Source organism: Ursus arctos, unplaced genomic scaffold, assembly GCF_023065955.2.
Source record: "Ursus arctos isolate Adak ecotype North America unplaced genomic scaffold, UrsArc2.0 scaffold_12, whole genome shotgun sequence".
NCBI lineage: Eukaryota > Metazoa > Chordata > Mammalia > Carnivora > Ursidae > Ursus > Ursus arctos.
Genome location: NW_026622786.1, coordinates 6,218,969 through 6,752,567, shown reverse-complemented (window position 1 = coordinate 6,752,567; position 533,599 = coordinate 6,218,969). Strand labels below are relative to the sequence as shown.

The window sequence follows — 533,599 nt, the reverse complement described above, 5'->3', positions numbered from 1 at the left end:
AGCTAAGAGATAGCAGAGGCAGAGTTCAAACCCACATATGACTCCAAAGCCCATGTACCCCAAACACTGGGCCATCCTGCCTCCTCCTACGAGATGATTCTAGTTCATCAAACACCTCTTTAAAACATAGGTCCCCAGGGGCACTGGGTGGCTCAGTCCGTTAAGCATCTGCCTTCGGCTCAGGTCATGATCTCAGGGTTCCCTGTTCAGCAAGAAGACTGCTTCTCCCTCTCCCTCTGCTCTCCCCCCAACCCCGGCTCATGTTCCCCCCCCCTCTCTCTCATAAATAAATAAAATCTTAAAAAACAAAACAACAAACAAAGGGCCACAAATGAGGGGGAAAAAAACACACATGATCTTACCAGCACAGCACAGAGCTTGGACTATCTGGACAATGTATTTTTACTATTGCAGCATAAAGCTGTGTTCACTTTTTTAGAAGCCACAAAATACTATTATGAGCTACTGAACATACAGTTAAAATGCCAGATCTTTTTTTTTCACACGAACTACTCATGCTATATTTCTTGCATCCTATACTTTACACTTTTTTTTTAAATTTATTTATTTGACAGAGAGAGAGACAGCCATCCAGAGAGGGAACACAAGCAGGGGTAGTGGGAGAGGAAGAAGCAGGCTCCCAGCAGAGGAGCCTGATGCGGGGCTCGATCCCAGAAAGCCAGGATCATGCCCTGAGCTGAAGGCAGACGCTTAACGGCTGAGCCACCCAGGCACCCCTACAACACGTTTTTAAACGCAATAATTGGAAGTGTCACCATGCTGAATCTTTACCCCAAGTTTCTTTGACTGAGATAACTTTTACACTTTATTTCTATAATCACAGAATTTCAGCACTGCACCATATCTCAGAAATCAACTAGTCTGAACCGCTAGTTTACTGATAAGAACACCAAAGCTAACTGACCTGCCCCAAATTTGCCGTCTGTGAATCTAGCAATTTCCCCCAGTTTTGCACCATCTACAACTATATCTCTATCTTTACCTAGATCTTTTATCAAAACATAAAACAGTACTTAACTGAACATATTCTACTAGGTCTTGCCCCAACACTGCCATCTATTCAGTCAGCTCTACCATCTTGGCTGCACCAGCATCCTAATTTACATCTCTCCATAAGGATAGCCAGGAAATCCATTGCTAAAACTAAGCATACTACTTACAGAAAATCCTTTTCAAGCATAATTTTGATCGTGTCACTTCTCTGCTCAGAAACCAGCATTAGCATCCAGCCCTTCATATCCAAGTTTCTTAGAATCTATGGCCTACTTGTCTGCCCCACTTCTATCATCAACTCCCTTACTCCTTAGTAAAACACTCCAGATTACTTTCGTACTCTTGTCTACTGTTCCCTATATAAAAATCTTCTAAAACTTTTCCATCTGATATGTCTCTAATTTATGCTCCTTTCTTCCATCCTTGCTTCAAAGAACTGCTCAAAATCTATGTCTTCCATTAAGCCCTCTCCAAACCATCTCACCCATCTCTCTACCGGTATGGCACTACTTTAAGCCACTGTTACGTTATGTCTTTCCTGAGTTTCTCTCAGACTCCCATTTCATATCTTGTACAGAAGGGCATGTCTTTAGATACTTGGTACAGGTACCTTGAATACCATGAGCTCCTAGGCAACTGGTTCCAAAAAAGGTTAAATTTCATGTGATAGATAAAGTCGGTCTCTCGATCCAAATACGTTTCCAAATCCCCTACCAAACCCACACTGTGCTCTGCCTGGTAGAACATGGGCCAAATCAACCCGAAGAATCATTCTGAGGTATAAGATTATCCTCATGCCCCAGGAGGCTAAGGAGAATTAGGGACATGGGAAGAAAGGGGATAAATGGGTAAATGAGACAGAAATAAAGGACCCCTATTTCCTAAGGCAGGAGACCTTTCAAATTTGCAAATCCCTGTTCAAATGTAATACAACTATACCATATACCATGTTAGTCTGAGTGGAAATTAAGACTCTCTGCCTGAAAAGAAGAACTTCCATAGCTCCCCTCTTGAGATGGCTCAAGTTGAGTTTGGTCAGAGGCTGGAAATAGGGGCTAATCATCCAAATTCTCTCAGAAATCTGTAGTTCTAGTAAGTTATTACCTCAAGTATAATTTTTGGAAAATAGCCTGTATCTTGAACTAGAGGTATGTGTTAAAAAATTTCTTAAAAAAAAAAAATAAACAAATAAATCTAACAGCTGCCTTTTGTTCCCCAAACTGTCTGAATGCCTCCCTTTCACTTATTTTAGTAGTTCTCTCAGTGACTTCCTTCTGTTCTGTCCCCCTTCTCTAGTTTTGGAAATCTGAAAGACTACAGTTAACAGAGGAGGCTGTGAATACAGGAAAAGTTTTGGGGGGCTTTTCCCCGTAAAATAATTCCATGAACTAATCTGAATATTTAGCAGGCCCATACACAGATACATACATGCCTTTCTTCTGAAAAAGTCTGCCATTTCTGACATGAAGAAGTCCACTCTTTCATTGTTACTGTTCAAACACACATGGGGGATGGGGCAGGGGGGAGAGAAGGAAGGAAGAGAAAAACAAGGGATTCCTCCTCCTGGAACTAGAAAGCATTCGAACTGGAAGGACGCCCATACTGCCCCCCCCCCCCCAGTAAAACAGATGAGAAACAGACCCCAACTCTCACATGTCACCAGCAGCCTGGATACATTTACATGTAGCCACTTTACAGATTTCAAGGAAGCTGGGATTTGAATAGCAATTCCAACCTATCTGACACTGGCTGCAGCTCAGTCTCCCCAGTAATACAGGACAGAAAATGTTCTGGGGCCCCTGGGTGGCACAGTGGTTAAGCGTCTGCCTTCGGCTCAGGGCGTGATCCCGGCGTTATGGGATCAAGCCCCACATCAGGCTCCTCTGCTATGAGCCTGCTTCTTCCTCTCCCACTCCCCCTGCTTGTGTTCCCTCTCTTGCTGGCTGTCTCTATCTCTGTCAAATAAATAAATAAAATCTTAAAAAAAAAAAAAAAGAAAATGTTATTCTTTCAAGTTTCCTAAGTGAATAGCCACTCGTCTAGAGAAAAGCTTAAAACACTGTAGCAGCTTGTGTCAGCTCCAAGATGACTGAAGCCTGAGCAGGAAATAAGCACCCTTTTCCAAATAAAAGCCAGTGTTCTCTCTCCTTGTTTTCTCCACCGAATGTTCTGTATCAGCAGGGTGAGCCCAAATTGCATCCAGGGCTTTGCTGCAGCTCTGCCTTTAGCTTTTTTAGTGAGGATTTGGTCATTAAGAAAATAAAACAACAAAGCAAAACCCCACCGCACATAAGAAGAAGAAAAAGAGATGCGTGCTTCACAAAACAGCTATTTCAAAATCATGATTTTTTTAAAAACTATACAGAATGTGGAACGGAGGGGGAAAAAAATGTCTCATGTGGGTTGCGTCGGCCCCACAATTAAAGCGCCTCTTTACTCCCTCTGGGCTAGTTTCCAGCAGAAAATTCTTTAAACAGAACTCTGCTTTCAACCCACTTTCTTCTTGCTCTGGACCTCTCAGCCCCCCAATCCACAGTGGCAGCCTGCCCTAGCTGAGCTCTAGAGGGGGGAAGCTGTCCTTAAGGTAAATGAGGTAAAGGCAGGAGGAAAAAAATAACAAAACCCAGAAACCAAATAAAGCATTGGTCAGTAACAAAGGTCTGCAGTTTGAAAAGTCCCCAAATCAGTCTGTTCTTTCCTGTGACCATAATGCCAGTTCAGTTTCCTGCCCCCTCCCCTGCTCCCCATGTTAAGTAGATAAAAATAATTGCTAACAGCCAAGGCTAACTGTAACCAGTGAAAGTTCCTCTATAGCATTTAATTGCCAAGGCTCCAGCTACATACTTCTAGATGCCCCAGAGCCTACGGAATCAAGCCTACATACACCGAGGGTGGCATTCAAGAGGACCATCCCACTAGTCTAACCTCATTGTCCCCCTACTCCATGCCTCCAGTTTGATATCTCATCAGACTGTCAACTTTTTCATTCTATAACTCTGTGTAAAGATAACTAACTGGGTTATGCTAATTACTGACTTGGTATTAAAAAACAACACAGGAAGACTCCTAGTTAACTTCCTGGTAAAGTGGGGAAGAAAAGGGAAGAAGCTCCGTCATGTTGACTTCTTGCCATTCCTACTCCCACAAACACTCCCTTCCCCCAAAAAGAAAGAAAGAAAGAAAAGGAAATACTACAGCTTACTCAGCAAGAAGAGAAAACAAAAAGAGCTAAAAAAAAAAAAAGTATCTGTGTATGCTTAGGGCCCAGTACTGGGCTGGTTTGTGGTAAAACACACTTTCTAGGGCTTTGCTGGTTTGATGTAAAGGAAATAAAGACAAATATACAATCAATACTCTCTCTCTCTCTCTCACACACACACACACACACACACACACAAACACACACACACACACACACACACACACAAACTCATGCACACGCACACACAAGTTTTTACCACAACTAATAAACAAAGACTACCAAATACTGCAGGACAGCCCATTTTTCTACTATGTAAATTCAGCTTCCTGAACAGTACATTTCTGCTTTTCTTGTAGAAGTATTTCAGAAAATGTTAATCTTGGTTCCCACATTAGGCTGAAAGCTTCCAAATTAAAAGTTTCCCACGGGAAAAGAATTTTACGGGGAACTGTGTGGCTGGGAATTATCTTCTGAAACTCCACCTCACTTGGTTTCTATGTGTGCAGGTTTTTCACCCCCTTCTCCATTCAAATAAAGCAATAAACAGACATGTATTTTAATGAATCCAAACCAAAAAAAAAAAGAAGCTGCAGTGGTACTAGTTTTAAAGCTGTTAATTCAGAGCATCATTCATCTTCATCAGAGACTATGAAATCAGTAACCACTGCAATGGGAAACCATGCTTTATTTACACAAGAATTTGCAAACACCCTTATCTTCCAGTTTACAGTCCGGGCTCATTTATCAGAACTCAAAAGCTGAACCAAGCACCCAGGCTCTTCAATCATCACTTGAAAGACTGGGCAAGGGCACACAAACAGTGCTGAAAGACTTGCGTTGCTGCTATAATAGAAGGTGGTCTTCCCTCTGTCTTCCAGCACTTATTCAGTGCCTTGCCATATTCTACTGCACTAGACCCTGAGAAAATGTCTACTTCTGATTACAGCATGGCACACATACTCTAAACATCTGAGTTTACAAAAAGCACCCTCCACAATAATAGGCAAAAATGAAAGACTGAAGCCAGTTTTTCCCAAGCTTTTCACTGTACTAGCACTGCAAGGAGTCTGCAAACACTTACAGAGCATTCTCTAGACTACTAAAGAATGTCCTGTGTCCTTATTTAAATGGACTGCAGATATTATTAGGATTATGAACATATAAAGGTATTATATAGTGGCTATTTTTTTAGTGGAGTTTGGCACTCATTATCCTTTATTTTGATTATTTGTCTTCCCAACAGACTAAGAACTGTTCATCACCACACTAACACAGTAATTAGTACGTAGATATAACACAACTAATGAATCATCGAGCCTTACATCGAAAACCGGGGATGTACTGTATGGTGACTAACATAATATAATAAAAAATCATTATAAAAAAAATAAGTAATTAGTACGTAGAAAGCTTTCAATTATGCAGTGCTCACATTCTTAATGGAAGTACAAAGGAAAATGCAAGGGTCCATGGAATCCTAAAAAGGCTCAAAGTTTGGGAACCATCAGGTTGAACTATTTATCCAAAGAATTATCAAACCTAATTAAGATTCCTAATACAGAGAGGATTTCTTAACCCTCACTCACCCCTAAATCATTCAAAATGGACTAGTCAACCCCACATGGAGATTTTTTAAATCACATTTTCCCCCCAAATATGAAGTTACCTAAAACATGCATGTGTGTGTACACGCATGAGCGTGCAAGCACATACACACACACAAGCACCTTTTTTTCTCTTGTACTTCTATTAATCTTTTATTAATCTTTGATAAAACATTGGTTATACGAACCACCAGAAGCCTGGAATCCTGAGGAATAGAACATCCTACGAAGTAGCCTCAGTAGCATGAACTGCTAAATTCTTAAGAGATTGAACAGTAAAAATTAAACAAGATTTCAGAGAAGAAAAATGAGTATGGGTGCCTGCTTTCTGTTCCCCAGCACGAGTGGATGACTGCCTTCAAAGTTCTAAAGTCCAAAAAAATGTCTGAAAGTGAAACAGCTCCAAAAGCTTATGGTTTGGTCTGAAAAGATTCCTAGTTCAAAAATAATTGTACCCAGGGGCACCAGGGTGGCTCAGTTGGGTGAGCATCCAACTCTTGATTTCATCTCAGGTCATGATCTCAGGGTTGTCGGTTTGGGCCCCGCACTGGGCTCCACGTTGGGCGTGAAGTCTGCTTGAGATTCTCTCTCTCTCTCCTTTCCCCTTCCCCCCAAAAAATAAATGATGATAATTGCACCCAAATCCTATCAAACCAAACCTGAATGTAAGAGAAGGCTGGAGAAAAATCTGCATTTCTTTAAACTTGAAGAGGATAAAAAATACTCCTTTATAGGTTCTAAATAAATCATTCTCCCCAAAAAAGGGGGGAGGGGGAGACTCACACATGCACGTATGCAAAAATTCTCCCATGGATAATTGGAAATTAAATATAATTTCAGAATGCCCTGAAACACTACAAAACCCAACTTAAATTTCCTTAATTAGAACCACAGATAATAAAAAATAGTGGACATCACGGGGAAAGAAATTAACAGTGACTAACCCTACTTCAAGAAAAAAACTTCCCTTAAGATAAGATCATGGCCCAAGGGGTAAAAAAATGGTTCTTAGGGGTCATTCTTAGATATTACCATGGTTTATGGCCTTCCAAAGAGCCAGAGTAGATTTTAAAAAAGTGCGGTATATCTGTGATATTAAAACTGCTTTGGGAGCATGGGGGAATTAGGGAAAGACGTCTAAAAGACTTCTTTGGGGCAAGAGTGATAATGATAAAAAGACTGAAAAACACTGAGAAAGCATATACAAATAAAGTAATTCTTAGCCTATGATCTGGCACTTCACAATGCTCATAAATCTTGAACAGAATAGAAAAGTTTCCCACAAATGATGCCTGTATTACTACACAGTTGATCCTTGAACAACAGGAGTTTGAACTTGGCAGGTCCATTTACATACAAGCAGATTTCTTTCGATACAGTACAGTACCATAAATGTATTTTCTCTTATGATTTTCTTAATAACATAATCTCTTCTCCAACTTACTTTAAGAATACAGCATATAATACATATACAAAATATGTGTTAATTGACTGTTTACGTTATCACTAAGGCTTCTGGTTAATAGTAGGCAATCATAGTTTGTTGGGGAGTCAAAAGTTATGGGGATTTTCAACTGTGCAGGCATCACTGCCCCAAAGCCCTGTGTTGTTCAAGGGTCAACTACATATTCAAATTCAAGTGTCTTGAAAATAAAGTGTTCCTCAGCTTTGGAAATTCCTTCCTCTGTATCTGATCTGCTGTATAAAATCCAAGTCTATGCCTCCACAGGAACAAAGTGAAAATCCTGCAAAACTAAATAGTGGTCTAACGAGAAAGTTTACTTGACACACATCTAGATACCATACAGATTATTTCTTGTAAAGATACAACACTATCATTATTTTACATATTCTTGCAGTCTTGTAACAACAAAAACAACAGCAAAGCCCAAAAACCCTCCTCATATGGAAGATACTAGCAGCGCATGTGCGTCTTAGCCTACTGGTGCCTATCCTTGGAAGCATACTCTACACTAACTATACTGCTGGGATTAGATTTGCTTTATTTATGCTTTCTTCTAGATTATAAGCTTTGGAGAACATTTATTAAAACCATCACCATCACAATAATCACCCAAAATCTTTCCACACAAAGGATAACTTTCACAAAGTTAATGACATCAGCATTTATTACTTTTATGGCAGTAACAGAAAAGTTATTGTCAAAAAAATGTAATGTTTTCATTTATTTTACTAATACCACTCATTAATTTAACAGAATCTTACTTTTGTGTAGACCTCCAGTATAGATCATCTCAACTAGAAAAGCAGCATCAACCAAAAACTAACACAGGAGGACTCAGACATAATTCTTTGTTCTAACTTCAGCAACATCTGCTTTAAGAACTTCTTTTGTATGCTAAAAACAAAACAAACAAACAAACAAAAAAAAAAACCTACCACAAAGAATGGTTCTTCCAGTTTATACCATACGCACTTGAAAGATGTTTCCAGTGGCTATTAGGCTCTAAGGCAAAGGTCCGCAAATATTGCCCTGGGTGAAGACCAGCTGTTTTTGGATCTCCACCCCAGGAGCTGGCTTTGACATTTTTGTAATGGTTACATTTTAAAGGGGTATACTAGTACCTGTCTAATATCCTCAATGTGCCTCTTGGCCAGCAAAGCCTAAAACATTTACTAGTTTACTGATCCCTGCTCTAAGCCCATGGCAGCATTAAAGTATACGCAGGCGAAAACACTTTCAAAACATATGCTTGAAATTTAGGTAACTTTTTGTTTACTAGAAGTCAGGCAACTTTAGTAGCACTTGTAATGAAGTATGTTTAATTTCAGAGAGGCAATCGAATGGTCAAAAAATCATCACTGTCAACGGCCGCATCTCTGCATAATTAGAACCAAAGATAATAAAAATAATGGACATCATGGGAAAAAATTATGGTGTATAACCCTCATATGGTGACTTATGACAAAAACCACTACTTACCTTAAGAGGACCATGGCCCAAGGGATCAAAAAAAAAAAAAAAAACTTAGATATTACAGTGAGTATAGCCCTCCAAACCAGAGAAACTGAGTCTCAAACAAGCATCCTGAAAGTGTACACTCAAGTTTACTCAAAGTGAAGACAAATGCATTACCCCAAAAAGATGGAGCAGTAAGTAAAACAGACACTATGAACCCTGAAATGGCCCAGGCTGGACCTGTACTTAGCAACCAAGTTGAAGTTCTAAATAAAATCTCCCAAATCTAAATAAAAAACAGCACTATGGTAGATACCATAATATAAATCACGGCCCAACCCATGTTTTCACACTGACTCTGAGGAGGCACTTTACCTACTAAACTGAGTCAAAGTAAAGCCATACCTGACGTGGCTACATTCTCCTGTATCATTCTGCTTAAAAAACCCTTGCCTAGTGGCAGGTGAGATGTATTTAGAGCATACTTGAACAAATATATTTTCTAAAATATAGGTATTACATATATACATATAAAGTCATGAGTTTATTTTTTATCTGAATAAGAATAAAAATGTAACTAGTATATTGTTTTACAAATCTCTTACCGAAGACTTGAGCATGTCCCCAGATCTTTTTGATAGCCACTAGAAATTAACCTTGTACCAGCCCACTTTAATTCTCTGAGCTTCAGCCTCCTCATGCATTAAAACATCCTAGGCCAAAAAACTCTAATATTCCCTTTAGCGCTAAAATTGTATGATTCCATTTTGTATGTTCCATGGCCCCTGGGATACTAATATAGGATAGACCTCCCTTATGAGGCACTGAAAAGAATTTGCACACTGTATCATTTCATGGAATGTTAAAAAATAAAATGTATAGCTAGAGTTCAAATTCTTGGACTTTAAATTGCCTCACAAAGCACTAAGGTTTTTTTTATTCCATTTTTGTCTCTTTATATATCGTTAGATAGATACATACATAGCTCTATTTAGAGATACGGATGCATCTATACACACATACACATATACGTGTTCACCCACATTAGTTCCTTGAGGGTTGGTACCAAGAATGAGAGGAAATAGTGCTGAATCTTTAGATTGCCTAGAGGGGTCTCAGGAACAATTTTTAGTCCCAGTCTACATTCTAATCAGTTATGTAATCCAGGGGAGGTCACTTGGCCAGAGTAGGCCCTGGGCTCCTCACATATAAACCAAGTGAGTAGGCAAAGTGCTTGTCGAAGTCCTTTTAACCTCCTAAGTATGATAACTCTACAATTTTGGCTTTGAACTCCCTCAGCAATACTGCCCAAGGATAACTATACTTGCTAATGTTAACGCTTGGAGTCAGCGCTTGTGTGTGTGTCTTGACCATTGACCCACTCCGAGACAGGCTCCTGGCACAAAATTTGTGCCTTGTGTCTCTTATGTCCTCCACACTGCCTACCAATCACTGTTCTAAATGCACAGACAGTTCGGTGCTCACTGGTGTAAATGAACTGCTGCACAACTCACACTTCAGCTAACCCCTCACAGGAAGTACAGAGAGGCAAAGAACAATACATTTAAACAAGATATGGAGAATAAATAAGAATCCTGAACCTAAAAGGGAAAGAAAGGTCTTACCATCTTCTCCAAAACAAACTGGCCAAACCATGACAGCCTGTTTTCTTCAGACCAGAACGGTGGTAGACACCGCGAATCTCTTTATGGAATCTGACCTGCTGATAAATTTCACAAGGCTAAAAATGATGCGCGTATAAAACAATGGTCTGGGAAGATCTGCTCCAAATTTAAACTTGCAGGGAATAAACCACTGAAATTCATGTGGGACCTTTTTCCAGATACCATTTTTATATATCCCCTCAACACAGCATAAATGCCTATCTTAATCATTTTTTCCACTCTTGATGCTCTCATTAATTCTTATAAAATTTAAGAGAGAATAAGTGATGCCCTACAATTAAAGAGATCGCTTCTGAGGAGACTAATTATGAACTCTTGATACTCAGTGTCAGCCTTTGCCTGGAAGGAAATGAGTCAACTTTTCATTAGTAATCAAGTTGCCTCCATTTTTTTAAGAGTGACCCAGAAATGCAAGGCCATGAGTTTTAGCAATATGAGGCAGAGAATCAGATACCACAAATATTATATACAAATAGGACTAAGACAGAGAATTAAAGTCAAAGAGGTTCCTGAGGTATTTTTCAGGATGACTGAAGTTTCAGAAGGGGCCCAGTAAAATAATTCATCAAGGAGATGTGCCTGGCTTACACAAGAACAGGCATTTCAAAATCTTAAAGGGACAGGCAGTTAAATGGCTAAGGCCCTACCACGGTCTAGCCAAGAGAATCATAACCATTGCCAAACGTTTTCCACACAGAATAGGCAGCCCTGCTTTATTCTGGATAAGTGAGGGTTTGGATATGTACTATATAATCAAAGGAAACAAGCAGTAAAGGACATGAGGTAATCTGGGCTAACCAAAGATTTGGCTAACAGATACTTGCTTACTCTGGATCCCTGCAACGAACTAGATCAGGCCAATGATATGCTGGACAGAAGAGGTCAGAGGACGGGATACCTAAATTCTCAGCAAGGAAAATGAACTATGCCATAGATGACAACTGATCCTATTCTCAGTGTCTGTTTTTCAATCATTCTGCTATCTTTTTTTTTAAGATTTTATTTATTTATTTATTCGACAGAGATACAGACAGCCAGAGAGAGAGGGAACACAAGCAGGGGGAGTGGGAGAGAAAAAAGCAAGCTCATAGCGGAAGAGCCGGATGTGGGGCTCGATCCCATAATGCCGGGATCACGCCCTGAGCCAAAGGCAGACACTTAACCAGGGTGCCACCCAGGCGCCCCCAATCATTCTGCTATCTTAACCCATTCTTTTCCTTGCCTCAGACACTCTTGGATTCTGAATTCCCTTGCAAAAGGTGTTGACGAGCTTACCTGGCTACTTCTGAAAGCAGCATAAAAATCAAGTCAAAACCAAAAAGTTCTAGGAGTAGGAGAGGTGATTGCTCCCAGCTGCCCTCCTTTCCTGTCCCCTAGTCTTCCCCTCTACTCCTCATTCTAGACATTCTATCTTCAAGCATTCAAGCCAACATGTGTTAAAGGAATGATATTTTTAAAATCAGTTATCTATCACCATGAAACCAGATGAATCCACATACTAGTTTAGTAAAACCTCACACATATTAAACTATAGACAGACGAGAGCAACCAAGATGTAGAAAAGTTTTAAAACTATGTCATTAAAAACAAAGTGATGAAGATACTGGTAATGATTATTCCAGGAAACAACAGCCCTTCTGGTCCCCTCAGTCTCTCTACTTCCATCCTTCTACTACCCATCTCCGTCAATATTCTCAGATTTATAATCTAAGTGAGCCACTAAAAATCCTGATTTTAGTCTTCTGTCCTGCAGTAGTTGTTCCCTTGTCTGAATCGCCATAGTTCTTATCATCTGTGCTGACACATCGGGTAGTTACAGACTACTATATTTTATACATATATGTATGCTTCATCTCCCTAACAAGATGGCAAGATGTCAGAGGACTGCCACCGTGTTTTATGTGAGAGAAACATGACATTCATTAGCAGACACTCCCAAGGTATTTTATACTCATAAATAAGTAAGTCAGAGAGCACAGGCCTCTTGGTCCTTTATGTCTATTCACAATACCTAGCACAGTGCTCAGTCAGTGTAGCCAGCTCAATAAATACTAGTTTGATGCAAATTAAACTTTTGTTTGAAGAGTGCTATGGACTGAAGGTATGCATCCCCCCCCCCCAAATTCATACAGTGAAATTCTAATCCCCAATATGATGATATCTGGAGGTGGGGCCTTTGGGAAGTAATTAGGTAGATAAAATCATGAGGGTAGGGTCCTTGTGATCGGATTAGAGCTTTCTCTCCCTACCATGTGAAAATATATACAGTGAGAAGGTGGCCATCTCACAGGGAACTGAATCTGCCAGGACCTTGATCTTAGACTTCTCAGCCTCCAGAACTATGAGAAATAAATGTCTCCCGTTTAAGCCACCCAGTCTGTGGTAGTTTGTTATAGCAGCCTGAGCTGACTGAGACCAAGAGGAAGAATCACTCAGTGCTTCAGTCCACCTGACGTTCAGTGTTCAGGATACAGGATTACAGACAGAGCAAGTATAGGAAAGTGGCCTGAATCTGTAGAGCTTCAGTACCCTAAATGCCACTATCCTACACAAGTCCTAATCAGGTTATTTTCTCATTACCACCTACCTTCTCCTCATACTTACGCAAAGAAAAAAAACTGGATATGATGTTCCAGTTGGATGGGTTCACTGAGTAATAGCACCCGTCACTGAAATAATGCCTTTATTAGTCTTTGCTTTCACTTTTCTTTCGTAAAAGCCTTTTGATAAAGATTGAAGTAATAGTTTGCTTAGGAGAGGACCATTTTAAACAGAAGGTAATTGCATTAATAAGGGAAGCCTGAAAGCATCAGTATAAAAGTCAGTAAGACATTTTTGGACATACAGTATGAAGTGCTAGCAAAAATTACTGATAATAGGTAAATAGAATATAAAAAACTTTGGGGAACCCCAGAGAAATTGTAATTTACCTTACATCGAAATGTAAAGTAAAACACAACTAAGACAAACACAAAAACAAAAAAACTCACATCTCACACACACACACACACACACACACACACACACATATATATATACCCGAGACTGTAGGGATGGAGGAGACACCAAACTTTATTCCTAGCTACAAAATTCCTAGTTATGGGACATTTAGAAGAGCACTTAAAGAAAACTTCCTTCATGCCCACATATTTATGGTAGCTTAACGAAAAAAAAGTATTCAGAAATTTTTAGATAATTACATTTTTATCACATTCTGATATCCCCACCCCTCTGTATTCAATCTTGCTGGCATTGATGAAAGATAGACAGCCAAAATTTAAAGTGAAGTACTTAATTAAGCTACTCCAGATCCTGGAAGAAAAATATTTCTCATCCTGCTTAGTCACAAGAAAAAAGGGGAGAAAAGAATTCCTACGTGAAATTGATGGTGCTGACATGCCACAATGGAACAATAAGAAAGAAACTTTACAGAGGATTACGGTTAACTTGGGGACTGTGTTGAAAGAAGCCTAGCTAAACCCACATCTATTCATGCCAGGTTTGCAGGACAAAATTAGTTGATTTAACTTATTGGCAATGACCCAAGACAGGCAAAAAGGATACAGGCAGAGTTTAAGAATCACCTTCTCCTACTTCTTTACCGAACACTGAAGTTTATAAAGGTTCCAACCTGAAGAATAAAGATTAGTTGAAAAGAGTATGGGAATCCCATTGTTGTATAAGAAGCTGATAATTAAGACTTACTTTATAAAAAATTCCTCAGAGAGACCTAATATATTTGTTAAAGTATTTTTCAAACACATAGTGTTAATAAGAAGAATTACTTAGGAATGGTACTGTTGAAGTGTCCAGATCTCATGTCCTAAATAAGGAAAGCCTCACGGGACATACATCTGTACATCTGTAACTCACTATGCAAATGTAAGGCACTATGTTTAACAACGTGTGACTTTTGGGCTGGCAGCAAAATTTATCAGAAGTTGTTGAATTTGACCTGTCTCAATTTCACAGCTGCATAAAACCTGTCTGGACTTGTTCATTTTCCATTAGGAAAAAGAAGAGAGAAGTTTCAAGTTTTTCAATTTAGTTTTCTCTACCAAAGAGCATTTTAATAGATAGCAGTGTCCATCCCCACCTTCACTGCCTTCTTATATTTCATCTGCAGTAACTGCACTGAGCTTTCAAGTCAAAGGCCACTTCTCAGAAATGCAGCATTAGCCAAGCATGGCCCATGTCCACTCACAGAGCTACAAGCAGGTTCAATACTCAGATATGTCAGCTGCCCAGGTCTACTTAACAATACTGTCTCTGTTTAAAATCAGAAACTATGTAGAGTTATAATCACATTCCTAATCTAAAGAGTCACTTTCAGTCTTTCAATGTCCTATATTTCCTTTTCAGAAAGTCCTGTTTGAACTACCCACTTTAAAATAGGTAATTTTGGGGATGCCCGGGTGGCTCAGTCAGTTAAGCATCTGTCTTCAGCTCAAGTCATGATCCCAGGATCCTGGGATCAAGTCCCACATTGGGCTCCTTGCATGATGAGGAGCCTGCTTCTCCCTCGCCTCCACTCCCCCTCCTTGCATTCGCTCTCTCACTCTCTCTGACAAATAAACAAATAAATTTTTTTAAAAATTAAAATAAAATAAGTAATTTTGTCCCATTTTACTGATAGGCAAACTGAGACTTAGAGTGACAGCACATTTTCCAAGAGCATGTATCAGTTCAGCTACTTAAAAGGTATGTGATCATATGGGCCAATATCCCTGATGAACACAGATGCAAAAATTCTCAACAAAATACTAGTAAGCAGAATCCAACAATACATTAATAAAACCATTCACCAAAATCAATTGGGATTTATTCCTGGTTTGCAAGGGTGGTTCGATATCTGCGAATCAACCAACGTGATGCATCATATCAATAAGAGAAAGGATAAGAACCATATGATCACTTCAAAGATGCAGGAAAAGTGTTTGACAAAATACAACATCCATTCATGATAAAAAACCCTCAACAGTGTAGGATTAGAGGGAACATACCTCAATATAATAAAGGCCATTTATGAAAAACCCACAGCTGACATCATCCTTAAAGGGGAAAAACTAAGAAACTTTCTTTCCTTAAGGTTGGGAACAAGACAAGGGTGTCCACTCTCACCATTTTTATTCAACATAGTACTGGAAGTCCTAGCCACAGCAATCAGAAAACAAAAGGAAAGAAAAGGCATCCAAATCAGTAAGGAAGAAGTACAACTTTCACTATTTGCAGATGACATGATACTAGTTTTCGGGTATATATAGAAAACCCGAAAGACTCCACCAAAAAACTCCCAGAACTGATAAATTCAGTAAAGTCACAGGATATTAAATCAATGTATAGACATCTGTTGCATTTCAAACACCAATAATGAGCAGAAAGAGAAATTAAGAAAACAATCCCATTTACAGTTGCACCAAAAATAATAAAATACTTATGAATAAATCTTACCAAAGAGTTAAAAGATCTATACTCTAAAAACTATAAAACACTGATGAAAGAAATTGAAGACCGACACAAAGAAATGGAAAGCCATTCCATGCTCATGGATTGGAAAAACAAATATTGTTAAAATGTCTATACTACCCAAAGCAAGCTATACATTTAATGTGATCCCTATCAAAATACCAACAGCATTTTTTACAGAACTAGAACAAACAATTCTAAAATTTTTATAAAATGACAGAAGACCCTGTATAGCCAAAGCAATCTTGAAAAAGAAAAGCAAAGGAGTGCCTGGGTGGCTCAGTGGGTTAAGCATCTGTGTTTGGCTCAGGTCATGATCTCGGGGTCCTGGGATCCAGCTCACATTGGGTTCCCTGCTCAGCAGGGAGTCGGCTTCTCCCTCTCCCTTTGCCCCTCCCCCTGCTCTTGCTATCTCTCAAATAAAATAAAATAAAATAAAATAAAATAAAATAAGAAAAGCAAAACTGGAGGCATCACAATTTCTGACTTCAAGTTATATTACAAAGCTGTAGTAATCAAAACAGTATGGTACTGGCACAAAAATAGACACATAGATCAATGGAACAGAACAGAAAGACCAGAAATGAACCCATAATTATATGGTCATTTAATCTTTGACAAAGCAGGAAAGAATACCCAATGGGATAAAGACAGTCTCTTCAACAAATGGTGATGGGAAAACTGGACAGCAACATGCAAAAGAAAGAAACTGGACCACTTTCTTATGCCATACAGAAAAGTAAATTTAAAATGGACTAAAAACTTAAATGTGAGACCTGAAACCATAAAAATCCTAGAAGAGAATACAGGTAGTAAACTCTTTGACATTGGACATCACACAAATGCAACTTTTTTCTAGATAGTCTCCCGGGACAAGGCAAACAAAAGCAAAAATAAACTACTGGGACTATATCAAAATAAAATCTTCTGCACAGGTAAGGAAAAAATCAACAAAGCTAAAGGCGACCTACCAAATGGGAGATGTCTGCAAATGACATATTCAAAAAGGCTTAATATCCAAAATACATAAAGAACTTACAAAACTCAACACCCAAAAAACAAATAATCCATTAAAAAATGGGAAGACATGAACAGACATTTCTCCAAAGAAGACATACAGATGGCCAAAAGACACATGAAAAGATGCTCATCAACACTCACCATCAGGAAAATACAAATCAAAACTACAAGGAAATATCACCTTACACCTGTCAGAATGGCTAAAAAAAAAAAAACCAAAACCAAAAACACGAGAAACAACAAGTGTTGGCAAGAATGTGGAGAAAAGGGAATCCTCCTGCACTACTGGTGGGAATGCAAACTGGTGCAGCCACTATGGAAAACAATATGAAGATTTCTCAAAAGGTTAAAAATAGAACTACTTTATGATCCAGCAATCGCACTCCTGGGTATTTACCCAACGAATACAAAACACCAATTCAAAGGGATACATGCACCTCTATGTTTAAAACAGCATTAATTACAGTAGCCAAGAAATGGAAGCAGCCCAAGTGTCCCATCAACTGATAAATGCATAAAGTAGATGGGGTATTACATACAACGGAATATTATTCAGTCATCAGAAAGAAGGAAATTTTACCACTTGCAATGACTTGGATGAAGCTAGAGAGGACAATGCTAAGTGAAATAAGTCAGTCAGAGAAAGACAAATACCATATGATTTCACCCATATGTGGAATTTAAGGAACAACAAATGAGCATAGGAAAAGAGAGAGAGAGAGAAATCAAGAAATAAACTTTTTTTTTAAAGAAACAGACTCTTTTTTTTTTTTAAAGATTTTATTTATTTATTTGACAGAGACAGCCAGCGAGAGAGGGAACACAGGCAGGGGGAGTGGGAGAGGAAGAAGCAGGCTCCTAGGGGAGGAGCCTGATGTGGGGCTCCATCCCAGAACACTGGGATCACACCCTGAGCCAAAGGCAGATGCTTAAGGACTGCGCCACCCAGGCGCCCCCTAAAGAAACAGACTCTTAATTATAGAGAACAAATTGATGGTTACCAGAGGGGAGGAGGAGATTGGTTCAATAGATGATGGGGATTAAGACGTGTACTTGTCATGATGAGTACAGGGTAACATATGGAAGTGTTGAATCGCTATATTGTACACCCGAAGCTAATATAACATTATTTGTTAACTTTTAAAAAAAACTTTTAAAAATTAAAAAAATAAAAGTTATGTGATCTTCAGAAAATTTTTTAACTTCCTTGAGTTTCCACATATACTCATCAGTAAAACAGGGATATTAAGACATGTAACTTACATGAGGACTACAATGACACATATAAAAAGATTAATTAAGCACAGAGCCTGGCATATAATAAGTGCTCAGTAAACACTGGCTAGCATAATATTCTTTAACTTGCCAAAGGTCTGATTGCTAACAAGAATTAGGATTCAAACTGCAGTCTATCTGGCATAAAAACCTATGCCCTCTCCATGTCACCAGACAGGGCTCTTTCAGATACCTTAATCCACACACCAGTACCACAATGAACCATACCCAAGCCTGAGGCAAAAGGAAAAGTCAGTAATACTGATCTCTTTATTTAAAATTTGGGTATTTTTATCACAGTTTTTTTGCATTAATTCTGACATTCTGAACTACTGCATTAAAGTATAACTGCCTGGCTAGCTCAGGCAGCAGAGCATGAGACTCTTAAAATATTATTTATCTTGCTAACTGGGTTTTCTGACACCCTCTAAAATTTTACACCTGAGCTGAAAGCTTCACTCACCTCACCCTGGTCCCAGCCCTACCAGTCACTAACAGTTTCTGCACTGACATTACAGTCATTTCACAATTCACTTTGCATTAGTCTAGTAAGACTTACTGTGAACCTCTTTAAAAAGCCCAGGTTAATGAATTGATAATTATTTTATGACTTCCCAAAGAGTGTGAAATAATGTGGTAACACTATCAATTACTTGCAACTCCTACCACAGACTTCGCAACTCCTACCACAGACTTCAGTTGTCTGTTATATGTGGTATACATAAAGAGCATACAATAAGTTAATTCCTGAATTAACAGCTTCTTAAGTACCACATTATTTAAAAAAAAAAAAGAAACATTACTCTGTGAAAGGTATTTAGTGAGCAAAAGACAATATTCTTCATTTTACGGTAAAGATAAAAGAACTACGGAAAAGTGGCCAGGCTTCTGCTAGCATCTGCCAGAAGAACTGTATATATGATGCTTTCTGCGAAATAGGACACTCTACTTGAAGGAATCTTCTTGGCACAGCCAGTTTCAGCAAAGAAAGAGAAAGTGATTTAACAGCTGACATTTTTCCCAGTGGATCTCTTTGATCTGATATTGCCCTGAACAGCACTGAACACACTAACAAGGTAGGTGAAAGGGGAAAACACTGAGTCAGCCTTAACTTTTAAAAATGCCTTTCTAAGGGGGGGTAATCAGAAGGGGGAATGAAACATGAGAGACTATGGACTATGAGAAACAAACTGAGGGCTACAGAGGGGAGGGAGGTGGGGGAATGGGATAGACCGGTGATGGGTAGTAAGGAGGGCACATATTGCATGGTGCACTGGGTGTTATACACAACTAATGAATCATCGAGCCTTGCATCGAAAACCGGGGATGTACTGTATGGTGACTAACATAATATAATAAAAAATCATTATTAAAAAAAAAAAATGCCTTTCTAGGAGAGCACCACTACAACACAAATATTGATAGTGCATCCTCTACTCTAAGCCAGGCTCTGGAAGATTCCAGGTGTCTCTGTTCTCTTCTGATTATATAGAAACATATCAAGAGGACAAAGAAGGCAATGGCTACAGTTTTCTTGAACGGCTTTAGGAGGCCTGGACCACCAACATTACTCCTAATCCTGGCCAGGAAAGTTGTTGGTTGTTAATGTTTAATGTTTCTTACAGTTAGTAGACCAATTTTTGGTAAATTGTGAAACAAAGTTATACTTTATAACATTTTATATTTATAATGGTTTACTTTGTTTACTTTGATAATATAAAGTAAAAATAATTTACTTTGATAATGATTACTTCAAAATGTAGTTCCTACTTAGGTACTTTGGCAAAAAGCAGAGACTCTCAAATGCAATCCCCCATTCACAGGTACCTAAGTAACTCCTGGTGACTTTCCAGTGTTTAATAAACACTGTGCTATAGTTACCTCCTAAGTGGCATGTAGAATTTTTTGGAAGAGTCCTTTATAATGATAATTTTTATCATTAAAAATAATGGCAGAGTAATTATATCAGATCAACTCTCTTGCTTACAATAATTAGACACTGTAGACAATATATTAAAGGTACCAAAGAGTAACCAAAGCAGGCAGAAACTGGGATATGAGCCTCAAAAACAGAAAACCAAACTATATGAAACCTACATTTCTATAGCTCTTTCCCTGAAGGTATTCCTCAGTCCATACAGCACATGAGGAACAGAATGCAAGCAGAAAATGGAAGTCTTACTGGGCTGAAGAGTCAAAGGTATCTGGAACTGTCAAAGCAGCTAGAATCTGGAGGAGGAGAAATCCTGGAAAAGACAGAACCACAGAGCAGGTAGCCCTAAAATACGTATATGACTCCACACAAATCCTTAAATGATTCCTGGCTGTGCATGAACAAAGTATTTAGGAACCCAAAGGAAAGCAAGAGCTGGAAGGCTGGCTGAAAGGCTGAGCATGGTTCTAGGAAGTCAGAAGCTTGAATTCGGGTCCTACTAAATTAGAGGGGTTTGGGAAACACCAGGCTTGACAAGCACCTCACACTTCCCATTGATCCCCTTGAGGGGTCATACTTGGGAGTAAGGACCACATCCCAGGACTAAGACACAATACTGTCAGACTCAAGGCAAAACAGACCCGCCAGAGCAAAGCGTAAAACCAAGCCTTCATAGGATCAAGGTGATCTTCCAGTGATGTAACTGCCTGTAAGAACAAAACTCACCATTCTTGAGTGGAAGGTAAACACTAAAATGCATCACTCACAATGTCCAGCAAATAACAAAACTACCATAAATGAGAAGTAAAGGGAAATTGTACCCAGAGTCAACAGAAAGAGCTGTTGATACCGACATACCCAAAGACAACCCAGAAGTTAAGAACTGACAGATAAGAACTTTAAATAACTACGATAAATATATCCTTAAAAATGCACACTTTGGGGCGCCTGGGTGGCTCAGTCGTTAAGCGTCTGCCCTCGGCTCAGGTCATGATCCTGGGATCGAGCCCCACATCAGGCTCCCTACTCAGCGGGAAGCCTTCTTCTCCCTCTCCCACTGTCCCTGCTTGTGTTCCCTCTCTTGCTCTCTAGCTCTCTCTCTCTCTCTCTGTCAAATAAATAAATAAATATCTTTTTCTTAAAAAACGCACATCTTGTGAATTTTACAAATCAAAACCTTACCCTCCCCCAACATTCTACTGAACTTGAGTTACCCATGATTTTCAATCACATTGGGATTTGGAATGTTTTATTTTTGAAAGCCTGAGACAAACAACTTGAAAGTGATTAATGACAGCCAAACTTAATTATATATTTACACCACCCTCTCTCCCAAGGGAGAGAATAAAATGTCTTATCTCTCTGTAGCGAGAGGGCTTTATTAAGATCTGACAACAACTATTTAGGAACAATAATTGAGTTTTATGCAAGATTACACAGGTTTTCCTTGTCTGGCATCCCAGTCTAATCATAGACTGATAGAATATTTAGGCTCCTAACAGTGAGAAAAAACAGTTGAGCTGGGTACAAAACTAATCTTTAAAAGTACTTATCCTCATCTGTCAATGTGATCTTATCAAGGATTTCTATAATTTCTATAAACAACCATTATATTTTAGCTGAATCAGTAGCATTATGCTCCTTAAGCAGATAGTCAGATACCTTCTACTTTAAAACATTTTCCACTAATACCCACCCCCAACCCCCTGTAAAAAGAATTTGGCTTCAACTTTCTTTTCTTAATCTACTAAGCAATCTCATGAACAAAAAGATAATCATATGCCCTGCATGTCTGATGTAATTTTTATAGACCTTCTAAGTGTTCTAATATCCATTTACCATTTTGGGAAAATAATATTTACTGAACAAGCTGAATTACCTTTTTTCTCCAAGGAAAAAAGCAAAGTTCGTGAAGATATACTTAAAGATCTGCTAAGCAGGTGTTATTTTTGCTTAAAATTTTGCTTTACATCCTGTGGCATTGTAGGGATGACTGAGTTGGCCTCCCTGATATTTTTCTTGCTTTTCCTGTGTCCACTTATGTTGACACTGCCACTCCTAAAGATGCTAATATTGCTTTTACCGACACAGAGAAATACTCTCTTTTTACAAGTTTTGTTGTTCATATGGGTCTCCCAAAAGGACAGTCTTGCCCATTTTTTTCCTTACTTTCCTTTCTCAGAGGGCTTGTTTCCCTCACAAAGGGTTGGAAGACATCTGAGGGGCTTGCCCAGAACTATATCCATAAGCAACCTATCCCATCAACAATTAATAAGCATCCATGGAGAGATTTGGGGCAGCTCCGTTTTTGTTAACCACAAAGTGAATTCCCTCTTCCCTAGCAGTGCTTCTTCTAGAAATCAGGAGCAACTTTGTCTCTCTCACCTTGGTTGGAGAGTTTGAGACTAACGGCCCACAAATCCCTTTTCTCCCAAAAGTGACCCTTGGTGTCCTCTCCTGGTGAGTGCTCAGAGACTAGTCTCTCTTCCCACAGCAGACCACAAATATGTAGGCCAACAATTAGAACCTACTTGAAATTCCCCCTACGTAAGTCACCACGTTGAATTATGTCCAAATAGAACTAAAGTGCTTCTCGGTATAGTACTACCATCCTAGATGCTGTGTGAAGCAAATAAAATTCTCAGAGGAGAGGACAGTACCTTCTTATTTAAGACATAGATTAAAAAACATGTGAATGAGGAAATCTGTCAAGCACCTTTTGGTTCAAGAAACGCATTGTTAAGCTCTAGCTACATACCAGGCACTATATTAAGCACTAACTATACAAAAACACATAAGACAAGGACCTCAAAATCCAGTAGGAGAAACAAACACATCCACAAATGATCATAATTTAATGGGTTAACTACCACAGAGAGCTGAATGATAGAATAAAGCAAGGATCTATGACAGCAGGTGCCAAAAAGGGACTGAAGATTTTGGTAGCCAGTTCTAACTCAATAGTTCCTCCCCTTTATTATCTTCAGCTGTGTTACCATTCGGAGAGAAGACTACATCACATGTTTTTGTTTTTTATTTTCCAGTTAGAAAAACTACATGAGCGGCTCATTATCAGTCACAAAAAACATTTCATTTCCAGTATTATCTTTATTCCAATCCAAACAACCTACGGTGAAACTTTACTGTCATCTGGGGTGCCGGGGTGGCTCAGTTGGTTAAGCGGCTGTTTCAGCTCAGGTCATGAGCCCAGGGTCCTGGAATCGAGCCCCAGGTTGTGTCCCCCGGGTCCACTGCATCCCCTGAGTCCCCAAGACCCCACCTCGGGCTCCCTGCTGAGCCTGCCTCTCCCTTTCCCTCTGCCCCTCTTCCCCTGTTTGTGCTTTCTCTCTCATTCTCTCTCTCAGATAAATAAAAATCTTTAACTAAAAAACAACTCTACTGTCATCATAGCCTAAAATATTGTCACTTTGCTCAAGAGCATCTTCCCTGACTTGCAAGAATCCTCACTTATGACATTAAAGAACTTAGATCCTGGGACGCCAGGGTGGCTCAGTAGGTTAAGTGTCTGCCTTCAGCTCAGGTCATGATCTCAGGGTCCTGCTCAGCGGGGAGCCTGCTTCTTCCTCTGCCTGCTGCTCTCCCTCCTTGTGCACGCAGGCTTGCACGCTCTCTCTCTCTCTCTGATAAATAAATAAATAAATCTTTAAAAAAAAAAAAAAAAGGCCCTTAATCCTGGTGTCAGAATGGACTTGACTGGAACCAATATCATTATTATATTTACGTTATTCAATTAAATATCCAGAAAAGAAAGAAAAGCATGTTGCATAAACTCATTTAAAATGCTTATTAAGCAAGTACTGCTACCAAAGCAGAGAACAAGTATACCCTATGCAAGTGTTAAAGAAAAGTTATATGATCAATCTTATTTTCCATGATATAAGTACAAAGGATACATATTTCTGTCAAAAATTTTCAATTGAGGGACACCTGGGTGGCTCAGTTAAGTGTCTGCCTTTGGCTCAGGTCATGCTCCTAGCGTCCTTGGGACAGAGTACCACTTGGGACTCCCTTCTGAGCTTCTCCCTCTGCCTGCCTCTCCCTCTGCTTGTGCACGTGTGCTCTGACAAATAAATAAATAAAATCTTAAAAATTTTTTTTTCCATTGAGCTAGAGCCAGAAGGAAAAAAATGTGGTCCACAGGACACAAAGAGGAGCTATTTATGAGATAATCTCACAGGCCTCCTCAAAGAAACAAAAAGTATAGCTAAACTAGGTGTTGGAGAAAAAGAAAAAAATGCTCTTAAGAACCAGCCTATACTCCCTAATCCTGTCCATACCCTTTGTCTTGTAAACCCATCTAATGATATTTTCCACAGTGCCTGCTCCCCATCCCATCCCTACAGGTGCATATGCATCTTTCTCACAGTCTCTTTTAGGAACTAGACTGTTTTAAACTAGAAACATAGTTTCATGTTGTAATATTCACTTATGCTAGGCAGAACTAAAGTTAGTATCTATTGTGGTTTGACTTAAAAACAAGATCGTAACTAACATGTTGAGGAGTGATTCTAAGAATGTACTCAACATACATTAACTAGCCACTCACTGAAAAGTCTTTTTCATAATGAAAAAGATAGTGATAAGATAATAAGAAGTTCTTGTTAACCATTTATCTGACATCTACATCCTTCCATCCTTATCCCCCACAAAGACTACAGCAGAAAAGTTAAAGATCCAGTAACATTTCACAGAAGTACTGAAAATAGAATTAGTAGAACCAAATCTTGTCCAGGGTTCCACTGAGGAAAAATAAAATGTATAAAAAGGAAAAAAACAAACAGAGAAAAGCTTACTTGCAGTATCCTGTGCCATTGTGGTAGGTAACACACACTCCTTCATTTACACAGGGCTCATAGCCATCCCGACACTGCAATGCTAAAAATAAAAACAAATGCACATTAGAAATAAGTCACTAATCAGACAGCAAAGAAATGTTACCCAATTCAGGTCAACATCCGTTCTCATATCCAACCTGATCTGGGTTTCCCTTTAGAGCTTTCATCAGGTTTTTTGGTTTGTTTGTTTTGTTTTGTATTTGTCCTTTGGCTTCTGGGGTCATAGAAGCATGGAAGCTCATCCTAGGAGTCTCTTCCTTCAATAACTACTTTACAATCTTGAATGATGCTCTTAATTCTCTGTGCCTCTAGCTTCCCAGCAATTGCATCCCTATCTTCTAACGATACTCAAGAAAACTAAAGCTCTTTTTTTAAAAATAATATTTTGTTATTATGTTAGTCACCATACAGTACATCCATAGTTTTTGGTGTAAAGTTCCATGATTCATTACTTGCGTGTAACACCCAGTGCACCATGCAATACGTGCCCTCCTTACTACCCATCACCAGCCTATCCCATTCCCCCACCACCCTGAAGCCCTCAGTTTGTTTCCCAGAGTCCATAGTCTCTCATGGTTCATTCCCCCTTCTGCCTACCCCCCCTTTCTTCTTCCCTTTCTTCTCCTACCGATCTTCCTACTTCTTATATTCCATAGATGAGTGAAACCATATGATAATTTTCTTTCTCCGCTTTACTTATTTCACTTAGCATTATCTTCTCCAGTCCTGTCCATGTTGCATATTACTCAGCCATCAAAAAGAACGATTTCTCAACATTTGCTGCAACAAGAAAACTAAAGCTCTTAACAAACATGACATGCCATAAGCATCTTGAAATTTGAATACTTCAGATAAATAATATAAGGATTCATCAGTGAATATTTAGGAAGGCCTGGGTAAATACGAGGTCACCATGATACAAATGAATTACTTAAGCCTTCAAGTGAGGTTTCAGAACAGGCCACTTTAATAACTAATCAGAAACATCAACGATATTCATTGAACAAACTGTAATTGAGAGCCTAGTATATGCCTGGCACAATATTAGGATCCAGAGGAAAAGGAGAAATGGAATACATAAGAAATCAATACAGCATAACCTCTAGCCTTAAGGGATTCACACAAAGATGGGGGAGTAGACCATGAATACAGATTGTAGGGGGGGGAGGGTGAAAGTAAAGAAAATAAAAAGCTAATTTTATATATGCAGATAGAACAACAATTCTCAAATTCTGAAACTCCAGTCCTTTTACAAGGCAGTGAAAAGGCACCTCATACCATAATCCCTTCCAAAAACAGACTACTCAGAGATAAACAGCAATAGTAGAAATTTTCATGGATTTCAGCCACAAGAGGAGAAAGACTCCTAAAGTCTACCACTCACTTGCTGGATAACTTGATTATTTAGCTTTTAGAATTAGAATTTTCATTACCAAAATCCTTACCAAGAATCCTTACAACAACTGGAAAGGCAAGCCAGAAAGAAACCTAGTCAAACAACAAAAGCTAAAAATGAAGTTAATGAACTTTTTCTATAAGATTATTAAGATGTCCATCTGCTAGGACGGTTTATATACAAATACCTGAAAGCAAAATTGAGAAGTCTCCACCTGTGACTTTTCTCTAGCCATACCATTCTATGAATAAACTGCTCAATATCACAGGCTCTAGGCCTGACATTCTAGGGCATGAAAATCAGCTGCTTCACAGGGGAGCCCAGGCACAAGCTGGACGCTAGAACAATTCCTCCATTAACAATTACTGCATAAGATGGGCACCTGGGTGGCTCAGTTGGTTAAGCATCTGTCTTCGGCTCAGGTCATGATCCCAGAGTCCTGGGATCGAGTCCCGCATCGGACTCCCTGCTCAGTGGAAAGCCTGCTTCTCCCTCTCCTACTGCTTGTGTCTCTCTTGTGTGTGTTTGTGTGTGTGTGTGTGTGTGTGTGTGTGTGTGCGTGCGCATGCTCTCTCTCTCAAATAAAAATCTTAAAAAAAAAAATGAAGTGCTTTCCTTAAAAAAAAAAAAGTACTGCATAAGAACCCGCTATTTGCCCAGTACCCATTACCAAGCAATGGAATCATTTGAGAACATGTTTAAAGAAATCTCATCTCTTAAAATAGTATTTTTAAAATAGTAATAACCACTGCAGCTAACACATTGCGCTTACTAAATCCCAGATACTATTTTATGCATTTTACACAGACTAACTAATACAATGTTCCCTACAATGCTATGAAGCAGTTAATTTCATTATCTGTGTTCCACAAAAAAGGCTAAGTGACCTGCTACTACCACACCAGTGGGTTAAAGAGCCAGAATTTGAACCTTAGGGAGTCTGGAACCTGCAAGAGAGTCTGTGCTCCTAACTACAGTGATACACTGTTTCCCACTATCTGACATTTTTCTTCTCAGATGGGCAGGATAGGCATTGTTATACCCATTTACTAGAAAGTGCAGGCCAAGGAGGTTAGGTGACCTCCTCATGGAACATCACACCACTAGCTGTGGCAGTGTTAGGCCTGAGACCCAGGTCTCTTGCTGAGTCCAGCCCCATCTCTGACAGCTGCTGGGATCACACAGTCACTAAGTTGCAGCCCGAACAGGCAGATTCAGGAAGAGGGTCATCTTGTTGTCCATATCCCACTTCCCTGTAGGGCTCAAATGCTCCCTCTTCCCACACCTTATGATAAGGCCAATGCAACAACTATAATTAAAACAGTTAATGTCAGGTTATTTCCTCCATACCAAAGTTCTCAAACTGCTTTTTTCATTCTCTTTAGATACTTTTATTAGTTTCAATGAGAACTTCCTGACTTTTTTCTATTTGCTTTCTTTTCCTTTAAATAAAAAAGAAAACCTGTCAGTAGGAAAGGAATGTCCTGCAAGCACAGAGCAAGTTAAGCTGCAGCTCTGTCCTCCCCCTGCAGGAATCCTGGCTCAGTGGAGTCCAGAAACCTGAAATCTTACCTCTACCACTAACTAGCTGTACTACTGTAAGTAAAGCACAACCTCATGGGGGCTCAATTTCCCTACCAGTAAACTAAACTGGGGAGAACTAAATGTTCTTGAAGGTCTCCTATGATCCAACAGTGACACCTCCCTCATTAAAAGCATGTGAAAGGCATGCCTGGTACCTGGAGAAATCTACGCAGAAAGACATGAAGAGCCTAGCTACCCATGACTCAGAAAGCCATGGGTGCAAAAAAATTACAGTCTGTTCCTATTAAGTGTCCTGGCAAATCATTACAGTGACAGGTTCAGAGAAATACAAACAACCCAAAGTCAATTATGTGGCAACCCATCAAGCAAATAACTTTACAGCCTAGCCTCAGTGAACCAATCAAATTCAGTGACCAAAAAGGAGGTGGGCTTACAGAGCTAATAATTAATGCCATTTGGCTAATCTGTAGGATCATGCTACCTTGACCCTTTAACATTTACTAAGCCATGGTGCTCAAAGTGTGCATCAGAATCAACTGGAGGGCTTCCCAGACACCACCGCCAGAGTTTCTGATTGAGGAGGTCTAGAGGGGGCCTGGGCACTTGCATTCCTAACATGTTCCCAGGTGATGCTGATGCTACAAGTCTGAGGAACCATACTTTGAGAACAACTAAAGCATGAGTGCGCATGTTAAGGAATCCCCTAGGACTACAGAATCCACTAGAGGTCTTGTGTAATCTAGACAGCAATATACTGCCTGAATAGACAAAAGAAAAATAAAGTAAAATTTGAGACTTGTGACTTTGCTCAGGGGTATTTCTAAAGGAATACTGTAATTCTTTGCCATTCAAAGAGAAATTAAAACTTTGATAACTCAAAAAATTACAGTGAAACCAGAAAAGATCTCATTTTAAAATTCAATGTGCTCTTTTTCCAATGTAAAACATTTAAATTTAACAGTGAAATTGAAAGCACCTTTCTATTTGTAGAGTAAAAAACGAAATGCTCAATCATATCCCATTTAGAGGACAGAAGCTTAACTGATGTTTTAGTAGACTCAGAGAAATGAGTCACTCACAAAAGGAGTTTTCATCTTAAGCCACAGTGATCACTCAATAAACACTGTTGACTGGAATCAATCTCATATACTGTGTGTGTGTGTGTGTGTGTGTGTGTGTCTCCGTGTGCATGCCTCCCTCCCCCCAAAAAAGGGCAAAAGTCAAGAGAAGCAGGAGATTCCAGTTTCATCACTCCATCAACTTGGCAATGTGACACAAAATTTAGAGACCAATTTTAATTTTCACACATTTTCTGTGCAACATTTTAGGGAATGGGCTTCTAATATTCAGAACATACAGAAGGGGGAATGAAGCATGAGAGACTATGGACTCTGAGAAACAAACTGAGGGCTTCAGAGGGGAGGGGGGTGGGGGAATGGGATAGGCTGGTGATGGGTAGTAAGGAGGGCACGTATTGCATGGTGCACTGGGTGTTATATGCAACTAATGAATCATCGAACCTTACATCAAAAACCAGGGATGTACTGTATGGTGACTAACATATAATTAAAAAAAAAATGAACATATTTACAAAGCATCTACTCCATGAGGTGCAGACCCTAATGTCAGGGATTCCATACTTAACAGAATAAAGTTCCTGTCCCCATGAACCTTTTATTAGGGAAAGATAGATAATACATGAATAAATAAATAATGTCATTTTAGACAGTGCTAAGTGATAGATTCTGTTGGAAACAGAACCCAGATATGGGAGACAGAGTAATCACAACGGCTGGACATATAGAGACCTCCTTTAGATAGGATGAGTAGGAAAGGCCTCTCTCAGAAGGTACCTTTGAGCTAAGATTTAAATGAAGAAGAATCATGAAGATGCGGGAAAGACCAATCCCAAACTGAAGAAAGAGCAAGTGCAGAGGCCTTAAGATGGGAATGAGACTGGTATTCCAAGTTCACGTGCTTGGAGACTATTAAGCAAGGAGGGAAAGTAATAGGAGGAAGGCAGGGGTTGGACCCCGGCTTCTGGTCTAAGTGCAAGGGTAAGTACTGCTCAGCTTTAAGCAAGGAAAATGACACAATCAGATTTGTGTTTGAAAACAGTCACAATTGTAGGGGCGCCTGGGTGGTGCAGTCAGTTCAGCGTCTGACTCTTGGTTTCAGCTCAGGTCTGATCTCAGGGTCTTGGGATCAAGCCCCACATCAGCCTCCAAACTCAGCATGCAGTCAGCTTGAGATTCTCTCTCCCTCTACTATTGCTCCTCCCCACTGCGATCGCTCGCTGTCTCACTGAAATAAATGAATCTTTGGGAAAGAAAGAAAGAAAGAAGAAAAGAAAAGAAAACGAAAAGAAAGAAGAAGGAAGGAAGGAAAGAAGGAAGGAAGGAAGGAAAATGGTCACATTTGTAAAATGTTTCAGTGAGTAAAGGGGCTTTTTTTCTTTTTTATATAAGCTTATTCAAGTCAGCCCTTTTTAAACTAAGTTGAAGACATCTATTTTCTCAGGTCCCCCAAAGTGGTAAGGATTTTATTCTAATCTCATCCAACCTCCCAGAAGCCCCACTTGCAAAGTGTTGGTACAGCACTCTCTAATCTGCATTGGCTTTCAGTTCTTAATTCTCAGAACTTACTCTCAGTTCGGCTTCAGAAGAACCAGCTGAGAGGTCTATACAGTACCTTCACATAATGGCACAGACGGCACTTTTTCCAGGGACAAGCCATTTCTTTTTCCAGTCTAAACCCTCAGGCTCACCTTCAAGATTACAGCCCACCTTACACTCCCGGGATCCTCCCACCATAATAAAATGCAGTCTCTTGCTGGCATGGATCACCACTACACTTAGCTCCATGTCTACCCACATCTCAGCTTCCTTGGCTGCCACTTTCCCTCCACTATGGACACTCTATTCATTCGACTGAGGCCCAGCCCACCTCCCTCCTCACCCTCAGAGCCCCTGACTCTTAAGACATTCATAACTCACTCACAGTTTAGCACTTAATTCTATGCTGTCTTCTCTATTTTTCCATGTTTAAGTTCCTAGAGGATAGAAAACATTTCTTCTTTTCTGTATATTTGAGGCAATATAATTTCATGCACAGATGCTAAAATCAGGATCTGAGTTTGGATTCTAGCTCCTCCATTTACTATCTATATCTGTATCTCTTTCTCTTTTAGTTTCTTCACCTGTAAAATCATCTCTCAGAGCCCTGTAAGAACTAACTGAATTAATACACTTAAACAACCTCGAATGCCTGATACACAGTAAGAGCTCAAAAAAGCCTAGCTCACATAGTAGGTACTTAAATTCTTGGTAAGTTGAATGAATGCATGATAAATGCTATCATGATAAACTTGTTAAATGAATGCATGATAAACTTGTTAAATCAATCACACCCCAGTTTAAACAAACTGAGAAATCTGGAAAAATAGAAGAGCCCTGGGGATTTAAGATGTAATATCAATAAGTGGAATAAATTCTTCCCAGCTGCCATCACTAACAGTCTAATGAAAGAAATACTGAACTACTACTACAACTACAAAAAAAAAAAAAAAAAAATCAGAGGTCACCGCTTTTTAAAAAAAAGGTGTAGCACTGTAGGAATAAGAAGTGACACAGTAAAGGTAAAATAAACACTATATATGAGCAAAAATGCCTTTCAATTTTAATACAGTTCTATATTTGTTGAAGAAGTTATTGTGAGCATGGCCCTCTACTAGGCATAGAATGGAAATCAAACAGAAGTAAAACAATTCCTATCCTTACAGTCCATACAGCATAATGGAGGGAAGTTAGGGACAGGGGCAAAGAGAATATGATTTACCCAAATGACTCTAAGATAAATATAAACAAAATAAAAATTGCTTTTATTAAATAACTTTAGCAGACCCTCTAAATGTCAATTTCAGGACCACCCCAGAAAGAACCTCTAAGAAAGACAACCCAGGGGCGCCTGGGTGACTCAATCCTTAAGCGTCTGACTTCGGTTCAGGGCGTGATCCCAAGGTCCTGGGATCGAGCCCCGCATCGGGCTCCTCTGCTGGGAGCCTGCTTTTTCCTCTCCCACGCCCCCTGCTTGTGTTCCCTCTCGCGCTGTCTCTCTGTCAAATAAATAAATAAAATCTGTAAAAAAAAAAAAAAAAAAAGAAAAAGGAAAAAAGAAATACAACCCAAACCCTTGTGCTTAGCACTGTGTAACTCAGTACAGACAAGGTCCTAGTATTTACTCAAGTTTATTGGCCTCATTTGTCTATAAATACTGCAAACAACAGAATAAGCTGTCATTGATTTTAACCAGGTCTAGCACCTCAGGAATAAGCCCATTTAGGGACTGGCCCAAAGTATCCTGATAGATTGGAATCATCCTTAAAATTTCATCCAGGCATTTGCCTAGGTTTTCTAGGGCTTTTCAGTATCATGACAGTTATATATCACTGGTTTAAAAGCCTGCCTTTGTTTTAGGAATCTCTAACACGAGTAATTAAGTCTGCACCCCAGCTGGCTGTAATCTGAGCAGCCTTCAATGTGTTTCACTTGTTACATTAACATGTAATCGGTGTAAATTGGCATTACTTGTTGCTTTGCAGCCTCTTCAAATAAGCCTCTGTCTGTTGTCTATCTCACATGATTTTTTTTTCCATATCCTGCTCTGTCAGTCTGCAGTGTGATATCTGTGTTCATATCCACCGCTCACTCAAAAGACGTTTTAATATCTTAAATGGGTGGGGTTCCTAAAATATGTGAAGAGACAGCATACAGGGCCCTTTTAATTTTCTCTTCAACGTTTATGCAAATCTCAAGTAGCAGCATTTGAGAGAGAAGAAGTCTGAGTTTATGCCCTAGGAACTTGGCTACAGCTGGCTGCTGTTGCTTCAGGCACATGGTGTTTGGAAGGGGCTCAGTAAAAACAACAAAGCAAGGTTTTCTAAAATGACTGCTTGCATTATTACCAAAAGTAAGAGAGTTGAGGGCAGGCAGAGAGACATCAGGGATTTGCAATAATTCTCATAGCACCCTGTGATTTCAAACAACAAACTTCCACTAATTTTTTTACTCCATTTTTGGGGATCAAGCCATGAAAACAAACAAACAGAAGTGCAGAAGCTTCAAATCCCAAGTGGTATATTTAAATAAAAACAAAGTAGAGAAACATCTGTCTTCCTCCTTGAAATTCCTCTTGATTAAAAGGCAAATGAATGCAACAAGGGAGATACCAATTTTATTTTCCTGACAGTGTTACAAGGATTTCTCTGTCCTTTACAGATATCATCTAATAGAAAATGTGTTTCCCACTTAGGAGATGCTGATATCAGACCCATAGAGATTAAGGCATAGGCTACAGAGTTCATAGCAAAATATTACTACTTTTCAACAACAGGTATATCTTGACTAAAGAAAATATAACCAACAAAAACTGAAGTTATAAATAACATAAGGGTGTTTTCGACATTATTAGAATTTTTGTTTTATAAAGATATTTGTCCTACTGAGTTGATGAGTCTAGAATAATCTTTGATTTAAAAAGTTACGATTTTGTCCTGTTTTATACTACTGAATTTATTTATTGCAAAGAGCAAAATTCATCAATATTTGCTGTGCTCTACTGACATATACTATACACTGTGCTATTTCCTTCATTTTTCTGTCTTCTTAAAGACTGCAGAAAATTTTTAATTTGAGTTAAATAAAATGGAAAAATATAAAAACATATTTATAAATCAGATGTGGTAAATTTGTTAATAATCACCTCTACACATACATACATTCTTTCATTTGGAAAATACTTCCCCTCCCTTTCTTATCCATCTCGCTTACTCCCACCTACATTGCAAATCATAGAAAAAAACATTACCTTCCTTAAGAAGCCCTCAGACACCCTCCAGTCTGATTTAGATGTTCCTCCTCTGTACTCCCATTACTTCCTAGGCAGATTTAATAAAGTGCTGGCTCACCTGTCTCTCTCCCCTACCTCTGTGTAAATTCTCTAAAGACCGTGATCATAATTGGCTCATCTTTGTATACCCAGGACCTAGCACAGAGCCTGGACCATAGCAGGTATAGTCAATACTCATAAGATATTCACTGAACTATCTTTAACACAAAACCTTTTGACAAAGTCAACAACCACTTTATGTGTTCAGAATTTTCTAAGGCTTCAATTTTAATAAGCATAGTGATACCCAAATGTGACTGTGTCTAATAATTCTGATTTCATTTTGTATAAGCAGGAGAAAAGTAAAATAAGAAGGAAAAAATGGTGCAAATTTCCTGGCCTTTAACAAGGATGAGAAGTTGAGAAAGTGGAACTATACTTTTCTAATCTTCATAAAACTGAAACATATTTGGAAATTCCTGCCTTAAAATTTGCATAAAGATAATACATACTCCCCTACTCTTCCCCATGAATCTTAAGCCATGTCTATTGTGGTTAAGAATTGATTTAAATGGGATGAACAGAAACCAAAATAATTTACATCTAAACGGCAAATGCAGAAAACACAGTAAGAAAAATTTCAAGTGAATGGTAAGCTAAAATCATGTTTTCATTATATAGTACCATTTTCCCCATGAGTAGATGCACTGATACACATCCATAGAAAGCTAAGTGCCGATCTGATCCAAAGTAGCCCCGATGTATTTCTTTTCTATTAAGTATCTAACACTTTGTAAGATGACACTGGCCAAAACAATTACAGGATTTTTATATCCAAAAGGTTCAAGATCTCGGTGTAATAAAACCCAAGACGGAAGAAGCTATATTGGATTTAGAAGTTAAATTATCCTCTATGAAAAGGGAAGAAGCTATACCGAATCTAGAAGTTAAATTATTCTCTATGAAGAAGTTCATTTCTCTCTATATAGTGGTCAAAAAAGGCCAATCTGAGGTGATATCCTATTGTCCTCTACCTTCTATCATCTCCTCTATGATCTATCTGTTCTGTTATCAGAAACAAATTCAGCCTGTCCCCAATTTCCTGTGCTTTTAGTAAACGCTCCCTTTTTAAAGCTTTTTAAAGACAATTTTGTTAAGTACAGCTTCATTTTTTTTAAAAGCTCTTAATTTTAAATACATGCTTTTAAGTACCCTTGCTGGAAAAGAATTTTATAAATATATATAATCTTCTTGCTACCCACCCAAAATAAACAAAGTGTTCTTTTAGCTTAAATTGTTCAGGAAACTTTTAAAATGGAGTAGACAATTTCTATTATTTATCTAGAGGTAGACTCCAAAAAGAAAGAATAAGGGACAAAATTATGTTAAAAATAAAAATGGAAAAACCTAAGATTGTTACATTATATAAAATCAAGGAATTAAGGAGGGCACATAATGTAATGAGCCCTGGGTGTTATGCGCAACTGATGAATCACTGAACTCCACCTCTGAAATTAACAATACACTCTATGTTAATTACTTGAATTTAAATAAAATCAAATTTTAAAAAAATCATAAATAAAAAAATAAAATCAAGGAGACTTCCCAAAACCAAATGGGGAAAAATCCAGAGAACAGCCCCAGATTTCCTCATGAGTATCCTTCCCCACGGCCTTTTTTAAAAACTTTCATTGTAGCAATTAAGGCTAATCCCAAGAATGAGGTCACCAGAAAACCATAAAGTGTCATTGTATGACAAAAAATCTGAGTCCAGCATAAAGCACCATTCCATTCTAGCTAACTGTTCTGAAGCCAGGGCTTGCAAAAACTAAGGTCCTAACACTTGGGTTATTTCTGTATTATGTGGGTGACAGAGGTTCTACACCTTCAGCCAAAACCAAACCCTATTCACCTGTGGGCAATATTCAATACAAAACTCACATCACTGAGAACTGTTTGGCTTTTTTTAATTAATTTATTTAGTTTTTATTGTGTTCCACTGACAATTGTTTCAACTCAAGCGCTCAAAAGGCCCTAAACCCTGGGCTCGTACCCAGAATATTCCAGATAAGCACAGAAACCAGCATTGTGAGTAAAATGTCTCAATCTGGAGATGGTAAATGCATATTGTTTCCATTTCCAGAGAACATGTCTGGGACAACAACCCTGGAATAGAAGAAGGTAAACACTAGGAAAATATCAAATTTTTATTAACTACTGAGGGAAGAAAACACGTACTATAGCTCCAAACTTTAATTTTTATTTAGTTTTGTTTTCAATTGCTCCCTTCTTCTCAATTATCTCTTCAAACACACATCAATGCCAATTCACACCAACAGAACTTGGGTCCCAGGGTCAACAGAAAAAGGTAGTAATAACATACACTTAAAGATATTTGATGAAGAGCTGATAATTTCAATGTTTAATCAAGCCTCTTTAAAATTCCTCTCCTGACTCACAAACCTTTCGACTACTCATATTCTTTCTTTACTGTGAATGTAGGTAAGAATTTATCTCTAAGCCTACCTAGATTTCTATGGAATTGTAACAGTCATTTTAACAAAAACAGCCCCACACACTGACAGCCACAACCTGATTTGCAAATGGGCACAGCCTTTCTTGCTCATCCAGTTCTTGCTGGATGAGCAAAGAAAGGCAGCAAAGACAGAAAATTTTGCTTCCTTTAATACAGGACCATATCAGAACTTGAGCATTCCATGTTTGTGTTTTTTAAAACGGGAAGGAAATCTACGTTTCTCCATTTGCAGCAGCACCTGATTTGGCAAACCCAAGATTTATGTTGCCTTCAACGAAAGTTTTCTTCATTCTAGAGAGGCCAAGAGACTTCTCTTGTTTCAGCTTCAGTCCAGAGTTCTCAGAAAGAGCTACAAAAATAATCTAAACCTCAATATATTAAATTAAAATGGGGGGGGGTAAATCCTATAAGGGGTATTGGCTTTCTGGAGCCTGGTCTTCCCCAACTACCATAAATGAGTCATAAATTCCTAGAGGAATTAAAAAAAAAAGAAAGAAAAAAAGCAGATGCCCTAACCTACCACCCCTTTCATCTCCCTTGCTGCCACTCCTCCTGCCTGGCAGCCCAAGGGGGTCCAGCAAAAGACAGATTTGGGACTCAGCAATACCTATAACCACGTCTGTCCTACCTAAGTTCAACCCAGCTATGTAATGCTAGGCATATGGTAAATGTTTGGAAAATGTTTTTAAAGCCAAACTGTTGAAAGATCTGGCCAGTTTTCTATCTCCCTAAACAAGTCCCTAATTTCCCACAAAAGAAGACAAAAATAAAATCTGCAAAATGATAGTTTACTCTAGCTTTCTAAGGTCACAAAGACCTGGCAGAGGAGATATTTTCATCTCTTTTGTTTATCACTCTTAAAATACTCTCCTCAGTAAAAATTCATTCCACTTTAGGGACATGGGAGTGATATTCATATAGAACAAGAGGGATTTAGAAAGGGAGTTTTACCAGTTACACCACTCCAGGCCCAGTGCGAATGTCCTTCCCACCATCACCTCTTCACATTAACAGGATTAAGTCCTTTGGAAAACCAGTATTAAAGCAAGTAACCCTGAGTTCAAGCAAAGGGACAAAGGATTTAGCTAATGCGGTTATTAGCGTAGTGCTGGTGATTAAATAACATTTCTCCTCTTCCCCACCAAAGCACACATTACCTCATCGAAAATACGAAAACCAAGGCATTGTAATCACTTTGGCTATAAGCCTAAATAGAAGTTACCATGGAAAGTCTCAAATACTTTAAGTTTTATATTAAAAATGTCAAGTGAATCAAGTATCCTCCTCCTCATGTGATCTGGATTTTTGAGTTAAATAGAACAAGTTTATAAATTTGCACACAGTGGGCTTCTGTATGTGCTCTTCCAACTCCACTGAAAATACCCCCAAATCAGCAACCTTCCTACAATACAATACCTTAACCTTAAGGAGTAATTCTAATGATGTGGATTCAGAAAGTAGCCGGTCACATCCGAGGTTAGTTGGCTGGTCGGTGTCCTTCCAGTAAAATGAGAGTAACAAACACCTGCTGTACCTAAAGATGGAGTTGGTATTGACTTGGCAACACATGCTTAGGATTAACATCTCAGCATCTAGTGGGCAGGGATTTCTAGCTGATTTCCAGCTATGTTCCCCCACCCAAACCTACAAGTATTCTAAGACCAATGTGAACACTGGCCAAACAAATCAGAACCTTAGCTCCCAAAACTCTTGCTTTCTCACCCCTGAGAAGTCTGACCAAAGGCAATGCTACAATAAAAATACCCTCATAGTTTACAAAACATTTTCATACAAATGATTTCATTTGATCCCCACAACAACCCTTTAAGGCATGCAAATTGCTATTAGCACCATTTACAGAAGAGGAAACTGCAACTCAAAGAAATAAGGAACTTGCCCAAAGTCATTCAAGATGGCCAAACCTGTACCAGAACACAAGCTTTTATCTACCAGTCCAGCATCCTTCCACTCACTACATCTGTTGAAATGCAGTCAAAAAACCTGATGTCCACCCAAACCTGCGAACCTCATTAACAGAATATTCTCATGCAGATAAGCACCCACATACCAGCTATGTACATAAAACACATTTATGCCAAAGACCAGCTAATGGCCACATGCTTGTCAAAAACCAAAACAAGACAGAGTTCCTAGGATAAGAGGGGCCACCAACGCTGTATTTCAGAACCACTCTTCATGCACATGCCCTAACAAGGACATTCATTAGTATCACTCCTACCTCCACAACAAAAGAACCCCACTTTTGAAAACTTGCCAACTCTAGGATTCAATATACTGCTATGTATTATTTCTCAGGAAAAACACAAAAACAAACTACCCTATGAGGTAAAAGAATGGGTGGAATTGTACAGAGTTCTTCCTTTGCAAAATTATAATTAGATACCATTTCTTCTCAATTCAGTGTAGCATCAAGAAGCAAAAGGAAATTCCGAATCAGATCATAAGAATGATCACATCTTATGTTGACAAGATTTTACTCTTAAGAAAGTGACCCTATTAAAAGTAGGCAACCCATCATAATTTGATCAAGCTACCCATCATTCAACTGATCGGAAATAAATTCCTCCAAAGAACACATCTGCAGTTAACTTAGTGAAAACTGAACCTCTAAACAGAAAAAGTGCGGCCTGCTAGTCAGAGAAGGCATGTAATAACTAATGTGGTAAACCAAGAATGCCATAAGACACAGAATATTGTCTTCATCTGGTCTGCTTCTCTCCTAATTAAAGGAAATCAACTGAGACGGAAAAAAAGACAAAAACTCACCTTCCCAAACCAAGGAATACAGTATCCAGACACATACCCTTAATCATTTTGGATCCCGTTTCAGGAAACCTCAAACATCTCACAGCACTATTTTTCGACAAGTCTCAGAACACCACACTCTTGTCTTCCAAAGTCAAAAGGATAAATTTCATCATTACAGTTTGGTATAATGTTCCAGAAAATACCACCCTATTTTATGTCCATACCACTAAAAAACTTAGAAAAATAATGACATGTTAAAATAGATTACTTTTCTGTATCTCTCACAACATTTTTTTAAAGGACATCTGACACCATATACGAACCCTGGTCTATGAATTGGTAGATTAATTTGAAATAAAACTTTAAAATACAATTGGTCTATAATAAATAATATACTTTCCACAAATAAATATTCCATCAAAATTCAGAAAATCAAATGATATAAATCTAAGGAGAAAATGGAGTTTTGAAAAGTGTCGGGCAAAAAGAAAACCAGCTATAATTGAGAAAGAAAGGAAATGGGCGACTTCTTTTTTTGCACATAAGCCCCATTTATGAAACAAGAGCTGTCTTTGCTCAGCTGGAGGAAAACCACAGGACTTGGAATAACTCACTTAATGTACTGTCCCTCCTTATGTGAAAATGACACTGTTGACTCACCCTCAGTAGGACATGTGCTTGGTTTAACTCGTTTTTCCAGTAACAGTAACTAAGCAAGCTGCTCTAATATTCTAATGATTTGCATCCTCACAACTGAAAAAATATTTGGAAATATCTATATATATAGAATACATGTCCCTGAGTTTGTCTGGCTCTGCTGTGTAGCCAAAATGAGTTTTATTCCTCTCTAATTTGCTCTGCACTCTCTCCACAAATGATGACCAGTGTTATTCCTTTTTACTTCATTACGAAAATGAAATTTCTTCTAATTACCAAAATAATCTTTCAGTGCATTTACTCAGTATATCTTTGTCTTAACTAATCCCCACAGTCCTGGGCTTCCAAAGTCTGAAATGAAATGAACGAATTTATTTTCTTTACTTCTGATTACAAGTCCTGCTCAACTTTGGGTGATACTGTAGAAGGCCTACAACAATTCAACAACCATTGCGTGTTACCAATACATTTACCAGCAGCTCCACAGCAAAGTGTGGTATACTGTCCATTGTACCGCTGTCATTTCTAGTTTGCTCTCCAGTTAAGACTGAAGGAATTTTTTTAAAAATCAGCAAACATTTGCCAAGCCCTAATACGGAGTATGAGGTTAATCAGTATAATGGTGGGAGGGAAGTCTTCATGACATCAAACAAGGGTTTTGTACCAACACAGACCAAGAAAGGGAAAGTTGTAGGGTACCTAGCTGGCTCCATCCATGGAATATGAGATTCTTCATCTCCAAGTCGTGAGTTCAAGGCCCACGCTGGGAATAAGAGTTTACTTTAAAAAACAAAAACAAAAAAATTTTAACTGGAAGAAAAGGGGGGTTGTTCATTTTCCTTAGATCAAAACCAGCATTCTTTCTCAAGGATTCAACTTAATTCATGTACATCCTCCATTCTCACATAATCCACCCTGGAAAGAAAGCCTTTTTTTTTTTTTTAATTCAATTAGCCAACTTATAATACATCATTAGTTTCAGATGCAGTGTTCAATAATTTATCAGTTGCATAGGACACCCAGTGCTCATCACGTTACATGCCCTCCTTAATGTCCATCACCCAAAGATAGCATTTTAATTCAAAACTTACATTCAAAAACTATTTTGTAGAGGGACATTAGAAATATTGAGAGTAAAAAATCTATTTAATGAAAGTACCAACAGCTTTGACATTAAACTCTTCAATTTTCATTCTGGACCAGTGGTCTGCAAAATGAGATGTGTATATCCCAGAAGTAGAGGGGTGCACGACGATCCCATGGGGCACAAGAAGCACTTTAAGACTGTCTAAATATTTACAGTCTAAAAAACACATAACTAAGCTTTACTAAGAGTTAACATACGCATGTATGGTTTAATAGTTGTACATGTATATAATTCGAAAATATTTATTTACCTAGTTGGAGGAGGGGGTCCATGCTCAAAAAAACTCTTTCTCTTGGGGCATACATTTTATTAAAAGTTTGGAGGTTCTTACTTTACCCCTACATTTCATGAAATAGGACACACATAGCCCTGCGGGTACACAGCATTTGAGGGAAAAAGCAAACTAACTGGAGAAAATGCAAAGATAAACCTGGTACATGTTCCTGGTGCCTCTATTTCATTCCCTGTAGGGTAAGTGACAGTCACTCCTTCCTGTGACCAGGTGCTTTGGAAGACAACACTGGTGAACATGTCTTAGAATGAAAGGGGCCACAGAATGATAACCTAGGAACCCTGCCCGCTCCCTATCATCTAGCCATCTGACTGAAGGCCAAGCACCTCACTCCTCCAGGCCTTTTAGGCTCCTTCTCTCTTGAATTTTATGATACACAGTTAAGATTTTCATCTCATCCCTACCTACTTCTACCTGTCATTTTTTTTAAGAAGAATGTATTAGCCTCTCCTCCCCACCAATCTCCATCCCTGCCGCCCTCCTGATGAGGCCTTGACTTTGCACATCCTCAGCTTCCATGGACCATTGCTATGATACACAAAGGGCACTTGCTGGAAGGGTCTGTAAGCATTCTCAAGTTATTTCCAAGTGTCTCCCATTACTCTTGGACAGACCGTTAAGCCCCTTGATATAAAGTGTTGGGGCAGCATTCTCTAGAACGACCGACATATATCACCACCTGATCATGCTGACAATCCACAGCCCTGCCCCTGATACAAACCAGCAATGCACTGATTAAAGGGTTAAAGTATTAGGTACCTAAATTGCCACATAATGAAGGTATATATTCTAGAAAAAAAAGAAAGAAAAGAAAAGAAAAGAAAAGAAAAAAGAAAAGAAAAGAAAAGAAAGAGAAGAGAGAAAAGAAAAGAAAAGAAAAGAAAAGAAAAGAAAAGAGAAAAGAAAAGAAACAAAGCGAAGCTGAAACCATGCCTAGGTAAGCCAGGCTATGAGAAAAATAGGCCTGAATTCGACAAGAACAAAATGAAGAACTGGGGACAGCATAGAGAAGTGTTAACTCATGCTGGTAGGACGCCCCCTCTCACTCCAAACCGCCGAATTCATGTCCCAGCCACGGCCATGCCAAAATTATTAGTAATTACATGAGTTAACATATGAAACACGCTTAGAGCCTGGTACTGTTAGTTAATATCATCATCCTCATTCTACCAAGTATACAACTAACAGGAGAAATGTTACATCTTCATCTGCACGCTTTGGGGGTTTCATGGCAGAATTTTCACCTATTCAGAACAGATGGACATTCAACTTCCCTTTTCAAGTTTTGTCAGCATCTCTAAAGGTTCCGTGGCATATTTCCATCACGTGAAAAGATAAGACTCAATTCCCAGGCAATATAGTGCCCTTTTAAGGAAGCGGCATCATGTGAGAAAGGAAGCAGTGAATCAGGGGCTAAAACTCAAATACCTTGTCTTGGTACTGCCACTGACTACTCTGTGCCCTTGAAAAATTACTTATTTTTCTAAGGCTTAAATTTTCTAATCTTTTTTTTTAAATGATGACCTATGGTCCCACAGCAGTAGTTTGCAAACATTTTTTACTGTGATCTACAGTAAGAAATGTATTTTAAGTCAGAACTCAATATTCACACATATACATACTCAGAAAAAATTTCAAAAAGCAATGCTTAACCTATGTGGTATTTTCTATTCAGTTCCAACCCCCACCCCCGCCCCGGTGCTGCCTGAGACCTACACCAAATCGGTTTCATGACCCACTAGCGGTCACAATCTGCAGTTTAAAAACCCTGGACTACAGCATGGTAGTAAAGAGTATGGCCTTGCAATTAGACAGACCTAGCTCCACCTATAACTACAATGTTTCTAACACAGAACAAGCACTCAATAAAAAGTGGTGGTGATGATTAGTAATATCAATGTCATTATTACTAAATTCAAAGATTCCAAAAGAAAGTAAAATAAGTAGAAGGGAGCTAAGAAAAGGAACAGGCTCACCTGCAAGCATCAATGAGCAGCAGGACTGATATCAAGTTAATTCCAACCTATGCTCATGGAAGTTCCACAAACAAAGGGATTTTTGTGTGCTTTCTTCACAGTATCCCCCAACAACTATAACAGTGGCTGACACATGGCGGACACTCACGTACTTGTTGGATGAATTAATTAATACATCTGGAAGCTCACCTCTGTGCACTGGAAGAGCTGTGAAAAGATCCCAGCCAAGCTTGCATAGCTCTCTTTGCCCCAAAACGCAAACACCTGATGTTGCTCTAAGCCAATGGTTCTCAAAGTATAATTTCCAAAACAGCAGCAGCAGCATCTGGGAACTTGTCAGAAATGCAAATTATCAGGTCCCACTGAAGGCCTACAGAATCAGAAACTCGAGGGGTGGGCCCTGGGCCCAGGAATCTGTGTTCTAATAAACCTTCCAAATGCCCACTCAAGTTTGAAAACCATTACTCCAAACTGTGATGACTTGGAACCTTATAGCAATCCCAGAGAGCTACATGTGCAACCAAAAGGACTCCTGCAAAGTTCATTAGTCATAGGAACTAGTTACTCATCTAGTTCAACCAGGACTCTTTAGAGCCAGCTACAATCTCCAAGGAAATCCCCTAGAATGGCTTCTTCTCTTTTGCTTCTCCTCAGCTCACCACTAGGAGCCTAAACTAGACAACCAAAACAAAACAAAACGAAAACCTCTGAAACGATTACTTTAACATTCAGCACAAGGCCTAACTCTTAGAAGGAATACAAAACCTACTCCCTAAATGTTCTCTTACCTAAGTACATTCCCTGGGCTTACTGTGCCCCATTCCGAGACTTCTGGACCACAGGCTTGGGGTGATTTCTGAAAAATCTACATTCGTTCTCAAAAGGTAAAAGTAGGTCTCACAGCCAGTCTGCACACAGCAACTCTGGCACTGAAGTTGTACGATACTGTTGTACCAATACTCATCTTGCATTTGGCCAATTGCCGAAATCAATGAGCACTAGTTAAGCATCCATTTTGTGTACAAACACATGCTTCAGAAAGAAGTTAATCAAATACTAGAACCCCAAAATTAAAGTTTATAATGTGTTAAGAAATCAAAGAACACATTTGTATCACTAGATTGAGTCTGTTCCTTCAGAAAGTCATGGAAAAGCACATTAATTTCTATAAAACCTTAATTTTCCAAAAGGTAACTTAGTCAGAAGCCATGCAGTGCCATCAGACTCTAGTTAGAAATAATAAGATCTGGAGATAACACAATGATATTTTATCAAAAGGCTGGAAAATATAACTATCTTCTCTCCACTCTGGAAAGGGCTGCTAACATACCTTCCAAAAGGCAAGCAAATACCTTTTAAAAACTGAAAGATTCCATATTTCTGCCAATAAAATAATGATCCAGTTATACGCCAAGGAAGAGAATAAAGACCTGGCTTTGATTCTCCAGCCAGTCCTGGGACTTGACAGCGTGACTTTTGAATAGGTCTCAGAGGGTCTCTCTTGCAGTCTCCAGAAATGAACACATAGTCTTATAAAAGATACAGTGCACTTGAAAGTGCTTTGAAAACTATTACATATTATCTTCTCAACATGCAAATTTATTCCTGTGATCCGATTCCTCCCCTCCCACTCACAGTGACCAAAATGACTTATATTAGAAAGAGCTCAGAAGTGGTTTGACAGCAGTTCTAACAAAAATGTAAACTAGAAAAGATACTGAATACCTTTGGACACATAAAGCAGCATGAAACCAGAGACATGAAGGCTTTCAAATGACAAAGAAATGGATTAGAAAAATAACCCAGACACATTGGCCCTTCATGGTTTTGGCAAAAATTTGAGCTAGAAAGACATGATATTTAAGTAGGAAAATGAATGGCAAGCAAGAAATAACGTGAGATATTTCAAAACCAAACAAAACGAAACGTATAAAGAGAAGTTTGGGAACAAAGGCTTAGGGAGAGCTATGTTTTTGTCAGGTCTGACTTACCCTTTACTATGGGTACACTGTCTTTTCATGTGGCCCCAAAGAAATAGTCGAGCCATTATTATTGTTGATAATAATGAGCAGATGCTGATGGGACGATTGCACATCAACAGTTCTCAGACTCAGGTCTTGTGTAATTGGGTGTGTCGATCTATGTCACTCCACAATGGTTATTAAACTCATTACAACTTCCCTAAATCTTTTTGCTAGACCTGAGCAACATTTGGATAGCTATTCTCCGCCAACTGAGAATGGGCACTATTATAAAAAAATTCTTTTTTTTTTTTTTTAGATAGAGACAGCCAGCGAGAGAGGGAACACAAGCAAGGGGAGTGGAAGAGGAAGAAGCAGGCTCATAGCTGAGGAGCCTGATGTGGAGCTTGATCCCATAACGTCGGGATCACGCCCTGAGCCAAAGGCAGACGCTTAACGACTGCGCCACCCAGGCGCCCCTAAAAAACATTCTTTTAACAGTTCCAAGGTCTATTCCTCCTCCCGAAAGACACACACACACACACACACACACACACACACACACAAATTAGGGACGTTTGTTTAATTCAAATTCCAAGTTATCAAATTCGAAATTTAACACTTTACCAAAACCATGAATATTCTTTTACTTGAGTGAATGTTATAAGTCTGTTCATTTCAACCCGTCATGAAGAAAAACTGTAATCAATTCCCAACTTTCTAAGAACAAATTATATTCATTTTGAATAAGCTATGTACCTCAGGAGCAACACTGCTATCCCTGTGCTAGTAAAGCTCTCCTCAGGGTGATAGAGACTGGGGAATCCCAGGTCTCAAAGACTTCCTAGTGAGGAAGGGTGCATGGCCCTGGTGTGGCTGGATGACAGTTGCCTTCAGCAAGGAAGCTATCAGCTGACCACAGGGCACAGCCAAATGTCCAGCTGGATTGCTGGAGGGGTCACAATGGTCCACTTGACATTTTGCTGATATTGAGGTATCAAACCTTCAACCAGTTGGCCACTGGGTGGAAAGCTTTCCTACGCTGTTCCCCTTGAAAGAACACTTGTTGAGATAGCTCCCTCGAATGAAAAGCACAACTTGTGAAATGGATTCTGTGGAAAGACAAGCATACTTTCATATACTGACAGGTGTAAACAAGGCAGAGACGCCTATAAATCATTAACCTTGGAATTAATAAGCTAAACTGAAGTACAATATGAGAGCTTGATCATTTTTCTTTCCTTCCCTATGAACATTTGGCAGACTTAAAATTTTAGCCACCATGCACTTTGTTCCCTGAAATGTATCAGTTACATTTCCCACAGAAGCTAACTCCGCATTTCCTCGCGGGTGTGTGTGTAAAACTACCATAACAAAACATTCTCTATTTCCTCATTTTGGTTAAAAGGAAAGAAGAAAAGCTAAAGTGCACTTACATAAGTGACAGTGCAATACTGACATGCCTATCTGCATTCACAATTTATATTCTGCTTAAGTTAAGCAGAGAACTGCCAGGGGCTATGAAATAAAATTACATCGAGGAGAAGCCCATGCTGCACGCTCTTGAGAGATTTTAGAGAAACTGTAAGGAACAGGAAAGTCACTTCAGGCCACTCAGGAAGAACTAAGGCTTGAGACATTAAAAACAGCTGAGAAAAATACTAAGAAATAGACCCCAGAGCACATAAAATGCGTGTAAACGAACATGACATTACAGACCCACTGGCAGAACACATGGAAAGCTGTGATGGACTAAGCTGAGTCAGCCACACTCTCCTGCCTATTTCACTTTGGATCAACATCCTGTCCAGGTAACAGTGGTAAGAGTAACAACTGGGGACACAGAATAGCTTTAGGAAAAGCTAACCGATCATCTGGGGAAAGAATCCTCAACTTCTGCTTCACTGCAGCCATGCTCTGCCACGGCTAATCAAACAGAAAGGAAGAGAATCCTTTCCTATCTTGGGGCACAGAATTCAGATTTAGGTACATTATGCAGGAAGCAGTGTGGTATAATGAAGCAAGAACTGCCCTAGAAATCAGGACCTGAGTTCGAACCCCAGCTTTGCTCTATACTCACCATGTGATCTAGAGGAATTCCTTTGAGCTATTTGCGACTTAACTATTCTCACGTGTAAAACTAAAGTAATGTCACCAGCCCTCCCTCCTTAGAAGACTTTATTTGTGGCTCAAATGGGATCATGTTTACAAAAGTGACTATACACCAGAAAGCACTATTTAATGTAAAACTTCCAATCCGAAATTCTGTGAAACAGGAAATCCTCACCATCAAGCCCAGAAATGACAAACTTTTACATGATTCAAATTTGCTCACCTACACCTGTGTTATGAGACCAGCACAAATGGGAGTGGGATGTGTGTTGGACTGGTCTAAGTTCAACATTTTTTTTTAAATATCCCTACTGCTCACCCAGTGTCTCGACAATGCTCAGGAATTATAAGCAAGAGTGATAATCTCCTCAACCTCCCCTAGCCTTCTCTGGCACAGAAATCCAACACAGGCCACTTCACATGCCTGATTAGATAAGCTTTCCCAATGCTGAAAACCAACTGCTTCTAACATTTCAAACCTGATTTCCATTAAGACTCAGAGTAGAAAGATGGAAACAAAAAAGCCAACCAACTAGATCTTCCTTATTAAAAAAGTTATCTGGCTTTAACTTGAAATACTAAATAATTTTTTCTATGAATCAACTGTTTCTGAAGGGACAGGTGCAAGATGCTGCAAACTTGAGTTGACAAAATGTTAGAAACAGAAAGGCTTTTAATTCACATGAAGTTAATTTACAAATTTGAAATTACTAGACAATAGAGCTTTAGTCTGCTCTTCAGGTGATCCATAATTTTGTCTTGGCAATGAAGCAGAGTCTAAAGGGAATCCTTGGAAGAAACTGAAACAAGAAGGGTCAGAGACAAGTACTTCCAGACCATATCTTCCAAAGAGGGGAATTACCACGAGGCTAATGAAGTTTTAAACTTGAGTGTCTGTTTTGTGCCTAGAACCATGCAATTAAACATGTTGTTTCTAATATCTCTGCAAATAATCCTGCAAATTAGGTATTACTATTATCCCTGCTACATAAATAAGGGAACCGAGACTTAGAGAAGTTAAGTGGCTTGCACAATATTCTTAACTAAGAATCAGAGCCACGTCTAGGTGGTTCCCAAACTCACCAGCCATGCTAAAGCAAAAATCAAAAAGTAGTAGGAAAGGGTACCTAAAATCAATCCAAGAGAGAATTAAAAACAAACAATCAACCTACACTGTCATTTATCTCTTTCATTTCCGTAATATCTCTGAGCATTCTCCCCTTCACCATTCAAAGGGCAGCTAACACAACTAAACCTTGAGCAGAGTCCAGTATGTTTGAAAGGACCCACATGTGTGAGGATGCATGTGTAGGGCTCTATTTTAAAACAGACAGGATTATCTGGAATTACCTGTTGGTGTCCGACACATTCTCTCATCTATTAGTACAGACGACTATTGACTATGAGTAACAAAGGAGATAATAATATGGAAAAAGATCGCAGAAAAGAGTGTGCTTTTTCTATAATGATATATGTAGAAATGCTGCACTTCCCAGGTCAAAATAAGTTAGTACTGGGTAGTTTCAGTAATTGGCTACGTCCATTGTTCATATGCTGAGGAATTCCAATTGTTTTATGTGGTTTCTTACATCCCTTTCAAAATTAAATAAGAATACACGTGCATGTGCACAGTCAAGAAAGAGCTATCTGAAGAAAAAAAAAAAAAAGCTATCCGTAACTAAAAAGGCTGGCACAAATATGACTCTGGATGGCCATTTTCAATCTTTCAAAATGTTTTTTATTAAGGAAAAAAAAGAAGCTACCCATTCATTCCTGATCTTAATCTACTAAAGAATTTCTTTTAGGATCAAGAAATCAAAGGGAAAGAAATGCTAAACAACTTTCCTTGGATTATGACAAACATAAAGCCATTCTTCCCACTTTCAAAAAGATGTAGAAAGGACTGCAAATCCTCAAAATGGAATTTTGAAGTTTAAATAATTCCTATATAATACAAATGTTCATTCAGCGGTAACATGTTAAGAAGGGTACAACTTAAGGCAGTTTGGTACACAAAATATTATTACATCCAAAGTTACATTATCTGTGACTACAGGATTCCACCAAATCCAACGATGGCATTATTTATAGTGGTTAAGTGTGTGAACTCTGGAGTTGTACAAGAGGGGTTCCAATTGCTGGCCTATACCAATGATCAGCTGAGTGGCCTAGATGACCATCCCTTAACCTCTCAGTAAATAGGAATCAAATACCTACTATAAGGACCAAAGGAAACAGCTGAAGTACTTTGACCAAGTACTGTCATGCATCTGTCACACAATAAATCCTCAGTATAGGAAAGCTATTGTTACTGCATATAAGCTCCATAAGGACAGAGATTTTTGTCTGTTTTGTTCACTTTATTAAGAAGGAGGCACGCCTCGGTCCACTTTCAGGCATATACTCCCCGTTCCTCCAAAGTGACATTCACTTTTATCTACATTAATTACGTTCAAATGCTGCTATCCTTAGTGTACACCTCCTCTCTTCTACCATAAGTGCTTTCAGCTGTTTCTTTGGAAAGATTTAAATTATTGGAAAATATTTTAAGTGTTTTAAGAGTATTTGAGTTACCATATGCACCACTTACATTTTCTGTAAACAGTGTGCTTACACATCATTATAAATATCTCAGACTATAAAAGAAAACCTTTCATAGTATTCCCACAACTGAAAAACAAAGTCTTAGAAATAATTATAGAGGGAGCAGAAGGGAGTGGTACGTAGAAGACAGTTTACTAAATCAGCAATATAAAATGTGGAGTTTTGTCTTAAAACAAAACAAAACAAAAACCTGACAACCATTTGGTCAAGGCTGCCAAAACTTGAGAATAAGCAAACTGTCATGGGAAACAAATGTAAAAAAAAAAAGATGGTCGCTATACTGACAGACCATTTGAATAATGAATGCAGAGGAAAGATCACTAGAAAATAAGAGCTTGGATTCAGGCCCCAACCTTGACCTAGCTCTGGGTCCTTTGGCCAATCACTTCTTTGGGCTTTGGTTTCCACATCTATAAAACAAGGATGGACTAGATGGGTAATCCCCTGAGATTCCCCAAATTTCCAGGAGCCCCCAAAGGTGTAATAACAGACTATAGGATATTTTCATTATTTCAAAATAGCTAACAGAGATAGCCCATTAAGGGCTATAAGGCTAATCAAAACATTAAATATTTGGGGTTTAGACTAGTATTGCACATGGGGAAACAGAATGGCATGTGATGATGTTTGCCACATCATATGAAACTGGGGAACAACTGATATTATCCTGAAAGATACACCTCAGAAAAATCGCCATTTCTGTAGTAAGCATAACATCCAACCACAAATGTCTGATTAGTAAATAATGGGGAAATGAATTAACACCTATCAGTGAAATTTGTGTAACAGACAAAATTTCTCCAAGTTGCAAGTACACACCATTAAGGGAACAGACTCAAATACGATACCCCTAAATATTTATAGGGTCACTGAAAACCAGTGAACAATCTACATGCTGCAAAGGTGAGGCTCCTATTTCTCACCAAGGGTCCAAATCACCCAAACACTTTTGAATAAAGTGAAAGCAACAAAAAGTCCATATTGCAACATAAAATAATACCACCAACAACAACTACTATTTACTGCACTCTTACTATGTGCCAGGCATTGTAATATGAATTATTATTACATTATACACTTTTATTAATTTATTTAACCCTCATAACAACCCTAATAATTACATGCTCCTACAATCTTCATTTTATTAATAATGAATTTGAGGCACAGAGTGCTTAAGAAACTTGCCCAAGGACATGGGGCCAGTATGTTCAGAGCCAGACTTAAATATATCCCCACCTTCTCTCCCCATAGTGACAATTCCCTCTTAAGGAAGTCTCCAGAAACACAGCCAGGAATGTCCCCAGGCAGCACCCTCAGGAGTCAGACCATGGCTCCTGAGAACAGTCCTCTGAAGATCTCATAGCTCTGGCCCATTTTGGCTTAAAGACTCATCCTTAATGAGAACTCCCCTCCTCTCAACCCAAATTCAATTTGCTTGTCCTAGTGATAGAAATCAACTGAAGGAAGTCAAGGGCCATCAGTCAACCAACCTGCATCCATTTCTTTTTTATTCAGAAGATACAAAGGAGTACTAATAGCTGACCTCTACATTCAAAGAACTGCCAGTCTAATGAACTAATTCATATCACAAAAACATGCATCTTTAGTATACTGGAATGAGTAAGGACTGCTGAGCCAGACAGACATAGCTTTAAATCCCAACTCTGCCACTTAACTGCATTATCCTGGGCATTTTATAAGCCTCAGTTTCCCCACTTAATCTACTCCCCATCTCGTAGAGGTGTTGTGCGGTAGAACTAATGAATGCACGTAAAGCGCCAAGGTTGACTGTAGAGGCCCTGGAGCCAGAGGTCTGAATCCTGGCTCCATTCTTCATTAAGAACATTATTCACCTCCACACCCAAAGCTATGAATCCAAGTTCCAAATTCCTTATCTGTAAAACAGTTATATACTGTCTACCCCAAAGGACAGCCATGTGAATTAAATGAGGAAATACATGTAAAGCCCCAGCAAAATGACAGACACATAGTAAGAATTCAATAAAATGTTTAAAAGAAAAAAAGCTGAGGTTTAAAAAGTCAAACCACAAGTTTTAGTCCCAGCTCTGTCACTTATTATCTAGAGCTAAACAATGGTACACAAGCCAGTAACTCCTCTGAGGCTCAGTTTCCACCAAGGTTTTGTGAAGAATAAAGGAGGTAATTATGTAAGAGGGTTCTGTAAACTCTACATTGCTATGTAAATGCTGGGGTTGTTTTACTTTATGAAAATAAGTTGTATGTTAGTTATATTGACTGATGCCCTTCCAAATACTATCTTCATCTTTAAAATGGAAAAACAGGCAGAGAACTTTTAAGCCATAGAGGGAAGGCTGATCATTCCAAAAGAAGGATGGAGAAAACGACTGGGCCAAAATAAATTCAGACCGGGACAGAGCAGAAAACGAATAAGCCTTCAAGAAGAAAGATGAGAATAAGCACCCATCAACCTGTTTTTAATCAACAGCTTCACCTGCTGATTAAGCCTCTCAATGCACAGTCTAGGCGTAAGAATTCTCTAATTACCTCCCAGAAATAATATTAGACTTCAGGGTAAGAAAGAGCTTCACTATCAAATCTCTCTTCCCACACATAAGTTAATTTTGTGGATGGGGCACAGAAACAAAGACCAGTGGACACAAACCAAATCTCTTAACTGGCATTCTCTAAACCACACCTAAGAAACAAAACAAAACAAAACAAAACAAAAAGAGTCACAATCCTCTTCAGAAAGGTTTCCTTCTTTGGTTGGTCAGAAGTGTCCTTGTTCCCCAGGTCTCTTCATGCTAAATATGGCAAAAGCTGGCAAACAACCAACCTAGTAAATTCCAATGATACTTAAGAAAGCATTCATATTGCCTGAAATTACTCTGAATCTAACACTTAAGACGGGCAGGACTTCCACATACAACAGTTCAGCTGGAGCTCTTAATGTCAAAAGCAGCAGGATACCTTAAGAACATACAAGCTTGAAAAACAAGCAGTCTACTCTTCTTTATTGCAACATTCTTCAGCAACAACATGGATCTCCTACCCACTGCACACACAGCACTGCACTAAGGCAGTGGGAAGCTGGAGGGAGAAATGGAAGAAACCGGTGGTGTCCATGGGGTGCCAAAACAACAGGTTGATTCAGTCAGTTCTGTCCCACAACTAATCCATTTGGTGAGGAGAGAGGGGAGGGAATCTTAGTCATCCTGTTGTCTGACCAAACTGACTGGCTAGACCACGGTACAATTATCAATTAGGTCAAAATGTCAGATTTAGCAGTGCACAAGCCCTGCCTTTTACGGATGTTACATACTTGAAAAATCTTGGCTATCGAGGAAGACAGGACATAAGCAGATTACCCTCAACCCACAAAAACCCACATATTTAGCTCCAGAATATACTGTTTTCCTCCAGGATCTTTTTATAAAATGTTAAATGTGCAATTCCTGAGCACATACAACTGACAGCTTGTTGTTTGATGATACATATTAGAATTTTAAGTTGGCTAAAGAAAATACCAGTTACCAAATACAAGGAAAACTGAACAAGCTCATTTCAAGTAAAGGATTAAAAAATTAACCTATGAATAAACCGTTTTTGATATCAATATTGGTAGCAATGGGTATTAAGGAGGGCACTTGTTAAGATGAGCACTGGGTGTTATATGTAAGCGATGAATCACTAAATTCTACTCCTGAAACCAATATTACACTCTATGCTAACTAGAATTTAAATAAATATTTGGAAGAAAAAAATACATATACTGGTAGCAATTTGAAATGTTGCAACACATTCAAGACAAAGGACTAATATCCTTAATGTATAGAAATAGCTTTTTCAAATCAGTAACCAAAAAATGAATACATGAGGGGTAAAAGACACAGTTTACCAAAATAAGTAAATCAGAAGTGGCCACTGACCATATGCGAAACCATTCAATATCACTGTGTAATCAGGGAGGCAAATTAAGGTGAGGTAGCGTTTACCACCTACCGAATTGGTTAAGTTTTAAAAACAAAAACCAGTGTTGAACACAGTTGGCAACACTGACAGTTTCATATTCTGCTGATGGAACTATAGCTTGGTCAAACTATATGGAAGGGAATTTGGCAGTGTGTATCAAAGTCACAAAAAGATCCATACTCTTTGATGCAATAACTTGACTTCTGAGAGCTTAGTGTTAACAAAATAAATATCCCTACCAAGATTTATATATAAGAATTTCATTATAGCATTATTTATAATTATGAAAAATTACAAACTAAGAACTGATTTCAGTTTAAATTATATATATAACTGATCCTTAAGACAGAACAGTATGCAGCCTTTAATATTGTTAAAGAACACTTATATATATAGGAAAACATTCACAGTATTTAAGTAGTGCAGAAGCAGATGATAAAACTATACATATGCTAAAATCCCAACTGCAATAATAGACACAGAAAAAAAACTGTCTACAATGTATCAAAATATTAGTGGGTTTTGGTTGGAGGTGATGGAATTATTGGAGATTTTAATTTTATTTTCCTGTTTTTAAATTCTGTTTCCCAATTTTTTAAAATCACTCTGACATAGCAATTTTTCTTCTGCAAATCTAGCTTAATGAGGAAAAATCCTAATGAGGAATTTTTTTTCTCTATGAAGATGAGTATCATTTATATAGGGAAAAAATGGAACCAACTAAATACGCAATCAAACCAAAGAATGGTCAAAACATAGTAACCCTACTAATAAGAATATTATTGGGCACCTGGGTGGCACAGTCGGTTAATAACCCAACTCTTGGTTTCAGCTCAGGGTCATGTGATCAAGCTCTGCATCAGGCTCCACACTCAGCACAAAGTCTGCTTAAGACTCTCTCATCACCGGCCCTCAGTTTGTTTCCCAGGGTCCACAGTCTCTCATGGTTCATTCCCCCTTCTGTTTACCCCCCCTTCATTCTTCCCTTCCTTCTCCTACCAGATCTTCCTATTTCTTATATTCCATAAATGAGTGAAACCATATGATAATTGTCTTTTTTAGTGCACTGGGTGTTACACGCAAATAATGAAACATGGAACATTGCATCAAAAACTGGGGATGTACTGTATGGTGACTAATATAACAAAAGAAAAATTATAAAAAAAAAAGACTCTCTCTCTCCCTCTCCCTCTGCCCCTCCATGCCTCTCTAAAATAAATCTTAACAAAAGTCTTTTAGAAAATAAGAATATTAAAAAAAGAATATTATTTAAACAATAAAATTCAATTTATGAAAAATGTTTAAAAATATAAGAAATATTTATAACCATCAAAGAAAGGCAGTACAGAAAATTTTGTATATATTATGAATCAACAACACTTTAAAACTAAAGGTAGAAAAAAAAAGACCAAAAGATGTACACGAAAATATTAAGAGTGGTATGATTGTGACTATTTTTCTCACACTTTCTTAGATTTTTCAATGTCCTTAACTACTTTTAAATGTAATTACTTTTTAAGTAAACTCCCTCTCCAAAATAATCTTGTAAAGGTGCCAGAGAAAATCAACAAAGTATAAGTTAATTATGTATAAGCACGAGGAATAATTATTACTACTTAAACCTACCTTAAAATATTACAATGTTTGTTTTTAGTTACAACCATTTTCCTTAAATCTCTTAGGAAGCATATGTCACAGGAGTCATGAAATATTCTCACTTACTTTAAATAGTAACACAGGACCAAGGACTTGAATGATTCACATGATATGGCTTTTCTCTAATAATCCTCATAAAGCTTAGAAAGTGCTTTAAATGTTGTAATAAAGTAAATGTCCTCAACATTTCCAATTAAAGAAGATCTAGCAAATAAATAAAGGCATGTTCACAGCAAAGAAAAACATAATAAACATCATAATCAAAATATACACATCCTCAAACTTCAACGAGTCTCAACACTTTCTGGACAGACAAAAGCATGTGAAAGCAGAGAATTAAACAACAGTTTCTTTGCAGCTTACTACAATTACCATTTAGAGAAGTTAACACATTAGCACTGTCTAGTTTTCTGACAATTCATATTCAGAAACTCAACAGAAGATATTAGTGAGTAAACACTATCCAATTATTCTTACTTGAATGTTGGATAATTACGCCAGCATAGCAACCTGCCCCTCTTAGGGTCTAGGGAAAATACACTCTTTAACCCTCAAGGCTTAAAAACTTTCCAGAATCTCCTCACAAGACAGATGAGAGTAAACTTATGGGACTTCATCAAGATAAAAAGCTTCTGCACAGCCAAGGAAACAGTCAAAAAAACTAAGAGGCAGCCCACGGAATGGGAGAATATATTTGCAAATGACACTACAGATAAAAGACTGGTATCCAAGATCTATAAAGAACTTCTCAAACTCAATACACGAGAAACAAATAAACAAATCATAAAATGGGCAAAAGATATAAACAGACACTTTTCCAATGAAGACATATAAATGGCTAACAGACACATGAAAAAATGTTCAAAATCATTAGCCATCAGGGAAATTCAAATCAAAACCACACTAAGATACCACCTTACGCCAGTTAGAATGGCAAAAATAGACAAGGCAAGAAACAACAATTGTTGGAGAGGATGGGGAGAAAGGGGATCCCTCCTACATTGTTGGTGGGAATGCAAGTTGGTACTGCCACTCTGGAAAACAGTGTGGAGGTCCCTTAAAAAGTTAAAAATTGAGCTACCCTATGACCCAGCCATTGCACTACTGGGTGTTTACCCCAAAGATACAGACAGTAGTGAAGAGAAGGGCCATATGCACCCCAATGTTCATAGCGGCATTGTCCACAATAGCTACATCGTGGAAGGAGCCAAGATGCCCTTCAACAGATGACTGGATTAAGAAGTTGTGGTCCATATATACAAGGGAATATTACTCAGCTATCAGAATGAACGAATTCTCAACATTTGCTGTAACATGGACGGCACTGGAGGAGATAATGCTAAGTGAAATAAGTCAAGCAGAGAAAGACAAATATCATATGATTTCTCTCATCTATGGAACATATGAACTAGGATGATCAGTAGGGGAAGAAAGGGATAAAGAAAGGGGGGGTAATCAGAAGGGGGAATCAAACATGAGAGACTACGGACTATGAGAAACAAACTGAGGGCCTCAGAGGGGAGGGGGGTGGGGGAATGGGATAGACTGGTGATGGGTAGTAAGGAGGGCACGTATTGCATGGTGCACTGGGTGTTATATGCAACTAATGAATCATCGAACTTTATATCGGAAACCAGGGATGTACTGTATGGTGACTAACATAAGATAATAAAAATCATTTAAAAAAAGACAGATGAGAGTAAAATGAGACGAAAAAGAAGCAAACAGCAACAATTGTAAAATGCACCTGCCTCTGAACAAGGTGGTATACTTTAGAACGTAACCACAGCGTCTTGTACAACACTTTATTCAGCAAGCAAAATTGTATTTTAAAGTGATGCTATTTGTTAAAAGACAATATATTATTAAGGAGACGATATCTGACTCCAATCAAAATATTATCGTCATGTTTTCCTTACTTCATAAAATATACACATGCTTTCTTCATATGATTAAATACATACAAGGGAGGGAGAGCTACTCTTAACCCAGAAACAGGTTCTGCAACACCCATAGATCCAACCTGTCTTTGTGAAGCGATGAGTCCATCTTGGCATGATGTTTGACTGATGTATTCAAAGACCCAGAGTCACTGCCCAGGTGCCAACATTCTGAAAGCAACTGACTTGAAGACTAGAAACTGCCTCAGGCAGGCCTCTGGGGAAGGTGCTTCAGTCCAATGAGAAGAAAGTCCAAGGCCACTCACTGAATGGCCAAAGTCCAAGGGCACCAGAGCTGGACCAAAGTAACTGGCCCACAGCTCAAGAGTGGCAAAGGACAGTAAAATGACCCCCAAGACTTGCTCAATCATATCTAGTAAAACACAAACTTTGAGGAGCTGGTGGAACAGGGTTTTGCCAAGACAAGCACAGTGGGTGAGGGAGATGTTAGTATGATTAATCAATGCCACCTGAGGCAGCAGCTCTGGGGGTGTCCATACTGTACCTCAGTCATTGCCTGGCCATGACAAGAAGTTCCTTCAGCTACTGCCACTGAGAACTAGATCTTCCAAAGAAGATATCTCCACCTTAACTTGTCCTACATCAGGCCTGGCATCCAGGACTAAGAACACAGCCCTCTCTCTTGCCACAAACCCACTGATAGATAGAATAGATACCACAACATATGCCAAATTTACCTTTAGACCCCCACCAGACAAAGGGGTCTTTATCTTTTCCCCAAGTTAAGTTTTGATACTTCCAAATTACAAAAGAGAAAGGGGAGAATAGCAGACAAGCCTAGCTGGAATGCAATGGGAGTCACTATTCCTTAGTAGACCTGCAGCTTACTCCCCTAGACCCTACAGCTCTTAGTCACCCTGACTGCAGGAAACTGCTTTCTGAGACTGTAGATAAGTGACTTAAATGACTTGTATTTCATATTCCTAATTGTGTGCTCATCTGCCTTATCTCCCCGATGATGTCAGCTCCCTGGGGGCAGAGCCCTATCTTCGGCTTGGTCAATGATTCCCACACATCTACAAAAGCAGAATACCCTGTACTCCCTACCACATGATGAAACACACAAATTAAGGATAACAACACACCACAATCCTCCCTAACACACCACTGGGACAGCAGAGCTACGAAGATAATAAATCTCTGAGCGAACAGCTAGGGCTCCTACCAGAGTTTTATATAGAAGCTTACATATTTACACATACAAATAAATTAATACAATAATCACCTCACTTTTCTCACTCCAAGCTCTGGCTTTTATCATGCCCCCCCCCCTTCTTGGCTTTACTCTTCTTTTTAAGGTCACAATGTATTTTCTGCCACACAACTGGTATTTGCCTCAAAAAGGAGAAGACAGGAAGCACGGATCTGCAGCAAACCTACCACTACAAATGAACACTGCAGTTTGTCCCATCCAGAGGCCATGAGCCTAACCTTTCATATCTGAAGCCACTCTCTACTTCCTGTAAAGGACAGCAACATTAAGTGTCTTTGTCAGAGGAGCACTCCCGGGCCCCTTCTTGATGAATGCTCCGTTCTACTCAAGAGACCCTTGATTCCTTCTTTATTCTCCCTTCCTTATTCCATTTGCTGCAACAGCCCAGACAGCCCAAAGGCAAGACTGCAGGAAATGAGTGATCTTTATATCTTTTTGCACTAACACATCTGAGGGAAATTCCTGACACCAGATACGTGTTCACGGGTGAACACAGCAGACATCCTCAAAGGCAGTGTCGGCACAAGGACTAGGACAGAATTTCTTAGTGGACACCAAAAAATCATGGAACACCTATGTATTCTGGCATCTCTGCTAACATTCTGATGAAGTGGATAAGGAAGCTTCCACCAAAGTCATATACAACACATCCACAGCAGCCCTAAGATTCTGAATAGTTTGTAGATTACTTTTTTAAGACAAAACGAACAACTTTACTAGCCTTATAGGGATACCAGAGCAACCTCACCAGCAAGCTAGGCATGTAGCAAGAAGCAAGCACTTTCAAGGATAAAAAAATGACCACAACACCCAAACAGAGCAACCTATCGCTAGTACTATCAAAGAACAAACAAACAAACAAACAAACAAAAACTAAACCAAAAAATCCTTGGTTTCCCCAGATTCATTCTGCAGTGATTCCAAATTTCCCTAATATATAAATTAACTGGCTATTTCTTAAATCTACAAATTCCCAGATACTATTTCAGACCCACTGAATCAGAATCTCCAGGAAAACAACCCAGATGGAATCATCTTCACGCCCCTCACTAGGTCTAACTCCTTTTATGGAGGGAGAGGTATCACTTCAGTAAAGAGTACCCCTTTGGATCCTTGTTACTCATGCACGGCTCAGGACTCTATAAGGCAAATTCTTGAGAAGATGCCAAGGGCCACAAGCCATATGGAGACAGGTTACAACTGAATATAAGAAAATCTTTCTAAAAATCAGAGTTGTCCAGAGATGAACTAAGCTGCTTCCAAAAGCAGGAAGCTACCACAAGAGTTGTTCAAGCACAAACGCAGACTACCTCTTGACCAGGATGTTGTAAGAGGAGCAGATACAGCATGGAAAGGATAGAAGGACTAGATGAAGTTTAAAGTTTCTGCCAACACATAAGTCAACAAAGAGGAAAATTTCAGCTACCCATTAACTTATAAAAAGAGATAGTATAAAGTCTGTAGGTGGGGTCAGCTTTCAACTGATCTTCTCTCTTCAAAGAAGAAAGGAGCATAAAGACACACCCCTGATTCACCATCAGCCTGTCCTCCAGAATGTCCCAAAGGTGGGGAGGGCAGAGCAGGAGTCCCAGGTGCTGTGACAAAGCCGACCTGCTGCTTGGATGACTCTACATGTTGGGCATATGCCAAACAAGTTTTATGGACCAGAGAAGGGACGTGTGACACAGTGCCTACCCTCAAGGAGCAAATCTTGTTGCAGAGATAGCTCAGGCACTATATGGTTCTGCCAGAGTTTTATTTATCACCTCTCATCTTTAGAGTTTTGTTTGTGGTAGTGGTTTTTAGGGACCTCTCTTGGTAGGAAAAAGCCTTTACTAAATGTATATATCTTTTTAGTCTAATACTAGTTAGCGATATCCAGCTCATAATGAAAAAAAAAATCTCAAAAAAAACCATCAAAACAAACACAAACTTAGTTAACTCTAATTTTAAAAATACCATCCTGATAATTCCCCAGATGACCAAATTACAATAAAGTGTGGCAACTCTGAACAAAATAACAGAAATTGCTGGTCTAGGTAATAAAGGAAACAGTAGAAACAGCTCAAGTGAGAGGCAGGGGGTGGATGCCAGCACTTTGGGATTAAATTCCAAAGTCACAGTGATCTTTATGATTTGCAGAAGTGATCAGAAAAAAAAGAAAGAGAGAAGAAACCACACACACACACTGAAATTCAAAATGGCAAGTTTAAATAAAACATCTGGGGAAGGGAAACATTTGGTTTTTCCCCAAATGTAAGGTAAGCAATGACTCTTGCAGATACTACCAAAAAAATAATAATAATGGTCTTGGATTACCATAGTAGTCTAGAATAAGAAAATGACTAAAAGTAATTGTTCAATGGAACAAATATTTATTGAGTGTCTATTAGATGCTAAGGCACTGTGCCAGCTACAGGGTAAAGGTATTAGAAAAAAACACATAAATGAAAAAACACAATTCTCTTCCTCAAGAAGTACACATTAACAATAAGCTCTTGAGAATGTTCTAAGTGTTTTCATGTACATGAGCTCATTTGTACAAAAGACAGAAGTGGTGTAGAGAATGGAGGAGGCACTGGACTGAGGACCAAACGAGAGAAATTCTAGTCTCGACTCTAATTGGCTCAGTGACTATGGACAACATACCTGAGCAAATGGAGGACCAAAATCCCTCCCACAAGATTACAACACTAATTAAATACAGGCCTGGAAGAGAATGCTGGTCTTCTGGCTCCCAGTCCAGTGATCTTTCCAAAATATTATACATATGGTAGACCAATAAAAAGAGCAGAGTAGAAGAAAATAAAACCTTCAAGTTTCAAGTCACTTGCAAAGAAGGGGAAGAAGACAGGAGAAGGAGAATCAGGAAAAAGTAGGAGGAAAATGAAAGGTTCAAGTTGTGAAATCCAGATAAAGATGTCAAGAAAGAAAGCACTTAAATAACGAGTGGAAACACAATATAAGGATAATGTAAAATCTCTTATTATATTTTCATTCAAATAATGGCTTAGGATTTTTTACTCTAAAACCACTAAGGACAAATAAAGAGAGCCAAAAACTATATATATGAATGAAGCTTGAGGGAAAAAAGACAACAGAGAAGAAAAGGATCAGGGAGAGGATTTATATTGTATCATTCAAATATATGAAGCCCTATAAAGAGACAATGGGGACCCATTGTGTCCAGGGAACAAGAAGAAATGGCATTATACTCAACAGCTTTTATGTTAGCAATTTTAAAAATCTTTGATAGTCAGAGGGTTAAACACTGGAATAGCTGACTAAGGTTAGATTAATTCTTGAAATTATTAAAATTAAGAAGGAAAGACCCCCATACACTATATACACTTCAAGGCAGAATAATGAACTATCAGTGGGTTCCAACAAGTTACTGTAAACCTTGAAAAATACAGATTCTCGGACCTACTGTATCAGAATCCCTGGGTGTTGAGTCCAAGTCACCTCAGCTGTTTTTGATGCAGCGAGGACATGGAGATTTGTTCTACCACAGCAGACAGGGTAAGGAGAAGAACCACTAGGAATGGCATCAGAGTGGGAACTAGATCAATGCAAATTTTGTGGGCAAAATAGAATTTCTGCGGGTGTGATATTTTTAAAATGTATTGTAAGGCTGCTCTGAAGCATCCAAGCATATCCCACTCAATTTAAACATTTTCTAAAGGTCCTGAAGTCAGCAAATACAAATTCAGCACATACAATTCAGGTAAACCAAAAGTTATTCCTCTATACCACAGGAAGCCTATGGAAATAGACAGTGGGGTGGGAATAGCGCAGAGGAATGCCAAGGAGATGTGGGTAAATATTTTCAAAAATCAAAACATCAGGAAAAAGAAAAGAGAGACAAGAGATAATCACTCTCCTTCCTCCGCCCTCCACCCCTGCAAAAGAATAATAATATAGAAAGAACAAGAAGAAAGAAAAAGGAAAATAGTTTTAGGATAAACTTCATTGTCGTCCAAAAGAAAAAAAAAAAATGCTCTTTGTGATTTTTTTTTTTTTTTTTAAGCAACAGAAGAATTCAGCTGAGAAATTATCTAGCAGGCTTCAAAACCAGGGAATCACTTCCCATTACAAAGCAAAAGAAAACAAGGAGCAAGAGGTGGTCTTGGATAGCTGTTTAGACAATTAGACAGATGGGTTGACTGCTTGACTTAGGAACTCAGTGACACTTAAATTAACAACTGGCCCCAATCCCAAATACAGGAACACTCAAAAATTTGGAAGAGTGTGTTATAATTGGTACCTTGACAAAAACACAGTAACAGATTAAGAAGATTCAAGAAGACTTCTCTGCTAGGCTCTGAAAAGATTTAAGATTTATACCAAAAAACATGTTCTTTAATCTCTTTTATTGCAGTAGTTTAGCCTCTGAAGAACACCAGTCTAAAAATCAAAAATATCCATATCTAGTCCTTTGAAGTAATGGACTAACACTCAACTTGCCCACCTAACAGCTAGCTGGTAATAGCAATACCTCATCAGTACAGAAGTATGAAAGAGGCTATCATTCTATGTACTGAGGTCCTAGAATGAGAGAAGCCCTGTGTGTCAAAGTAATCCAATTTCTGACATTGATCTTACCATTTAACACTTAATTTTGCAAATCACTTTGCAATCCTATTTATTATTCCCTCCAACTCTCTAAAGGAGATTATTTCTTTAGTTCTTTTCATAGGTGGGGAGAGTACCTATCATGAAGATTAAGTTATTTACTAAAGCAAGTTAATGGTAGAAACCGAGGACTGTAATTGTCAGACTAGCCCACTGTTTATAGTCCTTTTTATCATAAATCTACACTTACAGTCAAGCTTTCACTCAAAAGAAAAAGAAAAGGCAAAAAATGCCATCCTGTTTCATTAAATGCTTCTGAAACAATATTTTTGGTTCATCATCACACACCCTCCTGGTCCACTTCTGAAATTCGTAGGGACATAGAGGTGCATGGAATTTGAGCTGTCCAAGAAGGATCTGGTTGGTGCTGAACAACTCTGTACTGTGATAAAAAGATTTAAAAAAACAAAACAACAGCAACAAAAAACCTTGTTCTCTTTTAAACATCTGTGATTGGCATGCCAACTCTCTGTTAACAATGAACAAAGAGCAAATTTTTCTGAAGCTCATCATCTTCTTAACCTTTTCTTTGCAAAAAGACATAGTTCATGTACTAGTTTTTTGGTAAAGGTAAAATCTTCCCTTGGATTAGACCAGGAAAAGAAGTCCCAATCAGTTTAACAAACATGCAAAAGCTACCAACCCTCTGGAAGCAGAGTTCATAAAAAACAAAACACAGCCCTGCCCTGAAAGGACTTTCTGAATACCTTTTGACTGCCATGGGTTTAATATACATCCTCTTAATTAATCCTATTAGCTGGGTAATTTCATTGCCATTTGATTGGTGAGTTCACACAGCAGAGCTGGATTTGAACCCAGGATTACAGAGGGCTCCAAAACCCAAGCTCTTTCTACTAAACAGTCTGAAGAAATTCGGAATCTAAGGCTGTGGGGGGGGATGGATAAGACGTGATTCGATTTCCCCTTCCTTGGTCCAACCGTGTTCAGAAAGACTGTTGCTAATATCCAACCATAAAGAGGCTTTCCAAGGAAGCACTTTGAATTGACGTATCCACTTTTCCTCACCCGCCCCTGCCCCACCCCCAACCATGCCAAAAGCACAGCAAATGCTGCTGCCAGGTTGGAGCAGTTGGTGATCCTCACACCACATTCCTGGGGCTGGACACAGACTCTGAAACAGCGCCCGAGCTCAGCGCCTCGGAAAAAATAACAGCAGTTGAGATTTTTAAATCATGTAGCTCAGCATTGCAGCCACACCAGCTTCCCTACTGCTCCTGCCTCCACCTTTCAAAGACTCGAGCAAAACACACTGGATTCATGGGGATCAGGGATTCGGAGTGTCAGGACTCAGGCGCACCACGAAACCCTGTCCCCATCCAAACCAAACCCACCCAACCCGGACTGTGTGCCTCCCTTTGGTAAAGCTAAGTCTGGTAGTGGAGGTATAAGCCGTTGAGCTGCTCGGAGGCCCTGCCCCCGCTCCCTCCACGCCAGAATCTGGCATTCCTTTGCTCAGCCCATCTGCGGTCCCCGGCCAGCGAGGGTTCGTCCCGGACAGCCGGCACTCGGCTCTCCCTCGACCCCAGGAAACGCAGAACGAAAGGGCAAAACACCCCAACTCCCCGAACTTAAGTGCCTGGGAAAGCGAGTTTCTGAGGCTCGCGGCCCGGCCCCCCCTTCTGCGGAGGAGGCCTGTGTGGGGCCACCCGCCGAGGGGCGTAGGAGGCGGCGGGGAGTGCGGGGGAGGAGGCCCTGACGGTGTCCAAACTTTGGGGAACCGAGTGGCCTCGCTCGGAGCCCGGCCTTCTCGCAGAGAGGAGGACGGAAGGGGGGGTGGGCACTGATCGCCCCAGGTGGCCGGTCGGGCCAGGGAGGCGGTGCGCGGGCCCCGGCGCAGGGGACAGCACCCCTCGGCCCGATACTCACCACGCGCGGGGGCCGCGGCACAGCCAGAGCGCCAGAAGCGCCCACAGCGCAGCGGGGCGCAGGGCGGGCATCTTCTCGGTCGCCGCCTCCGCCGCCGCCTGCGCAGATCCACATGAGGGGGGGTCCCCACAGAGGGTCCCCCACTCGCTCCTCTCCTCCTTCTGCTTCTGCAGCTCACGGCCTCGCGCGGTGCCCCGAAGCTCAGGAGTAAATGCCCCCACTCCCCGCACCCCAAGCCTGCCGCTTCTCGGCGGCCGCTTCAGCCGCAGCCCGAAGTTTGGCTGAAACTTTCTCGACTGTGCAGCCAAGCAGTCTCGTGTTCCTCCCGCCTCGGCCGCCTCCTCCCACCTCAAACCCCGCGCCCCTGTCGCCGCGGCCGGGCCTCGCTGCCTTCAGCACCCAGGGGTTCCCCGCAGGAAGAAGCGCCGGCCGGGGCTGCGCGGAGGGATCTACTACGAGTCCTCGACTGCCCCCAGCTTTTTCCAACCGTCGTCGGTACTTGTCGCGCCTTAACTCCGTCAAGGCTGGACTGCCCCTCTGGGCCGGGCCTCTGCTGAAGCAGGTGGGTGATAGGACCCTGAACTTCAGACGCTAGGGTTGCCAAGATCCTGAACTTGCCGGAAAGACAGACCTCTTCCAGTGAGATAGGTATCGCCCCCACACACCCACACTTACACTCAGTCTGGGGCCAGCTGGAGGAATGCGGTGGGGAAGGTCCAGCGCTGTCAAAGAAGGAAATGGGGGCTCAGGCGCCAAAGCCCATTGAAAAGGAACATGGCTGTCAACTAGGTTGTGCTACACCATTCATTCATTCATTCATTCATTCATTCATTCAGCAAATATTTCTTTAACTCCCTTACTTTGTGTATCAGTGTGCTCAGCACAATGGAATGATACTAAAGACTCAGGATGCCCTTTTGAGGAGAATCCTGCAGGATTCAAGGAAGGTTTTGCTAAAGATATTCATTGTAACATTGTTTGTAAAACCCAACAATGGACATATATGACACCCCGAATCCCTGTAAAAGCCAACAATTGGAAACAGCCTTAATCCCACCTATGAATAATGTATGGTATATTTATAAAATGAAATGAAATACAGCAATTGAAGAGACTACATGCATATATTCAATAGGGATAACTCAAGAATAAAATGACACTGAAAAGCTCAGTGCAAAAGGAGATATAAAGTGTATCATCCATGTATGTTTAAATTTTTTCAAAACAATACTATATATTATTTATGGATGCATACCATACAATATATAGTAATAGAATATAACCAGAATAGTGGTTACTTCCAGGCAAGAGAATGGGACATATAATCAAGCATGGGTACACGTGGGCTTACTATCTGTAAAAGAAAACAGCTGAAAACAGAACAAGCAAAAAGTTTTGTGTGGTTGTAACATTCCAGGGCCCAGCCACCATAAAAGCAAAGGTACAGATAAGGGAATAAGTAGATGAGTTCTGGCACTATTTGCAGTGACAGGAGTCAAGGAGGGAAGGGGGCTTGGCACCAGATTGGTGAGATCTTGAAGGCCAAGCCGAGAAGGGGGAGGAGTAGTTATCTCTCAGATCATAGAAAACCACTGAAGGCTTTTGAACAGGAGTGAGACTTGATGGAAACAAAAATTGCTCTGATAATCATGTGTAAAATTGATTGTCAGGAGCAAAAGGTGAACTGGAGCCCAAGGACCAGTCAGGAGTTTGTGAAACACTCCAGGCATGGGGAGATGAAGGCCTGAACTAATGACGTAAATGTCAGAATGGAAAGGAAGAGAGGGATCTGAGACAATCTTGGGGGGGTGTGCAAACCTATGTGACTAATTGGATGTGAGAGTTTACAATCCTACTGGAAAGGAAAATTCTACCCACAGAACATCTCCCTGCCTTTTACAGGATAAAGTCCAAACTTTTAAAAGCGGTAGATACAAGGTCTTTACTTCATTGGGCCCCATCTCATCCTCTCTGCCCCCATTGTGAACTTTACACAATAACAGTATTGAACAACTTGAGATTCCCCCAAATACATCTTCTTGTTTCAGTCTCTGTACCTTCTGTTCCCTCGGTTTGGAAGGACTCTTGTCCTTCCTTCCTTTCCCTCCTTCTCTTAGTGAATTTCTAATCATCATTAATCCTTCAGTCCTGAGAAGGTTTTGCTGACACTGTAACAAATTCCTCCCTCTCACAAATAGTCTCTCCATTGGACTGCTTCCTTATCTTATTAAAATATCTCTTTTTTACACAGGACTGTTGGTATTTCTGTCTTCTCAACTAATTAGGAGGTCCTTATGGGCAAAAATCGTGGCCTTCTTGATTCCCAGTGTCTATCACATAATAGATGTTGAACTAGAATGTAAAACAACACTACACAAGTACAAGTCGGTATGAGTATAGGCTTATAAAGTTCCAAACTGGGGGTGCCTGGGTGGCACAGCGGTTAAGCGTCTGCCTTCGGCTCAGGGCGTGATCCCAGCGTTGTGGGATCGAGCCCCACATCGGGCTCCTCTGCTAGGAGCCTGCTTCTTCCTCTCCCACTCCCCCTGCTTGTGTTCCCTCTCTCGCTGGCTGTCTCTGTCCTGTCGAATAAATAAATAAAATTAAAAAAAAAAGTTCCAAACTGGATTTGAATAAGCACTTTACAATAAATAAGCAAGTACTATTATTGAAAGTAGTCACCTTGGGATGCTAGAAACTCTTCAAAAATAACATAATTAGTCAAAATAGCTTTGGAATTTCCCTTGCGCAATTATGTTCAGAGAAAGATAATAACATTAGTTTTTAGTTGTGACCCATAGAGTTACCAGTTAGAGCATTCTCTTTACTCACTAAATATAGTTCATGGTGACTTGGCTCTATACAAATTTTAAACATCACCTGCAAAGACTAGATTTGTCACTATTAAAATATATTCAGAAAAATGTGAAGGTACTCATCCCCAAAGAGTGTCTCCAGAAATGACTGTGGCTATGACTAATTAAAATAGGTGTGCAGTTTCCCAAGGTGACTGTTTTAAGAAAAACAATTATTATGTTCGCATATAACTTTTGTTGGATTTGTTATCATTTTAAACTTAGCGCATACATTCCCACAACAACAAGAGGAATAAAGATTAGATGTTATGAATGAAAGTAGGAGAAGTTTATGACCAAAGAGGTGTTTTAAAACACATGTCTTGAAGGAAGCTATGGATATAAAGTAGTCAAAACAAAACAAAATGGGAGCTGAAAATCAAGGGAAAAACTGGAGTTGGCAAACACTGAGAGTGGAGAACAAGTCAGTCTGACCCATCCTATAGCATTTTGGTGAATATTACCATGGGCCAAATCCTGTGTGAGTAGCTGAGGAATAAAGACAGACCGGTCGCCAGCAATGAAAACCCGGTATGACAAGTAGAATGTTGTGGGTTCACAGTTGATGGACTATGAGTCCTGTCCCAGCCTAGGAATGGGCAGGGAAGGCTTCTGAGAAGACCTCGACACCTGGACTAAGAATTGAAGAACCAAAAGATTAATCAGGTAAAGAAGAGCTTTCTCATGTTTAGAGGTCTAAGGCTTTTTCAGACGTAGGGAACAAGTAGAGACACAGGCAAACAATAAAGACTTGAGCCTACCCCCTAATGTGGCAAGATAGGAACAGCAGGAGCTGTGGGGATGCAGAAAAGATGGGCATTGGCTCCTAAGCCTTGTAATTGCTTAGATGAGAGAGGAAATATGGGTCAAAGAATCAGCAATGACCTCAGTATCTTGGAGCATCATGGGCTATTCTCAGATACAGAAAATATAAGAGAAGGAAAAGGAGGTTTGGTAGAGTAGATAAAACTGGCAAGAGATCAATGTAGCTGAAAGGGGGAGAGTTATGTTTGCATAGAGCAGCCCCACAGCTGTTCATTACTTTACGACCCTGACTGATTAGCAGGATGGAATTGCACTGAAATATATTTTCTCCTGTTCAGCTCTCCCCAAAGCTAAGCCGAAATTCTACTGTGTGCAGTTAGGTGACTAGTTCCCTAATCCCTGTCAGGAGCCAGGGGGTCATGTGGTAGTGTCTCAAAACTTGAGTAGCAGCCAAAGACTTGAAATGCCAGAATCTGCCTGGAGATGTCAGCCCCAAATGTACTCTGCAGTTTAATTACTCAACTGGACTTGGGAGTGGTCTTCCCCAGGACAGTACCTCTAATCAAATCAAATCCTACTTTATAGGAAAAATTGGCAGGAAAATATCCAGGTGATCCCATAACTATTTAGCTATTGCTATTTCTTGAAGTTTCATAATTTCACCAAACCAAAGAAAAATGGGATCCCGCAAACTTTCATCTGAATAAATAAACAAAAGAACCTCAGTCTCTGTGGCCCCATTAAAATCAACAGACCGTTAGCAGTAGAAAAACATGAATAAGGGGCACCACTAGCTTTCATTTTAGTCAAAACTAAAAATATACATAGATGTCTTTACTAATTAAAACTCAGGTAAAATTCCCTCCCAAAACAAATGTAGAATTAGGCACTTATTTGTTCTCAAGTCTATTCTCTCAGATCCTGTAGGCTACCAAACCCCTCAAAGACAGAGAGCCTATGTTGTCCATTTTGCCCCAGTTCCTCACACAATAACACATGTAAGTGCTCATGGTATATGTTTTGAATAAATGCTGAATGAGGGGCATATATATCTATATGAATTGGAGAGATGTGCATAATTGTCTAGGTCTTTTGGAGAATCCTAGGCTGAATCAGTTCAATGCTATAGATGTTGAAGAAGAGATTCTGGTGTACATATCAAGCTTAGGTTGAGCTACTCCACACATCTCACCACATAAGCCAGGAACCTGGAGGTGTGTGATAAGTGTTTGTGGAAGCAAGAATTAAAAGGAAGATTTCTTCGCAAAATAATACCTTGCACTTGTGCAGTGCTTTAGGCTTTTCAGAACACTTTGAAGTATATTATCTCATTTGATTCACAAAGCAGTCATGGGAAACAGCCAAGCCAGTCATTATTAACCCCCATTTCACAGATGAAGAAACTGAGATAGAGTTTAAGTGCCTTGCCCAAGGTCAAGTAAGTAATTAATGACAGCTGAGACAAAACTCTTGCTGTTTCTGACTTCTTATTTAGTCTCATTCTACTTTCTCTTCCAGCAACAGTAATGAAGAACATCCAAGACAATCTTAAGTGTGGACACCTCTGGGCAAAGGTCCACCAGCTTCACCATATTGGTGAAGTCCACCATATTGGTACAACACAAGCTGACTCACTGTAATCAGGAAGGCCAAGCAAGCAAATACATTTTTTGATTTAAACACATTTTTTTGAGAGCCTACCCTCTGCAAAGCACATCCTTGACTCTGTGGCCCTACAGACATGTATCAGACCCAGCCCTTGTTCTCTGGAGATCACAGTGCATTCAGGAAAGCCAACATACGAATAACATAGCTATGACAGAGATAAAGCATGGGGCTGTAGGAAAGTAGAGAGCATTGTGATTGATTCTAAGGCTACTTCATTTCGTCCTGTCCCCAGCCTACAAGATAGGAATGAACTGAGGTGGCCTATACAAACTGGACTGTAAACAGTATGAACACAGGAACCATCTCTCACTCATGTTTGTAAACCCCACAGTAGCTGGTTGTTTATCTTGCATAGCATGGAGTAAGTGCACAATGAAGACCCACATTCTGAGAGGTCCACCAGGTTCAGTCAAACAGAGGACAAGTTCCAGAAGGCAGGAGCTAATCTTAAGATTCAAACTAGTTCTGAGAATTAGGAGCCAGACTCTTCAACTAATTGTCTCTGCTCTGATTAAGGGTATAAATAATATAAGAAATTATAATTTGGGCTTCTTGACATATTGTTGCCCTTGTAGGAATGTGACTATTTCAATTTAATTGATGTCAAGAAGAGGAAAATTTGAGATTGTCCTTGTATAATGAGCTGTTCCTCATGTGCATGTACTACATGATGAATGGTATCTTAACTAGGAATCCAAAATTCTCTGCCATCCATGAGATAAGCAGGAAACCTAGTACAGGAACACTCACTTTAGCACTAGCTAACTTAAAATTTTCTAAGTATTTTATGCTGGGAGGTATTACAGTTCAATTGCTAAGTGGATGTATACATTTATATATAATGACACAAAAAAGGATTGGCCTGTATGAACCAGGACATCTCCCCAATTCAAACGCAGCATAAATCCACAACTGTGTAATTACTAAACCACAATATTATTGGATGACTCGCAGCACTTCAGTCACTAAAATGGTTATGCAACTGTAGATATTTATGCAATGTTAAGGTGTTTTGTTCTCAGAGACTATTCAGGTGTTTCTACCCAACATTCTTATATTCTTCCCTCACAATTAGCCAAGAAATTCTTGAACAGTGAGGTCCAGGCATACAGAAAGTTTCCACCTTAAAGTATGAGAAAAATCTTCGTACTAAATGAGGACAGATCACATCTAAGTCCCCTGAAGCAGAAGAAAAGGGAACATTTTCTTATGTGGAATTCGAAGTGGGCTAAGTAAGTGTGAAGATGGGGGCATCACAAGTAAGGAAAAGAAATCCCGCTTCTAAAAGTAAGCATTAAAAAATCTTCTAAAGTAATTCATCAGGAGATAATTAATGGCTGGCAACAGGTATTTATAATAGAAGCGTACATGGCCTTAACAATAGGGTTTGCTTCTGAAAACATTCTAATTAAAAAGGGAAAGAGTAATTTTATAGGAAAGTACAAATCAGTGGTGTGTATGTGTGTTAATGTGTGCAGAGACAGAGGTGGTAATTGCTGGGCTCAGAGCAGGTATCTGTTACTGAAGGTAATGACCTTGTAAAATATACAAATAGGGTTTCCAACAAAGCTGAAGGTACATCATTATTACTCATGAATGTGGGAAGGAATGTAAAATTGGAATTCAGAAGGTGAGTGGTGGTTGTACCTGATCTGGATACTAACTTGTTTTTGTTTTTAATCATTCTGATTTTTGTTAAGAAGAATGTAGTATGACTACTCTGCTCTCTTGCCTAGACAACTGGTCTAAGCATTTTTCTTTCAAAACTTTGACTTTTTCCCTTTTATCCACTTATTAAATGTCTAAGCAAGAAAAGAAGAACAGATGCTAGCAAGACAGAGAATGGTTCCCACATTAAGATCTACATCTGAGTCCAGGAAAATACACCTCATTGCCTAAAAGGGCCCTGTGGACAGTTCACACCTCTGTTGGTTTCTTTTGCAAGAGATAGTTACCTCAAAAGAGCCTTCCTTAACTGAACTTTTATGGTCTGGAATACTTGCCTGTCTACAGATGACTATCATTTTAAAAGTATTTACTAAAGACTGCAGTTGGGGGCATAGATCCTTTCTAAGGAGAGGAACGAATAGCGGGAACACAGACTGACTTATGTAAACTCCAAGTGCTGCAACTAGGAGACAGCCTTCAAGTTTCAAAAAGCAAACTATGAACATGCAAAAGGTAGTGTAGTTCCTTACTCATCCACTACTTGGGGTTTTGAGGGGAAAAGGGAAGTAAGAAGAGTTGAAAAGAAGAAAAACAGAACAGAAGAGTGGGAGAGGAAGGTGAAAAGCATGCTCTGGAGTAATACGCACCTGTTTAGAAGGGGGGAAGTAGCACAAATACTAGCAAAAGAAGAACCAACATGGAGTTCCTCCTTGCATATTTCCCTCTTCTCCTGAAGGCCTGGAGTGAACCCATAGCATTGCTCTAGAGGTGAGAGAGAAGCACACTGAGGACACCTCCCTGAATTCCCTCCAAAGAATTAAAAGTGCCCCAGTGCAAATCAGTTCCCTCTATCATAAATATTTATGGATAATAATAACATTTATCACATTAATAATGATAATGGCAGGAAACATTAATGGAACGCTGTCTGTTGGGCACTGTATTAAGCACTTCACCTGCTTTATTGTTTGTAATGCTTCAACCAGCTTATCAGTAGGTATGATGATTCCCACGTCACAGGCAGAAAGTGAAGCCTGAGAAGTTGCGCAAGAGCACACAGCTGCTAAACAGAGGCACAGCCCAGGTCCATCTGGCCACCTCCAGTGGCACACAAGTGACTTCTGCAAAGTGTGTATGCCTGCCCACAGGTCTCTGCCTCAGAGATTCAGTCCCATCCATCATTTGGACTACTCGCCTGAGCACGGAATAAGTTGTCCACTAATCATTTATTGTAAGCCTGGTTTCCCAAGTTTATTGAAACAAGGGCTTCATCTCATACCTCCTTTGTGCTCCCCTACAGCGTGATGCCCAATCTCTTGCTTGCCAGCCTCCGGCCCTGGAACAACTCAAGGATTTCAGGTCTTTGCCTCTACCACTCGGATGAGAGAAGCTCAAACAATTCTATATGTTGGTTCCACACTACAACTTTTTATTTTGAAATACTGTCTTCTAAACATACCTAATAAAAGACAAAGGCAGTAGGGAAAGAACCAATTCCATTTATTTCCATATTTTTAAAATACATATATATTTATATTTATATTTTTATATAAATATAAATATAATATATATTATATATTATATGTAATATATATAATATATAAATATAAATATATATTATTAATATATATGTTTTTTAAATTAAAGGAAAATCCCCTATAATACCATTGCTAATAACATCTTGATATATTTTATTCAGGTGTTCCTTCATAGGCATCTTTTAGAGTCGTAATCATGATATACATACAGTTTGTATCCTGCTCTCTCAGCTAATTCATATATCATAAATCTTTTCCTGTGTTGCTACATGGTTGTCCTATGTAATATTGTTATTGTCTGCATTATATTCCAGCATTGATGATAGGTAGAACTAGAATGCTTTCTGTGTTGGTATTGGGATCTGTATCCAGTCTTCCATTGTATTGCAGAGGCAGTGCCCGAAGACAGTCCATTCATACTGCTTCCCTTGCCAAAGACAGTGGAGTGAATGGGTGGGCCCTGCAGCACCTATAATGGATCAGCACCAAAGAATACCCCCCACCCACACTGCTGCTCTCTAACCTCACTACCCCACCTCCTACCTCTAAGGCATGTGCAGGCCTTTACCACTCTCCTTGGGCCTCTTTCCCTCTATCTGTTCCCTGTTTCCTCCCCAGCAAAAGGCCTCACTTCCCACTTCAATAAATACACCTCCTAGCTCAAATATCCCCTCCCCTGTAAAACTGTCCCTAGCCCTCCCTGTTTCTATACTGGCAGACCAACAAAGAGCTCCCCAACCTCTCTCCTTTAACCTCACAACTTAGCTCTATGCTCCCACCTTTCCTTCCTGCCCTTATTATATCTCAGAGAAAAGTCTTTCCTTTATTCCAATGCTAATCCTTCTGCATTGGCCATTGATTTCATCCCCTTCTGACTTTCCAAGGCCATCTTGCCATTCATTATCCATCTGCCCCCACTCTCACTGTCATTTATTTCTTCCCCTCTATAGGCTTAATCCTCTCAGCCAGCAATTTTCATCCAGCCTTAATGCACACATGTGTGCACACACACAATTACTTTCTATTGTAGGCTCAAACAAATTTCTCTTTCTTTCACTCATAAACCTCTTAAAAGAGTAGTTTCTCCCTTGCTGCTCTTACTTCCTCAACCCATTACAGCTTTCTTTTTCTACATTTATTGAGCATCTACTATGTGAAAACAATGGGGAAATAGATGAACAAGGCAGTCCCTGCTCCTGAGGAGCTTCTAGCTAGTGAGGAAGACAGTAAATCAAAGAACACAATAAAATAAATGCCATAATAGGGATATGTGCAAAAGGAGCCATAGAAGACCTGCCTGGAGGAAATTAGAAAGACTTCCTAGGGAGGTGGCATTTGAGTTAGGCCTTGAACAATGAGTTCAGATTTTCCAGGTAGAGACTATACATGTATCTATACAGAGATAAAGATGTAAGAGCATACAATTGACAGAGAGAATAACTTACTCAGAATGCTGAGAAACCATGATATTGATGAGTATTTAGGGCATCAGCTCAATTTTGGAAGAGCTGGTTCCTGATAAGACTGCTTAGAGAAGAGATGGAGAAAGACTTCTTCAGGCCAGTAGTTCTCAAACTTTGGCATGCATCAGAATCACCCAGGGGGTACTCCTCTCCCAGAGTTTTGTGGTGAGGTATAGGATGAGACTGGGTAGTTTGCATTCCTAGCGAGTTCCCAAGTGATGTGGTTGCCTTTGGTCTGAAGACAACAATTTGAGAACCACTGGCTTAGCAACTTGGCTTCTGCTTAAATTATTCTAGTGAAATTACTTTTAGGTGTCACCAAAGACCTTCAACTGTCAAATGCAATGAACTCCTTCTCAGTCCTCATCCTCCTTGACCATTTTCAGCATTTGACGCAATTGATAATTTTCTCAACTGGTCTTCCAGCTGTCAGTCTCACCTTCCTTTGTACATTCACTATACTGCAGCCCACAGGACGATCCAAAATATAAGTATAATCCTATAACTCTGTACTTAAAACCCACCAGTGGCTCCCATTCCCTGTAATTGGCACCCAGTCTCCATAGGCTGACACAGAAAACTGGCATTCTGGCCACATTTACCTCTTCTCCCTGCCCCAGTGTTGCACAGCCTATGTTCCAAGAACGTCAGACTATAGGCCAATCCCCGGACACACTGTGGGCTCATGTGCTCTTCAGCACTATATACGCACTTTCCTTTGCAGGGCATGCCCTTACTCCCTTCTTTCCTCCACCCCACTCTCCCCTTGATCTGTGAAATCCTAGCTCTAGGCCTAGCTCAAATGTCATCTCCTCTGTGAAGCCTTTTTCAGATTTGTTGTGCCTTTCCCTGAGTCCCTCTACCATTGGTTTCTGTGTATTATACACACCATTTAACAATTAGTTGAACATATGACTGTGATATTGGGACTTTATTGAGTGCATAGTCTATTTATTATTTTTGTTATTTTCATACAAGACATTCAATATAGATGTGTTGAATGAATGTTGGGTACGTAGGACACACTCAATAAATAAGTAGTGATTTAGGTAGGCACCCACTGCCTACCCAGTGGAACCTAGCAGTGGGTAGGCAGGCAAAGAGGAAGAGGACATAAAGACACACTTTGTTAATGAGCAAGAGTCAAATGTGCTACCTCACAACCACCTGACTCTCTGACTGAGAGGTTGAACCACAGGCTTTTACTTCGCATGACTCTCTCTTTCTTTGATGACACGCCAGTTTGTCAGCTCCATGGACTGGGCAGTTATGCAGCTGCCTTTCTTGCTTTTGGCAAAATACTCTCCAAGGGACTTATCCAGAGCTAAGGATCAACATCTGTGGAGACTGAGCAGGAAGCACTTTGGTTACTTGGCTTGGTGAGCATACCACCAGCAGGCAACTATTTACCTTTTATTCCTGTCCTACTGCTAAAGGAATGCTGGAGATTCTCTGCCTTTAGGAAGAAGAGATCCTTTCCATGCTTCTCTCGCTCTTGCTCTCTCTCTCCCTCCCTCCCTTCCTCTCTCTTTCTCTTTCTCCCTGTCTTTCTGCTTTGCCCCTGTACATTCTGATTGCTGTGGTGACCAGAAATAAAACAGGCCTGGATTTCTATGTGACCAGCTTGCATTCTCCTCGTTCCCTCATACCATCATGTTAAGGAAGCATCTAGCAGCTAATGAGCTCAGAACCTCCAGGCCTTTTGTCACCTAGCCTTTTCCCATCTCTGGATGCAGATACCCCTATGAGAGTAGCCATTTTTCCGTGATTTGTATGTGCTAGGTGTTTTGCCCACATGATCCCATTAGATCCTCACAACATTCCTGCAAGGTAGATGTCTTTATCTCCATTTAACAAATAAAGATGTAACATCAAGTATCCAACTACACTCAAAAAATTTTTCTTTTAAGCCACGCAAATAAGTTAAGCCACCCAAAGAAGTTAAACAAATTATCTAAGGTCAACAAGCTAATAAGCGGTAAGGGTAGGATGAATAAGTGGTAGGAGTAGATGAATCCATATTGTAATAATTCCAAAGTCTCTATGTTTTCCATTATTTATGTCATCTTGGAGAAATGAAAAGGCTATAAGTTATAGAGTCAGCCAATGTCACAGCAGGAATTAAGTTCAGGGTGTCCTGATTTCCAAGACAGCCTACAAATATCTACTATATTGAAGGAATTGTTCAAATGGGTATGTTTGATGTTCCAAGAATTTACAAAACTTGAAAAATACATTGAGGCTATAATGTGAAAATGACCCAGATCTGGAAAAGCTGTCTAATTAGCCACCAGTGTCCCTGGTCTCAATTCTCCTTGTAGTCAATCGTCCCTTTCAGTTGCAAGCACCTAAGGAGACCTGCTTCCCTATCCCCTAAAGTAACATTTACCTGTGGTTCAGACTCCCACTCAGAGCAGTGTTTTAAAAATCTTCCCTTCTTCTTTTCCTTCTGGAGCACAAAGTATGACCAAAAAGGAGGGATAAGACCATGACTACAGGCACAACTAGTTTGACAACATATAAATGATTGTTTATTTATAAAACAATGCCAAATTCAATAAAACAACGATGTTTCTTTTTTCTGGTCAACTTGACACTTAAAGAGTAGGTTTTCCTGAATATTTTCCTATTCAACTGGTGCTCTTGGCATTGTGAATAAACAGAGCTGATGATAACATCCATCAGAGAGCTAAGCACACAAAGTGGGTGATAAAGTCAAGAAGAAGCCGAAAACACTATTTACCACGGATAAGCTGCCAAGAGTTGGCGCTAGATTCTAAGTGGACACTGGCTCATCCATCTTCCCCCGTCAGCTTTCCACCCCAACAGTGTCATCTCTGCTTCAGCACTCATGACAAGAGAAGGAAAGCAGGAGAGGAGAGCTTAGGGAGTCAAGCACAGGGGATGCATACATAGCATAGACAATCTGACTAAGATAAAATGCAAAGACTTGGTGATAAATTCTTAATGAATGCTATAAGAGAACAAAGAAGAGTATTTTAAAACTCAAAACAATCAACCAAATAAAGGTCATGCTCTAGGAGAGCAAGTAGACACAAATGATTGCTGGGCTTCCTTTGAGCAACATTTTGTTTCGTGTCCTAGCCTACCTCAAGCCCAGCTAAGGAGGTTTTAGAGTCTATTGTTCAAAGACTTGGAGTTGTTTTCCTCGGATTCTTCCCAATCCTGTATTTTCCTTGCCTCTCTTTTCAAAAGTAGGTTAAGGATGTTCAGATTTCCCTCAAGCATCTGAATGAGTTAGTCACGATTACAGTTACATCTTTTAAATTGCCCAACCCATTGAAAGGCTGCCATGAAAGGAGCTTCTACAAACACAAGTGGACTGTGTTTTTCATTTTCTTATGCTGCAAAATGTGAATGAGGAGTTACCTCCAAGTGTGTGATTAGCATAAAAGGTGCTGAAGGAAAGAGGAGGTAGGTGGGCTACTGTCTCAATGGAAAATATTGCTATTGTTCCTGCAGGAAACAGGTACGTTGAGACTCAAATAAGGAGAAGCTTTCTTTTTTTTTATTTTTTTTATTATATTATGTTAGTCACCATACAGTACATCCCTGGTTTCCGATATAAAGTTCGATGATTCATTAGTTGCGTATAACACCCAGTGCACCATGCAATACGTGCCCTCCTTACTACCCATCATCAGTCTTTCTGCTAACGAATGTGAAAGGGTTTCACATAGCTCAGGGCACATACTAAATGCTCAAAATTTGTTTGCTAGGTTGGAATCTTCTCCATGATCTACTCAGTCAAGTAACCAACGTTGACTGTCTCTGTTTCCTCACTATCCACACTTCTTATGTTCCTCTTGTAGCTTGAATTTCAGCTTCATTACCTAACATGGTGTTTCTGAACCTTTTTTCCCATTATTGCCCTCCTAAAGAGTCTTTTCAGACATTTTTAAATCGCTCTCCCACATGACATTTTAATACCACAGACAAATTGTTTTATCAGTTGATGTTCTGTGTTCATATCTGTACTTTACACATTAAAAAATTAAGTTGCTTTTCATCCCCTAAGAACCATTCTTACTCCTGTTGAGAATGCATGACCTGTCAGACCAGAGTAGTTTGATTTGGGACACAACAGAAGCAGATCACAGAACTAAATGCTAGATGAAATCAATTTGGGAAGAAAATCCAGGAAGATGGCAGACATAAGAGTATGTCTAGATTAAGCTTAGCATGGGTCAGGACAGACAGCAGGCCATAAAGTTTAGCCAAATAGGACATAGGTTGGAAAAGGCAGTTTTGGTGGAAAACAGGAGAACATGGTTCAAGGCAGGCAGAGGCAGGAGAATATTGGTCCACTGGGTCAGAGAATGCCTCATACAGAGAAATCCCAATATCCAGAAAAGCTCCATGGAAGGGAAGTTCCTCTCAGGTCTGTAGCCAGACTAGACATTTGCCTTTAATTCTAAAATGCCCTTAGACTGCCAAGTTGAATGTGTCCCATTGATGAAAATCTCTGATTATCATAGGGGAACATGTCAAGTTGGTCCCTGCCTTCCTTGAGAACCACCCACTTCTCCCAGTACTTTGATCCCTCTGTATCAGATGAAAGAGCCAAGCCTTTCAACCTGACCTGGAACTGTGCTAAGGGGTTTATGTCCTCAGGCATTCATCAGGGTGATCGGATAAGTCTGATTTTCCTTTTCCTCAAGTCATTTATCTTCTGGAGATCCTTCCCCTCCTGACCTAAAATCAGGAGCAGATCCAGGGCCCTGACTAAGCACTCTCGAAGCTGTGCTTCCTAAAGCACTTAGGATCTCTTAAAGGTCAAGTCCAATAACCTTTCTCATTGATTTCCCAGGTCAGCATCTCAGTGGCATTTGGTACTGTTGCTCACACTCTCTTCTTTAATTAGAGGTCAGTCATTCTGACTCTGGTCTTCATCACACTCTGCTTCCTTGAGTCTTCTGAACATGCTTTACCAGTGTCTTCTCAGTCTTCTCCTCCCTCCTTCCCTCTACTCAAGAGCATCCATTATCTTTGGTTCCTTTCTATTGCCTTCTATGCCCATCCCCTCCATGCTTCAATTTAAGTTAATAAACATTTGAGCCCTTGTTATGTGTCTAATACTGGTATAAACAGGATATGGTCCTTGCATACTCTTGTGGAGGAACAGACATGTATATAACCAAGTGAAACACAATTTGAGATATGAAATAGAGATATTTACAAAATATTTAAGCAACCCAATTGAGGAGGTCATTAATTCTGTCTTGAAGAGATCGCAAAAGACATCACAGAGGATTTTTTTTTTACTTTGTGCCTTGAAGAATGAATAAGGATTCATAAAACAGAATAGTTGAAAGAAGAGCATTACAGATGGTTGAGGATGGGAAAGGAATGGCATGATCAAGAGGGGTTAGGAAGTCCATGTGACTTGAAGGGAAGTAGGAGCACGTCATCACAATGCCTAGCACATTCACTTTTTAAAAATAAACATAGCTCGTATTTACTTTATGTCATGCACTGTGCTAGGAGCTAACGATACAAAGATAAATAAGCTTCTCCTTCAAGAGCTCAAAGTATAGTAGGGAGACAGACGTGTTCAAAAAATTAATATATGCAATACAAGCTAATCCATGCAGTGATGGTAACATGTATAGGACACAAAATAAACAGTGACTGGCTCTGAGTGGAAGGATTAACAGAGGATGCTTCAGAAAAAAAAGTGTTATCTGAGCTGAGTCTTAAGAGATGAACTAAAGCTTTGTGGTTTGGGAGGCAGAATAAGGGCCCCCCAAAGATGCCCACATCCTAAACCTATTAATATGTTACCTTACTTAGTGATAAGGACTTTGCAGATGTGATTAAATTCAGGGAAGATGAGGGGCACCTGGGTGGCTCAGTCAGTCAAGCATCTGCCTTTGGCTCAGCACATGATCCTGGGGTCCCTGGATCCAGCCCTGTGTTGGGCTCCCTGCTCAGTGGGGAGTTTGCTTCTCCCTCACCCTCTGCCCCTTCCCCGCTCGTACTCTCTCTTTCATGCTCTCTCTCAAATAAATACAATCTTAAAAAAATTTCAAGGAAGATGGAAAGATTACAGATTATCCAGGTGAACTCGAAGTAATTATAAGCATCTTTATATAAAAGGGAAACAACAGTGTCTGAGGCAGAGAAGATGTGACAACAGGAGCAGGGGTTGGAGTGACATGGCCATCAGCTAAAAATAAGAGAAACCTCAAGAAGCTAGAGAAAGCAAAGAACAGATTCTTTCCTAGAACCTCCAGAAGGTGTACTGCTCTGCCAACACCTTGGTTTTAGCCTCATAAGACTCATTTCAGACTTCTGATTTCCGAAAGAGTAAGATAATAGAATTGTGTCATTTTTAAGCCACTAAGTTTGTGATAATTTGTTACAACAGTAAAAGGAAACTGCCACAGATGGAGCAGCAGGCAGGGTGCAGGGGTGGAGAGCATTTCAGGCAAAAGGAATGGCATCAATGAATCATGGAACACATCAAAAACTAAGGATGTACTGTATGGTGACTAACATAAAATAATAATAATAATAATAATAATAATAATAATAATAATAATAATAATACATACATACCAAAAAAAAGGAATGGCATAAGCAAAGGCACAGAGGCACAAACTATCATGGCACACCCTTGGGGCAGGAGTTGCAAGTAGTTTAGTGTTGCTTAGGTTCAAGGAGCAGAAGAAAAGACTGGAATGTGACGCAAGTACTGGATGATATAGGGCCTTGTAAGGTGCTACCTTACCGTGGAGCTGAAGTACTGCTTATGCTTAGAAGATAACTCAGGAGGCATTCCAGTGTATTAAACAAAAACATAAAAACATCAGATTTTCAATTTTGGAAGAAAGGGTGAATGGGGAAGAGCCTGGGACAGGGTGACTATTTAGGAAGCTGTTGCAAACATCTTGGGGAAAGTGCCCCAACTTGGACTAAAGCAGTGTGAATAGGAGAAGTCAGAATAAAGAGATATTTAAGACTCAGAGAGTGACAGAATACTGGTGACAAAGACAAAGGGAAGAGTCAAGGATAAACCTAGATTTTTGAGTTGCATCTTAGTGGATAGCTGGGCTGCCTACTGAGATGGGAAAAACTGGAGGATCCTCTCAATATTTCTTAGATTCATGTTTTCTTTATTCCTGTGTCCAGTAAGCTGATTAGCCCCATCAACCTATATTTAGACTGTCTTTAAGTTCTCCTAGCCACATTTTCTAATGCTAACCTTTCTCTTCCTTAATCCATTCTGTACGTTATAGTTAGAACAACTATTCGATATTCAACAGACATTTATTTAATGCCAGGGCCTATTACAGACCTTGAGGATATTATAATGAACAAAGCAATTTAAAAAATAAACTAGCCTACATTCAATCTAGGAGGTCTTTAGAAGGTAACTTCAGAGTTTTCTAGCACTAATTCACATCTTCTACAATGACTGCTAATTTCCCAACTTTATATCTAGATTTTTTGGCGTGTGCTCAGGCTGTCAATTAGCTTGTCCCAAGCTAAGTATAAGAAGTCTTACAAGCAGGTTGTGATCTAAAGCAGTGCTTCTCATACTATGTGTGGGTTGTTTCTTAAACATTTCCCAACTATTGTGGTCTGATACCTGGTCTTCCTGCACATGACTAGTGCACAGGTCATGCACACCCCATATGACTCCCTGTGTGAATTTCACAGCACCCAAACTCTTCTATACCCACTTGGTGACATGAGTCCACTGATGATGTGCTTATATGTCACAGCATTCTTTATTTCTTCTGAAAACATCTAAGCACTTTTTCGATTTCTGTACTCTCAATTTCAACACTACCCACAGACCACCCTTCAAGTCCCCACATATACTAAATCCCTTAGTAAAACAGTTTTGAGGAATTTGGAACAAATTACATGGTGATTGCATTACTTACTAGCCCACTGAAACCTATATTGGCCTTGCTAGCTTACAGTTTTCCTAGAAATAGACCCTAGAGTATGTGGAGGTAGGTGAATGAAGAGCTCTTCCACTGCTGTTTAGCACATACTTATTTCCTCTTCTTTTTCATGTTTTCCTTTTACTTCTTTCATCAGCTACCTCCTTAATCTACCCCCAACTCATACATATGAAGAAGAAAATGTGAAAGCTCTTCAATTCTTTATCAAGTTCTTGGTGGAGATGGCTCAACCACTTCAATTTCATTAGCCCTAAGTAGGTGGAGCTATTTAGCATAAATCCTGTGTTAAGTCAACTTCAGGCTTATGAACTAGATGAGACAAGGAAATAGAAGGACACTTTTGTCTCTGATTCACTGGCCCAATGCTGATGCGGCTTATGCTAGACTTCCTCCAACCACCACCAACTACATTTAACAGCCTTATATTACAGCTCTTCCAGGATTCTTTTTCAATCCTCATTCTCCTCATCCTTTCTGTGGTTGACACCATTAATTCTTTCTTCCCTGTGAATAATGTCTCTTTGCCTATGGCTTCCATGACTCCACATTGGATTTGTTCCTACTTCTTGGTCTATTCCAGTTTAGTCCTTAAAATCTCCTTCTCCCTCTCCTCCTTTCCCAAGGGCCTCATCCTAGACCTCTTTTACTGACTCTCATGATCTCCAGATGATCTCATCCTCTCCTGTGGACTCAGTTATCAACTAGATATACTCATGACTTCCTGAGTATAAGACTCATAATTCCAACTGCTTTCTCAACATCTTCATATAAGTATCTCACAAATGTCATGAACTCAACTTAATGTTATTTTCCAAAAACCTCTTCTTCCTGCATTCCATATCAGGACACTGCCATCCATTTAAACATTCAAGATAAGTGCTTGAAAGCATCCCTGACTCTCCCCTTTCCCTCATTCCTCATCTTCAACAAGTCACCACTCACTGTTTCAACACTGTTTGTTCGCCCAATCATTCTCTTTGTCTCCACCTTCACTGCCTTGTTTCAGGCTCTCTCACTTCTCACCAGGACCATTCTCAGTTCTCCAAACCCCCATATCAACAATGTCATACCTGGACTCAGAGATGTCAGGCCCACCCTTTCTAGAGCAACCTCTACTCAGTTGCTGCATTGCCCTTTCTCTTGACAGGCAAATCCAGTCATTCATACTCTGGAATATTGACTTTCATGTCTCTTCCTTCTCTAGCTCCTTATAATCCAATAAAAATTTCTTTCTGTAATGGATTACCAGGACTTTCACACAGGGGCCCTGACTGACTTTTGTAGACTCTTCTAGTTTAACAATGAACAAATCACCACATATCAAATGTGCCACCTTTTCCACCATTTCTCAGGCCTCTGTGCCTTTGTGCATTCTATTCTTGCCAGCAGGTATGAACCAACCCCTGCCCTCTGCCTTGATGGGGTACTGCTCATCTATGACTTGGCACCTATGCTTTCTCTCCTCCAAGCATGGGCTGCTGCACCTTCCATCACATAGCCATAGTACTTTGCAAGGCCCTCTATAGGCAGTTCCCTCAAAGGAGTTTTTATAGCCAGATGCTGGACTATGTTCTAAAGGTACAAAGAAGATGGTCCTACTATCAAAGAGAGTCAATTAGTAGAGAAAGACATAAGTGTAAATAGCAAATACATTATTGATTTTTAAGAAGTCAATGTTACAAATAGTACAGGTGCTGTAGAAGTATAGACAGCACACAGTGGACAATAAACAAAGGCAGAAATAGCCGATTCTAATTGTGAGATTGGAGATTGGAGGAGAGTTATGTAAGGAAATACGTCATAAAAGAGACAACCCTCCTGGAAGATGATGAGAGGAGGGCTTTGCAGGCAGAGGACAGCATGAGCAAAGACCTGGCAGGACAAAACAGCATGTGCTGTTTAGGGAAAAGCAATTGGTCCTCTATGGGTGATCTTGGGCATCAGCATAGATGCAGTTAGACAGGAGGTTGGAGAACAAGTAGGAGGATTTTCCATATAGGCAAAGAGGAGCTACTGCAGGCACAGACAAAATGTTTCAATTCATATTTTTAGAAAGATCATTCTACCAACAATTTAAAGAGTGCAATATAATGTTTTTTTCTATTGGATTTGAGCTCCTTGATGTCAAGTATTATGTCTCTTTCATTTTTATCTTCCCAGTGCCAAACGCACACAAACAATGGGAGAGAGGCTACATGGTGTTGGTGCTGCAGTGTGGGTCTGAGAGTCAAGGGAACTGAGCTCTGGGTCAGGCTCAATGAGATATCAGCAACCGGAATCATTGCCCACTGTTCAGAGAGTGGTTTATATAACCTTTGGTTCAACTTGTGCTTCATGGTGCACTAAGCTCTTGACACTCACCTCTATAAACTGGAGACAGATTTGTTATTTGTATTGCCAAATATTGACTGCAAACTTTAAAAAAAGGAACCCCCCTTATAGCATTACAGAATATTAGAGCAAAAGAGAACTGAAAGATGATCTTGAGTAAGCCACCATTTTATAGATGAGGAAATTGAAGCACAGAGTGACTTGCTGATGTCTCAAGACATGGTTGTTTGGATAGTAACTTTTTGAGAAATGAAATAAGTGTAGAGTTACTTCTGTGAAGACAAATGGTGGAGGACCATTCTCACATAAGCCGGGCCAGCATTGCCCTACCTTGTTCTTAACAGGTATCAGTTGCCAGTAATGAGAAGGCAACCTATACACCAATGAAGAAAAGATAAAATTTATTTGTGTGCACTAAAATCTTCTTCTATGACAAAAGGTATCTTTCCTTTTTCTTCCTTTTTTCAAAAGATTTTTTAAAAAGGTTTTATGTATTTATCTGGGAGACAGAGAGAGAAAGAGGAAGAGAGCACAAGCAGAGGCAGCAGCAGAGGGAGCGGTGGAGGGAGAGGGAGAAGCAGGCTCTCCACTGAGCAGGGAGCCCAATGCGGGGCTTGATCCCAGGATCCCACAATTATGACCTGAGCCACAGGCAGATGCTTAACCGACTGAGCCACGCAGGCGCCCCTCTTTCATTTTTCTCATCTGCCATTTTTCTCATCAGTACATAATTCCCTCTCATTTCTTCCAAGTTTAATGTAACACTAGCTTTTACACACTTGATACCCTTAGGAAAAACTGGGAAAAAGAAGTGGATGGGAAAGCATTCAGATTATTTAATAATATATGATATCTTAACATTGCAGTAACGCTTATCATGCTCTTTTTCTTCAGCTTCTGGGTCTGTGATTGGGAGGAGAAACTCATCTCCAGTGACAACACTTCTTCTTCCCATTATTATTTCTTGTGCAAGGTACCAAAATTTTTTCTTGTAATCATCTCACTTTGGAGATAAGGAAAGGGACAGCAAGTTCAGCCTGTATATTGGGAATTTTCCTAAAGAATGTTATTTCGACTTTCTTCATGACATAAATTATACTCTGTTTAAATTTTAGATAGTGTATTTTGGTTCGAAATGTGCTATGAATTTGAGAACTTTCTGTTGTGTCATGGTGACCCAGCCAGAAGACTTTTTGATTCCTAAAGACTATTAATCTTATGTCCCCAAATATATTTTATATGCAGTTCAACAAATGAAAATTAGATGCTCTTAATGGGTTTGGGGGTAAATGAGCCAATGAGAACAAGCCCTGTTTTAAATAACAGCTTCAGAGAGATGGACCAGTCAGGGATGGGCACCCTGAGGGGTGGAGAAAGGAGCATTTCAGGAGGCTGAGCCTAGAGGTGGAATTGCTACACTACACATCTTGTTTGTTTAGAGGAGATCCTGAGACCGCAATCCACGCTGTTAGCTTCTTCTCTTAAGAACAAACCAAGGAACTAAACACAGAGTCCACGCTTAGCTAAGTCAAAGCCCACGGGGTTACTGGCATCACAGGCTTTTAAAATTCTTTGTAGCAATGAATGGCCTAAATTTTGAAGGGGGTATAGGATTGAGACTGAAATAATACAGACCACAGATCTAGAAACTTTTAAAAGCGACTCCTAAAATCTTCTGTCTCCTGGAATTCTTATTGTTGACATCAAAGCAGAGACTGAAATCTTTTCAGCTAGAACCCGTACCTATAATCATATAGCCAAAATTAAAGCCAGTTAAATAGTGAACTTTCATTTGGGCCCCTCCTCTTGTTTAGTCTTCTACTCTTGTCCCCTTTTTCTATGGTGTAACATTTTCTTCGATTAATATAATTTGAGTTCCAGTTATAGTAAAGATGCTGGGTGAGGTGCTATATAGAAATCAACTATACACATATACAGTATTCAGAGTTAGAGAGACTATTAACAGAAATCTTCTAATTGTGCCCAACAGTGTTGCTAGGGAAAACACATTCCACTAAAGGCAAAAAATTGAGTATTGAGCTCCATTCTATTAAATAAGTAAAGGGCCTAGGATTGTTGATGACACCAGTTCTGTTTCATCAGTTTCCTTCCAGTAACTGAAAGGAATACTCTTACCTGGGAAAACAGGGCTGATCTGGTGAGCCTACTTGCAGGCTGAGTGAAATGGGGTACGCACCCCAACTTGGGAAGTTTATCGCCAGCTTGCCCTTATGAGTTAAGGGCAAGTGTTGTGTCTTAAAGGGTTATGGGTGGGATCATCTCTCCAGACAGCTGCACACTGACCTCTACTCTTGTAGTGATTCAAAATCCTTACATTCTACTGTGGTTTCCCCACTATGATTCATAGTTTGGCCTTATAGGAGAGATGGATCATTCCCTCTCCCCTCTTTGCTGCTTCTACTGATGATTTGAAATGCCCTTGTTTTAGGTGATTGTCAAAGGCAGCAATTTAGGCACACTGTTGCTTTTAGGACTGGAAATCAAAAGCCCTCTCCCCCAACCAATGCCATAACTGTGTATCTAGAAATTATTTATAAGAAAACATAAAGTAGTTAATTTGCTTATCAAATATAAGTAAATAGTGCCAAGGCAAGCATAGAAAATAAACACAAATAAAAGTATTGTATCAGCCAGGTCATGCTGTCCCCAACCTGACCCCTCTGCCCAAGCTGATGTTTGCCTCCTGCAGATGCAGCCCTGCCCAATCCTTGTGCCAATGAGAGCCAGATGTTATTCCAGTTCTTGCTCCAAAAGAGAGGGGAGAAATCAGGAAATAGTTTATTCATACCTCAATTCCCAGCACCTAGTCCAATGCCTGGCACAGTGCCCAGGACATAAAAAACACTCAGTAAATACTGCTTGAATGAATAAATAGGCTGCCACTCCCATAAACAGTATCCAGTGAGTTGGGATGGACCTATCCTCCTGAGGCTTCTTGGATTCATTAATCTTCAGTTTCCTTACCTGTCTCTCACCATGTATGGCTGACCGTCTTGGCTGGCCCTTCTGATCCAGTCCTCTGACCCTGATTCCCCTTCCAAAATCCCTGGGTGGATCACAGCATAGCCTGCAACACCAGCTGATGGGCCAGGGGTAGGGGGGTGGTGGAGGTGGCCAGACCTTCTTTACCCCTGTCCTACAGCTTCCTCTCCCTAAGCCAAGGTCTGTTTCAAGGGTCTCCTATATTGCCCAGGAACCTCCTGATTAACAACCCTGAGTCGTAACACTGAGTATCCCCTCTCCCCAAGGCTTTGCACTGCTTCCTGACTCATTCCTTGGACACAATTGCCACAGTCTTCTCCATGTCATGACTCAACTTTGACTCTTTTTGCCATAAGTCATCTTACTCTCATCTGTTTTGCCGTTAAAATCCAAATATGAAATCCACATTAAGATAATTTTGCCATGGATTTGCTCAAAGTTGCAAGGACTTGACTTAACCTGGTCTGTTTCTTTCTTGTTTTTCAACTAGCCAATCTTGTCTTTCTGGAAATTGAAGTTAATTCCCTCTTAGAAGAACTTTCCTGTCCTCATCTGATTTTTATGGGCTCCTTCCAGTATTAAACACTCTCTCCCATGCTTCTTATCAATCTGTACAGTTTCTTTCCTTTCCAACCTTTTGTTTTACGATCCCTTTTCACCATATTGATTAAGGCTTTCGTTAACTCTTGACTAAGGTATAGGAGAACCTCCTATATGGTCTTCTTACTTATTATCCCAGTTTATAATAAGGCCCTTGACCTTGCTATCTATGGGGTCTGAGCAAGTTCCTTTTGCTCTAATTTGTTCTTCATCTGTAAAATAGGCTTATTATAGTATATGCATTACAAGGTTATTATAAATATAAGCAAATATCCCAAGTTCTCTCAGGGTGTAAATCCAGATGTTAATTAAAAATCATGGGGCGCCTGGGTGGCGCAGTCGTTAAGCATCTGCCTTCAGCTCAGGGCGTGATCCTGGCATTATGGGATCTATGGGATCGAGCCCCACATCAGGCTTCTCCGCTTTGAGCCTGCTTCTTCCTCTCCCACTCCCCCTGCTTGTGTACCCTCTCTCGCTGGCTCTCTCTATCTCTGTCAAATAAATAAATAAAATCTTTAAAAAAAAATCTTAAAATGGTTCTCATCCTTCCCCAAATATTTTCAGGAAACCCACATAATGGACCAACTTAATGGATATTAAATGTTCAGTGCCAATCACTGATCTAGGCTCTGGGGGACACAGCAATGAACACATGGATACTACTTTCATGGAGTTTATATCCTAGATAAGAAAGGTGACAATTTGTTTTAAAAGAAGAAAAGGGAAGGGCACCTGGGTGGCTCAGATGGTTAAGCACCGATTCTTGATTTCAGCTCAGATCATGATTTCAGGGTCCTGAGATTGAAGCTGTTGTAGGGTTCTGTGCTTAGTGCAGAGTCTGCTTGAGATTCTTTCTCTCCCTCTGCCCCTCCCCCCTGCTCACTCTCTCTCTTTAAAAAAAAAAAAAGAAGTAGGAGAAATAAGAAAAATTATCGTATGTGAAATGGTGATGAGTGCTGTGCAGAGAAGCTTGGGGTGGGACAGCGGGAGTAGGGGGTGTTCAGTTTTATACAGAGTGGTCTCATTGAGAAGGTGTTGTTTGTACAAAGACATCGAGTGAGTCATTAATGCACAGATGTTACCTGTGTTCTTGAATCATTTATTGTCACAGTTAGCCGGACGCCATGATGCTGGCTCTGGCAGCACCACTGTGAGCTAGAAGCCCACAGCAGTGCCTCATTCGAGCCTGCATTGTTCCTCTAGTCAATGATGCTTTGAAAAACAGGAAGTAAGAGAGTCCATTTTTGTCAGACTAATTAACGTTCAAGGTAAAGTGTTACTGAGCTAACGGAGGTCACGTACTGTTACCTTACTAACAAAGACTTTTTCTGCCACCATGGTTGGCCCTGTGATGCTAGTTTTGTGGGAAATTTAGAGCTGGATAAGCCCTGTGATGCCTGTCAACATCTTCTTTCCAAGTGAAAAAGGAAAATCTCTCTTCCTGGAGATGCTACACTCAGTTACCCACCGGGTAATAGGCCCTAGGGCATTACGGAGCTTCACTAAATGACTCTTTCTATTACACAGAGGCCCTTCTTTGTTTTCTTCTGGGAAGACACATACAGGGAAGCTGAATTAGGCCCTACCCCATGACAGCCGGACTGGCCATGACCTTCCAGGACTAAGCCCAGACTTACCATTGCAGACTCCTGACTCAACAGGCTGTGCTCTCCCTGGGGGGCCCACTATACCTGCCAGTAATCTGCTTACCTCTGGAACTCCCCCTGGACATGTCCATGCATGACTAAAACCCTACCAAGGCTTTGAGTTTTCCCCTCAGCAAACTTCTCAACCCTCTTGTAAATCAACGGATGCCAGTCATTGCTTGAGGGGAAAGGATATTGTCTTACTCTGTATCACAGACATATTTGTCTTAATTCTGGCCCAGCTGGGACTTTGTATTACATAGTAAATAGAAACACTATTCATAAAGTGACTAGCAGAATTCCTCTATGTAGTAGGTGCTCAAAAATTAATAACTATCATAATTATGTAGGTAAATTATGGGGGATTATAAATTAAGTCTTTATGATTTTAATTTTTCAAAATGTTTTACAAAATTATGTATTATATAATCAGAAGCAAATTCTTAAAATAATAATAAAAAATCCCTCTTGACACCTATCTGTTTTCTTCCCCTCCTTTTCATCTAAACTTCTCAGAAAAATAGTCGTATACTCACTATTTCCACTTCCTCAAATTGCTTCTGTCTGGTTTCTGCCCCAACCATTCCTCTAAAATTGCTCTCACTGAAGCCACCAACTATTCCTTAATGTCATTCCCTCAGGAATGTGTGGGTGGGCTGGGAAGGGAAGGCACCCTCAGGTAAATGACAACTTTGAGCACAGTGGATTTGGGTAGAAGAGGGGAGTGGCAAGGGAGCAAGAAGTGAGGCAATTTACATCCAAGCTAAAAGCATGATCCAGAACCAAAGTTGAATCCAAACACTCACCATATCCAAGAGTCAAGCAGTCTAGTTGGAAGCCAACTCACCTAAGTAGAAGAAAGAGTCCAGAAACAAGCCAACTCCAAACAGGTAATAAGCTGACAAACCAAGGTAGTTCCAGAAGGAAGAGTGCAAGGAGATGGCAGGCCCAGAACTCCAAACTCAGCAAGTCACCAGCTGCATTTAGCTGGCTTTCCTGGGAGTGCCTGATGAAAAGTCCTAACTTACCAAGTCACTTTTCAAAAATGAGAGATGGGCTCCCAGGAGTACTCCTATACTGGATATGTCAACAAAGTGCCTGCCACACCCAACTTCCTCTTCAAATGAAACTGCCCCACCCACAGCCCCCTGCTCTGAGAAGCAGAGCTAGGTTGTTCTTTACCAAGGGATGGCTCCTGAGTGGACCAGGGATTGGCCCCTGACATTAGGGCTGCCCTCCAAAAATCAGAGCTCAAATGGAAAAGATGAATTGGGTGTATCAGATTCTCTTCTTCTAGGATTTGAATTGGGAAACATGGAAATAATAAGGTCAGTTAGCATGGACTCTGAAGTTGAAAGAATGTCATACAATGGAGTAAGGGCAATGGAGGGTCATACAAACCAAATCTATGAGGAGGCAGAACAGTCTGATAAGAAAGCAGAATTTATGAATAAGCAGCAATCATGCAGTAGAAAAAATACATGAATAGTAAACAGAATTTGTTAATTGGAATAGGATAGAAGGAAGCAAACCTGCAAAGAGTAGCTCAGAAATGGTGCACCAGTGTTACAAAGATCCTGTCATCTGGCTCAACTAAAAGCCACTTTTCTGCCACCTAGATTTACTAATGCTCCTGCGTTCTTCATCAGGCAACCCCAACTTCCCGGATTCCCTTGCTAAAGCTTGTTGGGCACCTACTATTAGCTAGGCATGTTTCGAGGTATTTGGGATCCAACAGTGAACAAAACAGGAAAGTAGTTACAACAAACACCTTATTACTTCAGGTAGGGTCTCTGTTTCAAAGGACCACATCAAAACAATTTCTCATGCCCTCACTTCTTCCCATGGTCAGTTGGTGACCTCAGTCATGGTGTCATAATGAGTCTACCCCCACTTGGGAATTCAATTCATGTTTATCCTCCCTTGTCATTGGGGTAGTGGCTAGAGAATTAGGAGAAGAGAAAAGAATTGAAGAAGCTGGGAGACTAGGCATGGGGGAAGTCAGCTGATGCTGGCATATGACAATGACAGCAGAGTGGCTGAATGCCCAGGCTTTCAGTTAACTGAGATTGGAAATTTGGCTCTACCACTTACTCATTTGGTAAGGCCAATTTTCTCAGCTGTAGATTGGAGGTAGAACATTATCCTCCTTATTGCGTTATTGTGAGGATTAAGTCAGAAAATATATGCAAAGCATTTAGCACGGTGCATGGCCCAGAGTAAGTGCTCAGTAAGTGACAGCTGTTGTTGCTGGCATTCTTATTATTAGCAGTCCTCCAGGTTTCACATTCAGTAGATAGGATGAATATGCTAGGGGAAAGCTGGATGGCATCCTACAGGCAAACCTTCTCTTGAAGTCCTCTGTCAGCCAGAACTTCGTATGCTCATTGAGGTTCCTTCGAGTTGGTTCACCCCTTCCCGGGTTCTCTCTAGTGTGAGGGAAAAGGGCACAAGAAGATGATAAGGATGAAAACTATTGTTGCACAGCAACGCAGTCCTGGAAGGAGGGAAACAATAAATTCTGGAAGCAAAGTCTGCAGCAATGACAATAACAGCTTTCTTTGGGAAGCGCAGCTTCTCTTCACTTGAGGTCCAGGTGTCATCATGGTAGCGTACCAAAACACACACCGGACAGGGCCACAGGTTGTGTTTTAGTAGCATAACAGGTAGGTGGCAAAGCTAATGCTGCATCAGGCTTTCCTGTGGGATGTGCACCACCCTACTCTTATAGAGGCCTTACTAGTATCTTACACCTCTATAAGTTGCTTCCAAGAGGCCCTAGATGTGGATTAGGACCATATGTAGATGTCTGAAAGACAGTTTGGACTGAATGACTGAAATACTCAAGCTAGAATCTTCCAAGGTTGAGTCTCTCTGCTACTCCCTTATACCCAGGCTTACAACATAGACCATCTGCTCTGTGGTTCTGTTGCTGTATGTGTTGCTTGATGGAGCACCCAAGGCTCATAAGATAAGGCAGACCACCCTGCATAGCATGAGCTAAGCTTCTAGGTTTCTACTAGCTGTTCCAGGATACTGTGGACTGAGTTCTATGCAGACTATCATGCCTTAGGCCCTCTAGGCCTTGGAGACGTTGTAACAGCAAGCCATTCTCCTTCCCAAATGAGGATAACAGAGGACAGGCTAGGGCTCCTCCTCAGCAGGATGGCCCCCTCCATCATGTTGGCAGCATTGGTCCCAACAGGGTAAGGTTGAACTGGAGTTAGCTGGCTAGAGTTGCCACACGGGTTAGGAGGACAGACTCTGGATCTGGATTGCCCACATTCAAATCTCGGCTTCTACTTCTGAGCCACTTTTTTACCTGTGTGACCTTAGAGGAATTACTCTATCCCTCTGTCTCAGTTTCCTCATCTCTAAAACAGCAAAAACAACAGCACATGCCTCGTAGGGTTATTATAAGCATTAAATTTGTTAATATAATTAAAGTACTTAGACAAATATCTGGCACATAGTAAGTGCCTGCTGGTGCTATAATGGAGCAGAGGTGAAGGGAGTCTTGGGATGTCCAAAAAATAGTGCCAAGCTCAGCACATCAGGCCAACTTCCTTCTCTTTCTTTAGGAGGTCGTTGCTGGGGGGGCGGGTTGTGATGGATATGCACAAACTCCAACTGACCACAAAGAGCAAGATGCTAGCTGGTGCCCTCACCTCAGAGCAGTTCATTCAGTTCAAGTGTCTGGATACTTAACCACTGAAATGTTGTAGTTGGCTTACTCCATGGACATCAAGGGCAAGAGCCACTCTATGGACACCACTGGGACTTTCTCACAGCCACAGTTGGACAGTTGTCCAGCATCCTGCTTTCCAAGCAGAAAGGAGAAATCTCATGTCATAAGTGTCCTCTTGTGACCACAAATAAATCTTATATCTTCATAAACAGCTGGGGCTGGATTAAAAAGTGTGACAACTTGGAGGCTCACCTGAAGACAGAAAGTCTCTTCTAGGAGGCAACCCTGTCAGGTCCCCTCCCTCTTCAGGAGCTTTGAACTTATTACTCAATAAACTTTGCTTTGCTGCCTACCAGAAAAAAATAAGAATAATAAGTCTGCTCTGACAATAGGTTTGCAAGGTTTGGCAAGGTCTGACCAGCAACCTTTGATCTCAAAACCAGCAGCCCCATTGTCAGTAATTTGCCACATCTGCAGAGCAGATACAGTGGCCACCGTCTGAGACCACAAATCCTCATTTCCTCTCTGGAAGCCGAATTACAGAAAATTAGCAGGAGACACAGCCTTATGAATTGAGGGACAGTGTTCAACCCCACTTCATCAAGATGGGAGTAGATAGTAACCAAGAGTAGGGATGTGTTGTAAGGTTGGGTTTTCTAAGCTGAGAGAATAGTCCAGAACCTCAGACAAGTACACACAGGTACGGAGTGTAAAATTCAGGACACTGAGACCCAGAAACAAAGAACTACCCAAACAGGTCAAAAAGTCAAGGCAGTCTCTGGCAGCAGAGTTCAAAAAGAGTGAGCCAGCAACAGGTTGGTGTTTCCAAAGTCAGCTTGTGACTAGCCAACAGTGGTTCATTTTTCATTCCTGGCATTCCAAGTGGGGAATACAGCTGGTAATAGACACTTCCATGAGGTTAGATGTACTGTCAGGGACTAGGCCTAACTGTCAACATCAGTGGACCTTTCTCAGTCCAGCTCTTCAAGTATTCAGCTGTCCCTGACTGTTAGAAACTCTGTTTGGTGTCACTCTACACATTTGGCTTCTGAGGCTTTGTAATCTTCTGATCTCCTACCTGCTCCTTCTCTGCCTTCTTCAAGGGCTCTTCTTCTTTCTGATCCTTAAATATTCATATTTCTCATGCCCTTGACCCCCTGCCCTTCTCTTCCCTTTCTTTCCATAGTGCCTGGATGCTCTCATTTGCCATCATTATTCCAGCTAAGTATAACTGGTTGAAACGTTGGTTGTGAAGACAAAGCACCTGGGTGCTTTTTTCCTAGCTGTGAGACTTGAGTGAAGTTTTGTGGGGTTTTTTTTTAAGCTTCTTTAGGTTTAATATCCTTACCTACATAAAGAGGATAAAAAACACCAAGTAGCTCGTAGGAGTGTAGAATTAAATAAGAAAATTTATGTAAATTGCTTTCTACAGTGCCTGACATAGTAAGTGCTCAATAAACATAATCATAATAGCTATTATTTAGTAATACTTATATACTGCTCAATCTTTGATCTTTGTAGCTCAGTACTCTCTCAGGAGCCATTTCCATATATTCATTTGTCTGCTATAGATTTCTACATGGTTGTTCCAACGACACCTCATGTCCATTGGGTCAAAACAAAAACTGGGCTTTTCTCCTAAACCTTCTCTCCAGGGTGCCTGGGTGGCTCAGTCAGCTAAGCATCTGCCTTCAGCTCAGGTCACGATCCCAGGATACTGCGGTCGAGCCCCGCTTCAGGCTCCCTGATCAGCAAGGAGCCTGCTTCTCCCTCTAACTCTGCTGCTCCCCTTACTTGTGCTCTCTTGCTCTCTCTCTGTCAAATAAATAAAATCTTTAAAAAAAAATAAACTGGGTGATTGGTATTAAGGAGGGCACGTGTTGTGATGAGCACTGGGTGTTGTACGCAACTAATGAATCATTGAACACTACACAAAAAGTAATGACGTACCATACATTGGTTAACGGAACATAATAATAAAATTGTTGAGAATATTTGCTGCCCCTGCCTATGGAGCCTATGGGAGGGAAATACATTTCTGCCTCTTTGATAATCTGGCTTGGCAGTTGACTTGTGCTGGCCAATAGAATGGACGCATGAGCATTGTTCAGGTGAAGGGTCGAGAAGAGGGGAAAGACAGCGGAAAGGAGAACGGCATATGTGAGGGCTCTGAGAGAACACAGCATCTGGGGAAGCAAAAATGAATCGTACAGCCGCTTGTGGTCTGTGACTTGGGCCTCCCCCTCCCCCTTACGCAGTGTTTTGTCCCTAAACACTTCTGCCTACTCACCAACCATAAAACCTGTCATGTAAGCTCTTTGAGGCTCTGCTTGCTTCCTTCCATGATCGCAATCTCAACTGATAATTTCCTAAAATGGTCTTAGAGTGTGGAGATTTCGATTTTTAACTGAATTTGACCACTTGACTCTACCTACTTATCCTGAGCAAGTGACTTAGCTTCCCTGAGCTGTGGTTCCTCATTGGTAATATGGGCCAGTGATACTTAATCATGTCTGTAGTGATGCTAATCGTAACATTTAATAATGTTTTCTCTGTGCCAGCCCCCAGTACTAAGTGCTTTTTGCAGTCGGTTGCATTTAATCCTCACAAACACCATGAAGTAGGTAATATTTTTATTGCAAAGGATTCTTGGGAAGTCTGAGTGCGATTCCCATCATGAATGTGCTCTGTAACCATTAAGGGTTAATGTAAAAACGAAATAGTATCACCACGGTGTTCGATAAGTGCACATGTAATAAATAAATAAATACATTCATTTGTATCTGTCTCCTGAGCAAACCAAACAAATGCAGTGGCCAGAATGCAGTGGTGTCATCGCGAAACTGCTAAGTGCATGTAATGACAAACCGCTGAAGGGAGACTTCCATAGAAGTGACCCTGACTCTCCCAAGTTTACAGTCTGATGACCACCACTGCCTGGCACGCATACACAGACCCCTGAGTGAAAGCTCAGGATCAGTTCATGAAGAGGCACTGACATTGTGTCAGACTTACCGCCCACCAAGAGTGAGGGTCTTTCAGGAGCCTGAATGCGCTGGGAGAAATTCATAAGCTTATTGCAAAATTCAGGGTTGGAGCTGAAGCCAATGAGTCTGAGTCTTGGTATTCTCCTTAGTACATGTGTCTCCACTTTCTATCACTTTATCACAGCATTTTCTCTACTCCAAACCTCAACTCTGGGAAATTATTTATTCCCGCTGTATGCACTGGCTTCAGAATGACGGATTCTTAAACTGTCAGTGTCCAAAACCGTGGATGTGTCTAACAAACGCACATGAATAGGTACTTGTGCGCGCCTGTGTGTGTGTTTATGTGTGTGGGTGTTTGTGTACATGCTTATGAGTGTGTGACAGTGGCTTCCTACACTTACACTCCCCCACTTGGCAAGAAGCGGCTCTGGCTCCCCTCAGTGCAGCCAGTGTGGGAGGGGACCTGACACCAAAACAAATGAGGTGAAAGAGGATAACTGTGGTTTGATGCTCTCAGATCAGATGAGAAGCAATGAATAAGAAAGTCAATGAGCTGAAAATGACTTGAATAGAGGCACCGCCTAGGGATTATGTCCCCTGTAAATGATTGTAATAAACAGTTGGTTAAACTTCATGAAAGTGCTTTGAGCTTTACTATCCACTTTCCCATTCCCAATAGAGGCAGCCTGTCTTGGAGGTTAAGAGCACAGTCTGGGTTCAATATCCAACTCTATCAGATTCTGCCACTCACTAGCTGAATGTCCCTGGGCAAATCGCAATACCTCTATGCCTCTCTTTGTTCACCTCTGATACGGAGAGAGTACTAACTAGTTACCTCGTGGCGTTATTACAAGGATAAAGGAAAATGAAATGTGGTCATTGATTTGCAACCAATACTTGATGGTATTTTACAGGTGACAACACACATGCCTAGAGAAGTTAGCTTCCTCTTCTGGGTCCCCCCAGCTAGTGAGTGGTAGTGCCAGAGGAGCCGGGCATCCTATCCCTGTCCCAGGTCCTTTCCATTCCGGCGCGTGGATCGCCTGTCCCACACTGACATAATTGGCAAGTTACAAATGATTTTTCATGCATAACTACTTTGATTTGCACTTGTTTGCCAAATCCACACATTAGCAAGCTCAGAACCCTAGGGAAAAGGTCTACATAGGACCTTCTGAAAACTAGTCTAGATCTAGGATGGCCTGAAGGAGACCCAAAGGGTTATGTGGGTGAAGGAAAAAAATGACACCCTGTCACTCCCCCCTCCCTTGAGGACATGTGGATTACTTACTTTGTGGATTAATGTGACACAGTCTTTAATCCCACGCTGGCTATGGCCTGCCGCTCCCTCCACCATGTGGGGCGTGCGTTCAAGCAATGCAAACTCAGCAGTCAGTCTGCTTTTTACACCTGCCACTCCACCTACTTTTTAAAAATTTTATCCCCCTTGAGCTTTAGAAAAGCAGAGATAAATGTGTTTTCAATGATCTTTGCTCAACTCCCACTATGAAAACAATCGAAAGCCAGCTAGATGAGAAGTCAGGAAGCCAGGGGCTTTCGTCCAGGTAGGACACTGGTCAGTCTTGGGCCCTCAGGCACCTTGGGTCAGTGTTTCAGCCTTTGGTTTTTAATCTGTAATACAAAAAGAAGAAAGGAGCATTTACAGAGTGCCTACTCTGTGCCAAGGGCCTTCAATTATGTCACTTTATTTAGTCCTTTAAAAAAAAAACTCTACTTGATAGGAATTTTTATCTGTGTTATGCAAATGAGAAAATAAAGGGACAGGAAAGCTAAAAGCTAAATGAATTGCCCTAGGCTCAGGTGGCAAAGAGGAATCTGAGCTGAAATTTGCACCTAGGACCATCTGACTCCGAACTTTATTTACGCTTGGACTAGTAATCCAATGCAGTCTGTAATGCTCCTTTTTATTCTAATATTATGCTCTTCTGTAAGCACAGTTAATCAATAGTTGCCTGAGTTTGTTACAGTGAGTCATTCCACGGGGTCTTATTCTGAGGAGTCAGAGGCCCTGAGGAGATCCAGTACATCCCTTATTTGGTCACCGTGACATTAGCTAGCCCTCCTGACATTCTAAGAAGTAGTTTTATTGCCATCAGGAGAAATCTGATACTTGCCTTCATCTTACATGCCTCTTCCAATAAGAAAAACATTTCCTTGGAGGCCCTTCACTTATCCTTCCTTAGAAACTTAATGTTTGCATAACTGACTTTACCTTCAGTTACTGAAGACTGTTCATCAACAGAGCAAAGATATTTCACTTTATATATTTGAAAGATTCTAACCCACCTAGACTCAGGAAGTAGTATGAGAGGTACTTGCTTGATGAGAAGAGAGGCGATGAGAATATTGGTGAGGAAGGAGCCCAGGGCACGGAATAACCAGCTACTCATTATTGTAGTGGAGATTGGTCCTTCCACCTCCTGTTCCACTGAGGTGCCCCTGAAGTCCAACTCAAATGAGAACCTAACAGGCTTCAACTGCAAGCTCACTGTATAACAGCTGGGAGAGGGGGGTACGGTGGTGTGCACCCCACTCTGTGGGAGGAGAGACAGGAACACGATGTCTTACCTTTTCTTTTTGTAGTGAGACACGTATATCATCAAGCCTGGTCCTTTTACATTGTACTTATGCTCTTTAAAGATAAGGATGATGTTTATTTTATTTGTTGTTGCATCCTAAGTCTAGCCCAGTGCCTAGTGCATTGTTGGTGCTCGATAAGTATGTGTTAAATAAATGAATGGGACAAGGCGGGCCAATAGGGAAGATAATTAAGGGAATCCAGGCCATCACTGGATTAAATGTTAGTTAGCGAAGCCACCTAAATCATATGATATCAGCTCCTTGAGACCAGTAACCGTGTTATACTCATCTTTGTGTTCCCTAGGATTTAGGCTTGTGGAGTAGGGGCTCAAACATTTCTCTGGAATCGAATCAGCTTTAGGGACCCCTATGATCATGTAGTAAAAACACCCTAGAGAATGATATGGTGGAAGGATGAAAAAAAGGCTAAGTGATCTGAAGTTGAGAGTGATAAGAACAATAACAGCGACCACATAATCAAACTTGGTAGTGACCAGAGGCAAGGACACTCGCGGGAAGGAATGACGCTAGAGCTGGTGATAGAGTTGTCCAGGGAGGGGCTATGGTGGCTGGGTCCTGCATGCCAAAGTAGAGTCCATTCGCATTTGCACTTTAGCAAAGGTGACTCCCCCACACAACACTCTGCTCAGCAGTTGCCCCATCATCTTCCAATGGCCCAAAATAGCATAACCCTCACTAGTCAGGTGATTTTTTCTTTTTCCCTGTTCTCATATGCAGCCACTTCCCGAGTATATGAGCACTAAGATGAATTCCAGCTTCTGCCTTCCTGGACCCAGTACCGCACTCCTCTTCCTCTCCAGGGACAACTCACCAAAGGGTCGAGGGGTTCACTATACCCATGACTCCTGAAGATGGCCATGCTCAGTGATTCCAAGGGGATTCCCTGTTCTACACTGTGACTGCCATGGCTGACAACTATGTCTGTTAAAGAGGAGTGAAACATGCTTTTTAATCTTTAGTGGGGCCCCTCCCCTGTTTAAGAGAGCATCTGGTTATATAAAGCCCAAGAGGGGGAGAACAGAGGACTTAGTGATGCTTCATAGGTTTCTGGCAGGGGGGTCAACTTAGAGATCGACTCAAAGCTGGCAGGAATAGGAATGAATTAATGGCTTTTGTGGGGGGTGAGTAAGGCTGCTTTAAAGCCCAGTGGGAGCAGTGAACTACGTAGATGAACAGGACAGACAGGAAATATTCTTGAATGGAACAACAATGCGGGAAACATTTGGATGAGAAAACTGAGACAAAATGAAGAAATGCAGAGAGCTTTTATGTCCATTCTGAAGGTTTGGAGACATAATAAGAGCAAACATGACCCACTCAGCACTCTTCTAAGCTCTTTAGATATTTTACTTTATTTAGTCTTAACAACAAGTCTTTGAGGTAGATATTAGTATTATATCCACTTTACATGTAAGGAAACCAAGATAAAAACTATGGAGTAACTTACCCAAGGCTACACACAACTAAGTGGTAAAGAAATCTGGAATGTGGGCGCCTGTGTGGCTCAGTCAGTTAAGCAGCTGCCTTCAGCTCAGGTCATGATCCCAGAGTGAAGTCCCAGGATCGAGTCTGCATCAGGCTCCCCACTCAGCGGGGAGTCTGCTTCTCCCTCCGACCCTGCCCCATCTCATGCTCTCTCCCTCTCTCTCAAATAAATAAGTTAAATCCTAAAAAAGAAAAGCTGGCATTTGAAGCTTCAGCTCTATCCTATATTAACAGTTATTCAGCACTCTGTACTAGGTAGTATGCTTTAGTCTAGATCTGGGGTGACCCCAGGAGACCTAAAGAGCTATGGGTGAGGGAAAAATATATATCCTGTCACAACCCCTCCAATTATTTAGTCTGTGAATTGATGTGACACAATCTTTAATCCTATGTTTATTTGGGTTTTTTTTTACATGTATCCTTCCCACAAAATACTTGTATCTACACATCTAAGTGTGTATATGGTGTGGTATTTATGTACTCCTATGTAATTCACCGTCAGTCCTCAAGATCATGCCTCATTCTTACCTCTAGTTTTTAGCATGGTTTCCATTAGCAATTCCTGAGAGGAAATGAGCCACTCCTTCCAGTTAACAGACGGTGAAAGTGGTTTGGAGGAAGTCATTGGCTTGAGCAAGGTCACAGGTCAAGTTAGCGGCATTTGGCTTAAATCAGGATCAATAACCTCTGTCTCCCCAGCCTGATCCTTAGAGGGGCTGCCTGTCCCGGGACCTGGGCCACATTCCAAATTGGGTAATCCGGTGCATGCTGCCTGTCTGAAATTCCGCTTGTGGTTTTGCTCACATCTGGTGTTTTTCACTTCTCTTTCTAAACACGTGCTTTGATCCTACTGCTGCTACAGCAGAAAGATGTCCGTGGTTCCAAGGAGCACAGTTAATCTGCTGAGAGGTGAAAGATACTCCTCTCAACAGGACTTCTAAAAATAAACAATGTCAGAGCCTCACTATGTCATGCTTGAAGCCCTTCCCGGAAACCCCCACGTTTTGTAAAGTCTACAGTCTCCCTACAGCTTCCAAACCTCTAATGTGCCTGGAGTCTTAGCCTCCCCTCCCCAGGTCCCCTCGAATGCCCAAAAGGTTTGAAGTCTCATGCTGTTCTTCCTTTGGGTCATTCCCAGAGTAGACAAGGGTGACACGTGGTTAAATGTCTTCCATGAGCATTCTGTGGTCATATTTCTCCATCAGTTAACACACGTTGGGCTAAGAGCTATGTATATTTACTTCCAGAAAACCTTATCTACAACTAGATGACTTGTTTTACTTATTTTGTCCAACTTTGATACTCATTTGCCTCTTACCTTATTTTTGTAAGTCTGGTTCTTAATTATAAAAGTATTTTTCCATTTCATGAAAATGTTTAGGGAAATAGAGAATAAGAAAAAAAATCCAAAATCCTGGTACTCGTAACATAACCATTATTAATTTATTAATTATTCAGGGTTTTTTACTTCCATATGCTATTTTCTTTGTATGGGTGTATGTGTATTTTTTGTTTGTTTTTACATGGCCAGAATCATAATTTACATGCAATTCTTGCATTCTCTTCTTTTCACTATTTAATATTATATTAAATGTTGCTACATAACTAGCAGATATGAAATGAAAGAAACGTGTAGACTTTGGCAAGGGGAGAGCCAAAAGCCATCCGTGACCTCCCATAAACAAATGGATTAGGAATATCATTTGTGGGGACACAACTCTTCCCCAAGTTGCTGAGGTTTAAAATGGGGATAGAGAAGGCATAGCTGACCACAAAGAAGCAAAGCAGCCCAGAATTTTTGGAGACGAAGGATTAATTTGAAGTCACAAATGGCCGGATTCAAGATTCAAGACAACCCCCCTGTTAAGTCAGAGGCAAGGCTAAATGCTTTGGTAGCACCTGCCTAGACAGTCTCCAGAAAAGAGCACCTTATCACAGATATGGCCAGAAAGAGGGGTGTTTGGGGAGCACTGCTCCACGGGAAGGAACATTTTCCCATGTGCTGTGGAAAGTTATAATAAGTAAGTTACATTACCCATTCCATTCCCGGAGAGTTTTCAGAGAAGAAATGAGGAGGCAGGGCATTCTTTATTCCTGCTGGAGGGAATTGTTTGGCTTCCTAGCTGTGTTTCCTACTTTCTCATGCTTCTTCTTTCCTTTTCAATTGCCCCATCAGACCCCCCTACACTGAACTAAGAAATGTTACCCCAAACAGATTAAGCTGTCCTCATGTTACCAACCTTTCCCCAATCCACCTTCCAACCTCTCTTGCTTTCCTTCTCGGACCCTCCCAAACCCCAGGTGTCCAGCCAGCTCCTCTGCGCTGGCTCACTCTCCACATCCACCCCTGCCTCACACAGAGGCCAATGGCAAGTGGCGCCCACATGCCCTGCTTAGCAGCCAGGGTGAAGCCTTCTTGTGAGAACGGAGCTATCCCCTAATGAGAGGTAGGAGAACACAGCTATTATACCCTGCTTTACTTCTTTGGAGCTGCTCTCTATCCCCATTTTAAACCACACCAACTGACCAGCAGCCAGGCACATCGGGCACCTCATGCCTCACGACAACGCTGGACGATTGGTATGGCTATTCTCCAATTACAGATGAGGAAACTGAAGCCCAGAGATGTGTGCATGTACTCATATAGAACTCATATAGGACGTAAGGGAACTGACGAAAAACCCAAAGTTGCAGAGAAAGGTACAAAGAAAAATTACCCATCACCCACCCTTCCCTTGGAGCCACTGTTCACTTCTGTTTTTTTCTTTTTTAAGATTTATTTATCTGAGTGACAGAGAGAGCACAAGCAAGGGGAGAGGCAGAGGGAGAAGCAGGCTCCCCACTGAGCTGGGAGCCAGATGTGAGACTTGACCCCCAGACCTGGAGATTATGATTTGAGCCAAAGGCAGATGCCCAACCATCTGAGCCACCCAGGCGTCCCTGTTCACTTCTTTATATACTTCCTTTCACTGTGTGTGTGTGTGTGTGTGTGTGTGTGTGTGTGTGTGTGTGTGAAAGAGAGAGAGAATAATCCATGACATATATGGGGTTTGTTTTGTTTTACAAAATTGGGATGATACTACTTTTATTAGTTTGCTAGGGCGCCACAACACAATAATGTACCACAAACTGAGTGGCTTAAACAACAGAACTCAATTCTCTCTGGTTCCGGAGGCTAGAAGTCTGAGACCAAGGCGTCTGCTGGATTGGTTCTCCCCAGGGCTATGAGGGAGACTGTGTTCCAGGCTCCTCCCCTAGCATCGGGGGCGGGGGCTTTCTGGCCATCTTTCCTGTTCCTTGGCTTCTTCTCTGCCTTCACCTTCACCTGCTCTTCTGTCTGCCTGGCTCTCCACATGACAGTATTTTTATAAGGACAACAGTTGTATTGGGTTAGGGACCCACCCTACTCCACCATGACCACATCTTCACTTGAATAATTACAATTACAATGACGCAATTTCTAAATAAGTTGGCGTTCCAGGGAACTGGGGGTTAGGACTCCAACATATCAGTTGGGGTGGGGAGAACACAATTCAACCCATAACAACTATTTACACAATATTTCATCTCTATTTTTTTTCCACTCACCATTCTATTGTGATCATTTTCTGGGACAGGTGCATTTTTGTCACGGAAGGGGACTGGAAGTTGCCCAGGGCATATGTGGGCAGGGTAGAAGGCCTGGGTGGGGCATCACCTTGGGGAGCAACCCAAAGCCACGGGGGGAAGGCAGGAAATGGAAAGAACATATAGAAAGGGCAGGAGAGCTGTGAGAACATGGACCATCATCATGGTTTGCCTACCTCACAGGTTTTCTAAGTACTTCCCAGAAACAGGTGTTAGAAAAGGAAAGCTGCCAGGACCTCCCAAACCCTCCAGGCCCAGCTCCCCACCCATACCCTCATCCTGCCTGGGAGAGCTGCAGAGACGCAGACAAGAGGGAACGAGTGTGAGGGAAGTTCGGGAAGGTGAGTGTACAAGATCTGTCAGCTAGGAAGCACTGCGGTATGGTCATTAAGAAGTCCCACACAGACTCAGAGAAATGTGTTTTCAAATTCCAGCTCTGACTCTCGTGTTTCTGTACGATCTCGGGCATTATTACTCAGTCTCTCTAAGTTTCAGTTTCCTTGGCTGAAAATGCGCCTGATTATAGTACCTATTCACAGGGTCGCCGTGAGAATAAAAACGAGGTGATACGTGTAAAGGGCTTGCTGTGGTGCCTGGACTGAAGAAAACCCCTCATGCACGCAAGCCACAGATACTCCCCGTCTGTGGCTCCTGGGGGCTGCACTGATGCTAAGGATGCAGCAGGAAACAGAAGTGACACAGTTCCTGTCCTCACACAACTTACGTCCCGGTGAGAAAGGTAGATACTGAAGGAAAGAAATACACTCCTGAAGCCTGTCGTTAGAAACTAAGTAAATAATTTGAAGAAAAAATTGATTTCTGAGAGAGAAGAGTGGGGAAATGGATTTAGTTTTGTGGGGATGGGAAGGGAAATGCTGAGGCGGGGGCACTCTGAGGAAATGACAGTGGCCGAGACCTGAAAGTCAAGTTGGAAATGGCCAGAGGGAGGGTGGAGGTGGAGGGGCGGGGAAGAGGATCCCAGGTAGAGGGAATCAACCAAAGACAATGAGAGCTGGGTGTCCTAGAGCAACCCAATGGTACCTGAGTTCCTGCTGGAGAACCCGGCTGATACCAGATCTTGTAGGGGGTCAGGAGATCTCTGTGGCTGCCTGTACTGCCCAGGCAGTCACAGGGGAGAGGGCAGTCAGAGAGAGGGTAGGAGAGGTGGGAACACCAGGAAAGAAGAGGGACAGGGCCCAGGTGCAGAGGGGGGATTCAGAGAGAAGGATGAGGTCTAAACAGGACCAAAGGATTTGACAGCTGAACAGTCCTGTGAGGCCTCTGACTGAGGTCAGAGTGAAAGCTAGCTTGCACGGGGTCAAGAAGCAGCGTGTGGGGAGGAAGTAAAGGAAGAGGAGGAAGTTAGCATATATTCTTTTCAGAAGCACTATGATGAAGAAGAGAAAACGGGTGATAGCTAAAAGGAGAATGGCTTTGTTTATTTTTCTTTTAGATGGGGGCATTTTTGAGCATTTTTCTTAGCTGAGGAGAGGGATCCACTGGACAGACCTCCAAGACAGGAAGAGAAAGTAGGACTAAGTCAGCTTTCAGGAGACCTCATTCCTGCGGCTGTCTTGCCTGCGATCAGAAAGTGGTAGACTCTGGTGTCTTTATAGGGCCACAGACCTAAAACAGTGCAATTTCAGTCAGAGATATGATTAGTCAAAAACTCTGCACACAGCATTTCCGTGGTTTTTTAAAATTAAAACTATACATTAAAATAGTCATATTTTTAAATTCTGGATTTCAAGGCAATAGGCATTTAAAGTAAAATTTCAGGAAATTCATATCCAGACACAATTAAGAATTTATCCCAATAACACTTTAGTGCAATTCATGGTCCCCTTAATGTAATCCTGGTTTTGGTTTTTAATTTGATAGAATCCTTTCTTTGCATTTACCTTGGATTGCTTCCTTGGGTCAGAACCCTCCAGGGCAGCCCCAGATTTCAGGTCAGTTTGGCACCAACAGCTCTTTTCAATATTTTAAGTCTTAATTTCCCAGTTGCTCAGAATTCTTCTTCCTGCCTCAATGGGAGATGGAAAGACAATGGTCCTGCTGGACTGACGGACCCAAGGAACAAAAAAGTCTCACGTTACCTTCTCAGCTTCTCATCAGCTAGGAAGGATCCACATTCGCCATCTCACTTCCTCCCTTTCTCAGGCAGCAGAAGAAAAAAGACAAATTACTGATTTTAATTTATATCAAAACTAAACATGCACAAAGTCGACAGAATCGAGTAGTTCTATATTAATAACTAGTAGTTCCCCACTCCACCCTTTCACCACATCCTGGGGATTCCCTTCATCTCTTATGTTGAGTATTCTGGTTCTTGAATTCCACCTCTTCCTCTTTCTTGATTCACGCCATTGTTTTGGTGGAGCGCATCCTCCAGTAGCTTCCTAAGAAAGAAAGCAGGGAAGACGTAACACACCATGAGTGCCCTGCCCATATTCTCCTGGCACCTGCCACATCCGTGCAGTCTAAATTACCAATACAGGGGTGCCTGGGTGGCTCAGTCGGTTGAGCGTCTGCCTTCAGCTCAGGTCATGATCCCAGGGCCCTGGAATCAAGGCCCACATCAGGCTCTCTGCTCAGCAGGGAACCTGTTTCTCCCTCTTCCTCTGCCTGCTGTTCCCCCTGCCTGTAATCTCTCTGCCAAATAAATAAATAAATAAATAAATATCTTTTAAAAAAATTACCAGTACAAATGTCTCTTTGTCTGAGGGCTTCTTCTGGACAGCAAAGGTTTGCTCATGAAGACTTAGGGATAATCAACCCCCTTCTCCCAGGGAGTAGCTCTTAACCAATGAGCAATGAGGGTTAGTGGAATAAATCCCTCAGCTTACTCAGCCCTGAGTGGGGATAACTTTGAGCCATGATTTCCACACTGGTCTCCGAGAGTCTCTGCAAGGAATCAAGTTCCAGGTGTTCACAATAACTTACTAGATATAGTAGCTTCCTTGTTTCACTTCCCCACGGTCCTAGAGGTGTTTCCTGGATCATCTCCCAAATAAATTGCTTTTGCTCTTATATCTTCTATCCTATGTCTTATCTTTTTGCTGTACTTTCTACTTTTCACATCTTCTGGTGAGTTCTTTTTTTCTGGGATCGTATTTAAATTTCTAAGATTTTTTTTTTTTCTCTGACTGTTCCTTTTAAAAAATAGCACTTAATCCATTCAACTGTCAATGGACATCTGGGGTCTTTCCATATTTGGGCTATTGTGGACATTGCTGCTATAAACATTGGTGTGCAGGTTCCCTCCAAATCATTATTTTTGTATCCTACGGATAAAGAAGATGTGATACACACACACACACACACATACACACACACACACTGGAATATTACTCAGCCATCAAAAAGAAGGAAATCATGCCATTTCCAATGATGTGGATGGAACTAGACAGCATCATGCTAAGTGAAATAGGTCAGTCAGAGAAAGACAAATACCATACGTTCACTCCTATGTGGAATTTAAGAAACAAAACAGAGGAACATAGGGGAAGGGAAGGAAAAAGAAAATAAGATAAAAACAGAGAGGGAGACAAACCATAAGAGACTCAACTCTAGAACACAAACTGAGGGTTGCTGGAGGGGAAGTGGGTGGGGGGATGGGGTGACTGGGTGATGGGCATTAAGGAGGGCACTTGATGAAATGAGCCTTGGGTGTTGTATGCAACTGATGAATCACTAAGTTCTATCCCTGAAACTAATAATACACTACATGTTAACTAAATTGAATTCAAATAAAAAATTTTTTAAATAAAAAAATAAAATTTAAGCAAATAAAATTAAATTTAAAATGGCATATAGAAATACATATAAATATAAAAAACTATTTTTAAAAAATAGACTATCCTGTCTCATCTCTCTGAGGATACTGATAATTTTTTGCTTTCTTTTTCTCTCAGAGATGATGCCACTTCCAAATGATCTTTAGGGAATTTCTCTCCAGTGTGTCGGGTTCTCAGAAAATCTCCAGGCTGGGTGTCGGGGTTACAATCTATGTAAAGGAAGAAGGCAGGGGGTCTGTAAGTAATCTCCTTTTTTCTTCAGTATATTATCCTTCTCACAACTGTGCCTGGTCCTCCTTCTGTCTTACTGTCCCAAAGAATGAAAAAAGCTCCATTTTTTGGCCACTGTGGGGAAGGGTCAGTCCACTTGAGAGACACAAGGGGAAAGGGAGAGTTGGGGGGACCTCTTTGCTTCTTGAAATTTCAACTCATCTTACTCTTTTTAGCCACAGCTTTATTCACAAAATACCATAGTTCCTGGTGCCACAAATTGCTGAGCGTGTAGAGAATTCTGAAGTATAAAGCAAGTGACATTAGCTTTCTGTTCCACTGGCTTAGAATTCACCTTACTTGGGTCTCTTGGTTCAGTTACCACACATTCATCTACGTTCCAGGTTTTAAAATTATCCTGCGGTTACCCTTTTCATATTCTCTTTGTCCTTGTAGGTTTAGCCTTAAAAAAAAATCCATTTACTTAAATTCTTGTTTGCTTATGTATGCATGAAGTAATTCTGGAGACTGGGGCACCTGGGTGGCTCAGTCGGTTATGCATCTGCCTTCTGCTCAGGTCATGATCCCGGGGTCCTGGGGTCCTGGGATTGGGCCCACATGGGGCTCCCTGCTCAGTGAGAAGCCTGCTTCTCCCTCTCCCTCTGCTGCTCCCCCTACTTATGCTCTCTCTCTCTCTCTTGTTTTCTGTGAAAGAAAGAAGAAAGAAAGAAAGAAAGAAAGAAAGAAAGAAAGAAAGAAAGAAAAAGAAAGAAGAAAAAAAAAAAAGAAAAAAGAAGAAAAAAGAAAAGAAAAATCCCAGAGACACACGTAACAAACTAGTGAAAAGCTTACAATGGACAGGAAGACAGTGGGACCCAGGCCAATGGGAGATGTAGATGAGGGAAACTTTTTTCCTCTGAGCCTTTTTACATTTTTTTGGTTTTAGAACCATGTGAATATATTACTTAACTTTAGGTTACGTTCTAGGAGGGAGTGGAGCACAATGTGTGTGTCTAATCTGTTCTCTTTACCTGGAAGTCTCAAGTGTTATTCTTCTAAATCAGCATTCTCGGGGTTGAGACCATGCAAAGCTTCCCACCAAAAGCCATTCTAAGCACGTTCAGAAGCTACAAGCAAAAATATGGACAAATTTGACTCTGAAAATTAAAAATTTCTGCAAGGCCCAAAACAAAATCATGAAATAATGTCAGAAAACCAAAAACAAATTGGGAAAAAATCTTTTCAACAAATATGAAAAAGGTACAGTTTCTTAAAATCTGGAGTTCTTACAAAAGAATTAAGAACAGATTGAAATCCAATTGAGAACAATAGACAAAGGAAATCTATAGAATACACAGGTATTTACAAGTACCTTTTTTTTTAAGATTTTATTTATTTATTTGACAGAGGGACAGCCAGCAAGAGAGGGAACACAAGCAGGGGGAGTGGGAGAGGAAGAAGCAGGCTCCCAGCAGAGCAGGGAGCCTGATGCGGGGCTCAGTCCCAGGATGCTGGGATCATGACCTGAGCCAAAGGCAGACGCTTAACAACTGAGCCACCCAGGCGCCCCACAAGTACCTTTTAAGTATATGAAAATGCTCTACCCCACTCATGGTTTAATGAATCAACATTAAAATAAGAAACCAGGTGTGCCTGTGTGGCTCAGTCAGTTAAGCATCTGCCTTCAGCTCAGATCATGATCCCAGGGTGCTAGGATCAAGCCCCGCATCAGGCTCCCTTTTCAGGGGGAAAGTCTGCTTCTCCCTTTCTATCTACTTCTCCCCCTGCTTGTGTGTTCTCTCTCTCAAATAAATAAATACAATCTTAAAAAAAAATTAAATGAGAAACCAGGAGCGCCTGGGTGGCTCAGTCGGTTAAGCATCTGCCTTCAGCTCAGGTCACAATCCCAGGGTCCTGGGATGGAGCCCCGCATTGGGCTCCCTGCTCAGTGGGGATCCTGCTTCTCTCTCTCCCTCTGCTGCTCCCCCTGCCTGTGCTCTCTCACTCTCTCTCTGGCAAATAAATAATAAAATCTTAAAACGAGAACCATTTTCCACCTACCAGAATGACAACATTATAAAAATCTTGTAATACACACTGATGAAGTAAGGATATGGAAAACAGGGAGACTAGGACATTTTTAGTAGGATTAAAAGTTGGTGCAGCCTCTTTGTAGTACAGTTGGATACTATCTGTCCAAAGTTTCAAAGTTATACCCTCTGGCCCAGCAACTTCACTACCAGAAATTTGTCTTATGTGTATGCTTGCACTGGGCATTAAGACATATCAAAGGCATATTTACAATGATATTCATTACAGCCTTATTGGTAGTCATAAAAACCCTAAGCAATGCAAATGTTCACAGAAGACTGGCTACATAGATTATGGAATCTTCATTCAGTGAAATACTAAGCAGCCATTCAAAAGAACGAGACTCCTTTATATTTATGGAATAGTCTCCAACATAGATTAAGTTTAAAAGCAGAATAACGAACTGTGTGCATAGAATGACCCCACTGGTCTGCATGGTGGTTTTTAGAAAGTATTTTTTTTTAAGATTTTACTTCTTTATTTGAGAGAGAGAGAGAGATAGCCAGGGAGAGCATGAGAGGAAAAGAAAGGGAGAAGCAGGCTCCCTGGCAAGCAGGGAGCCCATTGCGGGGCTCGATCTCAGGACCCTGGGATAATGACCTGAGCCGAAGGCAGACACTTCACTGACTGAGCCACCCAGGCGCCCCATAAAGTATTTTTTCTTACAGACATTGATAGGTTTACATACACAGAGACTATCTCTGGAGGAATATATAAGAAACTAGCTACTTTGACTACCTCTCAAGAAGGAAAGTGGCACAGTAAGAGGCCAAGAAAGGGAAGGAGATGTTGTTTCTGTCTTAAATATTGTTTTTTACTTGCTCTTTTTCAATCAAGTGTATGTTTTAGAAAAACACTGGACGTACTGGTCAGGGGTTTGGGTTGCAAGCCACAAAAACAAACTCCAATTAATTTAAGCAGAAGATGAATTTATGAAGGGATATCGGGTGGTTCACAGGTGCTGCAGGAGGACTGGAGACCCCAGGTTTAGCAGCGAGCCAGAAACGCCTTCTCGAGTTATGCTGCAGAACAAGGGCGTGAAGGGTAACGCTGCTGGGATGGGACACCCCGAGTCCAGATGCCCATCCCTGCTGCTTGAACCTCCAGCACAGAAAACTACCAACGTCGTCTATATTTGGGGCTGCTTCAAAGCATGACGGGAACTCCAAAGTCATCCAGTCCAACCTCATTTGTGGATCAAGAACTGAAATAGTTCTGGGGTGGGGGGGAAAGCAGGTGGTTTGAGGCTTCACCCAAGATAGCCAAGCCAGGAGAGTAATAGAGCTGGTACTTCTCTAAGACCCGTGCCCATCGCATTGTGTTGCTTTCTGCAACTTTAAGAGGAAGAGGGAGGGCAGTGTTCTCTTTGTAAATACTCAGATGTTCAGATCACACTCGATTTCTCAGACAGCAGGGCTGGTGCTCCATGCCTGACTTGCTGCCTATGAGCTCTGCCGTGAGGTTTTACTCTTGCCTTCTGCACGCCTTTCTAACCTCCTTTAATTCTTCTTTAATTTTAATTCCGGTAGAGTTAACATACAGTGTTATTTTAGTTTTAGGGGCAATATAGTGATTCAACAGTTCACTGTATCAGTGCTCATTGTGATAAGTGTGCTCTTAATTCCCTTCACCTAGTTCACCCATCCCCCCACCTCCCTCTGCTAACCATCGATTGTTCTCTATAGTTAAGAGAGTCTGTTTTTCAGTTGGTCTCTTTTTTTCCCCCTTTGTTCATTCGTTTTGTTTCTTAAATTCCACATATGAATGAAATCATACGGTATTGGTCGTTCTCTGACTGACTTATTTCATTTAGCATTATCCTCTCTAGCTCCATCCATGCTGTTGCAAATGGCAAGATTGCATTCTTTTTTATGGCTGAGTAATATTCCATTAACTCTTTTCTGGGACTACCAGTTTTGCACTTTCCAATCATCTCATGGCAATTTGTATTACTTCTCAAACCTGGCTTTATTACTTGCTGATGTCTTGGGAAAATATTGAATAAGACATAGTATTAGATGGATGACAAAAGGAGAAGAAACAAAAAAAGACAAGTTCATGTAGGTGCCAATCATTTATTTGGGGAATGGTCATTTAATGCTAGATAATGAGGACAAGGGTGAGCTACAAATCAGAACTAGATATATTTCTTGCTCTGTAGAAGCTTACTTTCTAGAACAGTTGCTCCAAACTCTTTTCATCATGCCACTCAAGCCAAAAAAAAAAAAATCACATACCCAACAACTGCATATTTATTATAAATAATATAAGCTCTACTGTACTGGTTTTTGAATATTGGTAGTTTAATTTTCTTAGTATCTTAAAGAATAATAAAAACAAGTGTTCACATATTGTCTTCCCTCACCTCAGTATATCACCTTTGGCCCCCCTTGAGCATGGTTCCAATAGGGGAATCAGATGGATACCCCAAAATACTATACCACAAAAAAGTGTGAAGAGGCCTGTCACATCAGAGTGAGCAGAGTATTCTTAGAGGATTGTGGAAGCATTGCAAAAAGAAAGGAAAGCTGCGAATATTCAAGGGCTTCTGACCTAGATCCTGAGCCCAGCTTGGGCCACGCATCAATCTGGGCTTCAGTTCCTTGGCTGGTGTTTGTGCAAAGACTGCTTGATAAAAAGGCTGCAAATGGGGGCCTCTGTCCCCTCTGAAGCATCCATTTCCCAGCACCTCAGGCTGGGAAACATGCCATCCCATGATGTTAGGGACAGACACGTCTGACACATGGCCCAGAACTACCTTTGACTGTCCACACAATCAACAGCGGAGTGGCAAGTGCCATGGATGTGGAGGCAGGACACTGAATCCTGGCTCTCTTGCTAACCAAAGGTATGACTACAGTCCCTCAGCTTCTCTGAGCCTCAATTTTCTCATCTGTAAAGTGGACTAATAAATGCCTTCTAGGATAGGGGTGCCTTAGTGGCTCAGTCTGTTAAGCATCTGCCTTCAGCTCACGGGTCCTGGGATCAAGCCCTGCTTTGGGATCCCTGCTCAGTGGGGAGTCTGCTTCTCCCTCCCCCTCTCCCTCCCCCACCCCACCCATGCTCACTCTTGCTCTCAAATAAATAAACGAAATCTTTTTTTGAAAAATGCCCTCTAGGATATTAACAACTGCTAACATGTGTTGGGTTTTTCATTGTGCAGTACACGAATCATCTCATGAACTCCTCATGACAACGTGATGAAGTAGATGCTATGATCGTTCCCATTTTGCAGGTGTGGAAACTAAGCCCATACCCTACCCACTGCGCTCCCTGCTGACCGCCCAGTGCTGCCCGGGGGTGGGCAACTAGGTAACGTGAACCCTGAGGTACGCACAAGGTACCCTTACACATCGTGTAAGATGTAGTCATTGTCCTCAAGTCTAAATTCAAACTATGCTTCTCTACACAGCCTTGAAGGTCAACAAAGTAGGATCTGGTTGGAAAGAAAAGGTGGAGAAAGAGAACTTTAAAGTTACCCTCGCTATTTTGGGTGTATGAGTCTGGGAAGAGCGCCAGGTGAAGAATAAGGAGACCAGCTCTGCCCCCACTTACACGCTGCGAATCTGGACACATCATTTGAGCCGAGGTTCCTTGTCTCTTAGGGATCCTAATAAACGAGCTCTACGGGGTCTTCTTGTTGACTATTTGCTAAACGCGCCGCAGTCTGGACTCTCCCTGCTGTCAGGGCAAGTGGCTGAGCGCGGCAGGAGCACCGGAGGCGCTGCTTGGGTCGGCGGGGGCTTACTCGGAAAAGGCCTTGTAGGGGCCCCAGCGACAGTGGATGGTGACTCCAGCCAGAGCTCTGGTGGGCTGGGCTGGTAATTACAAGGAAACATTGCAGAGAAAGTTTCTGTTGTGGTTGTTCCCTCTGTTGACTTTGGGCAGTTCTGTCATTTTTGAAATGACCCTTCCCAGATGAGATTGTCCGTTTTCAGCTGGGTAAAGCCAGAGCCTTGCAGCTGATGGGGTATTTGAATCCCCTGTGGCTCGGTCGCTGGAGGGAGGCCAGGGCAGCTGACCCCCCCCCACCCCACCCTAGCTTCAGGGAAGTGAGGCCAGAGCTGCAAACTTGCTGACACTGGCCAGAGGCCTGCAAACCCAAATGTCCTCCTCTCCTCCGCCTCAGGGGGGCAACCCGAAGAAAACCAAACCACTAGCTTTCCAGAGCAGGGAGTCTCCAGCCGAGCCCCCTCCCTTGGCTCACAGCCTCTTGGGGACAAGGTTACAGTTACAAATTGAGAACTGCTGACGTCTCCTTTTTGGTTGTTGTTTTAAAAACAAAACAAAAACACAAAAAACAAAAAAACAAAAACCACACGTACGCTTTCCTTCATGACTTAAAGCTCACATAGCTGATTCAGACCCAAAGGTATATATTTACCTGCTTTGCTTTTCTTGTTTTCTCAAGTTTGAACAGTATGAACGCGGCCGTTTAGGAGTCGGAGAGAAGGAAATCTCATCTGCGTAGAACTTTTTCCTAAACTTTCCAGTTTCTTTTGGCCTCTGAAAGCCAAAGAATAGAGTCTTTTATGCCGAAGATTAGAAACATCTGGCCCTCACGTTTGAGCAAGGCTGGGCTGAAGTGCGCAGAGCCAGGTGGAATGGCCTGCCTATTTGAACTATGGAATTTAAAGCCTCGAGAGGACTAAAAGTTACTAAATTCAACCGCCTCGTCTTATAGATAAGGAAACAGGCCCAGAGAGGTTAGGACTTGCTTAATGTCACATATCTTGTGAGTGTCAGAGGTGAAGCCAGACCCGGAGATTAACTGGAGGAAACTTGCTCCCACCGACCGCTGCTTACATAGACCCAGGCACGGGGAGGAAACGAAAACAGAAAGAAAATGTTTATAAATATGCTTAAGCACTCTGTTTAACTATTTCCACTTGTGCTTGCTTCCGCTCAGTTCTCATCCACGGGCTAGCTGTGCTTCCTCAGGAGAAGAAAGGGATTCAGTGTTCCCAGAGCACCTACTATGTGGCAGGTGTTCGCGAGATTATTTCGTGGTGGAATTTTCACAACACCATGAGGGAGGCATTATTATACCTGTTTTGCAGAGGGTGAAACCTAGAGGTTAAGCGCACTTGACCAAGGTCACATGACTCAGAAGCGGTGGGGTCAGGATTCGAATCCAAATCTCTCCAATGCTGCAGCCTCCAGACGGCCTGACACCACATTGCCGTGGTCACTGCGCGTGTCACAGTTTATACCTTTATACTTTCCTGCTTTCAAAATCACAACCTCGTTTTCATAAGTATTACTTTGTGGACATAATCATTCATGCAACAAATATTTATTAAACAGCTTCTCCACGCCAGGCACGATCAAGACGCTGAGGCTATAGCCGGGAGCATTGTGCACGGATCCCCGCTCCCGGAGAGCACAGCTTCTATGGGCGGACGCAGCCGATAACCCAAATCCATAAGTCAGTCTAGGTGACAAGTGCGAGAGCGCGAGGCGGGGCAGCGGGGGTGGGGGGAGAAAAAAACAAGGCTGGGGAATAGGAAACGTTGTGAGCCGGGGGTGGGGAAGGATAGCAATTCTAAATGGGATGGTCAGAGAAGGAAAGTCTCCTCTGTGACATCTGAGCAGATCTGAAGGTGCTGAGGGAACAAGCCAAATGGGTATCTGGGAGAAGAGGGAAGGGCAAGTTCAAAGTCACTGAGGCAGGAGAAGGCCTGGTGTGTTCAAAAACAGTTAGGAACCCTTAGGGCCGGAGTGGAGTGCGCAAGAGGAAAGAGTATCAGATGGAGTCAGAGAGTAAGGGGGGCCAGATGAGCCAGGGCATGGGACCAAGAAAAACACCAGCTTTTCTGCTGAATGAGAAGGCGGCCGTGGAAGCTTTTGAGTGGAGGATCGACACATTTTCATTTTCAAAACGATCCCTGTGACTACGGTGTTGAGAGTAGACCAGGGGATGGGGAGCGGGGCGGAAGCAGAAAGACACGTTGAGAGGTCGTTGCAATATTTCGGATGACAGAAGGTGTGACCGGAACCTGGGGAAGTGAAGGGTGCAGTGAGGAGCGAGGCAACTCAGGGTGTATGTTGACAGTGGGACCAGGGTGATCACCTCCTGTCTCACGTGCCCGGGTGTCGCAGAGCATCTATTGTGGGATCTAGGTGTCCCAGCGGGCATTATCACAGATCATCTTTCTATTCACATTGCCACTCACACTCTTTGCATGTCTTCTTTCCTTAGGATGAACTCCTGGAGCTGGATCACTGAGTCAGAGAAGGGGACCATCGTTATGCCTCTTGTTCCATACTGTCTCCTCCTTAGTAGGCTCCGCCAGCAGGGCCTGAAAGATCCTTCATTTAAGATGCTCCGGAATTCCTCTCCTATCGCCAGCATCTCTCACCCTCTCTCCCACTAGGGTTTTCTTCTTTTTCGCCCTCTCCTCCTTCTCCTTTTGAGGAACTTATAAAAGGGAAGGGTAACAAAGATAGACAAAGTTTAGTGCTCGCTACGGACAGAGGTAAGCAAAGACATGGAGGGATTTCTTCATTTTTTTTCTTCATTTTTCCTCAGGGTCTTACAGCCCTGAGAAAGGGCCAGCTGCTTCCCTCAGTTAGATGGAATCTTCTGTAAGAATCAACAAACTAACAATACTGCTGACTTGGAGACCCCCCCTTTTTTTTCCTTCTGGGGAGATCAATGGACTTAACAATTTCAATTATCTTCCACAATGTCCCCTGGTGCTAGATCAAACTGCCTCCCTGAACAAACATTCCTCTCACCAGGGTGGGAAGTTCACAAGCTTTTTGACTTGGTTTATTCCCCTCCCCCATCCGTTTGGTTCCCCTGTCAAAGGATGCCCTTGCTTTCTAGCATTCCAGAGCGGACTTGCTCAGTCTTCCTTATCCAATTTCATTCTAAGTATGGAAGAAAATGTTTCATTATGTATTAGGGGCAGATGCATTCTTATGGATTGCAAGACCAGTTTGTCAATTTCTGCTGGTCCTAAATTTCATACAGAAATGCAAGAAACTCAGAATAGCCAGACGATCTTGGAAATGAACAAAGTTGGTAGACTCATGCTGAAAGACTACAGTAATCAAGACGGTGTGATACTGGCATAAGGATAAACATTTGGATCGATGGAATGATTTAAGAATCCACAAGTAAACCCTAACAATTATAGTCCGGTGATTTTTGACAATGAGGCCAAGAAAATTCAATAGGAAAAGAATAGCCTTTTCAACAAATGGTGCTGGAACAACTGAGTATCCACATGCAAACAAATTAAGCTGGACCTCTAGTAAATATCATACACAAAAATTAACTCAAAATGAATCACAGACCTAAATGTAGGGGCTAAAACTGTAAGACTTTTATTTTTTTATAGATTATTTATTTATTTATTTATTTATTTATTTATTTATTTATTTTGACAGAGAGCGCGAGCACATGAACAGGGGAGAGGCGTCAAGGGAGAGGGAGAAGCAGACTCCCCACTGACTCTGGGATCATGACCTGAGCCCAAGGCAGACGCTTAGCCGACTGAGCCACCCAGGTGCCCCAAAACTATAAGACTTTTAAAAGAAACCTTCAGAGTAAGTCTTTGTGGTCTTGGATTGGGCAATGATTTCTCAGAGAGAACACCAATACAAAAGATTGATGTGTTGAACTTCATCAAAATTAAAAGCTATTGTGTTCAGAGAATGCCTTGAGAAAAGCTGAAAGGACAGCCCAGAGAATGAGAGAAAATATTTGCAAATCATAAATCTGATAAGGGACTTGTATCTAGAATATTTAAAACTCTTACAATTCAATAATAAAAAGACAATTCAACTTAAAAACGGGCAGTTACAAGAGAGTCTTTTCCAAAGAAAACACAAATGACTAATAACACAGAAAGTCATTAGGGAAATGCAATTTCACCCACTAGAATGGCTAAATAAAAAAAGGCAGACAATAACAATTTTTGGTGAGGATGTGGAGAAATTGAAATCTCATACACTGGTGATGGGAAAGTAAAATAGTGTAGCCACTTTGGAAAATGGTTTGGCAGTCCCTCTCAATGCTAAAAATAGAGTTACCATATGACCTAGCAATTCCAATCCTGGCTATCTACCGAAGAGAATGAAAACATATGCCCACATGAAAACTTGTACGTGAATGTTCATAGCAGCTTTATTCGCATAATAAAAAAAAGGAAATTACCCAAATGTACCGCAGCCAACAAATGGATAAATGAAATGTGATACAGCCATACAGTGCAATACTCTTTGGTAATAAAAAGCCACGAAGTACAGAAACAGGCTACAATATGGTGGAGCTTCAGAAACATTTTGCTAGGTGAATGATGCCGGGCACAAAAGACCACCTATCGTGTGAGCTCATCTATATAAAATGTTTAGTGCAGGTAAATCCATAGAAACAGAAAGTAGATTAGTGGTTGCCTAGAATTAGGGAGAGCAAAAGGGGGGTGGGGGAGTGGAAACGGTGTGTGAGTGCTAACTGGTACAGGTTTCTTTTTGGGTTAATGCAAATGTTCTAACATTAAGGTGATGGGTGCAAAACACTATATACTAAAATCATTGAATGGTGTACTTTAAAGGGGTGAGCTTTAGAGAATATACATTTTATCTCAGTACAGCTATTTCTAAGAAGTGGCTGCTTGTTCTGGGAAAATGATACCACATTGTTCTGTTCAGTGCCCTCAAAAAATTAGTTCGTGTAATGCATGAAGGAACATGCAATGGGACTGGCCTACAGGGTCGCTAGTAATAAAAGCTGGAGACAGAGAGGGGCCAGGGGAAGAGGAGGACAGCATAAGGGACGGGGGAGGGATGATAAGGAATAGGCAAAGAGATGCACCCAGAAATGAAGACATAAATCGTCCTAAGGTTGGAAAGCCAGGCAGGAAAGGGAGAGGAAATGTGGGAATGGAATTTGCAGGGTATCTTTACGCTATAGGAATGGAGGTGGGATGGTTCAGAGCAAAACTGCAAAGCAAATAATTAAAAGAATAAAAACTTCACTGATTCGCTATGTGTATCATGCTGTGTAGAGCTGATGGGAATTACTCGGTGAAAGTATGCGAGCACTGTAGATAATTAGGAAAGGAATCATGCTGCTGTTGCCAAATTTGTATCAAAGCACAATTATAATGCGATTCTGCAAATAGCCAGAAAAGATAAAGTGTTGACCCTTCTTAACAAAGCTGTGAATTAACATGAGGTAACTTTTAGGAAACTGCTTCTTTGTCTAAGCAGAAATCCACGTTTATAATCCTATTTGTATATCTCTTGCCTCTCAAGAAGGGTATTTTTAATTTCTAAAAATGTCTTCCCTAAATTAAAGCTTTTTAGAGAGATGTTGGATCTGAAATGTGTCCATTTTTTTAAATGAGGATTTTAAAATAAGAAACTTGTTGTATCTAGTAAGACGCACACACTCATGGAGGCACACACTGTCTCCCCAAAGTTCAAAGCATGGTGAGATACAGGTCACACCACTATTAGCCTGTCCCTGGCAGATCATGGCCTTGCCGACTCAAGAGCCCACCTCCTCCTCACAGCGCGTCACATAGGGTAGAAAAGCCCGAGACAGATCAGCTGTGACCAGGGCTTACTCATCTGTACAGATGCTAGATGATGATAGTTATAATAATTAGCATGTGTAAAGGGCTTTGCGGTATAAATGCCACCACCGTGCATTTGATTTTCATTTAATTTTAATCTTCAGAGAAACCTCTTCTTTTTTCTCCCCAGGGGAGAGAATCAAAATTTAGGAATGAAGTGAGATCTCTCCTCAAGTATGTAAACATACTTAAACCTCTCTCGGTCTAAAAAAATGAAATCCATTCTTTACTTCACGTGCCCTCCAGCCAACTCATCTCTCTCCTCCTGAGGAAGCTTTTTCAAAAGCAGCTCACACTCATCATTTCCCCTTCTTTGCACTCATTTTGTTCATTTCCCTGTGTAAGTAATGTAGTGTGGCAGGGCAGGTCACAAGCTGATAGATAGCACCTGGGGAGCACGGTCAGCCCGCTCTGTACAGCTTGGATCATGCCTGGTTATTAAACACAACTTGTGGGTTTAACAGAATGAGTCCTTGACCACTCAAGTCAGCGGGCAACCTCTGGGCAGGCAGTCTGGCTTGGGAAGCTTGTAGCATTCCTCTGAGCTTCAAGGAGCTTCCGATTCTTGGCTACTTCCCCGTCCTTCCTCTCTGAAAGGGAGGAAGAAAGGAAAGAAGGAGGGAGGGAGGGAGGCAAGGATCGTTTCAAAGCAAAATCATCTGACTACAGACTCCATTCCCTTTTTCCTTTATTAGGATCCATTCCAACTCACTGCTGTTGGGGCTGCTAAAACAGAGACCACGTTTTTGCCACTTGTAGATCTGGCCTTGTAAGAGAAGAACTCTTTCCCTCACCTCACCTCCTATCAAAGTACCTACCATTCCTCCATTGAAATTTCATTAACGATCTAGATCTTGGAAGATTTTCTGGGATGAAGAGAACACAAAAGTGGAGCCTATCAGCAGAGGTGAGTCAGCAGAAGGGAAGGGGGTTTGCCCAAAGGCATGCTTCACCTGCTCCCCAGTGCTCCCAGGAGTCAGTCCTGGTCACTTACAGGAGAGGAAAATGGGGTGACAGAAGGCCATGAGTGAGTTCACAGCCTTGGTCCACAGTGAGTTCTCTCTCCCCTCCCAGCTGCACGAACCATATTTCCTGTTCTCTTATGTGAAGTGTGAGTCTGGCACTCTGTGAAGACGCAGTGCCCACTTTCAGCCAAGCAAAGCGGCCTTTCCTCCAGATTGAGATGGCTGTGCCTCTTCTCAGTGCTCTGCTTCTCCAGCTGCAGAAGCAGGGCCCGGCTCCCACCTCCCCAGATCCAGAGGGAATGAGCCACTACGAGGCTCTAGCAGTCCACGGAGTTCCCAAACTTACCAGCGTTTCAAATCTAAACATAGCTACTACCCACTTCCCTGCACTTTCCACATGCTTACCTATAATTCAGGCTGCTGAACAATCAGTACCTCCTTTGACAACAAAGGGGACAAGTGTGAAAAGCCAGGGTAGGCGATGGGCAAACTCAGAAAGTAGGTGGAACATTTCTCTGATGTGCCATCTCGTTCCTTTCTCCTGCTCCCTCTCCTGAAGTCAGCAAAGAGTCTGCAGATAGTCATGTGTACGTGAGTGTGAATTTCAAGTTCTCAAACGGTAGCTCATAGGGACTTGATCTTTCCTTATAAAATAAAACAGTTTCGGCCACCACGAGAAACAGCTTGTCAGGCAGGTAGCCAAAGGACTTTTAGGGACCACGGGGTCCTTCATCTGACCATCCCACACAGAGAGCTCCTTCAAAACATGCACAGAGCTGGACCAGGTGGAGCGTCTGAGACGGAAGGTCCACAGTCATTCATTTCAGGGACTTTCCCCCAGCCTCTGCCTCTCTGGTGGCTTTGCTGTCATCACCCACCTACTTAGGCCAGACCTGGGGACACTCATGGGTGACCCAGGAAGGCTGGCTCAGGGGAAGTGGAGGACAGGCTGTGCTGATGATTTATTAAACGCTGTGGCTTCTTCCTCCTCCACAAGGCTCCTCATCAGAGGGTGCGGCTTGGGTCATGCTGGGCACTCAGCAGCTTTGTGGTGGGTATCGGTTTGTGCTTCCTCCCCTTTGCTTTCGATTCAGTGCTTTCCTGTTGCAGTCTGAGCAGTTCTATTTAACCACAGCCCCACAGCAGCTACCGCTGCATGCAAACTGGGTCCATCGGGGGGCAAGTGTAGGGCAACCCGAGGGCAAGAAAGGGCTGAGAGGTGAGAAAGGAGAGTGGTGTAAGCCAGCTGGAAATGAAGAAAAAATTCCCAAGATAGAATGCCATGATGAATAACAATCCAGAAAACATTCCAGTAATTTAAAAAATATGTTCCAGCTCACATTCGGCTATGGTAAAAGTCAATCCTGATCTAAGTTAATCAGCTCAAATATATTTTCATTGGAACATACCTTTGGAGGTATTTTTCAAAGAAATAAGAAATCTATAGGTGAGATGAGGTGAACTGGGGTTTTAATTCAAGAAATAATTTAAAATTAAGTATCCAAATTCAGGTCTGATTCAGGAATAAGATAAATGACAATTTGGGGGTAGAATTTAGATTAGACAGGTTTGAGGCCCAGGCAAAGGAACAAGAGTTTGTGAAGGCCTAGAAGCAAGAGAAGGCAGCGTGTGTTTGCACCACGGGAGCCCAGCATGAGTGGAGTGCAGGCTGATGGCAGCTAGGCAGGTGACTGATCGTGGAGAGCTTACGAGCCATGCTAAGACGTTTGGACTCTAGCCTAAGGATAGTGGGAAGCAACTAAATGATTTTAAATGGAGGAGGTGAATTTACCAGAAGTGCATTTATAAAAAAAACCTTTCTCGTAGCTGGTGGAAAATGATCCAAGGGGAGAAAAACTAGAAGCAGGAAACCAGCAAAGACTTACAAAAGTCCAGAGGTGACTGCTTAGGCCAGGTGAGGATGAGAATAAGTGGGTAGATTCAAAGAAGTCGATTTTACTGGACTTGGTTATTGATTGAATGGAGAGAGTGAGCAAAAGAGAAATCAAAGATGAATCCCCGGTTTCTAGCTAGAGCAACTGGGTGGATGTTGTGGCATATATTAAGAAAAGGAACATCAGAAGAGGAATAGTCTGAGAAAGTGAGTTGATTAATATGACTTAGGAATATCCAATCAGACAGGTTCCAGAAGGTAGTTGTTATATTAGTGTGGAGTTCAGGGGAGATGAGATTTGGGAGTCACCGGCATATAACTCTCATAAAGCCATGGAAGAGAGGAGATTTCTCAGATGATGTGTAGAGGGAAGACAGGCTGACATAGGACAGGGTCCTGAGGAACACCAACACCTAAGGAGTTGGTAGAGAGCTTGCAAAGGTGCCTAGGATCCATGAGGAAGGTAGGGGGGAATAACAGTGTGTGGAAACCAAAGGAAGACAGGGAGTCTATCGAGGAGATTGATGGTGTCCGTTTCTGCTCAGTGTCAGGTAAGACAAAGATTGATATAGCCACCAGGTTTAGTAATGGGGGACATTACTGTCCTTCATGAAATCCCCGTTTGTACAGTGGGAGTCGGTGCCAGATTAGTCTGTGTGTGAGAGAGGGAGAAGTGAAGAATTAGAAATAGCAAGGCATGCCGACTCTTTCCTCTCCCTCAAATGCCCTTCCACGCTTTACCTACTTGGTAAAATCTTCCTCCTTCCAGGGTAGGGGTGAAGTGAAGGATATTTATAAGCAAGCAAACACAAATCCAAGGAATATTTTCTTTTCCAGATGCAAATTCAGCCAGGGCTGGAAGTCAGGAAGTGGGTGACTTACTCCATGCTCACCAGACAAGAACTTTCAACCAATAAAGGAGGTCTGTACACTCTCTGGTGCCAGTGTGGGGGTGTTGGTCTACATTAAGCCAAGAATGTGATGCAATTCTTAGGAACAGGAAGAGGTTTAGCTGGGATGGGACGAGGACTCTGACTTGAGGGAGGTGGTAGAGGGAGTGGAGTGGGAAACAGAGTAGTTTTTTTTTTTTTTTTTTCAAAGAGCAGAGCTAGCAATGAGCTGATAAAAGCAGAAGGGATTGAAAAACTATACCTGAAAGCCGTTCTACCCCATCTCTAATTACAGTAAAGCACACAGAAAAAGGATCAGATTCAGAATTGTACCACCTCTTGTACCACCTATTAGGGGAGAGAAAATACTCACCTCAGGACTCTCTTGCCACAAGGGACCCCCGCCTGCACTTTTCTCTTCAAGCAAAGAACAGCTATTCTAATCACAGATGAGAAAATTTATCGGTAAGATGGGGATAGTGGCTATCAACATACATGATAACATGTAGAAAAGCACCTTACATGCTATTTAAGAACAGTTCACGGTTGCCTGGGTGGCTCAGTCGGTTAAGCGTTCAACTCTTGATTTCAGCTCAGGTCATGATCTCAGGGTCCTGGGATCGAGCCCCACATTGGGCTCTGCACTGAGCATGGAGCCTGCTTGAGATTCTCTCTCTCCCTCCCCTGCATCCCTCCCCTCACTCACACTCTCTCTCTCTAAAAAAAAAAAAAAATGCAAACAATGAATCATGGAACACTACATCAAAAACTAATGATGTACTATATGGTGACTAACATAACATAATTTTAAAAATTAAAGTAAAAAAAATTGAAAAGAACAGTTCAAATGTTAGCTGCTGATGTTCTTACAAGGTATACAAGCACAAGCATATTTTTAAACAAATTTGAATAAGAAATATTAGATACAGATGACATTTGCTCTGAATGACACAGACGCATGTTATGGCAGACGTTTTTAGACACTGTTGGGAATCATTCTTTGGACTTAGCCAGTCATCTTAAATGGAAAGAATCAGCCCTGAACAACTTACTCTCTTCATGCTTAAAAAAAATTATTTAAGAATTGGTGCTCTGTGAGATCTAAAAATCTGGGGTTAAATGGAAAAACATGGCCAGAGGTTTTTGGTTGTACAGGTCAAATCATTAAACTGAGATTAAAGAAATAGCCCAAATTATTTTCCTCAGAGGACGAAGAAAAGGCAAACAATTATTTTAAATGAGTGTATTTTTGTTATGGTATTTATTTATAGCAATGAGATTTGCCTTGTCTGTCACATAAAGACCATAATTTTTTAAAAGCTCTTCTCTTTTCAGTATAGTTGTTTTCCAAACACTACATTAGACACTTTGAGGAAGTGGCAGTCTTCAGACTGGAGTTTTGCTGCCCTCTTCTGGGAACATGAAATCATAGCCCAAGAAATAGCCCGAGAAATGGATCTGAATACTGCCACACAACCAGACCAGGCAGAAAACGGCCCTATCAGTAATAAAGTGATCACAAAACAAGGTCGTTAGTTTCCAGAGGAACGAGCAGAATTGCACTGATCACCACTGCTTTCCTTGAACAGTTAGAATAGTCATGATAATAGTGATACACTGTGGTACTTAGAGATCCCTTCATGGCTCATAAAATCTTCGCGACCGTTATTGCATTTTTACCTGCTTTTATCCTCAAATAGTCCATGTGAAGTGGGTGAAGCCGGTCTCATTCCCACTTTCCAACCATAGGAAACTGAGGCACATGGTACCTAGGTAACCTTAAGCCTTATAGCTACAGAATGACAAGCTGGATTTAGAAACCAAGTCTCCTGGCTCTGGGTTCAGTATTTTCCAGCCTTCCCCACCACGTTCCCCACAGACCACTGCTGCATGTGACGGCGGTAGTTTGTCTCTGTTGAGGTTTCATATAAATCACTATCCTTTTCCAGTAATGTCCATTTTACACTACGCTGTTTAACTGATGAAAATAAATATACTGTTCTGTATAATTCTAGCAAGGCTACACTGTTATTGCAGCAAAAAGGACAAAAACAAACATATCTACATAAATCCCACAAGCAAGTGGATGGGCTGTAGCAGAACTTCTTAAACTTTTGCTCAAAAGTTCTTTAGTGTTTTGTTTTGTTTTGTTTTGCTTTTAAGAATCTTGAGCAAGCAGACTTCTGCAATAATAAGTCCCAACTCTGCTATGGGGAAAACTGAGTTTTGAGAAAGATGAAAGAAAAAATAATGATTGAAAAAAAAAGATGAAAACAATCAAGAAAAACCAGCTCGAGAGTCAACGTACTTTCATTCTAAAGTTCTAACTGTGCAAATAACACGCTTTCCGTATTAATGTAAATGGCCAAACAAAAGGCAAATAAATATGTTCTTCAGTCCTCACTTTTATAGGGCTTACTACCTGCCTCTGCATGCCCAGCCCAACAAACCTCACTGCCTATCCACACTACTTGCAAGGGCGTCACTGGGAGTTTGGCAGGTGCAAACTGCCATCGGTTGCTCACAACTAAGCCTTAAACCAGTTTTTTTTTAAGTTCTTTTTTAAGATTTTATTTATTTATTTATTTATTTATTTATTTATTTAGAGCACGCAAGCAGGAGAGGGGCAGAGGGGGAGAGAGAGAATCTCAAACTTTACACTGAGCCCCACACTGGGCTCAATCTCACGACTGAGATCATGACCCGAGCCGAAATCAAGAGTCGGGTGCTTAACTGACGAAGCCACCCAGGCCCCCAAACCAGTTTCTTAACTCTAGCATGGTAAAATATGTCTTACTTTATATGGCATGGTGGTCAAGGTATATATAATTGAACTGGAGTCACATTTTCAGATGGCAATTTGGCAAGGGGTTGAGTGACATGAAAAGCTCACTTAATATTATCCATACAATATACAAGCGTGATGCCTCTGTGGCCAACTGAAAACATCCCCAGACCGATATCTGCCAGTCTATTTGACTTTTGTACTTTCTCTTCAAGTCAAATTTGTCTCCACATCTTAATCTCTTCTCCCTCTTCACCTTCTTACTTCCAATTGTTTCTGCCCTAAAGAATCAATTTCATTTGCTGTATTATCGCTCTTCCTTTTCTCCGATGTGTTCACCATATATTGCTAGAATCTTCCTGTTTTTCCTTTATTTTGTTTTTCTGTTTCATTTGCCTTTTCCCCTTCCCATCCCTTATTTAAGGTGGGGGGGGGGAGGGGGGAGGCGGGAAGGGCCAGAGGGAGAGAGACAGAATCACAAGCAGGCTCCACACCCAGCACGGAGTCTCAGTAAAAACTCATTGTGCAAGTACTTTCTACTCAGCCACGATGTCCATGTGTGCAGGTAGTAGAAAAAGAGTATTCAATACACAACACTCAGGGAGTCCTGATTCCATCACTAGGAGTCTTTGAAGGTGAACTTCACCCAACGAGAGATGACTGGGAAATTTTGGCTTTCGAACAGCTGGTCACTGTTGAATAGACTCAATTGTAGATGTAAAACAAAAATCTGGGAGTGGAGCAGGTGGGAAAAATAGGAATAAGCAGCATCTGTTTCAGTGGGTGGAAACAATAGTATACGAAGAGTCAGGTTAAGACGGAGGTAAAGAGAAAATAGAATAATGTCAAACGTTTGAGGTTGAGGGGTCACTTACAACTTAGAAACTGAATGTGAAAAGTTTGACAAGCTAATACGGAACCAAAGATGTCCAAAAACTTTTGGTGCAATGTTCAGCCCTACCTCTACAACCTTCTTAAACACCACACTCACATATAGGCACACATAAGAAGAAAAGAAAGCAAATACCACAGAACGACAAACAGTCAAAATTTCTTCCCCATAAGTTAACTATAGGCTAAAAGAGATGGAGACTCAGTGTTAAATATGGCGAGGAGAACCAAGACGATTTACTTTACTGTATACCCTGATACATCAAATCAACCATGATAGTAGGGATTAGAGCACCAGATGCAAAAAATACACGAGTCGAATCGTTGAACGCTACATCAAAAACTAAAGATGTACTATATATTGGCTCTTTGAACATATTAATTAAATAAAATTCACAAGTGCACAATGATTGTCAAAACAAATACTTTAATGATATAGAATGGGGAGGAAATATTCTTTTCCACAGCACAATGCCAGCAAATACACATTGTATAGGAAGGATAAAGTTAGATAGAATTCTTCCAATGTACAAACACAGATGCGGTTATGATGCACCACAGGGATCATTAAAGATGGCAAAATTTTAGAAAAAGACTTTAGAGAAGAAGATCTTCATACATTCTCAGAGAACCCCTTGCCAAAAATGCTAATTTTAGAAGAAAATCATGTGTCCTGCTATGAACAGATCTGATAGGCCCTCCATAGCAAAGTAACCAATGAAGCTGTCACAAGAATGGTGATGGGCAAACTTGGACCCTCTTGGTCTCCGGGTGGGCTGAGCTGGGACACACACAGCGTTAACTATGGAGTGTCCTGGCCAGAGGGTTAGGCTGAATTTAGTCAGGAGGAAATGATCAGACAACTTCAGGATGTAGACCCTTAAGCCAAGACATCTGACTGTCCCCTACAAACAAGGAAATGTCAGCACCAGCAGACACAGCCACCTAACGGTGAGGAGATGTTTTGGGTTCAAAAGGACTAAAAAAAAAAAAAAAAGGAACACATTCTTTTTAGTCCTTTGGAACCCAAAATATCTCTTCTCGCTTGTGTTGTCTCTTCTATGTGGTGACACTGACTGTTTGAAGAAAGACAGTCCAGTCATCTTGTTCAATGGTCTACATTCTCAAGTTGTCTGGTAACTTCCTCATGCTCAAATTCAGGCTAAACCTTACCAGCAAGAACACCGCATAGTTAATGCTGTCTGCTCCTAGCGCAGCCCATCTGGTGGCCCAGAATGTCCAGTTTGACTTGTGGTCTTTTTCCATGGTGCTCCTGACTCAGGTTCTCTGCAGGGTGGAACTGAGAGCAGCAAGACTTAAGGTCTGTCAAAACTGTGTCATCTAGTCAGGCATTGGTCTCCTGAGGGATTTCTCACAACTGGAGCTGAAGGCTAGAATCTCTCTCATCAAAGCAGTCTTTTGCAGTCAAAATCACAGAGAATGGCTTGTGATTGTGATGTAGACTCTCAGCAAAGGATCCCACCTGTGCTGTGTTTGGGCTTTAAGTTGATTTGCTGTTCTAGATTTCTTTTCATCAAGTGGAAAATGATGGGGTTTTGTGATGGGGTTTATGATGGGGTTTTCTTCACATGAGGAATCTCTTAGCTTCTGAAGTACTTGGTATCTGAGAGAGAAAGAGAGAGAAATCAAATGTGAGTCTTGGTCAGATGGCTGAGCCTGGAGGGGTGGCTACCTGGTGACAGAGGCCAGGAGCAAGCTGAACCCCTGTCCAGAGAAGGAGCCTAAAGGGGGAGCCGCAGGCAGCCAGAGGGGGAGAGTGAGAGCCACAGGTCAGAAGTAATACCTCACTAAACTGAGCGTCACCTGTGTTGCAGGATCCAGGGACCCCTGTGCTCCCCCACCCCCCAGCGGGAGCCTGGTGATATCCCAGCTCAAGGCTGCTGTGAGCTTTGGCCAGATCCCAACTACCCCTTCCTCAGTAGCCACTTCACTCTTGAGCCCCCTTCATCAGAATCCCAAGTGATGGCTTTCTCATGCCTCCCAGAGAGGGATGCACCTAGCACCCAGCACACACGTTCAGAAACAGACTGCTGTAGGAAGGAGGGGACCCTTGGCAGACAAACACACCCCCTTCTCACCCTTGTCCCAGTCTTCTGAGGAGGAGGCCAGGCTATGGAATGAGTCCTAGAATGTCAGAGCCAACAGGGGCCTCAGCCTATCTCCAAGTTCCTTTCTGCCATGTGCAGATGAGGACCCCCTAAAGCCATGTGACCTGTGTCTGAAAACCCTGGCCTGAAACCCTGGCTCAGGCCCTGTGCAAACATGTGGGGGAAGGGAGAGGAAAACCTCTGATCTGGAGGTGTGGGCAAGCAGTAGACATTCTTGGTCACTTGGCTGGAGAGGAACAAGCCCAAAGGGGCAGAGGGAAGAACTCAAGGAGGAGAAACTCAAAGGGGAATTCACAAAAAGAGAGCAGGGGTGTTACCATGGCCCTAGTCATTTTCACTCAGGGACACCAACATTCTCTGAAGGTAATCTCACACAGGATAGCCCTTGGGGCATTTCTAGGACTATTCTCAATGCAGAGACTCACCAAACTCTGAAGTGAAAATGAAAAGGCATTCGTTTTAGCTCTCTAGATTCTCATCCCTTCTTTTCCAAAGTTTCCCTAAGGAAAGAGTCTCTCAGTGTTTACCCTGGTATAAAGAAGGACCTGCAAATGGGTTAACATAGGAGAAAGAGACCTAAGCTTCTTTACTGAGATGCTGTATAAGAACAAAATTTGATTAAAATATTTTTTTTCGATCTGCAGTGAACCTGCAGGGGGCTGTGAAATCCACTCAGTGACTAGTGAACTGTCGATTTCATTGTCATAGGAGGAAAGAAAGCACAAAATTCTTTGACCTTTGATCAGGGAAGAGATTCTGTTTTGGACTCTGGGTATCTATGTAATATTTATTTTTTTCTTGTCTTCTTTTTCTTTTTTTCTTTCATTTTCTTTTTTTACTTATTATTCTGTTTCTTTAGCCAGTGTATGGTACATCACTAGTTTTTGAGGTAGTGTCCAATGATTTATCAGTGACGTATAACACCCAGTGCACATCACAACACGTGCCTTCTACATTATAGGGGCTGAGGAGAAACCTAGCTCCAGGCAGTCCGGTGTGGCACTCCCAGCTGTGACAGGTTCTCATTTAGTTTTTCTCATGGGGGCTCTTTCTCCTCAGCTTTAGCACTTCTTATTCACATGGAGAAGGTGAGGGTTACGTGTCCTCGTAGGTCAGATTCCCTGAACGACCCAGGAGGTGAGTCCTTTTGCAAGTGACTCATTAAGACAGTGCTCCCGGGAGGACCAGGCCTCAGAGTTGGGCAAGAAGGAAAGGAAGGCAGAGAAGCCGAGAAAGTGTGTGATTTCTGGCAAAGTTCGTGTGTTTGGAGACATGTTTAACTGATGCTGCTTTGCCAAGGAGGGCCATGAGGCCTGCTTCCCCGTGGCCATGAGTGGAGGGGAGAGGGGATCTCAGGACGGCCCCAGCAGGAACACAGCAGAGTTCAGATGCAACCAGGTAATGGAGATGGCAGGGCCGGCAGGGTGGCAGTCCCTAGGGAAACAGACGGAAGCCCAGACAGAGGTAGCACCAGCTGTGGGAGTGACCAAACGAGGAAGACAAGGCAGTGTGAGTGTGTTGGGGGGGTGCAGCTATCATCTGAAGGACAGCAATAGGAATCCGTGCCCCAAGAGCCAAAGGGGGCGTGATTACCTCCATTCCCTAAGCCTGAGGGCCACGGAATCTGCATGCGAGTCTCCACTGGCCAAACTGCAGTTTTCTCTTGGGAATCTTCTCTTTCATGACACCGAGGGCTTTCCTGTGGCCAAAGGCTTGACACTCACACTGGCTGTCCCTCGAGGCCTCAGTGGCATCGCCCTCCAGCTTGGGAGGGTTCTTCACGCAGAGGGAAGCATCCAAACCCAGCTCTGGAAGGAAAAGCACATCAACAGGATCTGTTGTTATTCATGATCTTTCTGAGCCTCCACCCACACTGACCTCAAAGGACGACATCGGACAGAAGGACCAAGGCCATCCGAGTGTTCAGAGGGGAGGGGAAGCCAATGGACACGCTTTGATTATTTCCTGTTTTGTTCATCTCTCTCACACTACCTGTAGGGATAAGAATGCCAGAAGGCCAATGTGCTTGCAGTTGACAAAAGTGAAATCAGAGAAGCAGAACTGGTAAAAACAAAGAGTTCCGGAGAAGAGAAGACAAAGGCAGGGAAATCAGGCTGGAAAGAGGCTGTGCTATTGGTGGGAAGAGACTGTAGACATCAGCTAAAATCAAAGTTGAAGGGAAGCCTTTGGGGAGCAACTAGGGAAGAGAAAGCTGGGGAGTTGACACAACACGTGTCAACACGTGGTGCACTTCATACGTGTACACTCTGGATAATACACACACGGAATATACATCGTGTATGTGACCTGAGATACAAATGTGTGTGTCTGTATGTACGTATGTACCTAATTCAGTAAATGATTAAATAGGGATCTGGGGGACACGGAACCTAATATTCTAACCTCCCTTCTGGACAGTTGAAATTGGAAAAAATACACAAATCCAAGGATAATGAGAAAAGGGGTGGGTAGAAACAGGTGACCTGTTCAACACCATGGAGGGATTACAGGGGGGAGCAGATGGGAACAAAACAGAATAAAACCATCTGCCATGGCGTGACAGTTTGTATTCGCCCCCAGTTCATAGGGGTGTATCACAATCCCCAATGTGATGGTTTTGTGGGGTGAGCATCTGGTAGGCAGATGCCCCCTAGAAGGGATCCGTGCCCTATAAAGGAGACCCCACAAAGCTCCCTCGCTCCTGGGAGGACAAAGAAGAAGGCAGCCACCTCCGAACCAGGAAGGCAGCGTCACCAGGCCCCAAATGTGCACCTGTTTGATTGTGGTTCTACCGCACCTGCAGAACTGTGAGATCACAACTTCTGTTGTTGACAAGGCAGTCTGTCTGTGGCATTTTTTTCTCAGAGCCGGAATGCACAAAGAACCCGGCATGGAGCCTGGTTTCCTGCTCAGGCCTCTGTGGAAGGTGAGTCACAGAGAGAGGAACTGAGCCAGCGGGGTGAGTCAGGGCCACGACAGTGGGCGCCATGGGGAAGAGACAGAGAGGCTCGAGGGGGAAGACAGTAAGTACGTCAAGTTCTAAGGCCCTTGTCGGGGCTGTGCTTCCCCGAACACTCCCTGAGCTCTTTCTCTGGGGCCTCTCCCCAGTGCCACAGTCTGCTGCTTATGTCACCTCCACCTGAGAACTGCATCTCCTCATTTCTCAGGTAGTTCTGACAGAGGAGCCCCAGGCCACCCCAGGCTCCAGGAAGGGGCAGTGAATGCAGGAGGGTAAGGAACGCACGACCCAGGGGAAGGTCAGAAAGCTCAGTCTTCAGGAAATCTGAGAAGAGGTGGGTCCTGATGAAGAGGAAGCTGGGGACGAGGCCCCGGAGATGAGGGGAGATGATGAACTAGATGGAGGGTCAGAGGAGAGAGTGACGTGTGCACTTCATGTAAGAAAGGGGCCACTTATGTCCTTAGAAAAGGGAAAAAAGAAAAATAAGTGGGAGACAGTGTTGTGAGGCCAGTATTACCATTGTGACTGTGAGCACCGAACAGGGAAGATTGCCTTGAAGATGTCGTAGGAGAGAAAACTGGGCACAGGAGCCTTTCTGAGAAAGCCAGGGAAGATGGGGTCCGGTGAAAGTGGAGCCGCTGACAACTGCCCCGCCCCCCATGAAACAATGCCCCGAAACCATTTGCTGAGTGCTAAAGCCCCACAGCGACCCACAAATTATACGTGACAAATTCATAGATGTTGTCAAGCAATTTCTGTTGAATCAGGCCCCCCAAAATTTATGCCATTTCTTCTTCTCCGCATCGATGGAATGGAGATACTAGTTTTGCGCTTTCCGATGAAGGGACAGAGGGGAAACTAGGTAAGAGGATGAATAAGTTGGCCACTTAAAGAGCTAGGAAGTTGCAAACCCAGGACCTGGGGCAGAGCTGATACTAAACACCGGGCTCTTGCTGACCTCGCTGGATTGGAGCATCATGGGGTTCGACCTCACCCTGTTGCTGCCTCCAGCCACAAGCCTGTGACAACCAACACAGGGACTAGAACTTCCTACTCCCCGTCCCTCTCACCTTGGAAGAGCGGCCATTGGTTCCCAGAACCCATCTTGGCGTCCAGGCTCCCGATGGCAGAGGAGAGGCCGAGCCTGGCTCTGTTGTCACCACAATCCAACTGCTGTTTCAGCTGCTGTCGCAGAGAATTGGCCACCTGGGTGCTTGGCTGTGTCTGCGCTCCTGACATTTGCACCTCTGCCCTTTGGAAAGTCACGTTTCCACTCAATGGGCCCTGGTGACAGGGAGCCTGCATCGGGGCTGAAGCAAGAAGAGATTTCAATGGGATCCACCCCAGGGCTCCTTAGCTGAGCACTCCCAGAACACCCACGTCTGATGTCCCTTCCGGTCTGAGAGACCACCCTGCGAGCAGGTACAAAGGCAAACATCACGTGTATGAAGGAGATGTCAGTGTTGTGTCCGAGCCTAGGGATGCTGGGACGGCAGGTGCCCAGCCTGCAAAGTCCCTGAGGTGAAAATCACCCCCTTCAGTCCACCAGGCCTTGGCATGGGCACACAAGTTCATTCCTATCATTCCGTTAGTCGTAACCTTCTTCCTACAGCCTAGAGAGAGTAGGTCCTAGAGAGTTCTTAGGGCATGGGGAGAAGGAGTTGTCAGTGGGAGCTGGGCAGCATTACAGGGGTGCCAGGCAGCCAAGTGAAGAGCCTCCTGGGCACCCCTTGTGACAACAGAAAAGGCCCAGGACCTCTCAGCTCTCATTGCTTTTGGATGGAGCCTCATGGAGACATTGATCTCTCAGAGGGTCTGGAAGAGCCCCTGGCTCTGCTCACAGGACAGAGTGACTCACAGGGTAGGAGTTGGCAGATGTGTGGCAGGGTCACAGGGATCTCTGGGGGCAGTCTCGCAACTTTTTTGTTTACATTTACAACTGTTTCAAATAATTTGGTACAAAAGCAGAGAGGACAGGGCCAACCGCATCCCCACATAGGCCCTGACAGGACCGAGTGGAGAGTAGTGGGCAGTCTGAGCTGGTGCGGGTCTGAGATCCTACTAACCACTGGCCAGGGGTCCTGGGCAAGTGATATGACGTTGCTGAGTCTCAGCACTCTCGGCTCTCACAGGAGATGCCACACCGAATGGAGAGTGTCCTATGAGGATACGAGGGGCTCCAGCAGAACAGAGCTGCTGGTGAGCGGGCACGGAAAGGGACGTGGCGGACAAACGAAGCAAAGTAACTGTGTGTTTCATTTCTGCTTCCTGAATTGCTGCAATCCTGAGGAGGCCTTTGCTTCTTGGCCCCTCCGAGAGGAATGGGAAACAGGGGAGAAGGTGGTCCTAGGGTGGAGAGACTGTTAACTGACCAAAAAGATGAAGGAACAAAATGTTTCATGGCCAATTTCACTAGACAACATTGACACAGTGAGGAACATCATAGACTCCTTGCTGCTCCTACAAGGTGATTTGATGAGCAAGGAAAGTCGGCTAACAACGCGAATGCTTCTCCCAGAAGCAAAGTCCAAATTGTAGCCTGAGTGGGAAGAAATGAGAATTGGGTGTTAGCCTGCACTCCTGTGCGAGTGTGACCCAAGGGGGTCTTGCTGAGCAGGCAGCACTTTTCTGAAGATTCTGGAGAGGGGAACAACTCTGCTTTGCTTCAGAATGAGGCCAATACCCACGGCAGGTGCACGGACCATTGATCCTTTACATGACATTATGCTACTGAGAGCAACACTTGACAGGGAGAAAATCAATGAAGCTGCACACAGGGTGGAAAGGACACCATCCGTGGAGGATGGAAAACCAGAGCTAGAGCTTCGGCTTCACTGAAACCACGGGGTCCAGCTAGGACTGGGTGCTCAGGATCTTCTATCTAAATGCTGAGCATTCTGGGCTCCCCAGAAGCAAAAACTTTGAGCTCAGCAACAATATCACAGATGCTGCAAATATGGAGCACATGCAAATCTGTGTGGAGAGCCAGAGAGTTTGCAGGACACTACACCAGATATACAACTGGCAATAGAATCTCATGAGTAGCAGAAGTCGGTTCTTAAAAAAAGAAAGAAGAAAGAAAGAAAGAAAGAAAGAAAGAAAGAAAGAAAGAAAGAAAGAGAGGAAGGAAGGAAGGAAGGAAGGAAGGAAGGAAGGAAGGAAGGAAGGAAGAAAGAAGAAAGAAAGAAAGAAAGAAAGAAAGAAAGAAAGAAAGAAAGAAAGAAAGAAAAAGGAGAGAAAAGAAAGAGTCCTGTTACCCAGATATCTACACTTGACATAGTGGTGGCTGAAGGTTTGCTCTTTCCCTGCATTTCTCCTCTCTAAACTGACTTGGTACCAAGGGCCTGCACTTGGGAGGGGGCTTGGTGACAGACGGCAGTCTGGGACAGAAGGAAAGGAAAATTGTCTGACCCACATGATGCCTTTTCTTTTTTTTATACACTCCCCGCCCAGTGTGGAGCCCAGCGTGGGCCTTGAACTCACAACCCTATGATCAAGACCTGAATGGAGATCAAGAGCTGCATGCTTAACCAACTGAGCCACCCAGGTAACCCAGTGTTTTTGAAATGAAATCCAAGAGCAGAGTTCTAACCAGTTTGAGTCCCCAGGGTCTGTTGGCAGGGATGCACGTCTCAGCCGATTTAGGTTGTTGGATACAGAGAAGACAGGCTTCCTGACCTCCCCTCCACCCAGGAATGTTGTGCCCCTCACAATGGGAGTACTTACCATCCACATCCAGACCCAAGAAGGTTTCCTGCTTATCAAATGTGAATGAAGCACTTGTGTAAGGTCTGCAGGTGTCTGGCGGGTCATGGCCAAATGAAGAAGTCAAATAACAGTCATCCAGGGAGTCCTGCGGGTCTTCATTCTCTTCTGCCACTGGCAGCTCCCTGTGGAGCCTCGTGTGACAGGCAGGACTGGAGATGCAAGAAGAAAGTTGAGTCAACATGGAGTACCAGCTGCTTTGGGTGGCAGGGAGGAAGCACTGGGCACAGAAAAGAAATGCGAAGTCTTCTTCCTATGAACCTTTCTGCCTCCATCTGGGGCCTGAGTGTGGATATATCGGGGATAGATGAGGCAGGCAGGGAGGGAGCAAGAGCTAGAGGTGCTCAGAGCATGGCCAGAATGGGAGACTAAAGGGAAGGAGTCTGAACCACCCCAGCACACAGCAGTCACAACACACAGCACACTCAGAAAACAATAAAACCAGCATCAACACTTTGGTATACGTTTTGTTGACATTTACAGAAAGCACCAAGACAACCCCAGACTGGCAGCATTGTAGATTCCTAGAAAGCTCGTGTGTCCGAGGCCTACTTGTCTAAATACTGAGATATGAATTTTTTTACACACTTTTCTTGCCATGAATTCCTGCCAGCGTCATAATGCGAAACGAGCAGAGACAGATGTGCATCTTAGGCTGGACTCAATACAAAGAGAGACCGTGAGAATGCAAGAAATCCTGTGATTGGTTAGTATACCTGTGTCAATGGCCTGAACCTCCAAATTTGGGACGCAGAAAGAAAGGGGCCTATACGAGTACCACAGTGAAAAAGAGAACATTGCCAACGGACCATTTTATGGGTGTCTGAATGGGTGAAATAGGTACATTTAGCACTTTCTAGATTTGCCGAGAGCCAAGATCCCCAGACATCACCACTGCATTAAAGCCCATGATTCTTCAGAGTTACCTGGGGCATATCCGTCCTTGGTCTTCTTCCTCCACAAGATCATTATGACTGTCTACAAATAAATACAGACAGGGCCAGTCACATTCAACAACACCATGTGTACATTCCAATTAAGTATCCGATACAACTAGCACACGGACTGTGCGCCGCTTAGCGGGGCAGCAGGATATTGTGAGAATAACCATCCAGGAGGCCTCAGGTAGTATCTTGGGAATGTGCCTTGGTCTGCTTTCCTGAGCCATTGGGCATGAGCTCCCTGCTGTGGTAGAGCCACATCTCAAGAGTCTGTGTACAGAGTGAAACATGTGTTTTGCCACAGATTCTGGGGAACAGCTTACCTACATTCTAAAAACTTAGTGCAACCTTCTCTCATTACCTTATGCTATGAGATAAATGGTTTAAGGGAATTTAGACAGAGAGACCAGACTGATGGATGGAATCTGCAAACCCTCATGTCAAAAGAAACCTTTTGTGTACAATTCTTTGTGCTTACAGACATATGAGCCATGCATAGGAGGGGCAAAGGCCAGAATCAGCTGTGCTTCAAGGAAACCTACGAGCAAGCTGATGGTAGAGGTGTTGATGACCTGATACTCTGATGACAACTCAGTGTAGACAGCCAACATAGAGGACACAGACACTGGGAGTCAGAGCAGTCAGGCAGGGAAACAACAAATCGAAAGATGTAGGTAAGGCTGCCAACATCTTTGGACAGGCACAAAAATTCAAGAGACAATATTCAGCTATGAAAATGAGAGCATTGCAGATGAAGAGAGTATTTAATGGAAATAAGGAAATAAAGGAACAAAGACAGAGACCTCTGCATGTGGAGTACAAGTGAGTGTGAACTGTCACATCTGCCTTGAATCGAATGTCCTAAGTTCTGTCAGAATCTATTAGCATGGCCTGAGTGAGGTACAAAGGGTAGGTGCATGACTCACCTGAGGTTTGTGCTAAAAAGTGTATCCTAGAGCCTGACTCAGATCCTTATGTCTACTGGGCTTCTACAGAGCAATGACACATTTCTGCACAACCAGAGGTTGGGATCCCAAAAAGAGGGGGTCAACTTGGGAGTCCAGTTGGAGCTTTATCACCTTGACAATGGAGGACTCACTAGCTACTTCCAGAGCAGAACAGATGTCCAGATCTTCTAATGAGGTGATGTCAGCCTTCCCACAAGTCCCGAGGGAGTCAGACCGGTCAGGAAGGGCCGAATAAGTCAAATAGCATTCATCCAGGGAGTCACTAGGGGTATCCTCTTCCACCTCTGGCAGCTCTGTGGTGAGCCTGGGAGGGTCGGGAGATCTTGAAGATTAACACAAGAAAAGTAGACACCCCAGCATCCTACTGGTTTTGATGGGAGGCCGAGAAGTATACTCATAACGAAGGGGCACAGCCATGATTAACAGCAAAAACTATCCTCCTGTTACAGGGGCAGAGTGTGGCTGCTGTGGGGGCAGTAGGGACAGATAGAGAACAAAAGGTGCTCAGGATAGTGGCCGCAGAGCTAAGCTTCTGAGCAACAAACTGAACGACTGTGGAATGGAACACATAGCTGACAGCGCACATGGAGAATCCTCAAGGTGGCTTCAACACTTTTGCATAAATATTGTTGATACTACCTTGGGTGACCAAGTGAACACAGGCTTTAAAAGACAACATCAACATGGAGAGACCGTGTGTCGTCGGTGCCTCTTTCTCATCCTGTGACATGACGTGAATTTTTTTTTAGGTATTCTTTGGCTATAATATATCCTCGGTGTGGTAACACCAAACAGGGAGAGGCTGATAGGCCTCTCACTCTTTTTACAAAAGGAGTGAACAGGGGAATGCAGAGAATCCCAGTGACTGCTAATTCACGAAGTTCCACCCCCTGCAGGTTATTGAAGTGAAGGGGTCAGTAAATGGAACTTAACCATGTAACATGTGAAGCCACACTTCATGGTTAAACAAAGGTACTTTGTGATTGGAGAACGGATAAAACAGGCATGTCTGGCAGTTTCTGTTTCTGCCTTGAAATGCAGTCCTTCAGTTTAACCACTGAAATAACAACCCAGGATTCTTCAGAGTTACCTGGGGCCTAGGGGGTCTTGGTCTTCTTCCTCCTTATGAGAGATTTGATTTTCTGTAAATACATAAAGACAGGGCAGTCATTAAGCAGATCCTGCTCGGTACATTAATAATCTAGTGTCTAATGCTAGCCAGGCACTCAGATATGCTCAATGTGAGAACAGGTTTAGTCAGAAGAATATTTCAGGGTGCTTCTGATATTGTTGTATGATAAGTGGCTTGATTTCCTGGCCTGAGGCATTGGGAAAAATTTACTTTTTCTAGGAGATCATCATCACGGTTGCCCTTGGCTTAAGTCTGTGCAAACACTTTACTTACCTTTTTCATACAAATTCTGGGGAGCCAGCCTCCATGCATTCTAAAAGGATTACTGCAGAATTCAGCCTCTGCTCATCAGAGAGCCTGCTTGTTAAAGACTTAGTGGAATTTATACACTGAGAGTAAACAGATGGAATGCAAAGACAAACCCTCAATGAAAGTGAGTCTTTGGTGCTACAGAGAACGTTGGCTCAATTCGTGTAGTGGGGTAATGCAAAGCACAGCTCTGCTTTGGGAAATATAAAAACAAGCTATCAGTGGAGGCACTGAGGGTGGGTTTTCAGACAACTGTTTAGGAAGACAAGTCAACCAAAAGGAAAGACAGAGCGGGGTTGGGAAGAGGAAAAACCAGTTAACCCTGGACAAGAATGCCAACTGACAGTGGCAGGCATAGATTCGTAAAGGACCTGGCTCAGAGATGAAACGTAGAGCTTATTGAAGGTGAGAAGAGAGGTTTCATCCAAATTAGGTCTGACAGACAACTTCTGTGGTCATGTTGCTGAGGTGAGTTGAGTTTATCCTGCCTCCTTCGCCCAATGACCTTACAGAGAAGCCAACATGACATGGACATGCCCTGGGACTAGGAAGAGAGCAAAGCTCCTGAACACACCTGACATCTGTGCTTAAAACTCAATCCTAGAGCCTAGTTCAGATCAATATGTCTCTACAGGGCCTCCCCACAGGGATGACCTCTCTCGGCACAGCAGAGGTCTGGGGTACAAAGAACAGGAGATCTGTGTGGGTGTCCAGTTGGAACTTTATCACCTTGACAATGGAGTACTCACTGGCCACTTCTAGAGAGGAACAGACTTCCAGGTCCTCAGGTGAGAAGATGGCGGCGCTTCTGTAAGGCCAGTAGGAGTCAGACATCTCGGGAAGAACTGAATATGTCAAGTAGTGTTTATCCGGAGAGGCCCGTGAGATGACGACCTGCTCTACCACCTCTAGCAGCTGTCCGCTGAGCCTGCAGGGTGGGGACAACCGAAGATTAACCTGAGAGGGATCTGAAATCCTATGTCCTGTCTGGCTTTGATGGAAGGGACAAAGGAATGGTCAAGAAAGCAGAGAGGCTGACCCATTCAAGAGAGAAACAACTCTTCTTGTTTGAGTGCAACAAGCTCGTTTGTCACAGGAGCAGCAGATAGAAAGGACAGTAAGTGCTCAGCGCACAGGCCAAACAGCAAGCTTGTGAGGAAGGAGCCTCAATTATCTCTGTGCCATCCAGTCATGACTCTCTACATACAGAGTCTCAGAATGGTGGCTTTCCCCCTTCCTGTCAAATGGCATCCAGTTCTGCATGGAGTGGCCAAGCGACTGTCCCAGCTATCTCATCCAGAAAGGCCTCATTCTCTCAATATCTGGCACGATAGTATATGTTTGTCTTCTTGCTGTGATATGTTCTTGCTAGGAACACATGTCAACGTGATAAATCTAACAGGCAGAAAGAAGACATGCATCTCTCAATAAAGCACAGAGGACAGAATGAGCGAGCACAGCGATCCCTGGGACATATTAGTTTACCTGGGTCAGCTGACTGTGGGTTACTCAACTAGAGAAGTAATTAAGAAATGGCAAGCAATCCAAGTACCACAAAAAAACAGAAAACATGGTGAAAATGGATAAATGGTCCTCGACTGAATAGATAATATAGTTCTCTTCAGCACTTTCTGCTTTTCCCTGGGTGCCACTTTTGAATTCACAGCCCCCAAGTATTCAGAATTACCTGGGGGCAACTGACTCTTGTCCTTTCGGTCCCTCCTGATCAATTTCGTTTTCTGCAAATAAAGGAAGAGAAAGAGTTACATGACGCAGACTCCCCTTCACACATGCCCACTCTTAGGTCCCATGTAGCACAGGAGAGCAACAGAAGCAGAGTGAAAACGGGCAACCGTGAGAGAACTCATCCAGGAGGGCTTAGGAGGGCCCTGCAAGCAATCACTGGCATTGCTCTCTTAAGCCATTAAACAAGTGACCCTGGTATGACAGGCCATCATCAGAGCATCCTGTCTTGAGTGTATGCAAACAACACGTTGATTCTTTTCCCCCCGAGATCCTGGGGAAGAACCCGGTTGCTTCCTAGACGGTTGCTGCAATATTCAGGCTTTTGTCATCTGAAATGCTGTTGGTGAATGGTTGAGACGAAGAAGCCATTGAGATTAAACCCATGAATGGAATCTATACACCATCAAAGCAGAACAATCTTCAAGGCTGCATAGATACTGGGGCCTTTCATGGCGTACGTGTGTTTCAGGATCTTGCGTGGCTCAAGAGAAACATACACTGTCCGATAACATTGGTCCAGTTCTGCTTCTCAGCTAACTTGAGATGAGGGAAGAAAAACGAAGAGACAGACTAAAGGAAGGGAACGCACCAGGGGAGTGACACCTCCAAAGATATAGGAAAGCCTGCCAAGGCTGTCAGGCATCAAAGGAGAGAGACAAGTGGGGCTTAGAATAGCAAAACCAGTTAACCCTGGACAAGAATGCCAACTGACAGTGGCAGGCATAGATTCGTAAAGGACCTGGCTCAGAGATGAAACGTAGAGCTTATTGAAGGTGAGAAGAGAGGTTTCATCCAAATTAGGTCTGACAGACACCTTCTGCGCCCATCTTGCTCAGGTGAGTTGAGTGTGGCCCGATGACCTGACAGAGAAGCCAACATGACATGGGCATGCCCTGGGACTAGGAAGAGAGCAAAGCTCCCTGACACACCTGACATCTGTGCTTCAAACTCAATCCTAGAGCCCAGTTCACATCAATATGTCTCTACAAGGCCTCCCCACAGGGATGACCTCTCTCGGCACAGCAGAGGTCTGGGGTACAAAGAACAGGAGATCTATGTGGGTGTCCAGCTGGAGCTTTATCACCTTGACAATGGAGTACTCACTGGCCACTTCTAGAGAGGAACAGACTTCCAGGTCCTCAGGTGAGAAGATGGCGGCGCTTCTGTAAGGCTGGTAGGAGTCAGACAGCTCGGGAAGAACTGAATATGTCAAGCTGTTATTATCCGCAGAGTCCCATGAGCCGACCTGCTCTACCACCTCTAGCAGCTGTCCGCTGAGCCTGCAGGGTGGGGACAACCGAAGATTAACCTGAGAGGGATCTGAAATCCTATGTCCTGTCTGGCTTTGATGGAAGGGACAAAGGAATGGTCAAGAAAGCAGAGAGGCTGACCCATACAAGAGAGAAACAACTCTTCTTGTTTGAGTGCGACAAGCTCTGTTTGTCACAGGAGCAGCAGATAGAAAGGACAGTAAGTGCTCAGCGCACAGGCCAAACAGCAAGCTTGTGAGGAAGGAGCCTCAATTATCTCTGTGCCATCCAGTCATGACTCTCTACATACAGAGTCTCAGAATGGTGGCTTTCCCCCTTGCTGTCAAATGGCATCCAGTTCTGCATGGAGTGGCCAAGCGACTGTCCCAGCTATCTCATCCAGAAAGGCCTCTTTCTCTCAATATCTGGCACGATAGTATATGTTTGTCTTCTTGCTGTGATATGTTCTTGCTAGGAACACATGTCAACGTGATAAATCTAACAGGCAGAAAGAAGACATGCATCTCTCAATAAAGCACAGAGGACAGAATGAGCGAGCACAGCGATCCCTGGGACATATTAGTTTACCTGGGTCAGCTGACTGTGGGTTACTCAACTAGAGAAGTAATTAAGAAATGGCAAGCAATCCAAGTACCACAAAAAAACAGAAAACATGGTGAAAATGGATAAATGGTCCTCGACTGAATAGATAATATAGTTCTCTTCAGCACTTTCTGCTTTTCCCTGGGTGCCACTTTTGAATTCACAGCCCCCAAGTATTCAGAATTACCTGGGGGCAACTGACTCTTGTCCTTTCGGTCCCTCCTGATCAATTTCGTTTTCTGCAAATAAAGGAAGAGAAAGAGTTACATGACGCAGACTCCCCTTCACACATGCCCACTCTTAGGTCCCATGTAGCACAGGAGAGCAACAGAAGCAGAGTGAAAATGGGCAACCGTGAGAGAACTCATCCAGGAGGGCTTAGGAGGGCCCTGCAAGCAATCACTGGCATTGCTCTCTTAAGCCATTAAACAAGTGACCCTGGTATGACAGGCCATCATCAGAGCATCCTGTCTTGAGTGTATGCAAACAACACGTTGATTCTTTTCCCCCCGAGATCCTGGGGAAGAGTCCGGCTGCTTCCGAGAGGGTTGCTGCAACATCTACGACATCGGCCACAGCAACTTGTTTCATGACACATCTCCAAAGGCAAGAGATACAAAAGATAAAATGAACTTGTGGGACTTCATCAAGATAAAAAGCTTCTCCACAGCAAAGGAAACAGTCAAAAAAACTAAGAGGGAGCCCTGGAATTCGAGAATATATTTGCAAATGACACTACAAATAAAAGAGTGGTATCCAAGATCTACAAAGAACATCTCAAACTCAATATAAAAGAAACAAGTAAACAAATCATAAAATGGGCAGAAGACATGAATAGACACTTTTCCATTGAAGACATACAAATGGCTAACAGACACATGAAAAAATGTTGAAAATCATTAGCCATCAAGGAAATTGAAATCAAAAGCACACTGAGATACCACCTTACACCAGTTAGAATGGCAAAAATTGAGAAGGCAAGAAACAACAATTGTTGGAGATGATGTGGAGAAAGGGGATTCTTCCTACATTGTTGGTGGGAATGCAAGTTGGTACTGCCACTCTGGAAAACAGTGTGGAGTCCCTTAAAAAGTTAAAAATGGAGCTACCCTATGATCCAGCAATTGCACTACTGGGTATTTACCCCAAAGATACAGACGTAGTGAAGAGAAGGGCCATATGCACCCCAATGTTCATAGCAGCATTGTCCACAGTAGCTAAATCATGGAAGAAGCCAAGATGCCCTTCAACAGATGACTGGATTAAAAAGAAGTGGTCCATATATACAATGGAATATTACTCAGCTATCAAAAAGAACGATGTCTCAACATTTGCTGCAACGTGGACGGCACTGGAGGAGATAATGCTAAGTGAAATAAGTCAAGCAGAGAAAGACAATTATCATATGGTTTCTCTCATCTATGGAACATAAGATGTAGGAAGATCAGTAGGAGAAGAAAGGCATAAAGTAAGGGGGGGTAATCAGAAGGGGGAATGAAGCAAGAGACTATGGACTCTGAGAAACAAACTGAGGGCCTCAGAGGGGAGGGGAGTGGGGAATGGGATAGGCTGGGGATGGGTAGTAAGGAGGGCACTGGGTGTTATACGCAACTAATGAATCATCGAACTTTTCATCAAAAACCATAGATGTACTGTATGGTGGCTAACATAATATAATCAAAAATATTATTATATAAAAAAAAGAGAGAGATACAGTGAAAATTAGGAGGTCTGGAAGTGACCTCCTGTGCCTGGGCTGGAGAGGTATATGAGTCTGGCACGGCCACCTTGAGAGCAGTGATTGGCAGTGGCCCAGACATAAAAGTGCTGTGACTTAGACAGGAGTTGAGCAAAGCTCACTGACTCATGGAATGTCTTATATCAAACACAGTCCTACAGCCTGGATCACAACAGTTTGTAAGGATAGGATCTACTTATGGGGATTAAGACTCTGAGTTTACACAGGGTGTGAGGAACAAGGAATAGGGACACTACCTGGGGAACCACAGGGAGTTTCCTCCCCTTTGGTATGGGACCATTCTCTGGCTACATCCAGAGCAGAGCCAATTTCCTGTTCTTCAAATGGGAACTCACCATCACTGTAAGACTGGTCGCTGTCACACCCTTCTTCCAGAACCGAAGGGGTCAAATCACAATCATCCACTCTGTCCTGTAGGACTTCCTTCTTTTCGACTTCTTCCTGCTCCACGCTGTGCCGGGTGAGACAAGAATGACAACAGATCAAACCAGGGGGATCAGACATCATGGCTTCCTAGCTGGTTTTGATGGGAGTCATAGGGAATGGTCACTAGAAGCAAAGGGCCATCGCTTGGAGAGGGAAAAAGCTATCCATCCTCCAAGAGGCAAAGTGTGGCAGCCAAGATGGGGGATGAGGGGAGAGTAGCAGCAGCAGATACGCAGAGCACTGCCCACAGCAGGGCTGACGAGGAATGAGACTCTACCACCCCAGTATGGTACAGTCACGGCATGAAGCACAGATGGAGAGCAGGCCCGGGGCAGCCAGCACGTGCCTGAGTCGTGTTGACTTTAACATAGATTGACCAAGTGGTTACAGCTCTGGAGTCACTGCAGACTGCAGAAATGTGTGGCTGCTAGGCACCTTTGTATTAATAGTGTCACATGACACCCCACGTGTTTGGTTTTGGTAAGTTACTTCTCTTGCTGGTTAATTTTGCTAGTGTCTGTGTACCAATTCCTTTGCTGGTCACCTTCCTACCAAAACCCTTAGAGAACTGTGTAGGAAGTAGATACGCATCTTCTCCTGGTGTCCAGTCACAGGAAAGAATGGGTATTTTGTCCATATGGGGAGTCCTGAGGCTGGTGAATCCATCTTGGTTTACAGCACCACAGAGACAACAGGCAACAGGGCCATTCTTTACTGACCACCTACAGGTTTGCTAATCCTTGCATCTGACATCTGTGACTCTCTTGACCTCACTTCCTTTTCTTTCTGAGACCCTGTCCATTTTTACCTACACATTACCAGTTCCTGAACATTCATTGTCACCTGGGGGTCCGTGTTTCTTCTTCATGTTCATCCTCCTCCTCGTCATAATTTTCTGCAAATAAATTCAGAAATTCCCGTCAGCTATTCCCACATCACCACTATGAACACAGTGGCCTCTATGGCCCGAGAGACATAAGTGTCCTTGCATGACTAGGCATCCACTGCATTTAGGGCACTGTCTTTAAGAATTGCTGTGGCATGGCTTTCTGATGCATCAGGCAGTGTGTCTCTGATTCTGAGGATCAGCATCACTGACCCTGGGCAACAGCTTCTACTGTCTCTTGTTGTCCATATCAGGGGATGCTTGTCCAGTTTCAATCTTGACTTCTGCAAACCATGTCTAGCAGCGTGCCACGAGTCGCACCACAGGAACAGACTCTCTGTGCATTCACAGCTCTCACATAGAGCCTCCTCCTTGTCCTGAGGACAGGACAACCACCCTGTCCCACATCCAACCACTGGGGACTTCATGGGCCCCCGCGTGGGCTCCTGTGTTACCAAGGGGTCATCTATGAAACGTGTTCCTCTCTAAACAGCGTTCCCACCTCCAAGTCCTACTGCATCAAGTTCCTCATCCAATTCCACATGGTCAGGGGCTCTACTTTGTCTGAAGTGCATTCATGAATTTTCCGTATCTGCTCACTACAGTGACAACAGGTTATTTGATATACATTATAGATGAAGAGACAGAGATGGACGAAGTAAACCTCACTCTCTCACCCACAGTTAATACAGACGGGGCTGAGTCCGGGAACCTCCCACTTAGGCGGGGATCCTAGCACACTAACTAGCTGCCTCCTGTCACAGTCTCCTTTCCGGGATCTAACACTGGTGGATGCTGCCTCCTGCCCCAAGGGCTGCGTTCCCTCAGGGAGGAAGCAGACATGTGGAGCACTATGACCTCCAGCCTGTGCATTTCTCCTCTCTGTTACCACCTTCTAGTCCTGGTCCTCTCATGGCCTTGCGCACAATGGGGAACACAGGACAGCTGCTACAAACAGTGTGAGGGCAAGTGGGAAGTCTCTTGTGAGCCCAGGGCCTTGCAGCAGCTCAGTGCAATCAGGGCCTCTGGCTGCCTTACCTGAGCTGAGCTTTCGGGCTAGGCACTTGGCCAGCCTGCGTCCCTCAGCCAGTTGCTCTTGGAAGCCCTGTCCTTGGCAATGCTCAGGGTCATCATGGGAGAGGAGGTCCTCGAGGTGTTTATCAAGGAGTTGGCAAACATCTCTCCCTTTGAGTAACTTATCATATAAACGGGTCAGCTCTTCAGTCTGGTCTTTGATCAGCAGATGGCACTGTCTACGGTGGGACAGAGAGAAAACTTAACAATGCAGAGAGTGGATCAATAGATTATAAGAGCTTTTGGGGAGATTTATGGGAGAATTTCCCACAAGCAGCCGCCGAAACAAATTTGTGCACATGTGTGGTTACCTGCCTGTGGCAGAGAAAGAAGAAAGTAAAACAAGGCCTCCTCTGTATCAGAGAGTGCTCCTGTGAGCCCCCTTGACATCCCTTGCATCTTTTCCTTCTGGAAACAGACCCAGGGGTCCTCCTAAGCACACGTCACAGACATGTCCCTCAGCTGCTCACTCTGGGCACACCCATTTCCCTGGAAAACTCCATATAGTGCATCGTGCAGCGAATGGACACACTGGCAGACAGAGAAGTGTGGACCGTAGGGCTGGTGTTAAGTCCTGAGCTCAGGAGAATGGCAGGGTCAAGAGGACAGCATTTGCTGAAGGAACGGATGACAAGCTGTAGTCAGCCAGGTCGTGACTGTGTGAAAGGGAAATGAGGTAGTGATCTCACAACACTGTGAATGTGCTAAATGCCACGAACTGTTCCCTTGAATTTGGCGACTTTGATATTTTTTTACAAGAGAGAATGAGGCTCTGAGTCATTGGAGTCCATCATTTACCAATCACTGTTGTCTTAGTTGTTTTAGACATAGTTGTGGAACGTGCCTGCCGTGAGGGTTTCTGCCCTTCTGGCCCAGACTTGTTGCTGCCCCAGGTCAGAGATGCCCACAGCTTCCCTCCGGCCTCCCACACAGAGCCCTGCTTACCTGAGCTTCTCAGCCAATGTGTCTGCCCGCTCTCTCTTCTCCAGCTGCCCCTTCTCCCCCAGCACGGATTCGATGATGTCGCTGGACTCTTCGCACTCTGAGAAACAGAGATGCCTGTCTCAGTGGAAAGCTGGATATGCTGCGGTGCTCGCTGTCTTCAAGGGAGGAGATGGGGTCCATTCCAGCGCAAATGGAACCCTGGTAACCAGGCTCTGCACGGGAAGCTCCACTTCTCATTCCTCAGCCTCCTAACTACAGGGCATTCGATTCCTCCCTGTTTCAGAGCCCAGGAAAGAACAGCCCCAAAGCTCAGAGGGAAAGTAGACGCGGTGAGTAGCAGGTATTTGGCAGAGTCAGGATTCGTATCCCCTGACACCGACCCTGATCATGGCCACTCTAGCAAGTCTTGTGGGCTCTTAAGTAAAACACTAAGCAGGGACATGACGTAAGGCCCCCAGGACTCCAGGACCGATGGGTCCCCTGAACTAGGATTTCTATACTGAACAAGTATCTCAAAGGTAAAAATTCACCCGATACACTCATGTGAACTAGAATGCATAAAACCAGAAGGACCTGGAAGGAATATGGCCAAATCCTAATAAAGTGTGTGTTATTAGAAGCAGTAGAATTATGAACAGAGTTTACACGGTGCCAGGCTCTGTTGTTAGAGCTTTACAAGGAACTACTCAGTATTCATTTCGACTCAGAGAAGTAGCACCCACGATAGTAGTAGTTTAACAGAGGAGGAATCTGAGGCACAGGAAGATAGGCAGTTGGATTTGAGTCCAGGAAGCCTGGCCCAGAGCCCATGCTCTTCACCCCTGTGCTGTGTTACCTCCACCGCAAGCCCTAGGGTGATACCTGTTTTCATCATCTTCACAACTGTGTTCCCAGTTAATGGGATGATTATCGGGAAAGTTGTAAATAAAACTTTGTTTGTCCTTCCCTGAAAGCTCATCATCTCTTCACTTTCCTAAATAACAGGCTTCAATTTTTACTTTTGTCTGCATCAATCGTTTTTAATTATACCTCTCCTTGTTATATTGAAAGCAGATTGTGAGAAAATGAGAAAACTCCCGGTTCAGAGTTGTCAGGATTCCTTCCTATCACTCGGCTGTGCACATGCCCCATTCTCATGATTCCTCGGGCACCGCAGCCCCCTCTTAAAAATAAGGCCACCGAGCTCCTCATTTCAGGCTTACTGTGGGGGAGAGCCTACCCCACGCACTGGCTTGGGTGATTCCTGGGGCCATGGTCTCCCCCACTCACCCTCATTCTCTCTTGGCCACATGTCTCATGGCCCAGGCCTCGAACTGTTGGGCTCCCTACATCATTGAAGGTTCCCCAGCTCAGGGAGATACAGTGGAGGTAGCAGAAGTTATCTGATGTTCCCGGAAACACGCTCAGCCTTATCACAGGGTATCAAATGGCCTCTGTGGAGCCAGGAAGCAGAGCCTGCATGGGTTCCCTCTCACCAGGGGAGTCACTGTGTGGATGGCGTCACTCATGGATACCACAGTTTCAGAGAAAGCAGAAACCACCTCTATCTCCTTGAAAGCAGGTCATGTTACCTGCTACCCTCCCCCCATGTGTACCATCAGCATGTTTCCCCAGTGTCACTAGCTCGGTGCTTTGCCAGTGGGACATCAGAGGAACCTGACTGATGGAGTTCTGCAGTCACTGTGATGCAGGATCTGATACAGCACAGAGACAATCCTGAGAGGACCAGGCATTTCTGTGTCTGCACCAGGAATCAATAACTGGGATGTGAACTCTAACCCCACCCTACTTGTCACAGCTAGCCTGTGGAGGTTGCTAACCTATTTGTCTTCAGTTTTCCCATCCTCAGCAAACTGAGGGTAAAATACCCACCTCTACCATTCCTGGATTGTGTTCAGAATGAAATTTATCGTGACAGTGGAAATAGAAAGGACAACATCTGCAGAGGGTTTTAGTTTCTCAGAAGGAATACAGACAGCCATCGCTTTGGTGAGCATGACCTTGTAGGACTTACTGTATTTCTGCAGCTGGTTGGCCAGGGAGTAGGCAGTAGCTTCGGATATAAGGAATTTCTCCTTGAGGTCTCGGAAGTCCTGCTTGCTTTTCTCCAGCTGGGACTGAAGGTCCTGGTTGATTTTCAGGAGGCTCTTTTCTGCCCCAGGATCGGAAAGAGGGCCAAGAGGTGCTGCCATGGTGACGTGTGGCAGAAGAGGTAGAGCTGGGGAATGAGCAGAAGAACCCCAAACACAGGATGGGTTAAAACCCAGTGAAATCAAGTAGGTTTAAATCAGGACTGAGGGTTGAGGATACAGGAATTCTCTACTTACTGTTGGGAACAATTTGAACAACACCCCACAGCACTTGAGACTCAGTAACCACAAAAACAAGGTTCAAGATGCCAGAGCTGATAGCCAAAGGCCCTGCCCCAGCTCAGACTCCAACCGGAATGACAGAGGGAGCACCCAGAATGCCAGGTAACAGTCTGCACTTGCAATAACAGATTTGGAATGCTGGGGCTTTCAATGGAACCCGGGGAGCCACTGCCTTCCAGTTGCCGAGGCTGTGCTGACACACCAGGCTGCCTGGTCTCCCCTGAAGGTCATCACTGATGGAGACCTACCCTCAGTGGCCACTCTCAATAGTTGTCCACCCTTGTGCTGAGACCACAGTTCCCATCTCTTTCTAAAAAATGATGTCAGCATAGTTCTCATTCTTCATTCTTATGTGTGTATAAAATCATCAAGGCACACATAGCTTCCCAAGAAGTTTCCCTTTTTTTTCTTAAGGATTTATTTATTTGAGAGAGAGAATGGGGCATGGGTAAAGGGAGAGAGTAAGACAAGGGGCTCAGTCTCACAACCCATGAGATCATCACCCTAGCCTAAACCAAGAGTCAGATGCTCAACTAACTGCACCTCTCCCAACAGGTATTCTTAAGGGCTGTCATGAACTCATCCCACTTGTCTTTAAGGTAAAACAGATCTTAAGGGAAATATTCCAAAGTCGCTGACTGTCACAATGTTCTTCTCTGTGTCTTCTCTAGTTTTTTTTTTTTTTCCCTAGCCATTAAAAACACGAGAAACATGCTAGTGCTTTAGTTATCTTTAGTTGCTTTGTATTTGAAAAGCTTTTAAATTTATTTGGATCTTCCTCTATTTACATCACATTTTTAGGATGTATGTAGTAAATAAAGTTTTCTTTAAAGCAAAACAAACAAACAAATGACAAAAAACCAAGAACATAAGAGAAAAACCAGAGTTAATCTATGCAATGAAGTTTGGAAACTGTTTCCTGTCCCTGCTCTCTCAGTGTTCTTCTTCCTGCATCTCTGTGTTATGTAGGCTACTCTTCCCCTTCTGTGGACATGTATTTTCAATTTTCTTAGCTATATACCTAGGAGCGGAATTGCTATGTCATATGTAACCCTATGTTTAACTTTTTGAGAAACTGCCAAACTATTTTCCACAGCAAAGCGACGACACCATTTTACACTCCCCCTAAGAATGTGTAAGAATTCCATTTCTCTACAAGTCATACTAGTGGGGTGAAGTGATATCTCACTGTGCTTTAGATTTTTGTTTCCCTAATGACTGATGATACTGAGCACCATTTCATGTGTTCGTTGTTGCATGGGTATTATCCTTTAGAGAAAGTCTACTTAAACTCTCTTTCCTATTCTTAAGTTGGCTGTCTTTTTATGGCTTAGTTGGAAGAGGCTTTTTGGGTTTTGGGGTTTTTTGGGTTTTTTGTTTTTGTTTTTGTTTTTTGTATTCTAGATAGCAAACCTCCATCAGATATACAATTTGTAAATATTTCTCCCGTTGTGTGGATTGGCTTTTCACTTCCTTGATAGTGTCCTTTGAAACAAAAACCTTTTAATTTTGATGAAATCCGGGTTATCTATTTATTCTTGTTTTGCTTCTCCATTTAAGAAACTGGCTTCTAACCCCAAATCATGAAGATTTATAACTACATATTCCTCAAAACATTGCTTTTGAATGAGCACTTTCCTGGGTTTTAGGGGGTGGTGGACATTAGTTAATAATGTTTCTTGTCTCTTGATTAATTATCTGTTGATTGATATCTCAATTGTTATTCTTGTGCTTGTTTTCCCTCCTATGGTGCATGCCGTGGCCTATAACAGAGATTTTGGAAATGGTATCTAATGATATCCTGGCCTTGATTCAGGGGAGAGTCCTGGTTATATAGTTGAGTTGGTCTACACCTCATGCAGAGTTTCACAAATTGCCAGGGCCTATAGTGGTGAGTAGTTGATTATTTTTCTGAGGAACACTTGTCCGGTAGTCCAGATCATTCTAGGGCTAGGGTGGACTTTCTCAGTCCCCTCCAGACCGAGAAGGCTGCAGGGGTTGGACCTAGTCAAGAATTTCATCTCTGGTCTTCGTGGAAAGTAGACATGCCTCAGGGTTTGGGGAAAGTTGTTCAATACAAATTGGTTCCCCTCCAATCTTCATATTATATACATGATTTCTTTGTAGAAAAGGTAAAAGGTGAAAAAAACTAAGAGGCAGCCCACAGAATGGGAGAAGATATTTGCAAATGACACTACAGATAAAAGACTGGTATCCAAGATCTATAAAGAACTTCTTAAACTCAATACACGAGAAACAAATAATCAAATCAAAAAGTGGGCAGAAGTTAGGAACAGACACTTTTCCAATGAAGACATACAAATGGCTAACAGACACATGGAAAAATGTTCAAAATCATCAACCATCAGGGAAATTCAAATCAAAACCACATTGAGATACCACCTTATGCCAGTTAGAATGGCAAAAATGGACAAGGCAAGAAACAACAGATGTTGGAGAAGATGTGCAGAAAGGGGAACCCTCTTACACTGTTGGTGGGAATGGAAGTTGGTACAGCCACTTTGGAAAACAGTGTTGAGGTCCCTCAAAAAGTTAAAACTAGAGCTACCCTATGACCCAGCAATTGTACTCCTGTGTATTTACCCCAAAGATATGGACGTAGTGAAAGGAAGGGCCATATGCACCTCAAAGTTCATAGCAGCATTGTCCACAATAGCTAAATTGTGGAAGGAGCCAAGATGCCCTTCAACAGACAAATGGATAAAGAAGATGTGGCCCATATATACAATGGAATTTTACTCAGCCATCAGAAAGGAAGATTACCCAACCTTTGCAGTACCATGGGCTGGACTGGAGGAGATTATGCTAAGTGAAATAAGCCAAGCAGAGAAAGATAATTATCATATGGTTTCACTCATTTATGGAAGGTAAGAAATAGCAGGGAGATTGGTAGGAGAAGGAAGGGAAGAATGAAGGGGTGTAAACAGAAGGGGGAATGAACCACGAGAGACTATGGACTCTGGGAAACAAACTGAGGGCTTCAGAGGGGAGGGGGTGAGGGGATTGGGATAGGCCGGTGACGGGTATTAAGGAGGGCACATATTGCATGGGGCACGGGGTGTTATGCGCAAACAATGAATCATGGAATGGCGCCTGGGTGGCTCAGTCGTTAAGCATCTGGCTTTGGCTCAGGGCGTGATCCCAGAGTCCTGGGATTGAGCCCCACATCAGGCTCCTCCTCTGCTGGGAGCCTGCTTCTTCCTCTCCCACTTCCCCTGCCTGTGTTCCCTCTCTCGGTGCCTCTCTCTCTGTCAAATAAATAAATAAAATCTTTAAAAAAAAACAAAAAACAAAACAAAAACAAAACACACACACACAAAAACAATGAACCGTGGAACACTACATCAAAAACTAAGGATGTACTGTATGGTGGTTAACACAACATAATAAAAATTTTTTTTAAAAAAAGTAAAGGTGAAAGGATATTTATTTTAGAACAACTTGTCTGTTCTTCGCCAATTGTCTGTGCTTTTAAAAATGTGTAAAGGATAATTCAAGGTCAAATACATTCTTAGCAAAAGTACAGTTCTTGCACCCTACCAGGTGATTATACTGAATCCTATGAATTGTCTTATTACTCAGATGTTATCCTTTTCCTGATGAGAAAAAAAAAAAAACCTGAGAAATATTACAAAGCTTCCCAAGGCCAAATATCTAGTGAAGAGAGGAGGCAGCATTAGAAACCATTTCGGGGGGCACCATACAACTCGACCTCAGCCTAGGTCTTGATCTCAGGGTCGTGAATTGGAGCCCTGTGTTGGGGTCCACTTAAAAAAAAAAAGGCAACCAATCTAGCAGATATCCCATTGGGTTTTCATATGCTTATTATCATTTGGATGTCTTCTTTTGGGATGGGCTTTTTTAAATATTTCTGCCCATTAATATACTAGGTTTTTTCTCATTTTCTTTGTGATTTATAAGAGTTCTTGATATATTTTGGATGAGTGTTTTGTCAGATATATGTATTGAAAATAATCATTTCTGGTCTATAGATGGCCTTTTCATTTTTGTAGAATGTCTTATGGTATACAGTAGCCTTTATTTTTCATGAACAACAATTTAATTGAATTTTTTATGGTGAGTGCTATTGTCCTGTTTTAGAAATATTTGTCTATGCCAATATTGTGAAAATACTTCCTATTTTTCTTTTATAAGCTTTGTAATTCTTGCTTTCATATCTCCAATTAATTTCAATATGTAGTGGGAAGTGTTTGTTAATATTTACTTTTTAAAAAACAAATCATCTTTTGCTCTATTACCTTTAACAGAAAAGTCTTCCACTTCCCCAGTAAAGAATATTAACATATACACACACACGTATACAAAATCAAATAGCTGTGCATATGTGGGTATATTTTTGAATTGCTGTTCTTTCACTTTGATATATTTATGTCGGTTAAGTGTCTGACATTGATTCCGGCTCAGGTCATGATCTCATTGGTGGTGAGATCCAGCCCCAAGTAGGTCTCCATGCTCAGCAGGGAGTCTGCTTAATATTCTGTCCCTCTCCTTCTCCCTCTACTGCTCTCCCACTCACTTTCTCTCCCTCTCTCTCAAATCAATCAATCTTATAAACAAAACAGAATTTCCAAACTATTTTCTAGAGTAGTTGTAGAATTTAACATGCCCATCAGCAGTGTACGAGAATTCTAGCTCCTACACATCCTTGCCTATACTTGGAATGGAGATTCTTTTCATTTTTGCCATTTTAATTGGCAGATAGTGGTTTCAATTTGCATTTTCCTAAAGTAATGATGTAGATCTTGTCATGTCCTTATATGCCTTCCGTATATATGCTTTGCTGAGCTGTTCACAAATCTTTTACCCATGTTATCGTTTTATTTTATTTTTTTAAAGGTTTTATTTATTTATTTGAAATAGAGAGCAAGAGTGGGGGGGTGTGGAGGTGGGGTGGGGAGGGCAGAGGGGGAGGGAGAAGCACATTCCCTGCTCAGTAGGGAGACTGACAGAGGGGGTAGGGGCTAGATCCCAGGACCCTGAGATCATGACCTGAGCCAAAGGCAGCTGCTTCACCAACTGAGCCACCCAGGCACTTTTCTTTTACCCATTTTTCAATTGGATTGTTTGTCTTCTTCTTAACTTTTGAGAGTTCTTTCAATGGTTCTATTAGGAGATCTTCACCAGATATGTAATTTATAAATATATTCTCCTTCTATGTTTTCCCTTGATTTTGCATTCTCTCACCAATGTCTTGTGAAGAGCAGAAATTTTCAATCTTGATGAAGTCCAAATTTGTTCTTTCATTAATCACAATTTTGGTGTCATATCTAAGAAACCATTGTCCGGGGGTGCCTGGGTGGCATAGTCGGTTAAGTGTTGTGACGCCAGGGTCCTGGGATCTAGCCCCACATCGGGCTCTTTGCCCAGCGGAGCGCCTGCTTCTCTCTCTCCCTCTGCCTCTCCCCTGCTTGTGCTCTGTCACTCTGTCAAATAAATAAATAAAATCATTAAAAAAAAAAACAGAAAGAAATCATTGTCCAACTTTAGGTTCTAAACACTTTTTTAAAGATTTATTTATTGGGGTGCCTGGGTGGCTCGGTTGGTTACTCATCTGCCTTTAGCTGAGGTCATGATCCCAGGGTCCTGGGATTGAGCCCCCTGTCGGGCTTCCTGATCAGCAGAAAGTCTGCTTCTCCCTCTCCCTCTGCCTGCCCCTCTGCTTGTGTTCTGTCTCTCTCCAATAAACAAAATCTTTTTAAAATTATAGATTTATTTATTTAATTTGCGAGAAAGTGACAGAGAGAGAGCAAATAGGGGGAGGGAAAGAGGGAAAGAAATTGAAGCAGACTCCCCACTGAGTGCATAGCCAACTCTGGGCCTGATCCCACCACCCATGAGCTCAGGACCTAAGTCAAAATCATGAGTCAGATGAGCCACCAACTGTGTCACCCAGGTGCTCCTAAAGACTTTTCTACTACGTTTTCTTTGAAAAGTCTTAACATTTTAAGGTTTCTATTTAGGCCCATACTCTATTTTAGGCTAATTTCTGCATGGTGTGATTTATGATTCCAATTTTATGTATTTATTTTCACATGCATATACATAGGTCATATCCATATTCATGTGCTGAAAATATTACACTTGACCACTTAGTGAAAGATTATACATTTTTTTAAAGATTTTATTTATTTATTTGACAGAGAGAGAGGCAGCCAGCAGAGAGAGGGAACACAAGTGGGGGGAGTGGGAGAGGAAGAAGCAGCCTCCCAGCGGAGGAGCCTGATGTGGGACTCGATCCCAGGACTCTGGGATCACGCCCTGGGCCGAAGGCAGACACTTAACGACTGAGCCACCCAGGCGCCCCAAGATTATACATTTTTAAAAGATGTATTTATTTATTTTGGGGAGGGAGGGGCAGAGGGGGAGAGAGAGAGAATCCCAAGCTGACCCCCTGCTGAACATGGAGCCTGATGCAGGGCTAGATCACAGGACCCTGAGATCATGACCTGAGCCAAAATCAAGAGTTGGACACTTTACCAACTGAGCCACCAGGACCTCCAAAAGATTATACTTCTTCTTTTTTTTTTCTTTTCACAGTTTGTTACAATTTATTTTTAAGGCCAGTTATGTGTTTTTATTAAGATGATTTGCTTTTGATTAAAATGACTATGAAGTATATTAAACACTTTTCTGTTTTCATAGAAGGAAGGCACCCAGGTGCCCAGCTACCACTTCCATGTGCTAGTCTCTGTGAAGAAGGCAGAGGATATTACTTAAGCTACTGCTTTAAGTCAAAAGATTATACTTCTTACAATGCTTTGCTTCTCACGTTTATCAAAAACCTCTTCTCCGTATAGGTATTAGTTTCTTTTTGGAATCCGTAATCCATTTTATTGATCTGCTTACCTGTCATATGCCAATACCAATCTGTTTTGATTACTATAACTTCAGAATAGTTCTTCAAATTAGGTACAGCTAGCCCTCAAACTTGGTTCTTTGTTTCACACGTGTTTTGGCCACGCTAGGTCATTTACAGTTTTCTATGAATTTTAAAATCAACTCGTCACTTTCTACCAAGGATAAAGGCTGAGATTTTGAGAGTGATTCAATTGAGTGTATATATATCAGATGGGGGAAATTGATGTTTGAACAGTACTGAAGCTTGGGACCCATGAATAAGAATTTCTCTTCATTTTCTATGGCTTCATTCATTTCTCTGTGAAATATTTTGTGATTTTCACTCAGATCTATCCCTCAGTATTTCAGGCTTCATGCTATTATCAATGGTATCACTTTTCACATTTCAGTTAGGCATTGCGGTCACATAAAACACACCTGAGTTTTATATGTAGGTTTTTTTTAATGTTTTTTTATTATATTATGTAGTCACCATACAGTACATCCCCGATTTCCGATGTAAAGTTCGATGATTCATTAGTTGCGTATAACACCCAGTGCACCATGCAATACGTGCCCTCCTTACTACACATCACCAGTCTATATGTAGATGTTTTATCTTGATACAAACAAATGCTTTTCAGAGTCAAGCTAGATCTGCCAGTGACCATATCCTTGGAGATTTAGGTATTTGCCAGGTGACAAGAATCTTATTCCATTCACTTGGAGTTTTCTCAGCAGCCCAAAGAAAAGGTAAATAGCTCTACAAAGAGTCTTGTGGACCAATGCATGTGAAATGCTTTGTATGTTCATTAATAAACTTTCCTTAAGAGTAACCATTCAGTTGGTAAGGCTGCCAATTTATCTTGTGTTTAGATGCGATACCATAGTTGCAAAATTTAAGGGCCAATGTTTTCTCTTATTATTTTACTTAGTCTTGAATAATCTACTGCCAGCATTATGTACTACCAGAAGCCTTGGGACGGTATGCAATGATATATCCATCAAATACCATGAATGGTGCCCAAATCTGATTCGTCTTCTTTCTGATGTGATCTATTATAAAATGACACCAACAGCATTAAAACAATTAATAGTGGCAGACTGAGGGCTGTGTGTGACTCAGTTGTGTGACTGAGTTACCGTTGGAGACAATGGCTCCTACTTCAAATCTGAAGTAGGTGTCCACCCCCATGAGTCTGAAAGCGTCAGGTCCTGATTCTGCAACAGAAGCTGTAGTCCTTTGCGTCAGCTTCATTCCCCCAAGGAAGAGAGAAAGATCTTTGGTTTAAGTCGTGAGTGGGGTGTGTAGCATATTTAAGTTACCTCTTTAGGCTTTGAACTTAACATCCTATCAGGCAAAGCTTGCTCACCTCTGTGACTCACAAGTTCAAATTCCCAGTGGCTCAGGCGACATGTCTCAAAAAAACCAAAGCATCCATTCAGTATTAGGTGTCTCTCCTAAAGTTCACCCTTGATGGCCTAAAATGCGGCACACAAGCAGCTTTATATGTGTTTGATTCATGTTTGTCTAATGGTTTTCCAAAGTCTAAGTACGCAAATGACTTTCGGTCCAGTTTTTGTTTCCCAATGATCTGCCTATTTGACAGGGCTCAAGAGTCAATATAAACACAGATTTATTTCAATTTATTTATAACCAACCAATCATTGTGTACATCACATATAATTCTATACATTCCTTCTTTTACCTGTGTACTTTTGGATGTTGAGAGGATAGGACGTTACTCGCCTCTTCCACTGACATCCTGAATTACAGTTCTGCTCTCTGTTAAAACAAAACAAAACAAAAAGCTGCTTGACTTATTATTCATCAAAGTCATCGTAGGATGTGTTTAAATCTCATTATTTGTGAGCATCATTAATTTTTAAAAGATTCTATTTATTTTAGAAAGAGTAGTGCGAGCTGGGAGAACAGAGGGGCAGACTCGGAGAGGGAGCAAGAATCTGAGGCAGACCCTGGGCTGAGCGTGGAGCCCAACTCGGGTCTTGACCTCACTACCATGAGATCATGACCCGAGCTGAAACCAAGAGTCAGACGCTTAACTGAATGAGCCACCCAGGTGCCCTTTGGTTTTCTAAGAATGGAAAAGTCATTTTTGGCTCAAGCCATTAATGGATAATATGTGAAAGAACTATTGCATTGCTCAACTTCAACCTACTCACATATTATTTTAATCTGATTGTTTTAGGTGCCTTCCCCAGACATTCTCAATTGAGGCTCTCCTGAAATCAGTCTGTCCTTATGGAAAACATCAGAAATCTACGCCCAAATAACAGGCAGAATTAGAAATTTGTTTCACCATTCTATACCATCATCTAATATGACCAGAGGGAACTGTCAACAATTCTGGATACACCTAGAGGTAACTTGTACTTATCCTTACCTAGCTAATCCAGTCTCTATTCCTACCGTATTTTCTTTTTTTTTAATAATTTTTTTATTATATTATGTTAGTCACGATACAGTACATCCCTAGTTTTTGATGTAAAGTTCCATGATTCATTACTTGCGTATAACACCCAATGCACTATGCAATACGTGCCCTCCTTCATACCCATCACCAGCCTATCTCATTCCCCCACCCCCTCTCCTCTGAAGCCCTCAGTTTGTTTCCCAGAGGAGAAAATTAACTAGATACAAAGAAGTAGAGTGAATTGATGACCTTCTTCAGTACCAGTGAACAGCTTCCAACAGTAGGCCTTGACTCTTTGCATTTAAAGCATATTTGTATTTGGGAGTTTTTAATTTTGGGGGAACATTGTATGCATTTTCACTTTAGCATGTTTTTGTTCAACTTCCTTTATAGTATATGGTTAACAAGGCTTCTGGACTAGTCAATTGCCCATAATTTCATGTTGAAAACGAGTACAGTTTTATAAATCAATAACCAACAAATACACAAGGTTACTATGGTTTTCTCATTGCCCTAAGGAACCGAAGTATACTGTGTCAATTACATACTTCAAATCTTAGACAGACTGTCACATAAAAAGTATTTAAGATAATTAACTTAGAAAATATTCAACTTCGACAGTAATCAAATAACAAAGTACAAAAATTAAAATAATCATTGCATTAAAAAAAAGAATTATTGCAGATCGTGGACTAAATTTTTAGTGTCCATCGAATCCAAAATTTTGCTAGATATGTTTTCTCAAGATGGTGTAATGTTACTATGAGCCAGCTCACCTGTAACTTCAAAAGCCCCAACGCTTTTTCTCCACCACCTAGGGGATACTGTCACAAACTCAGCCCAGCCCTTTCTTCTGCCACCGGCCAGGTGATCTGTTTTATTGCATGACCCTCCTGGCAGAGCAACTTTCCAGCATGTTATGTGCATTAAGGGCTTCCTGTTTCTCTATGACCAATGCAAGAAAGTGGTTTGCTTTGTTATTTGGCATCTAGAGCCATGATTAGCGTCAGCTTTGCTTCCCCAGAAGTCATCAGGTGCTGTTAAATGCAATAACTTTTCTCCCACTACACTACACTCGACTCTACTCAAATATTATATTCCCTAAACCTTCACTTTCTGAGTAGATCCTTGACCCTTTCCATTCATGACCCCCAGGCAGCATTATTAAGAATATTATTAATATCATACGGCTTCAGATGCAATGGTCCCCTACGCTGGGCCTCCCTGACCTTAGGGCAGAACTATCTGCAGTGAGAATGGACATTTACAACCCTTATCCAAACATCATTGATCCCTCTAAGCCCACACTTACGTGGAGGACATCGACCGTGAGGGCAGCTCCAAGGTCGAGGCTAGGCGTCTGGGGCAGAGCCTCATGGTCACATCCTCCTCCTCCTGGAATTGGTGCTTCCCAGCAGTTCAAACCAAGCCCGCTCCATCCTGTGGGGCTCCTCAGCAGGTGCACAGGTTCACTGTGGCCTAAGTTACTCTCTTAGTCCTCGTTCCTCAGCTCAGGCACCTCCTTGCAGAGTCAGAAGCTGCTGTATGCATTCCGTGGTCTCCCCTGATTTCTCTGAACTCAACTTGTCCTTCTTCTTACCTCCTGCGCCAACCACCTGCTCCACCATTGCCTTGCCCATCTTTGGGTTATTCTCATCCTCCAAACATGCTGCTTTTCTGTCTTCCATCGGCTCCCTCCATTCTCTGTTTTCAGTGTGGCCTCAGCTCAGGCTCCTGCAGGAGACACGCAGAGAAGAGACCAAGTCAGGTCTCAGCTGCAGTCCCCAGGGCTGCTTAACAGGCATCTCAGTCCCTCATGCACTCACAGAATCTGAGCAGGAGGTGACTTTGGAGAATTTGAATAACAACCTTATCTTACAGATGAGGAAACTGAGGCCCGGAGAGATTAAGACATTGCCCCAAACTCCTTCATCACTTGATGGCAGCAGAACCCCCACACTGGCCTTGGCTGCAAGCTTCCCTGTCGAGGCACATAACGCACCCTCCAGAAACCCACAACAGAATTTCAGGGGACACTGAAATTAAAAGTTCCCCTTAAAAATGCATAAGTAATTTTCAGGAGACCTTGGATTAAATGTAAGCATTTCCAATGTTAAAAACAACAGAAGGCCTATTTGGGGACAAATCTTTTCTCACAGCGATATAGCTCTCTTCCTTTTATTCACTTTTAAATCACTGGCTAATAGACCAGGATCACAGAACACAAGTGTATTACGTAACACTCATCATGATCACAAATAAAATGCACTTACGTGATTATCGATCAGATATCAGACTCCTGTGCCAACATTCATTTTCCTGAGAGCTGGCATCAGTCTGCCTTGCTCAGCCATGTCCCCAGTGCCTCCATGACAGCCTGCCAGGTGAAACATTCAGTAAATACTTGTCAAGTGGATACATAACAGTTACCAGGAATGACGAACTTTTACTGATCTCCAGTCCCAACCATATTTCTGTTCCAACCCTATCCCGGGTCTGTGCTGACGCAATAAAAGCACAGCCTTCAGAGAAGCTGTCCAAGAGTCCGATACCAGCTTTACCACAGGTCACATACACTTTACTGGATCATTTAATTATCTCTTTGAGCATATGTATCTCCTGTATGATAGAAAATGTATACTATAAATTAGGAAAGCCAGCATGAGCCACTGGAAAGTTAGATGTGAACTGGGACATCATGTAGCAGACAGGGCTCCAGTCCCTGGGCACCTGCTGCAGAGCTAAAGGACACCTACATCAGAGTCACTGTGGTGCTTGTTATCATTCCCTGGGAATAAGGCAAAGAAGATGCATTTCAGACAAAAACTGCAAGGAGATTCTCATGTATGAAAAAAAGCCTATTTCAAACAAAGAGCCTAAGATGGAGATTCTGACACCCCAGTGCTCACAAGACTGACTCCGCTTTGAGCAGACCAAGTCCCTCATCCAAGGTGGCTTTCAACAGAGAAAGGGGACATTTCCAGGAAGGGTTCCTACCTGATGTGGGTCCTGCTTCTATGACTTGGGTTTTTAGGGCGTTTCCTCCTCGGCTCCAATTGCTGGGGGATGTCAGCCCTCATGGGAGTCATTTCTTTATGAAGACCTCTGTCATTTATTCTCCCCCTGGAGAAGAGACAGCAGAGATCAGTTCTGGGCTCCACAGTTCTAGCCTTCCTCCTAAGCCACCTTAGGGTAAACTGAAAAGGTAAACTGAAAGCACCATGACAGACACAAATCAGGGTCAGGGAAGAGGATCCCAGAGGAGTGAGATGGTGAGGGCAGCCCCTCCTGGGAGAGAGAACCACATCAAGGTCACTATCAGACCGTTTCGTGTGGGGATGACATACTGACCAATTCTGTGAGCAGAGAACCCAGCCTCATCATTCCAGACTCCTGAGCCATAGGACTGTGAGGTAACAAATGCTCTTCGTTGATTTAAACCACCGGTTTTCTAATTTGTTAATACTATCAGTAGAGAACTAGTTCAGATGCTTATCTCTACTCTCCTGGGTTTTTAATCTTTAGAAACATGTAGGCTGATCTCTATAAAGAAAAAAAATCGGTAACGCCTTGAGATCCTGGGAAGGCGGGTGAGGGCTGAGCCAGGGCCAGAAGCAGAATTGTGGGAGCAGTGGAAGCTCTGGCCTCTGCGGACTGAGTGTAAGGAAGACAATCTCCCTGATTTTTCAGAGGCTCTTCAGGTTCTCCTCTCTCATTCGGTCTGCAGGCTCAGTGCATTTGAGGAGCAACACTGGTGTTCCAGCGGTGGCATCTGATAAGGAGCTTGATCCTGTACAGAAATTCTTCGTGGACAGGGTTAGAGACTACAGAACGAAGCTTCTGGAGGACATGCTGATACTGGCCCAGAGCTCCAGCAAGACCTAGAGAGGAAGCTCTTCAAGCTTAAGCAAATGTATGCTGGAGCAGACATGAATACGTGCCCGGACTTCAAATCTGAAGATCCTAAATTTGAAGTCATCGAAAAGCCCCAGTCCTGAAGAAATAATGTAACATTTATTTGGTAATTTGACCTAGATTCGTTGTACAACTGGATCAGAATAAACATACATTTCTCAACTGTCACGTGTTCTTTGAATTCTGATTCCAAATGAATGATTTGGTGATGTTGGGTGTAAAAAAAAAAAGAAAATCAAAGAACCACAGTAAAAATCTGTTCGACACGTTCACATGATGTTCCCTAACCCTTGTAACATGAAGGACACTGTGAAGGGCATTTCCTATCTACAATAGGTTCTTTCTAACGCTCTCTTCCTGAGACCATGGGGGGTGTTCTTTCTGGCTGCAAGGAATAAAAGCCCCAACTTGTTTCATGGGAGGTGTGTTCCTGGCGATTTGAGTTAAGGGAATTGTCATTGGCTAAGGCCATGCCAAGGATCAATTTTGCACCCAGATGTGGTGTGACAAATTTCCCAAAAATGAACGGACCGTTTCAAGGTAAGATTGCTCCCTGTACTTCATCTTTTCTTATCCCTGCTGTATTTGTAACTATGGGAAATTGTATAAAACAAGATAGAGAGTTATGATAGATGGCATGTGGGATTTAATAAGAGCTGTTGGGGCGCCTGGGTGGCTCAGTCGGTTAAGAGTCTGCCCTCAGCTCAGGTCAGGATCCCAAGATCCTGGGATGGAGCCCCGCATTGGGCTCCCTGCTCAGCGGGGAGTATGCTTCTCCCTCTCCCTCTGCTGCTCCCCTGCTTGTTCTGTCTCTCTCTCTGTCTCAGTCAAATAAATAAATAAATAAAATCTTTTTTAAAAAAATAATGAGATCTGTTATAATCCTGAACTAACAGGGAATTGATGACAAGGACTACAAGGTAGCAGGGAAACATCCCTGTGGGCTTTTGGAGTTGCAAATGGGCACGTGCAAAAGAACGATACATGGTTTTGGAAGATAACCTTAGCAAAAAATTTGGCCATAATGGCCACGAAACATTTAATCCATGATCCAACAGTTACTCTGTACACAGATTATCCTGCCTTAACTTTGGCCAATGGCAACTATTTCAAGAAAGACCAGAGAATTGCGTAAGAGCACATCCAAGAAATATGGGGATGATAGAAAGGGTTGCTTTGCCAAATCAGTTGCCCCAAATCATAAATCTTAAGCACTATCAAGTTTTACTCACATTTTCAAGGGTAAAATTATGAGGTACCAGCAAAGCAACTGAGACCACCAACACTAACTGCAAGAACCTGCTTCCCACATGAGGACATGTTCTGGCACAGATGAAACATATATGGTCTCAAGTGATGTGTGAGCTCACCACACAAAGTGGAGCTGTTTGGGGTGATTTCCCATGGCTATGCTTACATAGTTCTTGGGACCAGTTCTATGGAATGAAGCCGTATTAATCCACAGATTCTAGGTTTGGTTCTCTAAATAGTTTTATACACTTCAGATACACCCTCCTGAAAGCATGTCATGGAGGGACCCTCCGAACAGTCACCACCATTTGGGTGTTTACCAACCGGTTCTTCACTAGATGTCTACTAGGAAAATTGACCAGGATACATTCCTTCTTTCCTTCCTTCTTTCCTTCCTCGCTCCCTCCCTTCCTCCCTCCCTCCCTTTCCTTCCTCTTTCCCTCTCTCTCTTTCCTTCTTTTCCTTCCTTCCTTCCTTCCTTCCATCCATGCATCCATTCATTCTTCCTTCCTTCTTCCTTCCTTCCTCCCTCCCCTCCTCTCTCTCCTGCTTGCTTGCTTAGTTTCTTTCTTTTTCTTTCTTTCTTTCTTTCTTTCTTTCTTTCTTTCTTTCTTTCTTTCTTTCTTTCTTTCTTTCTTTCTTCTTTCTTTCTTTCTTTCTTTCTTTCTTCCACTGAAGGGAAATGAGTAGCTGCAAGGAACGCTGTTTCCCTTCTTTTCCCCACATTGCGTAGGTGTAACTTCTAAATCAGCAAGAGTCCAATTTCATTTCCCTGGGCAAAGGTATGTAAGGAAGGAAAAGTTCCTCCTTTACCTCTCAAGGTCTTCCAGCTAAACTAAAAATTAAGTTTATCTGAGACATTGCATGCCTACGAAGAACTGATATTGAAATGGAGACCTTTAAAGAAATATAAAGTATTAAGGCAGTTTTTATGTATTTTAGACAAGGACACAGTACATTTCTGAGGGATGTTTGGGAGTTTTAATTTGAAGGGAATTCTAAGCAGTATTTAGAATCTCTGCTTTAAAGTCCCTGGTGAGAAGGAAGTTTTTTTACTTCTTAGTACATGAGGTGCCTTTTACATACGGGACATTGGTTTCCTGCGTTCAGGAAGACAGAAGAGGGTTCGAGTGTCCTTGCACCAGTTGCTCTTCAAGTAGCTTCAATTCAAAATAATCAATATGCCACTGTGTTATGTTTTGGCCCATCTGACCTTGGCGCCTATGGGTACCTTGGTTTCTCTCAGCATTGCTCAATACTCAGTGCCCATTTCAGAGAGAACACTAAACATATTATTCTTAGAAATTCCAAGGGGCAACTGGGTGGCTTAGTTGTTGAACCCTCTGACTCTTGATTTCAGCTCAGTTCGTGATCTCAGGGTCGTGGGAACAAGCCCCAGTTTCGGCTTCATGCTCATTGCAGTGTCTGCTTGGGATTTTTCTCCCTCTCCCTCTGCCCCCACCCTTCCTCTACTTAAATAAGGAAATAAAATCTTTAAAAAATGGAAGTTAAAAAATAAATACCATGATCTTACCTGAAACTAATGTAACACTATATGTTAAGTACACCGGAATTTTTTTAAAAATTATTTTAAGGGGTGCCTGGGTGGCTCAATTGGTTAAGAGTCAGTCTCTGTCTCAGGTCAGGATCCCAGGGTCCTGGGATAAGCCCCAAGTCCAGCTCCCTGCTCAGTGGGGAGTCTGCTTCTCTCTCTCCTTCTCCCCTCCCCCACACCACCACTGCTCTCTCTCATGTTCTCTCTCAAATAAGTAAATAAAATATTTTTTTTTAAAAGCAATGAAATGGCCCTCTCTGGAATCAACCCACTTATAGGCATACTTTCTTTCTGCGGACCCCAGTGCCCCCATTTCTCTTTGTTACCTGTCTGACCTATATCCTTCCCTCACTGATGGAGCCTGCTCAGATGTTCTGCTTAAGCTGTACGTGGGGCCAAGGAGAAGTACACAGGGGGCTAGAATGGGCTGCCTTCAGAATCAGTCAAGGTAAATACAGGCAGACAGAAAGGAGCCTAAACTACTGTTAGGAATGAGCACTGGCACATTTAGTGGTATGGATTTTAGGTGAGGTATTGATATCCACTTCCTTGTACAAATATGCTTAGATACAAGCATGAGACCCTCGGATCAGACAAAATACCGAAAACTGTGTCAAGTATGAAGATACTAAGTTACCAAAGTTATTCTGAGTTGTATAATTGCTTTGTCCCGTAGTCTCCCATTTCCACCTGCAGAACCTAGAAAATGTTCAACAGTCTGCAATTGCCATCAAATTCAGTCTGAGGGCACAATCATTTAAACTGTTAACCCAAACTTTCCAGTTTTATCACAGCTTGTGTTGCATACCAGGGATTTCGATTGCCCATTCCCGTTTTCAGTGAGGCTGCAGTGCGGGCAGAGAGTAATGGGGTGCATCCAGGTACTCTTGTGTTTCTTGGTCTACTTCTGTACTTAGGGTGTCAACTTTTGTCTCCCAGTGGACCTCAGGCCACACACAGGAAACCCAACAAATATTAAAAGTGCAGAGTCTCTGGGTTGATCTTGGGAAAAGTCAGGCAACATTGAGGATTCTCCAGGGCTCAGCATGGCTCTTGATCTGCAAGGACCTAGGTAGCTGTCCCATCCTTTCCTTAGAGGGAGTAACTCTGGATTCCTGATGCATGCACCTGCGTATTTTTTATTTTTTAGTATTATTATTTTAAATTTCAGCTAGGCTCCATCACCAACATGGGCTCCAACTCATGACCCTGAGATCAAGAGTTGCACATTTTCCCCACGGAGCCAGCCATGTGTCCCTCCAGGCACCTTTGATGGTCCGGCACACACCATGAATTTCAGGTTGGCAAAAATAGTTCAAACTCTGGGAAATGCCTCCTATCTGCTCCACTCCCTTTGGACCTATTTCCTGAGTTCCTGCTGTCTGCAAGTCCTCTTTCCCACCTACCCATAGAAGACCCTCTAGGAACCCAACCCAGATCCCCTGGGATCCCTTGTATCCTTTCTGTGTAATCTTCTCCTGCTCTCAGTGTGTTTGGGCTCCTAAAGACACCTCTGACTAGGACTGCCCTGGGGCTCCTGGAGCTCCTCTGTACCTAGTCTCAGAGAATGGGGAGTATACGTAGTATGGGACCACCAGCCCCATTTATCTCGCCTCCCCAAAGGTACTCAGCCCATCACTAACAGGTGCAGGAAGGTGAAATCCCCTTTCCTGGCCTGGGGGAGATTAACCTGTAGGTGGGGCCAAGGAGAGGAGTAGGACTGCCCTGTACACACAAGCTACCTCCAGGTTACCTCCAGGTTCTCCTGCACCTGGCAGGACAAAGCTCCCCCACGGCTGTTGCTGGAGATCACACCATACACAGCAATGAACTCAAACTGGCCACAGAGCTAAGTGTAAGAGCCAAAACAACCATTCAAGGGGCACACATAGGAGAAAATGGTCAGGAGTTTGCACTGGGCAAAGAGTTCTAAGTCACTACAGCAAGAGCACAGTATGGAAGAGAAAAGCTTGAGATGAACTTCTTTGCATCAGAAGATACCACTGAGAAAAGGAACAGAGAAGCCACTGATTAGGAGAAAATATTTGCAGATTAAATACCCAATGAGGACTCACATTCACAAGAGGCAAGAGTACTTTGAACTCACTCAATGGGCAGAAGCTACACACTTTTTAAAGCCAGTAGAACACTTGAATACACACATTACCAAAGAAGACCAATAAATGGCTCATAAGCACACAAAAAAGTAATCAACCTTATTAGTCCTCACAAAATGCCAGTAAAACCAGGTATCACTTTACACCAACTAGTGCGATTATATTCAAAAGACAATGGCAAGTGTTGCTGAGAATGTGGAGAAACTGGACCCTCCTATATTGCTGGTGGGAATGTAAAATAAAAGAACCGCTTTGGAAGCCACCTTGAGAGTTCTTAAGAGTGAAACACAAGCTTTCCATAGGTCCCAGCAATTCCACAACTAGAAATCTATCTGAGAGAAATAAAAACAGTTGTTCACGCAAGCCTCATTCAGAAAGATTCGGGGCAGCATTATTCACAATAGGAGAAAACCTGACAGCAACATGAAGCGCCATCGACTGGTGAATGGACAAACAAAATGTGGCCTATCTGTACCATGGAATCTATTCAGCAACAAAAGGCAGAGAAATCTGGTCCAAGCAACAGCATGGAAGAACCCTACAAACATGCTCAGAGAAAGAAGCCAGTCACCAAGAACTACGTGTTGTCTCCTTCTATTTCTGTAAACTGTCCAGAAAGGAGCACTGTATGGAGACAGAAAGCAGATCAAGGTTGCTTGGGGCTGGAGGACGGAGTGGAGATTGGCTGCAGAGGGGCTGGAGAGGGTGTGGGAAGGGGAAGGAGACTCTAAAACAAACTAGGGTACTAGCTGAACAACTGTGTTATCCTAGGGGACTTCCACAATGGGTGAACGTGATTGCATGTAAATTTCACCAAAAAGAAAAAGAAAAAGAAAAAAGGTAACAGTCCCACATCAATGGGTCCTGGTGTCCCCAGGCAAACGCTCCCTGGTGAGGTGCCACATCCTGGAGTCCCAGCAGGGGGTGACTTAGAGCCTGGTTTCTGACATTGGAGTCAGGGATTCAGGGCCTATGCCTTCAGCCTCTGGCCCTGGCAGTTCCCCTGGAATCCACAAGGGGGCAGGCGACCTAAGGGAGGAGACCTCCAGGTGGCACAAGGAGACCAGGGGGCAGAGGGCAAAAACAGGGGATACCCAGCTCGCTGGAGATTCGGGGAGAAAGTGAGAGCTGCAGGACACAGGAAAGCAGCTGGCAAGATCTGGATGATTTTTTTTTTAACATTTCTATCTTTATTTATTTGACAAACAAAGAGAGACAACAATCAGGGGGAGCAGCAGGCAGAGGAGAGAGAGAAGCAGGCTCCCTGTGGACCAGGAAACGCGATGGGGGGTTCCATTCCAGGACCTTAGGATCATGACCTGAGCTGAAGGCAGACGCTTAACCGACTGAGTCACCCAGGTCCCCTGGGTGGATCTTAAGTAGACTTGGTCCTCTGGGTGGGTTCTTCCCACCGACCTTTAGGTCAACAGCCAAAGGTTCCCTTTGATGCTCCCTCCTGCACTGGCACTGAGGCTCCCCTCCCCCCATCAGCGTAGGAAAAAGAGCTTGTGGCACCATTAACCTTCTCCTATGTCTAAGTGGGGGAGTTGGGACCAGGTTGGGGACCTGCCTTTTTCTGGACGTCTATATAGGGCCAGCTCCTAGGTGCTGAGCCATCCCTGCAGGGGTCTAGAAGGGTCACCCTGGTCTTTCAAATTGGTGCTGGGCTTGCAAAGAATGGTTCCTGCTCATCTGTATTTCCCTGGCCTAGGCTGAGCATCCTCGTCCAAGATCAGGGGCTGCCATGACCTAACATAAGGAACCTCCGGTCTGTCACTGCTTCTCTTTGGCAAAGTCCACAGGTGGCCCGCGGTAGTGGTGTGTTGGGGGGGAGGGCATAGAATTTTACACTCTGTCAAAACATTGTCCACGGTGAGGATTTTAAAAAATGTTAAGAGGACAGAGATCACATTATATACTCGGTGGTACAGGAACAGCTCTGCATGGTGACAGAGAGTAGCTACACATCTAATGAGCATAATATAATCTGTAGAGCTGTCCAATCACTGGGTTGTCATGTGAAACTGACGTCACATGGTGTATTAACTATAAATCAATTTTAAAAACCCTGCAGGTGAGGGGAAAACATTTGAAAAGGAACCAATAAAACTGTCATTGACTGGGGAATAACGTGGGTTTCAATTGAACAGAACAACGTGCATCCACTTGGAGGTGGAATATTTTTTTAGATAAATACAGTATAATAGTGTCGATGTATTTTCTCTTCCTCGTGATTTTCTCAATGACATTTTCTTTACTCTAACTCGCTGTGGTATAAGAATAAAGTATATGATACAAACAGCACACAAAATATGTGTGAATCAACTGTTTTGTGATCAGTAAGGCTTCAGTGGTAGTTATGTTTTGGGGGAGTCAAAAGTGACACACAGATTTTTCAAGTGTGGGAATCTGTACCCCTAACCCCCAGGTTGTTCAAGAGTCAAATTGTATCTGTATTGGCAGATACCATGCCCCTATTTAGAGAAAAATCCAACACACACACACACACACACACACACACACACACACACACACCAGCTACTAGAGTGCATAACTTAATTCCGCAGAGTTGCAGAGCACAAGACAGACAAAATCAGGTGCTTCTATACCCTAGCAATGAACAATCTGAAAAGGGAATTAAGAAAACAATTTCATTTCCAACAGCACCCACCAGAATAGCATCTAGGAATAGTCAAGGAGGCACAAAAGCTGTACACTGAAAACTACACAGCATTGCTGCAAGAGATTCCAGAAGACCTAAACAAGTGGAAAGACATCCTGTGCTCACCGATTGGAAGGGTTAAGGTGGTTAAGATGGCAACACCACCAACTGCAGACGCCGCAGGATTCCTATCCAACTTTTTTCTTCTGCCTTCTCTAGTCGCCGTCATCCCCTTGCAGTATGTTTCCTTCAGTCAGGGTGGTTTTCATCTCTTAACGTGAGATTAGATCTTTTTTTTTACATTTTCCATGAATCTGATGACTCTTTTGAACCGATGGGATGCGGTTAAAACAAACGCTTTCTGGTCCTTCTCTGGTGAGTCTCACCTTGGTGTTGGCTCTGGGTCATTTTCAGAGGAGTGATCTGTCTCCTCCAGGAGGCTCATTTCCCCTGCTTCTCTGCATAACTCAGACTGTCGGATGGAATGCCAGACACTGTGAATTTACCTTGTTGGTTGCTGGCTATTTTTGTGTTTTCTATAATATCGAGCTTTGTTCAGAGATGCATTTAAATTACTTGGGAACAGTGTGGTCATTTCTGGTGTTGCTTTAACGATTAGTTCAGTGGTCCAGAGCAGTGCTCCGTGGAGGGCTAACGATGAGCTCCCAGTACTGTGGCAAGTCCTCCCTGAGTCCTCCACCCTGTGCCTCGGGAATTAGGAGGGTTCGCCTTTTGCTCAGTCTGTCTGTGGGGCACAGGCTCTGCTCCCAGCACTGTGTGAGCACCAGGCCCTGTTCAAAGGATGGCCCCCTGACTTGCTGGCCTTGCCTCCATGGAGGCCCTGAGCAGGACCTCACTGCACACCACCCTAGGGCCCCAACACAGCTCTGGCTAGGTGACTTTCCACAGCCCTGTCCTCCCCGTCTCTCCTCTGTCCAGGGGTCTCTCAGACCAGTGTCCTCAACTCTACGAGGTCCGCAGGGCTCCTCTTCAGCAGCCCTTCCCTCCGGTGCCTTGCTTGGAAACTCTCTGGAGGCAGTACCTTGGAGCACTTGTAGGGCTCCGCTCCCCTGGGTGTTTCCACGTGTCTGGGATGGCTGTCCTCTTTACCTGATGCCCAAGATCTTGGAAATCTGCATTTCGGGCATCTTGTGTGGTGCTGTTGCAGTGTTGTTTTGTTGTTTCAGGTAGGAAAGTAACCCAGTTCCTGTGAGTCCCTATTGGTGTGGCTCTGCTAAGAGAAAAAGTTGGAACAGGTCAGTGTAGATTCTGAACAGAGGCTTTTACTGAGTAGAGAAAAAGCCCCAGCTCTGGCGAAAGCATGAAGCCAGAAACCTCTTCCAGCTCGGAATTGCACAACAATGCAGGTACAGCTCTAAGGACAGTCTTTGCTTGAGCCCGAGAGCATGCAGAAGCCCCATGGCCCCTTGCCCAAGAGCTAGCCTGCTGCTTGGGAAACGTCTCTGGTGCCACCCCAATGGGTCCTTTGCAAATGGACAGACTTGCCTCTTCCAAAGCCCCTCAAGGGGCGCCTAGCTGGCTCCATTGGCAGAGCACAGAACTCTGGAGCTGGTTTCGGGAGCCCAATCCCTACTTTGGGTGTAGAGATCACCTCCACAAGTAAACTTACAATAAATGAAGTAGGTCAAGCTGGACCATCTCTAGTCTCCGAAGGGTCCTCGGGAGGAAGGCTTATCTTGGTAGGCTACAACGTGGCCTCATTAAGGTCAGGGAGTCTGGGCATTGGATGAGGGTTTGTAGGGTGACTGACCAGGTATGTGGGAAGGGCAGAAAGGAGAAGGAACACTGACCAGTGTTCCATGGGAAGTGAAAGAAAGCACTTCTGCAGGATGACAGGACTGCAAGCCAGCTACTGTATAAGCAGAGATAGTAAAGAGCACTGGTGGGCACCTGGCACCTCGCTGCAGGAGGAACAACAGCATGAGAAACCCAACACCCAAAATATCAGGCAAGTGAGAGCTGTGGACACAGTCACTGACCACCATGCACTCTTGATGAGCAACAGCAAAAGAGAATATTACCCAACACTGAGGTCTGAAGTCTCCAGAATCCGCTGCTTGGTCTGACCAGAAGACCAAACAGAACAAGATAGCAAACAAACAAAAAACTTCTGTTACAGAGCTAGCACCAGGGGAGAGCGCCGATGCAGTTGCCCACTGTCACAAATTATGCACCCAAGCTTCTGCCATTTGGGAAAGTTATAGGAGTCAGCACACCTGCAGTACAATGGGTGAGCCTCAGCCTAGGAAAACTAAATGCTTGATCATGGTATTTCTTGGGCCAGGTAAGCATGACTCCCGCTGCCGCCAAACCACTTCAGCCACAACCACCTTTCACCTTACACACACGCTCACTCGCCTAGCCACAACCCAAAACCCTCGGCACCCACTCCTGTCCCAAGCATCCTCACCCTCCACCCAGTTCTTCCTAATACCTTGGAAACAACCGCGCTGCTACTTCTGCTACTACTGCAGCCCTGGCAATACAACCGCCCAGAACCGCACCTAAACGTTGCCTGATTTACATCGGACACGCCCCGTCCTGACGTCACGGCTCTCCTCTCAGTCGTCGCCTTCACAGTCTCCTCCGCCTCCTTCCCTCCACCCTGCTTTGGTTACCACTCCTCCACCCTCTCCCTGCAGCTCTGGCTCCCGACCCCTCCACACTCCCATTCAGACACACACACACACACACACACACACACACACACACACACACACACCTCCCCCCAGCGCCCAGCACAGGGAAGGCTGAGCCAGCCTGGGAGGAACAGAAGGCAGGACTTGCCACCAGCCCTCGAAGAGCAGATACGTCTCCCCCCGCCCTCTCTCCCTCTCCTCAGAACCTGGTTTGGAGGAGACCAAGAGCGATGGCTGCACCTCAGGAGCTCAGCCTCCAAGCCAGCCACCCCCCTCCAGGTCTGGACACCCCGGGGGGTGGGGGGCCGGGGAACAAAGGTCCGCCTCCTCTGGGCACTGGGGCTGACACCTGCCGGCAACATCCCACAGGCTGAAAACATCCCCGGGCCTGCTGCTTCACCTAGAGGGCTCCTAGGGCAGGATCTCGGCGCCGCCTCCTGGCCGCCCAGGGTAGGCGCCCAAGGATTCCGCAGTCCAGGGCAGGGCCAGAGGAAACCATTCCTTCTGCACACTTACTCAGGGCTGAGTTCACAGCAGGGGCTTGGTGGGGTCCCAGGCGCCCCACTCTGCCACTGCCTTCCGTCCCTCCACCGCTGGGCGCTTCCCCTTGGATGAGATTTCTGCAGTCAAAGTCGGCCTTTCGAGGGAAAAAAGCCAGGTCTGGAACACAAAGCAAAACAAGTACTCTCCAAACAGACTAGTATTGGGCAATTATAGGGTCATGGATGGAGTGCCCTAGGAATCTGATCTGCCTTTGCCTTGATTGCACCTTGAGGTAGTGGTTTACTTTGACCGGACTGTTGAAATTAGAAAAGATTGGGGGGCTGGGAGGGGGTGTCCAACTGTACTTGTCACCTGACTTCATGGTGTGGTGGTGGGCAGGATAATGCCCCCTCCCTAGGAGGTGCCCATGCTAATGCCAGGAACCTGGGCACCCTGGAATGACAAGGGGGCCTTAACACTGGAAGAGGCAGAGAAGGAGGTCAGAAGGATGCTGTGTGAGGAGGACCCTGCCTGCTGGGGCTGGGACTGGGGCTGAGGATGGAGGAGGGGCCTCTAACAGATGCAACAGGCAAAGAGACACACTGTCTTGTGAACCTAAAGAATGGACACCGCGTCGATTCGTGGGGAATAAAAGGGAAAGGCGATCTGGGACAAACCAGCTGTGGCAAAACCATATTTGAGTTCAGAGAACAAAGGGGAGGTAAGCTTTTCTTTTTGGAGCAAAGGGGTCAGTTGGGAAGGCTGTTCTAAAAGTCCATGGGGTAAACCGTGAGTTGCAAGTGTGCTGTGTGCTGGTGTCTCCCTGGGGGACGAGGCTAGCGTTTCTTCCTCTGGCGGGGTTAGTAGGGGCATATCCAAGTGCAATGTCAAGACCCTGTCAGGTCAGATCAGTCTCTTCCCCTTGGGGCTGCAATGCCCTAGGAGGTAAGGAGGGCAGAGGAGCTCCCTTGCTAAAACCTCCCGACTGCATGTTAGTGAGGCTTCCCCTGACCAATTTCCACCCTCTCCTAGAGCCTCCAGAAGGGAAGGTGGCCCTGTGGGCATCTGGATTTTAGTCCAGTGAGATCCTTGTTGGGACTTTGCACCCTCAGAACTGGAAGATAAAAAATGTGTTCTCTTTAGGGCGCTACGTTTCTGGTGACTTGGTATCACAGGAATAGAAAACCAATGTAAGGGTCTACCTCCTTCAGCTCAGCGGTAAATAGATCTGGGGGAGGCGATAAATTGTCTACAAATTCTGCAGGTTGTCTGTCTTAGGTCTACAGGTCAAAGGCTAGTTTAATTAGTGTTTACGTGTTACGTTTAGGTACCTGCTGATGCGATGTGGGCCAGGAGCGAACGGTCAGCAAAGAACTCTTGAGGCATCTCCGGGGCAAAAGGGTGTTTGTACTGAAGCTCCGGGATGGGACCCCTGGGCAAGAAGAGCTGCCCTGGAATTTTGAGGAGCGAATGATCATATCCTGTACATTGGGGGCAGAGGGTAGAGATAAGGAAGTTTCCAAAGGGATTTCTAGGTGTTCAAGGAGACTTCCAGGATCCTGGAGGTCTGGCCACTGTCCAGCGGAGGTTGCTTTTTACCTCCAGCAAAGCATTACCCGTAGCGCACTTGTGAGTTCCTGGAGGACTGTCCTGCTCTGTCTGTCTGGGCTTTGTACTCATGGGCTGCAGGTGCCAAGGACATTTACTTTTCTCTACATTTCATTGGCCTTTGTTCTCCCCGTCACCTGCCGTCTTTTTTCTTTCCATTCTTTTCTTTGGGGCTCACAGTCTGTTCCCTACGGGGGCTCAGCAAGCTTCTTACGTGAATGATGCAAAGTGGAAGCCATTGGTGGTCACCCAGAAAGATTTGTAAGAGTGGGCTTTGTTCACAGGGAGGGGTAGGATAGACCTTACAGAAAGGTGAATATTGGACGATTCTCCCCTCAAAGGTCCATTTTTGTTGCAACGAGGTCTCTTAAGGCACAGACCCACTGTTCCACCTTTCGCAAAGGGTGAAATGCAACAGTTTTAGGGCTGTGACTGGATCCTGAGCAGAGTGAGGTTTATATGATGTCATATGCTATTGCTTTCCTAAATGTTATGTACCTCAAATGAATTTTGTAGAAGCACTATCTGTGTTGTCCATTGATTGCTGACGATCCCATCAGGGCGCACCAGCCCTGGTGGCACAGGGATGGAGGAGGAATTGCTGGGGTGCTGGCATAAGCACAGGGCAACATGGTCTCCCACTTGGTTTCCTTGTCTTCCTTTTTCCTTTTTTTTTTTTTTTAAGATTTTATTTATTGGGGTGCCTGGGTGGTGCAGTCGTTAAGCATCTGCCTTTGGCTCAGGCCGTGATCCCAGCGTTCTGGGATCGAGCCCCGCTTCAGGCTCCTCCTCTGGGAGCCTGCTTCTTCTTCTCCCAGTCCCCCTGCCTGTGTTCCCTCTCTTGCTGGCTGTCTCTCTGTCAAATAAATAAATAAAATCTTTAAAAAAAGATTTTATTTATTTATTTGATAGACAGAGAGAGAGCACAAGGAGCCGGAGCAGGAGGTAGAGGGAGAAGGAGGCTCCCTGCTGAGAAAGGAGCCCAATGTGGGGCTGGATCCCAGGACTCTGGGATCGGGACCACGGGCTGAAGGCAGACACTTAACCCACTGAGCCATCCAGGTGCCTGCTTTCTTTGCCTTAATAGTTAACTGACTTTCATCCATTCTGCTGATCGGGCCAGCGAGTTCCTCTATATGGACAGCCAAAGGCCTTCGTGGAAACACTTGAACAACAGAGCATTAGGGCAGATGCGGGGTCACTCCATCCACTAGAAAAGTAGGAGGCATTGCTCCCTCAAATGGGTCTTTTCTTGGGTCTTCTTGTTACTGGTGGTCGTGGTGATGGTTTTGAGGAGAGTGTTTGAGGGTTTTGTTTGTTGTTATTGGCCGTGGTTTTAACACTTTCTAGGAAATAATTGATAGCTTAATAGTAATTCTTGGAAGGCAAAAGGACATAAGTAAGGCCACTTCCCGGGGAATATTTGCAGATCTCTATGCCAACATTTATGGAAGGACTTACACACTTTTCTTTTTCTTTCCTTTTCCTTTTCTTTCTTTTTCTTTTTCTTTCTTTCTTTCTTTCTTTCTTTCTTTCTTTCTTTCTTTCTTTTCTTTCTTTTTCTTTCTTCTTTCTTTCTTTCTTTCTTTCTTTCTTTCTTTCTTTCTTCCTTTCTTTCTTCTTTCTTTTTTTAAGATTTTATTTATTTATTCAATAGAGGGAGAGACAGGGAGAGAGGCAACACAAGCAGGGGGAGTGGGAGAGGGAGAAGCAGGCTTCCCACTGAGCAGGGAGCCTGATGCAGGCTTGATCCCAGGACCCCGGGATCATGACCTGAGCCAAAGGCATAGGCTTAATGACTGAGCCACCCAGGAGCCCCCTACACTTTCAATGAAAGGTTATCGATCAAAGTAATACAACTGGGGATGCCTGGGTGGCTCAGTTGGTTAACTGTCTGTCTTAGGCTCAGGTCATGGTCCCAGGGTCCTGGGATCAGGCTCCCCGCAGAGCTGGAGCCTGCTTCTCCTTCCCCCTCTGCCTGCCGCTCTCCTTCTTGTGTTCTCTCTCTGTGTCAGATAAATAAATAAAATCTTCAAAAAGAAACCTGTGTTTACACTTTTGGGTGACTGTTAGAGCACAACCGTTTTACAGCGTGGTCTGCAGCCCACCTGCATCAGAATCACCTGGGTATTTATGTAAGAAATGCAGATTCTGGACACCCACACCAAGGAAGTCTCTTGGGATTGGGACCCAGGAAGTGCCTTCTGTGATCTCCACTGCTGATTCTAAGGCTCTCCAAATCTAAGATCCAATCTCTTATATTTTGAGATTGGGGATTTTTACAAAATGATAGAGAAGGCAAAAGTTCTTCTTTTAAAGTTAGACTTCAAGTGTTAGACTATGACCTTCTGAAGGGGCGCCTGGGTGGCACAGCGGTTAAGACTATGACCTTCTGAGGGACAGGGTGTCTTTCCTACTCTTACACATTCAGCCTAGAGACTGGTGCCGAAATCAGAAACAGAGCAGGTGAGGAAGAACGTTTTATTTCTTTATACATATTTTACTTTCATAGCCACCAAAGAGACTGTGTTTCATTTTCTCTAACAGACCCTGTCCACCAGTTATGCTGCCCTCGACATATTGCCATAGCAACATAGATAAATATCTATCGTACATTTATACACACGTACACACCTTCTCAAAACACTGTCAGGACACAGACTAGGCTTTCCCATAACTGGGGGCCTCTCAGGTGCCACTTCAAAATGATCGCTGGCTTGTCTTACACAGGACTTTCACTGGCCTTGGCCTGGCCATGAGCCCCAGTTCCCCAGAGAGGAGTTAGGGTGATACGAGGGGACAGCATATTTAGACTGAGGTGGCCACACTTCAGAGAGCATAAAAGAATGGAAATAGGAGGTGTTGGCTAAGCAGGAGATGGCATGTGGGAAGCCACCACTTTCACCACGTGGATCCAAAGCACTCAGGAGCCCCAGTGTAGACTGACGCCCAGGCTGACGGTGGCCCGGCTGAGCTGGCCCCGGCGAAGCGTGGATCTGGGGGTGGTGCGGGCTGAGCCCCACTGGCCCTCAGGCCACTGCTGTCACTCGTGGGCTTCAGAGTGGGCCCAGGAGCTCCGTGTGGAGACCAGGTGTCCCATCTGTAGGAAGCAGGGTCCTGTGTCCCCCGAGCTGGCCATCTGAGGACAGGCGCTAGAGCGAGAAATGGCCATTTGCAGTTCCCAGCCCAGTGCGGTGCTTAGAAGCAGTGTCACGAGCTCCTCTACAAATCCTGCGTGTTTTGCTCAGGGCTGGGCTGAGCAGACCCTGGCGGATGCTTTTCCTCAGCCGCAGGAGAGGCTGTCTGCCCTTCACCCTCCTCCACCAGGCCGGCCTCTGACTCCTCCTGGACACTCCAGCAGGTGTGGAGAAGTGGGGTCCAGGTCTCCTCAACAGATTGGGGTCTGCACAAAAGGGGGGCAGGCCCAGACTTCCTGCTGTTTGAAGGACCTCTGGTGGCTCCTCTTCTTGCGTGGCTCGTGGAAGGCAAGGGTCACAAGACTGCGGTGCAGGGCAGGGCCCTTAAGGACTTCACCTGGAGACAAAAATGCAACAAGGTGAGAGGCTACTGTCAGGCCCTGCTGGTGGCTCCCAGAGCTGCAGTGAGCAGTGGGCAGTGGCAGAGCCAGGAGCTCAAGGAGAGCCTGTCAGGAGGATGCGCCCAGGGGAAGGGGTGCAGTCCTGAGGAGCCACTGGTGCCACCAGGTGAGAAGGAAAGTTCCCCACCACGTCGGGCGGGTGACGGCCCTGCTCAGAGCCACTGCACACGAGGTGCCCGCATCCCACACGCCCTCTTCAGGGGCCAGGTCACTCAGAGCAAAATGATGGCTTCTGTGACCTCCCAGGAACTGAAGCGCTTAGTATGAAACATGCCCCCGTAGAAGCAGCCTGTTGCAGGAAGGAGAGGACATTGTACAGGGAAGTCCCCTGTTAAGTTCATGTCCCCCTTACTTGATGTGGAGAGGGAGGGGCCCAGGCAGCAGGGAGCTCAGAGACTCCCTGCGTCTAGGGCCACCTCTTTCAGATGAGGGGTGGTGGCCTCATTGTCCCTGAGGGGTCAGCCACCGGGCCGGTTAGTCACAAGCCTGGGATTAGAACCCAGGCCTCAGGCCCTTTCCATTGGTCTCTGGGAAGTGCAGAGGAAACTTCCGAACACAGGGAAGCCAGTGGGTGTGTGGGGCTGTTGGGTTACCTTTGCTGGGACAGGAATAAGGCTTTACAGAGGCCATCTTGTAAGTGTTCTTCTAAAGAGGCTCAGGAAAGAAAGGAATCATCAGAGAAGAACAAAAGGGAATTAGCCCCCCCACAAAAAAAAAAAAAAAAGAAGAGGAGGGTGAAGCCATGGTCCGACCCGTTTCCACACTGTGGGATCAACACGCTCTCAGGTTACATGAGGAACATTCCCAGGAATAGGCCCAACTGCTTAGGGCAGAGCTTTAAAATCCAAGTGAAAGGCTTGGTTTCTTTCTTTATTCTTTTGAAAGAAATCTCCATGCCCAGCGTGAAGCCCAACACAGGGCTTGAACCCACAACCATGAGATCAAGACCTGAGCCAAGATCAAGTCAGATGCTCAACTGCCTGAGCCACCCAGGTGGCCCGAAAGGTTTAGTTTCTGATTTATAAGCTATTTGCTACACTTCAGCTTACTGCTAGGGAAAGTGTTAGTATTATACGTAAACGTACAGAACACCTGCCATACAGATAGAATGTTTCCCTTCAAGTTTCATTTTTATTTATTATCAAATTCTCCTTTAGGTCAAGAAGACCCAGTGGTTTTCTTTGGAGAAAGATGTGTGAAAATTGAATTGCTCTTCTCTGAGTGTGCAGTAGAATCAACCAATTAGATTGCATCTCGGGTTTATTTTTTCCTGAACTGAAAAGTGCTACAGGAGACACTAGAGCTGGCCAGAGAGACCCTTTCCTGGAAGGTAATTCAGAGGTGGACTCCCCATGTCTTCTGATCTTGGGAATCTACTCACTTGCTTTCCTCGGACTCCTGACTTGGCCTAAAGGAGGGAAGAAGTGGGGTGAGGAGAGAAGAGGGTGACGATGTGACAGGGAGATGAGATGGCAGGGGAGGGACTGGGATGGAGAGGGGATGGGGAGCGAAGCAGAAGGACACTTAATGAGGACCCGAGTCCTAGGAGTGGACCAGAAATCTTCTCCTGGAAGGTCAGAGTGGGTTGGCGATATTCGCAGACTCTGAAGACAGGTGGGGTTGGATTTGGGCTGGGGTCTCTGGTGGGTGCAGTGGTCTCCTTACCTCCAAATTAGTCCTTGCTTTCTTCAAAACATCATGTGTCCTGGTCACTGAAACAATAAAACAGCCCAACAGGCAGCAGTGACCAGCTGGGCCCATACTTGCCTGGTGTGTTCTAAAGTGTGTCTTATTGGCCGCTCAGCTCAGGGTCTCCTGCTGCCTCCATGCGCCCCTCCCTCTGCATCCACAATTACTCAGGGCACAGGAGGTTTGGGGACATGACATCAGTGTGCACCCCCCACCTCCGGTCTGTCGGGTCACCATCCATCTGTAGCACAAGTGGGCAGTCTGGAAGTCCCCCCACTTCCCCAATTTCCTCTCCCATCCCCTGGCTCGGGGGCACCCACACTGGCTGAAGATGAACTGCTCCATGCTCTCCTTCTGCTGGTTGGCAGTCTTCAGACGCTCTGCTGTGCTCTGAAGGAGACTCTCCTGTTTGGACAGTTTGGTTCTCAGTTCCAGAAGTTCCCTTCTCATGGACTGTCCCTGGGGAAGGGAAACAGGCTGTCAAAGGTCAGAAGGCCTAAAGCACCCCATGCTCTGTGGCTCTTGAAAGTCACAAGTGGTATTCTACAATGTTCTGCACTATTTCTGGACTGGAGTCCCTCCATGAAAGCCTCTAAAACCCTCCAGCTGAGGCCAGCTTAGAATGAGGCCATTCGGTCGGAACACGGAGAACCTGGGAGCCCCCATGCAGAGGGACACAGGCCTCCACGCCTGTTGCGGAAGAGAACCTGACTCCAGGGCAGCACCAGGACTCCCAGCGGTGGAACAAGAGCTCACATGTAGTGCCCCATCAGTTCTAGCACCCTGGCATCACAGATCAGACTTCTGGCTGGGAATGTTATGCCTGGGGAGACAGTCTGCCATGTTGTAAATCTTGGGACCAACTTCAAGATGGCAAAACAACCTCTCCCTTGGAACTGGCATAGTTTGGACCCATAAGGTGTCAGTGACTTTAATCTGGCCTAGAATTCTGGGGGTGGGGGTGTGGAGGGGGAGGAGGGCAGATTGAGAAAACTTCCTGTCCAGGCTCCCACCAACCAGAGTCCAGGCCTCATATCCGAGAGCACCTGATGGGTGGGGAGGCTGACTCTCCCAGGCCTGGCCCCAAGATGTGGAGGGAAGCTGTGTGTTGGGATGCAGTGGGTGGCTAAAGGAGGCTGGTCATCTCATGGTGACATTCTGTGGGGGTGACATAGGGGGAAAGGACATGTTAACACTTTCACAGGTCCCTAAATTTTTCAGCTCAGCTAAGTTCAGAAAGTGAAAGAACCTGAACATTCCTGGTGGCCAGGGTTCTCATGTGTCTTCCCTCTCCATATTCTGTCCTTCCCTCATTGCTGGGGGTGGGAGAAGGGATGTCATCAGAGCTGTACTGCCAGCCGCCAGCATGGATGACAGGTCTTCCTCTGGGAACAGTCCCCTGAGGCCCCTCTGTCCCAACTCAACTCTCTGGCTCCTGACCTTTAGGACTTGTGGGACGGAGGAGGCAGAATGGCATTTGGGGCAGAAGCGGTGAAGGAGGCTGCCACTCACCGTGTTGCCAGACAGGGCAGGGCTCGGGGAGCTTGGCAGGGCTGCTCGCCAGAACATGGTGAGGAGGGAGGCTGACTCCTCCAGCGTGTGCAGCAGGGCCTGGGCACTGCTCCCAAGTTCATGGATGCCTTCGCTGCCCGGCACCTGGGAGAAGGGGGAGATAGCCCTGGACACCACCGAGGCTGAGAGATCACTCTCTCCCACCCCCACCCCCCGCTCCCACAGCACAGGGCTCAGGTTTCCTTGGTGAGTGAGGCACAGGCATGGGCCTGCTTGACCCTGTGAAACCCTTTTTTAACCTGGAAGCCCAAGATCTCCACCTCAGCAGTGACCTCCAACTTGCAAGAATCACTAGATTCCGGCTTCTCTCATACTCTCTGTAAGCTTCTAGTCCTACTCCATGCTCTCAAGTCTAAGGTCCCTGATTTTTGCACTGGCACCCCCATGCAAATCTCTAAATCCTACTTTCTGCTTCAACTGGGCTGAACCATTTGTAGCTCCAAGGACTGAGAAGCCATTCCCTTTACCTGGAACGCTCTCCTCCATCACTCAGAGCCTGCATGTCCCCCTAGTGGTTCCTCTAAGGACCCTGGGACTTTCCTGGCCTGGCACAATGACCCCTTCTGTGTCTGTGCACTCACAACTCAGAGGATGGCTTCTGGTACTAAGCCCAGATCCCTGTTGCCCTTATTTCCTTGGATGTGTGGGCTTCTCTCTGGAGTGGGGGCTTTTGGGGACAGGGCTGTCCCTGCATGTCCATGCATCTCCAGTGGCTCAGCACAGCAGCTGGTAGCTGTTCTCTGAGTGGGGAAGTACTCTGAGAAGGCATGCTGCCCACTCGTCTTCCCTGCTCAGTCTGCACAGAGAAATCCCATGGCTGCCAGGCTTCTCAGCCCTTCCAAAACATGGGGTTCATCTGGATGCAAATCTTGAATTTCCAGCCACATGATTAAGTGACTTTACTCTGCCCATTGATGACCATGTGCCGGGGTGACGGGACCAGATAATAAGTGACCAAAGGGTGCTCAGAAGAGCACGACACATAAGCCAATACTCAGCAAATGCTCTACATATGAGGATGACAATGCTCCTCAGGCTTTTCTGTGTTTCTGAGAGCAAATAACAGTTAGAGCAGAGTGGACAGAGAAAACAGGAGATGGAGAAAAAGGGCCTGGCTGGGCATAAGCAGAAGATGTAGCCTCAGCTGTGGGAGATGGCCAGTGGGAGAAGAAGCTACAATCAGAAGGAGAAAGGGCACAAGGAAAAGGAGCCCCTAAGACCTACAGCGTGATTACCTCTGTGCCCTGAGTTTCCAGGCCAGGGAAGGTGCAGGCTGATCTCACAAGAGCTGCTATCTTTTTGATCAGCAGTTTGCCCTCCCGTATCTGCTGTCTTAGGGCACTATAGTCATCAATGTGGCCAATGACATGGCGGCCATGCTTATTGGCAAAGGAGCCATCAGTAGCTTCGCCCTCCAGCTTGGGAGGGTTCTTCATTACTGGAGAAGCCACCAAATCCAGCTCTGAAAAACAAAACCAGAACAACGTAGAATCCACAGTGATAAGCATACCCTCAGTCCACTTCATTCTAAAATAGACATCAAATAGTGAAAGAGGCCAGGAACAGGAAAGGCACTCTGGGAAAGTACAAGCAAGGTGTGAAGTCCATAGATTGCTGGGTTCTATGTTTTTATAATCTTTCTTACATCATCTCATAATGACAAAATTGCCAGGAGGAAATTTTATCCTTACTGACAAATGAAATATCCAGGACAAATATTATTTTAATAAAAAAATTTTAATTTCCGGTTAAGAAGACACAGAAAGAAATTAATTAAGCTGGACACAGAGAGCACTTCCAAGGAGGGAGAGATCACTGGGCAATGAAGCACAACAGAGCAATAGGAAAACCACAGGAGGAAGAATAATGGCAAGAAAGGTGGCCACAGAAGGTGCAATGAGTAGGGCTAAAGACCTTGGGACCCAGGGAGAAAAATGTCTACAATCAGATAATGTGTCCATTAGTAACCAAAGGTTACTTGCATTGGTAATTTTTCATCATCAGTCCCTGAATCGTTCAGTTGCCATATTTACCATTTGTCCTATTGAAAGTGGCGGTCTCTGAGCCAGGAGCAGCAGGAGAAAGGCTGGGGAACACGAGCGCTGGAGAATTCAGGCCAACATCTCGGACTGGAGGGGAAGCAATGGAGTCTAGGGCATAAAGACAAGAACAATTTTCAGCAACCCTGGAACACTGCTCACCAAGCCCATGCACAGCTTAGTCTTCACCAGCAGAGATCTAAGGCAGTGTGGTTTGTCTCTTACACAATCATCACTCCCAGACTGTGATTGTAAGCAACAGCAAACACATCCCTTAGCTTGGAACAAACACATGTTCCTTTAACGGAAGCGTGTTCCATGAGAAGCGACTTTTGGTTTGAAAAATTATTAGGTGCATTTTTCTAACCTGCATTTTGAATATAATTATGTGGGCAATTTCTAATACAATGCCTTGTAACTAAATATAAATATGCATACCATGAGGTGGAGAACAAAGGCAAAAGGAAATGTAGATAAAGTTAAATTTCCTTATAACCTACAACCCATTGACAAATACTTGAGGCAGGCAGAGTAAGACATTACTTCAGGAACTCCCAACTGTCTTAATGACCTACTAGAGGGAAAAACAGTCCTAGCTTGACAACAGCCAGGCTTCCAGTATCCCATGAGTCTTCTTTAGCATATTAAAGTCCTTTTGGAAACTTCCCTTTGCCTGTACCTCCCCCAACTCCAAAGCATGTAATCAATGGCTCCTCACCACCCCAGTGTAGTTCTTTCTGCCCATAGGTCCTGTCCCTGTGCTATAATAAAAACACCTTTTAATTTTCGCACCGAAAATGTCTCAAGACATTCTTTCTTGGCCGTCAGCTCTGAACCCCAATATTTCCACATCACATATGTGGGTATATGTGTCAAAAATACTGAATCAAAGGATGAATGGACTTGCGGACAATTAAACTAGCATTCCAATCACCATTCTGATGAGTTAGTGCTGGAAAAAATGTAGTAGGAGGAGAAGAGTAGAGACAGAGGGCGTGGAGGGTTAGAGACGTCCCCCTGCAGACCAGGTAGCAATACCAAGACCTGGTATTGGAAAATACCAGAGAAGACAGGAACAATCCCGCTCAGGCAAAGGTGGCTTAGAACCAGCTCTCCAGCTCAGGCCTCTCTGGTGGGCGAGGAACAGGAGCAGTGGCGGAGTCACCGGGGCTGAGTCCTGTCTGGGGTCGTGGGGACGCAGTGAAAAGGGAAAGCCGGGTAGGATGGCAGAGCAGGGAGTCCTAAGTGAACACTACAAGCATCACGGCAGCCCGGGTGGAGACTGGCATCCACCTATTGTGGTCAAGCAGTTTCTATGGGCCACAGTCCACGGGACACTTTCTTATCTAATGGCCACAACACTGGATCTTGGGAGCCTCACATCATTTGACAAGTGAGGTCACTGTCTAATCAATGACAATCTAGCAGGACCAGGGGGACAAACTAAGATTAACATGCCCAGGAAAAGCAGGCATGAACGCGTTTGAAACTCCGCTTTAGATAATCCTGAGCAGAAATGCCTCCTATTGAAACACAATTGAAAATAGGGCTCTGGAGGTGAGAGGAGATGGTGAATTAAAAAAAGAAAAGAAAGAAGAGGAAGTTGAAATGAGTGTGTCAAGATGGGGGGGCAGTATTAACATTCAGACTGAAGCTAGGCGAAGGGGGCTGGATGAAGGACTTTGAGAAGAGAGGGAGAGAGCAGGCAAGGCAGTATCTGGAAGGACTGACAAAGAGGGTAGGGAAGGGGATGACAGCCAAGGGGAATAAACGAGGCTGTCCTCCCTCCCCCCCTGCTTTCCACAGCCAGCACCGCCTCCAGGACAGGAACAGTTTCCACTCAGCTGAGTTCCCCTCAAATCAGGGAATGGGAATCTGGAAGGCCAGCGAGACCGAGACAGAGCAAGAGCATAGTGAGGAGGAGGGACAGGGGCTGGAAACCAAAACATCTGGTTTGAATCCTGGGTCGGTGTCTTAGCTGCTGCAAACTTTAGTGTCCTGGTTAATGTCTCAAGGCCGAAGTTTTCCCACATTGAAATACCGAGAATAAAACCTCCCTTACCTCGGATAAAACAGTTTGAAAAATTGTTTGAAAATTCATGGTAAATTGTAAAGCACTCCACAAATACAAGGAATAGATATTAACATACACAGCTATTAACTGTTGAGCCATCCTTATCGTGTCAGACACTTGTAAATTATTTCACTTAATGCTCCAAATGACCATACAACATCTATATGATTATTATCCTCACCCTGAAGATGAGGAAAGTAAGGCTTAAGTACCTGAGACTTCAAACACCTTGCCCAAGGCAAGCAACCTATATGCCCAGACTCCAAATCTGGAGCCCAAGCCAGCTGTGACCCAAAATTTGCCCTCTCACCCGAGGCTGTAGATTGAAAGGCCTCCGATTTCACCCTGACCCTAAGGAGCGTGGAAGAGGGAAGACAGTCCCTTCCACCACAGACATCCTGGCCACCACCCCACTGGCTACGGGCTTCCTGGTCCCGTTGTCCTTCCTACCTTGGAAGACCGGTTGCTTGTTTCCGGGGTCCTCCTGGTTGGCGGAAGAGGGGCTGAGGCTGGCTTTGCTCCCCCCGCCCTCCAACTGCTGCTCCAGCTGCAGTCGCAGACAGTTGTTCACCTGGATGCTTCGCTCCAGCTGCCCTCGCAAAGCTCGAATCTCTGCCACCAGGTGGCTCAAGTCACTGCTCAAAGGGACCTGGTGACAGGCATCCCAGGTGGAAGCTGAAAGAAGAGAGAGGTGGGGCCTGGTGGCTCGGATCCAAGCTTTTCCAAGCATTGGTCAGAACACTCCGCTGGGACATTCCACTGGCCTCTCAGGGTCCCAGGCAACACACCTGGGATAGAGCTGCCACTTTCCCTGTGTGGGGCCTGGCGCACACTGAGTGAGATACCACACACTGGAATTTCCCTGAAGCTCACCTGCATCTAGAGAGCCTTTGATGAGAAGATGGGGTCAAGGCCTATTAGTATTCTACTTCCACAGTAACCCTAGTCCTACAGGCCCGAGAGCAAGGTCTTCCGAGATAGGGGGTCATCACTGGACTAGAGAAGGGCAGGGGATGAGGGAGAAGGAGAGTTGATGCCCCCATGTTCAGGAGTCCCCACGGAGAGGAGACGAAGGCACCAGGCCTTTGGCAGCGTGTAGGAACGGGAGTCTCCACTAGAGGCCAGGGTCACAACTCACTGAATTGTTCCACTTCACCATGTTTTTTTACCTCCATTTGCCACACACAGTCCATTTCTTCATACTGGGAATGAAGAGAGCTAAGAAATACTCTACAAGACCATATATCTTTTCTGAAATCTTGAAGCCAAATGTATTTCAAAAAGTAGAATTTGTTCTGGCATTTAGGAAGGCAGCAGGATCCGTATACCATCTATCATGTAGCGCACGCACCGGGATGCACCTGGGCCACAGGCCTTTAGTCAAATACAGTCCTATTTCTGTGATGAGCTGGGTGAACGTTATCACTGAGCGGGGTAAGTGATGGCTGTGAATACCCTTCTGGTCAGTTCAGACAGCTTTAGTGACCAATTGAGTATATGAAAGAGATATCACAGAATTCATGGTTCTCATGCGATTATAGAATTAAGGATAAGACACCATGGGGCTTTAGTGGTAGTAGTTTTGAAATGACTCCTAAAACACCTATAAGAAAGGAGAAAGCATGAAAGAAGATGTAGTCAGGATAAAGTGGTTTCTAGACACTAACCCCAAAGCTCCATGAAGCTCCTTCCTGTTTCTTTCCCTATATCCAAATTCTCACAAAGTTTTGCTTATTTTTAAAAAATGTTGTCCATCTATCCATTCTTCTTTATCTTCCCAACAGCACCTTGGATCAGAGTCTCCTCACGTAAATGCCCTATAACTGCACCCATTCAGTGGTTTCCCTGATTCGAATGTCTCCTGACTCCAGCGTGTCCCAATAGTCCTACCATCTGACAGTTCTGCTCCCATCAAGTACCTATTTTGCTTGGAAAAACGTACTCATTTTCCATGGCTTGCAAACTTTCATCGTACTTCGTAGGTCCTCTGTATGCTGGCGGCTGTCTAGTCAACTGACCTGACTTCTCACACTCCCTGTTACAAAGCTCTCCCACAGGCAGGTTGAACCAGACGCTCCCAGGAGCCCAAGTAAGCTATTCTCTCAGTCTGCGGTAAGCCTAATACTTCTTCAAGTTCTAGTTCACCTTCTCATCAGCAAATGAGGAAACCCATATGGTACACCTGATACTTCTTCAAGTTCTGGTTCACCTTCTCATCAGCAAATTAGGAAATCCAATCAGGTTTTATGAAAATTCAAATTTGGCTGAATACTGAAAATTCCATATTGCTTAAGGAATTTTTAAACATATGATCAAAAAAAAATTACAATTGAAAGGCTTAGAGAGCTAACATCCCATCCAAAGCAAGAGCTGCTTCTATGGGATCCTTGACAAGTCATCCTTTTCTATTTAAAGGAGGCTTGGATGGGAAGCTTATTCCTTCACAAACTAGCAATCCATCACTCGAAGGCTCTAGTGGTAAGGAAGGCATAATTATTAAGTCCAAATTCCACTGCCCTTCATCCTCTGACCCTTGTTCAGCCTTCTAAAGGGACACCAAACACATCAGCTCTTTTTCACCTGATAATTGTTCAAATATTTAAAGCCAGTTCTCATTTCCTTGTGATCTTTTCCAGGCCTAAAATTGTTAGTTTCTTTGACAGTTGAAGATTTCTGGTCCCTTGGCGTGGAGGGACCTCCTTCACTATGGTCCCTGGTTTGCCAATGTCTCTTTTACAAGATGGTGCCCCACAATCTAACAATATTTCCAACATGGTCTCTCCATATGGACACCACTCTTACCCTACTGCGGTCTCAAGTTGAATTGCCTTTTGTAGCAACCTTTGCCTACAAGTTCTTTGTCCCAGCGGGTTTTTAACTAACTCCGCATCCTCAAGCCCACGAATGGCTCAGGCCTCCCCATCCCCTTACCTCTACCACTGATATTTTTAACCAAGCTCAGGGTTGTTTTTTTGTTTTATCTTTTCTAAATTTCATCATATTGACTTCAATCCTCAGTTCCAGCCTGGCTGGAGTTATTAACTTGATGTTTAGAATTCCCCCCCCCCCATTTGAACAACAAGGGGGAAATAGAAGCAGATTTTCCAACATTAGAGCAGTATTTTAGCAGGTGGCAAAAGTCCTCAATATAACAGTTTAAAATTTAAATCCAGTCTTGAAATTTAGATCCTATTAGAGGCATTTCTGTAAATTGTTTTGCATCTTTTAATTTTCTCCCTGGGGGAGAAAATGGGTCAGGGTGGGAGCTGGTTGCCTGCTGTACTGGCTGCATGGGTGGCCAATATGATTATTCACAATATTCCAGACCTTCTCACATGATGGTGCCGTCAGAACAGTTCTCTGAATTAAAAATAAAAATCACTGTATAATTTGGACTTCGATCAACTTTTCTCTGGCCATCTAGGTAGGTAGAGTTGGACTCTTGTGGCCTACTTTTAAGGATGTCTTGGCTGGATCTTGCTCATGTCACCAACCTTGGGCTTTGCACATGAGAGAACCCCTCTCTTCTTATTGGGAGCCCTAGACCTGGCTGGGAGTTTCTGAGGCAGAACTCTGTAGCTTTCCAGAGCTCTGCAACTCCCAGGGTAAAGACCTCACCAATATCCTAAGCAAGGGCAGGGAGCCCATGGGGGAGGGGAATAGGGAGAACACATACCTTTCAGCCCCTTTTTGGAATTGCCATAAAGCGCCTCGTAGATCTGTAGCTCTGACTGGAGAGACTGGAAGAGCTGCTGTTTCTCTTCACATTGTTGCTGCAGGAGGGCCAGCTTATGCTGCAGCCTGCAGGGGAGAGACAAGGGCCTGCTGAGAGGCCAGGGCCCCTGGGCCACTCCAGGACAATGTATTAGCCCTAGATGCCAACGCAGGGGTCATGAAGACCATTACTTTTACTTTACAGATATGGAAACAGAGGCTCTGAGAGGTGAAGTAACTTTGCTTGAAGTCATGCCATTAGCTACATTAGCTGAGAGCAGACCCACTAGCCCTGTATTCTTACTGCCCCTTGGTGCTGTTCTCACAGTGACAGACAGTTCTAGGGTTTATGCTGGGGATGCTCATGACAGAGGGTGTGGATGCTTCCTACACCATGGTGAGACTAATATCCTTAAACTAACTGGAAGGATTTTTTTCTCCAGGATCTGATATGCTGAAAACCTTTTTTTTTTAATCTTTGTTAAAATTTTTTATTTATTGTTATTTGTTATCATTAAATACAAAAGCCTATTAATAGCACAAGATAATACACAGTTTTTGGAAGCAAAAAGCTTCATTTTATTGTAATCATTGCTTAACCCCTTCTGATAATGTGATCTGATGGTCTGGTTTTTAAGCTCAATTTCCTTAGAATCTGGGTTTTATGGCTAATATAGCAGAAAGAGGTGTAATACAAAAATTCAAAGCTCTAAATAGTAGTTCATCACTGACTATTAACTGAATTATGATTCCAATTTTTTCTATCTTATCTACCAAATAGGCCAAAATTTTGTTGAAATTTGGCTAGCAAATTTTCTTCTAATGGGAATTCTTTATTCTTTTAACAAATGAATTCAAAAGCCCTGAAACTCTTTATTTGGAAATTTTTTTAACAGTTTAGATTTTTCTATTTCTAAGTATTTTAAGTGTTCACACATAAGAGATTTTGATATATGGGCATGTTGCCATTACTTTGGGCCACAAAAATCACAAAACAGTAGAAAAGTTTTCAAACCTCTATCTATATCTTTTATTTATTTTTAAGAGAGAAAGTGTGGGGGAGAGGGGCAGAGGGAGAAGGAGAGAGAATCTTTTTTTTTTCACATTACTAACATTTATTATGATTTAAAAGATTTATTTATTTATTCATTTATTTGAGAGAGACAGTACATGCATACACGCGGTGGGAGGGGCAGAGGAGGAAGGAGAGGAAGAGGGAAAGAATCCCAACCAGACTCCAAGCTGAGCACCAAGCTCGTTCTCAGGACCCTGAGATCATGACCTGAGCTAGACACAAAACTGACGGAGCCACCCAGGTGCCCCTGATATGCTGAAGCCTTCTAAAACAGGGTGTTACTCTCCCAACTCTGGCATGAAAAAGGCATTCCCAGAGAAGTCCTTCCCTCTGCTCAAAGTCATCCATAAATCAGGACTAGCAGAGGGGAAACTGAGAGTCCCCAAAGGCGCCAATACCTGTCTTGCCAATATCCCTTCTTCTAAATCTGCAAACAGGGCCACCTTCCTTCTTACTGGGCTCCCTCTTACCTGGAATCTTTCTCCTGGAGGGACAGGCGTTCCTCCTGGAAATGCAAGATCTCCTGCTGCTTCTCCTTCAAGTCTTCCAGAAGCTGTTGCCTTTCCCCCTTTTGGTGGTCCAGCTCCATCTCCAGCTCTTGAAGCCGTGATCGAGAGGACAGCAGAGCCTCCCTCAGGCATTCTGTCTCCTGGGAGCGCTCTGGTGAGCAGAACACAGAAGGATTTCTACCGTGGGGCCAACAGTCATCAGGAAGAGAAGCCCAGGCTCACCCATCCTGACACAGAGAATTAAAGCAACAGGAGGGCAGCTAATGCTGCAGCTGCTCAGGGAGGCAGAGGGTGTCAGGTCAATACATCCACACTCCCTGGGGAATGGGGAGCCTCCATCTGGGCAATGCTCTTGATCTTCTGATTTCATAAGGTCTACAAGGTCTACGCTGCTTTTGGAGAAAATGCTGCAGTTTCTTTCTTTCTTTCTTTCTTTCTTTCTTTCTTTCTTTCTTTCTTTCTTTCTTTCTTTCTTTCTTTCTAAAATTTTATTTATTTATTTGAGAGAGAGACAGACACAGAGTAGGAGCAAGAAGGAGGCAGAGGGACAGAGAGAAGCAGACTCCCCTCCCCACTGAGCAGGGAGCCTGACACGGGGCTCAATCCCAGGACCTCAGGATCATGACCTGAGCCAAAGGCAGATGCTTAACCAACTGAGCCACCCAAGCGCCAAAAACACTGTGGTTTCTAATGTTCACTGTTTTTAAGTTCACACACCCTCTGTGCGATAATCCGTTCTTGAATTTTGCCAAAGAGCAACATCAAGATTTCTTGTCTACGGTTTTTAGAATGTATAATATTCGTCAATTTGAAAATGGGGACATCTGTTCTTTTCTGGGCTTGTGGCATCTCAATGATCTACATGATTTCTCAGAGACTATGGACAGGCACGCTGAGAATCAGGCTGTAGGTGCTGTCAGTGGTCCGGCGGGAAGTCCCTGGGCCTGGTCGACTGTGCTTGCTCACATCTTAGTGTCTTCTCCCCTGTGAGGTCTGTGCTAGCCTGTCCCAGCATGCAATGGTGGTTTAGCAGTTGTGCCTTCTCTCTTATCTGGCTCTGGAGGACATTTGGCTGGTGCCTCCAGACACAAAGTCCTGAAGATTACTGAGCAGAGAGGAGCCCGAGTGGGTGAGTGAGGGGAGGTAGTGAGGAGATCGGGATGGCAGCTCAGTACCGGGAGAGACATATGAGGCTGCAGTGAAGTCTGGACAGGTAGAACAGACACCCAACTAGTATCCAGTTTCATAACTAATGACTGAATATCTGAGTATCTATGGGTTGCACAGAGGTTGTGGATTTCCCAGAGCTATTTCTGTCCCTAGAGACTCGGAGTGTGAGGGCCCATGGTTAGGACCTCTCAGGAAGCAGCCCCTTCTAGACTGAGGACAGCCATGGGACTTTGGGTTGGCGGATCTGGTTAGCTGTTGTCTCCACCTTCTTCTCTTGGCTTCAAGTCATGATTGGTGTGCCCAGGGGGAAAGGGACCGGGAATGAGCACAGTGTGTGGCTTTTACCACCCACCTCTAGAAACATGACTCAGCTGAGCCTGAAGGCTCCGGTTTTCTTCCTTAAGGACTCTGTTCTCGTTGTAGAGCTGGGATGTGGGTTCCAGGCCAGGACCGTAGAAAGTAGAGCTGGATCCTGTCCCAGAAAGTGCAAGCAGACAAGTTACACATTTGGGTAAGAGACACTTTCAAGAAGCTACCCATTCTGTGCCTCCAGAAATACTGTCCCAACCCAGCAGCAGTGCTTGGGTACTCGAGGCCTGGAACCCCAGGCCTGGTGGGCCAAATGCCTGGTTTCTGTGTGCCTCCTACCAGTGGGTTCTGTGCGGGCCCCACCACGTGCCCTAGCTTGCAGCTGTTCCAGAGGCTCTGGCCCCGCAATAGCAGCTTCTGTGCTGCGGGCAGGATGAGGGTGTGTGGAAGGAATGGCCTCCAAGGGACAGCAGCCTGAGAGGAGAGTAGCGGGAGAAAGGCCACCTCAGTGAGTGGCTGGGGGAGGGTGCCTGCTGACCTGGCTCTACCACCTGCCAATCACATGGCAAGGCACAGGGAGGTCAGTAGGCACTTATATGAGCAGATTAAGGATGGGATGAGAAGTCAGACACTATGGACACACCTTGTTAGTTCTGCCAAGAGGAAAGTTCTCTCTTAGCTCCATTCTATCTACAAAGTGAGGATAAGAGGACGTGCCCCACCTGCCTTGGCAGACTGTTTGGAGGGGGCGGGTAGAGAAAATCCTAGCACGGTGCTTTGAAAAGCGTGAAGCTTAGCCTAAGGGCCCTCCCTTTGGAAGTTCCCCAGTCGTGACAGAAGTGGGCAGCTCTGGCCTCTCCTACCATTCCCACGGGCCGTGCAGCTGAGCCGGTGTTCGAGCTGCTCCCGCAGGCGGTCATTAATGCAGATGGACTCCTCCAGCCGCTGACGCAGGTTCCGGATTTCACCAAGATGTTCTTCCAGCAGGTCAGCCCCTGCAACCATCCCGCCAGGACATGGAAGAGGTGGGAGGTGGGGAACCTGGTCACTAGTGGGGCCCAGGTGGGGGTGGGGCTCAGCCAGCAGCTCCTCAGCAGGATCCCTAAACATCCCCATCCTTCCACTAACTGCATTCTCTCACATGGGCACTCGGGAACATGGGGACTCTGCTCCAAGACTAAACTGGCTTTCTGCCCCAGGACAGCCTGGTGCAAAACCTCCTCCTACACACAGTAAGCATGAGGGAGTTTTAAAGATTACTTATTTATTTGAGAGAGAGAGAGAGAGCATGAGCAGAGCAGAGAGGCAGAGAGAGAGGGAGAAGCAGGCTCCCCGCTGAGCTGGGAGCCCAATGTGGGACTCGATCCCAGGACTCTGGGATCATGACCTGAGCCGAAGGCAGATGCTTAACCGACCGAGCCACCCAGGCACTCCAAAGTGTGAGGAGGTTTAAATATAAGTGTGCAGTGACCAGTGTAACTGGTGCGAGGGAGTTCCACATGGTTTAGAAAAATAACTGAAGTATCTGGAAAGGTGTGGTGACCTAAGTGTGACTTTCTCTCCTGAGTGCATTAGGGAAGACCTCACTCTGCCCTGATACCGTTCCTCTTACTGACTCTTGACTGAACATTCTTTAATGAGGCATCAAGCCCTTCCTCCAGCCTCAGAGAGGAGATAAAAGTCCATGGACATGAACTTCTCCCGTGTGGCTAATGACATGAGTGTGAGAGCACAAGATGTGTCCCAGACTTTCCCAGTCCCCTGAATAGCACTGAAGCCCTGCGCAGGGTGGCCAAAGGGGGCCACTTAGAAAGGTCCAGCACGGATAGGGCCCTTTCATTTTATCCCCACTCCGTGAGCTGGGGACTAGAGAGATGAAAAATGCCCCTGCCCAGGTAGGAGAGGGGTAGACTCTCAATGAGATTTCGTTTCATAGGCTGACCCGTTCGGCTTCATGTTTTACCTGTGGGTTTGGAGTTAAGCTGACACACAGAGGATCCTGAGGACAGGTCGCCTGATACACTCCCTTTCTGAGGCCTCATCACATCCCACTGGCTGCCGCTGCCCAGGTAGCCAGGGTCCAGGATTCTGCCCAGTTCTGTGCTGCCCCTCAGAGGAGAGTGGGGCTGGGCGGGGTTGAGATAGTGGGAAGAGGTGGCTTCTAAATGGTTGCTTGGCAATGCAGCTGGGGAAGGAGGATGGACGGTGCTGACACCTGGGCAGAAAGAAACCGGAGTGAGGAAGAGAGGATTGGAAGGGAAGGACCAGCAAGGAAGTGTGGGATTGTTAAGAATGGACACTAAAGGGGACATGTGCGAATTCGGAGATCCCGGTATGTTGCAGAATACCAGTTAGATGAAGACCATACCCTAGAGGCCGTAACTTTCACCCCATGTATTTGCTGGCATGAGACACCAAGAGGCAGAGGATGGATAAAGTATCTGAAAGTCACTAGGAAAAGGAAAAGTCCAGTGGCCCCACTCCTGGCTTCTATTATAATTCCTCCTGATAGAGTCCAGGAAACTTCCAGAAGGAGAACTCAGTCCCAAAGTCAGGGGACATAGCACATTCCTATTTACAGATGTGCTCAGTGCTAGCATCCATGGAGGGATATAGGACCTTTTATTTAACATAGGCTTATGCTTTCATAGATCTTGGGAAATCATGGGCCTTCCCCTAAGCCAAATCATCTCTGCTTCTATGTAAAAAGAAGTCTCTGGGAGAGACAGAGAGAGATGGGCAGGGCTGCAGTTTAGGATATTTACATTCAGAAGACTGCTTTCTTTTAGGGATTATCAGCATGGACAGCAGAGTAAACAGATAGCTCACCCGAAGCAAAGAGGAAGAGGTCATCATTCCTTCCAACCAAGCCAAACTCCTCTGAGGGGATAATGCAACTGGCACTTGTCAATTTTTATCTCCACTTGTAACTGGCTCTCAAATTTGGCTACCTATTAGAGTCACCTTGGAAAATGTAAACAAATATACACTGAAGCCCAGACCTCCCAGAGATTTTGACTTAACTGGGGGTACAGCTTAGGCACTGGATGGTTTAAAGTTCTCCCAGGTGATTCTAATAGGCAGCAAAGTTTGAGCAGTACTGTCCTGGGTCTCTCCCTCCACAATTTGCAAAATACTAGATGTTCATTAGGATCACTGGGAATTAAAGAGAGCGATGAGAAATGTCAGCATCTGAATTTTTTTTTTTTAAGTAAACTCCATGCCCAGTGTGGAACCCAATGTGGGGCTTGGACCCATGACCCTGAAATCAAGACCTGAGCTGAGAACAAGAGCCAGATGCTTAGCCAACTGAGCTACCCACACGCCCCTCAGCATCTAAATTTTAGTTGGGATTCAGTAAAGATGTGATTTCCTACCTCTTCCACACCCCCTTCCTCCCCAGCCCAACACAAGGCAAAGGGGGGAAATCAGGGGTTGTTGACAGCTTACTTTTTAACCAAGGTCGTAGAAGGTTCCAAGTCTATCAGTAACAGCAATCAGTATTCTCATGTTCCAGTTTGCCCTGGTCACACAACATAGAGCACATGCCCTAAACCATGCAAAGACACTGGACAGATTCTAGCACAAGGAGATTTTTGCCCCATGGTGACCCGAGAAGCCGCCATGCACCACTGTCCACATGGAAGCTTTGTTCAAAGCAAACAAGGAACACTGGTAAGCTGTAGACCCTCAGAGAGAGCTGTGCTTCAGGACAGACAGACAAGACAGGGCTATAATCTTGCTCACCAAAGCTGGGACCATCCAAACTCTGGTCAATGGCTCAGACTAGGTATGACTTCAACCCATATCAACAGACCCTTTATCATGTACAGATGTGTCCTATTTTTCCTTTGGGACAAAGACAAACTGACAAGTATGGAAAGGTAAAGGAAAAGAAAAGTAAGCTAGAGAACATTCTTGCCCTTTTGATATGGGACAAGTTTGTTATCCATCAACTGTTGGTTCCAGAACTGCTAAAATAACAAGTTCTAGATCAGAGACATCAGAACCTTTTACTGATCTCTAAAGAGAAACAGAAAAGGTTGTTACAAGGGGCTTCCAGAATCTGTTGAGCTTAGCTCTGAGCAGGATGGTAACAAAACCATCCTAGACAGAAAAGTTATCATGGAAAAACAGGACTGGGAGCAGAAGACCTGGATTCAAGCCCGTCTCTCCCACTTACTAGTAACCTTCAACAAGTAGCTCTACTCCCCTAAGCCTTAGTCCCCTACTCTGACTCTACCTATCACGTAAGTGGTGTGAGGCTCAGGGAAGAACAGGTTCGTGTTGCTGGGTAAGCCTAGACTGCTACCCCTGCGTGAAGCTGCAATAAGCAGGAGGCAGTCTTCTAGACTTCCCTGCCTGCAAAAAAAGGAACATGTGCAAACTCTCCTAAAAAGGGTTTTACCTAATTGGTTCTGGGAATCAAAGTGGAACAGAGTAGACTAGACAGTGTATTCATTTTCAGCATTGACAAAAGAAATAAGGTGGGGTAAATGACAACTGGGGCTTCAGGTGTATGAACTCTCAGCTGTGGTCTTAGGTTACTCGACACAGCACCTGGTGACCCTTACCATCAATCTCTGGCTCGCCTGAGTTATTTTTTTTTTAAGTCACAGAATGTGGTTTTAAGGTAACATCGAACTGATTTCTAGGTGCTGTTTTTGTTTTTGTTTTTGTTTTAGCATTACTAGAGAGCAAATTCCTCATGTGAGGGTTTTCCTTATTTTTTTCTAAGCTATAATTGATCACACACAAAATCTTTATGATGAGGCATCCAGCCCATACATATATCAAAGCCTTTCCAAAAAGCTGACTGACTGCACATAGTCTGTAACTGATAAGATCAATGATCTCTGGGAGTCAGAGGACAGAATTTACAATCAGGTATCACAGTCTGTGCTTCTGGTTCTAGCCGCCCACATGTCACCTGTCCAGGGGTGGAAATGAACCTTGTGCCATAGGAAGAGGGTCTTAGTCACCTCTTCTGAATTCCTCTGCTACTACTACTACCCTTTTGGCTCTCCACCTGATGATGTCAGGATCTGACCTTGATTAAGAGCGTTTTTCACAGGAGGAGAATATAACAGGCCTGGAAAGGATTCCCCGGAAAGTGGCCGTCTTTCTCATGGCCTCTTCGTCTCACATAGGCAACACAAAAGCTGTGGCCCATGCCCTGCCTACAAACACATCACCGGCGTGTCAGGCATCAGCATACTCGTTGGTACCCCACACTGTCAGCAGCAGGAGAGGAGCAGCTCTAGGGCCTGGTGAAGCGATGAGACACACACACCAGCAAGACAACAGTAAATGTATTTCCCAAAAAAAGCAAGCTGGGCCATCTGTCATCCATCTGCTGGCAATGTGTACACCCTATGTTGTTTTTAAGAACTCTGCCACCAAGCCAAAGCCATGCAGAGCCACGCAGGGTGGGGCTGCCATGCCCAAGCACACAGATGCAGCAGGAAGTGCTCACTTTCTCCCAACTGTTTCTGCAGCATCTGCAGCTCCTGCTGAGCCTCTGCCAAGGAGACCACGGGTGTCTCACCGCAGCCAAGGAGGGGAGGGCCAGTGGAGCTGAAAGGCAGGAAGCTGGGTGGAGCTGAGGGCAGTGGTGCCTGGGGAAGTCTAACCAGCGTGGGTATGGAGGGAAAATGAAGGCCTAGAGTTGGGAAGAAAGGAGACATGTCATTAGAAAGAAAGTGAGAGAAAGGAACGGGGAAAAGATGGAGAAGATGAAACTATTTCTTGTGCAGATGTCTCCCTGCGGGGTGGCTATCATTCCGCGTGGTGCTGGCGGACAAGGCAAAAGGCAAGCATTGCTATCCAAGAGGCTGGCTTAGTTGACCGCTCCTCCTTCTCCCTTGCCAGGGATATCCGGCATACATATTCTATGCTCATCTTGGAAACCACTGGCTCTAGAAGGCAAGGTGGCAGAACTGTAACCCAGGCAGCTATGGGAGCCACTCCCAGCCATCCCAGGTACGGATGGGTCAGGACGGCTGTGCCTCAGTGTTCTCAAGTGCCCCGGGCATGAGTCGGTCCTTGCTCCTGTGACAAGACTCCCGACAACTAGAACTCCTCTGAGAGCATGAAGGCTCACCCTGAGGAGGGCAGGAGCGGGCTACCACTGTGGGGAAATGTGCATTCCTCATGCATGTAATTCAAGAGCATCATGGAAACAAACCTCAGAATCTCAAATCAATGGGTTCATTCACCAAATGAAAAATAAAGGTCTTGCTGCAGTGACTCAGACACAATAGCTTGCATGCCTGCTGGGCATTCAAATCCCTCAGGAAAAATTCTTAATACGTGCAGATTCTTCAGGCCCTGATCTACTAAGTCATAAACTTTGGGAGGAGGGCTTGGAAATTTGCATTTAAAATAAATCTTCACAGATGAGCATGATGCAGCCCATCTACAGACAGGTCTCTAGGGACCCTGCAATGTTCTGATGTTTGAATCCGTCTCCTCTTTCCTAAAAACAGTTATATGGCAGGAAGCCCACGGAGGGAGCAGAAACCAAGGCTGACCTGCGGAGAATGTCTTCCAAGGAAGATAATGAATACATTCTAATCACATCCCTCGCCCCAGAATGCTGACACGTTATCAGAGCAGCATGGCAAGGACACCCACATTGCCAAGTAACACAGGCCAGGCATCCTTCAGGGAGGCGTTCTGATTTTAAAATCCCTGGCCTTCTGCCCTGTTTGACCCCAAAGCATTTACACAGATGTCTACAGGGCTAGGCAAATAGCTTTTCCCCATGACTTCCTGGGCCAGCTGCTGTCTACTCTGGCCCAGAAACATTGAGCCCCGGCTCAGAAAGAGCCAGACACAACCCCTTCTTAAGATTTTGCTTGACTTGTTCTCAGGAGAGACGGGGGCAGCAGAAGGAAAGCACTGTATTTCTGGGCGCACCTTACCACAAGCCACACTGAAGGCAGCCAGCTGGTGATGGCAGGAGGTAGGAGGTGAGGACAAGGTTTGCCTTTGCCCTGCCATCACTGGTGTGGGGCCCTAATTAACAGCAGACCCCCTGGCAATTAGGTTGGGGCAGGTAAATGAAATGTATCCCTCCAACTGGCTGCAGGACATGCACTAGGTACATACCAAGGGCTGCCAGCCAGTTCATAAATCCGTGAGTGATCGTGTGATGTGAACAGAAGCTTGTCTGAGGACATGGACATCCCGAGCTGCTGCAGAGACCCACCGTGCAGATAAAATGGGTAATTCTTAGAGGCGAGCAGCAGAAGGGACTTTCTTTTTGTTCTTTGGCTACTGTAATCCTGGGAGAAACATTTTGCCTCTTTGCTCCCCAGAGTGAAATGAAAGAATGAAAACGTTTACTTTAAAATGATTTGCCAACTACTGGTCAAAATTGGGATGCAGATCCAAGTCTATGTGGATCTCTGATTTGTCTACAATATTTAAAACAAAGAAAACGCAGACACACTTGGTGAACTAGGATGGCCTCTTGATTTCGTCTGGGATTTGCTGCAGAGAAGCCCCTGACAGTGGAAACATTCGTCCTAGAAAAAGAGTCAAACAGGCTGCTGAGGAAGAGGAGACAAAGCTCTGGCCGTGTTGGCTGTGGCATACCTGGATGGGCCTGGCTGGCCTCCTGGGGGGGGTTCTGGGGAGCTGGCAAGCTGATGGGTTTGCTGCTGGGTTCGGCCTTAACCCCCTGAGGTGCACTGGTTGCTGATGGCTTAGAAGACAGTACAGCGGAATGACTCGAATGATGGATGGAATCTACAAAACCCATGAATGAAAGAAAATGTTTGGTGGTCGACAAAGAACTGGAATCTGGCCTTATATTTAACCAGTGGTACCAGGGCAGAGTCTTGCTTTCTGGGAAAGCACCAAGCACAAGCACTGTGAGCAGGGTTCATTTCCTTGTTTGCAGATAGCTTCTTGAGGGAAGCAAACCACCTTAGAGGTGAGAGTGGGGCCCAGACATGGAAACCCATGGAAATGGCGTTTCCAAGAATACCAGGTGGAACCGACAGCATCTGTGGCCACTGACAGATACTCAGGGGATACTGGCTCAGGAAATGGAGTGAGCAAGGCCACTGCAGGAGGGAGAAGATGTCCCATTTTAAGAAGGAAGTCAGCAGTCTATGCTCATGAAGCAATGGGGAAGAAAAGCCTTCCAGGATCTTCTCCTTCTTCCTATTGCAGTTCCCCTTGGGTCTACCAGCATGCACATCCAGTGGAGACCCAGTGACACCCTGTGGAGTCAGGAGCACAGCAAAGATCCTGAGCCACTGGGGCGTGTGCTTGGTGCTTGGTCCCAGAGCCACGTTCAGCCTGATACACACCGAGGTGGAGCTATAAGGCCTGGCTACAGAAGTCTCCTCTCCGCCTGGAGAAAAGTGGTACCACCCAGAAAGCAGAGGCTACCTGAGTGGCCAGGCAGAGCCTTCTTCTCTTCATAGTGCGTGTACTCGCTGGCTACATCCATGTCAGAGCAGGCTTCCAGCTCATCAGACAGGAAGGAGGAGCTGCTGGGAGAGCGCTGGGAGTCCGACAAGGCATGGCTACTGGAGGGCGTGAGGGACCGGGCATCCAGCTTGGCCTGCAGGACCTCAATCACTTTCTCCTTCTCCTGCAGCTCCCTGCTGAGCCTAGTAGGGTGAAGGGGGACAACAGGTGAAGCCAAGGTCACCGGACCAACTAGTCCTGACTAAGGCACACGGGAAAAGCCGCAGGAGTTAAGGGAACCATTCTGGCAAAGAACGATCAAAGTAACCTATCACTGATTAGGGGCGGAGGGTAGGTGGGGTGCAGAGGGAGGAGGAGGTGCAATAGCCACCCAGGGCACTGGCCCCGTGAGATGCTGGGGACTAGCGGAGCCCCAGCCAGCCCTCTAAAGCACAGCTGCTCCAAGTGTGGCCCCAGCAGAGCTGTTGGTTATCAGTCTCCAAGAAGGTAAGTACAGTAACTGAAGGTAAGCAGTGAGAAACATACAGCATCGTGGCATTGCCACTGACAACCAAGAGCAGGATGCGTGGAATCATCTGGCTGATTGAGGGTACAGCCCATGTATGTGTCTGTGATGGATCAGAAATGAAAACAGAACCAAAACACTTTGCTCTTCATGACAGGTATTCTGAGAATGGTCTAAAAAGTGGTCTAAAGCACACTTCTGACACAAAGGGGCTTGAACTGGTGGCTACAACAGATTTTGAGCCCGTATTTTACTACACATGATAAGGTTCTATGCAGTGATTCATGGAAAACTGGTTCCTGAGATACTGTAGCCTCCCAGACATCTGCAACGTCCAGGCCTTTCCCCCCTAGGAACTGTACTGTGGTTCTTTGATTCTTTTTATCCCCCCAAGGAAATTGAACGATTATTAAACTAGCTGCCAACTCAACTCAGGGTAAGCTAACTTAGTAGCACAAAGGAGGAAAGCAGAGGAGAACTCTGGGGGTGCCAAGGGCCCCTGGACCCTGGTTAGTTTACTGTTGGGTCAGACCAACTCTAGTTTACCAAGCCTGGAGAATAAATATGCAAATAGAAATCAACAGAATTATGGCAAAAGAGCGTAAAGAATTAGGCTAAGGTTTTCCATGAATAAATGAATTCATTATAATCAGCATTTCCCCTCCCTGATCTGCGAAGTTGCAGTCACCCTGGACCCCTTGGGCCTTGTTCCTGATCCTATTTCAAATTACCTGAGGGCCAGCGGTTCAAGTCCACCTTGATCTTTCTCACTTTTATGATCCTCTGTAAGCCAAATTCAGAAAGAAATGGTAAGAAATTAAACAGGTCCCACTTCCCACATTATAAATGCATGAGTACAGAACGGTGACTCCTCTGTGTATGTCCAGGACATGTAGGAGAATTACTTGGGAAGGCTGCAGACTGTATCCTCGGAGGGGAGACCTTTAGGCTCTCTTGAGCTCACCAGGCAGACCTCCCCTGACCTGGTGAACAGCATCATGACTTCCTCTGCCCTAAATCAATGCAAAGAAGTTTAAAAGGCACTTGCCCAGCTTCTCTCTGGACCATTCCAGCTTCCAAGCCTGCCACAGACTGACTCGCAGATGTATGCTGTGTGTCCCATCACAGCATTCATGCGGAACCCACTCTTGCTCCAAGGAGATGACAAACCGCCCTGTCCCACCTCTGCACCTGCCACCATGTAGGATGTCTGGCCCCCAACACGGATCCTGCTGTACTCCCTGGGTTACTCTCAGGAAATGTTTTCTAAGTAAAGAGCTCCAATGATAACCAACATTCCTAGCCCTTGCACTATGACATTCAGTGTCCAGATCACGTCCAAAGGGCAGGGTGCTTTCACTATATTGGGGTTATATTCATGTACGACACCATGAAATAAACAAAGAGACAGACACTGAAAGGCTAAGTCATTGCCCAAAGCAAGTTAATGGCGGCATCCAGGGCACAGCTTGAGTCTTGCAATTCTCAGGTCAGACTCTTTTCACTATGACGAGGTCCTCCGATCTCTTCTCCCTTTCTCCCCCTTAGCACTGGATGGACACAGCCTGCTTCCCTAAAGGCCACTTGCCACGAGTGCTCCAGTTTCTGCCATTGCAATCATGACCTCCCCAACCCTGTGTTCCTCCTCAGTGCTCGCCACCAGCCAGTCCTGATCCTGCGATGGCCCCAGGAAATGAAGTGGAAGCAGGACCTGGGTGAAAAGGCCGTGGTGGAGGTGTGGTGGCCACCTGGGCCTGGAGCTGTGGGAGTGACTGAGTGTGTGCCAAAGCCGTATGGTCAACTTACTGGTGCTGAGTTTGCTGGTAAGCCTCTCTGTCAGCTGGCTTCCCTGGGCGAGCTGCTCCCGGAAGCTCTGCCCCAGGTAGTAGTCAATGTCATTGCTCCTAAGAAGGTCCTCAAAAGATTTTACTGTATCTTTGGCATGCTGGGTGAGAAGATAACAGATACCTCTGCCTTCTCGCATCTTTTGGCGTAGGTTCGACAGCTCTCGGGCCTGATCCTGAATCAGGGAGTCATATTTCCTAATACAGGAGACAAGAGGAAAAAATAAGAATGAAAATGAGTGAATGTTAAATTATGGGCCTTCAATAGAGATTTCCGTGAGAACATCTCTAAGGAGGTCCCCCACGCCAAATTCTGGCACAGAAACCAAAGAAGGTATTTAAGAGTAAATCCTGCTCTGATACGCGACATCAATTTAGTGTGCCATCGTTCTTACGCTGTTTTATATGTATTAGTCATATGTCCAGAAGAATCCTAAGTCCTGTGGACGTAAATACAATGCCAAATTTTACATTCCTCACAGGACTAGTAGAGTGTAGATTCACCGTTGATACTCAAGAAACACTAAATGTATTTATTGAGTAGATACTCAACAAACACAATAAATAAAAATAAATTCAGCGATTAGAATCACTTAATCCTGGCACACCAGGCTGGCTCAGTCAGAAGAGCACACGACTCCTGATATCAGGTTCGTGAGTTCAAACCCCACATTGGGTGGAGAGCATATGTAAAATAAACAAACAAACCAACATGGGGGGAGGGGAAGGAATCACTTAATCCTAAGTCTAGATAGGATCTTTCGTGCCTTCTATCTGGAAGACCGTCTGTATTACGGCAGACTGTATTTTGCCAAGATGGCCGTTACGCAAGTTCCTGTTCCACATGATGTTTTGTAAATGTGCCTTTGCCCCTTCTCTCATTAGCAGGTAGAGGCTGTTCTCCACCTCCTTAAATTTGGGCAAGCTCTGTGACCACCACGACTGAGGTAATGATGGAAGCGACATTGTGCCAAGCCCAGGAGTAGCTCTTAACTGTCTTGGCAACTTCTACTTCCTGTCAGTTGGAAGCCAGCTGCCATGCCCTGGGACCACCATACTATGAGAGGCCCACCCCAGGAAGAAAGACCCTGGAAGACGAGAAGCCAAGGGTGGAAAGGGAGAAGCCAAGGAGCACCACATTGCCAGAAACATGAAGGAAGAAGGTATGTCCATCTCCAGCCACCACTGGACAGCAGCCCCATGAGAGACCCCCAAATGAGAGCCACTCTGCTGAGCCCCGTCAATCCACATAAATTATTGTTTGAGGCCACTAAGCTTTTGGATGGTTTGACATTCAGTGCAAATAACAAGGACAGATACCTAGACAGAAGTCTACCCAGTGTTTTTCAATACAAAGTATCAATAACAGTATCAGTTCTGGTAAGTAGTACTGAGAGCTTAATATATGTTAAGCAATTATAAGCACTTATACTAATTCATTTAAACCCAATAACTACCCTTTGAGATAGGTTCTCTTACTCTCCTCATTTAATAGGTAAGGAAAGAGGCCCAGAAAGTCTAAGTAAGTTATACAGCTGGGAAGTTCCAGAGCTAGGATTCAGACCCAGGCAGTCTGGCTCCAGTCTTACTACGACACCACATATCCGGTCGCTTTACTAATAGATTCCTGAGAGGAGATCTCAGAGACCTGGTGTCTCCCAGCAGGGCCTACTGACCTGTCTTCAGATCTAGGCCTAGCATTTAAGCGGGTGTTCTTCTGATTGCCCTGATAGGTTCTCTCTTCTACCTGCCTGGGCTAGCCCACCTCCAACACAAACTTAGACATCATCAATCAAATAAGGGTCCAAAGAGTGCCCCTCTTACCCAGGCCATGAGGCTGATCTCAGCTCCTCTGCCAGCTTCCCTTCCACTCCAGTTTTCGGGAGCTGGGCCTCCAGCTGGGCCACTCTCTGGATCAGACTCTCCAGATCCTTTTTAGCCTGAAGCCCCGGGGGGTAGAAAGCCCCAGTGCCATCAGAGAGCCACCCCTCATCTTCATCAGTGACACTGTGAGGTGAGGATCCCTCGAGGGTGCCAACGGCCTTCAGCTTTCGAGGTCTCTCCAGACTAGATGAATAATCACTTGTAACTGAGAGGGACCGGACCCGGCTCTTGAGGTTTTGAATGATCTTGTTGGCATTCTGCAGCTGGGCCTTCAGGTCTCTGATGTCCTTATGTAGGACAGAGATGTCTTCCGACTTTCCGTATGCCTGGAACTCCTCCTGCTTCCCTCGAGGGCTCTCCAAGGGCTTATTCCCTGGGGAGCTGGCCGCTGGGGAGCCCAGGCGCCCCTCCATCAGGATGGTTTCCCTGAGGCTGTTATGCTCCTCACACTCTGAGAAAAGACAAAGACATCCTCCTGAATAAAGCTATGCATGCTGCTGTAGCTGGAGCAGCTTTGGTGCTGGGGATAAGAAGTCCTAGAGAAAAAACTGAAGCGGGACTTTATTCAGCCCTGCACTTTACTAGCATTCAAACCTGGTATTTCTTATCCACTCAACAGCCCTGCAGGTCAGGCACAGTCACCTTCTACTGCACGGAGTGTTTTTTCTTTTCTCGATTTCAGTTTGCTGGGTGTCCCTATAGTCAAAGACCTTTTATGATGGAAAAACAGGTCTTTTTAGCGGAGGGTTTGCATATCTCCGAAAGCTCATCTGGTTTCTTCATGAAAAAGTCAGCCTTAGACGATCATCTGTTGGATAAAACTTTTCTTCTCTTAATTAACAGAGTATGTTGAAAACTAGAGACATTCCACCTCACACTCAGCCTCACATTGGATAAGACTTCTCTGCCAAACTTCCTGTGCCTCGCTAGTCCTGGGGTCCTCTTCAGTCTACAGCACCCCCTCAGCCCTACTCCTCATCAGGTGTGGGACTGGTTAACAGCTCCTAGACGTGAAGGACGACTCCAGGGAGGCCAGGTGAGCCCTTCCCTTGTGTTCCTACCGGGACTGGTGCTCTCCTCCCGCTCAGCCTCATTCTCACTTCGGCCGCAGGTCTCATAGCCCAGGTCCTGGAGGTCCACCTGCACCTGCTTGCTGTCCTGCTTCACCAAGGATTCACCTGCTTGGGAAGAGACAGCGGATGTCACAGAGGCTCTGAATGTCCCACGTACCCCCTCAACCTCAGTGGCATGTGCCCTAGCCCTCGGGACAGGGAGGTCAGAGCCAGAGTGGGATGGATGGTTCTTTGGACTCAAGTGGGAGAAAAGACCACCCACCCCAGGCAGGACTTCCTTGCACCAGGATGAGCCTGTTTGCCACTGATGATCTCACCTCCAACAACTGAGACTTTGTAGGGACCAGACATCTTTAAGTTGGGTATTATATAAATCATCATCCCTAGAAGCCCCAGTGAAACTAGCAACTGCTTTATCCACAGAGGCTCAGTAAATACGTGAATGGAGCTGAACTAATTTAGAGTCCTAAAACATCGAGATCCATACTGTTCTATAAGATAGCTATCAGCCACATGTGACTACTTCATATTTAATTAATTAAAATTAAATAAAACTCCCAAGTTGAACTAGCCACATTTCATGTGCCCCATAACCATTTCCATCACCCCAGGAAGCTCTATTAGAAAGCATGGATTCTAAACCAACGGTGATGATATATTTTTGAAGAATATGGTTTGGTGCCAAGAGGAGGAGAGGAACTATCAGTATATGTTGAGAGATGTAAAGCATTTTGCTGACTATACCAGAAATCAGCAGACCTAAATGTTGGCCCATTTCCTCCCTATATGCTCACTGCAAACTTGCTTTGTTCTTTATTCTTTTCTGCCAGGTGCAAAAACTGAAGTTAAATACGCATTTCCACAGTTCTAGGACCTGGTCAGGATTAAATTTGTTTTGAGGCTGGGAAAGAAAAGGGAAGTCTGCAAAGCATGTAGTTTCTCAGGGAGAAGACAGACACCTTGGTGATGGTGAACCTAAGACTTACTAAGCATGACTCTGTATTTCTCCAGCTGGTTGGCCTGGGCAAAGACTGTGGCTTCTGATATCAGCAGCTTCTCCTGGAGATCCTGATAGCGTTGTTTGCATTGGGCCAACTGGGAACGCAGGTGCTTGGTGGATCCAGGAAGGCTAAATTCTGACTGAGGCCCAGGGTCTCGGGTCTGGGGCCGGTTATCCAGCTGTGAAAAGAGCCAGCACAGGGACCAGCCAGTCACGGCTCCTTCCCTTTCTGAACCTGTGGACTTTACTCATGGGTTTGTTACAGCATTCCTCACGGCATTTGGTAGTGGCTTGCTTTCCAGCTCCGAGCTCCTGCAGAGCTAGGATCGTGTTTTATTCATCTCTGTATCTACAGCCCATACTACAGCGCCAGTAGAGTCCAATGAGGAGCTCTCAGTATATGTTGGTGCAGTGGTTGAAAAGAGGAGGGTAGACACCTCTCCTCATCTCTCCCTGTGCTCCTGCCCCACCCTTGTCCCCCCCCAATCCTCTATATTCCCTATTTACTCAATACTCAGCAAAGCCTCTCCCATTATGAGGATCCCGACAGCCCCTCCTGTGGCTCAGGAACAGACACCTGGGATGAGCTGTGACGAAAATGGCAGGGATAAGGAGAGATGTCATTACACACCACTTGTCTGGGCTGACTTAACCCCCAGGCGTCCCTATACCACATCCTATTGAAATGATCTGTTTCATGCCATCTTTCCCCACCGTACTGCATACTTACAGGGCAGAGACCAGGTCTTACTGCCTGCTGCCCAATGCCTACTGTGTCATCTGGAAAATTAAGTGAAGAAATATTTATGAAAAAGTAATCACCCAATTAATATTTATGAGATAAGTTTGTAAAAGCTTTTATAAAGGCTGAATGTGTATACAATATTATTACCACTGCTTGGGGGCAAAGGTGCCCTTCCTCAGACCCTCATGACCCATGGGGCAGAACTGTTTAAGGTAAACACTGTTACCTCCAGCCCTTCTCCACAGGTCTTTCATTCCATCTAATCCCGCACTTACTTGGTGGCCATCCACTATGAGTGCAGCCCCAAGGTCAAGGCCCTGGGGTCTGGGGCAGGGCCTTATGGTCACGGGCTCCTCTTCTTGGCGTTGGGGCTTCTCAGGAGAACAGACCAGCTCTGTATTCATTCTGTCAATCTCCCGGGCCAGGCGCGCAAGGAGCTCTGGACTAAGTTTACTATTTCCGTCCTTGCTGCTTAGCACCAGCTGTTCTTTGAGGAGGTTGATGATGTTGTGGGCATTCTTCAGTTTTCCCTGGAGCTTTCTGAACTCAGCCTGAAGGCTATTCTCACTCAGACCCCCTCTGGCTACCACAGTTTCCACTGTCACCTCGCCCTTCTCCTTGTCTTCCTCGATCTCCCATCCATCAGACATTTCTTCTCCCATCTGCTCTTTCAGCTCTGCATTCTCAAGGCAAAGGCTCAGCATGGTGTTCCTGCAGAAAACACACACACAATGAGGGGCTGGCTCCGCTCTCGGCCTCGGTTCCTGTAGTCCCCATCTTGGTCCAGCAGAGACTCAGAGATACCCCCAAAGCATGAAGCCACCTCAGAGACCAACAAGGACTCCCTTATTTGATAGACAAGGAAACCAAAACTCAAGAAGAGGAGAGACTTACCCACACTTCCATAGCTACCTGGTGACAACACAGTCCCTAAAAATCTTGGACTCAACACACCCGGTCTAGTTGTCTTTACCCTGGTCATTCAGCCTCATGTTCTTTTTTTTTTTTTTTTTTTAAGATTTTATTTATTTGAGATAGAAAGAGCACAAGTGGGAGCAGAGGGAGAGGGAGAAGCAGGCTCCCGCTGAGCAGGGAGCCCAACGCGGGGCTCAGTCCTAGGACCCTGGGATCATGACCTGAGCTGAAGGTAGATGCTCAACTGACTGAGCCACCCAGGCATCCCCTCAGCCTCATGTTCTAATTTTCAGTGGCTTCTGGAATAAACAAGGGTACTTACAGTGTTAAGGAAGACAAAACAATAAGAAAGACCTTGCCTAGGACAAACTTATTATGGATTCTACAATTCTATTAGTTATCATCGGTCAGTTTTCAACCACTGGATGCGAAAGTGGGACCTAGGAACAAAAGAATTAAATAATACCAATCTAGAACTATAATCAATTGCACTTCTGTAATTATTTGCTTTATGTCTGGCTCTTGTGATAGATCATCTTCATGAGGTCAGGGACTCTTACTGTCCTGTTCACCTTGTATCCCCAGAGCCTTCACAATTCCTGCCACATAGAACATTCACATTTGCAGAAGAAATAAATGGATAAACAACTAATTTTCACCAAGACATTCTAGATTCCATCCTTACTTCCCACCATACCCTTCACCAAGTTTGGATGGAAATGATTAAAAAAAACAACCATGGCTTTAACAAGGCAATTCATTTAAGTAGGCAGTTTGCTTAACCTCTTTGAGTCTCAGTCTCCTTTTACATAACATGAGGATAACTTGTACCTATTAGAGTTACTGGATGCTTAAATGAACTAGCATATATGGTCTGGTAAGCTCAGGGTCTTCAACAGAGCAGTCCTTTTATTCTGCTGTACTAGCTTCAGACCTGAAAAGTACTACCATCAGAATCCTATGAGGTGCTTAAAAAAAAAAAAAACAACAACTTTAGAGCTAAGGCTTACGGATCTACATTTTACTCAGGTTCTCTGAGTGATCCTTAGCACGCTACATTGAGAACTGCTGACTAGAAGAGGCAAAGAAAACAAGTGATTCACACCTGGAAGGATGCACAGTTAGATTAGAATCCTGAAGTCTTGGAACCAAGAGCAGGGCTTATCTAGTGTGAATCAAGGAAGAAAATACTTTAGGACACAGGAATCAGATAGACTATCTAGGAGAGAGTTTCCTCAATGGAGAGGAAGGGTGACATTTTGCCAAAACTGAGGTGTAAGATGGAGAGAAGGGAACACATGTGTAGTATGGAAAAGAATATTTGATATTATGCTCTAGCTTCATGTTTTGGGGAAAAACTCCGCTGTTTTCACGACACAAACCGATGAAAGCAAAGCTCAACAAAGTGTCCTCAAAAGATAGGCTATTCGTTTGATAGATTCTGTCTTCCACAGTATCTGTGATTCTTAAGGTTGTGTGGAGAGCTCAGAGTTTCAGTTTAGTAACTCCGGAGAAAAAAGAAAATAGTCCATGGAGGTATCTGCATTTGGTTTGATTGTATATTCAGCTGTATGATCAAAAGAGATGTACTGTTCTTACCCATGAGCTTAATCAAGTTTACACATAAAAAAAGTTAAGCAAAACTTTGCTTGTGGCACCTGGCTGGTTCAGTCAGTAGAGCACACAACTCTTGATCTCGAGGTTATGACTTCAAGCCCCATGTTGGGCATAGAGCTTATTTTAAAAACAAAAACAAAAACCTTACGCTTTCGCTTAAGTAGAATTTCACTTCAGTAGAAAGAAATATCATGGGGGTGCCTGGGTGACTCAGTCAGTTAAACGTCCAACTCTTGATTTCAGCTCAGGTCATGATCTCAGGGTTGTGAGACTGAGCCCCACATCAAGCTCCACACCAGGCATGGAGCCTGCTTAAGACTCTGTCTCCTTCTCCCTCCACCCCTCCCCCACTTGAGCTCTCTTTCTGAAGAACAAGAAGAAGGAGGAGGAGGAGGAGGAGGAGGAGGAGGAGAAATATCATGGTAATTCAGAGTGAAAGAACCAGCATGAAGGATGATCACAAGAATACTTCCAAGATTGTTTGACAAAGTATATAGCATAGAAGAAAAGGCTTAGATATTAAAAATTGGGAGGCAGGGGTCTAGCCATGGACTAATATGCAACTTTGAGCAAGTTGCTAGAACTTTTTAGACCAGAGTTTTCTTGACTTTGAAATAAGGATTAGGCTAGACGCCAAGGTCCTCTTCAGTGCTAAGATTATTCTATGACGTGGGGATGTTTAAGTGGCACATAATAGGAAGGGAAACAATAGGGCATGAATTTAAATTTGTACTTTTGCACTGCTGTGTTCTAAACAACAGGCCACAATGATTATGACCCTCAGGGATGAATGAAGTAGTGAATGGATTAGCCCTACATTATCAGCATGCTCCCCAAGCATCTTTTGAAAAAATGCCTTTAAAAACAGAGTAGCCAGGGGCACCCAAGTGGCTCAGTTGGTTAAGTGCCTGCCTTCGGCTCAGGTCATGAACCTAGGGTCCTGGGACTGAGCCCCACATCGGGCTCCCTGCTCAGCAGGGCGTCTGCTTCTCCCTCTCCTCCCCACCTCTGTTCACTCTATCTCTGTCTCTCTCTTTCTCAAATAAATAAATAAAATATTTTAAAAAAACAGAGTGGCCAATCTAACCAATGAATCAGCTATATACCACTTTTGTAAAGTTAACGAAACAGCAGAGATTATTAACATTGCTATTCCATGATTTAGGGATTCATGCTGCTAAGAGAGAGCTGAGTGGAAACAAAGGGGCCCCTGTAAAAATCCTCCTCCCTCATGGACTATTTGGGTTCCACACACAGCAGTGAAGCATCATGGGTAGTAGGAGATTTCTCATATGTTCCAGTCAATGCAAAAGAGCAACAACTGTCATACAACTGGGAGATTTTCACTCATGAATACATGGCTAATAATGGGCACTATTGTACTGAATTAAGACCAGATTTAAATAATTTGAATGATCACCATTATCCAATATTATTGAGTTTTCTCTAAAGAATTTGAACCATTAACACATGGAGCTTGGGATGTGGACCAAGAAGCCCTACAGCAGCACAAATGCCTTGGCTGCAGCAAGGTGAACTCCTTGGCTATGGTGGCCTCTCGATGGACAAGCTTTCCTTCTCTGGGTGGTGTCCTACCTGATGTGGGCCACAGAGGAGAATCCTGCTTCCTCAATTTGAGCCTTTAGCTCCTTCAGTTCCCCCTCAGCTCTCCTCTTCTCCTCTAAGTGCTGGTGGATCTCAGCCCTCAGGTGGAGCATTTCCTCCTGAAGACCTCTGTTATTGTCCCCTCCTGTTGAGGAAGGAGGGGGAAGACATACATTCTGGGTCTCCACAGCTGCCAGGCTCTTCTCCAAGGCCACCTTGATGATCTGAAAGAAAATCATAATTTAAAGAAGTTAGGTCAGGAGAAGATCCAAGAGGAACATCAGATTGCAAAGGCAGCCTTTAATAGGAACAAAAAAGGCAGCCCTAAAATGACCTCACCCTAAGGACTTCCTCAGCCATAAGGGTTCTAGAGACTGGTCTGGGTGGGGAGGACACAAGAGGGCAGGGGGGATTGCTGCCATGGGCAGGAAGAGCAGCATCCAGATGTTGGTGAGAAAAAAACACAAGCACATATCAAAACCCAGTGCAAACACATGAGGTTTACACAGGACTGGAGAGTGTGGGTGCTGTGATTCTAATCTTCCTGGGAGACAGAGTCCCCTGAGAGGCTTCTTACAAGATGGGAAACTTCCTTGACTCCACAACATCCGAGTCCTTGACTACAAAGATCTCGGCTTGAGACACCAGCTCTCAAAGCCTAAGGCCATGTCTGCCCCACAGGCCCTAAAAAGGAAGACGAAGACAGAAGGCACTTAGCTATAGGTAAAACAGCAGCTTAATTTCACTGGCAGCAGGAGAATCACGCCCTATAACTACAGAGAAGGTAAAGTGAGGCCACCTGCCCACGTGTTGGTTATCACCCTTGTGCTGATGCTGCCAGGCAAATTCTCTCTACAAATCTAAGCACCTGAGAAGAAAACAAGGCGGAAATAACGTCCCAACACCTTTCTATGTTTTGGGGATACTCCTGAAGTGACTCTTCAGTGCGTCAACTCAAGGAGATCATGTAGCTTTTCCTCAAAGAATTTTTTTAAGACTGTCTTATTGTTCATCTTGGGCTCCTCTCCAGTTTCCCCCACACTTTTAAAAGTATAGAAACTAAAACCTGAGTATGAGAACGCACTCACTGTATGACTAAGTATTTTGGTGCAAGCATTTCTTGTCCATCCATCCAATATGAATTTTAATACATCCCAAAGCCATGTGGCTTCTTTCTCCTCTCTGTGACTGCACTTTGGGGTTCTACTTAGCTTCAGGTCTATTTTGATCTCCCAGTTTTCCACCTCTCTCCCACAGCTATTTCTAGCTCTTGCTGTTCCTTCTATCTGTATTAATAGTGTGACTTGTACTTGTTGCTGGCAAATGCATTCTGGCTATCCAGAATCATTTCTCAATGATCCAAGTCCTCAAAATATTTTATGTGGCTCTCCATAAATCAAGTAGTACCCACTCAATTGGGGATGATTTGTAGAATTAATTATATGCTTTGTATCTTCATTCAGGTCACAAATATATTGAACAGAACAGGGCCCAGAGCAGCTTAAACGGATCTATGATTGACAGAGCTGCTTGGCCTGGCACAAAGCCATAGACTTTTGCTTGTAACTGAGTGTAGTAAGACCTAGGCTGTATGGGTGGAGTTGGTTCACGGCATGTATGTGCCATGGCGTTTAGTAGCACAGCAGTTGAGGTTGCAAAGAAAGAGAATGAAGAAAGATGCATAGACACAGTTGCTCATTTCCCAGGCATTCTTAGGGCTCTGAGCCTGACATTTGTCTCCCTGGCTCTGCTGCCGGGCTCAGTTACACTGTCCTATCTCCATATGTGCCACCAAGCACTTGGGACAAAACAAAGAACGGGAGACTGAATAAAACCACTTTTGAAAATTAAGGACCTCAACCTCTCATTAAAACTATGTGATGTCACCTTTCTGTATAAACCCTTTCCAACTAACTTAACTGAAATAAACATTGCCAGGGCGCCTGGGTGGCTCAGTTGGGTAAGTGTCTGCCTTCAGCTCAGGTCGTGCGTGATCTCAGGGTCCTGGGATTGAGCCCCACATTGGGCTTCCTTCTCAGTGGGGAGTCTGCTTCCCCTTCTGCCCCTGCTTGTGCTCTCTCTCTTTCAAATAAATAAATAAAACCTTTAAAAAATAAATAAATAAACATTACCATCAGCTTTGAATATGGGCACTATATATCTCTCTAAAACCTAAGTGTTCCTTCTCTTTAAAAATAACATCTCACCTCGGGGTGCCTGGGTGGCTCATTTGGTCAAGCGTCTGCCATTGGCTCAGGTCATCATCCTGGGGGTCCTGGGATTGAGCCCTGCGTCAGTATCCCTGCTCAGCAGGGGAGTTTGCTTGTCCCTCTCCCCCTACCCTTACCCCCTGCTCGTGCTCTCTCTCTCTCTCTCAAATAAATAAATAAAATCTAAAAAAAATAATAAATCTAACCTTAATGATACCTATCTTTTTTTTTTTTTAAGGTAGGCTCTACACCCAGCAAGGAGCCTAATGCAGGGCCTGAACTCATGACCCCGAGATCAAGACCTGAGTGGAGATCAATAGCTGGCTGCCCAGCTGACTGAGCCACCCAGGTGCCCCAGCTGTACCTATCTATTTTTAAACTTCCTTCTGCATCTATGTGATATTCTATTGATTTAAATATACCTAGTTTCTTTAAAAAGAAAAAAAAAATAAGAACCACAGAATGTCAATACCAGAAAGGGCCTGAAGGTACACCTGGTCTAATTTCCCACTTTAAAATTAGAAAATAGAGCTATGATTTGTTTCCAAGCTAATTTGGGTTCTGTGTCAAAGGGAGCTTACTTTGGCTAACTTATCTTTAAAATTAAAATGTAAATGCATGAAAAATGACTCAGAATCTAGCTTTTAATCAGTTTTTCTTTCTCATCCATGGAAAGTCGATATTTCTATATTTTCCCCAAATAAAACCCCAGGGCTTTCAGTATGTGTGGTGGTAGTATGAATCCTTTAGGTCTATTGTTAATCATATCTCTTACAGGTTCCTCCCCACCGGCCATTTCCTAATTCATCTGTTCTAGTGCTTCCATGGTATAATTAAACCTTTTTTGTGTGTACTGGGTTTCCTTTGACCCTACACATCTGATCTCTTATTTGAATTGAGTTGTTTTCTTTTTACCCTATGACATAGGTAAATGTAAATCAGTTCTCACACCCATGAAGGGCATTAATGATTTTTTCTCAAGTTCTTCACACTAAGTCTACTGACTTTTTTCTCCTTCATTGCATTTGAATCTTGATTCTTGATTAACTTTTTTCCACTGCAAAAGTTCAAAAGAAGAAAGGCAATGCTTGATTCGTTACACAGGCATTTCCTAGTTATTACAGACCTTACATTTGCTTGAGAATGGGATTTTGTGGGAGATACTTGGGGAAAATTACCAACATAGCCAGACCTGAGACTTCCTCATGTAAATGAGTCCAAAAATAAGGAGGGCACGTATTGCATGGGGCACTGGGTGTTATACGCAAGTAATGAATCATGGAACTTTACATCAAAAACTTGGGATGTACTGTATGGTGACTAGCATAACATAATAAAAAATTATTATTAAAAAAAATAGGGATGAAGCAACTTGCTTTGGCCAAAAGATAGCTCTTGCTGTGGAAGGAACACCAAGTGGGATGTGTTTGTGAGGGGAAGTCTGGGTATGCCTGAGGTAGGAAGGTAGCTTGGTGTTGAGTAAAGTTTACCTTCCAAGGACACAGCAAGGAGGAACTCAGAGCCTGATTGTAAGGGACTATTTCCCCAGAAACCAGCACACACAGTTTTGAGAATCTGGACACAAAACAGTTACAGCAAAACAAGCTTTATTTATTTGGCAGCAGGAGAGTCATACCCTCAAACTCCAGAAAAGTTGAAGTGAATTTACAATGATATCATACACCAAGGTTCCTCCTACCCAAAACTAGAGATTGATTTTCAAGGAAAGGTGATGGAAAGAAAATGATGCTTCCCCAAGATATTCTTCATCCGGCAGGTACATAAATTTGTTTATCATGACTCAAGCCCTCATAGAAAGGTGGACTAATAATTTATAAAGTATCTCGGCCAAGTAATAGGGCAGACATTGCAAGGGAAATACACATGCCCCAATGTAAAGGTTTATTCCAGGGTTGAACTGACCTTCTCAAAATGTGGTCTGGTCATTTGCTCCATGCTACGCTATAGGAAGATGCTTCACATCTGTGTCTCTTGTTCACTTTTTCTGAAGCTAATCCTGTCCACAGCAGCAATAACCACCAGTGACCACTGACATCCCAATCTAACTCTTGGAGTGGACATTTGCTTATCTTGCAGATCCCTCTCTTCTCCCCAAAGCTCCTCAGTAACATTAAGGAGTGCGAGGCAGAGGGATCTGTCCAGAGGGGTAGTAGTTTACATAATTAAAGTCACAAGCATTGGTTAGGAGGACTTAGAAGAAGCTGTTCAAGGAAAAAGAGAAGTAGAACTCATGCAAGAATTTAAGGAGAAATAAGGGTCAGGTGTGGCTAGAGCAACAAAAGGGGGATCTTGGTAGAAGGTAAAGAAATGGTGTTGAGGACGTGAGGTATCCCAGACAACTAACTACTCATGTCCTCAAGAGCCAAAGACTGTGCCAAGTCCTATGAGATTTAAGGAATGTTCATGTAGGTTCTTTTTGTTGGTCTCCTCTTTTTCTTCTACAGGAGGTATGGAGGCAGACCCAGAAAGCCTCATTTTCCCAGCAGTTTTCTTAATAGCTCCAAGGAAGCTATTACTGGAAAACCCCAGCTACTTCTGCAGAAGAATGGATACCAATGATCCACTTTCTCCTTCATAACTCAGAGACTCACAGGCATGATTCATCCAGGAGACATGATTGCTAAGTGTCACGGGGCAAGGTGGAGACACATAGGAGTGCCAGTGAGTGCAAGGGGATCAATGTCGGTGACTTAATCTCTGAGGTCCAGGATATTCAACTCTTGAGCTTGCGAACATGCTGCTTACACCTTCACTGATGGCTGGTGGGAACAGTGTTTCAGCCTTGGGTACCAAGTTCTGAGGTTTGATGGGGGCTTGCTCTTGAAGTGTCACCTGCTGGTCACTGATGTGTCCCAACCTGGGTGGTCTGTCAGGTTGCCCAACGGAATTCTCTTTTGTGTAACGAGATTTCACCAAGACAGATCCCTGCTTTGGAAGCATTCCAGTCCTCTTGGAGGCTCTCAGAGAGCACTCTCCTGAAGCAGGTCTTAGGCCTGCCACCTCCCCAAGCAGCCCTCTGATGACTCCCTGGCTTCTGTGGTGTGTTTCAAATACAAAAGCCCAAGAGGGGAACTGTCCATGGTCTTGTTGTAAGTGAAAATTCTTCTGAAGCTATAGCTATAGATGGTACATAGGGGCAAAGGTGGGAAGGAGGAACAAGAGATAGAAGGAGTAAAAAGGGGAAAAAAAAGGTGGATTGGAGAGAAAAGTGGAGTAAGGATAGGGGTTGGCTGGTAAGGTGGCTGGGAAGCTCAGGGAGGGCGGAAAGAAGACTGGGAAGTGGTTTTTATAAAAAGATAGCTTCTTACTCTAGGCTCACAAGGGCTGCAGGAGACCACCAGACCCCAAAGGGCTATGAGCCTTCCACCCTGGGAACCCAGAACCTGACTTGGACTTACTTGCTGGTGGCTATTGTGTGCAGCCTCCTCCTCAATGCTGTCCGTGAACTCGGTGCTAGCATCTTCGGTATCGTCCCCTGTAGCAGCACCTGGAAGTGAGTCCAGAAGAGAAAGGTGATTCCCTTCACAGGTGGCTTCCAGACAGCAGCTAAAATTACACTTTTTGCCATCTGCCTCTGATTTCTTCCTTTCCCCATATGCATGGCCCCCTAGCCAGTAGGGCTGAAGGTGGAACCAGTGTACCAGATCTGTAGAAAAGCCTTATATCACTGATACTTTCTTACTAATATTGAAGCTTAAGCCTTAGAACATTCGCTGGCTTTGACTGCACAGACCTGCACTAAGGAGCTGGCTGTTAGAGTGGTTACCCCTCTCACCTACTTCCAGAAAGCCTGAACTATTTCTTGTCCTGCCAATCTGGCTATGTCACGACCTTCTCTTTTGAAACATGGGCCCAACATGACTAACCTTTTCCCCACCATCAAGTACTGAGAGGGTCCCTGGTTTCCTGGGGATTAAGGGAAACCTGCTTTTCTCATACTTTTCCATCTCCAGGATCATGGGGTGACATTACCTCTCCAGGGGCTCTGTGTCCTACGGAAGCTCAGGACTAGTTAAGACTCAAGGCACAGAATGGTTTGGGTGTTTCCTAATTCCTTCCTTTAACCTCCCCATCTCTCTCAAACTCTTGTTCAATGCCAACATCTTTTGCCTGAAGGGTGTCTTATATTTCTTTGTCCAAATGAGTTTTAATACATTCTTTCATTCCTTAAAGATGGACACAGTCACCCGAGGGCACACATATCTATGTCGTGCACTCAGGGAGGACAAATAACTGCAGTTTGTGGTCTGGGCAAAGGTGTGAGACAGTGTTGACCAATAGAACTTTCTGCAACTCTATGCATGTGCTGCCCAATAGAGTAGACACACATGTGGCTACTGAGCACTTGAAATGCGCTAGGATGATTGAGGAACTGAATTATTTAATTTAATTTAATTTAAATTCAAATTCAAATTCAACAAGCCACACATGGCTCATGGCTACCATATTGGACAGAACAAAGCTGGGGCATTTCTTCCTCTCCACATCTGTTACAATAAAAGACTGTCCATCGGATTTTAGGTTAAGACCTGTGGCCCACATTACTGATATCTTCTGAAAATGGAGGAATTTATGATGGTTAATCATTTTAACACCAAAGAAAATCCACCATGACACTCTACAGAACAGGTCTTATAGAACCTGCCCAAGTTAATGAAGCTTGAGCTCTAGTTCTGACCCTGGCCTCAGCAACCAACCTTTAAAACTCCTCTTCTGACCACTGAGTAACCTGTGCCCGAAAAAATTAGGTGGTTTGTCCAAGGTTATATAGCTAGTCCTGACAAGAGCTGTGCCAAGGAGTCAAGTCTCTTGACCTTCAGACAGAGGCAACTCACTGTTCCTTCTGGTGACAAATCAGATCTTTATCTTTGTCTCTTCCTCCAAGACCAAAGACTTGCTCCTGAGCTGAGACATCCGTGGATGAATAATGAGCATCCACTACCCTCTCTGCAGGTAAGGTGAACAGGAGCAGCTCACACCTTCATTCCATCTCTTGTCATCTGCCAGTTCATGCCAGAGTATTTGCAATGACCCAGGCCAATCTTATTAAAGTACTAAAAGGTAGTAAGCATGTTGCCCCAACAACTTAATCTTATGACTCATTCCACAAATGTTGTATTAACTTTGCACCAAGTTCCTGTGCCCTGTTCAATAAGGTCCTACCTACAAGGAGGTACCTCCACCACTCAGCATTCTTAGGACTTCCCTGGCAAACAGTGTACAATAGGGGTTTCCCACACTTTTTCAAACAAGCCCCAGAACCATCTCATTCACAATACTGGCTGCAGAGAGATGGATGAACACACTCCCTAAGCTTTGGTAACTCACTGAAATCCAGGATGCCAATTCACTTGTGGACCTCCATATCTTATTATGTTTATTTTGGAAAATCTTTCCCTGCACAACAGTAGAGATCAGAATCTTTCACTTTTTTCTGGCAAAGAAAATGAATGTCCCCCTCAATGACAGATTAAGAAAACATAGTTTTCACATTTTTTCTCCCCTGAGATCTGGGCTAGAGCAAGATCCTGTGGTTGAAGAAAGCTCAGCTGGATGAGTTGAACTCATCTCCATTATCATTCTCAGTGGCTTGTGTGGCCAGGCTGCCCCACATCCCAAGAGGATTCCTGTGCTAGGTTCCAGGAGTAAGGTAATGGATGACTGGAAAAAGTGACTGTCACTGGTCTTGAAGGCTTTCATCTCATATGTTCTGCCCTCCACTTACCTTTGTAGCTTTCTGATGCCACATCTGCATTTTTAGATAATGTTCTCTCTTTAATTCACTCAGGGACACAATACCATGGTTTGACTTCATCAGGAGTTAAGTGGAGACCAAGTTAAGAATGCCCATTTCATCCCAACATTCTAGTATGTAGGAGTTTTGCTTTCCTTATCTATTTTTAGCTAGCTTAGTCTGCTGTAGCTCCTTCAGGGGAGTTCAACAGCTGCTCAGTCTTTCACCAATGTGAATTAGAACGCTGAAGGCTGTGGGGGGAGGCGGCTAGAATCAAGTTGAAAAAATCTTATAGAAAACATTGGAATGAATAAGTTATCCCACATGAAGCCCTGTAAGTTGACACTAGACACCTTTCTGTTACCATTTTTTTAAAATCAATGACAATAAAATAATTTCTCTTTTGTGAGGGAATACCCTTTTCTAAGCTTTTACAAGGCAACAAAACGCTATCTTCCAAACTAACTTGTAATGTTCCAAATTTATAATTTAAAGGTACTATCCTAAAAAAAAAAAAGTTTAAAAAAAAGGTACTATGCTTTATATTGGTGGGTTCTGGTTATTATTTCAGGTTCTCTGAAAACTAAGAGCCTGTCACTTCAAATTTCACTTTCTCATCTCCAGGTTTTATCTCCAGATTAAGTTTTACAAGTCAGACTAGAAATTTTTTTTTTTAAGATTTATTTGAGAAAATGAGTGGGGGGGGTGGTTGGAGAGGGAGAAACAGACTCCCTGCTGAGCAGGGAGCCCGATGGGGGACTTAGTCCCAGGACCCTGAGATCATGACTTGAGCCAAAGTCAGACACTTAACCGACTGAGCCACCCAGGCACACCTAGACTAGAAATTTTATTTAAATTTTTTTTTACTGGAGGTTTTGATGGTGGTTCCCAAATTGTGGTTCTTGCAAATTTCTAGGCTTGGAGCCATATATATAATGGAGGTGGTATCCCAAATCCCTTTTAGATTTAGAAAATTATTTTCCACCAGCTATCTGACTTGATAAAGTACACAGAAATAAAAGCCTCTAAAACACTACAAATCCTTCTGTGAAAATTTAAGTGTTATGTACATGTTTTCTTTTAATCATTGATATAAAAATTGATAGTTTGTGGAATTTTTAGTTGAGGAAGGCAGAATTATTAAGAACATGGACCCTGGAGCCTGATTGTCTAGGTTTGGTTTCTGCTTCTGCCATTAGTTATATGACTCTAGGCAAGCCACCACCTTTCTGTAACTCAGTTTCCTTACTTACTAATTAGGGTTAACAGTGATATCCACGCCACACAGTTGTTCACTAGTGAACTTCAAAGGCTTCACTGCATTTGAAGTGCTTAGAACAGTGCTTGGCATACAGTGTATACTCAATATTATTATTGTTGTTGGTAAGCAGACATGGTCTATGAGCTAAAAAAAAAGGTGTCCACAGATCCTAAGTGTAATCGGCAGAGAGGAATTTAATACCTAACATTATAACTGGATGATCTCAATTGCATCTATCTGCACTGCCTTACTTCTGAATATCTGTTTCCCCCAATAGGAGGCTTGAAATAATACTTTTTGGTCTCTCTGCTTCACAGGACTGTTGAACAAACAGAGTTGTCAGTAAAGTAGGATGAATTCTTTTGAACAGGTGTTTTACAAACAGAATTCATCGTTACTACATTATGACTGCCTTAAAACTCCATCATGTATGAATAAGCCTTAGAGGAAAAGTCATATAGTGTTATGCTAATTCTTCAATAATGAGCCCAAACTGGGTTATGACAAGACCCTTTTCCCTGAATTCTACTCTAGTCATTATTGTTTCCCCTTTTAGCTATTTATATTCAACCAACAGAAAAGGAGTGATATTTCCCATATAGTTACTCAGAACATAGCAGGAGTCCTGTTTGACTAATTTGAAAGGGGATTCAAAGAACGAAAACTGTACAGCATGGGTAAGCATGTGGTGCCAAGCTCCCGGCTGGTCTTCCCCTCAGGGCCAGGCTCTCGAACCAGATCCTCTGGGCCATCTCCCACTCTCTCTTAGGGACCTGCCATGTGCTCATTATTACAAGAACACTCACACGTTCATGTCACGAACCAACTAAACTATCCCTGATTTAAATAGTATGATGCTGTATGACAGATTCAAACAAAAAAGGTCTCCTGTCAAACTCTGCATCCATTCCCTTCTGGACCATAAAAGAACTTTAAGATTTCATATAGTCCTCCATAAGCTTCTGCTGAGAAATAAAATTCTTCCACTAGACAGATTCTGCTCCGGGAACAGAGGTAGCTAAGGAAAGAAAACCGCAGTCTGCAGTCAAGCCCCTTTACGGTGTATCTTTGTCTTTATATTGCAACATCTCTAAGGCAGCTTTCCAGCCTGTACTTTATTCAGAAAGCAATTTTCCAGGGACTTAAAATTCTGTAATGTCAAGGAGTTCTTCCTGCTCATGGCCTCTTTTTTTTCCCTCAAAGAACACAAGCAGCAGGCCTTTCCAGGAACATTTTATGGGAGTAGCACCACTGACCGTAACAGGTGGCTCCTCAAATCTCCGTCCTGCTTGCTACTGCTCTCCCTCAGCAAGGAGAACAAGAAAGAGTTTTTAAGCCTAAGGAGTTCATTTCACATTTCTGGGGGAAGTGTAATGCTTTCTTTAGTCTCACTTCTTTGACGGAAGAATAATCCAGTTTCTTCCTCTTCCCTCCTCTAGTTAAATAAATTACAAAAGCATTCACTCATTCTGGAGCCTTCACTTCCACTTGGATTTTTAGTACAATGATCAATAACACTGGTTCTCCTATAAGGAAACAAACAAAAAAGACATGAGCTTTCTCTACTTCTCATCAATCTTTTCAAGAATGAAACCAAATGGTTACTGTTTGGCCTTTGATACTTTTATTGGATCCGTAACAATTTTCTGTGTCTCAACTAAAGTAGCTGAAATTCTAACACTTATGTATTAAAAAGAACACTCTCCATTTTAGCACAAATGTTAACACAGTTTAACACAGCACAGTGCCAGGAAGAAATGAATTTCCAGAGGAAAATATACAGCTTATTTTGGTGGGAATATAGTCCTATAAATAATCTAATGCCAAGTTATTGGATCACTTGTCATTTCCTTCTTCATTTAAATTGGTAGGAAATCACTTTACTTTTTCTCGACGGCCCTAGGACCAAAATTTAAGTGATAGAAGTAAAACTGCTTTTATTGTCAAACTGAATACTTCATGGAAACAGAAATTCATGAATTATAGAACATACTTGTACACACACATGCCTCTAACGTTTACAGATTGAGAGGTTGGTATTTTAGAGCAATGATTTTGGTAATTGCAAAAGGAAGCAATACTCATGTTATATACGAAAGGCAAAGCTACATGCATATGCTAGACAATTATGAGTTTTTAAAGGGAACGAGGAAGCCGACTTAGTTCATCTACTTAACACCCCTATTCTTCATATTATTCTTTATCGAACATCTTCTTGCTGAACTTCCTACTTTATCCTTCCAGGCTTAGCAAAAGGAAAACAGTATGATAAGTAAAAAAATTTTATTTCTGGAATTTGACATTAAACAACATAAAGGGAAAGTAATGCAAAAAGAATTAGTACATCACTTCGTAAGTTTAATCATTCTTTTTTGAAATCTGGTAAAATTGGTATTGTCAGCTTTACATGTTATGTTTCCCTTCCACTTCTCATCCTCTACTGGAAGCAAATTACAACACAGATTTTTTATTTGGGAAACTCGTCCTGGCTCATGTGATTATATAGAAAGAAGTTGACGACTTACCTTTTGTCAATACTCAGACTACTTAAAAGCAACATGCCTGTCTTCTAATTATAAAAAAGTTGTTTAACAAAGTTATTACTCTAAATGTCTAGTGAGAAGGTGCCTTAAATCCATATTCCAAAATGTTCTAAGACTCAAAAACTATTAACGTACAGAAATCACTCTGACATGCTGTCCCAATGACTCATTCCTTCTATTTTTTATTACCAGGTTGCCTCATATAAGCTCCATACTCCTAACTACTCTTTCTACAGTACCGATGGTTCTTCAGGACCAAAGGGAGAAGAAAAGCTCTCTAAATTTTAACCTTAAAGAAAAGAGGATGCTTTTCTATGCTTGCTTCTCACAGGATGTTAGCATCTGAGAAAGAAAGCTAATTTCATTTATTCTACCTCTACCATCTCTACAAGGCAAGATGGAAAGTGGACTGTCAGGGCGTGGGTCACTACTATTTCTTCCTAGCTTCATAGGACGACCGTCCCAAGGCATTGGCTGCAGACCCTTGGAATTACTACTGGGGCCCTCGTTGAAGAGGCAACTTGAGTTTTTCAGGGACATCAAATGTGGAGATTCTATGTCTTTTTCATATAAAAAGACCATGAGGGGTGCCTGGGTGGCTCGGTCGGTTGGGTGTCTGCCTTAGGTCAGGTAATGATCCCAGGGTCCTGGAATCAACCATCAAGTCAAGTCAGGCTCCCTGCTCAGCGGGGAGTCTGCTTTTCCCTCTCCCTCTCCCTCTTCCCCTGGCTTGTGCTCTCTCTAATAAATAAAAATAAAATCTTAAAAAAAAAAAGACCATGAAACCAGAAAACAACAACTTTATCCTAACAAACAGGAACTAGAGTTTGCTAATATTAGTTGCTCAAGGAAAGCAAAGGAACTGAAGTATTGTCCCTTTAAGATTTACAGTCTAAAAGGAAGTGACTATAGGTAGGTCAATTTTTATTCCTCAATGAAAGGAGCAATTTTTTGGTATAGTCTGACCTGCTTCTCCTTTCCCTCATCAGAAAACCCTAGATTAAACTGGAAGAGAGACAGAACTAACATCAATTTTCTTGAACTGTTTTGAATCTGAATTTGAACCAAACTTCCCAAGACCAGATACCAAATTAGCATAAATAAGCATGAAAGTGAAAGGTCTTTTATGTGTATCTGTGCCAGAGGTGACTTAGGTATAAATTATGCAATTAGTTTCCCTCCAGGAAACTTTTTGTGGCTAGGATCTAATATCCTATATAGGTCACAATTTTCTTAATCTTTACATATCTCTTACTGTATATAATGACATTGACAAATCTTTTAAAAATATGAATAAGGAAGTAGAGGTACCAACAACACCCCTGCTATCTGCAGTGAATGAAGAGAAGTGGGTGTGGGAGAGGGGTCCGTGAGATTTAGGATAAGCACATACCTTTCAAAGCAAAAGGCTGACAATATTAAAAGAGCCCAGTTGTGCCTTTAAAAAAAATGATAACTTGGCTAAATAGCTAAGAAGAAAACACCAGAAAAACGTTGACTTTTACTAGGCACTAATAATCATCAGACTTCTGCAACAGAAAAGGGTAAGGGAAATATCTATCAAAAGGACTTCCATTTCATTCATTAAAATAAATGTTCTGGGAGGTCCTTTTCAAGTCTACAGCTCTAAGAACTATAGACTTCATCTCCCCTGACTCTCACAACCATTACTTTGCATATTTGCTATTATTCAAAAAGGAAATGTAAGTAAAAACAAATCTATTGATGTGAATTTTTCACAAATTAAGTTCTATGCTTCTAATTAATCATGGCCTGGGTTTAATTCATTCAAGATTTTTTTTTTTAATTCAAGCACAAGGTTCTACAAGCCCATGATGCTTTCTCTAAAATTATTAAGGCTGAAAAATGCCTGAAAAAGGTCGAATAATCCTGTAAGAGAAAGGGTCTGTGCTCCTGAGGAGAGAATGGAATCATATGCTATCATGGTAGATGGAATTCTGTGAGTGATGTGGGTAATCACAGCATCATCTGTCTGTGGGTTATAGAACAAAATTCATCAGAGTCGAGTTCTCTAATAAGATGCCACATTAGCACATAAACTTGTTAGGCTGGCCAGCTCTCTCCAGGCAGCACTGTTCACAAGCCTCACTCCAGGACATGAGTAGCAGATTCCAGTCACATCTATAGTATCAGGATCAATCTCCTAAGTTTATCTTTTGCCACAAAAATCACTTACTTATCTAAAATATTTCCCAAGGACCAATATTAAAGGTGATTAACCGTAGCACAAGTCAGTCTGTCTCTTTAGGATCCAAATCAGGACCAGCATTCACTTCCTTTTCCCCACTAATCTATTTTGATCATTTTTCAATAGGAAGTTGGGTTCCTCATTATTCGGGCAGCTACCTTAAAATTTCTAACACTTAGTTCAAGACACCATGGGAAATTCCTACTGTTGGAGGATGATAGAAGCAGGATTATAATTAGAAATTAGTATAATCACTATAAGGCATTAGAATCCAAGAATCACCAATGGTTGAATCTTAACAGGACACTTATAAAGCTTCCTTGGTCCATTAGCAAAATAAAGGGAAAACACTTCCTAAATGCCCTGTAATCATATGACAGACTAGTCTTTGCTGGGTTGACATTTCTGTAAGTTCAATTACTCCCTCTATCCTTTTCCAGTTACAAAAAGCTTTGTGTAGGAAAGGGTCTCTCAAGATTGGAAGACGAAGAAAGTGGACGGTTCTGCTTATACTTCCTATCCCCCTCCTTAAATGACTCCCCACCCCAAAGCCCATGAAAACTGGAAAGCATTTCATTAAGAGGAAGGCTTATGGCTATCAATCTTTTGCAAAATACTTCATCAGAAAATCCCAGGGTGCTTCTCCAGCAGAACATTTTTTTCCCTGTCCACTTTGGTCTGACTGATGCTCTATTGTTGTTACAGGCACGGGTAAGGTTACAGAAAGTTGGACAGAATTGAGAATGTAAGGCAACCCATGTCAACAGATGAATGTGAAAGAAATTAGTGTCATGTGAATAATGGAGGGAAAACAGAAAACTCATTGTGCGCCCCCTCCTTGAGAAAGAGTACTCAGTCACCTTTATGATGCTGGAAAGCCTCAATCCCTGCTCAGCAAAGTCCATGTTTCAAACTTGAAATCTCAGCTTCTAATCTAGGAAAGTTATAACCAACAGAAATCTGAAACCTCATGGTGTTGAACCGCAAAGCTCCAAAGTAATCCTGATTACTTTTTATACTCTTGACATTTCGCTAGCAGAAATACAATCTCCAGGACCCCTTTCTTATGCCTGTCATGCTGCCATAAGAAAGCACCGAGACAACGGCCCAAACCTACCAACCCAGATCTACAACATTTCTTCCTAAACTATTCAAACACCTCAAAGCCTATTACTTATTTTAATGGAGTAATGTTTAAGCACTAAAACATGAAAAACACAGGACTCCACCTCGTGCCACTACCAAATGAAAAACCAGAAGCAATACTTTCCTCTGGCTGCAATAAGCAATTTGGTGAAATGCTGAATTTAAAGGGAAACATTACATTTGAAATTATCTTTTTACATAAAGAATCATGACTCTGAAAGACATGTGGGAAAGCCTCAATCCCTGTTCACCAAATTCCATGTTTCAAAACTGAAAGGAGTCTTTATTGAAATCGTGTTCTGACTACATAAAACCCTTGGTTTAAAGGAAAAATATTAATGGAATTTAATCTGCACCTAATCTAATTTCACTATCACTATTACTGAATTATCACGTCTGAAACACTTTCAGAGGAGAAGGTTTACTGTGAACACTTCAACTATCTTTGCCTCCTCTCTCTGACTTGACCCTTCCAATACCTGTAGTCTGCTAATGGCAAGACTTGGCTTTGATTACCTACTGATAAGGATTATACCACTTTTGCAAAGTCATTCTTATAGACATTTAATCTCTCTCTCTCTCTTTCACCCTTAAACTTTTATTTGATTAAAAAATCAAGTCAAATCAAAGTTTAATTCTCTCAAAGAGCAGGAGTTGGCAGATGGCAAAAATAATACACGTGCATGCATTTATGACATGATATGGAACATATGAAATGGACGGTGAGAGCAAGGGAGTAATAAACTTTATTGGCCCATGGGAAGAGATGGGGGAACAGGGAGGGGCCAGGGAAAAGAGTGAAATGGTGGGAAAACTGAAATGGAATGCTTTAAAAGGTGCACATACACTTTGTAACCTCCACCATTCAACTCCGAGATAGATATGTACAGCGCCATACAGGTAGACTAAAGTAAGTTTCACTTTGTAGCTGATGCTACTTGCAACAGTTCTACCATTAGCAAGTCACCATTTTAATTCTGCCAGAGTCAGACAAGGCTCTCGGGTTAGTGCAAACAAGGTTTTCCATCCTGGGCTGCAGGCTGACCCGCCAGTGCTCAGAAGGCATGCTTGTGACGAACTCGCACACTTTCCAGTTCCCCACCTCCAATGGCGGCCAGGGTCTCCAGCCTGCTTAAGCGCTCCAGGCTTCTTCCAAGAACTTCTTCCAGCCGACCGCGTATCACCTGGGCCCCTTCTAGTTCCACCTGCAGAGTTCGGTCTCTCTCAGAGCTGAGTAAACATGCCACATGGAAGGAAAACGGATTAGTCATCAACTGTAATGAGTCTACGTATACTTCCGAAGAGCCATGAGACTTTCTAAAGGACGCTCTCCAGGACACAATAATTGAGCACGGTGTTTGTTTGGGCACTGTTATCCTTCACTGCAGACAGATCAGCAAGGCCTGCTCCTTTCTTTAAAGCTTGTCATTTTATGCTAGATTGTGAGCCAATGTCACATAAAAATTATAGTTCCTAAGACTTATCTCATACCCTTATAGCCGACATAAGAGAAATTTTACTTTTTGACAAGTATTAATTTCTGAAAAACCAAAACCCAGGAAGAGCTAAATGCAAACCGAAGAAATACTGAGCCAAGTACGACGGCTACTGAAGATGTGTTCTCTCATTTGGTAACCAGACTGGACAAAGCTCTGAAAAGGAATCCAGTTCAGAGAGACTAAAGATCCAGAAATTCTTTAAAAAGTAATACAATCAACTGGTCCTTCTTGTATCTTTCCTCTCCCTTCATTTCTTTGAAGTAGAAAGAAAAACGATGCTTAAACTGAACAACAAACTAGAAGAAAATGAATAGTAAAAGAATAAAAATTAGGAAAGAGAAAAAGGGACAAGGGGAGAAGGCAGAATGAGAAAAAAAAATAAAGGGAATATAAAATGAACCAGAACGACATAATATACATGACCGAAAGTCAAGAGGTACCAGCAAATATATTCACCATGATGGCTATCAGTGATCCTGGGTTGATACTAGCCATCGTGGTGAATATATTTTCTTCAATGATACTTGGCGAGTATCAATACCCTTCTATCCTCACTCTTGGAACGGAACAGCCCTTACCCAGGACATGGAGCAGAGGAACGAAAGGAAAACACTGAGTGTTTACTATATGCAAGGCATTATTTTAGTTTATATTCCAACGACTTACTTGCTGTCTTTGATTTCCTGACAAGTCTTCTCATTTGATCACTGTGTAGCTATAGGAGATAGGCACTATTCCTGACTTAACATGTAAACACTGGGCTCTGAGAGATCCACACACCACAAATGACAAACTGAGTAATCCTAGTAATTGTCTCTCTCTCTTTTTCTCCCTGCTTTGAGATCAGAAGCACCTGCTCCTAGAGAAGAATGGAAGGGTAAACACTGCCGTCACTCTCCTACCTGTCTGGATGGGCGTGGAACTTCACCAGACTGCTATAGAGCTGTCTCTCTGCTTGCAAAGCCTCATTGAGCCGACTCCGTTCATCCACCAGCCCTTCGAGCATCAGCAGCAACTGAAGAAAGAACAGAAGCAGTACGCAAACGGACGTGAGACATGAAGCCACAGGGATCCTGAGAAAGCAGCCAAAGGAATGTACTCACATGTACTATGACCAAAAAAAGCTCACCATCTTACTACTTGCTTAAACTTCCTATTATACAGTTTTCAAATCAATGTCACATTATCTTTTTTTTAATCTTTAAAACTCTATAGGGCAGAAGTCAAACATGGAAGCAAGAAGAAGAAAGAGGAGAGAGAGGCCAGAAGCACAGCAAAGAGCTAAGAGAAGGGAGTGGAAGGGAAAGAGAGGAAGTGCCAGAAGGACACATACAGTAGGACTTATTGGTATTCTTCATTCATTCAGTCAATATTTATTGAGCACATTCTATGTGCCAGGCTCTGTTCTAGGGATCAGCTTACTATCTAGTGGGTGGAGGAGACACCATCAATCACAGACCTGTGTCGCAGAGAGCTATACAGTAAGTGCTGTTAACAACATGAGCCACGACGTACGCAACCAGCAGAGAGGTCTGTTTAATTGAACTGCTCGAGTTAAAAGCCAGGACTGGAGTGAAATGAGTAGTTAGTGAGAGAGATGATAACAGGGAGTACAGGCAATAGGTCGTTTTTAAATCTGGCACTGAAGAGAGGTCAGCTATGGAGGAGCAGCTAGAAAGGAATGACAAATGTTAGGGGTATCTCTTGCTGCTGCTGACCAAGGCAGGCAACCTTAGAGCACAGAGATCTCTCCCCTTCAGAGATCACTGAGATCGACAGCTTTTCCAGTGTTTGTTTCACAGTAAAAATAAGGTTTATAGTCCAATGACTTACCTGTTGTCTTCGGTTTCCTAAAGTTTCTTGACCCTGTGACTCTACTGAAGCAACTTTTTCCCGAAGAAGTAAGACTTCTTGGGTCAGGCGTTCCATAGCTGGTATGTCCTCAGGATCAACCAGCTGCATCTGCAGGTCCTAAAGGTCAAGAAAAAAATCAATAAAAATGTGGGGCGGCTCAGTCAGTTGAGCATGCAAGTCTTGATCTCGGGGCTGCAAACTGCTATTTAGCAGAGGAGCAAAGGAGCAGAAGTCCCTGAAACAGTCTGCTGTACTTTCAAGTGGAATATTGATAAGCCATATGAAATAATACACTCTGTGAAATCTCAGCAACTCTAATACAAGTCAAAAAGAATACGGTGATATGAAGAGGCTCAAACCGACAGTGCATCAAGGAAATAAGTACTGGCCAAGGGACTCAGGGTATCTAAATGTTGTCTGAGGATGCCCTGCAGTTATTCTGAGCTGTAATCGTTTCCAAGGATCTTGAAAGAGCTTTGAAGGACCTTTATGAGGTCTTCCTTAATCTGTATGTTCCTGGTCAGGGACTCCATGTCAGCAGCCTGCACCTGCAGCTCTTCCTCTTGCACGGCCACCATGGACTGTAGTGCAGAAAGTTCCATCTGTGGAGAGAAGAAGTCCTGAAGTCAGTGTGCAGAGGACACAGTATCTGTCACATTCATATTTGAACCCCTAGGCCAAGGCTCTTCCATATTGTATCACCATCAGCCAGGAATGCGAGTGCCAACCAGAAGCTGAGTTACAGTGTTCTGGTGGATCACATCAATAAACCACACGGTGTGGTACCAAAGGGTGTTGCATGGGAAGCTGTAACGGTAGCCTTAAGGATGTCCTCCACTTTAGTCAGCACTACGAAACATTTCAAATTTGCTTAATGAATGAGTTTATTGCGCTGCTTAAAAAATGGGTCACCATTAGCAGACGAGTGAATCCTCACCAACCCAACAGAATCACTACTCTTCTATTCCCCAGTTTACAGAGAGGTGACTGAGGCGGAGAGAAATTAAGGAACCTGTTCAAAGTCACAGAGCGAGGAAGGGGGAGATCCAGAATGTGAACTCAAGGAAGCAGACTCAGAACACGAGGTTACAATGCCTTTCCTGCAGATTCTAACACATCCATATATTCTTTATCGTGATGGCAAGTTATTTGTAAATACACATTGTAAGGAACTATTTTTTTTTTAGATTTTATTTATTTATTTGTCAGAGGGTGGGGGGAGAGAGAGCACAAGCAGGGGGAGCAGCAGGCAGAGGGAGAAGCAGGCTCCCTGCTGAGAAGGGAGCCCAATGTAGGACTCTATCCCATGACCCTGAGATCATGATCTGAGCTGAAGGAAGATGCTTAACCGACTGAGCCAGCCAGGACCCCCACGTAAGGAACTATCTGGAGATAATTAAAGGAAATAGTTGTGACAAAGAAGAGAGATGACACAAACCTAGTTTAAGGTATAGCCAAGCTTCCTAAAGAAAGCAGCACCTGTTTCTTTAAGATATAAAATGTAAGTTAGAAGCAGTAAAAACTACTTCGAATTCCATCAATGCTGATAGCTCACTATGTGGTGATGACTTATAACTCCACGAAGTTATTTGATGCTCTGGACTCCTGTGGCATGTTAGGAAGAAATGCTTCTCCTTCCATTTCCTTCCATGTTGAAGGACCTCAGTTAGTGTGACTCCTGACATTTCTCCACCCCTTTAGTCAGCCCCAGGCAGGTAAAGTGACTTATCTTAATGGTATGTTGGGGAGGAATAAACCAGGCATGCTTGACTTGGCTCCATCTTCCTTCTTCCTAGGAGGCACCTGCCTGCAGGAAGCCTGTTTTTGGCACTGCTTCTCCAAGAGCAGGCTCTTCCTCACCATGTGGAGTGGTCTGCCAAGGCCCAATGTCGTCTGTGACTAGGTAGGTAAGTCTGCCTAATTCTGGGGATTGGCTAGCAGGCCCCTTGGTTCTTGCATTAGGTTCTCTACCTAAGCCTTTATCAGTAATGCAGCCAATGAAATACCAAACTCTCTGCCACTACTTTATTTCTCCGTTTGTTCAGATCTTGGTTACGGGAAATGGAGTGCTACTTATGAGGCCCTCTTCAGAGACCTCTATCATTATATAGCCGGGTATCGGCTCCATGGAAGAAAAACTCAAACACGAGGAAAACATTAGTGCAGCAAGATAAAGGTCTACAGCCAGGCAGACACGAGTTTTGGGTTTTAAATCTTGGCATAATCTCTCTACATTGCATTTAATCTGAACTTCATTTCCTGAATTGTAAAACGGAAATAAAACCTCCTTTTTAGGGCTATGTGAGAATAGAGAAAATATATTTAAAAGTGCCTGGTAGCCAATCAGTGAATGTTAACTATTCTTACCACTACTGCTATGATTTCAAGACAGTAGAGGGAATGCTTAAAATTCAGGAAAATCGACATGGCTTTTGGTATAAACCTAGTATCAGAGGGAATGCGACAATGAATATATACGGTATTGAACTGAGAGGCTGGTAATTGATTAAGGACACAAAAGTAAGCAATATAGCTAAATATACCTCACTCAAAATAACCATTCATAGTCCTAATTTTATGATCCCCCAAACAGGACAGAACCCAAAAGTAACATTACTCTGAATAAAGTATAGATGAGAAAAACAGGAACAGCATATGGAAACGGAAATATCTGACATGAGTAATCAGATAATGGCTAGGGTGGAACCCAAAACAAGGGAGGGGAGCCAGGGGATTTTTAAAACTGGTATTTTTAAAATGCCACACAATTTCATATCCTCAAAACTTGAGTTATATAACAGCAGTCTGGCTGTAAGAAGAAATACAGTAATGGGAAGAGAAATTAAGAGGTACAATAAGATAATTTTATCACAAATATGAATACAGGTCTTACATTCTAGATCTAACTCTGGCAAAGAGGTGGAACGAATCTGAGAAGCCAAGTAGACTAGCCGGGTAAACTTAATATACCGCTGACCCCCTAAAATAGATGCCATGGTAACATAAAGTCTTTCGGTTTTAGTTGGTAACTCTGTTCTATGGCCCTAATACTTCTTCCATATCACAGCTGGACATAAAATCTGCTGTAAAGGGAGGGAAAAAGAGAAGGGATTCTGTAAGGCCAAAAGGCCTCTTCTAAGAAAATTCATGAAAACTCTATTGCTAGAAATACAGCATAATGCAAAATGATCTGCTCCAAGTAATGACTTCTTAGCAAGTATTCTGAGTCACAAAAGACCTAAATTTAAATCTTAGCTTTGGTATGTCTTAGTTATATGACAATTCCCCACCTCCACAGTTTTGTTATATTTTGTTTTTTGAGAGAGCTTGTGTAAGCAGGTGGGGGTGGGCGCAAAGGGAGAGACAGAATCTTCAATCTCACGCCCCTAAGATCATGACCTGGGCTGAAACCCTAAGAGTCAGACGCTTATCCGACTGAGCCACCCAGGCGCCCCTTCCTACCTCCATGTTTAAAAAAAAAAAAAAATCAGCATTTCACCTTCTTCATCTATAAAACAGGGCCAATACCACTTAGTTTGCAGAGCTGTAAGCCTTAGTGCTAATTTAAGTAACCAGTACAGTACGCTGCACGTAGCAAGTATTCAATGAACATTCTTGATCATTCCCCAAATTCTTCCGTTCCATGTTTCTAAAACTAATTTCATGGATCTAACATTGTAATTCCAAGCAGCGATTATACAGTATCTCATTTTTTCACAAGTCCTTTACAATTATTCCAGTTAGCAATGAGCAGAGAAAGTGGCCTTTGTCTTTCCAGCACTTAAAAAGTTTAATGGTCTCCATTTATAAAAATAAAAGCATCTTTTGAGAAAATGTGTACATAAAGCGATTTGTAATTTTCTCCACAAAGAAAAAAGCCTTACTTTGCATTTGGACCTAGATATTATACGTGGACAAGTGTACTCTTTTAAAGATAAACTATTTTGGAAGAAAATCATAGGAATTTTGAAAGTAGGCTCACTAGAACACTCACCCGACTTTCTCTTTCTTTTTTAGCCATGAGCTCAAGTTCCTCTTTGGCATTACTCAGTTCTTTTTCCAGCCCTGCAACTGTTTCCAAGTCTCCTGAAAATGAACACATAGCACGCGTCTTCATCACTATAACATCATATGACCTCCAGTATGTGGTTTCTGAGGAATTTAGTCCGAATACACAATCTCACAACAACAACGAAAATATGTGCCAGATTGTTCTTTGCAGCAATATTTGTAATAGCAAAATACACAATCACTCTACATGCCTGTAAAAAGAAGACTGAATAAACTACGGTATATCCATGCAATGAAATTCTACATACAACTGTCAAAAAGAATGAGGAAACAACTCTTTATGAACTGATATGGAATAATTTCAAAGATACATTGTTAAGTAAAACAAGTTGGGTACAAAAGAATACATCTAGTGGAGTCTGTCCTATATTAGGAGAGGGGGAAGTAAGACCACACACATACACATCACATTTAGACACAGGATTGCTCCCTGACTTTGCTAAAAGAAACATAGGAAGGATAACCCAGAAATGAAATTGGTTGCCTTCAAGGGAGGGATGAAAACCAGAGAAAAATACTAGAGAAGTTGATGGGTCTTCTGAACATACTTTATATATTTGAGTTTTGAACCATGTTAATGTTTTATTTTTAATGTGTAAAGTTAGTTCAATAATAATGGGGAAGAAAAAGCCTAGGGGCGCCTGGGTGGCACAGCGGTTAAGCGTCTGCCTTCCGCTCAGGGCGTGATCCCGGCGTTGTGGGATCCAGCCGCACATCAGGCTCCTCTGCTATGAGCCTGCTTCTTTCTGTCCCACTCCCCCTGCTTGTGTTCCCTCTCTCGCTGGCTGTCTCTATCTCTGTCAAATAAATAAATAAAATCTTAAAAAAAAAAAAAAAAGAAAGAGAAAAAGCCTAAAACTGAATATTAACATAAATAAATGAACCTATATAATAAATAGATAACATAAGCACCCAGAAAATAAAAAAATTAATCGAAATGATTTCTTGAACTCACTGTTCTAACTCTATACCCTCAGTGGGAAATAGTCTAAGGATTAAAAAAAAAAAAAAATCTTTAACGTTATTTATAAATGACTTACTGTTGATAGTGGTATTCATGTAGCAATTCTAAACTACTTTTGTATATTGTGTGAATGGGTTCATATATTCATGTTAGAGGTAACCAGGTTCTCAAGGTCAAAAAAAGGCAGATACAAATAGAAAATAAGGGAAAGAAAGAACTTGTGGTATTAAATTAGAATTAGAGAAATGAGTATCAAGTACACACACACATTACCCCCCCCCTTAGCTCTGTTCACCTAAAAGGGCCTAGAAGCAAATGACATACGTGTGGCTATGAACCCATCTCATGCCCAGATTACTAGTACCTACCTAAATGTCATTACCCACTTTAGGGAACCAGAGCTCCCTGAAGGAACGGGCAGTTCCAGGGCTGAGGCAGGGAAAGGGAAAGGTAATCACAGAACATCTTACTGTGCCAGCAAGTGTGGAAGTGCTGAAAAACTGATGGCGACATATTCAAAGGACAGAGGAACAGCTTGGAGGGGCTCCAATTGGCCAGATTGGGGGTAACTTGGGCATCAAATGGAATAATGACAAAAACAGAAATGCAAAAAAAAATGATTTTTTTAAAAAAAGAATGCATTACAATGTGTAATTACAACACACTGATATAAAAAAATGGAGTGGGGGAGAATAGGGAAAGGGCAGCTCTTTGTGAAAGAACACGTGCTAATAAACAAGGAAGAAATTTTAAAAATAGAAATCACTTTTTTAAACTACCAACCTCACAGCTGCTTCGGGAAAGGCTGAAAGGATGCTAGAACCCCTGGGTGAGTGGCTGTAGGGAGACGGTCAACGTCTCAGGGTGTTGGGCGGCAGGTCACCCACACAAAGGGAGGAATGAGCCTTCACAATGGAGAGGTCTGGCAGACACAACCTTAACTAAGGAAAATACAAACTGCTATCATGTGCTCCTGACGTGGTGCACTGAGAAAGACCTCACCCTTGTAAGTATTCTTGCCAAAAATGTTTAACTTCAATCGAACCATGAAGAAACAATCAGAGCCAGATCGAGGGCCATTCGCTGGCCCAGAGTTTTCAAAAATGCCAATGTCAAAAAAAACAAAAAAGGCTAGAAAACTTTTCCAGACTAAAAGAGACTAACACGACATGACAACTAAATGGATGCATGGTTCTGGAGGGGGAGACCCAACCATCTGGAAGGTTCCTGAGACACAGGAACTCTGGATATAAACTGCACATTAGGTACCAGGACTATTCCAAGGTTAAATTTCATGAACATGATAATTACACTGTAGCTATGTAGGAAAATGCCATTGCTTATAGGGAATACATAATGAAGCATTTAGAAATGAAGTGTCATGATATCTAAGTAATTTTTAAATGGCTTAGAAAAAACATTCCATCTGTGCATGTGCGTGTGAAGAAATGGTGTAAATGTGGCAAAATGTTAATAGGTGGTGAATCTTAATAAAAGCCTATATGGGTATTCACTGCACAATTTTTGCCACTTTTCTAGAAGTTTGAAATTTGCAAAATAAAAAATTGTGGAAAAGTAATTTTTGAAAAAAGGTAAAGAGGGAGTAAATTAAACAAATCCAGTATTCTTTACTCTTTGACAAAGTTTTCCTATGAAAAAATAACTACTCGCATGACTTACCTATGGAATTCCATAACACCTTATACTATAACGCAGACACAAACTTTCTACATTCTTTTTCTTTTTTTTAAAGTAGCTCCATGTAAAGCCCAGCATGGAGCCCAACACGGGGCTTGAACTCATGACCCTGAGATCAAGACTGGAGCTGAAATCAACAGTGGGATGCTTAACTGAGCCACCCAGGTGCCCCTTTCATTCTTAATATCATCAAAAAAATCATAAGTTAATTTTCCAAGTCCATAACCTTTCTTATAGCATTATAATCACCACTTCATTAATAATGGTGAGCCCCTATTTCTACAACTCACTGGGTAAATCTCTTCCTTGAAGCTACCCTAGATCCCAACCTTTTGCTCTGTGCAAGTCAGAGACTCTAATGCCCAGCACTCATTTAAGTTTTGCTCTGACTCTTCACAGAATTCATTTGTTTTTAGGGAGTTCAAGGCCTTCAATCATCTCTTAGATGGCTGTGATCTTGGCAAATAACTTAATGTATACTGCCTCCCCCTCCCAACACTGTAATGCAGGTTATGTCAAGTTACCATGAGTAGCCTCGGCCCGCTTGAAAGATACTCAGGAGAAGGTGTCAGCCCCATGGTCCTGTTGTATAGGTTTGGAAACAATAACCTCCCGCATTTCTGAACCCCTGCAAAGCTATCTGGAAAGTATAATCAGGAGGCAGTCTCCCTGAGCCAAATTGTGTACCCAGAACAACAGTCTCAATTCAACATAATAAGGGTAGTTCTTTCTAGCATAGACATGTCTTCAGCCTTTCAAGGGGAATCTAAGCTTATTTTTTTTCCAGTAGGAAAAGAGAGTCTTGGCCAAACCTATTAGCAGAATTACAGAAAGAAAGACAGAAGATTCCTTAGTGAAATTAAATTTGATACTTACCTAATGAGGACCTGGGTATACTGGTATCCCCTTTGGCAGTCAACGAAATGCTATCATCTTTGGAGGGTATATGCACCAAACCCTAAAAATTGGAAGAGTCAGGGGATTTAGAAAGGTACAGGAACCATGATCACAATGACAAGGACCCTGGAATGTTCTCACACAATTTGGTATTAAAATGATCAAACTTATGCCTCAAACACAGAAAGAAAAGGCAGTTGGCATGAACATCTACACAGTTCTTACTTGATCAGTCTGCTCTCCCAGGTGGGGGCTGCTGGATGTAACTTCAGTGGGTTGGTTAGTGATGAGTGCTTGGGACACCATGAAGTCTTTCCCTCCTAAATACTGGCGCAGGGCTTGTAATTCTGAATTTCTTTCCATTAGGGCTTGTACCATCTTCTCTGCAGCGGCCTAGTAAGGAAATCACACATACCATTAGAAAGATACTCTATAAAACAAAATTTGTGTTCTGAAGTCATTCGTTAAAAGTCAACTGTTTATGAAAAGCCAGTGGCCCGCCCCACCAAAAATAGTTTCCTTGCTTTCAGTTTACAGGGAAAAACAGCTGAAAAGAGTCTCTCAGAGGAAGAACACTGGAGAAACTGAATATAAACATATCTATTACAGATGAAACAATCCAAAATTGGCCCTGCCAGAACTCTATCAGGCTAAGGTATTAAGATTCTGGTTTGAAGTGGGATAGCAGATGTCCTTTACTCTGGGATACATGTGCCTTTGGCCTGGATTTCTTTACCCAAATATTCATTTGGTTTGCTCCCTTTATATCTTTGCCTACTGATACCTTATCAGATTGGCCTCCTCTGCATCTCCTATCTAAAACAGCTGTCTTTTCTCTACTCCCAGTTCTCCTTGTCCTGCTAAGTTTTTACAATGCACTTACCGTTATCTGATGTATGTCCATTGTCTGTCAACTGGGTGTAAGTTTCCTAAGGGCAGTTTCTATGATATTTCTTCAGGGATAAATCACAAGCACCCAGAACAGTGTCGGGCACATAGTAGGCATTCAATGCATATTTATCGAATGAGTCAATTACACGCAAACATTTTTATCAGACCATACATACAATCAGGAGAATCTGAACCTCAAAACCACCAAACCCAATTTATTTAATTTCAAGTCCCAGTTTTCTAAGACAGACGATATAGCGCAATAAGGAAAAGATCTAGAACATTATTTGTGACCATTACCACATAGAAAGTCTGCATTTAATCCGAAAATCCAGAAACAATAAACTAAGACTAAAATTACTAGGGGGAAAAGATGATGAATCTGGACTATATTAGCTGTATCAGCATCAACTGGGGACAATTACTACTGTTTTAATGAGAAGCTGAGCTCTTGTCATAATTTCTAAGGGAAATAAAAGAATAACCTTACATTTTTAGTAAGTAAAATTTGGGCCCTTTAGGGATTTGGACACAACCATCTTGGAGATAACAGTACATTATTAATTTGCCTGAATAAAAATCTGTAGAAGTTGCTAGGGTAAAAATCGTAATAAATAACACACACGATCTCTTATGTATATGTATATATGATCTATCTGGCTTGGCATTCTTCTTCTAGCAGTGTTGTTTGTAGCAGTGGTCCTCGAAGTGTGGCTCATGAACCGGCAGCATCACCATCACCTGAGAGCTTTTAAGAAATGCAAATTCTTGAGTGCTATCTATACCTCCTAATTTCTGTCCCCTAGGAGTAAGCCTGGGAATCTAAAAAAGCAGATCTAGAAGAATACAACCATTACTCTTTTTCTTGAGTTAATAAATCAAACTTTTGTAATTTCAGTCATCTGCTAGCTTCTACTCTTTTACTATCAGCAGTGTATAATATTTCTTTCTGGAGGTGAAATAAACTAGCTCCTTCAAGTTACAAAGGGGTTAAAATGAACACTCAAAGACTTTTATTAGCCTTCTGCCAAAGACTTAAATAATTCACAGTGATTTTGTTAGGTCTACTCTAGAAGCAATTTCTGCAGCTCATGGCAGCATGTTTCTAAGGAAATGTATATTCACTTCAGTGGGCCTGAGGACTAGAAGAGACAACAATAACCATCCCATAATATAAAGGAAGCATTAGAGAATATTATGGTCAAATAAAAAAGGCAAATGAGAAGAATCTAGTCCTCCTGAAACTGGCTGGGGGGATTCTGAGCATCTGGCCTCTGAAATACAGCACATATCTCTAGCCTTGAGTAGAAAGACACCTGGGAATGAAGATAAATTAACAATGATTTTGACGGGCACCTGGATGGCTCAGTCAGTTAAGCAGCTGCCTTCGGCTCAGGTCATGGTCCCAGGGTCCTAGGATCCAGCCCCACATCGGGGGGGGGGGGGGGGTCCCTGCTCAGCAGGGAGTCTGCTTCTCCCTTTCCCTCTGCCCTTCCCCACCGCTCATACGCGTTCTCTCTCTCTCGAAAAAGTAGATAAAAATCTTAAAAAAAAAAAAAAAATTGGCTTTTGTAATACCTGTGTACCAGTATTTTAAGATTAATATATTCCATGTTACTATAAGATTATTTATTGTAATTACAGCCTTTGAAAAAAAAACACCATCTTTTTTCCTCTTAAGATGATTCAGATTTTATAAGAATTAAGAAAAAATATGTCAAGTGTAAGGTTTCTCATACCTTGGCTAAAAAATAGAAAATACCTCTCAAGTCTTGAGGATTTAGAATCAAAATCAAAACACTCTAGAACCCTGTACTCCCTTCTGTCAAAGTTATCAGATTAAGGAAAGAAAATGTACAGAATGAAGTTAATGAGTACATGTATTGTTTCGGCACCCTTCTCAATGCAGAGGCTCTAAAAATATTGCATGCTCCTGAGGACGGAGGTAAAAGTATAGGCTAGGTAACAGACTGAAGGAAGAAACCCTAACACAACGGACTGTAAAATCACACACACACACACACACACACACACACACACACACACACACGCCACAATGTTCAAATGCTCCCTATTCAGACTATAAATGCAGCGACACTCTCTGTGCATCAGTCCTTACTTGGCTCTCCTGCTCCCTGGTGCTCATAGACCGAAGCAGGCCTTGAATCTCTACTTCATGTTCCACTGCTTGTTTGTTTCGATCACTCAGCAGTTCCTGCAGCATCCTTTCCTTTCGCTGTAGACGCTGGCACAGCTCCTCTGCTACCTCACTCTGCCCCGGTCCGAGTTTACAGAGCAACGTGGCACTTAGATCCTAAAACAGAAGGGACACTGTAAGTTCTGGAGGAAAGAATCCCCCCTACTACATATCAAGGAGCTTATAAGAATCTGTTATAGAAGAAAGAGCTATGAGAGTCTGGAGAACAGCTATCATGTTTTATTCACTTTTGTTTCCCCAGATCAAGCGCAGGCCTGGCACACAGAAGACTACATGCTCTGCTTAACCTATGCTCTGAAGTTGCTTCTGTCTACACCATGGTTTCTTTCCGTGGGCTTCTTGTTTTGTCTAAGTTATGCATTTGGGCTCCTGGTGGGGATCACAAGGAATGTTTCAAATGGAGTTTGGTTTCCTAGATTCTTCAGACGGGAGTGCTCCACAACCCTGATTTGCTGTCTGACCCCAAATTAAATACTCTGTATTCAGGCTAGTAATTTACTCTGAGATGCTTAGGAAAACACGAGTAGGAGACCTTGTACAATATTGTAATTGTTCCTGTTTTCTAGGGGAGCTAAGTGAATGCGTAGAATCAGGCTGTGGAAACTTCCAGGCCCTCTGCTCTCCAGGTAGGCTCTGTCCCCTTCCTGACCTGAGACACTTACCTGTTGGAGTTTGTTTTTTTAAGATTTTGTTTGAGAAAGAATGAGTGGCAGGTGAGGGAGAAGCAGACTCCCCACTGAGCAGGGAGCCGGATGGGGGCTCAATCAATCATGACCTGAGCCACCCAGGCACCCCTTCCCTGTTGGAGTTCTTGCCTCCAGCACCCAGCACTGGGAAGTTGGGTTTTGGTATGGGAAATACCAGTTACTTAACTTGAATCTGCTTCATTTAACTTTGGTAAAGTAACAAGTTCATCCCTCCATCTTTCCATACAGCTGAAGGGCTAGGGGCCTCTGGCTCTTGATAGCTCTTGATTTTGGCTCAGGTAGTGAGATCGAGGCTCCATGCTGTATGGAGTCCGCCTGGGAGTCTCCCTCTGCCCCTCCCCCTGCTCACGTGCATACTCTAAAATAAATGGATGTTTTTTAAAAATAGAGATGAAAGGCTCATCCAAAGTATAAATAGAATGTACCTCAAAACAAGTTTGAGCCATGAACAATATACAAGATTTTCACCAAAAAAAAAGAAAAAAAGAAGACTACATGCTCAACAAAAGAACACTAACAATACAGAAAAATACTTATAATGGCAACTCACATATTGTTTTCTGAGGTAGGCCCTTTCCCTATTTGCTCAGGGTACATAATAATTAATATTAGATGAAGATAAATGGATACACAATCCATGTATTTATTTTCTCCCCAGTATAACTTGTATAGCGGAAGCACAAAATGATAAGCTGAAAAAGAATAATGAGCACTATATTTATGAGCATGGTGATGAAGTTCCTACTTTTCTCCTGACAGGTTGTAGCTGGTGGTTAAAACTGTGGAACCCCAGTGCCTGGGCGGCTTACTTGCTCTGTCACTTATTAACTATGTTACTCTGCACAAGTTATTTCATTTCAGAAGTCTGTTCCTTGTCTGTCAATGAAGGATAATAACATATACCTCATAGAATCCTTGTCAGGATTCAATGAGTTAGCATTCTTCAAGCAATTATAACAGTGCCTAACAAGCGTGAGCACCATCAGTAATAAAAGTTAGCCATCATATTATAGGTGCATGTTTTAGTTCTCATTAATTTTCACATGACCTATTTGAGAAAGATAATTGTCACCTTGAGTTTAGAGGTGGAGGGAAAAAAGTCCCAGTAAAAGCCAATGACTCGCCCTGGCACAGGATGGAATTTAAGACGTGGGTCACTGGCACCCCAGACCTAAGGAGTCCCAATCCAAGACTGAGATAATGTAATCACTGAACAAATTGCCTTTAATTAACTAAAGCCTTGCCTCCACTTCTTTGTTCCTGTCATGCAGGGATGTCTGTAACTGCTGAATGATACTTTCTTGTTCCTTCTGCCAATGGCTAAATTTGGTTTCCCTTTCTTCTTTCAGCCATTGGAGGTTTTGACAGGTGGCAGATAACTGCTCTACTTCCAGGCCTTTGGCCCTCAGGAGACTCTCCATACTCTACAGTAACAAAGAAAGCAACTGTAAGTCAAAGGACCACCCCACACTCTGCAGGATGAACAAGAAACTTGATCCGCCTTCAAATCATCTCATAAAGTATCAATTTTTTGCAAAAGTAGAAAACTTAGTATCTAATCTAACAATGCCATACTACTCTTTTCTTTGGTTTTAGAAACTCTCATCTAATTTGTTTAGAAAAATAAATATATTATAAATGCAGTATTTTTGAGGAGGCAGGCTATGCCACAGAGGAAGTGAAGGACTTCTTTAAGAAGTGGCAGATGGTTAAATATAAAAGCTCTAAAATACATATCCAAAAATAATCCACAGTAAATATTAATAATCAAGTGTTCTGTGACTATACAGGGATATGCATATAATATTAATGAGAAAACAACAGTGTAACAGCTGTACCCTGACAATGCTTCTGTAAAAGTATATAGATATTGACAAAGATTAGAAACAAATCAGAAAGTAGGTCTAGAAATCCATATTCACTATAAAGTCCACAGCAGAAGTACTAGCTCTTCTCACTTCCTCATCTATAATGACGGATAACTACGTTTGCTGTTGTCGTATTTTTTGTCCTATAAAGCAAATAACTTGGTTTTCAGAAAATGAGGGAAAGGGCTGATGCTTCAGGCTTAGCATCCAAGTGGGACAAGGGATATCAAGTCATGGCAGACTGTGCTCTTACCTGCATGGTAGCTTCATTAGAGGAGAGAATACCACGCAATCTCTCTAAGTCATGATCTCGCTCTCGCACGGCGAGATGAAGTTGACGCAGTTCTTTTTCTTTCTCTTCCAGAGTGGAGAACTTTTCATCTATAGCCCGCTGCAAGGAAAGCAAGGATCCTAAAGCTCCTTAGGATTCACTATTGTGATCACGCTTACTCAATAAAAATAGAAAGGAAGGGAAGACTAACTCCAAAAGGCAGCAAATTAAGTAGACACATATTTCTAAGTACCTATGTGCAGAGAGTAATCCACAGTGCCGTAAATAAAATTAAGGTGCATACCTCTAGAGCAACGTCTCGGTCCTGTATTCGCTGCCGAAGTTTCTCAAGCAACATTTCATCTGCTTCAAGGGTTTTGTCTGACTTATCTCGATACTGCAGGAGCTCCCGAAATTCCTAATGAGACCAAAAAATATTTCCCTTTATTCATTTATGCAATATGCATTGAATTCCTCCACTTCGCCAAACAATGTGTTATTCAGGATATAAAACAAAATGTGATCACGCTCAAGGAAAACACAGGTCAGCAGAGATAACAGACATATACACAAATCATTAACTATTGCACGCGTGTGTATGTGTGTGTGTGTGTGTATACATATGAGTATGCATATACACATTATGCATATACGGGTGTGTAGGTCTGCTAGCTAGCTACTAGGGGAATACAGGATGCACTGTCTAAATCTGCCTGAAGGTGTCAGTAAAGAGCTCACAAAAGAGGTTACATTTGCTCAGAGTCTTAAAGGACTGGGAGTTTCCCAAGTGAAGAGCAGGTGGGGGGGGGGGAGGCAGTATTTCTATCAGAGAGAAAATGTATGCACAATACATGCACACTATGAAAAAACTGTATGCTCATCAGAATGTAAGGGATTCAATGCGACAAGCTTAGGGCAGGAGACCAGTCACAGTCTTCAGTGTTCCATTTTTACCTCCGACGTTCATTTTATCACATAAGTAACTGGAAATTTCTATACAGATGTCTTCACTTACTAGACTTGAGAACAGTGGTCATATCTTATCTGTCTTCCCAGCACCCAGCATACTATCGGGTTCACAGAGGTGTTTCGTAACTACTTGCTGAATATTTATTGCTTAAGTCTTTCAGGTCTCTATTTATTATTTCCTACACTTGCTGGTTAGCATTGCGGTTCATGAATTGTACTTTCTACTTATTTTGAATCCTCCTGGTTCCCATCTCTTAATGTTCTACATGTAACGGGTACTCAACACAGGTGGACTAATCTGAGATTACATGAACAGAACTTTCAGAGCTCTGTGAGCCCAGTTTCAGTTAAAATCATTACATAGACTCACCTGAAGCAGTTGCTCTTTGTGACTCAGACTGTGGTTTAGGTGCTGAATGTGTTGCTCATGGGTTCTAATCTCATTGTATTTTTCAGTCTCCAGGGTACGAAGCTGTTGGCTCTTACTCTGCAATTCTCCTTGGAGCTGCAGCAAGGCTTTTCGTAATTCCTGAATTAAACAGATTCCCTTTTGCAAACAATCTAAAATTTTCACATCGTTACTACATTGGGAGGCCTTAAAAGTTTCAAGGCATACGGAATAAAATACAAAGTAGCAGAAAAGTGCCATTCTTACAGTTACTCTAGAAACAATATACACGAATCAAATAGGATAAGGGAAATTGTGGGAACGGTGAACGGCAAGAAGATGTAAATTTCATATTACATAGTTCAATACTTACTCTCTAGTTTAAAAATCATAGATCTATATAACTACTAAGCAGAACTCTGTTCCACTGTAACCATGGATAAGCTCAAGGATAGAATATTCCTATCATCCTTTTACATCTTAAAAAAAATGGATAGCATATGCTCTAACCTAATAAGATAAAGGAACCACTTAAGAATTGTTTTATTTTTTTAAAAAAGATGTGGCTAATTGTGCATGCCATTCCTTTGCCCTTGGTGGTTGTTCCCCACTATTCTGTCTTGCTAACCTTTACCTACCCTTCAAGAATAACCCCAGATAGCTCCTCCTTCATGAAGCTTTCCCTGCTTCCCTTCCTCAGCCCCTCCTGTATATTCCTACAGGACCCAAACATACCTCATTTCGGTATTTACACTAAAATTCTGTTTATGTGACTGTCTCATACTCAACTACAAATAATAGGAAAGAGCTTGTGATATTGACTCTTGTATTTCCAGAACACAGCCCAGTCTCTCGCACATGGTATGAGGGCAATAAATGTCAAACAGAATTACTTAGATTAAGCAAGTGGCTCAAGGATTCAACACAAACTGTCCTGATAAAAAGTTATTATCAGGGCAAAGTCAGCATCTCTGACCACAGAACGACTGCTGATTTACCTGGTTATGTCTCCAAGATGCCTCTTTCTGCTGTTCTCTTTCTTGGGCTGCAGCCTCTACAAACTGCACACATCGTTTGGCATCAGCCAGTTGCCGTTCTTTTTGACGCACTGCCCTCTGGAGTTTCTGTATTTCAAGCTGGCTGTAGAACAAAGCACTCTGAAGATCAAGCAGAGCCACCTGTTGCTGAGCTGGGGAAGTACCCTCTGAGTTCTGGAAAAAGAGTAAAAATCATAATCACAAGGAGGACAAGCGCCGAGCAGCTGAGAAGACCAACAAAATCAGAACTGTGACCGAAAATGGCACTTCCTCAACTGGAGTCTCGCCTCCTGCCCTAAGTGACCCTCACATACATGAAGTTGTCCCAGCTGGCTTTGGTGCAGCATTTCTCGAAGCTTTGCCATTGTGTCATTTTGACCTTCAATCACCTGGTACAACTCCTCGGTCTGAAATGAGACAGGGAGTACTGAACACATTAGTAAACTGAAAATAAATTCCATGATCTCATCTGTACACATTTTAGAAATACCAATTTATATTACACTACAGTTTCTCTAGACTAACATCTGTTAGTCTGACGATCTATTTCTACAAAATACGGAATGCGTGTCTACTTTAATGGAACGAATCATTTCCTCACAGGTCTCTGACTGCCAAACATTTACCTCATTTTCCCTGCTCTTCAGAGTTTCCTTGAGGCTTTGAATTGTACCATCCTGCTTCTGAGATGACTCCTGAGCAGACTTTAGTTCACAGCTCATTTCATTCAGTTTCTCTTGAAGAATCTGAATTTGGCAAAGAAAAAATGTTTGTTAGGTCAATTTCTTTTAACTTCAAATGCAGCCAGAAAGTCCTTCCTCAAATCTAGGTTTAAAGGATTTTCTAGAGAATATTACCTTGTTAATTTTCCCCCACATGTAGTAACCATTAAAGCCCTAAATCATTCATTAAGATTTTACATGAGATTACATTCAAAGTAGCAGGAAATATGAAATACTTCCTTCAATATTCAATTGCTTTAATTCTTATGTACTGTGCTTTCTCTGTAATGGGCAGCTGTACTGGGCACTTGTCCACATGAGTCACTGTGGGTCACTGTGGATTCTTTTTTTTTTTTTTTTTGAGAGAGAGAGAGAGCACGTGCATGTGTGCAGAATGGGGGGAGTAGGGGCAGGGAGAATCTTAAGCAGGATACTGCCTAGCGCAGAGCCCACTGTGGGGCTCGATCTCACGACCCTGAGATCATGACCTGAGCTGAAATCAAGAGTCAGAAGCTTAACCAACTGAGTCAGCCAGGTGCCCCTCAATGTGGATCCTTTACACAAAGACCAAGGAGCTCTGCTATCTAGGACAGGACGGAACAGTACAAGGATACACCAGGCCAGAAGCTCAGCATTCAAACTGTGGGCATTGATAAAATTTTCTTCTAAGCAAATGTTAGACTTCTTGGGCTCTAAAGGGGTAAGAAGTTAAGCTAAAATCAAAAGTATAAACTTCCTGTCTTGGTGCCTTATACAGTTAAAGACTACATTCAAGTTTTAATTACAGATCTAAAAGACACCAGAAATTCTTATCTGTGCACAGCAGGCTAAAATCTTGATGAGAGATAAAGGAAAGAACTATACTTTTAATCAAAAATATTCCTCAGACCAACAGGAATACACAGTATCCATCTCCCAAGTCCTACTCAGAGAGGTTAAGAGCCTCAGCTAGAGCCAGTCACGTCCTCAGGAAGCCCTGTGATCTCCAAGGACCTGGACTGATCATACCTTGTTGGTGGCCTCTGTTTGCTGGATTTTTTCCTGGAGTTCTGCCAAGTGGGAATCAGATACAGACTGCTGAGTTATAATGGTCTCATCTGAATTCAGCTTTTGTTGTTTGAGTAACTCTTCAGTCATGGGCTAGGAAGAAGCAGCAAGACAAGCATGTTGAGCTAAATGTAGCCAACAATAAATTTTATCTTCAAATGTCTCTGGCATCTTTTGGCAGAGACTTAGAAAACCAAAATTGTCACACGAATTATCAGTACGAATTCCTAAAGACAGTCCTGTTCCTTATCAAGAGTACTGATTCACTTCCACCCTCTCAATATTCCCTAGCTCCCTCCCTATCTTTCCCTGGGAACTCACCAAATACTACATGATGACCAAATATGCACTTTATCCTATTTCTAATCAGGGAATTCCATAATCAAACCTCTATCATCCCTAAGAGCTAGAAAAGGTACATTTCAACAATGCCCATCCACAATATTGGAAAAATGGGCAGATTCTGAATATTGACTATGTATTATAATATTTTATCAATACTAAATTTCCTAAATTTGGTAATTATGTTGTCGTTATGTAAGAGATGTTCTTGTCTTTATGAAATATATGCTTATTTAGTATAAAGAGTCATAATATCTGCAACTAATTCTTAGATGATTTAGGAACAAAGAAAATACTGTGTCTATATAGACAGTGGGAGTGAAACAGCAAATGTAGCAAAATATTAGTAACTGGTGAATCTGGATAAATGTTAGCAATTTGTGAATCTGGGAGTTCTTTGTATTTCTCTCACGACTTCTCCATAAATTAGAATTGATTTCAAAATAAAAAGTTTAACAAAAAAATTAAAAATAAATTTTGAAATCTTTCATGGTCTGGGAAGGAGGTTTGTTTTACAGGAATATCAATTCACCAAAAAGATTCAGGAGGAAAAAAAACCACATATTGTTTATATAATGTAACAATAAATCAGGCTAAGATAAACTTACCAAACTGGACCTAATGTTTATTATGAGCTAATGGTACTAAAATAAAACTGTAGGAATTCACTGTGGCACTAAAATCCATCTCCTTTCTCCCTGACCCTTCCTATCCATCCCCTACTCCAATTAGGAAAAATATAAATCCATTAGGAAGAGAAAAAGGCAACTGCTGTTCATTTTCCCTTTCCCTCACACTTTCAAATTGACTACCACCTTCTAGGCAGTGGGGTTAGAGCTTACCTTAAATCCCTTCCTGACAGCAACTGACTGAAAGTATTAAGAGTTCAGAAAAAAACTTTTATTCTTCCAATGCTATTTATCGATTTTTTAAAACATCTGTTAAGTATAATATGCAAAGCACTGTGGGAGTTGGGAGTTAGGAGCTATATAATAAAGGAACAAGGAAATACACAAAATACCAGATAGTAACACGCCCTATGCTGTAAAACAGAAAAGCATTACAGAGTGGTAAAGTTACTCCAAGGTGGCTGACCAGTTACTTTAAACTGGTTAAATGGAGACCTGCAGGACAGAAAGCCAATCCTGTAGAACCGAAGCAGAAGGAACAGCTAATGAAAAAGGCTTACAGTGGCTATGAGCCGGGGACAGAAAGGTCTACGTGGTTAGGGTAGCACTTTCCGATAGAAATATAATGTGAGCCATGTATGTAATTTAGATTTTGTAGTAACTTCATTGACTAAAGTGAAAACTAAATAGGTGAACTCAATTTCAGAAAATATTTTATCTGAGCCACTATATTATATCCAAAGAATTATCATAGACAGGTATTCAATATAAAAATTATCAACAAGGTATTTTACTTTCCTTCAGTCTCTGAAATTCCGAGTGTACTTTATACACACAGCATATCTCAGTTCAGACTAGCCACATTTCAAGTGCTCAACAGCCACATAAGGCTAGTGGCTACCTTGAGGGCTAGCACAGGGCTAAGGCGTACTGAGCACAGGAGAGGAAGCCAGGGGCCAAGTCATACAGAGCTTCTACACCAGGGTTAATGAAGCTGGAGTTCATTCTCACTGAAATGAGAACGGATTGCAGTGTTTTTAAAAGAAAAGTAATGCAATGGTATTTATATTTTTAAAAAGGTCACTATAGCTGTGGTGATTGGACTGGGGAGCACTACTAGGAGCACGGAGACCACACAGGAGCCCGCTTCAGTAGTGTAGGTGAGAATAGTGGCTGGGATTATAATGGTAGGAATGGAGGAGGGGAGAAATAGATCTATTTGTATATGTTTCGAAAGGAGAGTCAACAGGTCTGGAGGGCCAGAGAGGAAGAAAGAGAAAAGAAGCAAGGATGACTCCTAGAAAAATTGAGATATTTGTTGTTGTGGGTGTTAACAGGGAGCCTTGCCTGAAGCACTGTGAATTATGTCACACCATGGGAGAGATAACTGTGTAAACAGATATTCACAACAATTCTAACTGATGAAGAAATAATTTTATCATTTATTTAATGATAAAACATTCTCTGTGAAACTCGGCTTCTCAGTTCCTCAGTGTAAAACACCTTTCCAGTGATATCTATTATAAATATTCTTCAAATTTAAGCCATAACAAGCAGAATTCAAGAAAATAGCTGCAAGTTTAAAATGGCGGGGAAGGTGGTCCTATTTATTCACTTTAAATCAAAGAATCTCAGAGCTGTGAAGGAAACTTTATAAACTAACCATCTGGTGTAATCCTATCGTACATTGGAAGAAACGAAGACAGAAAGGCAGAGACTTAGAGAAGATAAGGAATGTCCGAAGCTACAGAGAAAAAAATGAGGGAAAGGGTCCAGTTAAACCAGATGCACTAAAGCTGGGAATATATCTTTCAATCTCTATAAGCCCACTGCCTACCATAATGCCTGGAATATTGTAGGGACCAAAAGTTTCTGTTTAATAAGGGAACAAGAACAAGAACAAACAAATAAAAACAGGCCTGTCTCCTAAATGTTCAGTCCAATGCTCTCTAATCCTTCGGTGGCTCTTTATAAATAAGACCAGATAGATAGATATTTAACAAAGACATTTCAACAGCAACTTTAAAGCCAAAGAATGCCACAGAATAGTACATGATGAATCTGATTTAATCTGAACCCATCTCGGCATTAATAATCATAGGAAATCTCTAATTCTGTAAATGTAACGTACTGACCTAAAGTCTGGAAGATGTTTGTTTTTGTCTTTATTTATAACATGTTATTACTGAACATCTCAGAAAAATGTCCTTTCAGATAACGGTCTGCCAAAAGACCACTCAGCAAAGTCCCCTGAGTTAATAGCTCAGAATGAATTCTTGAGAAATATCAAGTACATAAACCAATCATTCCTAAAACGATTTTATAAAACCTGAAATCACTAATACTCAATTTGGCTGAATCAGTGCTAATTTCCAGACTATAGGTTACTAAAATCATGTTACAATACTAGTGTAATTTTAAATTAAACTGTCCTTGACTCATTTAGGACAAAAGCTTTCCAGCATCAAAAAAGAGAATTGCTTCCAGGCCTGATGTTGCCTAACATAAGACCTTTAGGCTAAAAAGGCAGTTATTTAGATCTTCTGTGTTAACAGCATTTTTCTTGGCACTTCCTAGTCCTCACAATAGCAAGTCTTAGATCTGGAACTGCTGCAGTTTTCTATCCTACGGCTAATACAATAACAATATGGCTAATACAATAAACAAAAGAGCTATGAACTAGCATAAAAGGCCTAATCTTTGAGGAGCATCTAATGCCTACACCTTCTAAAGGGCCTAATCTAGATTATGTAGCTAAACTGTGAGAGGGATAAATTTTCCATAGCCACACAGGGGCAGACCCTAGTGTTGCAAGGCTTAGAGCAAAGATCTGTGAATTTAGATAGAAAAGGAAATTGCACATGAACCAGAGCTGAATTGATGTTTACTAAACGACCACACCTCTCCTATCATCGCTTTTCTAGTTCAGGGCCACACACTAAAGAAGTAAATTACCAGCTAGAATAAAGTTTCAATATCTTTCTTTAGATATTTAAACTACCTTGGGTTTTCAAGCATAAATTCTGTGGAAGGCAAATAAGTCAATTAGCATAATGGCAGAAAATTAGTAAGCAGGAATACTACACTGTTGCTATTTTTCTTTAAGAAAGAAGAGAAAGAAAAAAAGCAATCAGAAGGAACTCTGATGATGATATTTAATAGTGCACAGAATGGGTATGTGGAGGATTAAACAAAGGAATCAAAACGACCTTACAGAACAATCTTGCTCTTTAGGATGGGAGCTTTTCTTTGTATTTGTAGTAGAATTTAACTAAAGGAAAAATTTTTTCTTTCATGGTTTTTTCTTTCTACAAGCTAAAAACAGAAGTACCAAAACTAATTTGCACTTATTTCTACTCTTTCCACATTTGTTCAGAGGGACAGAAAAAAACAGTCTGCCTTTGTCCCAGTTAGCTCGGGTTTGGACATAAAGCACAAGCCTTAAGGAGCTTAAAAAAGTCAACCATACTTAAACAACAGATCAGGGGCCCCAAACACAGATTTTATATACATACACCCTGAGCCCAATTTAATCTATTTCCCCCCACATCCTTAATTTTTGGAGAAAATGGCGTAGCAATTAAATGCATTATTCTTTAAGCTGAATGTTTTCTCCTTCTTCTCAATGTTTTATTACTCTACAATCAGTGAAAAGAATGTAAGCCAAGAATGTCAGATCTTTTCTGACAGCAGAAAGATCACAAACTACAGTTTTAAAGGTCTATTTTTTTCCAATGTCCAAATTTAATGAAGCAAAGGGACTCGACCTAAAGGTACAGTTACTATAGTTTAAATGTGCTCATTAGGATGACAATTTTCTTCAACTGAATCCCTAAAGAATCTCCTTGGAATCCTTACGTTACAGAAAGAAGGTTCTTTATTTAAAATAAGTATTATTTAATTCAATGAACATCAGGAAACGTGATTTCATATACAGAATTAAAAGGTTTTGGCTGAGAATGGTTAAGAATCTTTGGCTCTTCCTTAGTTACTTAATCTGGAGCTTTCCTCATCTCTAAATTGAAAGCCTGCATGAGACATCTTTAAAATCCTTCCCAATCCCAAAATTTGTTGAATCTAGGCACCAAATGATAGTATTTTTAATTAAATGTGAAGGAAAAAAAACCTCTTGTTTTGCCTGTAATTTCCTAATTTTCTTTACTTTTTTACAACACTGGCCATACTCGAGGGGGGGAAGGGCTTATCTGCCATCTACCCTATCCAGACTGTTTGTAGATCCTAATACGAAAACACCATGTTTAATTTGTGACATCTATGTCTGGTTGCAGAAATACTGTAAAACTCAAATTCAACTGTGAAGCTCCACTGGAAGAAAAGGAAGCAAAAGAAAAGAAATACGGAGCATTAGGCATTCTAATCATTTTATACAAGTTTTTTTTTATCCTTTTTCATAACACTTCATATATGTTTCTGACAGTTTTATGTAAATTTAAAAATATTTCTCCCATTTTTCTTCTAAGTTCTTACTGCGATGCAAATTTTATATATATTAGAACAATTTTTCAAAAATTTCAAATGACAATAATATCATTTATTATCAAGCTCTAAATTTCTGGGATGATGTTAACTGGTAGCAGGCTTTCCAAAAATGCCTTCTAGATTGTCCACCTTTGTAATGGTATCACTAAATGATCTGTACCAAGTAGAACAAGCCAGATGTTTCACAAAGTTAACTGAACTTAGCATTCATTGTTGCTCAAAAACAAAATAGCACCTGTATATAGCTGAATTTAAAAGGTTAATATGAAATCAACTGGGCAGAAATGAATAGCTCACATTAAGATCAACTGCCATCTTATAGTCACTAAGAAATTCCAGACTACAACGGATGAAACTCCTATCACCCAATAATAGAGGAAACCTGTCTTAATGTCAAACATCCTCTTAATAGAGCCCCGTAGGCAAACTGGCTGTGAACAGCTTTTGCTATGTGTTTTAAATGACGACACTTGAATTCCCAGTTTCTTTTTCATCGTTAGTCCTCAACTGACTTATTTATTATAAATATTGCCCAGATAGTACAATACTTTGATGGGTTAATAGGTTTTCCCCAAACCTTTACCCTATGCCCTAATCGGCTGGAGACGTACCTTTGTGGGACGAACACTTGATGCTCTAGGGAGAACTAACTAGAGAACTCCCTCATGGAATGGGAGAAAACATCTCTAAATCTAAAAATGAAAACAAAGCAAAAAAAGGAGGTGGGGGACAGAAACAGAGGTAAGAGGAAAGAGTTCTAGTGCCAGATATAAGATTAAATGTTTTTTATAGGGTAAAAGTCAATTAAAAATCTCTTCTTGCCTAAAAATTCTGTGATTTTGATAATTAACAGGAAGGCCAATAGATAATGAATGTTACAAGGAGAACTATGAAAAGCCAATTATTTGAGTGTGAACCACGTTTACTAAAATGAGACACAAGTAAAGGTGCAAAAAAAATGGGCTGATTAGTTCTCTCAAGTGTAGAATATTAACCTTCACCTCGACGAAATCACGTGAAGCCTGAGGCCAGCTAACTATAATCAGAAAGGCCCTATGTAGCCATTTTGTATACCTGGACCCGAAGTGGCAAATAATCTTCACAGAGATCATCCCACAGCTCCTGGAGGTCTGAAAGCTCCAAAGCATAACTCACAGGTGTCTTGTAAAGGGGTTTCAAAGACCGGTTAAGGAAACCGGAACTAACTCCATCTGTCATGATATGGCCAGGCCTGGCTCCAGGTGGGCTGGATTTCACTGGAATAGGAAGCTTGCTCCCCCGGGGGCTCTGGATAGGCTTATAATCAAGACCTTTAATCATGTTAAGAGCTAGCTCCAGCTTGTGGTTACACATATGCTGTGGAGCCTGTTCATCTGAACAACAGTCACACTTTACAAGTTCCTTTGCACTTCTCTCTGTTTCCTCATCCTTTTGCTGTGGAGGACTAGCCTGGACACTTGCATCCAAAGATTCCACAGAGGATCCCGGTGTCCCTTCCTCCATGCTTTCTCCATCTGGGGGTACCTTTGTACTTGGTAAATCCGGTGGCCCAAGCTCAGACAATGCCGGTTCTTCAGTGCAAATACTGGTCGACCACCTAGTAGAAGGACCACACGAGATACTTCTGGCCACCTTTCGAGGCACCTTACAAATGGCTTCATAGTCAGAATCAGCAACCCGCAAGGCTGCACAACCACGGCATCTCCTGGGTCGGTTTCCAGCACCTTCCGAAGCATGGCAGCTGTGTAGCTCCTGAATCTGATCCTCATTTTCTACCCAACACTCAAACCCTGAATAGGCAAAGTCTTCCTGGAGCAGTGCAGAGTATCTTACATCGGGTAAGCCGGAAATGTCAACCGTCCCATTCCCCGCCCTGGTTTCCGTGCCAGAGTCATCGTTATTCTTACGATACATGCTAGCAATGCAGAACTTGAGGCGGTCCTTCTCCAGCAGCAGCTTTTGCAAACGCTCAATTGAAAGAGCTTCGATCCGGGCAATAACGGTGTCGAATCTATAGATCCGATCAAGCATGAAAGCACACTTGCTACAAGCAAATTCGGCTTTGCCATCGCGGGCGACATCCTTGCCCAGGACATGCGAAAGCAGAACCTGGAGGTTGAGCTTAGATGCCGTGTGGAAGATCCAGCGCCGCTGGTTTCCACACAGCTCCCGGGCACAGATCCTGCAAATCTCCTTCATCTTCTCTCCTAGTGATTGACGAGCTTCCCTGAGGCGGCTGCTGCTTGGTGTTCAATCACCGGCGCTTGGTCGCGCTCCGTCTCCCGCCTCGGTGTCCTCCGGCCGGCATGGCACACTCCGGTGGGATCCCCACTCTGCAGGGGCGCACCTCCGCCACCCGCGCGCTGGCTCTGGGTACCAGAGTGGGCAGCCCCGCCCCTCGGGAAGGGGGCGGGCGTAGAAACGCCTTAAGGGGATGCTGAGAGACAGCAGCGCAGGCCACGCTCGCAACCTGCCATGTCTCCACCAGCTGTCTCTCCCGCCAGCCGCCGCGTCCCCAACGTCCTCCCTTTTAGCAGGCTTCGTTTGCGGTACACCAGCAGCACCCTGCTGCTGACGCAAAGACTCGGAGATCAAGGATCAGATTTCAAGATGGCGCCAGCGTCTCGGCGCCTGCGGCCAGCGGCGGGTTCCTCTGGGAGCTGTAGTCCGGGAGGCCGCTCCCCGCTCTGCGCATGCGCGGTGGCGAGTGCGTCCCCTCGCCCCAAATCGGATTGCCGCTCCTCGCGTGGAACCAAGACCTGGCTGCCTGTGGGTACCGGTGGACAGCAGGACGCGCGCTGGCCACTGCCAGACTGCTTTCCTCTACTAAGATTTCACCCAACAAACGCACCAGTTCCCTCGTGGATCCTCCCTCCCGGCCTAACGAGATGACCCGAGGATCTGCGTGGGGAGGAGAAAGTTGAATGCCCTCCCCTCTCTCTGCGGGAAGTGCCACGTACTCTGGATGGAGCAGTCTGGCAGCGCCACTAGGTACCGCTGCGCGCCGCCTCCCTCCCGCCTGCAGCTCCACCTCTTCTTCCTACCCAGTCCCGGGCGGGATTAAAAGGCCCTGGGGGGGGGGGCGCCTGGGGGGCGCAGTCGTTAAGCGTCTGCCTTCGGCTCAGGGCGTGATCCTGGCGTTTTGGGATCTAGTCCCACATCGGGCTCCTCCGCTGGGAGCCTGCTTCTTCCTCTCCCACTCCCCTGCTGTGTTCCCTCTCTCGCTGGCTGTCTCTTCGTCACATAAATAAATAAAAAATCTTAAAAAAAAAAAAAAAAAAAAGGCCCTGGGGCTGCAGCGGCGGGCGGGGAGACAGGATTGATAAACCAGAGGTGGTAGGGCGGATTTTGGGAGGGTACATTCAACTTCTCCCTCCACGATTGGGAGTATCTAGAGAAGAGGACAAGTGTTTCTCCTACTCGCAGTGTCGGGGGTGGGTGGTGGGTTTAGCACTGCTGGACGATTTGCCCTTTTTTAGAAAAGAAATCAAGAGAGGACACAAAGCAGTCACTTGAGAAAAGAGTCCGGCAAATACCAAATACCACGTGAATGCAGCTGGTTAACCAAGGTTTTTAAAATAAGAGAAGATGGGCTTTTTCAAGAAGTGGGCACCTGAGAAGAGTAGATTACCATCACCAAATTCTCCAGGTTCACGTGGACTGCAGTCCCTATTTTGGGGGTGTGGAGGGTTCACAAACTTCAGGACAAAAGACCTAGCTTCTTTGAGCAAGAGTACAGTGTCAGGGAGTACTGTCTGCAGAATTAGGGCTGGGCATTTCACTGACTTCAATTAGTACCCTGTCTTATCAACAATATACAATTGTCACCCCACCCTTGGGTATAGAACTTAGAATGCACACAAACGGGGGTGGGGGGTAAACTGGAGCTCTGAGTAGGAGGAATCCAGGTGTCAACTTCCATTTATAATAAAGAATTCCCGTCTTGGCTTGAGTGGCAGGCAGACGCCAAAACAGCCCCAGCAATCACTTGGAGTCCCCCAGACCAGGGCATTTCCCAGTTACAAAAATGCTAAATTTCACTGGCTTGCCCTTGAGAGAGGTTAAGGCCAGTAACAGTCTTAAATTTATGAACCTCATCTCTAGGACAGAGCCCATACTCCTAAACAGGAAGACGTTAAAAAAGCCTTCAATAAGAACTCAGAATAAACCACCAGACTTTCTATGGAGAATTAAAAGAGATGATTTAGAAGTGTTTTAACTGTGCTTGGCTCATTGAATACTAGCTTATACTTTTATTTCACTGTTATAATAATGGGAATATTTTAAGATAATTTTAAAACTTTATGAGGCTGTGCACACTTCAGATTGTATTGTTCTCTTATTTAATCACCAAAACAAAATCTTAGTAGGTCCATCATGAGAGAAGAACAGTCCTTTGATCTTTGGGGTTTGGGAGGCTAGAGAACTTTGCATATGTTATTTCACCTGAATATGCATGTTCTGGCCCTAAAACCAAGAATGTAAAATAGACTTCCAAGTAGAACTCACTACAGCTGCATTTTTGCCTGCTTCTAGGTATATGAACTTCAAAGTCAAAAGAAAATAAACAATAATCTTTGAAATCTGTAGTGATCTATAGAGAGGCAAGGAGTTTCTGGACTTACCGACCAACAGTGTGCCTGTCAGGACTATACCCTGCTGTACCCTGTCTGAAGTATAGTTCTGAAGAGCTGAAAGAACTCAAAGGTCCAGAAAAGTGCAAATTAAGACATTAATCAAGTCCTCATCCTTAATTGATAATGCAAGCCGCATTTTCTTACTGGGGAAAAGGCTGATGAAACAAAGTAATTAATGAAACAAATTACTTTTCAGGAGCAAATTAAATAATACTTTGTAGTATTCTCTATTCCTTAGTAAGATTTTGCATCTGATTAATAGTCTCTAAACTTTAATGACAGTATATAAGTAGCTTGGTGTAGAAGTGCAAATCAGTATAAATGAAGAAAAGGCAGTTTATCATTGAAGACCAGGTTTGCTAGATAAAAGATCATACAGAGAGAGCTATATATATCTAGGCTTCCAACACAGATAGGAATAAATCACTCAACAATCAAAGAAAATTTGAAGATAGCACTCTATTCACTCCTAGAAAATATATTTAAAAACCATTATTTTGAAGTGGATAGTAAACTATTAATAATACTAGAACTAGTCCTATTATGATTATGTGGTATAGAACAATTGTATCCCAACTAAAAGATCACAAAACTTTGTGGTATATAGATAACAAAACTTGAACATAAAAATTAAAAAAAAAAACTTACGTGGCACCTGAATGGCTCAGTCGGTTAAGTATCTGACTTCGGCTCAGGTCATGATCTCAGGGTACAGAGATGGAGCCTCATTGGGCTCCCTGCTCAGTGGGAAGTCGGCTTCACCCCTCCCTCTCTCCCTCTGCCCCTCCCCCTGCTCTTGTACACTCTCTCTCTCTCCCTAAAATAAATAAATAAATAAAAAACCTTAGAAAAATCAGGTGATAATAAATTCAGAAGTTCATGGTCCTTATCAATATCATCTTGGTCAAGATTTTGTATTTAGTTAATACTGGCTACCTATGGGGTGGGAAGTAAAATTGGGCATTGAATAGGAACATTTACTTTTTTTTTCTATATATATACCATGTGTCATTTGAATTTTTGGAAATAAATGTGTATTCATGTATTATTTTAATTTTTTTTTAAATTAGAAAATATTCAATAATTAAAACTAAGACTTGTGCCAATTTAGCACACTAATATCAGAGTCCAACTGGTAACACTTGAACCTAAAATGAGAATTTTTTAATATATATGATAACTACATGTATTATATATGTGGACAACTTATATAAACAAAGATTAAAAGGGGATATACAAGTTAGTAAATAGTCGTTATGTCTGGAGAGTGGAATTATGGATATTTATTTTCTTCTTCCTTCATTTATATTCTATAATATTCTGTATTAAGCATGAATTACTTTTGTGATAAGACAAAAAAATGTTACTAAGAAATAGGTAAGATAAAAACATTTTGATATACAATACTAATTGGTAATAAAAAAAAAAAACAGATACCCACAACACGAATGAATCTCAAAAGCATATTAAGTGAAACAGTCCATATACAAGTTAGTACATTCTGTGTGATTCCTTTTACTTTAAGTCTAATAACAAGAAAAATTGAATCCATGGTGATAGAAGTGCAGAAAGTGGTTATGAGGGATGAGATAGGGTAAGAATTGGTTGCAGAGGAGCACAAAGGAATTTTCTGGGATGATGCAAATGTTCATATATTGTTTTGAGTGAAGGTTACATGGATGAGTACAGTTCTCAAAGTTCATTGAACTGAATGCTTAGATCTGTAGATTTTATATATGTTAGAGTAGTTCAATAAAAAATAAAAAAGAGGAGGGGCGCCTGGGTGGCACAGGCGTTAAGCGTCTGCCTTTGGCTCAGGGCGTGATCCCAGCGTTCTGGGATCGAGCCCCACATCAGGCTCTTCCGCTGAGAGCCTGCTTCTTCCTCTCCCCCTCCCCCTGCTTGTGTTCGCTCTCTCGCTGGCTGTCTCTCTTTGTCAAATAAATAAATAAAATCTTAAAAAAAAACTAAAATTAAAAAATTAAAAAGAGGAAATAAATGTAATAAAATACGTATTACCCATAAACTTCTAATCTGAGAGATTTTTTTTGTTAGGAAGTAACCCCTACTTTATCGTAAGAATAGCTTTGAAAATTGGGAAGATAAACTATGGCCTAGAAAAAAATTCTAATAAAAGCCCAACTGCAAATTCAAAACTTTATAGTTCCTATCCATAGGAGCTTTGAAAAACATTTTATATGCATGCATGTGCACACCACACATATATGACTGAAGCAATGCATGCTGACAAGGTAAGACTTGGGGCTTCTGAGATGATTTAGAATAGGATAATTACTTCTAAAACTTACCAAGTTACATGTTAAAGGAAAATTGGACTGAGAACAGGTTTCATATTATGATAAGCTGTTATGAATTAAATCGTTAATTTTATATATCAGCAGTTTACCCTTAAAATGTATTGATAAATGCATTCACAGCACTTACTAACTATATGTGCTAGTTAAATCATTTATATCTGGCCCTTAATTTCCTAATCTACAAAGTAAGCATGTTGAATTTAAACAGTAGTTTTCAAACTTTGGCAGGCATCAGAATTCTCCTGGAGGGCTTGATAAAACAGATTGCTGGGACCCACCTCCTAGAGTTTCTAATTCATTTTGCCTGGGGTGGAGCCCAAGAATTTGCATTCCTAACAAATTCCTAGATCATGCTGATGCGGCTGTCTGGGAATCACACTTTTGAAAACCACTGAATTAGAGCTATCCTAAACTGTATTCAGAAAAGTCTCAGTCAAAAGATTAGAAGTTCTGCAGGTAAATAGAAAAACCCATCAATGAAGAACTACTTATAGATTGTCGAATTTAGAGAACTATATTCTCATTTGAATCAAAATTCTAAGTAGTAGTATGGTAAAGATTTTTGCACTATCTCTATTTTGACCTCTAGATTTGGGGGCCTGGGAAGTATCTCTCAGAACCATAGCCACTTTTGTAACCACTATGTTGTAGTGCTTCTAAGACCTAATTCTGGGCTGGTAAGGCGTTTCCAAGAGAATTAGAGAGATGGAAAACCCCATGACCCAAACAGTTGTGTTAGGTTTCATTGCCCTAGTTATGACATTGGAAATAGCTGTTCTAATTACTAAAAACTATGTCACCCCCCCAAAAAGGTGATTTTGGCAGAGAAGCTAAAGCAGATGAGGAAACGCAAGAATATCAAAGTAAACCCAGCTGCTTTATGGAAACGCAAGCATGTGCATGACTCCCCTGTGACGCTGGAAATTTTTAAGAAGCCAGAAGCAATCATGCTTTGCATTAATTAATAACGCAGCATTTTGAAAGACTTGTTTTAAAACCAGGAGATTTACCAGTTCAACTACAGATTGCAATATGGTCATCAGCAGAATGCATCTTAAAATAGTAAAGAATCTTTCAAGTAAAGTTATTAAATACCTATAGCTGTTTAAATGAATTTTATTTTTTTTAAGATTTATTTATTTCAGAGAGATCGAGTTGGGGGGGGGGCAGAGAAGGAGACAAGTAGACTCCCCCCTGAATGGGGAATCCCATGCTGGGCTCCATCCCAGGACTCAAGACCATGACCTGAGCAGAAATCCAAACCAACTGAGCCACCCAGGTGCCCCAAGTGAATTTTAAAGTGTATGTTGAGTCAATCAACCAATGAGCAAGAATTTGCACAAACTCAGTATGTCTTTCCTCTGTCTTCAGTGAGCTTTCAGTTTAGTTGAGGGGAAGAAAATGTGCATGCTAAAATTATATAAATTGACGGGCAAATGAAATGGTACTGACAAATTCAATATGAGTACAGACAAAATTGAGATTGTTATGGGCTGAAATAGTTGAAGGGGACAAGAGTGGCACTTGAGATGGGTCTTAGGATACTAGAAACAAAAAAAGGGACTCCAGAAAAAGAAAAGGGCATCATCAATAGTCTTAGAAGTGGGCTGGATCCAGCGCTAACCTGTAGGTAAAGGGAGATGTTGGGGACTTCGAGGGGCATCTGAATGGCCTGGTTCATCCTACTAGATACAACTTATCCTCAATAATTACTCATTCAGAGTACACATATGAAGAGGTAACTGTAAGCCAGATACTATGCTGTGGTGCTATGGAAGTCTGGTAACTAGAATTTAATGTTTAGCAAAGACAAAAGAATTTGGACTTAATGTTAAGGACTTGAACAAAGAACGGCATGGTGAAAACTCCATCTTAGGAAAATGAGCCAAACAACAGGATGGACTGGAATTTCAGGGAGAGATTTGGGGATGGTTATAGGAAGACCTGCTAAAAAGCCATTGTAGTTATTCATATGTAGGGTAATAAAAAAAAGTCAGTGAGGGGGCGCCTGGGTGGCACAGCGGTTAAGCGTCTGCCTTTGGCTCAGGGCATGATCCTGGCATTATGGGATCGAGCCCCACATCAGGCTCCTCCGCTATGAGCCTGCTTCTTCCTCTCCCACTCTCCCTGCTTGTATTCCCTCTCTCACTGGCTGTCTCTATCTCTGTCGAATAAATAAATAAATAAATCTTAAAAAAAAAAAAGTCAGTGAGAATGCAAGCTGGTGTAGCCACTGGAAAACAGTATGGAGATTCCTCAGAAAGTTGAAAATAGAGCTATCCTATGACCCACCAATTGCACTGCTAGGTATTTACCCCGAAGATGCAAATGTACTGATCCGAAGGGGCACCTGCTCCCCAGTGTTTAGAGCAGCAATGTCCACAATAGCCAAACTATGGAAAGAGCCCAGATGGCCATCGACAGATGAATGGATAAAGATGTGGTACATATATATACAGTGGAATAGTAAGCAGCCATCAAAAAATGAACTCTTGCCATTTGCAACGACGTGGATGGAACTAGAAGGTATTATGCTAAGTGAAATAAGTCAATCAGAGAAAGATAATTATCATATGAGCTCACCAATATGTGGAATTTAAGAAACAAGGCAGAGGATCATAGGGGAAGAGAGGAAAAAATGAAACAAGATAAAACCAGAGAGGGAGACAAACCATAACAGACTCTTAATCAAAGGAAACAACCTGAGGGTTGCTGGAGGGGAGGAGGATGGGGAGCTAGGGTAACAGGGTGATGAACATTGGAGAGGGTATGTGTTGTAATGAGCACTGGGTATTATATAAGACTGATGAATCACAGACCTGTACCTCTGAAACAAATAATACATTATATGTTAATTAATTGAATTTAAGTAAAAAAAAAAGTCTGGTGTAGAAATGGAAGAAAAGTGGTAAATATGAGAATCATTTTGAAGGAACAAACAGCAGGATTTGATGACACATACATAGAGGATGAAGGAAAAGAAATGATTAAAGATGAAGATTAGGTTTTTGGTCTCAAAGACTGGTAGAAAACATGGTCTCAATGAACAGACATGTGAGCATTGAGTCCATTTGCAAAAAGATAATGAAAAATTTGATTAGGAACATGCTGAGTTTAGGTGACTGAGAAAACTAAGTGGAAAAAAAAACTAACTGGGGCTCTTCGGCAATCAAAGCACAGGTGAGGTGGGGACAGAGTTTCAAGAATGAGAGGAAGAGTTAACATTGTCGAAAGCTAGGGAGAGATTAGTAGGAGAGATAAGGTCAGGCATATCATTTTCTGTAACCCTAACTTGTAAACTTGGGACTTGCAACCTTCAGAGTTGTTATCTTTAATTCCTCAGAATCCTTCCCTATCAAGTTAAACACTAAATTTCGGATTCTTTTTCTGGACATCTCTAGCATGTTCAGAAATGTTGCTTCATATTTTCACTACATTTTCTATTTCAGGTTCTTGAAACCTAGAACCTGAACCACGTCACTAGGCTTAGAAGCTTAACCCTCTAATCATCCTCCATACTATTTCCAGAACATTCATAGTAAAAATCCACCATGTCCACTATAGGATGAAGTCCAACCCTCAGCTTGGCATTTCAATATCTCTACAGAAAGATCCTAATCTACTTTTCAGCTACATCTCATACTCCTTCCCTAATCATACGGTAGGGTGACAGGATATAAACTGTTTTATTACCTGTGTGCCCCGCCTCCCTCTTTTCTAATCTGACGGTTAGGCCCTTAGCATTATCTTAACTTGGGAATTTTTGCAGAGCAAAGAGCAGAGGCTGAAGTCAAATGCATTTCCTGACTTAATAAAATTCTACACCAGGTGAGAAGTTTAAGCCAGGTGTCCCAGTGGGAAGAGTTAAAAGAGAACTGTCTTTGAGGTCAACAGAAAAGGAGGGGGGTGAGATTTCACTCAGATCAGAAAGAGACTGGGGATCAGAAAGTAACAGGGATCCACCTCCATTCCATATTAGTGCCCCAGGGAAGCAGCAAGACCTGGGGGGAGAAGGCAATGGGTGACTTGGAGAGGCGAGACTGTGTCAAGCAGTTCTGGCTCCATAGAAGACTCTAATACGGCGAGCTGTTAGAGTTGGCAGAAGAACAAGAACCATGCTTGTTGGGGAAGGGGTACTTCAGGGGTGGACCAACGGTAAGAGTAATCCCTTGATTCTTTGGCACCTGATAAAAATCTCACTTTCACGTAACTGAGAGGGTAGGGAAGAATATATGTACCAAACGGATGAAATTGAACTTGCTGCTAGCAGGATTAGGATAGGAACTAAGGGTAACATTCAACTGATTTAAGGAAAGGAACGTGGTATTTCCTGCATAACTGAATTTGTGAACTAAGAGTCATACCCACTAAGAACCTTCTGTAGGTGTTCGTTGAGGCTCAGTCCTAGGCCCTTTTCACCTCCTTATTTTTATTTTCTTTCAATATCATCTTATCCTTTCCCATTTTTATACCAGTAACTTTCCATTTATATCTTTATCACAGAATTTCCTCTGAGCTTGATGGACACATGGGTTGCTTCCATATCTGGGCTAGTGTAAATAATGCTATCATAAACAAAGAGAGGTGATTTACCTTTTCAAATTAGTGTTTTTGTTTTCTTTGAGTAAATACCCAGCAATGGAATTATTAGGTTATATGGTAATTCTATTTTTAATTTTTCAAGGAACCTCCATACTGTTTTCCACAGTGGCTGCACCAGCTTGCATTCCTACCAACAGTGCACAAGGGTTCCTTTATCTCCACATCCTTGCTCACCAACCCTTGTTATTTCTTGTGTTTTTTATTTTAGACAGTCTGACAAGTGTGAGGTGATATCTGATTGTGGTTTTGATTTGCATTTCCCTGATGATCAGTGATGTAGAGCATCTTTTCATGTGTCTGTTGGCCATCTGTCTGTCTTCTTTGGAAAAATCTCTATTCAGGTCTTCTGTCCATCTTTTAATTGGATTACTTGGGGGTTTTGGTGTTGAGTTGTATAAGATCCTCATATATTTTAGATATTAACCCCTTATTAAATATATTATTTGCAAATATCTTCTGCCATTCAGTAGGTTGATGTTTTGTCTTGTTGATGGTTTCTTTGGTTGTGCAAAATCTTTTTATTTTGGTATAGTCCCAACAGTTTAATTTTTCTTTTGTTTCCCTTACCTGAGGAGATGTATCTAGGAAAATATTTCTAAGACTGATGTCAAAGAGATAACTGTCTATGTTTTCTTCTAGGATTTTTATGGTTTCAAGTTTCACATGTAAGTCTTTAAAATCCATTTTGTGTTTATTTTTGTGTATGGTGTAAGAAAGTGGTTCAGTTTCATTCTTTTGCATGTAGCTGTCCAGTTTTCCAAGCATCATTTAGTGAAGAGACTATCTTTTCCCCACTGTATATTCTTTGCCTACTTTGTCATAGATTATCTGGATTCTCTATTCTATTCCAATCACCTAGGTGTCCATTTTTGTGCCAGTACCATACTGTTTTGATCACAACGGCTTTGTAACATATCTTGAAATCTGGGATTGATACGTCCAGCTTTTTCTTTTTCAAGTCTGCTTTGGCTATTCAGGGTCTTCTGTGATTCCAAACAAATTTTAAGATGATTTGTTCAAGTTCTGTGAAAAAATGTTGTTGGTATTTTGACAGACACTGTATTAAATGTGTAGATTGCTTCGGGTAGTATGGATATCTTAACAATATTGGTTCTTCCAATCCATGAGCATGGAATATCTTTTCATTTGTATCATCTTCAATTTCCTTCATCAAATTCTTACAGTTCTTGGAGGACAGGTCTTTCACCTCCTTAGTTAAATTTATTTCTTGGCATTTTATTATTTTTGATGCAATTATAAATAGGATTGTTTTCTTAACTTCTCTTTCTACTACTTTATTATTAGTGTATAGAAATGCAACAGATTTCTGTATATTAATTTTTTATCCTGTGACTTTGCTGAATTCATTTATCAGTTCTAATAGTTTTTTGGTGGAATCTTCAAGGTTTTATATATATATTAGTATGTCACCTGCAAATAGTCAAAGTTTTACTTCTTCCTTACCAATCTGGATGCCTTTTATTTCTTTTTCTTGTCTGACTGCTATGGCTAGGACTTCCAATACTACATTGAATAGAAGTGGTGAGAGTGGACATGTTAAGGTATGTTCCCTCTAAACCTACTTTGTTGAGAGTTTTTATCATGAATGGATGTATTTTGTCAAACGTTTTTCTCTATGAAGATGATTGTATGTTTTTTAATCCTTTTTCTTGTTAATGTGATGTATCACATTGATTGATTTGCAAATATTAAACTACTCTTGCATCCTAGAATAAATCCCATTTGATGGTGGTGAATGATTTTTTTAATGTATTGTTGGATTTAGGTTGCTAATATTTTGTCAAGGATTTCTGTATCTATGTTCATCAGAGATACTAGCCTATATTTTTCTTTCTTTTGTAGTATTTTTATCTGGTTTTGGTGTAAGGGTAATGCTGGCCTTGCAGAATGAATGGAAGCTTTCCTTTCTTTTCTATTTTTTGAGATAGTTTAAGGATAGGTATTAATGATTCTTTAGTGTTCAGTAGAATTCACCTGTGAAGCTGTCTGGTCCTGTACTTTTGTTTGTTGGGAGATTTTTTATTTTTTTATTTTTTTTAATTCCTGATTCAATTTCATTGCTAGTATTTGGTCTGTTCAAATTTTATATTTCTTCCTGATTGGAAGTTTCTATACTTCTAGGAATTTATCCATTTCTTATAAGTTGTCCAATTTGTTGGCATAAATTTTTCATAATATTTCCTTATAATCCTTTGTATTTCCGTGGTATCAGTTATTTCCCTTCTTCTTTTCTGATTTTATTTGAGTCCTCTGTCTCTCTCTTCCTCTCCCTCCCCCAACTCTTGCTCTTACTCTCTCTCTCCCTCTTTTTTTTTAATGAGTCTAGGTGTTTATCAATTTTGTTTACCTTTTCAAAGAACCAGCTCCTGGTTTCATTGATCTGCTCTATTGTTTCTTTTGAGGTGCTTTGGACAGTATGTTTCTAGATATCGATAAATAATCATTGAATGACTAAATGAATAAATCAATGCCTTTCCTTTTCATCTCTTATTAAAATCTTACTCATTTCTTACAGATCAGAATCTTCACTGCCTACCGCAGCTCATGACCTTTTGTTCCTTCTCTATGGCTTTATATTTTGTTTCCATCAGTGGCTTCCTAACCTTCCAATTAGGTTATCATCTCTAGAAGGTAGAGACTAAACCTTATACATCTTTGTGTTCTTTTTCCTTCTTGTTACAGTACTTTGTGCATTGTAAATGCTCAATAAATACTTTTCATGAAGCTGTAATGAAATCCCTTATTTTTCCACCTCCTTTGCCGCCCTAAAGGGTGAGGACTACAAATGCTTTAGATGATAAGGCCTTTTTCTATGACATGTTAAAAATGAACGTTATGTCTGGAAGACAATGATGTTGAGTGAGGATTTATAAGTGAGTATCCACCTTCAACATTCATCAGCTTTAAGAAGAGGATACTGAAAAGCTGCTTTGAAAAAGATCTCCTTATATGAAGTTGGCTGGAGCTGCCTGAGCTACTAATCCCTGCAAGGTTTCAGTCTCTGCCTTGAGCATTTAGTGTTCTTGCCTTAACCTCCACGTCAGATCTCTCCATGGTAACACTGGAATGTTTGCTATTTTAAGAACTACGCCTCACTGCATGCAGTGCTATTTACATTAGGTTCCAAACAAGGCATAAATGCAATGGCTCGAGTGTCTGCTGATTTGTGTGAGTGGGAAGGTCCTGATTGCTTAATGGATGTCTCACCCTAATTCTGTTGTCCTCTTTCATTTTTCAAGGCAACCACAGTGAAATTACATGTTATTAAATATTTTACTGGAGAAAAACTGGGGAATAGAAAAATAAAACAAGAATTCTTCCAGATGTTTGCAAGCACAACATCTCCCCTTGCATTTACACCCTCTAGGTCTGGTTTCGTTTAACAGGTTCTTTGAAATGAAGCTTCTACTTTCCTGTAGAAAGGAATAATGTCAATAACTGGAACTATCACCAGCTTTTCAGAGCACAGGTCTTTCACCTGCAACTTTGTGAATATAGTCATGAAGGAAGAGAAAAATGCTCTATAAACTTCACTTTATTAGATTTTCTTTTTGCTAAAAAAGATGTGGACATGTTGCTTCATCATGGCAGCTCTATCAAAAAGTTCCTGAGTACTCTGATCACAAGGACATGCTCTCGATCTGAATGGACATGAAGGATTGGAAGCAAACATGGAGTGATGTCAATGGGTGACATGTCAAGTTTATGGCTTTCTTTGCTGCTGTTCTATGGAGTTAATTATACGATAGAAGGTCATAAGTATTGTGTAAGTATGGCTAAAATGAACGCACAATATTTGGTGTTTTCTTGCCTTAACCTCCTTGGAATGGAAAAGGAAAACAGCTTGAGGGATAGTAAAATCAATTAAATCAAATAATCTCTATCAAAACTGTCTCTTACTTGAGGGATAGAAGGCTCTGAGGTGAAACTTCCTGTACTCAGAGATGATACCCAGTCCCAACTATCAGACTGAGATCCTCTGAGAAGTACTGACCTATGGGAAATGGGGTAAGAGGAGTGTTTTCACTTGGACAACTCAAACCTAGACGGGTAAAGTCAGTGAGCTCTCCTTCTAAAGCCCAACGGTGGTGTTCTCAGCTGTGAGGGGTCAGGGGAGGTGGAGGAAGTGAGTCAGTCTCCAGAACTCTAGGGATGGCCTTGCTGGAGATGAGGGAATTCTTAAGGCTCTGCAGAGCAGGCCCAGAGCTTAGGAAATGAACTTGTGCCTTCCACATTGTGGGGGTGTGGCTTCTGTGGTGAGAGGTGGCATGGCAGACAGGTTGAGGATACAGTGGGAGTAAGATGCTGCTACTGTTGGCAGACAAGGATGAGGCCCACAGTGAAGGCTTGAGCTGTCACAGACAGCAGGAGCGGTCACACCTGACTGTAGACAGAGGGGGGAGACAGAGTACTTTATAATTGGTTTTATAATGTTCTTTGCCCCTATCTAATTCAAGAATGGACTAGATGAAGCAGTTAATAGCTGTGTCAAACCATGATTTGCTATCTCATGAGATGACATCAATTATCTGCTCAGTCAATCCTCAGTCTAAACAACCCCTTTAGAAAGGATTGCCTTTCTAAAATGCAAATCATATGCTTTTATTCCCCCTTGCTTAGCTTTTTTTAATTCTCGGTTGCTTGTAACAGGAAGTCCTTAGCTTGACATTTACGGGATGTCCAGTTATGTATTCTATCATTCTCTAACACTTAGCATATATTTGGTAATACCAATTTCTCCCAATTCCTTAACTATGTTCCTATCACTATATATACTGTTCTTGCCTATAATGCATTTCTATTTGTTGCCTGGGGTACTCAGCCTTTAAGACCCAGGTCAAGACTAACTTCCAGGTGAGGCTTCTTTGACTTTCAAAGGTAGTGTTAATCCCTGTCATCTGTGGGTTCCTTTAGCACTATGCATGTATTTCTGTCTCTTCATTTATCATCCTGTAGTTCTTTGTTTATATGCCAATTTCCTATTGGACTATAAACCCTTTGGAACCTAAAACCCCCAGACCAGTGGTTCTTACTGAGCAATTGTACTGTCTCCTAAAGTGCATTTTCCAAATTCATGGGGTGTTTCTTGTTTTTATTGTCATCACAATGATGACTGGAGCAATGGGTGCTACATAACTTGCAATGGGCAGGGCAAAGCATTGTTTCAAATTCTGAATGACATCTATCTATCTGTCTGTCTGTCTGTCTGCCTATCTATCTGATTCTAGTTTATATGAAATGCATAAAACAAGCAAATTCATTCAGGCAAATTCATTAATTTATTATAACAGATTATCAGGAACTGGGAAAGGGAAGAATGAGGAATTATTGTTTCATGGGTAGTTTCACTGAAAAATTCTGGAAATTTTGGTGCACTTATCTTCTGAGAGCTGGTTTTGAACTTTGTCAGTAGATCTTTTTTGGTCAGTGATATACGTGTACATTTGTGATACTAGCTCTTCAGAATAACAGTGGTGAATATGGGTTTGAACCCACATAAATCTATGTTCAAATTCTGACCTCACCACTTACTGCCTTAATAACTTGGGTTAAGTCATTTCATCTAAATGGTTTCCCTACTTGCCAAGGGGCCTTTATCCTACTTACTTCACAGGTTGTAATGAGAGTTGGAAAAAACTGCATGTTCAGTCGTCCACACAGTGCTTGGAGCAAAATCAGGACTCAAAAATAGGTCCTTCATCTTTCCCTTCACTGGCTAGCAGCATCACACTGTTTCATGGACACTTAATAAAAGCTGGGTCTCCAGGGACGCCTGGGTGGCTCAGTCAGTTCAGTATCTGCCTTCCGCTCAGGTCATGATCTCAGGGTCCTGGGATCAGGTCCCATATCAAGCCCTGCATTGTGCTCCATGCTCAGTGCGGAGTCTGCTTCTCCCTCCCCCTTGCCATCCCCCCACTCAAATATGAATAAAATTTTAAAAAATATTTTCACTGTAGGGGTCCCTGGGTGGCTCAGTCAGTTAGCGTCTGACTCTTGATTTCAGATCAGGTACATGATCTCAGGGTTGCAAGATTGAGCTCTGTGACCTGCTTGTGCTGGATATGAAGCCTGTTTAAGATTCTCTCTCTCTCTTTCTCTCCCCCTCCGCCCCTCCCTCCCACCCACCCCTGCTGGCACACTTGTGCATGCACACATGCATCCTCATGCATTTTCTCTCTCTTAAAATTTTTTTTCACTTCCAATAAAATTATGTTGCTTTCCATTACCAACATGTTACCACTATGATTGTAGTAGGAATAGTTTTAGTATTATTAGTAACTCTATAGGATTAAAATGTGAAATTTTGTTTTGTGCTTTCATTACTGAATGACTTTTAAATGCTCCATGGGGCACTGGTGAGGTAATACAACTTTATATAATCACCTGAACCTAGAACTGAATTCTGTGATATATAGAAACACAATGTTAATATACAGTGAGTTTTTCATGAATTGAATTGCTATGAAAATGAAGAAAGGGTGGTTTTTTGTTTCATTTGAAACTTTACCAAGAGGTTTTCACCTTGGCATTGTCACCCTCGTTGACTGATGGCATTCCCCTTGCCAATTTTGAATTGTCAGTATAACATGACTGTGTCAGGCTACAGTTGAAGCTCTGACATTCACTTGATTTGCCATCCAGATACACACAGGTGTGTGTATCACTCTTCATGTCTGCTAATGTAATTGTGCTGATGCGTTTATATATTAAAATAAACGTTATTTTATTATAAATTATTCTTGTTATGTCTCATATGTTACTATACCTCACAGGGTTGTTTTGAGGCTTATACTAATTTGAGTGAATATATAAGGTTGGGAGAGCAGCATCTGGCCCACAGAAAATACTACAATATGTGAAGTTACTACAATTGGAAAGCTGTTGAATATGCATTGATAAATATTTTTAAATTGCACTTGGAATATGTATCTAAGAAATCTTGTGACTCCACTTCTGGGTTTTACATTATCATAATCTGAACCATTTGAGTGTAACTAAACGTTCCCAAGGTGTTATAGAAAGAGCTTCAATACTTCTTTTTGTCTAGGAGATTAAAGTGAGATATCATTCTCATTGTGACCAGTTTGCCCTGTACCGTTCACACTCTGTGTGGTCCTCCTGGGGATCAATCACAGAAACTGACAACTTTGAGTTTAGTCTTGGCCTATAGAACAGTCTTTCTAAGAAGAGACAAAGAAGCACACTCTTAAATACAGAGAACGAAGCTGCCAGAGGGGAGGTGGGTGGGTGGGGGGATGGGAGAAACAGATAAAGGGGCATAAGACGGCACTCATCTTCATGAGCACTGAGAAATGTATAGAACTGTTGAATCATCATTTTATACACCTGAAATTAATATAACGCTGTATGGTGATTACGCTTGAATAAAAGTCCCAACAGAAAGTTTGCAGATATTTCAATATGTATCTTGTAAAAAGCCTATGAACTTTATTTTCCCCTTCTATCTGCCCTACTACATGTATACACATCATTTCCTGAACTTGTTAACCAGAGCTTTCTTTTTTTTTTTTTAAAGATTCTATTTATTTATTTGACAGAGATAGAGACAGCCAGCGAGAGAGGGAACACAAGCAGGGGGAGTGGGAGAGGAAGAAGCAGGCTCCCAGCGGAGGAGCCTGATGTGGGGCTCGATCCCATAACGCCAGGATCACGCCCTGAGCCAAAGGCAGACGCTTAACCGCTGTGCCACCCAGGCGCCCCTAACCAGAGCTTTCTAACCAAAGCAGAGCCACAGGCCAGGAAGTTTACAAGTATAGCCGAAATAGTGATTTCTTCTGTCCTCGTCGCGGCCCAAGCACCTAGACTGACGACCTCCAAGTAAGACGCTCCATCCATTTACTACTGTACCTTGCAAATATTACCATTATCTATTTGTGCGATGACACAGGAGAGACGGGAATCACTGCTTTAGGCTAATTCTTCTCCCCGTTCGTTTTACCCTGACTCCAACCTCTCCATATGTGAACCAGTAAGTTAAACCTCACAGCCTGCTTTATCACTGGTTTAAGACCTGTAAGAATATCCAGTAATTGTTTATGCTGCTTGGGCGAAGATATATTCTAGGGTTCTTTTAGGAAACACCTTTTTAGAAAATTAAAAGTTGAATGGAAGAGGGGAGTTTCCTCTGAGGTAAATTCCAAGAGCAACAATATAGACTAATACAATTATTTTTACCATAGTAAGAGTTCTTCAATATTAAAACTGCATTATGCACGCCTAAAACTAATATAACACTGTTGGTTAACGATACTGGAATTAAAATGATAAATAAATAAAAACAAAACTAACAGAGAAAGAACCCACATTAAACATTCTATATAGTTATAAATCACTCAGGGTGGTGGGCAAAATTCTAATGGCCCCAGTGATTCCCACCCCCTTGGTAGCCACCGCATCTTTGCGTAATCCCTACCTCTTGAGTGTGGGCGAGACCAGCAACTTATTTCTAAGGAATAGAACGTGGCAAAGATGACAGAATATCACCGCATAAGTATGCTATGTCACATGGCAAAAGTGAATGGGTATTGCACGTACAGTTAAGGTCCCTACTCAGTTCATCTTCAGTGAACCAAAAGGGTCACAACTGTGGGCCTGACCTAATCAGGTGAGCCTCTTAAAAGAGCATGCAGAGGTAGAGAAGGAACGGACCTCCTCTTTCTCTCCACTGCTGGCTGTGAAGAAGCAAGCTGCCACAACCCCTAGAGCCACCCAGAAATAAATTCTTCCAACAACCTGAGGGGACTTAGAAGCCCATCTTTCCTTAAGTGTACCTTCAGAGGAGAAAGCAGCCTGCTCACGCCTTGATTTCAGGCTTATGAGACCCTGGGAGGAGAACCCATTGAAGCCACGCCTGGACTCCTGACCCACAGAAACTGTGGGACGATGAATGTATGTTGTGTTAACCCACTACATCTGTAGTCACTTTTACGCAGCATAGATAACGAACACAGAGGCACTGCCCACGCCTCACCTGCACGTCCATGCTAGCTGGCTCCTCCAACAGATGCAGCAGTTGTTGTTTCTCCTGAGACAGCTGCTCTACAAGCTTCTCCTGGGCAGCCAGGCTCTGATTCAGTTCTTCAATTCTTCTGGAGCAGAGAAAAAGTCAGAACAACACTTAGGGTCATGATGCTGTCATTGCCTTTATTTTTCAGCCCACTCCAAAGACAGCATGATCCAGTCCAGTCAGTTTTTACCATTTTGGGTCATTGAACTCTGATGCTTTTTCTCAGAAGGCCATGCATTCTCTGCCCTAGCCCTCTACTATGTACACAAATGACCACGACAGAGTATGCTGAGTGCTGCCGTGAAACTGTAGGAAGACAAAGTGAGTCACTGAACTTGGAGCAGTCTGTGGGACATTTAGGAGAAGAGATTCGGAAACCTGGACCATTTTGCAGGTACAGGGAGGAGATTGAACCAAGGAATGAAGGCATAAAGATACAAGATATTTTTGGAGAAGAGTCACTGGAACAAAGGCTGGGGGGAGAGGTGAGGGCTAGAGAAGAGGCTGGGAATTCAGACTAGGATTTAGGTTATCAGACTGTGGGTGCTGTGCTGAAGTATACAAACTGCAGGTTCAAATCAACAACTGTTCCTCATCTGTTATGTGCAAGGTATATCTTGTTGTTTCTCTTAAGTCTTAGAGTCCTAGAGATACCTGTCCTTGGAAAACACGCTGGTACTGAATGAACTGTTTCCAATTGTCATTATTATTCCTAAGTAGGTGTGTAAGACAGTGATAATACCTTGGGAGGAAAATAATTGGGAGAAAGGTGAAGGGTACCAGAAAGTCAAGTAGGAAGCACATAGATAAACTACAAATTAATTTAAAATTTATAATTTATTTAAAATTTACAAATTATAAATTAACCAAGGCTGTGAGGATCAGCTAAGATTTGTGGATGAGAAAGAACTTTAAAAACTTAAAAACATCATGCAGATGCAAGCTGAATAGTAATGATGATGATGAGGGGCACCTGGGTGGCTCAGTCAGTTAAGCGCCCGACTCTTAATTTTGGCTCAGGTGGGTGACAGTAAGCCCCGAGTTGGGATCCATGCTGGGTGTGGAGCCTGCTTAGGATTCTCTCTCCCTCTGTTCCTCCCTCCCTCCCCCCTGCTTGTGCTCTCTCTCTCTCTCAAAAAAATAGTAATTATGATGAATGTGGATTCCATATCAAATTCCCCATGGTATCTATGCTAGAATGTTTCTTTTTTTCTCAAGCCTCCAACCTTATTTATCCCTTTGCTCTTCAGTTTCTATAGACGATCTATTTTCCTACCGTACAAAGTTGGTAAGACCATTTGATATAAACTCCCTAACTTATTGGTCATGTGTGCATATGTTTTCTTTTGTTTGTTTAACAAGTGTTTATTGGGATATGGACATGAAACAAGGGTCTCAGGGAATCTAGCAGGGAAAATCTGAAAGCAAATACAACACCATGCTGAGAACAGCACAATAATGGCTGTGTATATAAAACAAGGCAACAATTTAGAGACTTAAACCTGCTGTCACAAAAGCACTCACAGAAGTGAAAATTGATGCCTGAGTCAGTTTGGAAGTATGAATAGGAGTTCACCAGGAAGGAAAAACACAGCAGATGTTTCCCATGGAAGGAAGAGCATGAGCAAAATTCGGGAGACCTGACCTAATAACATCATTTGCTTCTGGAGGCGATGTGTAGGTTCAGGGTTTAATTCCTTCAATGCCTGTGGCCATGTTACACAACTCTCTAAATGCCGGTTTCTTCATTTATAAAGTATAATAATCCCTACCTCCGGGGTTATTAGGAGAATTAAAAAACATTATAGTACTCAGCTCAGTTGCATAGTAAGAGGCAACAAACTTTAGTCATCATTATTATTACTAGGCCTGCATCAGTGACGTGTGAAGGGGTCATGGTGGGGATGAGTCTGGGAAAAATCAGGGGTCAGATCATAAAAGGGTTTGATGGCCATGCTAAGGAGAATGAAGCTTACCTCCTGAAGGTGTTGGAGAGCATTTTATTTTAAAAATTTTAAAGATTTATTTATTTACTTATTTTAGAGAGAGAAAGAGAGTTAGTGGCTCGAGGGGCAGAGGGACAGAATCTTCAAGTGGACTCCCCACTGAGCATGGAGCCTGACATGGGCCTTGATCTCACAAGCCATGAGATCATGACCTGGGCCAAAACCAAGAGTTGGATACTTAACTGACTGAGCCACCCAGGCACCCCTGGAGAGCATTTTAAATGACTCTGCCATGTCAGTGGTCAGATTTATGTCTCAAAAAGATCACATTACTCATGGGTACACGGTGTGTTTTTCACCTATTCCGTTAAAAACTATTATGCCATCATAGTATCATGCATCTGAGAGCCTGAATTATGTGCCCATTTGATACTGTTCAATTTTCCACTTCAAAACTTCTCTGAATTGTTAGATTGCAATAAAATAGAGTGGGGCAGGACCAGAAGTAAAGAAATAATTAGGAAGTTGCTGCATTAACCTAGACAGGGGTGATCTCAACAATTGCCCAGTTACCTTTAAAAGAAAATTCAAGTTCCTTACGGCATACAAAGCCAGCACAATCAGACCTTATCCCCAGTGCATTTTGCCTCTCAGTAGTCTTTCCCAGACCCTCTGCTCTAGTTACGTAGAACTATTTGCTGGTCTTGAAACATGCCCTTCCCTCTGTCTCCCTTGCACAGTTTCTCCAACGGGACAGAATTTTTCCCTTTCCCATCTACCCCCTATACTATTTCTTCGAACTCCTATTCATTCTTCAAAACCCAGCTCAGATTTCATCTCCCCCAGGAAACTTTCAATGGGACCTTGCTCTTTTAGTCTGGAATCGATGACAATCCTCTATGTTCCAAGACAATCCCATGCTACTGCTATCAAAGAACTTATTAAAATCATGGAACAGTTTCTTATCAAGAAGACCTGGGTCTTTCATCTCTGTAACCTTCATGTTTAGGCCTGTGTCTGGCATGTAGCAGGTGCTCAATCAAAGTGAATAAGTGAGTCCATGTATCTTGTTTGCCACCATTTGACCATTGTTCTACTTATACCTACCTGAAGGCTCCTGACGGCTAAGAAGTGAGTTCTGTTAATAGATACGTTGAGGGCTCAACCCTAAAAAGAAAATCCTTGGTTGTGGGGGCCATAAAGTCTTGGAAATTAGGAAGGTCTCCCCTAGGGCCTTAAAAGGGAACAGCGCAGCTGGTATATGCTTTTGTAGGCTGGAGAACAGGCAAAAGACAAGTGACAGAGCACCGGAGACACCTACTTGTCCCGCTGGGCCAGGGCCTCAGTGTGTTGGTGAGGAGCAGCCCGGCCCGCTGGTACGTTGTCCCCGTCCTTGGTGACCCCCTTCAGCTTCTCTGAGAGCTCCAGGTTACACTCCTTCTCTGCCTCCACCAGAGCTGCCATGCGCGCAGCCTCCTTCTGCGCTAGCCTGGATTCCTGCAAGAACAACCACCGAGAGGCTGCAAAGGCCCACCTGGGTTAGGAGCCCAAGACTGCGGATGCTTGGATGAGTTCGGGGTGGAAAGTACGCAAAGCAAAGGTGAGTGCCAGGAGGCAGAGCAGTAGGGAAATAGATGAAAGGGGACCCGGGGCCATGGATCTCTGGAAGTCCCGCTCACCTCCTGCAGAAGCTGGATCTTATTCTCCAGGAGCTCGTAAACATGCTCCGTCTCCTGCTGTCTCTCCTCAAACTGGCGCCGGAGCTCAGCTTCATTATGGCTGTTGAGATTCTCCACATCAGCCCTGAAACCACAGAGCATTTGCCAGTCAGAGCCAGTCATATAATTTAGCAGATGGACCCATTAAGGTTGTTTCAATTCAGAGTCACACTGATGAGGGGGAAAAATTAAGCATTTTTTCCTCTGCAATTATTTGTGGAACTGCTTTTCCCAAACTTTTCAGGTAACCTTTCCGGAACTCTATTTTTTTTGTTGTTGTTGCTTGTCAATCAGAATATACTTGACTTCCTAGAGGCTTCATTATCACTATCACGTCAAGAGGAGAATCTTTCAACTGGGAGGTGGGCAGTCATCAAATGGTTCAGAATTCAACATCCATGTTCATGTGTCCCTGGTCTCTTCCATTTCGACTGTTCTCCCAGAGTGCTTTGCTAATTCCCTGTCTTTCTTGCTATTTGAATTTAATGTGTTCCTGCCATTTAGGGTGCTGGGACAGAATATCCTTTTGGACAGCCACAGAAATGCTCTCCTCCTTTATAGCCGGTAACCCACAGACTGTCCTGAATTTGGGCTACCTATCCAGATTTCCCATGGTCCCATGCAGAGAACAGACATTTAATCTATGAAGCTCGGGGTTCTGGCCCAGCTTTGCTTCTCTGATGTCCTTAGGAATGAATGTCCAGGCACTAGCATGAAGCGGGTAAGGTGTCACCAGCTTATTTATAGCTAACAACAGCTGCCCTTGGATGTCTGAGGATTAACAATTTGGAGGCAATATCAGGTGCTGAATGATCTTAATTCCGGTTTGGTTTTGTTCCTGTTTTAAGCCATTTGTTGAGAACCATGGACCATCTTCTTGTTCTCAAGGCAGAGAACAATATTATGACTTCATAGGTTCATAACAAATCAAAGCTGCTCTATCCAAGCCCCGTGGTACTTTACTAGTTGACCCAGAAGTCTGTGTCTATGAAGACCAAAGGGGGGTTTCCTAAAGATTATAGGATTCTTTGGTTGATAATGGACACTACTCAGCACCATCTCACAGGCTATATTCTCCTGAGTTCCCATATCATTATACAGATTGCAGGTAGGGGCAGACGGTCTTGGCTGTACAAGGGATATAACTCAAGAAAATAACTCAAGACCTGTAAATAGGCAGACCTCAAGAATCGTCAACTTTGACTTTGACTTCATATTCCTTGACAAATGCAACGGACAAGAGCTAACTACGATATCTTGAGAATGGAAGTTGTACATTTTCTGAGTAACTCGGCAGGGAATGCCTGATTTAATAGGCTACAGCTGTTGTAAAGTCACAAGGGTGTTGAACTTGATGCCAGAGATGTGGGCTCTGCCACTCATTTGAGAAGACTTTAATGTACCTTAGTTTTCTCATTTCTAAAAATAGAATAATGCCACCTAATTAAAAGTTGAACTGACATAAAACATTTTTTAAAAGCATTATACAAATCTCAAAATTTATTTCTCAATCGTAAGTTTCCTAAAGTTTCTTAGCTCATTTAATAACTTAGTAAGTTTTTAGTAATACCAACATCATGTGCACAATTGAGTCTGGTTTTGAGTATTCTGATCTTGCTAGACTGTCATCCTAAATATCAAGAAATATTGTAGAGACAAAAGGAATGTCAAATCCGTTTGAATATATACTGATCCCAGAAGAGAATCTAAAAATTATTTTTAAAAGCAATTTTAATAATACTTGTCATTGAAAACTATGGGGTTTTTAATGATAAAAACTAAAAATTATAAAAGTAACCATTTTAACAATACAAAAGCATATAAAGAAAAAAAGAAACAAATCTTCTCCCCAACAAAAACTCCAATCTCACTTCTCTGTTAGAAGTAATGTTGAAGAGTTTGGTATATAACCCTCTAGTTGTTTTTTTTTTTAATGCACAATCAAGCAAACACATGTAGACACAGAGGGGACTGTTTGTCTTTACACAAAGGGGCTTATACCATAAGTATCACCCAGTACTTTTTCCCCTTGCTTAGTCTATCAGGGACTTCTCACCAAGATAATAATATAAAGCTAACTAATTCTTTTAAATGACTGCATAATATTCCACAGTAAGGTTATATCAAAATGTCGTCAACCATTGCCCTGTTGATGGATAGCTATTTCTACTTTTTTTGCCATTATAAACATGCAGTAAACATCCTTTTGCAATTATTCTTCCATATTCGTATTTTTATTTTGAGGGATAGATTCCTTCTAGAGATTATTTGGTCAAAGGTAATATGTGTTTTTCACTTTGGTAGGTAGTGCCGCCTACCAAAAATGTTGCCATCATTCAAACTCTCACCAGCAGTGTACAAGAGTGCCCATTTTCCCCCAAATCTATGTCAGCTCTTGGTGTTATTAGCTGATTGTTGAACAGGAAGTTTATAATCTTAGGCCCGGTGAATTTCAATTTACCTCAAGGTCTGCCAGATTCAGTAACAGAGAGAGCCAAGGGGAAAGAAAGCACGTTGTTCTGGTTTCTCAACTGACCACAGCATTCACAAACCAGAGTTAAGGTGAAGGAATCTGTTCCAAATCTACTGTTCTCAGATTAATAAACCAGACTCTGGAAAGAACCAAGAGTTCAACTGGTTCAAACCACAACTCACCATGTTTGATCTAGATGCTGTTTCTTGTCCTGGAGTTCTCGTTTCAGGCTCTCTACTTCAACCTTCAGCTCGATGTTCTGAAAAGCACACAGGCATTAACCGTCAGTAACTGCCACAGACCCTCTGCCCTGGAACCAGGTTCCTACTTGAGTCTTGCCTTGGTCCACAGTTTCTCATCTTATCCCAGGCCTCTTCATGACCCATGACATAAACAAGATTCACATGGATCAGTAACCACGTCAAGGATGAATGGACTATACAGACTCAGGATTTCCCCGGAGCGACTCATCTGTTCTCCCAAGCCATTCATTCTTGCCCCTGGATGATGAAAGCCACCAAAGTCTGTTTGTTTTCTAAAGCATCAGAGGAGACCGTGTACATTAAAATAATATTTTCTTACTCATATAAATCTGCCACTGAAAACCAAATTGCTGCATATAGAATTATATTTTAAATATAACTGGGGACTTAATTATTTAAAGAAATTATGTTGCAAATGTTTTGGAAAATAATACGTTGCCTTTATCATTAAATTGGATTTTCATAAATTGCATTTGCTTAAGGTGATAGGGGATTCTGATGGTAATTCTATGAAGGAGACAATTTTTGTTGAGGTGAAACAGCAATAAATTATGACTTGATAAACTGAAAAAGGAAATAAAAACATCCCAAGAGAAGTAAAGTATGAACAGAGATTTGGTGAAATGTTGTCCACGGAATGTCTAACACAGCTTGAACGGCCTGGTGTATGATGAAGAGTGGGAAGTCGGCACAGAAAATGTTTACAACTAGTTTGTGAAGACGACTGAACAGTAGTCAGTAGAGAACAAGAACTCACCAGGGAGCTTTAGGCAAAATATTGCCATGATCAGGTCTGTGTTGGGGAAGGAGTTTACAGTAGATGTAAAAAAGATGAATGAGTCAGGAGCGACTGCTCAGAATAGAGATAGGGACTCTCTGGGGTCAAAGAGGTACAGGAAGCAAGACTCAAAAGGCATTTCCAAGGGGGAATCCGTGGGGCTTGCTGGTTTGAGAGAGAGAGAGAGAGAGAGAGAGAAGCAAAGACAATGCTGAGATTTCTAGCATGTGGGTGGTAATGCATACTATTAACTAAAATAGGGAACAGAAGGGGCGCCTGGGTGGCTCAGTCGTTCAGCATCTGCCTTCGGCTCAGAGCGTGATCCCGGCGTTCTGGGATCGAGCCCCACATCAGGCTCCTCCGCTGGGAGCCTGCTTCTTCCTCTCCCGCTCCCCCTGCTTGTGTTCCCTCTCTTGCTGGCTGTCTCTCTCTCTGTCAAATAAATAAATAAAATCTTTAAAAATAAATAAATAAAATAAAATAAAATAGGGAACAGAAAATGAGGAGCAGGTGTGTTGGGGAATGTAAGGAGGAGTCTAACAATACTAGTCAGGGATCTGCTTTATTAAGGCTTAGAGCAGAGTACACAGAGATGAGTTGGTCCCTTCCCTGAATACATAGTATGAAGCAGGAAGAATTTCATCAGTACTATGTTATGGACTTCATCATGTGCACCTCAGTTTTCCCACAGGTATATTGTGGTTGCTTTTTTTTTTTTTTTAAACGAAGATAATAATGTCTATTCCACAGGGGGCTTTGTGCAGATTCAATGGGATAAGGAACATAATACACTTAGAACGCCTAGAACTCTGCCTTGCACACAGCTACTCAACAACCTATGTTCACTGGCTCATGAGTGTCAGTCAAGAGATCTTCACCCCACCAGGAAAAATATTTAAATCTAAAGGGGGAAAAAATGGAATGTTAACTACATTGGCATTAAAAGAGAAAAAGAAAAAAAGAAAAAAAATGGAGGATACAAATTCTATGGGCTCTCTCTGTTCCAAATCCCAGATAAGAAAATGAAGTCAATACTTGAATTAACTTGGCAAAAGATTCCAGGTCCCTCATTTTAAAGAGAAGGAAACTGAAACTCAAAGACTTCCTCTAAGGTAAAAACAATAATCGAATCCAGCATTGCATTTTTGCTCCAGCATTTCAGCCAGAGATCAGCCCAGGAAGCATTACCAATGTTTGCTTGATTTAGCAGAATGTGGTAAATTGTAGAATTAGGGAATGTTCTACATTAGGCAGCTAAGTATAGTGGTCAAGAACACAGGCCCTGAAGGTGAGAAGAGGGGCTTGGCAAGCCACCTGCCCTCTCTAAAAACCTCAACCTCCTCATCTACCAAAGGAGGATCAGAATGGCACCTCTCTTATTAGGGTGTTAAGAAGGTTAAATGAAATAATGCACAAAACATACATTGCACAATACATGGCACGCAGTAAGCATTCAGAAAATGTTAGCTATTATTAACTATAAAAACAAAAATTTACCCTCTCTGACTGGGACAGCTGAGGTTCTCAACCAATCCCATGTTAAACTAATGTTATGTCATGGAAAGGAAAGAAAATTACTACACCAAAGGTAGGCTATCCCAGAAACCTGCACAAGAATACACACCCAATCTGAACAGTTTTCACGCGAGCTTTATCCTTCTGAGATAAGTAGAAATGAGAAAGGAAAAGAAGGGAAAGAAAAGAAGAAATAGGAAAGGTGAAAAATAGAATTACTTCTCCAGGCTTTGGCATTAGGTCGATTCAATGAAATAGCCAATAAAGTTTATGAGGCTCAGGCAGAACTGCTAAAATAGTTTCATCTCCACAAGACTAGATCCTAAATCTTATGATCAGTTATTCCAGTGGATCAAGGTACCTTCATGGGTGTTACAAAATCTACCGCATGGAAACGAGAGTACATAACCAATTGACAGCAGTGTGGTCTAACCCTTCTGTAACCTCTTTCTGCAGAAAATTCTCTGCATGGTTTATCACATTTATTCATTCTCCATTAGCAAATATTCATATGCAAATTGTCCAATTCTAAGTACAGCTGGAGTGGATCCCAATTTAACTGCATCTGCTTATCTTATTACCAAGTCTTGTCAGCTCTTTGCCAAGATATCTGAGGAAATTTTTGTACTCAAGAAAGGGGCAGCTGGGCTGATGGGGGAGAGAGAGCCTGTTTTTCTACATGTCCCCAGAGGAGTACTCACCCATCTAATTGAAGGAAAATTTTTACTGATGAAGCTAAAATTAAGTGGTTGGAAATACAATAAACCTTCATTACAATGTTAGTACCTAGAGTTTGAGAACTGGGCTAATGATGAGTTTATAGATTAACTGTGTTTAAGCAGACTTTCTCTGTGTCGCAACTTGTCTTGTTTCCAGAAAAATCACGTGACTGGAGTCTTAACAGCAATCAATGTTAAACACAGGATTCTCCTGAACTGATTTCCACCCTGGTGTTTACTGCAAAGTTCAACACAGAACCAGGCTAAAAGCAACCAGTGGTAACCAATTACCTAACTCCTCTCCAAGGCTTCAATTTTAACTCCACAAATTGATCCATTGCTCATAACCTCATATTCATGCAAGTGTGTGTGTGTGTGTGTGTGTTTCAATTACTCAAAGAATCTTGAGGACGGGGATTATGTCTTATTTTATATCTCTCATAATTTGCTGCTAGGGTTAAGAGCAGGCACTTAAAAGAAAAAAAAAGCTTGACAGCATACAGCCATTGATAAAATCAGCAAGTAAAATATGTGTTAGAGATTAAAGGTTGCTGGAACCAAAGTTCTACCCATTGCAGTTCCTGACCTCAGGAAGTTCTCAGTGTAATAAGATGTGAATTGGGATCAGTGAGTGAAGGAAATGGATATCACTGTCTTTGCAAGACAGTAGGTATAAGCCAGAGAGGAGCACGGCCTTCCATAGAAGAGTCCTTATTTGGGACGAAAATAAATATGGCCAGATCGTACTTTAAATCAATTCTGTAAACTAAAATAATTCAAGAAGAAATAGGTTGGCAGGCAGAAGAGTCTCAAAATCTTGTGAGCAGACCCTCTTATAGTTTGTGATTATTCAAAGTGAAAACTAACTCTAAGTGGGTGAGTTTTACTTTAAAATCTTTTCTTTTTAGAACTGTATTCCTTCTAGGAAAAGTACAGTTCATAAATATTTTTTGCATACAGAGTAAATTTCTTTTCCGGACCTCTCTGATGCCACTAGGGCAAAGCCATAGCTCTATAAAACAGGGCAAAATATTGACTATTTTCATAAGGGGTTCTATGTGTCCCGACCAAGGGACAAATGACTGGTCCCTACGAATCCCTAGAAATGCATTTTAGTAGCTTCCAAGTGACTTATTTATAGATGAAGTTCCTTTCCATTCACCCAGTTTCAAAGCAAAAATAGAACTCTAGTGGGTCTAAATATTTGGTTCTGTCATTAACTAACTGTGTGACCCTGGACTGGTCATCCCCCAAACTTTCTGTTTTTATATAATTAATTTAAATCAGAGACTCTCTGTCTTGCCCATAAGAATTATAATACAACCCCCATTGCTTATCTCAGTTGATATGAGACACTTAGCCCCACCTAGGGTAGGGGGAAAGACTTTATTCAGTCCCTGTCTTTCTACTGTCATCCACTAGCACAGTGAAGCCCCAAATTAGACACACAGGTTGCCCCAACATGTGACAAGTGTCCTTCATTGTCAGGGAAAGGACAATAAGGCAGTGTCTTCAACCTCAGTAACCAGAAGACTACGAGACAAGGGCACTCTTCTGCCAGAGACTGCCTTAGTGTCCAGTCCCCCAAAGAGATGGAAGAAACCAAGTGGAAAAGTTTCGGCTTATACAATACAGAATACAAGGGTCCTCATCCAAATAACAAAACCCCTCTATTCAGGTCACTCTTTCAAGCCCTACCATGTCAGTCCTTAGCAGAGGCCTGAAAACAATACCACCTCCTTCCTAGCCCAGTTTACCTTGGTCAGACAAACACAGACTGAATCCGCACTGGGGCCATGGATGGGTTCTCAGGTGACTGGGTATTTGGACAGAGGAAGCCAGGGCTCATGTGTGTGTGTGTGTGTGTGTGTGTGTGTGTGTGTGTGTGTGAGAAAGAGAGACAGAGACAGAAAGGGTGCTCATTGGGAAGAGGACAGGGTAGCTGACTTGTGAGATTTGTATTTTCATCCAATTCTAGTACTCTAATAGGTACTAGAAAGAGCAAGGCAGTCACAACCATGGTCCTCAGGGAATTTGCAGCCTATAAGGGCAATTAACCAGACGATTATAATACAGTGTGATAAGCAGAGGAGACCTAAGGACACCATGCTGATCTCAGGGCTGTGAGCTCGAGCCTCACATTGAGTGTAGACATTACTTAAAAATGAAATCTTAAAAAACAAAAAACAGAGAAGAACTAGCATCAGATAGCTGAATGGAAATGCACGCAGGTGGGAGGTATAAATGGCAGCAGATACACAAATCCTGCAAATCCTAGCTTTAGCCTCCAAAGAAATACTCATAGACTCAACTCAGGTACGTCATAACTTGGGTTGCCCTTCCTCTCATTTCCCTCATTCCAATCTTTCAGGAAGGAGGCCTATAAATCAGAAACTACAGAGCTGCCGAGGGAAAATAAAGGAGGTGGTACTCAGGGTAGCGTATGGTACAATGCAGTGTATGTAGAGGCCGCCTGCAGGCAACTGGCTCCAAGGATGGAATGTAGAAAGGACCCACAGGACCCCCTGGCTGGATAAAGACAGGCCCATCAGGTGACCCATCTCCAACATACCCATAGGCCCTCACTGACCAATGGGCTACTTACAACCAAGCACAGTTACCAAAAAAGGGAAGATTCCCTACATTGCCATGCCTCCTCACCTTCCCCCTTTAACCACCCCCCACCCCCACTGACTCCTTGCAGAGAGTCTCTGCTCTGTTGTCCGCCCGCCACTCTCTTGCAGTGTATTCAATAAACTACGATCTCCTTTGTCTGCCTCCAGTGAATTCTTTCACTGTCTGTGCTACCGGCTCTCACCCAATCACCGTCCCACATTTCGGGGGAGCCCCTGTCGGATCAAGAGACATCCCATTTAGACACCACAGTGTAGACTTTAGAACTAAACTGTCCTGGGTTCAAATACAAACTCTCTCACATTCTATTAGGTTGACTCACATGAAAGTGCAAATATTCAACCATTTTTTACAGTTTCACATAGTTTCACATAGTTCATCCTCTGCATTCTAGAGGTAAAACATGTAACCTAAGTTTTAGTTACTAACAGCACTACTTTTCAGGGATATTGAAAAATTAAAGGAAAAGATGTAAGTGAAAATACTTGACATATGGTGGGTGTTCAATAAACATTAGTTTCCCCAAAGGGAGTGAGATGCGTGAATCATAGGAAGGAGAAAGAACCCTTTCTGGCCAACCCTGAGTACAGGAACCCAAGAAAAGATAGATGGAAATGAGGTGTCTTGGGGCACCTGGCTCGCTCAATTGGTTAAGTGTCAGACTCTTGATCTCAGCTCAGGTCTTGATCTCAGGGTTGTGAGTTCAAACCCTGCATTGGGCTCCATGCTGAACATGGAGCCTACTAAAAAAAATAAAAAAAAAAAAGAGGTGTCTGGATTTTGATGGTGCAGGAGCCTGCTGGGGGCGGGGGACAGGGGGAGTATATGAGAAACCTCTGTACCTTCTGCTCATTTTGCTGTGCACCTAAAAGTACACTAAAAGATAAAGTCTATTTTAAAAATATGGGGGAAAATAGGAGAGGTGATTTGGGCTTGTTTTATTTAGACTCTGAGCTCAGAGGTCCCAATATACACACTGCCTTGGTGTTCACACTGATCTGTAACTTAAGCCCTTCTCAGCCACCCTTTAAAAATCTTGGTGGAGTCCCAGAAGCCTCTGTTGATTTGGCCCAACTGAGCTGGCAAGTGAGAAAACATACATATAAATACCAATGATCTCAGTGATCCTCTCCCCCTCCCAGCACATTCCTTAGCAGGACGAATTGCTCTAACTTGGCTGGAGCCTCTCCGTTCACAAATAGGCCTGGCTGGGCTTAATTTAGCAAAGTGCAGGCCTCCTGTGAAAGCCAGGAGTGAGGGTAGAGCCCCTGCAATACCCAGGACACCTCGTATAGAGACAGGAACCCCGCCCCACCGAAGGGGCTGAAAGGATTACTCAGAATGATCTGTTTCCCTCAGCTATTCAGGAATGGGAGCTCAGGGGAACCATCCTGTGCTTTCTTTGACTTCTCTTTGGACAGCAGGTATAGAATTGAGATAAGTAAAAATTTACTCTGGAGTTAAAAGTATAAAAACTATATTAATTTTTCTATAGATACATTGGTGCACAGGACACCAGTGGTTTACTAAATATTTTAAAGTTACCCATGACATCCAACACGATCTGACATTCCTGCCCAAATTCAGCTCTCAATTCTGGATTGACACTTGCTTTGATGTATTCTCCAAAAAGCATAAAGCCACTTACTGGTGGTTCTGCAAAATGCAGGACGGAGTCCATTTCTCACCCTGAAGTTTATATTACAAACAGGGATGGAAGTTCTAAGACCTGCCAGTCACTCCTCCAAAGCCTTGCTGTGTCCCGAAGCCACGTGCTCTGACTGGGCTAGTCTGCTGAAGTTATACCTCTGCTTGGGACCCGGGACAGTGCTTAGACTGTAGAGTCCAAGCTGTGTGGTCCAGGATGGCAGCCACGAGCCACATGTAGCTACTGAACCCTTAAGATGTGACTAGTCCAAACTGAGATGTGCTGTAAGGATTTCAAAGACCTAATACACACTGGGTTGCAAAAATTAGCCACAGCTAAGGAACATATAAAATCTCAATAATTTTTAAATATTGATTTCATGTTGAAATGATAGTATTTTAAATATATTATTAACTTTCATTTCATGTGTTTCTTTTTACTTTTTTTTGTAATGTGGCCACTGTAAAGTACTGTAAAGTACATCTGTGGCTCCTATCACGTTTCTGCTGGACAGTGCTGCCCCATAAGATGTTAGGTGGAAGGTGCACTAGTTTCAAGTACACAGAATGAAGACATGCTCTGACATGCATCACAGTTAGTTCTGCAGTGGAAGAGCACCTTTCAGAGTTTTCATGGGGTTATGGCATTCATCAACCAACAAAATACAGAAGTGACTCCAGCTAATTATAAGTGAAGCAAAACTATCTAGGGGGGTGATAAGAGGAGATACCAGGTGGCTGAACAAAAGTCAGATCACAGGGGCACCTGGGTGCTCAGTCGGTTGAGCGTCTGACTTCGGCTCAGGTCACGATCCCAGGGTCCTAGAATCCAGCCCTGAGTTGGGCTCTCTGCTCAGTGGGGAGCCTGATTCTCCCTCCCCTCCCTCTCTGCACCTTCCCCTCTGCCCCTCCTTGTGCTTTCTCTCCCCATCTTTCTCTCTCAAATAAATAAATAAAACCTTGAAAAAGAAGAAAGTCAGATCACTGTACTATCCAAACTACGTTCAGACAGTAAACAGCAAGTGTCAGGAAGGCAGCACCCTCTCTGTCTTCTCACCAATGTGCCCTCGTCGCCCGCACAGTGCCCATACACAGAAGATGATTATATATTTATCAAATGAAAAGATGTTGTTCTAAATGGAAATACAACCCACTCAAACAATTCTCACTGTCAAGAATTTCCTTGTCTTACACTTTCTTTTCTCAGTTCGTTGGCTTTCCACTTCTGCCAATCCTTGGAGTGACTACTCAGTTCTAGGATGTTCACCTGGAACACCAGCTTCTGGACCTCTCAGGTGGAGGAAATAGCAAAGGCGGCCCACCTCTTCCATACAGACAGACCTCACCGGCAACTTCTGGGCATTTGCAATTGATCAACAAATTTACTAAGTTTCTATGATGGGCTCAACACTGTTGAAGATTATGTGAAGCTACAGAGGAAGTCTGAGATCAATCCAACCCACACAGTGTTTCCAATCTAGAAGGAGATAAGAAATGCATACATGGAAAGATGACTGCCAGCTGGGGATTAAATAACAGGTGCTAAATAACGCATCTGCCCTGTAACTGCTGTTAGAGCAGAGAGAGTACAAGAGGATTTTAGGCAGTGGTGATGAGGAAAGGCCCACTGAGCAGATGCAAGCTGAGTTGGACTCTGAAACCCAAGTAGAGTCTGGATAGGCAGAAAAAAAGGATACAGGTGTTCCAGGTGTGAACAAGGATGTGTGGGCAGGAATGAGCACACATGCGGGGGAGTGACTCACTCCAGGAACATGTCTGCAAATACAGAGTATGAGAATAAAGCTTGCTTCCTACTTCATTAAGAATCTTAAAACAACTGGAAGAAAACTGACAGTCTCCTACCACCACATCTATCCATCCACCAGCATCTGTGCTCACACACTCTGTCTTTTCACTTGTGACCACAGATCAACTTTCCATGCTCCTGTCTAAAGCCAAACCTCCCACCTACGCATTAGGGCTCATTCTCTCTACTGCTCAAAAATAATGTCCAGGGGCGCCTGGGTGGCACAGCGGTTAAGCGTCTGCCTTCGGCTCAGGGCGTGATCCCGGCGTTATGGGTTCGAGCCCCACATCAGGCTCCTCTGCTATGAGCCTGCTTCTTCCTCTCCCACTCCCTCTGCTTGTGTTCCCTCTCTCGCTGGCTGTCTCTATCTCTGTCGAATAAATAAATAAAATCTTTAAAAAAAAAAAAAAAAAATAATGTCCGGCAAGTCTCCCCTCTCTCCTCTACCAATATTTCACTTTCTACTGGAAAATTCTGTTGGTATATAAATGTGCTATTATTCATCCATCTTTTTAAAAAATCTTCTGCAGACCCCACACTGTTACTAGTTAGCGTCCTTTTTCTTTGCTCTCCTGTGCAACAAAACTCTTCAACATACTGGGTCATACTCACTGACTTGACTCCTCCTCCTGTTAGTTGTTAAACTAATGCAATCAGGCTTTTGTGTCCACCAGTCCACCAAAATGACACTAATCAAGATCTCAAAGGGCATTTGTGTTGTTAAATCCAAAGGTCAATTCTAGTCATCCTATTACTTGACTATCATCAGCATTTCAAAAGGTTGATCCCTCCCCCTTCCATTACACACTTCCTTCATTTGGCCTCCCCAACTCCAGACTCTCTTGGTTTCCTCCCACTTCACCGGTTACATCTTCTCTTTCTCCTTTGCTGGTTCTCCCTCCTTTCCCCCAGCTGTTAAATGTTAGAATGACCCAGGGCTTAGCCTTTGGTCCTTTTCTCCACCCCCTTGGTAGGTCAAACTCCCTTGGTGATCTCATCCAGTCTCATGGCTTTCAATACCAACTATATGCTGATACTTGCAATATTTACACCTCCCCCAAACCCTTCATCCAGAACTCCAGATTTATATACTCAACTGCTTATTTGATATGGCCGCTGGTAATGTTCAACAAATACCTCAAACACAAAATGTCCCAAATTAACTCCCTACCCTCAAAGGAACTCTTTACCCTCAAATCTGCTCTATACATAACCTTCCCTATCTCAATTATGGCAACTCCATCCTTCCATCTGCTTAAGCCAAAAGCCCTGGGGTCTTCCGTAACTCCTTTCCTTCTCTCATTGGCTCTTTTCACTGCCAGTGCATCAGCAATTTCGTTGGTGTTCCCTTCACTGCTTATCCCCACCTCGACTGCTATTACTTTAGTCTGATTACCACCGTCTCCTATGTTAATTATTGCAATGGCTTCCCAGTCACCATCCTAGCCTGTACTCTTGTCCTTCTACAGCCTATTCTCAGTACCATCGCCACAACAATCTTTTCAAAAGTCAAATAGGACTGTCATTCCTCAGCTCATTCCCCTGCTTAAAATTCTATAATGGCTTCCCTTGGAGTCACTTAGAGTAAAAACTGAAGTCTCTAAAATGATCTACAAGGGCCATTCTGATCTATACCAGTCCCTTTTCCTCTGAGGCCTCACCTCCCAACATTCTCACCCTTTCTCACGTTGCTTTGGCCACAATGGTTTTCCTACACTTTCTCTGCCTGAAATGTTCTTTCCCAGGTACCTGTTTGGCTAACTTCCTCATTTCCTTCAAGTCATTACTTAAAAATCATTTCCTATGGAATAGCTACTGTGTGTGTGTGTGTGTGTGTGTATGTATGTTTTTAAAGATTTTATTTATTTATTTGACAGAGAGAGAGAGACAGCCAGTGACAGAGGGAACACACGCAGGCGGAGTGGGACAGGGAACACACGCAGGCGGAGTGGGAAAGGAAGAAGCAGGCTCCCAGCGGAGCAGGGGGCCCGATGCAGGGCTCGAGCCCAGGACCCTGGGATCAGGCCCTGAGCCGAAGGCAGACGCTCAATGACTGAGCTACCCAGGCACCCCTGGCATAGCTACTTTGGAAAACAGTTTGGCAGTATCTTATAAGTTGAATACATGCTTATTGTGTGACCTAACAATTCCACTACTGGGTATTTACCCAGGAGAAATAAAACATGAAATAGGACATGAAATTTCATAGCAGCCTAATTCATAATAGCCAATCACTGGACATAACCCATACACTCATCAACAGGTAAATGGAAAAGCAAATTGCATCATATTCATATGATGGAATATTACTCAGCAATAAAAAGGGACGAACTACTGACATAACAACATAGATAAACCCCAAAATCACGGCGTGAAAGAAGTCCAATACCAGAATCTACACTGTATTATTCCATTTATATGAAATTCTAGAATAGCAAAACTAAGCTATAGACAGAAAGTAGACCAGTGGCTTCCTGCAGCCAATGGTGTGAGAGAACTGGCACCAATGGGACATACAGCAACTTTTTTGGGTGATGGAAATGGTTTACATCTCAATTGTGTGGTGGTTGTGGCATGGTTATATACATTTGTTCAAATTCACCAAACTATACACTTAATACAATTGACTGAAACAAAAAGATCAAAGGATAATAGAAATGATAAAGAAAGTGGCAAGGCAAACAGCCAGGTGCAAAGGGTAAGCAAGAAGCTCAGAACAGAGACCACCAATCTGGGAAGCCTTCACTGTCTCACGTCAGCCTTGAGGACTATCAATGTTGTGAGGGTAAAACCCAGTAACCAATCTTCCTCTGTGGCCACTAACATGTTTAATTACTTCCCGTCCATCTTCCCTCTGCAAAATAAGTGGGAAGATTGGACAGATTCTAACATGGTTCCCCATGATCCTTGCCTCCCGGTATTCACACTTTTGTGTAATCCCTTCCCCTTGAGTACGGGCAGGATGTGTAACTTGCTTCTAACCAACAGAACATGGCAAAGGTGACAGAATGTCACTCCTGTGACTATGTTAAGTTTTAAGACTCCGTTTCGCTAGCAGACTCGCTCTAGAGCCTGCTGACTTGATGAGATAAGTGGCCATATGGGACAAGCTCTCATGGCAAGGAACAGAGGTGGCTTCAAGGAACTGTGGGCAGCCTCTAGCTAACACCCAGCAAGAAGCCAGGACCCTTCGTCCTACCACCACAAGGAAATGAATCCTGTCAACAACCCACGCGAGTTCAGAAGCTGTTCTTCCCTAGTCAAGCCTTCAGATGAAAACTCAGCCTGGCCAGTATCTTGGTGGTAGCCTAGTGAAACCTTGAGCATAGAACTCAGTGAAGTCCTGCCTTTACTGCTCACACATGAACGGTGAGATAATAAATACGTATGTGTTTTTAAAATCACTTTCTAAAAATGGCCTCCCCTGACCATTTTTTAAAAGATTTTATTTGAGAGAGAGAGCACAAGTGGGGTGGCAGAGGAGGGGCGGGGGGGGGAGCAGACTCCCCATTGAGCAGGGAGCCAGATGTAGGGTTCAATCCCAGAACCCTGGAATCACGACCTAAGCTGAAGGCAGAAGCTTAACCGACTGAGCCACCCAGGCACCCCCCTGACCAGTTTTTAATACTGCAACCTAGCCTTTACTTTTACACTTTTTGAACTCCTTACCCTGCTCTACCGTTTTCTTTTTTTCCCCAGGAGGGCTTATTACTTTCCAATATTGTACATATTTTATTTATTTATAATATTTACTGTTCATTGTCTATTTCCTCATGCCAGAATATAAATTCCATGAGGGTAGGGATGCTAGTCTGTTCTGCTCATTGATATATATTCCAATCACCTCCAATAGCATCTGGAACATGGTATGTGTTCAATAAATAGTTTTAAATGAATGAGACCTAATGCTTAGGTTTCAACTAGGATCAACCTTGTCAGCAGAAACAGAGTACAACTAAACACCATCTGTGACAAACTGAGACATCTCAAATCTACTGTTAGGTCACCTCTGAGTCTGTTCTTCCCCAAATTAAACAATCCAATTCCCTTGCCTTTTTCTCATAAGCCTCATTTTTCTGATTTCCTCTGAACTCCTGGAGTCCCATAGCAGACTCCCCACAAGTCTGACAGGACAGTGTACAGGGATAAGGACAGTCTGGTTTCTACTACATTCCACATGGCAATTTGCACCTGTTTTACAAGTAAAAATGAGGTCAATGCCGCCTCTCAGTGTAGATACACCAATGAGACAATGCCACCTCTTCCTGCCACAATCTTGGTGAAAGCCACTATGAAAATAGATAGCATTTTACTAGAGCTCCTTCTTTTCTCTTTGGTCAGTCCTTAATACAATGTAGAGTTATTCACTAAAAGGCATCATTTGCATTTGAAAGAGTGACTAACTTTAAAATCTAAAGAATGTGCCAAGGCCTTGCTTATTAACTGAAGAATCAGGTCATGTAGCTGCTGGGCTACCAGGTACACACCCTGAGGCTGTTCATGGCACATCTGGTCCTGTGAAAACTGGGGACAAGACACCAACTTCCTATAGCTATAAAACGGCTGAGATCGAAATATGTGTAACATGAAGAGAATGGTGCCCAGCATGTAGTAAACACTAAATGGACATCCTCCTCCCTTGGGCTTAAATGGGAAGCATTTAGCATTTATTTTCCATGTGTCTGTGTGAGTTTGGGGAAAGGCGAGAGAGGATATGGGACAAAGAAGGACAGAAAGGGCCTAAGCTTGGGGAAAACACTGACACCAGAGACAGGCCCAGACCCGGGTCCAGAAACTCTACCTAGAAATAGATAGAGGAGGAGTCCTCTGGCTCTTATTCTCATGACCACTTATTTTCCTCCAGTTTATAATCAAGACCCTTAGGCACTGGGGACATACTCTGGCACCCTGAAGAAGTAGGGGAAACAGAGAAAAGAGGGGCGAGAAAAAGTAGGAAGGTAGCAGTTAAGGGTAGAGAAAGCCCTAAGTGGAGTTCCAGGTCATTCGCTAACTGTAGGGATTCAGGTCAGCCCCCCTATGTGGCCCCTGCATAACCAACCTTTCTACAGCTGAAGGAACCCCCTGCTCTCACCTCAGTTACCACTACCCTGACTCTGTCTGGGTCCTCTGAGGCTCTAAAGGGTTTGGCAGCAAGCTGGGCTTCTCCGCAATCCCACAACCTGGAAGGGAGTGGCGAGAAAGAAGACTACTTCAAATGGACGCTGCTCCCCACCTTTAAGAGATCTGCTCCCCTGAGCTCATGCGGTCCACTATCTTCTTGTCATTGATTGAGTTTGTCAGGTGGGCAGAACAAGACTGTTTGCACTGAGCCTATACTCAGCTTGACTGGAGACAAGCTGGGTAGGGAATGTATCTCTGTGAGGGGCAGCCTCAGAGAGAAGGTCTGAAACCTGTCAAGAAAAGTGCCCTAGAAGGATTTGCTCACTTCTGTCCCTCAGCCAGGACCTAGACTCTCCTTTTGCAGCTCCAGGCCTGGCTCCCCTGCTGGCGGCCTCCTTCCACTTCCCCAGGGGCTTGAAGGAGGGCTTCCTCCTCAAGCCTCCATGCAGGCTTTCTACATCACTGTATGCACAGGGAGGTGGCTTCCTGCCCTTCATGGCAGCAGGGCCTTGCATGAGGTCGGGAGATGAAAAGCTGGCATTACAAGGCAGTCAGTGCCTTTCATTTGCTCCCCACCTCTCCAAGCCAAGTTTCCAAATAACAGGGATGGTAACTGCCCAGTGCTGCCCAAAGTCCGTTCTAAAGCTGCTTGGCAAAAAGCCACCTGACTATTACTAGCTTTCCACAGAACGGCATGTACCAAGTTGGAGCACTGTCTTTTGGTGTGTGGGTGGATTAGCTGCTATTTAACATGATAGGGCGGGCTCCTTTCCAGTTTGCACCAGCCCCCACTATGTGCCTTCTCCATGTATAACAGAGCCCCGTTTCTCTGTGAAGTTGAACTTGCTTATGTGAGACAGCAAAGGCCAGGAGCAGGAAGCAGAGCAAAAAAAACCCCACAAAAGTTCATAATGGCTTTTGGAAACATAAATGAAACTCCTGGAAAAGGGGTATATAGGCTGAGGAATAAATATTTTCTTTTGGAAGCACACACAGAGTACAGAATCCTTATCTGTGAATTGCTCTAGCTCCTGCTGTGTAATATTCTATTTTAGCCCAGTAGTGCAAAGGGGAAGAAAGTCTCAACTTCTGACAAGTATATGAATCCCTTGAACTTTTGTTGAAGACCAAGGAAGTCCCTGCAAATTCATGGACAGGTAGTAAGGCCCCCTGGATTCTAGTCTCAACTTGACCATTAGCTTGCTCTGTGACCTTAGGCAAGTGACTTCACTACTCTGGGCCTCAGTTTCCTTATCTCAAAAATAAATTAGGAAAAGCTAAGTGAATGGTATATAGAAACCATATTATTTTTGCAACTTTTCTGTGAATCTACAATTATTTTAAAATAAAAATCTTTCCTAAAAAGTAAAGAGGTTACCATATGATCCAATAATTCCACCACTGGGTATTTACCCAAAGAAAATGAAAACACTAATTCGAAAAGATGCATGCGTTCCTATGTGTATTTATTGCTGCGTTATTTATATTAACCAAGATATGGAAAAAGCCCAAGTATCCATCTATAGGTGAGTAAATAAAAAGACGCAGAATGCGCATGCACGCACGCACGCGTGCACGCACACACACACACAGAAGTATTACTCAGCCATAAAAAAGAATCAAATCTTGCCATTTGCAACAACATGGATGGATCTAAAGAATATAATGCTATGTGAAATAAGTCAATCAGAGAAAGACAAATACCATATGACTTCATTCATATGTGAGATTTAAGAAACAAAACAAAGGAAAAAAGAGATAAAAACAAACTCTTACATACAGAGGACAAACATGGTTGCTAGAGGAGAGTAGGTGGTGGGATAGGTGAAATAGATAAAGGGGATTAAGAGTACATTTATCATGATGAGCACTGAGAAATGCAGAGATCAATCACTATATTTTACACCTAAAAGTAATATAACACTGTATGTTAGTTACACTTGAATAAAAAAATTATTGTTGGACTTACACTGAATTTATAGATAAATCTATCTGGGGAGATGTATCATAGTATCCAAAAAATTCTGATTAATCATATTACTTTTAGTTTCTAAGTATAGAATAATCTATTTTTGCTATTAAAATTATTATCAACAAAATGTTTTGTGATTGTTTATGATGATAATCCTCCAATTTTTCTGTAATTTCTTACATACAGTGTCTCATCCATAGTAGCAATTGAAAAACTGTCCTGTGGGGCGCCTGGGTGGCACAGCGGTTAATCGTCTGCCTTCGGCTCAGGGCGTGATCCTGGCGTTATGGGATCGAGCCCCACATCAGTCTCCTCCGCTATGAGCCTGCTTCTTCCTCTCCCACTCCCCCTGCTTGTGTTCCCTCTCTCGCTGGCTGTCTTTCTCTGTCGAATAAATAAATAAAATCTTTAAAAAAAAAACAAAAAAAAACTGCCCTGAGGGGCCATGGTGGGGTGGGGGGGTGAAGGAAATAAAAAGAAAAACTGCTCTCTAGCATGTTACATGCTAATAAGGTTTCTCTATTATACTGCATATTAGCTATTTATTATTTTTATTTTTATTGAAAAATGATTTAATTTTATAAGGTATAAATGGAGTTTTTTGGTTCTCTAACAAATAAAATAATGATAATTCGGAAAAAAAAAAAAAGGAAAGGCATCATATAAATTATCTCCAAGATCTTCTCTAGCTCCAAACTGTGATTCTGTGTTCTTGTTTATCTCCATTCAGGTGAAAATAAGTCTCTTTCCAGCTATCCAAATATATTTGTGCCCACTCTTCCTACTGCAGACAAGATGATGATTAGCCCCAGCTCAAACCTGATTTTTTATTTTTAACATATCTCATATTCTAGGCAAAAATTGAATTCTCCAAAAGCACATTAAAAACACTCCATCCATATCCACTTTGTTCCTGTAAACAAGCAAATTCATCAAGTAGGGAAAAGCTGTTTCTGGCAGTCCATGCTTACAGAATCTCAGTTTTTCCCTAGCAACTGGGCTAATTATAACTCCAGCTACCTGGTAACGGCACTCGATTTCCCTCACATTGGCTGGCAGTTTTAAAGCCATCTCAGCTGTGCTGGCACCTCCTTTACTGAGAAGGCATCAGAGGAGTCGAGAGACTGGGAGACCTATGCTAGGTGAGAGTACGCAAAGAGGCTGCTCAGAACCTCAGAACTTGAGCACCGGGAGGGATGTTAGTGACCATCCTGGTCCAACCCTCTCATTTTAAACATAAGTAACCAGAGGCCCAGAAAAAGTGACTTGTTTTAGGAACCTCGAAGTCTTCGTGATGTCTTTCTTTTCATCTTCCCGTCCCATCCATCACCCAGTCCTACAGATATTTTACCTACATATTTTACAGATCAGTTCCCTCCCCTCTATTCCTATTCCTGTGGCTCTTGACGTCTCTTGTTTGACCTGTCCTGCTGACTTCCTGCCTTAATCTTCCTTGAGTTCATCCTTCCGACCCACCAGAAGGATCTAGGTGTTCCCTGCTGCTTAAAGCCCATCAGACAATCCTTATCATCCTCAGGATACAGTTTTTGAAATGGCACAAAGAATTATGCCCCACATACTCTTCAGCCTCATTCTGTGTCTAGCACTTAAATTTAGCAGCACGAAACCACTTATAATTCTCCGCGCATTCCATGTGGTTTCTTGCCTTTGGCATTTGCTCCTGGCAAAAGCCCTTTCTTTCCACCTCACCATCCACTGACTAACTAATGATTACTCTCCTTTGAAGACAAAACTCAGGCGTCATCTCCTTTGTAGATTTTCCTTCCATTTATTCTATTCAATTGGGTTAGAGATGCCTCATTTGAGTTCACTTATACTTTGTACACATCTCTCTTACTGCTCGTTACCCCAGTCTATCACTTGTGCTTTACTCATCTTTGAAGCCCCAACTTCTAGCACAGTAGTCAGAATACAGTAGGAATCCAATTAATGTTGATGAATGAGCAAATGGATAAACCCAAAGCTCTCCATATCTATCCCCTGCTTACCTTTCCAATCTCATCTTACTGCTGCCACAAGCCCTTGAGACCATGTTCTAGCCCTACAGAATGACTAACACAAAATGCTTTTTCATGACTTTGTGCCCTTGTACATGCTGTTTTTTCTAAGATGCTCTCTCCATTCTTTGTTGTGTCCTTTTAAGATTCAATTCAAACTTCGCTCATTTGCAAAGCCCTTCCTGGTGGATTTTGTCCTTCTCCTTAGGACTTTAGAGAAATCTTACATTCCTCTATGGTAGCCATTTTTTTTAAAGATTTTATTTATTTATTTATTTGAGAGAGAGAGAACACAAGTGGGAGTGGAAGGGGGAGGGGCAGAGGGAAAGGGAGAAGCAGACTCCACGCTGAGCAGGGAGCCTGACATGGGGCTCAATCCCAGGACCCTGAGATCATGACCTGAGCCGAAGGCAGATGCTTAACTGGCTGAGACACCCAGTGCCCCTATGGTAGCCTTTATTATGCCATTCTTATTTATTTGATACCTTTCTCCACCAGCATCTGGCACAGTCGCTGGCATATAGTAGAGCATCAGTAGATGTCTGAATGAATGAATGAATGAATGAATGTGTGCAATCATGAGTAATCGAATGGCCAAGGGGATAATGCAAACAAGGGAAACATTTGAGACAGGAATTTAGAATGCCTATTCTTTCAACTATTCATGCTATTTCTATCAGTGTGTAAACTTAGATGTACATAACCAATAGGAAGAGGAAATACCTTTATAATAAGTTTATGCAGAAATATAAATTTTATAGACATAGTTAAGGAGATAATTAGAAATGGATTAGAATTAAATTAGACTCCAGAATTTAGTTTTAGATTTATTTTCTAGTGATTGGAAGAAAAGGTCTTAAATATTCAAAGGAAAATTTTCTTTTTCCCAATAGGCAAGTATTATGACTTCTAATTAAAAGCTCTTAAAAACGAGGGGCGCCTGGGTGGCTCAGTGGGTTAATGGCAAATATTTCTTGAGGGCTTATTATATGATAGGCATTGTGCTGATTTCAACTAATTGGCTCATTTAATCCTCCCTCAGATGCTATAAGATAGGCGCTATTAAAACACCCACTTCAGCTCAGAGAAATTATAGTATTTTCCCAAATTAACGCAGGTAGCAAGCAGTAGAACCAAGATTCCCTCTCAGGTCTGTTGGGTTCATCTCTTAACTATTATCCCCAATGATCACAGGATAGTAGAAATGATGAAAATCAATAGTCTGTTTATCACGATTTTTAAAACCTGCTACAGAAGTATGCTATGTATAAACTTCAAAGTTTGCTCAGGAGAAATATCCAATCTCAAAGATGAGAAAGCACAGCTCAGAGAAGTCAGGCAGTTTAAGGGCTGATAAACAATGAAATACAACTCTTTCAACTCCTATCTGAAGGCCAAAACGACTTTAACCTTCTAGTATCAATAACGTCATACTTAAACACTGACTACCTGGTCCAGGAGGACAACATTCAGTTTTTCCTGATGGTTTTGTTATTGGTTCTGGCCCTGTCAGATTTTAAATTCCATTCTTAAAAGGGAACCTTAAATTTTTTTTAAAACAACCTTTAGGGGCGGGGGGTGCCTGCGTGGCTCAGTTGGTTAAGTGTCCAACTCTTGGTTTCAGCTCAGGTCACCATCTCATGGGCCATAAGATCGAGTCCCACATCAGGCTCTGCGCTCAGTGGGGAGTCTGCTTAAAGATTCTCTCCCTATGCCCCTCCTCCTATGCTCTCTCTCTCAAATAAAATAAATACTTAAAAAAATAAAGCAACCTCGTGTAATAATAAATTCACACAAGTTTAACAAGTAAGTAGTCATCATGGGGCAAACACTGTTGATAGTGGTTTTGCGTGTTCTTTGGGGACTGGATGTTTACCACACAGCAGTGGATTTCATAAATTCCAGGGCTGGGCATATTTCTAGTGGCAGCACACTCAGCAATCATGAGAAGATGCAGGATTAGATAATCAACAACCAGGAAGTCAGCCAAGTTGCCACCCAGAAATTATTTACCACAGCAGCTGCAGTCCAGAAATGCTCACAAGCCAGTCTCCTTAGGAGTGGGCCATACTCAGCTGCGGACCACTTACAGCATTTTCTCTCTTAACTTTGCTCCAGAATCAGGAGTTTATATACTGCAGTGGTTTCTCCCTTCTATGCTTAGACCTTCAAAACTGACTTCCCACAAAAGCTGAACCTACAATTAACATTTGCTACCAACAGGGGGCAGTGGTCCCTGACTAGGCCCCAGTTGACTTGTGCTGAAGGTAAGCAGCCTCTTTCTGTGTTTTTTAAATTGCTTACAAAAATTGAAGTTTAAAGGATAGACACTCAACAGAAAAGCCTCCAGTCTCACAGAACCAATTTTTATGTATAATTTAATACTATTTTATTAATCCATAGCTAGCATGAGTTTTAAGATTATTTCTGAATTCTCTGAATAGCCTGAAAGAGAGAAACCCTTAACTCCTTTAATTTACTTGCTTTGAAGTTAATTCTTCGGGTTTTTACGTAATTCTCTAACTCTTACAACTTCTTATACTATTAAACATCCTGTAGTTGCCATTACAATTAAGGATTATATCTGCTTTAGTCTCTCCCTCACTCAACTACCTAACTGAGGACTTGCCACTTGGGAGAGAGAAAGACTGAACCCTCTCTCCAGTTCTTTTCTCAAGTTTCCCGTATTTCCCTTGCCTGCTGTCATGGCGAAATGCTTGATTGTCTCTCACTAAGACAGTAATATTTCACTCCTTAGTACAAATACCTTAACAAAAATCTGCTGTAGCAAGAATATGTAAAATGATAAAATAATTACTTTTCACGAGAGACTTACATTACATATGTTTCACAAACATCGGTTTTATTTAAAAGAATCATGCATACAGCACTCAAGTTAGCGGGGATTCTGACTCAGCTGGGTGTGATTTAATGTTTTTACTATATTTAAAGAAGCGTCCTTCCAATGCTAAAGAAAAATCAAACTAAGTTTGGTCACAGAACAGGGCTCTAAATTCACATCTGGACCCCGTGACTTACCATGTGATGCCCTGCGTGATACCCAGATACCCTGGTATCTCTTCACCCTCACCGCTACGAATTCATTGTCCTAACCTTGTGGAATCTCAGTGTGACTAACAAGGATGAACATAAGGCATATTCATGAGACTATCTGAGGGTGAGATTAAAAGAGCCTCCTTCTCATTTTAAAATCTCATAATAACCATTACTACCGGTAAACGTATAACTACTACCCCCTTGTATACATAGGAAGCTATGAAGTTTACAAAGTGCTGTGATCGAAGTCTTCTCATTTAATCTACGGCTGCTATTTGTTCATACTCTCAACAAATAATCTTCAGTGCCTGTGGAGTTGTGCAGTATTCTTAATGCCAATTCTACAGGGGCTGACACAGACTCAGAAAGGTTAAGTAACGTGCCTAGATCCCCTTCTTGTCTAGGGCTCTGGCTGGGGTAGTTTTCTGATCCTTCGTCCTTCCATCAAAACGGAACTGCCCTTGTTAATGTGTTTTGCTTCCCAAATCAGAAGAGCATTTTAACTTAAACCTTCAGTGCTTCCCAAATAATCACAGCCAAATGGGATGAGTAATAATGACAGATGGACTGAACAAAGATTTGGTAAGAAGGGAAAGGAGGGGACACAGTAGTTTGCCATCCCTTAAATCATATGATGCCTGTGGGTGCCTGACAGCTCTGTACTTAAGACCAGGAAGAGACAGGGCTTAGGGGCAATACTGGGCTAATAAAAGGGTTAGCACCTCTGCGTGTGAGAATGTCCTGTGACTACTCGCCCACCCTGCCCCTCTAGAATCTTCTTTAAAAAAAGAAAATCTTCTTAATCACACTTATCTAGGAGAGTAATGGTGTCCTCCCACACCCCACCCAAAATGTTCCCTGAGGACAACCTTGTTAGAGAGCGCAGAGCAGAGGGTGAGACCAATTGATTCAAGCAGTCAGTTATTCAAGCTAAAAAAAAAAAAAAATCCTTTCGCTTAAATAATCCAAGACACTGCCCTTTCCTTCTGCCTTGTTTTGGAGACAGCCAATGAAAAATGTTCCTCCCTCTGCACAATGAACAAATTCATTCACCTATTTCTACCCCAAGGCAAAGACTGCCATTCACCCTCCTGGCCTCTCCATCTCTCTGCATTACCAACCCTCACTCGGTAATATCTTCCTTGACCTTGACCCCTGGCAACTCCATTCAGGCATGCTCACTCTATAGCCACAAAAAAGATGAAAGGTGAGTCTGGTTCAATTTCAGGCAAATTCAGGCTAAAACATGGAAATCCAGTAAAGACAGAAAACAGGGCTAAATCCCCCAGATGTAGCTGACTACATTAGTTGAATTTACCAAGTAACTGTTTGGGTTTCAAAGACACCAGTTATTCCTCTGATCCAATGTATTATCTAGCAGCCTGCAAAAGCTTCCCAGCGTTCTTCTTGACAGGACAGGGCACACATAGACAATGATAATATTTGTATAGTCTTCTGCTGTAAACAGCTGGAGATTTACAAGTTCTGAAAAAAATCAGAGGCGACCAGCTCCAGGTCACTCGGGCCACTCTAGAGCTTGTCCAGACACTAAAAACGCTGAGGAAGCCAATATTGTGGTAAAGAAGCCTTGTGTCCTCTTACCAAGGTGCTGTCTCATCTCACCCTCCTCTCAGCCAACCCCCGCCCTCTTCCTGCCCCACCCCATCACTCACCCATCAACCCAGACCACCCTCCGTCTCAGAGAAGCAACACCCCCTCCCTCCCCTCAGGCCATCAGCACCCTTTTCTTCATTCTTAGGTGAACTAGGGCTAAGCTCGAAAATGCCTAAAATTCAGTCTTTAAATCTTATCTGCATAATCATCGTCCAAAACAAACATGAATTTCTAAGGGAACAGGACCGTGCCAGCCCCTGCCCTTTGCTCCATCTGCTCATTCCCTGCCGCCACTGAGCCAGAGCTAAAGGCCCTTCTCTAGCTGAACATTTGCCCTGGAAACTACCTGCTTCAGAGTCACCTCTGGAGCTTTTTAAAAAAATGCAAATTTCCAAGGGGGCCCCTGGCTGGGCTCAGTCATAAGAGCAAGCGTCCCCTGGGGTACTGAGTTCCAGCCCCAGGTTGGGTGTAGAGATTACTAAAAATATAAATAAACTTTTAAAAATGCAAAATTTCAAGCTCCCCAGCCCTTTCATTACTAAATCAGAATCCCTGGGGGTAAGGCTGCGAATTTACACTGTAAACCAGCTCCCAAAGTGATTGTTCTGAACAGTTCCACCGCGGAGCAAACTCTGCTTCCCTCTCTTTACAACAAGGAAAGTGCAAAACAGGCACAAAAGAGGTGAAATGCGCTGGTCCGAGGTCACCTCACGTTCAGGTGGCCAGACGTGGCGTGGAACCCGCCTCCCTCCCTCGTTAGCCCGGCCGGCCCGAGGTCGGAAGAGCCTGGAGAGCGGTGGGTGGGCCACCAGCCCCCGCCGGCCGGAGCGCGCGGCTCCCGCACTCACCCGCTTGTAGATGTCATCCCGGCTGGCCTCATACTTCTGTTGCATGCGCTCCTCCAGGAAGTAGATGCGCAGCTTGAGGCTGAAGTTCTCCTTCTTCAGGTCATTGAGATGCTGGGACAGAGTGCGATATCCATTAGACATGGTGGGCAACCCATGGGGAGCAGCATGCCCAGTCACCCCCTCACACTAGGAACATAGTGCGGCTTCACCGCGGCATGAAGCGGGCCGCTGGGACGCTGCTTGGGCTATGGCGACATGACCCCGGTGGCTGGTGCTCTCTTGGGGACCTGGGACCAGGCTCACTGCTCTGGGTGCTGGAGCGCAGTGCACTTTCCTTTTTTACCTCTGGGAGATATTTGCGGAATCCCTGACAGAGGAACATGCTGCCTGAACTCAGACACAAGTGGTGTAACCCGACTCCACGCCGGACCGGGCAGGAGCCTCGCAGGCCCAACTGTAGGCAGTTAACAGTTTCTTGGAAGAGAGAACTGACCCCCCAGAAGCTTCCAGGAAATGGGGAATGGGAATACTTCAAGGTGCTGGTGGGCTTTCACAAAAGAGCAGAAAATGAAGGGCTGCCTGTGTGAGTGGGCACTGAAGTTTCTGGTGGCTGATTAGCACAAAAAAACCCAAGGCGGGGGGGGGGGGGGGGGGGGGGGGGGGGGGGGTGCCTGGCTGGCTCAGTTGGTAGAGCATGTGGCTCTTGGTCTCTTGGTCTCAGGATACGAAGTTCCAGCCCCAATAGAGTTTACTTAAAAAAAAAATAAGCAAACAAACAAAAAACAAACCAACAGAGCGTGGCCTGGGAGCAAGAAATTGGTTGCTATAGGAAAGGGAACATGTCAAATATCCCCTTTCTGTCAGGTGCAAATCTTAAAGACCTATTAACAGGAGGGTCTCCAATTTCCTTTGATGATCCAGAACTCACCTCTAATCAGTTCCTTCCCAGTTTTCCTCCCTGGACTTTTCAAGTCGTGAATCGTTAAATAAATACTACCCATGTGCCTCCCACCCCCATACACACCAGAGCCACCCCAAAGAAAGAGTAAATCTAGTTCCGTGGAATCTTTGTGAAACTGTTACCAGCTAGACAAGCTCACAAAGAGGCAGAGTCAAAGGCTCCTTCCTCCTAGGGATGAGGGAAAGAGAGGGCTGAGGGGAGAGAGGAGGGGCGAGGGGGGAGGGGAGGCGTCAGTCTGGAGCCCAGAGATTTCAGCCAGTCACTGGTTCTTAACTCTGGCACCTGCCAAGTGGAGCCAGGCACTCATCACCAGATCCTGCTCGTAAAGCAATTTAAGATCCTTGAATGACAGCTGCAACATTAGCAGGAAGTATTATTTATACACATCACACGGGACATTGAAGGTGACTGGGAGACCATCCCACAGCACAAATATGAAACACGGGTTCTTAGCTCCAGTAAAACTGGGTTGAAAAAAAATGAGTATTAACATCTGAAGTAAAGGAAACTAAAACCTTTATACTTAAATCAAGCACTCACTACTTCCCTAACCTGTTCTTCAATCTTCTAATCCTATCTAAATTCTTCATAATAATTCTCATCAACATCTCCTGAGAGTCCACCAGGTAGTACGTTGGGCATGACACAAAGATGAAGACAGTCCCAACTCTCAAAGAGCTGGGTGCCTATACAGATGTAGGGATGTTTTCCACTAGAATCCTCCAAGCTTGTGTTATTCAAACTTTTTACATTTTATTCTGCAACCCTGTACACACACACATATGCACACACATGTAACTGACATTAAAGTTTCACAAAGTAATGTTACCATCACTATGTGTGATGTATGCTGGTGTTTTTATATTCCATTTTTCTTCCTGGGAGTGACTCGCTGAATGGATTTCACAACCCACTAAGACGTTTCGTACTTAAGTCTGAAAAACACTGCATGTATGGGAACCCAGAAGAAAGAGTGATTCATTCCTACTGGAACCATGAGGAAAAAAGTTTCACTAAGACTTTCCCTTGCACTGCCCCTTGAAAGACAGAAAAGGTGTGAGTGAATAAAGAGACCTCAGGAGGGCATATAGAACTGGGATTCTCTCAAATAGATTTGGATTACACGTGGGCAACACATTTCTTACCATTGACTGTAACTTAAGACAAAATATTCCTTGTTTCTAAAAAAAAAAAAGTACACATTTAAAATTTGTTTATCACTTTTCATTAAATCTGTGCTCTTGGAATTAAAGAGTGTCATTTAGGCTTAGAGATAGTGAGAAAGAGGAAAGTCTAAATAAAAACTCAGAAGATCCTTTTCTGGTCTGAGCTCTGTTACTAAATAGCTGTATGACCTTGGAAATGACTTCTCCAGAGGCCTAAGTGTCCTCATTTATAAAATGAAGTGGTTGGAAAGTAGGTGATTTTTAAGGCCCTTTTCTGGTCTAAGCTCCTAGAGGAAATAACCTACTTATTATCTACTTATTATCTACCTACTACCATTTTGCACAAGGGGAACCAGGCTGCCAGATTTCAGATTAGTGGTTTTTTTTTTTTTTCAAAGATTTTATTTATTTATTTGACAGAGAGAGAGACAGCCAGCGAGAGAGGGAACACAAACAGGGGGAGTGGGAGAGGAAGAAGCAGGCTCATAGCAGAGGAGCCTAATGTGGGGCTTGATCCCAGAATGCCAGGATCACGCCCTGAGCTGAAGGCAGACGCTTAACGACTGAGCCACCCAGGCGCCCCTCTCCCTCAAGATTTTATCCACTTTTTGAGCTATCACTATATCCTCCCAAACAACCCCCAAACCTTCACCTGAGTCCTCTCCCCCAAGATCTAGCCTGGATATCCAGCTTTTTGCTAGATAGCTCAACTTCAGTGTTCCATTCTCACCGCAAACTTCATAGCAAAGACTTTTGCGACAGTCTGTCATGTCTGCCAGACTTCACTCCAGCCATCTGTTCTCCATATTATAGCCAGAGTCATGTTTTCAAAACTCGAGTCTTATCCTGACATCTCCCTTACTTAAAACCCTTCACAGGCATTCGTCACTCTTAAAATAAAGGAAAACGCTATCACATCCCCTCAAGAAACACTGCCTCTTTTTTCAAGTCCTAGTTCCAGTCCCACCCAAACAAAGCCTTTTCTGCTACCCCAGCCCAGAAAGATGTCTCCCTCTTTTGAACTCCTCAGGCAAATAGCAACATTTGGCAAGTGTTCATATGGAGCCTCATGACATTGCTTATCTGTTGTCTGGAGCTCTTAGAGCTATTTAACTTTTCCTGTGTTTATGTCTCTCCAACTAGTCTGTGAGCTGCCCAAGGAAAGGGTCAATGACTCACACATCTTTCTCTCCTCCTTCAGCTCCCGCAACAGCCAAGAAGCACTCCCCAGTGACAGTCATCCCCTGTGGAGTCACAGCCTGCTTACAATCACCTCCAGCACCCTGGAGTGTTCTGAGGGCTGACAAGGCATATTTGGTGTCTTGGCACTCTCACTGCATAGTATTGAGGAAGTGATCCCTAAATACTTGTTGAACTAATGAATAGATAAGTATTCCATATATATTTTATTTTTTGCTGATCTGACTTGTTAGATAGGGGCTAGCTTGCTTATATTATTCTCACAATTTCCCAATAATACAGAAAAATTTAACAGCTCCAAAGAGACTACATATGCTAAAATGGTTACTGTAGAAAAATTTCTAAGTTTGTATGCCTTTCTAGACCTTTTTCTTGAACTCCAATCTGTACCTAACTTCCTAGTAGAAATGTCCACTCGAATATAGACCTGTGGCATCCGAAACTGAACTCCTGATCTTTCCCAGCACACATGTTCCTTCCCCAGGGGATCCTGTTTCAGTTGGTAACAACTCAATATTTGCAGTTGTTTGGGCCAAAACCTTTTGAGTTACTCTTGTCTCTTTTTTCTCATACACATCATTTCATCTGTCTGTAAATCTTATTATTCCTACTTTCTATAGGCACTGGCACCACTGCCTCTCTGGCCCAAGATGCTGTGATTAAATGCTCCCCCAGATTACTTGAATAGCCCCTGTAACTCCTGTAACTGGTCTCCCTGCCCCCACCCTTGCTCCCCTATAGTGTATTTTTAGCATGGCAGCCACAGGAACCCTTTAAACTTCATCAGATTACTCCTCTGCTGGAAACCCCCACTGATTTTCCATCAAATTTAGACTGAAATGCTCAATCATTTCATTAGCCCATCAAGACCCAAGGCCCTAATCTGGAGCCCGCCTCCTTGCCCTGTCTTTTCCCTTTTTCCTACTTTCTCCCCTACACACTTTGCTCCAGCCACATTTCTCTTTGCTCCTTCTCAAAACCAGCCAGCACCTTCCCTCCTCGGGGTCTTGGGACTTCTGTATGAAATGCTCTTTCTCTAGGTATCTGCAGATTCTCTTCCTCACCTTCTTTAGGTCTTTGATCAAATGACCACACCCCCGCAATCCCTTCAGTGTTTTTTCTTTTATTCCATACACTTCCATTGTTTAAAATTTCTATTTCCTTGTTTATTTTGTTTCTTATCTGTCTCTGCACACTAGCATGTGAACCCCATAAGAAAGGCAGGATTTTTTTTCTGTTTTGTTTGCTGCCACATCCCTAATACCAAGAACGGAACCTGGGATACAATAGGTGCTCAATAAATATTTGTTGAACAAAAGAATTGATGAATAGGGGGACCTGGGTGGCCCAGTCGGTTGTCCAACTCTTGATTTCAGCTCAGATTCTGATCTGAGGGATGTGGAACTAAGCTCTGTGCTCAGTGTGGAGTCAGTCTGCTTGCCCCTCTCCCTCCCTCTGCTTATGCTCTCTCCCTCTCTAAAATAAATAAATAAATAAAACCTTTTAAAAAAGAATTGATGAATAATTAACCTGCTGACTTTGACCTCTCTGGATTTAATTCTTTTTCTTTTTTGAAGATTTTATTTCTTTATTTCAATGAGAGAGAGAGAGAGAAAGTCCCCCCGCCCCATCCAGGCTTGATCTGACTGCCCTGAGATCATGACCTGAGTGGAAACCAAGACTAGTATGCTTAACCAACTAAGACACCCAGGCATCCCTCTGGATTTAATTCTATCAGAACTCAATCTGTATACAAGATTACACAGGTGTTTCAGGATGCAGAGCTTATCTAAAGGCATCCCTCTTTATGAAATGTTTTTTTTTTTAAATATTTTGTTTATTTATTTTTGACAGGGGCAGGAGCATGCTTGAGCACACAACGGGGGGGGGGGGAGGGTAGGGGCAGAGAGAGAGGGAAAAGCAGACTCTCTGCTGAGCATGACTCTGAGGTCATGACCTGAGCTGAAGGTAGACACTTAACTGACTAAGGCACCCCTAAAATGTTATTTTTATAATTAAAATAAACTTTTCTAACAAACTAACTTCAACATACAAGACAGAATCCAAACTCTGAATAAGAGTTCTGAGCAAATGGGGAATGACATATTACTACCAAAGGATACTATGAACTGTGCAAATAGTAAAAACTACAGAGATTAGGAAAGAGAGGCTGTCAGAGAAGGTTCCACAGAGAACTGGCATTTTAGCTTTCCTGAAAGGATGAGTCAGGTTTGGCTAGGCTCAGGGAGAACATAAGCCAATTCAGACAGGTAGAACAGAAGCAAAAGTGCAGAGGGCCAACTGGACTAAAACAAAGAGCCCATAATGTCACATAATGGGGGGACAGAGGATGGGAAGGACATAGCCATTTTTTTTTCTTTTAAAGACTTTATTTATTTATTTGACAGAGAGCATACACAAGCAGGGGGAGTGGCAGGCCAAGGGAGGAGAAGCAGGCTCCCTGCTGAGCGGGGAGCCTGATGTGGGGCCCAATGTGGATACTGACGTGGGGCTCAATCCCAGGACCCTGGGATCATGACCTGAGCCGAAGGCAGATGGGTAACCAACTGAGTTACCCAGGCGCCCCCATTTTAGGAAGATCTTACAAGTTAGGGTGAGGAGTCTGAATTTTTCTCCAGGCAGATCCTGGCTCTGGATTTGCATGAGTGAAGAAAAGGGCGATGAAGGAGGGCCAGGAGCTGCTTGCTAGTAAGGTTGTTTTGTTGGCTGGTTGTTTCTGTTTTGTTTTACTTGTTTGTGTTTTGTAGCTTTAACAAACAAAAGTGCACATACCCGGGCTGTGTGCTAGACCTACTATATCTGGCCTGTTGGGGGCAGGTCGCAGGTCTGTTTGTTTTTATAAACTCTGCATTGCTGGGGAAATAAAAAGACAGTGCAGGTTCCTGGGCAAGCAACAGCACGGTTGTCTTTGTTCTTCCTTTCTTACACAGAACAACAAAAATCTTTACTCTTCTCTCAAAATACTTTTTTCAAACATTAATGGCTCTCCCCTGTTCTTTTTTAAATTTTTTCTTCCCACTGCTTCCTAATGTATTAGTTCGCACTGGAAATAAGACTTTAATAAGGACCCAATCAATGCCAACAATAGTAGGAGGATTACAAGCCAGCTGTTGTATGTCATGCCCCATTAACATAACCAACTGGCAAGTCGGCCTTTAAAAAAAACTCAGCTTCACATTTGCTTAATCACATTCAGACCCCCCAGACTGCTCTCATAATGGAAATGGTTGAAAACATATTAATGTCTCACCAATCCCTCTCCTAAAAATAAAGGGTCCACTCCACTAAAAATGATTAATTCACATTCACATTCTTTTCAACTATAATACTTCTGCAACTTAAACTCTGTTAATTTGATATCTATGATAATTCATATCTACATTTCACGAAAAAAAATTATTCTTAAGTAATTTAATATGGTAAACAGAGGAGCAGGAGTAGTGTTTTCAGTAATCCTTGACACTTTACCCATTTGTAAATAGGCACTAAATATTATCACGATTATGCATATTTATCCAGGTGGGACAGCATGACATTATGGAAAGAGCAATAGCTTTTGAACTAAAGAGATCTAGGTTCAAATCCCAGCACTTCTATTCTCTAATTGTGTAACTTTGGGAAAGATACTTAATAGTATTTAAACCACGAGACTGGGATCTGAGTAGGCTGCTAAGAGAGTTGCAACTGTATTTGTTATTTAATCTGAGACAAATAGAGTGAAAATAATGTTTGCTAAAATTTAGATATGAGGGGGGCTCACCTGGGTGGCTCAGTGAGTTAAGCTTCCAACTTTCAGTTTCCACTCCGGTCATGATCTCATCAGTGATGAGATGGGGCTCTGTGTTCAGTGCGGAGTCTGCCTGAGGTTCTCTCTCTCTGCCCCTTCCCCACTCACGCTCTCCCTTTCTCTCTCCAAAATATGTAAATGAATCTTTAAAAAAATTTTAGATATTAGGTACATGGACAAGTATTTTATTGTTCTTTGTACATTCCTGTTGTTTGTAAAATAGGTCATAATTTTTAAAAACTATTTCAAAAGGAATGAAACCAGGGATTACAGGGAGGCAGCTATGAATTAGACAGGAGGATAAATTCTCTAGCAGAGTTGGATGTAATGAACTCATTGCCACACTCCATCCATCCATTCATTCATCAAATATTTACTGAGCACTTACATTATAAGGGACAGTATATTTCCTGTCACAAAAGGGACACAACTGAAACTAAAGGACCACTTGTCAGGGATTTTGTTAAAAGTCTTCACACATCAGCTAGGAGTGAGCTCTAGAGGACTTCAAGGATCCTTACTTATCCTGAAATTCCATGTATGAAGCATATTTTCTCATAGAAACAATACCACCAAAGGTAGCACTAGTGAGAAAGCTGTAACTTTTTGAAGAAATCTTAGAACACGCCACTAGCTCTCTTGAAAGGTGGTGGGAGTCGACCTGTTCTGACAGAGCTCAGGCTGCCTTCACAGGAAGGTGAGGAGAAGATTAATGAGCATGAAGGACATATTTCCAAGACAAAAGCAGCAACGCTGACTGGGACCGAAGGATGGTCCCCAATAGATGATTTAACCCATAACTTTTCTAACTGTCTTATTTTCAAGACAGTCCTATGGGAAGGGCATACACATAGTTGGAGACTATTTCCTGCTTTTTAACAGGAGCCTAACTTGTTCTGATTAATTAAGTTCTGATAGAATTAAATCCAGTGAAACCCAATCCAGGAGCCTAACTTGTTTTGGATTGGAGGATAGGGGGAGACAGGAAGAGATGGGGCAGGGAGAAGGAGAATGGGTTTTTTTCACATATAAATATTTTATTTGTAAAACATCTATGTGCCTGGGAATTCCTATGCTTTTCTGATAAAATCTAAGCTGAAGAAATACAAAAGTTTAATTCCTGGCTGTTTTGAATGACTTGGGCTTGCATTACAAAATTAATTGGATATAATTATGCTGTCTTCACAACGACAATCACCCGCATAGAATCCGACAATGTACAAAGGACTTCCATGTATATTATTTCATTTTACCTTGTGAAGAAGTAAGCAGATTAGATGCTATTATCTCCATTACTATCCAGGACAGTGAAACATCAAGAAGTTAGCTGCCTTGCTCCTTGAGAAAGTAGAGAAGCACAGACTAATGCTTCCAACAGTCTGACCCATATTGTATACTGACCAGGACCTTAATTATGACACTAGATGACCCCTGTGAACTTGAGATTCCCTGGACTGATAAAGTACTTCCACTTCTACCTCACATCCCTGCATTTTTTTAAAAAGTATCCCTCACTGTAAATAATCTTCCTCATGACCCTGGAGGATGTGACCACCTGAGCCTATATAAAACATTGTTTTCCCCATTTTCAAGATGAACCTCAAAAGGTTAAAAAGAGTTACCATATGACCCAGCAATTCTACTCCTTGTTATATACCCAAGAAAATTGAAAGTGTGTGTCCAAACACTCTTGTATGTGAATGTTAATAAAAGCATTATTAAGAAGAGCCAAAAAATAGAAACATGTCAAATCTCCATCAACTGATGAATGGATACAAAGTTGAGTATAACCACACAAGGGAATATTTTCAGCCATAAAAAGGAATGAAATGGTGACACCTTGTACAACATGGATGAACCTTGAAAACATACTAAACGTGAAAGAAGCCAGGCACAAAAAGTCATACATTGTATGATTCTTTATACGAAATGTTTGGGAAAGGCAAATACACAGAGACAGGAAGTGGATGAATGGTTTCTAGGGGCTGGAGAGAGAGGGAATGGGAAGTGATTGCTAACAGGTATGAGGGTTTTTGGGGGGAGGAGATGAAAATGTTGTTTAACTAGGTAATGGTAACTGTTGCTCAACTCAGCGAATATGATAAAATCATGCAATTGTATACTTTAAAAGGGTGAATTTCACTGTGTGCAATTTAAATTTCAATAAAGCTGTTACTTAGGGGCGCCTGGGTGGCTCAGCCGTTAAGCGTCTGCCTTCAGCTCAGGGCGTGATCCCACGGTTCTGGGATCGAGCCCCACATTGGGCTCCACGCTCTTCTGGGAGCCTGCTTCTTTCTCTCTCACTCCCCCTGCTTGTGTTCCCTCTTTTACTGGCTGTCTCTCTCTCTGTCAAATAAATAAAAAATCTTAAAAAAAATAAAAATAAAAATAAAGCTGTTACTTAGAAAAGAAGAAGAAAGAAACCCAAGCTGGGAGAGGTAACTTGCTCAGTCCTTTGCCTTTTACAAAGGACTTTTTTAAAGATTATTTATTTATTTATTCAAGAGAGAGAGAGAGAGAGAGAGAGACAGAGAGAGAGCACACGAGTGAGAGGAGGGGCAGAGGAAGAAGCAGTCTCCCGCTGAGAAGAGAGCTGGATTCTTGGATTCTTGGGGCTCAATCCCAGGACTCATGACCTAAATCGATGGCAGACACTTAACCAACTGAGCCACCCAGGCACCCTACAAAGGATTTTTAATGATCGAGATTCAAAGTTCAATTCAACTCAGTTAAAAGCAAATGGTTTAGAACTGATCATTTCTAAATGTTCTATATATTAATCCTTCTTAGATTATGGGGCCCTAACATGAAGGCTTGAGGAAGCCCTCAGTAGCCCTCACTATCAAAAATTCATGGGTTCCCATGTTTTATCAAGTTAAAGTTTTGTTATAATCCTTAGATAAAACAGAAAACACATAATTCACTCTGTATTTTGATACAGGAAAACATACTCATTAGGCTATCCTGAAGAACATGCATAACTTTTGCACACCATTTTAACAAGGAAAATGCCAATCAAAGTCAATCAACTTAGTTTTCCACTCATCAGCTTTCACTTTCACTTCCACACAAGGTTTCTGCCCAGTCTTGCAGAAGTTAACTATTGATGCTTGCCTCAGAGAACAGACTGCAAATGCTACAGAGACCTGGCTTTTTTTTTCTTTTGGGTTCCACAATAATCAAATCTTTCTTCTTAAACACTGTTTCTAAAATTTCAACATAATTCCTGAAGTTTGCAAGTCTTTTAACCGCTCCCCTAAAACTCAGAAGCATACTGAGACCCATCGTCCACGCAGCCTTTTCTTGATATAACTGACCTGATGACAAGAGAGCCAACAACAGAGTTACTACATCAGGCTGATAAATAAACCCTATCTGTGGCAGCAGCATCATGTGGATAAAGGACAGGGATTCGGACGATGTTCCTGCTGTCTTCCCCCACCATAGATACACACCCACACCACCCCCGATCCTAGAATAACAAGGAGTCATGGTCACCATCACATTAGAGCACTGGGAACTATATAAAACCAAAACAAAACAAATAACAACTCCCCTGGACACCAAAAATAAATGGGTCGGCCAGAAATAGTGCTGTCACAGACACTGAAATGAGCTTCATGGCAGAAAGGACAGATGAACTGCACTGATACTGGGAGATCCCAAGGACTCCTAGGCTCCAGATTTGCTTCTCCATCCATTTGGCCCCCCAACACCAGTGGGCCTTGGTGCTGTTTGTTCACAACTGGTTCAACCCAGACAGATTAGTTGCTAGGATTCAGGGGGCGACCTATCAATTTATGGCCTCAGTTATTTTTCTAGATTTTTAGAAGGTGATTTCAAAGGCACAATTAAGACTTTCTCTAGGCATAAGAGCTAAGAGTTCACATACCATGAATGATCATAGCTACAACAAGAAGTCTTCGACCATGAGGAGGGGTGGGTGGGGGGAGACACAGCCAACTTGAACCTCAATCGACACTCTAGTGCTCCAGCCATGACAAAAAGCCTGTTTCTGAACTCACTATGCTCTCTGCTGCCTCTGGGACTTTTCATGGATGGCAGCATTAGCCTGGAATGTCATTGCTTTTCACCTCCCCACTCTGCCCTGACTTAACTATCTCCAACTTGCCCTTGGGACTTGACTTAGACATTACATAGTAAAGGAAGCCTATCTGACCCAAGCCTGGGTGAGAGCCCCTCTCAAGTGCTTCCGTAGCATATTGGGGACCTCCTCTTATTAATGGAATTATCTGTTTGACTGTCTTGCCAGTTAGAGTCAGAATTTTTCAAGAACAGGAAGGATCTCCTTTTTTTTTTTTCCAAAAATGAAAATCATTTCACTGGTTTTTGTTGCTGTTTTAATAATCATAGAAGTACTACGTGTGCTCACTCCAGTTGCTCCCTTTCTCAAAGGATGGCATCACCTAGAAGTTGCCCAAGCAAGAAAGTCTGGCCTCATTCATTCATCCAAAACGTAACAAAAAAGAAAGAGGCATGCCTACTCTGTACTAGGCACTACACTAATCACTGTATCCAGTAGCGGATGAGACAAACCTGGTCTCTGCTATCGTGGAGCTCAGATCCTAAAGAAAAGACAGACCTTGCACAAAGTACTCATATTGTTAAATGGAAAAGTGCAAGGTACTTGGAAGTTTGTAAGAGTGACAGCCTAGCTGAGATGGGCATGGAGAGATGCAGTGGTGGGAGGTCATCTTCGGGCTTCTTGTTCCTTACTGGCTCTGCATCCAGTCAACAGCTTAGCCCTGTCACTTCTGCTTCTGAAACCGCCTTCTCTCTTTCATCTGTCCATCTCTCCCACTCCTACACTGTCAGCACCACCAGCTGTTGCCCAGAATACTGCCACAGCCTCCTAACTGCCCTCTCTGCCTTAGACCTCCCTCCTCCAATCCACAGTCCGTGCAGAGACCAAAGGGAATTTTCTAAAAGGAAAATCTGATCATGTCACCTCCCTATTCACAAACTTTTGGCGGTTCCCCACTGAACTCTGTTAACATTTAAAAGCCTTTACACAATTTGCAAGGCCCTGCATGCTGACTTCTCTGTGTCTTTCTCCCATCTTGACACTTCTCTGCATTCCTTGACCCCATGCCCTAAAGCACATTAACTTAGTGAGGTTCTTTCTCAGCTAAATCAGGCACCTGGCTGGCTCAGTCGGTAGAGCATGTGTCTCTTGACCTTGGGGTTGTGAGTTTGAGCCCCACATTGGTATAGAGATTATTTTAAAATAAAATCTTTAAAAAACAAAAGAAAGGAAGCCCTGGTGGCTCAGTTGGTTAAGCGTCTGCCTTCAGCTCAGGTCATGATCTTGGGATCCTGGTCTCGAGCCCCAGGTCAGGCTCCCTGCTCAGCAGGGAGTCTGCTTCTCCCTCTCCCTCTGCCTGCTGCTCCACCTGGTTGTGGTTTGTCAACTAACTAAATAAATCTTAAAAAAGAAACAGAGGGGCACCCTGGGTGGCTCAGTCAATTAAGCCTCCGACTCTTGATTTTGGCTCTGGTCTTGAGATGGAGTCCTGCATGGGGCTCCATGCCGGGGGTGGAGCCTGCTGAAGATTCTCCCTCTCCCTCTCCTCTGCTCCTCCCCCATCCAGTTCAAGGGCTTGGGTATGTGGGCACATGCAATCGTGGGAGTGCTCTCTCTCTCTTGCTTTCTCAAATAAATAAAGAAAGAAAGAAAAAGAAAAAATATTCTGTGCCTATGACGGCTCAGAGTTTAGGATTGCCCCTGCCTTTCCTTGTTCATCTAACAACTTTTTGAATGTCTCAAGACGCCAGTGAAAACAAAACCAGTATGCTTGGGGCACTGGTTTGGGGAGCATAGACGTTGTTCTTTTCTTTTCTTTCTTTCTTTCTTTTTTTTTTAAATGAGGGTGCACTTCACCAGGGGCATTCCTTTCCCAAGGCCGTAAGGCCAGAGAACCACTGAAGAAGCTCTGGGAATGGCTGCACCTAAAGACCCAGTGACACCGCCCAGACTCACCTCATCTGCAATAGGAACCCCTGACTGTGATAACTCTATCTCCATAAAGGTGGAAAAACCCCTTCTAGGACTTATTTTCCCCGCTCCCTCCCCACAGACTTCAAGATCCAAGTGGAAAAATTTGCCAGCCTGGGTGGGGCTTCAACAGGCTGAATCACTGTGGCCGGGTTGAGACTGCCAGAGAAAGCTAGCTTCAGACTATCATTAGGCAAACACTGCAGCTGGTTGTGCTGGCATTTTCGTGTTAAAGACGACATTATTAGAAAACACGTAAACAGGAGAAGCCAGTGGAGGCGCCCTTTAGAACTTGCAGCCACAGACGCCTACCCCTCCATGGATTTTGTATAAGGATCTGCCATTTTGATTCTATCTATAAAACCAAACTGTAAACATTCCACCAATGGAAGCTCCCCTTCTCTGAATGGTCCTTTCATTTCCCAAGAATCTTGAGAATCACTGGAGTTTTCCTGACTGCCACTTTATACCAGTAGAGCTTTATACAAGCGATTCAAGGCTTGGTCTCCTCACAGGTCTAATGGATATAGTAATACCTATCTCATCAGTTAGGAAAATGAACTGAAAAGCAGCTGAAATAAAATATGGTAAGCGTCTAAAAATGTGCCTAGTAGATAATAAACACTGGATAAATATTATTTTTATTATTAGCTACTATTATGATCTTAATAAGTCCAGTCAAATATTAGAAAAGGTCTTTTACTCTACATTTATAATTTTATCATCCCAGTTTGGGTGAAAAATTATCTTCTTTTAAACTCATCATTAAAAACAAACATACTTTTTTTGACTGCTCAGTTTCCTATCCTAACCAATCAATTCATACACTAATATCCTCCTTAGAACCATTCAACTTACTGCGAATACACCCAGTGAATACTGAGTGGAGGCTGGGGGAAATACAAATTCAACAGAATTGGCTGGAGGAAAATAGGGCATGGGAAATCCAAATCTGACAAGTTTCGTTTAGTTGATGAGCATTTTCTGAGCACTCACTACTTACTGGCATTACACCAAATTCTAGAAAAGCATAAACCAGAGGTGTTTTCTGCCCCTGAGGAGCTTATAGTCAGGGTCATATTTTGAGACTGGAGAATCAGGGAAGGCACCCCCCCCCCAAAAGGAAATGGTCCTTGAGGTGAAACTCGAAAGATGAGTAGGCTGGTAGGTAGGGAGTAGGAGAGAAAGGGTACTCTGGGCAGAGGGAACCCCCAGAACAAAAACTCAGAAGGATAAAACAGCTTCAACTTGCAAGCAGTTCAGAATTAATGGAGCTAAAAGCATGTGAGGGGCACCTGGGTGGCGCAGTCGTTAACATCTGCCTTCGGCTAAGGGCACGATCCCGGCGTTCTGGGATCGCGCCCCACATCAGGCTTCTCCGCTAGGAGCCTGCTTCTTCCTCTCCCACTCCCCCTGCTTGTGTTCCCTCTCTCGCTGGCTGTCTCTCTCTCTGTCGAATAAATAAATAAAATCTTTTAAAAAAAAAAGCATGTGATGGAAAATACTGGGAAATAAATGAAATTTACAGTTTACTTAGAGAAGACAGTACCACACTCTGCTCAGCTAAATAGGAGCTAATGGCTCCAGTCCCATTGCCACCATTCTTTTACCAGGGGAGCTCCCCAGCCTACGAAGTACTCACTCTTTTAGGTCACAAAAATAAGTTTTTTAGGCCTACGTTAGGGGACATTGGGTAAGTTCCTTTGTTACTCTTTGTGCCTTTATCTCCTCCCTTGTAAATCGGGATGGTAGTTATGTTTCTTCACAGGGCTGGGGCGAGGATTACATGACATAGTCATGCACACACTTGGGAGCAGCCCCCGGCACACAGAAGGGGCCTGGCATATGCTAGCTTGTCTTATCCTCGTGCTGCTCTGGCCTCACTCATCCCAGATATGCTGGCGGGGGTGGGGGGGGCAGGGACCCATGAGAAAGCACACGGTAAGGAGTCTGTATGTGGAAATCATTCTGACCCAATAGCCTGTCAGGGTTTATGATCATGGTACCTAAAGTCTATGACACTAAAAAAGTCAAAATTTCTATGAGCCCTGGCAACCACCTTTCTGACAAAATAGTGTATGGTCTCCTTACACCAGTTAGAATGGCAAAAATTGACAAGGCAGGAAACAACGAATGTTGGAGAGGATGTGGAGAAAGGCGATCCCTCTTACACTGTTGGTGAGAATGCAAGTTGGTACAGCCACTTTGGAAAACAGTGTGGAGGTCCCTTAAAAAGTTAAAAATTGATCCAGCAATTGCACTACTGGGTATTTACCCCAAAGATACAGATGTAGTGAAGAGAGGGGCCATATGCACCCCAATGTTCATAGCAGCATTGTCCACAATAGCTAAATCATGGAAGAAGCCAAGATGCCCTTCAACAGGTGACTGGATTAAGAAGATGTGGTCCATATATACAATGGAATATTACTCAGCCATAAAAAAGAATGATTTCTTAACATTTGCTGCAACATGGACGGCACTGGAGGAGATAATGCTAAGCAAAATAAGTCAAGCAGAGAAAGACAATTATCATATGATTTCTCTCAGTTATGGAACATAAGAACTAGCAGGAAGATTGGTAGGAGAAGGAAGGGAAGAATGAAGGGAGGGTAATCAGAAGGGGGAATGAACCATGAGAGACTATGGACCCTGAGAAACAAACTGAGGGCTTCAGAGGGGAGGGGGTTGGGGGATTGGGAAGCCTGGTGATGGGTATTAAGGAGGGCACGTATTGCATGGTGCACTGGGTGTTATACGCATGGAACTTTACATGAAAAACTAAGGATATACTGTATGGTGACTAATACAGCATAATAAAAAATTATTTAAAAAAAAGTGTGTGGTCTCCTCGTTGTTATTTATTATTACTTGACACACAGGGGGAGAGATGGGAAATATCCCTTACTGGTCTTTTCTCTGTGTCCCTTCTTGGCTGCTGTCTGTAGTTCCCAGCCCTGAGAAGTGAGCAGCAATCCCAGATCTTAGTCCAGGCTGCGGGGAGGAAAGACCTGGAAGGCCACACCTGAGAAGTCAGCTGACCTCTGCCTGGTGCCCAACTCAGCCCGTTCATTTCTCTCTGCCCCCTGCATCTGGCCACTCATTCTATCAGCGGAGGTGACTCCCTCACTTCTCTGTTACAAATCACCTCTCAACTAAAAGGAACACGCCTGCAGACTGTCTTTCAGAGAGCACCCCACACCGCAGTGAGGAGCACTGCAGCTCCGCCCACCCATTCTGCACGGCAGCAGATGCAAAAGGTGAAAAAAAAGAGGAGGGGTTGTTAGCACCCCTCTTCCCACCACCAGCACCACACAGCTGTTCGGAGGTTTCGTCCTCAAAACCACTTAATACTCCAGCAAGCTCTCTGTCTTAGAAAAAAAGAAAAGAAGAAAAAAACCACACACAACAGTATCCATGACAACTCTGAGTTAAAAAAAAAAAAAAACACCCCAACACTAAGAGTAAGCTGTTCAATTCTTAGCCACAGTTTATAAGAAGCATGTTCTTGGTCCGCAGGAATATCTGGTAGGACATACATTAGGTCCTCGTGAAGCATTTCTATTCACAAACTGAGGGAAGACGGGGTAAACCCATGTCAACACTGCTTTATTCACCCTATTTTTGAACGTGGAATTTCATTATTTTATGTCAAAAGCTATTAATCCAAGAATGAAAGAAAGTCACATACCTGAGGGCATATTTACACAGTACCCATGTGTGGCCTGATCCGTGGGCAACCCCCAGGGGGCACCAAAGAGCTATTTCTTTTTTTAGCACCGGATGTAAGAAATCCTGTGTGCTCTTTCCAGGCCATATAAATCCCAGTAGACGGGTTCTATTGTACAGACTTCCTGGGATCAGTCCAGGGCACAGGGAGGTGGGGACTTGTATTACATTATCAGTAATTTGGCTCTTGGTCAAATATAAGGATAAACATATCAAGACACAGAGTACTTCAAGAGCTCATCAGAAGTTTCAAGCAACAGTGCCAGATTCTGAGAAGCAAATGGTTGTGGCTGAGGCCACCTTATACTGCAGACAGTATCCACATATCTAAAGTGGTCCAAGCCACCCACTGACAACATAATGCCTAGGTCTCCTGGGCTCACTATGGTCCAGTTACAGATTCTCAGGGTGCCATTTAAACTTCCTAATTTGGATGCCTGGGTGGCTTAGTCGGTTAAGTGTCCAACTCTTGATTTCAGCTCAGGTCATGATCTCAGGGTCATGAGAGCAAGCCCTGCGTTGGGCTCTATGCGGGCCACGGAGCCTGCTTAAGATTTTCTCTCTCCCTCTGCACCCCCCCCCCACTCTCTCTCTCAAAAACAACAAAACTTCCTAATTTATTTGAGAAGAAAACCAGTGGTAAAAATGGAAAGACAGAATCATTGGTACAGGCAATTGTCCATGAACCAGAGTGCTCAGCACATACGTTTATTGGGACAAAAACTCTTAAAAAGAGACCTCATTATGGTAAGAATGCCCACAATCCAAACTAAGCCATGAGTCATATTTTTATGAGACATCACTACCCCTTGGGGCTCCTTCTAATCAGGGTAACAATTATTCATCCACATGATTTACCTTCTCGAAGTCTCGAAGAGCCTGGGTCTGCACCTGAGGGGGGTTTTCAAATGCTCTCAAGGAAGGCGTCTGTCCAAAGAGGGTCTTTTCACCACTTCTCCAGATCTGTGATTGCACTGGAGGGCCTCTGTCTTTAGTGTCACTAAGAAAAGCTGCCAGCAAAACAGAAGAACATAAACGTTTCATGTAACAGGAGCACTGTGATCGTTCTATCTGGCACAATCCAGCAGAATTTGGTTCCCACAAAATACAAACCAACTCTGGGCCACATGGAAACAGTTCACATAAAGTAGCCTGTGGTTGATCATATTAATAATGATCTCCACTGGGGTGGCTCAGATGGTTAAGCATCTGCCTTTGGCTCAGGTCATGATCCCAGGGTCCTAGGATCAAGCCCCACATCAGGCTCTCTGCTCAGCAGGGAGCCTGCTTCTCCCTCTCCCTCTGCCTGCTGCTCCCCCTGCTTGTGTGTTCACACTCTCTCTGTCTAATAAAGAAATTCTTTTTTTTTAAAAATAATGGTCCCCAGTGAAATGCACCGATTTATGTCTGTGCCCTTTGTGATTCGATGCTCCTGTTATTCCATCAAGAAGTGGAGTCTCTTTCTCTAGCTTTTGGAGACATCAGATTGAGGTGGGCTTAGGGCTGTAGATTCAGGAAGAAGATGTAGAAAAATACATCTTTTCTTGGTTGACAGAAGGAATCAATGACCCTTTATTACTGTGCTTTTTTTTTTTTAAGTCAGGACGAATGACAGCCATTGCAATCCACTGAGCTCCATAGACAGCATCAGTACAAGTAAGAGCAAAAGGGGCTATGGGTCACTCTGTGCCTCACTGAGGAAAAATTAACTAGACATACACGTATGAACAAAGGAGCCAAGAGGCAAAATGTCATCATATGCTTTTCTATCCTTTCCTTTTTTTTTTTCTTTTTCTTTCCTTCCTTCCTTGTACATTCTGGTCTCCTTTGTTAAGAATTAATTGACCATATACGCAGGGGCACCAAAAGCAAAGGCACTAAGAGCAAAAATAAACAAGTGGGGCTACATCAAACTAAAAAGCTTCTGCTCACAAAGGAAACCATTAAGAATGAAAAGGCAAGCCATGGGATGGAAGCAAACATCCCTCCCTCCCTCCTTCCTTTTCTTTCTGCAAACTTGCCAGAATGAGCACAAGAAGTCTCCAGATACTACAATCAACTCAGACTTTTTTCTCTGCTAAGAAAAGAAAGAAAAAGAGGAAGACAAAAAAGATCAGGAAGATGATAGTAAGGAGAAAAATGCAGAAGATAAAATATGATGAAGAAGAAAATAATCATGAGAAATAAGATGATTCCAGTGTAGCTTTTTTTTTTGTCTAAAAGTATTTAACTCCCCATTACACCACTGATTTTAAAGAAAAAAAAAACCACTGAAACATAAGCCATATGATTTGTTTTTAAACTGCACACTGTACAGTGTCTTCATTTGTGTAAAATTAACACTGTATCAGTGTGTCTTTCCATAGCCCTGTCCTTCATGATATTTTCAAAAGCCACAAACCTTGCTTGGCAGAAGATAGGGGTTTAAATTAGAAACTTAAAGCAGGTTTTATTGGTGCACGGCACAAATCAGTTATGGATAGAGGTGGTATTTTTTCCATATTCAGTTGTCTTTGATTCAGTTTGTACAAATAATTGTTGTTCTGTTAATTGTACACCACTCTGTGATTGCAAATTAATAATAATTATAGTAATGTTGCACCTGTTTTGTTGATATTCTGATTATTTCTAAGGAAATGCAAATGCTTTACCAAAGAGAAATTGGAAAGAATTATTTCTCGCACATTTAGGTGAAATTAATCAGGCTATTGAATGGAAGGCAACTGGTGATTAGATGAACTAGAACAATATGTTATAGATTACTGGGATGTGATAGAGGAGGAGAGTCTTTGAAGCATGGATATGAATCCTGATCACTTGCAAATCGTGGGAAATTAGGCAAATCTCTCTTGCTTTTTTTTTTTTTAAGATTTTATTTATTTATTTGAAAGACATACAGACAGAGAGCAGGAGTAAGGAGGAGAGGAAGAAAGAAGCAGGCAGAGGTTTAACAGACTGAGCCACCCAGGCGCCCCAAGGCAAATCTCTTAATTTGGCTGAGACCCATTGCCTCGGTAAAAATGGGAATAACAATACTTACCTCACAGAGCTTCTATATGAATTAAAGGAAACAGAAAATGAAAGTACGCAACTTTATATCTTGCCTAGAGTAGGTATCATCCCTACCCTTCCATTTTTGCCCTAGCCCTTTGATTTTTACCTCAAAATAGAAGATCTCGATGTTCAAAGTAAGTATGGTAGACCCTTGGAATTTGTAGACTTAACAACTACAATTACAAATGCTAATTTTCAGTGACTCTGAAATCCTTAACACATTCAAATTAAAACCTTTTTCCATGTTGTGCATATGAACCATCTGTGCTTCAAGGCTGGTATGAAAAAGGCAAATCACTTAGCAAAATAAGTAGAACCCGTAAAGTGACTAAAAGTTTTTGTGAAAAATGCTCCCCAAACGAGAACTATCTTCACTTGGTTTCCTAATTCAGTAGCTCCCTGGCTAGTGTTAGTTCAGGAATGATATATTATTATGAATACACTAATAATAATACTGATATTTACTGGGCGCTTATTTCTGGATGAACTCTGTACTAAGGGCTCCTCTCACGTAATCTCACTTATGAGGCTGACACTATTATTGTACCCATTTTAACGATATATGAGTAGAGATTCCGTTTTAGTGGCAAAATCTATTTTAATCCTTTCACAAGCGGCTTTAACTTTGCAATTACAGAATCGTCAAAAGCAAGAAGAGTTCATATAAGTATTTCAATTGTGATTTACTGCACTGTGCTGGAAAGGTGGGGAATTATATGCTACAGTGGTATGTGCAAGTCTGGAAATTCACAGAATGTCTGAGAATATTGCCAAAATGACTTTAAAGGGGCCACAATTTAAGGGACTTATGATCAGCAAGCAATCAAGAATTTGTCAAGGTAAGGCCCACGGCCTCCTTACCTGCTGCATGACTTGTTCTAGGTATCATCTCCCCTTCATCCTCTGCAAAATAATCTCTGTGGAAAGAAACATACTGTTAATTAACGAGATACCACCCCACATGGTCCCCCATCCCTGGGGCAGCGAGACACCTATGTTTTGTTTTCTTTTATTTCTCCACAAGTATTCATTAAGCTCCTACTATGTACCAAGGCCAGTGTTAAGTGTTGGAGATACAAAGACAAACACCACAGGAAGGGTTCCCATCCTCAGTAAGTACATCTAAAGATAGCCATTGAACAAACAATTCCATCATGGGGGAACAGCAAAGACCCCGCGTCAGGGAGGAAGTTGATCTGTTAGAAGAACAGAGAAAACCAGCATTGTCACCCGACCAGGGAGGACTTCATGGGATGGGGTAAGGAGATTGGGTTTTATGTGAAGGGCAGTGGGAAACTACTGAAGAATTTTAAATGAGGGAATGAATGGTAAATGACCAGATTTAGATTTTAAAAAGATTCTGGCTGCTGAGTGAGACAGCTTAGAGTGAATACAAGTGGATGGGAAAAGCAAGAAGTTGTGATGGTTTTAACTACGAGAAAAGACAGTGGAGATGGAGATAAGCAAAAAAAAAAAGACCTCAAGATATGTGTAGGAAGTAGAACTGACTCAGAAAACTTGGAAACCAGATCAAGTCTATTAATGGTAATGTTAAAAATACCACGGTTCGGTAGCAAGAGGTATATTTGTCCAGCACAGTGAAAGTCACCATCCCTAGCACAGAAGGGAAAGATTTTTTCAAAACGTATTCAACAAATACTTGTCAAGCACCTAGTATGTTTTTAGGCCCTGTTTTAAGCACCATGAATACAGCAGTGAATAAAACAGACAGAAAGGCCTGCACTCGTGGCACTTATGCAAAGGGGAAGCAAATAAGTAAACCGTAAGAGTAACTGGGGACAAGTACTATAATGAATTGAAGCAGGGAATGGAGAGAGGGAGTGCTGGAGGTAGGGGGAGGAAGAAGGGATTGCAACTCTCAGTTGGCAACATTTCTCTGAAAAGCAATAGGGTAGTCGTGGGGGTATTTGGGGAAAGAGTCTTCCAAGCAGAGAACACCAACTACAAAGGCTCACAGGAGGGAGTATGCTTCAGTGTTTGGGAGTAGAAAGGAGGCCAGTATGGCTGGGCAGAGTGAGCACATGGTGAGGAAGTAGTAGGAGGTAAGGTCAAGGAAGCAATGAGAAGGCTGTGCAGGGGTCAGATCGTATCAGGCCTTTCAGGCCGTTGAGAAGCATTTAGCCACTGGAGTCTTGTGAGTCAAAAAGAGGGCTCAACTGAGCAATGAATGTTTTAAAAGGACTGGCTACTGTTTTGACAACAGACTGTCTGGGTGGGGAAGGCAGAAACAGAGAGCTGATTGCAATAATCCTACAGAGAGATGCTTTCAACATTTAGTTTATTCCTTAAACTCTTGGGTACACCCAGTTAGTCATTCCAAAAAAAATTCTGTAGACAGAGACTTAGAGGGCTTCTCTTTTTAAAAGCCAGAACACATTCACAGGGAGGCGGAAGAGAGACTGACATTTGTTTAGAAATTGTTGTTCTTCCTTCTGGGCCTCAGGGCTGGATGCTGGCATGAATCTTCACTTTGTTAAGTTCCAGATGGACATCAAAGGACCAGACAAGGCCCATCGGACTACACACACCACCTGGTGGCTTTTTATTATTCAGAAGCAGATCACCAGCTTGTGGTTCTTCCAGGTCATCTGCCTCTCTCCCTTCTCTACTTTCCATTAAAACATTCCCTGAGAGTAGAACAATTAAAGAGATGAAGGTACCACTTACGAATCCCCCTCTGTTGAGCTAAAGCAGGGGAAGGATGTGGAAGCCACAACCAGAGCAATGTGTTGGAAGATTTGTGGGGAGAAGACCGACACTGAGCAGCTGCTATTTGGCCATTGGATGGATTCCTTTATACTCGGCCTGCAGACTCAGGTAGACAACTGTGCCTCTGCCAGCAGCAACACGGTCACTCCTTAGGCCAAATTCAGCCCAGTCAACATGTTTTTATTTGGTCAGCACAAGGTTGACCCACTTCTAATTTCTCTTAGAAATTGAACGGGTCTAGCAACACTGGGGCTGCCTTTCCACCTAGGGGGATAACCTCTCGCCTTCAACTGAACAAACACATGATCTCCAGTTTGTCACAGTCCTTATCCTCCCTATCTTTGTAGTCCCAGCTCACACACTCACTTACAATACACGCCTGGCTCCACGTCAATCTCTGAGGCTGTTACCCTGGTGTAGATCAAGGGCAGACAGAATTTCATTTCTGCTTTTTTTTTTTAAAGATTTTATTTATTTATTCGACAGAGAGAGACAACCAGCGAGAGAGGGAACATAGGCAGGGGGAGTGGGAGAGGAAGAAGCAGGCTCATAGCAGAGGAGCCTGATGTGGGGCTCGATGCCATAACGCCGGGATCACGCCCTGAGCCGAAGGCAGACGCCTAACCGCTGTGCCACCCAGGCGCCCCTCATTTCTGCTTTAATGCACAGTCTTGAGAATGGATAAGGAATATGTGGTGTACATACACCATAGAATATTATGCAGCCATAAAAGGATGAGATGGTGCCATCTGAGACAAGAGGGATGGACCTAGAGGGTATTCTGTTAAGTGAAATAAGAAAGACAAATATCATATGATTTCACTCATATTGCAATCTAAACAACAACAACAACAACAACCCAAATGAATAAGAGAAACAAAATGCAGAATCAGACCTATAAAGACAGAGAACAAACTGATGGTTGCCAGAGGGGAGGGGGAGGGGCCGGGCAAAATGGGTGAAAAGGAATGGCTGACACAGGTCTCCAGTTACAGAATGAGTAAGTCACGGGGAGAAAAGGTACAGCACAGGGAATACAGTCAATGATATTATAATAGCGATGTACGGTGACAGACAGTAGCTACACTTGTGATGAACACATCATAATACCTAAACTGGTGGAATCACTGTTGTATACCTGAAACTAATGGAACATTGCGTGTCAACCATACTCAAATGAAAGAAAAAAAGCCACAGTCCTGAGTAACCTAATTGCTTCAGCGTGCAATTCACTAATCTATGATGATAAACTATTAAAACTGGTTCATATATCACTTTAGCTCTTGGGCTTCAATTTTACCTCTTGGGCTTCAGTTTCCTCCAATATTTGTAAAAGAAGTCCACAGATTTTTCTAAGGTCCCTCTCAGTAATTATGCAATTCTACTCCAATAGCCACTTAACCATAAAACCCATTTTAAGATCTTCCAAGGATCTGGGGAACTTTCCAGACATGATCTCATTCAATCCTCTTTGGTCTGAAGATCCCACATTATAGATCAGGAGCGGGTTACAACCACACGGTGCACACAGGCCCCATGAGACGCTTCACCTTCTCCAGCCCACCCACACCCACTCTGACTGAGCTAGCTAGCTGCCCACGGAGAATCAATAAGGGGAAGGACAGAGGGGTCACTTCGGATGGGTATGGAGTTAATGGACATACTTACAGTCTCAGGAGATTTTTAAAAATCACTTTAACTCTATTAACGGCTCAAGTTCCCTCTCTTATTGCCCAAGAGTGGGCTCATCACCTGCTCCAAAAGGTTGGGAAGGAATCTGATGCTCCCCAGGGAGGGGCTCATAGTGAAGAAACATAAGGTCTATGTCCAGGGGATTGCAATTTGTGACAACATCTGATCAACCAAAGTGCAAAGAGACCTGAGGTATACTAGAGACAGACTCCAAGCTAGGCCCTACACACACACACACACACACACACACACGCACAAGGCTCTGTGAAGTGGTAAAATAGGTTGCTAAATTCTTCCCTATTACCCAAGTCCAGAAAACGCTCGTATGACCTTGTCCTAGTTTCTGAAACTGAAGTGTTTGTAGATTTATTTTTTAACGTCAGTCCATGAATGACTCATGCTCAGTTAGCATATGGTTCACCGGGGCAGTCACCACTCTCCCACATAGATGTACATATATAATCTTTCTCCCAAGATACTTTTACCTTAAATGGTGCTTTTCCTGTATAAATGAACTATACCTCAATGAGCTTATCCTTTTCCTCTCGGCTTCATCAGTCTGTCAATACTGATACCACTTCCACTAAAGTTACACTTACTAAATTTTGCCAAGCCACTCTCTGGCTTAATTTGAAGAACCAAGCATTTTCCAAGTACAATCCACCCACAAGCTGTTCGCCCGCTTATTGCTGCATGGTATCTTGCCCACGCTTTCTTGATTTGCTGATAAGTAGCTAAGAAGATATTGGACTCAAACAATACCATCAACATTCAATATCCCATATTACTAGCTTTTCCTACAGTTTTCCAGGGTGATTAGGTTGAGACTAATCAGAAAATAACTGACTCTTCCAAAGCCATCTGCTGCACTCTGATATTCTGCTGCTGTCAAACTGCGCTCTGATGATTTTTTCCAGTAATTTCCTAACTATAGTAGTTTCAATTATGTCAGGAATATCCAAGCACTCAATTTTGCTTTGCTCGAAAATGGCCACACTGACATAGCTCTTTTCCAAAATGCAAGCAGCTCAGTGGTGCCACTTGTCTATTCTTTGCTAACATTGTGGGGACAGGGTAGAAATGTGGGTCCTCCTTCCTTACCAAAGGGCAACACTACGATGGAGTTTGCAGAGAGATAGTTTCTATAGGGCAGCCATTGGCCTTCCTTTGCAAACTGCACATTTGGTGTTATTGCCTTGTATTTTGGTCTGTTTAATTTGTGGACTGAGAAGAGCAACAGATCATGTTATTGGACCGTATTATTCACAAGCAATGGCAAGAGGGCAACCACACAACTTTACATTACAAAGCAGGTCATGCAACAAGTCTTTGAACAGTATGAGATGGTGGTATCCCAGTACCAAAGTCATCCCCAAACTATTTCTTTTATTATTTTTTTAAAGATTTTATTCATCTGAAAGAGAGAGAGAGAGCACAACCAAGGGGAGCAGCAGGCAGAGAGAGAGGGAGAGGAAGAAGCAGGCTCCCCACTGGGCAGGGAGCCCAATGTGGGGCTCAATTCCAGGACCCTGAGATTATGACTTGAGCTAAAGACAGACGCTTAACTGACTGAGCCACCCAGGGGCCCCACATGCCCAAACTATTTCTAAGGAGCTGATGTCCGCCCAGTCCCCAGTACTTTCTTCTCCTTGCTCTCACCTATTAAAGTTTTTAACCGAGCGGTATTTCTTCCCATAATGAGTGTCTAAACTCCCAAACGGACGGTGATTTTCAGGTCCTCTCCCCAGGGCAATCACACCCACTTAGGTTGTTGGAGCACCACATAGTCTGGGCCCCCTCCTCCATCACTTACCACCACTCTTGCTTAAGATCTCTAAGCCTGTGGACGAAGGCCATCACTTGGAGGCATTTTCTATCTTTCAGACTATTTTCTGTATAGTTTTTTTGGTCATAAACAAAAACTCAGAAGGGGGGAAGACAATCTGCTATAGCAGTACTTAGAGCAAAAAACTGGGCCATGATTGACGTTTTTAGTTTTTTTCCATTCCTTTTCATAAACATTTATTGAGAAGTGGCTTATATGGCAAGCCCTGGAAACATAAAGATGAAAAAGAAATATACTCCGTCATCAAGGTGCTCAGAGTCTACTGGGGAAGGCAGATAGCATTCAATAAGATAATTACAAGAATAATGAGATTTAAAACAGCGATTTCAAGAGAGAATCTAAAGATTTTATTTATTTATTTGACAGAGAGAGAGACAGCCAGCAAGAGAGGGAACACAAGCAGGGGGAGTGGGAGAGGAAGAAGCAGGCTCATAGCAGAACGCCGGGATCACGCCCTGAGCCGAAGGCAGACGCTTAACCGCTGTGCCACCCAGGTGCCCCTCAAGAGATAATCTAATTCAAGTGCTTTTACAGCTCAAAAAAATAAATAAATAAAACAGAGATTTCAGAACATAAATGAAATAGCAATTAATTTTGTCCCCCTGAGTAAGCATAAACAGCCCCCAGGACCCTCCCCTGCCACCCTCTCATTCCCCCGCCCCAGCAATATTTTTACTTTTCCCTCTCCTCAAACCTTCCTTCTCCAAGCTCTTACCCTCAGGTAGGAGTATTAAGGGAAGTCAAGGGTTGAAACTAGTTCTTCATTTGCATTTCCCTCCTCAAACACTTTAGCTTTATCTAACTACTTAGAACCCCCAAAGATGATTTAAAATGTCAAGCAAGGAAGGATCAGGACTAAGATTTGTACTACAGTAAAAATGCCTACAGATGTGGACTAGAAGAGAACCTGCACAAGAGGTAAGGCTGGAGGTTTAGGATGGTAGGAAATACACGTGAATATCTACCTTTTTTCTTTTCTTACTATTTTATACTAAAAGGTCAATTCTTTTTTTTTTCCCCCTTAACTTTTTTTCCACACCTCCTAGCATGGAGCCCAACTCAGGGTTTGAACTCGTGACCCCAACATCAAGACCTGAGCTGAGATCAAGAGTTGGACACTTAACCGACTGAGCCACCCAAGTGCCCATAAAAGGTTAATTCTTATTTTTCAAAGAAGAGAATGCATTTTGATCCAGTTTACAATGCCCTTCTAATGAAGCCCTCAATAAAAGATAAACAATGTAAGAAATTAGGCTCAGTGTGACCTCCTCAAACAGTGGGGATTATGTGGTGTGACAGGAAGATTGTTGAAGTTTGCTGTTACCTGGGGTCCTCCTCAGCACTAGACACTGAACCAAACACACATTCCATTCTAATTCCTATATTCTTTTTTTTTTTAAGATTTTATTTATTTATTTGAGAGAGATAGCGAGAGAAAGCACGAGCAGAGGTGGGTAGGAGAGGGAGAAGCAGACTCCCCACTGAGCAGGAAGCCTGACACGGGGCTCAATCCCAGGACCCCAGGATGATGACCTGAGCTGAAGGCAGAGGCTTAACTGACTGGGCCACCCAGGCGCCCCTAATTCCTGTAACTAAATTCTGGCTCAAATGAAAGAAATTTTTCTGATGTTCAGAGATCGATTTTTTATATTTTTTATTTGTAACCACATTCAACACTTGCAAATAGAAAAGGGTTGGAAGGAGAAGAACTGTGGCCTACTTTCTCTAACGTGTGAAGTTCTGGCTCTGAGAACTTCTAAATGGTAGGGTTTCACAAGTAGCGCCAGCTTAGGAACAGAGACGTCCACAGGTGACCGTCTCTGGACTGCCTGTGCCTGACTTCACAGTCAACATGCTCTCTTCCAGTGGAATTCTCCTCAGCACTAATCTTGCATTAAATGTCCATCATTACTGTGGACAACCACCACCATCCGCCACCAATGCCGTCACCACAATTCATTAAATGCCTGATGCTTCCCAGGCAGCATCTCATTCAGTCCTCACAAAATCCTGTCCAGTAGGTCCTGTATCACAGATGAGGAAACAAGGGGCCTAGAAGGATGAAGTGACTTGCCCAACATCATACAGCTAGTTGGTGTCAATCCTGAACTTGAAAATGGCACTTGACTCCAAACCTTTACTCTTTCCAATATGTCTTACTTCTACTCACACTTCTACCGGAAGCTTCCTCTGTACCTGGCTTGACTGCAGGGAAGTGAGCCCTGAGAATCTGAGGGGAGGGGAAGGGTGGACAGTGATGCCATGTCAAGATTGGATTTAGCCTCAAATCCAGACACAAATTTGTTTTTTGAGATGCCAACTCATCCCTGCTGGACACAGCTCACACGAGTATTTTGAATACTCGTGTAACAGATGCCATGTGACAAATGAATTAAAATCTTAAAAGGGAAGTGGCTAGTATGACTTTTTTTTATAGGTCCTATCCTGAAAAGTGAGTCATCCATCATTTTATACTTCCCTACCTCTACCCAAATCTCTCTAAATGTTCATACATTCCCTGAACCTCTTCTGTGCTAACCCTTGCCACCGTCCCTAACAGACAAAGGGAAGAGACTAAAAGGCAGAGAAGTACTGGGATAGACACAGTCAAAATGGGACAGGCCAATAGTGAACAAGCCCTGAGACTTCTCCTCAGATCTTTATTTCTCTTGCCAAGAGAGACATTGAGTGTATCAACTACATTCCAAATGTTGCCAAATCCCACCCCCATTCAGCACCAGACTGCAAAAACATATCTGAATGCAAATAGGGTAGAAGTCACAGATGCAGAGCACAAATACAGGGAGTTATCATTTTTTCTCATCTCAAGACCTATCATTACAACCTCTGTAAGCTCGGATGCTTAATTGACAAGGCCCCCTCAGAAGAGGGAGTGCATCACTCGTGAGGCTCCGTCTGCATGCCGACTAAGTGTGGGCTGACTTGGCACTGACACAGCAACACCCACTTTTCTCCAGTACAGCCTGCAATTACACCCTTCACTCAACAGACTCTATTCACTGCGAGTGACCACAGCCAAATGGAACTCTGGGAGACAGTTTTCCGAAGTGCTGATAAGTCCTCGACAGCTACAGGGAGCTACAAGCATCATTGTGTGTCTGTGACAACTGATCCACGTTTTGTGACCTTTCTCACCCTTGTACTAAGTCTGTGGTCTAAAAGAAATGAATATTATATTTCTTGCCGCTACCCGTCAAGGTTCAGAGAAACAAACCACTTAATGCCATAAAAAGGTAAAGGAAGTTCAAGTAATTCTTTTTCTCACTTTGCCCCATGAGGTTATTGGACACCAAAATATCTAATGAATTCTCTTCCCTATGCCCTGAATCAGCTAAGAGACTGATACCACTCTTTCAAAAGAGACGTGAAAAGTAATCTGCTTCAAATTCAGTCACACCACCGGATGGTATATGGTCTCTCCAACCACTTCTCAAACTTAGCTTCTGCTTTTGACTTTTGGTCCTGGCAGTGCATTCTGTAGTCCTCAGTCTTCATTAACAACCACTATTCACAAGGCACTGCGGTATGCCAAGGCAGTTGGCACAGTCCATTTTGGAGCCCTAGACCAAGCATCAAGAGATAAGAGATTTTTTTCCTGTTTTTACCGACCTTTTTGTTCACATAATCTTTTACTGTTTCCTTTCATTATTGGATCTATTTTTAATGATTTAAAAAGAATGACATGCTCCTTCTAGAAAATTCTGGAAAGGAGAAAAACGTATCCAGAAAAGTAAGAAAAAATGCTACCACTTAAAGGCAACATCCACAAAGATTTTTAATGGATTTACTTTCAGTTGTTCTTCAGTTCATATGCCTGTGAGAATTCTACAAAATAGAAATAACACTACATGTGCAACTTTGTATCTTGATTTTATTTATATTATTGAAATCAAAGGTTTTGAGGAATGCATTTTTAGGGGAACAGTCAGGGGAGGAGAGTGGAGGAGGCACATAAGAGGAGGAGGAGGAGAACTTCTTAACATTATAGATCTGCTCGAAATAAAAAGAATGTATCTAGAGTCTTCTTTTTCCATATGGTTCTATAATGTACTAAAAAAAGCTTACAAGGGGAACTCTTGTACACTGTTGGTGGGAATATAAATTGGTGTAGCCACTATGGAAGAGAATATGGAGGTTCCTTACAAAATTAAAAATAAAGCTACTGGGGCACCTGGGTGACTCTTGATCTCACCTCAGGTCTTAATATCAGGGTCGTGAGTTCAGGCCCCACATGGAGCTCTACTTTTTTAAAGCTCTACTTTAAAAAAATAAAAAAAATCGGGCTACCATATGATCCAGGATTCCCACTTCTGGGTAGTGATCTGGAGATAATTTGAAGCGATATATGCACCGCTGTGTTTATTGCAGCATTATTTACAATAGCCAAGATACGGAAGCAAATTAAGTATTCATCAACAGATGAGTGAATTAAAGAAGATGTGGCATATATATATACAATAGATATCACTCAACTATAAGAAAGAACCGAATCTTGCCATTTATGACAACATGGGTGCACCTAGAGGGTATTATGCTAAGGGAAATAAGTCAGACAAGGAAAGACAAATATTATTTGATTTCATTTACAGGTGAAATCCAAAAAACAAAACACACACACAAAACAGAAACAGACTTATCTATGCAGAAAATAAACTGTTGGTTACCAGAGGTAGTGAAGGGTTGAAGGTATGGGTGAAACAGATGAAGAGATTTAGGAAGTACAAAATTCCAGTAATAAAATAAATAAGTCATGGGGATGTAAAGTAGAGCATAAGAAATAGAGTCAATAATACAGTAATAATTCTGCATGGTGACAGATGGTAACTACACTTACCATGGGGATCATTTCATAATGTATAAAAATACTGAGTCACTATGATGTACACCTGAAACTAACATGATATTGTATGCCAATTTCGCTTCAACCAAAGAAAATAAATTAAAAAAAATAAAACAAAGATTATGGACTCTTAGAGGATAATAAAACTGACCGAGGGATACCAAGGTTTGGGGGTTGTTAAGGAAGTAAGAGACTGAAGCAGGGCTGACAGAGATTGAAAGGGTTGCCCCTGAGGTCCAGGCTCAGTAGGGAGAGGGACAAAGAGCAGGTGGCCTGGAAGATAGAGGAACAGGAGTAAGTGATAAGGTGAACTGAATATTCAGAAAGAATGAGAAGATGGGGGTGGGGGAGCATGACCTTGTGGTCAGGCAACATAAACTCAGAGTTAAGGATCCTAAGAGTGGAGAATTTGGAGTGAGGATGAGCTGCAAAGTTGGCTTGCTGATGGTGTCTGGAAGTGGACTGGAAGAAAGGTCTAAGTGTGAGGTCCAGGCAGAATAGTAACAGACACTCATGCCCAGTGACCCCTCTGGAACATCAGCCACTTGCAGGCAGGGTTATATCATCCACCACCAGATAGCTAGCATTTAAAAAGTCTAGATCATAACAGGAATTTGATGCATATAACGTAAGCAACAAACGAATGCAATGTGAATATCGAGTGTCATCAAGCTTTGGTAACCTGCTGTGTCCACTCCATAATAGGGAGACACCTATCAAACAGATGTTCATATCAGCCTTCGGGGGAATGTTCTCTAGTAGGTTCTAAATGGAGGATCTTCTAAGTGCTAAAACCATGTTAGATGCTGAAGATTTAGAGACAAACAGCAAAAGTCCTCTCTTCATAAGCTTAGAGAATGGAAAACACCACATAAACCAACTGAGTAGCCGCAAGCAGTGGCAGAGTAGACAGCATGCTCTGACTACAGAAAACACCTAGAATTAGGCTCCAAAAATAATTCCAAAGGAGACAATGCTGAAACTAATCTTTGAAGGGTAAAGCTATCCTAGCAAGGGCAAGGCTAGGTGTGTAGGTGGGAACAGCTGGTATAGGCAGGCCCACATAATAATTTTAGCTCAGGAAGAGTAAAATGACACTCTACAACCAGCTCCTTAGGTGGTCTGGCCATAACGCTGTTCCCATGGTGCCAGTAACCTGGAAATCTCTAAGTAATACACAGAAGAAGCACTGTCAGACCAACTCAGTTCCAAACTTTCTATGTTGTCACTCGATACACATAAATGTAAATTTCTTTCTGCTGTAAAACACATATTGACTCGGTTTTAAGGCAGCATGTAAAGGATGTTGCCCATAATCCCATCACCAAATACAGCATCTATTTTCTTTTTTCCTTTCCTTGAAATAGATATCCTAATATGTATGCATAATTTTTTAAAATTGTTTTAATGATTTGATATTCTTTGAGCAGGGGAGAGGCACAGGGAGAGGGAGACAGAATATTTTTCTTAAAGATTTATTTATCTTTAAGATAAATAAATTTTATCTTTAAAATCTCAGGACCCCGAGGGGCGCCTGGGTGGCGCAGTCATTAAGTGTCTGCCTTAGGCTCAGGGCATGATCCCGGTGTGATGGGATCGAGCCCCACATCAGGCTCCTCCACTATGAGCCTGCTTCTTCCTCTCCCACTCCCCCTGCTTGTGTTCCCTCTCTCACTGGCTGTCTCTATCTCTGTCAAATAAATAAATAAAATCTTTAAAAAAAAAAATCTCAGGACCCTGAGATCATGACCTGAGCTGACATCAAGGGTCGGATGGCTTAACTGACTGAGCCACCCAAGCACCCTGCATCCATAATTTTGATGTAACTTACAACCACTTTTACTTTCTTATATTAAAATTTTCTGTTTATTACCATTTCAGAAACACTTCAAGATGGTAAAGATACTAACAGCAACGTGAAGCATTTTACTCTAGAGAGGAGTAGAAGTTGGGGATGCTGCTACTGATTCAGCTCGGATACATCACTTGATGTCAGTGTGCCTCCACTTCCCCTTCTGCAGTCTAGGGACTCAGGTCTTGAAAAAGATGGTTAAACTGAACCAAAATATCCTCTATATTTCTACGAGTTATGAGTCTAAATGCTAGGCAACTTGCAACATATATTCAACAACTACAAACGTCTGATAGAGTTATTCTACTTCTGAACATCTATGGTTCAAAAATAATCCTATGGAAGAAGATGCTTTATGTACCTAGATGTTTATCAAGTATTATTTATAATAGTTAAAAACTGACACCCTGAAGACCTCAGTATAAGGGAATGATGGAGTAAAGTATTATATTTCCACATATTCTACATCATGAATAACAATGTTCCACATTATGACACGGAAAATAAATACATTCTTCCCCTGTGTAAAAGGCTAGAAATTATTCAATTTTCTTTGTCAGTCAATGCTTTTTATATGTCAGCAGTTATTGCTTCTTCATACCTCTTCCACCTTGGCCATGATGAAAAGATACAAGTAGCTACCATCCCTAGTTGGCACTGGAGAGACCAAGAGAGGAAGAAGTTTCTGGAGAATGGAACAAGCAAAAGAGGACTGGCAATAACAAGACACATCAAGGAAAAATCTATTAGAAACTATTAAAGTGCCATGAAAATACAACTTATAGCTGTGATGATGATGATGATGAATAGTCTAGGAATAATAAAGTGCTTCAGCCAGGAGAAAAAAACTCAGATCATGCTTGTCTTGCTGACCACAGAACTCAGAAGATGTTCTGAGACTGAGGAAAACAAGTCCTCAGTATATTCGAATGTTTTAAAATAGAATTGGGTAGAGCCACCTTGGGTCATCATGACATCTCTTTTATTCTAGACTTTCTTCTAACTTTACACGCTATTTGGATTTTTGCCAGAGACAACTTGTGGAATGTTCTGAGCTTATTTTGGAATTTTATTTATAAAATACGGTGATTTCAACAGAAGTAGTGTCCCAGGGCATCCGCTGAATGGATGGATACTCCACACAGCTTTGTATAAATTATCCCTGAACCACTGAGAATGGAGAGGGCGCTATGCTGAGAGTCACCCAATGCATCCTTTCAGAGACAAAATGACCCCTTCCCAGTCTTCTCGTATTTGAACTCCACCCTTAGCATGTAAGCTGAAAGGAGCACAGGGGCAGGGGGATCCAGTCTGACCTAGGACACCGGAAATAAGCAAGCGGTGATGAAAGCACAGATTGAGATAAATTCCTCAAACCAAAATCCAAGTACAGACCTATTTAAAAGTAGCTCAGAGTTTCGAAGGCAGAGATTTTTCCTTCCCCAAATGCAGAAAATCAATTGCTAGAAGTGCTGAGGGTTAAAAGGGAACTTCAAAGACCAAAGATATTTCAGTAATAGAATTATGAGAAAGAGCATATTCCTAATAAAAAAAAAAGTGTTATATGCAAGCAGCGGCAGCACAGTGGGCAAAGGCACTGGACTCAACCAGACCTTCGCACTCCAGTGCTTAATTAACCTCTCTGGCCTCAGCTGCCTTATCTATAAAATGGAGAGAAATGCGATTTCTGGTTGTAACTATGCATTAGTAAATGGGACTCTCTGCCAACTTAGCATGAATTCAAAGAGAAATAAATGTCTCTGCTTCCTCTACAGTCAAGAAGGAGTGAATGTAGAGTTAAGTTAAGCTAAGAGTTAATATGGAGCAGAATAAATGCAAATAAGCTATCAATGGGGATCATTTAAGTGCAATATAACCATGGTAAATGGGCTTCTTGTCTTACTTGAAGGCTGCACTTTATGGGGGTGAAGAAACAAAATCAAATTTTTTAAATTTTGAGACTGAACCACTATTTTTCTTGGCTATTACTTAACCTTCTCCAAGTTTGCAGAGCCACAGCAGGCAAATACAATCAATGCTTGCATTGTGTTAAATTAAATTACAAGGTTACACAAAACAAAACAGACTATTAAATTCCTTTCCTAACCTTCAATCTTACAGGTAGCCCTTAAATAGTTCAAGTTCACTTTTCCTTGAGTTATTTGTTTAGGGAAGTTGACTAAGGTTCAGGTATGATTTGCCTGACTTTTACTCAGCTTTTCCACATGCTACAAACAAGAGTATTTCCACCCAAAAGGGGAAGAGAATTAGTAATGACTTTTCCAGCATTTCACAGTGTGGTAGGCTGGATAATGGCCCTCCAAAGAAGTCCACATTCCTAATCTCTGGAACCTGTGAATGTGCCACTTTACACGGCAAAAGGGACTTTCAGATGTGATTAAGGATTTTGAGATAGCGGGATTATTCCAGATTATCCAGTTGGGCCCAAAGTCATTACAAGGGTCCTTGTAAGTGATACACCAGAGAGTCAGCATTAGAAGAGGAGATGAGATAAGGGAGCAGAGACTGGAGTGATGCCATTGCTGGAAAGGGGCCAATGAAGCAAGGAATATGGACAGCCTCTAAAGCTGCAAAAGGCAAGGAATAGATTTCTTCCCTAGAGCCTCCAGGAGGAACACACTCCTGCAGACATCTTCACTTTAGCCTAAAGACCAATTTCCAGACTTCTGACCTCCAGAACTGCAAGATAATAAATTTGTGTTGTTTTCAGCCATTAAATTTGTGGTAATTTGTTTCAGCAGCAAAACGAAACTAATACAATGTAAGGAATCTGAAATACACACTCTTCAGCGAGTTGCTAGTCTCGATAAGTGAACGCTAAAAATTTAGAGCGGTAGAAGCTGTTTGCCTGATAGATACGAGACTTACAAGGTGAGCAAAATTATCCTCATCATCAGGCTCCTCATCATCTCCATGAGCTTATTCTTACCTTATTCATGGATAGTAGCTTGCCAGCTTTTTTGTAAGGCTGGCTTATTCATAGGAAATTTGCTATTCCAGAACCAATGATGTTCTCCCCAAATGATTTAAACAAAGAGTCTGGCAACAGTCGGGCAACATCCCTGGGAAAAAGCCTTCCTGTTGACCTCCAGCAGGGCAGATGATACACAGCTAGCAGTAGGGGATATTATACTTTGAAAACTCAAATACTCAGCACCCTGTCCTTTGTGGATAGACTGAGCAAGATAAAGGGTATGGAGGCTCATGGGAAGAACCTTTCAGAGAGGAAGCTTTGCAGAGCTGCCAAGAATGACACTTAAGAGTAGAATCACAGTCTTAAACTTATTCATAAACTTGACTAGTCAGGATTAAGGAGCCAGCTCCAGAACCAAGTCAGAAATGGAATCACCAGCAAAACTCAATGCCAGGCTGTATTTCTTTCTCAGCTGTGTGTGTTCCCTGGGTACCTTATTACTCTCTCTCAAGTTCAATTTCTCTTGTCTTAAAAATGATGACTATAGTAACATTTCCCTCGTACCTCATAGGGTTGTGAGGATTAGGCGAAATGAAGTCTGCAAAGGGATTAGCACGCAAGTTAGTAGATGCAAGCCTAATAAACAGTGGCTTTATAGTTAATTTTTATTCTTTGAATTTCTCAAGTTGTGCTTCTCCCCTGTGACCTCATGCATATGTCTGCTTTAGCCTCTCTTAGAATTACAATGAGAAAGTACAATGCTTGAAGGCAGAAACCCAGTCTCATTCATCGTTTCACCCTTAGCATTTAGCACAGTGCTTTGCCTGTACTGGGCTCTCACGTTTAAAATAAATAGTTATGAACTGATCTTAGCTGTGAGTTAGGAAACATCTGAGACATTAGTTATGATACATGATTATAGGATTTTTCCATTTATGATCCACTAGTTGGTGAAATAAATTGAGTCACACTAGCATTTTTTCTTTTTTAAAGAAAAGGAGGAGGGCGGAAAAGATCAGAGTACAAAACACACAGTAAGGTTAAGTATTGTTACACGAAACTCTTGTTTCAACTGAAACAAGGAGTACAGGAGTATACCTGGTTGTAATGTAAATACATTTCTCACTGTGAGCAAGGGCAAAAAACCCCAAAACCCAAAAAACAAAATAAAATCCATGAACGTTCTGACTCTTCCACCTCACCAACATTCGGTATTTTATTTTCCATTTTGGCTATTCCAATATGTATACAGTGGTATGGCACTGTGGTTCTTATTTGCATTTCCCTGATGACTAGTGATGTGGAGCACTTTTTCACTGTATCTCAACCCATTGTCTATCCTCTTTATAACCACTTTAGAAAATTATTTGGCAGTATCTACAGAAGCTGAACATACATTTCTGATTACTCAGAAATTCTACGTCTATGCATTTACCCAACAGCAATAATGTACCTATGTTCACCAAAAGACATGCCCAAGAATGTTCATAGACAGCAACCTATTCATAACAGCCCCAAACTAGAAATTGCCCAAATGCTCATTAACAGTAGAATGGATAAATGAATTTGATGTATTTACACCCAATAGAATCCCATACAGAAGCAAGAATGAATGAACTACAACTCTACACAACAATGTGGAAGAATCCCACAAGCATCAGATGGAATGAAAGAAGCCAGACATAAAAGAGTACACAGTGGATAATTTCACTGACATAAGTAAGGTTCAAAGCCAGGCAAAAGTGATCTATGGTGTGAGAAGTTAGAATAATGATTATTATTGGGTCACAAGGGCTTCGGGAGTGCTGGTTATGTCCTCTTTCTTGATCTGAATGCCTATTAACATGGATATACTCAGTTTGTGACATTAACTGAACTATAAACATATTATTTGGGGTTTTCTAAACTATTTCTGAATTTATCTGAAATCTAAATAAATATCTAAATATAAAGTTCAGGAAAAAAATTAATATCTTTTTTTTTAAGTGTGAACAACACTGACAAGAGAGCAAGAATCCCTGATATGCTCATTCTCATTACCTTTGAGTGGTCATCTAGCCTTTGCTTGAACAATTTCAGGGTCAGGAATCTATTTACTACCCAGGTAGGTCACTTGTTAGAAAGCTTCTCCCTTACACAAAGCTGTAACTTGCCTCCTCGCAATGTGTTCTGTTCTCCTAAGAGTTTCCAAATCCATTGAATCCCACCACCACCAATTCCTCTTCCAATATTTGAAAGAAGCCACCATATCCACCCCCACCCCAGCCCCGTCTTCTCTTCCTCAGACTAAAGACCCCCAGGTCTTTTGGTCACCCCTCAAGGTTTTCAGTCCCCTTGTGTCTCTTGATTGCACTAGCGATGCCCACAACAGAGCACTGCCCTCTAGGAGAGGCCTAAGAAGAGTAGAAAAGAGCAAAAAGTAGAATCGTTACTTGCAAATCTAGATAGCATGGGTCTACCAACATTCCCAAAGCTTCAATTTCATTAAAACTGACACAATAGAGATCACTCCTGTTGAACAATCAGCTGAAATCCCTCAGATCTTTTTCACAAGTCCTATTAAGCCCCAATTTCCCTTCTGCGTCTGTACGGTCCACTTTCTCTTAGGCGTCAACACACACATTTGGCCTCACTCCAATCTCCAAAGCTAAATCCTGGAGCTGGAGCAGTATCTGTTTTGGAAACACCTCTGGAATCCAGCCTTTCCATCCAACCTCCCACTGACAAACAAAAATGAAATCTTAGTCCCAACACATTATCTTTTACCCCTGAGTAGGTCTGTTTTAAAGTCCATTGAGGGGAAGGACTAGTCCATTGGACATCTCCAAAATCTGTCCTAAAAGCTGGCTGTCACCCTGGTCTCAACAAAGCCTGGGCAATGAAGGGCACCCTGGTCTCTTTCTTCCTTCTTTCCTCTTCCGAAGTCACTCCAACTGGAGACTCTGGAGATGAACAATGCTGGGCTCTGCTCACTCAGTACTTTGCCTTTTGTATGACTGGTGGAGGATGAGGTTGAGAAGGAAAACGTGGCAGGGTGAGAAGGAATCTGGTATTTTTCAAGGTATCTGAAATCAAAGGTATCTCTAAAGAATGACCTACGCCAATCCCTCCCCTCTGTGGAACAGGGAAAAGAACCATTTCTACAAAAACTTCCAGGTAAAGCCCCACTGGGTATTTGTAGTAACAAGACTAGGTGGAGAGGAGATCCATTAAGCAAGGAAAACACCAGAGAACAGAACATGTGCAGAAGGATCAAGAGAAGTGGGAATTAAAGATGCATTTAAAAAAAGAGAGAAGATACCAAAAGCCCCTAGGTGAGGGTTCTCCTTAAGGGAGCGGGGGCGGGGGGGGGGGGGTGGCGGTTAGGGCGCGAGGGAGGGGGGCGCACCGTATCCGGAATGCGGGCAGAAAGCAGCGGCTCACGTACCTTGTCCACGTCTGCTCCATTTTCCAGGCGCTTCCCCCTCACTTTCAGGGCGCTCCTCACCCGGGAGTGGAAGCAGCCTGGGAAAACGAGAACCCTGGCCCACGAATCTCCAGTGCAAAGAGCGGCAGCTTTTCCCTCCCCAGCTCCTTCTTTCTGTGTTGGCGAAGAGAGAGCTCGGCTCCCTGGTTGGTTTGTTTGTTTTTTAGAAAAGCGATTTGACGTGGCCGAACCTCCGGCTAACGGTGCGACGGGCACAAGGGAGGGACTGTTCTCAGTAGGAAGCGGGACGTGGAGCGGAGCGGCGCCCAGCGCTGTTTGGGGAACTGGGGCCAGAGGCAGCCCGGCGGGGCGCGCACACGCTCCCAGGCTGAGACACGACTGGCTGGCACGAGTCGCTCCGCACCAGCTGAGCTGTCAACCGCGAGCAGAGGCGGGGCTCCCGGCAGCCAGTGTGCGGGGGCCGAGCCAGCCCAGGTGGCACGCCTCCCCGGCTGGGAGAGGTGGGCGGAAGGGCAGAGGGCGGGGGGCGCGGTACCAAGCCCCTCCGCTCCTCCCCCGTCCCACTGAGGGGCGCTGTAAAAAACAAAACAAAACAAAACAAAACAAAACCCAAAAAACCACCAACTGTCGGGAGAATTTGGAGAGAAGGTCCTCTCGTGTGCCTGCATCACCCCACCCACAAGTAAACCCAGAACCAGAGCTGGGGTCTAGGAGGGTTTTAGCCGCAGTCCCGGCTGAATGCAGATGCACACCCTAGATGGTCATCGGACTTGAACTTGATGTTAGTTTCCTAGAGATGTGACATGTCGGTCTCACCATTCATCTGGGGACAGGAACCTACCTCAGAAAGGGAAGCACCCCAACGAAACCTTGCAGTATTATCAGCTTAGCTGCCTCCATCTCCGTCAGCCCCTGATTCTATACTGTTCTGCCTCTTCCGCCTTCAGTTTCCCAAGCACAGAGGCAACTGGGCTCTACAACTAGCTTCAAAGGGGGCAGAGGGTTCCTGAACTTCCCAGAACACTAGAAAAGCTTCAAGACAGTAGCCGACAGGACTAGAATCTCCTCCTTCATTATTCAAGATCATGGAAAAGGGCCCTTTGGTGACGGCACTGCCTGAGACTCTGTACCATCTATTTATGTGATGAGGTTTAAACAAGTCAGACATGCTATAATTAAAGTGCTTACAGCCCCAAGCTCCTTTTTAGCTCTAAAATAAAACCTTTTTATTAAATGACATGATCACCGTTATTATTTGCGTTACCAATGACCTTTTTTAATTTGCAGAAAGCTTTATAGTGCCCACATGTGGCAATGTTATTTAGTTTTACTTATTTCAGAGGTGATAGAATTGAGACCCCAAAAAGCTCAAAGTCTCTGCTAAGCCTCGGACACCGGTTGTCTTCTCCATGGTGTGACCCCAGACATTAACTCTCTAAATTTCTGAAAGTAAGGCCAACAAGATGTTTCTACAGTGAATTGATTCTTTCAGGTATCCTGAGTTTAACTCAGGAAGGGCCCTGGCACGCCTGAGAATTGGTGAAACTGTGGGGAGCCCGTATTCTTGGAGCTGTTATCCTGCCTACTATGTTTTGGATGACTTCCTCTAATTATCAGCACAGAATAGGGGTGGGGAGGGCAGGATAATAATAAAACATCTGAGGGTTCAGAGGAACCATCTAATAGGCCCCTAATCTAGAATGCCCACCCCTCCCCCCAGCACTTAGCTCAGACCTAAGGCCACACTGCTCCTGAGCTTAGAATGTTTCCAGGAAACATTTTAAGGCCCAGTTTGACCCAAGACAAGGCTTATAGGCCACCTGTCTTGAAAAGAATCTCATGCTGCAAAAAAACAAGCAAAAAAGGGTGAGGAGAGTCAGATTTCCATCCTCCAAACCAAAGTGGGTGCTATATTTAGTTTTGTCTCAAATCAAATTATGGGCTACTGAGTTTGGAGAGGAACTGTATTTACAGCAAGACATATGCTGCATTCAAGAAGTAATAGCATTAGCTGGAAGAACTATGGGGTCTCAGAAGTGAGGCTAGAAAATATGCCAGTTTATTTTTAAATAATGTTTTTACAAAGTTCATAGTACATTCATTGTGAACGGTTGAAAAAATACAAAAAGAAGTATATAGAAAGTAAACTACCCATAATACCCAGAGATAATCAATGTTAAACGTTTGTTGAAATTTCTTTCCGGTCTTTTTAAAAAATATATCTTTTAACCCAAAACACTGACTCTCTCTTACACACCCAAGAGTATATTCTTGAAAACAGAGATTTCATTGTTGTTTTCAGGATTACGTTTATTGTCAAAAGAACAAAGTTTTTGTGTTATATTGTAAAAAAAAAAAAAATCACCCATATATCCACTCTGCCAACACAACTTTAAATTTCTCTACATTCCATCTAGTCATTATCTGCATATATTACATATCTGTTTCTATATAATTACAGCCTAGACAAAAGTTTATGCCCTCCTTTCTCACTTATTAGATATCTGTCCATGTCATTAGAGAGTGTTTATATATTTATTAGTTTAATGATTGTAAATTACTATATAATATCAATAAAACTATAGTTTACTTAATAATATTTTGTTACTGCATAGTTACACTGTTTCTAATATTAGACTCTTATAAACAATGCCTCCATTATTTTATTCTTTTAAATTGTTTCCCTAGGATAACTTCTTAAGGCATAGGAATGTGAGGATAAAAGCACTTTCCAGGGATGCCTGGCTTGCTCCACAAGTAGAGCGTGTAACTCTTCATATTAGGGTTGTAAGTTCAAGCCCTGCATGCGGTGTAGAAATTAATTTAAAAAATAAAATCTTTGGGGCACCTGGGTGGCTCAGTTTGTTGAGCACCTGACTCTTGGTTTCATCTTGGGTCATGATGTCAGGGTCGTAGGATAGAGCGAGCCCCTCCCCCACCCCATGCTTGGTGGGGAGTATGCTTAGGATTCTCTCCCTCTCCCTCTGCCACTCCCCCCTGCTCTCTCTTTCCCTCTCTCTAAAATAAATAAATACATCTTTAAAAAATTAAGTAAAATCTTTAAAAAGAAAGTACTTTCTAATTTTATCATCTTACACAGAATAACACTAGGATTTTTAATTTTAACTGTTCTAATAGGTAAGAAATTATTTAATAGTTATAAGATAGATATATCTATGTATCTATGCCTATCTATCTATATGGTATATAAATAATTAAACATCATCTCATTTTACTTTATACTTCTTAGAATACTAACTAGTAAAATCTTATTTCATAGGCTTTTTTTTTTTTTTTTGAGCAGACTCCATGCCCGCGTGGAGTCCAATGCAAGCCTTGAACTCATAACCCCGAGATTAACACCTGAACTGAGATCAAGAGTCAGACGCTTAACTGACTGAGACCCCCAGAAGCCCCTTTCATAGGCTTTCTTGCAAACCATTATCTCTAGTAGCTAGTCACCTTAATCCTGTTGTGTGGTCATTGTATTAGTCATCTTTTTGTTGCAACAATGCTGTTTAACAAAGAACTCCTAAACCTCAATATTGTACCACAAACATCCACTCCTCACTCAAGGATCTGGGTTTCAGGTATGGATTGGTTAAGCATGGGTTCAAGACTATTCCAAGTAGCTCTCATTTCAGGACCCACACTGAAGAAGCACTGGCTACCTGGGGAATATTCTTCTCATGGTAGATTGCAGGAGCGTAAAAGAGTTGGCACAGACTCTTGAAATCTGCACTCAGAACTGGCATGTTGCCCTTTCTGTGGTATTTCATTCTCCAAAGTAAGTTAGATGGCCAAGTCCAAAGTCATTGGTGCAGAAAAGCGCACTCTGCCCACAGACTGCAGGAGGGGTGAGTAGGTGTAGAACAAAAATACAATTTATCATCTATCAATCCCTGTATGCTGTGCTTTCTGGCTCTTTGTGAAATTTTCTCCTGGTGGGTACATGGTAACTTTACCCTTCCCTACCCCATTTAAAGTAAGGTGTGGCTTTTGGTCAATGAAATGTAGCTTGTTTTGGCCACTGAAATGTGAAAGGAAGTCTCATATGTCCACTTCTAGGTGGAATGTAGACGTTTTTAAGAGTCAGTACACAATCAGCAACTGTCAGTTTCCACTGTTGTACTGATCTTTGAAGATCAATTAGTATCAAGATGAAGCTTTCATCCATGGTCTCTGAGCGACTCTGATGATCTAAGTGCTCCTACTGGCCCAAATTGAACATGTGGACTGACCAAGAAATACATGTTTGTTGTATTAAGTTACTGAGATTTGGAAATTATTTATTACTGCAGCGAAGGCTAGCCTGACACATTTTTTACTCCCATTTGAGTTAGATAAGACTATAGATCCCATGAATCATTATGTAGAAAGTTACACATCTTCCCCTTTTGTATCTCTCCCAGGTTTCTAATTTAGAACTCAAAGAATCTGGGTAGATAATGTCAATAAATTAAAGTAGTTGTAAATTAAATCACTTATGTTATTCTTGAGTACATGGCTCTTGAACTGGTCAATGGATTGTGCCTCAGGAAATATTTGCATTGATGAGAAAATACAAAAAATAGGAAGGTATTTCTTTTTTATATATACTCAGTTCAGAATACTCTAATGGTACTTTTACCTTCCATTCATTTTTTTTAATTCCCTTGCCCTTCTCCTCCCCAGCTTGATGCTAGGTAAAAAGGACTATTGATTTTGATGTAAATGACTGCATGAACTCTAAGGCAACAATAAAAAGAAACACGTTTAACATACCTTTTTTTTTTTTTGCCAGATTCTCTTCTAAGAGTGCAAAGCTGGGGGCATCACAATGCCGGATTTCAAGTTGTACTACAAAGCTGTGATCACAAAGACAGCATGGTACTGGCAAAAAACAGACACATAGACCAATGGAACAGAATAGAGAACCCAGAAATGGACCCTCAGCTCTTTGGGTAACTAATCTTTGATAAAGCAGGAAAAAACATCCAGTGGAATAAAGACAGTCTCTTCGATAAATGGTGCTGGGAAAACTGGTCAGCTACATGCAAAAGAATGAAACTTGACCACTCTCTCACACCATACACAAAGATAAACTCCAAATGGATGAAAGACCTTGATGTGAAACAGGAATCCATCAAAATCCTGGAGGAGAACATAGGCAGCAACCTCTACGACATGGGCCACAGCAACTTTTTCGTGACACATCTCCAAAGGCAAGAGAAACAAAAGATAAAATGAACTTGTGGGACTTCATCAAGATAAAAAGCTTCTGCACAGCCAAGGAAACAGTCAAAAAAACTAAGAGGCAGCCCACAGAATGGGAGAATATATTTGCAAATGATACTACACATAAAAGACTGGTATCCAAGATCTACAAAGAACTTCTCAAACTCAATATGCAAGAAACAAATAAACAAATCATAAAATGGGCAGAAGATATGAACAGACACTTTTCCAATGAGGACATACAAATGGCTAACAGACACATGAAAAAATGTTCAAAATCATTAGCCATCAGGGAAATTCAAATCAAAACTGCATTGAGATACCACCTTACGCCAGTTAGAATGGCAAAAATGGACAAGGCAAGAAACAACAATTGTTGGAGGGGATGTGGAGAAAGGGTATCCCTCCTACATTGTTGGTGGGAATGCAAGTTGGTACAACCACTTTGGAAAACAGTGTGGAGGTCCCTTAAAAGTTAAAAATTGAGCTCCCCTATGATCCAGCAATTGCACTACTGGGTATTTACCCCAAAGATACAGACATAGTGAAGAGAAGGGCCATATGCACCCCAATGTTCATAGCAGCATTGTCCACAATACCTAAATCGTGGAAGGAGCCGAGATGCCCTTCAACAGATGACTGGATTAAGAAGTTGTGCTCCATATGTACAATGGAATATTACTCAGCTATCAAAAAGAACAATTTCTCAACATTTGCTGCAACATGGACAGCACTGAAAGAGATAATGCTAAGTGAAATAAGTCAAGCAGAGAAAGACAATTATCACATGGTTTCTCTCATCTATGGAATGTAAGAACTAGGAAGATCGGTGAGAAGAAAGGGATAAAGAAAGGATGGGTAATCAGAAGGGGGAATGAAGCACGAGAGACTATGGACTCTGAGAAACAAACTGAGGGCTTCAGAGGGGAGGGAGGTGGGGGAATGGGATAGGCTGGTGATCGGTAGTAAGGAGGGCACGTATTGCATGGTGCACTGGGTGTTATACGCAACTAATGAATCATCGAACTTTACATCAGAAACCAGGGATGTACTGTATGGTGACTAACATAATATAATAAAAAAAATTATTTAAAAAAAAAAGAAAAAAAAGGAATATTTCAATTATTTCAACCAGTATGCTGCTTGGATTTACCATCTTACCTTTATTCAGGTCAATAAATGCTTATTGAGTATCTTTTTTAAAAAAAAGAGAGTGCTATAGGTACTGACTCCTTTCATCCTCCCCAGATCCTGATGAGCGAGGCTCTAGTTATCTCTGTTTTGTAAATGACTAACATGGAGCACAGGGAGGTGAAGTATATTGCCTCAGTTCACAAAGCTGAGATGTAAAAAAGCTTAGCTCCAGAATGTCACACCTAACCACTCACTACGCTCACTGCTTCCCTTATTCTGACACCCAGCATTCACTGAGACTTAGGTAAGAGGACACTGTGTCTGTAACTCTTTCACTCCACTGATCACTGCAGTTGATTCAGCTGACTTGGTCAGTAAGCAGATGTCCCCTCTGTCCCTCACCACACCACATCCATCTCTCTAACCTTGAGGGTTTTTTTGTTTTTTTATGTCCTTTCCAGACAGAGATGAGTCATTCCACAATCAAGGATAAGAGTGTCTGTGGCACTTAAAGATGGCCATGAATTCTTTCCTTCTTCCATTGAGAGATGAGATCTAATTCTCCTCCCTTTTAATCCGGGTCTGCCTTAGAGACTTACTTGACTGATAGAATGCAGCAGTAAGAGATGTCCTGGGACTGCCAAGGCTAAGTCATTAAGAAGAGTTGCATCCGGGGTGCCTGGGTGGCACAGCGGTTAAGCATCTGCCTTCGGCTCAGGGCGTGATCCCGGCGTTATGGGATCGAGCCCCACATCAGGCTCCTCCACTAGGAGCCTGCTTCTTCCTCTCCCACTCCCCCTGCTTGTGTTCCCTCTCTCTCTGGCTGTCTCTATCTCTGTCAAATAAATAAAAATAAAATCTTTAAAAAAAAAAAAAGAAGAGTTGCATCTTTCATGCAAGACACTTTGGACACTTGCTTTCAAAGTCCAGAGCTGCCCGGTAAGAAAACTCCCATCCTAGAGAAACTTTAGCCAGGGTGCAGGGGAGCAAGAGCGCCTGGCTCCTGGGGTCCCAAACGGACTAAGTGCAGCCACTCACCGCTTACAAAACCCAAAAGCAGAGAGAAGACTGGTGGTGAAACAAGAAAGAAATTCATTTCAGTGAGGTCAATCCTGAGAAGATAGGGAACTAATGTTCAAACACTGTCTGCAAAATGCTGAAAACACTTCCAGGTGTATATGAGGAAAATATGGGACAAAGGTCGGTGGACAGTAAAGGCCAGGAAGATCATTGTCTTGGGGTCAGTCACAGTGGTCTTGCTGGCTCAGGGCAGTCCTTATTGCTTGAGGGGGTAGTTTCAATGTCCCTCAGGGGATGCTTTGCCCATAGGGTCTTTTACCTGAGTTAAGAGATAAGCTGGTCAGAAGAACATAATCAATTAGAAAATACAAACTGAGGTCAGAATGGAAGTAGATGATGCCCTCTTTCAAGACCCTGTGGAGAGAGGACCTGAGCCTGCACAGAGAGAGGGAGGTGCCTAACTGAGCCCACCACCTGGCAGTTACCATAAAGGTGCCAGGCACGTGAATGAAGTGCTGGACTTTCGAGATCAGTCCCATCATCTGCTGGACCTAACTGAGCAGCTCCAGCTGTGGCTCTATGGAGTAGATTTGCCCAGCTGAGTCATGGTAGGATTACTGACCCCCACATCATGAGATATAAAAACATGTTTTTCTGTGTTAAGTCATAAGTTTTGGAGTAGCTTACTAAGTAGCAGTAGTTAACCGAGCCAATTTGGTACCTGTGAATGGGGTGTTGCTCTAACAAAAACCTAAACAAGTGGCAACGACTTTGAGACCTGGATGTAGCAGAACCTGGAAAGGCCTCAAGGATACTGTTAGTGAAAACTGGAAGGGCATTCTAGAGAGACTGCGGACAGCAAAGAAAATATTATTAGGGGCTGGAAAAAAATGACCCGTGTTACGTCGTGGCAGAAATTTAGCCAAACCATTACCTGTAGGAATGTGGAAAATAGAAAACATTCATAATGAATGGATGGGTCTGGCCAAAGAAATTTTTAGACAGAATTTCAGAAGTGCTAACTGGCTTTTTTTAACCACATATGACAAGGTATGGATAGAAAAAGGTGCGTTAGGGAAGGAAAAAAAGGGAGGGGGGAAGGACCACGCAGTTTTTAAGCTGAATTTAGGGGAAATATAGAGTCAGGACTTGCCAGATTCAAAAATTAAACTGCCTCACATCCCAATCTCTCCAGATAGCAAAAGTTTCAAATTAAGAAGTAGTTTCAGGGCAAAACTCAAATCCAAGATGTGACTGTTGGACCCATGGTTAATACCTCGAAATATTTAAGGTGATGCCTCATATACCATTTCAGTTAAACAAAAAGGCCTCTAAGAATCTCAAGGGTGTGCCTCCCTACTAGACAAAGAAGCTTCGAAGAATCTGAAGGGCCCTTTGTCTCACAGCAGTCTCCTGGCAGCCCAAGGTAGAAAAGAGCTTGTTTCAGAATAAAATGTGGGCATAGCTTTCGTCTAGAGGAGTTGATTATAATTAGTACAAAAGATGTCCTCCATGTTTTTAAGCAAATTTTACCAGCATGGACTGAAAGGGATTAAGACAGTACAGAATGAAAAGATGCTTTTGGACCCTCAACCTGCCAACAAGAGCAAATAAGCCCAGAGAGTGACCCAACTGCAAACAAGGACCATTTCTTATGGAAAAAGAAGAATGACTCAAAGAATTGAAACCAAAAGCCCAGAAGGCAGGCCAAGAGGTCTTCAGATCAAGAGGAACCGAACTCAAGGAGCTGTACCCCAGGAGTCTCATCTTCACCTGCACTTGATTTACATGGTAAGATTCTGAATTTCTGAGCTGACACAGTAAATGTTATGAAACTTGTGGGAGCTTTGGGAGGGAAGAAGTTATTCATATGGTAACATTTGTGGCCAAAAGGTGCAGGACTGTGATGCATTAAGGATAGCTGAAAATTCTTGGCTACTTCTCCTGTTGCAACGTGGGGTCTAATTCTCCTCCCCTTGAATCTGAGATGGTTTTAGTGAATTGCTTGACCAAGAGAATGCGGTGCTGGGTCATAAATTCTGAGGCTGGGTAATAAGTCTTGCAGCTTCCACCTGGGCCTCTTGAGATCCTGAGCCGCCATGAAAGAAGTCTGACTGCCCTGAGGTGGGGCCCCGAGACCACACATGCAACATCATCCAGCAGCCCCCATAAAGGCAGCAGGCATCACTCACATTCTATGCCTCATGTGAGTGACGTTGTTCTGGGACCTCCAGAGCAGCCTTCAGCCGAATACCACCAAGGGACCCAGTCCATGCCACATGGTACAGATAAATTGCTCAGCGGAGACTTGTTCAAATTCCCAACCCACAAAGTCACAAGATATAATAAAACGGTGTTTGTTTTAAGCCACGAAGTTCTGAAGTACCTCATTACGCAAAAAGACAACTGGAGCAATGCCTCATAATGTGCACAAGAATTCTGATACATTATTCATCCATTCATTCAAAAAACACTGAGAACCACTGTGTGTCAGGCACTCTTCTATATATGAGGGACACAGCAGTAAAACAAACATACAAATAAACAGAAAAGACCCTGTTTTCATGGAGTTTACAGTCTACTGGTATAGACAGACAATAAACAAAGAATTATCTTCAGTACACTAGATGGCGGTAAGTGTGATGAGGAGAAACCAAGCCGTGTTAAGACAGCATCCCAGCAAGGCAAACTTCTTTTATAAACGAGGAAGTGGGGTCTTAGAGAGACTGACAGGCCAGTAAGAAGCAGGTTCCCAGGTATAATAAAACTGGAGTTTCATGTGGTGAAAAACTGCCCAACTAAGTTCATAAACTCAAATCCCATATCTGTATTATGAATGACACAGAGCAACCTAAATGGGCAGAACTGAGGCCGGATGGATGTGCCTGGTTTCCCAGACCGTACAAGTAACCCGGAGAGAAAGGGCGGCATGTCACCGGAGTGGGCCGGGGGCCGGGGTGGGGGGGTGCCTCTAGGACTGTACAGAGTAGGCAAAGCGGCAGCTGTACCTCAGAGCTCAGGAATCGGAACCAGAAGCAGTTTATGAGAGACGGAAACAACCCCTGAGAGAAGCAGAAATCCTTGTGTGGGGTAGGGGGGCTCTTCATTTCCTGAGGGAACAGGTGGGAGTTCAGAGGTAGCTAATGCTCATGGAACTTAATTTATTCCCACAAGCTGACAAAACCGGGGCAGTTTGGTTACTCTAGTTCTTTCGACTCAGCATTATTAGTTCAACAAACACGTACAGAGCATATGCTAGGCATTGCGCTCTGTGTTTAAAATCTACTTTGGAAAGTTATGCAGGCATTCATCAAACAGTAATACAAACCGAATTGTGCAAAGTGTTACGGTGACGGTACAAAGAGGAACTCAAAGGAGGAGGTGATTAATTCAATCTGGCTAGAGAAGGTTTCATAAGAGAGGTAGCATCTGAGTAGAGTCCTGAAGGATGCTAGTAATTCAAAACTGTCATATATTAAGGTTGCAAAATACAGTGCTTTTATTTAAAAATTTAAGTTTTCACTGGTAAGGGCGCCTGGCTGGCTTGGGTCAGTTAAGCATCTGCCTTCAGCTCAGGTCATGATCTCAGGGTGCTGGGATGGAGCCCCCATGTCAGGCTCCCTGCTCAGGGGGAGGTCTGCTTCTCCCTCTGCCTCTGCCCCTTCCCCCCCACCATGTGCACGCGCACACGCGTGCACGTATACTCTCTGTCTTTCTCTCTCTCTCTCAAAGAAATAAATAAAATATTTTAAAAAAAATAAATTTTCACTGATAGGAGAGGAAATGTTCCCAGTCTCCCCTGACTGACTACTTGGGGTCCACTTTATCTGGAAAAGCCTTGAAGCATTGCCGATGTCACTGACAGGAATCACAACAGAGTAGTTTAGATTCCTGGCTCTAGAATCAGGGAGATTTGAAAATCTCCCCTCCCCCATTAATTTCCAGCCCTGTGATTTTGACAAGCTAAACTCTATGCTTTAGCTTCCTCGTTTGTAAAATAAGTTTAATGATAATAACTACCTAGTAGGGTAGTTGTGAGAACAAGCTTACATAATATACGAAAAGTGTTTAATTCATTGCCCAGCACATCTGAAGCAGTCAATAAATCATAGCTATTTTTTATTAATGTTTGCATGCCAGGCAGGACTCCAAACCCCCATAGAAGTTGTAAATTTTAATTTCAGTTCAGCTCCAAACTGCACTCTAGAGCTAGGCCAGTGACCCAGATTTTCCATTTCTCAGCTCTCTGATTTATCATATGAGACCAAAGCACTGACAAGGAAGCTGGATTAGCTGCTTCCCTCACTCACTTCAGGCTGGAGTTCTGGGTGGGGGGGTGGGGGCAGTGGATATTTCCTCCATCACGTATTCTTCCCTTTGTCTCCCACCCTTTCCCCCTGTCTTGAGGACTGTGTGTGTATGTGTGTGTGTGTGTGTTTATTCAGATCCATCTCCGTCGCTAGCTAGCCTTGTTTGTCAGCTGTAACAAAAACCACAAGGAAAGAAATTATGACCAAGCCTTCAGACAGCTGGTGGTAATTTACTCCTACAATCCCCCTCATTCTTTCAACACCCACTATTTATGTGTATCTGATGCTGGGGGAGGGGGAACCATGTAAGAAATGTGGTATGCAAATTTCTAGGAAGGGGGTTGGAACAGTAAGGAGAGACTTGTATGAATTACATGGATAACTCTCCTTGTTTTGAACATAGATATTGGGCCTTAAAAATTAAAGCGATTGATGTGAGGGTTAATAAATAAATTTCTGGAACCAGAAACAATAGTAGAATAAATTGACAAATAGCTTCCAAGGCATTCATGACAATTGCACCATCACTAAAACTTGAGTCATTTTCCTGCGAAGGGACAAGCACTCCCAGTCCAAGGCCAGGGAGCACGGATCAGGCAATCCAGGCCTTTTGAAAGACCCATAGAGATGATAACTAAGCGCAGCACGTGATCCTGGTTTAGAGCTTGGGCTAGTCTCAATTAGAAAACACACTGCTTAGGAGAAAGCAGGCATACAGCTTTGGTCTCCGCTTGTGTTTCTTGTATCATGCCACCTACTAGCTTGTCCTCAGATCGACCAAGATGGATTTCTCTGGATTTAAAATTCTGGCAGACACCGAGAATCCCTAGTATTCTGTTCCCTCTACAGATTGGACCTAAGGGTATATAGATATGATACATTAAGTTTAAAAAATTCAGTGTTATGCTTCATATATATATATTTTTTCATTCATACATGTAAGTATATGTATATATATTTATTTATTTAGCATGTAAATCAGTTTTTAAAACTTGCTGTCTTGAAAAAATATATAAAAATTTTATTTTTTTAAAGATTTTATTTATTTATTTGTCAGAGAAAGAGAGAGCACAAGAAGGGGGAGCAGCAGGCAGAGGGAGAAGCAGCCTCCCCGCTGAGCAAGGAGCCAGATGCAGGACTTGATCCCAGGACCCTGAGATCATGAACTGAGCCGAAGGCAGATGCTTAACCAACTGAGCCACCATGACATCCCAAAATTGTAAAAATTTTATACATATGGAAAAGCTGCAAAATACTACAATGACGTCCTGTAAATCCTTCAGTTGATTCACCAGTCACTAACATTTTGCCACATTTGTTTCCCTCTCTCTCTCTACACACACACAGAATTATTGATGAACCTTATTTGAAAGTAAGATGCAGACTCTTTGCCCCTATATTTCAGTGTGCATCTCCTACGAATAATTAAAATTATTAAATTATTGTGATTATGTAGGAGTATATATCACCTCTCCCAGGTCCACTTTTGTCACTATTAAACAGAATCTGAAGTATTTGCGCTGAATTACTTAACTAATTTCAGGAACTGTCCCTGGTAGATTTATGGCTCAAATCTGCACAAGTAATGAGGCTCACCAGAGTAATCACTCCCAGGACAAAGGTAAATATACAAGAAAGATAAATTCCCTCTCCTACACTTTGAATTACTGGAAGCCAATTTCTTGTCAGTTTACAACAGCTGTTTTGTCCTGTCTTCCAGCTGGCAAGGATTCATGCACACTGACATGTAGCCCCAGAAAGCCTCACACAATCAAGAAAAAATTTTAATGAGAAAAATTCCACATATGCCTATTCACTTTTGTCTTAATATCTATTTTAGCATATAAGAAGCCAAAATACGGAGCTGTGGCGTTCAGTATCAAACATCTGGCAATCCCAGACAAAAAAATTAGCATACTTCAACAGTCTTTCACCCTTGCAAAATTCCACACTTGCATAGTTCTACCACTATGATTCGTTTTGACTAAAATAATCTTTTATTAGATGAAAGTATCTCCATTTTAGGGTAGGTATGTGATACAACAACAGGTACAGAAATACTAGTTGGCTCTAAATTGGAAGTTGTGATATACAGAAAAGAATTATTGCATCCTCTATTTGTTGGCTTTGGTACGTTCTCACGTTCTCAGGAGATGGAGGGAAAAATCAAAGCCAGAAGATCCAGGTGCTGATGGACTGGTTCAAGCTTTTTTTTTTTTTTTTTTTTTAAGATTTATTTTTAGGGGGCACCTGGGTGGCACAGCGGTTAAGCATCTGCCTTCGGCTCAGGGTGTGATCCCGGCGTTATGGGATCGAGCCCCACATCAGGCTCCTCCGCTATAAGCCTGCTTCTTCCTCTCCCACTCCCCCTTGTGTTCCCTCTCTCGCTGGCTATCTATTTCTGTCAAATAAATAAATAAAATCTTTAAAAAAAAAAGATTTATTTTAAAATTTTATTTTAGAGAGAGACAGAGAAAGAGCACGAGCGAGGGTAGGGCAGAGGGAGAGGGAGGGAATCTCAAGCAGACTCCCTGCTGAGTGCACAGCCCAACAGCGGGGCTTCATCCCAGGACCCTGAGATCATGACCTGAGCTGAAATCAAGAGTCAGACTCTTTACTGACTGAGTCACCCAGGCACTCCATCACGTTTTTGATTCAACTGTGAAGGTGTTCAAGGCTGGACCTCAGGTAAGGGGAGAAGAACACCACCTTACCTGTGGTACAAAATTTGAGGGATGCCAAAGATTCAGTAATCAAGATAACTGCTATCTTACTGCATTATTTTTCAAAAATAAAATTATTGCAAAAAATCCATGATGAACAAAATATCAAAATTTTAAATAAAGGCAGGATCTGCTTCTGCATTTGCAAGATCTTGGAAGTGAGTGCCTTACCTACCCTCTGGTGAGGGCCCTGGTTGTTCATCCTGGATGGCGTGACACTGTTATTCTCTAGTTATGTTCTGCTGACCTTGTTGGCAACAGCTCTCTGTGCATCATGAACTGCCACGTATCCGGTGGCACCTTTAAGATACTGCAAAGCAAAAGTGATCATCCAGCCTCCTCCCAACCTCTTTCCCAAATAGTTGCAAGGCTCAAAGACAAGTTCCTGTGATTTATAGGGCATTGGGGAGATGGTGGAACAGGGTGGGAAGGGGAGATGGTGGGAAACAGTAAAAAGAACAATTTATCTTATGAATTGCTGCTAATGCAATTACACCGGAATGCAAATTTTCTTTTCTTTTCTTTTTTAAGATTTTACTTATGTATTTGACAGAGAGAAAGACAGCCAGCGAGAGAGGGAACACAAGCAGGGGGAGTGGAAGAGGAAGAAGCAGTTTCCCTGCTTCGATCCCAGAAGCCTGGGATCACGCCCTGAGCCGAAGGCAGACGCTTAATGACTGAGCCCCCCAGGCACCCGCAGAATGCAAATTTCCTGCCCTTTTAAGAAAATGCTGGGCCCCAACTCTCAGTTTGAGGCACCTACCCATTCAACTCAAAGATCAAACTCACTTCACCTTTCGCCTTCCCATCACCTGGGCTACAGCTGGTTCTGGAAATCAAAGTAGCCATGCTACATCCTCCATGCAGAATGTACTGAATTCAAGCTGCTTAGGAAATTTCCTTAGACTGGAGCCTCTCCTTCAGCAGGAGCTGCCTACCCACAAGACCATGAACCTGATCTTGTGCCAGTGCAAACTACCTAGAGGTGTAGAACCAATCTTATAGAATTGTGCTCACAGATGTAGGTGGGCCCTTAGCTGGGTCATCCATGCTCCAGGGATTCACAGTCACCAACACGACCCCATATGGTCTTACACCTGACCTGCTTCACTCATTTATGTTACCTACCAGGTTGTCTGCAGGTACCAGGCGTTCACATCTCCCTTCAGGACTTGCCTGGTTCCTAGTGGTGGGGCACCCGAGGCCTGCCTTCTGCCTCTGTACCTAAATCTATCTCATAGGACCAGTCCGACCCTCTAATCTTGAGTTCTTTGTGCCACCTTTTCTTTTTTTTTTTAAATCTACCCTCTGGACAGAATGGGGGAATCACAGCTCAGAACCTTAGCCTGAAGAGCTGACCCATTTGCAAGGCCCTCCCTTCACCTCAGGCCAGACCCTGCAGCCCGTTTTCTTTTACTGAAGTATAATGCAGGGCCCAGTCCAATTGAAAGCAGGTCTACCCCAGTTGTCTACCTCAGTTTCTGACATTTTTATTTTCAGGGACTGGGTCCTCTTTCCGGTCTTCCTTGACATCCGATTTCTGCCTGGAGACGAGAACAGACCAAGACCTGAGAAGATGGGGTAAAGGGAAAGGAAGTCCGGGAGCCAGCTGAGACAGAAGGGAGGTGAGATACACAAAAGTCTTCAAAAACGCAGGAGGCTTTTAAAGGTTTCCCTGGAACAAGGAAGAGAGAAAAAAAAGCTGCAGCCACTGAAGAGCTCGAGCTGAAGGCTGAGAAAAACCAGCCTCTGTGTTAAACTAGAAGAGTAAAAACAGGGTATGACATTTAGAGATGCACCAAAGTTGAGCATTGTCAATGAGCCGAAATCTGCCAGTTGGCTTCAGTTTTAGAAAACCCAATGACTGAGTGCGGACTTCATGTGGTTTCCTACATCTCTGAGCGTGTGCTTGTGTGGGTACCACAATATCTGATGAGCATCCCATGTCCGTGACACAAACAGAATGAGCCACTTAGATTTCTGTTAATATCTGAACACTCACCTTCAAATACAGGCAAGTTTTCTAGGTATAATTTGGAGTGAAAAATCTCCTTATATGTTTTACATGTGGAAATTCTGTCAATCCTTCAAAATATAAAAGTTTAAGTATCACTTCAAGAGTGAAATGCAATAAAGAAAAATAATTACGGAAGCTATTAATTTAAAAATCCATAGTTATTAATTTTATTAATAACATAAGCAATGTCATTAACAGTTATTTTAAACGCATATATGCCCCCAGTTTCTGGCTCTGTTTAGCTCTGACTAGTATGAGGGCAGCTTTGCTGATTTATGTTAGAAACATACTCTAATTTGGTGGCAAGTACTGCTACATGGTAGTACACAGGAGAGACAAGGAATGCAGCTAGGATCTTTTCTTGGGCCAACTTCTGTAAACAAAGACTAGTTAGGAACCATCACTATTAACTACATTTACAAAGTGGTCTCCCAGAGCGCCTGGGTGGCTCAGTTGGTTAAGCGTCTGCCTTCAGCTCAGGTCATGATCTCAGGGTCCTGGGATTGACCCCACGTCGGGCTCCCTGCTCGGTGGGGAGCCTACTTCTCCTTCTGCCTCCCCTGGCACAGCTCATGCTCTCGCCTGCACTCTCTCTCTCTCAAATAAATACATAAAATCTTTGAAAATAAAAAATAAAAATAGGGGCGCCTGGGTGGCACAGCGGTTAAGCGTCTGCCTTCGGCTCAGGGCGTGATCCCGGCGTTATGGGATCGAGCCCCACATCAGGCTCCTCCGATATGAGCCTGCTTCTTCCTCTCCCACTGCCCCTGCTTGTGTTCCCTCTCTCGCTGGCTGTCTCTATCTCTGTCAAATAAATAAATAAAATCTTTAAAAACTAAAAATAAAAATAAAAAATAGAAATAAATTTAAAAAATATAAGGTGGTTTCCCAATAGGTTGTCTAAGACAGAGCTTTCCAACCAGTGTACCTCTTGTGCTGCAAACAAGTTATATTGTCCAGACATTGACCTCCTCAACCCTTAAGTCATCCTGAGAAGATAGCCAGAACCAGTCACTGCCGGCAGTGTCTTCCAGGGATGCTTGCAGGGCTGACTGAGCAAGTAGAGTCTGATGTTTTTTGTTCTATGGATACAGATGGTAATAGCTTGGCATAGTCTTTGGCCTCAGCTCTGGTTCCACTCATCCTTTCTTTTTTTTGTGCTTGATTTATTTTTTTTTTAAGATTTTATTTATTTATTTGACAGAGATAGAGACAGGCAGCGAAAGAGGGAACACAAGCAGGGGGAGTGGGAGAGGAAGAAGCAGGCTCATAGCGGAGGAGCCTGATGTGGGGCTCAATCCCAGAACGCCGGGATCACGCCCTGAGCCGAAGGCAGACGCTTAACCGCTGTGCCACCCAGGCGCCCCTGTGCTTGATTTATAATGGCCCCACTCCAAAAGGAAGGAAAGAAAGGAATAAATCCTAGTCCTCTAATTTCCAGGAGTTTCTGTAATGGACGCAGACTATGGCAGGTAGTCTCTAAGGTAGCCCCCAATGACCCCTGGTAATCACACTCTTGGTATTGGAAAGAGATTTACTATAAGGGATTACAATTATGCACTCATGGAGGCTGGGAAGTCCCACTATCTGCTGTCTGGAAGCCGGAGACCCAGGAAAACTGATGTTATTCTCAGAACCAGGGAGACCATGGTATCAACCCCAGGCTGAGATTAGAAGACGAACATTCCTGCTCCTGCGCATAGGCAGGGGGAGGAAATTCTCCCTACCTCCATCTTTTTGTTCTATTTAGGCCCTCAAGGGATTGGAAGGTGTCCATCTACAATGGGGAGGGCAATCTGCCTTACTCAGTCTGCCAATTTCAACTGCTAATCTCTTCTGAAAATACCCTCACCGACTCACCCAGAAATAATGTTTCACCAAATTATCTGGGCACCCTGTGATCCAGTCAAGTTGACACGTACAATTCACCATCACAGCCACTAAGTTTTGGGGTAATTTGCTATGCAGCAATAGACAACAGATGCAGACACTCCTAAACTTACCCTCAGTCCAAGGTGATGTCTGTAGAGGTACAGACTTAGCCCTCTCATTCACAAAGAAGCTATTACTCTCTTTAGAGTAAAGAAAGACAAAGAATTTGGAGCACTTATTTAAGGCTGCACAGTAGGACCGAGATTTATGGTGAAAATTAAGGGAGCAATAAATAGCACTTTTATAAGACCATTCTGTATAATACATTGCCTAAGCATTCTCTTTCCAGAATGTGCTTTTAATTACTATGAAGAAAAATTTTTTTCTTTTAGAAAATAGATGCAATTCATGAAAACCTTTCTTTTTTTAAATTAAATTAATTTATTTGAGAGAGAGAGTGTGTGCACGGTGGGGGGGGGGTGTCAGTGGGGTGGGTAGGAGGACCAGAGGGAGAGGCAGAATTCCCACTGAGCAGGGAGCCCTACGCAGGGGCTGGATCCCAAGACCCCGAGCTCATGACCTGAGCTGAAGGCAGATGCTTAACTGACTGAGCCTCCCAGGAGCCCCCATGAAAACCTTTCTTGTTGAGATTATAATAAAGCTGTACATTTGAGTTGCAGTATTTAGTTGGAGCTTTTAAAGTCGAGATTTACATAGCAAGGAGGTAAAAAGATGTCATAGATTTGAATATTATGGAAACAAGAAGGATGCTAAAATATGGTACTGTTTCTGTTTGCACACTAAGGTCACTTGCTCATGTTGACATTTCTTTTATTGGTTCCACTTTCTGTGAGCTAACGTTCGGTTGAACGTGAGCGTGCGATGAGCACACACACAGTAGATAAAATCCCCCCACTCTGTGAATTTGTGTGCCTGTTGTTCTGGGCAGTGAGCCCAGCCTGCTTTAAGTCTTTGTTATTTGAACAGTGTCCCAGATTCTCCTTTGAAATGTACAATTCCCTCATTTTTATTAACCTGAATATGGAACTATCTGATGCTTTTTTGATAGATTTTCAGTCACGACCAGGTATGCTCCTTTTTGTTTTAAAAGGGTCATTCCTTCCTCCGTGCTTTCAGGACTTATACCAAATGAATTAGAAAGCAAGTCCTCGCAAGGTCAAATTTTAATAATGGAGCTAATTATTTTAAAACAGATGACATGTTACACTTGTTATGCTAACGAGACCATTTTTGTCAAAGCTCTAGCAAAGGCTTTTTGTTATTGTTTTGGGTTTTTTTTAAGGAAAAGAAAATCTAGTGTCATTGAAAAGAAACATTTTATAAGCAAGGTGAACAAAAATAATTACTGCAATGCACATGAAACATACATTTAGCACCTGCCAATGAAGCAGCACTTCTACCATTTCCTAACTGTATCATGGTGCCACATTATTTAACCTTTCTTAAAAAACAGGGATAATAATAATATCTTTCTCACAGAATTGTATTGAGGATTAAACCAGATAATGTTTATAAATTGCTTAAGATATGGCTTGGCATGTAGCAAGTGGTCAATAAAAATTATTAATGATGTAACTTCTACATGCAGTAATCATAATAATGATACTGCTGCTGCCATGAATGTCAGTGATCAGACTCTAAGTTACAGAATTCTGTTTGGAACTCCTGTGGGATCCAGTACAAATCCCCTTTATTTATGAGGCTCTCCATCTGGTCATCATATGCAACCCTCTGTGAAGGTATTTTTTATATTATCCAGAGTCCTCTCTGTTGGAGAAAACTCCATCCCTGTCCCGGATCGCCTAACCACCGCCAGCCCCATAAAGAGTGGGGAAAAAACTTCAACTAAGATTAAGCAAAGAACTTCAACCAGAGGTTTCAAATACAGCTGAATACAGAGGCTCCAAAAGTGAATCATCTTTCTCCATCTCAATCGTTTCCTGTTCTGATTTTATTTTCAGCATCTGCAAGGTAGGGAATTATCTGCCAGGAGACCCTACATTCTCTCTGAGGCTCCCGTGCATTGGAAGAGCGGCTGCCTCTTTTGGGAGGCCCCTGAAGAATCCTGTTTGAGTCAAGTGCGTATCCCTGAACTAATTCCTGACACCGTGGGGGAAAATTAATCTTTTTTCATTAACATGAAAAAAAAACTTTTGTTTAAATAGACTTAATTTTCTTAGAGCAATTTTAGGTTTAAATTATTCTTTTTAAAAAGGCCCATGATATCTCCTTTTTAAAATTTTTTTTAATTTTTTTTTTTTAAGATTTTATCCATTTATTTGACAGAGAGAGAGAGAGAGAGCACAGCAGGGGGAACGGCAGGTGGAAGAAGAGGGAAAAGCAGGCTTCCCGCCGAGCAGGGAGCCAGATGTGGGACTGGATCCCAGGAGCCTGGGATCATAACCTGAGCTGAAGGCAGACACTTAACCAACTCAGCCCCCTCAGGCGCCCTGGGATACCTCCTTTTTAAACTGCATTCCCTGCATCCAATACACCACTGAATTCTGTTGGCTCTACCTCCAAAATATATTTTGACTCCGTTCACTTCTTACCAGCCTGACTGCTACCACCACGGTATGAATCGCCACTATCGCATATCTGGTCTACTTACTGCAACAAGTCTTCAAAGCAGCCTCCTTTGCTTCCAGTCTTGGCCTCCTAAAGTCTCTTCTACAAAAGCAGAGTGATATTTTTAAACATTTTCCAGATCATATTATGCTTATGCTTCAAACCCTTCATCAGTTTCCCAATGTCCTTAGAATAAAATCAACTTCTTACCATGGCCTACGAGATCTCAGTCCTCCTCTCCCCCTCATCCCCTGCCACTGTCCCTTTGTTCAGCATGCTCCTACTGCCTGGTCTTCCTTCTGTTCCTCAAACACCACAGGCTTATTCGGACCTTAGGGGTTTACAATTGCAGTTCTCTTACCACCTGCTCGTCCCTCTCTAATCAGTGATTCTGTTTTATTTTCCTTATAAACCTTGTGAACAAGAGAGATCACTTTATTGTATAGTATTTACTTGTTTGCTGTGTATCTCCTCACCATTCCTACTACTTCATTAAACATAAGCTTGTGAGGGTAGAGCCTTTATCCAATAATCTTGTTCTTTATCCTATTCCAGCACCCAGAATTATTCCTGGCATTCCACACATACTTTTCAAAAAGATGAATGAGCCAACTTTGGCTAAATTACATTTTTTTAAAGATTTTTATTTATTTATTTATTTGACAGAGAGATAGAGAGCCAGAAAGCACAAGCAGGGGGAGCAGCAAAGGCAGAGAGAGAAGCAGGCTTCCAGCTGAGCAGGGAGCCTGATGTGGGGCTCGATCCCAGGACCCTGGGATCATGACCTGAGCCAAAGGCAGACACTGAACTGACTGAGCCACCCAGGTGCCCCTGTTGTGTTTTTTTTTTTTCCTTTAAAAAGGATTACTGGAAGGGAAGACCCACAGAATCAAAGGAAGTGTTGAAGACTCAAAAGAATAGGCTCAGAAAGGGCAGAAGAAACAATAAGGGAACACCTGGTTCCAAGCATTTTTCCACTTTATATGGCTCCTCTGAAGATGCGATATTATGAAGAGAGTCAGATTGTCCGAGTATGCGTCTCGTCAGCATCATATAGCTAAGAGACCTTAATTGACATTCCCTTTAATAAACAAAGGGAAAAAAGGTAATTCTCTAAAAGAAATGTAGGGCTATTATCCATAAAGGGAAGAAATGAATGCCCCACAGCCAAAAAAAAAAAAAAAAAGGCATTGACAAATCTCTGCAATAATCCCTGACCTTGTCATCTACAAGACATCTACTTTATCCTAATATTAACTGAAGCAATACACAAGAAATGTCAATAGATTTTCATATTAACCTCCATCAAATAAAAGAGTAAGATACATCTATCAAAAATCATGCAGCACATTCAGAAGATGTTTTCTCTCTCCTATGTCTCAGAGAAATTTAAAGGTCGGAGATGGTTCTACAAGACATCTCCTTTTGGAAAGTCCCAAACTGGAATAACTCATTTCCCTGATACCCGCTTCTCCTACCATATTATCTGTCTCAGTTAATGATATTATTACTCCCTCCATGATTGATCTAGAAATTTAAGAGTAACTCTTGTTTCCTCCCTCTTGATCAGCAAATCCTATCGATGCTACTTTAAAAATTCTCAAATTTATCCCTTCTTCCCTTCTCCCTCTTCCCCACCACCACTGTCCAAGTTCAGGCCCTCATTGCTTCTGACTCTGAGTAGCTTCTCAATGATCCCCTGTCTCTTCACTCAACCCACCTAACCGCATCTCCCATACAGTTGTCACACTTACGGTTCTAAAGCAGAGATCTAAATATGATAGTTCTCTGCCTTAAAAGTTTCTGTACCACCACACTGTCTCCCTGCCACACACATGTCTTGGTTGGAGGGACAGAACACAAAGGTCTCTCAGAATTGTTTATAAATGCAATAGTTCTTTTTTCTTTTCTTTCTTTTTTTTTTAGAAAGAGAGAGAGAGCGCACACATGCACACTAGCTGGGGGGAGGGGTAGAGAAGGGAGAGGAAGAGAGAATCTTAAGCAGGCTTCAAGCCCAGTGTGGAGCCCAATGTGGGGCTGGAGCTCACAACCCTGAGATTGTGACCTGAGCCGAAATCAAGAGTCTGGGGCTTAACCAGCTGAACTTTGACTCTTCTGGATGTATTTTAATTTCAAAATGGAAATCTAATAGGTTAACAAAATAAAAATCTATATGCTCTATAACAATTAAAATGTTAATGTTTTTATAGAAGTAATTCCTTTCAGATGTTTTGATTAACAACTGAGTGACATAAAGAAGTTTCAGCATTCTTGATTAATATTTCACACAACTTAAGATAAAGCCATTAATTTAGCATTTCAAAGAAAAAAATTTAAAAAGGAGAATGGTAACTCCCTGAGAATCTATGTACCTAGTAAAGCTCATTTATACAAGAGGCAAAAGACATTAATCAAAGAGAAATAAAAATGTATATTAATGAATTTCAATATACCTCTCTCAATAATTGATAAAAAAGTTAGGCACATTATATGGAAAACTTGAACAACATAATGAATCAACTTGATCTATCTGATCTTTATAAAACACACCCCTCACCACCAGCAGGATACATATTTTTTTCCAGTGCACAAGGAACATTTACCAAGACAGATCATAATCTGGGTGATAAAACAATTCTCAACAAATTTAAAAGAATTCAAATCATTCAAGATGTGCTCTCTGACTAAATAGAGTTAAATTAGAAATCAACAGCAGAAAGAAGTCTGAAAAATCCTCACATATCTTAAAACTAAACACACTCTTCTATATAACCCACAGAGCAAAGAAGAAACTAAAAGTGAAATGGGAAAAGTGAACTGAATGAAGATGAGTTCATGAGATATCAAAATTTGTGGGATAGAGTTAATGCAGTACTTGGAACGAAATTTATGGCACTAAAACACTTGGATTAGAAAAGACATTTCTTAAAGCAATGATCTAAGCATCCACTTCAAGAAACTGGAAAAGGAAGAGCAAATGAAGTTCAAGGTAAGCAGAAGAAAGGAAACAACAAGGATCAGCGGTAAAGCAAATAAACTGAAAACAGAAAAACAATAGAGAAAATCAATGAAGCCAAAGTCAGTTTTCTGAAAAGGTAAATAAAACTGATAAACTTCTAGTCAAGTTTATCGAAACAAAAAGAGAAGACACAAATAAACACTATTGGGAATGAGAAAGATGACATCACTACAGATTCTACAAATATCAAAGAACTGATAAGAAAATTGTATTTCTGGGACGCCTGGGTGGCTCAGTGGGTTAAGTCTCTGCCTTCCACTCAGGTCATGATCTCAGGGTCCTGGGAACAAGCCCTGGTGACATCAGGCTCCCTGTTCAGTGGGGAGCCTGCTTCTCCTTCTCCCTCTGCCTCCCCCTCTGCTTGTGCTTTGTCTCTCGATTTCTCTCTCAAATAAATAAACAAAATCTTAAAAAAAAAAAAAACCCAGAAAATTGTATTTCAGTTTTCAAAACTGAAAAGTTTACGGCAATAAAGTTGACAACTTAGATAAAATGAACAAATTTTAGGGTGGCTTGGTTGGTTAAGCATCCAACTCTTGGTTTCAGCTCAGGTCATGACCTCAGGGTCCTGGGATTGAGCCCTGATTTGGACTCCATGCTCAGTAGGGAGTCTGCTTCCCCCTCCCCTGCCCCACCCTTCACCCCCCCCACCCCCCACCCCCGCTCATGTACTCTCTCTCTCAAATAAATAAATAAATAAATCTTTTTTAAAAAATGAACAAATTTCTTGGACTACATAAATTAACAAAACTTTCCCCAGAAGAAACAGATAAACCAGTCCTATATTTATTAAGGAAATTGAATTTGGGGACACCTGGGTGGCTCAGTCGGTTAAGCATCTGCCTTTGGCTCAGGTCATGACCCCAGGGTCCTGGGATCATGTCCTGCATCAGTCTCCTTGCTCAGCGGGGAGCCTGATCTCCCTCTGCCTCCCACTCCCCCTACTTGTGCTCTCTCTCTGACAAATAAATAAGTAAATAAATAAATAAATAAATAAATAAAAAGGAAATTGAATTTGTGGTTAAAAACCTTCACACAAAGAAAAACTAGGCTTAAAAGTGTTTACTAGTGAATATAATCAAACATTTAAGGAAGAAGTAATGCAATTTTCACCCAAACTCTCTCCCAACATTGAAGAGATCGGAATACTTCCCAACTCATTTTTGGAGACCAACATTATCATTATACAAAATCCAGCCAAAGATACAATAAATTAAGAATACAAACCAATATCCCTCATGAACACAGATGCAGAAATTCTTAACAAAATTTTAGCAGATCTAATCCAATAATATATAGAAAGTACAGTATATCATAACTAAGTGGGATTTATCCCAGGTGCCCAATGTTGATTTTAACATTCTTAAATCAATCAGTGTAACTCATCAAATTAACAGAATATAGAAAAAGAAAAATGATACAGTAAGCTCAATGGATGTACAATTAGACATCGATTCCTAATGAAAACTCTCATAAAACTAGGAATAGAAGGGACTTCCTCAACCTGATAAAAGGTGCCTATGAAAAACCTACAGGTAATATCATACATAATGGTAAAAGACTGAATGCCTTCCTCCTAAGATCAGGAACAAGGCAAAGACGTTTGCTCTCACTCTTTCAATTTAACTTTGTACTGGAGGTTCTAGCTAGTGCAATCAGGCAAGAAGAAAGAAAGAAACAAACAAACAAGCAAATAAATGACAGACAGACATAGAGATTGGAAAGAGGAGTAAGATCTCATCTCTCTTTTTGGGGGGGATGACATCATCATGTAGAAAATTCTATGGAATCTATAAAAAAATCTATTAGAACTAAAGAGTGAATTTAGCAAAACTAAAGGATACAAAATCAATATACAAAGATCAATATAAAGTAGCAATAAACAATCAGAAATAGAAATTTTAAAGATGTTATCATTTATAATAGAATTAAAGATATAAAGAATTAAGGCATAAGTGTCTCTAAGACACATAAACAGTATACACTAAAAGCATAAAACACTGGTGGGAGAAATTAAAGACATTATTATTATTATTGTTATTATTTTGGATTGGATAATTCTTCATTGTGGGGACTGTTCTGTGCATTGTAGAATGTTTGTCAGCATTACTTACCTCCATCTGCTAGATGCCCGTATCACCCTTGCCCTGAGTTATGATAAACAAAAATGTGTCCAGATAGTGTCATATGTCCCCTGTGAGGCACAGCTGAGAACCACTAACCTAAGGAAATGGAGATATGCACTATGTTTACGGATCAGGAGACTTTGCTAAAGATAAAGATATTGCTAAAATATCAATTCTCTCCAAATTAATTCATAGGCTCAATGTGATCCCACCCAAATTACCAGCAGGATTTTTGTCTATATTGACGAGTGGATTCTAAAATGTATGTGAGAATACAAAGGACCTAGAGTAGCCAAAATGATTTTAAACAAGAAGGAGAAAATTGGAGGACTTATACTACACGATCTTAGAACTTAAAAAGAACTGCTGTGATCAAGCCAGTATGGAGTAGGATGAGGCATCGGCGGGGGTGGTCGGGTGGCAGGAGGAGTCACATAGGAGCTGGAGCTGCCAGTTAAGCTGATCAAGATAACAACTTCCCCAAAACACTGAGACTTTGTGGGAGAGCCCACGGGGAAAAGCCAGTGGAGATCCTGGCCAGGATTGATGAAGTTCTGGGCAAGAAGCTAGAGGAGAAGGGCTTTGACACAAGGCCTGTGTGGTCCTTGGCCAGTTTCTGATGCTAAAGAAAGATGAAGATGTCTTCCGGGAGTAGCTGAAGGACACAAGTGGTGCCAACGCCAAGCAGTCCTGGGACTGTTTCGGAGGCCTTTGAGAATGCTGCAAGGCCTTCTTGTGAGGCTCTCTGGATGGTTCCCCAATCCCTAGCCCCAGAATTGAGTCTCCAGAGTTTGCAGCGCATGGGGACTCCTCCCTTGTCCTCTACAAAGGAAGAGACTGCTGTTGTCATATTCACCTGTGATTGGGAGTTCTCTCCCCTTACCATTTCAATTTTCTTTTTTGGAATTCTCGCTCTTGCATGCATTTCCTTTCTCCTTCCCCTACCAGTTTCAAGTCAACAATTATCAGCTTTTCCAAGTGGATTCCTGGTCCTTCCCTCACCCCCACTTCTATCTCTGGTTGGGCTTATGCTCTTTGCCTCCTTTTTTGGTAGAACAGGCAGCGTCCTTGTAAAGTTTTTTTAAATCAATAAAGTCAGTGTCTTTCAAAAAAAAAAGACAGTATGGTATTTGGTCTTAAAATAGACAAAGAGGGGGCTCCTGGGTGGCACAGCGGTTAAGCGTCTGCCTTCGGCTCAGGGAGTGATCCTGGCGTTGTGGGATCGAGCCCCACATCAGGCTCCTCCGCTATGAGCCTGCTTCTTCCTCTCCCATTCCCCTGCTTGTGTTCCCTTTCTCGCTGGCTGTCTCTATTTCTGTCAAATAAATAAATAAAAAATCTTTTAAAAAAAATAGACAAAGAGATCAATGGAACAGAATAGAAAATTCTGACAAACACCCACATATATTCGATCAATAGATTTCAATAAAAGTGCCAAAGCCATCAAATGGAGAAAGAACAGAATTCTCAACAAACAGTGCTTGAACAAGTGGATATCGATATGAGCAAAAAATGAACCTTGATTAATACCTTGTACCACATACAAAAGTTAACTCAAAATGAATCATAGACCAAACATGAAGTGTAAAACTATAACATTTCTAGAACACATAGGAGAATATTTTTATGATCTTGGGTTAAATGGTAGTTTCTTAGCTATAACATTATAACCAAAATCCATAAAAGAAAAATCGGGTAGTTTGGACTTACTTGGTAAAATTAAAATTTTTCTGGTCTTCAAAAGACACTTATTAAAATGGAAAGACAAGATATAGATTGGGAGAATATGTTTGCAAAGAACCTTTATAATAAAGATTTGTATTTGCAATACATAAGGAACTCCCAAATTTAACTATAAAAAAGCAAACAACTCAATAAAAAATGGGCAAAAGGTTTCAACAGACACTTCACCAAAAATATACAGATGGTAATTAAACACATAAAAGATGTTCAACATCAGTAGTCACTAGGGCAATGCAAATCAAAATTATAAGATACCATTTCAAGCACACTAGAATGGCTCTAATAAAAAAGACAATAACAAGTGTTGATAAGAATGTGGAGAAATGGGGGTGCCTGGGTGGCTCAGTTCATCAAGTATCTGCCTTCGGCTCATGTCATGATCCCAGCCTCACGTCAGGCTCCCTGCTCAGCTGGGAGGCTGCTTCTCCTTCTCCCTCTGCCTCAGCCCCCTGCTTGTGCTCTCTCTCTCAAATGAAAAAATAAATAATCTTAAAAAAAAAAAAAAAGAAAAGAAATTTACCTAAGAGAAATGAAGGCCTATGTCCACACAAAGACTTCTACATGAATGTTCATAGCAGTGTTATTTGTCATAGCCCAAAACTGGAAATGAGACAGCTGGTGAAGTAATAAACTGTGGCATATCCACCCAAGGATATACTACTCAGCAACAAAAGAAAACGAACTACTGATACCCATGACATCATGGATAAATCTCAAAATAATTATACTGAGTGAAAGAAGCCAGACAAAAACAAAGAATACCTACTATATGATTCCATTTATATACATTTCTAGAAAATGCAAACTAACATATAGTGACAGAAAGCAGATCAGTGGTTGATTGCCTGTGCGTTAGTGGGGGCAAGAAAAGCCAGGAGGGAGGATTATAAAAGGGAAGAAGGAAAATTTTCAGGATGATGAGCATGTGATAATTTCACAGATAAAAACATAAGTCAAAGCTTTTCAAATTGTACACTATAAATTTGCCCGGTTTTTTTTTTTTAAGATTTTATTTATTTATTTGACAGAGACAGAGACAGCCAGCGAGAGAGGGAACACAAGCTGGGGGAGTGGGAGAGGAAGAAGCAGGCTCCCAGCAGAGGAGCCTGATGTGGGCTCGATCCCACAACGCCGGGATCACGCCCCGAGCCGAAGGCAGACGCCCAACCGCTGTGCCACCCAGGCGCCCTGGCCCGGCTTGTTTTATGTCAATTATATCTCAGTTAAGCAGTAACAAAATAATAATGACAGAAAGAGAGATGGGTAAGGAGGCATACTGGTTAAAGATTGATGTTCAAAATTTAACCTTTTCTGACATCATTCCCCTGTCCCCCACAGTTGTCTGCTGGTTCCAGGCTATCCACCTAGAACCTTCAGTCTGCTAGGGTTCAGAAATGCACCTTGAGGCAGATTGCCATCAGCTGGCAACTCACTTAATTCCTCTTTCTAAACAACTGCATACTTGAAAGAGGATCACTTTTGAATTAAATCCTCATTGAAAAATTCTATCACAGCATGGGTCTCATTTCAAGAAAGCATTTTCCCAGGGCTGTACATTTGTTTTTATCCCTCTGCTAAAATTTGCCTCCCATCCAACCCTGGCTTCTTTATTTTGTTAGGCCAGACAGAATTCACCTCTTGTGTCTGTGTGAAGCCCTCTCTGGTCCTCTGCTTCTTAGCAAGACATTCAGTAGCCATTAATCACCTGGCTCATATTGCCAGCATGTAGAGGCTATAACAAAATGCCCCATCCCACTTCCCTACCTCCATCATGAATTTTACCTAAAGGAAAGTGAGCTTTGACATCTGAAACATAAACTTCACAATTAAGACAAACTGGTTCACAGAAAAGATGTGCCAACACTTGAAACAGACACAAGGATTCCCAGGTCAAACAGATTACAGATTAATTGAAAATATTAACATGCCAGAAATAGAAAAAAAGGAGTCCATAAGAAGAGAGGTTGATCATTAATGACACTCACCATCTAGGGAAGAAAGAATCCATTTGTATCCCCCGTTAACTCTGCTATTAAGCTTTTTAAAAAAATCTGGAATCCACTGATTACCTTCCCTTGTTCTAAATTCATTTTGCAAACAACCTTTTGGTTATAATTCGTTTTTCAAATGTGGCGAGTAGGCCAAGAGACCTCACTTAAGTGACAGAAGAGGGTCTAGTTCCCTGAGATGTGAAAATCCTCATTTTAATTTTTGATAATAAATCCTCATTATAATAATTTGCCATTCTGGGTTATATAGTAGTCTTGTGGGTTTGTTTAACACCAGCCCGAGACACAGACTCAACAAGGTCAAGATCACATTCTAACATTTTCCAAGATAACATCACTTTGTATGACCTCTTGGGACACAGTCTGCTCTCCCTGAAGAGATCCTTTCATTTGTTTGCTTGTTTATCATTCCACAGTTCATCTTTCTGCAACAGCACTTACTCCATGCTATAGCTGGATGAGCCTAGTTTACAAACCATAGATGCTGAGCTACTTGAGGGTAGTTTTGCATCCAGTTTTGTACTGGCCTCCACCGTTGTGGCAATAAATAACAGAATTAAATTGAATCTGGATAATGTGCAGAGGTGTTTTCTTCCATTTTTTAGTGGATTTGATGGTTAGACAATTGGATACCAAAAACACCCCTTCCCAAGTACAAGCCTCTAATTCTCAAAAACCTTTAATACTAAAGATAAGCCAGGTATGTTTTTGAAAGTAAAGGGGTGCCCCACTGGCTCACTTGGTAGAGCATGCAACTCTTGATCTCAAGCCCCACTTTAAGTGGGCATGGAGCATACGAAGGAAGGAAGGAAGGAAGGAAGGAAGGAAGGAAGGAAAGAAAGAAAGAAAGAAAGAAAGAAAGAAAAAGAAAGAAAGGAAGAAAGAAAGAAAGAAAGAAAGAAAGAAAGAAAGAAAGAAAGAAAGAAAGAAGCATGGAGCCGACACAGGGCTCAACCTCAGGACTCCGAGATCTTGACCTGATCCGAAATCATGAGTCTGATCCTTAACCGACTGAACCATGCAGGTACCCAAGAACTGATTTTTAAATGAGGGCCAGAGTAGCACCAACCTCAGTGAAGTTTCTGACACAGTTTCATTTGGGAATTCTTGAAATGTTCAAAAATATTTCAAGGCTTGTCATTGCATCAACTAAGATGAATGTAGAGGTTTGTTAGATGAATAACCATCAAGGAAATAATGGAAGCGAGCTATCTATTGTAACAATTAAACCGCACTGTAGAGAACCAAATGCTAACCCTATAAACCTTTTGTTACCAAAGACAGTAAGAAAAAATCACATCTTTATAAAGGGAGTCATGATCCATTTTAAATTTTGCAATAGCAATGCTTCTTTTGATGAAAAGAGTTCACTCCAGTGTATGTATAAAACAGTTAAGAAGACTTTAAACTGTACGTATGCAGATGAAATTTTTTTGTTTCAAGCTTAAAAAAAGATCCAAAGTAGTTTCTGAAAAATATTCACCACCACAGAGGTACACATGTTAAAAAAAAAAAAGTAATTGTTTGGGCTAAAATTCCACATTATAAAAAATCAAATAATATTTCTTGCCGCATTCCTTCTTTTTTTAAAGTTTTTTTAAAGATTAAAAAAACTTTTTCTAAAGATTTTATTTATTTATTTGAGAGAGAGAGTGTGTGAGAGAGTGCACAAGCAGCGGGAGCTGCAGAGGAAGAGGGAGAAGTGGGCTCCCCTTTGAGCAGGGAGCCCGACCATGCCGGGCTCCATCCCAGGACCTGGAGATCATGACCTGAGCCAAAAGCAGACACTTAACTGACTGAGCCACCCAGGCGCCCCAGTTTTGTCTTTTTTTAAAAGATTTTATTTATTTGAGGGAGAGAGAAAAAGAAAGCTTGAACATGAGAATGGGGGAGGGGCAGAGGCAGAGGGACAAGAAGGCTCCCTGCTGAGCAGAGCACCTGATGTGGGACTCCATCTCAGTACCCTGGGATCATGACTTGAGCAGAAGGCAGATGCTTAACTGACTGAGCCACTCAGGCACCACCCTTTCTTTTAAAGGTTTTATTTTAATTCTGGTTAGTTAACAATGTTATATTAGTTTTAGGTGTTGCCTCAACTCCTTAAAAGCAGTAATTTTTTTATGGGTTTCTTAATAGAAATGTGATTCCACTGTTAACTGAATGTCTTTGACTCAGTTTTCTCACAGTAGACAGAGTGATGAATACATCAAATTAAGTGCGAATAAACTAGTTTCCTAGTTCACAAATAAAGCATAGTCCTTAACACAGAGAACAGTTTCCATTACTATTTAGTTCTGTAATTAATCCTCAAAGATTGTGATTTTATGCATAGGAAACTGAGGCCTAGAAAAATGAAGTTACTTTGTTCACATCCCAGTTAGTTAATGGCAGCTTAGAGACTAAAGACACTATTGCCTTGTAGTATGATTTATGAGTACTGGGTTCCCATAAAAGAGTAAGCTAAAAATGCTAAGACAAGAAATGCTTATTTCAAAAAAGGCAGTAGCACAATCTGTCTCTTCTCCAAAAATCATATGCATGGCAGATTTTTGTCCTGCTGATGCTACATGAGGCCTAATCTGTCCAGTCTGCCATCTCAGCGCTAAGGAAGGGCCTGGGTTTACGTGGAGCTTGTCCAGCGCGGCCTCATCCGGCCAACAGGCATGGCTCCAGCTCTGCAGCGGAAGAGAGGTAGCCTAGGAAGAAAGAACCATCACCAACCCCCACCCCGCTGTGTATCTTAGATAAATAAAAACTGTATTTAAAAAAGGGGGGGATGAAGGAGAAAGCAATGGGTACTCCTTCAACTGGACACCTGCGTACATTTCCTGATCCTGTCTTCTTTTGCTATCCTTACTGCTTCCACCCCGGCACGGCCTTCTGAATCATGTGTTCATCTCTCCTTTGACTCGACCCATCAGGCATGGCCTCAACCTCATATGCACCAACAAAGCGGGTGTCTACACACATCAAGCAAACACCTTGGGAGAGACACGCGTTTCCCAAACCTTAATCCCCTACAGTCCGAAGCCACACCTTTATTTCTAGGCAACTCCCGCACTGGCTCTTCCCTCTCTCCCCCGCCACCAGCCGCATCAGCCCCCGCAGACCCTCTCGCCGGTGCCCTCCAGCCCTCTCCAAGCTAATGTCACTCGGCGCCCACCACTCCCAGGCGCCGGGGTCCCCAGCCCCCCTCGGTCCCAGCCCCGGGAGCGATGCTCCAGGCCAGCGCACCGCGCGCCGCCAGTCCCGGCGCATACTGCAGCCTCCCGGGCTCTCGCAATGCTCCTGCGGTGCTCTCACCTCATCCAGGGTGCGGCCGCCGCGGCCGCCTCTTCCTCCTCGGCCGCCTCTGCCCAGCTCCCGGGCGGCTCGGGCTGCCGTCGCTCCCGGCCAGGAGACTGCCGCGAAGGCTGTGTGGCTCGCGCCGTGTCCCCGGACCAGTAAGGCGCGTGGTGCGCCCGGCGGGACGCGCGGCAGCAGCAGCTGCAGTCGCAGCGGCGGTGGCCCCAGGACCCGCTGTTGGTCCTCTTCATGGATTTCCTGGGCCCGGCCACGCCAGTCCCGGTTACCGTCCGTGCTTGGTTTTCCTATGGTCTTCCCGCACTGCCAGGGAGCATCCTCCGGGCACGGATGGTGGCGGAAACCTGGAAGGACCAGGCCTCCTCCGCGGCTGCCTCTGCCACCTGCTCCGCCCAGATTGCTTCTGTCCCTCGCCCACAGACACCCGCCGCTGCTTCTTCATCCTCTCTCATCAACCCATTCTCTCTCCACCCACTACCTCAACCTGGAAACCTTTTCATTCCCAGATGGCACTTTTTTTTTTTTTGTCTTCCTATCCACTTCATTGTCACTGTCCTCAATTTCCAACCTTAAAAAGTTTCTCCTTTTCTCACTCCCTCGCCCTGTATTTTCCCGGGTTTTGTCTTCCTCTTCCATCCAACTCAGCCATCCTCTTCTATTTTACATTATTCTTTGCTCAGAATCACTACTCTATAGGCCGTTTGCTAACCCCGTTTCTCCCTCTTTCCCTCTTAAAATCTCCTCCCTCTCAATGTTCCCTTTAGTTGTAAAAAAAAAAAAAAAAAAGAAAAAAGAAAAAAAGAAAGAAAAGAAAAGAAAAGAAAATTCTCCTGAATAACCTGTTTTCCTTTCCATTGAGACTTTCTGATTTCCATTTTTCATGAAGAATTCATAGTAAAGTATATATATAGCTTGGTATCCAATATCAAGTAAAGAGGATGAATTCATGGTTAAAAAACAGTTCATAGGTCAAATAAATCCTCACTTCACATTCGTTCTGAAAAGCCTTTCCCTGTATTTCACAGCGTCCTCTAAGAACGGAAGCTAATCAGGATCCAGCAAAGCAGAACACCGTATACACAGGCTTGCAACAGAGGTTCATCTTTGTAGCAGGCACTATGGATCCCAAGGTTTACAGGCAAAAGTCAATATGGACTATTGATGGATTCAGTGTAAACAAAGAAACTTACCTTAACACGTTTTCCTCCCAAGTCTGCTGTTCCCTCCTCTGATTTTTTTTTTTTTAACCCAACACTATCATCCTCCCAGTTGCCCAGGCCCCAAACCCGGGAGTGGTCAGAGACTTATCTCTCTCACTCATTCACCTCATCTAGTCTTAATTCTATTTCTTTACTACTTCTTTATCTTAAGTGCTCCCTCTTATCATGATTCCAAATGTCTCCAGAAAATGACAGTATCAGGTATCTCATTCTTTCTTTCAAACCTTAATCTATATCTTTACCTCTGTTTTTCCCCAATGTATTTTACCTGGGCAATTTACCCTCCACTCCCATCTCTTCTAGAGATTCTTAATTATCTTTTGTTGTCTTTGTATCTTTGGCCTTGCCTTCTCCTTTAGGTCTACCCCCTCTTTTTTCTTTTTAAGATTTTATTTATTTATTTGAGAGAGAGAAGGAGCAAGAGCAAGAGCGAGAGAAAGCCTGAGCAGTGGGGAGGGGAAAAAGGAGAGGGAGAAGCAGGCTCTCCACGGAGCAGGGAGCCCAAAGTGGGACTCAATCCCAGGACCCTGGGATCATGACCTGAACCGAAGGTAGATGCTTAATCGACTGAGCCACCCAGGTTTCCCATGGTCTGTCCCCACTCTTATAAATATGCTCAAGTCTCCTCATCTTGCCTCTAACTACTGCAGCTCTAACTACCATCATATCTCTGGCTTCCCTTCATTAACCGATTTGAATAAATACACTGTATGCATTTGATAGCTATACTTTCTGACTTCCATTCTTTTTTTTTTTTTTAAGATTTTATTGATTTATTTGAGAGAGCAAGAAAGCACAAGCAGGGGGAAGGGCAGAGAGAGAGAGAGGGAGAACCAGGCTTCCCACTGAGCAAGCAGCCCAGCTGGGGAGATGTGAGGGGTTTCATCCCAGGACTCTGGGATTGGGACCTGAGCCTAAGGCAGATGCTTAACTGACCAAGCCACCCAGGTACTCCTCCATTCATTCTTTACCATGTCATTCTCTGCAGTCAGGCTTCTAATCCTATTACTTAGCTGAAGCTGGTGTCTTAGCAGACCGACTTTGGCTTTGCCCACACACAGGTAGTAGATTTGATCTAATATACAAAATAAAAGGAATGAGGTTCCTTAATTAATTTTTTGAGGTTCCTTAATTTAAAGAGAATATGCCATCTTTGATGGTTCAGGCTAATAAATAGGTCAGTGAAATTACCGCAAACTCAAGAGGTAATACGAAGTGCTAAAGCTTCCAATTCCTTCCAGGATGAAGGAGCATGCATCAGACTAACTGTCCCCCCTTGGGTGGGGGGTAAGATGGAGTAGAATATATAAATGCTTATAAATATACAAAAACATTAAAACAACTCTTCAAAGAAACTGAAGAGTAACCAAAGCAGGAAGGGCTTGAATCTATGATCCTGAAAAAGAAGAACATGAAGTGAGCTCCATAGTCACCCTGAAATTTTTCTCCTGAGGGAATTTTCCAAATCAAGTGCTAGAAAATAAAGACCAAGTAAAAGCTGGCAGTATTACTGGGTCAAAGTTCAGAGCTGCTAAAGTGGCTGGGAGTCGAGGGAGAACTCCCAGAGAAAGAAGAATGGCAGAGATATAGTTCAGTAATCTAGTGCAGGGACGCCTGGGTGGCTCAGTTTGTTAAGCATCTCCCTTTGGCTCAGGTCATGATCCCAGGGTCCTGGAATCAAGCCCCGCGAACTGGGCTCCTTGCTCAGCAGGGAGCCTGCTTCTGCCTGCCGCTCCCCCTGCTTGTGCTCTCTCTCTCTCTGACAAATAAATAAATAAAATCTTTAAAAAAATATGTGCAAATTCTCCTCACAGTAGGGGCCAGTTGTAAAGCCCCACATGCACAAAGCAAGATTAAATACACATACACACCAGAAAACAGTAGTTTAGAGCCTAATGAGCTAAATAGAGATTTCAGCACCTAATGATGAAGGATAGTTGGAAGGCAGAGACAAGGGGCCCCATCCTCAGAGGAGACCACCCTTAAAAGGATTTTACACCACCCTGGAAGGAGCCCTCCACCCTTTCCCATGTGATACATAGGTGACAAAAACCTGATTGGATGACAGGCTTGTGGAGGGTTGATCAAATTAAAATGGCTCACCAACAAGCCCATAAAAACCCATATACTTAGAAACTCTGGTGGCAACTCGGGTCCCCTCGCTCCTTGGGAGCTTTGTACTATCATTTTGCTATCCCTCAATAAACCTTCCTTTGCTGCCCACCACTCTGTCCAGTCTACCTCTTCATTCTTCCAAGTGGCGTGACCAAGAACTGCAGGCACCAACACAGAGAAAAAAATCCTGTAACACTAATACAACTTGGACTCCAAACATCTCCAGAGTAAAGAGACATCCAGGGCTTTCAGTTGAGACCCAAAAAGTCTGCACTCCTAGAGTAAGGGCAATAGAGTACTGAAATAGAATAGATCCAACAAAACTTAAGCCAAGTCTTTACAGGATCAAAGTGATCCACTGGTATTCTTTACGCCCACCAGAACAAAACCGTAACTCTGTGCAGGTAGGTAACACCATCCATAACCTCTACATTTTTTCCTCCACAAGGTCAAAGATCCTATACGAAGTTAAGAAGCATGCTAAAAACAAAACCCAAATGACTAAATATGAGGACAAAAGTTGTTTTTTAAAAACGATTTTATTTATTTATTTGAGAGAGTGCACCCGCATGCGCATGTAAGCATGAGCAGGGGGGAGGGGGAGGGGAGAGGGAGAAGCAGAACCAACGCTGAGCAGGGAGCCAGATGGGGCACTTGATACCAGGACCCTGGGATCATGACCTGAGCCCAAGGCAGATGCTTAACCAGCTGAGCCACACAGGCATCCACCATGAGGAGAAAAGTTGATAGAAACAGACCCAGACATTAGAATTGACATGACATTAAATAACTATGACTAATAGGTTTAAGAAAAAAGAGGAAAAGATGGGCAAAGACTAAAAGATAAATAATTTATTTCAATATAGAATTGGAACTTATTAAAAACAGATGGAAATTCTAAATATAAAAACATAATAACTGGAAAAGGAACCCATTGGTGTGTTCGACAGCAGTCTGAATGCAGAAGTCAGCATCCATGAAGTGGAAGACAGGTCAATAAAAAATTCCAAAATGAAGGACAGAAAAAGGGGGGTGGAAAGAGCAGAGCATAACAGTCATTTGGAATACAGTCAAGAGATACATTATATGTGTAACTGTAGTTACAGAATCAGAGGAGAGAATGGGCTAGAAGCAATACTTGAGGAGATAAAGACTAAGAATTTTCTAAAACTGATGAAAGACATTGACTTCTCAGGTTCCAGAAGTTTAGCAAACCCCAAGTAGAATAAATTACCAATATATCTCAGAAATATTAGAAGCAGTTGCAATTTAGAAATTTGATGAAGGCAATTCTGCCATTGAAACAGAGGGGAAAATCTTGACCAGGAGGCAGTTCTCATAGACCTAATCAATTCCATAGCTTTTGTGCAATGGAGGGGTCATTGTGCAAGGGCTGAAAAGGAACACGCACAAGAAAGGATGGAAATTATGTCACTAAACAGAGCTTATACTCAAATCAGCTCTTGGGGGTCAGAAAAAGGAGTTGAAAGGGGGAAATGAAAATGAATATGTTTGATTTGCTGGTGGAAAATCAATAAACTCATTAAACCACAGTTAGTAACTAAACTGAGACTGCCAACCTGCAAATTTCTAAATTTTGTATAACAAGGCAGGAAGATCTCAAGTGTCCTACTCCAAAAGAAGAAATGATTTCTATAGGGGATTTCCACCTCCACCTGCCACGTATTAAACATAGTACCATAAACAATTGAAACTACGTTTACAAGTCACAGGTTCAGATAGCTGGCATAAAATGATTGGTAAGCCAAACAGGCTAAAACTGAAAAGATTTTCTCTTCTTTCTCTACTCAACATGGAATTTCTGCTATGATGTTTGGAAACAGCTATGTGGTTCCGAGTTATCCCAAGGATTAAACTGGGTTCTGACGACATAATTTTGTTTGGGTAGCTCTATGGCCTTGGAATTGGCTTAAATTTTTTTGACTGTTGATATTAAGTGTCCTATTACATTTTGGGTTGTTTGAAAATGAGAGACATCAGAATTTTTGATTGAATCAATCCAACCTAACAATACTATGGAAAATGTCCAGTAAAAACAGCTGAAGTTATAGCCGATGAAAGAATCCTGATTCTACCCAGGCACCTGATTAAGAATTCTGCTGGCTGACAAAATATGGGAGCAACCCAAGTGTCCATCAATAGATGAATGGATAAAAGAAGATGTGGTCTATATATTACAATGGAACATTACTTAGTCATAAAAATAGAATGAAATCTTGCTATTTACAACAACATGGATGGATTTAGTGATGTGTCAGTCAGAGAAAGACAAATACTGTATGACTTCACTCCATATTCACCCTGAAATTTTTTTCCTGAGGGAATTTTCCAAATCAAGTGCTAGAAAATAAAGGCCAAGTAAGAGCTGGCAGTATTACTGGGCTGAGTAAAACAAACAAAACAAATAAACAAACAAAACCCAGCTGGGATTGTGATATGGATTATAAGGAACATATAATTATTGTTATTTTAACAGTTATTTGGGAATTATTGTTATTTTAACCCCATTAAAGCTTTCAGTTGTGAACATGAGATTTCTTTCCACTTACTTAGGTTTTCTTTAATTTCTTCGACAATGTTTTATAGTTCTCAGTCTATAAATCTTATACTCCTTTTGTTAGAATTACCTAAATATTTCATTTATTTTTAAGCTATTGTAAATGGAATTGTGTTCCTAATTTTATTTTTGGATTGTCATTTCTAGTGCATAGAAATACAATTGATTTTTGCATATTGATCTTGTATCCTACGACTCTGATAAATTCACTTATTCTACTTTTTGTGGGTTCTTTAGAATTTTCTTTTTTTTTCCAAAAGATTTATTTATTTGCTTGAGAGAGAGAGAGCAAGCGAGCATGAGCGGGGGAGGAGCAGAGGGAGAAGGAGAGTCTTAAGCAGTCTCCATGCTCAGTGTGGAGCCCGACATGAGACTCAATCCCAGCACCCTGAGATCACGACCTGAGCCAAAACCAAGAGTCAGCCGCTTAACCAACTGTGCCACCCAGGCACTCCTAGAATTTTCTATATACAAAATCAAATCATCTGCAAATAGATTTAGTGTTACTTCTTTCTTTCCAATTTCAGTGCCTTTATTTCTTTTTCTTGTCTCTTTGCCCTGGCTTGAACTTCAAGTATAAGTTTGAGTAGAAGTGGTAAGAGTGGACATCTTTGCACTGTTCCCAATCTTAGAGGAAAAGCTTTCAATCTTTCACTTTTAAGTACAACGTTAGTTGTGGGATTTTCATAGATGTCATTTATCAGGTTGAGGAAGTTCTTTTCTATTCCTAGTTGACTGTTTTTTTTTTTTTTTAAGATTTTATTTATTTATTTGACAGAGAGATAGCCAGCTAGAGAGGGAACACAGCAGGGGAGTGGGAGAGGAAGAAGCAGGCTCCCAGCGGAGGAGCCCGATGTGGGACTCGATCCCGGAACACCGGGATCACGCCCTGAGCCGAAGGCAGATGCTTAACCACTGCGCCACCCAGGTGCCCCCCTAGTTCACTGTTTTTAACAGTAAAAAGTGTTGGATATTCTTGAATGCTTTTTCCACATTCATTTAGATAATCATGTGGGTTTTGTCCTTTATTCTATTAATTTGGTATATTACATTTATTGATTTTCATATGTCGAAGCAATCTTGCATTCCTCGGATAAATTCCACTTGGTCATGATGTATAACCCTTTTAATGTGTTGCTGGAAAAAGTTCACTACTATAAGGTATATTGGTCTGTCAATTTCATTTCTTGTAAAGTTGTTGTTTGGTTTTGGTATCAGAGTAATATTGGTCTCATAGAATCAATCGGGAGCTGTTCTCTTCTATATTTTTTGGAAGAGTTCGCAAAGCATTCGTATTCTTTTTTTTTTAAGATTTTATTTATTTATTTGTCAGAGAAAGTGTACAAGCAGGGGGAGCGGCAGGCAGAGGATCAGGCTCCCCAATGAGTGAGCCACCCAGGTGTCCCAGCATTAGTGTTCTTTAAATATTTTCTGGATTTCACAAGTTAAGTTGTCTGGACCTGGACTTTTCCTTGTGGAAGGTATTATTATTATTATTACCATTCTTATTAATTCATTCTCTTTACTTGTTATAGGTCTAGTTGGGTTTTCTATTTCTTCTTGAATCAATTCAGGTAGCTTGTGTCTTTCTCAGAGTTTGTCCATTTCATTTAGGTTATCTAATTTTTGGCATACAATTATTAATTGTATTTCCTCATGATCCTTTTTATTTCTACGGGTTGGTAGTAGTTACCCCCTCATTCATTTGTAATTTGACCCATGTTAAATAAAAGTTTGTCTCCTCGCCAGCACTCTTCCCTCAAAACCCCAAAACCTCCATAAAATCCCATTTGAGACAAATTTCAATTACAAAGTTACAACAGGTACAAAGATCAACTTAAAAAAACAAACAAAACATAAAACGCTCCTGTTGCAATTTGTGGTAAATGGTATTTGTATCCAGTCTATCCTGGATATAAATTATCTTCTTGACCTTTTTCCTTTATTCTTCCAAAAAGTGGTTTAAAATTATACAAATTCTGTAAGAGCTTCTGATAGCACTTAAAACATGTCTGTTTACCAGAGTCTTGAAATATTTTAGAGGTTCAATTAGGTCTTTTTATCTTATTGTATCTGCAAGTTTTCTCAGCAGCATTTTCCATCTTCTTTTTCATAGATCATATTGAAGAAAAACTAGTAGTAATGTAAAACTTGCTCAAAACCCAAACACATTCAGTAATTTAAGCTGAGGTTTTGCCATTTGTGGCAACAAAAATGATGGATGCCAACATAAATATACAGCCTATTCCCAAAGTAATATAAAAATCTAAAAATTTTACTTTTGCAGCAATATTTTGCCATAAACTGAAGTACAACAGAGTCACAATGAGGACACTAATAAAAAAGGCATTATAAATCATACAAAATGTACAAAAGTCACATCCTCCACAAAAGCATATTGTGATACAACCTCTTCCCAGCTAAAGGCTGGCAGAAAGCCAACAGCTAGAAGTCTATGAGGTCATCAAAGCCACTTAACTGGAAGGAAACAAAGGTGCTAAGATCATGGTAGGGTCTCGTAGGGCCAAGGCCCCTCTCGGTGTAGGGACATACCCAAAGATAGGCATTTTTGAGAAAATTCTGGTCTCAGTGCAGGTACATCCTGGTTTGTTTTCTGCCATGTGCTAAGGAGCCTGCTGCTTCTTTGGGGAAGGTCTGCTGTTTCCTAGCTAGCTGGGTAAGGCTGCGTCATTTTGCTGTAGAATGTTAGCAAGACCTTTGGGTCATTACAAATCTAAATCCACGTTCCCCATTTAGTTTGACCAGTAATAAAAGAAATAGTATTATTTCTCTACTTCCCAGTTTGATCTCAATTTAGAACGGGAAGAAAGAATTGTTGTCTTGATCTCCTAAAGCCCTAATTCAAAGCTTCCATTGTAATATTCTCAAGAGCAATAGGCTGCATAAGTAGTGAATAAATAAAGGACAATGCTTCTGGGATTTTGGTTCTCATTTACCTAAGGGCTCTGAGGTAGGCCTCCTTCGAGAAATGGCACATTGAACTTTGGATTTGACTGTCAGATTTCCAGAACCAGAGGATCATACTCCTAAACAAAGTGGGGAGGAAAAGGTCCCACATCCTCAGTGGGCTGAGGAGCAGGGAAAGGACAATCACAAGGGACTCTTTAATAAAAATTGTGTCTTTAGAAGGCAGGGAATTCATCACAAGAAAAGATTAACAGCAAGTTGTTGTGCCCCATTTCATTACATTTAGTGTCATATTGGATTCAGTTTTCAGCCACGTGGGGCTGAGTGAGTCAGCCTAATAATTTGTCTTTTTTTTTTTAAACAAGGAAGGATAACAGAGACCAGTAATAACTGAAATATCCGACCCTATGATTGTAAAGAAAAAATCACTCAGTAAGAAAGTTGTTCACTAATTTCTGGAACACCAGTGAGTAGAAGAGATAGGGTCCAAAAAAGAAGAAGGAACTGGAAGAGTATGAGGGGGAAGCCAAGCAACAGTGCAGTTGTTGAGATAACAGCAGCTAAAATCAGGAACTTGTAATGGCTGCTAGGAAAACTCAATCCACTTCTGTGACTCCACAGAAAGGGAGTAGGGCTGCAGTTCTGAGGGACAACCTAGGTGGACACTCAGTGTTCAAAAAAAAAAAAATTACCTCCCAAGGCTTTTATCATTCTAGTCTGATGGGTGAGAAGCAGTGGGGTAGAGCTGGGTTGGGGGTAATGGGAGAGAGACTGAGCCAGGTAGAATGTAACCTCTACCAACAAATGTCATGTTTCTTTTGTTCACTTTTGTATAAACCAGTACCTGCTATTCCTAGTCCATAGTGATTGAACAATAAATATTTTTGAATAACTAATTGGAATAATGAAGGGAATGGTTGACAGATATGTCTTCACTTAGTAGAGTAGCAACTGTGAATTGTGCTATATATAACCAATGAATTGTTGTCCCAATCTATGAGCATGCCATTCATTTGGTCGTTTATTCAATAAACATTAATTGAGCATTTGCTAGGTTCCAGATATGGGATACCACACTTTGGGGAATAACACATGACTATTTTTCCTGTCCTGAAAGGATTTGATTTAGAGGCTGGTAGGGGAAGGAAGAAATTTGTTAAAAACTTTTCAAAATTGAATAAAATATTTTAGATGCTATCAAAACTACCCTATCCTTCTCATTCCGCCCCACCCCTCCCCCGTCCCAACTCCACCAATCTAACTCCAAGGGATGGACCCTGGGTCTGCGGTCTGCCTAGCTTTTCTGACCAAGTAGGGAAATCACACAAACGTGATGAAAGAAGTCATTTCTTGAGGTACCTTCTAGAAGGCAGGGGCTAACTTTGCTAAGGCTTCACATTTGAAGCAGACTATTTAGTCATTATTTTAAATAGAGGCCTTCATGCTACTTACAATGCACACTTTGTTCTTTTCTCCACCTTTTTCCTCCCAAATCTTTACTTTCACTTCAGTGTCTAGACTGTGTGAATGACACAGATAAGGTCTGTGAACAAATTCAAGGATAAAAAGACAAATTCCTGCCTCCACAGAGCTCGCACTGTAAGGTTTAGTCAGGGATGATAACTCAAAATAACCACCAGCACATACGCGCGCGGGAGCGCTTTCCAGCCTGGCCACAGACTGCGCCGCGAGGCGTTGCCGAAGGGTGGGCGCCAGGATGCGCGCCAGGGTGGAAGGCGGGACAGTTCTGGAGTCCCTGGAGGCAGCCAATGGCCACTTGGGAGGCGGAGCTTTCGGCCTGACTGGCATGGAAACCGACCAATCCGGACCTAATCTGGATGACATGCAGTAGGAGATCTACAGCAGTTCTGGCGCAGCTCAGTAGGAGGTGAGAGCGAAAAAGGGGGAGTGCTCAAGGCGGTAGTTGCTTACTAATCCGTAGGAAAGCATTTCAATTTTTTAAATCACCAGTTCGGCCATACTAGTCATGTGACTGGATATCAGTCCAGATATAGTGGCTTTCTATTCTTTTGCCTGCCAAGAGCATCACCTCCTGAGAAATGCTTTCTTAATGTATGGAATCATTCAATTCAAACAAGAGCTGACCTAAGTCTGTGAGACTTAGACCTCTTCTAAGCAGCATAGTTTGGTCTGTGGGTAGATGAGAGGCAAAGGTTGCTAAGACTTTTTTTACTCATCTTCCTTACCTAATTAGTATCTGGCATCAAATTAGGTGCTCAATATCGTTTAATAAATGGATACAAGCCCCTATCTATTGCTTCCTCTGATGTCATTTGTAAAACCTCTGCAACCTTCAGACCCTTTAGTGGAAAATCTCATCCTGTATCTGCAGCTTGATTTAAGTTTAGGTATGTGCATTACTTGGTTTCTTCAATAAGTTTTAAGAATTTGCTGGCAACTCTTAATTATGATATGCAAGGCTTCTGTTTACTTTTTTCCTTTTAGTAAAATGTTTACAGGCTCCAAGATTCTTGCACTTTTACCATTTCACAGTGTCATCAGGTTTCAGGCAGATAAAGAATAAGCTTTATAAATTTTAAAGTCCTAGACAAATGTTTCTTGATACCCTTTTTCCACTCATTGTGGAAGAGTTGACTACCTTCCCTATACTTATCACAGTGTTCACCATTATTGTGCAGTCCTGTATTGCTCAAAGGACCAAAGGGCAGAAGATCAAAGGCAATGCCTGTGTGTGAATGACACAATGCTGATCAAGTTAGAAGCTAAAGTCACTCAGATTCCAGAGTTTCTGAGGTCTAAGTGTTGGGCAGTTTCATACAGAGACAAAGTCTGGCCTTCTGATAGCTCATCAGTGACCTAAGAGTCCTCTCTCTGGAATTATAATTTTAGTGTGTCTAAGAAGAAAAAAGTAAAAGGTGTGAGTATGAATGTTCTTTCAAAATGGGTTGCCCCAGGATGATTCTGTGTTCTGTGTTCCTCTATCAGTCAATTGTTTTTTGGTTTTTTTGGTTATAAGTAACAGAAACTAAGCAAAAAAAAAAAAAAAAAAAGATGGGGAATTTATTATAAAGAAACAATGGTGACTTATAGAATCCATGAGCAGGAATGGTTATGGGCCTTGGGAAAGCCTAAAGCCAGAAAGTAGAAAGAAGCTGGGACTCTTACTCCAAATCTGCTTCCCTCTGCATGCCTATTATATTTGTCATTTTCTGCTTCTCTCATTCATGTCGTACCCTTCGTTAAAATATTTGATTTATGAATTCCTCATTACTGGAATTATTCCAGTTGAGGCTGAATAACTTTCTTTTGAGATTATGGCAGAAGACATGCCCTTGTTGAGTGGAAGGGGAGTTAGATTAGGTTACATATGTGGGCTATTCTAAATGTAAGATACTATGATTTTACCAGGTTAGGCTCCCATATACATGAGGATTGCCTTCCATTTCATTTTCTCACTGTCTCTGTTAATAGTAACATTGATTTCTTTGTCTTATCTATATCCCATTCCTTCATCTTTTGTGTGAAATCAATTAGTAGGTCTTATTGGGTCTAACTTCCAAAAGCCTCTCAAGAAATAATACTAGTTTTCTCCTAATAGTTGTAGAGCTGTAGGAAAGGTAATGAAAGCATGAGCTCCTTAACCTACAAGTAAATATTAAGATGGAGTTGCATCACAATTAAAAGCAGAAGCTTTGGAGTACAACCTCAGCTCAAATCTTGTTCCCAACTTTACTAGGTGTGTCACCTTGGAAAAATTACTCTCTGAGGCTTTTTCTCCAACTACAAAGGGGAACCTAATATTAAAAAACCATACTGGGTTGTCTGATTAAATAACTAGTATCCATAAAGCACTTTCTATTTCTATTAATGCAAATGCCAATCATAAATACTTAATAAAGAGTAGTTACTAATATAAGTAATAATAAATACAACACTTGTATAACTTCTTTTTTTTTAGTTTTACAAAACATGTTCACCTACATTTTCTCACCGAGTGTTCACAAAAATCCCGAGCGGTGGTTAATATCCCCATTTTAGAGATAAGGACACCAAAGTAAAGAGACATGGTAATACGTCTTCACGTAGGATGATGTAGAGGTCTTTCCAATAGGGAGTGAATGCCCAGTTACTGGAAGTACTATAGGAAGGCTACCCTGCTACCTATGATAAGGATGTAGCAGAGATCCCAGCTTTTGGATGGGTGACTGATTTGGTGATTTCTGATGTCCCATGGTTGGTCATTTTTTCACACATACAATACAATAGACATTTGTTTTTTACTGGAAACTGTTCAAGGATCTGGAAATATAGCATAAACAAACAAGCAAAAACCAACTGAACAAAAAAATCCTCAAGCAGACAAAAATCCCTGCCTAGAAATATATGAAATAGAAAGCATTATATATAAAACATATATAATATAAAATATGAAAATATATAGCTTGATTTTCGTTTTTTTCACATACTCTCCATCTATGCACCCATTCCATTAACTTCCACCACTCTTCCCAGCCCTCTCCCCAGGCTTAAAGTAGTGGGAACTAGAAAATTCTGTTTTAGTTCGTAAGCCACACCCCTCAAGGGTCAAGGTTTCTTCGAAGCGCCTAATCCAGAAAAGCGGGCGGGGCCTTGGAAGCTTCCGAAGGTGGAAGGCGAGACCGCGGAACTAGTGTTCTGGTAGTTGTGGTTCTCGGTGGGAAGCCAATTCTGAGGACCGGTAGTGGAACGCTCCAAAGCTAGTTTCCGGCCACCTCAGCGGGAAGCGCAGACGCAAGCAGCTGGATCTTCGGGAACTAAGATAGAGGTGTAACTGTTGTCGCAGCAGAGGAAGTCAGGACAACGTCTACGGCCATCCCGGCCAGTATTGGGTCCCTGTAGCCTGTGAAGATGGTGTTGCTTACGATGATCGCCCGTGTGGCGGACGGGCTCCCGCTGGCCGCCTCGATGCAGGAGGACGAACAGGTGAGCTCGTAGATCCCCGCGACCCCAAGTCCCTGCCTGAGCTCCGCTGTCAGTACCGGATTTCTTCTTAGAACGCAGAAGACCCTTGCGACCTCCCGTGCACTCTCGACCCCTCTGAATTGCTCTTTTATCCTTTGGCAGTGGAGGGACGGCTGGTGAGAAGAAATCTTTCCTGACGGAGGAGGTATATTTTTGTCTTACGTGTTTCTCTGTGGAAAGACGCTCCAGCCTATATAGGGATAGTTTCAGCCGATTGTGATCACCCGGTGTTGTGTAACTCTTAGAGACTTTGTTAAAAATGGGAATTTCTAATTTTCTGCTGCTGTTAAGGCTGACTAACAGGTCCTGGGAAAAATCAGCTCCTAAGTTCTTCAACCTCTTCTATTGTGGCACTTGATCCTTGACCTATCTTGATGACATCTTTTGAAAGTGGGTGAGATAATATTGCCACATATAGACACCTGTTTGAAGTTCAGTACAGTACTTTCTTTCAAGGTTATATCCAATTCCCACCTCCTCCAATAAGCCCTACTAAATTTAAATTTCGACTGTTCAAATTATAACTCCTATGTTGTATTCCTGTAATGCCTTGTACTTTTATTTTACTGTTTTCCTTTGTCTTGCAATAATTTGAATTTTCTAGGAGGCAGTAGGCAGATCTTAATCATCTTTGTGTTTCTCATAGCTTTTACAGCAGCAGTTTTGTGCTAGCATAAGTGCTCAAAAGTGTATTGAATTGATGAAAAAACAACAACAGCCCCAAATATCTTGAAAAGAAGCTGCATTAGAATCGCAAGAGAAATTTCTGGTGTGAGACAGGTTTCTGGATCAAGGTGGGGCCGTCTCTGAAGAAGGGAGGCTGAGAATGAAAATTATGTAACTTAATTAAAGTGAACAATTTTATTTTACTTTCTCATACATCCTAAGTAGTTAAAAAAACGAAACGAAACTCAAGGCCTGAAAAAAGGATGAGTTCTAGAAAGAAATATTTTGCACATATCTCTTCTTAGGCTTTTCATTCGTATATTCTTGGAAAAAAAAAAACCCTTATTGAACACATCAATTGTGTTAAGCATGGTGATAATACAGGAGGCTAGAGGACACAGTCCCTGCTTTCATGGAGCTTACAGTTAGTGGAAAAGCCAGAAAACTAATGAGCAATTATAATATAGGACAACTACTATAAAAGAGGAAGAAGGCTCTGTGGCTGTTTTACTTATGGAAAGGTAAAGATAAAAGGCTCTTTTACTTTATTCTTTTACCTTACAGAAAAGGTACCTAAGTTAGTTTTGGGAGACCAGGAAAAGTCTTCCCAGAAGAAATGACATCTAAGCTGACAGGACTGTCTAGTAATAAGGAAAGCTTCTATTTGGTTATATGTCTTTTTAGGTTTGACTTGGAAATATGTTTATTTTCACATTTAGGAGAATATTGATACAGATCATGAAGTCCAGGTAATGCTAAGTGAAATATTTTCTATTCATTGTACAAAACAAAGTCTAATCATTGGTACAAAATATGAAAAATACAGTGTGCCCTTAATTTTCAGTTGTGAAATACTTTTTTCCCAATTTGTTAAGAATTTTCTAGGACAACTCTACAGAAGGAGTGAAATTATTAAAATAAATGCAGGAACATGACTTGAACAAGGGAGATAGGGTGGGAAAATTCTCCTTGAAAGATATATATGTAGTTCGGGAAATTGTTTTCCCCAGGGATAAGTCCGGTGTGTTTATTGCATTGGATTTTAATGTGGGCAAAGAATACAAAATGAATTTGAAAGTCTACTTGATATTAGTAGCTCCTTACTCTGCCTTGATACTTTACTGAAAAAATAATTGATATATTATTGTGGGTTTTTTTAAAGATTTTATTTATTTGAGAGAGCATGTGGGTACACTCGCAAGTGGGGGGAGGGGCAGAAAGAAGAGTCCCAGGCCAACTCCATGTGGGGCTTGGGGCTCCATCCCACAACCCAAGATCACCACCCCAGCTGAAATCAAGAGCCAAAATCAAAAGAGTCGGTCGCTCGACTGACTGAACGACCCAGGTACCCCTATTGTGTGTTTCTTAATTTAATTCTGAATTAGGTGTTGGTCTACAAAGATGGGTTACTTTGTTAATTGATAAGGAAAGAAATTTTTCACAAAAGTATTTTTGAGAAGGCAATTCCATAGTTTTTTCCTTTAGGCATTTGGACTTTGAGGGCGCCTGGGTGGCTTAGCCCGTTAAGCATCTGCTTTTGGCTCAGCTCGTGGCCCTGGGGTCCTGGGATTGAGTCCTGCATTGAGCTCCCTGCTCTGTGGGGATCCTGCTTCTCCCTCTCCCTCTCTCTCTCTCTGTCTCTCATGAATAGATAAATAAAATCTTTAAAAAAATATTTGGACTTTGAATGGTAGAATCTTCCCTAAACTTTTAATGTCTGTAAAAATACGAATCCTAAATTCATTTTTATTTTGATCATAGTATACAGAACATATATAGAATACCTACTACATGCCAAGCATTGTGCCAAAGCCTGTCAGGTATATGACTTCATTCAATCTTCATATCAATCATGTTAGGATAGTTAGTATTATTATTCCCATTTATAGATAGGAATCTCCCACCTTAGAGACGATAGGTTTTTTGTATGAGTCAGGTAGCTAATAAGTAGCATAATGGAATTTTTCATCAGTTTCTTAATGTCAGCACTGTTGATATTTTAGGTCAAATAATTCTTTGTTGTCGGAAATGATCTTGTGCATTGTAGGATGTCTACTAACATCCCTGGCCTCTACGTCTTCGATGGCAGTAACTATCATCACCACCCTCTAGTTGTATAATACTTCCAGACATTGCCAGGTGTGATTGGCAGAATCACCCCTGGTTAAGAACCACTGATTTTTAATCAATATCTCTCTGACTCTAGACCAGAGCCGTAGTGCCTAACTGGTACACTTTACTGCCTTGTTCTAAAACTTTTTAATAATGTATTTACTTCTTAGGAGTCCAGAGGTAACTTTTTAAGAAATAGATGTTTCAACCAAATAGTTTTTATAGTTAAGTACCTTAATTGTTCAGTCCAGATAATTCAATGTACTCTTTCAGTGTTTTACACTGATCACAGATATCATATGTTAGATGGTTACTAGGTGCTAGTCTTGTACAGACTGCGTTATTACTGGAGATGAACAGTTATTCAGATAATACAATGAAGATTAAAATTTTAAAAATGATTTAGGCAGAGTATCTCATGCACTGTTTCCTCTGTGCTCAACTAGAAGTGTCAGCGTAGGGTGGTAGGGAGATGAACTTTTCTCTTCAAACCTGGATTCTGATATTCTGTTTCCTTTCTTGTACCTCTCTGGTATGTTTCTCCCTTTTGGATGTTTGCAATTTCTTCATCTATCTTTCTATTCTACCTCAGAATGAAGGGCGTTCTCTCTTCTTTCATTTTGCCCCAGCTCTGTGGACTTGAAGGTGTTTGATCTAACCAAGGATTCAGTGGGGAGCATCAAAAAAGCAGATAATCGGTTGTCCATTTAAACTGCCACACTCCCCCAATTATTGAGGGTTCATTAGTCACCTTACTGTAATTGCTTTTAGAGGAAAATGGTTGGTTCTTGGTGCTTCTGGCCTTTGACCGGCTGAGTTCAACAGGAATTTAAAAATGATAAGAGCTTAGCTAAACATTCTTGTAAAGACGAAAGGTGGCATTTGATATAATTATTCAGCAGTCCTAGGTGGTAACAATAAAAAGTATTATAGTTATTTGGTAAATTTCTTCCCTGTACCTTTTATATTATATATGAAATCAAATCCTAAATATGCTATTGGATGACCTCAAATTAGTTTCAGGATTTGTCTAGACATTCACATCCAATTCATTATTGGATTGCTAACACATCTTTCCATTATACTGTATACAAAGTTTATCAAGTTTGTTCTAGATGAAGTGGAAAACAGAATGAGGACATCTAATCTGTTTTTAGGTAGTCTGGTGACTGTGGGCCCTTTGTTCCTTTAACCTTGAAAGCAAACTGAGGGTCTGTGTGTACAGTAGTGAATATGTTGTTTTGTAAGATCTAGATCAGAGCTGCCACACAGTTTCTTGAGCATTTCCTGTGAATTAGATTTAATATCAAATAGTAAGATCACCCAGAAGGTGGATCTGCTATCACCAAAACAATTTTAATTGTAGTGGTGGTACAGCATGCTTGGGAACAGGGACTCCAGAACTAGACTGCCTGGGTTCAGTTCTTGTCCCTCCCCTTACTGGCTCCTAGTCCATGTGCAAGTTTTACTTCTCATGCAGTAAAATGGGCATGATAGTTCTATAATAGTTCTAATCACCTCACAGGATAATTGTAAAGATTATTTAAGTTAAATTACGTAAAGTGTTTAGAGCAGTGGCTGGCAGGGGCACCTGTGTGGCTCAGTTGGTTAAGCGTCTGCCCTCGGCTCAGGTCATGATCCCAGTGTTCTGGGATCAAGCCCGCATCAGACTCCCTGCTCAGTGGAGAGGCTGCTTCTCCCATTCCCCTCTGCCTGCTGCTCCCTCTTCTTGTGCACACACTCACTCTGTCTGTCAAATAAATAAACAAAATCTTTAAAAAAAAAAAGTTTAAAATAAAAAAGAACAGTGGCTGGCAGAAAGTGAATGCTTTCATTTAACTTTATTAATTTAAGATTTATTAATTTAAGATTTTATTAAGATTTTTCTGAAAAATTTTCTGGTTTTATTTTGCATTTCTTAAAGTTCATATTAGAACTGTTCATATTTGTGGGTTACAAATATGCAATAAACAGAAATGGGTAAATGAATAATTTTCCATTATAAAACTAGTCTGTGCTTACTCTAGAAAATTCAGTAAATATGTATAATCCTAAGGACCAAAATGTTAAATAGTATTACCAAAATCTGTACTTACATTATACCCATTTTAATGTATAACCTTAATTGTGTGTGTGTATCAGATTAAACAATGGGTAATACTGTAAGACTGTTCACCTAATTTTTTTCACTTAGTGTATAGTGAGTATCTTCTCATATCATTAAAAGTATACATTTTAATGGCTGTATAGTATTCCACTATATAAATATACCATATGTTATTTAACCAATTTCCTGTTCTATTACTGAACATTTGTTTTTTACTTTTATAATGCATTTATAGTTTTTTTAAACATATGATATGTATGTATATTTTCAAAGATACAGAATTGTTAGATAAAACAATATGCAAAATTTTATATTTTCTAATACAAAGTGCAAAAATGATTATCAGGAAGATTGTGCCAGCATTGCGTTCTCAGTGATGGTGATGCTAATGAAACCGACACTGTAAAATGTTGGTTGGCGTGCCATAATCTCCGTGTAATCTCAGTGTTCTGCAGTGGCAGTCGATGCTATGTTCATGATAAATCCCTGAAACTGTAGCATGTTTTTGGACATAGTTTTCTTTTATTTATTTATTTATTTATTTATTTATTTATTTATTTATTTGACAGAGAGACAGCCAGAGAGAGAGGGAACACAAGCAGGGGGAGTGGGAGAGGGAGAAGCAGGGCTCCAGCAGAAGAGCCTGATGTGGGGCTCGATCTCATAACACCGGGATCACGCCCTGAGCGAAAGGCAGACGCTTAACGACTGAGCCACCCAGGCGCCCCTGGACATAGTTTTCTGCAGTTGATACAGTTATTAGTCTTTTTCTCTTAGGTTGCAGTAATGTTTACAATACTTCTTATAAGGTCAAAGGATTTGTACCAGTCTGACAATTTTTTTGCCATTTTTTTCTTCAGCCGGTTCCTTTAAGGTGCTCACCTGCCTTTAGCTATCAAAAACAGTTTTACGTAACATCTGTGGTTGCAGTTACTTTTAAAATACCAATTTCTGAGTTCCACCTCTGAGATACTGATTTAATTGGTTTGGAGTGGGGGGAGATTGGGGTTGATTAGTTTTCGTACAACACCCAGGTGATTCTAGTGTAAAGCCAAGGTTGAAAAATCATTGATCAATGTTGATATTATTTCTTGGCACTTTAGTAACATTTCCAACTTTATTTGCATCCCCTTCTGTCTAATGTTGTGGGGTCAGATCTCTTCCAAGTGCCACATATATAATGGCATTGGTGAAGCAAACCATTCAAGTACCATTCAAATTTAGGAATGTAGGATATTATGCACTAGTTCAAAGCATGTAATAGTATTCACTCTCCTTTACTAGCTGACCAGTCATGAAAAAAAAATGCAATATGAATTAATATAATAATGTTACTGTATATTATAATGTTAATTATTGTAAAGTGTTGTTAATATATAAATATACACATGCATGCATACACATATATATGTTAATATAGAAAAATTTCTCAAGTGAAGAGTATTATAACAAGTCATTGCTGTAGGGGCAGTACTAAACAAGATAAATCTATAAATTGATACTTCTAGTGGTGTCTGCCTAACTCTCCTGGTTCATTTCATGCTTGTTTGCTTCCTTATTCATACTGAAATTTTCAGTTCATTTATTTTATTTTATTTTATTTTATTTTTACTTTATTTTACTTTATGTTAGATTTCATTTATTTGAGAGAGCTAGAGAGCACTAACCGGGGGGGGGGGGAGGAGAACACGAGTGGGGGAGAGGCAGACTCCCCCCTGAGCAGGGAGCTGGATACAGGGCTTAATCCCAGGACCCTGAGATCATGACCTGAGCTGAAGGCAGATGTTTAACTGACTGAGCCACCCAGGCGCCCCCAATTCATCATTTTAAATATAGTTAGAATCCAATACTTGTACATTTGCTTATCTGCCACTTTCATAATTTTATCATTGCTTCCTTGTTTTTACTCTTAGCTGAGTGGTTCACTGTCTAGAATTTTTTGGTTTCACTTTGTATTTTCTAAGTTACACCTCAGATCCAGTCATCAAATCTTTTGAGAAAGGACCTCAAATAAATGCTCTTTTAATGTAAACATTTAGTTATTAAACATCTATCAAGGAGAGACTGTCTTCTGGTTCAATTCAAAATAAATAATCCAAAATAAAATAATTGCTTTCTATCAAATGACGAAAGTGCCCCCCCTTCCTGGGTATGCCGTATGTGGGTGTATAAATAGTGTGTATTTGCTTTCCATTCCATGCTTTCCTGTTTGGATCTAATTGGTTAGTGAGGTATAATGTTCTCCTTTTGAGATGACGCTGCTATTTTCCTCGGGAGGCTCTTTTCCTTCTTTTTTTAAGATTATTAAACTATTTAGAAATTGTTCAAGAAAATATTGCCTGTAATTCTATCATCTGAATATTGTTATTTTCATTTTGCATGTGTATGTCCCTTTCTATGCAAACTCAGAAACCAAATAGATTTATTCAGTAAAGAATTTTTGACTTTCCCATCTCGGTCCTTACTCTTGCTCATTCTTACCCAGTTGCATTATAGTGTTCCTAGTAGTTTGCAGTTATGGGTGCGTACATTTAGTTTTGCTTAAATGTTCAATACTGTAACACTTTGTGGAAGATTTTGCTTGATATTCCAGGATAAAAATGAGATTCATCAGTCTGTTGTTCCCAGGATTTCCCCTGAGTCTAGAACATGTTGTGCAGTTAGGTGCCAGTAAGTGTGCAAGTGAAATGAGTTAGGAGGAGACCACTGACCTAATAGTGGAAAGAACACTGGATTGAAAGTTAAGAGTGCCTTAAAGATAGTTGAGAAGTACAATTTGCTTTTTTTTTTAAATTTTTTATTATGTTATGTTAGTCACCATATAGTACATCAGTTTTTGATGTAGTGTTTCATGATTCATTGTTTGCGTATAACACCCAGTGCTCCATGCAATATGTGCCCTCCGTAATACCCATCACCCGCCCAGCCCAATCCCCCACCTCCCTCCCCCCTGAGGCCCTCAATTTGCTTCTTAGCAAATAATGTGATTTTCTTGAACAACTAGAGGTTTGATCTTCCTTTTTGCTCTAGAAGTAGGCCATTTTTCTTTTGTTAAAATGAATCTTACTAACCTTTAATGAAGGACCTTATTTACATAGTGTCCTCATAGTATGATGCTGCTCATTAATTGTGACAGTGTTTTTTGTGTGTGGAAAATTCTTAAATGAAGGTGTCTTCTTTCAGTCTGGCCGGGATCTTCAACAGTACCAGAGTCAGGCTAAGCAACTCTTTCGCAAGTTAAATGAACAGTCCCCTACTAGATGTACCTTGGAAGCTGGCGCCATGACTTTCCAGTGAGTATAATTCTATTTCTTTGTGATCATTTAAGTATGAGATACAGTGGATATAAGTAATACCTGATAAGAATGGTAACAATTTTTTAAAAATAAAGAAAAATTTAAAAATATAAACTCTTCATGGAAGTAACTTCCCTGGCTCCAGTTTTGCAAAACAGAAATCTTGGTTTGTTTATTCAGTTTGCATACAATAAATTAACCTGTTACCCTGTGTTTAATGAATGCTATAACCATCATGCAGAAATAGATAATTTTTTGGGGCGCCTGGGTGGTGCAGTCATTAAGCGGCAGCCTTTGGCTCAGGACGTGATCCCCGCGTTCCGGGATCGAGTCCCACATCGGGCTCCTCCTCTGGGAGCCTGCTTCTTCCTCTCCCACTCCCACTGCTGTGTTCCCTCTCTCGCTGGCTGTCTCTCTGTCACAGAAATAAATAAAATCTTAAAAAAAAAAAAAGAAATAGATAATTTTTTGCTTTAGGAGCTTCTTAGAGCCAGATGTATGTAGATTAGTATTCTTACTCAAACGTTTACTAACAACATAACCTTGAACAACTCACATATTTCTCTAGGCCTCCGTTTCCTCTATAAAATAGGGAAAATGGTCATAGTTTTGTGAGGATGATTTAAGAGCATCTCAGTCAGTGGCTATAGACAATGCATATAGCCGGGAGAGGAATCAAAAGGACTTTCTTGGATTTCAAATTATTTACAAATAACTGGTATTAAATGTTTAATACATGTCAAGTTTGAGAGTGACAAAACAGGAAGGATTAAAAAAAAAAAAGAGGACAAGAAGATCAAGGGAAAATAAAATAGGATTAGCTTAGTTCCTATTTTGGGAACTCAGAGGCTAAGATAATACAGACCTGGGAGGGACTTGCTGTGTTTACCTTGAAAGGGGAAAAAAAAGATCACCCATCAGAAACAAACAAGTATACAAACCAAAATTAAAACAAAACCCTGGTTTATTGGTTAAGAAAGTAGTGGATATTAAGTTTTATTTAAAAAATTTTTTTTAACTTGTAAATTTTATGTATGTATGTATTTATTTATTTATGTATTTATTTTTGGTGGGCAGCGAAGCAAGGTTTATTGAGTGATAGTAAAGTTCATTGAATGATAGAGTACAAAGCTCCCAAAGAGGAAGGGGACCCCAGAAGGTTGCCTGGATATTAAGTTTTATAAGGTATTAATTTGTGTAGTATATGAAATATTTTCTATAAATCCAATTTTCAACATCAAAAAAATATATAGGCACCTAATTATATATAGTATCTTTATCTCTACCATGGGTTAGGAGCAAAAAACCTAGGGAAGTTCTAGTGGAATTGAAATGTTTTTCTTCTGTATGGTTCCTTTAGGAACTTTATAATCTCTTCTCATCCATTATTTCCATCTAAGAGCTATTTATTAAAGATTATCCTTTGCCAAACCATATGTTAAGTTCTGCCTTTAATGTTTGTAGCTTTTATGAGCTTCTCTTATTAGCAGAGAGAAACATATTCAGACAACTAAACTATGATACCTTAGGGCAAGAAATGCTATAATTTGGTTATAAATGAAATGCTTTGGGACTAGAGAGAGGGAAGCAATAAATTCCCATTTTTAGGGTATAAGTTTGAGGAAAAGGGGTAGAGAGAGGGGAGAATACAGAGAAATTTTATGAATAAAACTATAGTAGAATCGAGCATATGAAAATGAACAAGGTTTCTCCAGGTACATAAAAGAGTATTACAATTAGAAATATATATGTATATATAAGCAGAAGTCCATGAGGATGTAAAATAACTAAGTTTGGAGAACAGCATGATGGAATGCGGCCTACACCTGTTTTGGAACCACAAGTATTATATCAAAGAGTGTGATTTTATTTTATAGGTATTAGGGAACCCTGAGAGTCTTTAAGCAGGGTAATATGGTCATATTTACTCTTTAGGAATAAAACTGGAAGTTTAGAAGATGGTCTAGATTGAAGGCAAGGAGAGCAGCTGATTCAGATGCCCAAGCAAGAGAGTATCATCATCATTATCATCATCATCATTATCATCACAAGGGGCCTGAGAGATCATATGATATACTGTAAACTGCTCTGTGGAGTCCTAGGGTGCATTAGGAGCCACGTAGTAAGGGTAGGGATAGGGGTATATATAATGCTTTGTGCCCTTATACTCCTACTTAAACTAATGACCTTGTGATTTTATTTGATGTACATATTGGTCTTCTGAATATAATTATTGCTGAAATAAAGAGTACTGTGGCTAAGAAGACATTTGGAAATCACTGAGTAACCTAACCTCTTTCTAAGACATCTCAGACATGTAGTCATAAAGCTCCTTCCAGAGTGCCAGGGAGCTAAGAGGAAGATAGTTCTGTTATTGGATACTGGATAGTTGATACGGAGTTCTGTCCTGGGAATTAGGGAATATTATTTGTCCTAAGGTCATTATCTGTATCTGGTAAACGTTGTGGCATTAACTTCCAACTTCTAGGTATCCACAGAAATTTCCAGTCCACTCTTCTTCTTATAACTGGAAGGAGTTTAAATATATGTATACTTGTTTCCATATATAATCAGAAGGTAGATGGAGTCACAACTCTGAGTTTTCAAGAAAAAGTCTTAGGTATTAAGATATTTTAGCTGAATTATATAATAAATAAACAATTATAATAAACATGTTTAAATATTCCTTTTGGAATATAATTCTAATAATGGGATGATGTTTGCTTTCTGATACCAAAGATTTGTGGTTTGAAATTGATTTTCTGATTTAGCTAGACTCAAAGGCTAGAATATTTTCAAAAGTTTGTAAGGCACCGAGAGTCTGCTTCAAGTTGTTGGGTGTATTGTTATTCTACAGACAACTTTTTCTTGTTGTTTTTCTGTTGTGTTTTTTTTTTTGTTTTTTTGTTTTTTTGTTTTTTTGTCTCTCCAGCTACATTATTGAGCAGGGAGTTTGTTATTTGGTTTTGTGTGAAGCTGCCTTCCCTAAGAAATTGGCTTTTGCCTACCTAGAAGATTTGCACTCAGAGTTTGATGAACAGCATGGGAAGAAGGTGCCCACTGTGTCTAGGCCCTATTCCTTTATTGAGTTTGGTAAGTTTTTTGCCCTTCATCTCTATATCAAGAGAGCAAACAATATGGAGAAGCTGTTTGTTACATTGATAATAATTTTGACACTTTTTTTCTGATGTTTACTTACTGAAGTTTTGAATTCTGTCTCTTCCATCTCTTTTTGTCCTTCTGAATGAATGAGACTTCTTATAAGTAATTTTCTCTGGTCTTTTGATCTTTTTCTTAGAACTTGTTGCCCTTTGCCCTTTTTTGTGATTTGGTTTGATTCGTCATCAGAACTGTGCCCAAAGATCTACTTGACTGGTATATAGTAGCTGAGTTCTCCCCGCCCCCAGTAAGGTTCATTTTCTGGAGATCAGAATTTGGAAATCAGAAAGAAGGTATTTTGTTTCTTTCAGATCCTCTAATTAAAAAAAAAAAAATACTGGAAGAGGTATGATGGGGGGGAATAACATTTATTACATGCATAAATAGTGAGTATGGGTGTCCATGTACATTAATTACAGAAAGATTCATCACCAGTAAAGTATCTGATGGCAGTAAATCAAAGGAAATGTTTTGGGTACCCTAAGTAGAAGAAGTACGAGTAAGTATGATTAGGCGACATTACTGATATTTTTAGTTAAAAAAGAAATTGGTTTTACTGTTTCCGAATTTCTGAAGTGTTTCCAGTTTGCTAGATAAATGGTCGTCTTACTTTTTAGAAATAAAGAAAATTCAGCAAAACATTCTACTGTTTCATAACTATAAACTCTGCAAGTGCTAATTTTTATAACGTCTGGTTTTTCAAATTTTGTTTTGAAGATAATAAAGGTCCAGTAAACCCAAGAAAAAAATAAGACTGCTGTATCAAGGTCACACGGGAAATACTTGGTACACTTGAATTAACTTAAAGGCTTATATACAAAGATGAATGGGTTATAGGTGAACCACAAAGTACAGTAACCTGAGATCAGTAACATAGTAATTGTTTTCATCCCTAGGCCTGAAGGGATAAGAGAAAGCATCAGTTTCTGGAACTGCAAAGGAGAAAATTTATAGAGAAGACCAACTTGAGAGGAGCAGTAACTCTGGTTGGAGGGATACTGCCAGGCTAGGGTGACTTCTCAGGGAGAGGTTGGGAATAAATACTCTAACATCACTGTCTACTCTCATGCCTTACCCTTGGAGTTCCCACATTGGCTGAACCTAACTGGAAGCTCCAGGGTAAGGAACCCACAATGTAGTCCATGCAGGTCAGCTTCCCGGGGCAAAAAGCATGGTGCACAAAGGTGGAGAGGAGGTCTAAAGAGGCAAATGAGAGGTATCCAGCTCATATAACTTACGATTTTTGCCAAAAGTTGAAAATATGGTCTTTAATAATAAGTCATTCTTTTTACAGTTTTGAGAAATACAGACATGGGCTAACCATGAATAAGACTGCACTTTTATAGTGGGATTTTGCTTTATCTGAAGTTTAAGAACAGAGTGAAATTAGGAATATATGTTAAAGAAAATATTTTAAAACAATGTTTTTCCCCATTCCCCCTAAGAGAGAGAATAACTCTTGCCATGTTAACCTGTAGTGATGCTAGATTGTTGCCAGGATCCTTTTCAGGGAATATAAAGAATTAAGTAGTGAAACCCCAAGGATCCTTGGAACATGTTTTGAAAGTCTCTCCTTTCAGGAAAGGCTTACTGCAGTGGTTCTTAATTTCTCTAAGGACCCTGAGAGCAAAGACTTCTCATTTGGAGGTGTGTAGAGGACATTTCTCTTGAATGGTCATCTGTCTACATTTTACAAATGAAGAAATCAAAACTCAAATTTTGATGCTCTCTCAAGAGCTTGCTTAGTCATGGACAGTTGCTGATCCAGGGCTAAACTCAAAACTTCCTATTCCCTACAGTACTTCGATGGACAAAGTTGCTCATGGTCACTTTTCTTCATTATCCTAGACACCTACATTCAGAAAACCAAGAAGCTCTACATTGACAGCCGTGCTCGGAGGAACCTAGGCTCCATCAACACTGAATTGCAAGATGTGCAGAGGATCATGGTGGCCAATATCGAAGAAGTGCTGCAACGGGGAGAAGCACTCTCAGGTATGTAAAGCATTAAGCGTCTTACAAGCAAGGGTAGCTTATTTTGGGGTGTTTTTTTTTTTTTTGCTGTCAGATTCTGTCTAGCACTGTTAAGAATTCACCTCTTAGAGATAGATTACATTACAAAACTTCCAATATAATGTTTTTTTTTTTCCTAGCATGATTAGTTTTTGTTGAGTTGGAATGGTGTGAAGATTTCATTCCATATCAGAAGCAATTACTGCTTCCAAGATATTTACAACATTAAGTAAATATTTACAGAAACACTTACATAAGTTAAGGGAAATGAAAAGAAGAATGAGAGGAAATTGTCAAAGATTTATTGCCATGGTTTCCTGACTAGCCACTTTGGGAGACTTTGTTGCTGCCAGATCAAATGTCATAAATGCCATTTTTATCAAGGCATTCCTCTGCTGAAAAACTTAAAATCTGTAACTACAAGATAAGATCTAGTCTGGTTTCAACTTACTTTTCCTTCTTACCACATGCTTGTAATGTGCAAGGCATTGTGTTCTCTGTAATGGAAGATAAGGAGATTGTAAACTTCTTTCATGCTCTCTAGTTCACAGACGTCAGCCAGGTCAGCTTCTTCACCATCCCGGACCTGTTCTTTTAAGATCCAGACAAGAACTACCTCCTCAAAGAAGCCTTCCTTTAGTCTAATAGCCCACATCACATTAATCTTCTTTTGTCCTTTAAACTCTTAAGACACTTAGCTATGTAACGTTTTTTAAGCACATAATGGGTATGTGTTCATGTATGTGTACCTGCGTACTTACCTAATTTGCCTTAAAATATACATATTTACTTAATGTTTAAATGTTACCTAAGTGTTTAATGTACTCTTTAAATGTAGTATTTATGTATTTCATATCTATTTCATATACTTGTTTTATTTCTGTCACAGTAATGATCACAAATAGATGCCTTAATGAGTATTTAATGAACTCAGCCTTGTGACATTATCATGAGTAAATGCGTTTTCCTTCATTAGGGACTGCAGATCGTAACCTTTATGTTAGTAGTCAGCAGTTGTTCCAGCATATAGCTTCACACTCTTTAAACATCAAATTTTGGATGAGTTGAGTCTGTAAATTTTCATCATAACAGCCTTACTGTTTCTACCTGGGATAAAATAGATCAGAACAGGAACTTTTCTTAAATCTAAAATTTATATATTGTTAGTTTATCAAAAGTGTAAAAAGATTCTCTTCTAGTGCTTTGCTGGTTACTACAAAGCTGATGTGCTGATTGGAAAAAGAAGACAGTTGACCTTTGAACAGTGTGAGGGTCAGGGGCTCCACATATAACTTTTGACTTCCCGAAAACTTAACTACTAATAGCCAAGTGTTGACCTTTAGTATAAACAGTCAATTAACATGTTATTTTGTATGTTACACATATTATATACTGTATTCTTAACAATAAAACAAGTTAGAGAAAAGAAAATGTTGCTAAAATCATAAGGAAGAGAAAATACATCTACAGTATTCTATGAAAAAAATCTGTGTATAAGCGGGATGCACACAGTTCAAACCCATGTTGTTTAAGGGTCACCTGTACGTTTCTAATCTTAATAACTTCATCTAATTGGGAAGATAAGAACAAGGTCATTGTCACAGAGTAATTTATAGATAGTATAAGGGAAAAGACATCAATTGGACACTTTGTGTTAGGCAGTATGGTAGGGGGACTTTCTTTCTTTCTTTACTTTCTAAGATTTTATTCATTATTTGTCAGAGACAGAGAGCAGAAGCAGGGGGAGCGGCAGGCAGAGGGAGGAGCAGGCTCCCCGCTGTGCAAGGAGCCCGATGCAGGATTCGATCCCAGGACCCCAGGGTCTTGACCTGAGCCAAATGCAGACGCTTAACCACCTGAGCCACCCAGGCGTCCCATGGGACTTCATTTTTTTAAAGATTTAATTTATTTGAGACAGAAAGAGAAAGAGAGTGAGAGCATGAGCTGGGGGAGGGGCAGACAGAGAGGGGGAGAGAGAATCTCAAGCAGATGCCACACTGAGCACAGAGCCTGATGTGGGGCACGATCCCACGACCCTGAGATCATGACCTGAGCCAAAAATCAGGAGTCCGATGCTTAACCCACTGAGCCACCCAGGCACCTCAGGGGGACATATATACATCTTACTTATGCTTTAGAGTAATCCCTTGTGAGTTGGGTGGTGTCAAACCAGTTTTACAGATAAAGAAGCAGACTCAGAAAAGTTAGGTAGCTTGCTTTTAGTCACACTGCTAGTGCCTGGCAGAATTCATTGGCTTCTGCAGGTCCTTGTCCATCTTCAGTGTGTGATAGTTTTAAACAGATATATGAACAATAAGAGCTGTAAAATATAGCAGGAAGTAGATAATGTGAAGTGAACAGGGAAGATTTCTTGAATTTGGATAGATCAGGAAGAAATGAAGAGTGGTATTTTAAGAGGGAGGAAGAAAAGCTTATCTGAATAGAGCATATCTGAAGGATAGTGATAAGATTAGCCTACCTCAAAAAATGTTTTCTTCCTCTTTAAGCTTCTTCATAATAAGAATCCATCTTTTATGCCTTCTTTCTCTTTCTAATTTTTTAAAAAGATTTATTAGTTTATTTGAGAGAGGGAGAGAGAGGGCACGTGATGGGGAGGGGCAGAGGGAGAGGGAAAGAGAGTCCCCAGTGGACTCTGTGCTGAGCGCAGAGCCTGCTGCGGGGCTTGATCCCAGGACCCTGAGATCACGACCTGAGCTGAGACCAAGAGTTGGTCCCCAATCAACTGCGCCGCCCAGGTACCCCTCTAAGTGAGTGAGCAGGGAGGAGGGACAGAGGGAGAGAGAGTCTTAAGAGATTCCCCACTGAGCACAGAGCCCAACGTGGGGCTTGATCTCACGACCCTGAGATCACGACCTGAGTCGAACAAAGAGTTGGACACCTAACTGCCTCTACCACTCAGGCACCCCTCTGTCTAATTTTTAGTTTTAGAGCTAGCCTGTCTTGCATTTAAGACCTAAGAGTAGTTCCTATGGGTTCTTTCAGCAATATGAAAGTATGCCCGTTTTTACTGCCTAAAATAGCTGTTTAAGCCATGGGTTTTGTTTTTTCATTCAGAGGTGTCATCCTATTAGACTGTAAGTTCCCCCAAATAGAGGGGTTGTGTATGTTGTGATCATCATTGTATCTTTTGGCACTTTGCTTTGTGCCTATAACATAAATATATGCTCAGTGACTTCTCCCAGTAGTGGCTTTGTCTTTACTATATCATGTATTTCCAAAAGTTTCTATGTAAAGGAATTCTCTTAACTATTGCTTATTTCATATGACCTAATATTTGTTCTGCTGCCCAGTTATTCTCAGCAGATTTAGATTCATTTAGCAAATATTTATTTTTTGATCCCTAACTATTGCCAGACTCTGTTCTGGGCATTGGGGATGTAGCAATAGACATAGCAGTTAAAAACCTCTATCCAATGGAGTGTCCATTTTAGTAGACTGGCTGGAAAGATTCCGTACAGCATTGTCATGGTTATTTCTCATCTCCTAACTTTTCTTATGTGACTAAGTGTTTTTCTTACAGGACAAATTGCTAATTTAGAAGCGGCTGTCATTCTTTTGTCGTTAAGTAATGCCACATTTCTCAATCAATTCAGTCTCTTATTAAGCAACTCCAAATATTCCAGAAGTATTTAAGGAAGAACAGATTCATATTGCAAAATAGTTTTTTTCAAAAATTTAAAGAAGCAAAATGATCAGAATTCATTTATGTCACACTGAGAATGTGTTTTTATTATTAAAATATGTCATGTATTTTAGTCCATTCTAGCTTGTATCCCTTTGGTTGCTTCTCTAAGTGCTCAGTTAACAGTTACAGAAGGCAGTGACATTACAAATGTCCTTTTAGAATAACAAAACTTTACAAAAGTTCATTTAGTAGGTATTGGTGTTTTTCCAGCACTTGTGATTATATTTTAGTTACAAGACAACTTTCCTGTGTCTGTTGAAATATAATTTCTGGTAGCATCGTAATAATTTTTACCACGTGGTAAATTTGGGAATTTGGTAGCAGTCTCCATTAAGATATAGCTCAGTACTCTGTTTCTGAGTCATTGAATTTTCTGTTTGCCTGAGCCTTATCTTTCATGGATTATCATTTTTCAAGATATGAGAGAATATAGTTTAGACCATTAAATGATGATGAAGGTGATTATTATCAACTAACACTTCTCAAAGGCTTATCATATGCGAAGATTGTGTTCACTTTACAGGCATTCTTATGTACCTATAATCCTGTGGTACAGTAGTGTTATTATCCTCATTTTATAGATGATGAAACTGGGTCTTAGTAGAAACTGAGTGAATTGGCCAATGTCACATGGCTGGTGCAGCTGAGATTTGAACCAGACTCTGAGACCAGAGCCAGCACTCTTAATCACCTCACAGTACAGCCTCAAGAATTTGAACATAATTTAATCTGGTAACTTTAAAATTCAGTGTAGATTTTGCTTCAGGATCATGGGTTAATCAGTGTATGCAACCTAACCCTTAAAATAAAAATGATAGTTTAAGCTTCATGGTTGTTTGATATGGTCCCACTTATTTATGTTATTTTTATGCTTAATACATTAGACAGACTACTTCAGGGACTAATTACTGTTTTCCTTTTTTCCTCTTTGACAGCGTTGGATTCAAAGGCTAACAATCTGTCCAGTCTGTCCAAGAAATACCGCCAGGACGCGAAGTACTTGAACATGCGTTCCACTTATGCCAAACTTGCAGCAGTCGCTGTATTTTTCATCATGTTAATAGTGTATGTGCGATTCTGGTGGCTGTGAAGTAGTGAATCCAGTCACTGGCATGGGTGAACCTAGAGCCCGGCAGGTGTATGTTTTCAGGAAGCTGAGCTCACAGAGATGTGTATTAGAATTCCAAGTGGAACTTCTGCCTCTAAAGACCTTGCAAGGAAAGACATGTCCTGAAAATGAAATGTTACACCTCATTTAATGAAGCTTACCCCTTTGTAGAAAGTCTCATTTGGGGGCAGAGGCTTTCTCTGGGTGCTAAGCTGTATACGTTAGGGAACAGTAGATTGTTTTATTTTGTTTTTTTCCCTCCCAGTGTTTTTACATTTTTAAAACAGCACTGAGTGGGGCATTTTCTTTCTCTAATGGAGCCATCAGTGAGATCTGGCTTAGCCAACCTGTGCTAGCAACAGTCTGAAATTCCTTCAGAAGAGGCAGCCTGGTGGGAAGTTTTTTGACTCTAATCAACATTCCTTTTGTTGGTGACATTTGTGATTTTCAGTTTTTGATGGCCTTGTAAACAAGACTCCACTATGTGAAGGTTAATTGCTGTGCTGCAAAGATCTTGTCTGTTGGCCCCTGTAGGAAGTTAACCTTTGTTGTTTTATGACATTTTGCTTATTGCACAACTGCTTTAGGGTTAAATGAATTATATTAAGATGCCTTGAAATTATATTATAGCACTCCTTGATTAAGAAGCTAAAGTGTTTTTTGTCATTTACTCCTTAAAAGACTTAAATTTAGTTTGGGACATTCTTAATTTTATCTTTCAGCATCTGGTTTGTATTAATAGAAGAGTAAGTACAGCATACACGTAGCCAGAGTCCCCTGACTTAATGGGAAGAAAAGGCCCAGCCTGTCACTACAGCTTTATCCTGCCCCTTCTTACTTTCTCCACTGTAGTTTTCCCCACTCTCTTTTCCTCCTGCTGACATTTTAAAAATTCCTCTGCGTCCAGTAGTTTCATGTCCATAAGCATCCTCTCAGGATATTCTCAAATTTCAAAATGGAAAATGTTTAGCCGTGTTGTTAGATTTCAATTTTTATAGAGCAACTACTCAAACTACTAAATATATATATCTGAGAAAGCCTCTGAGAACACCTCGTATCTGCTTCAGTTTATGTAAATTCTCTGAGAATGTTCTAGAGATAGATAACTCATTTAAGTGGCTTCTATTAACAAATAAAAGTACCTGTGATTTTTCCCTTTTTTGCTCAGGGATGATGGGGATTTCCTTTACCTTCTGAGGTAGAATTTTTTAAATGGGGAAAATAGACCTTTTAAATATGATCACAAGGGTCTACAGTATAACCTAGAATTTACACATACTGCAAATATTTCTTTAAGTCATACAGGAAAATGAGCCAACTTCTTACTTCTTAATATCTTTGGAGAGAACTTTAACTAGTAAACAATTTTATAACTAAGGGATCATCAAAGCTACTGTCCTGATTCCTGATAGAGAAAAAAAATCCGATTTCCTTATAACAAAGCAAGAAGAAATAGCTTATTTCGTTCCTGATAATTTACAGAACTAGAATACATTTTTTTTTCTTTCCATTTTGGATCTAAGTCTGCCAATTGGAGTATGTGCATGAAATACGAAGTTACTTTTTATAGAGAATAAGTGCTTTTAAGTCCCTACAAGGCTTGTCCCTAGAGTAATGATGTTGGTAGTAAAAGCCCAAAAGTCTGAAAACCTTAGTGGTACCATAGCATTTGGTTCTTCTGTAGGAGTGGAGAGTGGCAGCTCGTTGTTGAGAGTTGCATGTAGCAACCAAGTGGCCAGCAATGAAATAAATACTTCTAGAATGTTCCTTAAGTGTGAAGTTTTGTTATCTAGTTATTTTATGTACACATAGCTTTCTGGGTACATTTCTACCAAACTCATTGGGTTAATTAAAAAATTAGAATGGAGGCAGAATGATGAAGAAAGGAATGAGAAAGTGATTTCCTGTTATGACGGTAGAAAAATGAGAACAAGAGAGTCATGTTGTGGCTCCTGCTTCTGTTCTTTATTGGAGGTAGTGGGAAGATCCAACCAGATGAAATGATCCGCAACCAACAGGCATCTAAAATAGAATGTGATAAATACTGTCTAGTGTTATTGGGGGCACATTAAGAAAGGACACCTAATTTACTTTAGGAAGGAGTGCGGTAAGAGAAGGAGAATGAGGTATTCTAGACAGAGTCAATAGTTTGGCAATATCATGTTAGGAATGGTAATTAGCTTGGTTCAACTTAACTCATTGGGTAAGTTTGGGCAGTTGAGGCTTGAGGAAGAGGAACCAGACTGGTAAGTTGTAATAAAAAGACTTGTCCACCACGCTAAGGAGGGTAGACCACACTAATGTCAGTGGTAAGAGATGGCATCAGATTTATGGTTTCAAATGCTCATTATGGCTAAAGTATAAAAGATGTATTAGGGATAAGCCTGAAAGTAGGGAGATGAAACTGAGGAGCCATCAAAGGTAGAATGAGGTTAGGAGGTAGGTTTCCAATGATTTCCAAGAAAAGAGTCCAGGTACCAAGTAACTAATATTGACCTAATGTTGTCTTTGGAGCTTATATCTCACATTCAGAAGTTGAAGTAAGTACTGTTTACACCATGTGGATGAAGAAACTTCACAAAGGATACTTCTCTTGAAGCACAGAAGAGTTAGTGATTTGCCCCAAGTTGCAGAGCTAGATAAAGTGATGGAGCTGAGATTTGAACCTAAGCAGTTTGTCTCCAGAGTCTGTGCTTTTCTCCACTACATGATACCACCGAGAGATCAAAATAAGTACTGAAAATGTATTTTGAATTTTATAGTTAAGGAACTTCATCGTGCAGGCAGAGGTTATTCCAGGGGAGTGGGCAGATATCAGGTTGCAGTGAGTTGAGGATTGCGTGAACCAGTAGGAACTAAAGCGCAGAACTAATTTTACGAAGTAGCTTTCCTGGGTGTCATGACAGTGAACTTCATAACATGCTTTTATTAAGAAATCTCACAAATGTTAAAGTGTAATAATATTTGGCACATTGTACATACATCTGTTCATTTAAATATCTAGTGGTTATTAAGCTTTTTGGAAAACCTTGAAATCTGGAAAGGTATGTGCCTTTACCCCCAGAAAAATGTTCAGTGTACGTGCATGCATGCGTACATACTGTGGGTATTCAGGAGCTCCACAAAGCCAGTTCACGACATAGTGGTCCATGATCCCGTTAGGAACTCCCCAGATACATAGGAGTGGAACTCAAAGGTAAGTACCCAGAAGCCTTGAAAACTGTCCCACTATGGTGACTTGGAAGAGTTCTACAGTTTGAACTAACTTTGTGGATGAGATGTATTCTTGAGAAATTGTGTACCCCACCCCCAAATTCTATCAAATATTCTCCTGACATGCATTCAGGGATCTGGTTCCATAGAAAAAATTTTAAAAATTTGTTCCCAGTTTCTCAAAATCACATTTAAGGATCTGAAATTTGATGTTTTCTACTTTTATCACTAGGAGGTCTTACAAAAGCAAATGAAAACAAATGGATAATCATTCCTGCATACACGGTATCTAATAATACATGTATAAGAAAACATCTTATTTAGATTTCCCATCTTCTTGGGAGTTTTCATAACTAAGGGCTTGAATGTTGGTGACCACAAAATTAAGGCTTTTGGTTGGTGTAATTAACAGAAGTGACAGCCCCACCAGGTTGTCTTCAGACAGCTCAGCAAAAAGGCGAAGAGCAGTGGTTGTACAGGTGTTACCACTGTAATTGCACATTAACTGATTGCACCAAACAGCTTGTACTGTAGAGGTCCCCAAAGAAAAATCTGTAGCATGTGTGACCTAGTTTGAAATACAATGGGCAAATTGAGTCTTACATCCTATTTTTTTTTTATTTTTTAGTAGGCTACGCACCCATCGTGGGGCTTGAACTCAGGACCCTGAGATCGAGTCACATGCTCTACTGACTGAGACAGCCAGGCGCCTCTACATCCTATTCTTATCACAGACACAGTTGACCTAACAGTATAAAACTAGGTCAAGCAATTTAATCACTCAGTTCTAGTTAAGTTTATTTCAAGTGCTGAACCTGAATCCATATTTTAGATTAGATTTTATTATTCTCTTTAAAAAAATTTACTTCTGTCATGTCTCGCTTTGTACCTTTTTAATATTCTTGGCTCTTGAGTTCTTGCTTGCTCTTTTTCATCCTTGTTTTTTATACATCTTATTTTATTTGGTCCTTTACTTTTTCACTTGATCTCAGTGTTAATTCAACTTTTTTCTACATCTGATTCACTTAAAGTTCAGCAAAATGATTTTCAAAAAACAAACCCCCTTTTTTCTATGTCCTTTTGCCCTTTCTCTGCCTCCCTCTTGTTTCCCCTCACTTCTTTATATTTTTTCGTTTTACTTCATTCCCCTAGGTGCTGTTTTTGCTTAGGAGTTAATGTAGTGCTACAACTTTACTTCTGTAATCGAGAACTTCAGAGTCAACTTGTATTCACTCTGTTTTTAGACCTTAGTTTATTTTACCTTTTAGTGATTTTATAATATACAGTATTCCCTTATCAGTCAATACAGCTATGTCTCTGCTTTAAGATACCCCTTTATAAAAAACTTTAAACATTGCAAGAATTCAAGAACAAGCTCCTCTAGTTTGTCTCTTGTATTTAGGGCTTCAACTATCATCGTATTACTGGTAACTCCTCAAACTTAAGGTCCAGGCCCCAATTTTTTGCTGCTTATTGGATACCTGTATTTGAATAGCCCATAAATTCTTCAGTGCATTTAAAACATTACTTCTATCCCAGTCCTCTCAAAGAAAAACCTAACCTCTGCTTCCCACTGTACTTGTAGTTTTTAAACCTCACCTGCTACCCCCACAAGTCATGAATTGCATTTGCTTCTTCTGTTTTCTCCTTTCACCTCTCCCCTATTAACCAAAGTCTATTTTTCGTAACTATCAAAATATTTCTCATCTGGCACTTCCTTTCCTTTTGGCCTTAGATTCGAGCTCTCATTAGCTTTAATTTGGGCTCTTGTAGTAGACTCCTGCTACTTACTTTATATACGTCCCTCTTAAACTCGCTACCATGTTAATATCAGAAATTTTCTTAAAGAGCTCATCATACCCCTATTTCCTTTGGTAAGATCACCAGTTTGCTTTCACAGTCTGACCCCACTGTGTAATTCCGGACTCCTTTGCCACTCAGCATCACCTCTTGTTTCAGTTACACCAAATTATCTAGCCTTCGCTAAATAGTCATGCACTTTACTTTTGCCTTGGCTCATTCATGCCTTTTCCCCAGAGTTTGTGTGTGTGTGTACTTTACCCCTATCCTTTTCACTTTCTTTTTATTTGTAAATTTCTTATGTGTGTGTTTTTTTTTTAAGATTTTATTTATTTATTTGAGAGAGCACAGAGGAGAGTGAGAGGAAGAAGCAGACTCCTCGCTGAGTGGAGAGCCTGATGCGGGATTCGATCCCAGGACCCTGAGATCATGACCTGAGCCAAAGGCAGATGCTTAACTGACTGAGCCACCCAGGCGTCCCTATCCTTTTCACTTTCAGTCTACTATAGAGTTCTCATCTTTCAAAGACCCAGCTCTATAGTCTCCTTTGTAAATCCTTCCTAACATTCTCACGTCATCCTTCCCACCAACCTGGGAGAAGATATGGATTCATCCTCTCGCAGCAACTTGTTCATACTTCTAGCATAAAACCTACAAACTTAAAATACAGTGTGCTCTTGTCGCCGCTATATGCTTTGTGAGGTCCCTGAGGTAGATACCAGTTGTTATTCACGTGTGTTTGAATCCTTGGCACGCGATACAATGGCAGACATGGAGGTACTAGGCAAATATTTGCAGAATGAGTAAACTGACCTAAAATAATTATGCAAAAGTTTTCTGGAAATGGGCTGCTCTGTAAGTCATGGATATACACATATTTTGAATGAAAATAGGAAAAAGCCAAAGTGGAATAAAGTGGTCTAGGCTTAATAAGGGATGGGAAGAGGGATGGCTCAGTCAGTTAAGCGTCTGACTCAATTTGCTCAGGTCATGATCTCAGGGCTGTGAGATCAAGCCCCATGTCGGATTCTGTGCTGGGTGTGGAGCCTGCTTGAGATTCTCTCTCCCTCTGGCCCTCCCCGCCGGCTCCCCCAACCCCGCCGCCTTAAATAACGGATGGGAAAGGGAAAAGGCAAATGAAACAGAAGAAAAAAATAAAGGAAAAATAGGAAGATTCTAGCAACATATGGTGAACACATCGGAGAAAAGGAAGAGCGATAATACAGCAAATGAAATTGATTCTTTAGGGCAGAAACAATTGGAAGTAAGAAGGTGAAGAGGGAGAAGAGATTAAGATGTGAAGACAAATTCGACTTGAAGAGAAAGTACAAAAGTCAAATAGACTGGCAGATATCGGTCTGGGGATGTTTTCAGTTGCCACAGAGGCATCACGCTTGTATATTGTATGGATAATATTAAGCGAGCTTTTCATGTCACTCAACCCCTTGCCGAATTGCCATCTGAAAACGTGACTCCAGTTCAATTATAAATACCTTGACCACCATGCCATATAAAGTAAGACATATTTTACCATGCTAGAGTTAAGAAACTGGTTTGGGGCGCCTGGGTGGCTTCGTCAGTTAAGCACCTAACTCTTGATTTCGGCTCGGGTCATGATCTCAGTCGTGAGATTGAGCCCAGTGTGGGGCTCAGTGCGAAGTTTGAGATTCTCTCTCTCCCCCTCTGCCCCTCGCCTGCTTGCGTGCACTCTCTAAATAAATGAATGAATGAATGAATGAATGAATAAATAAATAAATAAATAAGATCTTAAAAAAATAAAAAAAAACTGGTTTAAGGCTTAGTTGTGAGCAACCGATGGCAGTTTGCACCTGCCAAACTCCCAGTGATGCCCTTGCAAGTAGTGTGGGTAGGCAGTGAGGTTTGTTGGGCTGGGCATGCAGAGGCAGGTAGTAAGCCCTATAAAAGTGAGGACTGAAGAGCATATTTATTTGCCTTTTGTTTGGCCATTTACATTAATATGGAAAGCGTGTTATTTGCACAGTTAGAACTTTAGAATGAAAGTACGTTGACTCTCGAGCTGGTTTTTCTTGATTGTTTTCATCTTTTTTTCATTATTATTTTTTCTTTCATCTTTCTCAAAACTCAGTTTTCCCCATAGCAGAGTTGGGACTTATTATTGCAGAAGTCTGCTTGCTGAAGATTCTTAAAAACAAAACAAAACAAAACACTAAAGAACTTTTGAGCAAAAGTTTAAGAAGTTCTGCTACAGCCCATCCACTTGCTTGTGGGATTTATGTAGATATGTTTGTTTTTGTCCTTTTTGCTGCAATAACAGTGTAGCCTTGCTAGAATTATACAGAACAGTATATTTATTTTCATCAGTTAGGTAAACAGCGTAGTGTAAAATGGACATTACTGGAAAAGGATAGCGATTTATATGAAACCTCAACAGAGACAAACTACCGCCGTCACATGCAGCAGTGGTCTGTGGGGAACGTGGTGGGGAAGGCTGGAAAATACTGAACCCAGAGCCAGGAGACTTGGTTTCTAAATCCAGCTTGCCAGTCTGTAGCTAAAAGGCTTAAGGTTACCTAGGTACCATGTGCCTCAGTTTCCTATGGTTGGAAAGTGGGAATGAGACCTGCTTCACCCACTTCACGTGGACTATTTGAGGATAAAAGCAGGTAAAAATGCAATAACGGTCGCGAAGATTTTATGAGCCATGAAGGGATCTCTAAGTACCACAGTGTATCACTATTATCATGACTATTCTAACTGTTCAAGGAAAGCAGTGGTGATCAATGCAATTCTACTCATTCCTCTGGAAACTAACGACCTTGTTTTGTGATCACTTTATTACTGATGGGGCCGTTTTCTGCCTGGTCTGGTTGTCTGGCAGTATTCAGGTCCATTTCTCAGGCTATTTCTCGGGCTATGATTTCATGTTCCCAGAAGAGGGCAGCAAAACTCCAGTCTGAAGACTGCCACTTCCTCAAAGTGTCTAATGTAGTGTTTGGAAAACAACTATACCGAAAAGAGAAGAGCTTTTAAAAAATTATGGTCTTTATGTGACAGACAAGGCAAATCTCATTGCTATAAATAAATACCATAACAAAAATACACTCATTTAAAATAATTGTTTGCCTTTTCTTTGTCCTCTGAGGAAAATATTTTGGGCTATTTCTTTAATCTCAGTTTAATGATTTGACCTGTACAAACAAAAACCTCTGGCCATGTTTTTCCATTTAACCCCAGAATTTTAGATCTCACATAGCACCAATTCTTTTTTTTTTTTTTTAAAGATTTTATTTATTTGACAGAGACAGCCAGCGAGTGAGGGAACACAAGCAGGGGGAGTGGGAGAGGAAGAAGCAGGCTTCCAGTGGAGGAGCCTGATGTGGGGCTTGATCCCATAAAGCCGGGATCACGCCCTGAGCCGAAGGCAGACGCTTAACGACTGTGCCACCCAGGAGCCCCACATAGCACCAATTCTTAAATAATTTTTTTTAAGCATGAAGAAAGTAAGTTGTTCAGGGCTGATTCTTTCCATTTAAGATGACTGGCTAAGTCCAAAGAATGATTCCCAACAGTGTCTAAATACGTCTGTCATAACATGCGTCTGTGTCATTCAGAGCAAATGTCATCTGTATCTAATATTTCTTATTCAAATTTGTTTAAAAATATGCTTGTGCTTTTATACATTGTAAGAACATCAGCAGCTAACATTTGAACTGTTCTTTTCAAATTTTTTTACTTTAATTTTTTAAATTATGTTATGTTAGTCACCATATAGTACATCATTAGTTTTTGATGTAGTGTTCCATGATTCATTGTTAGCATTTTTTTTTTTTTTTTTTTAGAGAGAGTGAGTGAGGGGAGGGATGGACGTAGAGGGAGAGAGAGAATCTCAAGCAGGCTCCATGCTCAGTGCAGAGCCCAACGTGGGGCTCAATCCCAGGACCCTGAGATCATGACCTGAGCTGAAATCAAGAGTTGAACGCTTAACCGACTGAGCCACCCAGGCAACCGTGAACTGTTCTTAAATAGCATGTAAGGTGCTTTTCTACATGTTATCATGTATGTTGATAGCCACTATCCCCATCTTACCGATAAATTTTCTCATCTGTGATTAGAATAGCTGTTCCTTGCTTGAAGAGAAAAGTGCAGGCGGGGGTCCCTTGTGGCAAGAGAGTCCTGAGGTGAGTATTTTCTCTCCCCTAATAGGTGGTACAAGAGGTGGTACAATTCTGAATCTGATCCTTTTTCTGTGTGCTTTACTGTAATTAGAGATGGGGTAGAACGGCTTTCAGGTATAGTTTTTCAATCCCTTCTGCTTTTGTCAGCTCATTGCTAGCTCTGCTCTTTGAAAAAAAAAAAAACAAACTACTCTGTTTCCTACTCCACCTCCCTCAAGTCAGAGTCCTCGTCCCATCCCAGCTAAACCTCTTCCTGTTCCTAAGAATTGCATCACATTCTTGGCTTAATGTAGACCAACACCCCCACACTGGCACCAGGGAGTGTACAGACCTCCTTTATTGGTTGAAAGTTCTTGTCTGGTGAGCATGGAGTAAGTCACCCACTTCCTGACTTCCAGCCCTGGCTGAATTTGCATCTGGAAAAGAAAATATTCCTTGGATTTGTGTTTGCTTGCTTATAAATATCCTTCACTTCACCCCTACCCTGGAAGGAGGAAGATTTTACCAAGTAGGTAAAGCGTGGAAGGGCATTTGAGGGAGAGGAAACAGTCGGCACGCCTTGCTATTTCTAATTCTTCACTTCTCCCTCTCTCACACACAGACTAATCTGGCACCGACTCCCACTGTACAGACGGGGATTTCATGAAGGACAGTAATGTCCCCCATTACTAAACCTGGTGGCTATATCAATCTTTGTCTTACCTGACACTGAGCAGAAACGGACACCATCAATCTCCTCGATAGACTCACCGTCTTCCTGTGGTTTCCACACACTGTTATTCCCCCCTTCCTTCCTCATGGATCCTAGGCACCTTTGCAAGCTCTCTACCAACTCCTTAGGTGTTGGTGTTCCTCAGGACCCTGTCCTATGTCAGCCTGTCTTCCCTCTACACATCATCTGAGAAATCTCCTCTCTTCCATGGCTTTATGAGAGTTATATGCCGGTGACTCCCAAATCTCATCTCCCCTGAACTCCACACTAATATAACAACTACCTTCTGGAACCTGTCTGATTGGATATTCCTAAGTCATATTAATCAACTCACTTTCTCAGACTATTCCTCTTCTGATGTTCCTTTTCCTAATATATGCCACAACATCCACCCAGTTGCTCTAGCTAGAAACCAGGGATTCATCTTTGATTTCTCTTTTGCTCACTCTCTCCATTCAATCAATAACCAAGTCCAGTAAAATCGACTTCTTTGAATCTACCCACTTATTCTCATCCTCACCTGGCCTAAGCAGTCACCTCTGGACTTTTGTAAGTCTTTGCTGGTTTCCTGCTTCTAGTTTTTCTCCCCTTGGGTCACTTTCCACCAGCTACGAGAAAGGGTTTTTTTTAATAAATGCACTTCTGGTAAATTCACCTCCTCCATATAAAATCATTTAGTTGCTTCCCACTATCCTTAGGCTAGAGTCCAAACGTCTTAGCATGGCTCGTAAGCTCTCCACGATCAGTCACCTGCCTAGCTGCCATCAGCCTGCGCTCCACTCATGCTGGGCTCCCGTGGTGCAAACACACGCTGCCTTCTCTTGCTTCTAGGCCTTCACAAACGCTTGTTCTTTGCCTGGGCCTCAAACCTGTCTAATGTAAATTCTACCCCCAAATTGTCATTTATCTTATTCCTGAATCAGACCTGAATTTGGATACTTAATTTTAAATTAATTCTTGAATTAAAACCCCAGTTCACCTCATCTCACCTACAGATTTCTTATTTCTTTGAAAAATACCTCCAAGGGTATGTTCCAATGAAAATATATTTGAGCTGATTAACTTAGATCAGGATTGACTTTTACCATAGCCGAATGTGAGCTGGAACATATTTTTTAAATTACTGGAATGTTTTCTGGATTGTTATTCATCATGGCATTCTATCTTGGGAATTTTTTCTTCATTTCCAGCTGGCTTACACCACTCTCCTTTCTCACCTCTCAGCCCTTTCTTCCCCTCGGGTTGCCCTACACTTGCCCCCCGATGGACCCAGTTTGCATGCAGCGGTAGCTGCTGTGGGGCTGTGGTTAAATAGAACTGCTCAGACTGCAACAGGAAAGCACTGAATCGAAAGCAAAGGGGAGGAAGCACAAACCGATACCCACCACAAAGCTGCTGAGTGCCCAGCATGACCCAAGCCGCACCCTCTGATGAGGAGCCTTGTGGAGGAGGAAGAAGCCACAGCGTTTAATAAATCATCAGCACAGCCTGTCCTCCACTTCCCCTGAGCCAGCCTTCCTGGGTCACCCATGAGTGTCCCCAGGTCTGGCCTAAGTAGGTGGGTGATGACAGCAAAGCCACCAGAGAGGCAGAGGCTGGGGGAAAGTCCCTGAAATGAATGACTGTGGACCTTCCGTCTCAGACGCTCTACCTGGTCCAGCTCTGTGCATGTTTTGAAGGAGCTCTCTGTGTGGGATGGTCAGATGAAGGACCCCGTGGTCCCTAAAAGTCCTTTGGCTACCTGCCTGACAAGCTGTTTCTCGTGGTGGCCGAAACTGTTTTATTTTGTAAGGAAAGATCAAGTCCCTATGAGCTACCGTTTGAGAACTTGAAATTCACACTCACGTACACATGACTATCTGCAGACTCTTTGCTGACTTCAGGAGAGGGAGCAGGAGAAAGGAACGAGATGGCACATCAGAGAAATGTTCCACCTACTTTCTGAGTTTGCCCATCGCCTACCCTGGCTTTTCACACTTGTCCCCTTTGTTGTCAAAGGAGGTACTGATTGTTCAGCAGCCTGAATTATAGGGAAGCGGGTGGAAAGTGCAGGGAAGTGGGTAGTAGCTATGTTTAGATTTGAAACGCTGGTAAGTTTGGGAACTCCGTGGACTGCTAGAGCCTCGTGGTGGCTCATTCCCTCTGGATCTGGGGAGGTTGGAGCCGGGCCCTGCTTCTGCAGCTGGAGAAGCAGAGCACTGAGAAGAGGCACAGCCATCTCAATCTGGAGGAAAAGCTGCTTTGCTTGGCTGAAAGTGGGCACTGCGTCTTCACAGAGTGCCAGACTCACACTTCACATAAGAGAACAGGAAATATGGTTAGTGCAGCTGGGAGGGGAGAGAGAACTCACTGTGTACCAAGGCTGTGAACTCACTCATGGCCTTCTGTCACCCCATTTTCCTCTCCTGTAAGTGACCAGGACTGACTCCTGGGAGCACTGGGGAGCAGGTGAAGCATGCCTTTGGGCAAACCCCCTTCCCTTCTGCTGGCTCACCTCTGCTGATAGGCTCCATTTTTGTGTTCTCTTCATCCCAGAATATCTTCCAAGATCTAGATTGTTAATGAAATTTCAATGGAGGAATGGTAGGTACTTTGATAGGAGGTGAGGTGAGGGAAAGAGTTCTTCTCTTACAAGGCCAGATCTACAAGTGGCAAAAACGTGGTCTCTGTTTTAGCAGCCCCAACAGCAGTGAGTTGGAATGGATCCTAATAAAGGAAAAAGGGAATGGAGTCTGTAGTCAGATGATTTTGCTTTGAAACGATCCTTGCCTCCCTCCCTCCCTCCTTCTTTCCTTTCTTCCTCCGTTTCAGAGAGGAAGGACGGGGAAGTAGCCAAGAATCGGAAGCTCCTTGAAGCTCAGAGGAATGCTACAAGCTTCCCAAGCCAGACTGCCTGCCCAGAGGTTGCCCGCTGACTTGAGTGGTCAAGGACTCATTCTGTTAAACCCACAAGTTGTGTTTAATAACCAGGCATGATCCAAGCTGTACAGAGCGGGCTGACTGTGCTCCCCAGGTGCTATCTGTCACCTTGTGACCTGCCCTGCCACACTACATTACTTACACAGGGAAATGGACAAAATGAGTGCAAAGAAGGGGAGATGATGAGTGTGAGCTGCTTTTGAAAAAGCTTCCTCAGGAGGAGAGAGATGAGTTGGCTGGAGGGCACGTGAAGTAAAGAATGGATTTCATTTTTTTAGACCGAGAGAGGTTTAAGTATGTTTACATACTTGAGGAGAGATCTCACTTCATTCCTAAATTTTGATTCTCTCCCCTGGGGAGAAAAAAGAAGAGGTTTCTCTGAAGATTAAAATTAAATGAAAATCAAATGCACGGTGGTGGCATTTATACCGCAAAGCCATTTACACATGCTAATTATTATAACTATCATCATCTAGCATCTGTACAGTTGAGTAAGCCCTGGTCACAGCTGATCTGTCTCAGGCTTTTCTACCCTATGTGACGCGCTGTGAGGAGGAGGTGGGCTCTTGAGTCGGCAAGGCCATGACCTGCCAGGGACAGGCTAATAGTGGTGTGACCTGTATCTCACCATGCTTTGAACTTTGGGGAGACAGTGTGTGCCTCCACGAGTGTGTGCGTCTTACTAGATACAACAAGTTTCTTATTTTAAAATCCTCATTTAAAAAAATGGACACATTTCAGATCCAACATCTCTCTAAAAAGCTTTAATTTAGGGAAGACATTTTTAGAAATTAAAAATACCCTTCTTGAGAGGCAAGAGATATACAAATAGGATTATAAACGTGGATTTCTGCTTAGACAAAGAAGCAGTTTCCTAAAAGTTACCTCATGTTAATTCACAGCTTTGTTAAGAAGGGTCAACACTTTATCTTTTCTGGCTATTTGCAGAATCGCATTATAATTGTGCTTTGATACAAATTTGGCAACAGCAGCATGATTCCTTTCCCAATTATCTACAGTGCTCGCATACTTTCACGGAGTAACTCCCATCAGCTCTACACAGCATGATACACATAGCGAATCAGTGAAGTTTTTATTCTTTTAATTATTTGCTTTGCAGTTTTGCTCTGAACCATCCCACCTCCATTCCTATAGCGTAAAGATACCCTGCAAATTCCATTCCCACATTTCCTCTCCCTTTCCCGCCCGGCTTTCCAACCTTAGGACGATTTATGTCTTCATTTCTGGGTGCATCTCTTTGCCTATTCCTTATCATCCCTCCCCCGTCCCTTATGCTGTCCTCCTCTTCCCCTGGCCCCTCTCTGTCTCCAGCTTTTATTACTAGCGACCCTGTAGGCCAGTCCCATTGCATGTTCCTTCATGCATTACACGAACTAATTTTTTGAGGGCACTGAACAGAACAATGTGGTGTCATTTTCCCAGAACAAGCAGCCACTTCTTAGAAATAGCTGTACTGAGATAAAATGTATATTCTGTAAAGCTCACCCCTTTAAAGTACACCATTCAATGATTTTAGTATATAGTGTTTTGCACCCATCACCTTAATGTTAGAATATTTTCATCATCCCAAAAAGAAACCTGTACCAGTTAGCCCTCACACACCGCTTCCACTCCCCCACCCCCCTTTTGCTCTCCTTAATTCTAGGCAACCACTAATCTACTTTCTGTTTCTATGGATTTACCTGCACTAAACATTTTATATAGATGAGCTCACACGATAGGTGGTCTTTTGTGCCCGGCATCATTCACCTAGCAAAATGTTTCTGAAGCTCCACCATATTGTAGCCTGTTTCTGTACTTTGTGGCTTTTTATTACCAAAGAGTATTGCACTGTATGGCTGTATCACATTTCGTTTATCCGTTTGTTGGCTGCGGTATATTTGGGTAATTTCCTTTTTTTATTATGCGAATAAAGCTGCTATGAACATTCACGTACAAGTTTTCGTGTGGACATATGTTTTCATTTCTCTTCGGTAGATAGCCAGGATTGGAATTGCTAGGTCATATGGTAACTCTATTTTTAGCATTGAGAGGGACTGCCAAACCATTTTCCAAAGTGGCTACACCATTTTACTTTCCCATCAGCAGAGATTTCAATTTCTCCACATCCTCACCAAAAATTGTTATTGTCTGCCTTTTTTATTTAGCCATTCTAGTGGGTGAAATTGCATTTCCCTAATGACTTTCTGCGTTATTAGCCATTTGTGTATTTTCTTTGGAAAAGAGTCTCTTGTAACTGCCCATTTTTAAGTTGGGTTGTCTTTTTATTATTGAATTGTAAGAGTTTTAAATATTCTAGATACAAGTCCCTTATCAGATTTATGATTTGCAAATATTTTCTCTCATTCTCTGGGCTGTCCTTTCAGCTTTTCTCAAGGTATTCTCTGAACACAATAACTTTTTTTTTTAAAGATTTTATTTATTTATTTGACAGAGATAGCCAGCGAGAGAGGGAACACAGGCAGGGGGAGTGGGAGAGGAAGAAGCAGGCTCCCAGCGGAGGAGCCTGATGTGGGTCGATCCCAGAGCCGGGATCATGCCCTGAGCCAAAGGCAGACACTTAACAACTGTGCCACCCAGGCGCCCCTGAACACAATAGCTTTTAATTTTGATGAAGTTCAACACAAAAATCTTTTGTATTGGTGTTCTCTCTGAGAAATCATTGCCCAATCCAAGACCACAAAGACTTACTTTGAAGGTTTCTTTTAAAAGTCTTATAGTTTTGGGGCACCTGGGTGGCTCAGTCGGCTAAGCATCTGCCTTGGGCTCAGGTCATGACCCCAGAGTCAGTGGGGAGTCTGCTTCTCCCTCTCCCTTTACGCCGCTCCCCTGTTTATGTGCTCGCGCTCTCTGTCTAAATAAATAAATAAATAAATAAATAAATAAATAAATAAATAATTTATTAAAAAAATAAAAGTCTTACAGTTTTAGCCCCTACATTTAGGTCTGTGATTCATTTTGAGTTAATTTTTGTGTATGATATTTACTAGAGGTCCAGCTTAGTTTGTTTGCATGTGGATACTCAGTTGTTCCAGCACCATTTGTTGAAAAGGCTATTCTTTTCCTTTTGAATTTTCTTGGCCTCGTTGTCAAAAATCAATGGACTATAATTGTTTACTTGTGGATTCTTAAATCATTCCATCGATCCCAATGTTTATCCTTATGCCAGTATCACACCGTCTTGATTACTGAAGTCTTTCAGCATGAGTCTACCAACTTTGTTCATTTCCAAGATCGTCTGGCTATTCTGAGTTTCTTGCATTTCTGTATGAAATTTAGGACCAGCAGAAATTGACAAACTGGTCTTGCAATCCATAAGAATGCATCTGCCCCTAATACATAATGAAAACATTTTCTTCCATACTTAGAATGAAATTGGATAAGGAAGACTGAGCAAGTCTGCTCTGGAATGGTAGAAAGCAAGGGCATCCTTTGACAGGGGAACCAAACGGATGGGGGAGGGGAATAAACTGAGTCAAAAAGCTTGTGAACTTCCCACCCTGGTGAGAGGGATATTTGTTCAGGGGAGGCAGTTTGATCTAGCACCAGGGGACACTGTGGAAGATAATTGAAATTAAGTCCATTGATCTCCCTAGAAGGAAAAAAAAGGGGGGGTCTCCAAGTCAGCAGTATTGTTAGTTTGTTGATTCTTACAGAAGATTCTCATCTAACTAAGGGAAGCAGCTGGCCCTTTCTCAGGGCTGTAAGACCCTGAGGAAAAGTGAAGAAAAAAAATGAAGAAATCCCTCCATGTCTTTGCTCACCTCTGTCCGTAGCGAGCACTAAACTTTGTCTATCTTTGTTACCCTTCCCCTTTATAAGTTCCTCAAAAGGAGAAGGAGGAGAGGGCGAAAAAGAAGAAAACCCTAGTGGGAGAGAGGGTGAGAGATGCTGGCGATAGGAGAGGAATTCCGGAGCATCTTAAATGAAGGATCTTTCAGGCCCTGCTGGCGGAGCCTACTAAGGAGGAGACAGTATGGAACAAGAGGCATAACGATGGTCCCCTTCTCTGACTCAGTGATCCAGCTCCAGGAGTTCATCCTAAGGAAAGAAGACATGCAAAGAGTGTGAGTGGCAATGTGAATAGAAAGATGATCTGTGATAATGCCGGCTGGGACACCTAGATCCCACAATAGATGCTCTGCGACACCCGGGCACGTGAGACAGGAGGTGATCACCCTGTTCCCACTGTCAACATACACCCTGAGTTGCCTCGCTCCTCACTGCACCCTTCACTTCCCCAGGTTCCGGTCACACCGTCTGTCACCCGAATTATTGCAACGACCTCTCAACGTGTCTTTCTGCTTCCGCCGCGCTCCCCATCCCCTGGTCTACTCTCAACGCCGTAGTCACGGGGATCGTTTCAAAAATGAAAATGTGTCGATCCTCCACTCAAAATCTTCCACGGCCGCCTTCTCATTCAGCAGAAAAGCTGGTGTTTTTCTTGGTCCCCGGCCCTGGCTCATCTGGCCCCCATTACTCTCTGACTCCATCGGATAATCTTTCCTCTTGCGCACTCCACTCTGGCCCTAAGGGTTCCTAACTGTTTTGAACACACCAGGCCTTCTCCTGCCTCAGTGACTTTGAACTTGCCCTTCCCTCTTCTCCCAGATACCCATTTGGCTTGTTCCCTCAGCACCTTCAGATCTGCTCAGATGTCACAGAGGAGACTTTCCTTCTCTGACCATCCCATTTAGAATTGCTATCCTTCCCCACCCCCGGCTCACAACGTTTCCTATTCCCCAGCCTTGTTTTGTTCTCCCCCCACCCCCGCTGCCCCGCCTCACGCCCTCGCACTTGTCACCTAGACTGACTTACGGATTTGGGTTATCGACTGCGTCCGCCCATAGAAGCTGTGCTCTCCAGGAGCGGGGATCCGTGCACAATGCTCCCAGCTATAGCCTCAGCGTCTTGATCGTGCCTGGCGTGGAGAAGCTGTTTAATAAATATTTGTTGCATGAATGATTATGTCCACAAAAGTAATACTTATGAAAATGAGGTTGTGATTTTGAAAGCGGGAAAGTATAAAGGTATAAACTGTGACACATGCAGTGAGAGATTTGGATTCGAATCCTGACCCCACCGCTTCTGAGTCGTGTGACCTTGGTCAAGTGCGCTTAACCTCTCGGTTTCACCCTCTGCAAAACAGGTATAATAATGCCTCCCTCATGGTGTTGTGAAAATTCCACCACGAAATAATCTCGCGAACACCTGCCACATAGTAGGTGCTCTGGGAACACTGAATCCCTTTCTTCTCCTGAGGAAGCACAGCTAGCCCGTGGATGAGAACTGAGCGGAAGCAGGCACAAGTGGAAATAGTTAAACAGAGTGCTTAAGCATATTTATACACATTTTCTTTCTGTTTTCGTTTCCTCCCCGTGCCTGGGTCTATGTAAGCAGCGGTCGGTGGGAGCAAGTTTCCTCCAGTTAATCTCCGGGTCTGGCTTCACCTCTGACACTCACAAGATATGTGACATTAAGCAAGTCCTAACCTCTCTGGGCCTGTTTCCTTATCTATAAGACGAGGCGGTTGAATTTAGTAACTTTTAGTCCTCTCGAGGCTTTAAATTCCATAGTTCAAATAGGCAGGCAATTCCACCTGGCTCTGCGCACTTCAGCCCAGCCTTGCTCAAACGTGAGGGCCAGATGTTTCTAATCTTCGGCATAAAAGACTCTGTTCTTTGGCTTTCAGAGGCCAAAAGAAACTGGAAAGTTTAGGAAAAAGTTCTACGCAGATGAGATTTCCTTCTCTCCGACTCCTAAACGGCCGCGTTCATACTGTTCAAACTTAAGAAAACAAGAAAAGCAAAGCAGGCAAATATATACCTTTGGGTCTGAATCAACTATGTGAAGCTTTAAGTCATGAAGGAAAGCGTACGTGTGGTTTTTGTTTTTTTGTTTTTTGTGTTTTTGTTTTGTTTTGTTTTGTTTTTAAAACAACAACCAAAAAGGAGACGTCAGCAGTTCTCAATTTGTAACTGTAACCTTGTCCCCAAGAGGCTGTGAGCCGAGGGAGGGGGCTCGACTGGAGACTCCCTGCTTTGGAAAGCTAGTGGTTTGGTTTTCTTCGGGTTGCCCCCCTGAGGCGGAGGAGAGGAGGATGTTTGGGTTTGCAGGCCTCGGGCCACTGTCAGCAAGTTTGCAGCTCTGGCCTCACTTCCCTGAAGCTGGGGTGGGGTGGGGGGGTCAGCTGCCCTGGCCTCCCTCCAGCGACCGAGCCACAGCGGATTCAAATACCCCATCAGCTGTAAGGCTCTGGCTTTACCCAGATGAAAACGGATGATCTCATCTGGGAACGGTCAGTTCAAAAGTGACAGAACTCCCCAAAGTCAACAGAGGGAACAACCACAACAGAAACTTTCTTTGCAATGTTTCCTTGTAATTACCGGCCCAGCCCACCAGAGCTCTGGCTGGAGTCGCCATCCACTGTCGCTGGGGCCCCCACAAGGCCTTTTCCGAGTGAGTCCCCGCCGACCCAAGCAGCGCCTCCAGTGCTCCTGCCGCGCTCAGCCGCTTGCCCCGACAGCAGGGAGAGTCCAGACTGCGGCGCGTTTAGCAAATAGTCAACAAGAAGACCCCGTAGAGCTCATTTATTAGGATCCCTAAGAGACAAGGAACCTCAGCTCAAATGATGTGTCCAGATTCGCAGCGTGTAAGTGCGGGCAGAGCTGGTCTCCTTATTCTTCACCTGGCGCTCTTCCCAGACTCATACACCCCAAATAGCGAGGGTAACTTTAAAGTTCTCTTTCTCCACCTTTTCTTTCCAACCAGATCCTACTTTGTTGACCCTCAAGGCTGTGTAGAGAAGCATAGTTTGAATTTAGACTTGAGGACAATGACTACATCTTACACGATGTGTAAGGGTACCTTGTGCGTACCTCAGGGTTCAGGTTACCTAGTTGTCCACCCCTGGGCAGCACTGGGAGGTCAGCAGGGAGCACAGTGGGTAGGGTATGGGCTTAGTTTCCACACCTGCAAAATGGGAACGATCATAGCATCTACTTCATCACGTTGTCATGAGGAGTTCATGAGATGATTCGTGTACTGCACAATGAAAAACCCAACACATGTTAGCAGTTGTTAATATCCTAGAGGACATTTTTCAAAAAAGATTTCATTTATTTATTTGAGAGCAAGAGTGAGCACGGGTGGGGTGGGGGAGGGAGAGGGGGAGGGAGAAGCAGACTCCCCACTGAGCAGGGAGCCCAAAGCAGGGCTTGATCCCAGGACCCGTGAGCTGAAGGCAGATGCTTAACAGACTGAGCCACTAAGGCACCCTATCCTAGAAGGCATTTATTATTCCACTTTACAGATGAGAAAATTGAGGCTCAGAGAAGCTGAGGGACTGTAGTCATACCTTTGGTTAGCAAGAGAGCCAGGATTCAGTGTCCTGCCTCCACATCCATGGCACTTGCCACTCCGCTGTTGATTGTATGGACAGTCAAAGGTAGTTCTGGGCCATGTGTCAGACGTGTCTGTCCCTAACATCATGGGATGGCATGTTTCCCAGCCTGAGGTGCTGGGAAATGGATGCTTCAAAGGGGACAGAGGCCCCCATTCGCAGCCTTTTTATCAAGCTGTCTTTGCACAAACACCAGCCAAGGAACTGAAGCCCGGATTGATGCGTGGCCCAAGCTGGGCTCAGGATCTAGGTCAGGAGCCCTTGAATATTCTCAGCTTTCCTTTCTTTTTGCAATGCTTCCACAATCCTCTAAGAATACTCTGCTCACTCTGATGTGACAGGCCTCTTCACACTTTTTTGTGGTATAGTATTTTGGGGTATCCATCTGATTCCCCTATTGGAACCATGCTCAAGGGGGTCCCAAAGGTGATATACTGAGGTGTGGGAAGACAATATGTGAACACTTGTTTTTATTATTCTTTAAGATACTAAGAAAATTAAACTTTACCAATATTCAAAAACCAGTACAGTAGAGCTTATATTATTTATAATAAATATGCAGTTGTTGGGTATGTGATTTTTTTTTTTTTTTTTGGCTTGAGTGGCATGATGAAAAGAGTTTGGAGCAACTGTTCTAGAAAGTAAGCTTCTACAGAGCAAGAAATATATGTAGTTCTGATTTGTAGCTCACCCTTGTCCTCATTATCTAGCATTAAATGACCATTCCCCAAATAAATGATTGGCACCTACATGAACTTGTCTTTTTTTGTTTCTTCTCCTTTTGTCATCCATCTAATACTATGTCTTATTCAATATTTTCCCAAGACATCAGCAAGTAATAAAGCCAGGTTTGAGAAGTAATACCAGTTGCCATGAGATGATTGGAAAGTGCAAAACTGGTAGTCCCAGAAAAGAGTTAATGGAATATTACTCAGCCATAAAAAAGAATGCAATCTTGCCATTTGCAACAGCATGGATGGAGCTAGAGAGGATAATGCTAAATGAAATAAGTCAGTCAGAGAATGACCAATACCGTATGATTTCATTCATATGTGGAATTTAAGAAACAAAACAAATGAACAAAGGGGAAAAAAAAGAGACCAACTGAAAAACAGACTCTCTTAACTATAGAGAACAATTGATGGTTAGCAGAGGGAGGTGGGGGGATGGGTGAACTAGGTGAAGGGAATTAAAAGCACACATCACAATGAGCACTGATACAGTGAACTGTCGAATCACTATATTGCCCCTAAAACTAAAATAACACTGTATGTTAACTCTACCGGAATTAAAATTAAAGAAGAATTAAAGGAGGTTAGAAAGGCGTGCAGAAGGCAAGAGTAAAACCTCGCGGCAGAGCTCATAGGCAGCAAGTCAGGCATGGAGCACCAGCCCTGCTGTCTGAGAAATCGAGTGTGATCTGAACATCTGAGTGTTTACAAAGAGAACACTGCCCTCCCTCTTCCTCTTAAAGTTGCAGAAAGCAACACAATGCGATGGGCACGGATCTTAGAAAGAGAAGTACCAGCTCTATTACTCTCCTGGCTTGGCGATCTTGGGTGAAGCCTCTAACCACCTGCTTCCCCCCCCCCCCCCCCCCCCGCCCAGAACTATTTCAGTTCTTGATCTACAAATGAGGTTGGACTGGATGACTTTGGAGTTCCCGTCATGCTTTGAAGCAGCCCCGAATATAGACGACGTTGGTAGTTTTCTGTGCTGGAGGTTCAAGCAGCGGGGATGGGCATCTGGACTCTGGGTGTCCCGTCCCAGCAGCGTTACCCTTCACGCCCTTGTTCTGCAGCATAACTCGAGAAGGCGTTTCTGGCTCGCTGCTAAACCTGGGGTCTCCGGTCCTCCTGCAGCACCTGTGAACCACCCAATATCCCTTCATAAATTCATCTTCTGCTTAAATTAATTGGAGTTTGTTTTTGTGGCTTGCAACCCAAACCCCTGACCAGTACGTCCATTGTTTTTCTAAAACATACACTTGATTGAAAAAGAGCAAGTAAAAAACAATATTTAAGACAGAAACAACAACATCTCCTTCCCTTTCTTGGCCTCTTACTGTGCCACTTTCCTTCTTGAGAGGTAGTCAAAGTAGCTAGTTTCTTATATATTCCTCCAGAGATAGTCTCTGTGTATGTAAACCTATCAATGTCTGTAAGAAAAAATACTTTATGGGGCGCCTGGGTGGCTCAGTCAGTTAAGTGTCTGCCTTCGGCTCAGGTCATTATCCCAGGGTCCTGAGATCGAGCCCCGCAATGGGCTCCCTGCTTGCCAGGGAGCCTGCTTCTCCCTTTCTTTTCCTCTTGTGCTCTCCCTGGCTATCTCTCTCTCTCAAATAAAGAAGTAAAATCTTAAAAAAAAATACTTTCTAAAAACCACGATGCAGACCAGTGGGGTCATTCTATGCACACAGTTCGTTATTCTGCTTTTAAACTTAATCTATGTTGGAGACTATTCCATAAATATAAAGGAGTCTCGTTCTTTTGAATGGCTGCTTAGTATTTCACTGAATGAAGATTCCATAATCTATGTAGCCAGTCTTCTGTGAACATTTGCATTGCTTAGGGTTTTTATGACTACCAATAAGGCTGTAATGAATATCCTTGTAAATATGCCTTTGATATGTCTTAATGCCCAGTGCAAGCATACACATAAGACAAATTTCTGGTAGTGAAGTTGCTGGGCCAGAGGGTATAACTTTTAAACTTTGGACAGATAGTATCCAACTGTACTACAAAGAGGCTGCACCAACTTTTAATCCTACTAAAAATGTATTAGTCTCCCTGTTTTCCATATCCTTACTTCATCAGTGTGTATTATAAGATTTTTATAATGTTGTCATTCTGGTAGGTGAAAAATGGTTCTCGTTTTAAGATTTTATTTATTTATTTGCCAGAGAGAGAGTGAGAGAGCACAAGCAGGGGGAGCAGCAGAGGGAGAGAGAGAAGCAGGATCCCCACTGAGCAGGGAGCCCAATGCGGGGCTCCATCCCAGGACCCTGGGATTGTGACCTGAGCTGAAGGCAGATGCTTAACCGACTGAGCTACCCAGGTGCTCTTGGTTTCTCATTTAATTTTTTTTTAAGATTGTATTTATTTATTTGAGAGAGAGAGCACACAAGCAGGGGGAGAAGTAGATAGAAAGGGAGAAGCAGACTTTCCCCCTGAGAAGGGAGCCTGATGCGGAGCTTGATCCTAGCACCCTGGGATCATGATCTGAGCCAAAGGCAGATGCTTAACTGACTGAGCCACACAGGCACACCTGGTTTCTCATTTTAATGTTGATTCATTAAACCATGAGTGGGGTAGAGCATTTTCATATACTTAAAAGGTACTTGTAGGGGTGCCTGGGTGGCTCAGTTGTTAAGCGTCTGCCTTTGGCTCAGGTCATGATCCCAGCATCCTGGGACTGAGCCCCGCATCAGGCTCCCTGCTCTGCTGGGAGCCTGCTTCTTCCTCTCCCACTCCCCCTGCTTGTGTTCCCTCTCTCGCTGGCTGTCTCTCTGTCAAATAAATAAATAAAATCTTAAAAAAAAGAGGTACTTGTAAATACCTGTGTATTCTATAGATTTCCTTTGTCTATTGTTCTCAATTGGATTTCAATCTGTTCTTAATTCTTTTGTAAGAACTCCAGATTTTAAGAAACTGTACCTTTTTCATATTTGTTGAAAAGATTTTTTCCCGATTTGTTTTTGGTTTTCTGACATTATTTCATGATTTTGTTTTGGGCCTTGCAGAAATTTTTAATTTTCACAGAGTCAAATTTGTCCATATTTTTGCTTGTAGCTTCTGAACGTGCTTAGAATGGCTTTTGGTGGGAGGCTTTGCATGGTCTCAACCCCGAAGATGCTGATTTAGAAGAATAACACTTGCCCCTTCCAGGTAAAAAGAACAGATTAGACACACACATTGTGCTCCACTCCCTCCTAGAACGTAACCCAAAGTTAAGTAATATATTCACATGGTTCTAAAACCAAAAAAATGTAAAAAGGCTCAGAGGAAAAAAGTTTCCCTCATCTACGTCTCCCATTGGCCTGGGTCCCACTGTCTTCCTGTCCATTGTAAGCTTTTCACTAGTTTGTTACGTGTGTCTCTGGGATTTTTCTTTTCTTTTTTCTTCTTTTTTCTTTTCTTCTCTTCTTTCTTTTTCTTTCTTTCTTTCTTTCTTTCTTTCTTTCTTTGACAGAAAGCAAGAAAAAGAGAGAGCATAAGTAGGGGGAGCAGCAGAGGGAGAGGGAGAAGCAGGCTTCTCAGTGAGCAGGGAGCCCCATGTGGGCCCAATCCCAGGACCCCAGGACCCTGGGATCATGACCTGAGCAGAAGGCAGATGCATAACTGACTGAGCCACCCAGGCGCCCCAGTCTCCAGAATTACTTCATGCATACATAAGCAAACAAGAATTTAAGTAAATGGATTTTTTTTAAGGCTAAACCTACAAGGACAAAGAGAATATGAAAAGGGTAACAGCAGGATAATTTTAAAACCTGGAACGTAGATGAATGTGTGGTAACTGAACCAAGAGACCCAAGTAAGGTGAATTCTAAGCCAGTGGAACAGAAAGCTAATGTCACTTGCTTTATATTTCAGAATTCTCTACACGCTCAGCAATTTGTGGCACCAGGAACTTTGGTATTTTGTGAATAAAGCTGTGGCTAAAAAGAGTAAGATGAGTTGAAATTTCAAGAAGCAAAGAGGTCCCCCCAACCCTCCCTTTCCCCTTGCATCTCTCAAGTGGACTGACCCTTCCCCACAGTGGCCAAAAAATGGAGCTTTTTTCATTCTTTGGGACAGTAAGACAGAAGGAGGACCAGGCACAGTTGTGAGAAGGATAATATACTGAAGAAAAAAGGAGATTACTTACAGACCCCCTGCCTTCTTCCTTTACATAGATTGTAACCCCGACACCCAGCCTGGAGATTTTCTGAGAACCCGACACACTGGGGAGAAATTCCCTAAAGATCATTTGGAAGTGGCATCATCTCTGAGAGAAAAAGAAAGCAAAAAATTATCAGTATCCTCAGAGAGATGAGACAGGATAGTCTATTTCTTAAAAATAGTTTTTTATATTTATATGTACTTCTATATGCCATTTTAAATTTAATTTCATTTGCTTAAATTTTATTTTTTTATTTAAAAAATTTTTTAATTTGAATTCAATTTAGTTAACATGTAGTGTATTATTAGTTTCAGGGATAGAACTTAGTGATTCATCAGTTGCATACAACACCCAATGCTCATTTCATCAAGTGCCCTCCTTAATGCCCATCACCCAGTCACCCCATCCCCCCACCCACTTCCCCTCCAGCAACCCTCAGTTTGTGTCCTAGAGTTAAGAGTCTCTTATGGTTTGTCTCCCTCTCTGTTTTTATCTTATTTTCTTTTTCCTTCCCTTCCCCTATGTTCCTCTGTTTTGTTTCTTAAATTCCACATAGGAGTGAACGTATGGTATTTGTCTTTCTCTGACTGACCTATTTCACTTAGCATGATGCTGTCTAGTTCCATCCACATCATTGGAAATGGCATGATTTCCTTCTTTTTGGTGGCTGAGTAATATTCCAGTGTGTATGTGTGTGTGTGTGTGTGTGTGTGTGTGTGTGTGTATCACATCTTCTTTATCCAAAGGATACAAAAATAATGATTTGGAGGGGAACCTGCACACCAATGTTTATAGCAGCAATGTCCACAATAGCCCAAATCTGGAAAGACCCCAGATGTCCATTGACAGTTGAATGGATTAAGTGCTATTTTTTAAAAGGAACAGTCAGAGAACAAAAAAAAATCTTAGAAATTTAAATACGATCCCAGAAAAAAAGAACTCACCAGAAGATGTGAAAAGTAGAAAGTACAGCAAAAAGATAAGACATGGAAGATAGAAGATATAAGAGCAAAAGCAGTTTATTTGGGAGATGATCCAGGAAACACCTCTAGGACCGTGGGGAAGTGAAACAAGGAAGCTACTATATCTAGTAAGTTATTGTGAACACCTGGAACTTGATTCCTTGCAGAGACTCTCAGAGACCAGTGTGGAAATCATGGCTCAAAGTTATCCCCACTCAGGGCTGAGCAAGCTGAGGGATTTATTCCGCTAACCCTCATTCCTCGTTGGTTAAGAGCTACTCCCTGGGAGAAGGGGGTTGATTATCCCTTACTCTTCATGAGCAAACCTTTGTTGTCCAGAGGAAGCCCTCAGACAAAGAGACATTTGTACTGGTAGTTTTTTTAAAAGTTATTTATTTATTTATTTATTTATTTATTTATTTAGCAGAGAGATTACAGGCAGGGGGAACAGCAGGCAGAGGAAGAGGGAGAAACAGGTTCCCTGCTGAGCAGAGAGCCTGATGTGGGCCTTGATTCCAGGGCCCTGGGATCATGACCTGAGCTGAAGGCAGACGCTCAACCGACTGAGCCACCCAGGTGCCCCTGTATTGGTAATTTAGACTGCACGAATGTGGCAGGTGCCAGGAGAATATGGGCAGGGCACTCGTGGTGTGTTTTGTCTTCCCTGCTTGCTTTCTTAGGAAGCTACTGGAGGATGCCCTCCACCAAAACAATGGAGTGAATCAAGAAAAAGGAAGAGATGGAATTCAGGAACCAGAATACTCAATATAAGAGATGAAGGGAATCCCCAGGATGTGGTGAAAGGGTGGAGTGGGGAACTACTAGTTATTAATATAGAACTACTCGATTCTGTCGACTTTGTGCATGTTTAGTTTTGATATAAATTAAAATCAGTAATTTGTGTTTTTTTCTTCTGCTGCCTGAGAAAGGGAGGAAGTGAGACGGTGAATGTAGATCCTTCCTAGCTGATAAGAAGCTGAGATGGTAACGTGAGACTTTTTTGTTCCTTGGGTCCGTCAGTCCAACAGGGCCATTGTCTTTCCATCTCCCGTTGAGGCAGGAAGAAGAATTCTGAGCAACTGGGAAATTAAGACTTAAAATATTGAAAAGAGCTGTTGGTGCCAAACTGACCTGAAATCTGGGGCTGCCCTGGAGGGTTCTGACCCAAGGAAGCGATCCAAGGTAAATGCAAAGAAAGGATTCTATCAAATTAAAAACCAAAACCAGGATTACATTAAGGGGACCATGAATTGCACTAAAGTGTTATTGGGATCAATTCTTAATTGTGTCTGGATAGGAATTTCCTGAAATTTTACTTTAAATGCCTATTGCCTTGAAATCCAGAATTTAAAAATATGACTATTTTAATGTATAGTTTTAATTTTAAAAAACCACGGAAATGCTGTGGGCAGAGTTTTTGACTAATCATATCTCTGACTGAAATTGCACTGTTTTAGGTCTGTGGCCCTATAAAGACACCAGAGTCTATCACTTTCTGATCGCAGGCAAGACAGCCGCAGGAATGAGGCCTCCTGAAAGCTGACTTAGTCCTACTTTCTCTTCCTATCTTGGAGGTCTGTCCAGTGGATCCCTCTCCTCAGCCGAGAAAAATGCTCAAAAATGTCCCCATCTAAAAGAAAAATAAAGCCATTCTCCTTTTAGCTATCACCCCCCATTTTCTCTTCTCCTTCATCATAGTGCTTCTGAAAAGAATATATGCTAACTTCCTCCTCTTCCTTTACTTCCTCCCCACACGCTGCTTCTTGACCCCGTGCAAGCTAGCTTTCACTCTGACCTCAGTCAGAGGCCTCACAGGATTGTTCAGCTGTCAAATCCTTCGGTCCTGTTTAGACCTCATCCATCTCTCTGAATCCCCCCTCCGCACCTGGGCCCTGTCCTTCTTCTTTCCTGGTGTTCCCACCTCTCCTACCCTCTCTCTGACTGCCCTCTCCCCTGTGACTGCCTGGGCAGTACAGGCAGCCACAGAGATCTCCTGACCCCCTACAAGATCTGGTATCTGCCTGGGTCTCCAGCACGAACTCAGGTTCCATTGGGTTCCTCTAGAACACCCAGCTCTCATTGCCTTTGGTTGATTCTCTCTACCTGGGATCCTCTTCCCCGCCCCCCCACCTCCACCTTCCCTCTGGCCATTTCCAACTTGACTTTCAGGTCTCGGCCACTGTCATTTCCTCAGAGTGCCCCCGCCTCAGCGTTTCCCTTCCCATCCCCACAAAACTAAATCCATTTCCCCACTCTTCTCTCTCAGAAATCATTTTTTCCTTCAAATTATTTACTTAGTCTCTAATGACAGGCTTCAGGAGTGTATTTCTTTCCTTCAGTATCTACCTTTCTCTCCAGGACATACGTTGTGTGAGGACAGGAGCTGTGTCACTTCCGTTTCCTGCTGCGTCCTTAGCATCAGCGCAGCCCCCAGGAGCCGCAGACGGGGAGTATCTGTGGCTTGCGTGCATGAGGGGCTTTCTTCAGGCCAGGCACCCCAGAAAGCCCTTTACACGTATCACCTCGTTTTTATTCTCACGGCGACCCTGTGAATAGGTACTATAATCAGGCCCATTTTCAGCCGAGGAAACTGAAACTTAGAGAGACTGAGTAATAATGCCCGAGATTGTACAGAAACACGAGAGTCAGAGCTGGAATTTGAAAATACATTTCTCTGAGTCTGTGTGGGACTTCTTAATGACCATACCATAGTGCTTCCTAGCTGACAGATCTTGTACACTCACCTTCCCGAACTTCCCTCACACTCGTTCCCTCTTGTCTGCATCTCTGCAGCTCTCCCAGGCAGGATGAGGGTATGGGCGGGGAGCTGGGCCTGGAGGGCCTGGGAGGTCCTGGCAGCTTTCCTTTTCTAACACCTGTTTCTGGGAAGTACTTAGAAAACCCTTGAGGCAGGCAAACCGTGATGATGGTCCATGTTCTCACAGCTCTCCTGACCTTTCTATATGTTCTTTCCATTTCCTGCCTTCCCCCCGTGGCTTTGGGTTACTTCCCAGGGTGATGCCCCACTCAGGCCTTCCACCCTGCCCACATATGCCCTGGGTAACTTCCAGTCCTCTTCCGTGACAAAAATGCACCTGTCCCAGAAAATGATCACAATAGAATGATGAGGGGAAAAAAAATAGAGATGAAATATTGTGTAAATAGTTGTTATGGGTTGAATTGTGTTCTCCCCACCCCAACTGATATGTTGGAGTCCTAACACCCAGTTCCCTGGAACGCCAACTTATTTAGAAATCGGGTCATTGTAATTGTAATTATTCAAGTGAAGATATGGTCATGGTGGAGTAGGGTGGGTCCCTAACCCAATACAACTGTTGTCCTTATAAAAATACTGTCATGTGGAGAGCCAGGCAGACAGAAGAGCAGGTGAAGGTGAAGGCAGAGAAGAAGCCAAGGAAGAGGAAAGATGGCCAGAACCCCCCTGCCCCCAATGCTAGGGGAGGAGCCTGGAACACAGTCTCCCTCACAGCCCTGGGGAGAACCAATCCAGCAGACGCTTTGGTCTCAGACTTCTAGCCTCCAGAACCGGAGAGAATTGAGTTCTGTTGTTTAAGCCACTCAGTTTGTGGTACATTATTCTGTTGTGGAGCCCTAGCAAACTAATAAAAGTAGTATCATCCCAATTTTGTAAAACAAAACAAGCCCCATATATGTCATGGATTATTCTCTCTGTCTTTCACACACACACACACACACACACACACACACACACACACACACAGTGAAAGGAAGTATATAAAGAAGTGAACAGGGACGCCTGGGTGGCTCAGATGGTTGGGCATCTGCCTTTGGCTCAGGTCATAATCTCCAGGTCTGGGGGTCAAGTCTCACATCTGGCTCCCAGCTCAGTGGGGAGCCTGCTTCTCCCTCTGCCTCTCCCCTTGCTTGTGCTCTCTCTGTCACTCAAATAAATAAATCTTAAAAAAGAAAAAAACAGAAGTGAACAGTGGCTCCGAGGGGAGGGTGGGTGATGGGTAATTTTGCTTTGTACCTTTCTCTGCACCTTTGGGTTTTTCATCAGTTCCCTTACGTCCCTGCAATATTCTATATGAGTACATGCACACATCTCTGGGCTTCAGTTTCCTCATCTGTAATTGGAGAATAGCCATACCAATCGTCCAGCGTTGTCGTGAGGCATGAGGTGCCCGACGTGCCTGGCTGCTGGTCAGTTGGTGTGGTTTAAAATGGGGATAGAGAGCAGCTCCAAAGAAGTAAAGCAGGGCATAATAGCTGTGTTCTCCTACCTCTCATTAGGGGATAGCTCCGTTCTCACGAGAAGGCTTCACCCTGGCTGCTAAGCAGGGCATGTGGGTGCCACTTGCCATTGGCCTCTGTGTGAGGCAGGGGTGGATGTGGAGAGTGAGCCAGCGCAGGGGAGCTGGCTGGACACCTGTGGCTCTGTGTGAGGCAGGGGTGGATGCTGAGAGTGAGCCTGCGCAGAGGAGCTGGCTGGACACCTGGGGTTTGGGAGGGTCCGAGAAGGAAAGCAAGAGAGGTTGGAAGGTGGACTGGGGAAAGATTGGTTACATGAGGACAGCTTAATCTGTTTGGGGTAACATTTCTTAGTTCGGTGTAGGGGGGTCTGATGGGGCAATTGAAAAGGAAAGAAGAAGCATGAGAAAGTAGGAAACACACCCAGGAAGCCAAACAATTCCCTCCAGCAGGAATAAAGAATGCCCTGCCTCCTCATTTCTTCTCTGAAAACTCTCCGGGAATGGAACGGGTAATGTAACTTACTTATAACTTTCCACAGTGCACGGGAAAATGTTCTTTCCCGAGGAGCAGTGCTCCCCAAACATCCCTCTTTCTGGCCATATCTGTGATAAGGTGTTCTTTTCTGGAGACTGTCTAGGCAGGTGCTACCAAAGCATTTAGCCTTGCCTCTGACTTAACAGGGGGGTTGTCTTGAATCTTGAATCCGGCCATTTGTGACTTCAAATTAATCCTTCGTCTCCAAAAATTCGGGGCTGCTTTGCTTCTTTGTGGTCAGCTATGCCTTCTCTATCCCCATTTTAAACCTCAGCAACTTGGGGAAGAGTTGTGTCCCCACAATGATATTCACAATCCATTCGTTTATGGGAGGTCACGGATGGCTTTTGGCTCTCCCCTTGCCGAAGTCTACGTGTTTCTTTCATTTTATATCTGCTAGTTATGTAGCAACATTTAATATAATATTAAATAGTGAAAAGAAGAGAATGCAAGAATTGCATGTAAATTATGATTCTGGCCATGTAAAAACAAACAAAAAATACACATACACACATACAAAGAAAATAGCATATGGAAGTAAAAAACCCTGAATAATTAATAAATTAATAATGGTTATGTTACAAGTACCAGGATTTTGGATTTTTTTCTTATTCTCTATTTCCCTAAACATTTTCATGAACTGGAAAAATACTTTTATAATTAAGAAACAGACTTACAAAGATAAGGTAAGAGGCAAATGAGTATCAAAGTTGGACAAAATAAATAAAACAAGTCATCTAGTTGTAGATAAGGTTTTCTGGAAGTAAATATACATAGCTCTTAGCCCAACGTGTGTTAACTGATGGAGAAATACGACCACAGAATGCTCATGGAAGACATTTAACCACGTGTCACCCTTGTCTACTTTGGGAATGACCCAAAGGAAGAACAGCATGAGACTTCAAACCTTTTGGGCATTCGAGGGGACCTGGGGAAGGGAGGCTAAGACTCCAGGCACATTAGAGGTTTGGGAGCTGTAGGGAGACTGTAGACTTAACAAAACGTGGGGGTTTCCGGGAAGTGCTTCAAGCATGACATAGTGAGGCTCTGATATTGTTTATTTTTAGAAGTCCTGTTGAGAGGAGTATCTTTCACCTCTCAGCAGATTAACTGTGCTCCTTGGAACCATGGACATCTTTCTGCTGTAGCAGCAGTAGGATCAAAGAACGTGTTTAGAAAAGGAAGTGAAAAACACCAGATGTGAGCAAAACCACAAGGGGAATTTCAGACAGGCAGCATGCACCGGATTACCCAATGTGGAATGTGACTCAGGTCCCAGGACAGGCAGCCCCTCTAAGGATCAGGCTGGGGAGACAGAGGTTATTCCTGATTTAAGCCAAATGCCGCTAACTTGACCTGTGACCTTGCTCAAGCCAATGACTTCCTCCAAACCACTTTCACTGTCTGTAAACTGGAAGGAGTGGCTCATTTCCTCTCAGGAATAGCTAATGGAAACCATGCTAAAAACTAGAGGTAAGAATGAGGCATGATCTTGAGGACTGATGGTGAATTACATAGGAGTACATAAATACCACACCATATACACACTTAGATGTGTAGATACAAATATTTTGTGGGAAGGATACATGTAAAAAAAAACCAAACAAACATAGGATTAAAGATTGTGTCACATCAATTCACAGATTAATTAATTGGAGGGGTTGTGACAGGATATATATTTTTCCCTCACCCATAGCTCTTTAGGTTTCCTGGGGTCACCCCAGATCTAGACTAAAGCATACTACCTAGTACAGAGTGCTGAATAACTGTTAGTATAGGATACAGCTGAAGCTTCAAATGCCAGCTTTTTCTTTTTTAGGATTTAATTTATTTATTTGAGAGAGAGGGAGAGAGCATGAGATGGGGCAGGGTCGGAGGGAGAAGCAGACTCCCCGCTGAGTGGGGAGCCTGATGCAGACTCGATCCTGGGACTTCACTCTGGGATCATGACCCGAGCTGAAGGCAGCTGCTTAACTGACTGAGCCACACAGGCACCCAAATTCCAGCTTTCTTTACCACTTAGTTGTATGTAGCCTTGGGTAAGTTACTCCATAGTTTTAATCTTGGTTTCCTTACATGTAAAGTGGATATAATACTAATATCTACCTCAAAGACTTGTTGTGAAGACTAAATAAAGTAAAATATCTAAAGAGCTTAGAAGAGTGCTGAGTGGGTCATGTTTGCTCTTATTATGTCTCCAAACCTTCAGAATGGACATAAAAGCTCTCTGCATTTCTTCATTTTGTCTCAGTTTTCTCATCCAAATGTTTCCCACATTGTTGTTCCATTCAAGAATATTTCCTGTCTGTCCTGTTCATCCGCATAGTTCACTGCTCCCACTGGGCTTTAAAGCAGCCTTACTCACCCCCCGCAAAAGCCATTAATTCATTCCTATTCCTGCCAGCTTTGAGTCAATCTCTAAGTTGACCCCCCTGCCAGAAACCTATGAAGCATCACTAAGTCCTCTGTTCTCCCCCTCTTGGGCTTTATATAACCAGATGCTCTCTTAAACAGGGGAGGGGCCCCACTAAAGATTAAAAAGCGTGTTTCACTCCTCTTTAACAGACATAGTTGTCAGCCATGGCAGTCACAGTGTAGAACAGGGAATCCCCTTGGAATCAGTGAGCATGGCCATCTTCAGGAGTCATGGGTATAGTGAACCCCCCGACCCTTTGGTGAGTTGTCCCTGGAAAGGAAGAGGAATGTGGTACTGGGTCCAGGAGGGCAGAAGCTGGAATTCATCTCAGTGCTCATATACTCGGGAAGTGGCTGCATATGAGAACAGGGAAAAAGAAAAAATAACCTGACTAGTGAGGGTTATGCTATTTTGGGCCATTGGAAGATGATGGGGCAACTGCTGAGCAGAGTGTTGTGTGGGGGAGTCACCTTTGCTAAAGTGCAAATGCGAATGGACTCTACTTTGGCATGCAGGACCCAGCCACCATAGCCCCTCCCTGGACAACTCTGTCACAGCTCTAGCGTCATTCCTTCCCGCGAGTGTCCTTGCCTCTGGTCACTACCAAGTTTGATTATGTGGTCGCTGTTATTGTTCTTATCACTCTCAACTTCAGATCACTTAGCCTTTTTTTCATCCTTCCACCATATCATTCTCTAGGGTGTTTTTACTACATGATCATAGGGGTCCCTAAAGCTGATTCGATTCCAGAGAAATGTTTGAGCCCCTACTCCACAAGCCTAAATCCTAGGGAACACAAAGATGAGTATAACACGGTTACTGGTCTCAAGGAGCTGATATCATATGATTTAGGTGGCTTCGCTAACTAACATTTAATCCAGTGATGGCCTGGATTCCCCTAATTATCTTCCCTATTGGCCCATTCATTTATTTAACACATACTTATCGAGCACCAACAATGCACTAGGCACTGGGCTAGACTTAGGATGCAACAACAAATAAAATAAATATCATCCTTATCTTTAAAGAGCATAAGTACAATGTAAAAGGACCAGGCTTGATGATATACGTGTCTCACTACAAAAAGAAAAGGTAAGACATCGTGTTCCTGTCTCTCCTCCCACAGAGTGGGGTGCACACCACCGTACCCCCCTCTCCCAGCTGTTATACAGTGAGCTTGCAGTTGAAGCCTGTTAGGTTCTCATTTGAGTTGGACTTCAGGGGCACCTCAGCGGAACAGGAGGTGGAAGGACCAATCTCCACTGCAATAATGAGTAGCTGGTTATTCCGTGCCCTGGGCTCCTTCCTCACCAATATTCTCATCGCCTCTCTTCTCATCAAGCAAGTACCTCTCATACTACTTCCTGAGTCTAGGTGGGTTAGAATCTTTCAAATATATAAAGTGAAATATCTTTGCTCTGTTGATGAACAGTCTTCAGTAACTGAAGGTAAAGTCAGTTATGCAAACATTAAGTTTCTAAGGAAGGATAAGTGAAGGGCCTCCAAGGAAATGTTTTTCTTATTGGAAGAGGCATGTAAGATGAAGGCAAGTATCAGATTTCTCCTGATGGCAATAAAACTACTTCTTAGAATGTCAGGAGGGCTAGCTAATGTAACGGTGACCAAATAAGGGATGTACTGGATCTCCTCAGGGCCTCTGACTCCTCAGAATAAGACCCCATGGAATGACTCACTGTAACAAACTCAGGCAACTATTGATTAACTGTGCTTACAGAAGAGCATAATATTAGAATAAAAAGGAGCATTACAGACTGCATTGGATTACTGGTCCAAGCGTAAATAAAGTTCGGAGTCAGATGGTCCTAGGTGCAAATTTCAGCTCAGATTCCTCTTTGCCACCTGAGCCTAGGGCAATTCATTTAGCTTTTAGCTTTCCTGTCCCTTTATTTTCTCATTTGCATAACACAGATAAAAATTCCTATCAAGTAGAGTTTTTTTTTAAAGGACTAAATAAAGTGACATAATTGAAGGCCCTTGGCACAGAGTAGGCACTCTGTAAATGCTCCTTTCTTCTTTTTGTATTACAGATTAAAAACCAAAGGCTGAAACACTGACCCAAGGTGCCTGAGGGCCCAAGACTGACCAGTGTCCTACCTGGACGAAAGCCCCTGGCTTCCTGACTTCTCATCTAGCTGGCTTTCGATTGTTTTCATAGTGGGAGTTGAGCAAAGATCATTGAAAACACATTTATCTCTGCTTTTCTAAAGCTCAAGGGGGATAAAATTTTTAAAAAGTAGGTGGAGTGGCAGGTGTAAAAAGCAGACTGACTGCTGAGTTTGCATTGCTTGAACGCACGCCCCACATGGTGGAGGGAGCGGCAGGCCATAGCCAGCGTGGGATTAAAGACTGTGTCACATTAATCCACAAAGTAAGTAATCCACATGTCCTCAAGGGAGGGGGGAGTGACAGGGTGTCATTTTTTTCCTTCACCCACATAACCCTTTGGGTCTCCTTCAGGCCATCCTAGATCTAGACTAGTTTTCAGAAGGTCCTATGTAGACCTTTCCCTTGGGTTCTGAGCTTGCTAATGTGTGGATTTGGCAAACAAGTGCAAATCAAAGTAGTTATGCATGAAAAATCATTTGTAACTTGCCAATTATGTCAGTGTGGGACAGGCGATCCACGCGCCGGAATGGAAAGGACCTGGGACAGGGATGGGATGCCCGGCTCCTCTGGCACTACCACTCACTAGCTGGCGGGACCCAGAAGAGGAAGCTAACTTCTCTAGGCATGTGTGTTGTCACCTGTAAAATACCATCAAGTATTGGTTGCAAATCAATGACCACATTTCATTTTCCTTTATCCTTGTAATAACGCCACGAGGTAACTAGTTAGTACTCTCTTCGTATCAGAGGTGAACAAAGAGAGGCATAGAGGTATTGCGATTTGCCCAGGGACATTCAGCTAGTGAGTGGCAGAATCTGATAGAGTTGGATATTGAACCCAGACTGTGCTCTTAACCTCCAAGACAGGCTGCCTCTATTGGGAATGGGAAAGTGGATAGTAAAGCTCAAAGCACTTTCATGAAGTTTAACCAACTGTTTATTACAATCATTTACAGGGGACATAATCCCTAGGCGGTGCCTCTGTTCAAGTCATTTTCAGCTCATTGACTTTCTTATTCATTGCTTCTCATCTGATCTGAGAGCATCAAACCACAGTTATCCTCTTTCACCTCATTTGTTTTGGTGTCAGGTCCCCTCCCACACTGGCTGCACTGAGGGGAGCCAGAGCCGCTTCTTGCCAAGTGGGGGAGTGTAAGTGTAGGAAGCCACTGTCACACACTCATAAGCATGTACACAAACACCCACACACATAAACACACACACAGGCGCGCACAAGTACCTATTCACGTGCGTTTGTTAGACACATCCACGGTTTTGGACACTGACAGTTTAAGAATCCGTCATTCTGAAGCCAGTGCATACAGCGGGAATAAATAATTTCCCAGAGTTGAGGTTTGGAGTAGAGAAAATGCCGTGATAAAGTGATAGAAAGTGGAGACACATGTACTAAGGAGAATACCAAGACTCAGACTCATTGGCTTCAGCTCCAACCCTGAATTCTGCAATAAGCTTATGAATTTCTCCCAGCGCATTCAGGCTCCTGAAAGACCCTCACTCTTGGTGGGCGGTAAGTCCGACACAATGTCAGTGCCTCTTCATGAACTGATCCTGAGCTTTCACTCAGGGGTCTGTGTATGCGTGCCAGGCAGTGGTGGTCGTCAGACTGTAAACTTGGGAGAATCAGGGTCACTTCTATGGAAGTCTCCCTTCAGCGGTTTGGCATTACATGCACTTAGTAGTTTCGCGATGACACCACTGCATTCTGGCCACTGCATTTGTTTGGTTTGCTCAGGAGACAGATACAAATGAATGTATTTATTTATTTATTACATGTGCACTTATTGAACACCGTGGTGATACTATTTCGTTTTTACATTAACCCTTAATGGTTACAGAGCACATTCATGATGGGGATCGCACTCAGACTTCCCAAGAATCCTTTGCAATAAAAATATTACCTACTTCATGGTGTTTGTGAGGATTAAATGCAACCGACTGCAAAAAGCACTTAGTACTGGGGGCTGGCACAGAGAAAACATTATTAAATGTTACGATTAGCATCACTACAGACATGATTAAGTATCACTGGCCCATATTACCAATGAGGAACCACAGCTCAGGGAAGCTAAGTCACTTGCTCAGGATAAGTAGGTAGAGTCAAGTGGTCAAATTCAGTTAAAAATCAAAATCTCCACACTCTAAGACCATTTTAGGAAATTATCGGTTGAGATTCCGATCATGGAAGGAAGCAAGCAGAGCCTCAAGGAGCTTACATGACAGGTTTTATGGTTGGTGAGTAGGCAGAAGTGTTTAGGGACAAAACACTGCGTAAGGGGGAGGGGGAGGCCCAAGTCACAGACCACAAGCAGCTGTACGATTCATTTTTGCTTCCCCAGATGCTGTGTTCTCTCAGAGCCCTCACATATGCCGTTCTCCTTTCCGCTGTCTTTCCCCTCTTCTCGACCCTTCACCTGAACAATGCTCATGCGTCCATTCTATTGGCCAGCGCAAGTCAACTGCCAAGCCAGATTATCAAAGAGGCAGAATGTATTTCCCTCCCATAGGCTCCATAGGCAGGGGCAGCAAATATTCTCAACAATTTTATTATTATGTTCCGTTAACCAATGTATGGTACGTCATTACTTTTTGTGTAGTGTTCAATGATTCATTAGTTGCGTACAACACCCAGTGCTCATCACAACACGTGCCCTCCTTAATACCAATCACCCGGTTTATTTTTTTTTTAAAGATTTTATTTATTTGACAGAGAGAGAGCAAGAGAGCACAAGTAAGGGGAGCAGCAGAGTTAGAGGGAGAAGCAGGCTCCTTGCTGATCAGGGAGCCTGAAGCGGGGCTCGACCGCAGTATCCTGGGATCGTGACCTGAGCTGAAGATAGATGCTTAGCTGACTGAGCCACCCAGGCACCCTGGAGAGAAGGTTTAGGAGAAAAGCCCAGTTTTTGTTTTGACCCAATGGACATGAGGTGTCGTTGGAACAACCATGTAGAAATCTATAGCAGACAAATGAATATATGGAAATGGCTCCTGAGAGAGTACTGAGCTACAAAGATCGAAGATTGAGCAGTATATAAGTATTACTAAATAATAGCTATTATGATTATGTTTATTGAGCACTTACTATGTCAGGCACTGTAGAAAGCAATTTACATAAATTTTCTTATTTAATTCTACAGTCCTACGAGCTACTTGGTGTTTTTTATCCTCTTTATGTAGGTAAGGATATTAAACCTAAAGAAGCTTAAAAAAAAAACCCACAAAACTTCACTCAAGTCTCACAGCTAGGAAAAAAGCACCCAGGTGCTTTGTCTTCACAACCAACGTTTCAACCAGTTATGCTTAGCTGGAATAATGATGGCAAATGAGAGCATCCAGGCACTATGGAAAGAAAGGGAAGAGAAGGGCAGGGGGTCAAGGGCATGAGAAATATGAATATTTAAGGATCAGAAAGAAGAAGAGCCCTTGAAGAAGGCAGAGAAGGAGCAGGTAGGAGGAGATCAGAAGATTACAAAGCCTCAGAAGCCAAATGTGTAGAGTGACACCAAACAGAGTTTCTAACAGTCAGGGACAGCTGAATACTTGAAGAGCTGGACTGAGAAAGGTCCACTGATGTTGACAGTTAGGCCTAGTCCCTGACAGTACATCTAACCTCATGGAAGTGTCTATTACCAGCTGTATTCCCCACTTGGAATGCCAGGAATGAAAAATGAACCACTGTTGGCTAGTCACAAGCTGACTTTGGAAACACCAACCTGTTGCTGGCTCACTCTTTTTGAACTCTGCTGCCAGAGACTGCCTTGACTTTTTGACCTGTTTGGGTAGTTCTTTGTTTCTGGGTCTCGGTGTCCTGAATTTTACACTCCGTACCTGTGTGTACTTGTCTGAGGTTCTGGACTATTCTCTCAGCTTAGAAAACCCAACCTTACAGCACATCCCTACTCTTGGTTACTGTCTACTCCCATCTTGATGAAGTGGGGTTGAACACTGTCCCTCAATTCATAAGGCTGTGTCTCCTGCTAATTTTCTGTAATTCGGCTTCCAGAGAGGAAATGAGGATTTGTGGTCTCAGACGGTGGCCACTGTATCTGCTCTGCAGATGTGGCAAATTACTGACAATGGGGCTGCTGGTTTTGAGATCATAGGTTGCTGGTCAGACCTTGCCAAACCTTGCAAACCTATTGTCAGAGCAGACTTATTATTCTTATTTTTTTCTGGTAGGCAGCAAAGCAAAGTTTATTGAGTAATAAGTTCAAAGCTCCTGAAGAGGGAGGGGACCTGACAGGGTTGCCTCCTAGAAGAGACTTTCTGTCTTCAGGTGAGCCTCCAAGTTGTCACACTTTTTAATCCAGCCCCAGCTGTTTATGAAGATATAAGATTTATTTGTGGTCACAAGAGGACACTTATGAAATGAGATTTCTCCTTTCTGCTTGGAAAGCAGGATGCTGGACAACTGTCCAACTGTGGCTGTGAGAAAGTCCCAGTGGTGTCCATAGAGTGGCTCTTGCCCTTGATGTCCATGGAGTAAGCCAACTACAACATTTCAGTGGGTAAGTATCCAGACACTTGAACTGAATGAACTGCTCTGAGGTGAGGGCACCAGCTAGCATCTTGCTCTTTGTGGTCAGTTGGAGTTTGTGCATATCCATCACAACCCGCCCCCCCAGCAATGACCTCCTAAAGAAAGAGAAGGAAGTTGGCCTGATGTGCTGAGCTTGGCACTATTTTTTGGACATCCCAAGACTCCCTTCACCTCTGCTCCATTATAGCACCAGCAGGCACTTACTATGTGCCAGATATTTGTCTAAGTACTTTAATTATATTAACAAATTCAATGCTTATAATAACTCTACGAGGCATGTGCTGTTGTTTTTGCTGTTTTAGAGATGAGGAAACTGAGACAGAGGGATAGAGTAATTCCTCTAAGGTCACACAGGTAAAAAAGTGGCTCAGAAGTAGAAGCCGAGATTTGAATGTGGGCAATCAAGATCCAGAGTCTGTCCTCCTAACCCGTGTGGCAACTCTAGCCAGCTAACTCTAGTTCAACCTTACCCTGTTGGGACCAATGCTGCCAACATGATGGAGGGGGCCATCCTGCTGAGGAGGAGCCCTAGCCTGTCCTCTGTTATCCTCATTTGGGAAGGAGAATGGCTTGCTGTTACAACGTCTCCAAGGCCTAGAGGGCCTAAGGCATGATAGTCTGCATAGAACTCAGTCCACAGTATCCTGGAACAGCTAGTAGAAACCTAGAAGCTTAGCTCATGCTATGCAGGGTGGTCTGCCTTATCTTATGAGCCTTGGGTGCTCCATCAAGCAACACATACAGCAACAGAACCACAGAGCAGATGGTCTATGTTGTAAGCCTGGGTATAAGGGAGTAGCAGAGAGACTCAACCTTGGAAGATTCTAGCTTGAGTATTTCAGTCATTCAGTCCAAACTGTCTTTCAGACATCTACATATGGTCCTAATCCACCTCTAGGGCCTCTTGGAAGCAACTTATAGAGGTGTAAGATACTAGTAAGGCCTCTATAAGAGTAGGGTGGTGCACATCCCACAGGAAAGCCTGATGCAGCATTAGCTTTGCCACCTACCTGTTATGCTACTAAAACACAACCTGTGACCCTGTCCGGTGTGTGTTTTGGTACGCTACCATGATGACACCTGGACCTCAAGTGAAGAGAAGCTGCGCTTCCCAAAGAAAGCTGTTATTGTCATTGCTGCAGACTTTGCTTCCAGAATTTATTGTTTCCCTCCTTCCAGGACTGCGTTGCTGTGCAACAATAGTTTTCATCCTTATCATCTTCTTGTGCCCTTTTCCCTCACACTAGAGAGAACCCGGGAAGGGGTGAACCAACTCGAAGGAACCTCAATGAGCATACGAAGTTCTGGCTGACAGAGGACTTCAAGAGAAGGTTTGCCTGTAGGATGCCATCCAGCTTTCCTCTAGCATATTCATCCTATCTACTGAATGTGAAACCTGGAGGACTGCTAATAATAAGAATGCCAGCAACAACAGCTGTCACTTACTGAGCACTTACTCTGGGCCATGCACCGTGCTAAATGCTTTGCATATATTTTCTGACTTAATCCTCACAATAACGCAATAAGGAGGATAATGTTCTACCTCCAATCTACAGCTGAGAAAATTGGCCTTACCAAATGAGAAAATGGTAGAGCCAAATTTCCAATCTCAGTTAACTGAAAGCCTGGGCATTCAGCCACTCTGCTGTCATTGTCATATGCCAGCATCAGCTGACTTCCCCCATGCCTAGTCTCCCAGCTTCTTCAATTCTTTTCTCTTCTCCTAATTCTCTAGCCACTACCCCAATGACAAGGGAGGATAAACATGAATTGAATTCCCAAGTGGGGGTAGACTCATTATGACACCATGACTGAGGTCACCAACTGACCATGGGAAGAAGTGAGGGCATGAGAAATTGTTTTGATGTGGTCCTTTGAAACAGAGACCCTACCTGAAGTAATAAGGTGTTTGTTGTAACTACTTTCCTGTTTTGTTCACTGTTGGATCCCAAATACCTCGAACCATGCCTAGCTAATAGTAGGTGCCCAACAAGCTTTAGCAAGGGAATCCAGGAAGTTGGGGTTGCCTGATGAAGAACGCAAGAGCATTAGTAAATCTAGGTGGCAGAAAAGTGGCTTTTAGTTGAGCCAGATGACAGGATCTTTGTAACACTGGTGCACCATTTCTGAGCTACTCTTTGCAGGTTTGCTTCCTTCTATCCTATTCCAATTAACAAATTCTGTTTACTATTCATGTATTTTTTCTACTGCATGATTGCTGCTTATTCATAAATTCTGCTTTCTTATCAGACTGTTCTGCCTCCTCATAGATTTGGTTTGCATGACCCTCCATTGCCCTTACTCCATTGTATGACATTCTTTCAACTTCAGAGTCCATGCTAACTGACCTTATTATTTCCATGTTTCCCAATTCAAATCCTAGAAGAAGAGAATCTGATACACCCAATTCATCTTTTCCATTTGAGCTCTGATTTTTGGAGGGCAGCCCTAATGTCAGGGGCCAATCCCTGGTCCACTCAGGAGCCATCCCTTGGTAAAGAACAACCTAGCTCTGCTTCTCAGATCAGGGGGCTGTGGGTGGGGCAGTTTCATTTGAAGAGGAAGTTGGGTGTGGCAGGCACTTTGTTGACATATCCAGTATAGGAGTACTCCTGGGAGCCCATCTCTCATTTTTGAAAAGTGACTTGGTAAGTTAGGACTTTTCATCAGGCACTCCCAGGAAAGCCCAGCTAAATGCAGCTGGTGACTTGCTGAGTTTGGAGTTCTGGGCCTGCCATCTCCTTGCACTCTTCCTTCTGGAACTACCTTGGTTTGTCAGCTTATTACCTGTTTGGAGTTGGCTTGTTTCTGGACTCTTTCTTCTACTTAGGTGAGTTGGCTTCCAACTAGACTGCTTGACTCTTGGATATGGTGAGTGTTTGGATTCAACTTTGGTTCTGGATCATGCTTTTAGCTTGGATGTAAATTGCCTCACTTCTTGCTCCCTTGCCACTCCCCTCTTCTACCCAAATCCACTGTGCTCAAAATTGTCATTTACCTGAGGATGCCTTCCCTTCCCAGCCCACCCACACATTCCTGAGGGAATGACATTAAGGAATAGTTGGTGGCTTCAGTGAGAGCAATTTTAGAGGAATGGTTGGGGCAGAAACCAGACAGAAGCAATTTGAGGAAGTGGAAATAGTGAGTATACGACTATTCTTCTGAGAAGTTTAGATGAAAAGGAGGGGAAGAAAACAGATAGGTGTCAAGAAGGATTTTTTATTATTATTTTAAGAATTTGCTTCTGATTATATAATACATAATTTTGTAAAACATTTTGAAAAATTAAAATCATAAAGACTTAATTTATAATCCCCCATAATTTACCTACATAATTATGATAGTTATTAATTTTTGAGCACCTACTACAGAGAGGAATTCTGCTAGTCACTTTATGAATAGTGTTTCTATTTACTGTGTAATACAAAGTCCCAGCTGGGCCAGAATTAAGACAAATATGTCTGTGATACAGAGTAAGATAATATCCTTTCCCCTCAAGCAATGACTGGCATCCATTGATTTACAAGAGGGTTGAGAAGTTTGCTGAGGGGAAAACTCAAAGCCTTGGTAGGGTTTTAGTCATGCATGGACATGTCCAGGGGGAGTTCCAGAGGTAAGCAGATTACTGGCAGGTATAGTGGGCCCCCCAGGGAGAGCACAGCCTGTTGAGTCAGGAGTCTGCAATGGTAAGTCTGGGCTTAGTCCTGGAAGGTCATGGCCAGTCCGGCTGTCATGGGGTAGGGCCTAATTCAGCTTCCCTGTATGTGTCTTTCCAGAAGAAAACAAAGAAGGGCCTCTGTGTAATAGAAAGAGTCATTTAGTGAAGCTCCGTAATGCCCTAGGGCCTATTACCCGGTGGGTAACTGAGTGTAGCATCTCCAGGAAGAGAGCTTTTCCTTTTTCACTTAGAAAGAAGATGTTGACAGGCATCACAGGGCTTATCCAGCTCTAAATTTCCCACAAAACTAGCATCACAGGGCCAACCATGGTGGCAGAAAAAGTCTTTGTTAGTAAGGTAACAGTACGTGACCTCCGTTAGCTCAGTAACACTTTACCTTGAACGTTAATTAGTCTGACAAAAATGGACTCTCTTACTTCCTGTTTTTCAAAGCATCATTGACTAGAGGAACAATGCAGGCTCGAATGAGGCACTGCTGTGGGCTTCTAGCTCACAGTGGTGCTGCCAGAGCCAGCATCATGGCGTCCGGCTAACTGTGACAATAAATGATTCAAGAACACAGGTAACATCTGTGCATTAATGACTCACTCGATGTCTTTGTACAAACAACACCTTCTCAATGAGACCACTCTGTATAAAACTGAACACCCCCTACTCCCGCTGTCCCACCCCAAGCTTCTCTGCACAGCACTCATCACCATTTCACATACCATAATTTTTCTTATTTCTCCTACTTCTTTTTTTTTTGAAAGAGAGAGAGTGAGCAGGGGGGAGGGGCAGAGGGAGAGAAAGAATCTCAAGCAGACTCTGCACTAAGCACAGAACCCTACAACAGCTTCAATCTCAGGACCCTGAAATCATGATCTGAGCTGAAATCAAGAATCGGTGCTTAAGCATCTGAGCCACCCAGGTGCCCTTCCCTTTTCTTCTTTTAAAACAAATTGTCACCTTTCTTATCTAGGATATAAACTCCATGAAAGTAGTATCCATGTGTTCATTGCTGTGTCCCCCAGAGCCTAGATCAGTGATTGGCACTGAACATTTAATATCCATTAAGTTGGTCCATTATGTGGGTTTCCTGAAAATATTTGGGGAAGGATGAGAACCATTTTAAGATTTTTTTTTAAAGATTTTATTTATTTATTTGACAGAGATAGAGAGAGCCAGCGAGAGAGGGTACACAAGCAGGGGGAGTGGGAGAGGAAGAAGCAGGCTCATAGCGGAGAAGCCTGATGTGGGGCTCGATCCCATAGATCCCATAATGCCAGGATCACGCCCTGAGCTGAAGGCAGATGCTTAACGACTGCGCCACCCAGGCGCCCCATGATTTTTAATTAACATCTGGATTTACACCCTGAGAGAACTTGGGATATTTGCTTATATTTATAATAACCTTGTAATGCATTTACTATAATAAGCCTATTTTACAGATGAAGAACAAATTAGAGCAAAAGGAACTTGCTCAGACCCCATAGATAGCAAGGTCAAGGGCCTTATTATAAACTGGGATAATAAGTAAGAAGACCATATAGGAGGTTCTCCTATAGCTTAGTCAAGAGTTAACAAAAGCCTTAATCAATATGGTGAAAAGGGATCGGAAAACAAAAGGTTGGAAAGGAAAGAAACTGTAGAGATTGATAAGAAGCATGGGAGAGAGTGTTTAATACACTGCTGGAAGGAGCCCATAAAAATCAGATGAGGACAGGAAAGTTCTTCTAAGAGGGAATTAACTTCAATTTCCAGAAAGACAAGATTGGCTAGTTGAAAAACAAGAAAGAAACAGACCAGGTTAAGTCAAGTCCTTGCAACTTTGAGCAAATCCATGACAAAATTATCTTAATGTGGATTTCATATTTGGATTTTAACGGCAAAACAGATGAGAGTAAGATGACTTATGGCAAAAAGAGTCAAAGTTGAGTCATGACATGGAGAAGACTGTGGCAATTGTGTCCAAGGAATGAGTCAGGAAGCAGTGCAAAGCCTTGGGGAGAGGGGATACTCAATGTTACGACTCAGGGTTGTTAATCAGGAGGTTCCTGGGCAATATAGGAGACCCTTGAAACAGGCCTTGGCTTAGGGAGAGGAAGCTGTAGAACAGGGGTAAAGAAGGTCTGGCCACCTCCACCACCCCCCTACCCCTGGCCCATCAGCTGGTGTTGCAGGCTATGCTGTGATCCACCCAGGGATTTTGGAAGGGGAATCAGGGTCAGAGGACTGGATCAGAAGGGCCAGCCAAGACGGTCAGCCATACATGGTGAGAGACAGGTAAGGAAACTGAAGATTAATGAATCCAAGAAGCCTCAGGAGGATAGGTCCATCCCAACTCACTGGATACTGTTTATGGGAGTGGCAGCCTATTTATTCATTCAAGCAGTATTTACTGAGTGTTTTTTATGTGCTGGGCACTGTGCCAGGCATTGGACTAGGTGCTGGGAATTGAGGTATGAATAAACTATTTCCTGATTTCTCCCCTCTCTTTTGGAGCAAGAACTGGAATAACATCTGGCTCTCATTGGCACAAGGATTGGGCAGGGCTGCATCTGCAGGAGGCAAACATCAGCTTGGGCAGAGGGGTCAGGTTGGGGACAGCATGATCTGGCTGATACAATACTTTTATTTGTGTTTATTTTCTATGCTTGCCTTGGCACTATTTACTTATATTTGATAAGCAAATTAACTACTTTATGTTTTCTTATAAATAATTTCTAGATACACAGTTATGGCATTGGTTGGGGGAGAGGGCTTTTGATTTCCAGTCCTAAAAGCAACAGTGTGCCTAAATTGCTGCCTTTGACAATCACCTAAAACAAGGGCATTTCAAATCATCAGTAGAAGCAGCAAAGAGGGGAGAGGGAATGATCCATCTCTCCTATAAGGCCAAACTATGAATCATAGTGGGGAAACCACAGTAGAATGTAAGGATTTTGAATCACTACAAGAGTAGAGGTCAGTGTGCAGCTGTCTGGAGAGATGATCCCACCCATAACCCTTTAAGACACAACACTTGCCCTTAACTCATAAGGGCAAGCTGGCGATAAACTTCCCAAGTTGGGGTGCGTACCCCATTTCACTCAGCCTGCAAGTAGGCTCACCAGATCAGCCCTGTTTTCCCAGGTAAGAGTATTCCTTTCAGTTACTGGAAGGTAACTGATGAAACAGAACTGGTGTCATCAACAATCCTAGGCCCTTTACTTATTTAATAGAATGGAGCTGAATACTCAATTTTTTGCCTTTAGTGGAATGTGTTTTCCCTAGCAACACTGTTGGGCACAATTAGAAGATTTCTGTTAATAGTCTAACTCTGAATACTGTATATGTGTATAGTTGATTTCTATATAGCACCTCACCCAGCATCTTTACTATAACTGGAACTCAAATTATATTAATCGAAGAAAATGTTACACCGTAGAAAAAGGGGACAAGAGTAGAAGACTAAACAAGAGGAGGGGCCCAAATGAAAGTTCACTATTTAACTGGCTTTAATTTTGGCTATATGATTATAGGTACGGGTTCTAGCTGAAAAGATTTCAGTCTCTGCTTTGATGTCAACAATAAGAATTCCAGGAGACAGAAGATTTTAGGAGTCGCTTTTAAAAGTTTCTAGATCTGTGGTCTGTATTATTTCAGTCTCAATCCTATACCCCCTTCAAAATTTAGGCCATTCATTGCTACAAAGAATTTTAAAAGCCTGTGATGCCAGTAACCCCGTGGGCTTTGACTTAGCTAAGCGTGGACTCTGTGTTTAGTTGCTTGGTTTGTTCTTAAGAGAAGAAGCTAACAGCGTGGATTGCGGTCTCAGGATCTCCTCTAAACAAACAAGATGTATAGTGTAGCAATTCCACCTCTAGGCTCAGCCTCCTGAAATGCTCCTTTCTCCACCCCTCAGGGTGCCCATCCCTGACTGGTCCATCTCTCTGAAGCTGTTATTTAAAACAGGGCTTGTTCTCATTGGCTCATTTACCCCCGAACCCATTAAGAGCATCTAATTTTCATTTGTTGAACTGCATATAAAATATATTTGGGGACATAAGATTAATAGTCTTTAGGAATCAAAAAGTCTTCTGGCTGGGTCACCATGACACAACAGAAAGTTCTCAAATTCATAGCACATTTCGAACCAAAATACACTATCTAAAATTTAAACAGAGTATAATTTATGTCATGAAGAAAGTCGAAATAACATTCTTTAGGAAAATTCCCAATATACAGGCTGAACTTGCTGTCCCTTTCCTTATCTCCAAAGTGAGATGATTACAAGAAAAAATTTTGGTACCTTGCACAAGAAATAATAATGGGAAGAAGAAGTGTTGTCACTGGAGATGAGTTTCTCCTCCCAATCACAGACCCAGAAGCTGAAGAAAAAGAGCATGATAAGCGTTACTGCAATGTTAAGATATCATATATTATTAAATAATCTGAATGCTTTCCCATCCACTTCTTTTTCCCAGTTTTTCCTAAGGGTATCAAGTGTGTAAAAGCTAGTGTTACATTAAACTTGGAAGAAATGAGAGGGAATTATGTACTGATGAGAAAAATGGCAGATGAGAAAAATGAAAGAGGGGCGCCTGCGTGGCTCAGTCGGTTAAGCATCTGCCTTTGGCTCAGGTCATAATTGTGGGATCCTGGGATCAAGCCCCGCATTGGGCTCCCTGCTCAATGGAGAGCCTGCTTCTCCCTCTCCCTCCACCGCTCCCTCTGCTGCTGCCTCTGCTTGTGCTCTCTTCCTCTCTCTCTCTCTGTCTCCCAGATAAATACATAAAACCTTTTTTAAAAATCTTTTGAAAAAAGGAAGAAAAAGGAAAGATACCTTTTGTCATAGAAGAAGATTTTAGTGCACACAAATAAATTTTATCTTTTCTTCATTGGTGTATAGGTTGCCTTCTCATTACTGGCAACTGATACCTGTTAAGAACAAGGTAGGGCAATGCTGGCCCGGCTTATGTGAGAATGGTCCTCCACCATTTGTCTTCACAGAAGTAACTCTACACTTATTTCATTTCTCAAAAAGTTACTATCCAAACAACCATGTCTTGAGACATCAGCAAGTCACTCTGTGCTTCAATTTCCTCATCTATAAAATGGTGGCTTACTCAAGATCATCTTTCAGTTCTCTTTTGCTCTAATATTCTGTAATGCTATAAGGGGGGTTCCTTTTTTTAAAGTTTGCAGTCAATATTTGGCAATACAAATAACAAATCTGTCTCCAGTTTATAGAGGTGAGTGTCAAGAGCTTAGTGCACCATGAAGCACAAGTTGAACCAAAGGTTATATAAACCACTCTCTGAACAGTGGGCAATGATTCCGGTTGCTGATATCTCATTGAGCCTGACCCAGAGCTCAGTTCCCTTGACTCTCAGACCCACACTGCAGCACCAACACCATGTAGCCTCTCTCCCATTGTTTGTGTGCGTTTGGCACTGGGAAGATAAAAATGAAAGAGACATAATACTTGACATCAAGGAGCTCAAATCCAATAGAAAAAAACATTATATTGCACTCTTTAAATTGTTGGTAGAATGATCTTTCTAAAAATATGAATTGAAACATTTTGTCTGTGCCTGCAATAGCTCCTCTTTGCCTATATGGAAAATCCTCCTACTTGTTCTCCAACCTCCTGTCTAACTGCATCTATGCTGATGCCCAAGATCACCCATAGAGGACCAATTGCTTTTCCCTAAACAGCACATGCTGTTTTGTCCTGCCAGGTCTTTGCTCATGCTGTCCTCTGCCTGCAAAGCCCTCCTCTCATCATCTTCCAGGAGGGTTGTCTCTTTTATGACGTATTTCCTTACATAACTCTCCTCCAATCTCCAATCTCACAATTAGAATCGGCTATTTCTGCCTTTGTTTATTGTCCACTGTGTGCTGTCTATACTTCTACAGCACCTGTACTATTTGTAACATTGACTTCTTAAAAATCAATAATGTATTTGCTATTTACACTTATGTCTTTCTCTACTAATTGACTCTCTTTGATAGTAGGACCATCTTCTTTGTACCTTTAGAACATAGTCCAGCATCTGGCTATAAAAACTCCTTTGAGGGAACTGCCTGTAGGGGCCTTGCAAAGTACTATGGCTATGTGATGGAAGGTGCAGCAGCCCATGCTTGGAGGAGAGAAAGCATAGGTGCCAAGTCATAGATGAGCAGTACCCCATCAAGGCAGAGGGCAGGGGTTGGTTCATACCTGCTGGCAAGAATAGAATGCACAAAGGTACAGAGGCCTGAGAAATGGTGGAAAAGGTGGCACATTTGATATGTGGTGATTTGTTCATTGTTAAACTAGAAGAGTCTACAAAAGTCAGTCAGGGCCCCTGTGTGAAAGTCCTGGTAATCCATTACAGAAAGGAATTTTTATTGGATTATAAGGAGCTAGAGAAGGAAGAGACATGAAAGTCAATATTCCAGAGTATGAATGACTGGATTTGCCTGTCAAGAGAAAGGGCAATGCAGCAACTGAGTAGAGGTTGCTCTAGAAAGGGTGGGCCTGACATCTCTGAGTCCAGGTATGACATTGTTGATATGGGGGTTTGGAGAACTGAGAATGGTCCTGGTGAGAAGTGAGAGAGCCTGAAACAAGGCAGTGAAGGTGGAGACAAAGAGAATGATTGGGCGAACAAACAGTGTTGGAACACTGAGTGGTGACTTGTTGAAGATGAGGAATGAGGGAAAGGGGAGAGTCAGGGATGCTTTCAAGCACTTATCTTGAATGTTTAAATGGATGGCAGTGTTCTGATATGGAATGCAGGAAGAAGAGGTTTTTGGAAAATAACATTAAGTTGAGTTCATGACATTTGTGAGATACTTATATGAAGATGTTGAGAAAGCAGTTGGAATTATGAGTCTTATACTCAGGAAGTCATGAGTATATCTAGTTGATAACTGAGTCCACAGGAGAGGATGAGATCATCTGGAGATCATGAGAGTCAGTAAAAGAGGTCTAGGATGAGGCCCTTGGGAAAGGAGGAGAGGGAGAAGGAGATTTTAAGGACTAAACTGGAATAGACCAAGAAGTAGGAACAAATCCAACGTGGAGTCATGGAAGCCATAGGCAAAGAGACATTATTCACAGGGAAGAAAGAATTAATGGTGTCAACCACAGAAAGGATGAGGAGAATGAGGATTGAAAAAGAATCCTGGAAGAGCTGTAATATAAGGCTGTTAAATGTAGTTCGTGGTGGTTGGAGGAAGTCCAGCATAAGCCGCATCAGCATTGGGCCAGTGAATCAGAGACAAAAGTCTCCTTCTATTTCCTTGTCTCGTCTAGTTCATAAGCCTGAAGTTGACTTAACACAGGATTTATGCTAAATAGCTCCACCTACTTAGGCCTAATGAAATTGAAGTTGTTGAGCCATCTCCACCAAGAACTTGATAAAGAATTGAAGAGCTTTCACATTTTCTTCTTCATATGTATGAGTTGGGGGTAGATTAAGGAGGTAGCTGATGAAAGAAGTAAAAGGAAAACATGAAAAAGAAGAGGAAATAAGTATGTGCCAAACAGCAGTGGAAGAGCTCTTCATTCACCTACCTCCACATACTCTAGGGTCTATTTCTAGGAAAACTGTAAGCTAGCAAGGCCAATATAGGTTTCAGTGGGCTAGTAAGTAATGCAATCACCATGTAATTTGTTCCAAATTCCTCAAAACTGTTTTACTAAGGGATTTAGTATACGTGGGGACTTGAAGGGTGGTCTGTGGGTAGTGTTGAAATTGAGAGTACAGAAATCGAAAAAGTGCTTAGATGTTTTCAGAAGAAATAAAGAATGCTGTGACATATAAGCACATCATCAGTGGACTCATGTCACCAAGTGGGTATAGAAGAGTTTGGGTGCTGTGAAATTCACACAGGGAGTCATATGGGGTGTGCATGACCTGTGCACTAGTCATGTGCAGGAAGACCAGGTATCAGACCACAATAGTTGGGAAATGTTTAAGAAACAACCCACACATAGTATGAAAAGCACTGCTTTAGATCACAACCTGCTTGTAAGACTTCTTATACTTAGCTTGGGACAAGCTAATTGACAGCCTGAGCACACACCAAAAAATCTAGATATAAAGTCGGGAAATTAGCAGTCATTGTAGAAGATGTGAATTAGTGCTAGAAAACTCTGAAGTTACCTTCTAAAGACCTCCTAGATTGAATGTAGGCTAGTTTATTTTTTAAATTGCTTTGTTCATTATAATATCCTCAAGGTCTGTAATAGGCCCTGGCATTAAATAAATGTCTGTTGAATATCGAATAGTTGTTCTAACTATAACGTACAGAATGGATTAAGGAAGAGAAAGGTTAGCATTAGAAAATGTGGCTAGGAGAACTTAAAGACAGTCTAAATATAGGTTGATGGGGCTAATCAGCCTACTGCACACAGGAATAAAGAAAACATGAATCTAAGAATTATTGAGAGGATCCTCCAGTTTTTCCCATCTCAGTAGGCAGCCCAGCTATCCACTAAGATGCAACTCAAAAATCTAGGTTTATCCTTGACTCTTCCCTTTGTCTTTGTCACCAGTATTCTGTCACTCTCTGAGTGTTAAATATCTCTTTATTCTGACTTCTCCTATTCACACTGCTTTAGTCCAAGTTGGGGCACTTTCCCCAAGATGTTTGCAACAGCTTCCTAAATAGTCACCCTGTCCCAGGCTCTTCCCCATTCACCCTTTCTTCCAAAATTGAAAATCTGGTGTTTTTATGTTTTTGTTTAATACACTGGAATGCCTCCTGAGTTATCTTCTAAGCATAAGCAGTACTTCAGCTCCACGGTAAGGTAGCACCTTACAAGGCCCTATATCATCCAGTACTTGCGTCACATTCCAGTCTTTTCTTCTGCTCCTTGAACCTAAGCAACACTAAACTACTTGCAACTCCTGCCCCAAGGGTGTGCCATGATAGTTTGTGCCTCTGTGCCTTTGCTTATGCCATTCCTTTTTTTTGGTATGTATGTATTATTATTATTATTATTATTATTATTATTATTATTATTACTTTATGTTAGTCACCATACAGTACATCCTTAGTTTTTGATGTGTTCCATGATTCATTGATGCCATTCCTTTTGCCTGAAATGCTCTCCACCCCTGCACCCTGCCTGCTGCTCCATCTGTGGCAGTTTCCTTTTACTGTTGTAACAAATTATCACAAACTTAGTGGCTTAAAAATGACACAATTCTATTATCTTACTCTTTCGGAAATCAGAATTCTGAAATGAGTCTTATGAGGCTAAAACCAAGGTGTTGGCAGAGCTGTACACCTTCTGGAGGTTCTAGGAAAGAATCTGTTCTTTGCTTTCTCTAGCTTCTTGAGGTTTCTCTTATTTTTAGCTGATGGCCATGTCACTCCAACCCCTGCTCCTGTTGTCACATCTTCTCTGCCTCAGACACTGTTGTTTCCCTTTTATATGAAGATGCTTATAATTACTTCGAGTTCACCTGGATAATCTGTAATCTTTCCATCTTCCTTGAAATTTTTTTAAGATTGTATTTATTTGAGAGAGAGCATGAAAGAGAGAGTGCGAGCGGGGAAGGGGCAGAGGGTGAGGGAGAAGCAAACTCCCCACTGAGCAGGGAGCCCAACACAGGGCTGGATTCAGGGACCCCAGGATCATGTGCTGAGCCAAAGGCAGATGCTTGACTGATTGAGCCACCCAGGTGCCCCTCATCTTCCCTGAATTTAATCACATCTGCAAAGTCCTTATCACTAAGTAAGGTAACATATTAATAGGTTTAGGATGTGGGCATCTTTGGGGGGCCCTTATTCTGCCTCCCAAACCACAAAGCTTTAGTTCATCTCTTAAGACTCAGCTCAGATAACACTTTTTTTTCTGAAGCATCCTCTGTTAATCCTTCCACTCAGAGCCAGTCACTGTTTATTTTGTGTCCTATACATGTTACCATCACTGCATGGATTAGCTTGTATTGCATATATTAATTATTTGAACACGTCTGTCTCCCTACTATACTTTGAGCTCTTGAAGGAGAAGCTTATTTATCTTTGTATCGTTAGCTCCTAGCACAGTGCATGACATAAAGTAAATACGAGCTATGTTTATTTTTAAAAAGTGAATGTGCTAGGCATTGTGATGACGTGCTCCTACTTCCCTTCAAGTCACATGGACTTCCTAACCCCTCTTGATCATGCCATTCCTTTCCCATCCTCAACCATCTGTAATGCTCTTCTTTCAACTATTCTGTTTTATGAATCCTTATTCATTCTTCAAGGCACAAAGTAAAAAAAAAAATCCTCTGTGATGTCTTTTGCGATCTCTTCAAGACAGAATTAATGACCTCCTCAATTGGGTTGCTTAAATATTTTGTAAATATCTCTATTTCATATCTCAAATTGTGTTTCACTTGGTTATATACACGTCTGTTCCTCCACAAGAGTATGCAAGGACCATATCCTGTTTATACCAGTATTAGACACATAATAAGGGCTCAAATGTTTATTAACTTAAATTGAAGCATGGAGGGGATGGGCATAGAAGGCAATAGAAAGGAACCAAAGATAAAGGATGCTCTTGAGTAGAGGGAAGGAGGGAGGAGAAGACTGAGAAGACACTGGTAAAGCATGTTCAGAAGACTCAAGGAAGCAGAGTGTGATGAAGACCAGAGTCAGAATGACTGACCTCTAATTAAAGAAGAGAGTGTGAGCAACAGTACCAAATGCCACTGAGATGCTGACCTGGGAAATCAATGAGAAAGGTTATTGGACTTGACCTTTAAGAGATCCTAAGTGCTTTAGGAAGCACAGCTTCGAGAGTGCTTAGTCAGGGCCCTGGATCTGCTCCTGATTTTAGGTCAGGAGGGGAAGGATCTCCAGAAGATAAATGACTTGAGGAAAAGGAAAATCAGACTTATCCGATCACCCTGATGAATGCCTGAGGACATAAACCCCTTAGCACCGTTCCAGGTCAGGTTGAAAGGCTTGGTTCTTTCATCTGATACAGAGGGATCAAAGTACTGGGAGAAGTGGGTGGTTCTCAAGGAAGGCAGGGACCAACTTGACATGTTCCCCTATGATAATCAGAGATTTTCATCAATGGGACACATTCAACTTGGCAGTCTAAGGGCATTTTAGAATTAAAGGCAAATGTCTAGTCTGGCTACAGACCTGAGAGGAACTTCCCTTCCATGGAGCTTTTCTGGATATTGGGATTTCTCTGTATGAGGCATTCTCTGACCCAGTGGACCAATATTCTCCTGCCTCTGCCTGCCTTGAACCATGTTCTCCTGTTTTCCACCAAAACTGCCTTTTCCAACCTATGTCCTATTTGGATAAACTTTATGGCCTGCTGTCTGTCCTGACCCATGCTAAGCTTAATCTAGACGTACTCTTATGTCTGCCATCTTCCTGGATTTTCTTCCCAAATTGATTTCATCTAGCATTTAGTTCTGTGATCTGCTTCTGTTGTGTCCCAAATCAAACTACTCTGGTCTGACAGGTCATGCATTCTCAACAGGAGTAAGAATGGTTCTTAGGGGATGAAAAGCAACTTAATTTTTTAATGTGTAAAGTACAGATATGAACACAGAACATCAACTGATAAAACAATTTGTCTGTGGTATTAAAATGTCATGTGGGAGAGCAATTTAAAAATGTCTGAAAAGACTCTTTAGGAGGGCAATAATGGGAAAAAAGGTTCAGAAACACCATGTTAGGTAATGAAGCTGAAATTCAAGCTACGAGAGGAACATAAGAAGTGTGGATAGTGAGGAAACAGAGACAGTCAACGTTGGTTACTTGACTGAGTAGATCATGGAGAAGATTCCAACCTAGCAAACAAATTTTGAGCATTTAGTATGTACCCTGAGCTATGTGAAACCCTTTCACATTCGTTAGCAGAAAGACTGATGATGGGTAGTAAGGAGGGCACGTATTGCATGGTGCACTGGGTGTTATACGCAACTAATGAATCATCGAACTTTATATCGGAAACCAGGGATGTACTGTATGGTGACTAACGTAATATAATAAAAAAAATAAAAAAAGAGAAAGCTTCTCCTTATTTGAGTCTCAACGTACCTGTTTCCTGCAGGAACAATAGCAACATTTTCCATTGAGACAGTAGCCCACCTACCTCCTCTTTCCTTCAGCACCTTTTATGCTAATCACACACTTGGAGGTAACTCCTCATTCACATTTTGCAGCATAAGAAAATGAAAAACACAGTCCACTTGTGTTTGTAGAAGCTCCTTTCATGGCAGCCTTTCAACGGGTTGGGCAATTTAAAAGATGTAACTGTAATCGTGACTAACTCATTCAGATGCTTGAGGGAAATCTGAACATCCTTAACCTACTTTTGAAAAGAGAGGCAAGGAAAATACAGGATTGGGAAGAATCCGAGGAAAACAACTCCAAGTCTTTGAACAATAGACTCTAAAACCTCCTTAGCTGGGCTTGAGGTAGGCTAGCACAAGAAACAAAATGTTGCTCAAAGGAAGCCCAGCAATCATTTGTGTCTACTTGCTCTCCTAGAGCATGACCTTTATTTGGTTGTTTTGAGTTTTAAAATACTCTTCTTTGTTCTCTTATAGCATTCATTAAGAATTTATCACCAAGTCTTTGCATTTTATCTTAGTCAGATTGTCTATGCTATGTATGCATCCCCTGTGCTTGACTCCCTAAGCTCTCCTCTCCTGCTTTCCTTCTCTTGTCATGAGTGGTGAAGCAGACATGACACTGTTGGGGTGGAAAGCTGACGGGGGAAGATGGATGAGCCAGTGTCCACTTAGAATCTAGCGCCAACTCTTGGCAGCTTATCCGTGGTAAATAGTGTTTTCGGCTTCTTCTTTACTTTATCACCCACTTTGTGTGCTTAGCTCTCTGATGGATGTTATCATCAGCTCTGTTTATTCACAATGCCAAGAGCACCAGTTGAATAGGAAAATATTCAGGAAAACCTACTCTTTAAGTGTCAAGTTGACCAGAAAAAAGAAACATCATTGTTTTATTGAATTTGGCATTGTTTTATAAATAAACAATCATTTATATGTTGTCAAACTAGTTGTGCCTGTAGTCATGGTCTTATCCCTCCTTTTTGGTCATACTTTGTGCTCCAGAAGGAAAAGAAGAAGGGAAGATTTTTAAAACACTGCTTTGAGTGGGAGTCTGAACCACAGGTAAATGTTACTTTAGGGGATAGGGAAGCAGGTCTCCTTAGGTGCTTGCAACTGAAAGGGACGATTGACTACAAGGAGAATTGAGACAAGGGACACTGGTGGCTAATTAGATAGCTTTTCCAGATCTGGGTCATTTTCACATTATAGCCTCAATGTATTTTTTAAGTTTTGTAAATTCTTGGAACATCAAACATACGCATTTGAACAATTCCTTCAATATAGTAGATATTTGTAGGCTGTCTTGGAAATCAGGACACCCTGAACTTAATTCCTGCTGTGACATTGGCTGACTCTATAACTTATAGCCTTTTCATTTCTCCAAGATGACATAAATAATGGAAAACATAGAGACTTTGGAATTATTACAATATGGATTCATCTACTCCTACCACTTATTCATCCTACCCCTACCGCTTATTAGCTTGTTGACCTTAGATAATTTGTTTAACTTCTTTGAGTGGCTTAACTTATTTGCGTGGCTTAAAAGAAAATTTTTTTGAGTGTAGTTGGACACTTGATGTTACATCTTTATTTGTTAAATGGAGATAAAGACATCTACCTTGCAGGAATGTTGTGAGGATCTAATGGGATCATGTGGGCAAAACACCTAGCACATACAAATCACTGAAAAATGGCTACTCTCATAGGGGTATCTGCATCCAGAGATGGGAAAAGGCTAGGTGACAAAAGGCCTGGAGGTTCTGAGCTCATTAGCTGCTAGATGCTTCCTTAACATGATGGTATGAGGGAACGAGGAGAATGCAAGCTGGTCACATAGAAATCCAGGCCTGTTTTATTTCTGGTCACCACAGCAATCAGAATGTACAGGGGCAAAGCAGAAAGACAGGGAGAAAGAGAAAGAGAGAGGAAGGGAGGGAGGGAGAGAGAGAGCAAGAGTGAGGGAAGCATGGAAAGGATCTCTTCTTCCTAAAGGCAGAGAATCTCCAGCATTCCTTTAGCAGTAGGACAGGAATAAAAGGTAAATAGTTGCCTGCTGGTGGTATGCTCACCAAGCCAAGTAACCAAAGTGCTTCCTGCTCAGTCTCCACAGATGTTGATCCTTAGCTCTGGATAAGTCCCTTGGAGAGTATTTTGCCAAAAGCAAGAAAGGCAGCTGCATAACTGCCCAGTCCATGGAGCTGACAAACTGGCGTGTCATCAAAGAAAGAGAGAGTCATGCGAAGTAAAAGCCTGTGGTTCAACCTCTCAGTCAGAGAGTCAGGTGGTTGTGAGGTAGCACATTTGACTCTTGCTCATTAACAAAGTGTGTCTTTATGTCCTCTTCCTCTTTGCCTGCCTACCCACTGCTAGGTTCCACTGGGTAGGCAGTGGGTGCCTACCTAAATCACTACTTATTTATTGAGTGTGTCCTATGTACCCAACATTCATTGAACACATCTATATTGAATGTCTTGTATGAAAATAACAAAAATAATAAATGGACTATGCACTCAACAAAGTCCCAATATCACAGTCATATGTTCAACTAATTGTTAAATGGTGTGTATAATACACAGAAACCAATGGTAGAGGGACTCAGGGAAAGGCACAACAAATCTGAAAAAGGCTTTACAGAGGAGATGACATTTGAGCTAGGCCTAGAGCTAGGATTTCACAGATCAAGGGGAGAGTGGGGTGGAGGAAAGAAGGGAGTAAGGGCATGCCCTGCAAAGGAAAGTGCGTATATAGTGCTGAAGAGCACATGAGCCCACAGTGTGTCCGGGGATTGGCCTATAGTCTGACGTTCTTGGAACATAGGCTGTGCAACACTGGGGCAGGGAGAAGAGGTAAATGTGGCCAGAATGCCAGTTTTCTGTGTCAGCCTATGGAGACTGGGTGCCAATTACAGGGAATGGGAGCCACTGGTGGGTTTTAAGTACAGAGTTATAGGATTACACTTATATTTTGGATCGTCCTGTGGGCTGCAGTATAGTGAATGTACAAAGGAAGGTGAGACTGACAGCTCGAAGACCAGTTGAGAAAATTATCAATTGCGTCAAATGCTGAAAATGGTCAAGGAGGATGAGGATTGAGAAGGAGTTCATTGCATTTGACAGTTGAAGGTCTTTGGTGACACCTAAAAGTAATTTCACTAGAATAATTTAAGCAGAAGCCAAGTTGCTAAGCCAGTGGTTCTCAAATTGTTGTCTTCAGACCAAAGGCAACCGCATCACTTGGGAACTCGCTAGGAATGCAAACTACCCAGTCTCATCCCATACCTCACCACAAAACTCTGGGAGAGGAGTACCCCCTGGGTGATTCTGATGCATGCCAAAGTTTGAGAACTACTGGCCTGAAGAAGTCTTTCTCCATCTCTTCTCTAAGCAGTCTTATCAGGAACCAGCTCTTCCAAAATTGAGCTGATGCCCTAAATACTCATCAATATCATGGTTTCTCAGCATTCTGAGTAAGTTATTCTCTCTGTCAATTGTATGCTCTTACATCTTTATCTCTGTATAGATACATGTATAGTCTCTACCTGGAAAATCTGAACTCATTGTTCAAGGCCTAACTCAAATGCCACCTCCCTAGGAAGTCTTTCTAATTTCCTCCAGGCAGGCCTTCTATGGCTCCTTTTGCACATATCCCTATTATGGCATTTATTTTATTGTGTTCTTTGATTTACTGTCTTCCTCACTAGCTAGAAGCTCCTCAGGAGCAGGGACTGCCTTGTTCATCTATTTCCCCATTGTTTTCACATAGTAGATGCTCAATAAATGTAGAAAAAGAAAGCTGTAATGGGTTGAGGAAGTAAGAGCAGCAAGGGAGAAACTACTCTTTTAAGAGGTTTATGAGTGAAAGAGAAATTTGTTTGAGCCTACAATAGAAAGTAATTGTGTGTGTGCACACATGTGTGCATTAAGGCTGGATGAAAATTGCTGGCTGAGAGGATTAAGCCTATAGAGGGGAAGAAATAAATGACAGTGAGAGTGGGGGCAGATGGATAATGAATGGCAAGATGGCCTTGGAAAGTCAGAAGGGGATGAAATCAATGGCCAATGCAGAAGGATTAGCATTGGAATAAAGGAAAGACTTTTCTCTGAGATATAGTAAGGGCAGGAAGGAAAGGTGGGAGCATAGAGCTAAGTTGTGAGGTTAAAGGAGAGAGGTTGGGGAGCTCTTTGTTGGTCTGCCAGTATAGAAACAGGGAGGGCTAGGGACAGTTTTACAGGGGAGGGGATATTTGAGCTAGGAGGTGTATTTATTGAAGTGGGAAGTGAGGCCTTTTGCTGGGGAGGAAACAGGGAACAGATAGAGGGAAAGAGGCCCAAGGAGAGTGGTAAAGGCCTGCACATGCCTTAGAGGTAGGAGGTGGGGTAGTGAGGTTAGAGAGCAGCAGTGTGGGTGGGGGGTATTCTTTGGTGCTGATCCATTATAGGTGCTGCAGGGCCCACCCATTCACTCCACTGTCTTTGGCAAGGGAAGCAGTATGAATGGACTGTCTTCGGGCACTGCCTCTGCAATACAATGGAAGACTGGATACAGATCCCAATACCAACACAGAAAGCATTCTAGTTCTACCTATCATCAATGCTGGAATATAATGCAGACAATAACAATATAACATAGGACAACCATGCAGCAACACAGGAAAAGATTTATGATATATGAATTAGCTGAGAGAGCAGGATACAAACTGTATGTATATCATGATTACGACTCTGAAAGATGCCTATGAAGGAACACCTGAATAAAATATATCAAGATGTTATTAGCAATGGTATTATAGGGGATTTTCCTTTAATTTAAAAAATATATATATTAATAATATATATTTATGTTTATATATTATATATATTACATATAATATATAATATATATTATATTTATATTTATATAAAAATATAAATATAAATATATATGTATTTTAAAAATATGGAAATAAATGGAATTGGTTCTTTCCCTACTGCCTTTGTCTTTTATTAGGTATGTTTAGAAGACAGTATTTCAAAATAAAAAGTTGTAGTGTGGAACCAACATATAGAATTGTTTGAGCTTCTCTCATCCGAGTGGTAGAGGCAAAGACCTGAAATCCTTGAGTTGTTCCAGGGCCGGAGGCTGGCAAGCAAGAGATTGGGCATCACGCTGTAGGGGAGCACAAAGGAGGTATGAGATGAAGCCCTTGTTTCAATAAACTTGGGAAACCAGGCTTACAATAAATGATTAGTGGACAACTTATTCCGTGCTCAGGCGAGTAGTCCAAATGATGGATGGGACTGAATCTCTGAGGCAGAGACCTGTGGGCAGGCATACACACTTTGCAGAAGTCACTTGTGTGCCACTGGAGGTGGCCAGATGGACCTGGGCTGTGCCTCTGTTTAGCAGCTGTGTGCTCTTGGGCAACTTCTCAGGCTTCACTTTCTGCCTGTGACGTGGGAATCATCATACCTACTGATAAGCTGGTTGAAGCATTACAAACAATAAAGCAGGTGAAGTGCTTAATACAGTGCCCAACAGACAGCGTTCCATTAATGTTTCCTGCCATTATCATTATTAATGTGATAAATGTTATTATTATCCATAAATATTTATGATAGAGGGAACTGATTTGCACTGGGGCACTTTTAATTCTTTGGAGGGAATTCAGGGAGGTGTCCTCAGTGTGCTTCTCTCTCACCTCTAGAGCAATGCTATGGGTTCACTCCAGGCCTTCAGGAGAAGAGGGAAATATGCAAGGAGGAACTCCATGTTGGTTCTTCTTTTGCTAGTATTTGTGCTACTTCCCCCCTTCTAAACAGGTGCGTATTACTCCAGAGCATGCTTTCACCTTCCTCTCCCACTCTTCTGTTCTGTTTTTCTTCTTTTCAACTCTTCTTACTTCCCTTTTCCCCTCAAAACCCCAAGTAGTGGATGAGTAAGGAACTACACTACCTTTTGCATGTTCATAGTTTGCTTTTTGAAACTTGAAGGCTGTCTCCTAGTTGCAGCACTTGGAGTTTACATAAGTCAGTCTGTGTTCCCGCTATTCGTTCCTCTCCTTAGAAAGGATCTATGCCCCCAACTGCAGTCTTTAGTAAATACTTTTAAAATGATAGTCATCTGTAGACAGGCAAGTATTCCAGACCATAAAAGTTCAGTTAAGGAAGGCTCTTTTGAGGTAACTATCTCTTGCAAAAGAAACCAACAGAGGTGTGAACTGTCCACAGGGCCCTTTTAGGCAATGAGGTGTATTTTCCTGGACTCAGATGTAGATCTTAATGTGGGAACCATTCTCTGTCTTGCTAGCATCTGTTCTTCTTTTCTTGCTTAGACATTTAATAAGTGGATAAAAGGGAAAAAGTCAAAGTTTTGAAAGAAAAATGCTTAGACCAGTTGTCTAGGCAAGAGAGCAGAGTAGTCATACTACATTCTTCTTAACAAAAATCAGAATGATTAAAAACAAAACCAAGTTAGTATCCAGATCAGGTACAACCACCACTCACCTTCTGAATTCCAATTTTACATTCCTTCCCACATTCATGAGTAATAATGATGTACTTCCAGCTTTGTTGGAAACCCTATTTGTATATTTTACAAGGTCATTACCTTCAGTAACAGATACCTGCTCTGAGCCCAGCAATTACCACCTCTGTCTCTGCACACATTAACACACATACACACCACTGATTTGTACTTTCCTATAAAATTACTCTTTCCCTTTTTAATTAGAATGTTTTCAGAAGTAAACCCTATCGTTAAGGCCATGTACGCTTCTATTATAAATACCTGTTGCCAGCCATTAATTACCTCCTGATGAATTACTTTAGAAGATTTTTTAATGCTTACTTTTAGAAGTGGGATTTCTTTTCCTTACTTGTGATGCCCCCATCTTCACACTTACTTAGCCCACTTCGAATTCCACATAAGAAAATGTTCCCTTTTCTTCTGCTTCAGGGGACTTAGATGTGATCTGTCCTCATTTAGTATGAAGATTTTTCTCATACTTTAAGGTGGAAACTTTCTGTATGCCTGGACCTCACTGTTCAAGAATTTCTTGGCTAATTGTGAGGGAAGAATATAAGAATGTTGGGTAGAAACACCTGAATAGTCTCTGAGAACAAAACACCTTCACACTGCATAAATATCTACAGTTGCATAACCATTTTAGTGACTGAAGTGCTGCGAGTCATCCAATAATATTGCGGTTTAGTAATTACACAGTTGTGGATTTATGCTGCGTTTGAATTGGGGAGATGTCCTGGTTCATACAGGCCAATCCTTTTTTGTGTCATTATATATAAATGTATACATCCACTTAGCAATTGAACTGTAATACCTCCCAGCATAAAATACTTAGAAAATTTTAAGTTAGCTAGTGCTAAAGTGAGTGTTCCTGTACTAGGTTTCCTGCTTATCTCATGGATGGCAGAGAATTTTGGATTCCTAGTTAAGATACCATTCATCATGTAGTACATGCACATGAGGAACAGCTCATTATACAAGGACAATCTCAAATTTTCCTCTTCTTGACATCAATTAAATTGAAATAGTCACATTCCTACAAGGGCAACAATATGTCAAGAAGCCCAAATTATAATTTCTTATATTATTTATACCCTTAATCAGAGCAGAGACAATTAGTTGAAGAGTCTGGCTCCTAATTCTCAGAACTAGTTTGAATCTTAAGATTAGCTCCTGCCTTCTGGAACTTGTCCTCTGTTTGACTGAACCTGGTGGACCTCTCAGAATGTGGGTCTTCATTGTGCACTTACTCCATGCTCTATGCAAGATAAACAACCAGCTACTGTGGGGTTTACAAACATGAGTGAGAGATGGTTCCCGTGTTCATACTGTTTACAGTCCAGTTTGTATAGGCCACCTCAGTTCATTCCTATCTTGTAGGCTGGGGACAGGACGAAATGAAGTAGCCTTAGAATCAATCACAATGCTCTCTACTTTCCTACAGCCCCATGCTTTATCTCTGTCGTAGCTATGTTATTCGTATGTTGGCTTTCCTGAATGCACTGCGATCTCCAGAGAACAAGGGCTGGGTCTGATACATGTCTGTAGGGCCACAGAGTCAAGGATGTGCTTTGCAGAGGGTAGGCTCTCAAAAAAATGTGTTTAAATCAAAGAATGTATTTGCTTGCTTGGCCTTCCTGATTACAGTGAGTCAGCTTGTGTTGTACCAATATGGTGGACTTCACCAATATGGTGAAGCTGGTGGACCTTTGCCCAGAGGTGTCCACACTTAAGATTGTCTTGGATGTTCTTCATTACTGTTGCAGGAAGAGAAAGTAGAATGAGACTAAATAAGAAGTCAGAAACAGCAAGAGTTTTGTCTCAGCTGTCATTAATTACTTACTTGACCTTGGGCAAGGCACTTAAACTCTATCTCAGTTTCTTCATCTGTGAAATGGGGGTTAATAATGACTGGCTTGGCTGTTTCCCATGACTGCTTTGTGAATCAAATGAGATAATATACTTCAAAGTGTTCTGAAAAGCCTAAAGCACTGCACAAGTGCAAGGTATTGTTTTGCGAAGAAATCTTCCTTTTAATTCTTGCTTCCACAAACACTTATCACACACCTCCAGGTTCCTGGCTTATGTGGTGAGATGTGTGGAGTAGCTCAACCTAAGCTTGATATGTACACCAGAATCTCTTCTTCAACATCTATAGCATTGAACTGATTCAGCCTAGGATTCTCCAAAAGACCTAGACAATTATGCACATCTCTCCAGTTCATATAGATATATATGCCCCTCATTCAGCATTTATTCAAAACATATACCATGAGCACTTACATGTGTTATTGTGTGAGGAACTGGGGCAAAATGGACAACATAGGCTCTCTGTCTTTGAGGGGTTTGGTAGCCTACAGGATCTGAGAGAATAGACTTGAGAACAAATAAGTGCCTAATTCTACATTTGTTTTGGGAGGCAATTTTACCTGAGTTTTAATTAGTAAAGACATCTATGTATATTTTTAGTTTTGACTAAAATGAAAGCTAGTGGTGCCCCTTATTCATGTTTTTCTACTGCTAACGGTCTGTTGATTTTAATGGGGCCACAGAGACTGAGGTTCTTTTGTTTATTTATTCAGATGAAAGTTTGCGGGATCCCATTTTTCTTTGGTTTGGTGAAATTATGAAACTTCAAGAAATAGCAATAGCTAAATAGTTATGGGATCACCTGGATATTTTCCTGCCAATTTTTCCTATAAAGTAGGATTTGATTTGATTAGAGGTACTGTCCTGGGGAAGACCACTCCCAAGTCCAGTTGAGTAATTAAACTGCAGAGTACATTTGGGGCTGACATCTCCAGGCAGATTCTGGCATTTCAAGTCTTTGGCTGCTACTCAAGTTTTGAGACACTACCACATGACCCCCTGGCTCCTGACAGGGATTAGGGAACTAGTCACCTAACTGCACACAGTAGAATTTCGGCTTAGCTTTGGGGAGAGCTGAACAGGAGAAAATATATTTCAGTGCAATTCCATCCTGCTAATCAGTCAGGTTCCTAAAGTAATGAACAGCTGTGGGGCTGCTCTATGCAAACATAACTCTCCCCCTTTCAGCTACATTGATCTCTTGCCAGTTTTATCTACTCTACCAAACCTCCTTTTCCTTCTCTTATATTTTCTGTATCTGAGAATAGCCCATGATGCTCCAAGATACTGAGGTCATTGCTGATTCTTTGACCCATATTTCCTCTCTCATCTAAGCAATTACAAGGCTTAGGAGCCAATGCCCATCTTTTCTGCATCCCCACAGCTCCTGCTGTTCCTATCTTGCCGCATTAGGGAATAGGCTCAGGTCTTTATTGTTTGCCTGTGTCTCTACTTGTTCCCTACGTCTGAAAAAGCCTTAGACCTCTAAACATGAGAAAGCTCTTCTTTACCTGATTAATCTTTTGGTTCTTCAATTCTTAGTCCAGGTGTCGAGGTCTTCTCAGAAGCCTTCCCTGCCCATTCCTAGGCTGGGACAGGACTCATAGTCCATCAACTGTGAACCCACAACATTCTACTTGTCATACCGGGTTTTCATTGCTGGCGACCGGTCTGTCTTTATTCCTCAGCTACTCACACAGGATTTGGCCCATGGTAATATTCACCAAAATGCTATAGGATGGGTCAGACTGACTTGTTCTCCACTCTCAGTGTTTGCCAACTCCAGTTTTTCCCTTGATTTTCAGCTCCCATTTTGTTTTGTTTTGACTACTTTATATCCATAGCTTCCTTCAAGACATGTGTTTTAAAACACCTCTTTGGTCATAAACTTCTCCTACTTTCATTCATAACATCTAATCTTTATTCCTCTTGTCGTTGTGGGAATGTATGCGCTAAGTTTAAAATGATAACAAATCCAACAAAAGTTATATGCGAACATAATAATTGTTTTTCTTAAAACAGTCACCTTGGGAAACTGCACACCTATTTTAATTAGTCATAGCCACAGTCATTTCTGGAGACACTCTTTGGGGATGAGTACCTTCACATTTTTCTGAATATATTTTAATAGTGACAAATCTAGTCTTTGCAGGTGATGTTTAAAATTTGTATAGAGCCAAGTCACCATGAACTATATTTAGTGAGTAAAGAGAATGCTCTAACTGGTAACTCTATGGGTCACAACTAAAAACTAATGTTATTATCTTTCTCTGAACATAATTGCGCAAGGGAAATTCCAAAGCTATTTTGACTAATTATGTTATTTTTGAAGAGTTTCTAGCATCCCAAGGTGACTACTTTCAATAATAGTACTTGCTTATTTATTGTAAAGTGCTTATTCAAATCCAGTTTGGAACTTTTTTTTTTAAATTTTATTTATTTATTCGACAGGACAGAGACAGCCAGCGAGAGAGGGAACACAAGCAGGGGGAGTGGGAGAGGAAGAAGCAGGCTCCTAGCAGAGGAGCCCGATGTGGGGCTCGATCCCACAACGCTGGGATCACGCCCTGAGCCAAAGGCAGACGCTTAACCGCTGTGCCACCCAGGCACCCCCAGTTTGGAACTTTATAAGCCTATACTCATACCGACTTGTACTTGTGTAGTGTTGTTTTACATTCTAGTTCAACATCTATTATGTGATAGACACTGGGAATCAGTAAGGCCACGATCTGTGCCCATAAGGACCTCCTAATTAGTTGAGAAGACAGAAATACCAACAGTCCTCTGTAAAAAAGAGATATTTTAATAAGATAAGGAAGCAGTCCAATGGAGAGACTATTTGTGAGAGGGAGGAATTTGTTACAGTGTCAGCAAAACCTTCTCAGGACTGAAGGATTAATGATGATTAGAAATTCACTAAGAGAAGGAGGGAAAGGAAGGAAGGACAAGAGCCCTTCCAAACCGAGGGAACAGAAGGTACAGAGACTGAAACAAGAAGATGTATTTGGGGGAATCTCAAGTCGTTCAATACTGTTATTGTGTAAAGTTCACAATGGGGGCAGAGAGGATGAGATGGGGCCCAATGAAGTAAAAACCTTGTATCTACCGCTTTTAAAAGTTTGGACTTTATCCTGTAAAAGGCAGGGAGATGTTCTGTGGGTAGAATTTTCCTTTCCAGTAGGATTGTAAACTCTCACATCCAATTAGTCACATAGGTTTGCACCCCCCCCCAAGATTGTCTCAGATACGTCTCTTCCTTTCCATTCTGACATTTACGTCATTAGTTCAGGCCTTCATCTCCCCATGCCTGGAGTGTTTCACAAACTCCTGAACGGTCCTTGGGCTCCAGTTCACCTTTTGCTCCTGACAATCAATTTTACACATGATTATCAGAGCAATTTTCGTTTCCATCAAGTCTCACTCCTGTTCAAAAGCCTTCAGTGGTTTTCTATGATCTGAGAGATAACTACTCCTCCCCCTTCTCGGCTTGGCCTTCAAGATCTCACCAATCTGGTGCCAAGCCCCCTTCCCTCCTTGACTCCTGTCACTGCAAATAGTGCCAGAACTCATCTACTTATTCCCTTATCTGTACCTTTGCTTTTATGGTGGCTGGGCCCTGGAATGTTACAACCACACAAAACTTTTTGCTTGTTCTGTTTTCAGCTGTTTTCTTTTACAGATAGTAAGTCCACATGTACCCATGCTTGATTATATGTCCCATTCTCTTGCCTGGAAGTAACCACTATTCTGGTTATATTCTATTACTAGATATTGTATGGTATGCATCCATAAATAATATATAGTATTGTTTTGAAAAAATTTAAACATACATGGATGATACACTTTATATCTCCTTTTGCACTGAGCTTTTCAGTGTCATTTTATTCTTGAGTTATCCCTATTGAATATATGCATGTAGTCTCTTCAATTGCTGTATTTCATTTCATTTTATAAATATACCATACATTATTCATAGGTGGGATTAAGTCTGTTTCCAATTGTTGGCTTTTACAGGGATTCGGGGTGTCATATATGTCCATTGTTGGGTTTTACAAACAATGTTACAATAATATCTTTAGCAAAACCTTCCTTGAATCCTGCAGGATTCTCCTCAAAACGGCATCCTGAGTCTTTAGTATCATCCCATTGTGCTGAGCACACTGATACACAAAGTAAGGGAGTTAATGAGCACACTGATACACAAAGTAAGGGAGTTAAAGAAATATTTGCTGAATGAATGAATGAATGAATGAATGAATGAATGGTGTAGCACAACCTAGTTGACGGCCATGTTCCTTTTCAATGGGCTTTGGCGCCTGAGCCCCCATTTCCTTCTTTGACAGCGCTGGACCTTCCCCAGGGCATTCCTCCAGCTGGCCCGGGAGTGAGTGTAAGTGTGGGCGTGTGGGGGCGATACGTGTCTCACTGGAAGAGGTCTGTCTTTCCGGCAAGTTCAGGATCTTGGCAACCCTAGCGTCTGAAGTTCAGGGTCCTATCACCCACCTGCTTCAGCAGAGGCCCGGCCCAGAGGGGCAGTCCAGCGTTGACTGAGTTAAGGCGCGACAAGTACCGACGACGGTTGGAAAAAGTTGCGGACAGTCGAGGACTCGTAGTAGATCCCTCCGCGCAGCCCCGGCCGGCGCTTCTTCCTGCGGGGAACCCCTGGGTGCTGAAGGCAGCGAGGCCCGGCCGCGGCGACAGGGGCGCGGGGTTTGAGGTGGGAGGAGGCGGCCGAGGCGGGAGGAACACGAGACTGCTTCGCTGCACAGTCGAGAAAGTTTCAGCCAAACTTCGGGCTGCGGCTGAGGCGGCGGCCGAGAAGCGGCAGGCTTGGGATGCGGGGAGTGGGGGCATTTACTCCTGAGCTTCGGGGCACCGCGCGAGGCCGTGAGCTGCAGAAGCAGGAGGAGAGGAGCGAGTGGGGGACCCTCTGTGGGCACCCCCTCCTCATGTGGATCTGCGCAGGCGGCGGCGGCGGCGGCGACCGAGAAGATGCCCGCCCTGCGCCCCGCTCCGCTGTGGGCGCTTCTGGCACTCTGGCTGTGCCGCGGCCCCCGCGCGTGGTGAGTATCGGGCCGAGGGGTGCTGTCCCCTGCGCCGGGGCCCGCGCACCGCCTCCCTGGCCCGACCGGCCACCTGGGGCGATCAGTGCCCCCCCCCTTCCGTCCTCCTCTCTGCGAGAAGGCCGGGCTCGAGAGAGGCCACTCGGTTCCCCAAAGTTTGGACACCGTCAGGGCCTCCTCCCCCGCACTCCCCGCCGCCTCCTACGCCCCTCGGCGGGTGGCCCCACACACGCCTCCTCCGCAGAAGGGGGGGCCGGGCCGCGAGCCTCAGAAACTCGCTTTCCCAGGCACTTAAGTTCGGGGAGTTGGGGTGTTTTGCCCTTTCGTTCTGCGTTTCCTGGGGTCGAGGGAGAGCCGAGTGCCGGCTGTCCGGGACGAACCCTCGCTGGCCGGGGACCGCAGATGGGCTGAGCAAAGGAATGCCAGATTCTGGCGTGGAGGAAGCGGGGGCAGGGCCTCCGAGCCGCTCAACGGCTTATACCTCCACTGCCAGACTTAGCTTTACCAAAGGGAGGCACACAGTCCGGGTTGGGTGGGTTTGGTTTGGATGGGGACAGGGTTTCGCGGTGCGCCTGAGTCCTGACACTCCGAATCCCTGGTCCCCATGAATCCAGTGTGTTTTGCTCGAGTCTTTGAGAGTCTGTGTCCAGCCCCAGGAATGTGGTGTGAGGATCACCAACTCCTCCAACCTGGCAGCAGCATTTGCTGTGCTTTTGGCATGGTTGGGGGTGGGGCAGGGGCGGGTGAGGAAAAGTGGATAAGTCAATTCAAAGTGCTTCCTTGGAAAGCCTCTTTATGGTTGGATATTAGCAACAGTCTTTGTGAACACGGTTGGACCAAGGAAGGGGAAATCGAATCAAGTCTTATCCATCCCCCCCCCCCCAGTCTTAGATTCCGAATTTCTTCAGACTGTTTAGTAGAAAGAGCTTGGGTTTTGGAGCCCTCTGTAATCCTGGGTTCAAATCCAGCTCTGCTGTGTGAACTCACCAATCAAATGGGAATGAAATTACCCAGCTAATAGGATTAATTAAGAGGATGTATATTAAACCCATGGCAGTCAAAAGGTATTCAGAAAGTCCTTTCAGGGCAGGGCTGTGTTTTGTTTTTTATGAACTCTGCTTCCAGAGGGTTGGTAGCTTTTGCATGTTTGTTCAACTGATTGGGACTTCTTTTCCTGGTCTAATCCAAGGGAAGATTTTACCTTTACCAAAAAACTAGTACATGAACTATGTCTTTTTGCAAAGAAAAGGTTAAGAAGATGATGAGCTTCAGAAAAATTTGCTCTTTGTTCATTGTTAACAGAGAGTTGGCATACCAATCACAGATGTTTAAAAGAGAACAAGGTTTTTTGTTGCTGTTGTTTTGTTTTTTTAAATCTTTTTATCACAGTACGAGTTGTTCAGCACCAACCAGATCCTTCTTGGACAGCTCAAATTCCATGCACCTCTATGTCCCTACGAATTTCAGAAGTGGACCAGGAGGGTGTGTGATGATGAACCAAAAATATTGTTTCAGAAGCATTTAATGAAACAGGATGGCATTTTTTGCCTTTTCTTTTTCTTTTGAGTGAAAGCTTGACTGTAAATGTAGATTTATGATAAAAAGGACTATAAACAGTGGGCTAGTCTGATGATTACAGTCCTTGGTTTCTACCATTAACTTGCTTTAGTAAATAACTTAATCTTCATGATAGGTACTCTCCCCACCTATGAAAAGAACTAAAGAAATAATCTCCTTTAGAGAGTTGGAGGGAATAATAAATAGGATTGCAAAGTGATTTGCAAAATTAAGTGTTAAATGGTAAGATCAATGTCAGAAATTGGATTACTTTGACACACAGGGCTTCTCTCATTCTAGGACCTCAGTACATAGAATGATAGCCTCTTTCATACTTCTGTACTGATGAGGTATTGCTATTACCAGCTAGCTGTTAGGTGGGCAAGTTGAGTGTTAGTCCATTACTTCAAAGGACTAGATATGGATATTTTTGATTTTTAGACTGGTGTTCTTCAGATGCTAAACTACTGCAATAAAAGAGATTAAAGAACATGTTTTTTGGTATAAATCTTAAATCTTTTCAGAGCCCAGCAGAGAAGTCTTTTTGAATCTTCTTAATCTGTTACTGTGTTTTTGTCAAGGTACCAATTATAACACACTCTTCCAAATTTTTGAGTGTTCCTGTATTTGGGATTGGGGCCAGTTGTTAATTTAAGTGTCACTGAGTTCCTAAGTCAAGCAGTCAACCCATCTGTCTAATTGTCTAAACAGCTATCCAAGACCACCTCTTGCTCCTTGTTTTCTTTTGCTTTGTAATGGGAAGTGATTCCCTGGTTTTGAAGCCTGCTAGATAATTTCTCAGCTGAATTCTTCTGTTGCTTAAAAAAAAAAAAAAATCACAAAGAGCATTTTTTTTTTTCTTTTGGACGACAATGAAGTTTATCCTAAAACTATTTTCCTTTTTCTTTCTTCTTGTTCTTTCTATGTTATTATTCTTTTGCAGGGGTGGAGGGCGGAGGAAGGAGAGTGATTATCTCTTGTCTCTCTTTTCTTTTTCCTGATGTTTTGATTTTTGAAAATATTTACCCACATCTCCTTGGCATTCCTCTGCACTATTCCCACCCCACTGTCTATTTCCATAGGCTTCCTGTGGTATAGAGGAATAACTTTTGGTTTACCTGAATTGTATGTGCTGAATTTGTATTTGCTGACTTCAGGACCTTTAGAAAATGTTTAAATTGAGTGGGATATGCTTGGATGCTTCAGAGCAGCCTTACAATACATTTTAAAAATATCACACCCGCAGAAATTCTATTTTGCCCACAAAATTTGCATTGATCTAGTTCCCACTCTGATGCCATTCCTAGTGGTTCTTCTCCTTACCCTGTCTGCTGTGGTAGAACAAATCTCCATGTCCTGGCTGCATCAAAAACAGCTGAGGTGACTCGGACTCAACACCCAGGGATTCTGATACAGTAGGTCCGAGAATCTGTATTTTTCAAGGTTTACAGTAACTTGTTGGAACCCACTGATAGTTCATTATTCTGCCTTGAAGTGTATATAGTGTGTATATGGGGGGTCTTTCCTTCTTAATTTTAATAATTTCAAGAATTAATCTAACCTTAGTCAGCTATTCCAGTGTTTAACCCTCTGACTATCAAAGATTTTTAAAATTGCTAACATAAAAGCTGTTGAGTATAATGCCATTTCTTCTTGTTCCCTGGACACAATGGGTCCCCATTGTCTCTTTATAGGGCTTCATATATTTGAATGATACAATATAAATCCTCTCCCTGATCCTTTTCTTCTCTGTTGTCTTTTTTCCCTCAAGCTTCATTCATATATATAGTTTTTGGCTCTCTTTATTTGTCCTTAGTGGTTTTAGAGTAAAAAATCCTAAGCCATGATTTGAATGAAAATATAATAAGAGATTTTACATTATCCTTATATTGTGTTTCCACTCGTTATTTAAGTGCTTTCTTTCTTGACATCTTTATCTGGATTTCACAACTTGAACCTTTCATTTTCCTCCTACTTTTTCCTGATTCTCCTTCTCCTGTCTTCTTCCCCTTCTTTGCAAGTGACTTGAAACTTGAAGGTTTTATTTTCTTCTACTCTGCTCTTTTTATTGGTCTACCATATGGATAATATTTTGGAAAGATCACTGGACTGGGAGCCAGAAGACCAGCATTCTCTTCCAGGCCTGTATTTAATTAGTGTTGTAATCTTGTGGGAGGGATTTTGGTCCTCCATTTGCTCAGGTATGTTGTCCATAGTCACTGAGCCAATTAGAGTCGAGACTAGAATTTCTCTCGTTTGGTCCTCAGTCCAGTGCCTCCTCCATTCTCTACACCACTTCTGTCTTTTGTACAAATGAGCTCATGTACATGAAAACACTTAGAACATCCTCAAGAGCTTATTGTTAATGTGTACTTCTTGAGGAAGAGAATTGTGTTTTTTCATTTATGTGTTTTTTTCTAATACCTTTACCCTGTAGCTGGCACAGTGCCTTAGCATCTAATAGACACTCAATAAATATTTGTTCCATTGAACAATTACTTTTAGTCATTTTCTTATTCTAGACTACTATGGTAATCCAAGACCATTATTATTATTTTTTTGGTAGTATCTGCAAGAGTCATTGCTTACCTTACATTTGGGGAAAAACCAAATGTTTCCCTTCCCCAGATGTTTTATTTAAACTTGCCATTTTGAATTTCAGTGTGTGTGTGTGGTTTCTTCTCTCTTTCCTTTTTTTCTGATCACTTCTGCAAATCATAAAGATCACTGTGACTTTGGAATTTAATCCCAAAGTGCTGGCATCCACCCCCTGCCTCTCACTTGAGCTGTTTCTACTTTTTCCTTTATTACCTAGACCAGCAATTTCTGTTATTTTGTTCAGAGTTGCCACACTTTATTGTAATTTGGTCATTTGAGGAATTATTGGAATGGTATTTTTAAAATTAGAGTTAACTAAGGTTATGTTTGTTTTGATGTTTTTTTTTGAGATTTTTTTTTCATTATGAGCTGGATATCGCTAACTAGTATTAGACTAAAAAGATATATACATTTAGTAAAGGCTTTTTCCTACCAAGAGAGGTCCCTAAAAACCACTACCACAAACAAAACTCTAAAGATGAGAGGTGATAAATAAAACTCTGGCAGAACCATATAGTGCCTGAGCTATCTCTGCAACAAGATTTGCTCCTTGAGGGTAGGCACTGTGTCACACACGTCCCTTCTCTGGTCCATAAAACTTGTTTGGCATATGCCCAACATGTAGAGTCATCCAAGCAGCAGGTCGGCTTTGTCACAGCACCTGGGACTCCTGCTCTGCCCTCCCCACCTTTGGGACATTCTGGAGGAGAGGCTGATGGTGAATCAGGGGTGTGTCTTTATGCTCCTTTCTTCTTTGAAGAGAGAAGATCAGTTGAAAGGTGACCCCACCTACAGACTTTATACTATCTCTTTTTATAAGTTAATGGGTAGCTGAAATATTCCTCTTTGTTGACTTATGTGTTGGCAGAAACTTTAAGCTTCATCTAGTCCTTCTATCCTTTCCATGCTGTATCTGCTCCTCTTACAACATCCTGGTCAAGAGGTAGTCTGCGTTTGTGCTTGAACAACTCTTGTGGTAGCTTCCTGCTTTTGGAAGCAGCTTAGTTCGTCTCTGGACAACTCTGATTTTTAGAAAGATTTTCTTATATTCAGTTGTAACCTGTCTCCATATGACTTGTGCCCCTTGGCATCTTCTCAAGAATTTGCCTTATAGAGTCCTGAGCCGTGCATGAGTAACAAGGATCCAAAGGGGTACTCTTTACTGAATTGATACCTATCCCTCCATAAAAGGAGTTAGACCTAGTGAGGGGCGTGAAGATGATTCCATCTGGGTTGTTTTCCTGGAGATTCTGATTCAGTGGGTCTGAAATAGTATCTGGGAATTTGTAGATTTAAGAAATAGCCAGTTAATTTATATATTAGGGAAATTTGGAATCATTGCAGAATGAATCTGGGGAAACCAAGGATTTTTTGGTTTAGTTTTTGTTTGTTTGTTTGTTTGTTCTTTGATAGTACTAGAGATAGGTTGCTCTGTTTGGGTGTTGTGGTCATTTTTTTATCCTTGAAAGTGCTTGCTTCTTGCTACATGCCTAGCTTGCTGGTGAGGTTGCTCTGGTATCCCTATAAGGCTAGTAAAGTTGTTCGTTTTGTCTTAAAAAAGTAATCTACAAACTATTCAGAATCTTAGGGCTGCTGTGGATGTGTTGTATATGACTTTGGTGGAAGCTTCCTTATCCACTTCATCAGAATGTTAGCAGAGATGCCAGAATACATAGGTGTTCCATGATTTTTTGGTGTCCACTAAGAAATTCTGTCCTAGTCCTTGTGCCGACACTGCCTTTGAGGATGTCTGCTGTGTTCACCCGTGAACACGTATCTGGTGTCAGGAATTTCCCTCAGATGTGTTAGTGCAAAAAGATATAAAGATCACTCATTTCCTGCAGTCTTGCGTTTGGGCTGTCTGGGCTGTTGCAGCAAATGGAATAAGGAAGGGAGAATAAAGAAGGAATCAAGGGTCTCTTGAGTAGAACGGAGCATTCATCAAGAAGGGGCCTGGGAGTGCTCCTCTGACAAAGACACTTAATGTTGCTGTCCTTTACAGGAAGTAGAGAGTGGCTTCAGATATGAAAGGTTAGGCTCATGGCCTCTGGATGGGACAAACTGCAGTGTTCATTTGTAGTGGTAGGTTTGCTGCAGATCCGTGCTTCCTGTCTTCTCCTTTTTGAGGCAAATACCAGTTGTGTGGCAGAAAATACATTGTGACCTTAAAAAGAAGAGTAAAGCCAAGAAGGGGGGGGGCATGATAAAAGCCAGAGCTTGGAGTGAGAAAAGTGAGGTGATTATTGTATTAATTTATTTGTATGTGTAAATATGTAAGCTTCTATATAAAACTCTGGTAGGAGCCCTAGCTGTTCGCTCAGAGATTTATTATCTTCGTAGCTCTGCTGTCCCAGTGGTGTGTTAGGGAGGATTGTGGTGTGTTGTTATCCTTAATTTGTGTGTTTCATCATGTGGTAGGGAGTACAGGGGTTCTGCTTTTGTAGATGTGTGGGAATCATTGACCAAGCCGAAGATAGGGCTCTGCCCCCAGGGAGCTGACATTATCGGGGAGATAAGGCAGATGAGCACACAATTAGGAATATGAAATACAAGTCATTTAAGTCACTTATCTACAGTCTCAGAAAGCAGTTTCCTGCAGTCAGGGTGACTGAGAGCTGTAGGGTCTAGGGGAGTAAGCTGCAGGTCTACTAAGGAATAGTGACTCCCATCGCGTTCCTGCTAGGCTTGTCTGCTATTCTCCCCTTTCTCTTTTGTAATTTGGAAGTATCAAAACTTAACTTGGGGAAAAGATAAAGACCCCTTTGTCTGGTGGGGGTCTAAAGGTAAATTTGGCATATGTTGTGGTATCTATTCTATCTATCAGTGGGTTTGTGGCAAGAGAGAGGGCTGTGTTCTCAGTCCTGGATGCCAGGCCTGATGTAGGACAAGTTAAGGTGGAGATATCTTCTTTGGAAGATCTAGTTCTCAGTGGCAGTAGCTGAAGGAACTTCTTGTCATGGCCAGGCAATGACTGAGGTACAGTATGGACACCCCCAGAGCTGCTGCCTCAGGTGGCATTGATTAATCATACTAACATCTCCCTCACCCACTGTGCTTGTCTTGGCAAAACCCTGTTCCACCAGCTCCTCAAAGTTTGTGTTTTAGTAGATATGATTGAGCAAGTCTTGGGGGTCATTTTACTGTCCTTTGCCACTCTTGAGCTGTGGGCCAGTTACCTTGGTCCAGCTCTGGTGCCCTTGGACTTTGGCCATTCAGTGAGTGGCCTTGGACTTTCTTCTCATTGGACTGAAGCACCTTCCCCAGAGGCCTGCCTGAGGCAGTTTCTAGTCTTCAAGTCAGTTGCTTTCAGAATGTTGGCACCTGGGCAGTGACTCTGGGTCTTTGAATACATCAGTCAAACATCATGCCAAGATGGACTCATCGCTTCACAAAGACAGGTTGGATTTATGGGTGTTGCAGAACCTGTTTCTGGGTTAAGAGTAGCTCTCCCTCCCTTGTATATATTTAATCATATGAAGAAAGCATGTGTATATTTTATGAAGTAAGGAAAACATGACGATAATATTTTGATTGGAGTCAGATATCGTCTCCTTAATAATATATTGTCTTTTAACAAATAGCATCACTTTAAAATACAATTTTGCTTGCTGAATAAAGTGTTGTACAAGACGCTGTGGTTACGTTCTAAAGTATACCACCTTGTTCAGAGGCAGGTGCATTTTACAATTGTTGCTGTTTGCTTCTTTTTCGTCTCGTTTTACTCTCATCTGTCTTTTTTTAAATGATTTTTATTATCTTATGTTAGTCACCATACAGTACATCCCTGGTTTCCGATATAAAGTTCGATGATTCATTAGTTGCATATAACACCCAGTGCACCATGCAATACGTGCCCTCCTTACTACCCATCACCAGTCTATCCCATTCCCCCACCCCCCTCCCCTCTGAGGCCCTCAGTTTGTTTCTCATAGTACATAGTCTCTCATGTTTCATTCCCCCTTCTGATTACCCCCCCCCTTTCTTTATCCCTTTCTTCCCCTACGGATCCTCCTAGTTCATATGTTCCATAGATGAGAGAAATCATATGATATTTGTCTTTCTCTGCTTGACTTATTTCACTTAGCATTATCTCCTCCAGTGCCGTCCATGTTACAGCAAATGTTGAGAATTCGTTCATTTTGATAGCTGAGTAATATTCCCTTGTATATATGGACCACAACTTCTTAATCCAGTCATCTGTTGAAGGGCATCTTGGCTCCTTCCACGATGTAGCTATTGTGGACTATGCCGCTATGAACATTGGGGTGCATATGGCCCTTCTCTTCATTACTGTCTGTATCTTTGGGGTAAACACCCAGTAGTGCAATGGATGGGTCATAGGGTAGCTCAATTTTTAACTTTTTAAGGGACCTCCACACTGTTTTCCAGAGTGGCAGTACCAACTTGCATTCCCACCAACAATGTAGGAGGGATCCCCTTTCTCCCCATCCTCTCCAACAATTGTTGTTTCTTGCCTTGTCTATTTTTGCCATTCTAACTGGCGTCAGGTGGTATCTTAGTGTGGTTTTGATTTGAATTTCCCTGATGGCTAATGATTTTCAACATTTTTTCATGTGTCTGTTAGCCATTTATATGTCTTCATTGGAAAAGTGTCTGTTTATACCTTTTGCCCATTTTATGATTTGTTTATTTGTTTCTCGCGTATTGAGTTTGAGAAGTTCTTTATAGATCTTGGATACCAGTCTTTTATCTGTAGTGTCATTTGCAAATATATTCTCCCATTCCGTGGGCTGCCTCTTAGTTTTTTTGACTGTTTCCTTGGCTGTGCGGAAGCTTTTTATCTTGATGAAGTCCCATAAGTTTACTCTCATCTGTCTTGTGGGGAGATTCTGGAAAGTTTTTAAGCCTTGAGGGTTAAAGAGTGTATTTTCCCTAGACCCTAAGAGGGGCAGGTTGCTATGCTGGCGTAATTATCCAACATTCAAGTAAGAATAATTGGATAGTGTTTACTCACTAATATCTTCTGTTGAGTTTCTGAATATGAATAGTCAGAAAACTAGACAGTGCTAATGTGTTAACTTCTCTAAATGGTAATTGTAGTAAGCTGCAAAGAAACTGCTGTTTAATTCTCTGCTTTCACATGCTTTTGTCTGTCCAGAAAGTGTTGAGACTCGTTGAAGTTTGAGGATGTGTATATTTTGATTATGATGTTTATTATGTTTTTCTTTGCTGTGAACATGCCTTTATTTATTTGCTAGATCTTCTTTAATTGGAAATGTTGAGGACATTTACTTTACTACAACATTTAAAGCACTTTCTAAGCTTTATGAGGATTATTAGAGAAAAGCCATATCTTGTGAATCATTCAAGTCCTTGGTCCTGTGTTACTATTTAAAGTAAGTGAGAATATTTCATGACTCCTGTGACATATGCTTCCTAAGAGATTTAAGGAAAATGGTTGTAACTAAAAACAAACATTGTAATATTTTAAGGTAGGTTTAAGTAGTAATAATTATTCCTCGTGTTTATACATAATTAACTTATACTTTGTTGATTTTCTCTGGCACCTTTACAAGATTATTTTGGAGAGGGAGTTTACTTAAAAAGTAATTACATTTAAAAGTAGTTAAGGACATTGAAAAATCTAAGAAAGTGTGAGAAAAATAGTCACAATCATACCACTCTTAATATTTTCGTGTACATCTTTTGGTCTTTTTTTTTCTACCTTTAGTTTTAAAGTGTTGTTGATTCATAATATATACAAAATTTTCTGTACTGCCTTTCTTTGATGGTTATAAATATTTCTTATATTTTTAAACATTTTTCATAAATTGAATTTTATTGTTTAAATAATATTCTTTTTTTAATATTCTTATTTTCTAAAAGACTTTTGTTAAGATTTATTTTAGAGAGGCATGGAGGGGCAGAGGGAGAGGGAGAGAGAGAGTCTTTTTTTTTATAATTTTTCTTTTGTTATATTAGTCACCATACAGTACATCCCCAGTTTTTGATGCAATGTTCCATGATTCATTATTTGCGTGTAACACCCAGTGCACTAAAAAAGACAATTATCATATGGTTTCACTCATTTATGGAATATAAGAAATAGGAAGATCTGGTAGGAGAAGGAAGGGAAGAATGAAGGGGGGGTAAACAGAAGGAGGAATGAACCATGAGAGACTGTGGACCCTGGGAAACAAACTGAGGGCCGGTGATGAGAGAGTCTTAAGCAGACTTTGTGCTGAGTGTGGAGCCTGATGCAGGGCTTGATCACATGACCCTGAGCTGAAACCAAGAGTTGGGTTATTAACCGACTGTGCCACCCAGGTGCCCAATAATATTCTTATTAGTAGGGTTACTGTGTTTTGACCATTCTTTGGTTTGATTGCGTATTTAGTTGGTTCCATTTTTTCCCTATATAAATGATACTCATCTTCATAGAGAAAAAAAAATTCCTCATTAGGATTTTTCCTCATTAAGCTAGATTTGCAGAAGAAAAATTGCTATGTCAGAGTGATTTTAAAAAATTGGGAAACAGAATTTAAAAACAGGAAAATAAAATTAAAATCTCCAATAATTCCATCACCTCCAACCAAAACCCACTAATATTTTGATACATTGTAGACAGTTTTTTTTTCTGTGTCTATTATTGCAGTTGGGATTTTAGCATATGTATAGTTTTATCATCTGCTTCTGCACTACTTAAATACTGTGAATGTTTTCCTATATATATAAGTGTTCTTTAACAATATTAAAGGCTGCATACTGTTCTGTCTTAAGGATCAGTTATATATATAATTTAAACTGAAATCAGTTCTTAGTTTGTAATTTTTCATAATTATAAATAATGCTATAATGAAATTCTTATATATAAATCTTGGTAGGGATATTTATTTTGTTAACACTAAGCTCTCAGAAGTCAAGTTTTTGCATCAAAGAGTATGGATCTTTTTGTGACTTTGATACACACTGCCAAATTCCCTTCCATATAGTTTGACCAAGCTATAGTTCCATCAGCAGAATATGAAACTGTCAGTGTTGCCAACTGTGTTCAACACTGGTTTTTGTTTTTAAAACTTAACCAATTCGGTAGGTGGTAAACGCTACCTCACCTTAATTTGCCTCCCTGATTACACAGTGATATTGAATGGTTTCGCATATGGTCAGTGGCCACTTCTGATTTACTTATTTTGGTAAACTGTGTCTTTTACCCCTCATGTATTCATTTTTTGGTTACTGATTTGAAAAAGCTATTTCTATACATTAAGGATATTAGTCCTTTGTCTTGAATGTGTTGCAACATTTCAAATTGCTACCAGTATATGTATTTTTTTCTTCCAAATATTTATTTAAATTCTAGTTAGCATAGAGTGTAATATTGGTTTCAGGAGTAGAATTTAGTGATTCATCACTTACATATAACACCCAGTGCTCATCTTAACAAGTGCCCTCCTTAATACCCATTGCTACCAATATTGATATCAAAAACGGTTTATTCATAGGTTAATTTTTTAATCCTTTACTTGAAATGAGCTTGTTCAGTTTTCCTTGTATTTGTTAACTGGTATTTTCTTTAGCCAATTTAAAATTCTAATATGTATCATCAAACAACAAGCTGTCAGTTGTATGTGCTCAGGAATTGCACATTTAACATTTTATAAAAAGATCCTGGAGGAAAACAGTATATTCTGGAGCTAAATATGTGGGTTTTTGTGGGTTGAGGGTAATCTGCTTATGTCCTGTCTTCCTCGATAGCCAAGGTTTTTCAAGTATGTAACATCCGTAAAAGGCAGGGCTTGTGCACTGCTAAATCTGACATTTTGACCTAATTGATAATTGTACCGTGGTCTAGCCAGTCAGTTTGGTCAGACAACAGGATGACTAAGATTCCCTCCCCTCTCTCCTCACCAAATGGATTAGTTGTGGGACAGAACTGACTGAATCAACCTGTTGTTTTGGCACCCCATGGACACCACCGGTTTCTTCCATTTCTCCCTCCAGCTTCCCACTGCCTTAGTGCAGTGCTGTGTGCGCAGTGGGTAGGAGATCCATGTTGTTGCTGAAGCATGTTGCAATAAAGAAGAGTAGACTGCTTGTTTTTCAAGCTTGTATGTTCTTAAGGTATCCTGCTGCTTTTGACATTAAGAGCTCCAGCTGAACTGTTGTATGTGGAAGTCCTGCCCGTCTTAAGTGTTAGATTCAGAGTAATTTCAGACAATATGAATGCTTTCTTAAGTATCATTGGAATTTACTAGGTTGGTTGTTTGCCAGCTTTTGCCATATTTAGCATGAAGAGACCTGGGGAACAAGGACATTTCTGACCAACCAAAGAAGGAAACCTTTCTGAAGAGGATTGTGACTCTTTTTGTTTTGTTTTGTTTTGTTTTGTTTCTTAGGTGTGGTTTAGAGAATGCCAGTTAAGAGATTTGGTTTGTGTCCACTGGTCTTTGTTTCTGTGCCCCATCCACAAAATTAATTTATGTGTGGGAAGAGAGATTTGATAGTGAAGCTCTTTCTTACCCTGAAGTCTAATATTATTTCTGGGAGGTAATTAGAGAATTCTTACGCCTAGACTGTGCATTGAGAGGCTTAATCAGCAGGTGAAGCTGTTGATTAAAAACAGGTTGATGGGTGCTTATTCTCATCTTTCTTCTTGAAGGCTTATTCGTTTTCTGCTCTGTCCCGGTCTGAATTTATTTTGGCCCAGTCGTTTTCTCCATCCTTCTTTTGGAATGATCAGCCTTCCCTCTATGGCTTAAAAGTTCTCTGCCTGTTTTTCCATTTTAAAGATGAAGATAGTATTTGGAAGGGCATCAGTCAATATAACTAACATACAACTTATTTTCATAAAGTAAAACAACCCCAACATTTACATAGCAATGTAGAGTTTACAGAACCCTCTTACATAATTACCTCCTTTATTCTTCACAAAACCTTGGTGGAAACTGAGCCTCAGAGGAGTTACTGGCTTGTGTACCATTGTTTAGCTCTAGATAATAAGTGACAGAGCTGGGACTAAAACTTGTGGTTTGACTTTTTAAACCTCAGCTTTTTTTCTTTTAAACATTTTATTGAATTCTTACTATGTGTCTGTCATTTTGCTGGGGCTTTACATGTATTTCCTCATTTAATTCACATGGCTGTCCTTTGGGGTAGACAGTATATAACTGTTTTACAGATAAGGAATTTGGAACTTGGATTCATAGCTTTGGGTGTGGAGGTGAATAATGTTCTTAATGAAGAATGGAGCCAGGATTCAGACCTCTGGCTCCAGGGCCTCTACAGTCAACCTTGGCGCTTTACGTGCATTCATTAGTTCTACCGCACAACACCTCTATGAGATGGGGAGTAGATTAAGTGGGGAAACTGAGGCTTATAAAATGCCCAGGATAATGCAGTTAAGTGGCAGAGTTGGGATTTAAAGCTATGTCTGTCTGGCTCAGCAGTCCTTACTCATTCCAGTATACTAAAGATGCATGTTTTTGTGATATGAATTAGTTCATTAGACTGGCAGTTCTTTGAATGTAGAGGTCAGCTATTAGTACTCCTTTGTATCTTCTGAATAAAAAAGAAATGGATGCACGTTAGTTGACTGATGGCCCTTGACTTCCTTCAGTTGATTTCTATCACTAGGACAAGCAAATTGAATTTGGGTTGAGAGGAGGGGAGTTGTCATTAAGGATGAGTCTTTAAGCCAAAATGGGCCAGAGCTATGAGATCTTCAGAGGACTGTTCTCAGGAGCCATGGTCTGACTCCTGAGGGTGCTGCCTGGGGACATTCCTGGCTGTGTTTCTGGAGACTTCCTTGAGAGGGGATTGTCACTATGGAGAGAGAAGGTGAGGATATGTTTAAGTCTGGCTCTGAACATACTGGCCCCATGTCCTTGGGCAAGTTTCTTAAGCACTCTGTGCCTCAAATTCATTATTAATAAAATGAAGATTATAGGAGCATGTAATTATTAGGGTTGTTATGAGGGTTAAATAAATTAATAAAAGTGTATAATGTAATAATAATTCATATTACAATGCCTGGCACATAGTAAGAGTGCAGTAAATAGTAGTTGTTGGTGGTGGTATTATTTTATGTTGCAATATGGACTTTTTGTTGCTTTCACTTTATTCAAAAGTGTTTGGGTGATTTGGACCCTTGGTGAGAAATAGGAGCCTCACCTTTGCAGCATGTAGATTGTTCACTGGTTTTCAGTGACCCTATAAATATTTAGGGGTATCGTATTTGAGTCTGTTCCCTTAATGGTGTGTACTTGCAACTTGGAGAAATTTTGTCTATTACACAAATTTCACTGATAGGTGTTAATTCATTTCCCCATTATTTACTAATCAGACATTTGTGGTTGGATGTTATGCTTACTACAGAAATGGCGATTTTTCTGAGGTGTATCTTTCAGGATAATATCAGTTGTTCCCCAGTTTCATATGATGTGGCAAACATCATCACATGGCATTCTGTTTCCCCATGTGCAATACTAGTCTAAACCCCAAATATTTAATGTTTTGATTAGCCTTATAGCCCTTAATGGGCTATCTCTGTTAGCTATTTTGAAATAATGAAAATATCCTATAGTCTGTTATTACACCTTTGGGGGCTCCTGGAAATTTGGGGAATCTCAGGGGAATACCCATCTAGTCCATCCTTGTTTTATAGATGTGGAAACCAAAGCCCAAAGAAGTGATTGGCCAAAGGACCCAGAGCTAGGTCAAGGTTGGGGCCTGAATCCAAGCTCTTATTTTCTAGTGATCTTTCCTCTGCATTCATTATTCAAATGGTCTGTCAGTATAGCGACCATCTTTTTTTTTTTTTTGGAGATCCAAAAAGGGAACAGAGAAGGAGTGGAAGAATGGCAGAGGGGAGAGGTGTGGCCATATTGAAAATGTCAGTGACAGCAGAGAAAATATTTGCCCGTGAGCCCCTGCCTGTCCCTTTGGACTTCTCTGTAGTGGTTAAGACAAGCCAGCGGGGCTGATGTCCTTAGTGATTAAGGATTGGATTAGCCAGGACTGGTGGAGTTACTTTCTCAGAAAAGGGTTTCGTATTTTAACATTTGTTTCCCATGACAGTTTGCTTATTCTCAAGTTTTGGCAGCCTTGACCAAATGGTTGTCAGGTTTTGTTTTGTTTTGTTTTAAGACAAAACTCCACATTTTATGTTGCTGATGTAGTAAACTGTCTTCTACCTACCACTCCCTTCTGCTCCCTCTATAATTATTTCTAAGACTTTGTTTTTCAGTTGTGGGAATACTATGAAAGGTTTTCTTTTATAGTCTGAGATATTTATAATGATGTGTAAGCACACTGTTTACAGAAAATGTAAGTGGTGCATATGGTAACTCAAATACTCTTAAAACACTTAAAATATTTTCCAATAATTTAAATCTTTCCAAAGAAACAGCTGAAAGCACTTATGGTAGAAGAGAGGAGGTGTACACTAAGGATAGCAGCATTTGAACGTAATTAATGTAGATAAAAGTGAATGTCACTTTGGAGGAACGGGGAGTATATGCCTGAAAGTGGACCGAGGCGTGCCTCCTTCTTAATAAAGTGAACAAAACAGACAAAAATCTCTGTCCTTATGGAGCTTATATGCAGTAACAATAGCTTTCCTATACTGAGGATTTATTGTGTGACAGATGCATGACAGTACTTGGTCAAAGTACTTCACCTGTTTCCTTTGGTCCTTATAGTAGGTATTTGATTCCTATTTACTGAGAGGTTAAGGGATGGTCATCTAGGCCACTCAGCTGATCATTGGTATAGGCCAGCAATTGGAACCCCTCTTGTACAACTCCAGAGCTCACACACTTAACCACTATAAATAATGCCATCGTTGGATTTGGTGGAATCCTGTAGTCACAGATAATGTAACTTTGGATGTAATAATATTTTGTGTACCAAACTGACTTAAGTTGTACCCTTCTTAACATGTTACTGCTGAATGAACATTTGCATTATATAGGAATTATTTAAACTTCAAAATTCCATTTTGAGGATTTGCAGTCCTTTCTACATCTTTTTGAAAGTGGGAAGAATGGCTTTATGTTTGTCATAATCCAAGGAAAGTTGTTTAGCATTTCTTTCCCTTTGATTTCTTGATCCTAAAAGAAATTCTTTAGTAGATTAAGATCAGGAATGAATGGGTAGCTTCTTTTTTTTTCCTTAATAAAAAACATTTTGAAAGATTGAAAATGGCCATCCAGAGTCATATTTGTGCCAGCCTTTTTAGTTACGGATAGCTTTTTTTTTTTTTTCTTCAGATAGCTCTTTCTTGACTGTGCACATGCACGTGTATTCTTATTTAATTTTGAAAGGGATGTAAGAAACCACATAAAACAATTGGAATTCCTCAGCAAATGAACAATGGACGTAGCCAGTTACTGAAACTACCCAGTACTAACTTATTTTGACCTGGGAAGTGCAGCATTTCTACATATATCATTATAGAAAAAGCACACTCTTTTCTGCGAACCTTTTCCGTATTATTATCTCTTTTGTTACTCATAGTCAATAGTCGTCTGTACTAATAGATGAGAGAATGTGTCAGACACCAACAGATAATTCCAGATAATCCTGTCTGTTTTAAAATAGAGCCCTACACATGCATCCTCACACATGTGGGTCCTTTCAAACATACTGGACTCTGCTCAAGGTTTAGTTGTGTTAGCTGCCCTTTGAATGGTGAAGGGGAGAATGCTCAGAGATATTACGGAAATGAAAGAGATAAATGACAGTGTAGGTTGATTGTTTGTTTTTAATTCTCTCTTGGATTGATTTTAGGTACCCTTTCCTACTACTTTTTGATTTTTGCTTTAGCATAGCTGGTGAGTTTGGGAACCACCTAGACATGGCTCTGATTCTTAGTTAAGAATATTGTGCAAGCCACTTAACTTCTCTAAGTCTTGGTTCCCTTATTTATGTAGCAGGGATAATAGTAATATCTAATTTGCAGGATTATTTGCAGAGATATTAGAAACAACATGTTTAATTGCATGGTTCTAGGCATAAAACAGACACTCAAGTTTAAAACTTCATTAGCCTCGTGGTAATTCCCCTCTTTGGAAGATATGGTCTGGAAGTACTTGTCTCTGACCCTTCTTGTTTCAGTTTCTTCCAAGGATTCCCTTTAGACTCTGCTTCATTGCCAAGACAAAATTATGGATCACCTGAAGAGCAGACTAAAGCTCTATTGTCTAGTAATTTCAAATTTGTAAATTAACTTCATGTGAATTAAAAGCCTTTCTGTTTCTAACATTTTGTCAACTCAAGTTTGCAGCATCTTGCACCTGTCCCTTCAGAAACAGTTGATTCATAGAAAAAATTATTTAGTATTTCAAGTTAAAGCCAGAGAACTTTTTTAATAAGGAAGATCTAGTTGGTTGGCTTTTTTGTTTCCATCTTTCTACTCTGAGTCTTAATGGAAATCAGGTTTGAAATGTTAGAAGCAGTTGGTTTTCAGCATTGGGAAAGCTTATCTAATCAGGCATGTGAAGTGGCCTGTGTTGGATTCTGTGCCAGAGAAGGCTAGGGGAGGTTGAGGAGATTATCACTCTTGCTTATAATTCCTGAGCATTGTCGAGACACTGGGTGAGCAGTAGGGATATTTAAAAAAAAATGTTGAACTTAGACCAGTCCAACACACATCCCACTCCCATTTGTGCTGGTCTCATAACACAGGTATAGGTGAGCAAATTTGAATCATGTAAAAGTTTGTCATTTCTGGGCTTGATGGTGAGGATTTCCTGTTTCACAGAATTTCGGATTGGAAGTTTTACATTAAATAGTGCTTTCTGGTGTATAGTCACTTTTGTAAACATGATCCCATTTGAGCCACAAATAAAGTCTTCTAAGGAGGGAGGGCTGGTGACATTACTTTAGTTTTACACGTGAGAATAGTTAAGTCTCAAATAGCTCAAAGGAATTCCTCTAGATCACATGGTGAGTATAGAGCAAAGCTGGGGTTCGAACTCAGGTCCTGATTTCTAGGGCAGTTCTTGCTTCATTATACCACACTGCTTCCTGCATAATGTACCTAAATCTGAATTCTGTGCCCCAAGATAGGAAAGGATTCTCTTCCTTTCTGTTTGATTAGCCGTGGCAGAGCATGACTGCAGTGAAGCAGAAGTTGAGGATTCTTTCCCCAGATGATCGGTTAGCTTTTCCTAAAGCTATTCTGTGTCCCCAGTTGTTACTCTTACCACTGTTACCTGGACAGGATGTTGATCCAAAGTGAAATAGGCAGGAGAGTGTGGCTGACTCAGCTTAGTCCATCACAGCTTTCCATGTGTTCTGCCAGTGGGTCTGTAATGTCATGTTCGTTTACACGCATTTTATGTGCTCTGGGGTCTATTTCTTAGTATTTTTCTCAGCTGTTTTTAATGTCTCAAGCCTTAGTTCTTCCTGAGTGGCCTGAAGTGACTTTCCTGTTCCTTACAGTTTCTCTAAAATCTCTCAAGAGCGTGCAGCATGGGCTTCTCCTCGATGTAATTTTATTTCATAGCCCCTGGCAGTTCTCTGCTTAACTTAAGCAGAATATAAATTGTGAATGCAGGTAGGCGTGTCAATATTGCACTGTCACTTATGTAAGTGCACTTTAGCTTTTCTTCTTTCCTTTTAACCAAAATGAGGAAATAGAGAATGTTTTGTTATGGTAGTTTTACACACACACCCGCGAGGAAATGCGGAGTTAGCTTCTGTGGGAAATGTAACTGATACATTTCAGGGAACAAAGTGCATGGTGGCTAAAATTTTAAGTCTGCCAAATGTTCATAGAGAAGGAAAGAAAAATGACCAAGCTCTCATATTGTACTTCAGTTTAGCTTATTAATTCCAAGGTTAATGATTTATAGGCGTCTCTGCCTTGTTTACACCTGTCAGTATATGAAAGTATGCTTGTCTTTCCACAGAATCCATTTCACAAGTTGTGCTTTTCATTCAAGGGAGCTATCTCAACAAGTGTTCTTTCAAGGGGAACAGCGTAGGAAAGCTTTCCACCCAGTGGCCAACTGGTTGAAGGTTTGATACCTCAATATCAGCAAAATGTCAAGTGGACCATTTTGACCCCTCCAGCAATCCAGCTGGACATTTGGCTGTGCCCTGTGGTCAGCTGATAGCTTCCTTGATGAAGGTGACTGTCATCCAGCCACACCAGGGCCATGCACCCTTCCTCACTAGGAAGTCTTTGAGACCTGGGATTCCCCAGTCTCTATCACCCTGAGGAGAGCTTTACTAGCACAGGGATAGCAGTGTTGCTCCTGAGGTACATAGCTTATTCAAAATGAATATAATTTGTTCTTAGAAAGTTGGGAATTGATTACAGTTTTTCTTCATGACGGGTTGAAATGAACAGACTTATAACATTCACTCAAGTAAAAGAATATTCATGGTTTTGGTAAAGTGTTAAATTTCGAATTTGATAACTTGGAATTTGAATTAAACAAATGTCCCTAATTTGTGTGTTTGTGTGTGTGTGTGTGTGTGTGTGTCTTTCGGGAGGAGGAATAGACCTTGGAACTGTTAAAAGAATGTTTTTTAGGGGCGCCTGGGTGGCGCAGTCGTTAAGCGTCTGCCTTTGGCTCAGGGCGTGATCCCGGCGTTATGGGATCAAGCTCCACATCAGGCTCCTCAGCTATGAGCCTGCTTCTTCCTCTTCCACTCCCCTTGCTTGTGTTCCCTCTCTCGCTGGCTGTCTCTATCTAAAAAAAAAAAAAAAGAATTTTTTTATAATAGTGCCCATTCTCAGTTGGCGGAGAATAGCTATCCAAATGTTGCTCAGGTCTAGCAAAAAGATTTAGGGAAGTTGTAAGGAGTTTAATAACCATTGTGGAGTGACATAGATCGACACACCCAATTACACAAGACCTGAGTCTGAGAACTGTTGATGTGCAATCGTCCCATCAGCATCTGCTCATTATTATCAACAATAATAATGGCTCAACTATTTCTTTGGGGCCACATGAAAAGACAGTGTACCCATAGTAAAGGGTAAGTCAGACCTGACAAAAACATAGCTCTCCCTAAGCCTTTGTTCCCAAACTTCTCTTTATACGTTTCGTTTTGTTTGGTTTTGAAATATCTCACGTTATTTCTTGCTTGCCATTCATTTTCCTACTTAAATATCATGTCTTTCTAGCTCAAATTTTTGCCAAAACCATGAAGGGCCAATGTGTCTGGGTTATTTTTCTAATCCATTTCTTTGTCATTTGAAAGCCTTCATGTCTCTGGTTTCATGCTGCTTTATGTGTCCAAAGGTATTCAGTATTTTTTCTAGTTTACATTTTTGTTACAACTGCTGTCAAACCACTTCTGAGCTCTTTCTAATATAAATCATTTTGGTCACTGTGAGTGGGAGGGGAGGAATCGGTTCACAGGAATAAATTTGCATGTTGAGAAGATAATATGTAATAGTTTTCAAAGCACTTTCAAGTGCACTGTATCTTTTATAAGACTATGTGTTCATTTCTGGAGACTGCAAGAGAGACCCTCTGAGACCTATTCAAAAGTCACGCTGTCAAGTCCCAGGACTGGCTGGAGAATCAAAGCCAGGTCTTTATTCTCTTCCTTGGCGTATAACTGGATCATTATTTTATTGGCAGAAATATGGAATCTTTCAGTTTTTAAAAGGTATTTGCTTGCCTTTTGGAAGGTATGTTAGCAGCCCTTTCCAGAGTGGAAAGAAGATAGTTATATTTTCCAGCCTTTTGATAAAATATCATTGTGTTATCTACAGATCTTATTATTTCTAACTAGAGTCTGATGGCACTGCACGGCTTCTGACTAAGTTACCTTTTGGAAAATTAAGGTTTTATAGAAATTAGTGTGCTTTTCCATGACTTTCTGAAGGAACAGACTCAATCTAGTGATACAAATGTGTTCTTTGATTTCTTAACACATTATAAACTTTAATTTTGGGGTTCTAGTATTTGATTAACTTCTTTCTGAAGCATGTGTTTGTACACAAAATGGATGCTTAACTAGTGCTCATTGATTTCGGCAATTGGCCAAATGCAAGAGGAGTATTGGTACAACAGTATCGTACAACTTCAGTGCCAGAGTTGCTGTGTGCAGACTGGCTGTGAGACCTACTTTTACCTTTTGAGAATGAATGTAGATTTTTCAGAAATCACCCCAAGCCTGTGGTCCAGAAGTCTCGGAATGGGGCACAGTAAGCCCAGGGAATGTACTTAGGTAAGAGAACATTTAGGGAGTAGGTTTTATATTCCTTCTAAGAGTTAGGCCTTGTGCTGAATGTTAAAGTAATCGTTTCAGAGGTTTTCGTTTTGTTTTGTTTTGGTTGTCTAGTTTAGGCTCCTAGTGGTGAGCTGAGGAGAAGCAAAAGAGAAGAAGCCATTCTAGGGGATTTCCTTGGAGATTGTAGCTGGCTCTAAAGAGTCCTGGTTGAACTAGATGAGTAACTAGTTCCTATGACTAATGAACTTTGCAGGAGTCCTTTTGGTTGCACATGTAGCTCTCTGGGATTGCTATAAGGTTCCAAGTCATCACAGTTTGGAGTAATGGTTTTCAAACTTGAGTGGGCATTTGGAAGGTTTATGAGAACACAGATTCCTGGGCCCAGGGCCCACCCCTCGAGTTTCTGATTCTGTAGGCCTTCAGTGGGACCTGATAATTTGCATTTCTGACAAGTTCCCAGATGCTGCTGCTGCTGTTTTGGAAATTATACTTTGAGAACCATTGGCTTAGAGCAACATCAGGTGTTTGAGTTTTGGGGCAAAGAGAGCTATGCAAGCTTGGCTGGGATCTTTTCACAGCTCTTCCAGTGCACAGAGGTGAGCTTCCAGATGTATTAATTAATTCATCCAACAAGTACGTGAGTGTCTGCCATGTGTCAGCCACTGTTATAGTTGTTGGATACTGTGAAGAAAGCACACAAAAATCCCTTTGTTTGTGGAACTTCCATGAGCATAGGTTGGAATTAACTTGATATCAGTCCTGCTGCTCATTGATGCTTGCAGGCGAGCCTGTTCCTTTTCTTAGCTCCCTTCTACTTATTTTACTTTCTTTTGGAATCTTTGAATTTAGTAATAATGACATTGATATTACTAATCATCACCGCCACTTTTTATTGAGTGCTTGTTCTGTGTTAGAAACATTGTAGTTATAGGTGGAGCTAGGTCTGTCTAATTGCAAGGCCATACTCTTTACTACCATGCTATAGTCCAGGGTTTTTAAACTGCAGATTGTGACCGCTAGTGGGTCATGAAACCGATTTGGTGTAGGTCTCAGGCAGCACCGGGGTGGGGGTGGGGGTTGGAACTGAATAGAAAATATCACATAGGTTAAGCATTGCTTTTTGAAATTTTTTCTGAGTATGTATATGTGTGAATATTGAGTTCTGACTTAAAATACATTTCTTACTGTAGGTCACAGTAAAAAATGTTTGCAAACTACTGCTGTGGGACCATAGGTCATCATTTAAAAAAAAAGATTAGAAAATTTAAGCCTTAGAAAAATAAGTAATTTTCATGGGCACAGAGTAGTCAGTGGCAGTACCAAGACAAGGTATTTGAGTTTTAGCCCCTGATTCACTGCTTTCTTTCTCACATGATGCCGCTTCCTTAAAAGGGCACTATATTGCCTGGGAATTGAGTCTTATCTTTTCACGTGATGGAAATATGCCACGGAACCTTTAGAGATGCTGACAAAACTTGAAAAGGGAAGTTGAATGTCCATCTGTTCTGAATAGGTGAAAATTCTGCCATGAAACCCCCAAAGCGTGCAGATGAAGATGTAACATTTCTCCTGTTAGTTGTATACTTGGTAGAATGAGGATGATGATATTAACTAACAGTACCAGGCTCTAAGCGTGTTTCATATGTTAACTCATGTAATTACTAATAATTTTGGCATGGCCGTGGCTGGGACATGAATTCGGCGGTTTGGAGTGAGAGGGGGCGTCCTACCAGCATGAGTTAACACTTCTCTATGCTGTCCCCAGTTCTTCATTTTGTTCTTGTCGAATTCAGGGCTATTTTTCTCATAGCCTGGCTTACCTAGGCATGGTTTCAGCTTCGCTTTGTTTCTTTTCTTTTCTCTTTTCTTTTCTTTTCTTTTCTTTTCTTTTCTTTTCTTTTCTCTTCTCTTCTCTTTTCTTTTCTTTTCTTTCTTTTTTTTCTAGAATATATACCTTCAATATGTGGCAATTTAGGTACCTAATACTTTAACCCTTTAATCAGTGCATTGCTGGTTTGCATCAGGGGCAGGACTGTGGATTGTCAGCATGATCAGGTGGTGATATATGTCGGTCGTTCTAGAGAATGCTGCCCCAACACTTTATATCAAGGGGCTTAACGGTCTGTCCAAGAGTAATGGGAGACACTTGGAAATAACTTGAGAATGCTTACAGACCCTTCCAGCAAGTGCCCTTTGTGTATCATAGCAATGGTCCATGGAAGCTGAGGATGTGCAAAGTCAAGGCCTCATCAGGAGGGCGGCAGGGATGGAGATTGGTGGGGAGGAGAGGCTAATACATTCTTCTTAAAAAAAATGACAGGTAGAAGTAGGTAGGGATGAGATGAAAATCTTAACTGTGTATCATAAAATTCAAGAGAGAAGGAGCCTAAAAGGCCTGGAGGAGTGAGGTGCTTGGCCGTCAGTCAGATGGCTAGATGATAGGGAGCGGGCAGGGTTCCTAGGTTATCATTCTGTGGCCCCTTTCATTCTAAGACATGTTCACCAGTGTTGTCTTCCAAAGCACCTGGTCACAGGAAGGAGTGACTGTCACTTACCCTACAGGGAATGAAATAGAGGCACCAGGAACATGTACCAGGTTTATCTTTGCATTTTCTCCAGTTTGTTTGCTTTTTCCCTCAAATGCTGTATACCCGCAGGGCTATGTGTGTCCTATTTCATGAAATGCAGGGGTAAAGTAAGAACCTCCAAACTTTTAATAAAATGTATGCCCCAAGAGAAAGAGTTTTTTTGAGCATGGACCCCCTCCTCCAACTAGGTAAATAAATATTTTCGAATTATATACATGTACAACTATTAAACCATACATGCGTATGTTAACTTTTAGTAAAGCTTAGTTATGTGTTTTTTAGACTGTAAATATTTAGACAGTCTTAAAGTGCTTCTTGTGCCCCATGGGATCGTCGTGCACCCCTCTACTTCTGGGATATACACATCTCATTTTGCAGACCACTGGTCCAGAATGAAAATTGAAGAGTTTAATGTCAAAGCTGTTGGTTCTTTCATTAAATAGATTTTTTACTCTCAATATTTCTAATGTCCCTCTACAAAATAGTTTTTGAATGTAAGTTTTGAATTAAAATGCTATCTTTGGGTGATGGACATTAAGGAGGGCATGTGACGTGATGAGCACTGGGTGTCCTATGCAACTGATAAATTATTGAACACTGCATCTGAAACTAATGATGTATTATAAGTTGGCTAATTGAATTTAAAAAAAAAAAAAAAAAAGGCTTTCTTTCCAGGGTGGATTATGTGAGAATGGAGGATGTACATGAATTAAGTTGAATCCTTGAGAAAGAATGCTGGTTTTGATCTAAGGAAAATGAACAACCCCCCTTTTCTTCCAGTTAAAATTTTTTTGTTTTTGTTTTTGTTTTTTAAAGTAAACTCTTATTCCCAGCGTGGGCCTTGAACTCACGACTTGGAGATGAAGAATCTCATATTCCATGGATGGAGCCAGCTAGGTACCCTACAGCTTTCCCTTTCTTGGTCTGTGTTGGTACAAAACCCTTGTTTGATGTCATTAAGACTTCCCTCCCACCATTATACTGATTAACCTCATACTCCGTATTAGGGCTTGGCAAATGTTTGCTGATTTTTAAAAAAATTCCTTCAGTCTTAACTGGAGAGCAAACTAGAAATGACAGCGGTACAATGGACAGTATACCACACTTTGCTGTGGAGCTGCTGGTAAATGTATTGGTAACACGCAATGGTTGTTGAATTGTTGTAGGCCTTCTACAGTATCACCCAAAGTTGAGCAGGACTTGTAATCAGAAGTAAAGAAAATAAATTCGTTCATTTCATTTCAGACTTTGGAAGCCCAGGACTGTGGGGATTAGTTAAGACAAAGATATACTGAGTAAATGCACTGAAAGATTATTTTGGTAATTAGAAGAAATTTCATTTTCGTAATGAAGTAAAAAGGAATAACACTGGTCATCATTTGTGGAGAGAGTGCAGAGCAAATTAGAGAGGAATAAAACTCATTTTGGCTACACAGCAGAGCCAGACAAACTCAGGGACATGTATTCTATATATATAGATATTTCCAAATATTTTTTCAGTTGTGAGGATGCAAATCATTAGAATATTAGAGCAGCTTGCTTAGTTACTGTTACTGGAAAAACGAGTTAAACCAAGCACATGTCCTACAGAGGGTGAGTCAACAGTGTCATTTTAACATAAGGAGGGACAGTACATCAAGTGAGTTATTCCAAGTCCTGTGGTTTTCCTCCAGCTGAGCAAAGACAGCTCTTGTTTCATAAATGGGGCTTACGTGCAAAAAAAGAAGTTGCCCATTTCCTTTCTTTCTCAATTATAGCTGGTTTTCTTTTTGCCCGACACTTTTCAAAACTCCATTTTCTCCTTAGATTTATATCATTTGATTTTCTGAATTTTGATGGAATATTTATTTGTGGAAAGTATATTATTTATTATAGACCAATTGTATTTTAAAGTTTTATTTCAAATTAATCTACCAATTCATAGACCAGGGTTCGTATATGGTGTCAGATGTCCTTTAAAAAAATGTTGTGAGAGATACAGAAAAGTAATCTATTTTAACATGTCATTATTTTTCTAAGTTTTTTAGTGGTATGGACATAAAATAGGGTGGTATTTTCTGGAACATTATACCAAACTGTAATGATGAAATTTATCCTTTTGACTTTGGAAGACAAGAGTGTGGTGTTCTGAGACTTGTGGAAAAATAGTGCTGTGAGATGTTTGAGGTTTCCTTAAACGGGATCCAAAATGATTAAGGGTATGTGTCTGGATACTGTATTCCTTGGTTTGGGAAGGTGAGTTTTTGTCTTTTTTTCCGTCTCAGTTGATTTCCTTTAATTAGGAGAGAAGCAGACCAGATGAAGAAAATATTCTGTGTCTTATGGCATTCTTGGTTTACCACATTAGTTATTACATGCCTTCTCTGACTAGCAGGCCACACTTTTTCTGTTTAGAGGTTCAGTTTTCACTAAGTTAACTGCAGATGTGTTCTTTGGAGGAATTTATTTCCGATCAGTTGAATGATGGGTAGCTTGATCAAATTATCATGGGTTGCCTACTTTTAATAGGGTCACTTTCTTAAGAGTAAAATCTCGTCAACATAAGATGTGATCATTCTTATGATCTGGTTCGGAATTTCCTTTTGCTTCTTGATGCTACACTGAATTGAGAAGAAATGGTATCTAATTATAATTTTGCAAAGGAAGAACTCTGTACAATTCCACCCATTCTTTTACCTCATAGGGTAGTTTGTTTTTGTGTTTTTCCTGAGAAATAATACATAGCAGTATATTGAATCCTAGAGTTGGCAAGTTTTCAAAAGTGGGGTTCTTTTGTTGTGGAGGTAGGAGTGATACTAATTGAATGTCCTTGTTAGGGCATGTGCATGAAGAGTGGTTCTGAAATACAGCGTTGGTGGCCCCTCTTATCCTAGGAACTCTGTCTTGTTTTGGTTTTTGACAAGCATGTGGCCATTAGCTGGTCTTTGGCATAAATGTGTTTTATGTACATAGCTGGTATGTGGGTGCTTATCTGCATGAGAATATTCTGTTAATGAGGTTCGCAGGTTTGGGTGGACATCAGGTTTTTTGACTGCATTTCAACAGATGTAGTGAGTGGAAGGATGCTGGACTGGTAGATAAAAAGCTTGTGTTCTGGTACAGGTTTGGCCATCTTGAATGACTTTGGGCAAGTTCCTTATTTCTTTGAGTTGCAGTTTCCTCTTCTGTAAATGGTGCTAATAGCAATTTGCATGCCTTAAAGGGTTGTTGTGGGGATCAAATGAAATCATTTGTATGAAAATGTTTTGTAAACTATGAGGGTATTTTTATTGTAGCATTGCCTTTGGTCAGACTTCTCAGGGGTGAGAAAGCAAGAGTTTTGGGAGCTAAGGTTCTGATTTGTTTGGCCAGTGTTCACATTGGTCTTAGAATACTTGTAGGTTTGGGTGGGGGAACATAGCTGGAAATCAGCTAGAAATCCCTGCCCACTAGATGCTGAGATGTTAATCCTAAGCATGTGTTGCCAAGTCAATACCAACTCCATCTTTAGGTACAGCAGGTGTTTGTTACTCTCATTTTACTGGAAGGACACCGACCAGCCAACTAACCTCGGATGTGACCGGCTACTTTCTGAATCCACATCATTAGAATTACTCCTTAAGGTTAAGATATTGTATTGTAGGAAGGTTGCTGATTTGGGGGTATTTTCAGTGGAGTTGGAAGAGCACATACAGAAGCCCACTGTGTGCAAATTTATAAACTTGTTCTATTTAACTCAAAAATCCAGATCACATGAGGAGGAGGATACTTGATTCACTTGACATTTTTAATATAAAACTTAAAGTATTTGAGACTTTCCATGGTAACTTCTATTTAGGCTTATAGCCAAAGTGATTACAATGCCTTGGTTTTCGTATTTTCGATGAGGTAATGTGTGCTTTGGTGGGGAAGAGGAGAAATGTTATTTAATCACCAGCACTACGCTAATAACCGCATTAGCTAAATCCTTTGTCCCTTTGCTTGAACTCAGGGTTACTTGCTTTAATACTGGTTTTCCAAAGGACTTAATCCTGTTAATGTGAAGAGGTGAGGGTGGGAAGGACATTCCCACTGGGCCTGGAGTGGTGTAACTGGTAAAACTCCCTTTCTAAATCCCTCTTGTTCTATATGAATATCACTCCCATGTCCCTAAAGTGGAATGAATTTTTACTGAGGAGAGTATTTTAAGAGTGATAAACAAAAGAGATGAAAATATCTCCTCTGCCAGGTCTTTGTGACCTTAGAAAGCTAGAGTAAACTATCATTTTGCAGATTTTATTTTTGTCTTCTTTTGTGGGAAATTAGGGACTTGTTTAGGGAGATAGAAAACTGGCCAGATCTTTCAACAGTTTGGCTTTAAAAACATTTTCCAAACATTTACCATATGCCTAGCATTACATAGCTGGGTTGAACTTAGGTAGGACAGACGTGGTTATAGGTATTGCTGAGTCCCAAATCTGTCTTTTGCTGGACCCCCTTGGGCTGCCAGGCAGGAGGAGTGGCAGCAAGGGAGATGAAAGGGGTGGTAGGTTAGGGCATCTGCTTTTTTTCTTTCTTTTTTTTTTAATTCCTCTAGGAATTTATGACTCATTTATGGTAGTTGGGGAAGACCAGGCTCCAGAAAGCCAATACCCCTTATAGGATTTACCCCCCCCCCCATTTTAATTTAATATATTGAGGTTTAGATTATTTTTGTAGCTCTTTCTGAGAACTCTGGACTGAAGCTGAAACAAGAGAAGTCTCTTGGCCTCTCTAGAACGAAGAAAACTTTCGTTGAAGGCAACATAAATCTTGGGTTTGCCAAATCAGGTGCTGCTGCAAATGGAGAAACGTAGATTTCCTTCCCGTTTTAAAAAACACAAACATGGAATGCTCAAGTTCTGATATGGTCCTGTATTAAAGGAAGCAAAATTTTCTGTCTTTGCTGCTTTTCTTTGCTCATCCAGCAAGAACTGGATGAGCAAGAACTGCTGTGCCCATTTGCAAACCAGGTTGTGGCTGTCAGTGTGTGGGGCTGTTTTTGTTAAAATGACTGTTACAATTCCATAGAAATGTAGGTAGGCTTAGAGATAAATTCTTACCTACATTCACAGTAAAGAAAGAATATGAGTAGTCGAAAGGTTTGTGAGTCAGGAGAGGAATTTTAAAGAGGCTTGATTAAACATTGAAATTATCAGCTCTTCATCAAATATCTTTAAGTGTATGTTATTACTACCTTTTTCTGTTGACCCTGGGACCCAAGTTCTGTTGGTGTGAATTGGCATTGATGTGTGTTTGAAGAGATAATTGAGAAGAAGGGAGCAATTGAAAACAAAACTAAATAAAAATTAAAGTTTGGAGCTATAGTACGTGTTTTCTTCCCTCAGTAGTTAATAAAAATTTGATATTTTCCTAGTGTTTACCTTCTTCTATTCCAGGGTTGTTGTCCCAGACATGTTCTCTGGAAATGGAAACAATATGCATTTACCATCTCCAGATTGAGACATTTTACTCACAATGCTGGTTTCTGTGCTTATCTGGAATATTCTGGGTACGAGCCCAGGGTTTAGGGCCTTTTGAGCGCTTGAGTTGAAACAATTGTCAGTGGAACACAATAAAAACTAAATAAATTAATTAAAAAAAGCCAAACAGTTCTCAGTGATGTGAGTTTTGTATTGAATATTGCCCACAGGTGAATAGGGTTTGGTTTTGGCTGAAGGTGTAGAACCTCTGTCACCCACATAATATAGAAATAACCCAAGTGTTAGGACCTTAGTTTTTGCAAGCCCTGGCTTCAGAACAGTTAGCTAGAATGGAATGGTGCTTTATGCTGGACTCAGATTTTTTGTCATACAATGACACTTTATGGTTTTCTGGTGACCTCATTCTTGGGATTAGCCTTAATTGCTACAATGAAAGTTTTTAAAAAAGGCCGTGGGGAAGGATACTCATGAGGAAATCTGGGGCTGTTCTCTGGATTTTTCCCCATTTGGTTTTGGGAAGTCTCCTTGATTTTATTTTTTTATTTATGATTTTTTTAAAATTTGATTTTATTTAAATTCAAGTAATTAACATAGAGTGTATTGTTAATTTCAGAGGTGGAGTTCAGTGATTCATCAGTTGCGCATAACACCCAGGGCGCATTACATTATGTGCCCTCCTTAATTCCTTGATTTTATATAATGTAACAATCTTAGGTTTTTCCATTTTTATTTTTAACATAATTTTGTCCCTTATTCTTTCTTTTTGGAGTCTACCTCTAGATAAATAATAGAAATTGTCTACTCCATTTTAAAAGTTTCCTGAACAATTTAAGCTAAAAGAACACTTTGTTTATTTTGGGTGGGTAGCAAGAAGATTATATATATTTATAAAATTCTTTTCCAGCAAGGGTACTTAAAAGCATGTATTTAAAATTAAGAGCTTTTAAAAAAAATGAAGCTGTACTTAACAAAATTGTCTTTAAAAAGCTTTAAAAAGGGAGCGTTTACTAAAAGCACAGGAAATTGGGGACAGGCTGAATTTGTTTCTGATAACAGAACAGATAGATCATAGAGGAGATGCTAGAAGGTAGAGGACAATAGGATATCACCTCAGATTGGCCTTTTTTGACCACTATATATAGAGAAATGAACTTCTTCATAGAGAATAATTTAACTTCTAGATTCAGTATAGCTTCTTCCCTTTTCATAGAGGATAATTTAACTTCTAAATCCAATATAGCTTCTTCCGTCTTGGGTTTTATTACACCGAGATCTTGAACCTTTTGGATATAAAAATCCTGTAATTGTTTTGGTCAGTGTCATTTTACAAAGTGTTAGATACTTAATAGAAAAGAAATACATCGGGGCTACTTTGGACCAGATCGGCGCTTAGCTTTCTATGGATGTGTATCAGTGCATCTACTCATGGGGAAAATGGTACTATATAATGAAAACATGATTTTAGCTTACCATTCACTTGAAATTTTTCTTACTGTGTTTTCTGCATTTGCCGTTTAGATGTAAATTATTTTGGTTTCTGTTCATCCCATTTAAATCAATTCTTAACCACAATAGACATGGCTTAAGATTCATGGGGAAGAGTAGGGGAGTATGTATTATCTTTATGCAGATTTTAAGGCAGGAATTTCCAAATATGTTTCAGTTTTATGAAGATTAGAAAAGTATAGTTCCACTTTCTCAACTTCTCATCCTTGTTAAAGGCCAGGAAATTTGCACCATTTTTTCCTTCTTATTTTACTTTTCTACTGCTTATACAAAATGAAATCAGAATTATTAGACACAGTCACATTTGGGTATCACTATGCTTATTAAAATTGAAGCCTTAGAAAATTCTGAACACATAAAGTGGTTGTTGACTTTGTCAAAAGGTTTTGTGTTAAAGATAGTTCAGTGAATATCTTATGAGTATTGACTATACCTGCTATGGTCCAGGCACTGTGCTAGGTCCTGGGTATACAAAGATGAGCCAATTATGATCACGGTCTTTAGAGAATTTACACAGAGGTAGGGGAGAGAGACAGGTGAGCCAGCACTTTATTAAATCTGCCTAGGAAGTAATGGGAGTACAGAGGAGGAACATCTAAATCAGACTGGAGGGTGTCTGAGGGCTTCTTAAGGAAGGTAATGTTTTTTTCTATGATTTGCAATGTAGGTGGGAGTAAGCGAGATGGATAAGAAAGGGAGGGGAAGTATTTTCCAAATGAAAGAATGTATGTATGTGTAGAGGTGATTATTAACAAATTTACCACATCTGATTTATAAATATGTTTTTATATTTTTCCATTTTATTTAACTCAAATTAAAAATTTTCTGCAGTCTTTAAGAAGACAGAAAAATGAAGGAAATAACACAGTGTATAGTATATGTCAGTAGAGCACAGCAAATATTGATGAATTTTGCTCTTTGCAATAAATAAATCCAGTAGTATAAAATAGGACAAAATCGTAACTTTTTAAATCAAAGATTATTCTAGACTCATCAACTCAGTAGGACAAATATCTTTATAAAACAAAAATTCTAATAATGTCGAAAACATCCTTATGTTATTTATAACTTCAGTTTTTGTTGGTTATATTTTCTTTAGTCAAGATATACCTGTTGTTGAAAAGCAGTAATATTTTGCTATGAACTCTGTAGCCTATGCCTTAATCTCTATGGGTCTGATATCAGCATCTCTTAAGTGGGAAACACATTTTCTATTAGATGATATCTGTAAAGGACAGAGAAATCCTTGTAACACTGTCAGGAAAATAAAATTGGTATCTCCCTTGTTGCATTCATTTGCCTTTTAATCAAGAGGAATTTCAAGGAGGAAGACAGATGTTTCTCTACTTTGTTTTTATTTAAATATACCACTTGGGATTTGAAGCTTCTGCACTTCTGTTTGTTTGTTTTCATGGCTTGATCCCCAAAAATGGAGTAAAAAAATTAGTGGAAGTTTGTTGTTTGAAATCGCAGGGTGCTATGAGAATTATTGCAAATCCCTGATGTCTCTCTGCCTGCCCTCAACTCTCTTACTTTTGGTAATAATGCAAGCAGTCATTTTAGAAAACCTTGCTTTGTTGTTTTTACTGAGCCCCTTCCAAACACCATGTGCCTGAAGCAACAGCAGCCAGCTGTAGCCAAGTTCCTAGGGCATAAACTCAGACTTCTTCTCTCTCAAATGCTGCTACTTGAGATTTGCATAAACGTTGAAGAGAAAATTAAAAGGGCCCTGTATGCTGTCTCTTCACATATTTTAGGAACCCCACCCATTTAAGATATTAAAACGTCTTTTGAGTGAGCGGTGGATATGAACACAGATATCACACTGCAGACTGACAGAGCAGGATATGGAAAAAAAAATCATGTGAGATAGACAACAGACAGAGGCTTATTTTGAAGAGGCTGCAAAGCAACAAGTAATGCCAATTTACACGGATTACATGTTAATGTAACAAGTGAAACACATTGAAGGCTGCTCAGATTATAGCCAGCTGGGGTGCAGACTTAATTACTCGTGTTAGAGATTCCTAAAACAAAGGCAGGCTTTTAAACCAGTGATATATAACTGTCATGATACTGAAAAGCCCTAGAAAACCTAGGCAAATGCCTGGATGAAATTTTAAGGATGATTCCAATCTATCAGGATACTTTGGGCCAGTCCCTAAATGGGCTTATTCCTGAGGTGCTAGAACTGGTTAAAATCAATGACAGCTTATTCTGTTGTTTGCAGTATTTATAGACAAATGAGGCCAATAAACTTGAGTAAATACTAGGACCTTGTCTGTACTGAGTTACACAGTGCTAAGCACAAGGGTTTGGGTTGTATTTCTTTTTTCCTTTTTCTTTTTTTTTTTTTTTTTACAGATTTTATTTATTTATTTGACAGAGAGACAGCGCGAGAGGGAACACAAGCAGGGGGCGTGGGAGAGGAAAAAGCAGGCTCCCAGCAGAGGAGCCCGATGCGGGGCTCGATCCCAGGACCTTGGGATCACGCCCTGAACCGAAGTCAGACGCTTAACGATTGAGTCACCCAGGCGCCCCTGGGTTGTCTTTCTTAGAGGTTCTTTCTGGGGTGGTCCTGAAATTGACATTTAGAGGGTCTGCTAAAGTTATTTAATAAAAGCAATTTTTATTTTGTTTATATTTATCTTAGAGTCATTTGGGTAAATCATATTCTCTTTGCCCCTGTCCCTAACTTCCCTCCATTATGCTGTATGGACTGTAAGGATAGGAATTGTTTTACTTCTGTTTGATTTCCATTCTATGCCTAGTAGAGGGCCATGCTCACAATAAGTTCTTCAACAAATATAGAACTGTATTAAAATTGAAAGGCATTTTTGCTCATATATAGTGTTTATTTTACCTTTACTGTGTCACTTCTTATTCCTACAGTGCTACACCTTTTTTTTAAAAAGCGGTGACCTCTGATTTTTTTTTTTTTTTTTGTAGTTGTAGTAGTAGTTCAGTATTTCTTTCATTAGACTGTTAGTGATGGCAGCTGGGAAGAATTTATTCCACTTATTGATATTACATCTTAAATCCCCAGGGCTCTTCTATTTTTCCAGATTTCTCAGTTTGTTTAAACTGGGGTATGATTGATTTAACAAGTTTATCATGCATTCATTTAACAAGTTTATCATGATAGCATTTATCATGCATTCATTCAACTTACCAAGAATTTAAGTACCTACTATGTGAGCTAGGCTTTTTTGAGCTCTTACTGTGTATCAGGCATTCGAGGTTGTTTAAGTGTATTAATTCAGTTAGTTCTTACAGGGCTCTGAGAGATGATTTTACAGGTGAAGAAACTAAAAGAGAAAGAGATACAGATATAGATAGTAAATGGAGGAGCTAGAATCCAAACTCAGATCCTGATTTTAGCATCTGTGCATGAAATTATATTGCCTCAAATATACAGAAAAGAAGAAATGTTTTCTATCCTCTAGGAACTTAAACATGGAAAAATAGAGAAGACAGCATAGAATTAAGTGCTAAACTGTGAGTGAGTTATGAATGTCTTAAGAGTCAGGGGCTCTGAGGGTGAGGAGGGAGGTGGGCTGGGCCTCAGTCGAATGAATAGAGTGTCCATAGTGGAGGGAAAGTGGCAGCCAAGGAAGCTGAGATGTGGGTAGACATGGAGCTAAGTGCAGTGATGATCCATGCCAGCAAGAGACTGCATTTTATTATGGTGGGAGGATCCCGGGAGTGTAAGGTGGGCTGTAATCTTGAAGGTGAGCCTGAGGGTTTAGACTGGAAAAAGAAATGGCTTGTCCCTGGAAAAAGTGCCGTCTGTGCCATTATGTGAAGGTACTGTATAGACCTCTCAGCTGGTTCTTCTGAAGCCGAACTGAGAGTAAGTTCTGAGAATTAAGAACTGAAAGCCAATGCAGATTAGAGAGTGCTGTACCAACACTTTGCAAGTGGGGCTTCTGGGAGGTTGGATGAGATTAGAATAAAATCCTTACCACTTTGGGGGAGCTGAGAAAATAGATGTCTTCAACTTAGTTTAAAAAGGGCTGACTTGAATAAGCTTATATAAAAAAGAAAAAAAGCCCCTTTACTCACTGGAACATTTTACAAATGTGACCATTTTCCTTCCTTCCTTCCTTCCTTCCTTCCTTCCTTCCTTCCTTCCTTCCTTCCTTCCTTCCTTCTTTCCTTCCTTCCTTCTTCTTTCTTTTCTTTTTCTTTTCTTTTCTTCTTTCTTTCTTTCTTTCTTTCCCAAAGATTCATTTATTTCAGTGAGAGAGAGAGCGAGCGCAGTGGGGAGGAGCAATGGTAGAGGGAGAGAGAATCTCAAGCCGACTGCATGCTGAGTTTGGAGGCTGATGTGGGGCTTGATCCCAAGACCCTGAGATCAGACCTGAGCTGAAACCAAGAGTCAGACGCTGAACTGACTGCACCACCCAGGCGCCCCTACAATTGTGACTGTTTTCAAACACAAATCTGATTGTGTCATTTTCCTTGCTTAAAGCTGAGCAGTACTTACCCTTGCACTTAGACCAGAAGCCGGGGTCCAACCCCTGCCTTCCTCCTATTACTTTCCCTCCTTGCTTAATAGTCTCCAAGCACGTGAACTTGGAATACTAGTCTCATTCCCATCTTAAGGCCTCTGCACTTGCTCTTTCTTCAGTTTGGGATTGCTCTTTCCCGCATCTTCATGATTCTTCTTCATTTAAATCTTAGCTCAAAGGTACCTTCTGAGAGAGGCCTTTCCTACTCATCCTATCTAAAGGAGGTCTCTATATGTCCAGCCGTTGTGATTACTCTGTCTCCCATATCTGGGTTCTGTTTCCAACAGAATCTATCACTTAGCACTGTCTAAAATGACATTATTTATTTATTCATGTATTATCTATCTTTCCCTAATAAAAGGTTCATGGGGACAGGAACTTTATTCTGTTAAGTATGGAATCCCTGACATTAGGGTCTGCACCTCATGGAGTAGATGCTTTGTAAATATGTTCATTTTTTTTTAATTATATGTTAGTCACCATACAGTACATCCCTGGTTTTTGATGTAAGGTTCGATGATTCATTAGTTGCGTATAACACCCAGTGCACCATGCAATACATGCCCTCCTTACTACCCATCACCAGCCTATCCCATTCCCCCACCCCCCTCCCCTCTGAAGCCCTCAGTTTGTTTCTCAGAGTCCATAGTCTCTCATGCTTCATTCCCCCTTCTGTATGTTCTGAATATTAGAAGCCCATTCCCTAAAATGTTGCACAGAAAATGTGTGAAAATTAAAATTGGTCTCTAAATTTTGTGTCACATTGCCAAGTTGATGGAGCGATGAAACTGGAATCTCCTACTTCTCTTGACTTTTGCCCTTTTTTGGGGGGAGGGAGGCATGCACAAGGAGACACACACACACACACACACACACAGTATATGAGATTGATTCCAGTCAACAGTGTTTATTGAGTGATCACTGTGGCTTAAGATGAAAACTCCTTTTGTGAGTGACTCATTTCTCTGAGTCTACTAAAACATCAGTTAAGCATCTGTTCTCTAAATGGGATATGATTGAGCATTTCGTTTTTTACTCTACAAATAGAAAGGTGCTTTCAATTTCACTGTTAAATTTAAATGTTTTACATTGGAAAAAGAGCACATTGAATTTTAAAATGACATCTTTTCTGGTTTCACTGTAATTTTTTGAGTTATCAAAGTTTTAATTTCTCTTTGAATGGCAAAGAATTACAGTATTCCTTTAGAAATACCCCTGAGCAAAGTCACAAGTCTCAAATTTTACTTTATTTTTCTTTTGTCTATTCAGGCAGTATATTGCTGTCTAGATTACACAAGACCTCTAGTGGATTCTGTAGTCCTAGGGGATTCCTTAACATGCGCACTCATGCTTTAGTTGTTCTCAAAGTATGGTTCCTCAGACTTGTAGCATCAGCATCACCTGGGAACATGTTAGGAATGCAAGTGCCCAGGCCCCCTCTAGACCTCCTCAATCAGAAACTCTGGCGGTGGTGTCTGGGAAGCCCTCCAGTTGATTCTGATGCACACTTTGAGCACCATGGCTTAGTAAATGTTAAAGGGTCAAGGTAGCATGATCCTACAGATTAGCCAAATGGCATTAATTATTAGCTCTGTAAGCCCACCTCCTTTTTGGTCACTGAATTTGATTGGTTCACTGAGGCTAGGCTATAAGTTATTTGCTTGATGGGTTGCCACATAATTGACTTTGGGTTGTTTGTATTTCTCTGAACCTGTCACTGTAATGATTTGCCAGGACACTTAGTAGGAACAGACTGTAATTTTTTTGCACCCATGGCTTTCTGAGTCATGGGTGGCTAGGCTCTTCATGTCTTTCTGAGTAGATTTCTCCAGGTACCAGGCATGCCTTTCACATGCTTTTAATGAGGGAGGTGTCACTGTTGGATCATAGGAGACCTTCAAGAACATTTAGTTCTCCCCAGTTTAGTTTACTGGTAGGGAAATTGAGCCCCCATGAGGTTGTGCTTTACTTACAGTAGTACAGCTAGTTAGTGGTAGAGGTAAGATTTCAGGTTTCTGGACTCCACTGAGCCAGGATTCCTGCAGGGGGAGGACAGAGCTGCAGCTTAACTTGCTCTGTGCTTGCAGGACATTCCTTTCCTACTGACAGGTTTTCTTTTTTATTTAAAGGAAAAGAAAGCAAATAGAAAAAAGTCAGGAAGTTCTCATTGAAACTAATAAAAGTATCTAAAGAGAATGAAAAAAGCAGTTTGAGAACTTTGGTATGGAGGAAATAACCTGACATTAACTGTTTTAATTATAGTTGTTGCATTGGCCTTATCATAAGGTGTGGGAAGAGGGAGCATTTGAGCCCTACAGGGAAGTGGGATATGGACAACAAGATGATCCTCTTCCTGAATCTGCCTGTTCGGGCTGCAGCTTAGTGACTGTGTGATCCCAGCAGCTGTCAGAGATGGGGCTGGACTCAGCAAGAGACCTGGGTCTCAGGCCTAACACTGCCACAGCTAGTGGTGTGATGTTCCATGAGGAGGTCACCTAACCTCCTTGGCCTGCACTTTCTAGTAAATGGGTATAACAATGCCTATCCTGCCCATCTGAGAAGAAAAATGTCAGATAGTGGGAAACAGTGTATCACTGTAGTTAGGAGCACAGACTCTCTTGCAGGTTCCAGACTCCCTAAGGTTCAAATTCTGGCTCTTTAACCCACAGTTGTGGTAGTAGCAGGTCACTTAGCCTTTTTTGTGGAACACAGATAATGAAATTAACTGCTTCACAGCATTGTAGGGAACATTGTATTATTTAGTCTGTGTAAAATGCATAAAATAGTATCTGGGATTTAGTAAGCGCAATGTGTTAGCTGCAGTGGTTATTACTATTTTAAAAATACTATTTTAAGAGACGAGATTTCTTTAAACATGTTCTCAAATGATTCCATTGCTTGGTAATGGGTACTGGGCAAATAGCGGGTTCTTACGCAGTACTTTTTTTTTTTAAGGAAAGCACTTCATTTTTTTTTTTTAAGATTTTTATTTGAGAGAGAGAGCATGCACACGCACACACACACACACACACACACAAACACACAAGAGAGACACAAGCAGTAGGAGAGGGAGAAGCAGGCTTTCCACTGAGCAGGGAGTCCGATGCGGGACTCGATCCCAGGACTCTGGGATCATGACCTGAGCCGAAGACAGAGGCTTAACCAACTGAGCCACCCAGGTGCCCATCTTATGCAGTAATTGTTAATGGAGGAATTGTTCTAGCGTCCAGCTTAGCCTGGGCTCCCCTGTGAAGCAGCTGATTTTGATGCCCTAGAATGTCAGGCCTAGAGCCTGTGATATTGAGCAGTTTATTCATAGAATGGTATGGCTAGAGAAAAGTCACAGGTGGAGACTTCTCAATTTTGCTTTCAGGTATTTGTATATAAACCGTCCTAGCAGATGGACATCTTAATAATCTTATAGAAAAAGTTCATTAACTTCATTTTTAGCTTTTGTTGTTTGACTAGGTTTCTTTCTGGCTTGCCTTTCCAGTTGTTGTAAGGATTCTTGGTAAGGATTTTGGTAATGAAAATTCTAATTCTAAAAGCTAAATAATCAAGTTATCCAGCAAGTGAGTGGTAGACTTTAGGAGTCTTTCTCCTCTTGTGGCTGAAATCCATGAAAATTTCTACTATTGCTGTTTATCTCTGAGTAGTCTGTTTTTGGAAGGGATTATGGTATGAGGTGCCTTTTCACTGCCTTGTAAAAGGACTGGAGTTTCAGAATTTGAGAATTGTTGTTCTATCTGCATATATAAAGTTAGCTTTTTATTTTCTTTACTTTCACCCTCCCCCCCCTACAATCTGTATTCATGGTCTACTCCCCCATCTTTGTGTGAATCCCTTAAGGCTAGAGGTTATGCTGTATTGATTTCTTATGTATTCCATTTCTCCTTTTCCTCTGGATCCTAATATTGTGCCAGGCATATACTAGGCTCTCAATTACAGTTTGTTCAATGAATATCGTTGATGTTTCTGATTAGTTATTAAAGTGGCCTGTTCTGAAACCTCACTTGAAGGCTTAAGTAATTCATTTGTATCATGGTGACCTCGTATTTACCCAGGCCTTCCTAAATATTCACTGATGAATCCTTATATTATTTATCTGAAGTATTCAAATTTCAAGATGCTTATGGCATGTCATGTTTAAGAGCTTTAGTTTTCTTGTTGCAGCAAATGTTGAGAAATCGTTCTTTTTGATGGCTGAGTGATATGCAACATGGACAGGACTGGAGGAGATAATGCTAAGTGAAATAAGTAAAGCGGAGAAAGAAAATTATCATATGGTTTCACTCATCTATGGAATATAAGAAGTAGGAAGATCGGTAGGAGAAGAAAGGGAAGAAGAAAGGGGGGGTAGGCAGAAGGGGGAATGAACCATGAGAGACTATGGACTCTGGGAAACAAACTGAGGGCTTCAGGGTGGTGGGGGAATGGGATAGGCTGCTGATGGGTAGTAAGGAGGGCACGTATTGCATGGTGCACTGGGTGTTACACGCAAGTAATGAATCATGGAACTTTACACCAAAAACTATGGATGTACTGTATGGTGACTAACATAATAACAAAATATTATTTTTAAAAAAAGAGCTTTAGTTTTCTTGAGTATCGTTAGAAGATAGGGATGCAATTGCTGGGAAGCTAGAGGCACAGAGAATTAAGAGCATCATTCAAGATTGTAAAGTAGTTATGGAAGGAAGAGACTCCTAGGATGAGCTTCCATGCTTCTATGACCCCAGAAGCCAAAGGACAAATACAAAACAAAACAAACAAACCAAAAAACCTGATGAAAGCTCTAAAGGGAAACCCAGATCAGGTTGGATATGAGAACGGATGTTGACCTGAATTGGGTAACATTTCTTTGCTGTCTGATTAGTGACTTATTTCTAATGTGCATTTGTTTTTATTTTTAGCATTGCAGTGTCGGGATGGCTATGAGCCCTGTGTAAATGAAGGAGTGTGTGTTACCTACCACAATGGCACAGGATACTGCAAGTAAGCTTTTCTCTGTTTGTTATTTTCCTTTTTATACATTTTATTTTTCCTCAGTGGAACCCTGGACAAGATTTGGTTCTACTAATTCTATTTTCAGTACTTCCGTGAAATGTTACTGGATCTTTAACTTTTCTGCTGTAGTCTTTGTGGGGGATAAGGATGGAAGGATGTAGATGTCAGATAAATGGTTAACAAGAACTTCTTATTATCTTATCACTATCTTTTTCATTATGAAAAAGACTTTTCAGTGAGTGGCTAGTTAATGTATGTTGAGTACATTCTTAGAATCACTCCTCAACATGTTAGTTACGATCTTGTTTTTAAGTCAAACCACAATAGATACTAACTTTAGTTCTGCCTAGCATAAGTGAATATTACAACATGAAACTATGTTTCTAGTTTAAAAAAGTCTAGTTCCTAAAAGAGACTGTGAGAAAGATGCATATGCACCTGTAGGGATGGGATGGGGAGCAGGCACTGTGGAAAATATCATTAGATGGGTTTACAAGACAAAGGGTATGGACAGGATTAGGGAGTATAGGCTGGTTCTTAAGAGCATTTTTTTCTTTTTCTCCAATACCTAGTTTAGCTATACTTTTTGTTTCTTTGAGGAGGCCTGTGAGATTATCTCATAAATAGCTCCTCTTTGTGTCCTGTGGACCACATTTTTTTCCTTCTGGCTCTAGCTCAATGGAAAAAAAAATTTTTAAGATTTTATTTATTTATTTGTCAGAGCACACGTGCACAAGCAGAGGGAGAGGCAGGCAGAGGGAGAAGCTCAGAAGGGAGTCCCAAGTGGTACTCTGTCCCAAGGACGCTAGGAGCATGACCTGAGCCAAAGGCAGACACTTAACTGAGCCACCCAGGTGTCCCTCAATTGAAAATTTTTGACAGAAATATGTATCCTTTGTACTTATATCATGGAAAATAAGATTGATCATATAACTTTTCTTTAACACTTGCATAGGGTATACTTGTTCTCTGCTTTGGTAGCAGTACTTGCTTAATAAGCATTTTAAATGAGTTTATGCAACATGCTTTTCTTTCTTTTCTGGATATTTAATTGAATAACATAAATATAATAATGATATTGGTTCCAGTCAAGTCCATTCTGACACCAGGATCTAAGTGCCTTTTTTTTTTTTTAAAGATTTACTTATTTATTTATCGGAGAGAGAGAGCGTGCAAGCCTGCGTGCACAAGGAGGGAGAGCAGCAGGCAGAGGAAGAAGCAGGCTCCCCGCTGAGCAGGACCCTGAGATCGTGACCTGAGCTGGAGGCAGACACTTAACCTACTGAGCCACCCTGGCGTCCCAGGATCTAAGTTCTTTAATGTCATAAGTGAGGATTCTTGCAAGTCGGGGAAGATGCTCTTGAGCAAAGTGACAATATTTTAGGCTATGATGACAGTAGAGTTGTTTTTTAGTTAAAGATTTTTATTTATCTGAGAGAGAGAATGAGAGAGAAAGCACAAACTGGGGAAGAGGGGCAGAGGGAAAGGGAGAGGCAGGCTCAGCAGGGAGCCCGAGGTGGGGTCTTGGGGACTCAGGGGATGCAGTGGACCCGGGGGACACAACCTGGGGCTCGATTCCAGGACCCTGGGCTCATGACCTGAGCTGAAACAGCCGCTTAACCAACTGAGCCACCCCGGCACCCCAGATGACAGTAAAGTTTCACCGTAGGTTGTTTGGATTGGAATAAAGATAATACTGGAAATGAAATGTTTTTTGTGACTGATAATGAGCCGCTCATGTAGTTTTTCTAACTGGAAAATAAAAAACAAAAACATGTGATGTAGTCTTCTCTCCGAATGGTAACACAGCTGGAGATAATAAAGGGGAGGAACTATTGAGTTAGAACTGGCTACCAAAATCTTCAGTCCCTTTTTGGCACCTGCTGTCATAGATCCTTGCTTTATTCTATCATTCAGCTCTCTGTGGTAGTTAACCCATTAAATTATGATCATTTGTGGATGTGTTTGTTTCTCCTACTGGATTTTGAGGTCCTTGTCTTATGTGTTTTTGTATAGTTAGTGCTTAATATAGTGCCTGGTATGTAGCTAGAGCTTAACAATGCGTTTCTTGAACCAAAAGGTGCTTGACAGATTTCCTCATTCACATGTTTTTTAATCTATGTCTTAAATAAGAAGGTACTGTCCTCTCCTCTGAGAATTTTATTTGCTTCACACAGCATCTAGGATGGTAGTACTATACCGAGAAGCACTTTAGTTCTATTTGGACATAATTCAACGTGGTGACTTACGTAGGGGGAATTTCAAGTAGGTTCTAATTGTTGGCCTACATATTTGTGGTCTGCTGTGGGAAGAGAGACTAGTCTCTGAGCACTCACCAGGAGAGGACACCAAGGGTCACTTTTGGGAGAAAAGGGATTTGTGGGCCGTTAGTCTCAAACTCTCCAACCAAGGTGAGAGAGACAAAGTTGCCCCTGATTTCTAGAAGAAGCACTGCTAGGGAAGAGGGAATTCACTTTGTGGTTAACAAAAACGGAGCTGCCCCAAATCTCTCCATGGATGCTTATTAATTGTTGATGGGATAGGTTGCTTATGGATATAGTTCTGGGCAAGCCCCTCAGATGTCTTCCAACCCTTTGTGAGGGAAACAAGCCCTCTGAGAAAGGAAAGTAAGGAAAAAAATGGGCAAGACTGTCCTTTTGGGAGACCCATATGAACAACAAAACTTGTAAAAAGAGAGTATTTCTCTGTGTCGGTAAAAGCAATATTAGCATCTTTAGGAGTGGCAGTGTCAACATAAGTGGACACAGGAAAAGCAAGAAAAATATCAGGGAGGCCAACTCAGTCATCCCTACAATGCCACAGGATGTAAAGCAAAATTTTAAGCAAAAATAACACCTGCTTAGCAGATCTTTAAGTATATCTTCACGAACTTTGCTTTTTTCCTTGGAGAAAAAAGGTAATTCAGCTTGTTCAGTAAATATTATTTTCCCAAAATGGTAAATGGATATTAGAACACTTAGAAGGTCTATAAAAATTACATCAGACATGCAGGGCATATGATTATCTTTTTGTTCATGAGATTGCTTAGTAGATTAAGAAAAGAAAGTTGAAGCCAAATTCTTTTTACAGGGGGTTGGGGGTGGGTATTAGTGGAAAATGTTTTAAAGTAGAAGGTATCTGACTATCTGCTTAAGGAGCATAATGCTACTGATTCAGCTAAAATATAATGGTTGTTTATAGAAATTATAGAAATCCTTGATAAGATCACACTGACAGATGAGGATAAGTACTTTTAAAGGTTAGTTTTGTACCCAGCTCAACTGTTTTTTCTCACTGTTAGGAGCCTAAATATTCTATCAGTCTATGATTAGACTGGGATGCCAGACAAGGAAAACCTGTGTAATCTTGCATAAAACTCAATTATTGTTCCTAAATAGTTGTTGTCAGATCTTAATAAAGCCCTCTCGCTACAGAGAGATAAGACATTTTATTCTCTCCCTTGGGAGAGAGGGTGGTGTAAATATATAATTAAGTTTGGCTGTCATTAATCACTTTCAAGTTGTTTGTCTCAGGCTTTCAAAAATAAAACATTCCAAATCCCAATGTGATTGAAAATCATGGGTAACTCAAGTTCAGTAGAATGTTGGGGGAGGGTAAGGTTTTGATTTGTAAAACTCACAAGATGTGCGTTTTTTAAGAAAAAGATATTTATTTATTTATTTGACAGAGAGAGAGAGAGAGAGAGAGAGAGAGCTAGAGAGCGAGAGAGGGAACACAAGCAGGGGCAGTGGGAGAGGGAGAAGAAGGCTTCCCGCTGAGTAGGGAGCCTGATGTGGGGCTCGATCCCAGGATCATGACCTGAGCCGAGGGCAGACGCTTAACGACTGAGCCACCCAGGCGCCCCAAAGTGTGCATTTTTAAGGATATATTTATCGTAGTTATTTAAAGTTCTTATCTGTCAGTTCTTAACTTCTGGGTTGTCTTTGGGTATGTCGGTATCAACAGCTCTTTCTGTTGACTCTGGGTACAATTTCCCTTTACTTCTCATTTATGGTAGTTTTGTTATTTGCTGGACATTGTGAGTGATGCATTTTAGTGTTTACCTTCCACTCAAGAATGGTGAGTTTTGTTCTTACAGGCAGTTACATCACTGGAAGATCACCTTGATCCTATGAAGGCTTGGTTTTACGCTTTGCTCTGGCGGGTCTGTTTTGCCTTGAGTCTGACGGTATTGTGTCTTAGTCCTGGGATGTGGTCCTTACTCCCAAGTATGACCCCTCAAGGGGATCAATGGGAAGTGTGAGGTGCTTGTCAAGCCTGGTGTTTCCCAAACCCCTCTAATTTAGTAGGACCCGAATTCAAGCTTCTGACTTCCTAGAACCATGCTCAGCCTTTCAGCCAGCCTTCCAGCTCTTGCTTTCCTTTGGGTTCCTAAATACTTTGTTCATGCACAGCCAGGAATCATTTAAGGTTTTGTGTGGAGTCATATACGTATTTTAGGGCTACCCGCTCTGTGGTTCTGTCTTTTCCAGGATTTCTCCTCCTCCAGATTCTAGCTGCTTTGACAGTTCCAGATACCTTTGACTCTTCAGCCCAGTAAGACTTCCATTTTCTGCTTGCATTCTGTTCCTCATGTGCTGTATGGACTGAGGAATACCTTCAGGGAAAGAGCTATAGAAATGTAGGTTTCATATAGTTTGGTTTTCTGTTTTTGAGGCTCATATCCCAGTTTCTGCCTGCTTTGGTTACTCTTTGGTACCTTTAATATATTGTCTACAGTGTCTAATTATTGTCAGCAAGAGAGTTGATCTGATATAATTACTCTGCCATTATTTTTAATGATAAAAATTATCATTATAAAGGACTCTTTCAAAAAATTCTACATGCCACTTAGGAGGTAACTATAGCACAGTGTTTATTAAACACTGGAAAGTCACCAGGAGTTACTTAGGTACCTGTGAATGGGGGATTGCATTTGAGAGTCTCTGCTTTTTGCCAAAGTACCTAAGTAGGAACTACATTTTGAAGTAATCATTATCAAAGTAAATTATTTTTACTTTATATTATCAAAGTAAACAAAGTAAACCATTATAAATATAAAATGTTATAAAGTATAACTTTGTTTCACAATTTACCAAAAATTGGTCTACTAACTGTAAGAAACATTAAACATTAACAACCAACAACTTTCCTGGCCAGGATTAGGAGTAATGTTGGTGGTCCAGGCCTCCTAAAGCCGTTCAAGAAAACTGTAGCCATTGCCTTCTTTGTCCTCTTGATATGTTTCTATATAATCGGAAGAGAACAGAGACACCTGGAATCTTCCAGTGCCTGGCTTAGAGTAGAGGATGCACTATCAATATTTGTGTTGTAGTGGTGCTCTCCTAGAAAGGCATTTTTAAAAGTTAAGGCTGACTCAGTGTTTTCCCCTTTCACCTACCTTGTTAGTGCGTTCAGTGCTGTTCAGGGCAATATCAGATCAAAGAGATCCACTGGGAAAAATGTCAGCTGTTAAATCACTTTCTCTTTCTTTGCTGAAACTGGCTGTGCCAAGAAGATTCCTTCAAGTAGAGTGTCCTATTTCGCAGAAAGCATCATATATACAGTTCTTCTGGCAGATGCTAGCAGAAGCCTGGCCACTTTTCCGTAGTTCTTTTATCTTTACCGTAAAATGAAGAATATTGTCTTTTGCTCACTAAATACCTTTCACAGAGTAATGTTTCTTTTTTTTTTAAATAATGTGGTACTTAAGAAGCTGTTAATTCAGGAATTAACTTATTGTACGCTCTTTATGTATACCACATATAACAGACAACTGAAGTCTGTGGTAGGAGTTGCAAGTAATTGATAGTGTTACCCCATTATTTCACACTCTTTGGGAAGTCATAAAATAATTATCAATTCATTAACCTGGGCTTTTTAAAGAGGTTCACAGTAAGTCTTACTAGACTAATGCAAAGTGAATTGTGAAATGACTGTAATGTCAGTGCAGAAACTGTTAGTGACTGGTAGGGCTGGGACCAGGGTGAGGTGAGTGAAGCTTTCAGCTCAGGTGTAAAATTTTAGAGGGTGTCAGAAAACCCAGTTAGCAAGATAAATAATATTTTAAGAGTCTCATGCTCTGCTGCCTGAGCTAGCCAGGCAGTTATACTTTAATGCAGTAGTTCAGAATGTCAGAATTAATGCAAAAAAACTGTGATAAAAATACCCAAATTTTAAATAAAGAGATCAGTATTACTGACTTTTCCTTTTGCCTCAGGCTTGGGTATGGTTCATTGTGGTCCTGGTGTGTGGATTAAGGTATCTGAAAGAGCCCTGTCTGGTGACATGGAGAGGGCATAGGTTTTTATGCCAGATAGACTGCAGTTTGAATCCTAATTCTTGTTAGCAATCAGACCTTTGGCAAGTTAAAGAATATTATGCTAGCCAGTGTTTACTGAGCACTTATTATATGCCAGGCTCTGTGCTTAATTAACCTTTTTATATGTGTCATTGTAGTCCTCATGTAAGTTACATGTCTTAATATCCCTGTTTTACTGATGAGTATATGTGGAAACTCAAGGAAGTTAAAAAATTTTCTGAAGATCACATAACTTTTATTTTTTTAATTTTTAAAAGTTTTTTTAAAAGTTAACAAATAATGTTATATTAGCTTCGGGTGTACAATATAGCGATTCAACACTTCCATATGTTACCCTGTACTCATCATGACAAGTACACGTCTTAATCCCCATCATCTATTGAACCAATCTCCTCCTCCCCTCTGGTAACCATCAATTTGTTCTCTATAATTAAGAGTCTGTTTCTTTAGGGGGCGCCTGGGTGGCGCAGTCCTTAAGCATCTGCCTTTGGCTCAGGGTGTGATCCCAGTGTTCTGGGATGGAGCCCCACATCAGGCTCCTCCCCTAGGAGCCTGCTTCTTCCTCTCCCACTCCCCCTGCCTGTGTTCCCTCTCTCGCTGGCTCTCTCTGTCAAATAAATAAATAAAATCTTTTAAAAAAAAAAAGAGTCTGTTTCTTTAAAAAAAAAGTTTATTTCTTGATTTCTCTCTCTCTCTCTTTTCCTATGCTCATTTGTTGTTCCTTAAATTCCACATATGGGTGAAATCATATGGTATTTGTCTTTCTCTGACTGACTTACTTCACTTAGCATTGTCCTCTCTAGCTTCATCCAAGTCATTGCAAGTGGTAAAATTTCCTTCTTTCTGATGACTGAATAATATTCCGTTGTATGTAATACCCCATCTACTTTATGCATTTATCAGTTGATGGGACACTTGGGCTGCTTCCATTTCTTGGCTACTGTAATTAATGCTGTTTTAAACATAGAGGTGCATGTATCCCTTTGAATTGGTGTTTTGTATTCGTTGGGTAAATACCCAGGAGTGCGATTGCTGGATCATAAAGTAGTTCTATTTTTAACCTTTTGAGAAATCTTCATATTGTTTTCCATAGTGGCTGCACCAGTTTGCATTCCCACCAGTAGTGCAGGAGGATTCCCTTTTCTCCACATTCTTGCCAACACTTGTTGTTTCTCGTGTTTTTGGTTTTGGTTTTTTTTTTTAGCCATTCTGACAGGTGTAAGGTGATATTTCCTTGTAGTTTTGATTTGTATTTTCCTGATGGTGAGTGTTGATGAGCATCTTTTCATGTGTCTTTTGGCCATCTGTATGTCTTCTTTGGAGAAATGTCTGTTCATGTCTTCTGCCCATTTTTTAATGGATTATTTGTTTTTTGGGTGTTGAGTTTTGTAAGTTCTTTATGTATTTTGGATATTAAGCCTTTTTGAATATGTCATTTGCAGACATCTCCCATTTGGTAGGTCGCCTTTAGCTTTGTTGATTTTTTTCCTTACCTGTGCAGAAGATTTTATTTTGATATAGTCCCAGTAGTTTATTTTTGCTTTTGTTTGCCTTGTCCCGGGAGACTATCTAGAAAAAAGTTGCATTTGTGTGATGTCCAATGTCAAAGAGTTTACTACCTGTATTCTCTTCTAGGATTTTTATGGTTTCAGGTCTCACATTTAAGTTTTTAGTCCATTTTAAATTTACTTTTGTGTATGGCATAAGAAAGTGGTCCAGTTTCTTTCTTTTGCATGTTGCTGTCCAGTTTTCCCATCACCATTTGTTGAAGAGACTGTCTTTATCCCATTGGGTATTCTTTCCTGCTTTGTCAAAGATTAAATGACCATATAATTATGGGTTCATTTCTGGTCTTTCTGTTCTGTTCCATGATCTATGTGTCTATTTTTGTGCCAGTACCATACTGTTTTGATTACTACAGCTTTGTAATATAACTTGAAGTCAGAAATTGTGATGCCTCCAGTTTTGCTTTTCTTATTTTATTTTATTTTATTTTATTTTAGAGAGATAGCAAGAGCAGGGGGAGGGGCAAAGGGAGAGGGAGAAGCCGACTCCCTGCTGAGCAGGGAACCCAATGTGAGCTGGATCCCAGGACCCCGAGATCATGACCTGAGCCAAACACAGATGCTTAACCCACTGAGCCACCCAGGCACTCCTTTGCTTTTCTTTTTCAAGATTGCTTTGGCTATACAGGGTCTTCTGTCATTTTATAAAAATTTTAGAATTGTTTGTTCTAGTTCTGTAAAAAATGCTGTTGGTATTTTGATAGGGATCACATTAAATGTATAGCTTGCTTTGGGTAGTATAGACATTTTAACAATATTTGTTTTTCCAATCCATGAGCATGGAATGGCTTTCCATTTCTTTGTGTCAGTCTTCAATTTCTTTCATCAGTGTTTTATAGTTTTTGGAGTATAGATCTTTTAACTCTTTGGTAAGATTTATTCATAAGTATTTTATTATTTTTGGTGCAACTGTAAATGGGATTGTTTTCTTAATTTCTCTTTCTGCTCATTATTGGTGTTTGAAATGCAACAGATGTCTATACATTGATTTAATATCCTGTGACTTTACTGAATTTATCAGTTCTGGGAGTTTTTTGGTGGAGTCTTTCGGGTTTTCTATATATACCCAAAAACTAGTATCATGTCATCTGCAAATAGTGAAAGTTGTACTTCTTCCTTACCGATTTGGATGCCTTTTCTTTCCTTTTGTTTTCTGATTGCTGTGGCTAGGACTTCCAGTACTATGTTGAATAAAAATGGTGAGAGTGGACACCCTTGTCTTGTTCCCAACCTTAAGGAAAGAAAGTTTCTTAGTTTTTCCCCTTTAAGGATGATGTCAGCTGTGGGTTTTTCATAAATGGCCTTTATTATATTGAGGTATGTTCCCTCTAATCCTACACTGTTGAGGGTTTTTTATCATGAATGGATGTTGTATTTTGTCAAACGCTTTTCCTGCATCTTTGAAGTGATCATATGGTTCTTATCCTTTCTCTTATTGATATGATGCATCACGTTGGTTGATTCGCAGATATCGAACCACCCTTGCAAACCAGGAATAAATCCCAATTGATTTTGGTGAATGGTTTTATTAATGTATTGTTGGATTCTGCTTACTAGTATTTTGTTGAGAATTTTTGCATCTGTGTTCATCAGGGATATTGGCCCATATGATCACATACCTTTTAAGTAGCTGACCTGATACATGCTCTTGGAAAATGTGCCGTCACTCTAAGTCTCAGTTTGCCTATCAGTAAAATGGGACAAAATTACTTATTTTATTTTAATTTTTAAAAAATTTTATTTGTTTATTTGTCAGAGAGAGTGAGAGAGCGAATGCAAGGAGGGGGAGTGGAGGCGAGGGAGAAGCAGGCTCCTCTCCATGCAAGGAGCCCAATGTGGGACTTGATCCCAGGATCCTGGGATCATGACTTGAGCTGAAGACAGATGCTTAACTGACTGAGCCACCCAGGCATCCCCAAAATTACCTATTTTAAAGTGGGTAGTTCAAACAGGACTTTCTGAAAAGGAAATATAGGACATTGAAAGACTGAAAGTGACTCTTTAGATTAGGAATGTGATTATAACTCTACATAGTTTCTGATTTTAAACAGAGACAGTATTGTTAAGTAGACCTGGGCAGCTGACATATCTGAGTATTGAACCTGCTTGTAGCTCTGTGAGTGGACATGGGCCATGCTTGGCTAATGCTGCATTTCTGAGAAGTGGCCTTTGACTTGAAAGCTCAGTGCAGTTACTGCAGATGAAATATAAGAAGGCAGTGAAGGTGGGGATGGAGACTGCTATCTATTAAAATGCTCTTTGGTAGAGAAAACTAAATTGAAAAACTTGAATCTTCTCTCTTCTTTTTCCTAATGGAAAATGAACAAGTCCAGACAGGTTTTATGCAGCTGTGAAATTGAGACAGGTCAAATTCAACAACTTCTGATAAATTTTGCTGCCAGCCCAAAAGTCACACGTTGTTAAACATAGTGCCTTACATTTGCATAGTGAGTTACAGATGTACAGATATATGTCCCGTGAGGCTTTCCTTATTTAGGACATGAGATCTGGACACTTCAACAGTACCATTCCTAAGTGATTCTTCTTATTAACACTATGTGTTTGAAAAATACTTTAACAAATATATTAGGTCTCTCTGAGGAATTTTTTATAAAGTAAGTCTTAATTATCAGCTTCTTATACAACAATGGGATTCCCATACTCTTTTCAACTAATCTTTATTCTTCAGGTTGGAACCTTTATAAACTTCAGTGTTCGGTAAAGAAGTAGGAGAAGGTGATTCTTAAACTCTGCCTGTATCCTTTTTGCCTGTCTTGGGTCATTGCCAATAAGTTAAATCAACTAATTTTGTCCTGCAAACGTGGCATGAATAGATGTGGGTTTAGCTAGGCTTCTTTCAACACAGTCCCCAAGTTAACCGTAATCCTCTGTAAAGTTTCTTTCTTATTGTTCCATTGTGGCATGTCAGCACCATCAATTTCACGTAGGAATTCTTTTCTCCCCTTTTTTCTTGTGACTAAGCAGGATGAGAAATATTTTTCTTCCAGGATCTGGAGTAGCTTAATTAAGTACTTCACTTTAAATTTTGGCTGTCTATCTTTCATCAAGGCCAGCAAGATTGAATACAGACGGGTGGGGATATCAGAATGTGATAAAAATGTAATTATCTAAAAATTTCTGAATACTTTTTTTTTCGTTAAGCTACCATAAATATGTGGGCATGAAGGAAGTTTTCTTTAAGTGCTCTTCTAAATGTCCCATAACTAGGAATTTTGTAGCTAGGAATAAAGTTTGGTGTCTCCTCCATCCCTACAGTCTCGGGTATATATGTGTGTGTGTGTGTGTGTGTGTGTGTGTGTGTGTGAGATGTGAGTTTTTTTGTTTTTGTGTTTGTCTTAGTTGTGTTTTACTTTACATTTCGATGTAAGGTAAATTACAATTTCTCTGGGGTTCCCCAAAGTTTTTTATATTCTATTTACCTGTTATAAGTAATTTTTGCTAGCACTTCATACTGTATGTCCAAAAATGTCTTACTGACTTTTATACTGATGCTTTCAGGCTTCCCTTATTAATGCAATTACCTTCTGTTTAAAATGGTCCTCTCCTAAGCAAACTATTACTTCAATCGTTATCAAAAGGCTTTTACGAAAGAAAAGTGAAAGCAAAGACTAATAAAGGCATTATTTCAGTGACGGGTGCTATTACTCAGTGAACCCATCCAACTGGAACATCATATCCAGTTTTTTTCTTCACGTAAGTATGAGGAGAAGGTAGGTGGTAATGAGAAAATAACCTGATTAGGACTTGTGTAGGATAGTGGCATTTAGGGTACTGAAGCTCTACAGATTCAGGCCACTTTCCTATACTTGCTCTGTCTGTAATCCTGTATCCTGAGCACTGAACGTCAGGTGGACTGAAGCACTGAGTGATTCTTCCTCTTGGTCTCAGTCAGCTCAGGCTGCTATAACAAACTACCACAGACTGGGTGGCTTAAACGGGAGACATTTATTTCTCATAGTTCTGGAGGCTGAGAAGTCTAAGATCAAGGTCCTGGCAGATTCAGTTCCCTGTGAGATGGCCACCTTCTCACTGTATATATTTTCACATGGTAGGGAGAGAAAGCTCTAATCCGATCACAAGGACCCTACCCTCATGATTTTATCTACCTAATTACCTCCCAAAGGCCCCACCTCCAGATATCATCATATTGGGGATTAGAATTTCACTGTATGAATTTGGGGGGGGGGATGCATACCTTCAGTCCATAGCACTCTTCAAACAAAAGTTTAATTTTCATCAAACTAGTATTTATTGAGCTGGCTACACTGACTGAGCACTGTGCTAGGTATTGTGAATAGACATAAAGGACCAAGAGGCCTGTGCTCTCTGACTTACTTATTTATGAGTATAAAATACCTTGGGAGTGTCTGCTAATGAATGTCATGTTTCTCTCACATAAAACATGGTGGCAGTCCTCTGACATCTTGCCATCTTGTTAGGGAGATGAAGCATACATATATGTATAAAATATAGTAGTCTGTAACTACCCGATGTGTCAGCACAGATGATAAGAACTATGGCGATTCAGACAAGGGAACAACTACTGCAGGACAGAAGACTAAAATCAGGATTTTTAGTGGCTCACTTAGATTATAAATCTGAGAATATTGACGGAGATGGGTAGTAGAAGGATGGAAGTAGAGAGACTGAGGGGACCAGAAGGGCTGTTGTTTCCTGGAATAATCATTACCAGTATCTTCATCACTTTGTTTTTAATGACATAGTTTTAAAACTTTTCTACATCTTGGTTGCTCTCGTCTGTCTATACTTTAATATGTGTGAGGTGTTACTAAACTAGTATGTGGATTCATCTGGTTTCATGGTGATAGATAACTGATTTTAAAAATATCATTCCTTTAACACATGTTGGCTTGAATGCTTGAAGATAGAATGTCTAGAATGAGGAGTAGAGGGGAAGACTAGGGGACAGGAAAGGAGGGCAGCTGGGAGCAATCACCTCTCCTACTCCTAGAACTTTTTGGTTTTGACTTGATTTTTATGCTGCTTTCAGAAGTAGCCAGGTAAGCTCGTCAACACCTTTTGCAAGGG

The 533,599-nt window shown here is 41.9% G+C and overlaps 3 protein-coding genes, 1 long non-coding RNA gene, 1 other non-coding gene and 2 pseudogenes across 53 annotated transcripts; 4 read left to right on the top strand and 3 right to left on the bottom strand.

The window, feature by feature from the left end:
* Positions 1–128,580: 128,580 nt before the first annotated feature.
* Positions 128,581–175,735, bottom strand: LOC125282141 (neuroblastoma breakpoint family member 6-like). The gene is made up of 22 exons (XM_057310764.1): positions 175,422–175,735; positions 172,372–173,479; positions 163,743–163,868; positions 163,019–163,122; positions 162,058–162,479; positions 160,020–160,096; positions 151,074–151,277; positions 149,060–149,156; positions 148,079–148,293; positions 146,998–147,049; positions 146,064–146,179; positions 144,157–144,208; positions 143,221–143,396; positions 142,058–142,109; positions 141,120–141,298; positions 140,020–140,071; positions 139,061–139,233; positions 137,947–137,998; positions 136,982–137,172; positions 134,326–134,565; positions 131,890–132,104; positions 128,581–129,791 (listed from the first exon to the last, which is right to left on the bottom strand). Exons 5-21 carry the CDS (start codon positions 162,120–162,122, stop codon positions 131,899–131,901), a joined length of 2,199 nt encoding a protein of 732 aa, XP_057166747.1. The 5' UTR covers positions 162,123–162,479; positions 163,019–163,122; positions 163,743–163,868; positions 172,372–173,479; positions 175,422–175,735; the 3' UTR covers positions 128,581–129,791; positions 131,890–131,898.
* Positions 163,967–164,821, top strand: LOC130543484 (ATP synthase-coupling factor 6, mitochondrial-like; annotated as a pseudogene).
* LOC125281764 (U1 spliceosomal RNA) lies at positions 174,395–174,558 on the bottom strand. Its single transcript, XR_007189328.2, has one exon. It is a non-coding gene; the product is annotated as a U1 spliceosomal RNA (small nuclear RNA).
* Positions 175,736–179,463: 3,728 nt separating the features above from the next.
* Positions 179,464–346,348, bottom strand: PDE4DIP (phosphodiesterase 4D interacting protein). 49 transcript variants are annotated; one of them, XM_048216389.2, is made up of 49 exons: positions 346,091–346,348; positions 327,609–327,664; positions 324,552–324,703; positions 306,814–306,924; positions 283,003–283,079; positions 280,309–280,432; positions 279,951–280,126; positions 276,648–276,765; positions 250,568–250,699; positions 249,464–249,583; positions 249,152–249,244; positions 248,799–249,011; positions 247,783–247,941; positions 246,748–246,861; positions 246,426–246,563; positions 245,549–245,728; positions 243,499–243,693; positions 240,714–240,881; positions 240,468–240,549; positions 236,853–236,944; positions 233,344–233,460; positions 232,838–232,975; positions 231,907–232,019; positions 230,608–230,735; positions 220,011–220,099; positions 214,373–214,605; positions 210,520–210,955; positions 209,486–209,678; positions 208,488–208,607; positions 207,367–207,877; positions 205,505–205,740; positions 204,430–204,481; positions 203,152–203,375; positions 202,348–202,500; positions 200,222–200,407; positions 196,709–196,960; positions 195,609–195,740; positions 194,789–194,908; positions 193,228–193,417; positions 191,645–191,769; positions 188,419–188,643; positions 185,889–186,005; positions 185,091–185,317; positions 183,796–183,939; positions 182,604–182,742; positions 182,260–182,306; positions 181,976–182,002; positions 181,188–181,239; positions 179,464–180,530 (listed from the first exon to the last, which is right to left on the bottom strand). In XM_048216389.2, the coding sequence occupies exons 1-49, from the start codon at positions 346,108–346,110 to the stop codon at positions 180,385–180,387; spliced, it is 7,392 nt and encodes a 2,463-aa protein (XP_048072346.1). In that variant the 5' UTR covers positions 346,111–346,348; the 3' UTR covers positions 179,464–180,384. The 49 variants fall into 49 exon arrangements, 48 of the variants coding, with proteins under 48 accessions (XP_048072346.1, XP_048072318.1, XP_048072319.1 ...); XM_048216361.1 differs by lacking the exons at positions 324,552–324,703; positions 327,609–327,664; positions 346,091–346,348 and having other exon boundaries at positions 306,814–307,186; XM_048216362.2 differs by lacking the exons at positions 324,552–324,703; positions 327,609–327,664; positions 346,091–346,348 and having other exon boundaries at positions 208,488–208,604; positions 306,814–307,177.
* Positions 346,349–356,088: 9,740 nt separating this feature from the next.
* On the top strand, positions 356,089–372,856 carry LOC125282135 (barrier-to-autointegration factor-like; annotated as a pseudogene).
* Positions 372,857–392,614: 19,758 nt separating this feature from the next.
* Positions 392,615–412,930, top strand: SEC22B (SEC22 homolog B, vesicle trafficking protein). The gene is made up of 5 exons (XM_048216391.2): positions 392,615–392,957; positions 401,065–401,174; positions 404,110–404,270; positions 406,185–406,331; positions 410,991–412,930. Exons 1-5 carry the CDS (start codon positions 392,883–392,885, stop codon positions 411,143–411,145), a joined length of 648 nt encoding a protein of 215 aa, XP_048072348.1. The 5' UTR covers positions 392,615–392,882; the 3' UTR covers positions 411,146–412,930.
* Positions 412,931–419,940: 7,010 nt separating this feature from the next.
* Positions 419,941–425,923, top strand: LOC130543492 (uncharacterized). The gene is made up of 2 exons (XR_008958872.1): positions 419,941–420,336; positions 422,270–425,923. It is a non-coding gene; the product is annotated as an uncharacterized LOC130543492 (long non-coding RNA).
* The last annotated feature ends 107,676 nt before the right edge of the window (positions 425,924–533,599 follow it).

What these genes read in the sequence shown, in the direction of transcription:
- LOC125282141 (XM_057310764.1), bottom strand. Translation starts at nt 162,122, where the DNA reads ATGAGGCTCTGCCCCAGACGCCTAGCCTCGACCTTGGAGCTGCCCTCA. An exon ending in GAAGAAACACGGACCCCCAG is followed by an intron (nt 146,180 to 146,997) that starts GTGACAATGAAT and finishes CACCCGGCACAG; the next exon opens with CGTGGAGCAGGAAGAAGTCG. An exon ending in CAAGAGTCAGTTGCCCCCAG is followed by an intron (nt 143,397 to 144,156) that starts GTAATTCTGAAT and finishes CCCACCCTGCAG; the next exon opens with GCTCAGCGGACAGCTGCTAG.
- PDE4DIP (XM_048216343.2), bottom strand. Translation starts at nt 258,276, where the DNA reads ATGAAGGAGATTTGCAGGATCTGTGCCCGGGAGCTGTGTGGAAACCAG. An exon ending in ACCGAGACGTTGCTCTAGAG is followed by an intron (nt 246,564 to 246,747) that starts GTATGCACCTTA and finishes CTTTCCTTGCAG; the next exon opens with CGGGCTATAGATGAAAAGTT. An exon ending in TCCTCTGTGGCCCACATCAG is followed by an intron (nt 210,956 to 214,372) that starts GTAGGACACCAC and finishes TGTTTTCTGCAG; the next exon opens with GAACACCATGCTGAGCCTTT.
- SEC22B (XM_048216391.2), top strand. Translation starts at nt 392,883, where the DNA reads ATGGTGTTGCTTACGATGATCGCCCGTGTGGCGGACGGGCTCCCGCTG. An exon ending in CGATGCAGGAGGACGAACAG is followed by an intron (nt 392,958 to 401,064) that starts GTGAGCTCGTAG and finishes GTCTTCTTTCAG; the next exon opens with TCTGGCCGGGATCTTCAACA. An exon ending in GCTGGCGCCATGACTTTCCA is followed by an intron (nt 401,175 to 404,109) that starts GTGAGTATAATT and finishes TTGTCTCTCCAG; the next exon opens with CTACATTATTGAGCAGGGAG.